Source organism: Sturnus vulgaris, chromosome 2, assembly GCF_052056855.1.
Source record: "Sturnus vulgaris isolate bStuVul1 chromosome 2, bStuVul1.hap1, whole genome shotgun sequence".
Classification (NCBI taxonomy): Eukaryota; Metazoa; Chordata; class Aves; order Passeriformes; family Sturnidae; genus Sturnus; species Sturnus vulgaris.
This window is the reverse complement of record NC_142244.1, coordinates 89,385,341-89,925,317: the sequence shown is the minus strand read 5'-3', so window position 1 is coordinate 89,925,317 and position 539,977 is coordinate 89,385,341. Positions and strand designations below refer to the sequence as shown.

Below are 539,977 nucleotides of genomic sequence, written 5' to 3'. Positions count from 1 at the left end.
CCAAGCTGATGCTTCTTCCCAGTGTGCATCAGCTCGCTCTTCCCTATAACCTCCCTCAGCCCTGTGAGGGAAACAAGGGCTTCCTGAGAAATTCCGCCTCTAACTGGGGAGAATATTTGCACCTCCTAGCAGCTCTATGTATCCACACCTTACAAAGCTGAGCAAAAATCTCTGCTGTGCCATGATAGCCCAATCCTGACAGAACTGACAATACCTAGACTGGCTAGGAGTGGAATGTATTGGGCTTACATGGCCTGGTTTTTAATAGTTGGGGGGCCACAGAGGTGGCTTCTGTGAGAAGCTTCTGGGAGCTTCCACCATGTCCAGCAGAGCCAGTCCCCAGCCCAGATGGACGTGCTGATGGCCAAGGCTGGACTAGTTATAAATGGTGGTAATGCCTCTGTGATAACATATTTAAGAAAAAATCAAAACAAATATTGTGATGCAGTTTTAATTGGGACTAGAGAGAATGGAGTGAGAACATGTGAAGAGAACAACCCTGTGGACACCAAGGTCAGTGGAGAAGGAGAGGCAGGAGGTGCTCCAGGTGCCAGAGCTGGATTCCTCTGCAGGCCATGGTGAGACCATGGTGAAGCAGCTGTGCTCTGCAGCCCATGGGGAACCATGGAGGATGCAGAGATCCATCCACAGCCCATGGGGACCCATAGGGAATGCAGAGATCCACCCACAGCCGGTGGGGGAGGTGCCCACGTAGGTACAGGTGGGTGCCTGGAGGAGGCTGTCATCCAGTGGGAGATCCAGTGGGGTCCTTGCTCCCAGGGAGCAAGGGCTGCTTGCTCCCAGGCTGGAGCAGCCTGACCTTGGAGGACTGCACCCCATGGAAGAATGACCATAATGCAAGCAGTTTGGGGAGGACTATTGCCCATGGGATGGACTCCCATTGCAGCAGTTTGCAGAGAACTATTACTTGTGAGATGGAGCCACATCTGTGAAGTTCATGGAGAACTGTCTACTGTGGGAGGAATCCCATGGTGCAGCAGGGGAATGACTCCTCTCCCTGAGTGGCAGGAGAAGCCTCAGGTGATGAAATGACCTTAATGCCCATTCACTGTCTCCTTGTGCTGCTAGGGTAGGAGGTAGAAGTGGAAGGAAGAAGCAGAAGGGAGAGGTGTCTTTAAGGGCTTATTTCACTTCTCATTATCCTGCTCTGATTTTGTTTGTAATAAATTCACTTCATATCTCTAAGTTGAGATAAAGAGCCTATTTTTCTGTGATGGTATTTGATGAGCAATCTTTCCCAGTCCTTATCTCAATCCATGAACCCTTAGTTAAATTTTAAGCACTTTTTAAAAAATATCTATTCCATTTTCCTGATTTTGGCTGAGATAGAGTCAATTTTCTTCCTAGTAGCTGGTACAGTTCTGTGGTTTTATTCAGTGTGAGAACAGAGTTGATAATTCCCTGATGTCTCAGTTGTTGCTGAGCTTACCCCGAGTCAAGGAATCTTCAGTGTGTCCTGCTCTGCCAGCGAGCAGGTGCACCAAAAACTGGGGGCAGGGGCCATGGCCAGGACAGCTGCCCAAACTGGCCAAAGGGATTTCCCTTCCACAGAACATCATTTCCAGTACATAAACTGGGGGGAGTTGGCTGGGAGGGGCTGACAGCTGCTTAGGGATGGGCTGGACATTGGTCAGCAAGTGATGAGCAATTGTATTGTGCATCTTGGGGTTTATTTCTCTCACCTTTTCAGTACAATTATTTTTACCAGCATCATTAAAAGTATTAGATTTATATTAGTATTATCGTAGTAGTAGTAGTAGTAGTAGTAGTAGTAGTAGTAGTAGTAGTAGTAGTAGTAGTAGTAGTAGTGGTAGTAGTATATCTCTCCTTTTCAGCATCATCCTCTTATCATAATCTTTTTTTTTTTTTAGTTATTAAACTGTTGTTATCTCAACCCACATGTTTTTCTTATTTCCAATTCTCTTCAACATCCCACTGGGGGCAGAGTGGAGGAGCGAGCAATTGGCTGTGTGGCATTCAATTGCTGACCAGGGTTAAACCACAATAGCCATTTATTCCATTTACTGTAACATCATCTTTCAACTTATTTAGTAGTTTTTTTGCTAAATGTTAAAAATAACTCAAAGTGATGACTACACTCCCTTTGAATGCACAGGGGAGAGAGGGAGGGAGCATGGGCAAGCAAGCAGCATTCTGACACTCCGTTATCTCAAAGGGTAATCTCAAGGAGTAGAAGTACAAAGCATGAAGTCACTTCAAGATTTGCAGGGCTTGCATCTTCACCTCCAGTTCCGTGAATCTACGTGAACTGAAGAACTCACAAAACTCGGTTGAAATTTCATTGAAAATTAACAGAGAATTCCATGGGGCACTTCACTTTTCATTTTGCAACATTCCATATGATTTCTTTCCTGTCATATCTTAAGTGCACTTAGTGCTTCATCTGACCTGATTTTATCCAAGAATTCACAGTTTTCCTTCTGAAAACATCATTCAGCAAAAAGAAGCCCTTGCTGCTCTGGCTTGCCATGGATTTCCTAGAGCCTGTAAATGTGGGTTTTGCCCACAGAAACCCCCACTGAAGAAGAGGGTGAAGGACAACTGCTTAAATGCTATATTCAGATTTTTTCCCCTTTTATAGTTGACATTCTAGCTAAAAACTCATTATTTTAGTCTCTCTCTTCCCCAGACCTTGTACAGGATGCAGATTGGATATTTCCTGTTGGACAGCATGTGCTCAAAGTTCTCTGATTATTCATCCTTGGAGCTCTTCCATCCTATTTCACAGTTCTGCAGTGTATGAACCACACAGTAAAATACATTCCCAGTCCATATGGTGAGGAGAGCTTGGTCCTTATGGAGTCCATAAGAAGTCTCATCCGTTCAGACTCCAGTTCCATCAGGATGTACCTGCAATGTCATCCCATGTTCTGTTAACAACCCACACTCTCAAATCCATGCCTGCTGAACGCCCCTGAGGTCAGAATGTCTCTGATCCCTGCCATCTGGAAGCCCTACTGAAAAGAGCACTCTGGAACTCAACCTTGTCCCTTTTTGTAGCTGTTGTATTTTACTCATGTATGGGAAGATTACTTTCTGCTGCCCCACAGTTCTATGTCCTTCATCAGAAGAGAGAGTTGGAGCAGAGAGCTGGGACCCTTAGCAGAGGTTTGCAGGACAGTGCTGACTTTCAATTCTATGGTTATATGCCACACATAACGTAGAAACTATCACATAAACAACGAGGCATAGAATAAGTGGAGCTCAGACTATCCAGAAATAATCACAAAAGCTCTGCAGGTAACAAGGTAGAGACAATGTCCGTGTGGAAAGGACAGTCATTAGTCTTAGAAAGAATTTATGTCTACAGGGCACTGTACAGATTTTTTAGACAAACAGATATAGTAAGTATCCCTTCTCATCTGCCTGCCAGTGTTAGCTCTATAAAAACAGAAAATAGTAAGTCAGGTCAACACTGCTGCCTGAAGCCATCTGTTCCTGCAATCGCTACCCTCTCGGTCACTTGCAGGAAACAACTATAGCTCTTGGGATGCCAAATCCTACTGGGTAAATCAAGATTGTTTGCTCTGCCTTTTCTTTGTTTTGCAGCCAATTGCTGGTGACTCCAGCAACAGTTTCAGTGCTGCAGGCATTCTACTTTTCTGCTTTTTGCTAAATAAAATACTGCTAGATGACCACTTGTGCTTTTATTTCTGTTGTTCCACAACACAGCATTGTATAGCAGTCTCACTCCACAGCCTTGCAAAAGATGCTTTTGTGTTTTGAAACAATTTTCTGTGAGCCAGCTGGGTCAAAATAATGACCAATATTGCTGAGTCTATAGCCCTGCTTTTCTGCAAACTGTTCAAACACAGCAACCATCAAACTGAAGCTTGTTAAGAAGTTATATAGCAGATATGCAGCATATAATTAAACTAAAACTGGAATGCACAGCCATAATTAATCTACAGTTCAAGAATAAATCTCATAAACTACCAAATAAAACTCACATAAAAAGGATTTGGAGATGTGAGTAAAAACAGTTTCCTATGCAAAGCTCTCTGTGGTCAGGAATAAGACTTTATTTGCAAAACAAGAAGTGCATCAAAGATATCTGAGTTCATCAACGTCTCCTCAAGACAGAGACAACCCACAGGATGCTGAACTTCGGTTAACCAAGTAGGTCAAAAAAGCAACACAAGTGGGAGATTTTACAGAACATTTTGAGTTTCAAGAGATAAAGAAATCTTATGTCTCTTCAAACTGAAATGGGAAATGGAAATGGTAACCCCATGAGGTGGCTCAGGCACTACCATCATTCTGTGCTGTCTGTTCCCAAGGGGATGGGATGCTTTCCCTCTTGCAAATAGCTTTTGTAATGCATCATTCTATAAGGTAATATATAATCTAATCATGTTACAGAAACAAGACCACATAAGCCACAGGAAAAAAAAGTTTTGTTGAAACAGAAATTATTTCGTGTAACGTGGCAACTGAGAGCACATTATAGCCCTAAGCATTTGAAGTTTTCTGAGCAATGTGGGCTGACTCTTTTGGGGAAAACCACAATTTCTGCAAATTATTTTAAACTTACCTTCTAATGATGTTTGTCTTCCCCCTGCTTACCATTATCATTTTGCATTGGTTTTATGAAGACATCCTTAGCTCAACTTGCCTCAGGTGATGAGGTCTCAGTACCCTAGAACTAGCTCCAGCTACAGGCCTCAGCCATGCTAACAACTTCTTTGAGGAGGCATCTCAGTACATGGTAAGGACCCCTCATCCCTTGTTTTCTGTGCAAAATAAAATAAACCTCACTTTGAGGGCTGAAGTTATAGTCTTCCTTTATTCAAAGTCACAGTATAAATATGTAGAAATTCTGAATTAAAGGAGATGACACAGCACAAGCTTCCTTTGAGTCTAGAGGCTAAAAATATTAGTTAATTAAGAGTTCGAGTAGTTGGCCAAACTGTGGTTATTATACTGTATGAAGTAGTTCACACTTTCACCCTTAGACTGAATAACTTGATGGAGACTGAGCACCAGGATAAAAAGTTTAAATTGCTTGTGAGATTGAACTAATGTTGGCAATATCAGGGGTTTGTTCTGTGCATTTTAATGACATAAGGTTATGACTGCAAGGTTATGCTACATTGACAATTTAAACATAGCAAGGAATATATAATAAAAGGAAAACAGAGAGTAAATCTGAGCTAACAGGAGGTGACCTGTGTGTGAGCTATGCAGATCTGCAGGTCTGGACTATCTGGTACACAACTTGGGATTTAAAGTGGTGCAGTTAATGTTAGATTTTTTCAGTTGCATGGTCTGTGCAACACTCATTGTCCTATCCAGCATCTCTGAAAAACCATAAGTCTCCTGCATCCTTTACTCACTAGGGTGCTGCTTTTAATTTTAGAAAGATGAGTTGAGTCATGTCATTTGGTTTTCACTGGCCGGATGTAAAAAAACCCCATTAACAGCTTCCATGTGTTTGGAGCAACGATCTAAGCAAAGCACATGGTCAGCAACTGTCATTACTCGGAGGAAACAGTTTTACTCCAGAAGATATCATGGGTATATCTGGTATAATTCTCACTGGTTTTGTATTTATCAGTTTTTTATACATGGTGCACTAGCGTTAATCTGCCTTTCCACATTCATGGGTAACAAAATTAATTTAATCCAATTAGCTGTATATTCCTGTTATAATGCCTTCAGTGATGAGAAATCACTGGAGAATATAAATTCAACTGTATATCTGTATTTACACTTTGCAGATCTCCTCCTAAATTTGTGATGTGGAAGAGAACTCTATTGTCTTCCAACAGCTCTGTTTAGCTCCTAGCCAAGATCCAGAGGACATCCTGTCAGCTTAAAAACACTCACAAAAGTGTTAAATGTCTGACTAACATTACCTAATCCAAAGATTGTTTTGCCACAAGCAGAGCAGGATCCACATCTTTGTTTCTTTCTTGCATGAAAGGCATAACTTCTAGCAAATAATACTGATCTGTGACAGGTCCTTTTAAATAAATTAATGACCAAATTCATGACAAAAGTCCTTTCATTAAAACATCCTGTGCACAAACTTGTGCAATCCAGATATCAAAGCACATGGACAGCATGATGTCCCACTTTTGTGGCTCCTAAAAATTATTTCTGTGTTTGGGGAGGAGCCAAAAAAAAGAAGAGAAAGTACCGTCTGGATGATATCCCCTTCATTATGCTTCATCATTTATTACTTGTATCCTTTAGGAAGTCCAAACAGGAAACTAAGTAAGCAGCGTCCCTAAGGAGCCCCAGAAGGTGTCAGAACATAAGAATTGTTTTATGTTTTGATGACCAGGAAGCAGCACATTGTCACATTGTTTGTCTAAACCCCATTCTCCTATTTTTCCACTAAATAACTGAGTTAGAGCCTGGTTTAGGCATAGACTTCAGTCAATAGTAACTACCGTCCATTTGAAACCTTTTCATATCCACCTCCACTGTACTGCCTTCCCACTTTTCTTTTTGTTAATATGTACAAATAAGGCATAATCTGATCTCATGCTGATTCTGTATCGGTTCATATTAAAAATAATGCTTATTTTTTTCTAGAAGCCACTGGAAGAAAAATACATACCCTACATTTGCTCTGCATGGTAACTAATGTGTTCACAAAACAAAGGCATTTAAAATTTGCCACTTGTTAGAGGCAATGTGGCAGAAGAACAGACATATAAGGCCAAATTTAGAGGCCATAGAACCCTTGACACAATCTCTTGTCTCTCACTATGGCCAGCTGCAGGTACTTGTAAAAACGGCAGTTGAACAATGCTAATGAGGGTTTTGTCTGTGTTTGTTATACTCCCCTATTTTCCAGTAATAACATTTCAGGCATCCCGTCAGCAAAAGGTCATGTCCGTATTCAGTAGTTTCTAATCAACTTTCCCTTCATAGCTCTCTCTAGTCTTTATTTAAACTTATTATCTTTCTTGCCTTCACATCCCATGGAAATGACTTGCATATTAATCATTCAACACTAGCCACACACTATGATTAAAAAGGAACACTGATGCTTTTTCTTAGTCTGCCGCTCAGTTATAGCTGGGCAGCCTTCACTCTGATTATGGGAGAAAGCATGAACACCTCTTTTCTTGCTCACTTTCTCCATCACTATTCGTGATTCAGAGGATCCTCTTTGCGTGTCCAAGCTGAAGAAGTTTCTGGCAAAGCCATCCCACACCACCAATCATCTATGACACCCTCCTCTGTACTGTATTTTGTTAGTGGTTGGAGGACTCGGATTGTGTGTTCTTTCCAAGGCACTGGTGTGCTTGCTTTGGTACAGCCACTTATTCTATGTACCTAAACCTACACTGAGTCTGGATCCTTTTAGTGCCATTCTCCATTCCTTTCCTAACACCAGGAGAGCCCATCTGACCAACTGCTGCTCATCACTGAGCTGTTGCTTTCAGAGGACTAGTCACAGTGATATCCATGTGAGAACATAGCTAATGAAGAGCCAGCTGTTTGGACAGTGATTACTGTCTTTCCAGGTACAGCTAATACTGGTTTTCCACAGGATTTCTATTTTTCAACACTAAACTTAAACCATTTTCTCAGAAAGTTCTGGGAGAAGACTTACTAAGACTCTTTCACAGCCCTTACGGTATATTTTAATGTATTTGCCTAAGTAATTCTGAAGTACATGCAAAATCTGTCACATTGCCTTTTTGAGAAAAAAAACTTTAAGTACCAGTACGGAGGTCAGTAGGATCCCTCTGAGATCTCTCCTCGTAGATCAGCAGCATCAGTGACCTGAATTTGCATAAGGCAGTATGAAATACCATCATTTTTTATTTAATAGCACTCAAATAAAATTCAAGACTAAAGCACCCCTATCAACAGTGAGTGAGAAAGCAGATACTGCTCTCTTCTCGCCTTTGTAGATTGGGAAGGGGAAGGAGAAGGAGAAGGAGAAGGAGAAGGAGAAGGAGAAGGAGAAGGAGAAGGAGAAGGAGAAGGAGAAGGAGAAGGAGAAGGAGAAGGAGAAGGAGAAGGAGAAGGAGGAGATCAGTGCTTTCTCATGTGAATTGCATTTGTCCTGCAGCTGACTCATATAAACGAGCCAGGTTTGATGTTGCAAAAAGCTCCAGTTTCTCACACTGTGCCACTCTGAAGTTGTCCCTGCTCTGTGCCAGTGATGATCAAGATGAATGAAGAGGCCAAGTGAGTTGTGAAAATATTGTTCTTTCTTCTTGTCTTATCAGTACAGACAGAGAGGAAATCCAAAAAGATCTGTTGCAAGCCACATGTTCCAATAGTATCTTGATTTGGATATGAATGGGAAGTGCAACTACCAGAGAATTATCTGAATTAGGCCAAAAAGTCTGCAGAATCTCACTCCAAAATCTAAAGGATTGAGGAGGAAACAAAAAAATCCTTTTGGTGAAGAGATCAAAGCAATTGATATTTCTTTTCTTAGTACATTAGTTTGAAGAAGAAATCTTTCTAAGATTTTTACCAGAAACCTAAGTAACATCCTTGTTCCTGAAGAAAAGCCAGAAGGTGAGGGTGCAAGGGTGAGAAAGATTCAATCTCATGCTTCACTTGCTTTGGGACAAAGAATTCAGCCTGGCTCTCTCATGTCCCAGAAAAAAAAAAAAAAAAAAAGATTCTTCACGGAAATTAATTTGGCCAAAATTAATTAATTTTTAAGATAAGTTTAAGTTTTAATAAATCAGCATCTTCCAGTAATAACAATCAAGAAAACTCTGTCCTCAGTGAAGGAAAACTTTCTATCTTGTTTTATGAGGTTATCTGATTAAGTAAATTCCTATTTCTTTCTTATTTTTAAAGCACTTGCAGTCAGAACAACTTTAATTTGAGCCCAACTATACCAACTTACTCATTGCACAACACACATAGCCAAAAAGTATCCTAATGTATTAAGCACTGAGACCGGATGCATCTGTCTTTTGCAGAGCATGTTAAAACCAAAAAGCTTCTCTGTGTTTTCATAATTTATTTCATTTGACAGTGACATACAAAAGAGAAAAACACTTCTTCCAATATTATTTGGATTCCTGGGACCTTAAATGAACCACAACAAAACCAAAGCTCTGGCTGGCAGTACGTAAGCCCATGTTATGGCAAGGAAAGCCTACCTGGAGCAGTAATCACCTGCCCTCAAGGAAGAAAGCTTTTATTCTCTTAGTTAGATTCAGTCTTCATGTAGTAGGAACTTAACAGTTAAATATTTCAAGGGTTGGTAAGGAAAAGTGGGAAGCTGCCAAGCCCACATTTATAGGAGTACAGGTCAAGTGAAATCTTGCTTTTCTGCAATCGTACTGTCATATATCTCGCTCATACTCAAAATGTGCCAACAGTGCAATTCTCACTGTGCATGCAGGACAGGAGCTTTGACGTTAGTAGAAGCATTGCCCTTAATCTGAGTGAGGACTGTACTCCATTGTATGCCTCAGGTATCACTCATCCCTAAATCTGTTCCATTCAGGTTCATTGCGGCATCTGCTCCTGTGTCATGCCAGTGACTGGGAGCAAGCTGTGCTCTCTGGTAGCCAACTGCATGTGCTAATTATTGAAACAAACCTTTAAACCCCGACTATGCAAGAACTGCATCAGCACACTGTTTTCAGCATGAGTCCTATTTGTTCTGAGCCCTTTGTGCAAGAGTTTTGGGCAAACTGATTTACTGGAAAAGGCATCTGCAGGGCTGCCTTATCTCTCTCAGAAACAGTCATTTAAAGGAAGAGCTGTCACATGTCACAACAAAATTCTCTGAAGGAAAATCTCCCACCCTGTCCGTGAAAGTGTTATTTGCCTTTTTACTTCACTTTTGAAATCCAGGCTCATTACACAGCTTCTCTTTGTACAGGACAGTACTATGTATCCCAGTGAAGCATGCATGTCTTTCATGCAACTTCTTCTGCTTACAGACCTGATCTGCTTCTGAGTAAACTTATTGCAAAGGATTGGTTACTTACAGGATGATGTTGATGAAAAACTGGGAAAAAATGGAGTTTTAAATAAGTTTGAAGAGACATAAAGGCAAATCAGTCTCTTTTGCTTCATATTCTGTGAAGTACAGATGACAGTGCTGATCCTGCTTGGGATACTAATATAGCAGAAATAATGAGTAACTGCCAGACTAGACTACTTGACTGCAATTACTAATGTATTATATTTAGTGCAAACTGCAGCCCACAATAACAATCCACAACTGCCTTTGGGAATCTCAGTCTCAGCTGGAAACATGTGCACAGTTTCTACTGAAAATGTTTCCCCTTGTTTTCAGGAAGCTACAGCTCTCAATCCTTATACTGAATGTTTTGCCTGACCTAACTCTTATAAGGCCCTTTCACTTCTGGGTTCATGTTATTCACTAAGCTCACATATGCACTGAGCCCTTAATCTGAAGAGGAGCGACATTGAAGCTAGAACAGTACTAAGAAAAAAAAATTCTAAGGGCTAATCAAACAAATACAGGTTCTGCCAACCTGTCTGCCTTTTCTCCATACATTGCATCTTTACAGAATTCCAGCTTTGGGCATAAGTTTCTAAACTTTCAGAATCATAGACTGTCTCAAGTTGCCTGGAAACCATAAGGATCACTGAGTACAACTCCTTGCTTCTTCCAGGACTGTCTAAGCCTAAATCATAGAACTAAGCATATGGACACTAAATTCTGTTTTGCTTTTGGACAGGGCTGGTTTTGTTCTGCCTGCCTGACCACATCTAGCACAGTTTGCTCTCACAGGTACTTGATTAGGTAGTAGTAACCAAAGCTGTCAGGGTGGTATGTTCCTGTGTCAGCACCTTCAAAAATCATGCAGCTTCTTCAAAGCAGCATCTCAAGAGTCTTCTGAACTGTGCTGGGAAAGGATATGTGCTTGAATGAGAGGCACATTTTGGTCACCAGCAACTGACAGACTAGATATGAACTGAAAGGACAGCTGTGTATAATTAGAAATACAGGCAAGCTGTACAAAATGGAGAGCCAATTAATCTCCAGCCTGAACACTAAGTTTTCAGCCAAATTATTACTGAACAATCTCTCTGAGTGATATCTTATGTCAGAGTTCTATTTTTTGAAGAGAATACTTGATGAAAACTCTAGGATCTTCCCCAGCACACTCCACCGCCATCTGCATTGCTGAATTAAAAGCTGCTCTGTGCTCTCAGACCTTGTTTTTTCTGTGGCTGCTGGTGAAGACAGCATCACAACACAGTTGCCAATAACTGCAAATTTCACACAGCCTTTGACTAATCCTTACAGGAATTTCAGCCCAGTGTAACAGAATATGGATGGTTGCCAAGCCAACTTTGGCTGGGTGTCAAGCCACGTACTCTCAGCTGGCACATTTACAGTATGTTCAGCAAGGATGTGCAGGTAAAATGTGTGGAGAATGGGAGCGGGTTTTACTCTTACTGGAGGGTCCATCTCCTGGCAGCCTTGCAGAGGCTTCTTGCAGCCTCTCAGTCCAACGGGCCAGTTGCCACATGCAGGCAGGAGCTCATGGTTTGTACTATCTGCAGCTTTCAAAACACAGGCCAACCTCCATCACTTGACCCTCTTGGAAGTGTGGAGGCAAGGCAAGGAAAAGATCTTCGTTATCATATTATAATTGTTTTTATCCCTAGAATATAACTTGAGTTGCTTTCAGCTGATCTTCAACTTTGGCATGTAAAAATCCCATAAACCAACCAAATGTGGGAAAAAATGTGAGAGGAATAATTTTGTTAAAGGAAGTTGCTTTACAATTAACTTTATTAGGCAACAATCTTACTAGCAATGATATTTTTTATGGTGAATAACCATTAGAAAGCTGCACATTGGCTATGACCTTGTAGTTCTGAACTATAAATTTCAGATATACTTTTTGGAAGCCATTTTTATTTCCTTTGTAATTTCTTCCAAGATGTATCAGTATTTTATAGTATCTGCTACTGAAAATGCAAATGTGTTTATTTGAGACTGGTTACAGAATAACCAGAGGACAATCAGAACCCTAATTCAATAGAAAATCCTTGAGCAACTTTCACAGGCTGCATGATCAATATGAGCGTCAATGTGAATAACCCGACCTATTTGTTAACTAACTGCTGACGTCCAAATTCCTGCAGCCAGAATAGCTGTTTGTACATCACACAGAAATCAAACAGCGAAGTAAGGAAACTGCAGTTTCCCTGGTTAAAACAAATAACATAGGTCAGAAGCTTAGAAAGAAAGAAAATGCTGAATAAAGGTCCTTAGGTTCTTTTGGAAATGCAAAATCACAAAGTTAGTTATAGAGCTATATTGTTATTTGATCTGTGAATCTAAACTAAAATTGACCTGTATGTTTATGTAAAATGTGTATTTGTGTCCACAGACTTAGAAAGGCAGCATGGGAAGAAGTGTTAAGATGAATTTTGAATCCTGCTATTCATAATGTCACTGAAGGCTTCCAGAGAATACTTCTTGGATTTTATGACATACTGAGCTCAAACATTCAACAATGAAGCTCAGTCTTAGAGAATCAGAAGCAGACCTGGTATTTCTGTCAAGAGGTTAAACTACATCTCTCCATCAACAGAAGCAAAGGGAAAATTTGGACGACTGGAAGGGACTCAGCTCTTACTTGCAGATTGAGTCTGGTTTTTGCTCACCTACATTTTTCTGATTAAGGAATGTTTCCAGCCTGCTCCAGGAAAAGGTCTGATGGATTATTGAGGGGAAAAAACAAATAAAATTTTCTCTGCTTCAGTGCACACAAAATCAACACAAAGGTTGACTCTGAAGTAGTCCATAAAACTCTGATAAAGTAGTTTGAATTACAGAGAGAAGCCTAACCTGACACATTAAACTGATGCATGTGTACATTTCTGCTTGCACGAAGAGGAAGTAACTCCATAAACCCTTGCATAGGACCCTGAAGGTAAAAGCTGGGATGTAGCTTAAAAGGATATCAAAAGAGCATCTAATCTGTGCTTTTGTCATGAAGTACAGCTGGCAGATCTGTAATATTCAGATGGATATTTAACATATTCAGAGAGATTTCTTAGTCCCCTTGTCATGGTTAAAATACCACCTGGCAACTCAGCTCCACACAGCCACTCACTTCCCCAGTCCCATTGGGATGCAGAAGAAAATTGGAAGAGTGGGCTGAAATAAAGACAGTTAAACAGGTAAAGCATGCTAGCAAAGCAGAACAAGAAATTCATTCCCCACTTCCACTGTCAGAGACGTGTCCAGTAATCTTCAGGAAAACTAGTTTACTTCACAGGTAATGGTGACTTGGGAAGACAAATGCAATCACTCCAAATATGTCTACCACTTCTTTCTTCTTTCACCAGCTTTTATATGTTGAGTATGATGTCATGTGATATGGGATATCTTTCTGGTCAGCAGGAGTCAGCTGTCCTGGCTGTGTTCCCTCCAAGCTCCTTGTGTATCTCCAGTCTCCCCCGTCTTGGGGTGTGATGAAAAGGCCTTGATGCTGTGTAAGCAATAGCTAAAAGATCCCTGTATACACAGCACTGTTGTGCTCACAAATCCAAAGCACAGCCCCATATTAGCTACTATGAAGAAAATTAACTCCATCCCAGCCAAAACAGTGCACAACCCTCCCCCCATCATAGTCTACTTCTGCCCTTAAACTAGAAAAACTTGCTGTAGAGTTTCCCTAATACAGTACATAAGCATTTCTGTTCCCATGCAAAACTGAAGACATTACTCCTTCTCTTAATCCAGTCAACATGGAAAATGACTATTTGCTATCTTCTTGTCATTTTGGAAGTCTGCTATCATTTAAGCAATATTCCCTTTGTCTTTTCTTATATAAAAACACTCAGTTGTTTCAATTTGTTCCAAATAACTAATATTTTCCAAAAATCTTCTTCCTGGATGTCTATTCTGGTTTGTCTCCAATTTATGTGCATCTTTCTCAAAATGGGATTTTGAAACTCAATGAATTTTCAGTGGCAGATAAGGTCTTCCCAATAAGGATACAGTTGAATAAGTACTTCTCATGCTAAATGAACAAGAACTGTATTACTATATGCAATGCAAATTGCATTTCTTGCAAGTGCTTTGCATTATTTACTAATTCCATTTCTAGGTGATTTTGTTTTCCATATGCCTGGCAGAGCTACTGTTGCCCAATCAGATCCCTAATTGACACAATTTCTTTTTCCTGGTATTTTCTTTCTTGGATTTATAGTCGCATACCATCACCCCAACATACCAAACCCACTTGGACCTTTGCAGTGTGTCTCCAGTGCTTCCACCCTTTCCTACTACAATTTGAAGCACAAATCATTACTCTACTCCTTAGTCCATCACATATATTGTTAATCTAAATTACTGGATTTGGTAAAGTCAAGCCATTTACAGGAATTAAATTTGCAACATTGCCTTGAAATATCCCTCATTTCACAGAAATCCAGTGTTGACTCCTCCATGAGCAGTATTTGCTGTCTGAGCATCAGCCTTTACATTCCCATAATCTCCATCATGTTTTCCAAGCTTACTTATGGCATTCCTCAAAACCCTTACTAAAGCTGTGATAATAAATTACTGTCCCCTCTTTAAGCTGTTATCCTGCAAAAGAGGAAACAGAACTGAAAAGCCACGTTTTCCTCTTGGCAAATGCACCTTGTTTTTAATCAGCGTTTTGTCTCCTACTTGTATTCTTGTTCCTTAGATACTCTTTGAAATGCCTTCTAAAGATATCCTCCTATCTCTCTGCCTTAATTTGATTCAGCACTTCCTTCCTTTATTTGGAACACTATTGTTTTTTAGTCTCCTGTAACTCACATTACAATGTGACTTCTGTCTGAATTTAATTTCAAAGAGATATAATTACTGTCACTTATCTATTAACTTCCTCTGCCTCTGCAATAAGAAGTTGCCACTAACACATTCCCAGAACTTACTGAATCATCTGTGTCCTCCTCTGTTTCTTTCCCAACAGATATTTGAATAGTTCAGGTCTCCAGTTCTGGCAAATCCTTAACTCTGTCTTGGCCATGAGACTGATTATATGTCATATTTTATTTTTTACCTGAAAGCATCATAGTAGTCTGTCTTCCATCTTTTTCTAGTCTTCAGAAGATTCATATACAATCAAACTGTGCAGCCAAATACCTCTCATGTGCCTTTTTTATCGTCTCCCATACCCTTGTTAATCAGCATGCTAATATAATCTAGCTATGATATTAACTGGCCAAATTGCAATAAAATATCTCACACTATACTGTGAAAAAAATAACATAAATGATTATAAGAAACTTCAGAATATTTGTTGTGGGTTTATAGCATGCATATATATATATATATAAATATAATAAATTCAGAGGAAATATATTTTATTTGAAGTAAAGAAACATCAAATCTTTGTTTTAAAGACGATATTAACTACTACAGAATTTTTTTAATGTGTGTCTTGAAAGAATTTTCTCATATGGAACATATTTATCTCTTTGACACAACCTGTGAGCAGGAAATTAGCTAACACAAAGTATTTCTCACATTTCTTCCATTTTCTCTAATGGTGTTAGTATGTATCAGGAATGACGTGAGTAAATCTGTACCACAAGTTGCATGAGACTGGAACAATCTTTGATCCAAAAGAATGCAATTAGCCTACTACCCATTTGGAAGAAAATCAGAGGCTTTGCTATGGAATAAAAAAGAATATGGAAGAGCCAGCAGCTGCTGTCAGAACTGTCAAAACCATCAGTCTCAGTTCAAAGGAAAGCGAGGACCAACAATTTGCATAAGGTGCTCTCTAAAGGAATTGTACAAGTGGATCAACAGCCATGGCTATAAATACACAGATCTCTGAATTCATAAAACACAAAACACTAGCACAGACAGAACTAGACCCAACTAGTTTATTTCTTCATATGAAGGACTGCGATGGAGACCTAAGAAGGGCTAACCCTTCTTCATCCTTCCCAAATCCTCTCACTTCCAGACAGGCAGAGCCACAATGCACTCCTGGAAATAGACAAGAACGGGCCAGGAGAAACAGAGACAGGCAAGGCTGGAGAGCTGCACTCCCTGCTTGCTGGGATGAACCTGTCTCCTACAGCAGCCACTCATCAGAAGCAGCAAACCGTGCCAGTCACTGGAGCAGACATTCCCACCCTATCCTTTCCCCTGGCTGTTTCAGGCAGGAGCAGCCTGGTACTTTTTTGGGGACAGAACTTCAGCTTTCTCACTCTAAAATTACACCTTAGATCTGGTCTTTCCCTTTCCCAGGGGCCCTGTGGCTGTGTCGAAGCTCAGATTTTCAGGCTGCCCTCAGTGCCAAATGTCTCTGTAGAAGTCAGCAGGTAATTGGCACAGCTCTAACAGCACATCACTCTGTAGCAGGTGCTTCTGTGCATGTATCAGCATCCAACTGTAGATACTTAGTAAATTTTCAGGCCATATTGAATTAGACCTGGAGGATTAGAAATGCTAGAAATTAGGAGGTGCAGTTACTGTTGTTGTCTTGGATCTATAGACCAAGGTGCAGGATGTGCAGAATTTAGACATGCTGCAAGATCAAGGGGACAATATTCACATTTAAAGAAAAATATGCTGTTTCAGTCTGTAGGTCTGCTTGGCCTAGTTCAAGTCAGAATGGAGAAAGGCAGATGATCTCTTTTTTGAGAGGTACATGAGGAAATATATTTCAAAATAAAACACAATCTCTCCACTTTGTATGTGCAGAGACATACTGTACGTGTGGAAGGATGCAAGTTAAGATGCAAAGCGCTTAATAGTTTCTGAAAAAACAGCTCAAGAACCCAATGGCCTTCAGCATTAGGTTATGTCTTTCCAGAAAAAGTGTAGGCTGGTTCCCAGACATGGAAGGAAAAGTACTTCTCTATGGGAACCAAGGAGATAATTTCCAGTTTAAGCAGTCATCACCTAGCAGATGTTTGTGGAAAAGCTTTCCTTCACAACCAGAGCCAGAAAAGCAGTACAGACATACTGAGTAAGAACATATGACACAATTTCACTTTTTATCTTCTCATAGCCAAATTGCAAAAGACAGTGTACCCAAAAACAGGAAGGAGAGATGCAAAAAATATCAGGGTGGAGGCTGAAACTGGATGCAGTCAGAAGTGGACCAAGGCAAGTGGCCGAAGGGTCAGGATTGGTGGGAGAAGTAGTTACTCAAGAGGCAAACAGTAGAAATAACATCATAATTCCTGGATTTTAATGGCAGTATTTTTCTGTGTCCACTCACAACAAACCTGTCTTATACTGCAGTACTATTTTTCTAACTGACATTGTCCATCCCTTTGACTTTAAATACAAGATGCTTTATCTTTTTTTCCTCCTTGGAGAGCACAGGATGCACCAAACCATGGAAAATAATCAGGCCTGCACCATACAGGAGGTTGTTCATGGGAGGATTCCTTTCTTATCCACTATAAAAGCTGAAAGCTAATAAGGTATGAAGCAGGGTTTAGACTAAAAGAGAAGGATTTTTTTTAAATGATGTGAACATTTCCTTTGAGAATAAGATTTCATCCTTAGCTCTGCCACAAAGCTCCTGTGGAGTGCTAAGAAGTCACTTAAACCACATGTGAGTGATTAGGCCATCCTTTGACAACCAGCTGGATCATTAAATTATTCATTACAAATGTTGCAGCAAAGAATCTTTGAATTTACTGGTCAAACAAGATTAGCTGAGTTATTAATGGTTGCTAATGTCCCTGATAAATTCAAAGACATTGCAGATAAGTAATAGTTTAGAATACCTTAAGAAAGCTTTCTTAAGGGGTTTTTCTTTCTTCTTCTGCAGTAGTATTAATCAGAGTCATCCTGTTGACAAAAAAAAAAAAAAACTCAAAACACATTAAAAATTTCATAAATTTCATCTAGGTTTCCTCAAAATTAGGAGAACTCTTGGACAGTTCTGGTTTCTTTCCTTCCTTCCAGCTTGTGTGTGTATTCACTGTGAGGTACAGAAGCACAGAGCCCATAGAGAAAACGTGGCTTTGAAAAACAGCATTTGAGACCCTGCCTTTAAACTCTGGAGAGCCACAAGTTCCAGGCAGTGGGTACAGGAGACCAGAGCTTTTGTGGTGTTCTGAAATACTCTCTGGGGCTTGTGAGAGAGCAACAAATAGCTCAAGTTCATTATAATTTTATTTTAAAAGAATGTGTTAAGCTATTTACTAAGTTGCAAAATTCTCTAATACTTCAGAGTGATGCATATGTCCCTCAGGCTAATGGCATGCCAAGCTAAAATATCCAAGCTTTTCTGTTGGATTTAGTCTAATTTTGCTACATCCATGAATAAAGATGTAGGCAAAGTCAACGGCTTTTGAATGCAAGAGGTCAACAGGTGAGCAAAAAAGCACATGCAGTAAAAATTAATTGTACTAACTTTAAAACCGCCCCTTTCTTCAAACAAAACATGCACATGTTAACTAGTTGCGCTAAAAGGACAAGTCAGAACAAGTGAAAAAAGCTGCAGCCATGTTAGTCACTACTTACCAACCTACCATGTGTCATTAGGAGTCTGGCATTTATTTTCATGATCTAAATTTAGCTGTCTTACATGAATCCGTAGTCATCACTCTTACAGTTTTTTAATGATAGGAGAAATGCAGGAGACTGAAAATATCTGATTATCAACGTCTGCATTTAAAAATAATCCATTACAAATGCCTTGACTCACATTATTTTATTGTAATACACAAATACTTTTTGATCTCATACATTAGAACTTTACTCATCTCACATGGAAAGGCTGAATGAAAGCATAAGACCACAAGCATCTATGTGCTGGTGACATATTTCTGTTGGTCTCAAAAAAATAATAATTACGTGTCCAGTTTTAAGTTAGATATATAGCAAGGAGTCAGAGGCTCCCAACTCATGAGCTAATCTGAACTAGTCCAGCTCCAAGGAAAACATCCCAGGAGCTAAACTCGAAGCAACTGCACCTAAACACACACAGGAAGAAGAACAACCAGGCCTGGATCACTTGGTCAGCTGGACATCACCTGGGACTTTGCTGGCCAAAGAAAATAGCCTGAAATTGAGTACAGTGCCACAGAGGTAGAGATGTACCACTGGTATAACTGAGACAGGGTCTGGAGGGCAGGCAGCATGCCCTGAGGAAGAGAGGAAGCAGAAGGGTTATTGCTCACAGGTGAGCTGCACTGAGACTCACCTCTTTCCTCTCCCTCCCACCCCACCACCCTGAGGAGGCTCATTGTACAGTTGGCCCTCTTGCATTTACTTTGCTCAAATATATGCTACAAACACAATAAATGAAAGAGAGATGAAAAAAAGAAAATGCTGAAACTGAACCTAGAGAAATCTAGAAACAAGGATATTCTCTGAAGATTAACTTCTGCTTGTGCAAATAAGCTGTGGCATATTCAGACCTCCTCAAAGTATTGCGTCATAATTTGTTTTCAAGAATAACAAGATTTAAGTCATGATCGACTTTTAAAAGTAATTGTAAAAGGAGGATTTAATTCGTTTTCTTAAGCTAAAAGAAACAGAATGAAAGCAAATGGCAAATATCACAAGAACTAAATCTAAAAGGAAAAGTTGGTGACTGGCATATAGAGTCTCAGATTGCCTCTGCACAGTCAGTGTGTCCCACACTTGGTAGACAATGAAAAACTTGAGTTACTGATTTAAGAGAGATTAGGGGATTGCATTTGGGTAAATCAATATTCTGCTTTTATAATGAAGGTTTTAGAAAACCATCATGCAGGAACAGGCAAAAGACCTGAAATGTAATCTCATAAACTATAAAATACTTCTGACAAGCCTGCAGCAGTCATGGTTTACCAGTAGGTTTCTATATTCTAAAGCACTCTTCCAGGTATGGAAGTTGGATACCACTGGCACATATCATTACTGCATTCTTTGCTCCTTGGCTCTGGTGACCTGACAGTCACAGCAGAGACATCACTCCTGCTGCTTGCTTGCAGATCTGTGAGAGCTGCTGGCCTGAGCCAGGAAGCTCCTGGGACCCTTGCTGGGGTGACATTGCTCCATTGTGGTTCCCAATGTATGCCCAAAAGTCAATGCCACAGAAGCAGCCATTAAACAGTAAAATAAATTAAACAAACAGAAAGCTACATATAAAAGAATGACTGGAAAACAACAAAGTAGCATTTAAGGACTTCCTTCTCCTCCTATTTGCATAACAGAGGCAATTGGGCCATATGAAGAAATTATCTCTTACAACACAGTTTTGTTTAGAGACTGGATCATTCCACCATTAAAGCCAACTCTCATTAAGGGCTATTTTCCAGAGGCAACTGGCATCTCCTGGCACATTTTAAAACATTAGAACTTTGGACATATCTACAAAGACATATCCAGCAATTGTGTCTAGTGTTTAATTCTTTTCATATTCCAGCCCCTACAAGGTAGTAAGGCCTGTAAATAGGAGCAAGGCAGATTTAACTGAGGAAATAACAATAACACAGTAATTAAACTCTTAGATGGCATTTTTTATCTTCAGCTGTCCAGCCTTTTCCAATGAAGGTAAAGAACACAAAGCCAGAGGACATGATTCAGCCTTGCAGGAAGACCCCCTGCTGTCACACACATCAACTCCTATTCATAGCTGCATCCAGCTCTAGGTTTGAAGTAATTTCTTTTCCTACAATTACTCCTGTTGACATATTCTTTCAAGACCTCACTGCTGCAGTGATTAGAAGCATCTTAATTTTGGTTTTACATTTCTTATTCCACTCTTATTATGTAGTCTCCTTCATTAGTGGAAGTAATTACATACCCTTACTTTTTTACTCTCCCTTTGGCTGCAGTTATCATGGCCTGTCATTGCCTTTCCAGGCAGAAGATAAGCTTGTATGGCTTATTCTCACAAGTTCTCGATTCCCCTACACTCTTCCACCCATATTTATGTTCTCCTGTGCAATCCATATTTCCTAAATGGCACCACTCAATGTGGTAGTAGTAATGATCATCATCATCAAGACAGTAGTAATCGTCATCATCATTATAATAATTTTGTATGTTCTTTCCTATTAAAAACAATCAGTCATAGAGTTCTGCCACTCTTAGGTGGAGACATGAATCTCAGTTCTTTCTCTACGATGCTTCCTCCTGCATTTTACTGGCTTAGATTCCTCTGCAAAACTACCTATCAACTGTGATCAAAGGCAGGGCACTTGTTTCTTCCCTGAGCTGATAGGTCTTCTCTACTCACAAAAAGGGGACGTGCAAGAAAGCTGGAGAGGGACAGTTTTCAAGACCATGTAGTGAGAGGACAAGAGAGAATAGCTTGAAACAGAAAGACTGTAGGGTTAGATTAGGTAATAGGAAGAAATTTGTCACTATGAGGGTTGTGAGGCAGTCTAACACTCCACAGAGAACCTGTGGGTGCCCCATCCCTGAAAGTGTTCAAAGCCAGGTTGGATAGGATTCCCACTTGAAATGTTCTAGTGGAAAGGGTCCCTGCCCATGGCATGGGGATTGGAACTAGATGATCTTAGAGGTCCCTTCCAACCTAAATCATTCTATGATTTAATGGTAAGAAGGAGGCCCAAGTCTCCAACATTCACAGGCTAGCAGAGTAATGATGAGAGACCAAAGAAACCACCGTGTCTTGCCCACACTCTCCTCTGGAGTGCTCTCAAACCAGCTGAAAGATCAGCCATGGTAAGGCCCAGTCAAAGCAAAAAGAGTAGTAACATACTGAGGGTACATGTAATCACACCCTTTAATTACTTTGTTCAGCAGTGCCTCCAGCTTGAAAGCCACAAGTCACTTGAGAGTCTTTTTTGCAAGTAAACAAACAGTATCAACTACTTCCAGTCATAGCTTGGCCTCCTTAGTGCTTATGACGAAGCACATTTGGCAGCCAAACCAAGCAAACATTATGATTCATTTATCCCACAGCTTAGCAGATGGATAAATGAAACCTTTATAACCCAGGCAGAACTGGACCTCTACAGTTTTAAATGAATAGTACTGTTCAAACCTCAGGAAACCCTGGCAATGCCTCATTATCAACAAGGGAATCAGGATGTGCATTTCTGTGAAATTTACGTACATATAAGTGAAGTTCCTGGGGCACGACTCAAAACACGACAAAGTAAAATCCATGAGAAAGAGAGGGCTTTCACTTCTTATCACTGAGATGCTGATCTTTTCAACATGTTACAAAGTAGTTTGCTGTTTATGCCTGAAGTCATTGTCAGGTTCTGGGACAATTTACACTTGGACAAAAACCTAAAATGGGTAGAATGGACGCACAACTATATGAACCAAACTGCACTTTGCAGTTAAAGATTCAGAAATGGATTAATTTCTCAAGCTCTAACAGGTGAGCTTGGTTCTATATGAGTTTTCAGAAGTTTCCTCCTCCTCCTCCTCATCATCATTATTATTATTATTATTAGTGCCTGGCTGAAGAATTTCAGGATGATAATATGCTCTCTTGAAAACTGACTGGAGTTGTATTTCAGCTACTTTATTAAGATCTTTACATTGTGTATACTAGGTAATGTACAGACTGATAAAGACTACCGTTTCCAGTGCAATGAGCACACTAAAGCAGAAATACATATACATATACATATACCTATATGTATATAAGTGGATTTTTTATCAAGGACATGAGTTTTCCAGTGGAAGCAAGCTAGTTTTATGATATTTCCTTTCCTATATAACGGGTTTTTTACAATTTTCTGCTATAGCCCAGCAGAGCCAGGAAGAAGCAGGCAGACACTTGCCTGCCATGGGAGCTGAGCTGGCTGAGAGTTGTGGAAAGGGTGACAGGCCTCAGCTCACCTGCAGTCACTCAGCAGACTTCCTCCTGGTCCCAGAAGGGCTCTCTGTACTTCAGCCATGCACACAGGACAGCTCTTTCTTTTCTTCCTGTAATAGCTGTGGCACTTCATGACCACACAATCTGTGAAACCACAAATGTTTTCCAAGGCACTAGCTAGACATTTTCAGCCTCCCTCTTATGTTGGATTCTACAATATATATCTTTGTGCCTGCCTCCCAGCTTCTTACAGTATTTTCATTTAGTGTGAGCCTGTGCTTGCTCTGCACAGAGCTGCCAGCATTGAAGCCATTTCCCAAGAAAGCCCAGAAGCTTCGACATAAGGCGTCTCTGGGCTTTAGACTGTTTCTTTTAGTAACCTCTCTGATAACCTGAAATCCAGTGATCCACAACTAGTCATTCCTGTATCCATGAATCCATGCAGAATCGATTCATCTTGTTTTGTCTTAAACTGATGGAAAAAGACAGACACCTCTGAGATGCAATTGATCCCATTTATTTTAAGCACCAGAGAGAAGTCTTTCTCACTGAGTGGAGAGGAAACATCCTCTTGGATTGGATTACCTCTATTCCTTTAGGCTCTGAGAAGGCTGGATGAGATGTATCCCACCCTAGGCTATCTTTAGCAGCTGCAAGGTTATGAGTGGACAGGGAGTTCTCAGCTCAAAAACATAAAAACTATTTTTTACTTTGTTTTGCCCTGCTGGACCTGTTGCTTTACAGACTTGAGGCAGAATAATAATAAACATTTTAATTAGCTGTTCATACCTAAAACACTATTCCTGGCAATGATATTTCAACAAGGAGGTCCTCGTCCTCCTGCATGCATGCCTTCCCTCCCCAGATACTAGAATTTTAAAAATATAACTTTCTTTTCTTGATCAGCCAAGATCAACTCTATGTGCAGGTCAGCCCTTGTTTTCACTTGGTCCCACATTTATTTAATGGTTTTTGTTTGGGAACCAGCAGATCAAATTATTTGGTGCTCTTCACATTATATTTAGAGTTGGTTTTGGTTCTACTCTGGTCAAATATTAGTTATGCTGCCTATTTAGATGGATAAATGATATCAAGATCACAAACACTAAAAATTAGAAAATAGTTGTTAACTCAATTCATGTTTCCTGAAAACAACTTCTGCATGAGAAGCCTCTGTTCTGGATGCTAACTCATGCCAAGACCACGATACACCAGTCTTTTCTGCTCTGTAGGTGTGCCTCTAAAGCTGTTGCAGATAGACTAGCTCTCTGGAAAATGCTGTAAACCCACACAGTCCCAGGAACAAGGTGACCTTGTCCTCATTACATCCATAATTTTTGTGAAGAGAGACATTGTGGTACAGAGCCCCGAATCCTTAATGTTATATTCCCTAATGCTGTACTTCTTTTCAGGTCTAGGAAAGAGCTTCCATCCTCAAAGAGCCATCTCATATCTCACACCTTTCTTCCCACTCAACTCACACACCAGCATTTTGGTTTGGGTTTTATTTGTTTTCCATTTTTTCACATAACATTTTCAAAACATAAATAAACCACGTTGCCCTTGTGTATAATGGTATAAATCAGTGTAAAGCATTTACATTATGTAGCTTACTTGTTCAAATCTATCTGTAAAATATTTACACTGTATAGCTCACCTGAAGACATCTACTTATGAGGAAAGCCTTCAGAATATTATTATACTAGCAGTCAGAGAAGGAAGTATCACTTCATAAAAGATAAGCCTTTGTTTCTTTACTTTCCTATTGTACTCAAGATGCCACTGAGTATGTAAAAGCAATTCCCTAAATACCTAATTATTATCTTACATTCATATTTTTTTCTCCTTCTCTGGCTTTGGAGAAGGATCTGAGGTATTTAACTTTCTTATGGCACCAGTACTCTGTATACCAAAAGTTCTGCTTCTTTTCCAGTACTTAGTGAAATCCAACCCTGCAGCTACAGCCAGGTATGTGATCACACTACTCTTGGAGGATACAGATGGAAAGAAAAAGCAAATCACATTTTTAAACATTACATTTATTGGCAAACCTAATGTGTTCTCTAGGTACAGACTAGCAATTGCTTGAAAAGAATGAGCATTCCTGATGCTCCTGAAACATTTTCAATGTTCCCTCCAACACAGATCAATTCATCTATAGCTTTCTCCCTTCAAATAACAGATATCCAAGTGGACTGACTGTTCTCCACACTTGCATCCACCTTTTTCCCATCTGCCCATAAAATACTTGTAGTCCTTATCATCTTTAATATTCTGCACTTGGAAACAGTGAGTCCTGTGGAGTTCCCTGCATGTCTTTGACCTAAACTGCGTCAGAACTCTAATCCCTGTGCCTGTATCTTCACAACAAATATTTAGAGTATTTAAAGGGAGCCTTTGGTTTAAATCTCATTACATATGAATGTTCTTTCTAATAGAGTGAAGATTTCTTAACTCAAACCACATCCTACTCTTTAAAATCCTTCCAGACATTTATTGGGCCAAACTCAGAGCCAACTAGAAGCAGTGGTGGAAAGGCATAAGGTCATGGTCTCTCCCAGGTGGATGTGAGCCATTCACTTCTCTAGTGTGTTACAATTTGATTTCTGGAGCCAAGGCTTTTCCTGATTTTTTTTTCCTACAGAATTTGAAAATCCTCTGGGATGATTTACATGAACAAAAAGCTTTATCTTTGATGCCTGTGAGAGGTGTCAGTTATGGATCTGTACTAATCTAGGCCTTAATGCAGGTTCTCTTCCCTCCTATGCAGATGAAGATAATACACATTATATATCATGTAATGATTTCTCAGCTCTCATGAGTGGTACCTCTTTGAAGAGGAAGAGAGGAAGTGACCAAATAATTTTACTCATTCTGACTCTCAAAGTACAACATGGTCATTGATTATTTATTGCTCCCTTATGATTTATGTCAAGACTAGAATCCAGCTAGGTTAACATAACAGGCAGTGTTTTGCATCCTATGTAACCAAGTTGCATACTGCAATTTAAAGGACACAATCTGAAGCTACACCAGACTGGTCACAAAAGGGCTGGAGGCACAAAAGCGTGAGACTGTTCATTATTACTGACAATCTGTCCAATCACTTCCAGGAATAAAACTTTTGATTAATCAAATTAGTCTCAAAACACTTAAACATCCCTCCAATTCTTTCCTTGGCAAAGATGACAACATGTTACAGCTGTCTATAAATCTCTAGCTACAACATATTGGTAGATAAAACAGAATTGAATTCTTCTGTGTACAGTTATCTGTTATACAGATGGAGTTATCTCTGGGGGCAGAATATTCTGAGACAGTCTATTTAAGCAAAGTGTAATCCAAATGGTGAACAAAATTAGTTTTTCTGTGGAGAAGTTCGTAGATATACAGTTGCCATGACAACTGCATTTGGCTCTGGAAAAGGGAAAACAAATGGCTCTTTTTAGACTGAAGTAAAATAAATTTAGTCTGGTTGCATAGAAAAATTGCTTTTTCACTCTAGTTTCAAATAGTCTTTCTGTAGCAAGCTTCTTTAGCTTCCTTTTTTAGGTTTTAGGGGGTTTCTTTTCCTTTTTTTAAAAAAACAGTACATCTATTGGAATTACAAAGGATGAGCGCACCTCCCTTTCCCTGCCCTTCCCATATCCAGAGCACGATTTTGTGTTCCAAAAGTCTACAGATTGCACCCTAGGTGCAAAATAATAGAACCAGATTTCCTGCATCTAAGCAGCATAAAAATGCAAATTTATGTTTTTAACTTCATCAGATCATAGAAGACCAGGAAAAATGGGAAAGAGCTGTTATTATCAGTCTGTTGGGAATTCAGTATATTGGGACTGAAATGCTCTCTGTGTCTGATGTGAAAGATAGCCAGGGTGATTTTTTTTGCTCTTTAGGCAGTTGGAGAACCAAGTGGATTTTAAACTTTTGGTACTGAATATCCTTTATCAGCTCTCCGCTTCCAGCACTTGTGCATGCATATCCCTCCCACGATCACACAGGCCAGTGCAACAGGTATCACTGCAATGTACCAGGACAGACCAACAGCTGGAAAGTAAACACATTAAATATTAGAAAAATTGAAAAAAAAAAAAAACAAAACCAGCAAACTCCCAGGAACATAGTCCTCTAAACTCAAGTGGGGAGAGGAGAAATGACAACAAAAAGGAGGTCTGCAAGTCAACCTTCCAGCAGGGCTTATCAGCTTTGAAAGGAAGACACCTATTGATTGAGCATTCTGGGAAATGTGTTCATGAAGACAGGAGGAAAGATTGGAAAACAAAGAGAGAACGAGAATTTAATATTTTGCATACACTAAACTTTCTGAACTCCTGATTAGAGCAGCTGTGTGCTTTCTATCTTGATTTGTCAAAAGCAGAGACATTCCAAGGAGGAAATCCAAGCACTGCATGGAGTAGGAATACTTAACAATTAGTTCACCCTCAAGTTGTGTGAATAATTTTTTTCCTACAGAGCAGCTTATAAATTAGTAACAATCAACCCAAGACTCAGAACTTCTTCCCAAATCCAGCTAATTTCCAACACCAGTGTCTGTCCAGACCATTCTGGATTATTCACATATATATATTGCCTCCTCTGTAGTTATTCCCGTGTAGCTCATGGAAGACAAGGGCAGCACATGATCCAGCAAAATGAGTACAAATTCCTCATCATAGGGTGCTGGAGTGATAATGAAGTCTGAAAGTGTTCATGTGCCTTTCTAAGACAGGATGAGCAAGCTTTGGTGGTTCACCAACGTCATGCAAAGAAACAATCAGCATTGCTTCACATTGTTCATACAGCTGGCTCTTGGCCAGTGGTTTATCACACTGAAACATTAATTACACTGAGTTTAAGTCTTCTCTTCCCATGACTAGGAGCCAAAATAACAACACCCATCATAATTTACAGTTCTTGTTATTTTGGCAGCAGTTTGTGCATGAGGAAAAGGAACACTAATAATTTATTCTGTTACTATCTTCTTTTCTCCCTACTTGTTGAGGAACTGGAGGAGATTTGGCCCTGCTGCAAAGAGAGTTTGCCAGTAGTCTCACTGGAACATTCATTTCACAAAGTGTATCTAAATTGGAGTCCTATCTAATAAACAGATATACCAGCACAGAGAGATCCTTATCCCTGCATAAAATGTCAGTAAATGACCTACAGAAGGTGCATTTTGTGAACAGGCTGTATCAAAGACTACAGGTGAAAGAGGCAATCAGATTTGCCCCTGGCAGTAACTCATCCCAACACTAGCTCTTACAGTATAAAAATATTAGATGATAATTTAGCATTAGAATAATAACAAAAAATACAAAAACTAAGCAGTAAAAATAGCTACCTTCCTGCTTGACCCTTGTTGGCAGTACTTGGTATCCATATCTGTTCTGGGCCAGACAGGTAAAGTCTGTATAGAAATCCACTTCTTCAACAGAATCAAAAATCAGTGGTACTTCAATAAAGTTTTCACCATTTTCTACAATTTCTCTGGAAGAATAAGAAAGTTTTAATGTTAAATATTTTAATAAGGTGTTTTTTCTCTATTTAAGATGTTCATTCTAACAGCACATTGCAAGAAAATGCATTCGATATTGGTTCATTTGTGAACCAACCCTTCAGCATTCAAGGATGCCTGCTGTCTTCCACTCAGCTGTGCTAACTACTTGGGTCTCAGTGGGCAGTACCTATCCTGCACTTTTTGGAATCTAGAGAAAAAAAAATACCTGTATTTGTCTAGCAAAAATAAAGAAAAGGCAGAGGAAAAAGGCAAGTGGAATTCTGTGTATCTTTGAGCTCACTTCACAACACTGTTCAAGGACCTAATTCCTTCTCTCTGACCACCAGAAGTTAATTTTTATGACCAGCTGGAAGTGGACATATAGGGAACATAACCATGCAAAAGTTCTCTGAGAAAGCTGAATCACTATTCCTGTCTATCACATGCTCAAAGCCAATAGCTCAATACGAGAAACTGTCCAAGAAGTTTCCAGCTAATTTCAACATGATTATTTTAAGAGTCAAAGCGGTTTTTAGCTGGAGTCAAACATTGTCCCTTGATATCTTTTAGTCATTACCAGAGCAGTTATCCAGCTGCTCTTTAATGATCTGATCATGAGCCTGCATTGCTTGGCAGCAATGGAATTCCCTGGGTGCTCCCCTTGGGAGCTCTGTGGCAGAGATTTCTGCAGGGAATTTGTTTTCCCAGTGGCATTTGAGCTGTTTTGTCATGCTGCCATAATGAGGACTTCCAGCAGAACTGGGATATGTCACACACTGTGGGTCCTGCAGGAACATCAGCTGTCACTGTCACTGTCCTTGTGCAATTGCATGATAATATATGACAGCAATAATGATAGTGATAGGCATTACAGAAGTCGTTTTTCAAGTCCAAGTAAGAAAGTGCTGCTCTATTCTAAAGCCAGCAGAGACTATAGCTTCCACACATTTTATGGTTCCTGGCCACAGGTTCAATGCATTTTCACTTATCCATATAAACAAGGTAATACATCAATTTCCCCAAGCATGCTGTGGGGAATGGGAAAACACCTAAAGGCTTGGGCATAGAGCTGAGTTCCTATGTTACCTCTGGCTGCAGTATGGCCAGGCTGTTATCTGGCACTGGTGGCCACAAATTGCCAAAACCATCTCACATCCATAACTGTTAAACATTCTTGTCCATCAAAATACAGATGCCACATCCCCAATTCTGTTGGAAACAGCCTCTAGCCCATGCTAAACCCTAATCAATTTACAGAAACCCTTTGGGGAGGTTCTAGCTGGTGTGTGACCACTTTAGCAAGTAACAGCTGAGGAAATGACATCCCAGAGCCAAGGAACCTTCTGGGCTCTGTCCACCAGTACAGGCAGAGCCACCAGGCAAGAGCAATGATCTTTTTGATCTGAGCTTCATGAAACAAGAAACAAAACAAGCTGACTTGGTCCTCAATGAAGAGATTTGAGTCAAAAGGTTTAGCTCACATTTACAAAAACACTAGAGGTGTGCCTGGATGTAGTGAGTTACACTCACTCCAGGTAACACATCAGGTAACCCATCACAGGTACAGAAAGCGGTTATATTTCCCTTTCCTAGTGGGAAAAGCCTTGAGGTATGCAGCTATGAGGCAGCTGAAAGAAAGCTCCTCGAGACTAGGAGACTCAATGAATCAGAGCAAGAGGATGTGGAACATCCTGTTTTTCACTCCCACCAGCATTCCCTTCAGTGCTACCCTGTTCTAGCACTCAGCGGGTGTCTGTGTGAGTCAGTTTAACTCACTAATGTGGAAAAGAACAAGCTTAGGGGGAAAAAATAATGTTATTTAGAAAAAAAAATACAAACAGCAAAATCAAACCACTAGATAATTCTCTGTTGTCTTAGTGTATTCAGAGAACCTCATGAATGTCAGGGAGAGAATGTTGCCACTTTGCTGGTGTGGGGTAAGGAGACAGATGAGAGAAGCACTGGGAAGGATCAAGTCTCCTTGCTTTCCACTGCAGTCAGCCCTTAAAACAGTTCAGTTACTCATGAAAGTGTGCTTAAAGTTTGTCTCAAAGTTGGCTCATTTGCAAAATACCATGTAACAAGAAACAGAGATAAAGAATTTATTTCATTGACTGGGTTGGGCTTGGGTTTTTTTTGCTTGCCTGCCCTTTTTATTCTCATCTCTCACCTTCACTTCAGATTTGTCCATTTCCCATTCGAATACCTGTCATTCAGCTGCGCCAAGAGGCACTGCAGTTTAGAACAATAAGCACAAGGAAGCACTTTCAGACTTACTGTCGTTCCCCCTCTGCAACTCTGCTTTGTTTATAAACCACATCAACGCTGGTGTCATTTGCCAGCCATTCCACATCAGTTTGGAAATGGCTGCTCAGCCCAACAAACACTTTGCACGGGAGAGTCATCTTGGAGCCTGTCAAAAAAAGAAAGATTGAAAAACAATTTGGATACATTTGAAGAACTACTCTTTCTTTTGGTGAAAACCAGCAACTCCAGTGGGAGATCCCATACACCTCCAAGAACCACTACTTTCAAAACTGAAGTTAATCTCCGGATTGCTTTTGATCCCCTACTCCTTGGCAGCAAGACCCTTGAGTGAGGCAGTTTGTCCTGCTGCTAACCAAGTATTTCCCTATTTCAACACGTAGCAACTCTTGCACCAAACACATTCCCTGGAGGAAAGGTTGTGTCCATGCCTGTGGCCTTGCCCTTTCTGACCCACTGCAGCCCAAAGGGCACTGTGTGATTTATTCTTTCGGAGCAAATGCATTAACCAGCAGCACAGCTTCACTCAGAGATGCTGTGGGTGAGGACATTCAGCTGAAGGTGGGACCTCCAGGGTTAAAGTGATTTTGCAAAATTTCTGAAACTTATTAGTCGCTGTAAGTACTGTAACTCAGGGATAAGGAGAGTCCAGACTGATGTGTATTTACATTCTATGGAAGTATATCTATATACCCAGAAGACAGCAGGAGGCTGTAGACATTAAAAAGCAAAGAATACTTCAGCATTAACCCTCAAGTAATATAACTGAGATCAAAAACCTACAACAATTTATGCCAACAAATTACACCATTAGAGGACCTGCTCTAGTTTTTCTCTTCCAAACTCTTCCGAATATGCTGGGCCTTACCAAGAGCAGCTGATGTTGTCTTTTGGGCTGGATACACAATTATCGGGGTAATTCTCTTCTCTTGTTCTTGGCAGAAAAAGAGAACAGAGTCAGTGCTAAGACATAAGAAAATGTGAGCGTGGCCCCAGAACCAGAAACATGTCACTTCACCCAACACCTGTCGAGTTCCAGGAAAGGATTTGATTGCTAAATCCCGTGGCAAGCAGAGATACTGCGGTTCCAAGCCGCGGCTGTGGGTTCGGGCAGGATCGCGCTCCCACCGAGCCTCAGGGATCCTCAGGGACGGCGGGAGGAATGTGCGGCACGGGCGCCCCCTGCCGGCCGCCCTGCGCAGCAGCGCCCGGCCCCGCCGCTCTCCTGTCCCCGCACTGTCTGTGGCACAGCGCCTGTCCCCGCTCTGTGTGTGGCACAGCTCCTGTCCCCGCTCTGTGTGTGGCACAGCTCCTGTCCCCGCACTGTGTGTGGCACAGCGCCTGTCCCCGCACTGTGTGTGGCACAGCTCCTGTCCCCGCACCGTGTGTGGCACAGCTCCTGTCCCCGCTCTGTGTGTGGCACAGCTCCTGTCCCCGCACTGTCTGTGGCACAGCGCCTGTCCCCGCACTGTGTGTGGCACAGCGCCTGTCCCCGCTCTGTGTGTGGCACAGCTCCTGTCCCCGCACCGTGTGTGGCACAGCTCCTGTCCCCGCTCTGTGTGTGGCACAGCATCTCTTCCCGCTCTGTAGCACAGCGGCCTGTCCCCGTTCTGTGGCTCAGCGTTTGTCCTTGCCCTGGTCCACCGCTAAGTGTCTGATCTCCGAGCTCCCCTAAAGCCCTGTGTAGTGACACCCTCTCCTGTCCCCAAAACATCAATTATTCCACTTAACAAACACAGGTACTTTCAGGAGAGAACCCCTCTCTGCCAGGGGTGCTGTGGGAGCCCCATCAAGGCCAGGACAAGCACTCCTTTGGCACGGCTGAAAGCATGAACATGAGCTTCTCTCAAGAGTTTCATTAGCAAAGAAGAGGTTTTCTTATGTGCTGTAATGTTTTAATATGTCCATCATTGAATCATAGGACCACAGAATGATTTAGGTTGGAAGGAACCTTAAAGGTTCCTAAAACCTTTCCTAAAAGGTTCCTAGGACCACTAGTTCCAACCCTCCTGCCATGGGCAGGGACGCTTTCCACTAGACCAGGTTGCTCAAATCCCCATCTACCCTGGCCTTGAACACTTCCAGGGAGGGCAAGGGGAGCATCCACAACTTCTCTGGCCAATCTGTGCCAGTGCCTCACTACCCTCACAGTAAAACACTTCCTCCTAATAGCCAATATCAACCTGCCCTCTTTCAGTTTGAAGCCATTCGCCCTTGTCCTGTCATTTCCTGCTCTTGTAAGAAGCCCCTCTCCATTATTCTTGTAAGCCCCCTTCAGGTACTGGTATGCCACACCAAGCCCTCTCTTTTCCAGGCTGAATAAATCCAATTCTCTCAGCCTTTCCTTGTATGAGAGGTGCTCCATCCCTCTGATCATCTGGTACTATATTTACCAACAGTCTCCAGTTGAATTGTCCTGGTGATTTCATACATCACACCTTCAAATGGAAATGACATCTTGCAGGTGTAATACCCCATGTCTGTTGGTAGCACAGATGTCATGATCAGAGATGCTGAACCTTTGAGAATGATGAATCTTTCATTGTCATCTTCCAAAGGCAGAGCATCCTGGAGAAAGGACAGAAATTGGTGTTATGACTCAGATAGCTATGGTTACACCCTGTGTAACTCTCAGACAAATTATCTCTGTCTCTCTATTATTAGAAGTTCATTTATCACTGGGAAATCTGAGCAGTTCTGCTTTCTCACCAAAGCACAAAAAAAGTTATTTTAATGTGTATCCATCCCTAAAATACCTTATGGCACTATATGAGGTGTGAAGAATTGCTGTTTTAATCTATCTATAATGTGTGTGCTTAGCTCTTCCATAAAGTGCAGATTTTAAGATTGAAAACATATAATAAGCTCTTCCTTAAGTCATCTTAAGAGCAATCGCACAAGATTTTAGTACCCATGGAGGTTATCACAATGTTATCATATTCTAAGGAATAAGGAGTAATATTCTAATATTTGTCTTTGAAGAAAAATACTTGTAATCATGCAGGACTTCACATAACTGTTACTTACCATATAAACTATTAGAAATTCCTGCTCTGTATCCCTAAGGCTCTGTTCATACACAGTCTGGAGATCTGCTAGGAGAAATTATGTTCCTTCCTCATGAAGGCAGGGTAGCTCTTTCTTGCATTTGTAACAAGAATCATATTTAGGTGGGCAGCCTTTTGCTTAGATAAAGTGGGTTATGTTCCCAACTCTGAAGGGAGTCCTGAGCAGCAACATTTTGCTGGTATGGTATAGATCATAACCTAGGCACTGCAAGCCAGCCTGTATATTACATCCTATGGTAAGGCTACAGCTGCACAAGGCAGAGCATGTGATCCTAGTGGCAGTGTAAATAAAAGCTGAAACAAGCTATTATGCAAATGGTAGAAGAATCCCCTGCTCTCCATTGTGAAATTGAACAAAGAATGTTGTATTTGATCCTAGAGGCAAAATCAGACTTGCCTACTTGAAAAGCAGCAAACTGACCAGTTAGGCAAGAGAACACTCCAAGCATTATGTAATTCATCCAGTATTTCCAAATGGTGTATTCCAGTTGATTAATGAAAGCTACCCCACCTGAAAATGGAAGCAGTATCCCTGGGAGGTCCTACTTTATGGGATTCACTAGAGGGGCCATAAAAAGAAGCACAGTGTCAAAGACAAGGACCTGATATCAGGTGGCAAACCCTGGAGTTGGGTGAGTAACCTAGCCTTATAAACAGTTGCACTGCCTGTGAGAGCATAAAACATGTGGAACACTTCATCCTGTGCTGAGTGTGCCCCAGAGAACTTTTCTTAAAATTTATACATCTGCCCCAAAATTCGCAGTATATTGCACTATGCTAGTGACTGATGAACTATGCTGAACGTGATGTTCAGGAGAAACGTAAAGTGGAGATTTATGTGCCAACTTGGGACAAGGCTGTGCACAAAGAGGAAGTAAATGTTCTACCTTGTACCACTTGAGCTCCAGGCTTGTCCTATTTGGTGCAAAATCCCACAGGTCAGGGCAAACAATCTTTCCAGAGGTGAAAGTGAAGAGGACCTGGGGATAGGCAATCTCCCGAGCAGCTGTTTTCTCCATGACTGTGAGGTGGATGGAGACCTCGGCGCAGTAGGAGGAGTTCCTGCCGACAGAACAGGGAGAGGTGAGCACAGAAGAGTGACTGAGGAGAACTCAAATAACAACCTTGGTTTCCTCCTGGCTCCATTTCCCTCCTTAACGGAGCCAAGGCTGAGATCATACCGGGAGGAATGCTGGAAAATCACTGGTACTGTTCTTTTGGCATAACCTAAACATGTTGACACATCTGCTTCAGACCTTCAGTCTTTTCTTTTTAGTACAACAATTTTCCTGTGCACCTTTAGGCTGCAGCACGATTTTAACTTTGTGAGGAGGGGGAACATATTAACCTGAACAGTAGCAGGTGTGTGATGAACCCTGCCCCGTTTCCTTGGAAGAGGTTTTGACTGTGAAAACCCTAATAATTAAATAAAAGGCTTAAAGCATGTATTGCAATACATCTGCAGTTACTATTGTACAACCATAGAAATTTATGTGAGTACATAAAATTTTGTGTAGCAAAGAAGGCATTCTGGCTTTGAAAGGTTCACAATATTTAACTTTTCTTTCTGGCCTCAAGTGACAATCACAATCCCAAGGAAGACTGCACTGGGAGAGATAGATGCTTAAGTTCCATCTTTTGCAACCTCTGGAAGCCTGCTTCAGAAGATGCCTGTACTCAGGGCAGTGCATGATCTTTGACAGGGCCAGCGAAGCCAGGGAGGGCGGGCTGCCACCTCCAGGAGAGCAGCTGCAAGCAGACAGACTGACACTATTGCCAGGGCACTGTGGCCATCTGTTACGCACATGCCAGATGCCCCAATCCAAAATACTTGCTCCACAGAACACAGAAGCAGAGATCTGTGATACTTCACTGCTACCTTCATTTTACAGAGTTGATAAAAAAGTTCTGTTGGCTTCCCTGTGGGATAATTTCAAAGGAATTCAATTTACTTGCACTTTATTAATCCTGTAATAATGTTAGCAATGAAGTTACCTGCTTGGCTCTTGCATGTCTTTTTCAAGCAAATTTCACAGCATTTTACTAGATCTCTCAGTAACACTACCATAATGTTATATATTGACAAAGTGAGGCAGAATAGTCCAAAAAGGGGATTAAAAAGCACTCTTGAACATCTCAGGCAACTATTCTGCTCTAGAACAGTATTTGCAACCTTTTGCCATTCAGGCTTTGATGTCAGTCTACTCTTCTGCTCCACAACTGAAATTGCTGCTGAGACTTGGGAAAGGCCAACCCTACATGCTGAGCATGATTTCTCAACTTGTCCATCTCTTCTACTGCTGACACATCTCCCTCACAAGGAGTGCCTTGCAAGCAAGGAGACCATGCTCTCCACAAGCAGCTCCACGGATGTAGAGATACGTTCTCCAGTATAAAGCCCAGAGCTAAGTGCCACAGGTATACTGAGAGGCTGGCTGCCTGCAGGTGATGGCATGGGACAGGGACCTGGAACATCCTCAGAAATTCAGACTTTAAGCGTGATGGGATTTTTTGTCTTCCTCAGTCCTCAACAAATCCAGACCCTGGCACCTCTTTTGATATGGTACAGTGTGCTGTTAGATTGAAAACACTCAGAAAAAAAAATTACCAATAGAGCTGAAAAGAGACATGGCTAAAGTTTCAACTCACTGCAACATCACAAGTCTGGTACCAGTCTAATAAATGCACACTGGGTCTCATGAAAAGTCTTCCAACAATACCAAGTCAATCAAATTCTGGTTTAAAACATGACTCAGAAGAAAAGTGAAGACTAGGGATATGGAAGAGGGAAGAAGAAAGTGACTGCAGAGACACAATGCCTTAAATATTCTTCATAAGGCAATCTGAGGTGCAACAAGGGTATTTGTGCTCAGCAAACCTGCTGCCTGCAGCATGTCCCACTTGCCTTAACACTGATTGGCTCAGAGGTAACTAGAAAAAACTCTATACACTATTTTCCTATGAGATTGTAGCCAAAGTGGCAACCCTGTGTCACAATTCATCCAGATTTCAGTACTAGTAAGGATAGGAGATATACAATGCACTCCAAGGGTCCTAACTTCCCACATTTTTTCTCTCTAATACGGTCAGCAAGGAAATTATCTTATCCATAAATGCTCTGAATTTAACTGGAGTTTAAAATCAAGCTAATGCATTTAGACATAGTCATTTTGTTAGCGAACTAGATTTTCCTTTTAAATACCCACCTTTTTGTGCAGATATATACTCCTGAGTCTTCTAGCATCACTGGTAAAAACCAGAGAGCATCTCCTTTTGCCCAGATTCTTGCATCTTCATCTCTTCCTGATATCATGGTGTTTGAACCATTTTTATACCATGTGATATTAGAGGTCAAGGCAGAGAAATCCAAATGTTTGTATCTGGGGGAAGGGCATTTCAGAACCACAGGTTCTCCATGCAGTTCATAGTAGTGTTTGAAAAACACTGTGTGATCTGGGCAGTTTTCTATATAAATCAGAGACATTTTTATGTTACTGTCAGACAGGAACATTAAAAAGAACAGTGGGGGAAAGAGAAGGAAAAAAGACAAATATACACTTACCTGTGCTTTTGACTTGCTGAAGTCTGAAAGCAGAGGCACCTACCATGCACATCACCACGACAAAGAAGAGCATCTGCATTTTTTTCCACAGGAAATCAGAAGAAGAGGGTCGAAGGAAAGTGTTTTGAAATCTACAAGGAAGTTTATTACAAGACAGATTATATAATCAAAATATTCAATATTACCTAAAGAATTAAGTGCTATTTTTCTCACTCCAGACCTGGGGAGCTTGGGTCCATCCTCAGTGAGCAGAAAGGTAACTCCATCCCTAATTTATGGGGGCTGAACTGTGGAACCAGAACATCTGGCTTGGCACACACATATCACTTCTGGTCCTTCCCTTTCACTCCAGAAGATGAAAACAGCACACCACAAGATGCTGCTGTCCCCACAGCTTTTCAGAGCAACATCTATGGGTGGAAAAATTTAGCTCTGCTTGTTTTGCAATAAGACGTGACTGAGGCAAAAGTCAGTTGCTTCGAGTGAGCTGTAGTGTAGTAGCTTGGGTGAATACAGGAGCAAAGTAGGCCAGCTAGTGTGAAAACTTCCAGCTATAAGCAGAGCCAAGATTTCTTGTCTCCAGCAAATGTTTCTGTTGGGACGAGAAACATTGACTCCTGTGGCATGTATACCCATCTTGCTGGTAGTGCACAAGTTTTCAGCTTGGACACTATTACCATCTATTCTAAAAAAAAAAAGCTAAGGAAAATCCTGAACAACCTGTCCTGAAAATCAGACAGGGTGGCTACTAAGGGAAAACAAAATTCTCCTCTGCCAGTCATTCATTGAGCGTCATCTATATGGGACTGGCATGGGCATGGCAGCATCTGTGTACATCACTGAATGTTTTTCCTCAGCCATGAAGCCTCAGCTCCTGCTGCTCAGCTGATTGATTATGCTTTACCTCAATGTCCCATGGGGAAAAATATATAAAACATGCTGGATAGAGTCATTAGTTTATGCCCTATGTAAGGAATTTATGAGAAATACAGTACACATATCCACATGATACATTACACTATTTCCATTTTATATACAGAAATGGAAATTGCATGCATTTTACATGACCTTAAAACTATGATGAATATTAAATGACTGTGCAACTATTTCAAATCAAAACCAAAAGCAAAAAAAACCGAAATTCTACCAATATAACAAAGCTATATTCATAGGTATACACCTTTGGGCATCTTTTTGTATCCTGTCATGCTCAAACTTCCATCATGGTTTTAATCCAAATTTCTCCCTGTTCTAGTAACTATACTTACCTGATGTCTGATACTTTGACTACAATAAACGATTTCCAGTTTATTGTCATCTCTGCAGCACCACAAAACCAACTTCTTGCTCAATAATACTGTTTCATATCCATGGGTCATCTCCCCTACTCTTAGGTCTGCGTGGGTTTCCAGGGAATTCATATGGAGCTCTAGCCTCTCAGTTACACCTGAACCAGGTGCTAGAGGCATTAACAAGCCCCATGGTTCACATCAATACCCTGTAACAGGTGAGTTTCTCTCTCTTCAGATCCTTTGCCTGACAAAAACAATTAGTTATTGTGTTCAGAGCTTTCTGGTCCCTTTGGTTTAGTAACTAACAATTTCCATAAGCCCTACACCATTTGAGGGTTTAGGGAAGGTTTTCATTCCCAAATTTCAATCAGATTCACTTACCTGTGATTCTGTAGTCTTTCAGACATAAGCATCTCACAAAAAGAAGCTATTAGACTGAAAATTCCTAGTGAGGACCTTATATAGGGTTGTGCTCAACACCCAGCGGAAATTTGTCTGACATTGCCCAATCAGATTTATGTCAAAACCAAATAACGTTTTAGACCCAACTTTCTTTCCTTCCGTAGAGTGAGGATAAGAGAAACAGAGGCACGGACAGAGAGAAAATATGTGTTTGGATTTCCCAAAAAAAGGGGAAATGACTGCTAAATATATGACTAATTTTCCTCTTTTCTGACGAATGGTAGCTTGCATACACTCATGTCTTCACATGACTATTTCACACGCTACCTCAAGTGAAAAATTTTCATGGGTAACAAAAGGTGCACTGCATAGTCAGCAGCTAAATAATTGTGCAGCAGCTAAATAATTGCAATCTTCACATTTTGTGGTTCAGTAAGCTCTTCATGGACAACATAAATCTTCTGTGATTTCCCAGATCACTGTTGAATCACAAATGTGCTGATTCCCCTTTCCTCTCATAACATCCATTAAGTGTGACAGCCTGCATTTAGGCTCTCTTGCAGTGAGGTATAAAGAAGTAACAGCTAGAAGCAAATTATGGTTTCCAGGTTCATGAAGAGGAGTAAGAAGAGGATTATGAATTGTGGCAATTTTGGCCTTTTAGAAGAGGGCAATCAATGAGGGACTGCAGTTCCCAGACAGACTAATATCCTCAGATACATCTAACAAGGATCAACACTTTTTAACAGTTTTCTTCAGAAGACTTCTGCCCTGGCTGTCTTTTTATTCAGAAAATATCTTGATCACATGCAACAGTATGAGGACCTCAAGTTTCAATTGTTTATCTGGAAGTGCAAAAGCCTGGTTTAAAATAACTCAGGAAGAAATGAAAGACAGAACAAGAATTTTATTCTTTTTTAGTAGATATCTGCTGAGAAGGCCACGTCGTTTTGCGGTTAGATATCACTGAGTATTTATAAACAGAAATATGCAAGTCTAGCAGCTATATATATAGAGAAACTCTCTTAGGGAAGCTGGTGTCATTCTGTGGTTTCACTCTGCTGATGATTCATTTATACAGCTCGAGATGCTGGAGCGTAGCTGTGAAATTCCTAACTTGAAGACCAGACTATTCCCCATATGTCTCACTCGTTGCTCATCTCACCAGATAGATATTTCCCACACCAGGGCTGCATGCAATGCCTTGCCATAGTTGGGTGGATTTTGCTCTCCTTAGATATGCCAATAAAATAATCAAAATATCAAGCAATATCTAGTGTTCTGGAAGTTCATTGCAACAGAGACTTTCAAGAGGCCTCCACAAGCAAGGTTTGTCGGTTCATGATCCTTAGTCAATGGAAAGGGAAACGAAAATTCAAGCATCATGGAATGGGGATTACACCATTTCTGCAAGGGGTAGTTAATGCACCAGGTTCTTATAGCAGCTCCCAGGTTTTGCTGTCTCTCCTGGAGGAACTTACCCTGTTATAGTGGCTCTGTGGCTGATAATGTTTGGCATCCAAGAACTCCAATCCCTTGGACATTGTTATTTATTCCATTATCCGGTTTGGCTAAGAGAACTTCATGCAATTAAAAACTGAATAAAATTTCTCTGGTTCACATAAAAATAAGGTGACAAGGCATTAAGAAATATTGAATGTTGAAAGCTGACTGGCAAGCAGATGCAAAGTAAACCACAACTATTGCACCAGCACATGTTCTTGGGCTTATTGATATGAGCAAACCTGGCTTTAATAATTTATAATACCCTTGTGCACAGTTCCAAGTTGGGGTCTGGAGGAGCATAGGAAAGGAAAGGAAAGAAAAGGAACTCTCCAACTCTGAGAATCACCAAATAACTGGGACAGAAAGAGAAAGACTAAACAGAGGGATTAGCACAATGCACAACAGACTCCAAGAATACAGGAATTTGCATGCTTAGCCAGAGAAATAAGTGCTGACATACCCCAGTTGTATATGACTAAGTGGGAGAAACAGAAGGTGATATGCCAAGGGATCCACTTTGTCATGAGGGAGTGCTAGTTTGGCCAGAGCAGCCATGGCTGGGTTACAGATTGTCTCACCACTACTGGCTCATGGGATTTCCAAAGACCCTTTCACTGCAACAGAAAGCAGGCAGACTTGAAAAATAATTATACTCTCAAGAGCTGGAAGAGTGAGGGAGGAGGAGAACCTCAGTATAGAAATCAATGGGTACACGGACAAAATAACTAGAAAGGCCCAGAGTCTCTGTGCACACACAGCCATAGGCTGGTGACATAAATTATTTCTGGAAAAGTGGGGTTTGCTGGTTTTTGTTTAAAGTAAAAACCATCCCTGGGCACAGCCTACTTGATGTATGATGCTATGTGGGAAAGCAGTGATGGAGAATTTTTGCAAAGCTGAGTTTGTTGAAAGCAGTAAAGTGATATTGCTCTCCCTATAAATTGAACCAAAAAGGATCATCTAAACTAAATTGTGACAGTCTAAACATCAATGCATCCTAGTGTATCTCTCCAATGACAAAAACAAAGTAAAAAAAATCTCTTACTGCTCTTCCTTCTCTTATGGTGCATAGATATACTGAATTTTGATCAGGAATATGGTTAGGGGTAGGGATCAGAGAGTAAAAGAGCCTAAGGCTCCAGGGGCACTAGAGATGGAAAAGGCATGCTGAGAGGACCATAGCATGGCCCCAACATAGCTGCCCCTATAGCTTTCTAATCTAGGCCATCCACAGAACCATTCAGTTTGGAAAAAACCTCTAAGATTACCAACCATTAACGCAGCACCACCATGTTCATCACTAAACCACATCCCCAAATGTTATATCCGCATGTTTTTTAAATACTTCCAGGGATGGTGATTTCAACACTTCCCTGGGCTGCATATTCCAAAGCCTATCCATCCTTTCAGTGAAGAAATTTTTCCGAATATCTAATCTAAACCTTCCCTGCTACAGCTTGAGGTAATTCCTCTCATGCTGCCACTTGTTACCTGGGAGAAGGGACCAACCCCCAGTTTGCTACAACCACACTGAGGTTCCTGCTTCTTTGCCAAGCTACCCCACTCGGATAGAGCACGCCTGCAGTGCTACCATGCCTCAGTGCAGGGCTCCAGGCAAGGCTGCAGCATCCACACGGTCACTCGCCGTGGCAGGGCTGGGAGGTGGGGCTAGCTGGGAGCCAGCAATGCCGAGGAGAACAGCAAGCAGACATTTCCCACAGCTTTGGCATCTTCTCAGACCATAGGCAGTGACTCAGTGGGGGCACTAGGGACATGCTAGGAAAAAAAGCAAACCTAAGACTGCTGACTAGCTTTTTCTTTTCCACCAGTTCTAAAATCATAGTGTTTGCTTGCAATCATGATCAGTCTTTGTAATATATGAAAAAACATAATGTGCTCTGTGGTCTTTCATGTGAGAAGTGTTGAGGGGTTTAAAAACACAGCAGACATTACAACAAGCCCACAGTAACAGCAGACAGAGGAGGAACTGTGTCCAGTTGAGGACCATGAAATCATACAGAGTTACATGAGCCAGAACAGGGACGAAAGAAAATTTCTAAACCAGTTATGGTGCTTGGCTTAAGCAGCCAACCCAGCAAACAGGGATTTCAGAGAAAGAGAGAAAAGCAGATGACAAGGATTTTTGTTCATAATTGCGTTTTTGTTGGCTGAACTGAAATTTATTAGGTAAAAAGTAACTTCATAGCTATCAAAAATAGTGACAAACATATGGTCTGTGATAAAGGAAAAATTGAGCTGGTACGGATCATACATGATTGTAGGTGTACTGGGAGGGTAATATTAAACATTACTTTTTTATTACATGTTTCTGAATCAAGCATTTGTTTCACCAAGAAGATGAAGTCATTTATGTAAGGCAGGCAGTAAATCTTCCATTTGTCTCAGATTTACTGTCCTTCTGACACACAAGTATATTTCACACACTGGTTTTAAGAAGCAGTCATATGAAATACACATAGCAGATACAATTACCCAAGGTATTTGTTCTCTACTCCACTACATTAATGTCTAATTGATTATCACAGGATTTGGAGGGGGCTGGGTTGGGAGACAACACATGAAAGTGCACATGGTATAGAAACAGAGACAACAAAGTTGCAGTTGTACTTGGCATTCTCTCTTTGTGCTTGTCCTGTGTGTAGTGTCACAATGACCAGAAATTCTGACTGGCATCAAGGGTTGCTTAAGAAAAAATTGAGCAAGACTTGTTCTGGATCTGTGATATAATGGAAGCGGGGATTACAAATAAATGAATAGTAAATAATTAGATGCAACATATACTGCTTCTCAATGAAGAGGCAAGGGAAGAACTAGTGTATTTGACAGCAGGAATTAGGAGAAATCAGATCAGTTCAGAAGAAATAGAACAAATCCCAGCAGCACCATTGTTCTAAAAAAGAAATACAAAAGCAACAAAGTGATGTTGCAAGACCATACTTGCAGTAAAGAGCAGATAGGCTCAATCTTTTTATCTTTTATCTGTTCAGTTGATGGACACACACCATGAAGCACTGAAGAAAGTCAGATTTTGTATCATTATTCAGGTTAATGAACACATTTGTTTTAATAAATACAGTTACCATCAGCCAAGCTTGGAGTGTTCTGTTATAACAGCTGACCACGTAACAAGAGCACAAATACACATGGAGTAGCAAAACTGATCTTGGGAGGATTTCAGCCCTCAAATGCCCTTACTTATGCCCTTCTCCAGCACATAATGCTCTGTACCAGGTTGAAGGACAACTCATCATTTCAGCAACTGTTTTTAAAGACTTTGGGAGGATTTTACACAAAACAATATTGAATGTTATTTGTTTAAATCTTTGCTGTCAATCATATCTTGAAAAGAAAAAAGATATTTTAACAATAGTATTGCTTTGCTATGCAAATTTTCCTTCATTACAAGCCGGAAGAGTTTTCATTAAGACTTAGTTGATTGGAAGGCTTTACCATTTGCAGGAAAATTTGGGTAACTTTCATTAAAACTTGCAAGAAACTGGTGGGTAGGTTTTCCTTCAAAACATTCCTGGATTGAGACCTTCCTTGTAAATAAAACTCAGATTGCTGCTGGTCCTTCTGGCTGTAATTTCCAAGACCTGTTATCTCAGAGACATTTATTTCACTGCAGACCAGTAGAGCCCTGCACTTACTTTAATGCCAGTAAGTGCTGAGCCATTCCCCTCATCTCTGCAGAAAGCTGAAAGATCCCAGGACCTTTACAAGTTTCTATTTTAATTAATGCACAAGTTTTGTGAATAGACTTCCCAGGGAGAAGGGTTTCAGCAGGGTATATGAATTATGGATATAGCTCTTGGCTTGATACTGTAGCTATGGGAACAAAAGACTCAAAAAAAAAGGGGGAACTTAATTTAACCATTTCATATCATAATGGTATGGCAGCAGTGTTTGGAACCTTAATCATTGCTGGTTCCCTTGAAGTTGCTAATGGCAGCTCTGCACAGCAAGGACACAGCACTCAGTGGTTCAGAGCTGCTGCCTGTTTCATGATGTATTTATGATACTGGCCTGAGATGAGAGGCTTGAAATTGCATGTCCCATGCAGAAGCCACAGGACCTTCTGCTGGACTTTTAAATATCCAAGTGAAATACTGGAGATAACAGATCAGTAAGAAGGCACATAGTTCTTGGCAACCCTCTCCATACATAGATTGAGACAAAGAGAAAGAAAAAAATATTTTAGAGACATGTATGTATCCATACATAGAGAAATTTAGAGGCTGCCACGTGCTGAGAGGAAAGGGTTGTATTCAAATTGCAAAAGTCCGCAAAAGAAGGGTAGACGAGAAAGCCCTGCAGGATTTCTGTTCCTGCTCTGCAATCTGTTTTTCCTTACCCCATGCAAATTAGAACAGCTAGAGGGTGCTGGCTGTGCTCTGTAGGGACACCAGAGTAATCTGGGCAAAAGTCCTCCATGTAAACTGATAAGTGTTTGTGATAACTCAAAGCTATTTTACAACAAAACTCCATCCAGAAACAAAGTATACTTATTATTAACACAACCAATAGCATTTTTGTGATGTTTACACGTGTAGGGAGAGCCCAAGGACTATACTAAGAAGTATTTACTTTATATAATAGGGCATAATTTAAAATTTCAGCAGTAGCAGTGCTGAGTCGTTATAAATCAAAATCCATTAATGAGCTTGCTGATGATACCATGTCTATTAGGGGCTGACAGTATCTGGCAGGACTCCTGCAGCTCAGCATTCACAGAACCATCAGAACTAGGATGGCACCCTCCAGACCTTGCTCAGACCACTTGTCTCTTTGTCTTAGGATAAATTTACTTCTTCATTTTTCCAAATAACTACTATAAAAGAAGAGTATGATTTTTCTAGTATAGCCTCATAAAATTACGTTTATTTCTGAAGGCTCTGTGGAACAGAGGAAAGGTCTGAAACTTTCTTGCACTGGAATCTGCCAAAGGGAGATTCTCATTGCTTTCTTAACAATGTATGCAACCAGCAGTTTTAACACTCTACTTAGCTGACCCTTTCAAAACCTTTTAATGGTGTAATGAAGAAAAGTGCCTGGCAGAACTCTGCCTTAAGGCTGAACTTTCTGAGAAGATGAAGAAATACCACCTTGAGGAAAGGATTTTGTTAATGTGCCAAATTTGATGTTTATGTAAGAGGGCTTTTCATCAGAAGCTGGTGCATAGGAGGAATAGTGAACTGAAGAGGCTTTCAACACACCTCATGCCTCATTTAGGATCTGCCATGGATAAGGTCATGTGGCTTTGGGTTCAGCTGTTCCATGTTCAATAAATAAAATGCAGAGTTTGCAAACCCTCTAGTATTTATACAGATTATGAAGCCCCTTTCAGAAACAAACCTTTCTAGATACGAACAAGTTCACCTGCAGCAACTGGATGAAAATCCATCTACTCCCTGAGCCACTTTCTGATGTGGCTCTGATACATGTTTTTTTGCCCATCTCTTAAACTGCCCTAATCCACAACCTTCACCTCTCTGCAGACATGTGTCCTCCCCACACCCTTATCAGTCTTGCCCAGGCTGCTATAACCAGATCACATATTTCAGTGGGGGAATTTGTACAGAGGTAAATTACCTACTGATACAGCCACAATAAAAGGTAGGTCATGAGGAAATAGGCCAGGACACAGGAAACAGACAAGGCAGAGAGTGGTACAAATGCAGGAGAAGCTGTTACTCCCATGAAGAATTTTACTGCATCCTTCTCTCTCCATGTTTGCACCACCGTAGAGAAGGCTCTCAGCCATGAACCTGGTTCATCCATGAAGGCAGTTCACATTGCAGCCAGCAGCTCCAGTGATATGAAGATGTTTCTCAGCAGTGTTCAGCAAGGATCGCAAGGATCTCTACTATTCTGCCCTGAAAATGCATGCATAGATACTCCTATGTACATGCTGCAGCTAACCCAGGAAATAGCTAACTCTTTTACTAGCAAAAGGCTTTGTAAAACAAGAACAAAAGGTGTTCATGACCTTTTGGACATCAGCATAAAAAGCAACACATTATGTATGGGAAGAAGTTCCCTAATAAACAAAGTAGTGGAAAGCACTTCCAGGTCTTCTTAAGACCTTATAATCTATCATAGAGTGTCCAAGAGTCAGGATTTGCAGGAGCTGTTTGCAGGAGCACTGTAGTTGCAGGAATAATACCAGTGGGCCCAGGACGTCCTGTGCTTTGTAGGGCTCTGCGTGGAACATGCACGAGTTTCCTGAAGACTTGCAGGAGCAACACTTGAGAGCTGACGAGAACTCACAGCACTTATGGGCAATCTGTGCTCATGTGGGAGACAGTGAAACGGAATCTATGGGCACTGATTGCAGAACAGAATGTACTGTACATGCACTCCTCGCACAACCTTCCCCTGCTCCAGCACAAGTGTGGAGCTGAACGTGTAGATGGCAACATCACGTCTGAAAACACTTCAGCCCTTGCAGCCCCGATTCAGCCCATGCCAAACCTCACACTGTGCACTCTGCTTATGCAGTTGTAAGGCCTCAGGTTTTGTAGGTGAGAGAGGTAGCCATTAGTTCACTGTACCAAGAGAATCCCATTACTACTCAAGTAATAGGAAAACACGCTTGTGAAACACGACCCTATGACTGTGGTTACTTAGGCAACATCTCCTTGCAAGTATTCATTGATCTGCTGTCCCTGGGGGTTGTCCAAGATTGCAAGTCACCTGTTCCGGAAGAATTGCCACACATCAAGAGGCTTCAACTTGCTTCCTCTTTACAAATTTGATTTTGATATGGTTGCTGGTTGGTTGACAACTAAAAGCTCACCCTGGCTGAAATGATCCAGTTTTCAACTGGAGCAAGTCAGCAATGCTCTGGAATGAGATATAAGAGGAGAGCCCCTAGAGCATTCAGAATTCACTCCTGGAAATCCTTCCTGGAAGAAACCAAGCCAAATGGCCATTATAATCACTCATGTCTTAAAGTTTAATGTGGCCTGCTGATGTATATTTTCAATTTTTTTTCTGCAGTCCTTAGGACATAGGAATTTGGGAATCGAATTACTAATTATGACATTTGCAGGACATCTATTGCAACTAACATTACCTGCATAATTTTCTCCTAACAACTATGACAAGGAATTTGTTCCATATTGTGGCATGCTTCCAAACTATTTTTTTTTTCCTGGCTCCAAAAATAACAGCTCTCTTCTCCATCTGTGATACATAATAAATATTCATTATATCATGAATCCAGAGGTTTTTCAGCAGCATTAGAGACTGAAACAGCTTGAAATATCTTCCCATTTAAACATTAAAGCAAAACATATTTTACACAGAATATGGCCCTATTTATTAAAAAAAAATCTAGTTTTCATCTTTTTTATTCTACAGGGTTAGCAGTGTTCAGTTAAAGTACATTCTTCTTTCTCAGTTCATACAGCATATCTTGGTGTCTACCAAAAAGACAGCTGGTAGCCATCTGTCTGTGCCCAGTGACACTTACACTGCTAACTTTACCTTTTTTAGCTGCTTGTTCCCTCCTCTTCTTTCATATATAACATGCTGTTCACTTCAAGGATGTGTACTTTCTTTATATGTGCCTCAAATGCATCAGTTCTTAAAATTAGTTTCCAACAGTGGTAAAAAAAATACGTTTCAGCCCATCAGTTTAGGTTCCCAACACACCATGACAGACTTGAGGTGGAAAACAAGTCCATTCATGTATCTATTTACTCACACAACCTTATGCAACAAGGTTAACTTGAGAAGATCCAAATTGATCTTGGATTTGGCCTAACAATCTCAGATCTGGGCATTGAAAATATCTGTCCCTGTCCCAGTACTACTGCAGTGACCTCAGGACAACTACACATTCCAGCACTGCACAAGCCAAAGGTGACAGTGGGGGTAACTCAGTCAAATACAGCCAGACCTGTTTGCCCAAGTCCAGTTCTTGAAGAATTCAGACATATTCTCTCAATGAGGAAGAGTCTAGGTCTCTAAGCAGGATCTATTTACACAGTGTTTTGATTTCCCTGCAGTACCTTTTAAAGATCATAAGTAAGCTTAATATAATTTCTCTTGCAATAAAAAAGCAATATAAAACTGTAATAAGTAAAGCAATATAAAAAGTGCAGTGTATCTATGGGAAAAGCTACTGACATTTACACTTGCACTATTTCAAGATTGACTTGTGAAATTATACACTTGCAGTTCTACAGTACTCAAGAAATAGCAGACCTGCCAGTTCCTAGATCTGGAGATCATAGACTTAGAAGAGAACAAAACATAAGATCATTGTACCTCAAAGGGACCCTTTTGATAAATGACAGCAAAATGGACTATAAACCATTTCAAACCTTGAAGAAATCCAATTACTGATGCATTCTGCTGAGTGCACAAAGGGCTTGCCAGTGTTTGGGTGCTGTAGTAGGCTGCAAGCAGCACATTAAGTCAGAGCATTCTGAGATCACCTGCTCTCCAGAGCAAAATTAGACACAATGCCTTTCCAAGATGGATGGATCTGCCACTCAAATAATACTAAGATGAAGTAGGTTGAAATTTTTAAGTGTAGTGGAGTGAGAATTTTAATCTCTTAACAGATGAAGGCATTGAAATGTATTCCTAACACATCTAACTGATAGCATGTAGACAAAACCTTTGGAGGTTTTGGTAGTTGGGTTTTGGGGTTTTTTTGAAGGGACAGAAAGAAGAATCTAAAGGAGAAGTTAAAAGGATGTCTCCAGTCCTACCCAATGTCTCTTTTAGAGCTTGTTCCCTACCAGCTTCTGCAGGCAGTGTTGTTCCACCAGTCTCAGACAAGTATGAAGGGAAAAATATCAAGGTGCCGCATGAATTTTCACGGTTACCAGCTTTCTCCCTTGAAACTTCCTGCCACAACACATCTTAAAAACATGTAGTAAAGAGATGATTCCACCAATCAACTGAGACTGTACATTAAAAACATGCCATATTTCTACTACAAAAGGATAGTTATCTTCTGTCCATTACTAGGAGTTTGCCTGAAATAATCATCGAAGCAGCAGTACAGCAGTGACATAAAAGTTCCTTCCAGGAAAAGTCTCCCTACTTTAGGAAAACCACAGCAGAAGTACCAAGCACTAGAATTATTCAAACTGTTTTTAACTGTGGATGGATGAAATTTTGGGTTTTCTGAGGCGTTTTATAGTAGGCTTCTAAGTTAAAATCTAATGAATCTGAGAATGGATAAAGTCATGATTAAAACTTTCCAAGGTGAGATTCACAACCTCTCTTATTGTAAAATAGCAATGGAGTCTTCTTCAGTTGAGATATGAACCTCTCTAGATTTTGGATTGAAGAAGGTTATCTTCACATGCTCATCCAAAAAAGTGAAAAAAGAAAAAAAAAAAAAAGGTGACATGTCAAGATATTATAAGAAGCAGTTTTTGGGCATCACAATTAGAAGTATTTTCATGCATAGTATCAATGTTACCCACCCAAAAAGGACACACTTTAGTTTTTTATCTCTGACCAAGACAGCTTCCAAAAAAAATATTTATTACTACTCCCTCTAGAAGCTTCAGATTTTTGAGCATCTCCAAATCTACTGCCATTGCACAAAACTCCCACAAGAAGCTATCCTGTGTGCCAGCAAGCACTGAGAGATATGAACTCATTCTAGATCTTACAGAAAAGAAACTGGATGCCCTTTTCTGATGGCCACATCTTCACAAGAATGATGTTTCCTAGGGTTTCCTAGATTAGAACTTAGAAAATGAGCTTGCTTAATAGTACCATATTTCAAATTCAAAAGGAATTTCTCTGCATTTGGTGTGTGAGAAATGTCAGCACAGACAACACTTCCCGAAGTAGTGAAGGTGGCTCTTACAAAATTCATCAGTCAAGCCTCAGAGTTACCACAATCAACTTGAAACCAAGTTGTGAATGTGAAAGTATAGCATTTGCTGATACACATTTTACAGACAGATGGCAAATTTAGAAACAAGATTTAGATTTTGCCTGCTCAAAATCTCTTAGAATTATAGAATCATTTAATCAGGCAAAGACCCTTAAGGTCATTGAGTCCTACAATAAACCTAACACTGCCAAGTCCACCACTAAACCATGTCTCTAATCATCACATCTATACTTCTGATGGCAAGCAAATGTCCCAGCTGCAGTTTGCTATGAGAAGTCCTCCTGTTTCTGCAGCACTTATGTTTTCTGCAATTTGCAAGGCAATTGCCAAGACAATGCTGCATGTAAACATTCAGCCTCCAGCTAATATATGTTTTGGACCTGGATTTGGCCACAATGTAAAATTCAGCAATCCATATAAAATCAAACAGGATATTTTCATTATTTGGTCCCCAGTCTCTTGCAGATTCCCTCCAATCTCACTGCAGATCTTGCAGGCTGTTATTAAATCTACAGAGTATCAAAACTTTCACAGACAAGAGGGAAAGATTTTGCAGCTTCTTGAAAATACTCTTTTGCTTGCAGCCTGAATCTGTTTGATTGAAAGCTGGAGTGTCTTCCCACCTTGGCACAGGTTGCACTAGGATATGTGCACAGTTACACACTGCAGTGCAGAAATACAATCCCAGTACCACACAGTTGTGTCTTTGCTAGAAGTAGCAACAGCTGCATCCACTAAAAGAATCTCCAGTGTGTTGCTTCAACCCATTACTTTGCAAAACAAACACTGCTCTTTGGCAGAAACAGAAGTATGATATCCAGTTAAAGAAGGAAGGAAAGAAGGAAGAACAGAAAGCAGGGGGAAAAAAAAAGCTGGCAAAAGCAGAAGGGAATAGAAACATGGACAGAAACACTTCCTCAAGTAAGACTGAATTTACAGCAGCCACAAAAATACAAGCCTCTCAAACTTCTGAGAAGTTATTGAGTTCTGCAGGGCCTCAGGGCATTGTTGGCAGAGAGAAGAAAGCTGCATCTCCTGCTGCAGATGCAGCCAGGTGTGAGAAGATCCTAAACAACCACAGCTATGCTGGCATGCAGTCACTGGCACATCAACTCCTTCTCCCAGGGGTCTCCAGAGAATTCTTGTATATTTGGCCTCGTCATGCAAGCATCTCACAGATACCACGAAATCATGTTTTCTTCCCCTAGAGCTGTTATCACAAAGGAATAGGAAGAAGATGCAAGTTGAAGCCATTTCAGTTACAGGAATGGGAACACCATGGTCTTCATGACTAGAAACAAAACTGAAGCTAAAAGGGTTGGTTCTATTAACAGAAGTGGGGCAAAAAGAGTGTAACAGCTTTTTTGTTCACTGCTGTAGTGAATCTCAGCTGCAAACTGATCCCAGGGGAACAATTTATTGGACTGATTTCAGTTAAGAACCCAAATTGTGAGACATTCTTTGTGATAGTGTGATCAATGACAGCTGAATAAAGCCCTGTTTGATTTGTAGACACATGTGCATATGCCACAGGAACACCAGGGACCTGCTCCTTTTGCCCAACTGCTGTGGCATGAGGGGTTATGCCCAACACACCATCAGTGATGCAATTAACTGCTATTTAAAAGCCCCCAAATGGAATTTGGGGGAAAATCTCTTTTGTACTCTCTGCAGAAAATAAAGATCAAGGCATGCAGCTTTAGGAAGAAGATATGTTTAAAAGCAGTGAATAAATGTTCTTCCAAAGACAAGCATGAAAAACAGATAACCAGAGACCTGTTGTAGGTACTGATTTTACAGCATAGCACTATAACTTTTTCCTCATTTTCAGCCTAAACTTTTGTTCTACTTGTTTTTTTCCCTAGAAAACAACCACCTAATACCTCTTCTCTAATTAAGCTATCTGCCACAAGCTCTCTTGTCCCCCAGTGAGCTGGAGACAGAGAGGGCTGAGCCCCAAGGACTTCCCACCACTTGTGTTTAGTGCACCTGAGGAAGGACTTGGCAGAGTTTCTGGGTTGTTGATGCTTTCCCCCTTCTGCCCCAAGTCTCATTATTGTAACAAAAACCAACACTGAGGCAGCTGCCCAAAATATGGGTGACTTGTTTGTCCACAAGTCTGCAGCTGAGATCTGTGGGTGCCATGGCCTGACAACGAGGGGCTTCTCTGTGGGGCAGACGGGGCAGCTCAGGAGTGAAAACTTTGGCCAGCTGGATAGAACTTCACCTCAGTGCTTCATATATAAAAAATCACAACAGGCTATGCCTTTTCCATCCTAGTCTTTTACTTTTTAGTCAAGAAATTAATTTGCTATTTAACTGATACTTCTCATGAGAAGAAATGCTAGTCTTGTGAAATAGATACTCTGGTCAAGGAAGGCAAGAGGAGGTCAGCTTGACCGAGACAGAACATTTTGTTTGATTCACTCTGGAACACTTAATCAATGGCATAAAATTTAAAAAGTGGGGTTTTATAAATATACCCAACCCCCCAAAAAATGTAAATGTAACCTGATACAACACATTTCCCTTGGAGACAAACTTTTTGAGCTGAGCTATGAGAGAAGTTTCCTATTCAATATGTACTGTATAGGGATAATGAATTCATCTTCATATATCTTCATGATATCTTCATTATCAAACTCAAAAGAGTTTCAGCAGCATGAAAATACCTTTAGAATTCAAATTAAAGTTAGCATAATGATATACTTGTGGTTATTACAGAAAGCAAAATATTACAGTTATTAGAAATGAAGAAATTATTTTTGGTCAAATACTGCAATGTCTTCCTTTGAATTTTCTGAAACAAATTGCTTTTTAAATTCTCTTCTGTAAAGAAAAAAAATAAATCTAATATTTTGTTCTTTATTTCAAGTTAGGATAATAATAATAATAATAGTAACAATATGCTTCTAACTCTACCTCAGCAGGAGTGTAGAGAAGTTCATTAGTATTTTTGAACCATACTAAATTGATGCAATTTCTCAGAAGATAACTACTTCAGATGCTATCAAGGTATACATAAGGCCACAAACTAATTAATGACGATAAAGGGAGTTTTTGAATACTCTTTTGAGGACCATCTGTTGTAGTGAATATGGCTCGTCAAGATTAGTCTACAAATGCTGAGCAGCAGAAAGAGATGTCTGGATTATGTTAGGAACATTAGAACCTGGTATATTCCAAATCTTCAGCATTTTTTAAAAAATCCTTTTTAAAAAACATATGCAGCAGATGATGAGCCCTGCACTGAGCAGTTTAGTGTCATGGTAATCATCAAAAAAAAAACCTGATGGGATATGGGTACCTAAATCCAAGCATGCAGTTCTGTTCCAGAAGTCCAAGGTGTCTGAGACAACCCCACCTCCCTGGGAACCCCAACATTTCTGCTGCAGCAGCTGGAAGCCAACTAGAATACCAGAGGACATGAAGGCTTTAGGCATTCTTCAGCAAATATTCCTGCCTTGGGTCATCCACAGAGAGATGGTGCTAGGAGCAAACCAAACCTAGAATTCATTTCTTTGCTCCTTTGTGCAGGTTACCATGCAATACAGGCAAACTTCTCTATCCACGTTTTGGGCTGTCACTTCTAACACCTGAATTTGTCCACTGGTACCAGTAAGGAGCTCCTCCCCAGCTGCAAAGGCTTCAGTGCCTGAAGATGAAGACAAGGTGTCCCCCTGCCTTCCTGGTTTATTGTTTGCAATGCCCTGCCATCTCAGTGATCTTCTGAGCAGAACTACTGATCCTTCCCACACCACACCTGCTCATGGAGCACATCCTCACCTGACATATTTTACAAGGGCCCTTTTAAAGCAAGGTGACACCAATGAGCTTTGGTCTCAGTTTCATAAACTGCAGTTTTTAGGAACTGATTTCCAGGTTCAGCCATCTCAGCACTGCAGACAACCAAGAACAATGCTGGCCACTCTTAACCTGTGATGTCCTTGCTCTGAATTGGAGCCTTGGATTTCAGATTTACCAAATCCCTTAACCTTCAAGATGTTAAGAACTCTGTTGGCTCTGATTGCTGGCTTCCATGATTGGCAGTGGGCATGAGTTTATGCACCTCACTGAACATGAGTTTAAATGATGCCACTGAACAGCTGTATGACATGAAATAAATCACTTCATAAAAATCCCTGGTGTTCTCACTAGTGTAGAACTGAGATCTGGCACATTTTGAAAAGCACTAGAAAAATGTTTTTATCTGAATGGCAAATAATAGATGAATTCATGCTTAACTTGCGTTTTTCCATTTTAGAAAAATTAGTTTAAAAAAACCAATCACAGCAGCACAGTAATGATAATTGCAGCTTAATTACCCATAACTGATTCTTTATGCCCTGAAATAATTTATTCTCCTTTTATACTTGTCTCTGATATCCATTAGAGTCATTACAACTGTGAGTCTATAATTACATATTTTGCATTTTAATATTCTATGCCAGTATGCGCTCTCTTCTTATCTTTCAGCTAATTTCATTACCGAAACACCAAGAAAATTTCCATGTGAATTTTCCAGAAGGTTTGGGGGTAGGTCTAGCACTTAATGAAACCTAGAGAGAGAGTTCTTAGGACAGAGCTTTTGTAGGTAGACAGACTGTAGACAGTCTGGCTTTGCCAACTGCTCTGTGTAGGCTGCACCACGGTGGAATCATCATGGCAGGAAATCTGCCTTCAGGTTTGGGGTTACACTTCAGCATTAGGTGGAGGTTAGGACACAACTAAGTGATTGAGAGAAGAGAGATTAGATTGTGTCTATGTTATATTTGAAGATAAAGCTGAGGAAGCTCTTGACAAGGCTCTTCTAGGAGGACCCAGGTCCACTTCTGCCTGGTGGCACCACCAGTAGGAGACACAGGATTGCCACAGGACTTTTCCTTGTTGCAAGTAAGCATGCTACATGCACAGGTATCCTTTAGCAGTGGTAGAAAATTTGGTAAAACCATAAAGCAGAAAATGTGCTCTTTGCTCTCTCACAGATCTCACCTTGCTAAATGCTTTCCAGTCTCAATTACCAAAAGATTAGTCAGCATCTGGTCCAGAAATGTGAACGTGTGGGCCACCCTTTATTTCCTTCACCAGACACCAGGGAGATGCCCACACCCAAAGGGGCCAAGGTGGTTTAATGGTTGACTTGAAGAATCTTAAAACGAAAAACCTGTTTTCTAACTATCCCTCTGACTCACTAAAAGCTGCCAAACACATCATTTACTCTGCCTTTCAGCCTGTTTGTAAGACTAGAGTCTTGCTAACTTTACTGACAGGATTCTAACAGAAATTGACTGTAACCTCCCAGTGACAAGAGCTACCACGGGCAGCATTTACAATCCCTTCACTCCAATAGCTGTTTCAGAGACAGAATTGTATTTTTTTTCCTATGGGTAAATGGGCAAAATTGCTTGGGAGATGCAAGTATTAACATAAAATGGATGTATGGCAATGCCTTTCAATGGACAAATTAGGCTGAATGACAAACACGAGATTGGGCAATATAAATTTCACACAGAGGGAAGTAAAATCTGAGCTGCATGCAGCAATTGGAACAAATCAATCTGATTTTCCCATGCCACATATTTACCTCACAGAATCAAAAGAGCCTGAGAATAAAACATTAAAGTGAATTTCCTACTAGAATTTAACAAAGAAAGTACCCAGTCATTTCCTCAGCTGGAAAGGGCATATTTTGATTGAGTCAGGGATTTATTTACTTAAACAATGAAACACCTTCCTCCCTCCTTCTCTCCCAAGTTTATTATTATTTAGACCAAGAATGGGATAAACCAGTGAGATAAGGAGAGTAAGATTATCGGTATTTCTGGGGCAGAGTTTTTACCCTTTAAGAGCTTATGCTGCATGGAGCCACAGAATCATGAAGTGAAAATTAAGTGACTGCAATTATTACCTGATGTTCATCTTTAATTCCCCCAACCAGTAACCTACACAGCAGTCCAAATGGCTGTAATGGCTGTGCTAGTTTTGGCCTGACACTGCATTTTCACACCTCCCCAAGCAGCACCAACACAGCAGTGTGTTTAAAAAAAAAAAAAAAAAGTTGTCAAAAGACAGTTGTTACCAGCTTTCCTGCTTTTAACGGGTTGAAAATAGGCCAAAAGTTGTGTGCTGGAGTTCAGCAGTGAATTTGTACGTACTGGAAGACAACTACAATTGAACATTATTACAGCTGCTGAGCACACACAGCTCTTTGGACCTGCATCTCCTTACACACCACACTATAGTCCAGCAGCCCTCACGTGCAGCTGGAATCCAAAGCCTATTCCTCACAGGCAAAAGAAGTCCTCTCACAGTTAAGTTCCCAGCATTGTTTCCCTGCTGGACTGGTTGGGATTCCCTGGCAAAGTAACAGCCAGCAACAAGAAACCCAGGCTGGCCGTGACCACTGCTCATTGAACACCACTTAGGCAAAGCAGCACAATTCTAGGATTTCTTTACTGATCTTAAGGCTGAGATGCTGGAGCTCACAAGGCACTGGACCCTAAGGTGGAAATGCAGTGCCATTACTGCTACTGTATTTGTTGCCACGGAGCATTCTGAGACCACAGAGTCCTGTGTTGAACGCACGGTGCCGAATCCCCTCTCTGCCATCAGCTCTTTTCTTGTATTTGAAGTTTCTGCAACTTCAGCCTTTTTTCAGCAGTATCCTCATCCCAGACCACAACATGTATACAAACAGAAGAATTAACAAGGTCTCTGCACAAAAGGTAACAGCCCACAAAACAGGACTTTCCCACCTTCACATACAGTTCTATGTAACCCCATCGCTCTAGCACATGACTTTCACCAGAGCAACCCACTGAAAAGGGCTGGCTTTTTTAACCTTTTCTAATTTGGATTTTGCTTCAATCTCCTAAGTGTTCTTTGCTTTACTAATATTTAATTTGCATTTTTAAAAGCTTTGTAAAAAAATTGTTTCAATGTTGAGATTTGATAATTTCTTTCTCTGGTTTGACTAATTCAGTTGTTAATTTTTAAGATGCACATGCTCCTTTGCTGCACTGTTGTCTTCTTCTGCCCCACTGATATCCCTCTCTCCTTTACAAAGTAAAAATTTGTGTGTCTCTCACCACTGCTACCTACACAAGTCTCATAAAGGAGTGAGATCTGCTACATGGTTTCCAATGGTCTTTTTTAATTTCCTTCTTACTGTAAGTGACCATAGTTGTGCCTTTTTTCACAGAAGCACAAGGGTTTTCCCTGTTCTCCTTTGCTTCTGCCAGCACCTGCTCCAGAATTCCCATCTGGGGTTGCTGCTTTCAGCTATTTACTGCACGAGCATCAGCTCACATGTGTCTTCACAGCCAGCTAACAGTGCTCACCCAACTGCACCTAAGCATGTTTAACAATGGGTAGAGGATGACTGAGGAAAACCAGCAGCTCTGAAACAGCAACTGGAGCAGAGCCAGCAGGAACCTGACCAGCAGTTGGCTGGTCCTGAGTTTTTTAAGCTCAGTTAATCTATCCTTGCAGAAGCGGAAAAGCTGTGAGGCTTATGGATTTCAGATACCTTTGTCTATAGGAAGCAAATGAAACCCTGAAACATTTTTCAACTTACACACATCCCATGCCTTCTGCAGATGAGAGTGAAAGGAAAGGCAGAAGTCTGGGACCACAGACTTCCTCCTCCTCCTCCTCCTCCTCAGAGACCAGCCTAGTCGGAAGGAAACGTCTACTGCTTATCTCCACTTCAGAAAAACAGACACAGCCTGTGGTGGAAAAACATAGGCAAAGCCCAAGGGACGCACTGGGGACAAAACCAGCAACTTTGCATCAAATCTCCTCAGTATTTGTGGCTTATGTCTCGGGAAGCCTGGCTTTTTTGGAGCCATGCTTTTATGCCATGCAAGAGCCTGGCTCAGGACTGCTGTTCATTGCACTCTTGAGAATAAGCAACACCAGCTTACAAAAACCACATGCCTGAAGGCAGCGTGGCAGGAGGGCACGTTCACAGTGCACCCAAGCTCTCCTTGTGCAACTTCTTTCTAGGCCCACACTCACATTTCTAAGATTTTTACTCTCCTTTCTCTGCAAAAGCAAAAACTGCAATTCTCAAAAGAGCAACTGCACTAGGAGACTGGGCTTTAAGAAAAAGGGGGGGGGAAAAGAACAACAACAACAAAAGCCCTCAAAACCCCACATTTATTGTCAAAGTCTCTAAAATTGTGAGATTTGACAATAAGTCTTTTGTTCTTGTGGTAACATGCAACTAGGCAACATGCAGCTTGATTTCTGCAGCCAGTAGATATTCAAAGTACTTTCCACATACAATAGGTGTCAATTTGACTTTATTTAAGGAAAAACGGGGAAAAAACAGTAATTTCCATAATACACAGAAGACAAGTTAGATAGCACTGCAAAAAAAAGGCTGAGTGTTTTACTTGTCACCAGTCTGCTTTGCAGCTCTACGATTAGTAATTTTAATGCAGTTTGTCATTTTGTATTATTGTTTAGCATCTTTATAATCAGCAGAGTTCGGGGTTATAAATCACAAAAAGTGTACTACTACTACTACTATGAAAAACTAAAAAACCCACAAAAATCACTTTCAAATAAACCATAAATATGTGATGCACATTAGTGTAACAAAACCATTTTTGTAAACATTTTCTCCAACATAACATGTGCATAAGATAAAAAATAAAAACACTGCAGTCATACAAGTTAGGGTTACTTTGACTTAAAGATACAGAAAATTATTACTTATTAAAGCTTAAAACTAAACCTAGGAGCTTTTCTTTTCTTCTTTGCTTACAAAAGCACTGTTTGAAGAGTTCGATGTTGGTATACGAAGTGGTTTTGTAATACTGTTTTTACCTTGCCGTGTTGGCACTTCTGTGGAGGCAGAAGCTGCCAGATGGGCAGACCCACTGAAGGAAGGAGATTTCCACCCTCCCCCGGAGCCTCAAAACTTCAACAGCACATATCCATGACTTGGGCATCCCTACAGCACTGGAGCATCTTCCTCTAGGTGAATAGCATCAGCTTTCAAGGACTAGATTAATTTTGACCACATAGCACTGGAAGATTTAAATCACGCAGACTGACATTCGATCGAATCAGCTTCGGCAAACTACACTACAGGGCAGCTCTGTGATTACACCCATGTCTACCATCACGCCGCATTTCCGAGTCCCCTTCAGTCATTATAGTACAAAAGGTTGATCATTCTTCTGGCTGACCACACCGGGCCTGAAAAGAACACATCCTTCACCTTCAACACTATCCAAAAGTCATACAATTAAAAAAAAAATAGTTCTAGGTATTCCTCCGCCAGCAAATGTAAGGCTTTCTTGAGTTTTGATTCTTTTTGGGGGGTAGGGGAGTGGGGGTTGCTGTGTGCACACGCATGCGCTGGAGGTACGCGTTTACCGCTCGCTTTTCAACCGTCTACGATGTTGGAAGGAGAGTCTTCAGCAGCAGCGCTGACCAGGGTTGAAGGATTTACAGCAGTCAGATTTGACACCAAAAGAAGGGTCTGTTGAGTCTGAGCTTTGCACACTTGGTGCTCTTGGCTCTTAATTGATTGTGTGACCAGTTGCTCAAGCCATCAGCTTGACTGAATTGAAGAATACGTGTTTTAAAAGCCCTACCTGTCATGCCATGAAGGAAAGTTAACCACAGCAGAAGACAAAGCCCATGAAACACTGAGAGCCTGTTCACTGAATGAACAGCTTAAGGCAGCTGTCAGCAAAGTACCCCACCAAAGGAATTAAGGGAAGAAAAAAAAAAAAAAAGAAAAAGAAAATAAAAAGGAAAATAGCTGAATCGTGACACTGTGCATTATTACAACACCAACAGATTATTATACACTCAAGATTTCTCAAGTAATGAACATGTAGCCACTAAACAAATTATTACTCTCAAGACATTTATTAAAAATGTCAGAACTTATTCATAAAATAAAACTGACTTAAAAAAAAAAAGAAAGGAAAAAAGCCAGAGCTGGGATCTTACATCTAAACACAGGTATACGCTGTTTTTATGAATAAGCAGTATTAACTACATTCTTAAAAGAGTTTTAGTGCATTGCATTCTTAAAAAAGAAAAACATCACCGCCCCAAAATGTTTCCTACAACATTTAACAATTTATAGAACTAGTCTAGTTACTTTTAACCTGCCTGTTTACTAAGCCCATGTGTTAGAAGAGTGAAACCTCTGGTTTAGGCTAAATTCAGACTTCTATTAAGGATGAAACTGGTTTTAAAAATGCTTGCTTTACCAAATTTTGTAAGCAAATTACATTAATCAGTGTCTCACTGCCATACCACTACGACTATTGCCCCAATGGACTACTCTCTCCTCCTGCTGAAACTTGCTATGCAATAACAGTCAGAAACCTTTCAATCTGGTAGTTTTGGTATTAAGATTAAATTAGACATTAATGGTTTTCTTCTAAAAACGTATAAACTAAACCACCTCTTTTATTTTATGCATTAAAAACAATGAGGTAGGCACAAAAAATAAACATATGTAGTTTGGATTTTATTTCTCTTTTTTTTCTTTTTTTTCTTTTTTTTTTTTTAGTTCTGCGAGTGCAGACTGTGGTAAAACTGTTGTTGCACTTCTAGGTTTAAACAAAAATTAAACCTTTAACTGAGGCAGTGCTAATACTGTGACATAACCAAGTTCTGGCCTAACACAGAATCATTATAGAAAATGAATTTTTTTTTCCTTTTTTTTTTTAATCACCTGCACATGTTTCAGGCAACACCTGGTACACAGAAAATGACTAAAGTTATTGGCCAGGCCAAAATAAAACTGCAGAAACAAAAAAACCCTAAGAATTCCACCCCGAGACCCTTCCCACCCTCCCTGTCCCCAAGAAGAAGATATCCTAGTCACTGTGTCTTTCACATTTTATAAATATTAACTTCTTAAAACCTGCACCTTCCTCTTTGTCCACATATTGTCACATTACAAAAAAGAAATGTCAATTAAATACATTGTTAACATTACTAGACTAGATCTGCCCTCTGTTTCAGCCAGTCTGACTCTCTACACCACTTCTCACCTTCTCTTGCCTGCCTCCTGTCCACTCAACAAACAGCATGTTCATGGTAAGCCTGGTTTGTTTTTCTTCCTTTTTCCCCCTTCCTCTGTTTTAACACTAACAAACAGAGTCCTTCAAATCCTAGGAATACTGGAGCTGAAGGGAAAAGAAGACCTGTAGCTTTCTAGCGTGATCCCAAATCTCAAAGACATTGTAGCACCTGATGGCAATATCTTTACAGCACCAGCTGCCTTGCAGCCTCGGTTGAAAAACATAAAGAAACCTAACACCAGTGATGCCTGCACACACATTTACACAGAGTGCTGCACTCGTGCAGGTCTGTACTCCAGTTGAAAATAATTCCAAGTTATGAAGATCTCAGACTCTGGATGTCAGCAATTCCTCTCCAAATCCCACTGCTTCTACCAGCTCAGAAGTGAAGTCCTGCCAAGGGTCATGAAATAGACTTGACTGCTTCCACCTGACCGCACGGAGGCAAAGAAAACCTGCAAAGAAAAGAGATTGGAAAATTCAACAGGTAGGTTTCAACAGCAGTGGTTCTAATGTGCTTTTACCCTCCCCAGTATTTACAGTGCAACTGCACTGCTGGTCTGGGCTGGTGGGGATGGAGCTGATACTCCTCACAGCAGCCTGTAGGCTGCAGGGCTCTGCATCTGTGTTTTGGCTACTGCTGAACAACACTATCAGGGCTTTCTCTCCAGCCCCCTCACCCCTAAAAGGCCAGTGGGCTGGGATGGGCAAGAGGCTGGAAGGGAATAATGCTGGGACAGCTGACCCAAACTGACCAAATGGATGTCCCATAACATACAGCATCATGTACACCAATAAAAGCTCAGGGAAAGGACGGGCATTGTGGTGATGACATCTGTCTTCTCAAGCAAGCATTATGTATGGACAATATCTGGACATCCACCTGCCCATGGAAGACTTTGTCTTAACTCTTTATTTTGTCTGGTTTGCACATAAAAGCTGTCTTATTAAACTGTCCGCATCTCGATCCATGAGTCTTTTTGCCTTCTGACTATTTTCTTCCCCTTCTATGGAAAAGGGGAGAAAGCATGAGGCTGGCTGATCGTTTGGCTGCTGGTCAGGGTCAACCCAACCTAAGTACCCAACTGAAGTACACGTTTATCACCTTGGCAGAAAGCCTGGTGGGGGGGAATGTACCTTGTCGTTGCGTTCACATAAGAATTTGAGTCTTTGTGCCCTTTTGTGCATGAACACACCATCCAAGTGTCCAGTTTCCACCGACCGTATCTCGATAGCTTTTTCTCCCCAGCCCATGATCTGGTTAGATCGGATGTATGCTTTGGAAAAAAAACCAGCATATCAGGACGAGCAGAGGGCAACAGGAGGAATGGAAAAGGCACAGAATATCCTGACACTCTAGTTAAAAATTACCTGTATGTGTGTTATTGTAGCTACACACATGTTCAGAGTGCTATTTCTGGCCTCAGAACACTCAAGATGCCTAAAAAATACCTTTCTAAAATATTCTTTTGCATGTTTTCTATGTTATGTACTTCTTCCCTAGGCATTCATAACAAAGGAAATTTTATAACCTTTAATTAAATGGAGGGAACATTGAGTTTTTACACGGGCTTTTTCTTCCAAGTCTGGGACAAAGAGACATATTAATTAGGCGTTGACTAAGAGGTAGCAGAAGCCAAGGTTTAAATAGACTAAGCCCATCCACTACAGTGTGTCCCAAGCACCAGCTCTATGTCTTACATGTTATTTTCCCTCCTTGATGGAGTTAGTCAGCAAAAACAAAGAATGAAAGGAAAAGATAAAACTTGAAAAAAATTACCTAGCCTCTCTTAATAGGAGTAATAATTGAAAAACTCATCTCCTTGAGAAAGCCAACTGAAAATCATTCTGTATATCTCACAAGAGGTTCACATTAAGCTCTCAAAGTAGAAATATTATTATTTGACATACTGCATCCCTTTGTGCACAAATAAAGCAAATACATCAAACATTTTTCCTTAGAGTGTCACAGGTAACACAGATTAGTAGTAGCATGAGGAAAAAAAATCTATTTTTGGTAGCAGCAAGAAAATTAAATAAAAAGTCATCAGCATTATAAAAAGGTATATTCACAAAACAATTTGATGGACAGTCTTAGGAACGCTGTCAAAAATAACATAAGGGAACTTAAGGAACATAAGTTGTTGCCTCTGATTTACATGCATACTTAGAAAAAAATAAAAAGGACTTCCTAGCCAGCAGAATTAAAAATTATTTAATTTTACAGTACCTTCCTTTTATATAACATATTCATATTAGTTTTCAGTGCAATTAAATAAATTTTTTTGCAAGAGCATAATGTACACCAACAGTGCATATACCTTCCCAATGGAAAATTATTTCTTTTTAAATATTGCACTAGTGCTAACAGGGCCAAATAGTTACTAAAAATTGCCAGGTGAGATGTTCAGATGGTGTTGGCTGCCTCAGTGTCATTTACTACTTCACAAGCATTCAAGTCTCCAAAGGCTTTGGAATTTGCCAGCTGATATAGTCTCCCTGCTTTTAGATCTAGTCAAGAGTTGATCAGCACAGGAGAGAACACGCTGTGCATCTAACTTCTTTAAATTTCCTCCTGCACTGTTGTTCCTGTTGCTCAAACAGCTATCAGCAGTCACCTCCCAATAGATGCAACCATCCCGCAGCCCACAAAACACAACGTGCTTGCCCAACAAAGGAGGATGTCACTACAGCCCATGCTTTGCTCAGCAGCACAAGCAGGAGGGATTCTGGTGTGTACTTGTGTACTACACTCATTGTTCTCACTCTCAACCTTATTTGGAGCTGGAGACATGAGGGAGAATGGTGCAAGGAGAGATGCGCAATCTGAAGGTGAATTAAAGACATCAAATGAGGTACACCTTTTGTTATCTACGTAGACTTACTCACAATATTTTACTTATCTGCCACTTTATATGCCTTTATACTGAAAGGCAGCTTTGTGGCTGTCTAGCAAAAATTCTGCAGCAGCCCACAGAAGTCATGATGAATTTCTCAATCATGAACTCCACAACTTGACTGTTTGGGTTTTATTCACAAAAATTTCAGCACAAAGCAGATCCATATGATTACTCCTCACTTTGCACAGCTGTTTTCCAGAAATAATACAGCACTGACTTCAGATGCAGCAGCAGCACACTCGATGTTCTCTCCTTCTGCCCACGTGCACAGACTCACACTCCCTAAGATCACATTGTACATGGCTCACTAGAAGCACTTACCAACTGAAGTTGGCATTTCTCCCCACTGCAGAACCACATCCTTGGTTATCCTTCCATATGTGTTGACATAAACTCCTTCATCCTCGTAGCAGACCAGTAGCTCCATCCCATCCGTGTTTGGGAGGATGATGATTGCGTGAGGTTGGATACTACTCTGGATCTAGAGAGACAGAAGAGGAAGCATTTTAATGCTGCGGAGCCTGTGCTGGAAGAAAGGGTGATTTTTGGTTTTGGCTGGCACATCAGGGATTCACAGAATCATGGAATGGCTTGGGTTGGAAGGGACCCTAAGGATCATCTAGCCCCAAATGCACTCACTTTACAAGTGCCGTATCTGCTGCCCTCAAGCTAGACACTACAGCGACCAAGGCCTGCAAACCCTTGGAGCAGAAATCCTCTCACCTTAATGAAGACATCTAAACTGAGGAAAGATTAATTTCTCTGCAGGAGTGCCTATTTCTCTCATGCACAGAAAGGGAGCCTAGGGCAAGCAGAACAGATGTAGACCTCAGATCCCTGCACTGCATTGAATAGTGCTTGGGGTGGCCCATCTGACACCTCTGTATACAATGAACAACAGGAAACTTGGTAGCCAAGATCACCTGGTCTTCACCAACCCTTTCAAAACCCATCCTTGGACTGTCATGTCATTTGTTGTGTGGCTGCTGGATATCTGCAGGACACTGGGCCGTTTAGCTGAAACAGCCACACTGGTCCTCATCAGATCTGAGTGGGCAACTCCAAACCATAGAGACATACTGACTCTGAGCTGAGGACAGACAGTGAGACAGAAACTCCACAGCACACGTGGCCATATCTGCCCAGACCCCTCCACCCAATTTACCACTGCAAACATCTGGCAGTGATCCACAGGGACAGCCTGACACATTGGTCATCTGGGGAAAGGAAAGGGTTGGAGGTAGGGGGGGTGATCCACCAGAAAGAAAGAGAAGAACCCAGACACAGCAGCAGCTCTTACATGTGTTGGTAGATAAATATCATAGACCGATCCTGAATCCACGTCAACAGCATGGAAGCCAGCGCAGGAGCCATAGATCACTTTTAGTCTCTGACCCTCCTCTACGGTTAGATCCACCAGCAATGGCTTATGTACCAATTCTCCAAATGACTGTGAGACAACCATCAGTGAGATTTACTTTACTGCTTAGAACAACGATGGGGTTTATAAAACATGTTCACATGCACATATTGTGGGTTCATTCCTCCACATCCCACTGGTCCCTAGACACCAGACCCATTAGGCTGACCTATCTCTCATGAACAAGGACAGATTACTCTGCAAACTGCTGCCTTTCAATCACTTAAGCTATTTTCTACAGGGTTTACTTGGTCCATTTGCTTTTTATTATTTATTATTTTATTATTTATTATTTTCGCCAAAGTTCAGGGCAATCTGGCACTCTGCATTACTTTGATTTGCACAACCCACAGTAACTGTCTGTAAACCAGTCTGGCAATTATACCAAGCCAGCTAATTTCATTCTAGCAGTATTCAAAAACAGTCCCATAACACTGCTGAATATTACTACGACTTGTTCTGCTCAAAGAAGTTCAGACTCAGTCCACTTCTCTCTGTCCCTATTTATTAATAGAGAAAGTAAACAAAGACTTGTGATATTGTGTCATTATTAGTTTATTCTCAGCTACAATTTAGACCTTTAAATGTACTGACTCAGAATTAAAAAAGAACAACCTCCTAAATTAAAATATAACATGAAGTTTGTGGAGATTTATCAAAGAACTTGCAATATGGCCATGATACCATGTCAGAACATTTTTGTAAAAGGGTAACTGTAAATGGTTATGAGAAAATCCTACCTATGGCTGAAATATACTGTTACCTTAAAGGCCATAAATTTATGGTATGGCTTTGGTGCCCATGCATAGACTTCCACAGAACTCTTCAATGCAATTACCAAGAACTTGATTCTTTCATATTTTACTGAAATAAAAGAAAACAAAAAAGAATTCAGCATAATTCTAAAGTCATTCCAGTTACATCAAGAACGAAGACAATTTATGCAAGTATGAAGAAATACTGTAGTTTTGAGAGTTTAGTAGCATTACATTTTAAGATTGCTACTTCTACGTAGTTAAGCTCTTTGATACATACATTTATGCTACAAAAGTCATTACTCTTATTAGCAATTGACCATGTCACCACCTTTAGAATTAACTAGTCAGTACAAGTATTTCCACTTATTTTTTTCCCACATTGGACAGTGCTTAGTCATCAAGACAAGAAAAGCCATTTTCAGGGACATTCCATTAAAAGAAAGCTGTGACTGTGGAAGAGTCCACTACCAGCAGTTCCAGTCACACACTAGCAGTGCTAATTTGAGCTGATGGAAAAACTACCCAGACGAAAGGAGGAAGAAAGTAAAATTACAACATAATTTCAAGAGCAAAAGGCAAGCTTGATAGTGGAGCACCTTCCTTTGTCCCTAAAGTCTCAGATAACTCATTTGAGAAAACGAAAAAAAATTCACATAATTTATCAGAAATAAAATATAGTTATAATAGTGATCCACTCTACTACTTGCTCTTTTAACTGTGCAGGAAAGCAAGACTGAACTGTAAGTGTTAAGGGACTTGACACTTCTTCAACTGACAAAAAAATGTCTCTCAACATCCACAGCTGTACTGACTAAAAACAGAGCTTTTGTTCAGTCTTGTCTAGCTTATGAGACTTCCTGGAATTTTTTCACAGAGAAGAGGGGGATATTGAACAAAACCACCTCATCTGTGAAAGGGGACATTTGATAATTCTTATTATTTACTCTGGGTACTATCTGGGAATTCACCCAAATCTTAAGTTTCAAAAGAGCAATTTCTCATTTAGAGAAGCCAAAAGTTGCCTGAAGCAACTTAGATCCATCAATTCCACTTCAGCCTGACATCGGAGACCCCTGTTGCATCAAAGAGACAAGGAAGTGATCAGTGCCAGCTGCCTCGGTGACAGCATCCAGACTGCAAGCCCAACTACTGGCAGAGCTCTCCTTCTTGGGAACTGAAGCGCAGCTGTCAAAGAGGCCTCTCACTACCTGAAAAAATCTACTGTGTTTCTGTGGTTCAGAGGGAAGTTCAGTGCCAGGCTGCAGCCCAGGCTAACAAATCCCTCTTCATCTGGAAGAGAATGCTCTTTGTTTCAGACGCTTCCCGGCTGGAAAGCCTCCTTTCACTAGCTGTTGATGTATTGTTAACAGGCCACTTCATTATGCTGCGGACACCCTGGGGTATGATACCAGAGAAGTGCATTATTAATTGTTTTCGGGGTCAAGCTCCTGGCTCAGCAGTCACTTACTGCCATTGTTATTGATTACACCCCATTAGCAGGTTTTTCCAAGAGCACACGCATGACAGGAGGAGACTGAGAACAGTCTGATTGCTGCTGCTTCTACACTGACTGACACAGCTGGAAAGGAACTGAGTTGGCTCCTGGGAGAAAATCAAATCAGAGGCAACATCCAGTGCCCATTAGGATGCACCATGAAACCGAAGCAGCAGAAAGAGCTCTTGGTTCAAATTCCCACCTGCAGGGCAGCAGGCTCATTGAATATACTCCACTGGCTGTGAATGCTACATGTTTTTCACTAGCATTGGTGGAAGTTTCTATAGCCAAATCCATTTAAATTACTTAAAACCACTCCAAGGGCACCTGCCTGGTGAAAACACACTTGATTCTGTAATTGTACTGCAGCAGATCTGAGATGAATTAGGGAATTTCATGAGCTAAGAGGAATCAATGAATCACCCTGAAGTTACAGACATGCTTCTGTTCCCAGATTCTTCCCCAAAGCTTGATTGCTACCTGGGCTTCCTTTCTCCTCCCACTCTTTTTTTTTTTTTTCCTCCCAGTCTTTAACATCTACATTAAAGAGAGACATTATTTGATCTATTCCAGCACGTAAATTGATCAGGCTAAAGATACGGGAAACTTGTTAGTAAAGAAAACAGTTGCTGGGGATGAGAATCCCTCTATTACCTAAAGAGTCTAACAGAGGTGGTGAAATGTTACCAGCCCTCACTGCCCATATCAGCACCCTTCTGGAAGCTGCATCCATTACAGGACAGAGATAGCTGGGATTTGCACACTCTCCAGTTCCCAGTCCATTATCCCACCACAAAACCCCTCCCATCTTCAATTTAACCCTGTAACTTGCCATCTATTTTGGTGCTTTGCCAGCAAGTTCACCCTGAGAAACCCTGAGATAAGATAGCTAGAAATAAACCAAATTGTAAACCCAATAGCTACATGCACTGCAGTTCCCTTTGTCAGCCATCCTCTCACAACTATTTGATTACTGGATTTGCTACTCACCAACTTTATAGTGCACACAGCCTTCCAGGTCGCCCACCGTTGTCCAGCCCTGTTTCTTTTCTACTTCAGGATCATTGTGAAGGATTTTATTTCTTAACCACGACAAATAGTAAACTCGCAACTTGTTCTTCTTACCTGACCACAAAATGAAAAAAAAGAATGGTTTATCTCCATAGGAAGATACTCGCAAAAAGCCCTACCCAGGCAAACAGAAGGCTCTGCAAAACAAACCAAAACAACAGTGAAGGAGAAAATGCTGCAACCACAGAAATCTCCCTCAGTTTTTTCATCCACAACAGCTTCACTCCAGACTCCACCCAGACATGAGCTTTCCCAGTAATCAATGACAGATACACATGGTAATACCACATGAACATAAATGACAAACTCAAGGGAACAACTCTTCAGCTATCTAGTTCTTAGGACCTAGACAACTTCCACAATAAAGCACCAGAGAGCTCTGTACTGAGATTAAAATATATATAACTGAGTCAGAATGGCTCTTTTTAACACAAAACTGTACGACAGCAGCAGGATGCAACATGACACCTGAAACTTCATCTGCTTGCTAAAAGCTGATGACTGCTTTGTCAGCAGCCCTTCCCTTGAGCTGCAAGGGTGTAATCCTGCACACAGAAACCATGAGAGGTGTTCCTGCTCCACAGGTGAAAGAAGCAGACCTGCCCAGGCTGCCCTATCTTCAACTTCAACGCATCTGCCACGTCATCGAAACAGGCTCAGACTCTTAACTCTCAATACCAAAAGGCTTCTTAGAATGCAAAGCAAGGTTCATGATAAACTTTATCAGTGATTCTTTAACAACTAATGGCCTATAAAGCATTAGCTGAGCTAGTGAGACGGCCCTAAATGCACATACTCAAAGCTTGCATCCTCCTTTCTCCAGCTGCTTTGCTGCTGGAAACCATTACAGTTCCATGGATTAAGCTGTGGCTGAGGAAGGGAGATCATCCCTGCTTTGACTGGTAGCTACAGATTTGGCAGTAAATGAGTACTCTGATTTACTTCCTGACTTAATATTTATTAAGCCATGTTTACCACTCCTGTAGCTTCCTCGAGATTTCAAGGATTAGAGCAGGAAAAAGTATTACCAGAAGTCCCACATATAACCAAGAAAAGGTTCTTCCATAAAAACACTGCAAACTAGCCACAAGGGCTCTTTTAAAAACACTGAGAAATAGGAAACATACTTCAGATCAGAAGCCACTGCAGTTCTGGGCAAGAAAGAGCTCAGAGGGCTTAGGGTGTCTTACAAAACTGTGCTGAGTCCCTTCCCACAAGGAGACAAATTCTGCCTCAGATATTTCCATGGCTGTAGCTTCCCCAGTAGCTTAGTCAAACTTGAAGACTCAGAACAAACAGTACACACGGGAATTTCCCAGCATGTGGCTACTTTTTTTCCTTTTGGTTCACATGATATGCACCAGGGTATTTCTCTCCAACCAGAAATATTTTTCAAAACAACTGCGAAGTATCTCAAGTGTGTTCCCATTGTGTTTTGGTGTCTAGACCACAAGGAAAAGTCACAAGACAGGAAATTCCTCTGCCTTTCTGCAGCCTGACATGAAAAGAGCAGGACCGGTTAGTTATATAAACATGGCTATGCAAGTATTTCAACAAGTTATGCTGCTCTTAATGTTCACATTTGGAGTGGGGGAGATAAGATCCTTCTCCTTGTACATCTCTACCAGTCAGTTTAAACAGCTCTCAAAATTCTGGTCTTTTTTATTTTTTGCAGGGATCTAACCATAATGATCATGAAATAAGAAAGAAAACTCTGCCCCAGCAATCAAATGAACTAAGCAGACAGCGAATTCTATCAGAACTCCCAGCTTGGATTCTCCCGCAGATATAATTTCAAATGCAAAGTCCTTTTTCCTATATTGAGTTTTTGTTTTTATTGTCACTGTGGCTTTTAATTATTAAGCGGGCAGATTCCAACCAGTTCTTCCACCCTGTCATCTCTTCCTGCCTTCCTGGTGCCACCATCAGCCAGCTGGGCTGGCAAAACCCTCAGGGAGCCACAACTGGAGCGTGTTCTGTATTGCACGTTGTCACTCTGTCCTCCAGCATTTTTATGACTCTGCACTGTATCACCTGAGCAAATGAAACTATGTTTTTTTGCCTCTCAACAGCATGAAATGCAGAACCAATCAACTGCTCTAGCTTTACCTGCGAGGCTTTCTTGTACTGCTTCTAGCAGGCTCAGTATCTCAGTATCAAAAGCTTTGTTGTCAGAAAGTTCTGTATTTCAAATATAAATTGGGCCAAGAACTGATTTAATGTTTTTAGACTCAAGAGTATGTCTAATAAAAGCAAGTTCAGGTGACAATCCTCTCAAAATCCTAACACACTGCAACTTCTTTGCACAATGCGGTGACACCTTTCAAACCCTACCATCATCAGAACATCACTTCCCAAAAGACTCAGGGGAACACACAGCTGAGTGCACCACACTGAGCTGAACAACGCTTCCAGAGAAGCTGCAGCAGTGCTGGGACAAAGCTCAGAGACAGTTCCATTATTGATCTGCCAAAACACACCATTTGCAGAAACATACCCTCACTCCAGCATTCCAATTTTGCCTGGAGAGGTGAAGCAACTCATCACAAATAAAAAAATATTGAGGGAAGTCCAGTATGAGGGTAAAAAACTGAGATGTGCAGCACAGAAGACAAAAGCTGGATATAAGGGGAAGCTTGGGCATAACAACATTATGGTTTCACTGAATATGCTCCCCCAGCCCTGCCTTTCACTGGGCAAGGATGCCTCTTCTGCCTCATACTCCAGTAACCTCCCATAAAACACAGGAGATGGCACAGGCACAAAGGCATAAACCAACCAAAGATCAGCTGATTTCTTAAGGGTTAATGTAGCGTGTCTCCACAGAGGAAGCAATAGTTTTGAAGGAAACAAAGAAAACGGATGTGCCAGGGTACTCCAATTGTGACTGACGCAAAAATAAATAAACTGAAAACAATTACACACAAGACTGAATCACAGAAACTTGTGATTTGTGTAGGGTATGTTTCAAATCAACAGATTTTACACAAATTGGATTATACAATATTTTTGTTTACAAGATCTGCTATAGAATAAACTCGATCAAATGGTGCCTTTCAAACAGCTTATATTTTAACATACACCATTAGACATCAAAAGGACACACAGCAGGTTGTGTATTTTTAAATGCTGCTTGATTCATCTCTTTCTTTTTATAGATTTCACAGCATAGCTGTATCTGAGAAGGTAGCAAGTGACAAGCCAATAAAATTCAGTTGTTCCACACAGAAACAAATCCCGTGTTGATGACAACAGCATGGGCATGGTTCTTTGGATCTGTGGTAACACAACATCACTAATGCATAAAATTCCACTAAATTGTCTGCTGTGTGTCCTTTTGAACAAGTGTTGGGAGAGCCAGAGAGCTCCTCCTGCAGACTTAGGTCCAGAGCCTTGAAAAAATTTAGGTGGGTCTGAACAATAACAGTGAATGGTGTGAGAAACCTCATGTAACATCCTCTCCCTGTAACACACACACAGCATAGCAAAGGCTGATTTCCCAAACAAACCGAATGGCTGAGCACCACTTGTGAAGAAAGACTAACAATGCACCACATCAAATTGTCTAACAGCAGGTTAAAGTTATGCCATAACTTTCTGAAGCCGAAGAGTCTGGAACCTCAACCTTCATAAAACACATTTTTCATCAGCACACACAGAACAAACACAAGCATCACCAACACCCTTGATCTCCATTGCTTTGCCATTCCCAAGTTGCACCCAGTGAGAGACGAGGCACCAATCTGCCTTCTCACTCTGGTTATTTCCACACCATGTACACATTGTACTCCTCTCTCTCTCACTTTTACTGCACACCACTCTTACTTCCCTATTTTGCAAGAGCTTTCCCCATTCTACAGATTTTAACACACACTTGGTCTTTAAACCCATGTAGCACATTCTGTTTCGGTTAGAAAGAGGCCAGGTTGAAAACAATCATGACAGAGAGAAAGAATGCCATTTTCCCAAACTCCACAAAACATTAACTTCCTGCTCTCAAATACTGAACGAGGAAACAAAATCAGACATTTCCCACAAACTCATGCGGCATTTTTAAAGGTCATCCCACAGAAGGAAGGACAGGGAGCAAGCAGGCATGGGTGTTGTGTGGAAAACTATTCACTTGCAGAAATAAACTGTAGACTCAGAGATGAAATGATGGAAAACCCACTGACTTCAGTCAGGACTTCCCCCTCAATACACAGGTTGCCAAGAAAATCTTTCTGCCACACCATGACACATGGAGGAAAAATGTAATGTTCAATAGTTAACTTTACCAGAAATTGTCACCAAGACATTCAGCCCTTCAAGTACATCCATTTGCTGGAATCGTCTTCGATTGATGAGTGGATAAACCTTCCCCTGCCCACTTCTGTCTAGCAGCATCAGACCACTTTCAGTGCCTACCAGCAAGTTCACTCCTAGGGAAAAAAAAAAAACCAGAGATCCAAGTTAGCAAGCACTTTTTCCACATATTCTGAAGAACTGATGATTGATACAGCAACTGTCTTGTTTCAAGCAGGTCTAACCACTGCTGGTTGGGTCTCAATTGCCTGTAGCCTAAAAGATCTCATGATGTAGAGGCTCCCTTCATTACCTGCCCACAGTGACTACTGACACCAAACAGTGTTCAAGAGAATAAGAGACTGGTAGACCACAGAGAGCTTTTTCTAGAGCTCCAGTTCCCAAACAAAAAGGCATGCTAGCGTTGGAGGAGGGGTGAGCCACAAAGTGGTATGCAAGCCTATGTATTCCAAAGATGCATTAGTGGGGTGGTAGCAGGATGCTCTTGACAAGGACATGGCAATAAAAACAGTTTCCACTGGGAGAAATGGGTTGTGTTGCAGCCCTCCCACAAAAGGGTAGGCACCAGGTTTGTTCCCAGCTTCACAACAATCTTTTCCATCTGAATGTTAAAACTAGAGGAACTACTGTAATCTGGTGTTTCCACAGGCTTCTCCTAAAGATCAAGCAAATATAGATGAGAAAAGTCAGAAGGCCAGTTTCTTTACACAAAGTTCCAAAGCTCCATTGGAACACTCAAAGAGTCCATAAAATCTTACTATTTAGAATCAATTGCATTTTTTTACATAATAGATATGTGTGGGACTAAGTTTTAAATATCTATTAATATATTATCACTCCTAAATTTCATAACTATTTATTTGTAATAGTGTTCAAGTCCAGAAGCTAACAAATCTTGCAGAGATAGTTCATGTACAGTACAGGAAATGGAAATCAAACCAGATGTATGACTCCCTTTATTAGACTTCCATGTTACAATCCCAATATAAAACTTGCCATGCTTTAGCACAATAAAATAATGGAGTAAGAAAAGCAAAACTCATACAAGATGATCACAGTTACATTGTTTAATGGTCCTAATCCCAAGTCAGGCAATTCACCCCCACATAAAACTATACCAGTGCCAATGGACCATCTGGTCTGATCCCATAATGAGCCTTTTCTGATAGAGCAGGTGGGCCCAGGTGTGAGTGTGTGTGTCAGTGCAGTCTGCACCTACAGCAGTGAGGTGCCTTCTCACAGTATTGAAAAAGGGCATTATTGCTCGCCTAAACAATCCCCTGGATAGCAGGCATGGAAGAATCTTGCAAAAAGGGGGGCACATTAAGCCTGACCCAGGGGGCACAAGGTGTCTCTGAAAGGGGAGAGGGTGTTAGGGGAAAGCAGAGCTGCAGCCAAGAGGAAGCAATGATGGGGAGGAGGATGCTGCTGGTGGTGAGCTGCTGGTGCTGGAGCACTCTTAAAAGCCTCTGGGTGGATGAGAAAAACAGATGTAGCCCATAGTGAGTTCAGAAATCATCCTACATCTCTCCATTATCCTCTCTCTACCTTTTTCAGTAAGAAAACTTCAGAGGTCCCAGCAGTCCCAAGGCATCTTTGCTTCAACTTGCTGTTCTGCTACTTCTCCTGGGAGGCCTGTCACCCTCCAGGCTCTCCTTCAGCTGCTGATACTTCCTTCATGCCTGTGCTGCCCACCTCTCACCTCTGCATCTCCCACATGGTTTGCCCCCACTGCATCCCATCCCACAGTCTCCACAGGCAATACCCATTTCACCCAAGAGCATTTCACACAGACTGTCCCTCTTACTGGGAGACATCCTCAGGTTGGGAAGTGGCAGAAGGAAGCAGGGAGAGTGAGCCACACACGAGTCAGGGCTTAGCACAGGCTGAAAACCAGCCAGGGAGTGCCCAGCAGCTGTCTCCTTCCTGCAGCCCCAGTACCCATTGACTAAAGCTGTAAGCTTCAACATGCAGTTTCCAGTGTGGGCTACAATTCAAAGCAAGCCACATGCAAACTGCTTCCTCAGGGTCCCTTCCTCCCCTTTGTACATGAGGACTCCACTGCTCCTGCCTCCACCATCACCTCTCCTGCCATTGCCTTTCTGGTGCAGTTGTTCCTGCTCTGAGCTCTCATGCACACCTGTCCCCAGCCCCTTCCCTTAGTTACATGCACTTGGAGATGAAACTAATGAGGTACTACACTAGTGGCAAGCAGTGCTTGTATTTTACAGTGCAGACACCCTCCTTACTCACAGCCAGCAGAGCTCTTCTACTGCCACCCTACAATTAAGCAGTTCTGTTTTTTCAAACAAATGGAAACGCTTCCTGAAAAAGTACAGGCTGTCTGTGGAGGCCAGGTTAAAATCCTGTGTTACTGCATCCATGTCATTAACACTGAATTTTACCACTCAGAGCTAGAAGGAACAGCATGAGAGATCTAATGCAATTAGCAGCTTTCCAGATACTACTGGCATTACCACTGGTAAAGGCCAAGCAAAGCAAGTCCCCCTTTTTTTGAATAGAAAGTACAAAATGGTTTAATTTTCTTAAGGGTAAAGAAAGTTAAACCTTATCAAGAAGTAAGCATGTGTACCAACTTCAATCACCATTGGTTTGGCTCTAAATGAAGGGCCAATGAAGGGTTGTTGTTACAGCTGTAAAACACCTCTAGGATTTGACACCTATTCTTTAAACCATCCTAACAGTCAGATATATAGATCAAAGAAATATAAAACCATTAACACGAATTGCTACTGGCAAAACAAGGCAGATCAGAGAAATTATGAGTCATCTTTACCAACATAATATGACTTCTCTCTGCCTTTGGCGTCTCACAGCCTGAAAGTTTACATTTGCACAAGTCTTAACTTTATCAGAGAATTTTATACAGGAATTCAAGCAGAAATAGTGCTAGGGTAAAAATTCTTACCAGTAAATTCTGGAAATAAAGGAAACAGCAGATAGGAAGACAAGGTGTTGGGAGAGCTATTTCATTGACACAGCTTTGCAGGCATGAAGACTGGGACTAAAGTGCTGCTCTGAGAAACAGGAAATGCTGGAAATAACCCCAAAAGAGAACTAAAGCCTTGGAAAGAGTTACAAAAAAGTAAATAAGACAGGGGACTTTGCTACCTTTACAACAATCACATGCCTTAGGGGAATGGCCAATTCTTGTCTTCCTAAGATTTTTAAATGACTTGCATGTGCATTTATAATCTTCCTATTTTAGGGATACTAGGTAAGTATGTATGTAACATACACAAGCATCAACTATTAACATTTAGATAATGAAAAAATTCACGTGCCCCCATAGATTCTGGCCAGGAGACAAACAACAGAGAAAAGCTTTCACTAGGTTTTGCAGCAGAGATTCCACACTGCAGCAGGCAACAAGCACTGCTCTAAATCTGATGAAGTGTGGGAGCCTGACTGACACCAACACAAATTATCCCTAGTGACAAGAAGACCAGACACAGCTGGTCAGCTGACATCTCATATCCAGCTTCTCTCTGCAGTAATCACTCTTAACAAAGCTAAGTCTCAGAATGGAAAATGTTCTTTCTATCCTTTTCTTTTCCATCTTAGTTCCTACATAAACTCATGACTGAGGCGACAAATCATCTTACGCAACACACCTTAATCAAGCCCTGCAGTAATACATTAACAAGAGCCTCAAGATGATGATTATTTTCCAAAAGAATACCCTGTGTGCACCAGGTGTACACTGCAAGGACTACTACAAGCTCCCAAAAGCTGCAAGAGATGTACTAGCAGGATTCAGAAAGAGCTGAAAAGAACATCATGATCAACTGCATGAAGCCTCTCCCAGACAATCTGGGACAGGAACAGAGGACACAGCCTCAAGTTATGCCAGGGTAAGTTCAGGCTGGATACCAGGAAGAAATTTTTCACTGAAAGTGTGGCTAAGCATTGGAACAGGCTGCCCACAGAGGTAGTAAGAGTCATCATCCCTTCAAGAGTTCAAGAAACAACTGATGTGGCACACAGTGCCATGGTCTAGCTGATCTCGTGGTGTTAAGTCAAAGGCTGGACTTGATTTCAGAGGTCTTTTCCAACCTTAAGGATTCTGTGATTCTCAGTATAACCTGTGCCATGAGAAGCATTTATGTATCAGTGGGAAATTCCATCAAAGCAGAAGCAACATACTGTAAAAAACACAATAATTATCAGGTCTTGCGACAAAGAAGATATAAACAAGCACAGAATAAATGCTGAGAAACAGCTACAGTTTTAGAGATATATTATCAAAGGCTGAAAGCTCCTACTGGCATGTCTATACATCAGGAATGGCAAGGGAAGAAGACTTTTGCATTACCCCATAAGGCCGCACACAGTATCTCGGAATTGAATCTCTTCTTGTATTTGCGAATCTCTGGTGTGTCACTCTGCGGCCGTGTATTTGTGGGATTCACATTGACAACTGATCCTTTCCGTGTAGGGTCTTGCCTTATTGCCTCTGATCTCATTGCTTCACTAGAAAATCCTACTGAAAGAAAAAAAAAAGTAAAGTGCATGTAATACCCTTCAAGTGCTAGATTCTGGACATATATTTTTACCATCATACAACCCAAATCAGTTACAGAGAATACTGAGAAAGTCCTTATTTTTGTAAGAAATGTAAATGGAAAAAGAAAATAAATTATGCAATCCATTGCAAAACAAATAAAAAGCATGATGGTACATTCTTAAGTACTTTAAAGAGTCACTGAAGTCACTGAACCCTTTTTCAATTGTCGTCTTCAGCTACTTTACTTACCCACAGAAGTCACAGTTGTCCCACTAGATGGAGAAATCTGTAGTAATCTGGGGTCTATAAAAGGTGTAAAGGAGGAGGAAGATTTGTGTTTCTGGAGTGTGTTACTAGCGGACTGAGTCTGCAATGTAAATTTCAACTTTATTAATATTAATGACAATAAAAAGCATGGATAACAAACACCAACATTTAAAAGTCACTACAGAATTAAGCTACAGAACCTCCCCAAGCTCTTATACTTCCTTTATAGATACACAGCGCACTGCAGGCACCACACCTGAACTAGATACATATGCACACTGCACGCTACAGCAAAAATGTAATTAGCTGAATTGTCATCCCTGAACCTCAGCTGCTAGCAAAGCTTTTTAGTACAGACCACTACAGTCAGCCACAAAGCGAGGGAATGTCTCTCCTTTTGAAAATCTGCTTAAATGTATGTATACTATTTTATCTGCAAGCTGTCCACTACCTACAGTTTCTGAATTTATGAAGCATCTCCTGAATTGAGGTAGTTAATTAAATTATGAAGTTTGATCTCTTGGCTTGTTCAATAAAATCAGAACCATCTGGGATCAAGCATTCACTTCTATGATGGACTATGTTTCAATGTTCGTTACTGCTCTTTCTCCCTACTTTGTTTAACCTGAGCCTCTTGCCAGAAAGCTGCAGCAGATTCTTCCACCTTTATTTGACAAAGCAATATATTAAACCTGTATCGAACAAAGGGGCTCATTAGTGTGGAAGGTGTAGCAAACAGTGACATGACACTATGAATATGTAGTGGATAAAATCACTGGTGCTTGTTGAGTTATGAGGTCAAAACATGAAAAAACAAAGAAAGAAAGAAGACAAATGAAACAATGAACTGTTAAAAGTGGAAATGGAACAACTTAAAAACCCTTGCCAGTTTAGTATTATAGTGACAACATATCATACTGAAGCAGAATGGGACAAGTGGAAAAAAAAAGTGTGTGCATATATATATAAAGGGTGTGCATGTGGTAAATTACACCAAGCAGTATGGAGTTTTTGCTCAGTTGTATGCAAACGTAGTTACAAGACACTTCTTTAGCATCAACTAATCTTCAACCTCTGATGCTCCTAGACCTCTACAGAAAAAAATAGCAATGGGTCTTTGGAGTGTATCCCTGCCCTGCACAGCCCAGTACCAAAAGGCTCCTTTGTCACCAGGCACTGCCACAGCCCCCAGTTCCCAAGCTGAGTGAACTGAACCCTGCTAATGTATTGCTTAGACCAAAGTAGTGAGCAAGCATATCTCTAGATCAATCAACTGATCTCTATATCCTACAAGAGTGCACTTTGAGAAAGATCAAAGACCAATGAAGCACAGTTGAAAATTATGTATAATGCTAAATGAATTTCCAGGAGGAAACTGCAAAGTTTCTACCTGCTATGTGGTTAAGAAGCATTTTTGATTATGTGGTGAACATGTGCATTGCCATAAACATACCCAGCTCCACTGCAACCTCTCCTCATCACAACACTGGCACACCTCCATGGCAGGACTCTACCCTGAGAAGCAGCGGCTTCTTTTCACCAAGTTTCACTTGCCCTGTCCCATCCCCTGCTTGAGAGGCTCTCTTTGTAAGCCAGGCTGGCCACCCAGCCAGGAGTGGAGACACCAGAAAAGGCTCCTTGCTCACTGCTAGGGTTGGTAAAGGGTGAATGGCCCTTTGTTCATTCACACGTGTGCATCTCCTCTGCTGCGAGGGGTTATTTACACACATGTGAAGGACCAGGCTTTCCCACCTGCACTCAGTAAAGGAAGGCACCATCCTAGGATCAGCCCAGGACAGCAAGAGCGAGCTTCCCCCATAGTAAAGCCTTCTCCACCTGGACACAATCAACACTGGTGCAGAACAGTCATCTTTACACAGCTGCTTCTCAGAGTACACACACCCTTGCAAAAAACCCCAAATATTTTCCCCATTCATTATTCCAGAACACCTCAGGCTTTTACAACCCTCCCAGGCAACACCTGATTTGTTCACCCAGCCCACATGGCAAGCTTCAGTGAGCAAAATCCCTCCACAGCCACTTCCTCTCCCAAAGGGTGAGTTTCCACAAGCAGCTCCTCATATGTGTGGAGACACTAGTCCAGCCTTTACTGACAAAGCCAAAATTAACTGCTAATTCTGAAGAGGCACATTGCTTGCAATTAGCTTGCTCCCGGAATAAAACAGAATTAAAAAAGAGTATTGGCTTGAAAATGCAGTAGTCAAGTTTAGTTTAAAACAAACGCCATGCAATTAATGACTCACTAAAAGGAAGCAAAAATAGTAAACTGGCAAGTTTGGCGTGGGACTGCTCTAGAGTTAAGGGCTTCTTACACAGAACTGAAATGTGTTATTTGGGAGGTGGGAACAAAGGTGACAGAAAAAAAAAGCAGGGGAGATTGGCTGGAGTTCCTTTGCAAACTAGCTACTAGGCAATGCTGCTATAACCCTATGAAAGCAGCCAGCTGTGGTGTAAGACATACCTCATTAGTAGTTAGCTTGTCCTGGGGTGTCTGTGGGGACATGGTGGGTGTCGGCTGGCTGGAGGATGGGGAGGAGGAGGTGGAGGAAGTGGAGGAGGAATGGCTTTGCTGTAAGAGATCTGGCAAGAGGTGAATGCGACCGGCAAAGCCATTGCTCTCATGATGGCTGGCACGCTTTTTGTCAACTGTACTCTGTAGAAAAAACAGGCACACTTGTCTTGCTCAAGTGCTGCTTAAAGGTCTATATCCCTAACAACCTCACTCCTTCTCTCCCTCACTTCCTACTTTTTTACATATTTTTTTTATTTATCTTTTAAAATAAACTGATAATCCATGCTTTGATGCCCGCATGGAAAGGGAAAGTGGGAAGAGCTACTAAAATTCATGGAATTCCCACCAGCAGGCAAAAGCCTGGTTCATGTGGTTGACTTGCACAGCCAGTTCCACCAATTAACAAAAGAACAACTGCGCTGCTAAGTCCAACACCACAACAGGGACAAGCACATTTTTGGGGGTGGGTGAGGGGTTTTTTTCCCTATTGTTTTGTTTAAAACAAACTTAGACCCTATACAGATAGCAGTTTGGACTTTCTGGAGAATCCCTTCAGCTAACTATTTAAAACAATAACCATGAAATCTTAATTTTCAAACAAGAGGACTCAATTAAGAAATTGGCATTCAGTTGTGAAACTCAGAAATGTGATTACTGAGGAAACTCCTATAAGCTAGCACACTCATTAACACACAAGCTCATTTAAAAACAGGGAACCATTATCTTTCAGAGGCACAAGAATGCAGTATTTTCAGAATCAAAGGCAACAACACAGCACTCTAGCTCTGTCCACATTCTCTGCCTCACCACCTATTTTGCTTCTCCCCCACACCAACTGTTGTGTGAATTTGCATGTACATGTGTGTGTATGTTATCTGGGTGGTCTGTATGCCCTAAACTACAGGTTGGAAACAATTTTAAAAGATCTTGAGTGCTCCCACCCCAGCTCCCTCCCAGCCTCACTCCTGAGACACATATTTGGTTCTGTGGTAAAACTCAACAAGTTTTTGCTCCAGGTACTTGCTCCACACAGCTTTTCTATCCTTCTCTCCCACAGACTTTGAGATATTCTACATGGTGCTGCCATGAGTGTCACTGGAAAGCATGCAAAACAGAAGCAAGGGGTGAAGGGCTACTCTCCTCTTTGCATGCATCAAACATCTTGCTCATCTGAAATTCACTACAGCTGCGTCTTGATAATACGAACAACAAATATAATGTAGAAACAGCATGGGTGAATGAGCGAGTGGGTTAATGAGCACAGAAAGAGTGCAGCACTGCACAGGGAAGGAAAAGCAATACCTGTCGAACAATTAAGGTGCCCTCCTTAGAAGGAGTCAAAGCAGGTTCACTCTCCACATCATCATGGACAATCATGGTTTTTACTGACTCTGTTTCACCATTGCTCAAGTTCAACGTTGACCTATTTGTCAGACAAGAAATAACTGAAGTGAGATAACAGCACTAATACCTTGGCTGTCACTGCCCTGTACCATGGCATACTCAGAATTAATCTGTATTGTGGCTAGAGTGGAATATTTACATAAGCTGCCTAGAAAAGCCTCTGTCAAAAAAAAAAAAAGTGTCAAGATATTGCTAAACAGTTTCTTGTTTTGTAAGAAACCAAGGGAGAAGAGGGAAAGGACATCGAGAAGGCTACCCTCCGTGCTTGAATATATGAACACATGAGACTCCTGTGCCCTGCTCAGAGATTGTACTAAGCTGAAAGAACTAGCATACAAGCCAAAATGCTAATATCCTTTTCCTTCAATCCCTTATAAGGCAAAACTGATGCAAAACACTGTTAGAGGGACTAACACTGCTCGGACATCATCTGGCCCAGAAGTAGATTCATCTGCTCCTTCTTGTTCCATATCATCATCTTCCTCATCGGTTGTCCCTGACTCCTCACTCGAGGATGAGTAATCCGTTACTTTATGTGGAGGTCGCACATCCTCTACTGCTCGCAACTCCTTTGCCAATGCAGTTAAATCCTGATGGGAGAGGGAAGAAAAAAAATTTAAAACTGATGTTGCAAGTAAGAGACAAGAAGAGTTTGCAACACAAACCCACAGGATTGGTGGCTGAGTTTGCTCACTCATTTGCTTCTGTGTTTCCAGCAGTACTGTTTCCTTTGACTTACTTATTCCTAACAGTTACCAAAGCTCACTTTCTCATAAATTCAAGCACGGGAACAGTCAACCTAAGGGGATCTTGCCATATCATAGAATAATATGCATACTCTGAAACCCGACTATCCTGATTTATGACTAACTGCAGTATCATAAGAGATATGGCTACTGAAGAAAGTTTCAAGGAAAGACAGAAATACTGTGAAAATCCATTGAGTTCCCCAAGATACAACTGGACACAGAGCTGTAATCAATTATAATAGCAGCCAGATGTAGAAAATGTCAGAAATCTTTCACAGAAAGTAGGAAAAATTTAAAGTCTTACCACTTCTCCCTGCACCATTCAGCCCAGCATTGGCACATTCAGGTCAAATGCACGATCATTGGTCCAGCCCCAGGAAGGAAGAAAAAGATTAAAAGAGAGAAAGGCATGAATTAGGAAGGAAGAAGACCAGAGAGCAGAAATCAATCCCAGAAGCAGTGCAAAATCTAATGTTTGCAGTACTGATGTGTACAGGCAATTGCATAGCCCAGAACATGTTGCTAGACCCACAGTTACAAACTCAACTCCAGCTGATGTTCACCCCTGATGGCACTGAACGAAGCTCTCAGTGTATTTTTTGTGAATCTACTTCTGAAAGTGAAGGAGGACAGGGGAGGTGAATGCAACTCACAGCAGGCTTGACAGGTCTGAAGACTTCCTTTTTCTCTTCAGGCTTTTTAGGTGCACTTTCATGGCGCTGTGATGGCGAACCCTCTGATTTGGATGATGCTGCATGTGCCAAGACCCCAAAAGGAACACAGAACAAAGCAGATTAAGCAGGGACCTAAAATATGTTTTCTTACTTCACTCTGGAGTGGGGAAGAGATGTGACATGACTATTAGGGGTGTCTGACCACTAGACCTAAGTTTCACTGATTTACTATTACACTGTCCTTGAAGGACTATACAAAAACCACCATAAGCTGTGATTTGTATAGGTGTAACTGACCTATGTTTGAAGCCAAAGTACACGGTCACAACAATTGTAAATCAAAGACTCAAGTGTGGCCACAAGCTGGAAAACCTCCATCATCATCCAGCTGAGACCTATCCATTGCAGTGTGCACCCTGTCAACAGCCACCAGGGTGACAGGCAGCAAGTACCAAAATGTGCCCTTGCTTGGCTCATGGAGCCCGAGCTGCTTACACAGAGGAAAATGCAGCAGTGCTTGATGTGAATTAAAGAAAAATGAGAGAAACAGTTTGATGACAATTTTGTGCCTACTGCCTTTCCCAAGCAAGGACATATGGCCAAAACAGTACAGCAAGCAAACCCATCGCTGACATTGCACAGGTTCCCTGTGAGCATTATCATGTTTAATTACTGACTGCTTCGCAGTGTAATAAAATAAGAAACACAATGTGACAAAGGGTAGGAGAAGGACTTACATCTCATCCTGAACCGCTCTCCAGACCCACTCTGAGAGCCAGGGTGGGAGCCAGGTTGGGAGCCAGAGTTGCTTGAGCCAGAAGAACTGCCACTGCCTGGCCTTGGTACAAGCTTCTCCACCCTTTCCCACAGCAGACGAGGCTCTATATTGCTGTATCAAAGGAGGAGAGAAATTCTTTGTCACACACACTTCAGTCCCAGATTCTCAGCTCTAAACTGAAACATCACTCTGTCTCAGTGTTTTGCTAATAACTCAACTGAGAGAACACTTCAATGCTGAGATCAGAGCATCAGAAATGCTTCACAACCCAGGCAGTAGCTCCCTTCGAAATAACTATTACCTTATTTAAGATGGTTAAAAAAGAAGTTTAGGTGGGTATAAGCTATTCCTTTTATCTGTAATTATCTACCTGCCATTCAATATCTAACCTGAAGTGGACAATTCTCTAAGCTTGCACGCAGCAGGTTTAAAATTGGGTCAGAAGTGTCCTAGCACTAAACACAACCCAAAAAGAATACCAGAATACCCTCACCCCTATCCAGTGAGCTAATTCCACGGTGGCCTGCCCATGTTGCTCTGTTGAACTCAGGAGTCAGCTCTCTCCTCCCCCTTCCTGACCTTGGGTGCTCTGTGTCACAGCCCATGGAGGCCTTTTCCCCCTCTTTCCTCCCCTTTTTGCCCCTCCCCCTCTTAAAATCTGGTTCTGGCTAAGAGGCCAGAAAGTTCCTCAGGTCTCTTGAGATGTTACAAGCCCTTCTGCTGCCAGTAATCCCCACGGTATACCCAAGCTGGCCTGTTGCACCAAAAAGCAAGACATTCATAAACGGCTACATTTTTTCCAGAATTTGAAGGATGTTTGAAATTATTGTAAAAATTTGAGGGCAGGCAACTCAGATGAGAAGAGGAAAGAAGAAATTTTGTCAGCATTTTTTGGAACACGTGCTACATCAAGAGAAATTAATCATTACTGAAAAGGGATCCAACATCATCTTCCTTTCACATCCTACAGGCATTGCCAAAAGCTGTCTGGAGATGTGTGGCTGCCCATTTTCCTTCCAATTCAAGAGAAGCAAGGACACGTAGGCTTACAAACCTCGTGGAATTCCTTTGACCCGCTTGGTTATTTTGCTGCCCACCGCCCTGCAGTGGGGAATCACGGCGGGACAGGACTGGTGATCGGGACGTTGTTCTCACAGGTACCTTGGGAGAAAAAAGGTTGTGTTAAACCCATGAAGAGGACGGAGATGACAGGAAGATAAAACTCTTGCCACAGAATATATTCTTAAGATCTTAACAATATGTTCTTAAGTACAAGCTACCATCAATGACCAAAAGCAATAAACAAACTCCCACAAAGCCAAAAGCCTTAGTTGTGATGCTGTTCAGAATTTGAATAGAACTCAAAGTTTAGTCTTAACATTAAATAGAGTTTAATGGTTATCACATGAACACGTACACGCCCCGCTACCCTCCCAACTACTGAGACATTTGAAAAGAATATGGCATTTTGACTGAAGCAGGGGAGGCACAAAGCAATTTGCTGAAACAGCATGAGAATTAGGAGAATAAGCTCAAGGGAACCAAACAAATGCCCGGGAATGGATCAGCAGAAGGCAAAGACTGGTGGGGGGGAGCAAGAATATACTTAGAAGAAGCAAATCCCAGTGGATGGGAGGGGGGATGGAAGGGGGAGAGGAGGAGGAAATTATATTGAATGTTTCCTTTTTGTTCAGATCCATCTCAATTTTAAATAAGTGTATGATTCATAGTTTGGGTTGCGAACAGATGAAGAGGAATATTAACTCTGAGCAATAATCTCAGGGATATTTTGAATTCTTTCCTGAATATGGTAATGATTTGTTAACTTTGCATAATAAATTGTTTCTCTGAAATAGCTGCATTCTATAAATAATTACCAATTTTATATGAAGCTTCAATATTGTACTTCAGGTTGATTATCATTAACCCATTGACTGAATACCTACATAATGATCTGCCTTCCAAAATACTGTTACCAGTGCTGGCACAAGGGCAGTCTTCCCAGTGCCCAGGGTATCACATCCTTAAGAAAACTGAAATTAATAATAAAAAAATAGCACACATCTGTCTTTCTACTCCTTACCCTTGGAGGCACCTCGTCACTGTCTGATCTAGCCCAAGCCTTTTGGGTGGGGTCGGGTACCTCCGACTTAGAGTCAGAACTCTGATTAAGCACTTCACTGCGTGAAGGTGGATATGGGTCCTGGGAACGAAGATGGTGATGAGCAAATTTGGGAGAAGGGTCACTGAAGGAATGGGATCGCGAGACAGGGGAAACATTGTTCTTGAGAGATGCCAGATGGGACCACTGTACCTTACAAGAAAACAAAACATAAAACATTCAATGCGCTCAGTATAACCAGCTTTCCAATTAACACAGAATAAAGGCAGGTGGGGCAGGCAGAGACAAATTGGTTATGGCATTAGGTAAGCGTGGGGTGGAATCGATGCATTTAAAAGCAAGGCAAGCGCCCAAAGAACGTCACAGACTGAAAATACAGCACATATGCATTTTTTGTGTGATATGCTCTCCACATACACGTACACTGGTGCCCAGAGGAAAAGGGGATCCAGTATCTGCACCATGAGCCTGAGTTCAAAGGCCACTCAAGAAAGAAGTTGCCTTCTGTTCCCTGGTCTTCAGTGGGCTTTGGCCAGGTCTCATGGTGGGCTGGGAAGTTTGAAGTGGACATCAAATTGGAGCAATGTACAGAATTAAAGAATGCCGTAAGTTGGGCAAACCAACAGACATTTACGTTTCCTAATAAATTCAGGGACTAGATGCACCTCGAAATTTTTGGAGAAAGACCATAACACAAAGCCTTTATTCCTTTACAATTATTGCAATATATATAAAAAACCATAATATATATTGTATATAGTATACATATGTATAATGCATATTATACTTACACCATATATGTACCGTACACTGTACATATATACATATTATACACAAAGTACACACATACATTTACATGCACACATACTCAATTACACATACTGAGAAAGCATAACAGTGACTATGGAGTTAAAACTCCATTAGGATTTCCAGTGAAATCTACATTGACCCTTCAGCCTACATCCTCTTTGTACATAAGCCTGCTTCAGAGTTAATTTCTGAAACTGAGGAGGAAGGAAAGTCATAACTGAGGAACATGCTGTTTTCACACCTAATGATTAAGCAAAACTTTGCTTTTAAGCCCAGTTTCAGTAGGCTGGCTGTATTTGTTTACATGTTATTATTATTTCCTCAATTTTAATACACACAGCTGTTGAAGGGCCTGATTATCCTTAATACGAGTGAAAGATACAGACTTTAAAAGTAACTGGCACAGAGTATGAAGATACAAGTCCAATATTTTGAAATAGTCATAGAGGTTTGAATAAAAGCCAGGAAATAATGAGCAAGAGATAAAGTTCTGTCCTGATTTCTCCCACTCTTCGTCTGTTCAAATTCTCCTGTTGTCCAAAAGAGTGGCAATACCTAGTCACAATCAGGGATGGTTTTAGCTTGCACTATCATCAACAGACTTTATTTGAAAGAAGAAAATTCTGCATGGAAACAGAGGTACCAAATGCAGAACTCTACTGTTTAATTTAGCATACCTAAATTGCTCAGAATTCATGGGCCATGTCTAAGTTTTAGACAAAGGTTACTTTTCCAATTCATGCCATAACTCCCATGAGATCAGGTATTAAGATCTGGAGGCTCTTCATTAGAAAACAACAAAACAATGGCTACCATGCAGCTCAGGGGTTTGAACCTCTTTTTGATTTCCCAGGGGCGTTAGAGAGCTTTATTTAGCAACTGCAGGCCTACTGACAACAAACTTGCTTTTCTTAGACATGTTTTGCAAACTCTTCGAAACAGTGCTCACACTATTAAAACCCACTTGTTTAGTTAGCTTTTTTCTGCAAGAATTTTAAAAACCAAGCAAGTGTGCACTTTTTTCCTGAGCATCCTTTTTAGTAGTAAAAACCTTGCACAGAGCAAATTCTGAATTGGAAAATGGTCTGCAACTGCCACCAGTAATTAACTCACTATGTCACTGCTGCATATATAATAATGGGATACAACAGTTCTAGTCTAACATGAAAAAAAACCACACCAAAAAAACCCCACCAAACCCATAAATCCATCCGTTTATCAATAAAATAAGCAAAAATAGACAAATAGTAAATCCACAGAATAAGCTGTTTTGTGTAACAGTACTACCCTTTACAAAAGACTTTCTAAGTGCAAAGACCTGCAAATTTGAAGGAAACATGTTAGGACTTCTGCATTCCCTCCAGGCTCACCAAGCTTTTCCTGGGCACTTACCTGGGGCTCCATTGGCCTCTGCAGGGCAGGCTGAGCAGGTTCTGAGTTTCCATTGGAAAAGGACTCTGATCTTGAAGGCACTGGTGGCTCCAACACTTTGCCCATCTGTTTAGACTGTGCTTCAGGGGAGCCCTGATTAGTTTTTCTAAATCTCTCCTCCACCTAAGCCAAAATAAATGGAGGTTAAACCTTGAGCCAGTAAAACCAATTACTGTAGAAATACAAAGGGGAGTACCACCTTTTCTTTACCACAAAGAAAGCAAATACATTTCAGGTTTGGCAGGATCTTTTCCCAATCACTTTTGCCAGCACTGTAAGTTCACTGAGTGAACTACACCAAAGCTCCAAGTACACCCATGTGGATAATCCATACTAGGAAGAGAGGAGATATGGGAGGTAGCAAGATGTGAGATAATATGATGAAAGACCATTATGGGCCTTCTTTCTGCCTAGACTAATTATCCATCAGTACTTCCCTCACAGATAATAAAAAGGATACACTTAACCAGAAACAACTTTACAATATAAAAGTACATTTCCCACTGCTATCCCTTACTTTAGCTGCTCACCTTATGCAACCAAGGTTTTGGATCATCTGCTTTCCTGTGCTTCTCTCTTCAGCAAAAGAAGAGATAGGAGGATGTGTTTCTCTACCTAGTAATACTGGAGTCTGTCCAGCTTTAGGCACAAAAGTGTAGGACTTACTGTCTCTCTTATCAAATACTCTCAGAAAAACTCAAAGGCTGTAGAGGACAGTCCAGTCAGCTTGTTTCCTGTTATCAGGAAGGTGTAGAATTGATCTTATGTTAACCTCAAGAGCTTGCTGAGGGGAAGACTAAATCAGAATGTGCTCAGTCCTCAGAAGAACATCAAGCAAGATCCCCATGCAGAAACATCACCTCTTTCAAGGCCACAACACTGAAAACAAAGTGAGAGGTATGAAGAACAAGCGATGGAGGGAGGTTACAGGCAGAAAGGAAATAGCCTCTCATTTCCTAAGAAAGTCTGTTGCTAGAACCAAGGCAGCATGTGCCAGGTAAGCTGCCTCTGAGGAATGCTAAACTCCCAGTATTTTATCAAAGCACCAAAGATCCGACTGGAAGCTTGTGATGATGTAATTTGCTTTAACCCTTGTGCCCAGAGCACAAAACCAGTATTGGGACGATTTCCTAATGCTCCCTAGCAGTGATGGTCTGGGGAGACTGGCTTCCAGAAGATAGGCAAGTTTCCAGACTCCTCGCCTCAGGTGGGCTCCTTTACAAATCCAACCTGCCACTGCATTCCAAAATTTGAGGATAGTACCTGGTTGCCTATAGGGACAAGCAAACGAGCTCTGTACACAAAACACAGTATGTCTTGGGAAGTACAACAATAATGGAGGCAAGCATCTTCACCACGCAATCATTTTCACCACTGTGTTCAACTTCAGAGAGCCACTCTTTAAAGTCTAAAAAACAGGCCAGACTCCTTGTTATGAATAGAATAAGGAAAAGCCTCAAGTCCTTCTGTCTGAAGAAACAGGTTTTCACATCTCTAGCTGTAGATGATAGGAAGTTTCTTCCACAAAGCACATAAACTGTATGAGTGATGTGTCCTCAAAACCAGACAAGAAGTGGCAAGGAGAAAGAGTGCATTCCTGGATAGAAACAGGTTCTATTTCAGTCATCTGACTGTCTGGACCTGAAAGTGGTATTAAGTCCTAAGCTCTGTGCTGTTTCCCAAAGCCAATCTTAGAAGTCCTTTTCCTTATATCCTCATTGCTACTGCAATGAAGAAAAAAACTAATCACCATTAAACTTTGCCAGTCAGGAAAGTTAGTCTTCTTCAGCTTACCATCCCAATGGTGAGCATCTCTGTAAGTGGACACTTTCTCTAGAGAGCAGTATGGCTGAAAGTATGAGGCACAGAACACTCACTCCAATTCACTACTTTATGTAAAGAATGATGTCAGAGTTAATGCCTGCTGTTAGGATTAACTGGTGGCATTCCCACTGCCAGGTATCAAGACATTATTGCTATACTTCTATCACACTTTTTAAAAAGACTATTACACAACAATCTCTGGGAAGAGCTGACTAATAACCAGTTTTTCTGTCTTTACTCTTTTGGGCTAGAGCAATCACAAAAGAAAGACTACAGCAGAAAAACAGCTGAGTCAGTAGCTCTCCAAAAGGATTTAATACTTGAATCTTTGTGAGTTTCTCTCCTTTTCAGCTCTGAAAGGAAAATGAAGCAGATACAGTTCTACATCCCTCCAAATCTCAGCCAGCGTTCAGGCTGGACAGAAGTGCCAGCCTGGCACTATGCTTTCACTGAGGTGGGCCAAGAGCATGCAACAAGGACAAGAGGCTGGTTCCATGTCTGCACCATCACACACCAGACAAGTCTGAACTTCTTCCAAGTAAGAAACACATATCAGATACTTCAGCCATCAAGTGGAATGGATGAGATAGCACAAACATGGTTTATTAAGAACTTGGACAACAGCATCTAGAATAAAATGAGTTTGTGTCCACCAAGCCCAAACAACAGTACTTCAAAGACTAAAAAGTGCTGCTAGATGAAGCTGAACTGAGAGCTATTTTATCATGTTTAGCAGGTCTAAGTGTATTTTCTGTTCTTGTTCCAAAATGTATTTACCTAGTTCCCACATGCAGCTGATGAATGCCATTAAGAGCTTTGACTAACATTGCCCAGTCTGGTGGTTTGTGGGCAGTATGGTGCTTAAGGGAAACATAAGAATAAGATCACTGAAAGAAAGCCAAATATACATCAAAGAGGAGTTTACTTGCTTAGCAATGTTACTCATGGACCAGTGAGATAGGGGACACTCACTGAAAGAAACAGCACTTCAGATCAACTTGTGAGTGCCTGAAGTCCAAGAAGGCAGCACCACAGAGTTTCAAAAGAGCAGGACATGATCTCAGAAGAGAATACTTAACATTTCAAAAACGAGACTAATGAAATTCAGGTTTGTGTTTATGAGAAGGAAATTTTGAAAAGTGTAAGTTAAAACAACCAAATGCGTAAACGTGCTGAGTGTTAACATCCATCATAGGTTTGTGTTTTCCAACTGCCTCTCAGTTTCAAATCACCAGTACTTGCCAGAGACACAGAGCACTGCACCAAAGTTTCCTAAGAAAACACGTCTGACAGAGCATAGATATAACTCCCTGACATGATACTTGCAAAACCACGTCCCCTTAGTCTGCAGCCTTCCAGACTTTCTTTCCAACTTTCACACCTCAAGAAGTCTGAACTCCAGTGACTGAAGCAGAAGTACTCAGAACTTGCCCTAGAGCTTGAAAACCAGTAACCATCAGTTTAAAATATCCTGCCCCTTATGAGTGGTGCTTTGGCCTCCAACTATACTGTTGCAGAAGTGCAGCCACGCTGATGGCAGCAGGCAGAGAAGCAGTTGGCAGACTCCTGTTCACAAGCAGGACTCACCTCACGTGCTCTTTCAGCAGGCTCATAGTGGGATTTTGGCTCAGGGGTATGATAGCTTTGCTTATTTCTTTCTTGCTGCTGCTGCTGCTGCTGTTGCTGCTGCTGTTGCTGCTGCTGCTGCTGCCGCCTGTGATCGTGCTGCAGTGACAGGAGGTAGGCTTGCTCCTGCTGCAACTGGCGCTGGAGTCGCTCTGCCTGTCGGTGCTCCTCCATCTCTCGCCATCTGTATTCCTTTGAGAGAACGGGTGAGGAATTCAAGACGTGACACTGACTGTATGGTAGATGCGTCCCTACCAATCCCATTAAAAATGCACCTTTCTGGTTGCTGTTGCTTTTTTGTTTGTGTGTTTGTTTATTTCATTGTTAATGTGTAACCAAGAGCTAAGTTAGACCCATATGACTTGTGTCTTATGTCGGGAAAGTCATGAGTGTACTGCTCAAGTTTGACATGATTGGAGAATTATGTCAAAACTGATTTTTATTAGAGGGAAAAAAAGAGTTGTTTATACTAAATCCAGTGTAAAGTTCATAAAACAATGATTTAGACCAACACTAGGCCATTGTATCCTGGGGTGGATTTACATATCATGTGTGCTTTTGATCTGCAACACAAGCACTCTAGTTCTTCACTGAATGCCAAGGTCTGTTCAGAAACTTGACCACCACACCAGAACTGTTCCACTTTAACATAAAGCTTCCTCTTATTGCCCAGAAAGCAGTGTAACCATACAGCACTTCTCATATGTGCCTGTCAGCCCACAACACTAGCATAAATGGCCTTTTAATCAAGCTCCTTTGTTGTCATACTGTCAGTGCAGCTGTGCCCGACTGAGGGAAGCCTAGGACTGGCCAGATAAATGGATCCTATAGCTACTGAACAAAACAGATACAGTGCTTTACCAGTAACATGGCCTGCTCCTGGAGCAGCTGCTGCTGTAGAATTTCCAAGTGCCGCTGCTCCTCTTCTAGCTGTCGCCTGATATACTCCTGTCACATAGAAATTACCCAGCAATAAATTTATTCAAAAGGAATGCATCAGAACCCCCTGGGTGGAACACCACACGCTACTTCCCCAGTTCAGCTTTAATGAGAAATGCACTTCAGGATGGATTAGTGCCTGCAGAACAATTTAGGAAGCCCTGCCTCCTAAACATTAGATTTTGGCCCCTTCTGTTCTGAAATTTGCACTCCTGCAAATGTTGCCGGCACAGGCCAGAGCTCATTTATGTATTTTGGAAGTGGTTTCAAGAAGCAGCAAAATGCACTTGAAAGTTTTGGGAAGTTAAAACACAGCAAGTCTGACTCAACACAGCCAATACAAAGTCACATGCAAGTTGTAGTAAACATTAGTGTGTTGCACTGGTGCGATGAACTGTTAGCAACAGCTAGAGCCAGGCATAGTGTAGGCAGAGCTGGAGCAAGCTCCCCCAAACGGGCTCTGCCAAGTGCAATGGGACCTGCCCTGCCGAGTCTCCCCTGCCGCCCTCACCAGAAGCCTCTCCTGAGCAAATGCTGCCAGCCTTGCTGAATTATGCGATGGTTATGACACAAACAAACATCCACCAGGAAACAGATATTAGACCAAACTCGCTTGCTCTTGCCATCTAGCCATCTCTTCACCTGTAGCCTCAACAGGTCAAGACATTTACCCATCGCCTCACCTACCCCCTAGCAGAACTCAAACTCTGAAGCACCAAACCCAAGCTGGTAACATCCTATCATGCAATTAATGGAAGTATGTAACATGTGCATGCGCACACACACAAGCACACGCACACATTTACAGTGTATGCATAAAGAAATTAATGGATCAGTGATACAGTGATGGGAGTTATAGAAAGTCTTGTGACAGACTGATGAGATACACCATACTGTTGTTACGCACATTGGCTGAGCCACAGTTTGAGTTAACAAAAATTCTAAGAAGGAACGTGTCTTTTCTTCTAAAAAAAAGAATAAAAATTCAGAGTGGTTCAGCTTGGCCACACCAATTAACCATTTGTCATTACTGGCACTGTGCGTAATTAGCATTTCAACAGTTTAAAAAGCAGCTGGGGGAATACCCGGTGTCTGCCCAAAAGCAAATTGCTATGCTGTAATTAGAGATTTTCCATATATTTATTCCCATTGGTTAGTCTTCTCTCCTTTTGACTCAAGAATCTTTGAAACATACACAAACACAATAAAATTTCCCAGTAACACAATCATCAGTAATCTCAAAACGCTGAATTTACGTAAGAAAAAATTAAGGTACGTCAGGCCAAACCCAGCATTCCTGAAGTTAATGGGAAATTTACAATCAATCAACCTCTAGGACAGAAGTTTTGGCCCTTTATTTGCAATCAGTATTTCGCAGTACATGCACAGTAAGTACTGCTCTGATTATCACCCTGATTAAAGTTATTAAAGGATTTTAAAACATGCAGATTTCATGCATAAATATAGCAGTTGAATTTCACAGTTTAACAAGTTTCTCAGTTGTACTTTCAATGTATTAAGGGCACAGTGGCATAATTTAAGATGTACTTGTTGCCTCAATGGGCATACATCACTGATTTTAAAGAGAGTAAGAGAGAGAAATTACATATTGAAGTTTTAGGATGGAAAATCCTCTGCAGCTCAAAGATTCCACCTCAAATTCAGAGTACTCAACGTTCACGCCAATGACCAATTCTATGTGCCAGAAGCTGACACACAACAGAGCTGCCCTTCTCTTGGGAGACCTTCTGAACAGGGGCATGTCCTGCAAGAACCACTGATCCAGCATGACAAGCCTAGAAAGAGTTTTCAGAGCCCATAATGATTTTGCCAATTCTGGTGATTTTAGTGCGGCCCAGGGGCACGAGCTGAATTTAGAATGAGTACTGCAACAAGACTTCTTTTTCTGAGAGAATATTGAGGCTGCCAGAATTTTCCATAAAGCCTTACAATCCTATGTTAGTGCACTTGCTGTCAAAAACAACAAAGATTAAAGAGTTAGTGTTACGTTGCCTCTAAGCTGATTTAGGCTTACTATTTTTTAAAGAATTAAATTAGAACTTAGAAGAAACAAACCTATTACACATATATCTGTATCATGGACTCACCTGCTCCCTTTCTACCCTCCTCTTTTCCTCCTCTGCTCTTCTTCTCTCTTCCTCCTCTTTACGCCTCCTCTCCATTTCTTCCAGACGTCTTTTTTCCTCCTGTTCTCTCCGCCTTTGCTCACGCTCTTGTTGCCTTCGAGCTTCCCTTTCTCTTCTTTGTTGCTAGAGAAAGGGAAAAGAAACCACAGAGTTTTACTTTTGTTGTTATCAAAGAAAGAGGTGGGGTTGTTTTCTATGGTGAAGAGCGGGATTTACCAGGACTAGCAAGCTCTGCAACTGAGTGACAAAACATTTTATGCAAGTGTTCCACCAGGAAACTAAACTCATACCCAGCACACATCTATCACTAAAAGCAGCCTCACTTAGACTCTCTGGTTTCTTCAATGCACACAAAGTCATGTACCATATTCCTGATGACAACTGAGGTGTGGAAGCTTACTCCTCTCTTCAAGAGAGGCTAACACAAATCCCAATCTTCAAACAACTGTTGAACTCAGAGATGACACTTTTCTTACATTAACGATCTACTGTTGTCAAAAGGGAATGCCAGCCCTATTGAATCAGCTAACTCAAATGCCAACTACCTCAACTTTCTGTAAGTAGCTTGTCTCTTAAAACAGTTCATGGTCTGCTAAGAATTTTGTGGTGTTGGCCCAACAATCAAGCTTAATTTAATGAACTGCCCAAAACTTTGCCTAAGAGAGAAGGAAGACTGACCAACAGAACCTCAGCTCCTCCCAGAACATCAAAAGCACCTATATGTAAAAGAGGAAAAGCAGCTGAAGTAAGATTTACACTTACACAGATAAGCCTCCACACATGACCCAAATACAAACTGGTGCTGATTAGGTCTGCTCAAGTCTGAAAAAAACCTGGAAAAGAGCTCTAAAACGCATGAACTGACTCATTTATGTCTATGGAGAACCATGTATGACTTCAGAGAAGACATTTTAAATGCCCATATAGTCGTGACCAATTCTTCCTGCACTTCAGCTTAAGCATCCAGTTACTCCACCTACCTCGAAATCCCAGGCAGCCTCCCACAACTGCCTAAGTGTCAAAAGACCCAGCTGTCTCCTGTTCAACCATCAACTGGGAATATCACTACATTTACTTTCTTTATAAGTTTCTATAATATGCTAAAAATATGGAAGAAATTTAAACCAAAAAATAGCATGCACAAATTTTATCCCAAGAAAAAAAATGAAAATCTACATTGGTTATTCCTCATCACATTTATGTTAAGGTTAATACTATCCCCAATTTCTATTGAAGCAAAGCTGCCAGAGATTTGCCTGTCTTGGGGCACTCCAAATAGTCTTACAAGAAACAGCACTCACACTTAATCTTTAATTTGGGTTCACAAATCCAGCTACTGGTGCGAGTTTCATAGTTGTGCTCAACTGAAAAAGCAAAGGCCGATCTACACTTGCTGCGTTACTTCGTGGGATGAGCTTTCTCTGCTTGGAACATTTTCCTGCATTACTATGAAGTAACTGAAATATCAACAGCCTTTCCATCTTCTGGAATCTATACTGACATGACAGCAGAGAAAAAATACTAGGGGGGGAAAGAAAGATGGTTCTTGGGTTTTTTCTGAGCTTTTCTGCCAAGAGAAGTTGTGGATGTCCTATCCCTGGCAGTGTTCAAGGCTAGGCTGGATGGGGCTTTGAGCACTGGAAGGTGTCCCCTGACCATGCAGGGAAGTTGGAGCTGGATGGTTTTAAAAGAAAGGTCCTTCCTACACAAATCATTCTGTGATTCCATCAATTAGTAGCACTTAAATAAGACAGGCTGCTTTCAATTCTCTTTCATTAACTACAGTTTGGGGGAAGACTTTCCTGAAGACCACTGTTGAAATACACCCCCCTGTAATTATCATGCCCTCTTTCCTGGCCCATAGCATCATCCTGGGTTCACTACCACCTCCCTATGCTACAAGACACAAGCTCTTTTATCCCCCACACTTTCTGTATGTTCTCACAAACACAGCTTCCTTGCTCTTGCATCTCTTCTAACTAAATCCATTTACCAGCCTTTTCACTTGTGCTCAAGTCAGCTCTCCTCAACGAATGTAGATATAAAAATAGCAAAAGTGCTGCAAGGCACCTACAGCACGCGGTGCATTTCATAGGTTTCACTGCTTCCCCTCCCTCATTTTTTAAACACCATAAAAGGATTAAGCAGGCATTTTTATTTCTGAATATATGCATCAGTGTCAAGCAATTTCGACATTTAAGTCAATATATTCAGGTCCTTCTTGGCTAATCAAGTCTGACAAGCTTTTGTTTAAGAAAACTAAGATGTGAAGTACAATAATTCTGCTGCCTTGAGGATGCAAGAGACAGCACACTGCTGACTGGTTAATATAATATGCACATTTATCAACTCAAACAATATTGTGTTGACATTGTTAAGTGGATATATTGCAGATCTCAGAATGGCATAATTCTCACTACAAGGAAGACAGGCAAATTTGTCGCTTCTTGAATTAATTCAGAAGTATTCAGCAATAATTATTAATAACTGAACTTAATATGAGGAAAAATAAGCTACAAACTGATTAAGAGCCAGTTTCCCATGGCAGCACAAAATAAACAAAATCAATTGTCAAGACATGAGATTTTTAATGAAACCTTGATCCAAATATCTAACACAGCACATCAGCAGATATTTATTACCCAGCAAAAGAATAGGTGGAGAAAAAGGATTTAAGTCAAATCTCACAAATGTGCTACTGTCTATGCACCAAAGTATGCAGGGAGATGAGGTTTCTCAGCATCACTTCCACCTTCCCATCAGACACTACCTCAGCCTCTTGCCAGGTGAGTGGGAAGGCAGGTACCCAGCATTGCAGGAGCCCACACAAACACACTGCATGATCCCCTTATTCCCAGCCCCAGCTGTAAAATAAAAGTTTCACTTCCTTTGCACGTGGTCTTTGAAACCTCAGCATCAAACCAGTGGTCACTAACGAAGTGGAATTTACTTTTAACACATCCAGGGAGAGGAAACCTACAGTAACAACCATCTCTTGGGTCCTAGTCCACATTTGGTCAAAGTAATGCCAAAGGTAGCTGGTACCAAGTTGGGTTGACCCAACCTGGCTTCAGAGCCAGCCCTACAGCTGACTTTCTTGCCTCCATCTGTTGGCACAAGGTTGCCTTCCTGACTGGCTCTAGCAACTCTTCCATGAGGACACCAAAACCCTGATCACTGTGTCTCTTAAGCTTGTCCAAAGGACAAGAGAGAGACAGGGAAAACCATTAGTTAAAACCAATGTTATATTTCTACATATAAAAAATTGCCTTCTAAATTTAGTTCGTGTGATTGTCAGATACTGTAATTTTTTGTCAAGCACTACAAAAAAGGCCTGACATAAAACACTGCTGTCCAATAAAAAGCAGGTATAGATCTATATTCCTTAACTAATGGATGAATATCTAGATCACCTTTAGTTCAGTATGGCATTACCAACTTTCTTGCACATGTCAGATAAAAAGCTTATTTCCAAGGAGCAAACTGTTAGCCAGAAAATAAGGCAAAAACTCTTCAAAGAAATGTCAGATATGCCAAAACAGAATTTTGACAGAGCCCATGCTGACTCAAATTACTGCATTTCACAAAATGGGCATTTACTATGCAAACAACACTAAAATAAAAAACACAAAGAAAATACAGTGTCAATATTCTGGGTACTTATCTGGTTTTAGGGTGCAATAGTGATGATCTCATAATGGAACCTGACATCTCTAAACTGGAAGTCCAGTGCAGTAAAGCATGATTTACCAGGAGGGGGCAATGCAACTACACATGCAGTTCATCTATACCAACGAATTCAGGCCTTCATTCATAATGAAATGCTCAAGATAGATACAGATCCTTTAATTTTAAACTCCTAAAATATTATTACTGTGTCTCATATTCAGAAGAAGATTGATGATACCTATATTAATTATTTCTTCCACAAAGAATTAGGTAGCCTAGTATCAGCTTAGAAAGAGGATTGGCAAGATTAATAAAGAGATTTTTGCTTTGTCCACACTGGAGATAAACCAGAAGTAGAACTTCTTACTCAGTACCAATCCAAGCTGCAAGCAATTTAAATTAAGTAGATAAGAATAAGCTCCCATTCTGTGAAAGAAATAAAGCCCTGGCAAAAATTGCCTGCAGGTACACCTACATTAGCATCTTGGTTCAGATTAGGAGTGCTCTCTTGAAGTGAATCATCCAAACATCTCCACTTATCCAGTTTTGTTTCGTATTTTGAAGATGTGTTGGAGTGCCAACCACACCTTTTGGATGAAATTAAAAAGGCTGATGCACTCCAACCACAAGCAGGCACAGAGTCTAGACCTCAGCGAGTCCAAAGGAATTCCTCCTGTCTTTAAACACATGAAGTCTTCAGGTCTTCAGCACTTTAATTATTGTGCTCCACGATCTGCTTCTACAGGACTGTACTACCTGCCAGTATAGCTATAAGCCACCATTTCAAAAACATCCATCTTAGGTTCTCATAACCAGGGACACCAGGGACAGAGACACCATTTAGTGAAGCTATTCTGAACTGTGGAAGTCCACAGAGAATGAGATTCCACCACAGCCAATTCTGAATTTCCTGAGCCAGATTCAGTTTTGCAAAGTACAAATTCAAATGCCTTCTCATACCCAGCAGTTGTCTCCATGTTGCTGAACAGAATCACAGATCCACATTAAAACAGCCAGGAACAGCTCAGATTTCTTGTTTAAACTATCTAAACACCTACACAGTTGATGGTAAAACCCTCCCTTTTAAAGAAGGGTTGGGGGTAGGACAAAATCTCCTACCCAAAATTCTCAAGTAATTTTCTGTAGTTTGACCAGGTCATTTTCACCTCCTCAGTAATACACAAACTACATGGTTCCTGCAACAACAACTTTTAGAAGTCACCTATATGCCTTTTAAAAAGTAATCTTTTCCCTAATACTGCTGAGAATTACAGTTTTTGGCAGATGTCCTAAACACCGTTCCTGTTACAGTCTCGGTCAAAACCGTCTAGGCTCTGTGCCAGCATTGTAAGAACAAGCCCTCAATTTTAATTTAGGAAGTGGGGAGGGAGGGAAGTATATGCAACTTGTTCAGGAAGATTATCTAATGCATAAAATTCTACCAGAGAATATTAAATAGGTATATGCATACATACTTTACACAAGCAAAAATTACAAGAAAGCAAGTCTGGTAAAAATATCAACGAACTTATGAATGCCCTGAGCTTCAATGCCTGACACTAATCTTGACTTCCATTACCAAGGGAGTCTTCATTGTTTACTGGCTTCATCAAAACAGGGGGGTGAGTTAAGGACAAAGTGACAACATTTAAATATTTCGGCCTTCAACTGTGTCACAACACTGATGTTTATCTAAATTTGTGTCTACCACCCTTCCCCCATCTGAAGGATCTTGTTTTGGCTGCTGTTTTGTTAAAAACCACTTGGGATCATATATTTTTCCAACACAAGATCCAATTAACTAAGTAGGGTTTTTTTGAAAGCTAATGTGAGTTATTATTTTAATGCACTTGATGAACAAAATGCCCACACCATCACCTGCAAAAGGAAACTTTTGTAACTCACCATTCCTATTTATGCCTCCAAGGGAACTAGGCAGAGGTTACAGACCCATACAAGGTAAAAAGCTTTGATCTTATGAATTTTACATGTTTTACTGTGCAACCTTATTCAGTAATACAATCTACATTACATGCTGTCTTGTGGTTGTGGAAGATGTCAGTTTTATTTTGGATTTTAAAAAGCAGGACTGATTAAACATAACTTTCAGGTAACTGCCTTTTCTTTCTACTTGCTCATTCGGCTGTAACTGCAGCAGCCCCAAAAAGTTCAAACCATGGAGGGAAAATAGTGCATTGCTTTGTTTCCAATACTAGCAGCAGCAGTTCCTTTATTTTAAAAAGAAAATCCAGATTTTAAGAGTTGCACTGATTACTAAAGTTAAATGACCTAGATAATTTAATTGTAATCCTCTTCCTCAACAAAAAATACTGCCTGCAGAACCTTAGAGATTAAAGGGGCATTTAAAAGAAATCATTGACTCCTGTATTAAGAAAAATTTGAGCGGTTAAGCAGTAGCTCAACTTTTTCCCACCTTTGACAATATCAGTATTTTATTTTCATATTTTTCTAGTGTCTTTTTTATTATTTACTCCTCCCACAAACAGTCTAAAGTTGGAAGTGCTATGAGGTTTATCTTGGCATTCTCTGAAGGGTGGGAAAGAAACAGAAGAGAAATGGGGTTTATATGCCTTCCGCTCATCCCTCTTTATGGATTCATGTGTGGCTGACTACCAATCCCTCCTTATAGCAGCACTAAACTCATTTGCACTTTGGAAAAGAGGGATAAGGAGCATAATGTGACCTGGAAAGGTATTTGGAACTTTGTATTACTTGTTATGCAAACAGGTCACGGGATGCAAATCAACATTTGGTCCTGGTTGCATCCTCATTAAACGTTACCAGGATTTGGAAAACCAGACTGGGTGTAGTTTTTCCATCACTGCTAAGTGAAAGGTTGAAACAGACTCAAGCAAGAGGTCATTTAAGGACAACTGGAATTTGACCCTGCACTTCCTGAAGAGCCAGAGGATTGGTTTCACATCAACTCTGTGTCATACCCAGCTCTGGCCAGAAGAGCTGTTTTGAAATCTTCCTATCTCTGAAGCTCACACTGCATATTCCATCTCCATATACATATATATAAATGCCCACAAGATCTGAGGAGGTGAAAAGTATGACAGAACAATATTTTCCACATATATTCAATTCCTCTTATCTTCCACTAGTGTACAGAAATTGCATACTTACTGTGTCACAAAAGTATGATTTATATATTTGTAATTCCTGCAGAATTATACTATTAACACTGATTTACAAAACATATTTAGTTCTACCTTTAAAGGCCCCCTTCCAATCCAAATCATTCTATTATTTTTTGATCTAGGTGGCTTTTTAGTCATTAAGCTACTGTGCATGAGAGAGTAATACACTAAAAAACAGGCTTCTATCTACCATGAATGAGTGCCAAACACATATGTTTGAGAAAGTTTTAAAGGGAAATTTTTAAGGGAAATCTTAAAGGGAAAAATGTTATGGTCCTCCAAAAAGTACTCTTGAGAGAAAAATCCATCTGGGAATAATTTATGTCTCCTCTTCTCTACATCTACCTAAGCCTAGACAGAGACCAAGAAACAGCCTCTTCCCCAAAAAACACCTTCAAACAACGCAGCTCTCGCTCCTGTTTTCTTCATAGGAGCTGCTGGATAGTCAAACGCTTTGGAAGATATCTTATATTCAAGTGGCCAAGCATGGATTTAAGTGTTTTGCTCTACATTTGCAGGTGGATTCTCACATGATGTTTCCATCCCTGAGACATCCTGGGGCTACAAGGAATTCTTTTTAAATGGGTGCGGAAATGGGAAACAAAAGGGGGAGAGGGGCTTCTGCCCCCAAACTCCAGTCTCCTGTTTCTACCTCTTCTAGCCTCCTCCTCTGCTCCTTCTGCTGCTCAATGCGTTTCTGCCTCTCTGCCAGCAGCTGCCTCTTGTACTCCTCCTGCTCACGGAGCTGCTGCTCCTGCAGCAGCTGCTGTCTCCGAAGGGCCTCGGACCGTTCCTTGTTTTCCTGCTGCAGTCTCAGGAAATCACGTCGGAGGGTTGATTCTCCAGGCACATTGACAATGGAACTGCAACAAGAGGAAGTTAAAGCCTTCTGGATGATAAAGCCTGATGGGCCATTAAATACCTTTGCCAAAGCAGGGGAGCATTAATAAAATATATCATGATGTTAAAGTTTAATCTCATTTCTTTCAGAGCAAAGACGCTGGATGTATGTCAAACACACGCTCTCAGTGGAAGGTGTGAAATGAGGCCAGGCAAAGCAAGGATGAATGCTAACATTGTGAAGACCTGATCAATCATATTTGCCATAAATCTCCCTCCATGCAGAGTTTGTTGGCTCTAAGTCATAAGAAGGGGAGTTTTCAAACCTTTAACAGTCACAGCAAAGGTATTCAAACCCTATGAGTGGTTTGTGCATCCACTTAATAAGAGAGAAATTTAGCATGCTGGTATATAATCACAGACCTTTAGAGTTGACATGGACTGCCCAAAGCTATCCCAAAAGCAATTATTACCTTGGCTCTCCTTCTTGTTCAGGCACTTCTTCCTCTTCTTCCTCACTTCCACTATATTCATACTCCGTCTCATCTAACAGGAAAGAAACAAAGGCCTGGATAGTACTTCAATTTTAGGGCAGTGGGGAGTTGCAGTAGCCCCTCAGTAAACCAGCTCCTGTCCCCTTCAATGAGAAGATCTATCACAGACGCTGGAACTCATTCTGTATATATAAGCTCATCTTCCCAGCAGCACAGTGGTTTGGAGAAGACTTCCAGCAAATTCCCTGAACAACACCAGGTTTGATATGTAAGACAAGACACCTGGAAAACTTCAGCATCACCTGAATAAGGAGAAAAGGCTGCCCAAAACATTTGCTTCACAGCTCTTGTGATGGGTTATTTCCTGTGAGTCTGATTCATGGCATCATTCCAGGAAATGAACCTACCACAGACTAAAGAAGGGAAAGACATATAATGCCAATATTCTCCTAAATACTGTTTAACGCTTGTATGGAAGAGCCAGTGGCTAACAGGTGAGTAAATTTAACATATCAGAAAATACAGCACTTGAAACTGATATTTTCTCTGTAAAGGACAGAACAAAACGAAGCTTTCTGATAGTCAAACTATTAATTAGCAAAGAACTTTTTAAGGATTTGGGCTATAGGGATGGGTTTTAGAATGCAAAGCAGGACAAAAATATGCATTTTTGACAAGTTGCAAAGACTTGATTTTTAGAAGCTGCTTACCTTTCTCTCCTCTCTTCTTCCTGGTCCTGTCTATATGGTCCTTAAGCTGGATTCGGACTTGCCTTTCATTTGGCTGGTCACGTATAAAGGGATGTTTCAACAGTTGTTCTGTAGAAGGTCGCTGCATGTAATTCTTCACTAGACAACCTTCTATAAAGCTGAAAAACTTTTTCGACCTGAGAAAGCAGGAAGGAAAAAACAAAACAAAGCAAAAGATGAGAGGTAAAACTCAACTGAAACATTTTTTCTGTTCTTCCTCAAATTCATTTCCTCAAAGAGCATCATGTCCCAGAGGACAGGACAAGTGGTGCCTGGAAGTGCTCCTCCTAAACAGATCTGAGTGTGCTCCAGCTGAGCACTGGGCTGGAGTGACACAGGGTGACATGAACATACTTAGAGCACTCAGGCACAGCCTCATGGTAATGTGCCCTCTTTCAGACGCATAATTGCTCTGAAAGTCAGGATCTATGAGTGAGGTAAATCATGTAAACCTAGCCTAGTTGCTTCTGGATCAGGGAGGGCAGTTCTGGTGTGCCTCCACCTACCCATGCTACAGACAGCCAGCCAGCCATACCCAAAGTCAGGAGAACTGTGTATGCCATTCTCCTGACACAAGCAGCACCACACTGCTTTTGCATGCACCTGGGCTCACAGAGTTAGATCTGCCAGAATTAAATTATTTTAGATTATTTTATTTTTTTACCTTAAGAGTCACATAGAAAAGAATTTTTATAGAACAAGAGGTGGATGTTGGTCAGTGCTGTCTGTTCAAAACAGGCACTTTGGGTCAAATTCTCCCTGATACAATTCAAGAGCATGAACTAAACTAAACCCCTCCTGCACACAGCATAAAATAACAGGGTACGGGAGTTGGCTAAGCTGCAGCACCACCTTCCAAAATTTGCATTTCATTTGAACTCTTGAAAGAGGACTTCTACAGAAAGAAGTCACCAAACAAGCCACCTGCCAAAATCCAATAGTGGAAATACTCAAAACTGCGCTGAGGCACTGGAACAGGCTGCCCAGAGAACCTGTGGATACCACATCCCTGGAAGAATTCAAGGCCAGGTTGGATGGGTTTCTGAGCTACCTGAACTACTGGACGGCATCCCTGTCCATGGTGGGGTTTAGAACTAGATGATCTTTAAGATCCCTTCCAACCCAAGGCATTCTATGATGATTCTACAACGTTGTCATCATTTGGCCTATCTTCTCATGACCTGCCACTGAGCACACTATCAAAACAGTTGAGTGACAGCAGCACTGCCTTGGGCCAGAGCTGCTTTTTAATTAATAGCTGCTCTCAACCTGCTCCAGTGCTTGGAGAGCAAACATCCTAACTACATGGTAAAGAGTAAAAACAATTATTTCCATCCATCAGTTCACTTCCCTACTGCAATAAAAAAGGCTGAATCCAACATAATTTGGTTGTTCAGATTTTTTTATTCCTCACACCTTGAATGTTATTATTTCACATAAAAAGGTTAATGAAAGGCTAATGCAAATGGTGTATATGCATCTCTATTCCCTTAATACATGCAGAAGAGGCAAGTAAGAGAGAGCGATGCCTGGACAGCATACAAGTGCATAAATAAGTCAATCCAGGTAAAGACCAAGCTCAGCAAGCAAGACAAGTTTATACCATGTTGATATTGAATAAACAGTCAAATCACTTCATTATTTTGACAGGATCACAGCATCTCATGATCACATTCAATCTATAAGAAATCCTTTCTAGGGAGTATTTTTGTTTCATATGTGCCAGTTGTAACCAGTAACTGGGAGGAAATCCTCTGATACTAATGGATTCTTCTCAGCTGGCAAGAAGCAGGCACTCAATTCCAACCGTTTACAATAATTATAGTAAAAGCCTTCATTAGTTTTAATAGCTCCTTTCTATTTAGCAACTAGAACACCATAGTACTGTTCTGTTTCTGTGTTATGATACATCTGAGAAAACATACTGCATATTAAGAGTGTTGCAGGAGTTTGTATTTTAAAACATGAATTCATTTGTCACCTTAATACAGATGCTGCTCTACAAAAAAAATCCCAAAACCTTGTTATTTATTTTCGCATAATCTGAGAAAGAATTTCTCTGGGACAAACAGAAGAAAATAATGCACACATTTTATTTAATGCTCTGATTCAGAGGCACGAAAGATAACAGATTTCTGCTAACTTAAATTGTTTTACAATTCTGTGGAAGGGCTAACAAAATGGTATATGAAAAAACTTCGTGCTACACAAGACTACAAACAAGATATAATTGATACATACCATTTCTTGGATTTTAACCGTGGGGGAGGGTTCCTGGGTATCAGAAAGAGTGCCCTCATGGGGTGCATGTCACAAAGTGCTGAAGGGAAGAAAACAAAACCACACAGAGACATACAGACACTGTTTTAGTTCCTCTCTGTCAATGCCATGGCTTCAGCTTCCACAACCACTTCCACCATCCTAAACATCCATGCAGCAGGTGCAGAAAGCAACACAGCTAAATGGAATTAGCCCAAAATAACAAAAATTCCATAGCTCAATGTGCCAATGGTAGCCCAAAAAGAGAAAGAGACTGAAGCATGGATCAACCTCCAGAATCAACCAAGATGGGAACATCTGAGCATGGCCCTCCTCCAGCCCCAAGTCATCCAACTTACTCTCCAGTCAATAAAATACTGGGAGATGATGATGGTGGAAGGGAACAATGAGAGTTACTGTTTCATACAACCTTCCGTCTACCTGCCCTTCTCTCTCATTACAGAGGGTGCTTCATTTTTACTCCCCAGACCTTGGGTATTTACTTCAAGGCATGACAGTTTTGAAGCCTGGGAGGGTCTGTATCACACAAAAGGATTGCCTGCAGAACTGAAATGGAAACCCATAACTTTTGTCCAAAGAAGTCCTGTTTGTTTCAGTGGACATTTAGTGGGAGTCCAGGATCAGTGTTGGACAGCTTTTCCTCCAGTTCCATAGCAAAGCAACATGGCAGAGTCAACACAGGGAAACAAGGGAGCAAGGAGAGAGGCAGCCCAAGAAAGGTCTCTAGGAGAAATGTTTTAACCATCTTCCTATGTTTGATTTCTTACACTCTCAGTCTCAGCCTGCAGGATGAGGTGACATTCACCACACAAGAGAAATTCAGGAGAAACAGACTGATGTGAAGAGAATTCTGACTTCAAAAATAAGGAGACAGAATGTTGGGAAAGAATTTCCTTGGATGCCTATGGGTCCCTGCAGACCACCAGACATAGAGACGGACTCTTCAGCTGGTGGTGGAAGAGGAGGTAAGGCCCATGTACCAGAGGACAAGAGCTGCTCAGCACTTGCAGAGGATCTCTGCTTACTTCTAAAATGCCACTCTTGTGCTTTTACACAAAGAAGGGCCAAGCTCTGCTTTAGTTTAGAAATGAACAAAGTATTATTGTCCAATTCCAGGCTTACAAAGCCCACAGCTTTTTAACTGAAAGCCATACAGATAACCCAACGTGCTGAACAAAGAGGTACCACAAAAAGGAGTAGTTCACTTCAAACAGTGCTGGCTGAAGTGTCCTGGGAGCAGCTCTCATTTGGACATTCATGCAAACATGCAATTAGGAAGGAAAAAGGAAACAACCCCAAAGTATCAGGCCTCCTAAAACATAAATCAACACATGACTATTGTGATTTGGTTTTTAAATCTGACATTAAAGTCAGTAAGAACAACAGCAAAATCAGGCAGCAGCTACAACAAAATGACCAATTTTTAGCTGGAAAATATCAATACTTTATTTCAACATGGTTATTTCAAAGACATTTCAAGCTGGGTTGTGTTGTGGTGGTAGATTTTTATGTGCAAAAAAATTAACTTACTCTTAGGTACCTTAGGCTCTTATTTTTTAAATACAGAGCTCCAGCTGAGGGTAAGTATACTTGCAAGATCAGTATGGACTTTCATTAAAATAATCATTCAAAGTCAAAACACCATGCCTAACTTATTTTCTTTTCAAAGGTTTGTCCTCCTCACACATCTGCTGTTTGCCTTTATATTCTGAAAGAACTACGTGAAAGGAAAAGAACCCATTAAAAAGTTGGGCATTTTTGGTTTCCAGGTTTTCCTCTTAAAGCCAGACTAACAGATAATGATCCCTGCTTGAGAATACCTAAGTTCAGTGCTTTGTCCTGAAGAAAGATTTACAGTTTAAGCCATGTCACTGCCAAGGAAGATTAACACCACCCACTGATGAGTGGAAACAAAAGGAGAAGCAATGTTAGCATTATCCAGACTGACAAAAAGCCAACACAGAAATAGCTGCTACAAATGCTTTTTTCATTAAGATCTGTTTCCTCAAGGCCCCACTGACCCCCCACCCCAGCTGAGGTTTCAGTATTCCAGGCCAGTCCATAGACAAAGTGGGACACAGCTCCAAAACACAATATACTACCCATAGGAAGGAAGTCAGACACTCGATTAGCTTCCAAATATTCCTGCTATAGAAATTAAATTACTGCAGTCTGCACTGTAGTGTTCAAACACAACCCTATCTTTATCGAAAGCATTGCTATTTATGGGATTTTATATTTATAGAGCAGGCAAAACCAAGGAGAACAGAAATAACATGGGGATACTTTCAGAAACCTCAAAACTAGGCTTAGATTACAAACAGCATGGCCCAAGTGTATGTTTCAGCCTTAAGGAGCCCGCTGGAGAAGCACAGGTATCACTTACGGGGAGCTCCTTCTGCCATCTCTATGGCCGTAATGCCGCATGACCAAAGGTCACTCTGCAGAAAAAGAGACACACCAGATGTTAGTAGGTGGATTCACCCATTCACACAGTAAGAGACTACTATTTAGAGAGGCCCTGTAGGTGAGGTTGAAACCAAATACCATGGCATTTAAATAATATAAGCCTCTGTTATCTTGTAACTGTATCATAAAATCCTACTTTTTCACGTAATACATATGTATTTGCAGAAACACACATGCATATTCTTACAGAGTGAGCAAACAACCCTTTCCAATAGCACATAAAAATATATTCACATTATGACAATGGGAAATACATTTGCCAGAAACCTAAGCCTATGAAACAACAGAATTTTCAATATTCCCTTGTCAACAAAGAACTGAACAAGGGCATTCCCAGGGTGTGTAGAGAAGCAGCTATAAAAGCAAAAGCTCAGCTCAAATTTAAAGCGGCCAGACTTGTTGAAAACTACAAGAAAGGGTCTTCAGGTATGCAAACAAACAAGAACAAAAGGAAAATACTGAAGGCTCACTGAAAGGAGGGGTGAATTAGTCACCACTGAAAAGGCAGAGGTTCCCAAAACTTACACCTCTGTCTTTACCACAGGCTCCTAAAATTTACACCTCTGTCTATATCACAGGCATTACTTACAGCCAAAGCCAAAATTCCTCCCCTAACATCTCAGCTTAGCTTAAAACACTACAGAACAAGAGTCTTTCAGTGGCAGCCTTTTAAGGAACCACCTCTGGCCAGCACCTCTGACTTGGGAGAGACCAAACAAGAGCCAGGAAGATCAAACGCAGGGAAGAGATGGAGGAGTCCTGTCAAGGAACCAACTTCAGAGACCGATACAGCTTAATGGGCAAAATATTGGAGGTGACTGCTGTGAAAGAGAGCTGTTCTTGAGAAAAGCAGTCTTCATTTCTGGTCATAACTGTGATTTCTTAAAAATTATTTGAAACTAATGAGCAAATAAGCTCTTCATGTACTACAAGCAGAGAAGCATTTCAGAAGATCGTATTTTCAGACCCAGCAAGGCACTCTTCTCTTAGTCAAATGCAGACATTTAAGCCAGATTGCACATGCTCATGATCTTACAGAATCTTTCAAACATTAATTTTTTGTGAGTGACCACCCTGCAGGCTCCTCCAGGAAAATAAGCGGGTGATTTCAGAGGCCAGAGGAGTTATTTTTCACATCACTACTGCATTAACAAATATTGCAGGGAGTTTTTCTGCTGTATTAAATCATTTAATAGCAAACCTTCCTTGCTAAAAATAACAACACTATCTGGAAAGATATAAAACATTAGGTTTAGTACAATGAGATGCTGAATGTAAAAAGCAATTAAATCAAGAGAAATAGGATCAATCTGATCAATCTTAGTCAAAATGTACAAAACCACCAATTCATATAATATGGGTCTTTTACCAAGATTTAGACACACACAAATATACTGATAGCTGACACTATCAGTCTCAGCAAAGTGATATAATTGATATTCAGCTCTATAATTCATTGTAAGGCCTTAGTCCCTGGCTTTCTGATATCCTTGTTACCCTTGGTTAAAGTTGGAACAATGCATTAGTCTAAGTAAAGATTTCTTTAAAAATATATTTTTACATTTTTTCTTTCCTTGTGCTCTCGTTAAAGCTGAGAGGAAATTTCAAGATTACAGTATGTTTTCACTAGATATATTTTACTTTAAATACATGTATCTAATATTCTTAAGGGTAGTGCGAATACCATCAAGCCAATTATGGTCTTGCAGCAATTAAATCCTTGGTTTGCAGCAAGCTATGTAAAGAATGATCCTTGCTAAGAAATGGATAAATTTTTATCAAAAAAAGAATGTATATGTATTCTGAAATCAGAGATAGTTTTAAGAGTTCCTTCTGTACTTCACTCTCCAGACGGTGGTTCTATTTAAGGCAACACCTGAAATGTATTGTTCTGGGTTACCACAATAACTGGGACGTAGTGCAACACAATTTAACCTACAACCTTTATACAACTGAGAACACAAGCATTGCCAGGTAAACTCCTTTTTGCCTTCTCTGAGTACCTACAGCACCCTGAAATCCTGGATTTACATCTCAAAGCTATAATAAATACAAGCAGCAGAAACTGTTAAAGGTCACAATTTGACCTTACCTTGTACTTTGGTAATAATAACTACAAAAAATAATTATTATTCCTACAAAGCATAAGAAGTCTCAAAAACTGCCATAGCTCACAGACATTTATATTGCACATGTATATGTTGGGTTTTTTATTTGGACAGGACTCTTACTCTGTAATCATATGTAGCATCTGGATTCTCATCACAGGCAATAACTTCTGGAGCCATCCAGTACGGAGTCCCAATAAAAGTGTTTCTCCTGCCAACTGTCCTGTCCAGTTGAGCACTCACACCAAAATCCACTGTGGGTGGGAAAAGAGTAAAATGAAATAAGAGAGGGGAAATAACGCAATGATTACTTTTGTAAAGTAAAGCCCTGTAGATGTCCCACGAGAGAGGACCATGCTGAAGAGAAATAAGACGATTATTCCTGAGGCAAGCGAGCCCTCATGGCTCACACACAATGTGCTTGGGCACAAGTGTCAAGGGACACAGCAGCATACAATCACCTCTCCTTTACCTCTTGCTGGTCTGCCTGGACCAAAGAGAGAGCACAGCTGCAGAACTACTGTCTGGGAAGCTGAGAAAGGGCTATTTATTCCCTTCCCACATGGTGAAACCAAGCACCTTTGCCTATACAAAAACAACCACTTCCCAAAGGTACCTCTCATGCTATGGGAAAATCACATGCATAAACACATCCCTTTCAGCTCACCACTTTTTCTGCTCTAAAATTGGACAGCAAAAATAACCTGTTGTTCAGCAAGCTGCTCTCTGCTTTAATGCATAGAGAAACATCAATGAGAGCAAAAGATGAGGATTATTCAGGAAGTGCTAACTTGGAGCACACACGCACAGGCTGTGAAAGAGATACCCATTTCATTACAAAGCAATTACATTACAAAGGTGTTTTCTGCCTTTCATTTCACCCTGCTCATGATCACAGTGCTCTATGTCCTTCTCTCCCAGTAACTGCATCTGCCCGAAGAGGGCTGTGTCAGCTTCACTGCACCGACCATCTGAGTGACACTGACAAACTCGGGTAGACAAGCTCAGTGGAAGCAATGGTTTGGAGGCTACTGTGCTCCATTTTGGACCAAAGGAAGGAAAGCTCTCCCGAGAGCTTCCTCCTCCAGCAGCCGGGACAACTTCCCATGCCTCATGCTGCAGGAAGGTGTAATGCAATCCAGAAGGGATGTGGGCTGGGTGGGAGGGCTTCAGCATGCCTCTATATTTAACGAAAAAAAGGTGGCGAGTTTAGCATGATACAAATACAGAAGGTTGACATGTGCACTAACTGAAAGAGACAAATTAGAGAGGAAATCAAAAAAGAGTATGTCCACTTGGCAGGAGAGAAGAGGCCAGGGATGAGCACGATTTTCAGCAGGCATGCCAGAGCTGGAAGTGTGTTTTGAATTCAATGCCACAGCTCCCTTGAGAGTGCTGTCCAGATCATATTTTTGTGTCCAGAACCTGAACAGCAGGTGCTATTTTAATTAAAACCAAATACAAGAGAGACTCCTGTCACTTCCCAAGTCCAGAATAAAGTGAATCAGAATAGACTCAAGTTACACACAGCTCAGTAGGGGAAACAAAATGATCCCTGCACTGATTCTGGCATGAAAACCAACATCTTCCAACCAAATTCAACAACAAACTGTGCTCCGTCCTCTCCAAGCAGGAGGAAATACATGCAGGCTGTCAATCCACATGGAACCACCGACAGAGTACTCATGCTATAAAAGATGTTGCAGGGCTCTTAAAGGATGAAATTAATTTGGGAACATTGTAAAACTAAAGGCTGAACAAATGAGGAAGTGGACATGTGTACCTACTTACCAAGTTTCACTTCTGCATTCTCTGTTAACAACACATTTTGCCCTTTGATATCCCTGTGAATCACATGATGGGCATGGAGATGTGCCAACCCCTGCATAAAGGAGAAGAGAGGAAGGAGAGAATGTTCAGAGTTAGGCTCAGCAACAGATGACCCATACCCAGCAGCCCCAAAGGTCACAGCCCTGGGCCTCGACCTCTTGCAGCTGGGTGCAATGGGATCTGCAGCACACCACCCACACAGCTTTTGGTGATGGAGCAGAGACACAGGCCTCAGCTTATGCACACACAGTACCTAAACACAGCCCAACATCTGCACTGTGCAAACACCTCCCAGCTGTCCTGTGAAGAAAGTTCAGCTCCCACAAAGTCTCACTGCAATTACATTCTAAATGACATCAGTGTAGATGTATGCCACTGACTTCTGACGTGCACAGGGTTACACAGAATTTAGCAGGGAAGGGAGGTGGAAGGAGAAAGGAGGCAGCATCCACATGTATATATGCACCCCTGAGAAGGAGCTGGGGGTGATGGACTGACAGTCATGTTTGAGGGCAAGGGAGGACAGATGACAAAGGCATGCTGTACTGCAAAACTGCAGTTCTCTAGCCTCTATAAACATGAAGCCAGATAATTGTACCTCACGAAAAAAATGCAAAGGGGGGAAAAAAAAAGCATACGCATTATACTTTCCAAAGGAAACAAAACCTCCTGGCATACGGAGCTTTTTGTTGAGACAGCACCTGGATACATGCCCCAAAGCATTAGCCATGTGGAGGGAGGGCTGAGAAAGACATATGTTGCATTTTACTCTCTAATGTAATTGGGAGAACAACAGGCAACCCTCTCAGCAACTGTCTGTATTTTGGGCTCTCCTCAGTTTTCTGCTTGGAAAATTGTAGTCTCCAGTGGGATCATCTTGCCTGTTCGTGTTGCCCTCATAGTCATTTAATGTTTTGAGAAAAATAAAGAACTAGAACCTTTACAGCTGCAAGAGGTTAAGAGAATAGTGGTTGCTGTAGAGAAGTATTTCTTAACACATGTTCTTCATTAACTGATCATTTACCAGTTTCCTACATAACCATTGGGCTGTTTTCCTTTTTTAAAACAGTTAATGAGTGTGACATAGAAACACCATCCACAGCTTCTCTTCCACACGTCACAAGCAAATCAAGTGAACAGCTGATGTCACTGAGACCCTTCACTGATTGCTAATGCTAAGTGTGGTCTAATTTTTCACAGGAATGAAGGCTTTTCCACAGCTTCACACAGGATATTTTTTAAAGCTTTCTGCTACTCTGACCTAGCCAGAGAGATAATCGTCTGTTCTCTCCAGAGTGTTATTAAACCTTACTGAAAAAACACATTTGAGGTTGCAAAGGGCGGGGAGGAGACAGAAGGGCACGTCTCCACTTTCCTGCAGTTCCCAGACCTTTCCAACCACACAAGGATCCACTGGGTCGACCTTCACCTGAGTCTCCACCTACACCAATCTTTGGCACTTTAGCTCCTTTTAACTTTGTATTACATGACCTCTCTCCTCCACCTCTGACAAATCTCTGTGTTGAATCAGGGTTTGAAACATCTCATTGCAATTTGAGTTTAGCACTCCTTTTTTCCAGATATTCCAGTTCCTGATGGTCAGTAATTAATGCTCCTTTTGCAAATCTCTCATTGGAATGAGAAAATCGTTTTCCCTAACTCTTTTCTGAGGTAAATAATTTTTTCATCTTCTCAGCAAGTGTTTGACTACTTTATCTAAGGAGAACCTAGCATGAATGCAACATAGCATGGAACACCTCCAAGCCCACATATCTCTCAATCCAAGGATAAGATAGTCCTGAAAGATAGTTTTCCTCATATTAAAGCATGCTAACCATTTGTTTTGAAATTCAAGTCCTTCCTTATAAACACCTTAAAATGTGCCAGTCAAACCAGAAGCTGGACTCTCCTCTAGCATTTGAAATTAGAGCAAGAGACCAGAACTATGTGTCTTCCTCCATCCTCATCTTAAAAATTGCCAAGGCAGAATAAATGTGTAACACAGACAACAGCAGCATTGATTTATGCAAGAGCCAGTGCTCATTTCCTTTAACATAAAGCCCTTCAGAACTTAATTTATGACTAAGCAATTGAACAAACATACTGTGTAGTGGTATGGGTAGGAGGCAATTTGTTTTACAAAGAAGCACGAGGAAAAACCATCCCAGATTTACTTAGTGAAGCAAAACAAATGCCAATTCAAAAAGCACTTAAACTGTACCAACTGGAAATTAAATATTAAGAGTAATTAGTTAAAGTTTCAATTTTAGAACAACTGGTATGCTGCAACCCTCTTCCTGAAAATCTTCTGCAGTGCCACCTGCGAGCACAGCACAGGACACAGCCACACGTGACAGAGCTGCTTGCTCTAGACAGACTGCAGGGATAGCACTAGATGAGAGCACAGCACAGCACAGCACAGAAGTTGTGATTGCTGGCCTGAGCCAACAGCTCTTCCACCATGGACTTGATTAGGAGGAGAAAAAGGCAGCTGCAAGCATATTTAGAAAAGCCTGTTCTGTATGCTACTGTACTACAACTCTGTTTCAGCCTCAGGTCTACAGCTTCTGCAGTAGGTAAGGTCACTGGCTCCTCTATTGGCTTCTCATGACTAGAAATTGCAATTTTCTGCAAGGCTTCTGCTACAATGCAGTACAACTCACACCAAGTTAAATGATGTGGAGCAGACATCTATCTACTCCTACGCACTCTCCAAGTGATGACATGGCTAATGGGATTGATCAGAAACAGCTTCTTACAGAACCTCAAGCTAGGCTACATCTCTGTAAGACTGTTTCTGTGTGGGGCAAACTATTTTCCTTACCCGGAGAATCTCTCTGGAGATATATGCTATCCAGTCTTCTTTCAGGGTATTCCCTTTTGTGTTCTTCACAAGGTCTGTGATAGAGCCAGCTCCACAAAACTCCATAACAAGCTGCAAAACAAATAGCAGTGTACAACCAACATTAAACACAGATCTCAGCTGTTTAATAAAGCAAAATAATCAGGTTACAGCATTGATTTGGGAAGCTCTTATGAAGCAGAGAATATATTTTACATCTCTGTCTGGAAAATGGATTCAACCAAAAATCTTCAATGTGTGTCAGACATATATGGAATATGTCTCACATTAGTTACCATATTTTCAAGGACTGATTTAATCATTGTAATTTAATGCTGGGAATCTGGATTTGCTCAGCTATGCAAAATGTATTAGCAGTAAGAGCACATCCAATGCTGAAGGAATCAACCTGATCACATCATTGCAACACTTCTTATCCTTTAACTTCCATTTATTTACGGAAGAACAGGCACCCTGCCATTTCAACCCCAAACTTCAGTCCTCTAGGGGGGGTAGATGAGGTGGGATAAAAAAATGTACAATCTCAAGTGCAGCTTTCTTTTTACAGTCACATATTCTTACAGCTCAGCTGTCTTGTTCCTATGAAACATGTTACTATCCATCTGGGAAACAGGGGGGGAAAAGTTACTTAAAGAACAAATCACTGCTTATAGCAAATCCTGGTTCACACATCCCCTTAAGGATATGTGATTAGCCTCTGTGATTCACTTATCTAGCAGTTCAGGCAAGCACCAAACTCCTTTAGTTTGTCTTCCCATAAAGTGGTATTTCTCTAATCATCAATCTATATCCAATAGGGAAAGACATAGGAACATGTTTGAAAAACATCTGCTTACCCACAGTTGGTCATCATGTCCTGGAGGACTTTTCTTAATGAAAGCACCATAATAAGTTGCAATATTTCTATGATGAGAATATTTCTTAAGCATATTAATCTCCAGTTTGATTTCTTCTTCTTCATCCTTTGGAAAAAAATAAAACAAACCCCCATATGTTTAATATACCACATGCATTATTGATTTATTCTTCACCTTCACACAAGTAGATTTTTTCCAAACTTCAATTTATACCAACATCATGTTCAGTAAACCCCTCTGATGTTCATGCCATCAAAATCCTGTCTATTGAGATGGTCTAAAACAAGTCTTTCCCAAGTTTTCAGGAGCACAAAAAAAACAAATAAAAGATGCAATGGATTTGATCCAGTGATGGAACATGACCTCATCTGTTTCAGAAGCCCTATGCTTTTAATACCTTTAGCGAATCCACAGCTGGCAGGCTGGGAATTTATGACAGAGAAGTATTATTTCCACGTTCCTCATTTTTTCTCCTTTAATTTTGGAAATTTCAACCAGTTGTATTTAAATGCCAGACAGTGGCTTTGTGAAACCCACTGCCAAAGCAGGTTCCCATCTTGGTCCCAGCATGGGACTAGCACAGGAAAACAGAGGTGGAGATCAGGAATTCCCCTTATTGCAAGAAAAAGGCATTTGCCTCGTGCACAAGCTTCCTTCTCCTCCTCCATCTGCCTCTGTGGAGGAAGAGCAAGTGCATCAGGAAGAACGGGCAAGGAGCCCAGGCAGTAAACAGGATGCTGAGACACAAAGGCAGAGGAAGGATTTCCCCTGGCTCCCCCCTCTTCAACAAGGTGCCAAGCAAAGAGCAGCTCAGGTGAAGGGAGGTCATCCCTGCCAAGAGCTGAAATGGGTAACATAATGAAACCACTCCTTAAAACACCCACAACCTGCTTTTGAAGTGATAGTAGGACATGTTGCATGGAAGGATCCACACATGCTTTGAGGTGTTGTCTGAGCAGGCAGCCAGCAGATACAGAAGGAGCAGACACCAACCCACCCCTAACTCTCTCTTCCCATACTTAGACAACAGGAGGCTTCTTCAAGCACCTATCAAGGCAACAAATTAAAAGGCAGATGGATATCCTCTTCTGCTCCACAATTTTATATCCATAGATATCCAAGCAGAAAAACATCTACCTTAAACTGATTTCAGGAAGAACCCAAAACTTCTTCTCCCTACAGTTGCTGGCTGATGGGAATGGTAGCATATATTCTGATTATCCTGTGATGTCAAAGCTGATTATATGATAAAATTTTAAGCCTTAAACTTGCTTGCAATTTGTACCACACTAGCAATCAAATATCCTATTCATGACATAGGCAGATGTTAATACTAGCTACATGTTAACTGTTTATACACACTGGTAGAGACTTGAATTAAAGACACCACTCTGTAACAAAGCTAACAATTATTTCAAATACTCTAACAGTGGGATGCAATGCTTACTCGTAAATTATTATGACACAATTCCCAAAATGCATCGGGGATAAACTATTCTTATATCTTCTCAGAATGCCTCTTTGAACTAAAATACTGTGTATTTCTGGAACACTGAACAAAATAGTAAAAGAATCTTGTAAATCAAAGTTCCTAGTGAACAGCAGCCCTGGGAGAAAGCGTTGTCAGAAAAGCTTTTTGAGCCAAAAGCTAACTTGGTGCTTCCTCAGCTGCTTCTGTTGTCCTTGCTGTTGAATGATTTTTTTATTTATTCCGACTATATGCAAAATGAAAAAAAAAAAAAAAAAAAAAAAGAGAGGAGGAATACATGCTTATATTACACCAAACCTCTGAACTGTGCATTTAGGCAAAAAAAATTGAACAGGAGCATTGTTAAACTTGATGCTTTGGGACTTAATTGCTGGTACGTTAATATGTATAATTGGATTCATCTGCTATTTTGAACTGACTTTTTAGATAAAAATTACTTCCTACCCTCAGCACATGAACACAATAGATTTTACAATACAATGGGCAGGATGTCCTAAAGGTTGTTTGTGTTTATTTATTGTAATAGCAGCCAAAATGACAATACTTAAACAGGATCTATTTCTGAAAAATAAAATAATAAAAATCCCAGCCCCCTCTCCCCCAAAATAAAAAATCCTGAAGAACAAACAACAGAAAAGGCACACAGAGAACCAGCAGACTGTCTGTGTCACAGCACCTGCTCAAAGGCCTGCAGCAGAATCTCCCTGCAGCAATATTTCCCTAAATATCTCCCTGAACTACAACTAACAATTGTCTTACATTCACATTTCAGCCGCCTTTGAGCACTTGTCCACAACACAAATAGCACCTCACCTACAAGTGCAATCCAGTACAAATCCAGTCTACAATAATAAATGGATTCAGTAATTTTTGCCAGGCTTTGGAAGACTCCACTTACTTAGCGTGGATCGATAACTCCCTGGCAATGAATCCTGAAGACTTTGTGGCGACAGGAACTATTATGAGGATTAATCAGCACAGAAAAGGCTGAAGCATCAGTGTGGTACAGCAATTGCTGGAAGACTTTAAAAAAAGGAAATTAAAAAAAACAAGTTGGCCAGACCAAAACTGTTCTGTTCCAGATTCAGGAGCTTTTTTTTTTTCCAGGGAACAGGTCATTTCATCCCAATGTAGACATCTGAAAGAGGCCAAACAATGTGCACCCTACCGATGTTTACTTCTCCTCACTAACACAAAAGGAGGGTGAGGTCATTAGCCAAGATGTAGACACCAATCTTGCAGATGTCTTGCATCAAGGTGGGATGAATCCCACCCAAAAATCCGGATAAAGCCATTTCTGCACAGATCTCCTTATGGACACACGTGCCTTAAGGAGGGTAGGCTGCAGCCTGCAGCAGTGACACCCCTGAGGAGACCAAGGTGTTTCAGCAGCTGTCCTGGGATTTGGACATGTGAGCCAGCCTCAGAGAAGGAACGTCTGTCACCTCCTGCATGCACTGCACCACCACTAACAGTCCCTCCATTTGCAGAGGCAAGGGTATCACAAAAGCAGAAAATTAAAACTGATTGAGGCAAGAGACTGTCATTCTCATGAAGTAATACAAAAGTACATCCTTTTTTCTTGAAGGAGAGAGGCAGCTGGTGAGCCCTTCCTAGTGATTTTATGCAGCTGGCATCAATTACCACTTTAAGCCATTATCTATGAATACAAACTCCCATTGAAACCCTCTTTGTCTTCCCTCTGATCGAGCTGGTGGAAGTGTTTTATACTTATACATTCACTGTCTGTTTGTGACAGCACGTCTGATTACCAGTAATTTTTGCAGTAAGCTATACTTTTGCAAAACCCACGTGGTTAAATCAAGCTTGGAGCAGCCTTCCTTTCCCTTTTCATGTGTTTCCCTTCAGAGACTAAATGGACGTGCCAGCATCCCTAGGGGTTTCTAACTGCAACACTCTTTTACCAGAATAATCTTGCCTGTAAGATTAAAACCTGCACACGACTCCCACACAGAAATCCACCTATGTACATTCAGTTAATTTCTAACCATTTGAATTAGCACACTAAAAATAAACCCAGGTGTGTTACCTCTCAGCAGCACCTGATCAGCCTGCTTACTGCTCCACCACAAAGTTCAACCTCCCTTATTCTTCCATTCATCAATGCACATTAAATATCAGTGTGGGTTTTTCTGCATGCAGACAGCAAATCAATGACTTGTTTTTATTACCTCAGCATTTACAAAATTGTGATGATTTAAGTAAGTAGCTGAAGATTTAAGTATCTTACCATGGTTGCCATTGGAGAAACTAGCAGTCAAAAAATGCTACTAGTGCAGATCCATGTAAGGAAGATTATCAGCTGTTTTCCAAAGGTAACACACCACCCCCTGCATCATTACTGAATGAAAATGCTGCTTATTTACACAAATTTTTAGAAGATAAGAAATTCTGTAACACTTTGCTGGACATTTTTGAGGGATGGAAGAGAACTAAGCTCTGGAAGTGTCAGAATTAGGGAGGATATAACCAAAGGAAAAAAAAAAAAGCACTTCAAGTCTGTCCCTAAACATCATTGTCTACATGCCTCAGGAGATCAAGCACAACAGTCCTAACCTGTTCCAGCACTAAAACTGGTATGAGACCCCTATGAGAAAGTCTCTCTGAGAAACACACCTAGAGGAGTAAGGGAGAAATAACACTGCTTCCCAAGCTCTACAGCATAATGAGATTATTTCAGGAGCTGAATTTCAAAATTTAAAAAACCCCAAACCTCTTCAAGGTAGAGCAAAGACATATCTCAGGGCATGTAAGTGGTGACTTTCCATCCAAACTCCCCCACCTGCAAGATCTGTCTGACCACTGCTCTTGGCTGAATATTTATTCTGACAGCTCAAAGAAGAGAAACTCGGGACTATTTCCAAAGGTTTTATTTACCCTAATAAGATGAGGGGAAATGTGAATAAGAAAACACAATCCAGCAAGACGATGTTCTGTGATAAAGGAGAGAGAAAGTTTACTTATCCTACCAGATGATTTATACACTGCTCTAAATCTAAAGTGTGGAGCAGAATACAAATTGCTCCCTTCAGTAACTTTGCTTTCTGATTTAAGAAATATGACAAATCTCTGCTCTCCCCACACAAATGGCATCCAGTTATTTTAAGCTACAGTCAAGGGGTTTTTAGAATTAACATTACTACCGAACAGTGGAAAGTCAAACACCAGCAAAATGGGATGGAGTGAGGGAAGCCTTCAAATCCCCTTTCCTTTGCTTTCCCAGTACTCAAAGCTCACAAAGCTTTGCCTGCCTATACCCATGGAGCTGCCCTGCCTGGAGAATGGCAGCTGGCAATACTCTGCCCGGGGTTTCAGAGTTCCTGAGCTCCAGTGGTAGCTTCTGGAATTTTGGAATCTTGAGATCACGGCAGAGTTGGGATCTGTGTAAAGCAGCAGGCAGCAGCCTCAGCCCAGCACTGGGAGTGAAAAGGCACTGCTAACCCATGGACCCTCAGAGCAGTGGAGAGGAAACCAGTTTGCCTTCACAGGCATGAAAATGATAAAAACTTTCCCTTTCTTTTATCATCTACCCCTGACACACTAATTGAAGAAAAACAGAACTCCAAAAGAAACTCCATTTATTTTCCTTTCTGTTTCCTCTCACTTTTCATTTCTGCCTTCCACCCACATTAAAAAAAAAAAAAAAAAAAAAAAAAAAAAAAACTCCTAAAAGACACTAAAACCACAAAAAAATCTTCCTGGATAAATCAAATCACAACACCAACTTTTGCAAACCACCATTCTTCTTGAGTGTCACAACCTCTCTCCTCTTTGCACCTCAGACGTGGCCAGCATCCATTTGGAGCAGAATCTGTCCAGGACAGAGAAAGTCTGAATAGAGCCTAGCACAATAGGTGACCTTTTCTGCTGCTGGAATCCATAATATATACACTCGTTAATAAAGTTCTCACACACGAGGGAGATGTTTTGGCAAGGAAAGCTGGGGCAGTATTGCACAGAGCACAGTACTTGAACTGGGAGCTGTGGCACTGCCTCCAAGCCAGGAAGGAGGCTGTAATTTCAGGAGGAACCAAACCACAAGAGAAACGATACTCCGAGTGGGTAAGTCCTGGCCAGCGACTGCCAAGGTAGGAAGTCTGTATAAAGCAGAGCAGCTTGCAGTGCATAGAGTGCAACGTGGAAAAACGTGATCCTCTCCAACAACCACAACGAAGTGTTGGGATTGGGAATACAACATAAAATAGTTCGTAAGAAAAAGTATCAAATACAGGCTTCTTGGGAGGGAAAAGTCTAAACTGTTTTAAATATAACACTTTAATCAAGAGGTGCAATAAACATTTAACAAGTCCTTATACAATCCCTCCTAAATCTTAACTTTCTTATTACATCCCATCCTTCTTGAGAGCCTTTTATATGCCTTTGAGCTTTGTCACCTCAAGCTAAAGATCTCATGTAAGTTTATTTCCCATCTGTCTCTCTCCTGTTTTACCTTCTCACTGCCAGCATTCTCTGTGCCTATTTCACTTCACACACAAGATCTCTTTTCCACGGATCCCTTACACCACATACTCTTCCCACCTTGGTATCAGCAGGTGCTGCCTGATTTCTCTGCACTGTCCTTCAAGTTCTTCCCAAACACAGACTTTTCTAAGGCCTTCAGACTGTGCCCTCTTAAGAAAGACATCCATCATGCCACACACTCGGTGACACTGACAGAGAACCAGCAAGCAGTGGCATGGGTGGTGAGCATCCCCCACCACTGCTGGAAGGGTGCCTTAGCCTCTGCCCCTGTCCACACGCACGGCCCATGCAGAGACAGGCCTTCATGGGCTTTACCATTTGGGAGCTTTCTGGAAACCAGGCATCCTGTCACTGTGAGCTGCCCACCAGCCTGCGAGCTGCTGCCGCTGGCGGCACAGAGCCACGCTGCCAGGAACAGCAAAGCAGCAATGCTGCTCAGGCACGGTAATTGCAGAAGACGGCTGTGAAGCTTTCTGAAGGGTCAAAAAAACCTTACTTTTGTGAGGACTGGCTGGCAGAACAGTGCTGTCCTTATAACCACATTCAGTTACCTTCAGTGGCAACATTTCATCAAGCAGGTGAGAAACACTTCCGAACACACACAAAACAGAAGCTGCTTTGTCTCCCCTTGGCACAACACCCTCCCTGCTGCACGCTACAGGCACTGTTTGAAGCAAGAAAGCAAATGAGCCAAGCTGTTCAGGACAGTGGCATCGCTGAGGCTGCAGCCATAAAGCATCAGTTAAACTAGCTGGACAAAGGCATGAGGAAGGACTAGCTCCTAAGCAGGGTCCCAGCGCTCCCCAAGGAGCTGTGTAGCACCATTGTGCAGGAGCAGGAGATGGAATCACGTGCAGGCAGGAAGGAGCCAAAAACCACGTGAAGACAATACTTGTCTGTTGTCTCCCCCCAAAACCACCTCCTCTGCCAGTCACTTCGACAACACTATTTTCTTTCTTGCCTGATGTGCCTTCAGTGCCTTCGCTGGTCACTGAATGAGCTGCTCTGAAGGCGCAGAAACCACACCAGTGCTGACCTCCTTCAGTAAAATCCCGGGATGCCATAGGCTTTTCCAAAGACAACCAAGAGAGAAACCTCCTAAGGGCAAATCCCTTCAGCTATTTCCAAGGCTAATTCCTTGATCCTAGTCATGATTACTGAAAAGAGTTTCCTGCTCAGATTGCATGTTTGTCCCAGCTATACAATTCAACTGTCCATCCTCATCAAGCCTAAATTACTTACAAGTTACACAACAAGCTAGCTTTGTACTGACATCTTCCGAGCTCTCATAAAAGAGGGAAGGACTAGTCCCCTACTTTCATTGCTATTATTTACACTAAAAATGCTGTTGCTATACAATCTCTACATCCATTCTTAGGTTTCTTGTGATCAAAACAAGCCCTTCCTAGCAGATATTAAAATTAAGTCTGTGTGTGAAAGAAAGAAATCTCCTTTATGCAAAGCTCCGAGCTCAGATAATTAGAGGAGTTGTAGACACTGCAGAGAAAACAGGCTGATGCACAATGCCAAAATGTTGCACGGCTTTTCTACTTCCAATCTCAGCATGCATTTGATGCCAAGGAAAGCAGCATCTCAGGGGGTGACACAGCCAAGAAAGGCATTTGCCCACTTCTCGGTCCCTGCTCTGCCCTGGGCAGTATGAACCTCCACCACTCCCACCTGGAGGGGAGATCTCCTTCCCAAAGGGATCAACACATGAGTCCCTCCCCGCATGTGCAGTCCAGACGCTGCTGGGGCTGCAGTTTGGACCTGGGAGATGTAAAAGGCTCCCAAGTCCTGCAGGTTTCATGCAGCTGGAGAGATTCAACAAGAAACTGAAGTTCTGGCTTAAGACTAAGCTTTAAACTTAGAGGGAGGCAGAAGGCAAACATGTGAGAGGAGAGGAAACAAAAGGTTGAAATGAATGAAAGCAGATTTCCTATGCACCAAATGCCACACAGACATTTTATTAGCAGAAATGTAAGCCAAGAAAGTAAAATACATTAAAAATAGCAGTTCTGGCATAACACTAATGTTCTTCTAGTATATAAGTAGTGAAAACCTATAATTACACAAAGACACTAGTTTCCTTACAGGACAGATTTACTCAATATACAGCCTCACACCCACACTGACCAACACGTCTTGTAGATGAACATTCATACATTTCATACATTGAAGGAAACCCAAATGCTACACGACAAATAAAATATCCCAACAGTTTGGGATAACAAACACAAAAGCTATAACCATGCACACCCAAACAAGAACAGAATAATTGAGAGGATGGAAAAGTAATCCTACTTGGGCGTTCCTCAGGGCTGTTTCACATAGGATCTTTTATCAAAATGAGATGGGGCTGGAGACGTAGCTCACAAGAGAAATTCAGCAACTCTATCACATGCCACCACTTTTTTCCTGAAGGGCCTGGCACAGCTCAGTACATGTTATTATTTAGGCCAAAAGCAAACAGACAGATTTGCAAAGCAGAGGAGGCAGACTGGCAATGATACTCCAAAATCAATCATATATTAAGAAATAAAATTTTATAAATAAATAGAAACAAAAAAATTCCCAAACCAAAACAAAGCCACCGAAAACAAAAACAAACCCAAAACACAGAACAGCACAAACAAGTACCACCACAATTGCCAGCAGTGAGCAGCTGGTAGCCATAAAGCAAGTACCTCATAGTTCCAGGAGACACAGTGACCTTTACCCCTTTAGAGGACAAATACCACCCCAGGTGGACAGACCTGTCCCTCACAGGCACCTTTCTCCCATACTAAATTGCAGATCTCCAGGTCATTCACACTCCAGGCTTCAGCATGACCACTGCATGCCTAAAATTAGACAGAATGAATCCAGGCTTTGGTCACTTTGGTCTCATCAATGGTTAAGACAAGCAAACAACCGCTGGAAGACTAAAAGTTTTATTATAGTCTTGGTCTTCTGATTCCAAATCAACTAGTAAGTGGAAGAACTTTGTAACATATTGCTAATCCCTTAGCTGTCCACATTTCCTAAGTCTTCTAATGCTTTAATTAAGGGAACTGTCCTCATTAAAATGCTGCGAGCGCAGCAATTTTTCCATCCAAATATTTAAAACAGTCTGCAACACTAACAAAGCCCTGCATTTTGTCAGAAAGTGAATACTAAGAAAAGCCCCAAACCAGAAATTACTGTGTTTTCTTTGCAGCCCACCAATCCACTTTTATAAAGTGACATACACTTCACTGAGTCTGCTACTATGAAGAAATAGATTTCATGCTTCTTTTCCAAAGTGGTGTACCTTCATCTAAGGTTCACCTGCCAGGTGAAACTACTTCTAACAGACACATCTGCAAACACAGAAGGTAATGGCTTAGGAATACTCATGCTTAATGCCCATTTTTAGTGCAGCCAGTAACCTATGCTCTGTTTCACACCCACAAAAGGAAAACTCTAAATTCTGCACTATGCTAACAGCTTCCAAAAATCTTCTTGTAAGCAAGGATTGGTGTGAGATCATGATCTGATTTATTCAACACAAGGTTTCTTTTGTGAAGCAGCCAAAATATGTAAATTGCCCAGGAATAAAAGAAATCATCCGATCTGTACATGTGTCTTACAAACACGATTGAATGACACAGTGTGAGAGCACAAGTCCTTACAAGTTTTAATTTCAGGTAATCTTTGCCTAAAGGTTAAACACTTTAGCTCCTCTGGTCCGATATTAGTCACTGCTCAGCCTCTGTCAGTAATCCACAGCCTTCCCTCCGCCTCATGCAGAGAAACTACTGCAAATCCAAAATGTCCAGTGCCCATAGGGAGGACCCAAGAGGTTCAAAGTTCCATTCCTCTCACCTGATGAGGGACAGAAAGGATCACAAAACCAGCTCACTGTTGTGTGTTTGAGAAACAGGCTGAATAAACCACTGTCTGTGCAGACCATGGGTGGCTGGGACGGGGAGAAAGGAGAAAACCAGACCAAGCCCCACAGGTTTGTCAAATTCCATTTACAAAATACTCCAGAAAATGCCTTTGGTTTCTTATACCAACATTGCACGCAAAGATTGCTTAAAAAGCTGGAAGGAGAAGGCTCGCTCCTACTCCCTTTGTCACCATCTCCACCTTCTCTTCCCTCTCTGCTTTGGAGAGAACTGCTCATCATAACAGTGACACAGCAAAAAACTAAGATCAGGTCAGTAGCTGTGACACCATCAGACCTGCACAGACCTACTGAAACCTGTTCAAGCCCTTAAACCATCTGCTACTTCTTGGGAAGGAATGGGCTCCGTCTGGCAAAGGGTAAACCCAGGCCCATGCCAGATACAAGACCAGACTCGGGATTTCTGCTCCTCCCCGCTCTTCTTCATTCCCAAAACCTGCAATGTAACAACAGCTTTAAGGATGTAAAAACAATACTATGCTCAGCTACTCTGTAGGAATAAACAGAAAACAAGTAACTAGAAATATGTACACTGAGAGCAGCTTTCCTTAAGCAGACCTCTCCAACTTGCTTGTTCATGTATGAATGAGATTCATGTTTATAACCCTAGGGGTTTTCAAAGCAAGAAGGAATATGGATATTAGATTTTACCTCTAAAATACTGCTCAAAAAACCAGCTCTTTTAAAAATGGGAAATCCATTACCAAATGATTTACAACTGACTGACAAGATGATGATGTCTGTAATTATCAGGTCCAATCACTCAAATTACCGTTTACCAGCAGACACACAAACTATTTGATTCACAGTTAACATTTTTTCTTCAGCAATTGCCAGGTCCTTTCTAAAACAAGAGGGGAGACAGACAACCTCTATCAGTAACAAATGCAACTGCTGACGAGTGGAATTCAGGGATGTCTGAGAGGGGCGAATTTCCCTTCATGTCTGTGCCAAACCCTCCCTGAGGACAGATGACAGCCAGGGCTGCAACCAAAAGGCTTTTCCTTTGTGTTCAGACAGGAACAGCTGTTAGACAGGTACAAAGGTAGAGCCACGTCTGGGCACGTGTGATAAGCGAGTTCTTTATAAAATTGGTTGCTGAGGTTTTGATTTTCCTTGGTAGATTAACGCTGACTTATACACAGCATTTAAAATCGCCCTGTACTGCCAAAGCTCTATAAAGGCTGTGCACTTTAGTGTACAAGTTAAGTGCATTTGGCGCTACACTACGATGTACAAAATCATTTTCATGCAGCTGCCAGCAGAAGGGAGCTATATTCTTGGACCAGATGTTTTTGTTGTCGATGCTGCCAAGCACGCCTGGAAATCTCACAGCTGAGCAGTGCTGCAAGAGTGAATTAACAATGAACAGAGCCACAAGATGCTCATGTCCATGTATTAAATGGGGTGTCATGGTCCCCTCTCTCCCTTACTCCTGTTCTCTGAGCAAGGAAGCTGTGGATGGCCAGCTGATTATTTACCTGTCTGAGAAGAAAAGCCTTTCTGCCTCCATCAGGACAAATAAAAGCAACAAATGCTTGCAAATATTACAACCCAGATTCATTTACCCTTAGCTGGAAAGGTGACAAAGAGACCTTGATTAACAGCCAAGAAAATAGGACTGGAAAAAATATGAAACAGTCCTAATGCTACAGTACATGTTTGTTTTTGCTGCTGAGCTGTGAACAGGCAAGCATTTATTAAAAGGTATTTCACTTCAAAAATCAGAGCTGCTATGGCATCTCACTCTCCAGTTTAAAAACAAACAGCTCAGATCCCAGCACAAGTCTCTTACTCTTGAGCTGAAATGTTGAGAGCAGGGGCCCTTTGCCCTGCTGCTCCCATGCTGAAAAGCAGGGGCTCCTGCCAGACCCTAACCTGCCAGCTGTGCCTTGTCTGTCACAACTGTACCACAACTAGCAGAGGAGACCTGCAGGGACCAAAATACTGAATGGTCAGACATCCGCTCCAAAGTGCAGGTGTGCGTGCACAGCGGGCAGTGAGCAGCCCAAACAGGAGCAAGGGAGTCGGGCACCAGCACTCGGATACTGATGAGAAGAAAATGATGTTTACTCAGTTCAAAGCTCTCCTGTGGCAGGCCCTACATCAACCACAAAGCCTGTAAGAGAAACCAGAGAGGCCAGGCCACCTTAACCAGAAAGAAAAAGCCCTGCAATAGTCGGGGAAAAGGCAGAAGCACATCCACCACTCCATCCAGGCTCCTGCAGTCCTCCCCGGGCAGCAATGGATAACACTGCTTCAGGCTCGTGGTCAGAGGTTCACTTTGGTTATTCTGCTCACTGGGTACCACACACGTTCAGAGAGGAAGGTGGCACGGAAAGGGTGCACATGTGTATGTCTGTGTGTGTCTGTGTGTGTGTGTTTCGAGCCTGCTGTAGCTGCTCTGGAGGCTCTTTCCTCAAGCAGGCAGTTCAGACAGGCACAACCCACTCCTGTAGCACAAGCTCCTGTTAAAAAGTTAAACTCAGCAACCTGACTGTAAAATAAATGCAGGCATAACATGTTTTACTGAAATCCCCCAATACATAATATAATCTGATCTCCCTCCGAAAAAGTATTGGTTTGGTTTCCCCAGCCTGCAGCAGCCACCACATTTCCTGTGCCAAGCATGGCTCCAGCCAGCCCAGCTAGGATCTGTATGGGAATTACACCCGAAGCAGTATCTTCCTTAAGGATATATAGAAAAGTTCAGAGTCTAACAACAACAACAAAAGGCAAAAAAACCCAATAAACATGGCCTCTCTTGCTCAGATAAATAACTGGTCGCCTTCTCAGGGATTTTTCTGTTAAAAGAAAAGTAATGCTATCACTACAGAGTCTCAGGGGAAGATGACTCATGAGCAGGAAAGGGCTTGTAATTCTGTGCTCAGGGTATTCACCCCAACAGATATTACAACCTTTTACTATGCTAGTCTGGTAACATGATTAGGTGGCAGTCTGAAGAAATCGTCCCTTAATCACACTTGATTTGAAACCAAACTAAGAGCAATTAGCCCAGCCAAAATGTGTAGGGGAGACAGGGAAGGCGTTTACATCCAAAAGACAAACCTAGATTGTTTGGAGAGCTTCAAAACTCAGGAGGATGAGGTTCAAGGCACCGGATTTGCTCAGAGCAGAGCTGTGTGACAATGAAGTCATGCACAAAGGGACAGCTGCAGCAACCCTGCCAGCTCCAGGACCAAGGCAAGGATCCGCTGGTTGGTTTGGAAACATTACCAAGCAGCGTGGAAGCAGCAGAAATCCCACACACAGCAAATCAGACTTCTCCAATAGCTGGAGAGGCAGCTAAATGAAAGATTATGTGTTGCAGAGATCAGCTTCTGCCAGGCTAAGGTATCTGAACAAAGCCCGTCATAGCTGAAGGCTCCTCTCCTGCAGTTTCCTGCAGCCTAGTCCCTCCCAAAGGCACACGTAGAAATCCCAAAGCCCACTCAAAAAGAAAAGTCTCATGGAAATTTATGGTTAAATTAGTTAAGTTTGTCTTCACTGGTTTGCTAAAAGATGATGCAGCACTACAAAAAGCTTTTAGCTGTGCTCAGGCTGATATGAATTGAAAAGGGAGGTTCAGGGGGTACAGAATAAGAAAAAGAAGAATAGGGAGGCTATTATAAAGACAGAAAAACATAATATTAGTACTACCACCCCCAATAATAATAATAATAGAAAATTCTAAGGCTGTGGGTACTGGGTTTTTTTTTTCTTTAACAACAAAACTCTGCCCAAAACAGCTCCATCTGTAGTCTCTGAGCATCTGGGGCTTTCTGCCAAAGTGATCAGTAGCAAAGAGCTAGCATTTGTCTTTGAATCGCAGCCATTATGTGCTTCAGTGTTCCCACACCACAGAGAAGTTGGAGGCACTCAGAAGTCTTCCTGGGCTAATGCTGAGCCACTGATCCAAAGCACGGAGGATGAGGGCAGTGCATGTGTGCTGCTGCATATAAAGGCAGGGCACGATGGAAAAGAAAGGACATTGCTGGTTTTCATGACCTATAAAACTTCCTGACTGAAAGCGGGCTTGGCTGAGGGCAGCTCTCCAACTTGCTGGCAAGCCTCTTCAAAGCAAGACACCCAGCTAAAGGTTGTCTTTCATACAATACATCCCTTATTCCCTCACGCCTCTGGAGCGTGAGCAGACACTCTTCCTGAGAAACCATAGAGTGCACATCCAGTTTTGGCCACCTCTGCACAGTGCTGGCCTGGAGAGTGGGCACACACTCATGCACACCAACAACCTGTATGTTGCAGTCACTTCCCTTTGGGGAAGTGCAAGGCTCTGCAAAAGATCTGCTCTCAAAGATTCATCTTTCAGAACAAAACACTGATGAAGTGCTCAAGAAGTAAAGCCTGACATTAAAAAAATCAACAGGTAAACCCTTCAAGTGGTGTTGGCTGCCCACCAGCCCTACTCACCTCACACCTGGTTTTACCATTCTTCTTGTAAAGATAATCAAAAGAGAAGCTTAGAAAGGAAAATAGAATTATGAAATAAGTTTCCTGAATGAAAGATGCAAAAAAACTGCTGAACGCCAATAAGCACCTACTACCATAACTTGAATGTCTCTGTTACAACCCTGTGTATCAGGTTTCAGAAGAAACTTTTGGCTCCTGATATCATGTGGAAGGCAAGCAGGTTTCTCCCTCTGAAGCCCTCTAGTGATGGCCAAAAGCAGAGCAGTCACACATTCATTTGCTTTGAGTGCAATCAGAAGGAAAAATACAGAAAAACACCTGCACAAGATAGCACTGCTCATTTGCCATGCCACGTGGGGATGGCCATGTTTCAAGGAGCACAGAACAGCTGATGGAACCATGCTAAGCAGTGTTTGTGACTGTTTATCCATGCTCTAAGTAGCCATTTGTCCTCCAAAGGCTGATGAATATGGGTATTTTTGTAAACAATCATGGATTAGACCTCTAATCCAAACAGGAACCAATCTATCCAGAGTAGTTCTTAATCAAGACTCACCAAAAAAAAAGTGGAAAATTCATAAGAATATAGACTTGATACTAAATATATTTTTCCCCCAATCTCAAACACTGAATTCCAACTTTTTGATCTATATTGACCCATAACAATAGCTCAATCTGTTCTCCACTGAATATAAAGCTCCTGAATATATGAATTCCTACAAGTATATTCATCCCATGCATTATCAAGCTACAAAGAAAACCAGAAGAAACATCTTCATTTTTATCTAAGAAAATTTCCTATTAACTGCCAGTCTTCATCACCCTCTGGATCCAGCACTGCCCCAGGGATGCTAAGTATGCAGGCCTTTCCTGTGAAACTGCAACACGCTGCCCAAACCCACTGAATTGTATTCTTCTGCTTTATCAACCAACTGTATGAAATTCATTTATTACAGAACTAGCTATATAAAATATATTAAAAGGACATTGAGGTGCTGAAGTGTGCCCAGAGAATGGCAACAAGGCTTATGAAGGGTCTAGAAAACATGTCCTGTGAGACACAGCTGAGGGAGTGGAATAAAAAGGCTCAGGGAGAACCTCATCACTCTCCACAGCTGCCTGAAAGAAGGTTTTGGTGAGGTATGGGCCAATCTCTTCTACTGTGCCTTCAGTGACAAGACCAGAGGAAATAGCCTTAAGCACACAGGCTAGATTCAGATAAGCTATTTTTTAAAAATTTACTGTTTGTGATTTCAGACATTGGAAATGGTTGCCCAAGGAGATGGAGGAGTCACTGTCACTGCAGGTATCTAACAGGTGTGTGGATCTGGTGCTGGGTGATGTTGGTTATTGTTTTAGGGGTTATAGTCATAGTGCAAGGTGAGCAGTTGGACTGGACGATCTTGTAGGTCTCTTCCAACCTTGGTGATTCTTTGATTCTGTGGTATTTTCTTATATGTCAGAGTGGCAAATTATTAGATGCATCATATGCAACAAAGTTAACATGAGCACAGTTTCTCACAGCAAGATCTGCTCTAACACCTTATATAGATTAAGAGCACTTTATTAACAAAGCAACTGCCAATTTAAATCATATCTAACTACTGTGTGGAGGAAGAATGAGTGACATTCAGTGAATTAGCAATGGTACCATCCAAGCACACACAGCAAGGGCAGGCTGGGCTTTTGACTCTGGACTTCACTTACAGCAAACAGTTGTCTTTCAGAGGTAGATCTACTTGGGCTACCTGGATTAGTCCACTAAAGGGTTGTTTTCTTTTGCCATTCACTAAGCAAAGCACGGTTAAACTCAGGGTTAACAAGGCTCTCTGCCTGCAAACATGGGGCATGATCCACAATGTAGTTCAGCTAAGCCAGCCTCCCACAGGTCACCAGGTCAGAGGCAGCTGGCATCACACATCCCACATCCTCAGCACAGGTTTTCTGGCTCCACCATTGGAAATGAGCTTGCCACACAGCAATACTCTGTTCTGCTATTACCCTGAACACTGGAATTCAGAATCACAATGAATGTTATGGAAATCATCCAAAGCAGAAAGTGAAGTAATTTCTAAGGCAAGCAAGCAGACTAAAAATAGCCTGTTGCACAGTGGAAAGAATTAGAGGGTAGGGGAATGCCTGCAGAAGACCTTTACACTCCATTCTTTATTCCTAAATCTGCAGGTTGGAGCACTGCAAACAGTCCCTCAGTGGTCACTGCAGGTGGCTGAGAAAGATGCAGCCAAATGTTGGAAAGGCGCTGCAGCCAGCTTTCCTCCGGGATCTGCACTGCAAAGGGATGGCTCCAGGTTCCTCATGCAGCCTCACAGCTGTAACCCTGGAGAGAATGCTGCTTGCAGGCCAGCTCCCAGAAGCTGCCACTTCCACTCTCCATCCTGCGTGGCCCCTCTCACCCAACCCCTGGCCAGCTTTAGCGAGGGCAAAAACACTAGAAAGATAATCTCTATTTTTTTAAAATACATGTATTTCCTTGCCAGTGGAGCACAGGATGGGACCTGATAGCTGCTGATGAATGGGGAACTTGGAAGGGAAGGGAAGAGAGGCAGGGCTGTCCCTGCAATAGCATCCAGACACCCACTTGTTTTTGTTGTATTGTAAAACCTTATCTCTAGGGAGAAGTAACTAGAAATGGGGAGATCACAGCCACCTATGTCAGGAGGAAGCACTGTTAACACAACAGGATGCCATCTGAACATTTACAAATAGAAAATGTGACTATTCCTCCTTTTTTTCCTGCCAGTGGGAGAAATCCTTTCCTGAATTTACACACAGTTTGTTTACATTTGTAGGCACAGAGAAGGAGCTTGCATTTACATGCTGATCCATCCACTTTTACATGATCAGTGCAAACACTTCCAATTTGCGTTGCAAATCAATCCTAGGCTACGTACATTTCCCAAACTTTTTAATCAGAATTGAGGAGCAGCAGCAATTCTGACATAGGAACAGACATCTCCCTCAGGGACTCAAATTTGAATGCAGACTTTTTTGACCATGCAGCCCCCTCTGATCTATAAATCAGTGCGACTCTATCATTTTATAACCGATGCAAGGCTTCACACTTTAAAAATTGCTGCAAAGAAGTGTAGTAAGAGAAGCAGGAAGAAAAATTCAGAATGAAAATCAACAAACTCATTTATAAAAAATTATTTTGTCCCACAGGCTCAAAGAGAGGGAACTACAATAAATGCTAACGAAAAGGGAGCTGAGCTAAAATATGCAAGAGACAAATAAAACCTTCTGTAATAATGCTGCCTTTGCATCAGTGTTTCCACAGCAGTGACTCAGGGCTGCCTGTCTGCCTGCAGCCTTGCCAGGGCAGGTTAGCACAGGGGGAGCCAAGCAGCCACCAGGATTGTTCTCTCTCCCTGCTGCCTCTGTCTCTCTGCCCAATTACATTTCCATTCGGTAAAATATTCCACATGAGAAAATTATTTTCAGGGATCATGGATGCTCTCCTTTCTTAGTCTTGCAGGCAGAGCCATGGTGCTTAGCCAGGACAGTAACAGCTATCCAAAGGTCTGTGGGCTGCTGCATTTACACTAGGATTTCCACTTAGCTCGTACCACATCTAGAATCAAACACTAGAACTCGGTTCAGGAAGAAGGTGTTACAGTGGAAAACATTCCTGCTGAAGACAAACACTGCAGAAACACCTCATACACCAACTAACACACAAAAGCTGAGCTCACTTCTGGAATTGACCCCTCCACTAGGCAGAGAGAGGGACACCTGTGAAGGCACCCATCATTTTAGAGAAGGAGGTGCAAAAGAGAGCACACTATTGGAACTCCCACCTCCCTCTTTTGCACCAGTGATGTGCTAGGTAAAGAAACTACCATTTTACCTGGTGTATGTAAGGCAAAACACAACACTCACATGCTCACTGTCCACACAGGAACAGTAGCACTTCTGCTGTTAGCTTGTTCACTACTCACAGATTCATCTTTCAGAACAAAATACTAATGAAGTGTTCAAGAAACAAAGCCTGGCATTAAAAAAATCAACAGGTAAACATCACAACAAAAATAATGTGCCTCTGTGGCCGGATTCTCATTGCTCTAATCAAACTCAAAGCAGTCTTAATAAGAGAGAGCAACACTAAACCATGTGCTTATTAGGAAGCACCAATCTTTGCAATTTAATGAAAACACCTTTGCACTTCAATCAAAAGTGTTCTCAACACTTTATCTACTGTTTTCTGACAGAGAGGCTACTTTCTGTCTAGAGGTATGTACACAGGAGCCTTGTTAGAAAGGATTTGAGACACTTACGGGCTCTGGAGACAAACAGAATCTTCTACACTGATCAACTGAACTAGTTTGCACAGCATCTTCAACAGCTCTTTTAACACTAGCTCAGCTGTGTGCTTTCCATTGCATATTTAAGAGATTGGGCACAGGGGAAGCAGAATGCTTTAGGCACAAGGGCAGTATTTATTGTGGTTACAAACCAGCTTAGAGTACAATGAATTCCCAGGTCCTCGAGCATTAGCACTTGCTACCATAATCTCTAGATTCAGGAGTTGGGCTTTAAGACTATTTTTGCCAACAATTTCATACACAATCATTCAAACTGTGCCTTGCAAAAGAAGCACTGTCAAGGGACTTAGAAAAAACATTTTTGTCTCATTAAATACTGGAGAATAACATTGCTATTTTATCTTTATATATACATAAGCATGTTAAGAAAGGAGGGGAGAGAGAGAGATCACACAGGATAATCTCAAATGTACAGTACTATATTTGCAGTCCCATAAACGAGAGATTTTAAAATGCTTGAAAGTAGCTTGCATGTGCTACACCGCACAGAACTTTTTTCCCTAAATAAAAATGCTCTACTTTCTCCTCATGATTTACTGTGAAACAGTGGCCAGCTGACTGATAATGGAAGGTGGCTAAGGTCTGCCTACCATTTTCCAAGTAGAGGCTATAAATTTCAACCCCTCCCTTCTCCATGCAGCCTGCCAGTTTTCACATAACTTGTCAGGACTTTGTATCTCTGGAATTTCTCCTCCTCATTAAACTTGGCTGAAGTCGACCAGCAGATCCAAATGGTATTTGGTGGAAAAGAAGACAGGACACACTCAGTATCACCAAGAAGCCTCACTTCCTTAGGAAGTCAAGATAAAATTATGCAATGCTGCAGCAAAAACAGGAGGAGCCCACAGGCAGGTGCAGTTTATAAAAATACAATTAAACACAGTCAAGAGAGATTACATTTCAAGAAGATATATCCCCTTTAATATAAACAGAGAGTTAATTCTCCTGACTTTGATCCTAACGCCCAAGCCAGATTTTAAAGTGTATCTCTGAAAGACAGCAGCTTATATTGGACCTGGGATCTTTTGATTGCCTATGCAGACAGGAAGAATACTCAGCAGACCCAAGTTCAGCCTAGAAACCTGCTAAAATGAGAGCACAATGCTGTGTCACAATCCTTATTGGTTTCACTCTGCCCAAACTGGCAAGAGCACACATGCTCTAACACTGTATTGACAGGGCTGCCTTGTTATCCTTGAGTAGACAGTATGTCTGACTCACTGGGGGTAAATTGAGCTGTGCTCTGTGTCTGATAGAAATTATATAAAATGCAGCCCCATACTTTTTGCTATTATCTGCCCACAAAACATTTGTTTCCCATCAGAACTCGAACCTCCTTAGCTGAGAAAATCAGAGCTCAGCATTGGGGAAGCAGCAAGCAAATCACCTGCACTGAGGCCACCTGCACAAATGCTCCTCTCAGCTCAGAAGAAATGCTCCATCACTAGAATTTGCACAGGCTATTATTGTTCAAATTCATGTTAGAGCAGGTATGACCAGTAGGTAAAATATCTTAACTGTGAAAGCATCTGCATGCTACCCACATTGAGTCTTCACCACTGTCAGTATTAGGGTCCAGGATACAATCCTCCACAGGGCACAAAGCAGTCACTGGTACACATATGAAATCACGTATCATTAGTGACCCCTTTGTCAATGGACTTTAGATGATTCCAGGTATCAAGCCTAATGACTGAAGAAAAATCGGCAGAATATTAGAGCCTAAATGCATGAGTATTGCCCACCTGGACGGGTGACAGTGCCCAAGGATGGGAACAGACGTTAATGAATTCACCTAGATGACTTTTTCTTTCTCAGTGTGTCACTGCAGCTGCACCATCCGAAGGAAAGAAATTTTTTAACAAGTCCAGACTTGTCCAAAGAGCTCAAGACTTGCAGAGAAATCTTCTTAATATGCAATCGTGCCCTTCTGCCTATAGAAGTCAGCTGCAGCCGTTTCCATTATGCTCCAATATTAAACATGTGGTCTCACATACTGATGAGCAATAACAGATCTCAGTGCCACAGCTGAGGAGCATATCCTGAGCATTGTCTGCTGTGCTATACTACAGTGTTATCTGGTTGTCTTAAAGCCAGGTAGACAAAATTTTAAAGCTGTCTCCCTAGAACAAAGGAGATTCTTCTACGCTCCAAACTATAGCAAAGTTCCCTTTACGTGGCTATAACTTCAGTTTGTGTCATCTAAATTACATTTCAATTTACAGAGCGCTGGTAAAACGTTTCCTGCTAGACAGGACAAGAGCCTTGCACATCAGACATAAGCATATAGATGAGAAGGCAGAGGCAACACTGCTTTCTTTACACTTTATTCACACTGTGTTCCACAATCAACTTAGAGTATGAAGACATTGCCCAGCCTCAACTGAAAAAGCCATGCAACAGGAATCCTACTAAAAGAGCACCATGAAGCCTTTCCAGGTAAAGATCTATTGCTGTTGAGAGATGCTGCACTGGTGCCCTTGAGTGTCTTCATGGCAAAAGGAAAAGATCTGTTTCTTTCAGCCTTCTCTCTCCTTTGCCAATTTTTCCCTCAAACACACAGGATCAGTGCAAAGCTGCTCTTCACAGGGGCACAGCAATGCAGAGCCTTACTGCTCAACATCAGCTCTCACCAGCAGTATAATTTCCCAAGCTGCTTGGTAACAGCCACAGCTTTTTGCCCTGATCTCAAACTGCCTGTGAAGCTCCCTATTCAGTTCCTTGCAACTGCTTCAAAACAGACATCCTCCCCTTTCCAAATAAGCTTCTTCAGCCTGACAATCTTGCTAACCACCTGAGTAATCAGATGAAGAGAGTGGAAGTTTGCCCTTTATCCAAACTGGTGCCAGCACTGCTCCAGGAAATTTATTGGATTGTGTCCAGAAAATGCAGCTCTGACTTAAACCAGGTGTTAGATGTATCTGCCTTGCTGGGAGATAAAGTCACTGCTCCTTGCAAGGACAAAAGGCTCTTTAGAGTTAAATATCATTCTACTCTGTTAGAACTATGAGCTGGCAATCTAAGAAATTTCCACCCAAGGGCAGGGGTCTTGTGACATGCCTGGCAGCCTTGCAATGCTCTTTGCACTGCCCTTGCCCTGAAGATGGACAGAACCACCTTTGCCTGACCCAAAGAGGAGTCTTGCAGCAAAAAGGCAGCATGGAGCTGCAGCAGAGCCCAGTCCCACACAGACATCAGCCAGCACCCAGGGCTGGACCTCCTGGCATCAGGTCCTTGGTAAAGCAGGGGCAAAAACTATGTCAAGTTGCTGAGTGAGGGCATGCAGCAGAGGTAGGTGAGGGATCTCAATTAAAGAAGGAAATAGTCAATTATACAAATGTTCTGCAGTTCAAAACAGGCTGCCCTACTAGCTGCAAAACTATTGTAGTTCTTTTTGACCTCCTCCAAAACCAGACGTTACAGCTCAAGGGACCACTGTCCAGCTCTGTTTTCCTCTGGACTGTAATATATAGTTCCCAGCAGCTCTTTTTTTTTTTTTTTTTTTTTGGTTGGTTGGTTTTGCTTTTTTTGGTTGTTTTTGCTTGGGTTTTTTGGTGGTTTTGTTTGTTTGTTTGTTTTGTTTTTGGTGGTGGTGGTGGATTTTTTTTTAACCTAATCCCTAGAAGAGATCAGAGGTTAATCAGCCTCAGGAGAACTGGACAGTAGGGCTATCAAGATTGTAAATAGCTTTCCTATTTATTTCTTTTCCACAGAACGATTCTTTATTTTGCCAGGTAACTGTTTAACCAAGGACTGCAAAATGTTGTACAGACTAGTGGCAAGCAATCTCTCATTTCAGGAACAAGCAAGCAGAGTGCCAGTACTCTCCATGGAACAATCTGGATTTTTAGGTCCCTGAGATCCGTTTTCCCCAATCCACATTAAGAAGTGACTCCTATGAAACACTGGAAGGGCAAAGGCTTTTGGAAGCTCTAGTTACCAGCTCTGACTTTAGGTTTGCTTTGGCTAACTTCACAGTAAGTACAGCCATGGACTGGTACATAAATACTTTATCAGGCAGCTGCACTAAGCCAGATAAAGCCAGGTAAAGCACTGCATTCATATCTCTACACTAAAAGAATGACCTCTATTCAGCTTCTCCAGGCTGGTTTGACCCAGTTCTGTTGCACAGGGCCACAAGGATCTGTATTTCCCAATCTTCCACAGTGAGCCATCAACGTTTTTTTTTCCCCTTCAAACAGATCAAAATCCATGGATTGTCTTCGAGTTTCCATGGGGAAAACAAGAACATACATAATAGGGCAAACTTTTGGTCTGGCTTATTAGTTCATTTTTCCCTCACTTTGTCTGCCAATTTATGTGGAAGCCCACATTTTTATTTATCTGCAGTTTTTCTGCAGACTGCTTTGAGATGTCTTATGCAAAATGGACAAATTATCCACATGACTGTAGTTCATACCACTGTGTAGGCCAAGATACAGACTCCTAACAATCAAAGTGACTTTCCTATTGCACCAGAAATAAGCAGTCAGCAGAGTAATGAAGATGGCAGTCAGTAACCCAGGGAACCTTTCCTGTCTAGGTATGAGAGATGTGCCATGTTTCCCTGCAGGCCTGGAGGCTTTGGTCTGAGGTTGTTAATTTTTCTGCAGAGGACACACAGAAACAGCAAGACAGGCAAGCACTAAAAGCAATCCAACTTCTTTCATAAATCAGCAGGATACAGTATCCAGTTGTTTACTTAGCATAATTTTACACAGACTAGATTGGACAAGTCATGAAACACTGGGCACAAGAGCTGAGAAACGCTGCTATTAAAAAAGGCATGCAGAAAACTTTCCCAAGGGATGCCAAGAGTGTGTGTGGGAAGAGGTAGGAGGAAGAAGCAGCAGCGTCAGGGGTTATAACAAACAGAAGAGAAGCAATTGTGTTTTTTCCTCAAAATCAGTTACTAAACTTTTCAAAGAGAAAAGCATCGCTGGAAGCGGAACACAGGAGCGATACTGGAAACAACAGTGCAGCTGCAAGGAAAGGCTCCAAAGCAGTTAAAGCAGAGTCAAGCTTCAGGGTGTAATGCAAGTTAACAGCTTGGATACAGGCAGGTTTGCCAAGTAAGCTTTGCTAAGGTTTTCAATGCTGTTTGCTTCACAAGAAAACAGATTCTTCTAACTAAACAGGGACTGCTAAATCTTAGGAGTCATGGCAATCTTACAGTCATGGAAACCTTACAGTACGGTCAGTGAGTGGAAGGGATCAACATGGCCTGAATACCACCTTCTCCAAACCAATGTCACAAAAGGAACAGAAACTTTACAATAGAAAGATGAATTACAGACTACATATAATGCCTCCCTCACAACAAGCATGCAGCATGAGAATCAATTCTACATGTGTAGATTTTGTAAAACAATTTTTAAAGTGCGGATACACTGATAGTTTGCGCTCTTCCCCTTTTATGGTCATTGGGCTCATTCCAACAAGGAATAAGAATAGCTTTCCATTGATGAAAACTGGTGGCTTTTTTGGTTTTATTTGTTCTATGCTCCAGTGAAATTTTTTCAGCCTACATGCACTGCAGCTTTGCCCTCTGAAAGTAAGAAGAAGACCTAACTCTGCACCAATCTGTAGCAAAACCTATAGATCTTTAGGTCTTATAGTTCCATTAGTACTTGCTTTAGTGCTGTAGATCTAAAGATCAGTAAAGATTCAATCTTCTAAGTATTTTCCTTATTTGTTTAGAAAGGAGGAAAGTAGAAGAGGTAGGGAAGTTTTATGCACATCAACATCCCCCAGTGTTTCAGGCAGCAGAACTAACTAGTTATAATTTATTCAAAGATCAAGCTGATAGGCTTCAGCCCACCTCCTATTTTCTCATCCTTGCCACCATTCTTTTCAAAATTAAAATCTAAAGAGAAAACCACAAGAAAAGATGAGAAGGATGAAGAGCATTTCCACAGTGCCATGTGCACTACAAAGTTCTAATATTTCTTCCAATGCCTCTAGCCAGAGGTTATACTACTTCATTTTCTTCATGCCAACCAAAACTTTTTAAGGAAAGCCTTCACTCTCACTTTGACATCCCTCCTGGTTTGGGTGATCAAAGCTTTACAGCCCAGAACGGACATAACTTCGCTGATCCTGAGCAATGTGTGAATTGCAGAATCATGGCCTTGAAAACTCAAAATCTGGGGTGTGCCCACAGAGCATGCCAATACATTAGGTTTTCTAATTTGTTAAACATTTGGCAAAGCAAGCACTGGATCAGAGGTATCCCAGAAGAAAGGAAGTCTTGCGTCTGTTCTCAATTCAGGTTAGTCAGAATAATCAGATATTCCCCATGGCACCACTCACATTTAAGCAGAAAGGCATAAGGCTGCCAATAAAATACTCACATAGGCACAAATCACCTAGAGCTTCAAGCAACCACTCATCAGAAAACCACAATTTCAGTTTTGTGAAAGTTTCCACTCAAGCCTCTTTCTCCATAGACATTACTATTAGCAGTTCATCTAACTGTAGCTTTTAAAGCAGGCAGAGAAGGTAAATTTGTGGCTGTGGCTCCCTCAGCATTTCTTTTGGATCGGTGCTAAAGGTGGCAGTCACTGTCTCCCTCTGTCCCCATGTTGTCTCCTCCCACTGTTGTGCCAAGCTAAAATCAGGATGGACCTGCACTGTTTGCTAGCAAAGGAGGTGCTCACGAAACAAACCCTTGAGGAATGGAAGCTATGGCTTGAGGATATCTCCAGCAGAAATATCAATTTGAACTACTGCCCTGTCTCCCTGATGGCCAGCAATGGCTCTTTTCCAGTCTCGTGCCACCTTCTTCACAGCAACCAGACAACAGTTTGCATCATGCACTGAACTCAATCAATGAACCAATCCAGGTTATAAATAACCAGGGGAAGGAGAGGAGTAAGGGTATTTTAAAACTGGAACCAGAGTCCATTCACTGATCCAGGTCACCATCTGGCCCCAAGGCAGCTGTGTTGGCACAAGTGTTGGGAAATGGGCAAGGAACCAGCAAGCAAGGCTGGACAAGAACATCCTACAGCCACATCTGCCACTGAGAAAATGGTACGTGCAAGAGTATCACCCATGCCTGCTGTTAAAAAGTGGAGCTGGCTTAGTACAACTTAGAAGAATTTACACATTTTTAGTTTCTGTGAGCTCTTTGCTTTGAAGCAAAAACACATGAGCTCCACTGGTAGGAATGACAATGCTTTTAAGCTGCATGGGGCTAACATCTCCAAACTCCTCCCTCTGACTACCCTTCATCCCCTAAAAAAGCATTGCACTTATGAGATAAAAGGCAGTGGCAATATGCAACTTGCTTTTCAAAACCAGACAAAAATTACAGTAAGTTTCAAAACTTAAGCTATCTCCTGCAATATGAGCTTAGCCATAACTATAGACACCATTTTTCAACTTTTTTCCTTTTTCTGTGCAACGTCTGTTTTACAACTGTTTGTGATTAATACATGCTATTAAAAACAGAGGGAGTGTGCAGCAGAGCCAATCTTAGTATTATGGAAGAAACCACTGTCATGCACAGTCCAGCAAGCTGCCCTGTGTAAAACTGCTGCACAAAGGAAAACATTTGCTGTGCAAAGAACATTCACTGTGTGTCGATGTACCTTCATTCTTCTCTGGTTTCTCTGCTTTTTAACAGCAGCAAAAAAAACGTTGCCTCCTCATGAAGGCAGCCTTTGAAAAACTTCAGCTGAAAACTGATCTTTATCAAGCCATCTGACAAAAAAGGAATATCTTGCTGTTGGCAGACACAACAGCTGAATTTAGAGAGTAGCAGTCACACTGCCCATCCATCACTAGAGATTCAGACATAAGACTAAGTCGTATCAGTAGACCTAACCCTGCCTCTTGTTTTCCTCCTCTCCTGCCTGTTTATCCATTACACCCCACCACTCATCTAGGACCTTGTGTCCAAGGCCATTTTTACTTGTTGCACCTATACACACACTAAGCTATAAAATATTCTGCAGCAGTATCTTCACAGAGGTTTTGCTTGCTGTAACCATCTTGGCCAAAGACCCCCTGTTCTGTACAATGTACATGCATTAATGTAATTATTCCCCGTGTAAGGCTGAGAAGCTCAGAAGAATATGACAGTTTGAAAAGGCACATCCTCTCTACAGAAGAGTGGTATCAATCAAGCTTTGCCAGTATCACATGGGAGGATCTCATTCAATTTTAAATTTGAAGCTGTTAATTTGTGAGTGGAACTCTATATAACACAAATGGAGTAACAGGGAGAAGCCTATGCTTTTCTTCATCTGTTTTGAAGACTCAATTTAAACTGATTGCTTTTTGAACAGCATAAACTGCAAGACACCCAAGGATTCAAATATAGGCATATATTTTTTATTTCTTAGACTGGGTTAATTTCTCCTCTTTCCCATCTAAAGCTCCACAGTAAATCCCCATGGGTGAGTTACTACAACTACTTTACATTGCAGAATTCTGTTAGCAGTCTGCTCATCATTCCTGCAGATGTTTCTGCTTTTAGGCTTCTTGGAACTGTATTGGATTCATTTCTTTGAATAAACATATATCCTTTGTAGGCTGCAGATGTACCAGGGAGAACATTGTCCTCTATATCATGCAGACACCTCACCTTCTTTTTTGGTAAAAGCAAGATGACACATTTCAGAGAAAAAAGTGGGAAGCAAGCAATCTGAACTTTTTCTCCCTCTTCTAAGAAATTTCTGAAAAGAGAGTGCTACATGCACCCAATATGCCCTGGGACTGGACAGTGCAATTTGAGAAGGCCAAATGCCCCAGCACACAGGCACACAGAAATCTCAGGCAGACAGACTGGAGAGGTCAGGTCCTGCAAGCAGAGAGCAAACATTCACATGCAAGGATCATGCATTTCAACAGAAATATGAGGTAAGCCTTATACCATCTCATGATTAAATTTTACATGTTCCTAATAAAGCAGAAGGTTCCTCTACTCACCTCAGTAACATCCATGACTTTGATGGCTGCCAGCTGACCCGTTTTGACATGGCGACCCTGAGAAAAAGAGTGAGAGAACAGTCAGCACCAGCACCTTACCCATCCCTTCAGCTTACACAGAGCAAAACACTTGAACAAGAGTTCCAGTCACTGGGTTTTCCCCAGCTATGCTGGACCCTTCTGATACTTCCTAGGAAATATTACAAATACCCTACATGACTAAAAGAACAACAACAATAACAAATTTAAAGCATTCCTCTTCAAATTTTAGTATCCATTTCTTTTTCTCCACATCAAAATAATGATTATCAAGTACACACAGGTTATATTCACAGCTTCCCTTCTGTTTACTTTAGCAAAGCTCGTTGTCAGTAATGACAGTTTATTAACATGTCAGAATAAATTCCACGTGTTGCATATTTTATTTGTATGAACCAATGCCTAGTAGCTAGGTGATTTATTACATGCTTTACCTAGTAAGCATGGTTAAGCCCATGCTTAGGGCTTAGGACATTTCTCACTGGTTTAGTCTTCCAAAGTACAAAAAGTGAACGTTGCATCAGACCTGCAAGAGCTCTCTTTTGTCTCTTTGCTTGTCTCACAGTGGCTAGACAAGAACAAGACTCATCTCCCTTCAGCTACACCGCAGTAAGGGAACAGCTTCTCAGTACAGCTGGAGCTGAGTTAATAGATCCCAGCTCCTGCAGCGGGGAGCTCCTACCCTTCCTTCCTCTGCCTCCTTCCAGCCTCCTGTCACATATTTCTCCCAGGAGCACTGAGCTCCTTCTGGCACTCATTGTATCATATGATAAGCTGATTGAGATCACTAAAATGGCAGAAAGTTAACACAGAAAAAGCAAACTGCGGGGTGGGGCACGGGATTGCAGTCCAGGAAATTAAACTGGTTTGTTCTACAGTGGAAACAGAGCTGGAGCCAGCAGGATGCAGATCACAGGGCTGGGAGGCAAGTGGCATGGCAGGCCCTTGCAGCCCTGGTGGGCTGTAACTCGCCTCAGCTGACTTCTAACAAAAGCCTTTTTCTCTCCAGTGTATGTTTACATGAGGTAGAGACATCAATTAGCCGTTGTGTACTTTTTTTCTAAACAGGCACTTAGAAATGGTCCTAATATTGGTATTTTCCAGCTCTCCACTTAACACTCAGCAGTGTAACACCCAGCAGTCTATCCTAAGCCAGTCAAACAGCCCAGGCTCCCAAGCATTTTCCCAGGCACCATCACCAAAGGTTCTTATCTGTATCAGTCAAGCTCTTTAGCAATAGGTATGCCCATTAAATTCCTTCACTTTAATCACAAATAATGATAAGAACACAATGGAACATTTAACTGAAGTTACAGTTCCTTTATTTCTCTCCTCACCAATTTCTGAGTTTCCTAGGCAGAAACCTATATGATGGACACGAATAGTGTATTTTTTGCCTGGACTAACATGTTAATCTCTTTACAGGGTCTTTTGAGACTGGTACCCCAGAACTGAAGCACCCCAGACCACTAGTCTCTTTAGAGAAATCCTGACCCTTTCACAGCTTAGGATGCCCTCCATGAAGGTAATGGCCAGGCACTGCTGGTGCATGCAAAAGGATTAAATGCTGCAGAATTCACTGCCTCAGCTTTCTTCCACAACTCTTCTTGTGCTTCACTCTCCCCCTTACTAACCAATCCACGTGCTTTCTATAAATATATTACTGTGCTCAGGCTTTTGCTTGCTCTGTAAACTCGCTTTACCGCAGGCATTTCTTTTTACAGCTTGGTCTCAAGCTGGTTTTGATTTTGAAACAAAGTTAGGGGTCCTAACATGTGTGCAGTAGCCAACGCTGACCTCACCTTGACCTTACTACTTCTTGAACCAAAGTCTTTCAGCAAGCCCAGGAGATTTCCAACTCCAATTTCCCACCCTGGACCTCTGCCTAAATGACAAAGGCCTGTGGTCTTCTCCTCAAGACTTAGCATCCCACAAGGAAGGAGGGGAAAAGGGCTTACACCAAGGTGGAAAAATGTCTGCTCTCAGCTCTGCCCCATTTTCCACAGCTTTGCTGAAGAAATTTGAAAGCTCAAGGACATGGGAAGTACCGTTTTAGGTACAAAAAGAACATGCTAAAGATAACAGAGAAACAAAGACATCTCTGAGGGAAGAAACCCTCACAACACTAAGGAGGTCTGAGGAAAGGAACTTTTTTTTAAAAAGCAGTGAAATACAGTTCCCCATTCACTCTGCAGCTACGTGGAGGTGCTAAAATGGTGGCAGAATATACTCAAGCAGAAAATGTGGCATGCAGAAGAGTGAAGTAGCAGGACAGGACGTCATTTTCATGGAATTTTTGCTCTATTTGTCATTTTAAATCTACTAACTACTAGTGGGCTTGCTATTTCCAGAGAGACACCTAAAATTTCCCAGTGCTCAACTTGACAGCTTTTCTGAAGTCAATGTTCTTCCCTGTGAGACTGGCCCACTCGGGATGACTAATGTGCAGCAGCGCTACCATCCTTCCCCTGCAGCTTCTCGGGATCCTGCTGGTGCCTCCACAAGTGTCCCTGTGAAAACTGGGGCCAGCTACAGCAGAACACAGACACTGCTCATGTTTCACTTCGCTTCTTCTGGGAGGGAAAAAGCTTCTACATAACCCTCCTAAGGGACTGAAAGCAAGGGAACTGCAGAGTGTGGGAAGTGTGGTCTGCTCAGTATCCCAGACCAAATTTAAACCCTGGTCACTTCAGAATATTGTTTAAAATTACTCCAAATACACTTTCCGTAATGTATGGACCACTCATATGCTAAAAATCTACAACATATGGGGAGGAGGAGGGATGGCCTGCATGACATTAATTTATATGAGAGAAGTAAAAAGATATTCTGAAGCCACATTCTTTTCATTAAAAATATTTTCAGAGGGCAGGAAAAAACAAACTTCTCAAGCATAGCATACAAGCATGAGCAGAGTATTTGTTTGTTTGTTTATCTGCTTAACAACTCTGCTCAAGAACAGACCTGTCAAACTATTAGCATGCTGGTATAATTTTGCTTGAAACATAAAATGGCTAAGCATTCCCATTTTGGAAACCGATCTTCAGATTTTTGCAGCCAACTTTTGCTTTGGAAAAAATTGTCTCTGTTAAAAAGAGTAATAATAAAATTGCAACGTGGTTGAATGTGAAGAAAAAACTACAGAAATCATAGATGGGAGAAACCCTGTGGACTCAATCTCCTGGTATTAAAATCTATTCAAATTCTGCTCACAGGGCACTTCAAATTCAGTAAACATCAAGGCTCCATCCAGACACTCTATCTCACACAAGACCACTCCACTGGGATAACATTTTTCATGTAGAATGAAGCCTCTGTTTTAGTGCAGTGTGGACACATGGCCCCTCAGGGCATCCCAGGGATCCCCATCCCCATGGCAAGGCAGAGCTTCTTGCAGCTTTGTTTCTCCAGGCAAATTGTTGGCAATTACCATCTGGATATCTGAAAAGCTCTGCAATATTACAAAATGCAACCCATGCTAACTGAAAACAGCAGTTTCTTAAAATATTGCTAGACACCAAATATCAGAAGCTGAGGATCACAAGATACTGCCCCATATCCAGAATGTTGTGTGGATATGAAATATGCAATGAAGACAACTGGAAGCATCTTGCTAAGCATAAAGTGACTGTCTCCAGAGCCAATGGACTGAGGAAGCTGCAGAGGTTTCTTCAAATAGTGGCAGCAACAGGTAGAAAAGGCTACATCATCCTGGGAGTGAGAGTTTGCCTCTAACTGGGTTTCAGCATGGGAACCACAAGAAAACATCAGCACTGTCAGCTTGTCCCCATGGAAATGAGCCCACCAACACATTCCCTTCATTTAGACCACATTAAAGATTTTATTCACCAAAATTTCTGAACTACTTCTTGTTTCTTACACATTCTCCCCACTTTTCTCTCCCTCATTTAATGGTTCTATTCATACTAAAGCACTTGGTTTATCCTCCCAAGGAAGCAGCATAAGAATATTTTTAAGAGTGCTACTTGTACCACTGCATTTTTAAATGGCCTGTTGGGATGAGCAATTCAATGGAATTGAGACTGCTAGCCTCAAATCTTGTCCTGTTTCTTCTCATGCAGATGACTGCAAGTTCATTTACATAGAGCTGTAGTTCTTCTCATCAACACAGCAATACTGCAGCATTTAACTGCATCTTAAACTGAATCCACTACTTCAGCACATTCCTAGTCATGTCTGATAGCAATATGGTGTTTATTTCTCATCTCAGTGGGCTTTATGCATGTTGAAAAGAGAGGGGACAAGGGGAATCCGTGGTAGACTGCCAAGATCTGCTGAACATTATAAATTTCAAGCCTTCCTACACTCTCCAAGTCAGTTAATACACCTACTTCTTGCCTCTTTCTTCCTTTGCACACGTTATTACTGTAAAATTTTTAGTTTAGAAAGGTTCAAAGGCAAGTGGTGTTATGTGCTGTTTTTATGGTGCTTTTTTTCTCTTGTGCCTTAATGTTATCAAAGAGCTATGCACATCAAGTGCAAAAGAAATTCTATCAGCTAATTTACCTCTTTTCCCCATACCCATCCCCCCCCCCAATTATCCAAGATATTTATGTCACAGTAATGTAATTCTCCTACTAACACAGTTTCAGACCTGCATATTAACATGCCTCTGGGAGACTGTTCCTGGAAGCTTGCTCCCCAGCTAAATGGCATGGAAGTAACATATGGGGCAACATCACACATTAAGGAAGGAATGCATCATTTGTGATTCATGACTTGCAAGTTTGGATTATCCTGTTAACTGTACACAATTAAGTCTTTGGTAAACTTCTCTCAGCTCCCAGTATTCTATGTATACAGTTGTAGAAAGAAGAGGAACCGATTTGAAGAAAAAAAAAACAAAACTACTAATCCAATTTCAGTTGCCACAATGCAGATAGAAGCAGCAGACCAGATTTAGACATGCTGTCAAGTGAAAATTCACCACAGTACCACCTCTTAGTAGGGAGTGCTGTAAAATGCCCCCATGCCAAACTCAACTTTCCATTTTGCTTCTCATTCTCATCTGACTCTTAACTCCTACCAACCTGAGGCACCAGGCCATGAAGCAATACTCTGTTATTAGGCTGCACGCCCCAGTGCAACAAACGATAACTTATTATTCCAAGTCACATTTACCATCAGCTCTTTTTGTCACTCACTAACATAGAAAACTGTAGACCAACCACCTTTGCATTGTGAAAACTTGGACTCCACATGGCATTTCTTTCCACTCCCTGAAAAGACCAGGAGGAAACAACGTATTTTTGACAGGGAAAAATGACAGAATGGCACGAAGTGTAAACAACCTCCCCAGTCAAAACCAAAAATTTAAATATAAAGTGTTCTTAAGCAAAAAGTGTATCTAACTGCATTTGTAGTCAAACTTATGCTGTTCCTACTGATACAACATTCTGTAAGATAAATAATCATAAACTCCAGCAATTAAGATGAATTTGTAAACAGAAAGGATAATGTTTATCTGACAAATTCTTCTAGAATAAAAATGAGCAAAAAACCCTCAGTACAAAAACCTAGAAAAATCACTGCAGAAATACACGAGAAGAAGTCATCCTGTTAGATGATTTCTAAACCCAAACCAACCAGAGCTATTAAAGACTGTCACTGTTTAAGTCAAAGACAGGACAGAGCTCTTGTGTTTTCCTTCTGTCTAACTGTTGACATCAAATGCCTGAAAAGCAAAACAGAAAATAACGTACTCTCTATCCTGCTTTTGCTATCCGCAGGCTGTCTATTGATGAAGAAATAATAATGACAATTTACTCACGCATAGTAATGCATTATGTGAAATAATGCACAGAAAGATACACAGTTATTATTGGTTTTGTCCTTCTGGGGACAGAGTGAAAAGATGTTTCCCACTAGGAAGAAAAAAAGAGAGTTCTATTCACTGATTTTTCACTTTGATTCCTAGTTTTGTGGTAGCTTTCCCACTGTGAAAGATGCTGGATATACATTATCAGAGGCATTTCCTTCTCCCAAACAGCTCATTGCCTAAATAGGAAGAAAAGAAAGGGGAGGGGGGAGAAAGGATGGTGGGAAAAGCGTGGCACAAAGCCACAATCTAACTTTCCCAGGATAACAACAGGTCAATTGCAGAGCTCAGTTAGGAGGCATCTGTGATGACTCCCAGCACTGCCCAGCAGCCCACTTCATCACACCCAGCAGCAGGAGATGTTTCAGTCTGATGGGAGAAGACAGAAAGAGAACTGCAAAGGCAGCCAGTTCTCTTGACAATTCACCTGGAAAACAACACCAATTCCCCAAGGAGCTTTGAAAGATTTGCCTGAGGCCTGATGTTCATGCTGGTTTCAGCTCACAGCCACTGAAACACTTCACCTGGTAATAGATTAAAATCGTAGCAAAAGAAGGGGATGTTGCAGGGCAAGGGGAGGGTAGGAGGAGTGCAGCTGTGCAGTTTAAGACTATGGATGGTCCTTTGTTAACCCAGTTATGTCAACTGCAGTCCATTCAGCCAACTGGGATCCCTTCAAGACTACACATTTCCTGGCTCAAATGGCACAAAACATTCCCTTACCAAGTGAAGGCTGCAGATTTCCCTGTTTTTCATTCCTCAAATACCAAGCGGGTAAGGCTGACAAACAGGGGCCTGCTGGCAATGATGGCAGCGAGGCTGTGATGTGTTTTCACATAAGGCCATAGAAGATTTTTTGAAAAATGCACTGTGCTGAGTGCTGCCCCTCTGCCAGACATCCCAGTCGTCAGCTGGATCACACTTTGCTGCTCTGTAGGTGACCACCATTGCTTCCGGACTAGAGGCTTTTTCTAAAGGGACACTTGAGCTAAGTGGCTTGAGACCCGAGCCTGGCAGATATTCTCTTCAAGAGCCATCCTTGAAGTCATCATCCCATTCTTCCAGTCACCACCATGCTGTGTCCAGATTTAGTGACCTTTACTGAAACCACCATCACTCATTTTCTCTTATAATAGAGTCTGCACCCTCAGCTGTCCAAAAAGAAAAGGACTTTATTAATCCTTGCACTTTTTTTCTGGTTTTAAACCTTCCCAGATGATTTAGTTAGCACAGTACTGAAAGACATCAAACAAACAAACAAAAAAAAATCCAAACTAAAATAAAAGAAAATAATTAAATCAGAATAGAGGCATACCTCCCACATGGACACAATTGGCTTACAGCACATTTGGCTTCCTTTGGAAACATCAACTAAAATCAATTGGCCCTCATTCAAACCAGTTCTTCACCCTACCTTAATGGCTTTACCAGTCACTAAATACATCCCCCTCCTAACACCAATCTGTCTCTCTGGATGCCCTGCAATGGTCTCTTTTATATAGAACAATTTCTTTCTGGCAACTATAATTAGAAATGAACCAGATAGAGAACATCAATAAAATAATTTAGATCAAAGTTATAAAACATGTACTGGTAGATACAAAATTACACAATCTGGTGATACAGATACTGTACCAATTTCTCATCTTACACCCTGACAGGCATTTTCACCACAAAACACCTTCCATGGAGTCTTGGCCACTGCCTGAAGGAGTGGCAAGCCCAGTTTGGTGGCATGGCCATAGCAAGTCCCTGCAACAGGGGCTATGTCACTCAGGTTGAAGGGAACCACAAGTGACCAGAGCAAGCCCTGTGCCTGCCACACGGCATCACAACCACCCAGCACCACCTCAGAGACATCACAAACCACACAAGGTTCCTACCTCAGACCAAGCATGGCCCAAACTGACCTACCAGGGTCCCCACATGGGTGCACAGGGGCTTTAAAACAATCAGGTGCTTCTGCAGCTGTGAGAGACGGCAGCTAAAGGGCAGAGTCTCTCCATCTCTTCTGCAGAGTGACATCAAAATAAGCCTGGATGAAAAAAGCCTGGGGCTGCTTCTCTTTGTTTGACTGCTTTTTAAATGAATTCATATTGACATCTAATCATCATCTGGGATGAGCAGAGCTTTCCAGCTGAAAGGAGCAAGTGACACCTTGTGAACAAGGCCCTCTGCATACCCAGGCAAGTCTGCACCCGTTTCACTTTGCTCACACTCACCACCAACTTGCAGAGAAACCACCTCACTGCTGGGCACACCCCTTCAGAAAGAGGGGGTGAGACGTCCTCGACAAATTTAAGTATTTAGGCACTGAGCACATAGAAGTGCCACAAAATACGTACTTTTCTTTGGGAGGAGAAAAAAAAATAATAATCAAACCCTAGTTGGTCCCAGCCCCTCCATGTGCCACCAGTGTTGTAAGCAGCCTGAATTCTTGTGGGGGCATTGTCAGAGGTCATGCACCATGACAGAAGGAAAAATAAGCCCACACACACCCTAACAGTCTTGTTGCAGTCAAAAGAGACCCACTACAAGAAATGGGTGACAGACATCACCAGGCAGCAAGAGGTCAGTGTCCCTCCCTGAGCAGTACCCAGCAGTCACACACAGCAAGTGTCCAGCTATGCTGCTTCAGGTCCTGGCTGCCTGAGGCACCACACTGAAATGTCCAGCAGCCTCCTGGAGAGCAGCAAGGGGGGTAATAAAGGGAAATATCCTTTTCTTTTATTTCAAGAATGCTAAATGGATGGGGCAATTGTTTCAGAAGGCACAAAACCCCATTGTAAATGTAAAACACACAGTGGGAAAGGAAAAAGGGCAGCAACTGCCTTTGCTGCTTTTTATTTCACTTTTTAGTATGATTTTGGGGTTGCTGCTGCACAGAGGTGCCCTGTACAGCTGTCCCCATCAAGAGTCCCACCTTTTGTCTAACTGCATCACAAGATGGTAGCAAACACACTACGTGGGGAGGAGCTGCTAGCTTAATATTAAGGAGGGGCAAGGGGAATATTTCCATGTACACCTTCACAGCAGAACAATACAGTTGAGCAGAGCAAGGAAATCAGACCATGTAATGAATTTTATTTCAACACGGTTGAAATGAGAGATTTCACACTGGAAGCCTCAAAAAAATTCTGGAACTTTAGCATTGAAGAAGAAAAGTTAATGAACTCTTAAATGTACATTTATTCATATACATATATATTTTAAAAAGTTCCAGTCCAACTGTTAACACTTCTCCAGTGCTGCCTCATACAACAAAAAGGGCTGGAATTGCATGATTTTGAGCTTTTGCTCCTATTGAGGGGAGACACTCCATCAAGAGTTGTGGATCCCTTCTAACTCAGGATATTCTACTCTTCAATCCTCTTTCCTTTAGCCATTACAAACATCATCAGTACCAGTTTCAGTTAATCACATCTCTTTGCCACTACGGACAAGGAAGCCAGAATTTGCCAGGCAGAAACTGATGAAACTGAAATACATCTTGTAGAGCACAAGGTATGCTGCAGGAGGAGTACAGTAAGAAGCCTTCTTGAAAGGAATAGGGACCATGCCTTGTACTGTAACCCCATACATAAGAACAAATTCAGAAATATTCTACCAAGTTGCTTGCAAGCAACATTTAGCCTAAAATTGTATGTATTTTAATTAAATGAGGACTCACACCAGGAGACTATTTCCAGCATTTTTATCTTCTGATAACCTGCCAAGTACATCTGTGATTCTAAAGAGAAAAAAAAAAATCCAAACCACCTTGTCCTTGAGAAACTGGCTGGCGGCCAGCAAGTGATCTGTAAACAGTTTTGTGTCCACACAATTATTTTCAAATACTCAGGCAGTATTTTCAGACCTCAAACTATTTCTGCTTTGTCAGCAGTTTGTCTCAGAAATTCAAGCCTGTATTAACAACCCTTTCTATACCAGAGTCAGTAACAACAACTCCCCAGTCTCAGCGATTACAGAACCATTTATTTATTTATTTAGCAAAAGAAGGACCAAAATAAATGTAATTTTCTCTCTGTTGCTACCTGAGTAGTGTGTAAGTTGCATTCCCAAAGCCTGTGGCCAACGTGTATTATATGAGAGGGCCAGAAGACAGAAAAGCCATTATGCAACACATTCAGTTCACAGGTTAATCCACAGAAAAGAAAGGCATTAAGGAAATGGAGTCTGTGTGTTCTCCAATAATGACTTTTTACAAAGTACTGAGGAACACACCAAAAACTAGTCAAAACATGTTCACCACTCTTAAATAACACACTACAGGCCTTCACAGACTGAGTTGTGGCAAACAAAAAGGGAAAGAAATTCCTTGGGAGAACTTGCAAAGCAAGGCTGCAGTACTGCTGCCACTGCAGCTGGTCCTTACCTGCCTTGCTGTGAACTCAGGGTACAAATAAAGCACAGATTAAGCAAAAGTTATTTTGGTGCAAAAGGCTTTGTTAGATTTCTTTCTACGGGAAGAGTCAGCAGATCAATACGTGGCTCTGAGCCTGGTGTCCCCAGCAGAATTTTGAGGGTTTTGGTCATCAGTTAGTCTACATGACAGCAGCCTGATGGCAACAGACAGGGTACACCTGTCTCAAAGGGAGAAAAGGATCTCTAGGCAACAATTAACAGGGCTCTTTAAAAGAGCCTTGAACTAGCTTTGGAAGTGGAAAGGGATAAAACCAGAGTCACTAGAGATAAGCCTGGGAGAACCATGCCAGTGTCTGAGGGACAGTGTGCTACCAAGGTCCTTAGTCTGCTGTCTTAGTGAAGGTTGGAGATGGAGGTTCATATGACAGCAAAGATGGAATGGGTTACTGGTGTTTTGGAAACCACAGAAGCATCTGAGAAGGGTCACACAAAAATCAGGGCTTTTTCCCATGAAAAGGTGGTGGAATCAAGAGACCAACTGAGCATATCTACACCAATGCACACAGCATGGGCAACAAACAGGAGGAACTGGAAGCTGTCACACAGCGGGAAAACCATTATACAGTTGCCCTCACAGAAACACAGTGCAATAACTGGTACAATTAGAGAGCTGCAATGGATGGTTATAAACTGTTCAGACGACACAGGCAAGGAAGGAGAGGTGGTAGGGTAGCCCTGTGTGTTAGGGAGTATTTTGACTGCCTAGAGTTTAATGATGGTGGTGACAGGGTGGAGTGTTTATGGATAAGAATCAGAAGGAAGGCCTAGGCAGATATCCTGGTAGGAGCCTGTTACAGACCACCCAACCAGGATGAAGAGGCAGATGAAATATTCTACAAGCAGCTGGAAGTCATCTCATTATCACTGGCCCTTATTCTCATGGGGAACTTTAACTTACCAGACGTCTGCTGGAAATACAACACAGCACAGAGCAAACAGTCCGGGTGGGTCTTGGAGAGTGTGGAAGATTGTAACTTCATGATGCAGCTGGTCAAATGTGGACAGCTAGGGAACCTGCCCCATTAGGACTGTTGGGTGTGAATAGAGAAGAATGGCAGGTGATGTGATGGCTGAGCAAAGAAATCACGAAATGGTAAACAGTTTTCAGCTCTTAAACAAGCAAGGGAGATGGCAGCAGAGCTGCCACTTTGGCCTGTCTGGGAAACTGGTTGACAAAGTCCATTGCAAGGTAGCCCTGAGGGCCAAAGGGGTCCAGAAAGGTTGGACATTCTACAAGAAGGAAATCTCAGAAACAAAGGAGAAGCTCATCCCCATGTGATGAAAGACAAGCTGGCAAGGGAAAAGGCCAGCTGAATAAAGCCCTTTGGGTGGAACTTAGAGAAAAAAAGGAGAGTTTATGACCTTTGGAAGAAGGGGCAGGAAACACTGGAATGTGCCAAGAGAGACAACAGCACCCTGGCCTGTATCAGCAATAGTGGCTCACACCTCAAATCCTGTGTTGTGTTCTGGGCCCCTCACAAGGACTTTGAGGAGCTGGAGTGTGCCCAGAGAAAGGAAAGAGAGCTGGTGAAGGGTCTGGAGCACAGGTCCCACGGGGAGCAGCTGAGGGAGTTGGGCGTGTTTGGCCTGGGGAAAAAGGCTCAGGGGAGACCTCACTGCTCCCTACAACTACCTGAAAAGAGGCCAGAGCAAGGTGGGAGTCAGCCCCTTCTCCTAAGCAAACAAGTGACAGAACCAAAGGAAATGGACTCAAATTGTGCCAAGTGAGGTTTAGATTGGGTATCAGGGATAATTTCTTCACAGAAAGAGTGATTAGGCATTGGAACAAGATGCCCAGGGAAGCGGTGGCATCATCAACTGTGGAGGTATTCAAAAGACATGCTGATGTGGCATTTGGGGATCTAATTTAGTGATGGACTTGGCAGTGCTTGGTTAATGGTTGAACTTGATCTTAAACATCTTTTTCAACCTAAGCAATTCTATGAATCTGTGGTTTTAGTCCCCAACACACACACACACACCTCTAGCTGTAGGTAGGATATACACTGAAGACTTTTTTTAGTACTTCTAGTAACAACTGCACTTTGGGAAAAATAAAAATCTCTTTTCTCATGACACCACAACACACACAAAACTATTATTCAGCTCATGATCCAACATCAGCCATTCCTGCAAACCACAAGTCACTGCTCTGGACCACAACTGCCATTAGATGTAATATAAAAATTTCTAGTCAGAAAGGCCAAGCTTTTGGTTGTAAATCATTTGGTAAACTGAAACAAATAACACAACTTACTATTGCCCTAGACTGCAAAAGAGGAGCAAGGATTAAAATTCAGCTGAGGAGCATGACTCATACATTTTGTAGTTATAGCCAGGCAGTTTAGCTCAGCATCACTATCCATGAAACCTCTGTAATACTGCACCACTTTTCAAGTGGCAAAGGGAAAGGAAGAACACAGGAGCAACAAAGTTGTCCCTCTGGCCCTGCAAATATCTTGGCAGCCACACTCACATAAACGGGAGAGGCAGCAGGGACATGTCTTGCCGAGGGCCAGGGCACAGCATAAAGGAAGCAGACAGTGGACCAGCCCTGCTGATGACTACAGCAGGCTGATCATCTCTGGGCCCATCACCTCATCTCCCCCAAATACAGAAATGGGAATCTATAAACAGTTCCGATGGAAAGTCCCAGACCCCTGCAAACAAAAAAAAAACATTTCTCCAGCAATCATTCAGCCCTGACTCAGGAGCGCCCTACACACCCAAAGTTTCCATCCCCAGCTGGGTGGTTTCCAAGAGGCAGTCATGAAAGATCCCATACACTAGTGTCTCCAAGAGCAGATGCAGCTGACTGTGAAGGATGCACCCATCTGGATTGCAGCACAGCTGGAGCCAGCACACTGCCTCCTGCTGTGTACTGCCACGGCTCTTTGCAAAATAACCGGTCATCTCAGCTACTGCAGCTCCGAGACATGGTGAATAGCCTGGAAGCCTCCAGTAAGCTTTTTGTTAGAAGGCACAAGTAAAAATACAGCTTAATCCCACGCAGAATTTAAACCTTAAAAAATTTTAATCCTTAAAACACAGATATACATAATGCCAAATCTGTAGCCAAACTTAATCTTTTACTATTTGTTCCACCACTTCAAACCTTACAAAAAGGATTGCAGAGGGGGGGACTGGAAATAAGTAAATTTTTTAGGAGTTGAAGCCTTCCATTTATTTTAAGGTTTCTGCTCAGTCACTTTCCTAGGATATATGGAAACCTACCTACAAAGTCTGAGTAACACTGCCTGAAAAGCTACCCACCATTTAAACAGATCACCACTTGAATCTGGAAAACAGTTGTGCTCATCGCAATCAGGTACTCCAACCAAACACTACAGCCATGACCTAATTACATTATGTGGTATGGTGGTGCAGAACAGCAGTTCCTAGAATTAAGCAATCTTCCAATTAAGTGTCATGCACCAAAAGCAAAATTAAATCAGCTGTGATGCTGCCCTACTACTTCTATTCCCTTTCCCCATCAGTGAAAGAAAACAAAGTCCTTTCCACCAGTATGAATGTTGTATCACCAGCAGGACTGGATTTCCAAGATGCTGAGGAGGGGTCTACACACCCCAGATGTGCCTGTCCCAAATGACACCATTATGAGGACAGCTAAAACAAAGTAACTATTTTTAAAATGGCAATAAAACTGGATTTACAGAAGTTCCAATGCTTTTAAAGTCTGCCTTATAAATTTACAGCCACTTGTCTAATTACTGAAAGAGCATTACAGTTTATTATAATCATGTGTCTACACTGAAAACATGAAGATGGAATGCTGGAATAGATTGCTCAATGATACAGTGTACAGCTATTACGACTACTGTCAAAGTAGATTTCAGAACAAGTCCAAGCACTTGTTTTGCAAAACACAAGCACAAGCAATAGTTAACACTTAAAGCAATTTCACTGAACCATGGATCACCAGGCAAAGCACATGCAAGACAAAATTTAGCCAAAAGTGCTGTTATGGACACACACATGGACAGATGCATATTTATGCCAAGTGTGGGGCAGCCCCATCAAACATACAGACAAGCCAAGGGCTGACTATGGTACCACGCCCTAAACCTGAGCATCAATGACCACTTCACCACCAACATCACCTCCTCTGAGATGACCCTGATCAAAGACAGAATCCCACCACATCCACCAGCCCAGTAGGTGAGGTTGCTTCACCACACAGGGAAACTACTGACATTCAGGAACTACAGGGCACAAAGGAAAGGAGTGTTGGATGCAGCCAGCAAAGCACAGCCCTGGGAGACCCATCTCTGGCAAAGTTGTTAAACTCTGGCTGGAATGCTGCTCCACTATCACTGAAGGTGAAAAACACACAGAGTCATACATGTCAGTCATGCCAAAACACATTTTCCATCATCACTCACCTCTGCCTGACTTTGTCTGTGGCAGGGAGGCAGGCTCCACAACCAGCTCTTTTCAAGGGAAAGCCAGGGGCTTTCTTACCCTCCCCACGGGCACCTATGGGGCACCCACTGCAGCTACACACAATCTGAAGGAGGGCAGTCAGATCCCCATAGGTACACAGGTCTGTCCAAGGGTCTTATTCTACCTAGATTAGGGCCTGAGAAGCTGTTTTAGTGTAAAAAAAAACAAAAACAAAAAAAAGTAAAAAACTCAGGCATCTTGTGCTCTTTCTCATCATCTAGCTACAGCACATCCCAAACTGAGATGCCTGGAAAGAAAATAAACAAAACACAGCTCAAAGCTGCCAATGAATTTCCATCTGAAACATCAAGAAAACCCTCAAAGCTTAACTGGATGCTACACTGGGCTTGAGTTCAAATAAACATGAGAATTCAAAGCTGGAAGCATTTAAGATGCCCATATGGCAGAAAGAAGGGAAGGAGCTTGTACCTTCCACCAGAAGAAAGGCAGAAGGACTTCCTTTTCTCATTTTTGCCACAAACCCTAAGTGCAGCCAAGAAAGAGTGAAGCTAAGAGATCAGAGATAGAATCATCCAAGATCCAAAGAATTAAAACTGAGGAGCTGTAACATCCAAATATCTGCCAGAAGCATAGAGCAAGCGTTCCTCAGTGTGGAACCAAATGGTTGGGACCAAGAAAGTAAACAGATACACGTTAAATGCAGTGCTGATGTTTGCCAATAAGACAAAAAATAGCAAGTGCTTGGTTTTACTTTAATGCGTTTTGATGATTCTACTTTTTATTTTCATTTTTACTATCACTTCAGTAGCTAACAAACTGTCTTCTATATACACTTAAAAATTATAATGCTCAGCTTCCATTTAGCCTGCTCATTAGTTTGAGAATTTCAGGAGTCACTATTCCAGAGCAAAAGGAAAAAATAGAAGAAACCCAACTTCTCCACTATGTGAATAAGTCTGTAGCTAAGAGAGCTTTAATCTATCTAATAATATTGTTTGCTACTTGCATTTATAGCTAGTATTCAAGTCAGTGGGTGAAATTCAACAAGAGGTGGCAAGCAAGAAAAGAGAAGTCTAGCTGACTGCTGCACTGAAGTCTTCAAGAACCATCCTTAGCTATAGGACAAGCAACTGAAAATTAACAGAAAAACCAACCAGTGGGAATTTGAAGTAGATCACTCCAGCTTTCCAATTTCAATTTTCATGTTAATTGCAGGCAGAAATTAATTTGTTTTGCTTTTGTGATTCCTGTGAAAGTGTCACACACTCAGCAAAAACTACAGCCTTACTAATGACAAATTTTAGCTCTTGTCTCAGGATAGAAATCATTCAATGCAAAGGTAAGCCTGTGCCAATACCTTCCAAGCAAACAAGCTAGAGAGATACATGATATGCTTAAATGAAGTCTGATTCCTTCAAGGAAATTCACTTTTAAAAAGGGCTACATTTCTCCAGGCTGCCCTGTGGAAGAGACCTGAGAGAAAGAGTGGGTCAAACACAGCAGAGAGGACAGATGAGCCCCAGGGAGGAACCAAGACGGAGGTCTGCAAGTCTGGCTTGGCACAGCTGCCCTGGGGAGCCATGCCATGCTACAGCTTTGGCAGAGCTCAGGGAGCCAGGAGCTAACAACTGTAAACAAACAAGAGACTGCATTTTTACTGCTGGATGGGTCAATGGCAAGGGAGCTGAGTTTATGGCATGTAGGTGCAAGTACAGCCTTATCTTTCATCTCTTCCTTCACATCAGATCGTTAGTACTCCCAGCCATGACAACTCCCTTCATCTTAGAAAACAGAATCTCAAGAGAGAACACCTAATAAATTATTGTTAGGATTTCATTTCCCCTAGCTAGAATCACCTCGTGAATGATGAGCAAAGCCTTTCTTTCTTCAATCAAGATTACCTGATACTGGACCCCATGTGACACTCACTTGTAGCCCAGCAATCTAAAAATCATCCGAGGGAGGGAGGGGCGGGTGGCAACACCCAATGGAGATTCTTTCCTAATATCTCTGCTCACTTTGAATGTCCAAACTCAGACAAAGAAATCTTTCTCATGGATGTACTACGACAAAGGAGGTGGCATCCACTCCATAAAGCTAGAAGGGACAGTCAACGAAAAAGCAAGGAGGGAGGAAGAAAAAGAGGACGGCTCCCAGCACCATTAATCCTCACAAAAGGTCCCTGCCTAGTCACTACTAGGAAGTCAACACACGACAGCAGGCGCTTACATCAGACAAGTCCAGGAAACAAGCGTGTACACAAGAGATTGTAAGGATGAGCAGAGGCCAGCACTTAATAATCCCACCTACCTATCACTACCTGCCTATGTGCCTTTTGCACAGGGGAGTCTCCCTTTACATTGCCAAATTTCATTCCTAATGAGGAAGAAAAGACATTGCCTCTAGAGCATTGGTGACTTATTGCCAATATAAGATTAAGATAATTTGATTCCTCAGAGCTCGATTCAAAAAAAGCTTATCCATTTAATGATGCCATTAATGACAGTTAACGATAATTCTCTCCACCACAGTAGACACAGACAGACACTTCCAGGACTGGACTCTACTTGCCTACTCTGGCTATGATGGAAGGTGTCTGTGAAAATACAGGTACCTCAAATTCAGTGGGGCAAAAAACAGGGCCTGATGTTCAAAGATGGGAAGAAACTACGTTCTGTGTTGTTTGTCTGCTGCAATATTCAAAACATGCTTCTCAAGCCTACAAAACTTTGATAGTTAAGGCCTATGAAAAAGTACTGCTAACAAATTTTTTTAAACTTCAGTAACAAATATCCATTAAATGTTTTTGCAGAACTCTCCAGCAGACCATAAGCTCTCTGCCAAATTACTTCTGAAGCAAACAGCTGTACCAGAGGACCTCTACACATAGAAAATTACTCGTGGAGAAGCTTCTATACACATATAGATCTTAGCATTGCTACCATTTTCTTTGCAGTTCACGTATGCAGTGATAGTCTGACCCAAACAGCATCTGCATTTCTACCCTTGCAGAAATACTCCTCTAAATCTTCTCAGTTTGCAAATGTTTCTTTTCACTCTTTTCATGCCTTATCCTGCCAAATCTGCTACCTAAAAAAATCATTTTCTTGCACCACCTTTCACTTCCTCAGATGTGAAGTATCCAGCAGGTAAAGAGCACACATTTGCATCTTGCCTTTGCAATGAAAGAGAAAAACATGCCAACCATCTCTTTTTCCTGTTAAACTCAGCAGGTAGCTCTAACATGGCTTACAAGAGAACACAGAAGCATCAGAAAGGTGCTCCCATGAACAATGGGCTTGGGGTTGGAAAACAACATGGAGATGTGCACATTGCCAGGATCCAATACAGAGAGTCCATTCCCAGGATAAACTCCAGACCTTGATTCTCCTACCCCCTCCTCTCCCCATCTCTAGTTTTCCAGCTTTGCCATGAAAACCAGCAAAAACTTCAAAACATTAATTCAGAAGGGGATTACTGTCTTGAGCAATTTGAGGCACATTGAAAGAGACACATGAACACAAATCTGGGGTGTCTGTCACCACAAGACAGTGGGAGATGGGTGAATGCATGTCAAGAAGAGGGGTTTGGAAGGAGATGACACATTTCCACTTCAGCTGTAGATTTCCTGTGCAATTTTGAACATGCAACTCAAATTTCTGTTTTGTTTCGGTTGTTTTCTTTTAATCCATAAAAATACTAACTAGCTGTGCTGTCAGATGTAATTCATTAATGTTCAGTTAAAAAAGTGCTTTGATGTTCCTGAGTGAAAGCTGCTGCAGATAGATCACATATTAAAGATCACTAAATATTACCAGCACTAATGCCTTACAAGAGTATTTGCAGTTTCTCTGTATGAGTGGCCATTTGGGACCAGGAAACAGCATCAGACACATCCATCAGAAGCATCAGGCACATTCAGTGCCCTGCCAGATTCAGAGGAGAGCAGATGACACCACAGAAGCAAAGAGACAAAATCATGGGTGCTGAGGGAAAACCAAGGAAGCTGAGTCAGACTTCCTCTTCCTCCAGCAAGAGGCTGAGACCAGACTGCCAGCATCCTGCAGTTCAATTTCTATAGCCTAAATATGGGTGATTGATGCTTTGTAGGACATCCTGGGGCAGGCAGAAAAGAATGTAATGTTCTGTGTCCTTTTTGAGCAGATGCTGGGGGCCAGGCAGGATGCTCCAGCACACCTCTCCTTGCTGGAGAGAAGCAGAGGCGAGAGGATGGAGGGGAAGAGAGTAGGACATGGGTCCCGTCCCACTGCCCCTGAGCCCAGTACAACAGCTCAAAGGCAGTGTCCCAGATGGCTGCACCTTAGTTTTGAAGGCAACTGGGCTGCGGTGGCCCCTGAAAGTGGGACCAACCCCTCTGACTTTGAGGAGGTGCCTCAACGTGGCTAGAACAAAGGACCCAGGAGCAGCTTAACAGCAGGCGTGGCTTCCCAGTCTTCATAAAAAGGCATGCTGCAAACAACACTGCAGTTTGGCAGACAGGATGAAAAGGAAGAACAGTGCCTATTCAAAAAGGCGTTACTGATTACTACTACTTCATGCGAGATGAGATCTTGCCACCTTTTAATTTTTCACTCTTGATCTCATATACTAAAAAAAAGAAGCAAATATAAACCAAAAAATCAATCAAACAAAAAAACCCCAAAAACAAACAAAAAAACCTCCCTCCTATTCCTGAAAAGGTGGTATGGTTTTTCAAAGAGCATATGCATTCTGACTTTGAGCTTCTGAGTATTAATGTTTTCCAGGTTAAATATGGAAAGGAAGAAAGTGGTTATGGGAAGGATTATTCTTAATTCTTGCACTTCTGTTCAGCACAGCAAAAGGGAAGGAGCAGGTTAAGACAGTCTCCAAAAAAGTAGCTTTTTTAGTAATGGAAGGTCTGTTGAACAAATATTAACAGCATCATGTGGATGTCTTCAAGAGGCTGTAAATCCAAGATTTGCTGATGCAGATGAAATTCAGATCTTTATCTATAAGCCTGAAAGCAAAGCAAAATAAGATTAATTTCTGAATTCCCTCTCTGCAGAGACATTTTGTCCTTCAAGACAAAACTCCACTGCTTCAGCATTGTCACTTCTACACCTTGCCTGGCTCGGAGCTGGAGCTGCTGCTTTTCTTTCAGACCTAAGGTATTCTTGTTTCTAAAATTACAAGTCACTAGATCCTCTGAAGGCTCTGTATTTCAGGGGTGGTGAGAAAAGACTGCCTTTAATGCAGTCCAACTCCTCCCACACTTCGCAACTGATGGCTCACTCTATGCCAAATTATTTTAAAATTCTGCAAATCCAAGAAAGAATTTGTTAGAAAAAAGGAGCAGCCTGGGGTGGTGCAGCACTCTCCACCCGCAAGGGACCCTCTTCTGTACCCCAAAACCACCTAGCATTTGCTGCAGGTTTACATCATACCCTCAAATGACAATTTTTGCAGAGCAAGCTGGAACCCCTGAGGAACTGCACTGAAGCAAAAGATTCTCAGCTCCCCAGGTCATGATTCATTCAATGCTGTGATGGAGGACCACCAAGAACTTAAGTGTAGCCCACTCCTCTCGTGACACTTCAGTGGGCACACAGCCACATCCTCCTTCCTCACTCAGCTGCAAGAGTTACAGCTATTTAAAGGAACTGCACCACACATCCAGCAGGAAGGACTTGTCACCCTCCTCCCCTAGGAGCAGCAGACATCATTAATCAGGTCCTAAGATCACCCTCTTCCTAGTGCTTTTGTGTGTCTCTGACTCATTAGAATATTACTAAGGGCAGTTTATAAGATTACATATAATGGGCACTAGAGGAAAGTGCATCATGAATTTAACAGAACAGTAAGAAAAAAGAGCAACAGTCCAATTATCTTCTCCCTATGCCAAGTTTCACATAAAGCCCTCTGTGAGGCCCACACTATAGCACAGTAGGGAACAGCACAGTGGGCTAAAATTGTGTTATTCTTCTCTTTGTTGAAAAAGGAGGACGAACAATTTGGACTGGAAGGCATTTAACTATCTATTTGATTAGTCATTCAACAGAATGACAGAGGTCACCAAAGCACCACTCTGCACAAACGCATATCTGACCTCCCATCACATGCAAATGTGAAGTGCAATTCCTCCCTGTGCCCTTTCTCTGTCTCTTTCCAGTGCTGGGTTTGATACCAACAATCTGCTTTGTCCCAGTTCTCTTAAGCTATCATGTTTCCAGCATTTCAAAAGAAGACCAAGCTTACAGCAAGTTGTGGGGGATGTGGAGGTTACATTTGCAGTATTTATAAATAACTATTTTATACCCCCAATGTTACCTGTTTTATATCACTATGCCCAAACATCAACTAAACATCAGCTAAAGAAAAGCAAGGGGGAAAATCGTGGCAAAAATTAAGCTACTGCAGGACAAATAAAAGACACAGAGCCTTTTTTATTGAGCAGAACAACCAATTACCTTCAGGTTTACACAGTTCACTCCTTCCTAGGCGAGCCAAGGATCAAAGAGGATTCTAAACCTCAGAAAAATGCTAGAAAAAGGGGCAGAGGTTGAGCAAGAGCCTGCTCTGGGTCTGCAGGAAGAAAAGACAGACTCCCACATCTGCAGCTACAGCTGCAGCAAGCTATAAATTAAATTAATCCATCTAGGCAGAAGCACAGATGGGAGAAACTTCATAGCGGGTATCTATAGCATGAGTAAATACACCCCTGCATGCAGATGTTCTGCAGGTTATTTTTCAAGGTACAAGATGTCCATAGGAACAAATGAACAAGGCTGGATTTGCCAGGCAATTTTTCTGTATCACTGAAAATATACATGATGTCACCAGCTCCCAAAGGGAAACAGTTTAAGAAACCACACAGGGACAGTGTGAGGCAGACATGCCTGACATGGGGTGAGCAGGAAGCCTGCAGCTCACACAATCTCCCTACCAGCCACGTCCTGAGGATCCGACCCAGCATTGAAGCACAGGAAGCCAAAGAAGCCCTTCCCTATGGAATTGCACTGCAGGCAGAATAGAGGAGTTTGGGGCATCATCCCCAGAGCTCAGAGAGGCACAAATTGATGTGCAGCCAATGGGAACTCAACATGAATTCTTCAGTAAAGAGCACAAGGGAAACAGAGAGCTAATTCTGCAAAGAAAGGGAAAAGATAAGGCTGCAGCCTCTCCATCAGCTACCGATGTGGTCTGGGTACTGGGGGAAGCTTGCACTGAACACTAATTAAAGTTGGAACAACAGGCTGTTGGGACTGAATAGATTTATACATGCTCAGCATCAATTTATTTCTTATGTACACTGCAGTACCACTCAGTGGCCTCAAATCATGACCAAATCAGTATTGTGTTCGACACCTATAGAGGCAAACCGTGTAGTCCAGAGCACTTACAGCCTGGTGCTCTCACTCAGGAAAGCATGTGCACTCCAGCTACCCCAGACAGCAAATACTCCACGAGTTTAATCCTGTCCCACTTAGGGCAGAAATGCCCCTCTGGAAAATGCCTGGCCTGAACAAACATTGCTTCAAATTCAAGTCTTTCCTTTGGCTGCCTTATGTCCAACACTCAGGTCCTGCAAGTTCCCAGCCACTTGGTAACCTGGAAAGAAAAGCCTTAGGATGCTTAAGATTAGTAAAACGTTCTCTAAAGTGATCAAAATGCAGTTGTGATGTTCAAAAGGAAACCATGCAGACAAAGAAAGTATTAAAATCCATTAAAAAACCCCAGATACATCCCCAAAAATACATCAAACACAAAAAATATCACTTCTAAAAGCTTGCTTCTCCTGTTGCAGGGCTCAAAGGAGGCATTCCACGACAAATTTTTGACAATGTTTATCAAACACACTATGGCTTCCCATAAACGTGATTTTGTCAAAATTGCCACAGCTCTAACCTATAGGGTTTGTGACTCTATTTACAGTTCTTGTTCTAAGAAAATATTGTGAAGTTCTGATGGAGACAGCTTCTTAGGGCCTTCTTCCACCAAAGGACTGCTTTATCAATACCAAAGTATTTCCATATCTCAAGAGCTATCAAGTTTTCCCATAATGCCAATTTCTCTTCTAGTTTAGAATGTTTGCTATAACCCACTATAAAAGAAAGGATAGACTTCAGTCAGGAAGGAACTAATTCCTATCACCATCCCGATTTCCAAGGCCAGAAGAAAACCACAGAGCACAAACTCTCAAAGCAACCTCCAGAGAGAACAAGTCAGATGAAAACTCAGACGAAGCAGGAAAGGGGGAAAAAAAATAATAGGGTCTCCAATCTGAGGCTCATAATGAAACTGTTTTACAACTTGAATTACAAATTAGACAAGAATCCGAAGTTATAGTATTTTCTTAACATTTGTTTACATGCCTAAATCAAATCAATAATTAAGCTTTAGGCTTTCAGGACTTACTTGTTATAGTATTCTACTTGGCAGAGTATTTTACAGCAGCAAGTTTACATAGCAGTTCATCCATAACCATGATTTACTTCACTTTCATTAGCTTAAAGACTAAAATCAGAAGACATTTAATTCTTCTTATTTAATATTTATAAATTAAGGAAGTAGGTTCATGAGTACTGGGTTGCTAAAAGCCACTTCGATGCCAAAAAGTTCAACAAGAAAAACTTACTGCTGCCAAAGACATCATTTCCAGCACGGGTTCACTATTAACTACCATTGTGCTGTGTGACTGGAACTGTGATGAACCCTGTCATGAGGAGAAAAATATCTACCTTTCCCCTTTTCAGGCAGGTATTTAGTGAGGTGCCAAGGAACTGAGAAGCAATTTGGAAAGGCTAAGACAGACTCCTGGTTCCATGACTTTAGCTGCAGTTACCAAAGTATGGACTTCAAAGATGGATGGATGGATGTCCATCCAACTGACTTGGAACATAGTGAGGAGGAAGAAAATCACATTAACAAGAACAAGCAGATTAGATCACAGGCTTCTAATAAAGATCAGGAGCTCAACAGCAGAGTGGAGTTTCTCCAGCTCTTGTCCCTTTCCTGAAGAACAGAAATTAGCACCTGACCTTTCTGCTGTATTCATGTGATGACAATGCCTTATGCTAGCTCTCAACCAGGAGAAAAAAAACGCATAAGTAAACAAAATAAAATGTTATCTCAGCTACAGACAATTTTATTACTACTCTACTCCCCACAATTTTACTAAAAATACTGTCATTTAAAGAAATCCATTTATTCTGTCCTCAGCTAAGAAAACAAACTCTGGTTTTTTGAGGACAACATAACTGTAACATAAGCCTTTTCAAAACATGCCTCTACGAAAGCAGGCTCTCTCACACCAGCGAGATGAATGCAGGTCTATTCAGGATGTTCTTTCAGCTAAAGCCAGGGAAACAGGAAGGTTGGTGGTGTTTATGGGTAGATTTAAGTCACCTATTTTTAATGCTAGAGGAAATGAAAAGGTCTAGTTTGCCAGAAGTCATTTCTCCTGAAGTACAAGATCACTTGTATTCATGGGTGACTTGATCACTTTCAGTAATTATCATATTTGAAAAAAGAAGCATTGATCCCAAAACAGGAAAGCAAGTGTGGTGCAAATGTTCTTTCCAAGAGATTTACCACCTTGCCCACCAAAACAAAGTGGGTGTTTAAGAGAAGGTTGTTTTGCTTTCAGCTTGCAGTCAAATTGCAAGAAGTTAGTTCCTGTCCTTGTCTGGAGGTAAGGAGGCAAAGCAGGGAAGCTGCTATGTGCAAGATGGAACAGGCAAAAAAATGGGCAAAAGCCAAGAGTAAGAAAGCATCTGAGAACATAAGAAGAAAGCAGGGTGTCAAAGCAGCCGCGATGGGAAGCCCAAGTATGTGCAACAACTCCTCCTAAGTCCATCACTGTCAAATGAAGCCCATCTATCCTGAGCACACCGTACTGCTGGAGTCACAGCTTAGACCCACAACTCGCCCCATCTCCAGGGCACCAGCAGTTCATACCTCACTCAAACCAGACCTGAGCAGATGTCTGTGGGTGTGACTTGGGGATTCAGCTAAAAACCCAGCTAAGGATGAGCTAATGCCAGCAGGAGCAGGCTCCTGACAGCTCCCCTCCCTGCACCTCCAGCCCTGGCCTCAGGCACAGCAGCAGTGGCCGCTGCCAGAAAACTCCAATCACTTTTCTATCGAGGAGAGAGGGGAAGAAAAGGAAAATTAATGTCCACAGCTGAGAGGCAAAACCAGTGCTGCTGAGCTAGGAGGCTGAGCACTTAAAGCCAACAAACAAGACAGGGTTGAAAGATTCCTGACAAGCAGATGTGGTGGAGGTTGCAGCATTCCAACCAGAGCCAGAATGTCTCTTGAGGATAAGACACAAACTCCTGATGATTTTCATTTATCAGCTGGAAATCAGGGGGCATGCTGCTACACACTACAGAGTCCTCCTTACTGATGATGGTTACCTGCAGAAACAGATCACCTGAGGATGAGGTACCATGAGATCAGAGGCTACACAAACGAGCAATCAGGAACAGCCTAACAGACCAAAGCTTTCCAGTCTTGGGGCATGGGACTGGATGATCTCCTGCGATTCTTTTACATGAATGGATTGTTTACCTGTACATGCATAGATGTACACACACACACGCATATATCACACAAACACATGCATATAAATTATCAATTCTGGGGCAAGAAAAGATGCCATATGTAATTTCCTTAATACAGTTTCTAGTTCACCTGGATCTTTGCTGGAAGGAGAACAGAATTCAAACCCCCTTCAAATGACCTACACTATAAAAAAGTCTCAGTAATGCAAGACGTTGCCATGCATCCCATATCCAAGGATTGCAGTCAACACCTTTGGTCCCTTACATAAGGTTTGAGTCCCGCATTCAGTAAGAAAAGAACAGGCTTCCCCCTCAAAGCAGAGGAAATCTTCCTAAAGTTAATCTGCTGGTTGTTAAGTAACTTAGGCCAGACACCGAAAGGAGACTGATCACATGCAGGAGATTAGCACTCTGCAGACATGAACACAATGGCCCAGGCAAAGGCGCCCATGCGCTCAAACCTCTGCTTACACCCTGCCATGCTTAACGTGCTCTCAACGGGGCACTCAGTCGAGCAAAATGGAGGTGAAGGAGGCAATGAATCCTCTTCTGCTTCCTGTCTCCCTCGGAAAACATGTCCATATGGTCCTCCCTCCTCTCCAGCCCCCCCACTTCCCAGTGGCTCGGGCAGGCCCAGGGTGGTGTAGGGGATCTCAGTTACAAACTTTCCTGAGGAAATGCCACCAAGATGGTATCATCAGATCCTTTGAGAATAGGGAATAGATAAGACCAAGTTCTGGGAGATAATTACCCATTTGTGCTAAGAACACTTTTTCCTTTACAATAGCCAGACTTTTATTCTTAAACCTGTTGGCAATTTTTTCCCTCAGAAAGGTTAGCCTACTATTACAAAAACAGTTATGGAAAGTGCCTACTGAAAGCCCAGGATGACACAGATGAATACAGATTATGGTCCTAGCATCCAGTGCTAGTGAATCAATCTCGGCTCTTCCATGCCAAAGCCCCTCTGCTCCTTCCTCCTGTCTCTTCCCCATCAACCTCTACCAAGTTCTGCCTCATCTCCAAAGCCTCCTTGTCCCTAAAGGGAGGCAGGGCAGCTATCAATGGCACAGAAGGCCAGCAGGCTGGACCAGGGCAGGGCTCAGACGTGGCTGTGGCCAACCCAGGCTGTAACACAGGTCAGCGTGGCCCTGTGTCCTTGACTGCTGAAGCTCTCCATCATTTCAGAGCAAGTTTTTTCAGATGGTTCTGACACCATTTGGCTCCCACCACAATGCTGGCAGAACGTGTTGTAATTTTGCCCAGCCATAAGAATTTTAAACCATGCTTAAGCATGCTTGCTAACCACATGTAAAAAAATCTACCAAAGTGCAGCCAAAAATGACTGAAGCCCTCCAGCTGACCAAAGGGCACCAGATAAGTAAGTAAATAAACAAGCATGCACTCACAGACAATGAGAGCCTATCTGAAATACTTCAAAAACCAAATAGCAGCATAAGACGTTTCAATGGGATTTGTAAGTCAGCACACAGAAGTACCACATTTACAGGGATGAAAATTCAGGGACTGATCCACTTCTTAAGGCTAGCATAGGGACTTCTCACAGGAAGATTAGTGGGGAAAAGAAGGAAAAAACTGATTAGTAACAAGACCTGACATTTGCTCAAATCAGGAGAGGAAGTCTGGTATTTTCCAGAGCAGTGACTGGGACAGCAGTGGAAGATGTGTTGATACCACAGGACCATCAGCAACCTTGCTGGCAGCAATGCCAGCGCATCACAGGACACAAGGGCCTAGGGACTAACAGGTTGGTACCCAGACACAAACTGTGTGTGCCTGCTTTGAGCTAACCACCTGGGCTTCTGCTGCCCTTCAGGGCACCCCAACATCTCCACCAGCTTCATCCCCAAGGGCCTGGATCGAAGAGCCTTCTCCATGGCAGGAGGGAACAAGTCATGTCCCCAGCAAGAGCACAGCAGGAAGGGAGGGAAACAAAAAGAACCACCTGCTGCCTTTACTCAGGCAGCCTCCAAAACCTTACTGTTTCTGAAACAGTATCACACTAGCAATAGCACTTTTTCAGCATCAGCAGTAAGAAAGATTAAATGGTAGCACTCAATGTTACTTCAAAGGTAATTTAAAAAAAAAAAAAAAAAAAAAAGAGGAAAAAGAAGCAGTAAGTGATTTTCAGAAGACATTCCAAAAAGACACGTTTCTTTAAGCCTTCCCAAAAACTGAAGGCATGTGAATAGTCACTTGTTACGTCTAAGAGTTTGAGCTGCAGGCTCCACACTACCTGGGAATTAATTTAGAAGCTACAGGAGAGATCCAAAGACTTCTTGTCCAAGCCACATACACAAAATATAAACCATTCCTTCAGCCTGTGACCTCAACACCCCTCCAGACCCAGGTATTTCATCTGGCATGAATGCGCTCTAGCAGGACAGCAATCAAAATTACATTTAATGCAATTTACCCATAATGAAAGCTAAGGCTTCCCTAATACGGGCTTGGGGCAGCCAGGAGAGGAGAAGCCACAGGTTACTGCTGTCCTCAGGGTTCAGCCCCAAACAGAGTCCCCTCTCCAGGGCTCCTCCGGACACAGGTCAAATGCCAACAGCTCCACAGTGCTGCATCACAAGGGCAATAGATGGAGGCAGGGTGGGGGGAAGAAATGATCACCAGGAGCTACTCCGAGCTTCCCAGAGAGAGTCACAAACCACGGAGTGACACTTTCAGTAACAACTACAGGTCACCAAGGGACAATGACATGTAATATTATACTTGTACCAACTGGCGATGTCAATGCTAATGAATAGATAATTTTCTCTTCTGATGCCACCCTTATAAAACATCCAGGGCCAATTGCCTGGTTTTTTCCCCCAAACATAAACCTTCCCATAAGAAGCAAGAGCGCTGAAAGCCTAAGTTGCAAGAAGTTCTGATTAAACTTTAGTATTAAAAGCTGTGAAAAGAGCCTGTTACCTTCATAACTCATGGCAGGCCTAACCTGTTGTGAGAATTTGCAATGCTGCAAGCTCAGGACCCCCCTGAAGCCCAAGCCACTCAGAGAAAATGGATGTGCTGAGCAAAACAACAGCAGCACTCCACGAGGGAGCAGAGCCCTCAGTCACATTTGTACCTGAAATGGTGCAACGTTTCAAAGGTCTGGAAAACTTGTAGGCCAGAGCTGGGAGTGGTTGGATCTTGTGTTGAATAAAAAAACAGTAGCTAGGAGCTTTACATAATATCTGGCTAAGTAGGCAATGCAGGAAGGCTAATCACTGATGGCTACTCACATCTCCCTTAAAACAAGGAAACATTTTGTGTCCTGAACTCCTAAATAAAGAATTTAAAACAATAACCAAAACCCAAAAGCCCATGCATAACCGAAAGAAAGTATTTTCATAGCTTTTTGAAGCTGCTGTAAACTCTGTGGATCACCAGGCTGAGACCAGTGATGGCAAGGATTCACCACCCCTTCACATCTGCATTGTTCCTGGCCTCCAAGAATTCAAAAGCTTCAGGTAACTCTGAGACACCCACCCTCACATTTTTCTTGATGTCCTCACAAAACAAAGGGGGGGGGGGGGGAAAGACCAGAACTAAACAACTGAGGAGTTGTATTTCATGCCCTCTTCCTTTCATCAGATAAATGTAGGTCAAAAATGTGCAATGGCCCAGCTCTCTCCATAAAGATAAATGATGGAGCTCAAGGAATTAATACCTGCTGCAGTTCTGAAATGGCCAAGCAACTTTAAATCCCTTAACGCACTTATGATAAGTTTAAAATGTTGAAATGAATTCAGGGTTGAATAGACCTAGCCATCTCGTTTCAAACATTTGGCAACTGAGCCTGAAAACCAGAAGTAGTAGGAAAAGGTAACAATACAGGGGCAGCAGTCGAGCCTCAGATCCCGAGGGTGGCTTTTCCCCCCTTTCCCTACAGCCAATACAAGGTGGTCAGAAAAACGGCCAATAAAATGAGAAGCCAGCTGAGAGGATTTGTAACATGAAACCACCAGGCACAATACTGAAAAAGTTCCTGAGTGAGAGGGAGGGAGAAAAAAAATAATTTAAAAAATCCCGAAACTGCCCAACCCCCGCTAGAGAGGTCATTAAAGACAGATGGTTAATTTGGAGGGTTGGTAGGAGCGTGCTCCTCAAACCCGGGCACCAGCACTGATCACCTACATATCTGCTGGCAGACAAAACAGGGGGCTGTGACCAGGACAGATGTGCAGCACCTTGCCACGACAGAACATCTAGCTCCCACCATCCTCACCCACGGCTGCTGCCACAGCAAGCACATCTGGGAGACGGACGAGAAGGAGAACAACGGTGCAGCCACAAATGACTTCTGCATTTAGGTTTCCTGGATGGGAATCAGCAATCTGTCATAAAAGGAAAGAAAAGCCCTAACCGAACCATCAGCTACACTCATTAAAATCTTAAAGACGCCTGGAGAACTGCCCTTTCTACAGCATTAGAAAGTCATTGGCAAGTTCATCTTAACCGGGATGGAGGTTTCCTTCTGCACTCCCTCTGCCTTCCTCCGCTCACCCCAAATTTAACTGCAGGAGAGAACACTGGATCATATTTAAGACCAAAAAAAAAATAAAAAAATAAAAAATCATCCAAGGGCCTGCAGCGGGGTGGGAGGGTGGCGATGGCAGGAAGGGGGACTGCAGAGATAAGTCAGGCTTTGCTGTGCACATGTCTTGTCGCTATTTATCCCCTCGCTGCCGTCACGTGAGCCTGCACAGGAACAAAGGCCCTTTGCTCAACCAGCCACAAGGAGCCCTTTAAACAGCACAGCCCAAGACTATCCTTCCAATTAGCCTTTAAACTGTGCCACTAAAATAAATAAAAAAAAACCTTTTATGCAACAATGTTAGCCCTTCACCACAGAAAGTGGCACTGCTGGGGCATATACATCCCCCACCCACAGGGACAGAAAATTCTTACATTTAGGCATGCTTTCTGCCCTCCTTGGATCCATCAACAGATCAAGCTCTTCATTAATGGTGTTTGCCTAACTTGCCTAATTTAAAGGATGAAATCACTCCTGCACAGTACCTAAAAGAGGACAGTAATTTGATGCCCATTTCAGAGGAGGCAGTACAAAACAACTTATCCTCTTTATTTCCAGCACGAACTAGAAGCCATGCTGTAAAAATCAAATGCAACTTCAGCACAGAGTTCAGACCTGACAGAGACCCAGAGGATTCGTGCCCAAGGATCATTTCAAGGCTGGAATCTTTCTGGCTCAGAAGGCAGCAACCTGAGTGTGCGTGTGTGTCCGTGCATCCATGCGTGTGCGAGCAAGCCCTGTGCCACAACAGGGGCGCCTGCAGAGCACCAGACCTGCTCCTGAGCACTCAATCCTGCAGGATATTCCAGCAACCCCTATCTCACTTGAGCCAAGTCACCTGATTTCAGCACCTCAGAATGAGTCAAAATGTGCAGAATCAGGCTCTAGAGCTGAAAATCAGCTCCTCTGCTTAAAACCACAGCAATCCTCGCCTGCCAGTTCTTTTTAATCGCTAGACTGACAGCCATGTGGTCAAGTCGACAGCGCCAAGTACTTGTCATTTCATCGGTGCTGCCAATTCCCATCTTGCTGAGACAATGACACATCAAAAATAGCTTTCATCTGTTTATATACTGCATGCTCGGCAAACTATGTCACCAACTGCTGGTGCGGGGAAAAAAAAAAACAACTTTTTTTTAATCAACTCCATCCTGGAAAAAAAATAAGATTACGCACTCTCTGCAAAATACAAAAAATGTATTCCATATCTTGGGAAACCTTCAGTGTATGCCATATTTCATTGCAGATTACTATATCCTGGAAAAATTTATTAGAGTAAATCATAATTCTCACTCTTTACTAACAAAGAGCAAACCTTTTTTCTGCAAAATCTTGGTTTCTGAAGCTGCTAAAAATATTCAGAAGATAGACGCAAATAGCCAAAAGTATTCCTCCTAATAAAAAGTGAAGCCTTTTGCACACCAACCAGATGCCAAAAACAACATACACAAAAATTCACCATCTTTCTTCACAGTTTCATTGGTCTCCCTGAAAGACATAACGCAGCATGAGTCACATCCTTTTGTTCCTGTCTTCCTGGGCTATTCAAATTTGCTGCTTCTTGGTGGACACCAATCCTAGAAAAAACTCTGCTCCCTGTTGATCGGATGAACACTGAGTTTATGAGAATATACCATGCATACACAAGAATATACCATGAAACATTTTTATGTGCCTTTTTTACTTTCTTCTTCCCTCCTTCCACAAAGAGTAAAAACAGTTTGAAGCACCAAGTTCCATACAGGAAAATTTGAAAGGAGAGCAACAAGGAAATCCACACACTTAGAATACAGGCTGGAGAGCCAAATTAGAAAATTACATCAGATAACCCTACAGTTGAGAAATACACCAAACACACACCATGTGGCAAGCAGCACCTAAAACTTGCTTTGATTCTTCATAAAACTCATCCTGTATTTTGTTGAGAAGAATGAAAGGAACTGCAGAAATCCAGGAATAAGAGCTCTTTCACGGCTAAAAAGAACCTTAGGCTTAAGACATATATTTACTGCTAACAAACTAGTTTTCATCTCAAGAGCTCTTCCTCTAACAGCAGAACATATGAAAGTGTTACAGCAAAAATGGGATTCATAGCAGCTTTGGAAGGGAGTCCCAATTGGGATTGCAGGAGACAGCAAGAGTCAGGCCTGACTTAGGGAGCCCTCATGACAGCCTAATAAATCAGAAAACCATATTTTTCCAACTTGTAGATTAAAACAAATACCAATTTGGTGATAGCATGCTTTTGAGCAGCCGTGCTTCCAAAGGAAAAATGACTGTTTACACTAGCCTGATATTTTAATAGATGGACACACACGGATCATTAATTATGTCCAGCAGATGGAAGTGGGCTGTGAATCCATGCAACACAACCCACAGGTCATCAGGCTGCCAAGGTGTAGGTGTAACTTTGCTATCTAGAAATGAGCAGAGAAGAATGGCAGGAAAGATGAGGCTGTGCCAGCTGCAGACGGCTCTTTAGTGCTCTTTTGCCCTGAAGAGTCACACCATGGTGCTCCTACCACTGTTTACTGAGCAGCAAGTTCAACCAGTACTTTTTCACACAGCCAGACTCCTTCCCACTGGATGCCACTGAAGCCAAAGGTGGAAACATGGTTTATATCATAAGGCTCATTAAGAATGGATGAACTGGATGCAACCTCAGTCAAAAAAAAAAAAAAAAGCACCCACAGCAAACCCCCAGCATCAGCTGCCAAGGGTTGGTAATATGGGAAGTCTCTCTTTTTGTCTGTATAAGTATTTTTAATCCTTTTCTCAATCACTGACAAGCACTAAAGACAGTAGCCTAGTCAGTACAGATCTGCAGCCTGATACCACATGGAAGTTCTTAAGCTTTCCCAAGTACACTTAGATTTTTGTGTACAATAAGTTTAAGTTCTTGGAAACAGGCTTTTACATCAACAGTGGCAGCTCACTGGCATCTTAAAAAGTAGGACTCAGCCCTAAGCGCAGTGTAGAAGGTGTAATGCTGACATAAAGCAACTAAGCAAAAGAGAAAGTTCCTGTTTTCCTTTTATCAGGATTTAATATCAAGTTGGCCAAGTGGAGTTGCACAGCTCTATGGAAAAAGCAAGGTTTTTTACCCCTACTCCCCTCTTTTCAGACATTTTCTTCCTTATGAAGACACAGCAGGTAAATTAAAACAGGACTCCAGGCCCCTCAGGACCAGCCAGCCTGCCAGCTTCTGGGAGGAGAGCTCAACTCTGAGCTTAGAAAAGTACTTTTGAAAAACTGCTCTGAAATCAAAAGCTCTCCGCCAAGGAGGTGATGATGTGGAAGCAGATATTGATAAACACAGATATGAGCTGTTGCTCTGTTCTCACAGTCCAAATCAAACAAGTGGAAATAGAAGAGCATTATGTATGCATTAAGATTAAATTCATACTTTAAAATACTATTAGTGAAAGACTGGTAAGAGATCAAATGCAATGCACTCCCTGTAATTGCTGAATTCCTTTGGGGTTTGTTTTCTTTTTTTTTTTTTAAGTAAACGAATTCCGTAAGAGGAAAGATATTCACATATGGTTAAATTTTAATTTGGTTAGTTATATAAACTACATGCCACTATAAAAATTCTCACCAGTAGTTTCAATTCCATAATCACAAGCTGTTATTCACTTTTCATGATTACACGTTCTGCCCGCTCAGAAGTTTGTCCTTCCACTTCAGTCATGGGTTAAGCAACTAACAGATGCATTTAAATCAGACTGTTAAAGAACTTAGTGAACTTTCCAAGTACAAAATATACTAAAATTAAGCCTCACTTTGTCGTCATACTTCATCGACTTGTCATCACCTTCATCATGTACCCAAAGGTAACATTGTTCAAAACCACGCTAGGGCACAAGAACATTGCATAAAAAAGACAAAGTAAATTATCTTGCAGTTTAATATTCCTTAATGTCTCCAAGTAAAATATAGTATTTTTTTAGTAAAAACACAAAGCAAAGCTTCTGTAGAAAAAAATTTCCCATTAAAACCTATCTTAATATGCCATGTAGCAATCACTCAAAATGCAGCCTTACTATAAAAACACAAAGCATGCTCTTAGTATAAAAATAAAGATCATCATGAGATGGGGTTTTATTCCAAATTTAAAATGAATTAAAACTTATTATATGCAAGTGTTGGATGGGGCTGAGTATATGACTCAGTCCTCTTGTCGCCTTCAATCACAGTGACGAATCTGCTCTTCAAGACAAAGTTTGAGAGCTATGGGTAAAACAATTTATTACTGTTAGCTCTAATTAATCTAAACCAAACTGTTTCTAGTTCTCCAGTACACAGAACAAACTAGATACAGCTTCTCCCATGCATCTAATTAAAACAGCAAAGTCTTCAAATCTAGGGTTACAAAAATGTAATGCATAAATTTAAATAACTTGCCCCTTTAGGCCCCTAATCAACGGAATTATTTGTGAATGTAAATCTGAGAGCATGTCTGTATTTTCCCCAGTATCAGTGCCCCAAAACATCCATCCAAAACTAAAGATAGCTCCTCATACAGCAGCCTCCTACATACACCAGAAAAAGGCATGCTCCCAAGCAATCAAGGTGAACAAGCACCAGGAGGAAAAATCTAAGTGAGAAGGAATAAGAGACCAAAATTGCCACTTCTTAACAAAGATTATAGCATTTTCTCAGTAGTGCTTTCCACAGTAAGGTGTTTCCAAGGAGTGGTTAACATGTGCATGCAATTCCCAAGAACACAGGCAACGATAAAAATATTTACTTTTAGGCTACAAAGGCAACCCAAATAATACTGACAGCCTCAACCTCGTGGCAATCAGCGTATCTTAAATCTCCAAGGAGAGCGATAACATACAGCCATCCCAAGAACTGAACAGGGTTCAGGGAGCAAAAACGACCAATGTTAAGAACATTGGCATCTACAAAAGAGCAGTTTCCCACTCCATCCAATACACATGGACACATGACCTGTAACACTCAGCTCAACCCAAGAGCTGGAATTCTCATCTCACTAAATGTGGGGATTATTTGGGATTTGGCCTGCATGGTCCAGAGCAGAGTTGAACAGCAAATGCATACCTATCCTTCAGAGCAAGATTAGCCTAAGGAATCATTATTTCTAAAAGAGAAAGGGAAAAAAAAAAAAAAAGTGTGTGACAGCTATGCTGTCAAAAAACAATACTTTTCAATCACTGAAAAATGAAAAGCCCCCACCATTCTCTACCTAAGCCTACAGCTGAAACCTTTTTCTTTGTGCTGAAGTTATCCAATTCTCAGACTCAAATTTTGGACCAGCTGGGACTATTATTTTATACACACAAGCTTCCATTCAGTTTTCCTACAAACTGACATTGCAATAACGTGTCACCCCACACCACTTGCCCATGTTTTAGGCTACACAGAGAAAGAGTGCAAAAAGAGAGCTGCTGCAAGAATAACTGCACACCTCCTGATTCCCAACATTTGAGTAAAGAAACCCGACATACTAACTTGGGTTTTGCACATTTTTGTGGGGTGGAAGGTCACTTCTCGTTTCCATCAATGTTACCAACACACACTTACTCACAGAGACAAGGCAGAAGAGCTGTGGCTGGAGAGACAGTGCTGGTTCAAGGTCCTCCTCACTCCAGATGTCCACCACTGATCCCTGCCTCTGCAGCCAAATTCACCCACTGAAATCCACCTACCAGCTTTTTGCCTGCTCATCAGAGCTCCAGCTACCTTTGTCCACAGCTGTGTGATACACAAACTCTGGGGCAGGCAGTCCTTCCCCTCTTCCTGGCTGCCACCAAGGAAGGACATGCTTCTACCAACACACCACCCACCCCCATGGGCTCACCTGCAAGCACTCAAGGAGGTGCCTGGCCATCTCCCCATAGTTCAGTTTGCTTGTGCACCCGAAGTGAATTGAAAGGCAATCACAAATGCTAACCCATTTGCAGTTGCTTTGCCAAAAAGTTGAGCACAGGAATTTAGTCAAGAATCCAAAGGTCTTTACCCTAGAACCCTGAATCATCCATCACAGCTGAGGACTAGCAACTGAACACACTAGCAACTACTCTTTGCAAGTTGAATATGGGAAGCATTATAATTTTCCTAGCAAAACAGAGGATACTGACCACATGACCCCTCTTCATGTGATTAATCAAAGCGTGTTTTGAATTTAAATAAAACTACAGCAGAAATTCCCTTGAGTCACTCAAATCTCACCATAAAAGCAAATTCTGGTTTGCTGCAGGCAAAGCATGCAAATATTCTTGAAGAACCATAACAAGCAAGCAAAGAAAAAGTTGGTCAAAAATCTAGTGCCATCTGCACTCCTTTACACAGCTGGACAGGACTTAAAAGAATTGGAGGGTCACAGTTATGCCAGACTTGTTTTTCTACTGTCTTTTATAACACCTTTCCTCAGAGAAAAATTACCTCATGCTAGCAGGTTTGAGGTTTCTTTGTTTTTCAACCTATAATGTGGCTACAGCAGTTCTTCATCTACAAGACATCTCATCATTTGCTCCTCTTCTGAATTCTGTGAGCAAGCAGACCTTGACAGAGATCTATTAACACACACATGATTCATGGCACCAGTCAGAAAGCAGAGCACAGCCATCATTAAGAAAGATAAAGGAGAGAAGCTGAAGGGATATTCCCTTAAATAAAGGGACTCCTCTAGGAGGTGCTTTATTAATACAATACATAGTGCAGAACACCAAACTGGAAAACAAAAAAAGGCAAAAAAACCCCAATGAATTCTGTAAATTGGGAGGAAATTAATTTCTAAGACACACTGCCAGCCAGTGTAAATGATGCTGTTTCAGAGCAGTTTTTCTTCTGTTGTTTTTTATTTGCAACTAAAGACTTGTGTTAGCACTTTTTTCAGAGAAACCCATGAAATACCTAGTTGAACACAGTGAGAGGTTTTTCTGTGTACAGGGAGCTTTGAAGCAGGCTGCACAGTAACAAGCACCCCAGAGCATGCACAGGCTTCGCTCCCTTGACTGGGGTGGGGCTTCCTGTGGGTGTGCTTGAAAAGCAGGGGGAAAGTAGGTACAGGGGAAGAATGATTGAGCAGACCGGCCTTTGCATCCTGCAGCCAGGCTATGGGAGGGGCAGCTGCTTGCTGCCCTTCTTGGCTCTGCTTCTAACTGCAAACCCAAACAGCAATGACAGCAGCAGACCACTATTTTTAATTACACAGCTGGGATCATCTGTTCCCTGAAGAATTCTTTAATTGCTCTTTGCTTGACAACCTCACCCCCCTTTCACAGCAACTAGGTCTTGAGAACCTCATCATAACAGCACTGAGCTCCCTGAAACACGAGTACATCATTTTTGGAGTCTTTTACTCAGGTTCTTTCTTTTCAGAATCAAGGAAGTCTAGACATACAAGGACTGAGTAAGTTATCAGAGATACAAACATAATAAAAAAAAATCAGAATATAAATATGAATATTTTCCATCTAATTATTTCACTACTAATCCACATTAGTATGGCAATTAGAGGGGCAGAAAAACCTCACAACAACAGCACAACCTGAACCATGTGCTTCAGTTCCAGAGCACCTGGCTCTGCTGGGTCACACACCTGGTATTACCAGGACCCCATCTGTGCACCTTGTGGCTTACAGAGAGCACGAGGAAAGGGCTTGATGAGGAACCTGTGACACCCCAAACTGGGGTTTCCAGGCCCCTAGAGAAACAGAAAACAGCTAACCTATTCATGCCTACCTGTGGGAGAAAATAAAGCACATACTGTATCTCAGAAAACACTGAAAAATTTTAAACACTTTCACCTTAGTACACTCCCTATGAAAACCCAAAGTGCAGAGCCTAGAGAGTTAAAGGTATTTCAAACAGGATTCCTTCTGGGCAGTCACAGGAATGGGAGGCTGCCAATCCTACAGGGTAACCCAGCATCAGGGAGGTGACAGGGTGGGAGTCACTGGACCCTGCACCCTCACAGTGCCAGCAAGGCAGTCCAGACTTCCAGGGCAGGTCACAAAACTCGCCATCTCCCACTGCAAATGGCCATTCCTCCAAAGCCTGCAAAACTACCAAGCTAGTCCTCCATGACAGGTAGCATTGGTAAAGCACCTATAGAAAAATGAAGTACCAAGGAAAAAAAATATCTGGCAAACACTCCTGCAGTTTATAGCAAAGTAAGTTGATAAATCTTATGAAATTAACTTTTTGTTGTTGTTGTTCTGTTAAAACACCCACTCATACATCACGGAACAATTTAGGAATATCATTCTTCCCTTTCCCTCTGCCCCCAGCTCTTTTCCACTAGCTCTGGAGGTAGTAAATTAAATATTAAGAAAATTTCCACTGTAAGTTTCGGTTTCTGACTTCATTTAAACTTCATCATGCTCCAGCTATTTCAAAAATCCCCAGTCAGTCCAGAGCTGCAAATGACACCCATCCATAATGGGAAAATTAAGTGCTTAAAATTAAGTACCTCTCACTTAAGGCAATGAAAATATAAAGACCAATCACAAAATGTTTGGCATATTCTCTCTCACTCTATGTTTCTATAACTTCTTGCTTTAAATGAACCTTGGGGAGAGATGATGCTTATTAGCATCCTCTGCTCTAACATCAATTATTCCCAAACCATCACCTAAGTATGTGCCCACTCCATTGCAAGAGGTTTCCTCTGTTACATGAAGACTGTGAATCTGTTTAGTTACTCTCTGGTCCACTCTGCTGTCTAATATGTTATCGGGGACATGAGGACAACCCTAAGTCTCAACTTTGATCCTCCTCATTATCTTGAAGAGCTGCCAAGTCTCCTTCAAAAACGTGGCTGCACACAAGCTGGAGAGAGAATATTCCAGCTTAGAAAACCACTTTTGAGCTGCACCTTCAGGGAACACAGGGCTGCACAGCCCTATCAGAATGGAATTTTGCAGCTCAGTCATGCAAGAATCATGGGAACACATCGTCTACAAGTATGTCACAAGACACATGGACATATGTCTTTATACATATCTACATATCTGTTTGTACACGTATAGATGTATGTCTATATAATAAAAGAGAGGCACACATGTACACCACATACCTGGCTGGGAAGGGAAGAACAAAGGCACAAAGCCCCACTGCTGCGAGCAGAAGCAGTGCAGGTTTACATAGACATATTTTCACCAACCTATCACAAGAATATTAGCGCATAAATACCAAGACCAAAAATACTAATGAGTACAAAAGCCGTGTAATCATTTTCCCAGATTAAATCCATCTGTCCAACAGAATCCATCTGTCCAAGGAGCTTATTAAGGCTGGAATAAGTCTTTTATTAGTCGGGTTACTAGGATCCAAGCCTTATCTCTGCCACCTTCAAGTTCCTCCCAGGCTGCCAGCCGGTGTGCAGAGCTAGCTGCTCCACACACAATGAGGCTTTGCCACAGCTCCTGCTGCAGCATGGTGTCCCCTGCACCTCCCAGCTCCAGGGAGGAAACTGGGGAAGTAGGGAGTCCCTTTTCCCTTCTCTTTCTTGCCCTGCTTAATTGTGTTCAGGAGTTTGATGCTCAAATGGCAAAAGTAATGCTCTGAATGACTCTTCTCACCCATAGAAAACAGGAAGAACTCCAGTGCAAGCTCCCCGAGCTCAGCAGAGCCCAAGCTTTCAGGAGTGGCACAATCCCACCTCTGTGCCCTGCTAGCTATGAAGGGAGTCACTCAAACCCAAACCTGGGCAAAGAGAAGGTGAGCAATGTCTTCATAAGACCGCAAGAGCACAGTCCCAGCAGCCAGCCTTGCCTTGCCTTAGCACAGCAAAGCAGGAGGCGAACAGTGCCTCATCAGTCTCCCCAGCTGCTATTCAGAAGCAGGCAGGCGTCTGGAAAGCCAAGAGACTGCTAAAGTTCAGCTTTGTTCACTGCTTGGCATGGTCCAGTGCAGCGGCCCAGGGAAGCTGGCACTAGGAGCACTTATAGGAAAAGGGTCTCCCAAAAATGGAAAGGAGGGGAGGAGCGGCTAAACAGAGACATATTCCCACCACAGATGCCAGAAAAGAAAGGAAATGACCAGACAGATTTAAAAGAAAAAAATGCTCAAAGCAATTTATGTGAGGTTACATCAGGCAAGGAAAAAAGGGCATAGATCAGTTTAATTTGGAAGAGAAATTGCAGCAAGAGCACCTACCACATCGATTTTTTTTTCAGGCTTGTTTATATAAAAGACATCCATCAACAATATGTTAGAATTATAATACAAGGAACAACTCCTGCTCCTTTGCAGATATACATTGGGGGTTTATTTATTCTTCTTAAACTCTACAGGAACTTATTCCTGTGTTTTATAAACTCTCTATAAAATAAATATATGTTTACAGGCTGACAAAGTACCAGCTGATACACTGCAGCAGACAAGAAACAGTGGTAAGGAAGAATTAAGTCAAAACATCCCAACACAGTGGCATTTGTTTACTGCTCATGACCTCTTCTACAGGAAGCCCAAGTCCACTAACTCACTGTCACATGAGCCAGGACACCAAGCAGAAGCCACTACCATCGTCTCTGCACTTTAAAGACAAACCATGTGACAAAAAATACATGTGCTGTTGAAAAGAGGAGGATGATAAAATTGCTTCCAATCCCTCTGGCAGTACCTCTAAGTCATTATAAGAGAACACCATTGAGACAGCATAGATGGGGAGGATCTATAAAACCAAAGCAAGCTCTGAACACAGCCTGTTTGCCATACTTCAGTGAGTGCAAATCCTTAAAACAAGATCTCTATATCAAAGACAGCCCTAGAACTTCTTTCTTACCCCCAAATCACTGACCCTCCTTTGCATTTGGAAACACTGGATGAAATGGACTGCATCCAGCATAACCACACACACATGAACAGTGTGTGAGCACATGCACACTGGAGAGAGGGAGGAGGGAAGAGCTTGTATCTCCCTCCTCATCAAGGCTGGGGCAGGCATGTTAGAAAAGCTCTCTGTGAAACTCCACCACAAACCAGGCTATGTATGTACCATACCAGCCAGTATGGTGCAACACTGTACCTGACCTATTTCACCCATTTGACTGGCTTAATTTAGCACAGTGAGATGAGCTGCAGAAGAGTTTGTTTTCACACATGTATGTAACCACACCTTCTCACCCTCTCAATTAAGAAGATGAAAAGCAAATTTTCCTTCCATTATTTAAGTCACGAAGACAACCTATTTCTCAGAAATATAGACAGAAAATATCAGTATGAGATAGCCAAAATTTCATATGCTAAACCATCTCAAAAACAAAAAGGACTGATGGCTCTGCATTTTGTACCAGAACATACAATTTTCCTCCTCATATTTCCTACCTCCCAAGAGGAAATAAACGGAGATAATAGGCAATGAAATGTGCTGAGAATAATAACTGTCAGTGAGTATAACCTATTAAAAAATTAATTTGTTTCTATAATTTCCACAACACTAATCTGCCCTGATACCTCAGAAATCAGTAAGAGAATTACTGTCTGTACTTGTTAGAAGAGGGGCTTTTTACAGGGCCCTTAATTGTTGAAAATTAAACAAACCTAGTGCTGTGTCTACAAAACATACAGTTTCATGTATAAATAGCTTCTCATCTTCTAAGCAAGGGGAAGTACTTTCCTCTAAATGACTATGCTCTTCTAGCTTTTGGTTATACTGTTTAAGCTGAGTCAAGCACACCTTATGCTTTGGAGGACATGCCCTCTTCTGCATCTGGTAAAACAGCATTTTACATTTGCACATGATACGTCTTTAGGTCTCCCTTTGAAGTCATTCCCTCATTTCCCCCAAATTTATGTGTACAGAGAGTCTTCACCAGGAAGACAAAGCTCCAATTACATTTAATCTGCACTGAAGAGAGAAAAGGAGGAGAGAAAATGAAGAGGAGAGACAAGGAGGAAAAAACAGAAGGAGACTTGGGAGAGAAAACAGAAAGGAAAGAACAATGAACAGAAGAGGAAGAATTTAAGCCAGATCTTTGAACAAGAACTTTTTTACTCTAGCCTTACTAAGGGCTTGTCTACATGGGAAAGTCAGGGCAAAGGAAGTGGCAGTGTGAATTTTCAGCACACTTTCTTTCAGCAGACTAAATTAACCTGCCCAACAGGCGCTCTTAGTGCACACTCAGCATCCACAGGGGGAGTTAGTGCAGAGCAGCTAGCGTGCTGTAAATTCACACCCTAGCTTACTGCGCACTAACTTCCCCATGTAGACAAGCACTAAGCTGCAGAAGCCTTCATTTGCCTAAACATTTTTTTTTTCCTCCTCTCAGTGGACTAGTTCTGGAAAACTCAGGCCATCACTATTCTAAAGTGGAAAAAAAAAAAGGGTCAAATGCTTATTCTTCCAGTAAAGCAAATTAGAAGCACACATGGAAGTGCCTGAAATGATCCACAGGCTAATTTGTTTTCCCTAGCCCTAATCCAAGACCCAGAACCCATTCAGATGAAAGCCCCCAGCACAAATGGCACCAGTAAGAACACACAGGTCAAAGTACTGGGTTTGGGTGGCAAGGTACCCCAGGGGGGTTATAGCGGTTTCTTCTCTGAGAAGTTGCCAGAAGCTTTCCCTGTCCCACAGGGCCAACACCAGTCAGCTCCAAGACAGACCTGCTGCTGGCCAAGGCTGAGCCCAGCAGAAATGTTAGTAATGACTCCAGGATAACGCCTTTAAGGGGAAAAAATTATTGCATGGAAGTAATTGTGGCCGGAGAATTAAGGAGGAAGAATGTGTGAGACAACTCTGCAGTCACCAACAGGTCAGTGAAGGAAAGGGAGAACGTGCTCCAGATGCTGGGAAAGATTCCCCTGCAGACCGTGGTGTAGCAGCTGTGCTCCTGCAGTCCTTGGAGGTCCATAGTGGAATAGACATCCACCTGCAAACCCCACACTGGAGCAGACAGACGCCCAGAAGAGGCTGTGACCCTGTGGAGAAGCCCACACTGGAGCAGGCTCCTGGCATGGAGGACGTGTGGACCAAGGGGCCCACGGTGGAGTGGGTTTGTGGGCAGAACCTGTGACTCCATGATGGACCCAGCCTGTTCCTGAAGGACTGGTGCTCATGGAAGGGACTCATGCTGAAGCAGTTCATGAAGAACCCACGTTCGAAGAGCTGCTGGAGAACTGCCTCCTCACCCTGAGGAGGAAGCAGTGGCAGAATCAACCACTGATGAACTGACCACAGACCCCATTGTCCATCTCCCTACACTGCCACGCTGAGGAGGTAGAAAATAAAAGATAAATTAAGCCTAGGAAGGAGGGAGCAGTGGCAGGAAGGTGTTTTTAAAATTTGTTTCACTGCTCATTATCCTGCTCTGATTTGACTGGTAATAAATTCAAATAATTTCCCCAAGCTGAGTCTGATTTGCCTGTGATGGTAACTGGTGAGCGACCTCTTCCTGTCCTTATCTCAACCCACAAGCCTTTTGTTATATTTTCTCTCCCCTGTCCATTTGGGGAGGGGAATGATACAGTGACTTTGGTGGGCACCTGGCATCCAGCCAAGGTCAAACCATCACAGCTAACAACTGGTCTTCAACTTCTCCCAGGTTCTGCCTGTCACACCAATACAGAAAACCCCTGAGAGAGCAGGGAAACAGGTTGCACCCTATCAGTGTTGAAGCAAGATGCAATCTCCCAGTGCCAGTAGGCCAAGCTGATGGTGACTGAGGAAAGGTCTACACCATAGACACAGATCAGAACCAGTTGCTTCTTTCTCTGTTAGTTAATTAAAGAGGGCTTTTTCCCCATTGTGGGTGATTCATATCAAATTTGTCAGCCTTTCCTTAATAGCCTCTTAGCACAGTAAGGTACCGACACGGCTCTGAACAGACCCTGACACCCTGATGTCACTGGCTCAGAAGCTGCCCGTACCAAGCAGGGACTTTTCCTGCCTCAATCCCTTCCTGCTTTTGGGCCCAAACTCATCGCACCTTGTTTGTTGACCCATTGTGGGGACAGCCAGGCACCCCACAGCAGTGACAGATTAACCAGGTGTTGTCATTCTCTAGGAAAGCAAAGCAGCTTAGCAAGCCTCCAGCTCTGTCCTCTTGTCTGTCACTGCTTCCAACCACAGAGATTTGTCTAAAGCGATCAGACTTCAGACTCCTGAACCGTTCCCAGCACTTGTTTATCCCTAAGACAATTACAAGGTTAATATTGCACGGGAAAGGACAGAGAACTTCTTCTGACTCACAACTCTAATTTTATATGATTTTTTACTTTTTGTGCCTTACTTTCTCCTCCACAGTGAAAGAAGAAGAAGCAAAAACACAAGGTGTGAGTAAAGGTGCATATGGCTCAGGAGCTGGTTGATCTGTATTCCAAATAGAAAGTAACTGGTGCCATCTTTGACCTCCCACATCAAGAATCATATTTCTCATTTACTACTGGCAGAACAGAGCTAGAACAGAGACTATTATAGGACAGATGTATCCCTACATGGAGTTTTCTTCATCTTAACGATCACTGCAAGACGACCTTCAAGGAGAACATTACCAGGAAAAGGCCACCAGTGAAGAGCTAAAGTACCACTGATGGCTGGTTAGAGTTCCCCCTCTTAAGCCTTAAAAAACTTTCCTTCAAACCAAACCATAACAAACAAGGAAGCCAATTGGGTGACTTCAAGTTTACGTCTTCATTCAAAGTTCAGTGATTTTTAGGGCATGAACTGGAAAGGCAGGAAAGGCAGGAAAACTAATTCCTCTGAATAAGTTAAGAAAAAAACCACCCCAGACAGAGGCAAGTGATAAACCCCATGTTTTTCACACAGCTCTGCTGCCTTCTCCCTGCAATACCCCGAGTTCTAAATGACCTGCAAATTAACCAAAACATGAAACCTGACTCCATGCCCTTGCTCTGCACAATACAATCAGCCTGTGAGACAGTCCAACCATGAAAAAAGGTTTCAAGGAAAGTTGTTGAAATATATTACTGCCTGTCAACATTAGATTTTCTACAAATAAAGCACTAAACACAGCAGCCCCTTTTAAACTGGGTTGAAAAGACTACCCAAGGAGGAGTAAAACTCAGAGAAAAAGCAACAGGGAAAACAAAAGATGGCAAAGTGACTTTCAGCTCTTCTACCTCAATAAAAAAGCTAATCAGATCAAAACCAGATCTGGTCCCTGCATGCAACACAGACTGTCAGTGAACTCTCAGTGCAGAAATTGATACCAACAATTGCTCTTCTATAGATTTCTCTGGAACTAACGAAATTCTGATGGTCTGAAACAGTCTTAGCAGGCACAGTACCACTGGAAGTACCTTAAAATCAAGTGAGCACATATTAGAGACTGCTACCAATGTCACCTTGGCTTTAAAAATATTAAAGCATAGCAAGTAGGAGAATAATAATCTCAGCATTTTGACCCAATGCCAAATGCTTCTGGCTCTGTTAGTCTTTACAGCAAAACTCCAGGAGAATTTTTTTCAGCAGTACTAAGTGGATAATTTTGTGACACACTGTCACATCTCCATCAGTAGGAGCCCATTCACACAGGCACACTTCTCTCAGGACACCAAAGAGATACCACATCACCTCAGTGGTATGGACATCCTCGTCTCATGCAAGCTCCACTTTGGGAAATGAGCACCACCACCCTCTGAAGAAGCATTTTCTTTGCAAGAGATTACTTCTCTAGAGCCCACTGCACAGTTTCCTATTTGGCCTCAGGCAAACAAACCTGGCCCACTCCAAATTCAACACATCACTCCTTGCTTTCTTAGGAGGTCCTAATGGAAGGGGAATAGCCTAAAATAAGGGCTTACACTTTTTCAGTAATAGAGAGAATGAAAGGAGAGCATCCACACACAGGATTATGTATGAACAACATTACCAACCAAGTATCCTTGAATCTTACACATTTTCCATCTTGAAGTTTCCTGGAGCAGAAGCATGCACATGGGATTGAAAGCAAGTATTTAGGCCTTCATTCCTATCCTGCCATTAGATGTCCTGCTCTGGGAAGCAATGTTCCCTAGCCCATTGTTACCCAGAACTACAAGCTTCTCCCCCCATCCATCAGTGACAAGGAAGGCATTCAGGCGAATACATCAGGTCCCCAAAATAAGTTTTTCATTTATTTCCACAGCTAAGAACGAAAGTGAGAGCTCTGACATGAAACAAGTCCTTCCAATTTTTCTTGGCAGCCTATAGAAATGCTCAAATTTTCTTTCAACTTAAGGCTTCCCATGAAAGTAAGGGCTAAGCAGCAGTTTGAGCTTCCTAGTGGGGTAGCAAACATACCATTTGCTGTGAGAATATGCAAGAATATAAAAGAAAAAAAAAATCCATACTGAATTTAAGAAGGAGAAACGAATACAAGCAATCATAGGAGTGCAGGAGTTTCACTTCTGGTTTGTTTTCTGGTTTTAACTTCCAATTCAAAATGCCTTCTATTAAGGGCTTTTGGATTATACAGAGTAGTCTTGTAAAGGCTATAATACAGATTCTTAACACACAAAAAAGAAAAGGATTTTTCTTCATGTTGACAGACCAAAACCCATCTTCAAACACTTATTTTCACATTGTGAATGTCAACATTCTTTTCTGTCTTCAGGACAAGTGGGTAAGGTACAGTCACTGCACAAACCAAGGTCAAACACACCCTTCAGGGTTTCATTTGGTGGGGTAACACTGAAGGACTTATTTGTGCAAGCTTGGAGATACATAATCAGGGAGGAGACTCCAGAAATCCCTGAGAATCTAGGTAGAGAAGGGTGTATTTATTAGTGTTTCGAATTACAAATGGGTGAAAGATCAGTTTTTAAAACAATAAAGGGGCTAGAGCAGACCCACAAGTGCCTGTGCAGCAGGGTTCCCCTGAAAGCACAGCCACACACACACACATGCCCTGACCTTCCAGCCCAGGGAGGGAGAGAAGGCTTGTGTAAGGCAAGGACAAAATAAATATCTGAGGTATTTAAGCTGTATTCTTTTCTACACTTAGATTTCTTTCATGACAGCGGGGCTGTAAAACAAGACCTTTCTGGCTTGAGCCCACCATTCTTCAGGAGGCTTTCAAGGAGCATATTTTCAGAAAGGGTTTTACAGTTGACCCTCTGCAAGGCAAATAAATAGCTTTCAAAAGTACATGCACATGCTTGTACTTTTCCATGGAAGGAGGGGGGTGTCAATTGAGTGATTTCTCAGCAGAGAGCCCATGTGCATGCCTTCCCACCATGGGGATTTCTGCACTCCAACAGATCCCAACGGCTAAACTGCAAGAGCTGTCAGAATGAAAAGAATTCAAGTGCAATGGCTACATCATGGCTACACTGTCTGGAAGCACAAGAGCAACATACCAGGATCCTAACAGCTGCAATCAACTTAACACAGTGCTAATTTTTTTTAAAACAGTACTCTCTTTTCCAAATAAAAAAAGACACAGAGATACCTAGCATTTGCCCTTGTTTAAAATCATTCTATCATAAAATAACAGAATCTGATTTCCAAAGTTGTTCGATATTAAATGCATTCACTATCAAAATATTTTAGCAAAACTGTATATAAACTTAAAGGTGTAAAACACAAAAATACAAAATTGCACATTGTGGCGTTTCTTTCAGTTTTGTTTTATGTAGAGTCCAGTGCAAAGTACACAGGTCCCATGTCTCAACTTCCCCCACACACACACAGTGCTTTGAGTCATACTATTCTGAGATACCTCTAGTTTAAGATTAGTTGAGGATTCAGCAATCCAAAATTTTTCTTTAAAAAAATGTGAACACTTCCAATACTGCACTGGGGGAAGTTATTAACAAAAACAGCAGAGGAAACCTCCAGCCATTAACTTTAGCCAACACATTTATCTCATCCAGCTACAGGTCAGACCTTTTCACCTTTAGCTGATCCTACCAGCAAAGTCTTCCCTGTACAAACTCTGTGAGAGCCTCTAGTTCCTTTTCTGTTTCACCAAAGTTTCAAGAGGGCTACTCCAGGAAATAAAAACTATGTTTACATTTCCAGTGTTTGTCCAGCATATAATTCATTTTTGGGGTGACCTCAGAGCATTTACTAGTGCAGACACACAGTGTCTCCAGCTGCCACACAGCTACGCAGGCAAGGCACAGAGAAGCAGAAACGGAATCTCCTCTCATAACCAGAAACTCCAAGCAGATGTTTTGTCACCAGCACTCCTTCTGAGTCACCCGTCTGAGACTCACGACACAGGGTCATGGCCCTGAGCAAGTCAAGAGTGATGTCTAAAGGAAAAAGTGAACATTTCAAGGCCTTTTTTTTTTTTCGGTTGGGCTTTTTTCTGGTGTGTGCATGTGTGTTAATCATCTTATTTATGAGGGGTAGTCAGTCATTCCACCTACAGACAAGATTGGCTTTGGCTTTTCTCCTAATACTGCTATATCAAGCATGTCTTTCAACAGTATTTACTGATCCATCATGTGAAACAGCAATAAGTAAGTCAGATAGGCAAGTGTAACACTACCTAAATCCAGATCTGTGCAACTGGGCGCCAAAACTGCAAAATAAAAAAAATGCACAACAACCTATATAAAGTGTTGGCTGTATGAGAGGCACACCACAACACACAGGCACAAATGCTGTGACAGAAACTCAACATGCAAGAAGACACATCCTTGGGTGACACAGCACAGGAGGAACCCAACTCACACTGCAATGCTTCTAATCATTTTTCTTTTGCTCGTGTTACCATGACATCACCACCTGCAGGTACTGTGTTGTGAAACAATCCCCTCTCAAAGGTGTTCCTGAGCAATGCCAAGGATGCCTTAAGCTAACTAAGTACAACAGATCAGAAAACTTGACTTTAAAGGAAACATGAAGGTTGTGTTTCTAGGAATGTAAATGCGCCACCTGCACATCCAGAAAAATGGGAACGTTATAAAAACATGGAGAAAGTATAAAGCTCCCCCACTGGACTTTTATGTTTCAGGGGGTTTTAAAGGAATACGCTATGCAATATTCAGTGAAATGGTAACTGGTTAAAAACAAGTCCCAGATAGCTGTAAGATTTCAGAGTGCTCCACAGCAAGTGCTGAGTACCACATGCAGTGTAAAACTCAGTAAGCAGAGTTACACTGTACTACACAGCCCTGTTCGGCCCAAACAGATGCTACAGCAATTCAGGCAGGAAATAAAGGCATCTAAGACTGCAGCCTGAGGCTCCAGGCAGTATGGAGCCTACAGCGTTCATGCTTCTCTCAGGGAGCTGTGCAAGATCTCCCAGGGATCCCTGGAGGGCTGCCACCATCCCGGCACTTCTGCTGGGATTCGGACAGCAGAACGGGCACGTTTCCACGTACTGATGGGATTTGAGCTGTAGGGTGGCTGGCTTTTTTTCCACTGAGTGAGCCATCTGACACCGGGTGAGAAGCCTCACACTCCGAACTGCACACAAGGTTAAAAGCTGAGTTAAACTGCACAGCGTTTATGAAACACTGCAGGGAAAAAAATCAATAGCATCACATTCCAAGCCATTGTTCATGGCCTCATACACAAAACCTTTACAACTGCCAGGGTGGGCAACTATGTCAGTAGGCTCCAGCTCTGTCTTGTCTTCCCTAATGTACTATATAGTCAAACTTATTCCCAAAATAACCAAATTGGATTGGTTAATATCCTCATACCCAGATAGTACACAAGCACCTCTTGTGTAATAATCCCTTTCACAGATTATCTGGCATTTGGCATGTTGCTATAGATCATCCTTTCAAAGTTCACCGTAAAAAGAGAAAAACAGTAAGGTAATTCGGAAGTTTTGTCCAACACCAACAAAAAACATAGCCTATACTTTTTTCTGCAACCCTGGGGCTCAGATGTTCAGACCTTAATCACAAAAAGGTACATTGCTCTCCAGTGGGAAAGAGAGATGTAAGGAATAGCGAAAACTCTATTTGTAACTCGCCTGTTTTGCCTTAACCACCAGTGATTACTCATCTCCACAGCAGGAATCCAGAATATGTCTCTTCCTGCATATGCTTGTCCTCCTCTTGCCTTCAGTCCCACCCACCCAAACTGGCTCAGCTGCACACCTGAGGGATGTTTGACTTGCAAAAGGAAAAAACAGTAAACATAAGGAGGGAGCACCCTTGGTTCAAACAAATAAAAGGGCTGCACAGCCAAAATACAGTTTCAGGGAAAAACTTAGCAAGAAAGTTGCACACCGTTACTACAGCTTCTGGGTAAAACTAAATGTTCTATCAATCTATTTTCTGATGTGGTGTTTGCATCTTGATTTAATCTCCCATCAAGAAACAACAATCAACCAAAAAAAATTGACTGAGTATATACTGCCCAGTATATCCTTTGTCCCACAGACACAGGGACCAGGAAGAAGAGGGAAGAGAAAGGGCACAGGTTTTTTCTTAGCTTCTGCTGCCCCAGAGAGAGGTATCAACTAAAAAGGATTTTTGCCTCATTTCAACAGGCCCCGTGTGATGTTCACTCAGAATCAGCAGCATACAAGTGGAACTGTTTAAGACAATGCTGAAAGCATCTGCAAGCCTCGTGGTCCCCTTTGAGGGAGTCAAGCTGTGCAGTGTTCCTCCTCAGCATTGTCAAGAACCATTCACTCAGGCTGTGTTGTACTCTGGGGAAAGAAGCCTGGATGGTAATCTTCACAGCACAGGTGAGACTTCAGGGATCTCCCACCAGTGCTCCAGCCTGACATTTAAATACGTCTTATGTTTATGTATGTGCTCCCACTCCCAAGCTAACAGTTTCCAGCTGACACCCCAGCGAGGGTGGTGGGGACTTCATCTGCAGAGGGGGCACCTTGCCAGGGCATCCTGCTGGGCACACTGTGCCCCCACAGGCCCAGGGAGGCGGCTGAAGCCCCTTTCGGCTGGGTACACGCCACAGTCGCTGCTCCTGGGCCAGGCGAGCCGAGCAGAAGCTCCACACGGCCACGGCTGTGCCAGCTGGGCACCGTCCGGACCTTTCCCCACCAGCTGCCAGCGCCAGCCAGCAGGCACCCGTGGGGCAGGCAAAGCTGGCTGCAGCCCCACCCCAAAACGCCGGCAAGAAGCCAGCAGCCAGCCAGCCAGCCAGCCACATTACTCTTGCACTAGCCAAAGCTTGGACACCTTGCCAGCTTTCCACTGGCTGCAGGAGGACATCCAAACCAGCACAAAGCGCCATCAGTAGGAAGTTAACCTGTTTAAACTAAATTAATAAATAAATGCTAACAGATTTAAACCAGCTGAGTTTGTACAGCAAAGATTTAGATCTGATGAGAATACTTCTGATCCAGTATTAAAAAGCCCTAAAACCAGCTTACACAAACTGACAGCCTCCAACCACAAGCTCTTGTTTAGACAGCACAGCCAAGCCCAGCATCCCTCCTCCTCCTCCTCCCTCCCCACCACTCTGGCACCTGGAGCCACTTTGTACAGCTGGACAGGGACTGAAATTCAGCTGCTGCCAGGGCTGTACCAGCCCGGCCAAGGAGATGGTGGTGGGGAAGGGCTGAGCTCTCCCAGCTGACATGTCTGCTGAAAGAAACTCTGGAGAAACACCCAGGTTTAAATTTTGGGAATCAAATTTTGAGAGTCCTCTCCAAATAGAAATATATGAGTAGCAGTATCCCCTCACTCTGTCACTTGAACCCTCCAAGGGTAAAACTCTAGAAGAAAGATTGAATGAGAACCAAGAGAAGCCGACCTCATTGTACAACAAATCCCTCACAGATTGAATTATTCCCTGCACTCCACCCCTTTTCCAAGTTTGCTTAGACTGCAATTATTTGCAAGGTAGGTGCCAGCTTTCCTCCACAGACGCACCTTGCACGTCACAGGGGCTGTGTCACTCACTACTCCCAGCCTGCACAAAAATAAGGCAATAGAGTACTGCTTCTTACCAATCCATTAATAATTTCCTCCTTCCTAAATCATGTTAGAATCACAGAAACAGAATATCCTGAGTTGAAAATGACCCACAAGAACCACTGAGTCCAACTCCTGCCTCTGGACAGGACAACCCCAAAAATGTTCAGAGCATTCCTTTATTATTTTTTTTCCTTAAAGTTTGGGAATTGCTGCTGCTCTTGAGGGCAGGAAACCTGGAACAACCAGAATACAGACATGGCAAGAGGGTACAAAGCTGTACAAGCTGTAGATGGGCATATAGGTTCCTGAATGCAGTATCTGATCACAGCAGAGGGCACATCTTTGTGAAATAACCATGCCATCTATTATTATAATTATACTCAGAATTTATAATGTTGAAAATCCCATACAGATAAACAAACAAACAATCTCATCATGAGGAGACACAGACACCCAGTTCTCCCAGCCAAATCAGAGGGAGTGGATTTGCATATCTAAGAAACAGCTGAGTTCTCCAGAGCCAGCATCGTGCTGCATTTCTGAAAGGCCTTGGTCTGAATCACCAAGCACACTTAACCCCAAATTTCACCTAACAGCTGTGGACCTGGTTTGGGAATTATCAGGAATAGACCAACACCACCTTCCTCATCCTCTTCACAAAGTGACCTGAGCTGGGAGTATCATGCAGGTGGAGAGAGGGAACATCTGTCTCAATCCAGAGCACCTAACTGCTAGTTTCAGCTAGTCACCTTTTCATCAGGGTCTAAGACAGGTCAGATGAATCACCTGGAAGCACCGATTCATCTCTAAACCATAGATGCAACTAAGTCTGAGTAAACAGGTAAGCCTTAGACATTAATTGTAGGTATGTGAAATGAGAAAACTGAGGAGGCTGTGTGCATAACGTTCCAAAATTACACCACTGCAAATAGCAAAATAAAAATGGAAAACAGACAAAGAAAGAAAAGGAGGAGGGGAACAACTCATTTGCTCTCCAGAGGATGAAAAAGGCATATAGTTACACCAGGCAGATTTTTTTTAACACATTCATTATTTTCCACCTTTTTATCTGCCCTAAGTGCAAATATGCTGGGTTCACTGTAACTTCCATAAATGTTGTACCTCTATATTAAGCTGTTTCAGTGGGTCAACACACTTTATCCATGACTCCCATTAAGGGACAATGCATATTACAAAAATAGCTACATTTAAATAAGCACGGTTTTGTAACATTATGCAGTGAAGCTCCAATATAACCTGGTTTATTTTTGCTAGCCTGGATAGAAGAGACAGGTTATAATTACATTAAAAAACCTCTTCCTTAGCCTTGATAGAGACCTAAAGAAGATAAGCCTTGTCGACATTTGGGCTTTGTGCTCTGGTTTTCTGTTTTGATTCTGACATAATTTAAGGCAGAAATGTGTATCACGGCACTTAAGCCAACCCATAATTCATGGCAGCATCCAGAGCTGATTAGTCCTGTTGTATAATCAGGTCTCCTTGATATATCAGGGGACTGCTGTTCATGCAGGAGGAACTTACTGTGCCACTTTCACTGTGAGCTCTATTAGATGGATCCTTTTTAGTCTTTTATCAGCCTGATCAAGCCTCGCATAAAGCTAGTGATTGATACAGGAACTAAAAATGAATACACACAGACAAATGTCCAAGGGACAGCTGTCATAGCACCATACTTTGAAGGGAGGACATTGATTTGGAAGTCCTGATTATAAAGACACTATCAACCTGACAGAGCAGTCAGCGTTATCCTTTTTGTATGTTAACATGCATGATTTATATTATTCTGATGTGCAGTACACACACAGTTCTCTCATACACTAAAAAATTCATGGTACCGACACAGAGGAGACCAATCAACAACATGGTTATGAGAGCTCTTAGAAGCTGCATGAAATGCCCGAATAGGAATATTCTGCATGGGGCTTTAAAACACTAATTCCACATCTCTGCATTACGTCCACCCTTCTCTTCATCTTCCTTTTGTTGTCTTACCTCTTGAGTCAAAATTAGCACGGCACGTGATTTCAACATTCAAACCCTGGTTAAGACTTAGCTCAGCATTTTAAGCAAAGAGAACAATACCAAAAAGCAGATCACAAGCCCCAAGACCATTCCAGCAAGCTTCTATTTGCTTTTTACTATTTTTCTAGCCCATGTGTGTGTGCCACCCCTAGGAAAAAAGAAAATAAAAAAAAACCCACAACCATTTTTCTGGGGTCATTTTTGAAATTTTGTAAAAAAAAAAAACTGTTGAGCAGAGATAGAGAGATAGGTAAATATTTTTTAAAGATAAAGCAAGAATGAAGTGTACAGCAGCACAGCATCACTCTGCTGAAAAATTCCACTCTGTGCATCACAGTACTTCAGTGCTATCACACTGGACCTGATCTCATAAGGACAATCATGTGCCAGCAAATGGTTCTCTGTCCCAGTCCTCACCTTTCTGAATAAAACATTTAAATATAAGATCAAGCCCAGAGCTCAGCTCCCAAGTGAAGATGTAACAGCAGCTGAAAGTCACTCAGCTTTAGTGCTGAGCTCAGTATAGCAAAATTTCAGAACAGATGAAATAAAAGGAGTCACAACCACCTGAAACAATTTTTGACCCTCCTTTAGTCCATATTCCCGACTTAATGATTTGGGGACAAACAAAGCATCACTGAAAAAGGCTCCACAATGACAAGCACCAGCCTCTAGGAAAACAGTTACAAAGCTTTCTCCCAGTTTGCCATCCTTCATTTCTGTTTAAGTTGATTAGATCTGTGATTTGGGAGTGGGAAGAATCCAAAATGAAAAGGCAAATGCTAGGCTCCAGGTCAGGATTAACCTCAATGCAGCACTGCAAAATAAAGGAGCTAGTTTCTAAAGTAGCAATGTCCTTTGGAGCAGGCTGTTTAAAATCACTGACTGGTATTTCAGCTTCCTCATTAAGAGGAAAAAAGAAACAAAGTAACATTTCAACACAGGGAAAGTAGAGAAACCTAATTAATAGTTACCACGCTGATCCTTGAGTCTGTGAGAAGAAATGTTCTTCTCTTAGCTGACAGGACAAACACAGTTTGTATTTACAAACCACCGGGTCCTACAGGCCTGACAAGGGAAGGAGCTTTCTGCTCCCATCAAGGACAGTTTTTACAGAAGTATTCGACTCCCTCTGCTCCTCAGTCTGTCACTGGGGTAAAACTGGTGCCAAGAGGCACTCTTCATGTCAGCCTGCCCTCCCCTCCCACCCCTCAGCAGTACTGAGGCACTCTGCTTTTCTTGGAAGTACACTGCTGGAAGGGGGCTGAAGTAGGTGACAGCATCCCCACCTCTCCTCTTCCAAGTGGAAGAACTGTCAGTAACAACCAACTCCATCCTCTCTTCACCTGAGCAGTATTTCAACATTCTTACATGCGCAGACATGGAACTTTTTAGGAGATACTCCACATGATGATGTGCCACACAAAGCCATATACATTGTATCACCTCCTTCCCAAACCAATCAGACTTTATTCACACAAGTATTAAAATTTCAGAAAGAGAGCAGGACCAAATCAATCAAGACTTTCCTACATCACAGTAGCTGGAGTAGGGGGAAGAAGATAAAGAGATCACAACCCAAAGGAAGAAGTTGCATGCCAACTCCCTACTAGCCAAGTGCTCTTGTTAACACACTACAGAATTGTCAGCATTCCCTGTATCTGTTGAGCGCTCACACCACTGGTCTTCTGTTGGGAAATTCCACCTAGACTTCACAGTTCATCAAACCAATGACTACTATGCTTTCCATGCCCACATTAACATCAGTAGACACAGAGAGGTGAACTCTGATGAGCAAGAAGAACCAATATCCTGCTTTCCAGTTCTCCTTTTTTCATCTGTGTTTTCCAGGCCCACTCCCAGCAACAGTAGTCCTCTTCAAAAGTGGAAGAAATCCCCTGCACAAGCAGAAGAAACTAACGGGCAACATGTTTTGCAGCCCAGGCCCAGGAAGCCCACAGAACTCTTGGAGCAGGGCATGTGGTACAGCAAATTATAAACTGTGGACTGTGGACCCAATAAACTCAGGATCATAGTCCACAGAGGCCTGGCTGTGACCTTAAAAATTAATTTAATGAGTAATTCAACCTTGACCGGTTGTGCACCCAACATGTGAACTTGGCACAACGTGTTCAAAGCAGTTACAGGATGACTGTTATCAAGATGAAAGTGGCACCACCAGACTCTGCCTATAAGCAAAGGCAAAAATCACCTTATACAGTTATCATTTATTATGGCTGTTATAGATGAAAGTTAAACGTGCCGATCACACTTCCAGGCAGCAAAGCACAAAGAAAGAAATTATTTGCAAGGACCACCACAAAAAACCCCTACAAAACCAAAAAAATCCAAACCAAACAAAGAAACCCAAACCAATTCATATTGATGCATATATCTGCATTAATGTAAAGAAAAAAAACCCTTACTCTCTAAGGCACCAGTCAAATGTTGAGCAAACAGCTGGGCATTGTATTTTGAAAGTAGGTTGGGCAAGCGTGCTAAATTGACAGGGACTCTGTGGTAGGATGCTGTGCTTCTTAGGGGTATCCTTATGAGGTTGGGTTGACATTGCCTTCTCAGAGGAAAGGAGAGCTTGCTTGAGCAATTTGCCTAATGCTGAATCTATTTTAAGAGCAGTGACCCAGATCTTAGTTTTGTCAGCAAATGATTTGTATAACAGAGATGAATTGACAAGGAGTTGAACCGGCATTGGGCAACACCAAGGTGCTGACGAGAACTGGCCCAGGCAGGTGATGGATGAAGACAGCAGCAACAGACTCTCCCACCTGAGCTTAAGCTTTCAAACCTGCAGTCAGCCAGAGGGTCACCCTCACTGGCTATGTGACCATGACCCTATGACCCATATTCATGCTGAGAGCAGATTTCCATGGCTCCATAGCAGCAGAACCCCCTTAAAACACATCTGGTCTCAGAGCAAGGAGCAGTGAGCTGCAGCCCTTCAGCAGAAGTTTCACTAGAGCTGGGCACACAGCAAACACATCCTCTACTCAGCCATACACAACACACCCTTCCCTGATGTCTCCTGAAAAATGAGGATCTGGTCTATACCTGTCTCTGTGCAAAGCAGGGGGTCAGAGGGAAAGGGCCAAGCCTGTACCCACAGGCAAACTGCTCGCTCAGCTGCACTTTGGGGGTCTGAGTCACTCCATCCCACTCACTGCTGGAAAACGCTGCAGAGACTAAGGAGACAGATAGTCTTGACAAGTATCCCTAGACACCCACCTGATCTTAAACATGCTTTTTATTACCGGTGATTAACAGGCAACCAAGCACTTGGCAAATCTGGAGGGGAGAGACTTGACAGAGGCCCTGAGGCTGAGAGAAAAAAAGGAAGGTTGCTAGTGGGCAGCTGGACAAGACCAAGCTACTCAGGTGGCTTGTATTATATTTCTTGTCTGGGAAGGTCTTTTGTTTTAGCTGTCTCCAGCATTTCTTACATACCTATAACATTATGGAAAACAGACTGAAGAAAGATTAATGTCTCAAGTATTAAATATTCTGAAGGATGGAAAACGCAAACTGAGAGACCAAGAAACTACCATTAGCAGAGGGGGGAAAATTAAGTCACAGAAAACATCTCCAGAAAGGGTCTCTCAAAAGGCAAATAGCTGCAGACCTGGTCAAAATAAGGAGAAATGGGGAAAGACCACCTAACACCAGCCTGCACCCCTAGCTGGGTAAAATAATTTTTTAACAGTCCTGCTTTGCATAGGAATGTATTCATTACTCATGACAAAATACCATAATTGCTCACACAGAATCAGCACTTTTCCCTTAAAAAAAAAAAAAAAATCTGTGTTCTTGTTAGGAAAGATATCCGTACTGTGAATAAGCAAATCAAGTTCTCTCTGGAGTTGATTAATTTTTTTTTCTTATCCTCTGCAGTCCAGAGTCTGTAGGCCCCAAGAACATGAGTGATAAAGCAGAAGCAAGAATAGGCTGCCTGAAACAGCTACAAACAACTGCTCAAGCCTGGGTTAGCAGGGTTCTTTCCTCCTTGACCTCCCTCCTCTCCATTCAGTGTTTTGAGAACACCAGTGCACTGGCTGATAGAAATTACACAGGGGCACAAAGCAGCTGCATGCAGCTACTCAGCAGAAATCACCTGTGCCCATGGCTCTCTGACAAGACAAGTTTATCCAAAGAGTGGGAATACAATGCAGGGGGTAGGTAAGAAGTCTGGGCTGTGCCCAGCTGGGAGCTGGGGGAGGAAGAAAGCAAACAGGCACAGGGGCTAGTGGCACCTACATACTTACAGCACATAGATGGGCAAATACACTTCAAATATAACTCAACAAGAGAGGAAGATGCAGACTCCTGCTCTAGAATGCATAGGGAGAATTAAGCTTTCTCCAGCTCAAAAAAAAAAAAAAACAAACCAAACCAAACCAACCAACCAAACAAATCCCTACATATTTTCTGATAAAATAATTATTTTTTTTTTTTTTTTTTTTTTTTAGATAGGAGGAGAAAATGCTTCCCCACCACTCCTCATTCCCCATCCCACCATGCCTGGAAGAACTGGCTGCTAACAATCCTATAGGAAACTGCTGCCAACAGGAGAAAAAGAAAGGGTTCATTACAAGGAAATACATATGTTTGCACTTTTAATAATAGATTTTTAATAAGGTATAGGAAATAGCGATAAAACTAACCTTATGATAATACAACAAAGTTAACCAAGTATTTCTGAAGCAACAAATTTCAAGACCAGAGCTTTCTGGACCTCCCAGAGTTGAAAATGTAGCCTTATGGCCAGCTCCACAGGGATCACTCTGCCCATCAACAGGATGTGGCTACGAATGATTATACCCAAGTGCTCATTTCAAGACGGAAAAGGATCACAATGAAAAAAAAAGATGTCAGAATCCTGCAGACTTAAAAAATCAGAAGTAATTAAAACCACGCAGAACTCAAGGCTACTAGAGATTTATCAAATATTTAATACAGAAAGCCCTGAAGCGTATTGCTGTCAACTGAGCTTGAGAGAAATGTGCTCCTTTCCCAGCATACAACTTAATCTGTTCCCAGGATGCATTTCTTTACTCAATAATTTCAGTTTAAACAGAAATGAACTGTGGATGTATATTTTAGCTAAATTACTGCCTTTCTTTAAACAGACCCTGAGTAAAAGGGGCATTAACCCCCTCTCCATACTGTGTGCTCAGTGTTCCTTATCAGCAAGATGAAGTAGTATCTTTCCAAAGCATGTCCTTTAATCCTTCTGGTGCCTAAATGTGAAGCCCCACCAGTACAATGCCCTCAGAGTGGGACATGTGTGGCATGTCCACACGGCTCTAATCTTCAATCAATTCCAGCAGAGAGAGCATGAAACGCAGCCAGTTAAATTCAGCAGAGCAGGACTAACAAGATCCATGTCCGAGGGCAAGAGCCAAACACTTCAAGGGGTCAGGTTGGAAATATGCTGCAATTTCAACTCTTCCCAAGAACCGATGCTGCTTTCAGCAATTCCTGTATGGCACAGGTACAGGACCAATCACTGGAAGGAAAAAGTGATTCCCAAGTACTTGAGCACCTATATTATTAATGAATTTGCCATATAAGAGCAATTAACAATGATTAGAGTCCTTTGCCTACCCAGTACATTACAGAGGTCAGCACCAAGCCCATCTGCAAGGACTATTCGCTTTTTTTCATCCAGCAAAACTTCAAGAAACACAGTGTCCTAAAGTAACCACAGAGCAGCCTGTATCTTCCTTTACTGCCTTTTCAGCCTGCTAGTACCACACAACACCCCATGTGAACAGCCTTCCCCTGGAACCACTGCAGCTCCTCAGTAAATCAATCTTTGTCCAGATGGTGGTCTCAGCAGAAACTGCTCTAAGTACCTTCTAATACCTAAAAAACCAGACTTGACTCAATCCTTCCACAACTGTCACCTCCTTGGAGATCAAGGGGGGGACTGAGGTGGCGGGGGGGGCAGAGAGGAGGGAATCTTAAAAAACAGATGCAATTATGGTTTTCCTGGGGGAAAAAGGCTATGTGAGTACATTCAAAACTGCAGATATCCAAGTGAGAGAGTTTTGACCTTTATAATTTGTTGCCTGCTGCTACCAGGGAAACCACTGCATTACTATCCAGCACCTGAAAGACTGAATACAGCAGTTTCTTCACCCTCCATTGCTCACTGTATGGCACAAGGCTGTAGACACCCTTACACACTTTTCAATTCATCCATGAGGTGAAAAAACTCTGAATAGATAACTAATTTTACTTCATCTGGTAAACCTGACAGGCTGGGAAACTGAGTATAATAAGCCTGCCATGTGTCCCTGCTCTCCCATCCACTCTGTACCCAAGAAGGACAAGAAAAGCAGTTCCTGGGCAGCAGAGTCTGAATCAAAGCAAAGGTGTGGACGGCTCCCAAGTGGAGAGCATCATTCCTATGCATGGAGTGGATCACTCCAAATACATCTGGGAAAGAGAAGCACGACCAGCAAGGAAAACTGTGACTAAGCTCCAGGCTCCAAAGGCAGTAACTCCACATTTAAAGCTTCCCCCATCAAATGCTATTATCATCTAGACAAATTAAATGGACCATTTCTTAAGGCCATGATGCCCACACAGTCTCAGGGGACAATCACACAGGCTAGCCCACAGAGCCAGAGACAGGATGTGGTGATGGTTCATGTGGAAGCTCCAAGCCAAGCTAATGAAGGCAGACCCACAGAGACAACCTGCTCTCCTCCCTCCATTCTCCCACTTCCTCTTTAACAGCTGCCTAACACCTACTGCCTTATACACTGCCATTCAGCACTTACAGAGCCACTAGGCACCTCCTTGCACCTAGAAGCCCAAGAAACAAAAGGTCACGCATATTATATGTCCTACAGCGAACTGCACTGGGCATCCAAACATCACAATACACTTCGAAAAGGCAGAAGTGTTGCAATAAAGAAGTCAAAGCAGGATGTCAGGGGGTGACAGTGCTCTCCAGGATGGCAGCGCTGGTAATTTACTTTGCAGAAGGAGAAAATTTTCGTAAAGGCTGTTAAAAATTCGTTGTAACAAAATTTAAACCAGTCTTTTTTCTTTCATGTTTCTGATAGAATGTCTTTTTACCTGCCACACCCAATCTCAAAGTAAGAATCAGCTAAACTACAGTTTATCCAACTCAACACTGCATTTTCCTCTCCTGAATAAAATTAACAGCCACCCCCAGTTTAAAAAAAGATTTCTTAATCTAACAGCTGCATCAGAACCAGCACTGAAATGCCTTGAGAGTTTCTGCTTAAACCCACACTTTGAAAAGTCATGATGGAGTTCATTTTCATAAATCTGAAGAGAGAAGAAAGTGAAATGCTTTGCGAGAATTTGTTCTGCATAAGTATAAGAAAGGTTCCCTCTGGAAATGCTTTTTGCAGCATCATAGAAAGAAAGAGTATGAAGCCATTCTCTTTTTTAAAGAGCAAGCTGATTTTCAGAGGTTGTGTTTTAGGCTTAAAGGGGCAGTTCAGAGACAAGATGGTGCTTCAGTTCTGTTTTTCACAGTAAGAGTTTCCCAGAACTTGATAATACACGTGGTCCCAAATAGGTATCCACACATTAGTTAAAGCCTTTGTTTTGTTTCTACTCTGTACCAACACTTGCATGGAGTAGTTTTATTAAAATAACAAAAACAAAACAAAAATTCTAACGAAGTCCACTCGATAACTTATTAGAAGGCAGTATTTTAGCAATGACTGCAAGCAGAGCAGAGCAGAATTGGCTACTGGCTAGCCCAGAGGTGGGCTGCTCTTGGATTAAATAAAGGTCAGAATATGAAAGCAAGCCCTGTAGTCAAGGAGAGGTGCTTGCATCAGAAGGATGAGCTGAGACAATACTTGAATTGTCACCAACTCCTTTTTGAACAAATCTGAAGCAGATTTAACATTGTTTTGCCATGGCAAGCAGAGAGTACAGGCTGGGGTTTGACACTGCACTGTTTGGGCAGGGTGGTGGTGCCTGTCTTGGGAGCACCAAACCATCACACCTCTCCCCTGTTTGGTGCCCTTTTGTCCTTCCCATACCAAAAGCTGGTCGTGCCCCATTTCTTCCCTCCTCCCCACCAAGAGAGAAACAAAGGGCGGCAGTCTCTAATGGCTCCAGACCAAGAGATCTGGGGCTTGGTTTATTACATGCTTAACAGAGCACTGAATTACTGGTGGTTATTGCCTAGTTTAACTGCTTTCCTTAAAAGAGAAGCATGAGCAAACAAGCATGTATCATGAAAAAGCCCCTATTCAGACAGGAGCTGACAAGAGAAAAAGCATCCAGGGTTTATGACTGTTTACTACTAGTTTTGCATTCAGGCACCAGCTGAAGTCACAGCAAATGCAAAGAAATCCCCACCTAAAGTCTACCACCTCCTTAGGGGGCTTGTCTAGCCCTGGATTTACCTCCCGAGGTTAGCACACACTAAGTACCTGAGGCTTTAAACCACACCAACTTAGCATGTGTCAAGGGCAGCATGCCTTGTCTAGACAAAGACTTTCGATGCACTTTAGTGAGCAGATCCAAATCTCACATCTTCAATCTCAGTGGAGACAGAAGCCTTGAAGGAGTGCAGAGAGCATCCCTTCTCAGAGCTCCTCCGACTGATGGGGAACACCCGAACTTCAGAAAATGGTACCATCCTTTTTCTCTGACAGACTAGGGTAAAAAAAAATACCCATTGGAGCAGAAGCCAGATCTGCAAGCAGGGGTAACATGAAGGTTGGGCACACACCTTCCCAACGACCAATAATGAGGGGGTTTAACTGAGAAGCAGGGGGAAGGAAAAGAGCAAACAGGCGCTCTCACTCCCATTTACCTAGTCATCTGTTTTTTCATGAAACTTGTAAGGATTTCAGACCCAAAACCCAAATCAAAACACAGCTGAAGTCAGCCCTCAGGTTGAAAAAGTGTTGAGGGCAGAATGAAATGGACAAAAAGGCTTTATTTCTTCATAAACCCAGTGTAAAAAGAGACCACCAAAAGAAAAAATCTAAAGAAGGTACAGAATGCATGTGGAGCAACATATTAATGTAAAAACAAATATACCTCATCCATCTTGTCAGAACTACAGCCAATATACCAGACATCATGTGGATTTAACCATATCTTCTCTATTCGTTAGTTACTTTTAGAAGAAAAAAAGAAAAAGCCTGAGACAAGCCCAGAGGAAGAAATGTTAAGGATAACGAGTATAGAGTTTAGAGGAAGGGAGACTAGCAGGAGGAATTCACCCACATCAGATGAGTATGAACGAAGACAGTAAGGACAAAACAAACCACACAAAAGGAAAGAAACCTGCCACCGCTAAGGAAAAGGGCAAAATTACAAAATTCATTATACAAGAAAAGATTAAAGAATAAGTCAAAGAAGTTAAGGACCTGAGGCACTTCCGAAAAGTGTTATTTCTAGAAAGAATACTTCTTTCTCTCAAGTCTGACACGTGAACATTGTCTCAAACCAAAAATGTGCCAGCCTTTGCCCACACAGCTCTAACCACAAACACCAGAGCCAGGCTGACACTCAGTTCAATTCCTCTGACTTCAGCAGACAGGGTCTGTTCCTGGACAGTCAAAGTAGTTCTAGCTTTACCAAAAAAAAAAAAAATCTAAGCTAAACCAACATGCACCTAAATTCTGCACAGGGATTGCTTCTATTATGCTCTTATTCCACCACATTTCTTCATCTCTCGAATAACATTTACATCTCTTAAATTATGAGCATACAGGTGGTTTCATAATCTGTTAAGGTTTGCATTCCTGCTGGCCTAAGACAGCAATGATGTTCAAAGCATTTCCCTCAAAACATTCAAACCATGAAATCCCGTATTTGTTGAAGAAAAGTTTGGCTCGGGTGCTCACAAGCCTTTCTGCCATCATGCAGAACAGAACTGTTCCTGAAATGAGGTGGTTTTGCTGATGGCTGTGATTCAGACACAAGTCCCTAGTCATTTCAGCATGTTGTTTTTATCATCTTTCAAAGCTGTCCATAGTCACTATTAAAAGAAACTCACAAAATCCAGCACAGGAGAGGCAAACTCCATCTCTGCCTTTCAAAGAAACTCAGGACTGAGCATCTTTGGAATAACCCTGTCCGAGTCTTGGAAAGAGCAGCATCTCAAGGCCAGGTTATAAACATATCTCTCAGGGAAACGCTCTGTACTGCTGCTGGGTGCACACAATCTGACAGGAGAAAAAGGAATGGCCTTTGAAGATGGACAAGCTATTAAAATTTTACTAGGTGAAATGTTTACTGAAATAAATCTAAATCTTTTCCACTCTTGGTTATTATCGTAACACATACGGTAACTGACACACAGTTAAAGGAGCTTTAAACCAAGAAAAACACAACCCAAACTTTTCAGCTAACCTTGACAAAAAGACAGGTTTTGGTAAATTTCAGCAACACAAGTGGCTTTGTGATATTCCCCATTTACTGGGCACCTCTCACTCTCAGAAATGAGCACCATCTCTGAGCAGAGGAGGTGAGAAGAGGCACTGCCAAGTCAGCAGCATCCACCACCACTGAGAGATCCACAAGCAGCCAAGGCTCAGCAGACACAACTGCCACCCCAGAGGTACCATACCACCCACACCCTCTTCGGTGGGTTTTCATCTACATGTGCCATTTCACAAAAGCCAACAGCTGAGACAATGGCACCCACAAAAAGAATTCTTAAAGAAGAAGGAAGAGGATTTGGGATTCTTCCCTTAAGAAGAATCTCCTCTTTTCCTAAGCATAGGGATCCTACAGGGTGAACAGATTTTAGCAGTAACAAAATACTTTAATACTCAAGTCTAATGGCTTTCTTTCCAAACTCACAAGGATCTATAAACGACTTTGATGCCATCTTTATGGATTTGAAATGCTGTTCACATTTCTTTTTCCCATCTTCTCCTATCTGAGTTACAGAGAAAGATTAAAATCCACATTACAGTGCTACTGGGTCAAGAGATTCTCCAGCAATTCCAGGTATCTCCAAGACCCAGTGCTTTCAGCACAGCTCGGAATCCTGTAAGCCAGCATGATCCCTCTCCCTGCAGGAATAAAGCAACCAGATACCACCCAAGGTGTTCCATCTGTCTGCCTAACCTTCCCTTCTCCTTTCTGCAATAGGAAATTCCTCTGATGGGGAGCACAAAATAAAACCTTCCCCTTTCCCACACAGCCAAATGCAACCATAGCATACGTATACAAAACATGCTTTCTTACAACACCAGCACACACTGACGACACACTCTGTTATCAAAGAGCTTAGAGGTGCAGAGCAGCAGCAGAAGAGGACACTCCAAAGCCAGCCCTGATCACAGCAAGGACTTGATCTGTGAACAGTGGCACTGTCAATGACAGTGGTTTCATTGCCCATTTCTCTCATCCTTTCCCAAAGCCCAGCACAAGCACTGCCACAACTCTTGGTCCATGAGGAGGAACCTCCAAATTCAGCAATAAGCCAAAAGAAGTCTTCTCAGTAACAAATATATCTTTATTCCTGAAGGAGAAACTAGAGCACTCTTCTATTACACCTCAGAGGAAACCTAAGGAAAGGTAGCATTACTCAGAACTGATTTAGTGCCTCAAGCCATTCAGAAGACCATAAAGCCACTGACAGACAAGACAAGCAACTCATTCACAAGGGCTCTTTGATCTTAAATACAAATAAAATTAGGTCAATATTAAAGATTTTCATTCCTTGCCATATAAGATTGCAAAAAGGCTAAGAAAAGCTTTTCTCATTCCTTCTTTTAACACTCAAGTTATTTAGCAAGTAACATTTCTTTCACATGACTTGAAACGTTTTCTCCATATTCACTTTCAATCGCCCCAGAACTTAACTCTTGGTGAAAACACACAGGGAGAGCTGTACAGAGTGTTCTCCATAGTCACCAAAGACAAGTCAGATCAGAGAATTTCAGTGTGCTCCACATGGGGGAAAAGAAGAGCAAAGTACAGTTTTCACAACACTTAGATTAAAAACAAAAAAGAAAAAAAAAAAACAAAAAAAGAAAAAAAAATTTCATTTATTTGTTATGCAAAGCATTCCAGTGATTTTTAAGAGATGAAGATGAGAAAGCCTGTGCTGTCACTATTAATAGGCTGACATTCTTTCTTCCCCCACAAGACCACACCAGAAACACAGGCGAAGGCGACAAGTTAAGGGAGCCTGGAGTCATGCCAGCTCTTCCAAACCTCAACTCTGCAGCACAGGGACTACTCCAAACAGACCCCAGGACAAGCTCTCATATCCCAGACTCGCCCATAGTTCCCAATGATGCATCTTTTGTTCCTTGTACTGAGAAAGTACATCATTAACTTCATCTGCTGAAATAGCAGTGGTTGACAGGATAAACTAAGGATATAGCATCACCCTGCATTTTCGATTTAACACACTTAGCTGTGTTAGGGTACCTTTAAAATTTTATTTATTTGCTTTCTAAAGCAACCAAGAGCTCTCATATGCAGCAGAAGGCCCCTGAAGCTATCACTGTAATATGATATCTGCTCATAAATGTCAATATACCAATTTTAAAGGTATTAAAGCTGCTGTTTAGTCATGGTAAAATAACCTAATACCTTCCTCACCTCCGTTACAGACAGCAATATATTTAAATGTGAGCAATGCAGTTCAGGCCTTTCTGCAAAAGACAGTTAAGCAAAAACCTCACCAACTGCAGGCCAGCACATAATTCCACACAAATACAAATAAAACAAGCAGGGGTACCATGAGACTCACTCTATGAGATCCACCCACCTAGTCACCCAAGGATATTTAGACCCCTTCTCTGGGCAGTTTTTAAGAGACCACAAAGTCAGCAAGCAAAATCTTCCCTCTCTTTGGCATGGGTAAGCATGAAAACGGATCCCAGCCAGTTCTAAGGCAAAAGAAGGGATCTCTCTTGATTAAAGCACATAATTACTCTAAGTTCAGAGGTTTAGACTGTACCTCTCTCATGTATTTCCTGGGTGTCTGGGAATAAATTACATCAGTTCCCAATCGTACTTCCCTCCCACCTCCTCACTCTGAAGTAAAGCACAGTGGATAACGTGAGTATCAGAGAAGCACATGAGAGTTCCACTTCCTTCTGTGCTTATACAGCAGATTACCATGCAACTGAAAGCTCAGTTTAACAAATGGTGCAGAATCTGAAACTTCAATTACTTCAGGAATGTCCACTGTAGCTGCTGAAGGAATACCCAGGATATTGTCTCAAAAAAACCCAAGCATTAATTAGAGAAGAGATACTTGGATTTACAACAGGTCAAGATTTAAACACAAGACTCACAACCAGACAAAATTCTACTACAGATAGGAAGAAGCAATACAACAACACAGGTGAGAAAAATAAATAAGAACCCAAACAGGTTTGATGGGAAAGGACACCTTACAGAGAAGCACACATTTGAAAAAAAACAGCTTGAACATCAAGTACTTAATTACAACCCTTATCAACATAATCAAAAAGCTAAAGTACCTCTATAATTCTCACCTAACAAACAGTAACCTAGATTAAATGCATTTTCTAGAGATGTATAATCTACGTGAACAGGAAAGACCCCAGTGCTTACTGCTGAAGCACGGAGAGGAGACACAGGGCACTGACTGCTTTTCACACTGATAGATTTATTTCTGCAAAATTTTTGAGGGATCTGACTGAGAAAAACTGTCTCATATAAGTTACCATATTTCATAAAAGAGTGCAGAGAATCCTAACTGAGAGCAAGCATATTCACCTCTTGGTACATGCAAAAACAGGCCACTTACGAGGGTTTTTTTTGAGAAAATGTATGTTTCCCTTCCATGATGGGCAAGTGAGTTTTACACGTCACTCACTTTCATATAGTCACTTACAAAGGCATCTTCACTCTTACTATATATCCCACAAACAACATGGACTGCAAGAGCTGCTACATGCATAGTTTAGAGTGGGGTGAACCTATCCAATCTTAGACATTCAGAAGACATAAAACTGAGACTTTCATCAAAAGTTCCCATTTTAACTAACAGACAAAGACTCAGGTAAAGAGCAATTTATCTCATCCTATGGTAGTTATCTCCAGAGGCCATTCCCCTGTCCTATTTCTCTCCACAGAGTCCAAAAGCACATAGCTCAGATCAGACAGCAAAAGGACAGTAAGCAGCCCACTTAAGCATCTTCAAAAGTACCAAGCCCGTTGCACAAAAACAAGCTTGAGCATCTGTGTGTAAAAGCAGCTCTCACTACAAAATGCATTTTTCAACCATCAGGCCACCATAATATAACCTGAGATACACAGCACTATCAGTTTTTTGGGAAGCACAGAACAAATTTAATTAGGGCTTCCAGTCAGCAAATACCTCATCATTATTTGAAAACTCTGCTGCACCAGTTCCCCCAAGAATTATTTTGATTATTGCAGTAGCTCATGGTAGTGGACTACAGCATTTTGATTTTCTTTCTGTACCCCTATCTGTAAGGGTTTATAACTCAACTACAAGCATTCCCTCTCGACAACAGCCTTGTAAGATGGGTATAGCTGTGCTTCCTTTTAAATTTTCTACTGATTTTCCTTCGGGAATCACAAAAATAAAGAAAAATAATGAACCAAAACAACATTGGGGGATCTCTGACTCTTAAGATACATAAACCCAAGCAGGGCATAGAATGCTTTATGATAGCATATTAAGACCCATAGATCTTAACCATTTCTTTTCTGCATTTGAAAACAAAACAACCCAATACCATTAGACAGATGAAAGTTTAGGGAGCAAGTTTTGAGACAGGTTTATTTTGTTTTGAGCCTAGAGTTTAAATTAGAATCATGAACTTTTGCCCACTGTCATTCCCTACAGCTACTCTCTCTCAGTCCTGGGAAGCTCACGAAACTGCCAGAGCTTAACTGAAATGGTTGTATTTTTAAGACTTCGATTTTTAACAGTGCCAGTCCCAGAGTGTATCAGCTTTGAGGTAAACCAGCAAGAGTAAACCATTGCCTTGGCAATACACAGGAAGTTAATAAAGCAGATTTGATGCAACTGATTATTCTGAGCTGCTGCCATTCTTTTACCTACCTAAGTAACACTTTGCCATTTCACCTCTGTTCTCTGGTGAAGTTTCCCAGTGCAGGAACTACAGCAAACAACTCCATACCATGAACTGGCACAACAGTAGAAGATGTAACCCAACTACTTACACATAAAACCTGCATGACTTTCAGAGCCCTAAAATATCCAGTGAAACTAAGGGAATTCCATGGATAGACGAAGTGAAAGGAAAAGCTGTTTTGGGGGTTAAGACATCAGAGTGAGTAGTCAAAGACACAGCAGAGGGACGTCACGGACAGATGTGTGGACATGCATTTCCATGAGCAGAGTGGACTAGAAGGAAAACCTTCGGAAGCAAGTACAGAGTGGAGCAGCACCACACCTCCAAAGCTGCAAATCTACGGTGCCCAGAGGGATCTCTTAGGACTGTCTCAACCAGGGTGGTGACAAGAGCACTAGGCAAGTGGACCTCACCAGCAGCCCCAGAGCACTGGGGTGCTCAAGGCACACAGGGGCAGGGGAGGAAGCAGACAAATGTTGGTAGCACACCACCAACAGCCCCAGCAGCCACATCCTGACCACAGCCCACAGCAGACCTTCTCCAGGGGTAGCACTACCTTGCTCCAGGGAGAGAGTGGCCACAGTTCATGTGGCTCCTTCAGCCACAGGTGCAAAGCCGTAAGTCACTGCAATCCCTGCACGGAGAGGAGCTGTTATCAATGCACCACGGGACAGCTCCAAAGGGAGGTGACAGAGACATACTAGATAAGCCCTACAATACCAGTATAACTGCATCCATGTTAGGAGGTTTACCACGTTAGCTGTTTCATTGCTAGACAGGCCAATCAAGACCTGTTGGCACTTGCAGTGTCCTATTTGTACAGTGATAATGACAGCCACAGTGCCAGAGCAACCCAGGGAGGTGTGGCTCCAGTGGGAAAAAAACATTTTGCCAGGAGCATGAAACAATCTCCCAGAAAAAACATCCTTTATTTTGGCACACGGTCACAACACAGTTAGGTGGGCTAAGGGAGGTCTCCTCAGCCTGGGCCATGCTGAAATCAGCACAAAAACCTGTGTCAATGACCACTCCCCTGGTGTGCATAAACCCAAAGCCTGGCTGACTAGTGAGCTGCCATGGCTAAAAGCTAATCTCTTTCCTAATATATATATATATATATATATTATAAATTATATGTGCTAACATGTTTCAACTAACAACTAAGGTGCCCCTTACTTTTTCTTATATTAAGCACTTCCCTGACTCCACACTACTTTTTCTTCCCCACAACTATGAACAGTCCTCTAATTCATTCTTTACATTTAAGCCATGTTCTCCTTCATCTTCCGATTTCCTCTGTAAATTCAGCTTCAGTAGATTGCTTCTCTCTGAACTGTTCTACTGTCTCTTCTTAACTCCAAATCTTCCCATAGATTTCATCCTTCATTTGCAACTACAATGCAAGGTCAAGCAGGAGGCCATAGAAGAACCTCTGGGAGATGTCAACATCCTTCATGCCCATAGAGTTGACCTGCACAGGGCATTAGTGATAGGACTTAGTTACACCAATTTTTATGTAAAGTGGAGAGAAGCCTACTCCATCCATACCTCTGACTTTTATGTGCCTCTGAAGTGCATATCCTCTGAAAGGGTGAGCATCTTCACTCCCCAGTCTCTGTGATTTCATCCTTCTTTAGTGGTGCTTTTCACAGATTTCCCAATCGGCAGCAAATTAAAAGCAACACCACTGAGGTCAAACTGTAATTATTCATTACACTCAGAACAGCAGATTTCACTCTGCTGCAGGACAGCAAAGCCTGGGAGAGCAGGGGAGTGCTTTGCTGGCAATACTATCAAATCTCCAGTCAGTATTTGCTCCTCTTTCAAAAAGCTGCTCTGCCTTTTTCTAACACTGAAATAGATACCACACGAGTTAGGACTACAGGGCCCCATGGCCACCTTGGAGGAGATACATCAGGCCTTGCTCAGGACATGACAGGGGACCAGGAATGAGGCTTAGGTGGAGGTATCATGAGCTTCAGAACACTGGCCATTCAGCAGTACTCCACAGCTTTTAACTAGTGTCATATTTTTTGTGCCTCTGTGAAAGTGTTTCACAACGCATCCAAGGCAGAAAATACACTTTGGAAATAATATCGAGATGCAATGTCAAAATCCCCAAGCTCTCTACAATCAAAGCTGTCTCAAGGTTCCCAAGAGGTAGGCACAAATGTGGGCTTTTTCCTCCTCCTTCCCAGAGATGCCTGATTTTAGAGCCAACAGTATTTTTTCTTTAGCCCATGCTAACCTGAGAAATAATCAGGGACCCATAATGTTACAAACATGAAGTATTTGATAAGAGAAGTCTTGTGCAAAGCTATGAGATCCCCTCCCAAATCCATCTCTCATTCAAGCAAGCTGAATTCTTTCCACCACCTTCTGTGGGCTGAGACCTAAAATAAGGATGCAGATAAGGATCTTGCTGTAACTTTGACTACAGTCAAGCTCACATTGTGCAAGTCAATGCTGTTGAGCTTAAACATCAACGTCATCCAAAGCCTGGTGGAGCCAGAGTGTAGAGTCAGAAACGTAAAATGGAAAAACAAAAATACCACTTTCCTCCACAGAAAACAGATCTCAGGAGGGCAGGTATACAACGTACTGAGCTAAAATCGCTCTTACAACAGCAAGTACCACTTGAAAAGATGACTAGAACATAATGTGTATATACAAACACATACTAGACCACATGAGAAAAGTTAGCTAGCATTGTAGTCCAAAAATTTATACTAAAAAATGTATATGCTGAAGGCAAGGAAATGCAAAGGGTGAGCACCTCTTACAATGCTGCATTGCCTTTGGGGACGTTCCTCAACATCATTCCCCTGGGTGGGAGGTGCAGACCTGCCATCATCACAGAGACCAAAAGAAGGATTTCTGCACTATCAGGCCAAGGCTCTGGTGCTTGGAAGTTAGACATGTCACCAAACTACATGACATTTCTAGGAGAGAATAAAAACTAAGGAATAGAAGGTGTACATTCCTGGTTTTCTCCTTTCTTCATTATCTCAAAATGACTAAGAACCCCTACTCCAGGCCTTACAGATAAAGTTCACCTTCCTCATGCCTGGTGCAAGAAGAACTTGATGGGGAAAAAACCATCCACCCATACAAGCCCAGGGAAACGACCCCTACCATTGCCAAGGGGGAAGAGAACCCACACATGCAAAAAGCAAGGAGAGAGTACCAGATTATTTCAACTGAAATTTTATCCACACCAGTGGAAATATCTTCCTATAGAAAGCTGAAAAAAATTTACAGGAGTCAGCACAAAACCCTGGGCTGGATCTTGTTACATCCATCACCTTGAAGCCCTGCACACACCCAAGTCCCAGAGAGCTGCGACTCTTCTAATTAGTTCAGAATAAGGAGTCCCTGTCTCAGGAGTTTACAAAACCTCCACATTTTGCAAACAGACAGATGGGACTGGGAGAGGAAGAACAAGAGGGACATGTGGTTACCCATAACTGGCACATTGCTTTCTTTACTCTTTTTTTTTTTTAATAAAAATAAATATCAGTAATCCCCACTGGCCACCTGCCTAGCTTTTGTATATTTAATTAAAAAGGATTTGGGAGAACTGGTCAAAAGTTCAGTCAGTTTAGGGGAGGACAGGAGAGTAAACATCTAGCTGCAGGACCCAAAGAAATACCAATATTCCAGCCACTGCCTGGTCCTTCACGATTTCTAAAACAGCAAAGTCTCACTTTGCAACACAATCCACAAAAAAATCAGAGGAGTAAGGGAAGAAGTGCAATTTGTACTTAAGAGCTGGTCTGGACCAGTTCCTGAAAGCCAGTGATCTCACTGATCCCCAGTACAGTTTGTCTTTATAGTGATAAGACTGGAATTGTATTCATGTTTAACAAAATCATTTGAATCCACAATGATGTCCCTTTAGCAGTGAGAGAAACAAAGGGGAGAGAGAGTGGAAAAAACACCCTTAACTGAGTTACCAGAGAATATCAACAACTGTCCTATCTTCCTACCCCCCATAACACAGTCACCTTGTAAGATAGAAAGTCCATTAAGACAAAAATAGGGTATCCTTAGCGTGGGAAAACATTTAGCCAAGTTTTAATTTACTTTCAAATCAGCATTTAAACGATCACATCTTACATCACTTCCTTTTACGAGCCAGCAGTTAGACAATACACATCATTTACATGCATTTTTGGAAGGCTGCAACATAGATCAACAAAAGAAGCCTTCACTATGAATTAACTATTACAAGACTCCTAGAAAGTCACTCCAGCCTGCGTTGAGGCAATTAGGAGTATCACCCCTAATTCTCATCTTTCTGGTGCACTCCTGTTTTGCCTCCAAACTACTACAAATACATCTTTCTACCCAAGTCATTGCTGCCACAAGAGAATTACGATGTCTGTGAGATGCAACAGCACACTCACAATGGTTAAAGTGTCAGATGTCTTTAAAAACATATATACACAACAAAAGAGAAAGTGACTGAGCAAGCTAATGTAGTTCACTCTCAATAGCAAAATTACAAAGTTTTATGCCTCTATGAATGATCAGATGATAGAGATTTTAAAATTTCAAAAGTATTGAACAATTGCCTTTAGGTCACAGGTAACTTTTGCATTAAAAAAAAAAAAAAAAAAAAAAAAACAGAAGGGAAGCAAACACCCAGTTAAAGACCTTATCTTGAGACAAATTCCAGGAGTGTTCTTATTTGGTGCAATCCAAACTTCACATTAAGTTTACTGCTGGATGTGAAAAACTAAAATCTAACCGCAGCAATGCTAAAAATGCTTCTCCCACTACTTGCAAAACATCAAACAAAGCCCTTAAGGCAGCCGATCACTCGGTGAGCCGGCTACAAGTCCCAGCTACACGGCGGCGGGAGCGGGCTGGCTCAGGAGGGACGGAGAGGGGCAGCACATCCGTGCGCCTCCCCATCCGCAGCACAGCCCGGCGGCGGGCCCGGAGAGCCCCGCTGGGGCCAGCAGCAGCCCCGGTGCGGCCAGCAGCAGCCCGGCCCGTGCCGGTGCGGGTCCCGGCCCTGCCCGGCGGGGCCCAGCGGCGCTGGCACGGGCGGGGGCGCGGCCCGGGGCTCCCCGCCCGCCGTGGGCACAGGCGCGGCCCAGGCCGGCCCGCACACGCCGCTCGGCTCCCGCCAGCTGATACCGGCCTACCCAAGGGAAATTTCTCCCTCCCAACTCCTGCACTGGCCGGGGACTCCTTAGAAGTGCCAGACCGACCGACCCAGGGGGTTCTGCGGCCGGTCCTTCCCGCCTCGGCTCGGAGGGAACGCTGCCGGCCCTACTCGGCAGCGTTTAACCCTTTGCTTTCTCTCTACGTGGTGCAACTTCCACGCCATGGCTCTCGGTTTTCGAACGAACTACGAAAAGGAAAACAACTCTCATTGCCCAGAATTTCCGAGCAGCAGTAGAGAAGCTCTGCTTGGTCCCAGGACGAATGAGCCAATCCCCGCTGCCCCTTCCCCTTTGCTGGGCAAAGGCTTCCCCAAAATACCCCTTTCTTTTACCTACCCAGGGCTGGGGAACCTCCTTCCCTCCACCAATTAATTCACCACTGTGTAACACACACGGGGCTTCTTCACACAAGAGAGGTGTAAGCAAGGTTTTGAAGATGAAAACCATAAAAACTCTACAGATTTCAGAATCATAGAACTGTTTGGGTTGGAAGTGTTTGAACCCCTTTGTCATAGACGAAACTTTCCACTAGACCAGGCTGCACAAAGCCCCATCCAGCCCAGCCTTGAACACCTACAGGGATGGTGTATCCACAAGTTCTCTGGGCAACTTGTTCCTGTGCCTCACCACCCTCACAGTAAAGGATTTCTTCCCAATACCTCATCTAAACCTACTCTCAGTTTAAAGCCATTACCCCAATTCAAGCATAGCAACATAAAACTTAGTATTTTTACCACTTCACCACCGAGGTCCCAGGCCCACAGTAACATTCCACCTAAGACAACCCATTTAACGCATAAAATGCGGGACTAACTCCACTTGCATTTAGGTGCCAAACATCCAAGGGCTGCCTTCACATTTCATACATGTATAAACATCTATACACCTACATATACCTAAATAAATAGCTAAGGTAGAACTAGCTACAGAAATATCGCTAGCCACATAGATGAGCTATTTCCAGCTAGCTCAGCTACGGCAAAGGAGGAGAAAAACAGGGCTGTTTTCTGCTTTTCAACAGGTTGGCACAGTCCCCTTGCCACCGCTGCTGGAAAGCTGACTCCCCGGCCAGGCAAGCGACCTTGGGCATCACCGGCGGGTGCATGAGCTAGACAAAGAGATAACGTCATGCCCTCCCCGCTCGCTCCGTGTCCTCCCCGCAGTGGCAGGTAGCCAGCCAATCCCGCTCCCGGGTGACATCATCGCTGATGCCTGCACACGGATGTGGAAGTACATCAAACTACATCTCCGAGCCCGGCTCCTCAAAAGCAACCAGCACCCCGCCTCCCCGCTCCCCTGAGATGCCAGGCCGCTTGGAAGGGAAATAAAACCATCCAGGAAGAGGGATTTCAAGAAGTGGTTGCCGGGTAGGAGGAAAGCGGAAGGCAACAAGCAAACAGAGCGTAAACACGTTTTCCCCTCGGTTATGCAGTTCCTATGAAAGCCCTCAAAACATACACGTACAGTCTCATCTTTGGGTGTCCCTAGAGCATTTTTCCTAGCAAAAAAAAAGTGGCCAAGAAAAGTTAAATACTATTGCAACAACTTTTTTTAATGTTTTTTTTTTTACATAACTTCATTAGTTTAAAAAGAAATATGTTTATTGCAGCAAGGAAGTTTTTTGGTTTGGTATTATTTGTTTACATACAGCTCTGTTAGGTGTCCACATTATCAGTGTATGTACACAAATGTGGGCAAATGCCTAGGAAGAAGCAGTGCCAACCCAAACTTAAACACCTGTCAATCCATTACTATCTAGCAGGCTCTACAGCAAGAAAGGAGACTGCCTGTTGCTCCCCATTATCACAGTGACACCGATGCCCTTAGACATCAGGTGTTCAACTCTTCTGAGACAATAAATGCATGTGCTCAGTTTCACTTCTAATGCTAACTACTCTGGGAGAGCTCTACCTTACTTAAAGAAAACGAAATTTAAAATTTCTATTGTCAAGACTGTTAAACTAAGGAGAACTTTGCTCATTAATTCGAAAGCATTAACAAGTACACTGAGAAACAATGCACTAAATTGCAACAATTAACAGGAGAGTTTCAAGTCACACATTCACACCCTATTAATTTTTTTTTTTTAATAAGGGTTCAGATGATGCAAGCTCTGGGAGCAAATGATTACAGAAAAAAATTGTGTCGTTTCAAATGACAGAAAAAATTAAATTGTCGAGGTTGCGTCAAAGTGCAGCTTTTTACTCATCTTCCCCCTCTCCTATGGCCTTTTGAGCCACATTGTTTTTTCCAGCTTTATACCAACATCAGCAGCCCGGCTATTCCAGCTCAAGTCTTAAAAAGCAACTAATACACTGCGCAGGCAGACTAATTCTCCATCAGGAAAGCTGAGGTTCATGCCCTCAAAACAAACTGGCATGTGTTTCATTTGCAGAAGAGGCACCAAAGCGCTTGATTTAGTTACTGGAGCTGCAAGCAGCAGTATCTTGCCATCAGGGAAACTCACCAATTACACTCCCTTGTTTATAAGCAAAAAGGAAAACAAAACAAAACAACAACAAAAAAGCAACCAAAAAACCAAACAAGCAGCTAAGCATCTTAATCTCTCTCTTTCCCTCTCCAAATGCATCTTGTACTTCTACAGTTTAAGGCCAGAGCCTCCAATCTTTAGCCAAGTATTAAGTCTGTGCGAATAATTAGTCATCCTGGTAGCTAGCACTCACTGCAAAGTCATGCAAGCTTAAGATTTGTTTGTTCCACTGACTGCACACTAAAGGGGAAAAAAAGAAAAAAAAGAAAGAAAGTAGGCTAGTTTCACACCCACATGGGCACTCTGATTTCTAGTTTTTAAAGTCATACACTTGTCAAACAGGTTATTCTGGGAATTCTGATTTTCACAAAATAAGCTTCTCTACTTAGGTCACTTATTATTGTCACTCTGCACCCCTTATCTCTGCACAGCCCATCAGATGCACTCGCCCCCAACTCCATAGCTTCAACACTCTGAAGGTTTTCCAACAAGGAAGCCGGGTGACAATTTTAATTAAGGCCAATGTCTTTGTCTAAAGTCACTGCAGCAGCAGCAACTTCCATAAGGATTTCCAGCAGCAAAGCTGAATAAGCCTATGGACGTGCTTGTATAACCCAGCCAGACTCTGACAGCGTCCACTTGGTTTGGTCGTTTCTCTGGAGGGAGCACAGAGAAGAATAAGGACAATAAAGGCGTATTTCATCATTACAGGACGGGTACTTGGGAGAGTAATTTGTAGCCATCTGAAAAAGCAGAAGCCGAGAGGCTGACAAACTTGACAAGGCCAGCAACAATGACAAGGGCAACACTTCTACCACCCCTCACTGCTCCGGGTGCCAGTGCGGGTGGCTCGCCTTCAGCCGTGTGCTCAGCCCGGCGCAGGCAGCGGGTACCCTCTGCAAAATCGGCAACAATAAAAGGAGAAGAAATTCTGACACAAACCTTGTAGACTTGCCCGTACGTGCCATTGCCAACCACTTCCACCAGTTCAAAAATCCCAGCGGGGTCCTAAGGGGAGGAAGGGGCAGAAGGGGCGGGGGAGGAAAGGGGAGAAGAGAAGCGGGGTTACATTTTTGTTCAGGCGATGGCTGCTGGCAGAGCCTAGCCAGCGAACCCGGCTGCTGGCGGCGTGCAGCTGTTGCGCCCTGTTTTTCCACGCACATGCCAATACATGCAAACAAAGGAAAAGCAGCCCAGGGCCCGGTCCCCCCGCCCGCCCCCGCGGGAGGGCTCCCCCCATGCAGCCACGGCTCCCCGCGCCCCGGCACCGGCCCCGGGCCCGGCCGCTCCCACCCCACCGGCCCCGCAGCCCCGGCAAGGGGCGCGCCGGCCCCAGGGGGCCCCCGCCCCGGCCCCGGCACTCACCCGCAGGGAGGAAAGGTCGATATCCACCAGACTTTTTGCAGGAGAATCGTTCGCCATTTTCCCGTCTCTTCTTTTTTTTTCCTTTAATTTTTTTTTTCTTCTCTGTTAAATAATAGCGAGGCCGCTCCCCCCTCCCTGGAGCAGCTGTGAATTGCGAGGAGCTCCGCTCCTCTCCTCCCTTCCGCCCTTCCCTTCTTCACTCCAGCCCCGCCGGGTTGAAACTCTTCAGCATTGGGAGGGGTTGGCGGGGGGGATGATGGATAGATAGATGGATGGTGGGAGGAGGGGGGAAAGGGAGGTGAAGGAAGGGAAGGAGGAAGGAGAAGGGGTGCTGCGGTTCGTCCGTCCGTCCGTCTCCCCGCGCTGTGGTGCGGGGCTGGATCCCCCCGAGGATCCCGGTCGGTGGGTGAGCGGGTGAGTCGGTGGGTGCCCGCGCGTCCCCGGCGGCAGCGGGCTCACACCATGTCGCGGCGGCGGCGGCAGGAGCGGCGCCGGTGCCGGCAGCCTTTGGCAGCCTCACGATACGCCCCGCACCCGGGCATGGCACGGCACGGCTCGGCCCGGCCGGCGGCGCTCACGCCGGGAGCCGGCAGTGGCAGCCGCGGCCCCGCTCTCGCATGGGGGGGCGGCTCACGCCCAGCGCCGCGGCGGAGCCCCCGCCGCCTCCGAGCCCTTCCCGCGGCGCTGCCCTCGCATCAAACGGCGCCGGGCACCGGCGGGCAGGGGCTGCGCGTCCCGGCGGCGGCGGGGCAGGGGCGCGGGGCTGGAGCGGGGTGCTGCGAGCCAGACAAAGATAGCCGGGGAGGAGGAGGAGGAGGAGGAGGAGAAGGAGGAGGAGAAAATATACTGCGAGCGGAGAGAGAGAGAGAGAACAGCTCCCCCTTCCCTTCTCCAACAGGAAAAACCGGCGGAAACGCGCCCGCACCAGAGCACTGCTGGGTAAACTCGCGGGGAGAGAGAAAGAGAAGGGAGGGAGCGAACGAGCGCAGGCGGGGAGAGAACCGGCCGCGCAGCCTGCCCGCCCCGCCGCCCAACAATAGCCCCACGGGGCGGGGGCGACCCGGGGCGGCCCTTGCCCGCCGGGGAAGCGGCGCTGGGCCGGGCCGGCAGGAGCCCCACGCGGGTCCGCGGCAGGGCCGTGCGGCCGCCCCACCGCCGGCTGCAGTGACCGGCCCACGCTGCCCACGCTGCCGCTGCCCCAGGCGGGGACTGGGCCCTGCAGCCCCCGCCGCGCCGCTGCCGGACAGCGCGGTCAGTGAGGGTCAGTCACGGCTGGTGTTCACCGTGGGTGCGGATGTTTGCCCATCCCCGGTGAGATGATGAGCAAGATGTCACAGTTCCCCCCTGCCCCGAGACTCCAGACTCACAGGAAACAGGTTCGAGTCCCAAGATTTCTACAGAGACAGACTCAAATGCTGGCCCACGGAACCAGACCCATCTCTCATATTTTAACACATCATTTACTGTCAGAGCTGTCTCAGGCTTCCTTCCCACCCAGAAGAATCCTCCAGCAGAATTTGAATCGTGGAAAAATCTCATTAACCTCACTTGAGCAAGACATATCAGGCAGTTGCACACAGGTGTAAACCTTGGCAGGATTTGTTTCTCATTGAAGTTCTTTATCACACTGATACGGCAAAAATGTTACCTGCTTGCAAGAGGTCGAGTTATGTTTCCTGTGGGAACCAGGGTTTTCCTCTCTCTTCTAATTTAACCACAAAATTACATATACATAGCTGTAAGTATCACAGAAACATACTTTTGAAACAAAGCAAACCTGTTGAGCAGAAAGTGTAAGGATAAATTACCATAACAGTTTAATGGCATACTTCATTTTCACTTTAAGTGTAGATACAAAGAAAGGAAACTCCAGCCTAGACCAGGAAACTTTTTTCTCTGAACAGGAACCTGTAGTCAGGAAAAGGCAAATAATTTCAAATGGATCCGGTGCTATGTCTGCCTGAGTGCATGCACAGGAGTAAGGTCAAGTCTAGAGATGCAGTAGGTTTTGGAAGGTGGATTTCCATAAAGATTTATTATCATCAGCCTGGTTTGCATTGCATGGCTTATTTAACTCAGCCTTTTCATGTGCAAGAGAAGCCTTGGTAGGTCAGATCCGTTGCCCATCTGTCCCAGCATCCATCTCCAGATGCAGCCAGCAGTTAATGCTGAGAGAAGATCACAGGGATACTTTAACTATCTAGTAATACTTCCCTGGCTTATCTTACCATCTCTCTACAGCTCAGAGAGTTCTTTAGCAGCATTTGTTGTACTGCATTTCATTTTTTTTTAATTATGTTTTCCTTCCATTAGATTGCCTGTTTACTTTGTGGGTTCATACATGCTTCTGGCTCTTATTGTGTCTTCTGGCAGGGAGTTCCAAAGCTGAGCTAGCATGTTATCTGGAGACCACCTTTGCATAGGTGAAGAAAAAAAAAACAACCCTGCTGGTTCTTGTTGTGGAAGAGACATCAATGATTTTCTATTCATTTTCTTCACTATATACATTTTTAGAGACTTCTGGTGTGTTTTCCCGTCAGTTTTTGCCAGCTAGCAAATTCTGGTCTTTTTAGCGATACCATGAATGTAACTCATTCCATATTTGTCCTTCATTGAACCATTTCTGCTTCTAATGCCTTCCTTTTTAAGATGGGTAAAAGGATTTCCATATCATGTTCATGCTGGGTTCCCCATGCAGTGTCACAGTGATGTCCTCATTTCTAGTCCCCTCCTGATCCTTCCTTTCTTCACTGTTGTTGAGCATGAATATGACATTTCTGTGGAACATGTCTGTTATAACTCCAGAATCTCCTTCTGTAATGTTAATACTACCTCAGAGAGTGTTGCTATGTTTTTCTGAATGCTGAAAGATTTTCAAGCCCAAACTCTGAACTGAGAGTTTTCCAAACCCGGTATGTAACAACTTTCTTGTGCCTCTGAAAAGTACAGCCCAGTTTTTTAGAGATGAGGATCTGAGCCCAAATACATATTTTCACCATTCACTTTTTAACTAACACACATCATTTCACCAGACCTCTGATGTGGCTCCACCACAGTGTCCCCTCTCTGCTTTGAACTTTTGTTTTATTCCAGTGAGTTCAGTTCTTTGGTGTGTTTTCTAAAGACTGCTAAAATGCTAAAGTGCTATCAACAAGATTGTGAATTCTTGAAAAGTAAGGCATCCCCTAAATTGAGGGGAAAATAGTTTTCATAAAGTAGTAAATGCCACAAGAGAGCTTCCTGCTAGTTCCCAGGGTGATGCACCATGATGCCTCACCTTCCTTTTCCTTCCTACTCAAGTGGAGGGATGAAAGGCTTGCTTTCTTGAGGAAGAAGCCTCTTTGGCTGTGGCCAAAACCACTCTGTTCACATATTCATCATGCTCCTTACCAGCTCAGTGTACTTACCCCGTGTGAAAGTGTAAAGGTTAAAAAACCAAACCTAAAAGCACTGGAAAGGAGATGAGTCGCCTGTTTTAACTCTTCCTCATAGTGAAACCAGCAAGCCTGAAGGAGATGGAGTGAGACAGATATCAAAAATCATAACGAAGACTAAATGCAAGGAAAGGCATTTTCACTCCTGTGGATCATCACTCCACAGAGCACACATGGTGTTTCTAATCACAAACTTGAATAGAAGCATCAAAAAATCTGAGTCCGCTCCATCCATTTGGGAATAAAGCAGGAAAAATCTGGGGCATGGATGCTGCTTTCCATCACCTTCAGACACAGTTGCACCCATTTCTGCTCACTGTGCTGATAGTAGTGAAGGCAATAGAGGAGCTGGAGCTCCCTGAGCAGTTTCAGCATCCCTGAAAGAGGGATCCTAAGCCTCCCTTTCTCTGGCCCTTTATTCCTATTGAATGGCATCTCATCCCTTGTGTGTTATGAGCATTCCTACAGCTGTATAGTGAGTCAGGACTCAGCAAATCTAGCCCACAGAAGGAAAATAACTTTTAATGTTACCCTGGACTGGTTCATCACATGCCTCCTTGAGCAGTTGTGTTAACAAAAGGGAAGCGAAGGGGTCAGAGATTGAGTGGAGGGCAGGAAGTGTAACCATAGCATTGCCTCTTGGTTGTGGCTGTGGCTTAAGCCAATTTCAACTCTCAGTGGACCCATAGGGGTAAAACTAGAGAAACTTCCTTCCTTACTGGAAGAGATACCGTGGGAGTAATGGGAACCCAACATTTATGTTGTAGCCACAAAAGAAATTCCTTGCCCTCTATTTTTTTTCAAGTTCTTTGAAATTGTCTTTGTTCTATAATTTTCCGCTTTTAATGTGCTGGGGCCATAATCACTGACCAGAGATGCAGAGGTCATCAACTGCACTAACTTTTTATGAGTTTAATCATCAACAGTATTCAAGGAGATGAGTAAAGAGACAGGAAGCTCTGAATTTTCATTTTATTCTACTACTGATTCATCCCATAGCCTTGGGGCATCTCATTTCCTGCTTCCACTCCCGTTCTCTATGTGGAAAATGGGAGTGATTTTGACCTCCTTTATAGCGTGAAGTGTTAGACATGTGCCCTGTCATACTCTAGGTTCTCTCCTTGGCTGAAAAAATCCCAGAGGGAGGCTCAAGCTAGGGTGATAAGTAACAGAGGACAAGGTAGTGAGTGGGGCTGAGTAAGGCTTTGCATAGTCCAGCTCTCCTGCTGCAAGTGGGATCCCAAGAGCAGAGGGAGGCTGGGAAACTGTTCTCCTCATGCTATTTATTACAACACATACTGGGAGCAGATCAGTTACAGAAGGATGCCACACAATCAGCCTCCCTCCAGCTTAGGCTCCTTCCTGCTCTGCTGTTTCCACCACCCCTATCTCACACATCCATGTGAGAGAGAGCTGCTCTGCGTGATCGCTGCTGGCACACCCAGGTTCTTTCATGCTGCATCTTAATGTCATATGGTTGGACATGTTCGTGCAGCTCTGCTTGCCCAGTTGTACACACTGCTGCTGGTGACATCCTGCTGCTTCCTGCTCCTCAGGATACTGCACTGCCTCCCAGACAGATGGGTTTCCCTCATTCCAGCATGCAGCCAAGGCTCGGGCTCGAAGCTGGACCCAAGCTTGAGGACACACATGTAGATGTTGATGTAGGTGACACGAAGTTGCACAGGGCCAAAAAGGAGCAGCATTCTCCAGCTGTACTCTTTGAGGCCCTCACTGCCCACACCCTGGCTGGCTTCCTCTGTCAGCATTTTGGGGACTGGATTGAAAGGACTCCTGAAGCACAGGGGCTGTCTAAATATAGCAATCCTGCTAGTGCAGGAAGAGTGGCAAAGTGAGTCAGAGCCCTTTCCACAGCTGCTCAGGACCATGCGGGAAGGCACACTACAGTCAGCGCTGTCAGCACTTTGGAGGTGTCCACCTTTCTCCATCCCCTGCCAGGCTCCACATCTGTGCTGTTTTTTCAGCTGTGCTAGTATGGCTTCCCTGTATTGTGGTTTGGTAGCTAGGCTGATCTTAGCAAAAAAAGAATACACCATCTTTATTTTTTTTTGCAAGCTTTGCTTTACCTCTCATTAACACCCTGCTTTAAATGAGTGGTGGACAGTTATATGAGAGTGGGAATTTCTTAAGTTGTTATTGCACAGGGATTTAGGTACCATGTCCTGAAAGTCATTTTGGGAAGAGGTATCTCAAATGGCACTGCAGTATAGCCTAAGGGGGAAAGTTAACCTTAGTCCTATAATAATATCACACCTGTGCAGTACTGGAGCACCCAGCAGTTCTAACTTCACACAGATCACAGATGAACATATGAAAATGTTCTTATGAAAATAACATAATACAATTTTAATGTAATGTTTTTATGCTAGTTGTGATGAAGAAAGATGGTACCTGGTCCATCTAGGGTCATAGGACGTGAGAAGCTGATGGCTGAAATGGTATGAAGTTTGCCAGGACAACATGCTTCCAGAGAAATCTGTGAACAAATCTAAACCAGCAGAGTGAACTTCAGAAATTTGCATCACCTAGCTGGGGCATTTTGAATCTGACTCCGAACATTCCCGCACAGGATTTGCATCCATGGAGCCATAGCCTCTGCGAGGAGACTGCTTCTGCACAGAAGAAAGGGTGATTTCATGTTGGCACAGTCTTTTGCTGACTCCACATCCCTAACTGATCTACCCAGACTGAGCTCACAGTACAGTCCAGAATCTTGTATTTCGTATCAGACAGTTGTCAGTCCTGCAGCTAAACTTAAACCAGGAAACTATGCACAAACCTGACATAAAAAACATTGTTGCATGCTTGGGCTAATTGAGAAGATCCTACGTATATTTTTGTACCGTGCCTATGCTCTAGGGTTTTAACAAGCTAGCTGTTTCTGGGTCTGCTATCTGTCACACAAAGCACGCAATTACTGAGTGTGACTGGCTGTCACAGGCTATCTCTGCTTGTAGCTAAGCTGGCTTGTAGCTATCTTCCCATGACCCAAGTGTGACACTTATTTCACCTTTTATACAGGGCCCTGAGCCATATCTGTAGTGGCTATGAGCAAACTCTTTTCCTCTCCATCTGAGTCAGAACTCCTCGAGGAGTATTGTATCTCCTCACATTTGTCTGGATGTGCTTTATCTCACGCAAGGGCACCTGGGGAGGCTCATCCAGAGTTTCTGGGATCTGTCTTCAGGAGAGAGACAACCTGCTTATGCCATATTTGTGCCCTGGAATAAGAAAAGTTGCTTTGCCAACATGATGGTGTCTGTGGCTGTGCAGGCATTTGCAGACAGTGCTTGTGCAAGGATGTCCCAGGCCTTCCCCACAAAGCACATGGGCATGTATCCTGTGCTTTTCCTCCTGCTCTTTGGCTCCTGTCACGTATTGCCCTTACAAGAGCCATGTGATCAAACAGATAATTATTAGAAATAACACCTGTTTTCAGATTTTATTTTGTTTTATCCAGCTCTGTTGTGTCCACAGTGTAGTGAAAGCAAAAAGGCAGTGAGTGTGGAGGTAGTTGTTCTTTCAGAGCCCTTCAGCTTATATAAACAGAGTTCAAGTTGAGTCTGCAAGCCTGCCAGGCTCGTGAGCAGATCAGTTCTTCAGCAGACCCTGAAGAACTTGGGCTCGTTTTGGCATGACCCTGAACATAGTCTTGATGTGCCATATAATGAGTCAGAAATGCTATGACGATGTGATGCAAATCACTGAACCTTTATGAACTTATTCTGTCAATTCAAATGTGTTCAAAAAATTCTGAGGGAGTCATTTTGTCACAGAACATCTAACAGAGAAGATACTGAAGTCAGCTTAAACTTGGTAAAAAAGACAAAAAGCTAGCACAGAAATATTTTTTTTTATTCTTGGGCTAACTGAATGGAAAGATGATGTTATTTGTCTGCATCTGATGCAGAGCAAGCTGATCCAAAAAAGTTTACAGATGTGGTAACAACTAACCTTTAACATGGCCTGAGCTGGTACAGAAGTCATTGTGTCCCCAAAATGAAGCTAATGCACTTCTACGAGGACTGGGCATCTGCAAGGAATCTGTGAGAGCATAAATTCCTGCATGCCCCTGGTCTGAGTACAGCTGTCTTTAATTCTGCAAATTTATCCCCATGTTGAACTTCATGCATTGTGCAAGCTCCCTGTGAATTCATAAATCTTTGAGAATTGTGACTTAGTGAGGTAAATTATAGAAGTTGAAATTAAAGTCTAGAGCATGTATTTTAAACAAACATTAAAGCTACTGAACTCTGCGCTTTGAAAGCTTTCTTCTTCAGTTTCCAAGTAACTTTTATTTGAATGTAGAAGGGATTTTCATTTTGTGTTATATTTTACGAGTAGAGTTGTGTTTGGAAAGTAACTTTAAAATGAAGAGTGAGTTAGCACGAAAATGTAAAAGAAAAGGGGAAAAATGCTTAGCTGAAAATTAACTACCCTTTCAAATGAAAAATTAAAACCCTAGTACTGTTGAAGGAAATTTAGAACCACGTAAGAATTTCCACAATTAATATGCAGGCTTAATTGGTTTAAGTTTCCCTTTCATTTTATACAGCATGAGGTCCACAGAGGCCATAATTTCAGGAAACTCTGGCTTTGTCAGTGAAGCTAACTTAAAATGTTTCCTCTTCTCCCTTCCCTGGTGCCTTGTACCTGGCTTCACACCTCTCCATGGGCAACTGCTATTGCCAGAACAAGGATTTGCAGGGCTAAGCCTACATCAGCTGAAAAATAACACTCCCCAGAAAGAGTGAATCCGTTCTGATGCCTGGCAGTGGCATCACCAAAAAGGCTATGACAGCAAAGAGTCACAAGTGAAATGGTGAAATGACATTGGAAACTTCCTAAGTTACCTCCAATAGCAAAGCCAAGATCTCATGGGGCTGCTGCTGACATGTCAATAGAAATACCAAAGGTCCAAGGGAAGGAATAAAGCCTCTAGGCTGATATCACCTTAGAGGGTGTAATTTGAAAAAAAAGACAGCTGCTGGTCATAATTGCTGGCTGAAATGGAAAGGACTGCTGATTGACACAGGATAATCCTCCAGGTGGTGTTTCCTAAACAAAATGTTTTCATCAAAATAAAGTAAAATGTTGAACGTTATGGGGCATTGCTAGGTTTTGGTAGAAGGCAAATTATTTTAGCTACAGTTTGGCTTTCAGAAGCATTTTCTGTCTATTTCTAGATCTTGCTAATTTAACAGGAGGATCTTCTGTATGATACATTTGCCCTCTGTGATCTGGTTTTAAGTAAGCCAATATCAGGGCTGCTGTGACACAGCAATTTAGTAAAGTCCCTTCGTATAACTGTTAGTGAAGAATTCCTAATCAATGCAATTACTTTTTCTTATGAAATGTGAACATTTTAGGGATCTTCTGGTCATAACAGAAACACTGAATATAGAGGGTCTACAGAGAGCTGTTATCTCCAGATAAAACGTGGGCTTCACCTGTCCATTTGAAGAAGTGAGCAACTCCAGGGTGAATCTTCAGGTTCCTCTCATCATGAAACAAACAATGAAGTGGCACAGAGGAGTGGTATCTTAGCAGTGGCCATGAAGAAGTCATGGTTAGTTTGGAGGCTGAAGCCTGTGCTGTAGACATCTCAGGCAGGTGTGATGAATCCCTTGCAGCCAGGCAATGCTTTTTCATGCAGTGCTAGTTTTTAGGATTTTCTATGCAGTCGTGCATGTTTTGGAAACTATTTACCCATTTGACTAGCAAAGTGAAGTCAAGCAGTTATGCTGTGAATTAGGGTAGCTCTGCTTCTGAAACTGCAAGGAAGCTCTAATGACCAATTCTCCCATTTAAGACTGCTGTTTTCACTATATGTAGTCATCATCCGAGACAAGGATGCTGTTAGGCAGTGGTGAATAGGTAGTTTGGCCTTGGCTCAGTTAGCCATGAAATGGAAAAAGCAGGAAAATTTCTACAAAGAAAAGAAAAACAACACATGATTTTCCAACAGCATTTAGAAAACTTTCTCTGTTGCTTTGATCATTGTTGTTCCCTCCTCCCACAAGCCTAGCCTGGAGCCGTTATTTGAACTAGGTGTAAATATATAGAGAGAAATGGTGAAGGCATGCACCACAGGAGGAAGTCCCAGTTCAGAAGACAGCTCAAGGACTAAAGGTGGTAGGATGGCATGCAAATGTGCACTTCTGGAGTTCCCCCAGATCAGATCCTAAGCCCTAAGAGGCTTTGCAGAGCTCCCCAGGACACTGCCAGAGGTACTCAAACCCTGCCTGCAGCTCCCTGCCTGATCGAGTCCTTGATTTCCTCCAGGAAAGAAAGGCTCTCTTTACTCTGATGTTGGGATCTGAAAGTCAGCTCACCGAGGGTGAATGTAAGCTCACCAAAATAGTTTTCCCTTGCACATCAATTTTAACAAGACTGGGGGTAAAAAACTCTTTAAGCTGGACTGTTCTTGGCCTACATGGACTCACACCATTGCAAGAAGCGGTGGAAGTCATGCATCTCTGTACACCTGTGCAGCAGAGAAAAAAAAAGGCTCTGTCTTGCTGTTCACTGGGCTCAGCTGGAAGAAAAAAATATATTTTCATACTATTGTAAAGGCAATACCAAATAAGGGAAGTTAATGAGTTTTGAATAAGGGCCACTAACCTTAGCACCAGGTATTTCAAGCATTTTGTTACAGTTAGTCACTTTCCTCCCACTATCAAAATAACATAGGACAGAAAAGCTATGATTTTGTGATGATGAAATTTTTCACTGTCATAGTGTAAAATAATGTTTAAATATCAACCTTTTTCCTGCACCCCACAGCAGTTTCCAACATGTTTGCATACTACATTTTACAGGACAGCAGCTAATATCTACACTTAATAACACTTAAATCTTACATAGTTGTCTGACATTTCTAAGCACTTCAGAAAAAAAAAAAAAAACACATTATTATCTTTATCAAAGTTCTGAGAAATTTGAGGTCACAAGTTCTTTTATACCAAGAATTAATTTGGGATTTGAGGTACCTAATTTGAGATGAACTATTTCATTCACTTTTATTTTCCTTGGCAGTTGACTTTATTTATTTTTTCTCAATCCTTTCTTTTTCTACCATGTTAACATCCCAAGATGACACAGCTATCTAGAAGTTGTGGCTTCCCTTCAAAAATCCTGCGGCTAAGCATCTTGCCCAAAGATCACTTGCCTGATGAAATCTGGAGTTATACTGCCTTTCCCCAGAGCCCTTGATACAATATTATGGTTGAGCTCCTAGACTGACTGTTTGAGGCACCCAGGACTGCACCCCAGCACCCTTAGCACCACCACAGTGTGTTAATGCAATCTGGCTTTGCTATGAGGCATCATCATGCTGCACAGCCAAACCACCTCTGCCAAGTCTGATCACTCTTCTGTCCAGATGCTCTCCAGATGCGTGCCAGACAATGCAAAAAGGGAAAACAGTTTTATGCTGTGTTGCCTCATCATATTTCAAAAGAAAAAAACAAGACAGGTTGTATCTTCTTGCCATGCCCTTCAAGCCTTTGAGCCAAGCCTAGGGCCTGTCACAGCCAAGAACACACATTACCTCCTTGCTGCTTGTCATTGCAGGCCAAGGATAGTTTATGACTAACAAAGTTCAATCAACGGTGTGATGAGGTGAAGATCTGCCCTGGTAGGATCCTATTGATGATGTATGCAAAGAAATCAGTAAAAATTGCAAAAAATGCTCTAAGATATATCCTTACCAAGCCACCTTGTCCACAACCCTCTTCTGTCCACCCCAAAAATAGTAGCATGGACTAATCAAGTAAGCAGTTCTCTAGACTCCTCTGGACTCTAAGGAGCCCAGCCACACAAGGAATCTATAGGGTTGGGTTTAGAGCTCTTGATTTTGGTCCAATCTACTAGATGAAGTCCCATTACTCAAAACACCCTTGACCTGTACCTTTGAAATATTCAGTCTTGGAATAAAACAATAGGATTCCATCCATCCCCTAGATCACTTGTATGAACTTTTAATCTGCAGTGCTCTGGGGTTTGCTTGTCCTTTTCAGTTGTCCGTTTAAACCTCTTTGTAAGCAAAGAGACATTCATCAAATTTGACTGCATTTTATGGTGTGTAAAAATTTACTCTAGGCAATAACAGACTTCTGCACAAGTATCAGAGGTGGGAATCATCCTAAATGTTGTAAGATGTCTACAGTATAGAAGTCCAAACTTGACCTCTTCACTACTCCCTCTCCTCATAGTAGTCTGGAAAGAAAGAGGGGCAGCTCATGGCCATGATTCATCTCATGTGAAATAGGTCACATGAGCCACTTTCTAGAAATGCCTATTTCTCTGTGTTGACTCCAAAGGGAGTCTAGATATACTACTCAGACATAAATAGTTACACTGCAAATGTCCAGAGTTAGATGGGATGAATCCCCTTGTCTGGACTTAATGCCTTATAGAAAGCCCTTTATTCTCATCTACTCCCCATATCAGCTGTGCATTTGACTGCTGCTCAGGTGTCTCTGCATATCTGCTGCAGGAGAGCTAATTTGTTCTTTCACCCAGGAATGTCAAACAACGCTTCATCAGGATGGTTAAGGATAAGGGTAGTGGGACTGTCTGGAAGACATGAGAATCAGCAAATAGGATCACAGAGCAGTTAAGGCTGGGAGGCAGGCGCCTCTGAGAATTGTCTAGTCTGACACGTGGTCAGAGCAGTCAGCTAGTGCAGGTTGCTTAGGAATGGGTACAGTCAGATTTTTATTATTTCCAAGGATGGAGACTCCACAGCCTGTCTGGGTGGTCACCCTTTTGGTAGAGAAGTGGAATAGGGGCGGGGGGCACTTAATGTTGAAATGGTATTTCTTGTATTTCCATTTCCATTTCTGTCAATTGTCTCTTGTCCATTAACTGGATACTACTTTGTCTGACTTCACCTTCTTTAGTCACCCCACTGAGTATTCATACACAAGGGTCAGATCCCCCTGAGCCTTCTCTTTTCCAGGCTGAACACTAACAGCTCTCTCAACATCTCACCCCTTCATCATCTTCATGGCCCTTCACTGACTTGCTGCAGCAAGTTCCTGTCTGTGTTGTACTGGGGAGCTGAGAACTGGACCCAGAACCCCCGTTTGTCTACCAGTGCTGAACTGACGGAAATAATCACCTCCCTCAACCTGCTGGTGACCCTCCTCCTAATGCAGCCCAGGGCTTGCTGGCATCATCTTGAGGTATTGCAATAGACAGGGGCAGAGGGCAGCTGCCAACATGACTGTAATTCACTGCCCAGGAATGCCAGAAGCATGTCTTCCAGTTAAAGGGCAGCATCCTTTAGGCAAGCCAAGTACAGCATGCTAGGGATGATGCTTCACAGGGAAACTGTCTGGGAAGGCAGGTAGGAAGTTTGTGGGGAGAACCACTATTCTGGTGCTAGCCTTCCATTGCTAGTGAAAGAAGAGCTATATGGAAGCATGGAATCATTTAGGATGGAAAGGATCCATCACTGTGATGGTGATGGGTTGGTGGTAGGGAAGCAGCAGCTGCTCTCCATACCAAAGGAGATTTGCCCTGTTGCTGGCAGATGGGATTAGAAAAAAAAAAAAAAAAAAAAAAAAAAAGAGAGAGGTTAATTGTGACTTGAGGAGAAAGGAGTGATCAGACACAAGGAGATATATCCAGGATCTCCAAGGGAGTGAAGCATCTGACATTTATGCAGATGGAATTGCATGTGGTCTTTCTTGCTCCAAAGCCACATTTCCTAAAGTCTTTGCCACGACTGAAGGTGGATGGAGTGTCCTTTTAAACATTCTTTTAAGGATCATGTTGGAGCTACTTGTACTACTCTTGGCTGGACTGTGAAGAACACAGATTTACTGTGCTGATCTGAAGGATGTTCTCCACTCTGGCTCTGGAGCTGTGTTGTGTTGTGCACAGTACTAGCAAACCTTCAGCCCCTCTTAAAGATCTGCAAGACAGATAAAAATGGAACTTTCATTCTTGTGAAGATCCTTAGGGAACAACTGCAGAATGTAAAGGATCAAGAGCCATGACAGAACATTATTTCTGTTCTCTGAAACACACTCCTTTGCCTTAGAAGTGGGTCACAGTGCATATGGGGCCAAGCTTCCCTTATCTAAAGCACAGGATTATCCAAGCAAATAGCATTCAAGTAATTTTTTTGATATTTTGGTACAACACTCTAGCAAAACTTGTGAGAAAAGCTGGGTTTGTTATACTATAACCTCCAGGAGGTCATCTAAGCTCTGACTGGGGAGTTTCTCATCTGTTCCAGAAAGGCCCTGTGATAAAGAACACATGGCTGGTGAGTGGCACTGGCAGATGAACTGGGGCTGCAGCTATACAGTGGTCAAACCTCTTCCCAACCAGGTGGGCCCTTTTCTCCTCCCTCTCTGCCCAGCTGGTCAGGCCAAAGCACTAGCAGGAAACAGCTCTGTTTCCTTCCAGTTGGAATGGTGAAATGGCTGTGGGAAGGACCCAGAGAGCACCAAATCCGGCCCCAAGATGGAACCTGGGCAGGGAAGAGGGGAGTGGTGGCCCAGCCAAACACCATCTTCGTTCTTCTGCACACAGTGTGTCCTGTTAGCTGCGAGGGGACATTTGTAAAAGCTTTAGCCACCTGAATGGGTCACCGAAGAATGTTGTCAGGGAATTTTTTTTTTCTGGTTTTCCTAGTCCACTGAAAAATGACTCATGTATTAGTGGAGATAACAAGAAGTGCTCAGTGAAATAAAAATTGCCAGCATTCAGCAGGGTGGCACCCCTGCTCAGTGCATGCTGTAAAATTCCAGCAGGCAAGGAATGCCACTTGGCTCTTGTTCAGGAGTTGGCAGGAAACAACCCCCACTAAGCTGTGATTCAACACCAAGGGGAAAAAAAAAGAAATCTCTTCCTCTGTAACAGAGAGCACGGATGAACACAGGTTATTAAAGCTATGCTACCCTGTCACATCTGGAAACCCAGGTTGGGGGAAAAAAAAATGCAATTAGCTCCAACTGGCCTTACTGTAGTGGCCTTAAATCAGTCCCTAGAGAGCTGTTGCACCACATAACTGCATCCCAGAGTGATTGACTACATGCTCTACAACATTTGCCACAGATGGCAGCCACCAGCCAGCAGAGAGGGGTGCCCATTACCAGAGAGGCAGAACTCAGCTAAAAGTGCCTCCCCCAGCCTCAGAAAGGTGATAATGGCATGCAGCAGAGCTGCTACCTAGCAGATGCCCCTCCCATGCAAAAGAAGTTGCTGGTCTAAATTAAAAGGGAAAAAAAAACAACAAAAAAACAACACAAAGAAAGAAAAAAATGAAAGAAAATAGACCCTACAAAATACTATTTTCTCCCTTATTTTTTTCTACCTCACTGTAAACCGCAGGCAAAGTGGGAACTTATAACCTTCCCTTATTCCAGGTGCTAAAGCTTACTGTGTGCAAAAAAAAACAACCAAAAAAACCACCGTGAGAGTTTGGCTGGATTCTCTCAGTTAGCAGGTGTTGGAAGCCTGCAGGGATCTGCAGGTTAATTAATACTGACTTACCAGGGTTGGGGAGCTTATTAGCCTCCACCCTAAAAACGAGGAAGACAGGAGGAGCCCTCTGGGGGGAAGGCAGGTAATGTTTGTGGGGAGGGAGGCTGAGGCAGAGCCAGCACTGGGGAAAAAGCTTTAGGTGGGGCTTATAAATTAGGTTTTTATCCCTTTTCTCTCAATAAAAGCAAAGTTGAGAATAAGTGTATTTTTACACTTTAAAACAGGTCTTTAATTTGTGGATGGTTAGCAGGAGCTTTGGTAGCTGCTGTGCAGAAGCCAAATGAAACTTGCCCACTCTGTACTCCAGAAGAGCCAGGTGAGCACTTTGGTGTTGTTCACCTTTGCTGCCTCTGGCCCTAAATGAGGAATTTTTAAGGCCTGTAAGGAAGTGGGGGGATATATTTGACTTGCTGTCAGGGTCTGTGAGACCACATGCTTGACTTGCCAGCATTGAGGTGCTTGCCTGCCTGTATGGATATATGTTGTTTTCCAATCAAATCCAAAGTGTAGGGGAAGCTATCGCTGGCCAAAGCCCTATTGACTGTGGAGGAGAGAAGGACGAATGGGAACAACACAGGAGGTGGATGGGCCAGCTGTTTAGCATAGCTACAGCTCCCAGCATCTCTACAGTTGTTTATAGTTCAAACAACTGGCTGATGGCACCCACTTGCACCTTCTTGCTCAACGATGTCTCTATCTCCTCTTTCCCCCTCCTCCTCCTTGCCTTTGAGGTGTTGACACCCTGACAAACTCAGCCCTGGCTCCCCAGGGAGCAGGGCGAGGTTTTCCAGGCATCGATGGGCCGTGCCTGCCCTGCTCCTCCCGGCTCTTGCCCACAGCATCCTCTCACAAGGCCCCAAGCACCTGGGGCAGCTCCGGATGGGAGACAGGAGGGAGATGATGTCCCACTCCCGGCACAGAGGGTGTGTGCCAAACCACAGCTCTGATGCCTGGGCAGATGTCAGTGAGAAAGGGGGACACGGAGCACCCTGGAATGAAAATGAACAAGAATGGGCAGAAAACACAGAGGTTTGGTATGGAGGGAAGTGAGAAATGGGGAGTAATCAATTACTTCAGGACTCCTCTGAGAAAGAGGTTTAGAAGGGTGGCAAGCATAAAACTGATGCCTGTGGATCACCCTTGTCATCTGCTGGGTGTGTGAAAGCCCTTCTCTCCTCCAGCATGTTGGATTCAGACCTCTCATTCATGGTGAGTTCTCAAAGCTAACCTGTGTCAAAATATGCCCCTGATGATGGTTACAACTGCTTTTGAAAAATGTTTGAAAGAGAAGAAGAATTTCTAAATTTGGGGCAGCAGTGTGGCTGGTATTCCAGGGAGTACTGCTAGGCTCCAGGCTATCACTAGTCCCAATTCTCAAGAGAAAGCTCTGTTTCATTTCTCGTGAGAAATAAGAATGAGCTCGTTCCCATTTCAGAGGGTTTGCTGGGATGCCCCTTTCCCTCCTCCAGCATCTGCAACCAAGATCTAAAAATCACAGAAGCGATGAGGGTGGTGCGCACCGCCCAAGGATAATTCCCAAATTCCTGCCCCCCACACACGCACATCACACTGAAAGCTGTTGCCTGCAGAGGTTCAATCTCGGGCCACCTAGTGGCACTTCACAGAAATCGGTATTGCAGGCAGCTTCGGGATATGAAGTCCCCCCAAAAAAGGCAGGAGATTGAGAAGGAGATTCATCGGCAGCTTAGAGGTCGGACCACGCTTTGCCGCAATTGCAGCAAAGCCCTTTGTGCTGCTGGCTGTGGCATCCTTTGGGGCGGGGACCAAATGCTGAGCATCTCGGCAGGAGGAGCAGAGGGTGCAAAGCCAGGCAGCCCCCGCCCCTAAAACCTGGCTTGCCTTGGGTTCCTGTGCTCCGGGCTGAGAGCAAAGCCTTGGAAGAACAGGAAGCCCTCTCTCCTGCGCGGAGGATGGAGGGGGGGATGTAGGGGTCTTATGGGGCTCTGAGGAAAGGTCTGGGGTGGGAGAAAGGTTTATTGTCCAGAGGTAGAGAGGGAAGGGGGAGTATGTCTGGTACCACATCCCTGCAGGCACTGCTGGGGGGAAGTAGAAATCAGTGTAAAGGAAGTCCAGGCAGCCCCAGGGTATTTCCTAGAGTCATAACGTGCTGTGGAATGGACATCTGAGTCTGGAAGTAGCAGCTTGCATTTGTAAGTTCTGAAACATGTGAAGCAAAATAAAATTCATCATTCTGACTGCTATTCTTTGCATAGTGTCAAAGAAGAGTTTGACTCGTCTTTTTTACTTCTGCTTTCTTGAGAGAGTACCCAAATCTGCAAAAATCATAATTAATTACCGCTAAAATCAGCAGGCCCTCCAAAAGGCAGGTCTTTAAATTTCTTTTGTGTTTAACGTTCTATAGCTAGGAAGTTTTAAACACTGCAGATACTTGTTTTGTATGAGAAGATGCTAAGAATCTCACAAAGTCACTGCTTGCCAGACCTAGGGGTTAATAAGAACAACAAATGTCAAAGGTTTACAGTAAAATCATGGATATTCACAGTACTCATACAGGTAACTCTTTTGAATTAGTTTCAGTCTTCTCAAAGCCAAAGTTTTCTTTTTTCTTTTCTTTATTTTGTTTGTATGTTTCATTGTTGTTGTCTCTGCAGAATGTAACCAAAAATACCTAAAAGCCAACTGAGAGTCTAGTTTAAAGGGCAAAATACATAATGTGTAGAGGCTAGGGTATGGCAAGAATGCAATGATTGGACATATCAATCATTTCTATGGCAACAGAGGAGGATATAACAATACTGTAGAACTGAGCAGAGGAGACTGGGCAAAAAGAGATCATTATTTTACACTACCAATGTTTTCATTTACTTGGAGAGATATAATCACAAAATGCAGAAGACCATACGTGAAATATCCCAAATTATTATTTATAATTCCACATTAACAGTTACAGAAGCAAAAAATGTATTTTATACAGGGAGTGTGTCCCTGTTCTTCCAGGGAGTGTTTTTAAATCTATGACTGTAAACAAAGGATGTGTTTTGTGAGAGTGTATGTAATACTCTTGGAGTGTGTGATTGCATGTACAGACACAGTGACTGAACTTCAAATATTCACAAAGCTTTTGCCTTTCTAGACCTTTCAGATGAAAGTCATAATTTTTAACACAAAGAGTGATCATTTAAATATTTTTCTCATGAATGTATTTATTTCTTCTCCTTTTAGTCACCATGGGTGGGATCTAGCTTGCTTAAATTATAGTGTTTGAATGTGAGATACAGCTTAAATTCCAATGGTAGACAAGGAAGACCAAGCCCATATAGCTGGTGGAGCCTAGCATGCTACTTTTTTTCCTGAGGTCAATCCAACATTTGGTCAGCCAAATTGCTCTCCAGACTCCATTAACTATATGGTCTAGATCCTTACTCCCTGTACCAAGAGCTTAGACACCTTGCCCTCACACAGACACTTGGGCTTTAGACACCTGAGGTGCAGCCCAGCTTCCTGTCCATTGATGTCTGACACCTTTTCAGTCCCCTCTGGGTTGTTGTGAAATCCCTGTGGGGCTGGTGCCAGACCTGTGAGAGACTGCTGGAGCATCAGCTCTCAGCCAAGCAAGATAACCAACAGCAAATGGCATTAGAGCTGAGGTGATTGGATCAAGCCCTTCAGAGGTAGCAGCAGGCAAGGAGTTGGGTATGAAGTCAATGTGGGGAGTCCAGGGAGCAAGTCTGGATCAGCAGGGAATGGGGCAGAGGGCACAGGTACAGCTAAAACAGCTGGGGAAGGGCTGGGCACCAGGCCCTGAACTCACACATAGCCCCTGCCACAGGGGGTACAGGCTACATGTCTGTGGGTCCTGTGGGAGGCTAGTCAGAGCAATTAACACCCTAAAATCAGGGTGAGATGAATCGGCACTTTTGATGTTCATAATGAAGATGTCTGCATTTGAGCCTATTACCCACACTTCCTTTTCAGTAGCTTGAAAAAACAGGAAGTTGTAGAATCTATTCTGAAGATCTGCTATCAAAAGAGAGAAATTACTCCCTGAAAATACCTATATCTTTCCTCTGACCACAGAGGGAATGCCAGTTAGATGGGTTTGCTGTAAAATGGGTCAGAAGTGCCCTACTAGATGTACCTCTAAGATCCAGAATGAGCACAGATGAGTGCTTATGTCATCAGATGTGAGATAAAATGTACATGGATGTAGCCCCACAATGTGGAGCCCTCCTATCCATTCACAGGCATTATGTCTATCATGATATTGGAGGTAATATCAACATGAGTTGTTTAGATTAAACACTGATGATGTCACAGAAATGTTTGTTGGCTGAGCCCTTAGAGGTTATTCTGCTTCCTGTCTGGAGGACGGAGAAAGTACATACTACCCCTCACTGCTGCTCCCCACGGGTCTAACACTGCTGTTAATTCTCTTTAGCTCTCTCTGCATGGCAAGAACATGTTGAAATATTATTATCTTTAATTTTAGAGCAGGGTCAGGCATGGAGCAAATACCAATTTGCACACAAAACAGAGATGTGTATTGGGGGTGATAAGCAGTAGGTTGATAGCTTTGTTCTTCAGCTCTTCCTCTGCGGGAGAGCACAGACCTCCTCCCATTGCCCAGACAGCTTCCACACCTGACCTTGTAAAAGGCAATACAGCCCCATATTCCCTCTCTCAAATAGGCAGTAATTAGTCTTGCACACAGTGGTAACTTTCACGATTCTGACACCTCCCTAACAGAAGAGGAAACAAAAACATGAGCTCTCAGAAGGTTATCTCTTCTCTTGGAGAAAGCCAGACACAACTGTTTTGAATTAAGGTACAAAACAGCCTCCCACACAAGGTCAGAGATGGTGCTGGAAGTCTCCTGCACACCTACATATTAACACATACTATAATACAACGTGCATAATAGAATAATTCTGTTTGGAAAGGACCTGTCTGGGTGCCTTCCATCCATCTGGGCCACCCCTTCACTGGAATGTGGCTCTCTCAGAACATGTTGCTCGGGGCCTTGGATAGCTGATAGTGTTATCAGCATCTCCAAGGACAGGGGTTCCCAAATAAGAATCAAACCCCCCCCACCACTACCATCACCACGAGGTTTGGTTTTTCCTTTATCTGATTGGGATTGCCTTTGCTGCAACTTCTGCCAGCTGCCTCTTGATTTGATCTTGACCTTCACTGTAGCTTCTCATAGTATCCTTAGAGCCAAACTGCTGAAACAAATGAGCAGAGTGCATGGTGGGTGGAAAGCTGGCTGCATTGCTGAGCTTAAAGACTTGTGGTCAGAGGTACAAAGTTCCACTGGCAGCTGGTTGCTGTGGCCTCTCTCAGAGGTCAGTGCTAGGGCCAGTACTGTTTAACATCTTTGTAATGAGCATTGCTCTCCCCTCATTCACAAAGTCTGCCATTGCAGCACAGAAAGCAGGCAGGGTGGGCAGGCATGATTTGTCCTTGCTGAGCCCATGCTGGCTGTTCCCAGTTATCTGGCTGTTCTTCATGTGTCCAGTCACAGCTTCCAGAAGATATGTTCATAATCTTTCCAGGTTAGGCCAACCAATCTGCAGGTCCTTGGATCCTTTCTCACACTTCAGATGTGACATTAGCATCTTGCCAATCTTTGGAGGCCTTCCCTGATGACCACAGGTTCCAAAGATGGCAGAAATCCACAGCTGTCTCTCTCAGCACCCTTGGATTAATCCCAAGTCCCATGGATTTCTGTCCCACCTGTCTGCAGGCCACGTACATTTCACAGTGCACAGCCACTGACAATTTGATGTTCTGTAGCCAGTGCCTGGAAGTGCAGTCTTTTAGCTGTGTTTTTACAGAGAACTATTCATATGTTTGTAGTTTTGGCTGGGAGATTATTCAGGAAACCTTTCTGGTGTCCATATCACTGCTTTGCAACTGAAAGTGGCACTGTCTGCAGAGAGATACAAGTCAAGCTTTTCTTTCCTAAAAAGACTTGCAAACCCCATCCACCCCACCCTTACAAACTCTGCAGTCCTTAAAGGAAACTTTAAATCCTCACTCATAAATGTCTCCAAAACCAACACAACACTCCCTGGAGAATCAGGAACTGGAAAGCAGGGCGTAAAGGTTTGCTGTTTTTTTCTTCCTTCACACTTTCTGCTACTGTAAATAACATACTTGTTGTATCAAATCCTGCTTCTTTCTCAGCAGCAAAGGGTAGGATGTCCAGTGGCCAAACTGGCTGCAGGCTTCCACATCTGAGGGCACTGAATGGATCCCTGCACAGCTGACCTATGGAAGCAGCTTTCCTACCTTTCTGCATAAGGCAGACATCTAAAACAGGTCAGATGTTTCTCACAGCTACTGTTAGTTGAGATGGATGCTGCCTGGAATGCATGTTAAAAAGTGGCACAGGTCTCTAAAAGTGGGTTTCTGGCCCCTATACTGGCCCTCCAACTAAACTCTGAGTCACCAGACAAGGCCTGGTAGAACTACTATATCTTTGGACATATTTAAACACATCTGGAGGGGAACAAATTGCAATTCTTCCCTGAGAGCACCAAGCCATCAGTACCAAAACCAAGACGTTAGCCTGACTACCTCAGATGATTTTGCAGACGACAATGATTTCTTAGAAGCTGCAAATTTGCAAGAAGGTTTTATGTGAAAATAAGTTTTTTGTGCTAGCTACGTCCTTATGCCAACTGTCAGAACATTTCACTGTACACTAGAAATTCTCTCTTTCACTGGCTTGAATATGGTGATTTAGTTAGAAAATAAGTGTAAAAACTGTGGGTGCCTGTTTCTCCATAGACTTAGTGCAGGAGAGAAGACAGCAAGGTATCCAAGCCCTTGCTCTCAACAAACATGTTCAGAAGTTGAATGCAGGGATTAGCCTAGATACTCCCTACAACATTGCATCAACGTCATGTTTGCATAGTTACTCCCAGTCCCAAAACAAACAGTAAGGAAATAGTGAATCAGACCACAGAGGTTTCCAGAAACCTGAGCAGACAGACTGACTGAGGTGCTTATGCAATGAATAAAAGACTGTCACTTCTCCCCAGCCAAACTCACTCTGGAGTAATTTGCTCAGTGTTGCATGAAGCACCTGTAGTTTCAACATGAGAATTTTTATTATTCTGCTGTAGGCTTGAAGCTGAAAACATATTCTCTCTTCTGAACACACAATATATTCAAGGAGGGCTTTCACTTCAGGACAGATAATTCCATGGTTAACTGAAACCTGTGCTTTCTCAGCTAGACCATGTCTGCATTCCTAATTCATTGTAGGATAAATTCTGTTATCCTGATTTGAGTTGTAGGTTAGAACTAAATAGGATTTCCTCAGAGAAGGCATTGATAAAAGATGCAGGTCTAGAACTAGCTATACTAGACAGTGAAATGTTTCCATTGAGTTAACAAGTATTTTGAAGCTAATTAAAATTCTTTTAAATCATAATATGCAAAAAGATAAGAAGATATGTGAAAATATTAAAGCCAGAAACATAAATATTTTTAATTTCATGAAATTGCTTAAGATATCCTTAGTTTTACTTCATGGCTTTTAATCAGCTGTTGTCAGAGGGCTATAATCTGTGCAGCCTCAACTTTTTATTTACATATTTATTCTCTAGTTGATCAAACACAACAGATTTGGCAGTTCCCATTTTTCCACTGAAGTTAAGTTTAGAGAAAGTAAAAGCAACTGTAATCTTTATCTTTCAGGTATGAAACATTTCCTCTAAAATTAAAGAGAAAACAGAAAACAAATAGAAAGAACCCCCTTTATCTCTATGCCGAGATAAATCTATCTGTGAAGGTAACACGCGTAATGAGAGAGGAAAAGGTGCCAGTAGACAGGTGTGACCTGGCTTTCATTAGCCATATCTTTATCTAACTGGGTGGAGACACAAAAGAAACAAAATCTTTCCATTTAGCTGTGTCATTATGGGGTGAGGCACCCTGGCTTTGGTGCACTGAAACTCTGACAGTGGGTACAGTCATGCTCTCCCACTCCAGTTGCTACATCTCTTTCCCAGCCTCTCCAATGTCACTGCTTTCCCCAGCTTTTCTCATCACTGGAAAGTGGTTTTGTGTCCCAAAAGCACATGTCTATATCCTTCCAGCACACCAGCTCGTTGGTGGTACCAGAGTTCACAGGTCCCATTTTTCCTCTTGTCCCCTTTGGTCCTCTGAGGATCTGGGCAGTTGGATTTAACAGGAAAAATGCAGGTCTCAGGTATGGACTTGCTGCACCCACTGGCTGCAGAACAATTTGCACCTGCAGCACTAAATGATGATTTGCTCAAAGGAATTTAACAAGACAGCTGGTCACGTAATATACGCAGCCCTGGCTGTGACAGAAAATATGCCCATTGATAGTTTCAGAAAGAGAGAATTAGCTTATAGCTAATTTCAAGGGGCAAATAAAATATTTAGGTGCACTGCAAGTAAAACCACATCATTTCATTAACTTCTGAGATAGCATAATAGTTTTTCTATAGGTGATTATAAGCTATTCTGCAAATGCTTCATTAATTTAGCATAAATTACCTGCAGAAATGCAAAGAAAGACAATGGTGTGCAAGTCACCAGTTGTCAGGAGGAAAGCTTTAGTCCTGCAGCCAAAAAGCATGTTGCTTACTGCTCAGCATGAGCTGAGAGTCAAATCCAATAGCTTGCAGACATCAAATATTTTGCAAACATCAAATAAAATATCTCACAAAGAAAACATAGTTTGAATATTGTTCCAAAATATTTAGGTAATACTTTGAAATGTTTCTATTCAAAGACAACTGGGAGTTTTCAGTGCTTCACTAGTTCAAACGGGTAGCTCCAGCCTAAGTATTATTTTTCTCTGTTTCTACCAAGAGAGTACAAAAATTCTAACACTTAATATCTTTAGCAAAGCTAATGCTGTGGCTGGAAGCAGCACAAAGGACACAAAGGAGGCTTCACTGTGCTATCCAGGGATTAAAATTGGCAAGTGTATTTCACTAGCCTGGTTTTCTAACAGAGTCACGGAGCAGAAACAAGAGAAGCACTTCTTGCATGGAGGTTCTCCTTCTCTGAATGAAGGCTTGCTCCCTGTGGAGTGCTTTGTGGTGTCAGGGTGAGACCTCGCACAGGGAGACATCCATCCCCTACCAGGGTGACTGCCAGAGTGCTGGGGAGCATCTACAGCCTGGTGCAGATGCACCTACTCAAATACAGCCTGGCTTGTTGGGTCAGGACCAGCAGCTCAGGACAGCTTTCTGTGTTGCTGGTGGTCACAGCTGGGTCTACCCATACCTGTGACGATTTCTTGACACCTCTTCCTACTGCTCCCTTAGTGCACCTAACCTGCTGCAAATGCGTTTTTATGAATCACTTCCTGAAGCTTTCAGGTGTCACAGAACGGTCACAGTAACAGAAAACAGGAACCATGTAACTCACATCAGTTTACCTTCATCAGCCCAACAGAGCTGAGACCCATCCCAAACCTCCCTGCCTTTCACAGTCCTCACAGAGTCTGGGGGAAGAAGGGCAAAGTGGGGGGGAACACTCAGGACACAGCTTGTTGCCTGTGTTTGTGTCTACTGCCTACTGCAGTGAGAGCTCCTGTACTGACTTGAATGGCACTTTTATATGACTCTGTAGGAGATGTGGGCTAACTCTAAACCCCAGATTACAGCTCTGCAGGGCAGCCTCTCACATCTCCCCCACCCCTCAAGAATCTCCCCCTATAGCTGACAGTAAAGAAGCTTAACAGTAATGGTATCTGGGCAGCTGCAGCCTAAAACTAACCCTCTGCTGGCACTCAGGAGGGATTTTCAATAACTTGGAACATGGCTTGATTCTTCTGTGAATAAATACTGGATGCAGCAATGTGATTAATGGCATTGTCTCCTGTCATGAAACAGGGAAGTTTGATCTAGAGCCAGTGCTGGGAGGCAAGGGGAGATGAAGCTTAGGCAAGGATAAGGGTGATTATGGCTCCTTCTCCCCTGAGGTCTGACCACACACTACTCAGGTCTCAGCTCTTTTTTAGGCTTTGCAAGTCATGTTAGTCCAGCCCAGTGTCAGTGGTCAGAGTTGGTGGTACAAGAGATATTACGAGAGGCACTACAGAGAAAAACCCCCAGTAAAACTCAGTCCCAAGTGAATTATTTCAGAAACTTTTGATGATGTTTTTCTAGCATAGATCAGGCTGCCCACATCTGACCCCATAGAAGAGAAAGAGCATGTCACAGCAATTGCCTTGAGACAGATTGTCACACCAAGGACTGCCCTTCCCAGACTAGCAATGTGGTATGCCCTCTGGTGAGAAACTGGTGGAATAAAGCAGAAAAAAGATTTTGTAGCCCTCCTGGATTCACTTGCTCACTGTTAAAAGCAGTGACATTTTTCCCATGTGGTGGAAGATTTAAGACCAGCCTCTATCTAAGTCCTTCAGCTGAGCTTGTGTGGCAGGAGGCTATTTCATATGTTTATGTGGCTCCCTCCCTGGGACTCTGCATCCTCCTTCATTGATCTTTCCCACAGGATCTGCTGAGCCACTGGCTTCTCTGCTGCCTATGTACAAAAAGCTTTCCACCAACTAGGTTCTCCACTTTCTGTGCAGAAAGAACTTTCTACCAGCTGTCTGTCATGTTTCCTTTGCAACAGTCAAGTCCTCCTCTATTACAAACAATTCCTTTATGTGTCTGCCATGCCAGGCCAATGGCTCCCAGCCCCAAAAATGGCTTGGCCTGGCCTAAAGCTTCTTCCTTGGCCACACTGCTTACTGGTGGTGTGGGGGAAGCTGGAATACAACATGATAAAACTTGTTTGCCAGAGTTGCCAAAGGTGAGTCTGTTTTGCTTCCTTGTTTGCAGCACCTTGACAAGGTCAGGTGGAAGCATCTGGCAATGAGTGACTCACTCAAGGCTGTCTTGTGAGTCAGCAGTGCAGGCTGGCAGGGCTCAGGAATGCTGATGGCTGGGTCTCCTGCTTTCCCTGTGGTTGCCCTAGCAAAGCTCTCATGGGTGAGTGCAGAATGGAAATATCTCCCATAATGAGGATTTCCCACTGCAATTCTTGGCAAAGCTGAATTGCTGCAGATTTGCTAGCTTCCATTCAGATCTTCTCTAATTCCTCTTTTGAAGCCCCATTACCTCCATCTGTATTGCCTTTTGCATCAATCAGCCATTTTTACTTGATGGGCTGTTTTTGTGTTTGTTTTGTTTCTTGCAAACTCTGATAGAATTTCGCCAGCTGAATTTTGTAGACTCCTTCATTATTCACATCTTGTGTGCAAACAAATGCAGCCTGCACAAGGAAAAAATACAAATCAGCATAATTCTGTTTTTCTAAGAAAGCAGAAAAGTTCTGAAGTTCTACCTAAATCAAAGCAGTTTCATTGCTGAAAGAAGTATTAACTAACAAAGATGACAGTACTACAGCAAAAGGATTCAGAAATATTGCCCAGAAATTTTATTCCAGCCCCAGAAGTGATTATTTTGCAGCTTTCCTTTCAATGGCTTTCGGTGCCTGTGGGTCTAATTCGGCCTGATAGTTGAAGAGTGGCCAAATTGAAACCTTACGTTTTTGCCCCAGTAATTAAGGGACAATAGGGTCTTTGCTCACAGGTCAGAGGGGCTTGTTGACAGAGCTTTAAACTAGACTTGAAGGGGGAGGGGGATAATGCCAAGCTTGCCTGGCATCTCACAAGCTGTGAGATGACACACCAAGGTTAGAGGGACAGAGTGCTAGCAAGGGGCTCTGACAAAGTCCTACAGCTGGGTCATGGCAATCCCTGGGATCAATACAGGCTGGGGGGAGAAGGGCTTGAGAGCAACCCTGCAGAGCAGGACTGTGGGTGCTGGTGCATGAAAAGCTGGACATGACTTGGCAATGCACACTCACAACCCAGAGAGCCAAACGTGTCCTGGGCTGCATCCAAAGCAGTGGATGGAGGGGATTCTGCCTCTCTACTCTGCTGAGACCCCACCTGCAGTGCTGCACCCAGCTCTGGGGTCCCCAGGGCAGGAAGGACATGAACCTGTTGGAATAGGTCCAAAGGAGGGCCACCAAGATGATCAGAGGGCTGGAGCACCTCTCCTGCGAAGAAATTATGAGAGAGTTGGGGTTGTGCTGCCTGGAGAAGAGAAAGCTTCAGTGAGACCTTATTACAACCTCTCAGTACTTAAAGGGGGCCTACAAGAAAGATGGAGACAAACCTTTTAGGCTTGTTGCATAGGACAAGAGGTCATGATCTTAAAATAAAATAGTGTATATTTAGACTAGCTTTAAGGAAGAAAATTTTTACAATAAATGTGCTGAAACATTGGAACCGGTTGTTCAGAGAAGAAGCAGATGCCTATCATTGGAAAAATTCAAGGTCAAGTTGGATGGGGCTTTGGGCAACCTAATTTGGTTGAGGATGTCCCTTCTCATTGCAGGGGGTTAAACTAGAGGACTTTTAAAGGTCTCTTCCAACTTAAACTATTCTGTGATTCTACAATTCTATTAGTACTCCTGAAGGCCTCCATGTCCCCTCAGAGTGATCAATGACAGTTTGCAGAGGGACAGTGGTTAATAATTTTGTCTTACAGATCGTGTGGTATGGGCAAGTTGCCTGAATAAGTGTGTAAGCAGACATCCTCACAAATGACCACTCAGGACCATTCTCAGTCTGTAGGGCTGAAGGAGATGGAGTTTAGCCCATGCCTGTTGTATTCAACCATCTTAACTTCTTAAGCATGGTATCTACTGGGAAGAGAGCCTTATTTGTGCTAGCTGCTAAATTCCTTGGAATAGCATTAGTCACCATGGGACAAACCCTCGGGCCAGCACCTTTGAACAAATGGGCTGTGTTGATCACCAGGGGCCAGCAGCTGGGAAAGTCCCTGTCACTAATTAATTAATACAGGATGAGGGGTAATTCCAGGAAATACTAGTCTCAACTGTGCACAGGGCTAAGATGTTATACAGTGCACAGGGCTTTGTACTCCTCCTTTCCTTAGAGGTTAGTGCCTTCTCCTCTGCACCAGCTCAATTGCTTGCACCATTTGAGGACAAAATTGGATCATTTCACTGAGCAGCACTGATCACAATAAGCACATGTGATAGCACACTCAAGAGGGCAGTGACCTGAAGTGTGATGGCAGGTGAGGGCTGAAGCAGAGGGGTAAATTTCACAGGGTCAGTCAAATATTGTACTTTTCTTTAAAAAAATCTCTATTGAATTACTGCCTATTTTCATAACATGAAGGATTTGGATCATTCATCTGGCAAGTTACATGTTTGTTTATTTATGAGAGATGTTGACATCTAGCATAAAAGAAAAAATATTATGTGGTCACATTTGAATTACTGTTGTCTGGTAATATGACTTTTCTGAAGGGTTTTTTGTCATCAAACTTTACCCTGTATAAATATTCTTGGTCATTTTAGATTGTGTGGAAGTTTTAACTTTGGATTGTGTCCATTTTAAACCCCCTTGACAAAGAAGATACTTCTTTTTTTCTTTTTCAATTCACAGCAGAAAATTCTCATGACAAAAATCTCATTCCAAAATATTTTAGCCAGATTTGACCATGAATTGTATAAGGGGATTTCTTTCATTGCAGAGCAAAATATGTAATAGAGTTTTTGTCATGTGTTCTAACAGAAAATGTTATTTTTGATAACTGTCTGGAAAAACAATGTTATTTAATGGTCGTGGGAGTCAGCATCAGATGATGACCTGTTTCCCATTATACAAGCTTTTGTCAGCTCTTGTCTAGACCAAAGCAATGTCACACACATGAGTGAGAAGTCATGAGCTCTTAGGAAATTCCAGCAAGTGCAGAAGGCTGCAATATTTATTCTCACCTGCACAGATTAGGACTGGTACCCTCAGTGTTTTCCTACAATGCTGACTCCAGCCCAGGTCTGTTGTCTCCAAAGCACTTAGCAGTCTGGGTTCCAAATTCATCTGAAGTTCCTGTGTAAAGACTATGATGTCCAGCTTTGCTCCTCACTTGGCAGAGAACTTCTTATAATGGCATACCCCGTGTGAGGGGCAATGAGCTCCCTTATAAACTATGAACATTACAAGGCTGCTTCTTTTGTGCAAGACCTCTGCTTCAAGCCTCACTTTTTTCTACCTTTTTTTTTTCTGGTTCTCAATAAAAAGCACTACCTGTAATGTTAAGGTGTGGTGACAAAGCCTTTTTCACATGTGTTCCTGCATATGTCAATGCAGCTGTTACCAAAGGGAACCAGAAAATGTAAACTTACACTCTGAAAATTGTTTAGCACAGGAAGGAGAAACCATTCAGGGATGCTAAAACAATTTTAGATCGTTTCCCAAAAGGGAACTGTTCATTTATCTTTTTAAAACTCTGGGTATCTGGCTCGGTCCTACGGACACTCACAGAATACATCCTCATTAACTCTTCTATTAAAGGGGAACAAGCAGTTCTAATAGTTGATCATAGAGTCATCAGGGCCTTGTGTTTGTTCAATTAATTTCCCCCACTCAAAGCTGTAGTATCATGTTCTATAGGTGGATGGGCTTTCAGTATTGTAGCAAAGGAATGTATGTCAGCAGAATTTTTTACCAAAAATAAAGAAAATACTTCCTGCTCCTTGATTTTGTGTTTGTAGTGTGTATTTTTCCTCCAAGTCTCAAAAGACAAACATTGACTAGAGCCCTGGATATGGCAGAAGATACTGTTCCTAGGGTGGGGATTCCTCTGCACCAGTTACTTTAATCAGCCAGCTTGAGATAGAGGTATACATCTATATATGCATTGCTAAGGGACAAGGAGAGCAAAAAAGCCATAAGTCTTTACACTTCAAGAACTCCAAAGGCTTGAGCAAGCAAAATGACAGCGAAGAGACATTCCCTTCAAATAATATTTGAGCTATGACCACCATGCAGAAAGATGGATTTCATAACAACAAAGATAAACAGGGATATAAAAGGCAGATAGGAATGTGCAGAAGCGCAACAGAAATTATTTTCCAGGGGTAGTTCTGTCCTCAAATTGTTATGCTCTCAGCTGTACAACTTGTGTTTCACAACATATAATATTTCATGACCAAAAGGGGATAAATTTTATTCAGATCCCTTCTCTACCTACATTGAAAAGGAAGTAAACATTATGCCATCATTAAGCAGCTTAGTAAAGCTTGGTTTCTGTGGATGAAGAAGGGTTGGCAGGAGATGTCATTACATGTCAGGCTCAAGTTTGCCAGTCTTACACCATGGTCACTGCACAGGGCCAATCTCCTCTGGCACAGCAGGGGTTACCAGACTTCTTCACTACTTAGCACAAAACCAGCCTGAGACTAAAGAAACCAGTTGAGGAATAAATACCCTGGCAGAAAGATACTGAAGGTCAAATTCTGCACCTAGTCTATAGCTCTGTTGTATTTGGATATCAAAGCAGATAGCTGAAGTATGCATGAGTGTGCATTCATTCACTAATAAGGGGTTACTGTAGTACATTTTCTCCTGATCCCTTTTTTTCTCCTCAGCCCAGTACTTGCACCCATGGTTAACAGAAAGGTTATTGCTGTAGAATGATAAAGTTGCACTTAGACAATGATGACGAGGGTTTTCAAAGAACTCAGTTTCTATGTGGGCTCATACATTAAACAATCCAAATTTTGCTGAGACCTCGCTCGAAACACTACTAAACCCAGCCTTTAAGACCTGCTGGATTCTAAAAGGAAAACAATAAGGGCCTGATTAAAAGCCCATGGCAAGTCCCAGTTGTTTCAGAATATCAGAAGTTAGTGTAAGCACTGTGACTAAAAGCTACCTTGCATTAGCTTTGCAGGGTGACTGGCAGCACCACTGATGTGGCAAACACTGAAACTGGTCACAGCCTGGGCATTTTATCCTCTCTGTTTCAGAGGCATATGAACCATTGCTTTTGGAGAAATGCACAAGTAGGGTGTTCTCCAAGCTACACAGCCTGTGGCTAAACCACACTAAGCTGAAAGTGTAAAAACCTCACAAGGCTGCAAAATGCTTTTCACTGTCACATGTAGAATTTGCAACAATATTTATGAGGGCTGATCAGAAAAAATCTGATGTTGTGTGTGCTGATTATTTCTGTCCTTGAACACAAGTTCCCAGGTCCTTATGCTTCAGGCATTTCTGCTACAGCTGAGAGCAAGTCCTCTATATCTGTGTCAAGCTGCAGAAGAGACTTTAAGAGCTCAAGCAGACTTTCCTGGTTCTAACCAAACCTGGATATTGTCCCTAATAGACAACACCACTTTTCTATTTATCCAGGTATTTTTAATTTATTAGAAGCAGTCACTACATTATTAGGTGCTTTGTAATTAAAACAGGCAAAAGAACAGGATTAACTGGCAGAACACGAGCAACTACCTACCCAACAAAAACAAACAGGACAAAATACCACATTTAATAATAATACTAACAATGAAAAATTACTTTAGTTTTAACATGCACATCTTACTTCCCAACCTTTTATGAAAGGGTTAAGGGGTTTTAGCATGTGTTAATAGTTAACAAATTTGGTTTCAGGAAACTGAAAAAGCTTTGTCATATATCAAATTGTCTTAATTCATTTCAACCTGGCAGACAGTGAATGCTAACTCCTTTGTCATTAATATGTTCATCCATCCCTTATTTGAGGTTCTTCCTAAATCCTTTGACTCCTCCCTGAAGGTGCTAATCTACTTTTTACGAGTCATGTCTTACTGCATTAATTTTTACAGGAGCAAGAAGAAAATAGAATCAATCAAACCTGCACAGAGTAACAATAAGCACTGTAACTCGATTAAATCTGATTTTCAGAATAGAATTTGGCCCAAAGAAAGTTAGCATTTCAATAATAATTAATCACAGTATATAAAATAAACCATTTGGTTTTTTTTAATATAGTTCTAAAACTAAGCTAAATTACTCAGCTGAAGTAAGAGCTGTAGATGCTGCTTGTGTTTTGCCTGTTAAAATATGATGTTGCTCCAAACATCACTTGCACTCTTTTAACCCACCTAAGGCGGTGATGTACAAGGAATAACACTATAAAACTTTGCCAATGGCTTCTGGTGTGTTCAAATGCAGTGTTTCAGTGTTTTGACTGACCACGATAGCCTGCTGTTAATAGGATTTGCTCACAAGAACCCTTACTGGAGGCTCTCGTTAATTCCCAGCCAGGCTTCAGCAGCCTGCGTGAAAGAAGATTTCATCTTGATATGATTTTCTTGTACTAAACTGCTTGTGTGCCAGGAACTATTAATGAGGGAGGCCAGCTGAAGGAAGCCATAAGATGAAATAGGAGAGGGGGTGGGGGGGAAGTAATTTGGATGGCAAGGTGTGGTTGAGGGTTTCAGAGATGGAAGATTCCTTCAGAAAAAGTGGGGTGAATATGCCCCTTTACCAAGGCCTCCAATTAAAATTGAAATGACAGAACCCATGAGAGTGAGCCAAAGATCAGAGAAGAAAGACTTGTGAATATTCACCCCACTGGAGAAGCAGTCTCACCTGCAAGGTGGTCCCTTAGTTGTTCAGCTGCTGGAGTGCCACGTTCCTGGCTCCCACACAGTGAGGAGGAAAACAAGGGCATGCAGATGCATCCCTCCAGCTCCCGTGCCAGCAGAGAGCCAGGTCATGGCTGGAGGTCCTTCCCATGCATTTCCACATGGGTAAGGAGCATTTGAGTTTAGGGTATGAAAAATGGGTATTGCATAGGCAAGGAATGCCTCAGTAAGGTAAGCATTACATATTATTTATGTATTTTTTCTTGGTCACATCACATTTCTACACAGTAGCCATAGCTGTGACAGTGACCTGCCATTAAGATGCAAGCTCTAGAAAAATGTTCTGTACTTTCTAGAATTTGTAAAGAAATGACTGTGCTTAGCTTAATACAATACTTACTGCAATTTATGCAGAGATTTCTTAACTAATTGCATCCTTAGGTACACTAATGCCTATAAATGGTGTGAGTGATATAATAATTCCAGGGTAACTTCTACAAACAAAATGTTTGACATCTGTTTTGTAGCTAAGAAAATTGGAAAAAGACAAGATGACAGCTGCAGAAGCATAAAATAATGTCATAAGATTGTCTGATATCATTCATATAGATCACTTGACTGTGATGGCAAATTAAATCATGCTGTTTTCCAAGATTCACTCATAGTCAAAATTGTATATCTTCTAAAACAACAGCTTTGTGCATTCCTAATAATATGTTAGCATCTCTTTCAATTATGAAAACCACTAAAGATTTGATTTAAAAATATTTTTCCCTGTGGCCATTAAGGCTTCAAATTATGGAAAACGTCTCTGATTCTAACTTACCGTTGCACAGCTGAAAGGGGAATAATCCATTGTCTTCTTGATTATTTTCAAGACAGTGGTGAAAATACATTACAAATATTTGAAAAAATTTTGGCAAATTGCAGAAAGATCACAGAATCTTGTTAAATATTGTTACTGTCCAGGATCAGATTTGAGGGAAAACTAATTTTAAAAACTATAGATTAACAATCTTTTTTAGGTTTTTTAATTTTAAACAATTATAAAAATTTTATTACAAATAATCCAAAGATAAATTTAAAATATTAAAACAGATAAGAAATCTCTGTGATTCTTTTTTACCCGAGCACAACTAGGATGGCATATGAGAGAAAAATATCCATTCTCTAAAATGCCTCTTAAATGCCTCTTAAATTTTGTCTAAATTTTTGTCTAAATTTTCCCCTGTGATTCTATCTTCCCTGATAGTTGTACTACCACTAGCTACAGTAGCAATGAGGTCGCCAGACTGGAGTCACTCTTTATTAAAATCGGTTCCACATTTAAGAGTTCAGCATTCAGCAGAAATGTCAGTCAAAAGTAAAGGGCAAAACCCTTCTCCATACTCTGAAATGCTCTCCATATTTTCTGTGCTTTTCAGGTAGACTCCTGCTCAGTAACTAAGCAACCACATCCTGCACCTCTAACTCACACATTTTGATCCTACCAGAGGATTTTCTTTGGCAAAGTTTACATTGAATCAATTGTAGATCTGCAGGTCAAGTCTAAAATATGCTTGTTATAAAATCATGAATTAAATACTTCAGTGAATAATTGTAGGTCTGCAGATCATCTCATTTATGAATATTGTAAACCACACTGAAATTTTCGGTTGGTAATGTATGTTCTACAGTAAATCAAGAAAAGTGAATTTAAGCCACATATATCTTTGGCCTATATTGATACCATTTTTTAAAAATTAACAAGCTGAGAATGAATGCTTATTGTCCCACTGACTATAATTTTGCCTAGGTTTGCTTTGCTTTATCCTCAAGGATCATAACATTTTGTTTGGATAAGTAATCAAAACAAAGCCAATAGAAAATTCTGAACCTCCTTTTGGAAATGTAACATTTGAATTAAATGTTTGCCTCCCATGAGTAAGTCACATGGGCATTCTCACAGAGAAGCATTATGCTAGTAAAGCTCACATGATCACATATTCATAGAAAACAAATATGAAAGGATTACAACCACAGTTAAATGGAAGTTCCCTTATGAATGCAAATTAATATTTAGCTGAGTATTCAGTCAGCTCTAGTCCTTACTCATGAAAAACTCCAACATTACCAACCAGAGGGCCAGTCCCACATTACAAATAGCACACAGTCAAAATAGGAAGTTTGCAGAGGTGGAAAGGTTTTATGTAAGCCATCTGAGGAGCATTTAGCAGTAAGGAAAGTATTTGTAAGGGTCAGAAATGATGGAGTGTAGTTCAAGATCAGGATCACAAATCAGGACCATAAATGAAGGATGTTGATCAGTCCAGAGCCCTCCATGGCTGGTCACAATCCAATCACCCCAGAGCTCCTTCATGTCAGTGCAAAGCTATGGGGCCAGAGTGTAAACACACAAGCTCCTCAAAGGGGAATTTCAAATCCAATTCTTCACAAAGGTTGGTTTTGTAATTTATTCCAAAGAAAACAGAGAATGTCAATGGGTACAGCAGACATCTTGACATCCTAAACCATATCAGTCTAATCTAATGCATTTGGGATTGGGATTAAATTGGGAAAAAGAAACACTCTCTCATTCTACCAGAGTAATTGTTCCCAACCTTTATTAACCATGTGTTTGCTGCTAGCTTCAGATCCAACACAATCTGTGTGGACATACAGTATCTGTATCTAGTCTAGCTGTATGAACTAGCCCAAGTAAAAGATTTATCTTTATAAAGTTTGGCTGTATCTGTGCACTGCTGCCAGCAACATAAATGAACGTTGTACTTACTTGAACAAAAGCCAAGCATAGACAAGTCACAAATGCTTGAGATGCAATTAAGAAAGAGACCATGCAGCAATCATGGAATAAATTAGGTGGTCAGGGATGTCTAATTTACCTCCCTGATCAAAGAGGGGTCCTGGTGATCTGAACAGTTCAGATGGGTCATGGTACTTCAGGTTTCATTGTTCCTGCAGTGGTCAGGCTTATTAAGTCTGTTAGGGTGTTTTTTCTCTCTCTCGAATCTATTGGTAATCTGAGATAAAATATTATATGAAAATGTCAGTTATGTAACTATAAGCAAGGCATAAATCACACTATCTCCTACTATGTTTTCTAGTCTGAAGGATAAAACATGATTTGTAAAAGAATAATAGGAATACAGAACTGTAAGCAGTTTTAATCATACCACCCCTGACACTAAATGCATATAATGTTTCTCTGATTTGGCCTAAGATATTCAAAAGGTGAGAAGATAAAACTACATCACTCATGTAACATATGCTTTACCCTCAAAAATTACTGAGGCAGGATTTGTATTTGTTACAATAAAGTTCACTGTCAGAGGAGTTAACTGTTAACTGCATTGTCATTTAATTATGTCAAATACCATGCTGAATCTTCCAACAAGTAATTTCAAGAAAATTATTGGTTAATGTAGCCACTTAAGTGAAACATTTTCACCTTTTGTTTTAAAGAAAAAGAAAGAAAGAAAGCACCTCTTTTACAGACAGTAAAGTCTGTATTTATTTTTGTGGAGGAGGATGATGTTTTTGTCTCTTTTCAAAACTTTTGTAGTTGGACTTTACTGTGAACACGTTTGAAAGCTGCCCTTAATGCCATTCCTTACTTCAGAACTAATTGATTCACTCTGTTAACATTCCTGACACACAAATGCAATCAAGGGTCTTTTGCATGATGTCTGCTAACCAGGCACAGGAGCCAATGTAAGAGCTGCTGTTTCGAGCCTCTGAGATAGATGGGGCTTTTCTGCATGACTCACCACTGCTTTTATTGTACAGATTTCTTTTTCTGTACAAATTACTCTGACATGCAAACCTAGCATCACTATTTCAGAGTTTGTAGCACAGCTGTTAATAATAGGTTACCGTATTAAACAGAAAGTTAACTCTAGTATGCATCCAAAATGTAGAAAATTAAACAAAACCACAAAAATAATGTATCAAGGAAGCATAATAAAATGCTATTTCTACTTTGAGGAGCAGCAACATCTTCTGCCAAGCAGCAATGAAGCAGCTGCTTTCTCCTGCAAGCATTACCTCAGCCTCTTCTGGACAGATAGGCTTTTATCCATATCTCCATCTTCATGAGTCATTGTATAAACTGTTTGGCTGCTCCAAGCTGGTCTAAAGAACAAGAAATATAAAGAGCAGGTGTCAGCACACAGTGGAAACCACAGTCCTCATCTCCACAGTCACCTTCCCAGAGGCACTGCCCTATACAGGGGCACACGCAGGGTGACCAGCAGGGCCCCCAGGGAAAGGTTCACACCAGAGTCCCTGCAGACAGAGGGACAGAGCTGCTCAGTGACACTCTGCTGCCAGGCGTGGCTGGACCAAAAGCAGGCAAAGAGTTCGTCCTTCATCCTAGTTAAAAGATCACTAGATGACACTGCCCTGGGCAGCAGCTGGAGTTAACGATGTGCCAACAGACAGGTAAGTATTTCAGTTACTGTGTGCAAAAGATTTTCACCCAGCCTCTCCACCAGACACTCCAAAACCAGGTGATTTGAGATGAGTGAAAGACTGAGTGATTGTCAGTGATTGTGTCCGATCTCAAGCCACCAGGTCTTAAGTATTTCTAATGGCTTCACATCTTTCAAGAGATCTTAGTCATGCAATGATTGCATTGTTTGAATCAGTTTATTCTAGTCATGACAGGACACATCCCAATTTACATATTATTTTGTGTTCCCAGCTCTCTCATTAATGTTTAATGTCTCAATTCAGCCATCAATCCCCACTCAGCAGAACGATTCAGCTAAGTACATATTTAAATTTAAGCACATTCTTAAATGCTTTGCTGAAATGAAGCAGTCTTACAAACATGCTGACATGCTTTGCTGAATTGGATTTTCATACACCAAAGAGTTCACATGCCATAGGCACTTGGGAGAGGAGCATTCCTCTTCCTCATGTGCATTCATGTCCAATGTTTGGCTTATGAAGGACATAGCATTCTACAATGTTAAAGCATTATACTTAAGGAGGGGGTGGTTGCAATCTTGTTTTGTTTTTGCTGCTGCTTCAAATGTCATGATACAACGAGAAATGAATTTTGTATTTGTTTGATTCTTTCAAGTGATCTATTTCAAATTGAAGTTTGAAAGATAACTATGACTGAAGACCTCTGCTCATAGTAAACTGATCAGATTTAGGTAATGCCTGATCACTGGCATTATTCAGATGTCAAAGGAAGGGAAAATGAGTAAACCTTTGCACAAGATGTAATTTTGTCCCTGGTATGTCAACTAGTAGAAATAAAAATAAAATTAAAAAAAACACAAACAAGCAATCAAACAAACAAATGCCAAACCAATCAAATGTACTGACACATTTCTCAAATTGGGATATTTGCCTTTGTCCAGCGTGTCTCTTACACCCAGAGTGACCCAATTCTTTTACCTTTTCTTATAGAAAAGTTAATGATACGTTGCTCCAGGACCTTGGTTTGGTGGGTGTGAGGGAAGGATTTGTATTTTTGATTTTCCTTTTCAAACTCTTTTACCCATTCCTCCCTACCTGAGAATGAATGTAGAAAATACCCTTCAGGCTTTTGCAACTCTAGGGGAAACATACAATTTACTATAGTCACATATGTTCATTGCTGCTGGTAATGGTGGAAGCTGTAGTAGATTCACTTGCTTTAATGATTGTTTCATACATATTTTTGCTTAAGCATTAAAAAACTTATAAAACACTTATTTCTAAAACTGTAAATATCTGAGAAATGTTAGCACTTGCCTTTACAAGACAGCTGTCACCAGCAAGAGCTCTTACATAATCTGTTTACCTTACAAGGCATCCAAATCTCCCAAGGTATCCAAATCTCTTGTAGGATGGGGGAGCTGAGGACAGACAGTAATCTGAATGGGCAATTTTGTGCTAAAGACACTCCTTACAACGTTTAGGAGATGTCTATTACCTCAAAGTTTGATTTAAATTTGTCCTAGTTATGGATGAAAGTCAGAGGAAGGAAGCTTTTCTCGTACACCTTTTAATCTGCTCAACCATACTCCTAATTTTATACCAAATCTTTTTTCAGTCAAAGTGCATGTTCATTATATACTCTGTAATTTTATGCAAGGAGTATGTGCATGACAACAATAAAGAGCTTTGCAGCTTTCAGCTTATGCAACAATAAAGACTTACTACAGCTTGACCTAATCTATATTCACCAGTCCTATCTGACTGGTTTAAACTGAAGAAATTGATTTTAGGTTTTCAACCAAATTCCAATAAAAGCCTGGCATTTAAAGTCAGAATCTCCCTTCTCCCCCACTCACTCCCCCTCCCCCAAAAAACCAAAACAAATAAACAAACAAAAAAGTACAACTGTTAGAGTTATCTGAAAGATAAAGAGTCTTTTTCGGAAAAAAAACATGGGAAAGCCCTAATCAAATAAAAGTATGTCAAGACCTGAACAGCACACAGATTTGTCTATTTCATTATCTGCAAACTGGGCAGGAAAAATGCTGTGACCTAATTGGTATCTCTCAAGCTATGGACAGTAACTGGACAGGGTTTTTTTGTGCAGCATTTGCTTCTTTTCATCAAAACCTTTCTGAGTATTAGGTGCTGTCTAGGGACCTTCTGATCTGTGTCATTTCCCTTACTTCAGTCTGTTACCACAGTAATATTCTATTTATCATTCCTCAGTTTTAGCTAAGATGTAAATGTTTTTTGGGGATTTTTCCTGTTAAGGCGTCTTTGGGCCTAGGGAATTTCACTGTGTAGTTTCAGATAGTCACAAAAAGTCAGTTGTTGGTCATGAACGTTGAGAGCTATGACCAGGACTCAGAAGCACATGCAAACACGTAAGCCAGCCAATTGCTGGAAACTGGAGATGAGGTTTCCTCTTCCTTAGGTCACGGAGTGGAGGGCACTGCTCTGAGTGCAGAATGGACAGGCACACCCGAACTGGCAGTGAGTGTCCCAGGCAGATCTACTGCCAGACCTGCAGCAGAAACACTGGGAGTGCTCACATGGCAGCACCACACAATCTCACAGCTGCTGCAATATCACAGTTGTTAGTCCTTACAACAGTTCCTTCAACACAAGAAAGCTTTTATTTTTTGCTCTACAGTATTTGCAGGAGTATTTGCTAAATTAAATGTGCCGCAGAGGAGGTCAGGAGACTGCAGACATACGAAATCAAGACCAAAAACTGCAGCTACTGAAGGAAGCCTCCACAATCAGCCATTAAGTACAGTTATTGATGGCAGACTGCACTGGTTACAATGCACATACTAACACTAACCTGTGTTTTTGGCAGACAGTATTTTCAAGGCTTTGGTTCAGGGGCCCTTGAGTGAGCATCAGCTTCCCATGGGCTCCTCAGCACAGCATGAGGCTTCACAGATTAAAATCAACCTGTACCATACATGACATCTGTGTGCACTGCTCCTCAAAAACAAGGTACATCAAGGGACCAGAAAAACGGTAACCTGCCACCTTAAATTCCCTTTCCTGGTGTCGTGCTCCCTACTCCTGCTTTAATACTGCTTTAATACTGCTTTCTACCAACGTTAGCTTTGGTCATATTGTCATAACGAAGGAAGCAAGCCAGTCTGTGTCATACATGGGGATTTCAGGAAGCTAATTAACAGGAGAGAGCTGTGGGAGTTTCTGAGAAGCTGAGCTCTGATGTAACCCAAAGCCATGAACTAGTAAGCTTTTAGATGCTCTAGCCATACATAATTTATGTTTGTCAGTCACATGGCAGCAAAGCTCATTTTGCATAATGGATACTTGTGATGGAAAAGTGCTTACAGGGTTTCAGCAGAGCAGACAGACCTTTCATCTATCTGTATCAAAGAGAAATTTAAAAATTATGGGAGTTTGCAGCATTCCTGTTGAAAACTCTGAAAGCAAGGCTTTAAAGATGTGCAAAAACTTCTAAGGTGGCACTCGTAATCACAGAATCGTGGAATCACAGAACGATCTGGTTGGAAGGGACCATAAAGATCACTAAGTTCCAACCTCCTGTGCCATGGGCCGTGACACCTTCCACCAGACCAGGCTGCTCAAAGCCCCATCTAACCTTGCTTGAACACCTCCAGGAACGGAGAATACACAGTCTCTCGGGGCAACCTGGGCAAGTGCCTCACCACCCTCACAGTAAAGAATTTTTTCCTAACACACAATCTAAACCTACGCTTAATTTGAAGCTATTCCCTCTTCTCCTGCCACTATGTGATATTCAGAAGCGCCGCCGCACCATCGGCCATTTCCACCGCATCCTTTTCTCGCCTGCAGTTCCTACACAAAAACCCCATCTGGCGGCGGAGCAGCGGGCGCCAGGAATGCGGCGTGGAGCTGCCCTTCGCACCGGGGCCGCGGCTCCCCCGAGCTCTCCGCAGGGCGCGGAAACCACTGCGGGAAGCGCCGAGGAGCGGGGCTGTGCGGGGCTGTGCGGGGCAGGAGTGGGTCTGGGCGGGGCCGTGCGGAACTGTGTGGAGGAGGAGCGGGGTTGTGCGGGGCTGTGCGAAGCAGGAGCGGGGCGGGGCTGTGTGCGGGGCTGTGCGGGGCTATGTGGGGCTGTGCGGAGCAGGAGCGGGGCGGTGCGGGACTGTGTGCGGGGCTGTGCGGGGCAGGCGCAGGACTGTGCGGGGCAGGAGCGGGATGGTGCGGGACTGTGTGCGGGGCGGGGCGTGGCTGTGCGGGACAGGCCCGGGGCCGTGCGAGGCAGGCGCGGGGCGGGCGCGGGGCGGGCGCGGGACAGGCGCGGGGCAGGCGCGGGGCAGGCGCGGGACAGGTGCGTTACCCGCCGTCCGTTACCCGACGTTCCCGGCACTGCCCGGCCCCGGTCCCTCCATCCCGGTCCCAATGGACGACTCGGAACAGCAGCCCGTCCCGGAGCCGGCCGAGATGGCCTATTTCGGGCCCACCTCCCTCACCTACCTCCCCGTCCTCCAATGGTGCGTGCTGGCCCCCTGCCGCTGCCGGGGACGGGCCGTGGCCGAGGATGGAGCGGGAAGTGGCGCGGCCGTCTCTGCCTTGCCGGGGGCCCGCAGGATCTGCCTTGCCACGGGGAGTGTAGGAGTCCTGCTTTTAACCCTTCTCGGGGTATCTAGGACAAGAGTGGGGTTTGCTACAAAGGCCCCATCATCATGGTGATGCATAAACGATACCAAGATAGCAGGGACATGTTCCTGAAAGACCATCTCCTGCCATAAGCCTAAGAGATATGGAGGTGATTTGACATGGGGGAGACAGCCCACTGGCTGGGATCTGGCCTCTGGCAGCCATCCACTTGGTGTGATGCTGCAGGGCAGTTCTGGAGGCTCTCCCTGGGTCGAACTCCTTAATGAGATGCTTTGTGTAGTGGAGGAAGGTTGTCACCACTATTTTCTTGGGCTTTGAGAAGAGTATCATCTGCCATGCCACAGCCAAAGAGAAACCAGGGTTCCTTTACTTCTCTCCCCAAGCACAGAGGAGTCCTAAATAATGTTGAAGCTTTTGGGAAATAGTAACAACACATACAAACTTTTAACTTGTCAGCAAGTAATCTTAAATAATTTTCCTCTCCCCGTCAGAGGTACTTGAGCAGTGGGAGTTAGTCTGTGTTTTCACTGTGATATAGATACCACTGCTCCCATTTTAAATTGACTGAAGGAAGAGATTCATACAAGGTCATCCATCCAACAGGTCTGAGACACAACATGAAACTGAATCATAACGAATGAACGAATGATTTTTTTTTCATCATGACAGCCTTCTTTTCATGTTTTAAAAAATTTTAAATGTTCAGCTTCATTTTACAGTTGGTGCATTTCCAATAGCAAACCTGATTTTGGTCCAGAAATGGTTTAACATCAGACATGCCAACGTGTATAATGGCCTGGTTGCTGAGGGTTCACATAGAATAGGTGGCAAACCCTGAACACTTGGAGTCTATGTGAGGTCCTAAAATCAATCAGATAAAAAACCCTACACAGTGTGCACATACACAATAGATAAATGGAGGAGGTCTTTCCACGTGCTTTTTCTTTAAGCTCTACCTTTCTCCCTTGCTGCGACTTCCTTTTGATTTTTTCGTCTTTATTCACAGTTTTGTTTTGATGCATGCCATAAAAACTCAGGTTTGAAAACCTTGGGGCTAATAAGCAAGAAGATGAGTGCTGTGCTCTTTTCTGTGTGGATTGTTTTCCTGATAGGAGTATTTTTGTATTATGTGTCAGCACTAAGAAGGTGTTTGACTTACTATTTGAAAAAGACTGGCAGCTTAATAGACAAAAAAATCACAAAATGGAATTCCCAAATACTTTGTCACTAAGTAGTTAAATGCTGAGGAAAAACTATTGGCAGAAACCAGCTACTGGAGCATGAATTAATTTCTGATGCACTTCCAATGACTCTTGTGGTGTTATATTAAGGATGAATTTGAACTTAAGATTAATCTCCTCTGAGACTGCTCAATTGTGAAGGGTTTTGAGATGCTCTAGAAGAAAAAGAATTTCTGCCTGCTGGGAGGCAGAGCTCTTCAGGACTCTTATGTAGAATAACTTTCATTTACCTTTTAGCCTGATGATGGGAAATGACCCATTAGAGCAGCAGATCTCCTCTCTTTGGGTGCAGGTTCCTGCTCATGTCTGGCCATGAAGCCCTTGCTGTTGGATGGTGGGGCTGGAGGTGGTGAAGAGCTGGGAGGGAGCCCAGCACAGCCTCTTGGGTTGTTGGGTGAGGAGATGGTCTTCAAGGAGGTATAAGTGAGGCATTTAGGGGTCTTTTGCTTGGGAGAAGGAAAGCTGGGGGAAGCAGATAGCACTCTTCAATGGAAAAATGGGAGGAGGAACAAATAACACGTGAGGTAAACATCATCAAGCTGCACAGAGACAAATATTCTTTCTCAGTCTGTTCTAGCAAGCCAATTTGCTCTAGACCTTATCCACTGTCTACTGCCAAGGTAACTAAGATAAACAACTGGGTTGCCTGAAATCAGGGTACTAGAGCAGAGGATGCTGATTTAAAATCCAACTGACCTATCACACCCAGTGAATGTGAAAAGTCTATTTGCCCAACCAACTTGATTGTCAGTAAAGACACAGTAAAGACTGGTACTGTGCTGCACTAGTGTTAAGCTGATAAATTAATTAAATATGCATAAATAATTTGGTAGAGCAGAAACAGAGTCAGAGCAAGAAACCACTGTGATATGAGCAATGTGTCATGCTTTGAAAATTAATCTCTGCTCCTTTGCTTCATCTTTGCTCCCATATTTGTACTGTAGCCTATTACCTTCTGACATCAAAACCATTGGCATTATTTTGTAATTAAATATCATTTTTTCCTGGTGAAGGTAATATCTTAGGCTAGTAGGTAACCAAGTTTACGTTTTCCTCACCTTATTCACACAAGTAGTTGCATTTACTTAACTATGACCATTCTGATTAGTAGGATGAATCAGGGATTTGGCAAAAGGATGGATATTTTAACAGCTATGCATGTTTCAGTTCTGACAGTTCTGCTATATAGTAACTGTAAATTAAAATTCTGATCTCCTATTAAACTTGCCCTAGAATCAGTGAGGTTACATGAAAACAGAATGGGGTCCTTTATGGTTTGTGTACTCTGTCCCAAAACACCATATTGCACATTTTAGGTGGAAAAATGCTCATATTATTATTTTTTGCATAATGGATACTTTTCTATTTAGAAGACCAAAGTTAGATCCTTTGATATAACAATATTTTGCATATGAGAAATTCTAATACTGTCTGTATTGGTGTTGATGTATTACTTAGTCGTATTGTTCTAATTAAAAAAATTACGAGAACTAGTTAATTTCTTAGCAGAATCTCACATGACCTCTCTTACATGTTGAAAACAGGAAAATAGGGCTTTAAAAGTTAAAAATAAACAGAGTATACATATATATACTTATATGAAAAAGTATATTGTTTCCCAGGATACAGATTAACATAAAGAACATAGCTTTTTTGATTCTATGCTTCTATAAAATCAGAGTGACTATTACAGAGTTCACTGTAAATCTGATAACTAAAAATCTAACAATTCTTTTTCCAGCTCTGACATAACCAATTGATGATTTTTGTTTTAAAGGCTAGCTGATAATTTCTATTTGTGTGGAGGATGCACTGTACCCTGTCGGCTACTATATGAGCTCTATATTGAAACCTGCAATCCAGATTTCAAGATTCAAGTACATCCATCCACCTTTGGAAAGGTACAAAGTAGATAGGATATACAAGAGAAGAAGTAGGACTGTCTAAAGAGAAAGCCTGATCATCAACTATACACAATGCATATCAAAAGACATTAAATCACAGAGAAGAAAGAATATGTAATGAATTATGCTTGTGTGTTTTCTAATGTATTTCTGCTAAGTCTTCATGTAGATACATTTGTACCAGAGGAAAGAGTAGTGTTTGGGATGGAATTTATTTTCTTCAGGGAACTGGTCTATGATACACTAGCAATGATTTATTTTGCCAATATATTTTAGAGTTTTAGAGTTTTCCTTTTTTAACAGCAGAAAGTTACACAAGTCATTCCAAGGAGATGATTCTTCTGTCTTTAAAAGATACCTTCAGTTGTTACATAATTTTATACTTTCCCTTTTCAGTATACTTGAGGAGATTTTGTTCCAAACATACCCTAAAAATTGTTGCAGAACCATCCAAGCAAAACAAATGCAAATGTAGAACTGAATCTCCTTCTAACAGTTCCACTTTTCTATTACATAAAAATTGATACAACCCATGGAAAATTAACACTTATAAATCCCAATTGCTATCAACACCCATAACTATTCAACCTTTTTTAACAAATAAAGGAAGATAGAAAGCCTTGTTATTATTTTTGTTCACGACCTTTTTTCAGACTTCAGAACTTCCTATTTTTTATGGCTAACTTTCTACTAATTCCCATAGTAAGAGCTACTAAGCCTTGTTTTAACACAAGCCCAAAATAATTTAAGTAAAAGTTGTACCTGAAGTCAATTTCATTTGTGTGGCTAACCCCATTCTAGGAATCATTTATCTCAATTCAGTTGAATCTAATTTCTTTTTACTGGATAAGTTAAATCACTTTTGCTGAAAATTAATATCTGAGTGAGTGCTCCGGTGTGATTTATTACCACAGCTTAATGGATCATCACCCATCAGCTAAGATTGTGGGTAGAATTTGCCTGGCTCAGCACAGACATTGGTCATGAAGCTTGTCCCCTTAAAAATCTCTACGTAGCCACTGGAGAAAAATAAGTAGTTACACGTTTCCTCCCACTAAATGAGTCACCTCAGACAGCTAGGATGAAAGGGGCCTCAGAACTGCCATTTGTTTTTTCCTATTGACTACGTAGTCTGCAGTGACTATCTTAGACTTCTCTGCCTTGTAGCTGTGTAGATGAGATTAATCCCATGCTGCCTGTACCCAGCACAGCTGATTGCCACCTGTAAGCAAAGCCTTCGTGTGGTTTACCCTAATGTGTTTTACTTTTGGGCTGGGACAGGCACAGGTGAAACATGAGTCTGGTCACATGGAAGAGCTGATGAGCCAGAGCTGCTGTGGGCTGGTGCTTGCAACTATTTGCTCACAGCCTCAACCAACCGAGTCTGTTGCAGTGCAAGTTGACACGTCCCAAAGCAGCTCCCCAGTGCCTTGTCCTTCTGCAGGAAGAGAATAGACCTTGTAGCAAGGAGACAAGGAGAGCAGGAACTGCAGCAATCCTGGTTTCACCTGAGTGCATTTGTAATCAGTTACCACAACTTATAATGGGCTGAGCTATTAATAGTTTACCAAACTGTAGTAACCTGACTGTGCTCCATGTGTGTGGACTGCAAGGGCTTTTGCAGTCCAGCTCCATGTGGATCAAACTATGGTGATTGAAGCCACTGCTAACCTGGTCTGCCCTATGCCTCTGCCATCACTGCCTCTGTAAGAAATGGCAGTGTGAGGAAGGATATGTCTTGTGCCACAGAAGCCCCTGTTTCATAGATTGTTCTTTTAGAAAAATGAGATTTTGATAAACTATCAATTTGAGAAAGGGAGCAGCTGGGTGGGTGCATGCAGAAACACGCAATGAACAGGTTTGTCATAAAAACTAGAGGTGAGTGTTGATGAGTCCTTTATCAGGCCTTTGGACCAACAACACACTGTGCACAGAGTACAAGCTTTGTGTTGCTGAGTGGAGACACTTCTCACTCCTTGCTAACTGGGAGTAAATCCTCTGATCCTGCTATATTGGGAATATTAGAGTGTCCTGGGTTAGTCCTGGACCCGAGTGTCCTGAGTTAGTCTCTGTTTTCACAGGACAGCTCATGCAGGATAACTGTACTGAAGTGGATTATTGCCCTGGCAGTATCTAATTACTCTGTAGAGCCCAAGCTTGACAGATGCTGTATGACCTCAGTTCACACCACCAGAGTGGTCAAAAGGTTGCTTTGCAGCATGATTCATGTCCTTTTAAGATAGATAAGTCTGGCCCTATCCTCTCAGTACACTTGCCAAGAGTAAATGAGGATGTGAAGCCCCTTGTGTAAGTCCTTCTTAAATGAATAAAGCTTGAAGGTCTGGCAGAATATGGACCGTCAGGGCACCTTCAAGTTCCCCCAGCTGTTTGATCCTGCCCTGGCTGCAGTGGGTCTCTTGGTGTGAGCACTGTTTTCTAGTGCAAACTATAAAAAAATTCCTACTTGAGACAGGTAATCCCTTAAATTATTTAGCCCTGGATTCACAAATGCCTTATTGAGTTTAGTTCAACAGTTAAAACATGAGAGGCATGTAAGAACAGGTATTAGCCTGGAAATGATGTAAAGCAAGCAAAGTGATTAAAGACAAAAAAGTGTGCCAGATATATTTTTGCATCTTAGAATTAATTTGCCAAGTATCTCTAATTTTCTGCTTGTTTATACAGCTTATTCAGTTAGTTTTCCCAGGCCTGGTGACAAGAAAGCGGACCACAGCAGGGAGTATCAGGTACCGGGTTTGTGTCCTTTCTTTGAAAATGTTATTTATAACCATTCTAATAAAATTTTAAAGTGGCTGAACTTTTCAGCCCCAGCATTATAATATGGCAGCTGAATTGCTGATTGCAAGTCTGTAACACAACACAAGATCCAGAGTAATTAATGGTATAACCAAGGACATTAAAATAGAGTTAATTCCATGAAAGTCACCACATCAGATCTGCTTTGGTAAGGCATGAATTCCAGATTGGAATGTTTTTTAAAAGACCTTAGTGCTCCAATTTGTACTGGCTATTAACAGCATGCTTTGCATGAAGCATCTGCCAGACATCACAGCCGTACTGAGAGCTCTTCAGACACTGCATCTCTGGGCCAGGAAAGACTGGCTCTGAGATGCACAGGGGTGGCACCCATGATGAATGCCTATATTGTGGTTTTTGTCCTTGGACACATCCATGGAGTGACCCAGCATATACTGATGGTCAATGAAAATGCTGCACAGTTTCAAGCCATTTAAATCAGACAGCTTTGGGTCCTCCTCCTAAATGTACTTTATTTTCCCTTCCCTCTCTTCTAGAACATGGAGAGTTTGATGCTTTTTCATATCCAAAGTTATACTCGCAGGCTGAACATCTAGACCAGGAAAAAGGATGTTTTAAGGTCATTGATACTGAATAATTTGACAAGCATTTTGTGTAGCTGTCAAGTATGGGCTTTGAGAACAACATGCCCTTACTTGTCTCCACTAGTCTGGACTTGCTATCAGCTTGAGCCAGGAGATCCTTTACTTAGGGAGTGCCTCACCTCAGACACTCCTAGGCTCCTCCTCACAACAGACAGGATTTGGGATGGTGTTTGGCAGCCTCCACGCTCTCCCCAGCAGCAGAAGGTTACCTGCTCCTGGCTGCAGGTGGCCCCAAACCACGGCACTGTTCCCCTGGCTCCTGGTGGCCCAGCTGGGAGGAGCCAGCTGTAGCACCTTGGTAGCACAGGTGGTGGCTCTTGCTCACTGAGCTCAAATAACTCTTAGACAAGGTCTGGCAGTTTTCTTGAGTTTTAGCTTGCCATGGCACTGATGGGCCATCCAGTCACTGAGCTACTGCAAATGGCCAAGGAACAGCTGCACTAAGCCCTTCAGCTTCCGTGGGGATATGGGGACCTCTGTCTGCTGAGAATCTGGTTCCTGACTTCACTAACTGTCCTGTACAAATCTGAGGCACTCCATTCACTGGTTTCAGTTTTATTTCATTTAGAAGAGGGTATCATTGCGGGACAAAAACTGCTAAAAGGAATTTGTAAAAAGTTTGTGCGATTAATTTCTCTTTGGGAAAATAAACATTCAACAGTATTTAAAAAACAAATATAGTTTTTTCTACTTGATCTTTTCTTGGTTAAATAGAATGATCATCTGCTTTCAAAAGAAGATTATGAATTATTTGCTGACTTGTTGAAAATCATACAGTTCATCTTTTTAAAATTTTCTAGGTATCATTATGATGGAATAGCTATCAAGAAGGAGTCTTCATTTTATGCACGCTTTTGCTGTCTTCTGTATGAACAAAATTATCTCAGGTTTGTTTTTTAAAACGTTTTAATCAAAAAATATCACATGACAGTCTATATGTTTTCTGTCCATGAAAGTCTGTAAATCATCTGTTGAACACTGACAGTAGCATTATATTTTTCTTCTCATTATAAACACTATGAAAATGCTGTGCCCTAATAGACAAGCTGCATTTCGGAAACAGACACTGCCTAATTAGACTTCCTAAAATTGGACATTTTAGCTATGTAGATCTTAAGAGCAGGAACACATGCTGAACCTGAAAGAAGGGCTTAATATAGTGAGACTCTAAATGGGAGCTCAAAAAAAAGCATTGAAATGGCTTCTTGACATTCTATCACCTTCCTCATTAAACAGTAGGCTGAAGAAATGTATTAAAGTATAAATGACTGTGCTGTTTTGAAGAGTCATGCACCCAATCATGTTATTAGGGATTTTTACTACTTGAAACAGTACTTCAAAAACACTTCATTCACTTGGTTTTAAAATATCAGATTTTAAAATCACCTCTTGTGAGAACATCAATAAGAAAATGTGTAAGACAAGTAAAAATGGATTGCAAAACTTAAAAGCCTGAAATGAATGTAAGATACTATGGCAGGTTAAAGGGTAGACAGGAGCATGCTGTGGGCAGGAAAGGAAGAATTCTCATGGTTGAGCTCATGGTTCCAACAAACAAACCACAGGCTTGAATTTCGTCCCAGAAAAAAAAAAAAAACAACCCAAAAAAACCCAAACAGAAAACAAACAAAAAAAAAAAGAAAAAAAAAAGGAAGGGAAATGCTGCCATTCTGCAACAACTTTACACTCCTTTACACTGAAGAAACAAATTAGGTACAGTCTATGCCTTGGACTTTGAAGACCAGGTTTGTATCCTCGTTCTCTCATAGTCTTGTACTTACTTTAGTGTGTATATGGGTAGATTCTGTAATTAGGTTTCCATTCTTTAATATGGAGGTACAGCATTATTTTATGGCATGAATGCTGGGGCATATAAGGACTCAGATATCTGGTGATGCTGAAGCTGTTTCAGTGATATATAATATTTACTTAATTGAGTGCATTCTTTGGAAGAACACGGAAAAATTACACCCATAGGTTTGTTGCCTTTCTTCACAGGTTTCATGGCAGGTAATGTTGCAGAAGTCCATAGAGGGACACGGGTAAATGTTGAGACAGGATAGAGGATCAGGTTCTGTAGATGATCAATTGGCAGCCTGTTGTTGTGAGACTAAACAAATTATTCATAGGAAATTTGAGGCTGGTTTCCCATGTCATGCTTACTGAAGTGATATCCTTCACTTGCTCTGTACCCAGTATACCCAGAAAAGGCCTAAGGTTTGACACCCACAATGAGGAACAGTATTGTCCACTGTTTAAGGGATATTATAGGTCTCTGGCTAAGTCTCTGCTGGCCTTTTCTTTTCAGGGAAAGAAAGATGTTTCCCCGCAGCATCACTTAAAAGTAGCAATCTTGATGGGCATAAAAGGAAAGCTGATGGTTCTGGTCATATGAGAGCTGAGAGAGAACAGAATTATTTGAATTGTTGCTCTTTTTTCCTCCCAGTGTAGAAACACGAGGAAAAAGAATTATAAAGTAGGAGTAACCAAAGAAGCAATGTTAGCTGAGTTTGGGGCAGGTGCAGAAAGAAGGACTTTAGCCACTGCTAAGACTTTGGACTGAAAGAAGGTAGGCTTTGATTGGATATTAGGAATAAATTCTTTACAGTGAGAGTGGTGAGGCACTAGAACAGGTTGCCCAGAGAAGCTGTGAATCCCCATCCTTGGAAGTGTTCAAGGCCTGGTTGGATGGGGCTTTGAGCAACCTGGTCTAATGGAAGGTGAACCTGTCCATGGCAGTGGGGTTGGGCTGGATAACCCTTGATGTTCCCTTACAAACCAAACTATTCTATGATTCTGTAACTTTTCAAGTTTAAAAAAATATATATATAAAGATTGTATTCAGACAAAGATCATCTTTCTAGCTGCAATAGAAAAGTCCTTTAACTACTAAATTATATTGTCTGATGCTTCATTCATTGAAATAAATTTTAAGAAGACAAGGTGTTGAGTGAAGCCAGACAGCTGAAATTTTAACAGCTTCCACTCTAAATGCAGCTACATGTCCCTGTCCCAAGCCAATATGCAGGCCCATAACACCTGGGCAGATGAGTGTCACAATTACTGCTTATTATCTCATATAGCACAGCAGGAAAACAGAGAGAAAGCAGTAGAAAAGCACAAAACACAGCCAGAGAAGGATGAGTAGCACAACTCTGAAAGAAATAATTAGGTCACATACTAAAAAAGCATCTGCTTCAAACACATAAGTGACTTAATTTCCATTTGTGTGGAGTTTTGTAAATTTTTTGCAATTAAGTTATGAAGGAAATAACTCATCTTTACTGTCCTATCAGTAGGGTTCAGTACTTTTTGAAATCACCGTTAATTTTTCATGATCCAATAAAACAGATAAAACCAGCAATGGAAAAGTCTACATTGTTTTTTACTTAAAAAATTGAAATTTTGAAGAAGTAATTAAAACTTGAAGACGTTTTTTACCTGCAAGAAGAAATTATATTTTCATATAAGTAATCGTATGTATAAATACAGCAGGATATTTGACCTATAATCTCAATTTTTGAGAGTGCATTTGTGTGGAAATTTCCAAATCAGTTTGAAGATTTTTACTGTAGCATTTCAGTGCAGTCCAGGGCCAGTCTGTTGTCCAGACCCCTCTAACGGGATAACTTCTCTGGCTTGTTGCCATTGCCCTCGGGCAGAGGCCGGGGATATCTGTTTCTGTAGTGAAGGTGTTCTAAATAACTACTGCGCCCTCCCATGCCTGAATAAAATCCAACATGCAGGTGTTTTTTCTGCCACACCTACCAGAGAGAAAAGTGAATTCCTGAGCCCAGTTGAGAGACCAGAGCATCCATTCAGCCTGTGGGTGGCAAAGAAAAGAATGGTTTCAAAACTATGAACCACTCCTTCTGATTACTGAAAAGGATATTTCTTGACCATGACAGCCAGCAACCGATATGGTGCTGGTAGTGAAGAATTAGTGAGGAACAGTGAAAGGTCTGGCAGCTTGGGAGCTATGCTTGTTGGTGTCACAGAAATGGCAGTAAGATTATTATGATTTGCCTTTAAATACCAAGAAAGTGTTTGCATTTTGATGTTAGGTGGACCTCAGATATGTCGGGGTTGGAATATATTCACACAAGGAGTGATGAGGATGGTCTTACACAGCACTTGTGAATTGGTTCATTTAGAAATCTTCAATTCTTTGAAGATATGTGTACAACAGCTCTGATGATGGTGCTATGAAAATAGTGTAAACATATGCAACTGTAGTCAATGAGGTCTCCAAATGTATTACAGATATGAGAGGATATGTTATTTACTGATTTGTATTACAATAGAACGTGTTCCCTCTTGGAATGGGAGCTTTGAGGACAAGCTCTACCTAAAATGGTTCCTGGTCTGGCTCAGAGTATAGCAGCGTTTAAAAAATGTCATTGAATTTTGGTTCTATAAGAGTTAGTTTTTTGGTTCTAGTAATAAGCAAGGTTTAGGGTCCTGACTGGCTAGTGAAGCAAACCTATTATTTTTTCATTTAAAAAAAATTTATTTTGCTTCTAGCAAATTAACTTTTCTAATCTCTGTATAATCTGACAGTCAACAGCATGCACATTCACCATTTTCCCTCCTATCATTTTTCTTTTGTCCTTCCCTTTTGCATCTCTGTTATTCTTTATTTCATCCCCATTATTGTATTTCCCATTTTAGCTTTAGTTCCCACCCCATAGGATCACCCAAACTCTGCAAGAGAGATGGTGAAACTCCTTGTGACATTTTTGTCACCCATTTTCCCTTTGTCCCACCCATCTCCTCTTTTGTGTGCTCTGTCTTTACCCAGGCACTGCACTCCGGGGGAAGTGAGCATCTCTGATGTGCAGCCAGGCATCAGGTGAGTCCCAGCCCCCTTTGCTAACAGTGGGAGCACACAGAACTGTTTGTACGTGTTCTGTAGGTATCTGCACTGAGCCATCACTGAGCTCCTGGCCGGCTGCTGGGGCACAGAGGACTCTTTGTCTCTCCTCGACGTCCCTGTGTCAGGGGAGTGGGGAGCCCGGCTGCCGAGGGAAGCAGAGCACTGGAGGCGAGAGATGCTGATACGTGTTGCCATAGCAGCAGCAGCAGAAGATACAGCTGGCCGCCTTCTCAGGGAGAGCAGGGGCTGGAAAATATTCATTAATTTTATTTCACAGGCTTTAGAAATCTGCAGGAACAACCTATTTGAAAGAGGCGTTATGAAACCTCTCTGCTTACATGGGTTTGCTTTGTCCAGCACCACTTCTAAAATGTTCAGGGGAAAGAGTCACCAGCACTACCAAACATTCTCAGCATGAGTGTTGTGCCCTATCTTGGGCAGCCAAATTTATTGTTTTGCTGGAGCACAGCCTTCATGGCACAGGGTAGGGCAGAGGGAAAGGTGGCAAGGGCCAGTCCTGTGGATGGCAGAGAGTGGAGAGAAGCATTTTCAGTGGCTGGAGTTTACAGGCATATAAGTTGTTACATTTTGTTCTCTGTCCCTTCAGGACGCATGGTGGTACCATGGTTTGTAACACATCACAGCAGTGAAAGTCAGTAGCCAGGGTCTGATTAGATAGCCTGAAACCCTTCCAAACAGCCAAGTCCAACAGGACCCTTGAGTTTGCAATGCCTTCATAGACAGTGAGCAGGTGTCAGCAGCAGATGGAGGCTTGACTGGAGACATCCAATTTTTGCAGCATGTCCCTTTTACTAGCAACATTGCCTCTCCCTCTGCTACCATCAGACTCAAAAAAACAGGCAGGGAGAGAGCTAGGAGAAAGTACAGCAAGAAAGCAGCCTGTTGTGCCTGCTTTCAGCAACAAGTCAGTGGTCAAGCCTTGCAGGTCCAGGTAAATTCTGACTGTGTGGAACACCGTGGCCAACTTGCAAAGTAAATGGGAAGCAGTCAGAAACAAAATGCCATCTAAACTTATGTGTGATGCAGAAAATGTAGCAACTGTGAAACCTAAGCAAGAGGATTATAATGTTTTTGTTATTTTCATATTTGTAATGGTTATTAACATTCCAAACAAACTGCAACTACAAATACAAACCCATGGTTCTGGTGCAAGAAGTTCAAAGATATTGCACTGCTAAATAGTCAATTATCATTAAAATGAATGTTTCAGTTTAATCTTAAAATTTAGGAGTTGGTCCCAGATTTGTTAGAAAATCATGGGATTACCAAATGATAGGAAAGAGAGCGGGATTTGTTTCCCAAATACACTTCTCCAACCTAGTGTAATTATCCAGTAGTGTAGTTATATAAGCTCATTTTCTTACTAAATACAGAATAAATCAGTGAGTTTTCTAATGTTTGTTTGGGGTTTTTTTCTGTTATATATTTTATCCCAGAAGTTCCTGGAGTTCTGAAAATGCAGCTGATTACAAGAAGAATAGACAAAAAAAAGGAACAGTGAGTTTCAGATACATTAGACATAACAAAATATCTGTGTGTTTAATTATAACTGCTATCTAATAGGTTCTGATGAGATACAGCTAGCCCATCTTCTTCAAAATAATCTTGGTCTGGGTAATCTCACTACAGGCTTGCTTCCTCCACTCCTATTTCACCCATTATCTAAATATTTTTGTTGTCTTCACGTCAGCTCAAATAATTTTGTCTGTTTTGGGAGCAGAAACTGTGGCTGAGAGATTAGGTTTTGAATAGGGGAGTTAGTGGGGAACAACCTTCCTTGCCTGAGGCTCATGTTTGTTGTCATGAGAAGTATTTAAATACCAGGAAATTATTAAGAAAAAAGAGCACAATCCCTGCCCACTGAAAAGGGCAGATGTAAAACTAACCTGTGGCAGTTTTCCCCTCAGTGAGCTGTCATGGCCTGACACCAGCCTTGTTGGATGTCAGCCAGCACAGCCTGAGCAACAAACTGATGTGGACCAAAGGGAGGAAAAATGAGAGGCTGGATGTCTGTCTTCTGCAGTGCTTGGGTGCAACAACGAGTGCTGTGACAATGACAGCCAGTGGGGAATGTGCTTCATCCCCACAGCACAGCAAACTATCTGCAGCCTTATCCAGGGGGTTATGAGTGTGACATGAGTGCTATAGAAAATACATATGGAAGGTATGCATAACATTAAATATTTACTGGTTTTGAAAAGAAATTAATGTATCGTTTAGGATTTAAGTATTTTGGCAGCCCTTCTTGTTTCTTTCACCCACTCCTACTTTCTAAATAAAGACAAACATTTATCTAAAGAAATACATCTTATTATAAAATCACATCCTACAGTTTCAAGAAAATACTTAATACCTTTAACCAAACTGACAAAGTAATTGCAATTTTTTTTATTATTTTCCAAAATAAATTCCGACGCATCAAGAGTAAGAATTTGCAGTATTATCCATCTGTAATTTATCTGAAGACTGAACAAGAGACATTTCATTACCTTTCTCCTGATTTCAACCAGTTCTTCTTTGGAGAGCAAGCACAAAGTGAGACATACCCCTATGAACTGGTACGTTCAAAGTACATGGCCATAAAACAAGTTAGCTCTTTTCCTGTGAGATCATTTTGTACCCTCTCTTTGGTAACAGATTGCACTGCTTGCCAATGACTACTACAACTACTGTCAAGTTATTTTACAAATGGTGAGAGAGACCAAGCTTGACAAGGTATGCCTTTTCTGTAATAACTGACAATAGCAAACAACTGTAAAGGCAAAATCGTTCTGTGCAGCTTATTTACTTGATGGTTTGAGCTAAGGTAGATGATGATTTATGGACAAAAGGAACATTCAGTCAAGTTATTTTAAAATTCTGAATTAACACAACATACTCCAAGAATCTGAGTTTGTAAGCATATCCTGAGCCCTCCTGGCACATCAATAAGTCTCAGCTGAGCACATAACACATAGCCATGGATACATATCTTTAATTACATCCTCATATCCATGGCACAGTTCTTTGTTTCTTTCTCCTTTGTACACTGCCTGGTGAGGCTCAGCTTATTGCAGCTTCCTCAGCAAACTTCCACTTACACTGGAGCCCAGACAGGCTGGGCCCGGGCAAAGAGCTCATCTCTATAGCCATTCATTTGTTTCTGTGTTTGTGTATTGTCTTACTGAATTGTACTTCACATTCCACAAGTGTAAAATCAGTGAAAATTCATAAAGGGCTTTGTGTGACAGGTGGAAGATTGTATCATGTCATTCTGGACATCTCTGCAGCCTGAAAGAATAGAATTGATGTGCCTGCCAGATGTGTGCCAGCTGCTAAAAAGTTATGATAGGTATCTATTCAAGGTACTGCACATACATTTGCTTGTTATAATTATGCTGTTACATGTTTGTGTCTTTTTGGTAGTTCTAAGGAGAAGGGCCCTCTCTTTTTTAGTGCTGTACAATGGGATTTTCGTTTATTCCTCAACTCTTATCTTTTGGCTTCTTCTGAGATAGTCCAGTGTGGGTTTTGGTTTTGAGGGGAGCAAGTGAAATTTGGGATAGCTTCCATTTTGCTCCTATATATTAATTTGAAAGTTCCTAATATCAATGGAGTGTGCTGTTAAAATGTGGTCTGTGCTTCCGGCATGAGGTTATATGACTCAAATTTCAGCTGCTGATGGTTTTCCAGATTATGAGAGGTACTTTTCCTTTGAGAACACGACTGCACGACCTTCCACATAGAAATATGCAGTTTTCTGTTAAAAATATTTCGCTTATTTCCAGCAGGTCATAAAGTATTGTCTAGAAATTAATTCAGGAAGCAACTCTGATTTACTCTTAGCAACTCTAATTTACTCTTAGGATCTTTGTCCTTCTGCTAAAAAAGGCAGCTTGGGTCTTGCTTAATTGTAAGAAAAAAATGGGTTTCTTTACACTTATATTTAAATTATCAATACAATTTTATTTCATGCTGCTGTGAATATCTGTGGTACACCAGTCGAGTGCAGTAGCATCAATTTGTATTCTAGGAATTGGAGAACATCCTACTTCCTGATTTCCTGGAGGAGGTGCCTGCACAACACATAGACTCAATCAGATCATTCAGTGAAAATGTTAAATGCTGGATGCTTAATCCTTTGGGAGGTTTTCCATTACTGCTCCAAACATCCAAGTCTAATGGTAGGTTTGAGTAAGAGAGATATTTTCAAAAATAATCTTTGGTTAAACTGCAGAGAAGATTGTATTACAAAACTCTTAAATTATTTTTTAAAAGTTTAGCTGATGCAACAGTGATAGTAGCAACAACTAGAGTTACTTGGGACACTGTTAAAAATGGTCTTGCACGATGTGTGAGAACAAACTTAAGCCAAAAGTATTCCCAATTCATGGTAAATTGAAATTTACTTAAATCTTTTTACCAATCTGTCTCTTGCCATGATTTCTTTGGCTGTGTAGACGACCAATAACATGCAGCATGCCCACTGAAACTCAGATATTATTGTGTTTCTTCCTCTTACAAGTGGCTTTTTGCTGATGAATGAATTAGTGGCTGCAGCAGTCCAATACAAAAAGAAAAAAGCCACAGTCCCATAGGAAAAATGTGACTGATATTAGAAGATGCTAGGAGAAAGTCTGCTTTCTACAAAGCTGTGCTATATGTGTGTGTTTGTAAATATGTACATACACACATATTTATACCTATTAAACTGAAAATTCTGACTAAAACATGTTGCTTAGTTGCTCATTAAGTGAAGACCAACTCCATAGTGGGAAAGCAGGGCTCCTGTGTAGGCAAAAGTTTGTGTTAGGATTCATATGCTCAATATTGCAGACAGACTTAATTTTGGCATTTCTTACATTTGAGAGCAAACATAGTAATGTGTTTTTAATATGTGTGTGCATAGAAGTGTATGTAATTAACCAGCTGTGACCCTATGTATATACATCCTGGTCTTTCTGGTTTGTACAAACATCACAGAAACACAAATTTTCACTTGAAAATCAGTGTCTGCCTACAGAAGTAGCTTTATACTTGATTTTCCTGTAACTGAGAAACAGTTATTTTACTCTGAGGAAGGGTATTCTTGGACCATGCTTTTCATAATTACATGTAACATATTATAAACAAGATAAAAGTAGAACAAAAGAAACTAACTGGTATCAACAGTTCTGCAGAATTATAGATGCATAGAGATGGAAATGTAAACAAAATACAGCAGGTTTATATTTAACATTACTTTTATTCACCTGAAACCATACAAGTAAAAGAGCATTAGTCTTAATTAGGAAGTATTAAATGTAAGAAAATATTGAAAGACTTTTTCCTGTACATCATGGGTTAATAGATTCACAGTGAAGGAAAAGTGGTGAGCTGGGCAGCTTCTCCTTGCAAGCTTTGACTGCAAGGGTCCCCAGCCCATCCCATAATGCTCACTCAATGCCCCTGCTGTGCCCTTATTACCCTCCAAATCTCCCCTAGGGAACTACTTTCTAACTTAAAAGATCTGGCTTCATTAATGTATTTTAGACTTTAAAATATTAATGATGTAAAACATCTGCCTCTTCTTCTTTAACAGAAGCTAGAGAGTTTGTAAAAAGGCTCAGGAGACAGACAGACCTTTGCAACATGGTCAAGGTATGTTCCAGAATTCATGAAAGAACTGCTGGGAATCTCATTGCTGCCAGCAGTTTGCACTATTTTTGAAATGTTCCATCATAGAAGAAGTGCAGCAGCATGGATGTTCTTACCTGTACACTGACCATGTCATGTTCACACTCCTACCCATCTCTTCCCACACTGTTAAGCATGCTGAGGGAGCATCTTCCTCCCTCTAGATTCTTCTGAAAAAGCCTCTGAGACGAAGTTGATGGTATTCCATAGAGAGGAGAACACAGTATTTGGAAGGGTCAGATGACAGTTTCCAGTATCTTTGCCCATCCATGCCAAAGTCAGTCAAGAGCACATGCTATAGCATTCCTTCCATTGGTGTCCTTGGATCCCTCCAAATCCTTGGGTTTTGAGGTGGTCTAATAGCAGAAAAAGGAAGGTCACAAATAGGAAAGAAAGCAAAAGAGAACAGGTTGTATATCCTCTCCTTCAAACGTGTACAATATTTTCCCAATATGTCATCTGATTTTAATCATCACTCAGATGGAAGAAGGGAAGCAGGGAGAAAACAAGGGAGGGAGGAAGGGAGGGACAGGAGGAACTGCAGCTTCTTGGACCACTAAATGTAGCTTTTCTTTATGGGAAAACTTCATCACCAGCAGCATACAAAACACACCCTCCGCTTACTTTCAAAACTAAAAAAAATTCCAAAAACCAAAAAACAAAACCAAAAAACCCAGACATGCATAAGGATGCTTACTCAGGCAAAAAGTTGACTTCCATGAAGTACTGAGCACTCACAGTTTCCATTTACTGCAGCAGCTCTTGGAGATAATAATACCTGAAAATCTCAGCTTTATGTGCTTCGAAGCAGATCTTCTTATGCATTGAAAAGCATGGTCCAGCAAGATCATGAGTGTCACCTATTTCCAGACGTTTGCATTTGATTTGCATACTCAGGCTTCAAATCATCCTTCTTCAAGTCATGATGTTGAAGGGCTGGCTCTTTCAGTCTTCCCTATTCTTAACGTGTGGAAAAGCTGTGGAGTCAAAATTGGATTTAAACCCTCAAGATTTAGGGCAAGAGAATTGCAGCAATTGGGGGAAATTCTCTAGAAGAAGACTCTGGATGCTCTACATCCCTTTCACACTGTTTAACACACAAATTGAACGCAGCAGACCTGAGAATCAGGGCTGAATTTACACTTACAACTCTCACAAGTAGATGTTGTTTGTACCTTCTCTAGAGCCTCTTCAAAACACAAGGGAAAAGTAAAAGAGTTTTACTGTATTTGACATTTTGGGGGTAGTGAGCTCCAAGGTTTAATTATCTGTTGTATAAAAAAATACTTTCATTATTTTAAAATCTCTACCCTTCAAGCTACACTTCCCACAGACTTCCATCACATCCTTCCTCAGTTATTTCCCTCTGAAGTTTATCTCATCTTCTCACACGGGAGTCATTTGATATTTCTAATCAACCTTCTCAGTTTTCTGTCTAAAATGCATCTGGAATTTCAACTAAAGACTAGTCAGAGCAGGCGAGAGAGCTCCTGATGAGAAGTGCTAGAGAGGCACTGTGCAGCTGCAACCTCTGAACCCTGTAACCACACCGTCCCTTGTAGAGTACTTTGCAATAATTCTGCCGTCTGGTGAGAAAGCAAGAACAATTTTGGCAGGGTCAACATTCAAAAGATAAAAGGTAACTTTCTCACCATGTGTAGATAAAGCAGGCTGGCAGCTGCTACTACCTGGACATGTAGAAATAATTAGAGCATAAAAAGGTGCAAATTCTCTGTGAGACAAGAATGTGAATATGATGCTTGTCATTTTCTGGGGCTGATTCCTGAGTCTAGAAAGTTGTATTTGGGTGTTGAGAGGGCTGGATTTTAGAGAATCATGTTTAGTATTGTGAAATCCAATGGCTGAAGGGGGCCAGTCTGAAGTGTTGGGGAAAGGAGTCAGGTATTAGCAGCCTACTGAAGATGCTGCTCCAGCAGTTCCCAGCCTTTGGGTCATGTATTCTTTTTATAGGCTCTTTTTCTGTCACTGGAAACTCCAAGTCAAATAAGAAAAATGCTTTTTCTTTCACTTATATGAAGGAGATTGCTGAGTGAGAATCAGATTGGGTTTAGTTTTTCAAAAAAGTTAGCAGAGTGATGAAAAATAGCTGTATGGGTAATCTTTGCAAAGAAATGGTCAGCTGCATGCATTGCTGCTTGTGGGGTCATGCTAAGCATCTGATGAATGGGATTTGTTAAAACATGTATGAATCCTGAAGTTTTCTGGAATTTTATAAACCATATTTTTCCTCTGAAAAGTCCAACTGGACAAGGGTTATCCACAGAAAAGTCTGAGGTCCAAAAAAGGCTTTAGGATCTTATTGATTTCACTAAGTGAGAGACTAAATGTATTTGTTAACAAAATTTAATGGATTCAGATTTAGTTTCCGTGACTGTTTTCATAGTTTCATCAAGAATCTTAAGGAATATTGTATGATAATAGCAACTAATTTTAAAAAGTGAAGAGATGATGATAAATGTTAGTCTGAATTGTTTGCAGTATTTGAATAGTACTTTTTGAGACAAATAGGAAGTCAGATTTATTCACAAATTACTCATAAGCAGATAAATGGTATAAAATACCAACTACTATTGTTTTAACTAACATAGTATTTCTAATGTTATTTTTACTCTCTCAAAGACTTAAGCAACTTGAGAAAACTTGCCTTTGAATTAAATTGCAACATGAATTAAGGACAGATAACACCGAGGGAAAGTCATCCCTGATACACCATTCCATGCTTTTGACAAAATATCATTATTTAGTGTAATTATAATAACTCTAAGCAAAGCCAATTGCCCAGGCAATTCCCCAGATAATTGAAGTATGTTAGCCTTGTCTGCTCCATTACAGACAACATAGAGCATCATTGAAAAGAACATCTCCCAGAACAAAACTCTCTTCAAGACGACTTCAGATTTATCTCCTTTGATCCTGTAACCCCCTCCACGCCCCCAGTTTGCAGACTGGTCATATGAAGCCTAGTATTGAATAAGGGAAGCTTTCCTTTTTCAATGCCCTTATTTGGCTGAGTTAAGGCCTTGAGAAAATGAAAGGCATTAACTGCTTTTTTATTCTCTACAGACAGTAAGAGCACTCTTGAACAACAACAGCACAGTCACTGTTCTGCGATCCGGCTTGCATGCCATCTTCAATGAGAAATCTCTGGATGTGACTAAAGACCTCTTTCTAGAGAAGTTTAGGAATCCAAAGAAGCGACAGAAAAACATACAATTAAAATGTAATGAATTTTTGCTATTTATTGTCTTTCCTCTTAAGCACTAGCATGCCATTGTTAAAGGTCCTCTTGTTTATTCATGATATCTGCCTTACTGGGAATTACAGTCTTCCTGTAATCTGAAAGACTAGAAAAGAACCAATAAAAATGAGAATGGAGCATGAGATAATATCCTCCTAACCTTAAAGGTTAAGAATTAAAGGCTTTTGTTTCTGATTCTCTTAAAGCTTTTTGTGACAGCAGGAGTGGAGTTTGTGCTACTGAATTATATATCTCTTAAAAGAAGGTTAACAAGCAGGGATATTTTTTCATGGTTTCTTTTTACAGGAAAGATGTTTTCAATGATTGCATTTTCCTCTGTTATTAGTTGAAGCACGCAAAATAATTTCTTGTGGCCAGATTTTAAAATACTGTACGCTGAACTGGACAAGGCCTTTTAGCTTTTGTGTCTTTTTGCTGTATTGCAGCCTGTGGGATCAATGTTGTGCTGTAAACAATGAAATACCCAGTTTGTATGCAGCTGTGACATAATGATTTGACAGCTTAATGAAAAGGAATAGAATGGCAACTTAATTTTTAGATTAATGGTCTGCCATCTAAAATATTAGGAAGAGATAGGCAAGTTGGACTAGGCTGTGCACAGAACTAACCAGTTCTTTGTTCCTGGTTCATCATCAACTCATGCACTGACAAGGGATTTGTCACAGACTTTTTGTGACTGCTTTCAGTAAGAATAATAACTTGCCTTCTTCACAGAACCATCAGGAGAGCCATTTCAATAATATACATATACATACTAAACCCAAAACCTCTGCACAGAACACTTATTTCATTTTTCTGTTATATTATCGATGTTTTTAGTCTTCCCAAGGTGGCTTTATTGCATTCTCTGTTTTCATTGCTTTTCCAAACTGTCATTTATAATAAGCAAGGTTTCACTGAACTTGTCCATATGCTTTCTTGAAGGAAGAGGTCTCAATTAGAAGCATATAAATTCAGCGAGGTGCAATTTACCTTTTGGCATTGGATAGTAGGTGCTACACTTTTGAGGGAACAATTGCACTGATATGTGGCAACATTATACATATTTCTGTTGGTCTACAGAATATTCTGCATTTTCTGATGTTGCTTTAAAATTTTTTTCTCCCTTCAACAGCCAGACCAAGATTTTTTTTTCCTGAACCACATAAAATCTCAGACAAGCAAGTTAGCATAGCCTCTAACCAAATTCCAGCTTTCTCATTGGAACTGCTTCTTCTTTCCACCTTTGCCATGATGACTAAGTCAGTGCAGTTTTGCTGGAAATGGACATAAACATGAATTCTGACTGATTTCAAAGTAGGGTACTAGTCTTCACTAAAGAAATGGTATATTAATCAAAATGCTAGAAACAGATGTCTTAATCTATTTTAAGGTAAAGATAAAAGAAAAAAAAACCAACTTAAAACAGCAGAAACAAACCAAACAAACCAATCACTTCAAGTAATGATCTCCCTTCCGTATTTTACAGGTTTGAAAAACTTCATTTCTTTACTGACATCTTCCACAGATATTCGGGATCTCCTGAGCTGTTTGTCTTCAGATCTCCAGACTTTTGTTATCAAGGTATAAAATTAATAATTTTAGAATAGAAAGAACGATCACATAATTTTTCCTGATACATGCTGACTGTCACTAGTCTGCAGGAGCTACATTGCACACTAGCAACCTGACCAGACTGCAGATTTACATAAATACAATTTATGCATGCTGTGGAAAAAGAGAGAATTAATTGGCATACAAAAATTCCATCTGTGCAAACAACTACAAGCATATTTCTGTGCTTATATCCACTCTAGTGATTCCAGTATCTGCTCTCATTTCTTAGACACATATTATCACAGCCCCTAATAAACCAAAATTCAGAAGTAATATGTTGGTATAAATGAAGAGAACACTTCATGGTTCCTTACAACCTTGATTCACCAAACTGTTGACTTTTAGCAAGTACTAAGAACTTCTAGTAGAAAGTCTCTAGCTCTTGTGAAAGTTAAAGTATGACCATCCTCATATATGCACCTTGCAATAGATTACCAACTCTACCACCCCTCTACCTTCACTGACTCACAATTTGTGTCACTGTGTTGGTACTGCTGCATTTCGTTGGTTACCATAACAATTAATTTGGGTTTGGGTGGTACTTAGAGTTTGAGGTTTGTTTCTCCCTTCTGAAGAAGCAGAATAAACTGTGTTTACTTGGCTTAATTATTTACTCTTACTTTTTTCTTTTTAAGTGAAGAATAGTACTTTGCAATTCTGTGGTGCCTCCATCTCACATAACCCTCAGCTACCTCATGGAATGGTATAGAAAAGATAGAGTGGGACTTTTCCTGGGGGTTCACAGTTACAGGCCATAAGGCAATAGACGCAAGTTGCAGTAAAGAAAAGTTTCAATAAATACAAAGGAAAAAAAAATACCATTAGAATAATTAAGCATAGGAAGAGGTTACCTGGAAAGGCTGTAGAATCTTTATACAGGAGATACTTGGCTGGACAAGGCCTGAACTAAGCTGGTGATGCTTTGGACAAGAGATCAGAATAGGTAATATCCAAAGATCTCTTTCAACTTAAGATATTTTAGGATTCTAATGGAAAAAAAAATGCTTGTTGCTTTTTTCACCATTGTATGCAGTTTGTACAGGGAAAACAGTCTGCCACACAATAAGGAATTCTTTTAACCAACTTTATAATAAACCAAGTTTTTTCTTTATCTGCAGCCAAGCAAGAATAAAGAGGCATTTAAAGAGCAGGCATCAGATTTCATGTTGAAATGGAACCTCCTACTGAGCAATGTAGGCAAGATTCTGACCATCAACAGGACAGACAGTTTTGGTAAATAGGATCTTTGTGACTCTAATTTGATATGCCCCATATTGACCTGAGATGGCAGAGGCAACAGATCCAAAAGTACCTAAAGGGGCCAACAAGAGCTGGTGATGTGGTGACAGGACAATGGGGAATGGCTTTAAGCTGAAAGAGAGCAGATATAGACTGGATACTGGGAAGAAACACTTCACTGTGAGGATGATGAGGCATTGGAACAGGTTGCCCAGAGAAGCTGTGGATGCCCCACCCCTGGAAGTGCTCAAGACCAGGCTGGATGGGGCTTTAAGCAACCTCTGGACAGTGCATGGCAGGGGGTTGGCACTAGATGGTCTTTAAGGTCCCTTCCAATCCAAACCACTCTGTGTTTCTGTGGTTCTATGATTTTAACTGACATAAATTCATTTAATAGAGACATCTCTTCTCCCTACTCCTTTTCTTTTATCACCATTCTCCTGGTGATGTGGCTAGACAGGTCAGGGAAATGATTAGTTTTTGACCAAACCAGTTCTCTGAGCAAAAATCTAGGATGAGCAGAAGAGAGGAGAGTAGGATCCTGCAGCTGTAAATGGCAGGAAAGCCATGACTCCCTCTTTTGGCAGAAGTTGTAGTTTGTGGGGAAACGGGGAACAGCAGCCTGAGGTGAGAGCCTCTGCTTTCCCTCCATACAAGAGCTGCACACCACAGCTGAATGGTTTGATGGAGATCTGGGGCCACTAATATTGCAAACTTTGAGCTTTCCAGACATCTCAAGTGATAGTTCTGAGTCCCCCAGGTTCTTTCTGTATAATACAGCCAGAGCAGAGCCACTGCAAGAACTAGTTGCCAAACAGGCAGTTAGTTCCTCTGACAACAGATATATACTCCTCTTACTTATGTCTTACGCTGACCTAAGTGCTTGCCCAGCCAGCAGCACACCTGTTGAAGACATTAAACTGACTGAAAAATAGTCATTTCTTTAGCTGGGTTATTTTTCTCTCCATCTTAGGGCTCTGAGCTGTCAAGCATCAAATCCATCATACACCAGTGCAAGGCAGGAGAAGGGAAAGAACTGTGCAGTTGTGTTCACTCAAAGAGGCTTGAAGTGGTACAAACATGTCTTAAATCAGTCCAGTCTCTACCCTAACTGCCTTTCTCTTCACTTGTAACACCTTGGCAGAGGTGCCATTTCTGCAGAAATGTACTGTCTCCTGTAGGTTGCATCTAATCCCAAACTGTATGAAACACCTTGTAGATTTTCAAAGGACCACTCATATTTTCGGCTCTTCTGTTGGATGCAACTTCATTCAAATAGCCAAAGAATCTCATTATTTGCTTTGAAATATCCCTTCAAAATCATACTTTCAGGCGTTTGCCTGAAATAAATGCATAACAAAGGGGTATGTCAAGATTGTTGCCTTTTGTGTTCTTCAGTATTCTTACCCCATTAATATGTGTTTGTCCATGTATGAACATACCCTTCTTCTGCATCAAGCTGCTACCTTTTGCCTTCTGTTTACTTGTAAACTGTCTGGAGCAGGATCAGAGTTTTGCTCTGTGTCTGCAGGGAGCACAGCACAGTAGGGTCCCTCATCCATCAGCTGCTGAATTACAGTAATAGTAAAATAATCAGTTCTTTCTCTTTCTCCAGAGGAGTTCTGCACAAAACTCTCCAATGTTATATGCAATATTTTTGGCAATGAATAAATTGAGAATGCATTCCAAGAACTGCACTAGAAGCATAATGTTTATTGAAATCCCTCATGATGATGAAATCCTCTTTCCACCACAAGAAGAGTTTAATGAATTGTCTCCCTCTTCTGCAGTTTTGTTGATAGATGGGATACAACGGATGGAGTACATCTCTTGGTCTGCTGAGACTTTGTTAAACTAATTATAAATTACATTTTCACCCATTTTATGACAGTTTTCCTACTATACTTCAACTACACTAAAATTGAATTAATTTCAAATATAAGATAAAATATTTTAAATATTTTTTTAATATTTTGCTGTGATGTTTCAATAAAGTGATCATTATTATCTTCTTTCTTTAGTCTTTAAGATGTTATATTTGATCTATCAATGTCCTTTTTTTTTTTTTTTTTTTTTTTTGCATGTTTCTATTCCTTTAGGATACTGAGTTTTAGCAGACAGGCTGAAGCAGTTCTGTTAACAAGCCATCTGGTGTAAAAGTTCTGGGATCATTTCTTTCCAGAAATTTCTTAAATCTCAGCATTTCTTCAAAATATCAACTATGTAGCATCCACACTGAGGAAACACAAAACTTGGGGAAATGCATATCATGTTAATCTAGTAACCAAAACTAATCTTCTCTTGCCTTCTAACTTGCCACATCCAACAGACATAATACACTGGCATATTCACACCTCTCAATTTAGCATTTACTTTCACCCTTTTCCAGGCCAGCCCCCACTTGGGTGATGCCCAAGTGAGATCAGAGGAACCCTGCAGTTACCCCTGCTGTAAGGCAGCAGGGAGCAAGTGTGCTAGAGCATTCAGGGCTAATGGGAGCTCTACAGCTCCTTCAGCTCCATCTCCTTTCCAGAAAATGTGCCTCTACACCACCTCCCTCATAGAGTTTCATGTCAGCTCACACACCTCTGTTGCCTTCCAAGGCATGCATTGCTAAGCCACGGGCACTGAGTAGTGAGCTGTGCATTCCTCTTCTGCAAGCAAGATGCTTCAACCTGGTTCCTCTTGAGCTACCACTCAACTGGAGTGGTAGCTTTTGTTTCATGTTTACTCTTACAGAACATATTGAAAATACCTGTAAGACTGTTAAAAACACTCTTGGACTACTAATAACAAATCTATATAGTTTCAACTCCAACTATAAAAATCCCTTTTCTTGTTCCATAAGTAAACAAGGACTTCCTCCTACTTTGTTAGTTTAAAGATTCTCAAAAGGATGAACAGTAGAAGCAGCAGCTTCTCAGACACATATAACATCAAAAGAGAGTATTTTTCATTTTTAAAGCTCTGTAAACTGTGGTCATTAAAATAAATTGTGATATCTTCTTGTTGATGTCTCCATATATACTAGTTTGTGGGATGCAGAGGTTATAAATTGCTTGATGAATTCCTATGCAGATTTATGTCATGGAAGAAGATCTACATTTTACTGTAAGGGCTTTCAACCAAGATATGATTCAAAAGTCAATGGCCCCAGTGAGTCTCTCTTGGCTTTTATCACTTATGGTCCAAGCTGCAAGATGGGCCATTTAGTGTCATAGATACAACACACACATATGTCTGTAGGAGGTTTTGCTTGGGAAGAGGAATGATTTATCTGCCTGAGGGGAGAATTGGGATAATATGTGGTTACTGATAAGCCTTGTAGTAGAAGTGATAGTGGAGGAGGAACTTGAACAGGAAAGTGAATGAACACAACTTTCCTCTCCAGTAAAATAAGGAAAAAAATTTTCTTTTCTTTAAAATTTGCACTGGTTCCTATTTTTCTGGGATATTTGGAAGTACATAATTTTGTAAGTACTGTTTGATGAGTGCTGGTCCATTACTTTGTCTAGCCTATTATTATAATGAAGCCTTTCAAAAAAGAACACATCATAAAGATAAACAAATTAAGAGGTTGTCATAATCATCTTTGTTTTTCTTTAAACCCAGGATCCTGGCTTTTATTGAATATGCTACTTGTTGATTTTGCTGCTCACATTTTCCAGTCCTATATAGAAGAGGAGAAGGAAGAAGGAAATGCCTTGGTTTCAAAGCAAAATGAGGTCCCTATTCTGTGTGTTTATGAGCCCAGCCATCTCTCAGCCTGTTTTGCTGAGGAGGAACCTGAAGCCAATGCTCCACAGACAGCTCTTGTGATGCAGAACCAGAATAACTTCGGATTAAGCAATGCTTTCCAGAGTTCTGAGTTATTCGGTGAACACAGCCACTGTCAGCAAGGTGAAATTAACATTAACTTGGAAGAAAATTATGAGGAAAAGGTTATAAATTGGGCAAATTAGGACAGATTGGGAGGTGTGTGGCTGACTGGGGTGTTGTATGCATGTAAAGTAGAACTAACAAAATCTAGGTTTGCATGGAGCTGTGTCCAATGTCATTGAAACCTCAATTCACAAAGCATCCTCCACATCCTGCCCCCACCACACAATGATATCAAGGGATTATCAACATCACCCAGCTCCCCAGCACCACAGGGTCCTGATTATTTCCTTAGGTTTCCAGCAGACCCTTGGAGCTCCTTCTGATTGCCCAGGTGTTGTCTAAGGAAGAGCAATGCCGTGCTGGTGGGCTGGGAGTGGGCCATGGGCTAGCTGACAAACAGACTACATGGATTCATTGATCAAAAAAGAGAGGGCACAGTCTGGTCTTTCCTCACTTTTGGAAGCACTGAGAGACTCTCTTCCCTCCACTTATCTGTTACTTTTATCAAAAGATATGAAATATCTTTAGAAATATGAAATTTTTGAGTCCCTTCTGCTCTACCATATTTTCTTGCAGTCAGTCCACTGCTGCAAACTTTACTAGCACAAGGTGTGACATACAGGTAGAAAACAAGATAGACTCTAAGTCTTCTAGAATACAAGGCCAAAATACAAGAACACATGGCAATATGGATCAAACCTCTGTGATTAATGCAAGTAATGAATTAGGCATTCAGCTGTTTTTGTATTTCTCTTCCATGCAGTACGAGCACTTGTCGTATGTCTCAGAGAACATTGTGTTTTCCAGAAAACTGTGAAAGAGAAATGTTAATGGCACCAAGACTTACAGAGAAAATTATGTTTTGGGGGTGACATTACTATAGTTTTTTTATTCCCAAGAGGTATTCAGTTTCCATACACTAGCACAGGAGTGGAAAATGACTGTTTTAAAAACATCTTTATTAATTATAAAGACCTTTAGGGGACCCTAATTTGTTTAAATATAAAGTATGCTAAGACTAGTTCAGCAAAGAAAATTGGAGAGGAGAAAGCAGGCATATAGAGGACAAACCAAGAATTATTTATACATGTGATGGGCATGTTTGACAGCTTTGGTTATTTTTCAATGTAAAATAAATACCCATCCTGCCATATCACCTTTATGTCAAGATGTAAACTGCTGCTGGATGCTGACAATTTGCAGGAGAGCTCTAAATCAGTGATGGTCAGAAATGAGGAAATGAACTACTAGAAATTTTATTCAGTATCTGCCCATTTCCTGTGCTCTTCACTCTGCTGCCTTTTGTATGCCCTATGCCCATTGCAATGGTTTTTGCAGGGGTCATCAAAAAAGGGCTTGATTCAGGTTTGGTCTGTGTAAGTAATGTGCTTATGCTTTGAACTTTTTGTACCTGATCACAAGAAAAGAGCAAGGCTGATTAGAGTGAGGGATGAGGAATCATCCCTTTCAGAATAAGAGGGGAAGGGTGTAAAATGTGAAATGAGGAGTATAAGGACTTGGGAGAAGGTGTGGTTGAGGCAAGGACGCAGTGAACAACTGAGAAAGTGCAGAAGTTTACAGATCAAAGAACCCAACAGATTATGGATTCTACCAGTCCCTGTGCAAGATGCTAATAACTGGGATGAAAAAGATTCTAGTTAGCACCTGTCATGTTGCAGTTCAAGTGCTTAAATTTGTGATGGAGTCAAAAACTTGAACCTGCAGCTCAGAAGGGCTTCAGGAGCTGTGAGAGAGTGAATGAGCACTTCTGCCCATTCATGTTCTTCAGTTGGGTGGTGCTCCCACCTCTCCCATTGCAGATTCCTTCTTTTGTATATCAACAATGATGCCACGGATTGCTGAAAAACACAATTGCCAAAAGCATCTCTAACACCTATAGCTTTGTTTGTATTGTCATCTCTGTAGATCCTCTGACAGGATTTCCATTCCATGAGGATTTTTGTTCTGTGACTTTTGACCACCAAAAATCATCATCATTCTTTCAAGGAACCATCTGTCCCTGCTCTTGACTAATCCCCCTTTGGCCACAGCTCTTTCTGCTGGGTATCTAAACCCTCAGCATCCACCAGCCACACTGCTGTTTCTTGGATCACATTTCTGCTCCCTGATGTATTGCTCAGGTTTATTTCATAAGTTTTGCTTTTAATTCCTTCACCTTAGGCAGGCTTGGCAGCTTTCTGCAGCCCAGAGCTTTTCGTCAGTTCCCATCCTCCACTCCATCCATTGCCAGCACCACCCAACCTCTGTAGTTTTTAATCTTGTTTCACAAGGCATTTCTATGCCTTCTCTACAGCCTGTTATGCTGTGGAAAAAAAAATCTGTTCATCACACCTCCACACTCAGCTCTTTGAAATTAGTGTTAACCACTTGGTCTTGCTGCAAAACCCTGGGAAAATATGAGGGAGGACTGGTAACAGAAATCAGAAAAGAATCTCCCAACCTTACCCTGATATCAGCAGCACCAATATGTGTGGCTTAGCAGATCTCTTCATGATCTTTTAGTTGTCACCTTCATTCTTCCTCTTCCTTCTCCGTCTGTTTCTGGTCTTCCATTCCTAGTTGATGCTGAATATAAATTAGACTCCTCAGCAGAGAGACAATTTTTTCCCATTTATTTTGCACAGCGCAGTACATTTATGAATCTTATTTTTAAATATAGTTTAAATAATTAATACATAGAAGTAATAAATAGAGTTAGTAGTCTTAAAAACAGGATACATTCCTGGTTGGTGGCATCTCTTGAGGAAAACATTGGTTTTATATGAAAAAAATATAGAGGGCAGGGAGCAAGACAGTCGAAGATTTGTACACACTGGCTTAGCAGGGAAGTGTGGCAGATGAAATGCTACAGAGCCAAACACACACATAGTAGGAACTCAGAATCCATTAAACCAGTGGCAGTATCAGAGGTGCTCTGAACAAGTCATAAGCTATAAAAATGCAGCACAGAGAGCAGTGGCCAGATCTTTATTCCTTATCAAGGAGCTTGCAGTTGCTTTCTCTCAGCATGAATAGCATTTTTTTTCATCTAGAAAATCCCATTCTAGGCTTCTGCTTTTTGTTCACTTGTTACCAAATTAAAATCCTATTAAACTGCACACCTGCAGTGGCAGAGCACTGTGCTGTAGCTTTTAATCCAATTCTACACCTTCATAACATACAATACACTGCAAATCAGGGCACGAAGAGACTGAGGGTATGCTATTCCTAGCTCTGTTGGCAGAGAGCAAATCAAACATTTTGATTTGTTAACAAGGGAGAAAAAAATAGGACATAGTTAACTACTTGGCTTGTAGGAATGGTACATGTTCATCTGAGTAGTCTGTATAAACCAGGATACAGACATCAAGTGAAATCATTAACTAAAATGATCAAAAAATGAGAGCAAAATCATGACCCTGATTGAATTCAGTGTCAAAACTTCTGCTGACTTTAAGAAAGCCATAATTTCAGCATGAAAAAGCAGTCCCCATCAGGAGAGAGACAGGCTGAGACTGTGTCAGCTGTAAGCCCTTCTATTCATTTTCAAAACAAAGTGTGAGAAGTGTGAATGATGTATTCAAAGTGGATATGCTCTTTTGTCAGACCTTTGCCATCCTATGATGAACTCCAATGTATGCTTCCCCTTGTTGGGTTTATTTGATGTAAAATAAGGCTGGATATCTATAAAATACCTCCAGTTCAGCAAGTAAGAATAGAGAAGACTTGTTTCAATGAAGGGAGAAACAAATGATTCAAATAATTCCTACAGTCAAAACATTTTCATGTTTCTTTTCTAATCTAGGTAATTTAGGAAGAGAAAATTATTATATCATGTACTAAGTTGGATCTTCAAGTTGGAAAGGAAACATTTCTTACTCAAAAAGATGAAATGATATCTCTTTGCCTCCGATGAACAGCAAATCTTCAGAGAAAAGCATCCTGGCTATAGCATTCTATATGATATGCCATTCTTACTTTTTGATAAAACTTTAAAAACGTCAAGAAATACTGTTTTCATTCTCTTAAACTTAAGATTTTTTTTTTGTTGTTTGAAAATATGAAATGCAAAACTGGGCTAGCAATGCAATTATTTTGTCATGTGATTTGATTTAGATTATTTTAATAAATTTTCAGAAGATAAAAGTGAAGCACTTGTGGCTTGGTTTTTTGTATTTCTTGTATATTTCTGTTGTCAGTAAAGCTGAAGACCTACCTGAGGTAGGTAAATCATCCTGAAGCTACAGCAGAAATGAACGACTCTGTGTTAATGCTGCTTTGTGTCTATGGTGTATAATCTAAAATTTATATTTGTTGAATATAAAACCTAGCACTGTTTCCTGTCTTTAGAAATTCCTGCTTTGTTTACCATTTTTTCAGGATATGAAAGTGAATATCTCACATGTAATTCTATTAACTGAAATAAAATAGGCTGTACATAATATTACTATTTTATTATGTTCAAAACTAGGTTGTTTGGGCTTGTTCTGTAAGTAAAGTACAAGCAAAGACATTTATTAAGAGAAGCTCTGGTATAAATTCATAGAAAACAGTAAATACAAACTATGAGATTTATATCTTGCATGCATCAGATTGTGTGAGGAAATTCCCTGAAACACCAGGGCAATGGGGGGTTTAACTATTTTTGAAGAGCATGCCTGCAGTGAGTTGTCTGTGCCTGGTTGCTATTTCAAGAAGGCACAACTGCTTTGATATTTTAAGAAGGGATATATCCTGAATCAGAGAAAAGCTCTTGTCAGGAGGTTGGGAAGCTTTCACTTCTTTTGGTTTTGGAAATCTACATTGATTTTCCACTTGCACCTCCATTCTGTCTCAGCTCAAGCATTGAAGTGGGAATCAATTTTCAGAAGTGTGGTAGTGCAGCAGATGTAGACAGGGCCATGTGCTAAAGGAAAAGGTTGTCATGTATTCAATTCTGCAGATAAGATTAAGAGTTTGGTGCCAAAATTACATTTTCATGGGAAGTATCTTCACAATCAGAAAAATTGATTTGAGTCTTAAGGCCCATTACACCCATTTCCACTATTCCTCAGGTTTTTATGGTGAAGAAAAAAAAGCCAGGAGTGTAGGAAAAAATACAAGTTAAAATATTCAGTGTTCTCAAGTCCACCTTTATTTATAAGATTTTAGATTCTAGATTATATATACCTGTTCTCATGGCACAATTAAGCAGAAGTTGTATCAGTGGACTGATCTTGGAATCTGTTCTTCACAGATATGAAAAAAGTAAGATGTACCTGAGAACATATTTTAGATGTACCTGAGAACCTTCTGACAAGCAAAGGCTTCTGAGAGATTCATTCTTCCCTGTCTCCTATTGAACCTGTGTTCCTTAAATAATTTGCATGAATGCAATGAAAGTTTACAAGCATATGTTTTAAAGAATTACAACTTTGCATAGCCATATTGAAGAGGTCTACTGCCAAGAAAGGAACTGGATGCACATGTGCCTTTATTAAATTGGGCTGTTGATATAAACTCATATACATGCAAATCTTTGCCTAATTAAAACCTCGCCTGGAAAACGTTTAATCGCAGCTCCATGTGTTTGCATACCAAAAAAGCATCCTTGCAAGCGCCGAACTAATGCTTCCTGCCAGGTCCAAATTGGGGTTTTGCTGGGACTTGACCCCAGTGCCCAAACGAAGCTTTCCCTGCAACGAGAGTGTTCACATGGACATCCTTCCTCTTGGATTGTCTCTTTTTTAATAAACGGAGAGGTCGCACCGCCTCCGCCCGAACAGCTCCATCCTCTTGGTTTTGTGGTGCGTGTAGCGAGCTTAATACGTGAGATACCTGCTGGACCGTGCACCTGAACCGGGGCTCCAGCAGTTTCCCGTGCTCCCCGAAGCGACAAAGGCAGGATTACCCGGCAGTGGGCTGGGAGCTGCGAGCCCCACGGTGGGAGCAGTGCCAGGGATGTTCCCGGCAGGTGCGAGCGGAGGCTCCGGCACGGCCCGGGCTGCGGGCGGGACACGGAGGGTGAGCGGCTCCGGGCGGTGCGGAGCTGCCGCCAACACGGCGCGCCGGGGCGGGGGCGGCGCGGGGCGGGCGCGGCCGCGGGAGGGCGCGGCGGGAGCGGCGCGGGCGCTGCCGCTGAAGATGTCGGCGCGGCGGCCGGGGCCGGGGCCGGGGCCGTGCTGGCTGCTGCTGCCGGCGCTGCTGTGCGGCGGCGCCGCGGGGTACGTGGTGGTCAGCTCCGTGTCGTGGCCGCTGCCCGAGGCGGGGGCGGCGGCGGACGAGCTGCACAGCTCCTCCACCGAGGAGGCGCTGCCCGCGCTGCTGGAGGAGGCGGGCGGCCTCTGGAAGCAGAGCTACCCGGCCTCGGCGTACCGCGAGGATGCGGCGCTGGGCTCCGGGCCGGCGGCGCGGCGGCCGGGGCAGGGGGCCGCCCCCTCCAGGATGTTCTCCTACCGGCGGGAGGGCGGCGGGGCGCCGGGACGCGCCGGGACCGCCCGCTTCCTCGCCCGGCACAACACCTGGGGCTTCGTAGCGACGCGGGCCGCCCGAGGAAAGGTACGGGGGGTGCCCGCCGTGCCCGCGGCCCCCGCGCCACTCGGCACCCGCCGGACGGCAGCGGCAAAAACTCCGGAGGAGAAATCCTGCTCGGAGCGCAGGGAGGGAGGATGCGCGCTAAAAACCGCACCAGAGAGACACCAAAAAAAGCAAAATCTCTAGGCCGGGAGGCAGAGCTGCATCGCAGGGTTTGGAGAGGGGCTGTTTCAGGAGGATGAAGAAGAGAAGGAGGAGAGCCTGTTGGGCTACCACAAAATCTGCCCGTCCGTCCAACTATACCAGCTTAAAGGACAATTTCTCTGTCAGGAACATTAAACAAAATAGCTGGGCTATACCGGAGAATTGGGGTCATTATTTTTTCCAGCTTTAAAATATTTCCTTTTTTAAAGTGAAACGTTGGGATGAGATGCAGCATCCAGTACCACTCAGACAAAAGGGAAAAAAGAGAAATAAAAAAAATAAAAAAATTTTAAAAAAAAAGAACCAAAACCCCCCCATTCTTAACTTTCTGTTGAAAGTATGGACAGATTAATTAGTTTACAATTTTAAATTAAACTTAGAAGCACGTAAGTCTTCAGGAAGCTTGGTTGAGTTAGTGGCAGTAAATGTTACCGTGAAATACAAAGTAACAGATTGAAAAAAGATACTATTAAATTAATTTGTACTTGGAAGAGGCCTGTAATTCTACATCAGCTTTTGGAAATCCTATTAAACCACATGATCGTAACTCTTTTGGTTTGTGCCCTCGCCAGAAACCCTCAGTGGAATTACAGCCATAATATAATCTGCAGTTATCTGCCTCCAGACAGAACACAGAAGTAATACAGAAGAATCTGATTCATGATAAAATTTGAAATTCGGGAGGTGGTGTTTGCTGCTTTGAATGCTGAGCTATGCTGCCTGTGGTCACAAGTATTTTTGTGAATTCAGAGTAACATTAACCTTGCATGACAGACTGGGTATTTTAAGCAATGGGAACACGTCCTGCAATACTACTGAGAGCATTTTTAAAATTGTAACTCTTAATAATAAACAAGGATTTTTATTTTCTATGTTACGTAATATCATTAAAGCATTACTTCTCAGGAAAGCCAACAAAGACCATTTATAAGCACTATAAGTATTAAAATTTTAAAGGCTTTCTGATTTTAGACATTAAGAATCAGAAAGCATGCCACCCAGGTAACAACATCATCCAGGGATTTCTTAACTATTCATATCTAATTTGATTTTGTTGTTAAAGATTTAATGCATTGACAGATAATTTTACTGTTTAACATCTAATAGACTATGAGGAAAAATATCAGAAGACATGAAAAAAGGAGTAATTAATTGAATATCAGTCATTGCTATTTATAATGGGATGACAAGCATAGTAGGAGTATACATTATTGTGAAGCATATTAATGAGTGTCACTACTGGGCAAGGACATTTTTGCAGGCATTATAACCACTGTTTGCACATAAGGCAGTGTATGAGAGAAAATCTTCTTGAAAACTTGGCTCCTTAGTGTCCCTTCTCTGACATTGGTTGGCTTGGTAGTTGAGACACCCTTTCATCAGAAACCTGATGTTCCTGCCCAGGAAGCTGAGCTGATGTCCAGTTTGACTTCAAACCCAACTCTAGCTAAAATGCTTTCTTTTTTGTTATTGCAAACCTATGCAATCTCATTGTAAGTCACAAACAAAAGACGAGGCAATATTAGAGTAAAAATCAGGCTAAATTAAGTTTTATATGTTTTGGGCTTGAGGAAAGGTACCAGCAGTGATTTACAGTAAATATTTCCTGATATTGATGGCAGGAAAAAAAGATATTCATGCATTTAAATACTTTAAATTTGGTAGTTCCTTTAAGCTTAGTGGAAGAGAAAATGTTCTCTATAGTGTCATGGTCAGGACTAGAGAGAAGAAACTGAGGAGAGATCTGTTTTCATAGAAGCATGATAGGTGTAATTTAGAGGAGGTAGATCTAATTTAGAATAAATGCTCTCTCATGATGACAACAGAAGGACTGGCTGTTCTCTCTGCTGGAGCCCTTCAGGGAATCCCCCACATTGAAAACTGTTTATATGCAAAGATGTAACCATTGCTTATTTGTATTTTGCAGATCCAAGGTATGCCCTATGGGAACTGTTTACTTCTCAGTGATGGTCCCATCAATAACAGCACTGGAATCCCTTTCTTTTATGTGACACCAAAGGATAACACCGTGACAGATCTTCTGAAGAACCCCATGGCTTCTCTGACCCTGCCAGAGGCAGATGGAAATTTCTGCAGGTAACATTTTATCTGCCTCCTACCACCTGCAGTGAGAACAGAGACCTCAGAACAGAATGCTGGGTCCACACCTTCAACGTCCTGCATTTATTTTTGACTCTCAGGATCAGCTACATGCTCATTCCTGCATTTTTCGGTTGGTTGGGGGGTTTTTTTGTTTTTGTTTTTGTTTGGTTGATGTTTTTTGTTGGGGTTTTTTTTGGCAGTAAATTCCCGTGGTATAGTAGAGAAAAGCAGAGGTGTAACTGAAGTATATTGTAGCATCAACAGCTAGAGTGGCTTTCAGCTTGAACATTAACATACCTAAATTTTAATCTCTTCTTGGAGGTGCTTCCATAAAATCTGGGTGTTCAAGATCCTATAATAGTCTATAGTGATCTAGCCAATAAAATCCATAGAGTTTCAGAGGCTATCCAATTCACAGTAAAGCAGGCATCTTTGCTCTGCTGAAAACTCTGGAGGTGCTGCTGAATGCCTTGACAGGGCTCCAGCTCTCTGAGTTCTGTAAGAGGATCTCTGGCTCTCAGTTCACAAGTTATATATTCAGGCCTGTGACACTCCATCTGATTTCCACCTCTTCAAAGAATATGGTGGAATATGATATCTTTGCAAATCTTTTACACCTTGTATATCACAGTCAGTCAATTACCCCCCAAATAGAGAAATCTAGGTGTGAGGTTTACCGATCTACATTCAGTCCCCAATTCTTCTCTCCAGAGACACCAGTGAGTTGACTTCATCTTAATCATGTCATAGAATCTTAGAATCTCAGAATGGTTTGTGTTGGAAGAAACCTTAAGGGCCATATAAGTCCAACTCCCTGCCACAGACAGGGACAACTTGAACTAGATCAAGTTGCTCAAAGCTGCATCCAGTCTGGCCTTGAACACTTCCCAGGATGGACCACCCACAGCTTTTCTGGACAACCTGTTCCAGGGTCTCACCACCCTCACAGCAAAGAATTTCTTCCTAACATCTAATCAAAACTTTCTCTCTTTTAGTTCAAATCCATTATGCCATTGTCCTGTCACTACATGGCCTTGTGAGACATCCCTCTCCAGATCCCTGGTAGGCTCTCTTTAGGTACTGGAAGTCTGCTTATGAGGTCTCCTGGAGCCTTCTCCGGGCTGAACAACCACAACTGCTCAGCCTGTCCTTGTAGGAGAGGTGCTCCAACCCTATGATCATCTTCATGGCCTCCTCTGGACTCACTCCAACAGATCCATTTCATTTTTTGCTTATAATGAATAACTTCAGATCCCCAAAGCTCTACATGTGCAAAATGTATGTATGTAACCCCAAAGATAATTCAATTTTCCCTCCATTCTTGTCTCCTTGAAAGAGACATATCTCTACCATATGTTTGTTTACAGGCAATCATATTGCAAACTTGGCTGGGTCAGCCTTGTGTGAACTGTTATTAACAAAGGCCTCTTTACGTGACAAGGTACATGACACCAAAATTGTGTCAGACAGGACTCTGTTACCAAAGCAGGTCTTAGCTGATGTTCCAAGGAGAGAGAGAGAGAACTGGTAAGAACAGACTCCTTCAGAAAGAAATGGCATTAACAGTTTGTATTCCAACTTAAGGTCCTCTTTGGGGAAGGAAAGGTTTTCTCTTAAGACCAGATTTCCCTAGATGAGGATTGCCTTGAGTATCATCCCACCTCTCAAGCCTGCCAGCTGCGAAGAACCCTGGGAAAAGCAGGGAATGGCAAATATAAAACATTACTGTTACACTTGTCTGTATTTATCTTCAGAGAGAGTTTGTTTCTAGAGAGTTATATGGCTGGAAAATTAAATGTTTCTTAGTCCAAAGCAGTACAAGTGAATTCAGGCTGACATCCTATTCTCAAGGAATGGAAATCATGGCTTCCTCCTACAATGTCAAACACCTAATAGGAAACTTCTATCACCAACATTTGCTAAGGTAATTCAGTCTTGAATGCTTGAGGAGGTCAGTGAAGTAGTGAAGTTAACATTGGAATGGTTCTGCTTGTTGCTTAAATATTTCCATTAAATATTTTGGATTAATAATTTAGAAAATAAATATATCTGTTCTTTCACTGCAGGCTTAATGGCGTTTATTCCTGCTTTCTGAGCTTTTTGATTCAGTCTAATAGTAAACTTACTATCCAGACCAAGAGCTTAAAAATGTATTTTAAGTCCTATGTCCTACTACTCCATGCCCTATTTTCAGAGGCCCAAGACTCAGAGAAGCTTCCCTTGATGATAAGTGGTAGTGTTGAGCACTTCTGAAAACCACACACCCACTTAGGCACTTAAGTGTGGCCTTTGATCCCTAACTTTAAACAGCCACTCTTGCAAGTCTTTGCCTTTCATGGCTTGGCAACATCACTGCCCCATTTACCTGTTTGGGAAGAGCCAGTCCACCAACAAAAGAGAAATGCTGCATGATTTATAGAACTATGAAATCCATATACACCACAAACCTTTGAGGATATTTATTCAATGTCTTTTTATTACATCACTATTAATTTTCAAATCCCTACCCGTTTGATCAGTATGCCAGATATTTGCTGCTGCTTGTTTTGCAGCCAGGGCAACCTGGATTCTGCCACCCGATTCTCCAGTCCCCTCTGCAGCCTGTGACTGTGCTCTCTGATGAGAAGAGCTCTCTAGGCACCACCAAGAAGCTAAATCTGGATTTCCAAAACAGCTTAGCCCAAACTAATTACCATTTGCCACATCCCTACTTTCCCTCCCTACCACCAGTCATGTGCTACCCTGCCCCCCACCAGTTCTGGGCTTTGCCTCAACCTGAGCTGAAACATAAATGTGAAGAAAATTATCCTGACAGCAAGAATAAGTTTTTCTGACGATCCTTCTTCTTTTCATCCTGTGGCCAGTACTGCTCCTGGCCATGCAATCCCACCTTCTCCCTCCAGCTGACCATATGGCAGGCCTATTTTAGCTCAGTAACCCAGCAGAAACCTCTTGAGTTTTTTTTCTGGATGAGATTTCTACTGCCTTAGTAAATTGAATCAGCTCCTCAAGAGCCAGAGAAGAGCAAAGGAGAGGGGAAAGGAAAAGAGAAGGTGGTAGAAAATAGAATATTCTCATTTTAGCATGTAACCATACTCCAAATATTGATCTTACTACTGAATTGAGCATACAGGTTCAGAGCTTGATCAGTGCTCCATGCACTATTTATTTTGTTTTTACCTTCAGTTTCTTTTTCATTATTTCTGAAGTTTCATCTGGAACAGATGTTGGTTGGCATTAGTGCAGAGGACAAGCAATACGGACAATGAAAAGCTGGGTCTTTACTTGAGCTACAATTTTTGTTTTTGACAATATGAAAATGTGAGCAAGCTTCGAGGCTATCTCTCAGCAACAAAGGGTATAGGCACTGGGCTTTACCTTTCTTCTCTTCCCTTCCCCTATTACCAGGGTCAGAAATTAATGTATGTTTTAAACTAGGAATCTGTGAGCGATTTTTACATTTAAAATCAGCAACATCTAAAATTGCAGCCCGGCACACCACCCCACTGTTACCTCACAGAAAGGGCCTCTGCAGGCAGTGCAACACTGAAGAAAACAACAAGGTTTGCTGTTTTCTAGGCCCTGCTGCCAGTGCTTGGGGTGGCCTGTCCCCAGCTTCAGGGTGCACTTGACCTGCTGAGATAGGCAGGCTGTGCCATGCAAACAGGACACAGCATCCTCAGCGCACAGCTTTATGTGGTGGCTCAAGTTCGGTATTGCAAAAGTCTTCTTTACTAGCGCTATATGAGAGGCAAGACCTCTCTGTGACACCTCAGGTCCTGCTAGTATTAAAATGGTATCTGTGAGGTTTTCTTTGCAAAGCAAAGTGTCATTCTTGTCAGACATCCTCATCAAGTGCATCATTAATTGTTTTGGTTTCAAAGTAATTATGTAAAATTGCTAAATGAATAATATTCTACATGAGAAAGTTCATGCCCTTGTACGCTGGCAATGCATTTGTAGCTTGTTTTCATGTGGAACTTTATTAGAATTCCATTATTAATCTACTCTGAGTTGCAAGAATCAAAATAAATGTGAAAGCTGATTGGTGCCTGTAGCCAGTGCTCCTGGGAGTATTTGGCACTCTCCTGAAAAATGCTTCTGACCTATTGCATGCAAAAGAAATCTCTGGCCTTTAGAAAGAAAACATAGCTGACATTTCAATGTCTTCGTGCACCTAATGAGTTTCAAGTGACTTGTGTACTCCAATTTGATATTAAATTTATTTAGTAGCAAATTTCATTTGTTTTGTTTCAGAACAGACTCAAGTTCCAAACCTTGACAATCAATATTTTCCCTTTCAAGGATGTGAGAAACACAGACTGGCCTTTATGGTGCTCCAGCCTCAATATTTAATCAGCTGGAGAGAAAATCTGAAAACCCTAAACTAATAAGAAAAATAACATTTAATATTGAAAGAAAGAGAGCTGCCACACATCTGACTAGGCACTAATTGCAAGACATTTTAGTATTGCAGATAGGGTTTGGATTCCTCATCTCTGACCTAGAGATTGCCATTTCCCAGAGGGAGATGGGCTGCCCCTCTTTGAGAAGGCTCTGATGGCCAGGATAGAGACAGCATTTGTTAGCAACTACACAGCATTTTATCTGAAGGCTGATAAATGGATAACAGAGGATAGAAAAATTAAATGGTTCAGGGGTATAAATAGACTAAGCTGGTATGTCTATGCCACTGACAAGCTGAAAAGATTGAGTTCCATTCTTGCAGCTTTCAGAGGGAGCAAGACCAAGCCCGACATTAAAGAATAGAGCAGCTATTGTTCTAAACACATTTCACAACACACAGGCTGCTCAGAGGATTCCTCTTTCCAAGTAAGCTCCTGAGTCTGCCTCATTACAGCTGCAGCCTGGAAAACAGGCAATTAATTTTAAATGTGTGTCACCTCCTTGACATCAGGTTCAGCACATTCACAGGGACACACTGCATCTTTCTTGGAGACAGAGAGGTTACATGGCTGCCATGAACTGGTTTTCAGACAAGGGAAAAGCAGCAAGCTTTGGGGTCAGACCACCTTTGTTTTTTTCCTGCTATTAGTTGAGGATTAGTTGGTGTTTCAAATCCACACTGCAGACCATGAGTGATTTTCATGAATTCAGATTCCCCTCCTGATTTATGATCTCCATCAGGGGTGACTCCATCAGAGCCATTTTACCCACTATGCTCATCTGGTGCTTGAGGTAGCAGGTTGGCATGATCAGGCCATGTCTTCAGTGGACATAAGCTAACTCTGTAGGTTTCCTAAATGCTGCATGAAAAATGTTGACAGGAAGTGCTGAGCCACCAAGCCATGGGAAGAGAAGAGGAATTTTGTAGGTGTGGATTCCTGCTGTGTAGTAGATCAGCAGCATGCACAACATCCAACTTCATTCCCTGGGCAATCCTGAGGGACAATAAACCTGCCATGGGTGAAAGGCACAACCTTTGAGATGTCATATGGCCACTCAACATATAACTACTGCTGGGTTTGTAGAGTCACTGTTGTTAATACAAGGATTAATACAACAAAGAAATCTGGTACTGTACCTTCACACAAAGAGAAATTATGCATGCAGAAGACAAAGGCTGAATTCAGACATCCATCAGTTTTTGAGACCCACCTCCTGATCCTGTGGCACAGACACATTTCTAGTTCTGGTATTTACATTGGCCCTTTTTAGGCATATACAAATAATTATGTCAGTATTTGTTCCTGAAAAATCTGTATTAAAAAAATGTCTATTTAAAAAAAAATTTAAATGAAGGTACCAAATTAGAAAGTCAAACATGAAACCTACTATCATCATGACCCAATGCACACAATACAGATCTAAAATTACTATTTTCCCTGTATTCTTAAATAGCCAACTTCCTAAAATCCCTTTTTAGTGAAATAGTGTATCTATGACTCTGTATACAGAAATAGTTGATGCTGTGATTCTTTTTCTTTCTCCATGAATTGTCTGTGGTTAAACTATATAAAAGCTTCCTGTCTGAAACACAGAGTTCGGCTGAAGAAATGCATTGTTACTGTCAATGGAGAGAGGCAAAGAGACTGGCTTCACATAACACATTGTAATTAAAACATTTTAGGAAGGATTATCTTCTAGAAAGAATGAAATTATTTAAAACCTTGAAACACATATACTACGAGCACAGGCACACTTAGATTAATAGAATAGACACTGCACCATTACACTTTAGCTCCCTGACCTGACTTCAGATTCAGAACAGAAGACCTCTTCCAAAAGCAAAGATGCTTTAACTAAATTTGCTGGCTCCCAAACATGTCTGATAAAGAAATTCTTGTCAAAATCAGAGCAGGGCAGAACTGCCTGGCCATATCCGGTTCAAGGCCAGCAACAGCTTTTCAGATTATGAAATTGCTTTCAGTGGAGATTTTGTTTGACGTTCATGCCATGCAGATTAGCAGCACCAATACATTTTTTTCTGCTTCAGACACACTGGTAGTTAGTGGTGAACAAATGAAATGAATGAGGAGAGTAACTTACTTTTCAAAATTAATCACATTTATTAATCAAAATTATATGCACTTTACAGTAATTCTCTAAGAACATAGTATTCTCTCCCTTCCTTTCCGTAGATTTCGGGGAACAAAAATCCTATGATGCATTTTATATAGTAGAAAATAACTCTGCCTTTTCACCTTGTGCCCTGTTTGGGGCTATGTGAAGAGGTGCCCTGTGCAGGGTGTGACAGAGTCACCTACCTTGCATTCATGGGAGGTGACAGGGATGAGCTGAGTCAGCAGCCATTCCCCATATCCTAATTACACGGGTTTTCATGACTGCTACCATTATAGAAGAGCTTAGAATGTGTGGAAGCAGTCATTGCCCTTATGCCATTCATGTGCTTTAAAGTAGAAAAAAATTACAGGGAAACTATTCTCTGGGGCTTTCTTCTTGGCTCTCTCTCTTCTTTTCTGCAATAGGAGAGAGCTCTTTTCCAACTTCTTTTCTCTTCAACTCTGAAGAAGTAGGGGGATAAGACCAGTGCTTTCTCACACGCCAGAGAGAAATGTGCTCAGAGGACACTTGTGAATCCTCCCATGAAGGATGGAAGGTCTTGTTTCCTCAGGGGATAGAGGAGAAGGATGACAACTCCTTTGTGGGAAAAGGAGGATGGGGAGGAAGAAAAAGAAGGGATTCCTCTGCACGGACCCCTGCTTCCACACCCAGACTGGAACAGTACTGAACCCTCCTGCCTTTCTCCTGCCTGTTCCTTCTTGGGAGTACCTGGCTTTCCTTCCCAAGTGCCTTCCAAACTCTTAATTTGCTTTTCCTGTTGATCTGTGGCAGACCAGTGTCAGCTCACTAATGGATTGCAGAGGCTGAGAATGAAGATAATACTCAGGGATACTTTGGTCAGAAACCAGGAAACAGAGCATCATCAGTCAAAGCAGAGATCTCAACTGTGAAAAGAAATCCTAACCAAGTCCCAACATTATCATCTTATGTGCCAATAAAACCACAGCAGCCTGAAGTATAGGTTCATAACACCTGGACTTCGATAGTTGCTGTATAAGAACCTTCTAATTAAACTCCAAGAGATGGCTAGTGTAGTAAACAATTTAATGAGTAGGTGGCACTCTTTTCTCTGAACCACTCTTGAACCAGGACCTAGAAATCGCGGAAGTGTTACATAGTAAAATAAGTGGGACACGTTCATTAGCAGTGTGCTTTGCACCATTGCATTTCTGTTGAGAGTGTTCACTTGGATGCAAGCCTCTCCTTAAGCTCAGTAAAGCTGTCACATTTGTAGGTGATGTCATCTCACACACTTGGAAGAAAACTGCCTGGACTGGGTCAAAGTCTGCATAGCTATTTTGCTCACTGTAAGCAGAGGAACAGGAACAATCAATTCTTCTCAGTTCACAGCTCAGGTGAATAATTAAGATTATCTCTCTTAATGCACTGTTTTCTTATAAAATGCATATACTGAATCTTCTTCCATTTTAATCTGGCCTTCCTAATTTTCTGCAACAAAATATATGTATTTGAAATAAGCATGAAAAAAGATAATGTGTTCCCTATTGCTTGGTCTTCTTTCACAGTTACCTGCTTTCTCTTCCCTTCAGTTCATATTTTACTACAGCATTCATGAAGTTCTCTCCATGGAGACAGAGGGCTTGATTCTGGTAAAGACAAACCACCTGAGACACTACCTTGGTTTTCCTCAACAGAGCAACAGTGTCACCATCTCTGCCTCCCCCTCATACCCAGTCAGCAGCACACAAATGTTGCATAAAGCCACTCCTGCTCCTTTGCATCTACCTGTTCTTGTGCCAGCAAAGACGAAAGGAACTGAGGGATTGAGAGCTGAGTATATATTTATACAGAGGCAAGAAATGTCTAGTGAATGCATGACCAGACCTCTACAGATGCAAGTGAGGAATGTTTTAGTAAATATTCATTTATTATCTTGAGTAAAAATATGACAAATCCTTGCCTATATCACCTTGCTCCAAGGAAGCAAATCCTGCATTTGTACTAGTTGCACTGGCAACAACACTGAAAACTCAAGACTCATTCATAACTTTTAGAAATAGTAGCTCTAAGTTTAATGGGTTTTGATGGTTTAAGAAGTATGAAAGTAATCAAACATCGTTAGGGAAATACTATGCCAAAAAAAAAGAAATGCAGAAACAGATTCACTTCAGAATATGAAGGGTTCCTTTGAAAAAGAAAATACTATTGTTAATTTCAGATTAGAATACAAGGTTCCTAATCTGAAACAAAAAACCTATGGTAAGAGGCAGACCTGAAAGCAAAACAAAGTAGTAACAGTGTGCTGAACTCAAATGTATCATTGCCCTGTTCAGCTCTTCCAAAACTTCACCTAACACAATATCAACAAATAACTGAGTCATTTCCCAGAGAAACAAACTGACCCTCAAGAATATTATTCCAATATGCAAAATTCAGTTTGAATAATTTTTACTGGGAAGATAGTATTACATGTGTCAATCAGTGTAGCACCCTGGTTAACGAGAATGTACAGAAAACTGTAAAGACAAGCCAGGGGGGGAAAAAAACAACATTAAAAAAACGATTCAAGCTATGGATGCACAGTGTGTGGGCTTTGTTGTCAGCTAAATATGTGGAGAGCAGCTTTTCACATCAACTGGGGAAGAGTCACATCAGACACTAGTCCTATTAGGCAAAACTTTCTCAGCAAAGGCTGGCAGGGTTCACTGCCTAACCACAGCTACATCAGCTCTATTGCCTACTCAAAATCAAATACTGTGCTTTCAGAATAAACATGGACTTACACAAAACCACCAGATAATTGTAATCTGAGAAGGTCAGACTAAAACTTCTCACTGCTCCTGATCACATCCAAAATCTATCACCTTGATCTGCTCTGTGAAACACAGACATCTTTTAATAACAATCCCTTTCAAAATCCTCTCTTAAAGTAATTAACCATGTATTACCTAGGAGCTGTGTGTAAGAAAGACACTTGCAAATATTACTGCTGTTCCTGGCTCTTCAGTTGTTTTATGATCCTGTTTGGCTGTGGAGGAAATCGTACCATATATTCAGAGGCGCAGTTGTTCTAAAGCAATTTTCTGAACTGAATTTCTGCTTGTAAGAAGTCCCTTTCCTTCATCCATGTGTTAGATATATACTGAATATGTAAACATATGCAGAGGGCTTTGGATACAGTATTAAGATTAAGCTAAAAGATAACAATAGATCTGGAGATTGCTTCAAATGGACTTCAACATTTCACCATCCAAGGCCAACACTTGCAAGAGTGTGAATGTGCACTGCCCTGGCTGCTGGACATGCAGACCCTCAGCTGACATCCTCTGCATGTGGGATTGGCTTCTTTCTCTTCAGCTGTATTCACTGAATTTGCCTTTATTTATTTGTGTTTTGGCGGGTCAGCACCTCCCTGGGCCATAGAAGCTGGGTAGCTACACAACACCCAAAGCCTACACAAAAGAAATGCCAGGAGCTATGAGTGTCCCTGAGGCATGGAGCTGTGTTCCTTAGGGACAGAGTGCTTTCAGGCCACTGGAACCCAGACGTGAAGTGACATCTTCAGCAGGAGTCAGTGCTGAGGATCTATGGTGTACCAAGCTGATCATGTAGACAAATTTGTACTCTGCATACACTCTGATAGAAATAAACCCAGTGCCTGGGCAGGGAATGCAGATTTTTGGGTACTCAGAAACACCACTTTTATAACTTAAAAAATGATACCAGAGAAAATTAGGTCATTATAAGTTGATGTGGACAGAAAGTTTGAGCCTGATCTTTGGCCTCGACCCTTCCTCCCATTAGTAAGCATGGGAGAGGAAAACAAATACAAGTGGAATTTGTCCAAAAGTTCTTAAACTGAACATCCCCTTCAGACGACTGCTGCTCCAGACCTAACAGGACACTAAAAAATTGTCCCTGAGATGATGGGACTGCAAATGGCACTTTGGAGGTCAGGCTGAAGACAGTGGCAAGTGCTTACTGGACATAGTCAAGTATCAATCAGCCCCCTGTACTTCCTTACGTATCTCTGATTCTGACCCTCTTCAGAAAAGCAGATATTTTATCTAGTGAGCTACACAGTCTCTCATAACCATCTGTGGAGAATCTGCAGGTGTTAAATTAGCTGAGGGAGGATGCCCATATGTTTCCTGCATACACTAGACACACATTGAGAAATATAACTGAAAATGAAGCCATTGCAGTTAAGGCTAAAGCACTCAAGCCAAGATCTTTAAGTAAAATTGTACACGGATGAGATGTAATTTACTGTGATTAAAACACAGCAAAGAAGAAATACAGTTTTGATTTCCTAATGTAGTTTCTTGGGCTGACATGGGAACATGTTCCCTGAGACACTAAGCAGTCTCAAACTGCTGGCAACAGGACTTTGGGCTGCTCAATATTTGCCAGGATCAAAGCTTTGCAGTCATTTCATACATTTTTTTGCAATTGGTAGATTTACTTATGATTTATATCCTTGTATTGTATATGTCAGAGTCAGCAATTGCCCTGCAGTGACTAATGGGAGTTATTTATTATTACTGTATACAAAGAGCCAAAAAGTAACAAGTACCTTCCATGTCTTGGTCTGAAGGCAATTGGAGAACTTTTCTATTTGATGCAAAAGAGTTGAAAAATGGCTAAGAAATGAACAAGGATTGATTTTCTAGGATAAGCACAATGAAAAGACCTTATGTTTTACATACAGATACACATATTCATACTCTTTTCTCTAGGCATAGGCACAGACTAGCCATCTCACTATTTCTTCTCAGAATCTTGAATACAAGTCTGTACATCTGTCTGGGAATAGTGCCATTTTCACATTTTTTTATAATCCAATATATACTAATCCAATTTTTGTGAGCATAAATTAAGATTAAGCAACTATCTACAGAAGAGCTATGTGTCAGTCGAGTGCTCCTTCCAGACTTCTCCCCTCCACCAAACAGTATAGCTGGGAGTAGAGAAGACCCACAAGGATTGACAAAGCTTTTTATATGTAAGCAGGGGTCCACACTTCTCCAAAAACCCTTAAGAAAGCAAGCAAGCTTACTCATGAGCATTTTTTTCTGTGCACAGAAGAAACGTAATTGATCCAGAGGATCCAAGGTGCGCCAGGCTGACTCTCACAGGACAGATGGTCACGGTGCCTCCGGAGGAAATAGAATTTGCCAAGCAAGCAATGTTTTCCAGGTCTGTATCTAACAGGCACAAAGCAGAGTGCAACCCACAGGTTTGAGACAAATACACAAAGGTGGCTGTTTGGTACAGGAAATCTGAGAAATAACAAGCCTGACCTTTACTTTGGGGCTATGAAGCATGTTGGCTTCTGTGGCTTGGAATGACAGACCTTTTAACTCTTGAGGAAAGGAGTTAGTTAGCGTTGGACTCTGATAAGGCAGACAGTTTTATAATCTGGGGATTATGAAGATATGTCACCTGGTTCCAAGGAGAGATTCCATAATTCCATGGTGTATTTGTTATCTTTAATGATTCTACCTCACCTTATGACAGGTAGTGGACTCAGAGACAGAGCAGAGGTCTGCTGCCTTTGGGCTGATAAACATTTTCAGGGTGGATCTTACAAGTTTAACTACATCTCGTAACGTCCCAGCTGCTTCAAAGCCGTAGTACTTCCTGAATAGTCTCCTTTGAACAGATGTAAGCACAACCCAGATGTGTAGCATACAAACAGGATTGTGCTCCTACGCCCTTCAGTGACTCTCAAGAATTACAGGCATGAAAAGCCTGAACCTTAGCTGGGGCACACACCTCCCACAAGGGCTGCCAGGGATTGTCCTCCAGGTGCACCTTGCCTAGTCAATCAAATACTGCTGGCAAACTGGGATGAGCTTGGATCCAAAACAGCCCTGAGATTCTTGCTGACCTACAGGACAGGGTCAGGGTAGGACTCTGTCAGTGTGTGCCACCAATAGCAAAAATGGGACCATGAAAAGATGGGCCATATTGACACACAAGCCTTCTTTACAAACTTCACAGGAATTAGATTTCCATGTGATCCAGAGTCCAGCAGTGCCTCAGCAGAGGATGCTCTGCTGTCAGGGTGCAAGAGCCAGAACGAAAAAGTGAGGGCTGCTGGGACACATCCAGTGCCAGCAGCATCTGATGCCACTTACCAACCCCAGAGTCATAGGTGCTCAAAGGGATAACTCAGAAGATGGTAGGAAACACCATTTTCCCAATGAGAGGGAAACCAAGATGTTGCCAAATCAAGCACCTCTGCTGCATGGTCCTCTGCAGGAGCAAAGGGACACTGAGCCAACCCTGCCCAGACTTGCACCACTTCCTGCCCATGTTCCTGTGAACACTGTGACTTGAACTGTGGTATCCACTCTGTGCATGGCTGCTGAGCTTCCCACAACTACACTGCTTCGGGACCAGACATCTGCACCCACTCAGGGAGAATCTGTCTGACCTAGCTGTAAGGGAGACCAGAGAAATGAGACATAAATATAGGATGAGGCTGTCAGAGGTGACAGCTTGCAGAGGCTATGCTCTACGTGCTACCCAGTTTTATTAGCCCTCTCTCCATACCACAATTGCTATCAAAGATGTAGTATTTTCACGACACTGTTTCCTTTAAACAGACACAAGCACAACCCTGACATACATTCAAAGTCTCTTCTCTAACTATTTTTTACTTAGTGAAACATCTACCTTTAGAGATAGGGCTCTGCAGTGGGGGAAAGGTGGTGATTGCTGGCTGCCTGTGTTGCAGTTCTTCCCAGATTAGGGTATGGAAGATCGTAAACCTTACTGCAAGGAGGGGCCAAAAAGATGAATGGTGGTGTTCTCATACCTCAGGTTTTACTCTGGCTGAGCACATTAGACTGAAGAAAAAAGCAGACTATGCATATGCTTTGGCACATCTTCTAATGTTTTTTTTGCTTTTCTGTGTCCTTCCAGGCACCCAGTGGTAAGAAAGTGGCCTCGTAGCTATGAGTGGTTCTTCATGAAAATGAACATTGAACACATCTGGCTTCAAAGCTGGTATGGAGAAGTTTCTCCCATTGCAGTAGAAGAGTATTTAAAAGCAGTTCCAAGTAAAGGATGATTGAATGGGCTTTGAAATAGAAATCTCCTGTGTTTCCTTTCCAAACACTTTTAAAATTTCATGGTAGATGGTTTCTTTACAGTGGTATTTTTCTTCTTCTCCCAAAAGGCTTCAAAATAGCCCTGTCTCACATGGAGCAGAGTGAAAATAAATCAACACAGACTTTCAAATTATAAAGGAGAGGTGGATATTAGCCCTACCCTGCAATGTACAGACTTGTCATTTCGAGCAGGCAATGTGTCATCTGAAATGCTGTTTTTAAAATGCTTTGTATCTGTTTGTTTTGACTTCTATTGCTGTGCACCCACAGGGAAACTACACTATGTGCTAAATATAATGTTCTGATTTGCAGAAAATGCAAATTGCCTACTCAGAACCCTCTATGCATTGTGGAGGTATTACTGCTGCTTGGTCTCCCTCGATTGCAAGTACTTCAAGAGAAACTTAATAGCTGCAAATTTAGGTATTTAAGTTTAAAAACAAATTATTTGCTAAAGCTGTCCTCATTTGCTAATTTCTCTTTTCTATGTATGCTTTTCCCTAATTAGATAATTTGATATTTCACTTGGAAACTGAGTAAAACTTCTCTTTAGCAGAAAAAATGCAATCATCTCAAACAACACAGCTCAAATATAACTTGTCTCTGACACAAAGCTGGTTAAACACATTAAAGGCCAAAATCAAATCAGCCTCACAAGGATTATCACAATGCAAGTAAAAACATTCTCATAAGAAGAATTTAAGTAAATGTTCTAAGCTAACCTCTTCCTGTTGAGACCGGAAAAGTAATTTTAATAGCCTGTAGTCCCATTTTTTTTGCCTCCCTGCTCCAGCCACTGCTTTATTTTTAACTGGCTTGTGCAACTGATTTTTTGTAAGCCCTCATTAACTCACTGAGGGCTTACAAACATTACATTAACTCCTTTTCCTCACCAAGATTTAAAGGGCTTGTTCATGCATTTATTTTTTAAAGAAGCCTAAGGATGGTAGGTATTTCAGGCCATGAAAAGCTGCTTTTCCCGGTATGGAAAGTGCAAATTTTTGTTGCAAACACATTATCTATAGGCTTCTCATGTGGTAATATCGACATAGTTCAAAGGTATCTTATTTCCCATGAGCTCTTTCTCTAGATGTCCTCCTGGTAAACTTACTCTGCAGTTCTAAAGGGTATAACAGAAAGAAAATTCCCCATGGCTAACTAGCCACATCACCACACAGTTTCAAAATTACATAGCTGCTCTCCCTGTTACATTAAGAAGAAGACACATCGAGATGGGGTTTATGTGCCTGTGGGGAAGGTCTTCCAACATCCCTGGGAATGCACTTGAGCTCTGGACATCAGCCTGCATCACATCTGGGCTGGGGAGGAGCCTGGGTGCCCTGAGCTTGTACAGGTTAATCCCTGGGCAGAGCTCAGAGGCAGTTGCATGAGCTATGATCAGCTGGAAGCCAATTAAGTGTAGCTGAGCTTATTTTGGCTCAGTCATGGAGAGAGGGAGTCATTCCCAGAACAGCTGGGCACCATGCTGGTTTAACTACAAGGGGCCCCACGGTGCCCAACTTAGCCTTAGGGTGAATCCCAGGCCCCAGGCGTCACTACTATTCCTGATATTCTGTATGAAGTCAAGGCAAATGAGGGGGGAAAACTTTATTTAGACACTCACTAAGCTTTTTAAATTCTTGTCTCCTTGCCAGAGACTTTGTTAGCTGTGCAGATCTTTTGCAGAGGTAATTACACAAAAGGAGGAAGCGTCCTGCCTGAATCTATTTCCTTCTTTTTTTTTTTTTTTTCTTGGCAGATGAGCTGCATTTTCACATTTGATTTTGCCCCTGAATCTTGCATTGTGTAATACTGAAGCAAGATGGCCCATCCTATACAGATTTATAGAATATCATCAAGTGAAATCCTCCTCGGTTCCTATAATTTTGCCATGGGGATCTTTGTCCACTATGGATTTGATGACTTTGTCCAGTAGGATTAATGGGACTTTCAAATCAGAGTTCAACAGGAAAAATACTAGTCCTTGTAAGAGAATTTCACAGGTGTAACATTTCTGTGAAAGTATAATTACATATTTCTTTATCCCAGTTCATTACTATTCCCAGAGAAACCTGAAATCCCCATTCTGTCCCCCACTCCTCAAAATACACAGGTTAAGCAAATCCAGAGTACAATATTAATGTCCAAACAAGCTGAAGAAGAGAGGAAGAATTTTAGAAGTGCTAGTCCTATGTCCTATCCATTAGCTTATTAACTAGTCTTGAAGCAGTATAGTGTCAAGGAAGTCCAGAAGAGCTTTAATGGTTTAAGAAGTCAGTGTGTACTAAGAAAGGTTTTGAATTTACAACACTCTATTTGTTACAAGCTGCCTCCCTGCACACACAGATTAATTGGAGTAGCTTCTGTATTGTAAAATGACACGTTCATCAAGCAGCTTTTCTGTATGGACCTGATGTGAGGCTCTTGACAAAACCTCAAAACATGAAATGCTGGTGACATGTAAAGTGACAAAAGGGGTCTCATGAAGAAATACTGTCTTATAACACCTGTTCTCATTTCATGCTTTCTTCACCCAAGGAATAACTACCATGAGAGACCTTGAAAGTCTGTAGAAATTATCAAAAATACAACCTGCAGTTTCGAATGGAATTTTCCAGACCTAAAAAAGGGGAGATTATAGTAGTTTTCTTATTTGGGCTTTATATTATTATTTATAGGCTAGTTATATTTTTTCTTTAAACAGACAAATATCTCAAGTAATATTGGTCATCACATGGTAAGTTGTTATTGAAGCTTTTAACCCAGAGTTTTATCTGAAATACCACAATAAAACCATAGTTCCTTAAGACTATAGAGTCTGACTTGCTTCAGTTCAAGTCAATAGCAAAAATCCCATTTATTTGTTGAGCTTTAATTATTGGATCAAACACGCATTTTCATAAGTCTTGATAAGCTCTTATGTATTGATTAAGCCTTTCAACTAGCTGATGTATAATTTCCACGTGTTCTGCATTTTCATTATTTCTGTAGCTTCCCAAAAAAGTTTGCTGTGCAACATGCTTAAAATTTTAACTGTGGTCTTGCAATATTTAAAAGATGTACTTAGTCATTTCTGTATACTTGCTGAAAAAAGAAAAATGAAGTTGAAAAGTTGGGTTCTCACTTCTTGCTAATTTGGGCAAAAGAAATGCATGTACAGGATTTAGGCACAGCTATTTTGAACTGCTCTTCTTATTTAACCAAAGAATGCTCTGTTTCTGATGAAATTTTCATCACTTCAGTGGTTGAAATGCAACCTGTCTCATTTCTGGATGTGTATTGCAATTTGCAATGTATTCTGATTTCTAAAAATACTGAAAGTTGTTAACAAAATGGCCATGAAGAAGAAATGCAAATAAAACAACTTTCAATGCAAAAACTGTATAAGGATATTCTTCAGTACAGCATTCGCTGGAGTAACCCACACTTTCTGTCTGATCTGAATACATCTTTTGGCTTTTTCTCCCTAAGTTTTCCTGGACCAAGTTAATTTCTCTCAAAATATTTGTGGAACTGAGACTCCAATCTGCTTTTTCTCTGGGCAGAAAAGTCTAGCCAAGCACTTTTTATTGTTCCTTCATCTTCACATTACTGTGTCCTTTGCTTTCACTGTGGCAGTTAAATGTCACTCTTAAAGTTTGCTCTTCTTTTCTGCATGTAGGAACTGAGCACGTGGGTGTGCATTAATAGTGTTTTGAAAGTTTCCTCAGTGCTATTTCTTCCCTTGCAAGCCTTGCTCTTAAAAATTCTTGTTACAGCTTGCTCTCTTCTGTCCACTCTCCTCTGATGCGTTTTCTTAAGCCAAGTCTGACAATTTACCTTTTCATCTTGTTTTCCTGCACCATCTCCTTTCAACAAAATTAAGCTCTCATACTAAAATTCCCACTTCATATCCAACAAAGATGAGAACAGAACAGAACAGAACAGAACAGCATAGCATAGCATAGCATAGCATAGCATAGCATAGCATAGCATAGCATAGCATAGAATAGAATAGAATAGAATAGAATAGAATAGAATAGAATAGAATAGAATAGAATAGAATAGAATAGGAGTAATGGCTTGTGTTAGGATTGAATAACAGCCCGTGTTTCCTATTTACACTTTAAATCTTTCTCTTGCCACTGGTTGGACTGTATTTACTGTAAGAACTGTGACAACAGTTCCCTAACCTGTACAAATCTCAGTCAATACCAGCTTCTTATTTCCAGTAATCTGTATTTTTAAAAGAACATTTCCTGCATCTGGTTTCTTCCTTTTTACTTACTATTTTTACTTTTATCCCATGTCTGGAGTGATGTCTATTCTGATTAGACCAAGGGTCTTTCATTTATTTACCAAGAAAACCAAAAAACCAGCCAAGCAAACAACACCAAAAAGCAAACTAAGTAAAAAAAAAAAACCAACAAAAATCCACCCCAAAACCTAACTTGAACATTTTTTAAATCACTTAAGTATTTTCATTTTTAACCTGCATTTTGCTAAATTCTGATTTTGTGCTTCTTCCAAATTGCATTGCTTCAATAAAGCTCACCTTTTACCTGCCTTTTCTCTGCCACAACCTCCACATGCCCTCTCCCATCTAACATAATGCTAGATGCTCCTGTTTCCTTATCCTCTTTTCCCTATTTTTTTCATTACCTCTAATTTTTCTATGTTCTTCCCTCAGCTTCCAAATTCTCCACAGCCCCTTCCACATTACCTTTTCTGCTCAGTCTTGTCTGTCTTCTAGATTTTGCCACTTTAATCTTCTTGTCACTGTGTTCAGTGACAAGAGTCCTAACACTGCCAAGTCTTATTTTGGGAGAATGCTAGAGAATATCTTCAAGGAATACTTTGGGTTTGAAGGTATTTGTTTGTTGAAACACTGCCTCTGGAACAGAAATGAGAACATATTGGCCTTGATGCTGACACTCATGGCTTTTTCCAGTGATATCTTCTGCACAAACTATTCCAGGCTCTATTAGGCCCTGCCTGTGTCAGCACGCACAACGTATAATCACAAACAGTAAGGACATCAACAAAGTTTGACAATGTTGTTCGACAACACAGGTAACAGTGCAGGAAAACACAACTGTTATCTTCTGAAGGAAAACAACCTTTCAAAAAAGGCTGGTAGTTGTTGAAAACAAGTGATTCATTTTAAAAGCTGGGGAAAGGTACAGATGTGTCCATGAAAAAAAACGGGAAGATTTCGTGTTTATTCAAGAAGAGGTGTACATCAAATATCTCCATTTAATGGAAAGTAAGTCTGTAGAATGATCATGTCCATTCAGTACCCTAATCTTGCACTTATATACTTTTTCCTCCAGACACGGCACAGACCCTGACACCATTTTTCATCCTTCTGGAATGAGCTCCTCTCAGCACAACAGCACAGGCACCGTGTGTATCTGACCGCGCGTAGCTCCGCTCCTTTCCCCCTGCACGTCCGTGCTTCCCTCTGTTCTTTGCTGGCTTCTGGCCACCTCTTGTTCCCGAGTGTCCTTGCCTCCGGTGCTCCAGCTTCACTCCTCGGGAAGCCACGCTGCACCCTCGAATGAGGGCGAGGTGCGCCCCGGAGGGTGCGGTGGTGACTCACTGAAGTTGACGCGTGTGTCACAGCCGGGGCTGGTGTGCAGGACTCGGGACCGCCCCCATGGCAGGGTCCAAGGCCGAGTAGGCCCCCAGGGCTCGCTGGCAGGGGCAGGCGGGTGCCAGGCAGGGACAGTGGCCACTCCGTGCGGGAGGCGCTTCAGGTTGATACCCGTGGGCCCCAGTTGCGTGCAGGGGCCGGGGCTGAGCTGTGCTCCGTAAACAGCCCCGGCACACCGGGGGCAACGGCCTGTGTTAAAAACAGAGCGGCCAGTAGGGCTAGGGAAGTAATTCTCCTCTTGTATTCGGCACTGGTAAGGCCACATCTCGAGTGCTGTGTCCAGTTCTGGGCCCTCAATTCAAGGATATGGAGGTGCTGGAATTGGTCCAGAGAAGGGCAGTGGAGCTGGTGAAGGGTTTGGAGCACACGTTCTATGAGAAGCAGCTGGTGGAGCGGGGGCTGTTTAGCCTGGAGAAAAGGAGGCTCAGGGGAGACCTTGCCACTCTACAGCCACATGGAAGGATGCTGTAGCCAGGTGGGGGTCGGCCTCTTCTCCCAGGCAACCAGCAACAGGACATGAAGGCACAGCTTCAAAGCTGCGCCAGGGTGGGATTAGGAGGAACACTAGGAGGAATTTCTTCACAAAAAGAGTGTTAGACATTGAAGTGAGCTGCCCAGGGAGGCAGTGGAGTCACCAGGTCTAGGAGTCTTTAATGAAAGACTAGACATGGGACTGAGTGCCGTGATCTGGCTGACCTGGCGGTAGTCGATCACAAGTTAGATTCGATAATCTCAGAGGTCCTTTCCAACCCAATTAATTTTGAGACCGTTTAGCTGCCGCACCGCACAGGCCACAGGCCCCCCACTCTCCCCGCCCGCCTGCCTTGTTTGCCGGCCCCCCCCCCTCTCCCGGCATGCCGCGGGGCGCGGCGGGGCGGGGTGGGGCGGCCTGGCCCGGCCCCCTGCTCGCCCTCAGCCGCGGCGGGCGGGCTCCGCCCCGGGCGGCACCGCGGGTACCTGCGCGGCGCGGGGCGGCCGCGGGGCAGAGCGTGCCGGCGGTGGTGGCGGTGGAACGACCTGCGCACGCTTCTCCTGTCCGCGGCGGAGGCGGCCGGGCCATGGTGCGTCGCGCCCGGCTGGCGCTGGTGGCGGCGGCGCTGGTGGCGCTGGGGGCGCCGCCGCCGCCGTGCGCGGGCGCCCGGGCGCTGGAGTGGTACACGGCGTGGGTGAGCACGTCCTATGTGGAGCCGCTCAGCAACCGCACGGTAAACGGCCGCACGGAGAGCGGCCGCTACGGGGACAGCTCGCCCAAGGAGAGCGCTCAGGGCCATGTGGGCATTCCCCGCGGCGCCTCGCCCCGCCACATGGAGGGCTGCGCCGCCGACACCGACTACGACGTGCCGCTGCCTCCCGGTGGCCGCGGGCCCTCCGAGGGCGACCCACCGACCTGGATCGCTCTGGTGGCTCGCGGCGGCTGCACCTTCAAGGACAAGGTCACCAACGCGGCGCGGAAGCGGGCGGCCGCCGTGGTCATCTACAACGAGGCCCGCTTCGGCAACAGCACCGTCTCCATGTCCCACCTGGGTGAGCTCCCCGCGCTCGCCGAGGGGTCCGGGGGATCGCTTTGTCTAAGGCCGGCCCGCATCCGTGATGCGGCTCTGCGCCGTGAGGATGGGGATGTAGGGAGATAGAAATCCCTGTAAAAATGGTACAGAAAGCGGGAATTTTGTTTTCTCTTCCTGTAAGCCACGCTGGGGAAGGGCCAGGACCGTCTTCTGTCTCCCAAGTTACGGGCCGGGCGTCAGAGAGGAAATGCGGCACAGCCATCGGGACCGGCAGCCGTGTGGCAGACAGGGGTGGGAGGCTTGGATTTCCTTTAAGGATACCTTTTTGCCTGGTACCCTCCGGCAGAATGGCTACAGCTGGCACAGGTAGGCCGCTTTCTGCAAGCCATGTGGAAACGCACCAGGTTTCCCGAAGATGCCTTCAGGTGCTGTAGCTATTTGAAGATAGCTTTTCGTAGAGGCTTTGTTGTAGAAGCTTCATCGTCCTCTCCTGCGCAGGTCTGTTGAGAATGAGAGAGAGGTGTGAGCATCAGGTAATACTTAAACGCTCGCAAATGCAGTAGGAAAACTGGATTCTGGAGAAGGATGTCGGCTTGTCTCAGCGTTCTGCTGCTGCTTGTGTAGCCTGCAGAAGGGTTCTGTGATTTTTGCTGAGTTAGGAATCCAGATGTTCTGTCACCACAGTCCCCGCTTGGGCTATGACACAAAAGACTTGCTGAATTTTTATGGTTATGACAATATTAAATGCTTAAATCAAGGAGGCAAAAAAAAGCTTCAAAACTTGGCAGTAAAATCTGTGTGCTTTTGTAGATTTTTGAGAAACTGCAAGCTCTTCAGAGGAGGATGTGAAGTAAAAAATTCTGTAGATGTGTGCTTCACATGATTTTGCTACGAAGAGTTTGTTCGTGTCTAGGCTCTCATTCCTGGTTGTGAGGAAAGGAAGGACCAGGGACTTGGGTGAAATAAAACCATAAAGTGTTTCTAAAGGAAACCAACTTATTTTCTTAGTGTAGTGAGCTGAAAATCTAAGCCAGGGAGCTGTTGCTCTACTGCACGTGTGATTTATCTATTGGAAAACACGTCTCTCTCTTGGAATACCCAGTGGCATCAACTGGGGGATTGCAATCATGATGATTGTTCTTAGTCTGCTGCTTGCTTGAAATCAGCTGGGCCCATTTCGTATTCGTAGTGCACTGTGAAACTTGAGGTGAGATGCTAGATAAAATGAACCTTTGGTTTTGATCCTAGGTGGTGATTAAGATACTTTGTTGTGTGGTACTGTTTTCATCTGAAACAGTTTCTTTTTCTTTCACCCTGTATTGGCCAATCATTACACATTTTTTTTGCTACATTCTTCTCCATTCCCCATTGTAACCTCTCAAAAGTTTCATTTACTCTTTTGTTGAATCTTTTTCTCTTTCTCTCGTCTTGCTTATTTTGTAATTTTTTTCTTTTTTAAATCTCTTTTCTGCTATCGTCTTTGTGCTACAGAAGACCTTGGGCTTAATACTCAGTTTTGGACTTCACTAGTGTAGCCACATGTGCCAGTGGCGTACAGAGAAGTTCTCGTTGGGTTTTTTTCTCTTGAAGTGGCAGAATGTTGTTGGTGAAAGCTCCGCCTATTTAGAGAGTGTGATTTAACATAGTGCCTATATACAATAATACCTTTGTATTTATACTGACTTCATAAATGCCGGTTCGACCTTACGATCGTTTGAATGGGATCATAATAATATATCACAATATAATTACAAACTCTGATGTAGTCATAAATGTTTGTTTCATGGCTGACACTGTCAGAAATGTAAATGTTCAAACACTTTCAGTGAAAAAGTGGAAATAAAGGAAAAATAAAGGGAAAAGAAAATAATTTGGAAATAAAGGGAAGAGACAGTGTTAGTGTTTTAAATCTTAGGCTTTTTTATGAGAGATGATAGAAAGGTCTGTGGAAAACTGGCAAGGAAAAATGTGGAAGGTAAAGCTATAGTTTACAGGATCTACCTTTTCATTTCTGTGACGAGATTTGTGAACTGGCACATAAGGAAGCAAGCTTTCCTTCTGGGAGGAGTGCTGAGGATAAATACTCTGGGAAATCTGCAGTGCAGTAACTAAGGAGTGGAGTTATATGCATAAGTAAAATCCACTTAATGCGTTCGCAATTAGTGGCACTGAAAATGATGTGAGATGGAACAGTGGTTACGGCTGCTAGAGATGCAGCCCAAATTATGTGAAGGTGATAGACAGCTTTTGTGATCTCAGTGCCATCTTTTCATTCTCCTCCTGGAAAACCTAGCCTTTGAATTTTCTGGGATGTGTGTGTGATACACGTGTGCTATTTTTGTTGGTGGTCTTTTGGTGTTTTTAGGCATGTTTCAGCCTGAGTAAAAATAGAGGTTCTTGATTAGGTGAAGAAATTATTTGCTGTATCTGGCGTCAAACTGTTTAAAAAAGGACAAGTATTCCAAATAATCTGTATTTTTCACCTTGTAAGCTTCATGAGTGCAGTGAGTAGGGAATTTAACTAAAGTTTTGAAACAAGAGAGTCGAGAATTTCAATGTGTAGCCTTGAAATCTTGAAGCCCTGAAATTCAAAAGAAGGTTCTGCAAATATGGCTCTACTGATATGTCTCATTTCAAGCCCTTTGCTCTCTGTCCAAATTGCAGTGTTTAAAATGCTGGATGACTTCTTTCCTCGAGGAAAGTAATAGTGACACAATTTCATGCGTGACTGAGAAGATTTTTCCATTGGAAAACTTAATTTTACCCAAATTACTTGGGGAGTTGTACTTCATTTACTGAATCTGAATGTTATAAGTTCAGACTTCCATTTTGCAGACTTGGCTGGCAGGCCTAACTGTTCATTTTTGGTGATGATAGTGAACTTAATACAATACAGAAGCTTCCAAATACTTTCCAAAACCAAAATAAACACTGCATGTAAATATTAGCTGGGAGTGGATTGGAGAGGAATCTGGAGAGGCAAAGTTTGGAGTGTTGTGGAGACCAGACTAAGGAGATTCAGAGGCTCATTTCTGGTTCAGAAGTTTGGAGGAGGCAGAGGTATATTGCAATGGAAAGAAAACAGGGTCTTCTGGTTCTATAGTTTTCCTGTTACACTTCATGCTGGGCACCCGACCATCTCTGTATCCCCCTCAAGCTAGGATTTGGTGATCCTGATGAGAACATGAGTTAGTTACCTTATTGTGGACTTTGGAATGAAATGCGGTTGTGCTTGACACGCAGGGATAGGAGGCACTGCCTGTAATAGTTTGAGGCAGGTCTGGATTAGGGCTTTAATTCATGGTTTGTGGATTTAAGGGAAGCTTGGGACTTAATTTGAGTGTATGACTTTGTCTACATAATAAAAATGGTCTTTGATTTGCCAACATATATCCAACTAACTCTTTCCTCCGTTGTCATGTTTTTTAATGCACATGTATTGAACAAAACAGATGCAAATTACTTTGTGCTCATGATTCTATAAGTTGTTAACATATCCAAAGCAGCAGAGTTATTTTGGCATGTAGTTCAGCTCTTTGCTACATTGCTTGCAGCACTACTCAGGATTCTTAAATGGTGCATAATTTCTGTATTACTGCTGTTTACTACTGAAAGTTTCTGGTACTGTAACTACTGAAAGGACAGTGCCTTGCATAAGTAACTATGTTGCATAACTATGATGTTGAGCTGGTAATGGTGTTCTGAAGAAGCAGGAGTCGCTGCTTATATCTGTCTTATAGATAAAAGTGTATATGTATTGGAACTCAGGTGGAAAGAGAATGTGTACCAGTGGCTATATATCCTTCTTGAGGCAGATGGAAATACAACATGCACCAGGGATTAGGTGAGATGAGGTTGGGGTAGATGGTTAAGACAAAGCTTGTTATGGGATTGTTAGCATACTGTTAACGTTTGTTCGGAATGGGAGCTAAAAAGAATATTTGGTGTTAGTTGTGGCAATATTAGTAGGGTGCCTATGTTTAAATAAACCAGTGGACTGATCTTAAACATTTTTACTAAGATGGTTGAACTCTGGGAGCTTTCTGACATTTCTCAGGAGGACTAAAACGAGAGTGTATCTGTGATTAGTGACAGAAAAATAGCTTCTTCATCTCTAAGCATGAATGGGAATAAATGTAGTTTGGTGTGTCTGGAATCAAGATCTGTACCTGTCCTACTTCTTCCTCATCAGTAAAATGATGATTTCCTTTAGCAAGAAAATATTGGGAGTGGTAGCAATAAAACTATCTGCACTGGCAGGAAACATACCTTCATCTTCAGAGTTCCAAATTTGCCCTCTTTTGCAAGTATCCTAAGGATCTGCCTGCCCTGATAATGTTAAAAAGTACAGACCAAATTTTAAGTACAATCAATTTCACTGAAGCATCAATCAAACCTAGAAAAAAGTTTACTCTTAGAGTAAGAATGTGTTTATTTGTTGTAAAACTAGAACGTTATAGAAAGGCAAAGCCAATAGAACATGCTTTCAGTAGATGCATATATGTGACACTTGGAGTTCTCTTTATAAATGTGATTTGAGGTATCTGAATTGTGTGGCAGTTGAAGAAGCTGATGGAATGACTCACCATCATTTCAGTCTTTGAATAATGAGTTTCAGAACAGCAGGCTAAAATTAGCAAGGAATGAGTTAAAACCCTTAGTGTTACAGGCTGCTCAGGGCAACTGCTTCTCTGAGACTGCTCTTGTTCCTTTTGTAATCATGGATTGCAATTATTCTTCTCTTCTCCCCCTTCTGTCTTGTGGCCTTCAATGCCACTGTGTTTAGTTGCAATGTATTTTTTATGGCAGGTTCATCAGCAAATCTTTAAAACTGTTAAAATGCTTTTAATGGGTATTTATTTTAAAATGTATAGTATACTTAATTCTAAAAGTGGAAGGTGTCACACTGTCTAGAAGCCATTGTGCAAAAGTAGCCTGACTTTCATTTCAAGGAAACAACTGTCTGGTAGTTGGCCATTCTGGGGACAAAGCAGAGAAGGACAGTACTTATTGTTGTGGGGGTTTTTAAATACTTCATCATTAGAAATAATGCAGAGAATCAGATAGCAGGATTAAACTGACTTAAGATTTCAGGACCGAGGTAGGAATTTACTGATTGAAAAATCCAGGCTGCCTCTAATCTTGAAACTTCCTTTTCTTCTTTAAGCTTGGATGAAACCACATAAATCTTGCCAACACATTTGTACCATTCCTTGGCCATCCTTAGGCACCCCTCCTGTTATTTGTACCTCTTACAATTGATTTAGGACACAGGACCTAATTTCCTGATTTAGATATGGAGATAGCAGTTCTTAGCAATGTAAGATAAATTCCTACTTCCATATGTTTTTTCTTGCCAACTCCCTGTGGAGTTGTGCAGGATCAGAGAGCAGAGAGTGTTTCACACTCTTCTCTGAGTTTCATAAGGCTCTCTAGTAGTGTTTTTGTGCTGTTTCAGAGAGAAGACAAATATTAATTAAACAATTTGTAGTATGCTTGGACTTGGGGTATCATGTAAATCAACACATTGTTGGTAAGAAGAACTAATTAGTGGAGCCTGGGTGCTTGTTGTCTGTCTTCAGCTTCACTGCTTTGTGTTTCCAAACACATCCACCAAGCAAGGCAACATAGGTGGGGTGGGTGTTGCTGGTGAGCAGAGTGGGATGCCTGAGGGGAGGCACAAGTTGGTGTAACCCCATTAGGAAAATCTTTTTTGCTGGGTCTGGATCTGGCAGGCACAGGTGTAGTGGTTCTTACAGTAGGTGACCAGAGGTGGGATGGTTGTACTGACGTGAAGTTGGGAAGGGAGGTTTATTCAGCTAATATCTGGAACCTTTAGTTTTCATCCAGAGCAAACTATTTATGCCTTATGGAGGGAGAAGTTCTACATACACAAGTGAAACTTCTGCAAATTTCCCTTGGCTTGGTAGCAGAGTGACCAGACTGAAAAGCTGTCACAGCCAGAATTGTCTCAACTAAAGAAATTTGGTTTAAATAGTTCAGCATATAACTCTTTGTCTTAGTAGGCAAGGTGGCTGAGGCCAGAATGCAACTTTGAATTTTGAAAATCCCTATTTGATGTGATGTTATAAATAAGGAAGCCATTTCTTCTGATATAGCTTCTCATTATGGAATCTGAGGGAAAGAGGCTTTAAGCCTTCATGTGGAGGTCTTGTTGCAGGTAGGTAGTCTTTTGTGCATCTAAAAAAGGTAGCTGTAACATTACAGATTTAGCCTTTCAGCTGGGAAAACCCCTCTCTTTTTCTTCCTTTCTCTTTGAATCAAGACTAGTTTCACTTTCAAAGGTAGGAGAGCAAAGTAAACCATGAAGCGGTGACTTAGCAAGGTGGCAGCAGTGTTGGTACACACAAAATAAGAACTATTTGAATAGAAATATCATAGAACAGTGAAAATGTGACATTTTAAATAGGTGCATTTGTTTGTAATTTGTTATATAATATTTGGGTTAGATATTTATCAGAATACTGGATATTCTTCCAGAATAAAAGTGGAATAAAACACCAGTCACAGAGGTCTTTGGATTCTGCTAGTTTGTCTTGATAGTATCTTACTGGAATTGGTGGCAGGATGTTGCCTGAAGGTTTTAGGTTTTTTTGAAATTAGGTTTCTTTCATATGGATTGAGAACTCTAGACTTCTAATATATTAGAAAAACGCTTTTGTTCACTGCTCCCAAATGAGTCACAAAGTATTTCTTGAAAAGTCCTTATCATGAAGTCTCATTACATTTTGAATATTTAGTATTAAAGAATCTGTAAGTATTTCAATGTTTAAAATAATTTATTTAGTTTATTATTAAATATCTGAATCTTTTTTCTTTTGTTTATATATCCAATGTAATTGGGCTATAGATTCAGATCGAAACTAAATTGAAGTGTCTCTCTTTGATGTTCACATACTGTCTCCATCTGCAACTAAAATTCCCACGCTGACAAATAAGACCGGCTGTTTCTGAGTTGCAAGCTAGAACTTAAAGTGCTTCAAGATGAATTGTGTATGACTTGTCTGGCTTTTTTGCATGGATCCACATCTTACCTCACTGTGGAATGATGACTATGGGCCTTGAGCAGTATAAGGTGCATCCGTTGAACTTTATATCATGTTTGAGAAAAAGGAAAGGATTCTTTACCAGTAAACTTTCTATCAATTCTGCTATGCCTGAAAAAAAGCTTTCCTATAACTTTGTTTGCTGGTCGTAACTGAAGAGGCCAAATTACCCTCAAGCAAAAATGCCTATATTTTTATTGTGACTTCTGACTTTTTTTCTTTTATTATTCCCTCCAACAGGAACAGGAAATACAGTGGTGATAATGGTTGGCTATCCGAAAGGAATAGAGATATTGGAGCCAGTACGAAGAGGGATTCCAGTGAGAATGAGTATTGTTGTTGGCACACGACATGTGCAAGAATACATTAGTGGTCAATCAGTTGTGTTTGTAGCCATCGCCTTCATCACCATGATGATTATATCACTTGCTTGGCTCATATTTTACTATATACAGCGTTTCCTGTATACTGGATCACAGTTTGGAAACCAGGTAAATGGAGCTAATGGCACTTAAGAATATTTACTTCCTTCTCGTGTCAAATCAGTTGCCTAACTTTGATTGTTTATTGAAGCATTCTTGAAGATCTATGCCTTCTTCCTATTTCGCTAACTGTGAATGCTGCACAGCAACAGTTAGTGAGCACTAATAAGCACTATGCTAATTGGTATCACAAGTTTGACTAGTTATAATTATTGGATGCTCATATGAAGTAATGAGAAATACATTTAGCAACTTGTCAACAACAAAGTAAGGGCAGCTTCTTATGTGATCTGTCACCTAACTGAACTTCCTTCCTTTTGACATGAAAAGTTTTTTTGTTCTTCTGTAATTTTCATTTTGAAAGTATTAACTACACTAACCAGATTTTTTTAATGGAAAGAGACCAAGGTAAGTGTTTTGGTTTTTTTTTTTGTGTGTGTTTTCTTATAAAACCCACAAATTCTTCAGTGTCAAATTTTTAGTTCTAAAGCTTTATTAAAACTACTTTTGATGCTTGTAATTCTACAACTCTACTGTAGAGTTACTGGACTACAGCAGACTGAAGGTGTGAGATGTGTGGTGAGATTCAGCTCTCTTGGGCTACTCAAGGTACTGAGAACAGTGAGAGTGCTGAGGAGGTTTGGAAGGAGTAATTTTGCTCCTTATTTGCCCTTTTTATATTTCTGTACTCAGAAGAAAAAAAAAAGCCAGCTTTACTTTTTTCCCCTGAGGAAAGTACTTCATCTGGAAGGGACCTCTGGACTCTTGCAATGAAGAAAGCAACTTTTATGGAGTCGTTAAGGATGCAAGCCCATCTGAGTTTTGAAAATACCTTAGAATGGCACTTACCTCTGCTTTTCAGCTACTGCAAATAGGTTAGGTTTCTTCCATGATCATCATCAGATCTACCGTTTGCAGGTTCTTTCTTTTATCCTCAGTTTAGAAAAAAATATTGTTCCAATTAGTGCTCTAGCATGTGTTCTCCTGCCTTTTCCTTGACGATGTAGATTCTAGCTTTGGGGGATGAGAGAAGGAATTTTTGTTTGCTTTCAGAAGTCTGAACTCTGTTTAGGACTTAGAGGACTCTTCTAGGAAAATACTTAATTTCTCTTCAATAACTGAGGATAACACACAGGACTTCTGTATTGGTTAAACTTGTGACCTTCCTGAAGTTTTGGTTTCCTTTTTTACTTTGGTTTCTTTTTCACTAAGCTTTAAATCTTAGCCTTTACTTTCTGAGAATACTTTTGGGAAAACAAAATTTTTGAGTAGTATTTATAGGAAAAGGGATGTGTTTCTGTGTTGTAATAGTTGTTTGGTGAAGAAAGTTGCTTCTTCCTGTTGCCTTTTAAATAGTTCTTGTAGAGGAAAGTTCACATGCTTTATGAAGCATTATATCATATAATGTATTTTAGTTTTGAGGTTGTGGATGTGTTGTTTCTTAGAAACATGTGCCACAGATTCTCAATAGGATTTTGCTATTGTCATCCAAGTGTCAGTAGATTTTGCCAGTGCTTGTCATCAAATGCTCCTTAAATAAGTGAAACTCTAACAGTAGAAGGTTACGCCTTTTTCTTTCTCTTCTAAAATGGCCATTGAAAATAAAAATGATGCAAAGTTGCAAAGTGTTTTGACGATATTAGTCAAGATGTATTTTTAAGAGTCTTAAAGGAATTTTGGAAACAAAGCGTCTATTTCTAACCCAAATCTTGTTTTGCTTGGCTTACAGACTCAATTAAAATTAAAACTTGTGAATTAAATATGCTATGCTTTAAAGCAAGCTGCAGTGTAACTGCTAAATGAAGATGGGAATCTTAAGATTTATTCTAATATCAGTTTAGCAGTTAAACTATAGAAGAGCTTCTTCCTACTGAAGATGAAAACAGGATTGTGCAGTAAAACCTGAGAAGGTGGAATAGGCTTCTGCTGCTTGTTTTTGTCCATTTCTGGGAGACTTTCAGACTACTTATCTTTAACACCATGAAAATTTAAAATTCACAATTTTCAGTACTCTACATTTATAAAAATATATATCTCATCATAATTATTACAGAGAAAAGCTGTGATAATGGGTCTGGGGTTTTTTATTCGTTATGAGATTTCTTTACTGGGAGTTGCTGCCAGGCAGGTCAGCATCTGCCAACTGGGAGTGTTTAGTTTTTCAGTTTCTTGCAGTAGCTAGCACTTTGTCTTGGACTACAGTACTGCTTTCTTTCCTTGCTTCCCCTCTAAGCATAATTATCCTGCATAGAAGTCCAGTATGGTGCATCATGTCTGTAAAGCCTTTCTTGTCATCTCCTTTGCATAATGTGTCCTTTCAGTGCAAAGCTTTGTCCAACGCAGGAGACAGTGTTTAACTGAGGGGAAGTATTAATAGCTACAAGCAGCCTTTTGACCTGGTGGCCGGCTGTAGGCTGCCTGGAAGGATTCCACCTTCTCCCAGTCTGGTGCAAAACGTACGGTGTGCTTGCTCATGGGCTTGCCTAACTGGAAGGTCTGGTTATATGGCTGTTGTTACAGCTCTGCTTGCCTCTAAAGCTTGCACGGGTTTCAGCTTTCCTGAGCGGGAAGGGCCTTAATGCCGGCAGTCAAGACGCGGGGCTGCGGCTGCCGGTGCGCTCAGCACCCCCCTGCACGGCTGCGGCTCCTCCTGCTAGCAGGGCACTTCCAGAGCCTCAGGAGCGCACGACTTACTGAGCATCTGCTGGCTGGATATATTTTATAAACAAATTCATTACCCACAGATCAATTGGGGTTTTTTTAGACAAATTCAGTAATCCATGTGGAAAGCATTTAAAAACTTTGAATGTAATTCCTGAAACTACTGTCTATACTAACGCTTAAAATCTTATTTCAAGGGACATAGAAAAGAAACCAAGAGAGCCATCAGCCAGCTTCAGCTGCATACAGTGAAACGTGGAGAAAAGGTAACTCAGTGTCTCTGGCTATTGCTATAAATTTTCAAAGTGGTTGTAAAGTCTTCAAAGAATTTAAACTAAAATTACCCCAACGTAATTGCAGTGTGACATATACAATTTTAGGCTTATGTTAGGGCCTTTGTTTTAAAGGCAAAATTTAAAATTAAAGAGTCAAATTTGAACGACTTATGAAATTACAGCTACTTTGTTGCAAATAATATCTGGTTATGCAGAATGTATAGGGGCTGGTACTGTAAAGATGAGGAAACATTGTTATCTTTTCAGCACTTGAAAACATCAACAAGTGGATTGCAAAATACTTCCGCATAGTTATCACAGCTGATGTAATGTTCTGTTTTCTTAAAAGAACATTCATCTTGTTATTGATCACAGGGCCTTAAAAGTATAAAAAGCTTTGAAAAATAAAACACTTGTTTCATCTTTTGACATATAATACATTAAGGAGCTGTGTAGACTTAACCTGAAGCATACATTTTAAAAGTACGTGTCTATGTTATGAAATAAAGCTAATCTAAAAATTAAAGCAGCTTTCAGGATGTTGGCTTTGATAGCATATGGCCTAAACTCAGCTGTATTAGAATAACTGAAGTAGAAAATGCCAACATTTTGAAAGAAAATATTTTAGTTGGAGTTTCGGGAGTGTTGATCCTAGATGCAAAATTAGCTTCTGACTAGATTTCTGCTGCTACATAGGCATTTTTTTCCCTCCAACCCATGTCATACTTGATGAGGTTTTTTTTTAAGGGCTGATTTACTTGGAGATGAAAAACAAGGATTATGTTATTTTTAAGTCTATGAATAAAATTAAAGTGAAAAAGGATGTTGATATGTAAAAACTTTAAGAGCTGTGGTCCAGCAGAAGCAGTTCCACTCAGGTCATGTGCTACAGAGAATATGTCCTTCATTTAGTAAATCGGTTTTGACACTTAAAAAATTCCAAAAATGTCTTTGAACTTACTTGCCTTTTCCATCTACGCTTTCAGCATGCTTAAATAGTGTTTTACAAGTATTTCTTACTTTTAATTGGATTACCTTTTGATGGAGCTTAGCATATATTTCAAGCTGTGAGCAGAGGGATGTTTGTACTTCAGTTCATACAATGGTGACATCAGAGATCAAGAAAGATGGAATTGAACCTAAACTTGTATAAAGCACTATCAGAGCAGAATGTCAGCATAGGAAGAAAGGGACATAGGAGGGTCACAATGAAACCTCTGTTAAAAACCACATGGAAGATGTTAACAGCTTTTCTTAAACTGATGTTCAGTAAAATCCTCCAAATAGGATATGTATTGTATGATTTTTGCAGTATACAGGGAGTTCCTTCCAATAAATAGACCCTTTGCTAAAGTAAATAAAATGGGGGAATTTGTTGTTATACTATATGCTGGTTACCCCTATGTTCATTAAGAAAAGTAGAATGAAATCTCTGTTAAAATAGAGCTTTTGTGTGTGGTAAATCTCATCTTATTAATGTGATTTGAATCAACCTGCTACCAGCAAATTTATGTAACTTACTGATGCAGAGGTATTTTCATGAACTAATATAAATTTGTCTGGACATTTATCCTGTCTACTCTGTAAATGTACATTTTTTTCTTTAAATATTTCCTTTCAGCCATTTAAAAAGAGTCTATTTCTTTTATTGTGACGCAGTACAGTCTTTCATTATCCCCACTTGAGGTTGAGATATTTAACTAAAAATAGGTCATATATTAAAAGTGTATTTGCTATCGTGTAGATTTTTCCTGAGAAGCTTATGGGATTATTGTAAAATGGACACTCATTTGAGTATGTGCTACATATGGTATGCTTGGATTTTGCCTCTTGTACAGAATAAAACGTTACTTGTCATAGAATAAGCACTTGTCTTAACTTTACTTATGTAAAAAAACAGTCTTAATGTAATTTACTTAGTAATTTAAGGCATTAATTGTGTAAATTGATAGTGCTGGGGAGAAATACTGGCCTTGAACTTGAAAGTTTCCTTGCAGAACTAATTAGTTTGAATGTTTGTTTTGAAATTGAAGTGCTTCAGTAAGTTGTAAATTAAAAATATTAATTTTGGGGGGATGAAAGCAGAGGAGTTTTCCCACTGTCTGTTCTTCTAATAGTTAGATTTTGTACAGCTCAATTAATGTTGGATTATTTTTCTTGTATTTGGAGCTATCTATCATATTTGCACTGCAACTCTAAGCATGGGTTCAAGAAGACAGTAAGATCTGTTAGAAAAGATATTTAACCCTTAGATAAAAATAGAAGTAGGGAAATTATATTCTGTCTAGTGTGAACTTCAAGAAAAGTTTTAAACCCAAATTTCATACTTGTGTTCTCTTCTGTCTGTGAAGGAATATCTGCTAGGATGTGGTAGAAAAATGTGAAAGGTAAAGAAGAGGTTTGCAGCATTCAACCCCAAAAATCTCTTCCTGCTCTTGGAAATCTTTGGGACCATTCATTCAGAATTAGATTGCACACTTTGATTTGTGCTGACCTCTTTTAAAATGTTTTCATCTTACAGCTACTTTCAACTGAAACATTCCTGTGCTTCCACGAACAAAGCCAATATATGAGATTTAATGAATTACTTAGGATGTCATGTATAGCTATTTAAATTAGAAAATCTGGGTTTGGCTGCTCTTAGTATTTGATAACTTGATCAAATCACCTCTTGATAGAATCTTGAATTAAGTGAGATATATTAAATGGTATAGCAAATTTAAAAAAAAAAAAAATCTGTCTTGCATTCTTTGTAGCTAGCTATTATACAAAGCTTGTTCTGTAATGAAGTATGAATGTAATAAACTTAAATATGTTGTCATATTTAGGGTTTAGATGTTGATGTGGAAAACTGTGCTGTGTGCATTGAGAACTACAAATTGAAGGACACTGTCCGAATTCTGCCATGCAAGTAAGTTATCATAGTTATTCTTTAGTCTTTAGCATATTTGTCTGGAGAAATAGGATTAATTTCCTATAAATTCTTCTGAACCTCTGGTGGCAGAGCTGAAACTGCCTTTTGTATGGCCTGTTAAATGTTGAAGGGCACTGTGAGACCACTTAGCACTTCATATGTATGTGGGGGCAAGGAAGCAATTGGGAGAACTGTAGGGGTGAAGTAGAGCTTGCTTAAATTAGAACTGTACACTGTTGAACTGATAACAGCATGGTGTCTTTGTGGTTATTAGCATCTCCTCTTCAGAAAGCTGGCATGAACCAAAAGGTTTGCAGAACCATGTCTGTACTAGTAAATTGAGCAGCAGCTAATCATCAAGATTATAAAGGAAAGGTTTATTTTTACTGTGTTAACTTGCACACTGTTTGAAGGAGGGGTGTGTGGCTTTCATGATAAGTTCTAAAGAGCATTTATTTTCTTTAGGCACATCTTCCATAGAACATGCATTGATCCTTGGCTTTTGGACCACCGAACTTGTCCAATGTGTAAACTAGATGTTATCAAAGCTCTGGGATACTGGGTATGTTGCACACTACTTTAATCTTCAACCTAGAAGTACAGTCTAGGAGGCAAGACTTCATGTAACTCTTCAGAATGAGAGCAGCTGTTATTTGACAAGACTCAAGAAGTTGGGCAAAGATGCAACGAGTAATAGAATGAGAACCAAAAAACTAAGGGAGTTTTATGGGTATGACCTTAAATATGTTGAGCAGCTTATGAATCTTCTTTGATAACCAATTTTTTCTATCTCCAGCTGATATTAATGAATTTTAAGCAGAGGTGAGACTGTTTGCTCAGTCTGCAAAAATATAATTGAAAGAAATAAATCTAGAACATATATTTGATGTTGTTGAGAACTGTGATTCAGAGGAAGAAATCGTAGTTTTTTCTACAGGAATGTTTGTGTACTTCCACATATGCCCTGTGATTTATCCCTGTAAATGAGCCTGTACTTAAAACCTTCCTAAAGACATTCACCAGAAATTGGTTAAGTTGGTTAAGTAGAGAAAATGATGTGCTCTCATTTCTTTCTGACAGCACCAGAAAAGAGAGATGAAGACACATGCGGTAGGTTACTCAGTCACTGTTGATAAATAGTCTTGAGCTCCACTAAAACGCAATAGGCAAGAATGTACCTCTCTTATCTCCTACTGATCTACAGAGATCTCTAGAAAATAGGGGTGTTTTTTTTGGTTTGGGACTTTCCTTTCATAGACTAGGTCTGTGTTTTGACTATCTTTTCTCTTACTTCATTGCAGAGACTTTCCAGATCTGTGGAAGAGTGTTATGAATTACTGTTTTGTTTTGTCAAAGGGGACAATACCCTTGCTATGTAATATGTATATACCAGATTTTGGTGCTTCTGTGTATTCAGACTTTACCCAGGAGTTGCAATCTCATTGTCATGTGGAATAGCTATTGCTACTTTAATTTGTTATATTGGAAGCTTGGTTTCTGCTCACATTCAATTATTGAGGTTGATGTATCTTGTGTTATATGCAGAAGGACTTATATTTTTGAATACAGGCTGGAAACTCAAATACTGGATCCTTCAGAATAATTATATTCCCTGAATTTGTGCTGTTGCAGAGGATAGTGGTACTAAGCCCACCCAGGACGAGTAATAACTCCTCTGCTTGTTGGCTAAAATGACTTTTGGACAGCAGATTGAATAGGATTATATTAAATAGAGAAACCCAGCTCATTTTTCTAATGAAATGAGTCAAATGGGTCTTGTGTATGCATCAATCGTTCAAGTCTCACTGAAGCTAATAATGTGGGAAACCATTCAGGAATTTTTTTCTAGCTTAGTTTTCAGTTTGATCTAGGTTGCCCAATCTAGTCTGTGGAGTGATTGCCTGAATGTTTTTACTGATGTGAAGAAAAGAAGTGCAAAAAGCAAGGCAGCTTCTCTCAGCACTGCACTCTGAACCTGCAGAAAAGAATGTGCAGACTTATTATAGAAATGTACTAAACCTTCTGCAGAGAGGCTCAAGGCTCAGTTCAGTTATGGACAACAAATACTTCAGATGCTTTTACATTTTTAAAGGCTTGAAGTAGAAAAAAGGCACTAAGTCCTATGACATGGCTTTTGTAAAGAGCAGACTTAAGTGGTCTAGTTCTTCATTAAGCTATTTTTTAGGAGAGAAAGAATTGCAATTCAGAATGTCTGACTGATTTTATAGATAATTTCTGAATTTTGTAGTTCAGTGCTTATTTAACTATTTAAGTTTTGGAAACCAAAATCATTAATGCCCCCTCCTGTCTGCAAACATAAAGATAAGTATCACATGTGTCTTGTGTTCAACTGTAGCATGTCTATAGCACATTAAAATTCAGTACATTTTAAATTATGTTGATTTGATGCTGAAGAAAGAATCAGCCTAGAATTTCTTAAATTTTAAGATGGGCCTTTGCTAGTTGTTCAAAGAAGGGAAAAATACTTGCTAGTAAGCAAAAAGAATAGCTACTTAAACTGCAATATATTTGTTTATGTATAAATAGCATCAGTATATCTATGGCAATGAGGGTAGTCTGTTTAGCTGTAGAAACAGAACTGTATGTATAGGACTTTGATCCATTCTGAAAATTAATTCAGGGTTGTATAGCTCACTGTATGTATAGGACTTTGATCCATTCTGAAAATTAATTCAGGGTTGTATAGCTCGTGCTATACAATAGGTGAAATAGACCCCTTTGCCTGTGATGCAGATGTTGTGTTCCTGCGAAGTGACACGCCAGTGTATTTGTGTTTTTGGAACAGACTTAAAATTAGGCAGGAGATAGAGGAGGAGAGAATTTGGTTCTGATGTAAATGTTTGTTCACCCTAGTAAAAAAAACTTGGCCAACTACTATCATGAAAAACCAGGACTTAGAGACTTCTGCAAACTCAAAGGATCAATCTCGGTGGGGACTTTGTATGAGCTGAGCCTGTTCCTAACCTTCAGCAATACTGTTCCTACAGTGTTGAAATAATCCATCCAAAAGGCTGATTGGGTGGACTCTTCCTGTCTCTGCTCTTGGATTTGGGGTGGCATTGGAGAAATGGCTTTTCTTTTGGTTGGCTTGCTTTCTTTGCAGTCAGACAATAATCTTGAAAGTGGACAATATCGATACTCTTCCTAGGAAGAGTGCACAAGTAATAGCTAAAAAATGATCTTATTCCCAATAAGGTGAGGTTACAAAAGGTGATATGGAGGAATGTTGATGTCTGATGGTAGACAAAAGTGACAGTTAAATATGTTTAATTTTGAAGGGGGACCCTGAAGATGTACTTGAAGTTCCAATACCAGAATCCATAAGTGGCAGCGTTTCAGTCGGAAGTCTGAGTATTGCTTTGCAAGATGATGACAGAAATGAAGTAAGCGAATTGTCAGCTTCCTCCACTAATGAATCTGTATTGCAGTGTACCAGCTTAAAAGAGGATGCAGGGGAAACCACAGCATTGCTTGGTAAGTAATTCAGTGTTTTGCTGGACAAACCTTAGCACTAGACATTGCATTAGAAGCCCTTCTCTAGCAGGTGTGAGCAGTTAGTAATGCAGTGCAGGGCAGACTTAGTGGTGTCACTTACTACTGGTCTTCAAAAAATACAATCAGATTTTCAAAGAACTCCGAGATGGAAATAACTGGATTTGGGGGAAAGAAAGATATAAGCAGTGTCTTAAGAGGATTACCCAGAGAATCTCAAGAACCTTAGGTATATATGAGTATGAAGTTTGTTGCCAGAGTCTGGATTAATGTAACAGATAAAGCATATTAAAATGGTAAGACAACAAACAATTTTTCTTATAATTCCTGATTTCTAGATGTGGATGCCAGTAATAACCGGCATGGAGAACATCTATCTAATGGAAATTCCCACTGAACTGCTTCATGGAAGATATCTTGAATAGACTGTTGAAGAACTATTATTTTTTATTTAATTAGTATGGACTTTTGTCTAGTGAACAGAAAAAATAACAATGTAAATTATTTTACCTTTCCAACTTTTCTAGCTGGTGTTCCAAAAGGGCTAATAACTAAGAATTTTGTACATAGGAGGATTTTATAAAACCTCCTCTGGATGTCTCATCCTAAAAAAAAAAATGCAATAACCCTTTTTCTGTAAGCATTGTTGCAATGTCATTGTGTTCCAGAGGGCTGTAACAAAGATGAAGACTAGGCAGTGAAAATAACGTAGAATGGGTAACGGTTAAATATTTTGGATGCACTATTTACATTCAGTATGTACACTTGGAGAACACTTACAAGCTACGACTATTAAAATGTTCTGAAAGTTCTGATTTGTTGTAATTGGAGATGAATATTCTTAGAAAAGACTTTAACCTTGAAGGAATCAAATAACTTAATGGATATGATGTGTATCCTTTGCTTGTGATGGAAAAATTGCTGGTTGCAACATGTAACAAATACTTATTCTATCTTGTAATGTGCTCTACTCAGAGTGGATGCAAAGAAAAGGAAACCATCTCCATGTTGCTAGCTTTTTATACTGAATTTGGCAGTAATAGGTTGTGCTAGGTGGTCTTCACGTGCTGAGCATGTAGACATTTAGTATATGCACACTGGTTACCTCTTTCCATCTTAAACTCAGTAGAACAGAGGTAAAGGGCTAATTATGGCTAAAATATATTTATTAGTCTATTTATAAGAATTTACGTAATTTCTTCTTGCTCCTGTTCCCATCCTGACCCACTTTATGTACAAATTGAAACTGTTTATTAAGAAATATAAAGTTTGGGTTAGTTTTGTTTTTTCTTTTCATTTGTGTAAAGATGCTGGAATTCTCTTGGATATTTCACATTAGGAGTTTTGACTGGGTTTGCCATTAGCTTTTATTCCTTTCTTTTAGATTAGCAGTATTGTGCCTTATAGTAAAACACTTAAGAAATCTGAAGCATCTGAGAGTAAATATAAACCCTGGCATCTCCCATTATGACCTCTTATTCAAATATTTATATGCTGTAAGTGGTATAAGGAATTGCTGAACTGTTTTGTAAAGAAATATGTATATTTAAAACACTACTTAAGAGTGTTAAGTGAATTGTTTAGGATTTTAGCAATGTCATGTTATAAATAATATGCTACATTCCTCAATTTTGTTTTGTAAAGCTGTTGCTACAGATTGCTTAAAACAGTGTCTTTCACTAGACATTTATTTCAGAGTGCATTTTGTTTTTAAAATGTATATTTGGAATGTTTTTAAGAAAATATGCAATTCTTTTTCTAACTTATATTGAGCTTCAACGGAAGCAATAACTTTTTTTAAATTTTAAAATGAATGTTCCAGAAATGACAGAGGGGAAAATATAATCTGAACTTCTACTTTGCAGAGCAGATGTTTCACCCTAAATTTCCTTCAAAAAAATTTCTGTTAATGCCTACTTAAAAAAAAAAAATCTGCCTCTTCCCTGTAGGAGTATAACTTCTAGGTTTACTGAAAAACTGTCAGGTTGTAGTTCTGATGTCACCAGCAGGTGCAAGTTTTTGTGATGCCTTTATCTTACAAGAAGCACATGAGAATGAAATATGACTGACCAACCATCTCCAAAACTGAACAAATAAATAAACAACCTACAACTAAACCAGACAATGTCTAGGGACACTTACGTCTCCAAAAGAAGCTTATCAACATTTCCAGAACTGCCTTTTCAACTATCTCTTCAATATTAAAAACTAAGTCTTCTCCCTCTTCTTTAACACAAAACTGAACATTGATGTAGTAAATGTTGAGAGGGTTTAAACTCTAGCTCAAGGAGGAACCAAAAGAGAAGTGTTGTCAGTCTGTGGATTGTGTCTTGCTGATACCTACAGCACAGTATTCATTCCAGAGAGGAGAATTGTGGTAAGTACTTGAGCTTTTATGTAATACCTATAAAACCAAAAGCTTTTCTTAAGAATTAAATCTGAGATCTGGCAGAAAGCTGGAAGAAAAGCTAAGGAACCTGAAAACTGAAAAGTGTGCTTAAAAACTCTGGTGCTGACTTAAAAAAATATCCGAGTATGAAGACTTCTGAGGTCTGTTTCACATTCTGGCAGTGCACCTGTTTCATTTCAGTCATTCACAAAAAGAGTTGTTTCAGTCAAATTGGTTTGCACATAGTTGATGTTTGATATAGTTAGGTTTTCTAAGGCCAGCTATACTGCTGAGGAGTGATGACAATAAAAGGCCGAATTGCAGTGCATCCAGCAGGCAGTTTGCTCTCCATGGAAGCACAATGACAAAAATCAGCTGAAGCGAATCACTAGTCTGACCTCAGTCAAAAAGCTGACATGCATTAGTAAAAAGAGAGGTGGGATGAAAAGTGTGGGGCACAAAAAAGGCAATCTAGGATGTTTAAAACAGTAGCAAGAGAAGCTTAGAAACAAGAAGCATAGGACCTGCTATTCCAGCTTACATTGAGTAAACATGTGTAGGCTGCTGTAGGTAAATACAGGTGCACAGACTTTGCTGATCTGGATCCCCACTAAGTTGAATCAAATTGGTATTGCTAGTCTCTAACACTTCACCTACCAAAAGTTTTCATGAAGGTCAAAACCAATGTGTGATTTTTTTATTTTTTTTTTCACCCTCTCCATGAATCCTTTTTGTAGAGTAGGTGCCTCCTGACTCCCCTTCCATTTGGGGAAGCTGTAATCTGCCTCTGCTGCTTCAGTATCCTGCCTAGTGTGGGAGCTGCAGCTGTGTGTGTTTTGGGTTCCTGCTGCCTCCCCCTTCCCTCATCACTTTTCTGAGCTGCACAGTTTTTGTAAAATATGCAGGAACTTCTCTTGGACATCTCTGTCCCTTTGTTAGATTTTGCTGTAATCAGGCAGAGTGCTTCTTATTGGTGGCATTCATGTGGTATCATTATACAAAAAGCTAAATTGCACCACCACAAGAAGTCTAAAGCCCCTCAATGATGATGCTGAATAGATCACTTGGGAAAAATCCCTAGCAAGACTAGGGGATGCTGGTTTTGGGGAATAAGTTTTATTAGTGTTGTGTGAATTTGCATGGCTTTGCTGCTGTTTCTGTTAGGGAGAAATTTTGTGAAGTTAAGTGATTTTTAATTTTTTTTTAAAAGGAGAAATTAACAATTGTCTTAAAGGAAAAACTGGAGGTCCCTCTTTGTTCAGAAATTTTAGTTTAATAATAGTCTACAACTGACAAACTGGAAAAAACTTGGTAGAAAATAATTGTCTATACTTCTTTCAGACTTGATAGCAAGCAAGAATGAACCATAGACATTTCAGATTTAAAAGCATGTTAATGGTTTAATTAGTTGCAGAACAAATTTAACTGGAAAGTCTGGATTTTCTTTTACTAATGACTGCTAGACTGGATTCTTCTTTGGCTCTAAGCAATGCTTGGAGGAGATTCTTGGCATGTACGAGAGAAGTTTAATAGGATAGCATTAATTCCTTTCCCCTGCCCCTTACCCCCCACATGGTATGTGGATGTAGTCCAGTAGCTTGTTGCCAGTAATTAGGGCTAGATTTTGGAGGTCTACTGGAGGAGTTGTAGGATAATCTACCTACAGTGGAAATGCCTTCAATCCATGCTCATTTAATAAAGTGCATACCAGTATATTCCTGCCAAAGCTGGCCTGTTGGCAATTCTGGTCCTGTTCAGGTTGTAACTGGTGCAGAGAAACACCATTGCAACACCTTTGTCAAGTGTGCAAAGCTGTTTGTTAATTACCTATTGACTTGGGAATGGTCATTCAGGTTTTTTGCCCATTCTGCAAGGTTTCTCTACAACCAGCCAGTTGTAGTTGGGCAGAGTTCAGCAAGACTGTCCCCTTGGGTAAGTTGAAGGGATGCAATTTTGTAATAGGGCCATGGTGAATTACAGTTCCTGAAATGGAATGTGTCAGCATCAATTTTTTTTAAACTGGAATGTCTGTAAAAAATTCTAACATGTCTTTGAGACTGGTCTTTACTGGATGTGTTCTTTTTTCTCATAGGTGATATGTGAAGATTTGAGAATTGGAATTAATTGAACATGCACAAGTCAAGCTGAAGGCTTTTGGTTTTGTTCAGTATGGGTCCTGATCTCTCCTCAGATATCCTGCTGTATTGCAAAACTTGATTTAAGAAAGTTTTTAAAATAGAATGCCTTTATAATTGCATGTATTTGTGTGAAGAGTGCATTACCTGGGACTGTCCATTATACTTCCATTGGACCTGAAGTTCCTTTTCGCTGTCTTAAACATGGTAATGTTACTGCATTTTTAAATGAGCATATCTTTCATTCAGAAGAGCAAAGTAAGTTTCCATCATTTTGTTAGTCTGAAGCTTAAGTCCAAAACTTTGAAGCCACTTACTTCTAGTATAAACATAGACCTGCAGAGAACTATTTGAATTTGCTAGTCTGTCAAAAACTATTCACAACTGTCTTTTATTATAACCTTGAACTAATTCAGTTGCATTGTTTGGATTAAGCACTTGTGTCTTTTCCATTGTGTATGTACAGTTGTAAGAATGTCAAGTTATGCATTGTTGTTGTAACTTAATGGCTAAAAGCTCAAATTCGATAATAAATTATACAGACCTTTTAAAAAGCAACATCTGAGAAGCTGGAGGGTTTTGTTTTCTTTGGTATACTTAGGAAGTGGATCTGAGACACTCAGCACTAGCACACCACAAAACAAGTTTGACTTCATGCTGGGTAGCTCCAGGGGCGACCCTTTCAGCATGTGGTGCTTTTCCCATGTCACCAGCACTTGGGTGGGCTAGGTTAACCTTGGTTGGCTGCTTAGTGAGGAGTGGGAAAATTGGGGGAAGAACTTGTGGATCAAGATAAGAAATAGTTACCAATTACCATCACAAGCACAAGAGCTGTGACTTTATGAAGATTACTTTGAAATGGCAATAAATTAGTTCTAGAGGACTAAAACTACCCTTCTGTCAGCTGACACTTTTCCCTTCCATGGTGGCAGGATAGGGAAGGGGGTGGGGGGTGGTTGAGCCTGTGACAGGTGCTCTCTGCTGTTCCCTCCTCACCCTTTTGTCCTGCTCCATCCCGAGCTCCTTCCAAGGAGCTGCACTTCATAAAGAACTACTTCAGTGTGGATCCTCTATCTGGTATCGACCCCTCCAGGGTTAGCACTGAGCTGCCACCAGCCTGCCTGAGGGCTTCTGCTGGTCTGGAACAGGGCAGCCTCAGCCTATTCTCACACTGGCCCCTCTGCACTTCCCCAGTGCCATAGGGCTCTGAAATTCATGTCTCAGACATACCTATGATAACATCGTAAGATTTCTTGATAAATCCCTAATTATTGGATTTGCCACAGAACTATAAAAATTACATATATCAGTACAATTCAAGCAAATACAGTGAAGATGCAGAACAGCTAGACTTAGCTGTAGCATAATAGTAGCAACCTTTGGGGGGGGGCTTAAATTTTTAAAACTAATTCTGTAAATCATAAAGTAGATAGCAATGACTTCAACTAGTAGTAATCATTTTTATATTGGAGCTGTTACTTCATCATAGCACTGCAACTTACATTTCAGACTAGTGTTTGGAATGTATGTATGTTTTTAAAGAGGGGTACTACTACACAGAATATAGTCAAATTGGGCTTCAGCTTCCGTAGATAGAAAACATTAAGGTATGATCTTAAACCAGCTTATGTTCTAAGTGTTGCCACTAAAAATACCTGACAGCAAATGTATTGGGTTTGGAAACAATGTCTAGAACTAGAAGAGACCTTAAATAAGTGTTACTTTAGTAGACCTGATACATTTTAACTGGAAAGCTGCATAAATCCAACCCCTAATGACTACAGAACATTTCTCACAGGTCTTCTGACTTAAAGTTTATACTAAATGAAACAAGAGATTGATGGGATTTTCAATCCAAGGACTTTTACTTCTTAAATTACTTGGAAAGAAAAAGCCAAAAGACCATCTTTAGTTTGCATTATTGATCTTGTACTTCTTAAAAATTTGAGAAGCTGATGCAGATTTAAAACAGCTTTCATTTTAGCAAACAGCATTAAATTAGAACTTGTTAACTTTCCAAGTTACTTTCCTTTTCAGCTTCAGGGCTTAAAAATAACAGCAGCTACTCTATTATCTGGTTAAAATTACAGTTGAGCAGAATCCAGCCACACTTTCCCCAATACCTGGCATCTAACATGAAAGCTACTCTGCCTCTGTGCTCTAGAAGGAAGAGGCTATTCAACTTGGAAGATACATAGCAACTGCCCATGCAAATTCAGAAGTAAGAAGAGACTGGATTTTTTTTATTTTTATGGAAGAAATGTGACCCTCTTTCCTCAGTCAAACATTTTTACAAGCATGTGAGGTGTGGTATTTCAACTGCTGCTGGCATATTCTGAAAATACTCAGTGGTCTTGAAAGGAGATAATATTGTTCTGAGCCTATAGCACCCAATTTCATTTCTGCCTTGTAAAGATAAGCCTTTAGATGTTTCTAGACATCAAGACATTTTCTCTTACTCACCAAAACCAGAATACATTGTTAGGAGTTCTATCCAGCTCCTACAAGGTCTTACACAGTGAACAAAAGGTAAAACAAGGAACTTACCTGCCTTGCTACAAGTTGACTTTAGTTATCTACAAACAATTTTGGACCCAAAGACAGTGAGTGCCAGATTAATACTTAAAGTTGCTGTGAATGCTAAGTAACATTTATATTCTCTCTGGAATCTAGAGCCTGAATTTCAGGATATGCATGCAACATACAAATTTTAACCACAGTGGAAAAATAGTGTAAGGCCTAACATATTTCACAAATTCAAACATGTATCAGAAAATGCCTTATTTATTGTTCAAATGCATAAAATGCTATTTATAATGTAATTAACATAATACATAATCCATGGATTTAAGTTTAAAATGTACAATTAATTGGTATAGAACACCAGCAAGAGGGTTTTTTTTGCCACTGACAGTCACTTTATTTTGATGTTTTTGTTTCTGACGGATTTTCCCCCGTGTCCAGTGTCTTCAGCAATCTGAAAAGGCCAGCTGCTTCTCGTATCCGACTGAACTCAATGCAGAATGCTTGCACTTCTATAAACAAGTCCTGTACATTAATAATTTTGTTTCTGATTAAAGACTGAAGAAAGACACAAACAAGACGGACCAGGCGGTTCTGAAACATAAGAGAGATGGTTTAATAATGCAAATAAATGTTTGCTACCAAGTCAGTTAAAGGACTGTTGGCCCTCAGCATACGAGTGAGGTGTTTCAGGAGCAGTTTAGCTGCAGTAGTTATGTTCCCAAGCTTTGTACATGCAGCCCCTTTTCTTCCATTTCCCATACTATTACTATATTTAAGGAATTGACTGCTTTATAGTTCTTGTACTTCTGGATGCAGGAGCCTTCTCAGGATTAATCCCATGCACAAATGAAGCACCAGATCTACCTATCCACTGTACTTAATTTATTATGAAATATCTGAATAAAGGCAGAGAAGAGATAATAGCTGAAGATATCAACATTTGAGTCTTGCTTAGTCTTCTTTTCTACAATAACGCCATAAAGAAAATGGAACAAATTTCACATCTCAAAATTTCTTATCACCACTTCATCAAGGAACTCCAGATAGGAAGTGACATCAACCAAACTGATTCCAAACTTCCTTCATGGAATGTGCTCTGTTCCTGAATCAGCAGATAACCCTTTTGCTCTCTAATAGAAAGAAAAACAGTTCCAGGGACACCTAATCCAAGAACTTGTGGCTCATTTCCCGCCTGATCCAGTGAAAAGACAGGATCTTAAAAGTGTTCCTCTTTCTTAAGGGCTACTTAGGCAACACCTTGAAGAGCACGATGGGAATTGGAAGTGAAAGCTTAGGAACTGGCACTTACAATTTGTCATACATAGATCCAGTCACCAGCCATCTGTTTAACCCAGAGCACATTCTTCCCCAAGAATAAAACCAGATCATTATCATTAAAGTGCTCTCATGCTTCACATTGTGAGAAAGAGTTGAACCCAAACCTTTATCTAAAAGCAATTATGTATGAGAATGATGTTTATCACACAAAATTGAGGGATGTGACAGATTAAGTGTCCAAAGCATTTCAGATTGACACTGAAAATAAGATATCAGCTATTTTTCCAGGAACTGAGCTTACTACTGCAAAATTTGCTACTTATAATGAGAGAATTCAGGGACTGAACAACTTAATTCCTTCACTGTGATCAAAAGGCATCACATGCTTTCTCAGCAACACAAATTAGTTACGTGAGTAATTATAATAATCTAGGAACATGAAACTCGGCAAAAGAACAAATGCAAGATTACTGGCTGACTCCCAGTCCCAGAGGATCATTTTCCAATAGTAATTCTGTACCATGCTTTTCAAACAAAACATCTTGTGTCTCAGCTGCTGTGAGGCCCTATACACATTAAAAAATGTTAGATCTCAAGCTCTGCATGCTGCTTAGTGATCAGTGTAAGTTCCTTTGACCCTCAGAGCTCTTTTTTGTCCCCTCTGAGCAGTGTCCCACTCTGGGCATATTCTCAGCTGCAGCCCAGGTCTGCTGCTCTTTTCCTACTCCACTACCAAATGTAATAGGCAGAACTACTCAGCAGGTCACAGATCAAGTCACCCAAGTGTGTCTGGCAGAACCACAAAGTGAAGAAGCATCAGCAGCCATCAAAAGATAACACATGGTCAGTCATCATCTGAAAGGGATTGAGAACAAGATGGGGGGATTGCTGCTATCTAAAACCACATTGCAACCCTATCCTGTGCACTGCACACAACTTTCATTTCTGTAGCTAAAGGATACAATAGAGAAGGCACTAAAGGATACCAAAACAGCTTAAAGGGAAAGGAAGAGTTGTCTTGCTGCAAGAGACTAAAGACATTACTGTCCTTCAGTGCCAAGAGGAAAAAGCTAAGGCAGGACTTGGGATTCAAAAAGCCTTGGAGAAACTGAATACAGAACTGTTTTTCACCAATGACGTACCCAAGAAAAGTTCTATTAGGCATCTGGTGAAACCAACAGATTGGTTTAGGAGAGAAGGAAGTACCTCACACAGCATGTAGACAACCCTGAATGCCAGAAGTGTGTAAACCTCCTCAGGTTTCCCCTCACCCTCCTCAAACAGGGATCCTTGGAGTGGTTACAACTTCCTCAGTACCAGCATGTAAGTGTGACAGGCTTGGGAATCAGAGTGTGGTGTTAGAAAGACAAAAGGTTTTTAGGTCTTTGAGGAGATCTGCAAGCTGTTATCAGTCATGACTAAAAGGCAAGAATTCCCTGTGAGTTTTGTAACATCACCTCAGAGGTCTGGAAGTGGCTGGCACACTTGCATAAAAGAGAAACTTGAAGCTTAAAACTAAGCAGAATGCAAACTAATACTGGGGATGAAGAAAAGGCTCACAGAGTGACAGATAAACCTTTTGAATATAAGAACCCCAGGCACATAAAATGGCAGTTTTGCCAGGAAGAGGTTTATGATGTCTACAGAAAAACAGAGAACAGTGATTACCTGTGAAGTCTTATAAAAAAAATGCAGAACTGTCCATTAAATTCTATAAAGAATTGCATAGTGTTTTAGGAAAAAAAAAGTGCCTTTGAAATAAAAAAGCAGTAAAACAGAATAACCTAATGCCATCAGCCTTATTAAAATCATAGCACACATTTCACAGAGCTATATATGGGATACTTTTTCCTAACCAATTTATTGAAGCACTCACCTGCATATATTTGTCTTTAATCTGTTCACAAGTGGAGATACAATTGGAGATATAAAGATGAATAAATTCAGGTGGGAGATCAACTGCAGTAGTAAGCCTGTTCAAATAAAATACATTCAGTGGTTTATGAAGCCATAAGTCTAGTGTTTCTGTAGCAAAACAAATCATATCAAACCTCTGATATGTGTTTATTCCCAGTTCTGTCATAAAGAACTGATTTTTGACAACTTCCAGATATATTTCTAGTCATTTACATTTCTTAATTGAGAGTAAAACTTTTTTAAACCTCTAACGGTATAGAAGCTAAGTTAGATTGATTTCCAGTACATCTGACATTTGAGTTGCCACTGCTTCTTAACCAAAAGAGCAATACAGCTCTCTTAAGATAACAACATACACTAAATGGAGAACTGCGACAAGGTTACAACAGAATCTGACCAAAGTACCTCACATCAGTCCTATTTCAAGTACTGAAAGGAGGACAGCAGGGGAGAAGGTTTTAGTTTCAAGTGCAGTTTCAATGTTTTGTCTTACTTCCCTTAACAATCAGTGTCTCCCTGTTTGCACTGACAGTCGCTTTGCAGTTTGATCAAAGCTGTTCCTGTGGTAGCTATGCTGTGGGAGAACCAGCATGCCTGACTGGTGGTGTAGCTCTCCTGGACACAGGTGAAAGCTCTTCTCTTGCCTCTCTTTCTCCATGTTGCAGTCGTTAGCCCTGTTTCAGGGCAGTTACTGCTGACAGTCTGCACCAGTAGGGAGGCATTTATTTCAGAATGTTTCTTTAATCAGAAGATATTTAAGGTGCAATTCAACTCTGTTTCAAAGGGAATGCTGATTGAGGCTTATTTGGTGGTTCACATTCAGTGATTGTTAAGAAATGGGAGAAAGTAAGTGGGAGAGATATATTTCTGTAAATTTGTGGGAATTAGCGGTCTGAAAAGTTTTCCTATTAAGGGGCTAGCATGCTGTTAAGAAAATGGGTTCTACCTATCTGCAGAAATTATTCTCAATGAAAACAGGACATGAATGTACAGTAGGGCAACTGTTTAACAACAGCACCTTTTGTTCACTTAAGCTGCATCAAGAATGCAAGTTGCAATTAAGCAGATTAGCCATGTGGCATTAACTGTTTGTGGAGGATTCTCACAATAACTGCCCTTTGTCCCACTGTAGTCTTTTATCTCCCGCACAGACATGCCTTAAGAAGGCTCAAAATGAACATTTCCAGATATCCTAATAAAACAAAACTGTTCATTTACATACTCAATGAAACCTCATTAGACCTGATATCATACTCACCGATTTACAACTTCCATTGAATGTAAGGACATGTCCATGTTGACCAAGACAGAAAAATACTCTGTTATTTGACTAGACTGCATTAGTTTCAGCAACATTTCTATAGCTACTAAAGGATTGTTTTCAACCAGGTCTGGCAATTTGGCAGGAGTGAGACCAATATGGTAAACAAGCTTGGGGTCCTTTTCCAGTTCTCCAAGGAGCTGTGAAGAAGAAAAAAAAAATCCTCAGTTAATTTTTCCTCAACTATTCATGTTACTGCTTGAAAAAAATGCTACAATACATCTAAGATCCAGCACAATGGACCCTTTAGATTTAGGCTTCTCTACTGAAAAGCACTGGAGGGCTACTTTAAAATTTTTATGTGCAGGCAACTTTGTCCATAAAACCTTTACTAGCTGTCTTTCATCAGTGGGTAGCAAAGAAGGGAGTTAAAAAAAATCCATATGAAAAGTTTCATCCTCCTTTAATTTCCTGTCCAGTAGAAGGAAATTTCAATTTCAAGTTTACTTGGCAGGAAGAGTAGTGCAAATAAACCTTATTTTATTGTGCCAGCATAATGATTATGAAAAAAGCCTGCTGAAATCGGGTAATACTATCAAATTGGGGAAAAAAATGTTGGTGTTTCTGAAGTAATTATTTATCAAAAACTTTCACAGAAGCATGAGCAACTTAATTACACGAAGATTTTTCCACACAGAAAAATGTCAGTTCCACTCCTGATCAACTGTAACTACATCCAGTCAATAGTATGAACATTATTTTCCTTATTCAGACAAACCCAAGTCAAAATTCTTGGATTTTTATAATTTAAAAGTTCCATGAATCCAAACACAGATCAATTAAAGTGCTCAAAGTTTTCTAAAACACAGGAGTTAATAGATTCTTAGAGAATAATTTCAGACAGGAAAGTGCATCATCCTTACCTGTGTTTGCTGTGGGGAAGTCAAAGGACTTTTAAAAGCTTTTGCCATGATTCTTTTTATCTCAACTCCAGTGCTGTTCTTAACACACATTGACTTATCCCACTGAATTGTGTGATCTGGTTCGATTGGATTTAGCCATGCCAATTCATCCTCACATATATGGAGTGGAGGTGGTGGTCGAATAAACTCTGGTCGAAAGTGACCTAAAATGGCAACAATGTGAAATGTTTTCTTAAGCTTTGGGTATTCAGTTCTGTATTAACATTGAGAATAGCATTATAATCCTATCTGCCTCCCATAAAAACATTTTATTTCTGATTTTTAGTGATACCATTACATCTGCCTCTTGATTCAGATCACTGTGTTACTGATCCTGTAGTCTTTTTCCCTTCCACAGTAACTGCTTTTTCTTTTTAACATTGGAGGTGTTACCAGCCAATGCAGATCTCAGTACAGGGACTAGTATCTGTTGTTCAACAGATGTGACTCGGGGAAGGGCTTGAAGACAGACTCCAGATTTCTAGAAGTCTGTACATGTGAATACTAGAATCTGATCTAGAGACACCCTGATGAAGTTTCACACTGTCATTCACCGTAATTTCCAATTCATGCCTTGAAATACTACTGAATTGCATTACATTTTATCTGAAGTGCAATAGCACAGGATGTCGTGAGTTTCAGAAACAAAGATGTGAAAATGCACATACTTTCTATAGGAGGCTTTAGTCCACTCACTAATGCTTCTGTGATCTGGGAAGCAACAGAGCTGTCAAAACCAGAGTTGGAAGAATCTGGGTCAGGATCGCTGAGAATGCTGGGGAAGCTGGCCTTGCTCTGTGTTGGCAACTCGGACTGACGTTCTGAAAGAAGAATATTAAACCATAAAATTGGAACAGAGATGCCTGGAATACTAAAAGTAGTGAGAAACAAGCAGCTTTATAAAATAACTGGCTTAAAAAAAACCCAAGAGATAACATCAACATGAAATTTAGTACAGTCGGGCAGTCAGCAGTCTCAGTGCCAGCTGACAGGCAAGGGACAGAGTATGCAGTAAGGGTAAAAAAGAAATAGATGTTAATCTGAAACGTAGTCTTGGCCTTAGAAAAGGCAGGTAGCTGATGTAATCTACATCTAAAAGCAGAACATTAGTAGTTTCCCATGCTTCTCAAAGAGTTCTCATGCTGCATCTAGTTTTGTAATCACTTCTCAGAGAAGGAAAGTGAAATATCTACAGGGATCCATTTACCGACGATAACAGTCATACTAGACCTGAAGTCAGCTATTTAAATTTCCCCAACACATTTCTGTGGCATTGCCTGAGCTCCTTGTACATTCGCTGTCAAGCCAGAATCAGTGATTTAGTGGAAAACAATGGTTATGTGATTCTACAGACATCATCATTAAAACAAATTTGAAAGGAACTAAAATCATTCCTTTAGAGGCCAAATTACAGAACATAAACAAGTTACAGAAAAATAACATTAAGGTTAGTGTTATATATATAGCTGAAAACTTCAAGAAATTGGCCAAAAAGGAAAATATGGGCCTCATTATCAGATTTTTATGTGCCCTTCTGTCAGTAACCTATTACTCTTCTGTATCTGGAGACTTAATGGCTGATCTTCTGTGTTCTCTGTACTATTTCGAGAGATCCTGTTCTCCATTTCTTTGGCAAAGAAAACTCCAAAGGACAAAAGGAGAAAAATCCCCACTACAGAATACCACTTAACATTCCTCTCCCCACCCTGTTAACAGAGAACACTAAACAGCAGATTACGCCTTAAGCAATCTGAAGTCCAAAATGGCTGGTACCACACAAGAAATCCCTTGAAAAAGTTCCAGATAAAACTAAACACCACTCCATTTCCTGGCTAATTGAGTGAGTGCTTTTATATTTTGTGTACCCTAACACTTCCAAGCAAAGTGGGCTTGCTCCTTTTTGTGCAATCATGTTGACCCTTCCCAGCTGCCCACACACACAAACTGTTTCATATGACTCCAAACAAATCTGCAAGAGATGCCCAAAACTGTGAGTGACAAGCACATCATGAGAACAAAGTTGTTAATTTTTTTTTGGCTTTCTGTCCTACTTTATCCAACTATTTCAGATAATGCAAACATTTGCATATAAGCTCACTGAAGCAGCACAGCACAGTATATTTTTCTATTAAAAGCAACAACTACAATACTTTTCAGTTGCTTAAAAAAAACCCCACATTTTAAAGGCAAAGGCCAAATGAGCTGGTTTCTAAAACACAACTTCTAATTAAGCAACTATTTCAAACTTCATCACATGAGTACTTTCATTTAGCCCCTGTACAGAAGGGTTGATTTAACAAATGAAGTACAGGAGCTGGGGAGAGGCATTTAGTGTCCTTTTTTTATCTTCCCATTTATAGTCTAGAACTTAAATCCATCAGTCAGTAAGTCACAGATTTGTTTGTAACATCATCACCTGAAATTACTAGTGATGCTAGATAAGATGATTAGTGATATTTCACCTCACTGATTTGATAAGCCTGCCTGAGCGCTCAGTTATATGCATTGAAGCTCAGAAGTTCAACCTCACTGCTTCAAGAATAAGGGCTGATTCAACAGCTTCAGGTAAGCAGAAGTAAGAATTACAACACAGTGATTTAACAGAAACCAATACAGCATTTTCAACTAAGACATTTAAATTTTACTAGACTGAAAACAAATCCTTAGGCTCCTTTATGGAGCTTATTATTTTATTTTTACAGGTAAAAAGAAACTTTATTTGATTCTTAAAGAAAGCTCTACAATGTAATAAACTTTACTTTCATACTTTGAGGTCAATTACTCCCCTGTCAAATACAGGTTAGCAGACAAACACTGAAGAACACTTTTGCAGGAGACCCATCCCTGCAACTAGAAGAAAATTACTTTTTTGATAGGGTAGCACACCAGACAAACAAAAACATATTATTGTAGGGCACTACCAAAGTTTGATTTAGCTCTCTCTGCAGACCAAAAGGAAGACAGAAAAAGTGATAATACTCATGCCCCAGATGCTTGATTCCAGCATTTTACTTTTTTTTTGGGGGGGGGGGGAGCGTGGTAAACCTTAAAAACAAAAAAGAATCAGAAATAGAAAAATCCACCATAGACTTCCAAATAAACTGTCACAGTAAGCTCAGATTCAGAAGATAAGTGGTTTTAGTTTCTTTACAAAAAAAGGATTGGGAGAGATAAACTGATAGCAAAATTTAAATGCTTTCTAAAACATTTCATTTGATTTTATAGGTATGTGCTAAAGCAAGTCAAAATCATCCTGCTCTGAACAGCCCTGAATTGATCTCAAGGACTATACTTTTGAAGAGCTACCAGGTGTTACAGCTGTGACATTCTGTGCATCCTGGGGAAAGGGCATAAACAAAACACCTCAAACATTGCATCTTAGTGTCATCATCCTGCACCAGCTTCATTCTGCACATAGAATCATTAGGAGAAATTTATTGAAGACTAGTGAAAAAAATCAAAGACTTTCCAAAACACAACAAACAGAAGCATCATCATGATTTTGAAAAAAACATAAAAGATCTATCTTCTAAGAAAGTGATTAGAAAGCAGACTGTTATCTGGAGATCTACAGCAAGAAGTCTGAGAAAGACAGCACAGAGGTTTTTCAGATGCAGCTGGTTTTGTTACATAACTTCTACAACTGCTTGTAAGCAATTGTGCACTTTTACTGGATTATGTAAACAATGATATAAATCTTCTACAAGCACCATTAATGACTTTGTATTCTACTTTCAGCCATCATTATCTTCTATTTTAAAATAAAGTATGTGGCCTAGAGCATACATTCACCCAACCTCAGTTTTCAGATTACCCAGAAAAGTTGTGCATCCTCATCCCTGGAAATGTCTAAGTCCAGGTTGGATGGGGCTTTGAGCAACCTGGTCTATTGGAAAGTGTTCACACCCACAGTGTGTGAAGGTGGAAGCATATTATTTTTATGGTCTTTTCCAACCCAAACCATTCTGTGATTCAATGATTTCATTTTCAATGAGAACAAACTATTCAGAAGGCAAACACAGTACCAAGCGGAAAACGAATAAAAACAAGTATGAAAAACTTGAGGCTTCTTAAGGCATCACACATGCCTTGCACTAAAATTGACAAGTTACCTGAGGCTTCACAAAAATTGAATTTGCTAAGGTATTCTACAAAATACAAACAGGATGAACACAGGAACCAGAAAAGTTTGTCTCGCCCACAACGGCATGTTAGGGTGTTCAATTTGCATTTTCAAATGATCCTAGTCTGGAAATAGCAGCTAAGGAGGACCCCACAAGACATTTGTAGACTGTGAACAAGGGACAATATACCACAGCTTTTCCATTCAATGTCAGAGTCCACAGAAAGAAAAATTACAACACTAAGATACAACTGCAGGACACAGAAAGTCTAAATGGTGCCCAAGCTCAGAGCAATAAATCACACTGTGCAGATAGAGAACTGGGATGGTCAGTTTTCAAGCAAGCAAGTCTACTGACATATACTCAGGGAAAATTTTTTTTTGTGTGTGTTTAAACCGGTTTCCTGTTCCCAACAATATATTTCATATTAGCTCCAGATGTGACATGAACAATCATGTTCCTCCTCCTGTCAAAGGATAAGCATCACATTGCTTTTCTTTTCAGTCCAGTAAAACTGGATCACTTTCCAACTCTTGAGCTAACACTGCAAGGTCTAACTTTGCAATAAAGTGAAGATATAGTTATAATAGTCAATTTTCCAGATACAGCTGAAGTACTAGTATGTAATAGTGTGACAGTTATGCTTGTTCTCTCATAAAATAAATACTGCAAAGGGTGAAAAGGGATGAAAATACAGGGAAAAACCCCACACAAATAACTAAAACAAAGCAAACAAATGAAAAAACCCACTAAAATCACCACCCCTCTCCCCATGAACACATCACTAACAAAACCCTATATAGCTTTAGATGAAAATCTTCCTATACTTGCAAAATATTCTTGAGTTTAAGGCAATTGCATATATGCTCTAAAAACTACTTATTAAGCAGGATAAAAGAGTTAGAATGTAATCTCTGCCTGCGGTTTCTCTAAATGCTTGAACACAGGCTTGAAGACCTTAAAGCATAGTACAAACTTTTTCATATTCAGGACAGACAGGTGTTTTCCAGGTAACCCATTGGAAGTCACGTTCCAATGAGAGCTTCCATTCCTAAGAGCACCAGAGCCACAAACCTTCCTCACCTGCTAATGCCAGCTGCAGCCCACTGATGTCCACAGACTGGGCCATGTTCCCCACATCCATTGCAGCAATCTGCCGAGGAGTCTTCTTGAACAGTTCTCTAGGAGGGGCCAACATCAGTTGTGAAAGAAAGAATTTTTCTGGAGGAGTTATGGGAGGTAAAAAGCCTGTGAAGACACAATGAAAAACAATCCATGGTTTTTAATGTAGAAGCATTAACAGTTTCCATGCTCTTCGTGTTTAACAACCAAAACTAAGACAAACTGGTCTATTATTTATAGCAAAGTAGATGCAGCTGGAGAGTCTGTGAGATACATACAAAACTGTTTTAATGCAAAATACAGCACAAGGTGATCAGTATTATACACATGACAGCTGATAGTAAGTCACTCATGGTAGTTTATTCAATTCACAGAATCAGAGAATGGCCTGGGTTGGAAAGGACCTTAAAGACCATCTAGCTGCCACCCCCTGCCATGGACAGGAATACCTGTCCCTAGACCAGGTTGCTCTGAGCTCCATGCCTGGCCTTGAACAATTGCAGGGATGGGGCACCAGCTTCTCTGGGTAGCCTGTTCCAGTGCTCCAGCCCTCTAACCAACTTGGTGGCCCTCTCTGTAGTCTGTCCAACAGGTTGTATTTTTCAGAAACCGATTTACTCAACACTGAAGAGGAAAAAAGTGTTTCACTCTCGTGTATTTCTCTCTAACAGTTTTGTTTCACATTTTTAAGGCTGTCAGAAGCCTCCTATCACCTCCAGCTTTTTGCAATGGCTTTCTCCCAAAAAATTCCGTGTTATCACAGAATCAATTAGGTTGGAAAAGACCTCTGAGATCATCGAGTCTGACCTATGACTGAATACCACCATGTCAACTACACCAGGGCACTGAGTGCCACATCCAGTCTTTCCTTACACAACTCCAGGGACAGTGACCGCACCACCTCCCTGGGCAGCCCATTCCAATGTCTAATTGCCCATTCTGTGAAGAAATTCTTCCTGAAGTCCAGCCTAAACCTCCCGTGGCTCAGCTTTATACTATGCCCTCTTGTCCTGTCGCTGGTTGCTTGGGAAAAGAGGCCGATCCCCACCTGGCTACAACCTCCTTTCAGGTGGTTGGAGAGAGCGAAAAGGAGCCTCCTCTTCTCCAGACTAAGCAGCCCCAGCCCCCTCAGGCAGTTGTAGAGAGCTGTAAGGTCCAAGCAAGCGGCCTGGCTGACACCAAGCCCAGACTCCTGTGCCGCCCCGCTCCCCGCCGCGCCGGGACGCACCTGAGAGCGGGGTGCGCTCCGCCTCGTCGCCGCCGCGCTCGGGAGCGGGGTTGAGGAGGTGGGCGAAGACGGCGGCGAAGGGGTTGGCGGCGAGGGGCTCGGTGCGGTACATCTCCCAGAGGAGGTAGAGCGCCGTGAGGCGCTGCGCGGGGCTGGGCAGCAGGTCGGGCTGCTGCAGCAGCAGGACCAGCACGGAGCCCAGCCGGAAGTGCTCGGCCTTCCCGAAGTAGTGGTGGAAGGCGCTGGAGAGCCCCTCGAAGGTGCTGCCGCCCGCCTCCTCCGACACGATGCTCAGCAGGCTCGACAGCTCCTTCGGCGACAGGCTCATCCTGCCGCCCGCCGCCGCCTCGCCCGCCTCCGCTGCCCCCTGCGTGCCGGGCGCCGGGCTGCCTCCGCCCCCGGGCATCCGACCGCGACCGCCGCCGCTCCGGGCCCGGCGCTCCCCGCCGGCCGCGCTTTACGGCGCTGCCGCGAAAGGCGGCGGGGGCGTTCCGGCCCGGGCTGCGGGGCGGTGCGCGCGCGGCCGGCTGGGCCGGGATTGGTCCGGGCAGCGGCTGCGCGCGCTCCCGCGGGGCCGGCAGAGGGCGCCCGACAGCGCGCGGGGCCGCGGCGCGAGCCCGCCCCTCACGAGCCGGGGCCGCTCCCGGCCTGGCGCCAGGCCCCAGCGCCGCCTCCCGCTCCTGCCCCGCTGCGGCTACGGGGGTTTTGTCCTGGCCGAAAAACTCCTCGTGGCCCTGCCGTTTAACGGCGGAGCAGTTACACCATGCATCGGGTCCACTGAAGGGTCCGGAGCACAAGTCCTATGAGAAGCAGTAGAGGGTGCTGGGGTTGTCGAACCTGGAGAAAAGGAGGCTCAGCGGGGACCTTCTCACTCTCTACAACCACCTGAAAGGAGGCTGTGGCCGGGTGGGGGTCAGGCTCTTCTCCCAGGCAACCAGCGACAGACAAGAGGACACAGCCTCAAGCAGCACCAGGGGAGATTTAGATTGGACATTCGGGATTTCTTCACAAAAAGGGCGGTTAGACATTGGAAAGGGCTGCATAGGGAGGTGGCAGATTCACCTGGAAGTGTTTAAGGAAAGACTGGATATGGCCCTTGGTGCCTCAATGTAGTTGATAAGGTGGTGTGCAGCCGCAGGTTGGACTCGATGATCTCAGAAATCCTTTCCAGTCTAATTGATTCTGTGATTCTGAAGGGCTCGTGTTAATCCATATGTTCCATGGTCCAGTGCAGTTGAGAATATCCATTTTGCTGGTGGGGCTCTCAGCAGAGCTGGAGGGTGGTGAGCAGCAGGAACTTGTGTCTGGGAGTCAGGGATTGAAGTACATCCCTATTAAGTGTGATGGTCTGTTTCATTGGCTTATCCTGTGGAAGTACATCTCATGGGACAGCAAGTCACTGGTTAAATATGAAGAAGTGCTGAGGTCATGGCCTGGAGGAAGGGCTTTCTGTGGAATGTGCTGAGAGGAGAAGAGCTTAGGAAGTCCTGAGAGCAGGCACTGATTCTTCTAGTAGTAGTGCTCCTCCCAAGTCACTCAGCCCTAAAGATCTTGGCTTTCCAGATAACCATACCAGTATAAGAAATGAGATTCAGTTTCTAAAGTAATACAAATTGAAAGCTTGTATTCTGCATATAGACCAGTTAATGGAGATGTTCCCTATTTCACATTTCTGATGGGAAAGAAATGCAGATCCCAGAGGTGTAAAGGATTAACGTACATATAGAGTTGTTGAAAAATGATGGGTCTGCGAGGAAAACAAGCTCTACAGCCAGGCAAGGCAATCTGAAAGCCTTGTTGCTAGAACAGTTACCAGCGGACTGGATCACAGTGAGAAATCTGCTTGCAGCATATGCTACTAGAAGAGTAAAGTAGATGGGAGAGGATGCCAGTGAGCTCCCTGACATTGCCAGTGTATTCAAGGAAACAGAGCATTTTTTGGAAGTTTAGGCCAATTTAGAGCTTACTAACAACTGCAACAAGGACTTCAATTGTAAGATTTAGGAAGAAGATGAAAGCATTGCAAATAGCTGAGGAAGTAAACTGTGTATGTGTGTGGTAGAGCTAGAGGGAAAACTTGGGAAAGCACAGGCCTCAGACCAACCAGTAGGTTTTCTGTTTCTGGTGTGCTGGCAAAAGTTGGATTTGTTCATTTTTGGCATGAAGTTTATGGTTAGAAATGATCACATCTAAAATTGTGCTTTAAATTGAGGGATGGCTTGCTGAATGGATTATCACCCAAATAAACCTTTGATGCTTTTGTCCAGGTGGTCTTTTTTGTACAGACTGCTCCTAATAACAAACTCTGCTGAGGACAGCAGAGCAAAAAGAAACATGTTTATAAAGGGAAAGCTTCTTCTTTTCCTATAGATTTCAGAATCATAATTCACTCTTTGATATTGTGCTTACTAGAATAATAGATGCAGAACTGCAGAAATGGACTTCAGAGAAATAAAAAGTTTCCCTGATGGCTGAGATAGCAAAAAAATTTGTATTAATTGTATGTGCTCACTAATGCAGCCATATGAAAGCATTCTATGTAAATTTAAAGGTTTCATCAGAACAGAAAAGCTAACAGTTTAGAAGATGGAATACTTAGTAGGAAGTGGAATGGGCACAAGCATCAGTTGAAAAAGGGAATTTTAAAGTCACAAACATTTTCACAGATTACCATTTCAGGGTAGGAAAAGCCTTAATCTAAAAAAAAAAAAAGAGAGTCAAATGCTCTTGGGACAAAGACAGTAAGAAAATAGTGTTTCTGTGACCACACAGGGCACTATATTTTGTGTACACATGAATGTGTTGAACATTCTTGGGCTCAAAACTTGTGTAATGAAGAAGCAAGAGTGTGTGGTACTAGTGCAGACCCAAATAAAATGAGTTCTTGGCTGGATCTGAAATGGATTGCATTACACTCAGGGAGGAAGGTTGGGGCCCCACCCATCTTGGTGGGTCAGGGGGGTCAATTCTGCAGAAGATGCCTCAGTGCAGCACTGTCTCATAGTATAAAAGGAAAAGTTCTGTTTTCTCCCTTTGCAGAACAGCTCCTCTGGGAGTAGGTTGAGCATATTCCATTTCTTTTAGATGGCTATAGAATAGCTATTAAATGGTCAATACAAGCAAAAAATACACCTGTCATTTTTTAATGTTTGACTTTAAGGAAGAATCGCAGTACAAATCATGCTTTGAGTTACTAAAGAGGGATAAAAAGATTTGGGCTATACTTAAATTTCTGTCTCTCAGCCCGCTTGTGTAACCTTGTCCTGTAGGCTCAAAAATGCTAATACATATTAGCACAGACACAGAGATTCCAGACTAAAAGTGACACGGGCAATCTAGTTTGGCAGGTTATCCTTTGCAAATACAAAATACCTTTACAAAATGATTTGGCTGTTAAAATGCAATTGGTTTAGTATTTAAAAGAACATCAGCTTTTGATGAATTGCATCTGTTACCAGAAAATTAGATCCACAACCAAAGGAGAACAGTCAGATTTGATTTCCTAAGCTAAGGGCAATTGTAATTGATTTAGATGACACATAAGAAACACAGACTGCATTGCATGTGCTATTAAAAAAATCCTAATGAAGGATAGATAGAAAAAGACAACATTTGGAAGGAGCAATAAAGTTTTAAAGAACTATCCAGCCAGTATTTTAGTTTCTTCTAGCAAAGAGGCTGAATACTCAGGAAACAACTCCCAACAGCCTATCTTTTATCCCACAGTTCATTTAGGAAGGACACAGTAGGAAGGAATTAAATCACACCTTAAAGTCAAAGGGTGAATTAAAGTGCTTCCAGATTTTTCTGTTTATTCTCATGAGAATTCTCTCTTGTACACAAATTCCTTTCCATAGTAATTAAATTGACCCATCCTGTCTACAGTGTATTTTAAATAGCAGCATATCAGAGAAAGGAAGGAGGAGATGCATTTTTATACATCTCTTAATGTGTATCTTTCTAGCAACAGTTGAATGTTTTCTTCCCAGTTCATCTTTTCAATTCAAAATACAAGTCAGGACTACCAATACAGAAACAGATTTTGGAGTATTTATTCCTGGAGTAATCAACAATATTGGCATGCTAACAATGCCTAAAAGTCTTCCTGAGTAGCTGTATGAGAACACATCTTCACTTGTTAGTCAGCTCTCTAAGTTGCCAAGGCATCTTGGATACAGCTTGAAAAGCACTTAAGAAACACCAAAAATATCATTGCATGAATGGCTTCATAAGTGCTGAATACTGAGAGGGTTAGAAATAAACACAGTCATTGCTGAATTCTTTAACTACTGTGAGTTTTAGTGAGGTCTCTGCATTTTAAGCCACCCATGGTCACACCTGTAAATTAATGCTAGTCCAGCCTCTTGATTCCTTGAGTGTTAGATGCTCTCAGAAGAGACAGAGCTTTGGCCCAATTAGATTTACTCCAACAGGGACATATTGGCACATAAAAGCAGCATACAGTATGGCTATATGCATATGTGTCTTTAGATAGACTCTTCTTCTGACAAGGAAGATCACTCAGAAACACTTTTTCCTCCAAAAATTATTTGAAGCAAAATAATATTCTCATTTGTCCTTTTTTTCTTGCTTTTTTTTTAAGACAATTTTTTAAAAATCCGTTTGTAATTTTAAAATATCTAAGCATATGTTCTGTGTAGAAACATTCAGTCTGCATTGCTCAGGAACTCTTCACTGTGAACTTATATTTGAGCACTCAGCATTTTTAATTTGAGCTATGCAGTTGCATATCTGATACAAATGGAACTATTTCCGTTCTCTGGCTCCATTACTTGATTTATACCTTATGGTTCTCTTTTCATCCAAAATCAATTTCTGTAGAATCTTTACCTATGTAGATAAAATTGCAGGAGGAAGTACTTAATGTTTAAGCTACAAATTTGAAATCCACCTTGTGAAAGAATATTCAATAATTCTGAGCTGATTATATAGCTCTTGTCTAGGAAGTGGGAGATTCAGGTTTTCTTCATCTCCCTAAAGGGATTTAAACTCCGGCCCAGACTATGGCTATTAGGAGTAGAGGGGAGTGTTTATCTCCTTTGGCTGAAGTTATTTTGCTTTGTTTACAGGCATTAAAGATTCACCACAGGAGGAAGGGAGAAATAGCAGCATCTGATGGATTTCATGGGAGTGTGACATTCAGGATGGTAGGTGGTCTGTGTTGTAGTCCTGCTCCAGGAACAAGGCAAATGTGCACAATAGCAATCAGGTGTAAAAGCATAAAAATACATGTGTGACGAGACTAGAAATCTGTTGTTCCTCTTGCTCACCTGAATTCCCAGCCATTGGGAGAGTCACTTCTTCCCAGTCTTTCCGTTTAGAAAGGAAATTCAGAAATGTAGTAAGGAATCTCTCTTATCTCATATGCATATTTTCATATGGTAATATACTTTCAGTGGCACAGCTTCACACATTTCTTTGTATCCTGAGTTCCATGTCATTCATTTCCTCATGTTCATGTATGTTTCTAACACCCAGAGAGCTCTTTCAAGGGCTTTCTATCCCAGTGCCCACAAAGCTTCTCTTTTGCCTGACTCTTTATTTCCTTTTAAGTATGTTGCACATCCTCAAAGTGTCTTGTTATTCATCCTGTCCCCTGGTTTATGCTGAAAGCTTTTAAATACGTTTTAATGATGCATAACAGCAATATAATGAGCCTAATAGCATGCTATTGATTTTCATTTGAAACACTGACATTTGAACATTTCAATAGCCTTTTAACAGTGTGTATATTTAATGTGATTCAGAGACAAGGCAAATGCAACACAATATGTCTCTACTAAAAAAAGTCACATTCTCTATTTCTTGACTCTCTTTCCCCTTCTCCTGCAATCTTTTTGGCAATCATCCATATTAAAAGTATATAATTTTCAGCATTTTTAAAAAAGTAATACTACTAATAATAATTTTATTTTCTTGTACCATAATACTTGGTACGAGAAGATTAAAGGGAAAACCACAAAATTTCAGTATCCAGACACAGCTTTGCTTATCTGCTCTGATCACAGTGAAGATATTAATGATCCACATCCAGTGAGTGCTGCCAGAGAATGCAATGCATTAGCTCTGGAGTGAACTGCCCAAGGATGCCCTCTAGACAATTCTCACGCTCACTTGGTGAACTAAGAAACACAAAAAGAAAAATGCCATCATACAGCAAACATACACATCAGCATAAGATAAGATAAGATAAGCTAAGATAGCAGCTCCCTTTTGATGAATAGCTCAGTAGTTTAATCATATGAAGAGTCTTGTTTCCAGGAGAGGCTTCTGAGATGTCAACAAGCAAGATTTGAAGCAGCCAAACACTGTCCTGACCAGCCTGTGTGTGTGGCTATTTGGACATAAAACTAACAGCAGCATTGCCAGGCTCTACTATATGTTTTCCTGGTGCTGTATGTAAATACCTTAATTTTCCAGTACTGTGACACGTTTTTTTCAGAGAGTGCTTATCAAAAATGAATAGGGGTCAAGTTTACATCATAACACCTTATCCTTCTGTGTTTTCACAGCATCATTCATATTCTTTGCCCATCAGTCATCTGCACAGCAGCATAAATGTGCATGATGCTGTAAAGATTTTAGGAAATACATCCTCTACTCTGTGGATTGATTGAACATAAGGTAATACATAGAGAAAGAGAGAAAAGCAAAGGACCAGGGAAACAAGGAAGGCCTATGCTTTTGTGAGGTCTTCCAAGTTCGCTTGCTTTCCCAATGTATATCTTTTGGTTTGTAGCCACATCAAATAAGAGGATCATCTGACAAGTCATGACTCAGACCTCATTGCAATTGCGTATAATTAGACAGGGGTTTTGCTATTGAGCTTAAAAAAAATCACCTGCATTCATTATCATTTTGTTCAGATGTTTTTTCAGTCCTGTGGTTTTCTTTCAAGAAGATGATGCAAGTAAGATCAGGAGCAAAATTTCTGAGAAATATATAAGTGATTTTGAAATCTGAGATGCTTTTTGAATTATTAGTAATTCCCAGAATGCATCTTAGACTGAAATTATGATACACAATTTTCAGAGGTTACCTAAAAATTCAAAACTATTTATCAAATAAGGTACCTAAGACAGGCATATGCATGTTTTGTTTTTAAAATGTAAGTTAAGCTCTATTTCAGTTCATTTCTAGAGACTCTTCTAACTAGAAAAAGAAATGAGCAAGAAAACCATCTTAATGTGCCTTGAATAGGTGGTGATATTAGTAAGTAACTGTGCTGAAAGCAGTAGAGCGGGGCATGGATATTAAATCAGTCAGAGAAGAAATCTCTTATGCATATAGTTGAAAACAGAAGAAATTTCTGTTACCTTTTATTTAAGACAGGTCATATGAACAGTCTCCAGAAGAAACTAATTCTCTTGGCTGATGGTGGAGGGATTGTAGAATGATGACCTCAGACATCTCATTTTTGACCTCTGAGTTAGGAGATCAGTCCCATCCCCTGAAGAAGCAAGATCAGCCAAAGGGGTTGTACAATACAACTGCTTCTTTCTGCCCACCTGCCCTGGGGGAAGTCCCCTATGGCTCCTGCTTGTTGGCACTTGTGTCTTGCAACAATCAGAAGTTTCCAGAGGCTGTGGAACTACTTTGTTCCCTGTCTATTAAGCATGACTATAAAAGGCCAAGTCCCCAGTACTGCCAGTTCCATGAAATTGAAAGGTAGTAAATTCAAATCTCATAAACAAAAATCATTTTATATATAGCATGCATATAAAGAATTTACTATTACAGACTGTCAGAGATGCCATGGTTGTAAGGACGCCTATGACATTTTCAAAGGTAACAAAATATCTAGAGTAAATTCGGGAAAGGAGAAATTTAGAAGGTGCATAAGTGCTTCTTCATTTTACACAATCTCTTAATGATGGGTGAGACCTTTTTGGGGATTATTTTCTCTGTTGGAACTTGTCTTGGTCACCATCAGACAGGAATTTCTAGACCATAAATCTGAACAAATATATCAATTTCCGTGTTGCTCACTTACACCTGAGAGAGTCTGACCATAAAGTGCACCAAGGGTTTGACCTAAAGCACATCATCCATCACTGATGCAGTAAACCTGCATTCATTCTGTGGGGCTCTGAAGAATTGCCCAATGGGCAGTTGGTTTGCAGGGCAAAGATATGTACTCTTGGGTAATGTGGCATTGGTATACAAGGCCCTGCATTCATTGCTCCACTCTCACATGCCTAAAAGAATCCCAGATTGTGTGATTCATGCACCTCCTGCTCTTCCTTTTAATTCTTTGCTCGAAATCCAGTGCAAACTTCCTCTCTCATCCTGACTATTTATAAGTATACATAGAAACAAATGTTTTGTAAAGATGTAAGAGACATTCTTCTTTATTCCCAGTGGCAAATAAAACCTTTTATTTTTAGCCCAGTTTCCTAAGGAAATGAGACTGATGCAATCACATTGTCTATTTGTCTGTCTATCAAATTGGCCCCCCTTCCCCCCTTCCCTCCCCCCATCAACTTCTCACCAATAATTTCTTCCAGCCAGATCTGAAAGAAAGGCAAAATTCTTTCCAAAATGTTAAATGCACACTAGTTTATGAAAATCAGTGCTGGGCCAGAGGAGAGATCTTACCAGTTCCCTCATGGGAGAGGTCAGTTCTGGCTGAATTCAGTGGGTGGGCAGCAAAGGGCTGTCACCTTAGGCATAGCTGTAACACCATGATGCCCATTGTCCCCTGAAGGTGGAAGAACGGGAGTCACTGGAGTGGGAGCTCAGAAGTACTTCTGGAGAGGCTTTCCTGGGTACCTGGCAATATTTCACGGGTGGGGAGAGAGATATGGTGGCAAAGGGGAAGGGAAAGAATGGAATTGAGGGAGTTGTGGGATGCAGAGGGCAGAGCACACCTTAGGGTTTTCTTTATACCCCAAAAGGGCTGAATCTTAAGGTCATACTCTGGGGAGCTTCTCAGTGGTGTCTCAAGGAACATGATGAAAAAGAAATGCAAAACCAATGATTGAGAAAGGGACATGTCAAGCAGTTTTGGTTTTCAGACAGCTCCCCCAACTTAGTCTGACATCTTCTAATGCCTTCCTAAACATCTTTACTGTGATGTTTGAGATTTTTTTAATGGAGAAATTGGTAAGATCATTTAAGAGACTAAGTTTCTGTAAGTTCCCCCCTATTCAGGAATATACTGGTCAGCAGATAGCATTTAAACAAAGAAATAAGGTCTCTTGTCATAGGTGTGGAAGTAGCTTCTTCTGTTAGGGAATTCCAGCAGGTCAATACTCTAAAAATAAATTTAAAACAGTATTGGTGACATGCCTTTACTTCAGTTGTCCTACCCTTTCTCACAAAGCTCCAGCAACTTGTTTGCCAAATTCTTTCAAGCTTAAATCTGAAGTACCTGAGTCTGGATACTACTGTCTTGCAAGGAATTCAGAACAGGTTAATGGATAAAGGTGAGATTGAAAAAAAAAGTGACCCTATTCTGATGAGCAGAGTAAATAAGAACATTCTCTTTTCTCCTTTCCACTTCACAAAAAAAACAAACAACCCACACACAAAAAAACCCAACCAAACAAAATAACCCAAAAAAACCCCAAACAAACAAAAAAACCCCACCAAATTAGATAAGGTGACTAAACAAGAATCTGTTGGAGCAGAGAGAGTGGTGGGGGGAAGAGAGGGTATAAAGGTTCTTGTTCTCCTACAGGTGCTTACTGATTTTGGACACAAGTCTAAATTTTTTAAAATGCAGTTGAACTTGGAGTACATGGGAAAGAAAGAAGAGTCAAGAACTACTTACAGCATGAACATCTTCCTTTCACGTTCTCGAAGTGTGTAGTGCACACAAACATGCCACTTGCAGTGCAGAAGTAGGGGTACTTGGCAGTATTCCAGGGGTAGGAAGACAGAAATGTGACAGCCTTGTGGCATCCTTGATTTCTCTTGCTGTCCCTGCCTATCTCCAAAGATTGACATTCTTAACTGATGCCTTCACAGAAGGTGTGAAGGTTCAGAGTGCTGTTAACACAAATGGCCCAGAGCACACAGACATCAAAACAAGTCTGAAGGCTGAGCAATTTTGCCTTCAGCAACTGAAACCATTTTGCAAATACTTAATATATAATTAAACTTTCTTTTCCTATCAGGTGATCCCTCCTCAGCATATAACTTTACATGCCAGGACAGAAGAAGATGATGAGGTGGGTCAAATAAAGTAATAATGGGTAGAAACTTTCTATTTGTAAATATACTGTCAGAAATAACCTGAGTCCCTTCTCCAAACGGGAAACTCTAAATTACTTCAGGATCCTTGTTTCATGCTCTATGCATCCTGTGCTTGTGTCCATAAATGTTTCCCTGTGATCAGCCACCATCTGCAGATCTATGTCCCTGAATGCCAGTTGTTCCTGCATTTCTTGCAGAGATCACACCAAGGACAGACGCATGCAGTCAGTGTAGTTGGAAAGTGCACTCTCCCTCAGCCGGCTACTATTTCACATGTGTTAGCTACTGGAGCCTGTGGTTTGGCATCAGCACAAACTTCTTCCTATCACAGCTTTAGAAGCTGTCTAATCAACACAAAAATGGTTACCTAAGCCTGGCACAGCCACCTCCTGGTTAGCAGTGGTGACCCATTGGTGCACTGGTCCCATCTCTGGTTTATTACAGTGGATTTGAGTCAAAGCAAAGTCGGCAGAGGGCTTCAAGAGGGCAGAGTTCCCTATGCAATAACTCTGTAGCTGCTGCTTATCACCCCTACTCTAGATCTTGATGCAGTTTCACAATCCTGCAGCACCAGAGACCTCAACTGGCAAGGGCTGAAGTAAACAACAGCTGTCAACACTCAGCAATGTAAGCAGCATCATTTCTTTGCCAGGACCCATCATTGTCAAGTAAGGGTTAAAAAAGACCACTGCTGAAATGCCCTTCGTGGTCAGAGCCTTCTGTGTGCATCCTTCTGAAATAACATCACAGTCCAAAACAGGAACAGCTCTTTCAATGGTGCAGGATCCATGCCTGGGCAGCAGCTGGAGAGGACAGGAGAGAAAAAGCTGAATCAGAAGTATTTTATTTTTAGTAGTTTAATAATGGACTAGGAACGTCTATGAGCTGGAGTTGAGGAAAAACAAACAGGTCTTTCCACAGCACATGGTGAAACATTTCCTTAGGTACTTCATGCTGGTGATACTTTGAAATCCAAGCCACCCTCCCAGAACTCCTTGTGTGGACTTGGGTCTAAAACTGTGAACCAAATGTGTGCTTTTGAGCAAGTTTGGTTTGTCTGGATATCTGCACCCACATATGCAAGCCAGGGTAAATCTTACAGCAAGAAATGGGCAGAAGTATAACTTGGCAGAGATGCAAATGTGTGGCAGAACTGAAAGCAAAGCAGAGTTTCCAAAGTCCCAGGGCTGCTTTGCAGTGAGAAAAGGACAAAGCAATAACACAACTGCCTTGATTTCAGTTTCTCCATTAGCTCACTGGTTTCACCTTGAAGGTGTACAAAGTACCTGTATGGATGTACACATTCCTGTATTTTTGTAGGCATGGTTTTTGTCTTAAGAAGATGACATGCCCTAGCAGGCTCCTCAGTTTATAACATCTTCATCTGGACAGAAGCAGTTGCTGCAGCTTCCACAGGCCATGCCAGGTCAAAGTAAACTCTATGTCCCGTTGGCACAAGGCAGATGGACTGAGAGCTACTTTAAGATAGTCTGATAGCAGGGCAATACTTCAGAAAATGCTGTTTTGTTGATGTCCTGAGTCTTATTGCTGGGTAACATAGACACTTCTGAGACAAACTACTGTTTCCTTCAGAAGACTTAATCTGTACCATGAACGGAGCAACTCTTATACACCTACCAAGGTGAGTATAACCTTGTAAAAAAGAACATAGAGAAATGTCAATAGTGTACTTATATAAATGGTTTCAACTGGAAAAATTGTGTTTGCTCAATGTGGTTTATTTATGATCTGAACATTGAGACCATTTCAAATGTCTACTTGATCAACAAAAGAAGAAACTACTCTGTGTTTACATTTTCTTGTACCAACCTCCCCTTTCCTAGTAACTCTTAAACCTTGTGGCTATTTTCAGCCACAAAGAGAAAGAGAGGGATAAAGGCCTGGAAGAGGTGGAGCTGTACAATCTCCATCAGCTGGAGACCTGGCAGAGGGGAAGGTCTCTGCCGTGGAGTCTGCCCTCATTTTTGCTGCCTGCTCTCCTAACGCTAACCAATTTTCCTGCTCTCACTTATTGGCCATTTTGCAGGTGTGTCAGACCAGGTGGCCCCAGCAGGGAGGCTTTGGGAGAGAGTCTGAACCACATTGGGAGGAGGGGAAACACGAAGCATTGCAGGAAGAGGGGGCTGAAGATATAAAGCCAACATGGGGACATGGAGAGAGGATACAGGGAGACTGTTACAATAAGAGAGGGGCAGGAGAGCAGAGGCTTTTACAGGTTTTGTTGCTTTTGCTGGCTGCTAAATCCTCTTCTTTGACATGTGAAAGGAATGTGAAGGTGCAAGACAACAGGAATTAATAAATAAACAGTAGTAATCAGTGCTTTTCAATTCCAAGGGGTTTATAAACATTAATGAACCTTCATGAGCTGTTGGACAGGTATTTAAGCCGTATTCCATTTTGACAGATAAGAAGATGAAAGCTCTGGCTCAAGTCCAAAGTTTTCAAAAGCAGAAACTACTTTTAAGAGCCCTCCTTGATGCTCAGCACCAAACCTCCAAAGGGATTGATTTCACAGTTGTCATCAATGTCGATTATATGCTGTTTACTTCTGCAAAGCTAGATTTAAACATGCACACTCAAAAGAAGCAATATCTTTTGAAAATTAAGGCTCTGTAGGCCTGTTGGGTTCTCCCAAGGTATGCAAGGAGAAACTGGTTTGTGAGAGAAACAGATATGCAAATATACAAAAACATTCCTTTTTTTTCTCTTGCACCATGACAAGAATGGAAACAAAGACTTTGCTGGCCTGAGACACTGAGAGAAAGGGAAAAGTAAAACAAAGATTTAAAAAAAATAGTTCAAGAAGATCCATTCCTCTGTGCAAATGGGAAAGGAAGCAGAGCATGTTTTCAAATCTTTCTACATCTCCCATAAAGACTAGGCAGATGGTTTGGGTGCATTTCTGTAAGTGTGTGATGAATATTTTACCCCTGAAAGGAACAGAAAACATAAATGTGTATGTAGTCACCAGCTTCACTGAGTGAAGAAACAACAGGACTTCATTAGAAACCATGTGATTTGGTAGTCTAGAAAAGGGAAAAAAATAGCAGTATAATATAAAAACGGAAGAGAGTTGTATTTATTTCCTTTGGAATCATGCATTCCCAATTTTAATTAATTAAAAGACCAACATTGTTTTAGCCTACCTGCAAAAACATAGGTGGTGAAAAAGCCTCCAAATTCTGTTAGAATGGCAGGTGTCACATTTAAATTAGCCAGCAGTGAAAACAAAAGGAGATCACAGAGCTTTAATACAGAATATAGGAGTCAGGTAGAAGCAGAAATGCAGTGCTGATCAAAGACAGCAAGTTCAAACCCAGTCCTAGGCATCTGCAGCACAATTCCTACCCAGCAATATCAGCCATGTACCAAGCTCAGCTCAGCATAGCTTTGAGTGTCATAGCAGATCAGTGGGAAGATGTAAGAATCACAACAGAAATGCTCCTTTGGGGATCCCCAGAGCATAAAAAAAGCGGAAAAGGTTGTCAGAAAAAAATATGTTAAAAAGTGCCTCAAAAGCACTCACAGGAACATTTTAAAACTTGTCTCAAAGCGCTGACACTTCTGTGACAACCAGGCTTGTGCTGTGACACAGTTTTGCCACCCCTGCAGCTGAAGCTACCCACAGGTATTTCGAAATCCTCAGCAGGTGAGCAGAAGTGGTGGTTCCTCCCTACACCTTCTGCTGTGCCACCATGCCTAGCACTGGCAGCACAGGCAGCCCCAGCACACTCACCCTTACATGTTTTGGGTGATAATGTGGTGCTGAGCCGCTTGGTGGAAGGTGCCAACTGTCTGCAGCTGCCAGACAGGAGGGCAGGATTCACAAAAAATGGAAACCAGCTTTATGTAGTTTCAAACTGGTTGTAGGGTCCCTGTGTGCACAGGGTTATGACAAATCCCATGGAACACAAGTGCAGTGTCAGACTTTGTCAGGCAGGAGAGAGACCATCATGACTTCAAGGGACATAATGTGCTTTCGTGTATTTCTTGCCTCTTGTGAGGCATCTCTGACTGAGAAAAAGGCACAGTTAATTCATTATTCTGAAAGGCCTTACTGTCCACACAAGTTGATATTCCAGGGCATCAAAGGAAGAACAGGGTAAGCACTTAAAGGAAATTTTTAAAACAAGAACCTCAGCAAAGAAAAATGGAAATTCAGTTTCCTAGGCCATACTTTTAGCTAAGGCAAATTGTACCCACATCCAGCAAAAGACAACTATGGTCTATGGAAAAAGCACTGCACACCTCAATGCAGAAGCAAGATGGGGCACTATAAGTAATGCTGGCATACTTTTGGAGTTTAGGCTTACTTTTTGGTTTAGGTTTGGGACTTTTTATTCCCTAAATCACTGAAGTATTGCTGAACTCCTTTGGTCTCGGAAAATGAATTAGAATGGGAATTTTGGATCAGGAAATAGCACTGGAGGAAGCGGCTGCTAACAGAGGCTAACACTGGCCATTCCACTTCAGGCTTCCTTTGAGACTGCCTGGCACAAGTGAATGCCAGCAGCTACATTTTTGGTAGCGTGTTAGGGCAGCAATACTTTTTTCCTATCAAGGTCATTTTCTGTTGCTACTGAAACACAACAGCTCTGCAGAAAACTGCAATTAGAAAAGGGGCAGGTTGCAACCTCTGTTCAGGGAGTTTTGTCCTCTCTGCTCTGGGCTTTTCCCCTTGTCACAAGTAACAGAGTCTTTGCACCTTTGCTTTTGATTCTCCCTCCTTTGTTCCTGGCTCTGCTAATTCACTCCATTGTTCAAGGTCTTGTACCGACCAAAAGGTAGAAAAATCACTATCTGCTTGAGTCATTCTCCCTAAAGAGCAGAAATGCATTTTAGGAGGCCAACTCTTCCATTCCCACTACACTGCAGTGACTTATGCCAAGACAGAAATAAACTGTATTCTTGGAATGCAGTTTCTTATATAGGGCTGGCCATTCCTCTTCTTTTGTACCAGAATAATTTTAGTGTCTTATCTTAATGTCAAACTGAGTAATATATAAAAATCCTAAGAGGATGGGGTCTACCCATAGCTATGTCTTGAGAATGAAAATGAGTTTGGGCAGGGAGGGTATCCTGGGCAGTAACTTGAGAAATACCTTTTTCTTTCCATCATAACATAATCTACATCACCTTCTCCCAGCTTCCTGAGGTCATTACCACTGTGCTGAACAGGTGCTTCTGCACCTACTGAAAGTGGGGAGGAAAGCTGGTGTGACTCAGCTCTGGCAGAGTGCAGGCATTATTAAGCACTGGTGGAGAGGGTGTCAAGTAGTGGGCAGGGCAAGACAAAGTCTCACTCCCCTGCAGTCCTTTGAAGAAACAGTGGCCATGAAGCCCCTGGCTTGGTTTCCTCTCTATCACCTATGTGCTCTGCAGGGATCTGCTATATATGAGTAAAGGGCTAAAGGGTTGGTTTTTTCACCCAGTGTTTTGGAGAACTGGAAGTTTAGTGAGACAAGAAAAAAGTTGTACCTTACTGCCTCAAACCACATATATGTATTATTTCAATCACATGTCCTGAGAGAGGCTGTTTTCTTAGGAAATGTTTGTTAAACACCTTGAAGTGTGATGACCTTTCCAGTGTCACAGAAATTGTGTGGTTCCCACAAGAGCTTTGACAGTGCTAAATTGCAGAAGTGGGTTTTGCAACTGGAAGTGAGGAAGTGATGCTGGAAGTAAAATAAGAAGTGGAATCAGCCACATAATCATTTTGGATATTGCTGTTCTATTGCTGGTACTTGAAGTATAAAAATGCACATTATAATGTTATTGACAGAGAAAAAGCCAGGAAATATTATTGCATAAGACTGTGAGTCAAGACTTCTAATGTGTTTTTACAGTGTTGCCTATAACTTAATTACATTTGCTACTGACAGTGTATTATAACTTCTTATATCTTCTTTATTGCACAGGCATTAATTTAATCAGAGATAATAAATGAAACCTCTGTAATTAATTACAGGTTGTAACAGTTTTGTTACTTTGCTAGAACAGGCAGGAAGACAAAAACATATGGACCTATAAACATTAACTGGCTTTTGCAATTCAGCCATTACAGGAGAAAGACAATGAAGATTAAATTACTTGGAGATGCAGCTGAGAATGCTCAGGCAGTTTTTGATGTTTCTGAAACTCAGCATTTCTCAGTGTGGAAGACCTTGACTACTACATTTCTGTGACCCTTTCAAATCAAAGTGCACCTTGTGTTTGGATCTATTAAAAAGATTTAAGCTTAAGAGCTCCTTTTACAGATTCCCAGGATCTGATCTGTCTGGCAGGAGGGGTCCTTGCAGTCCTGTTTCAATGGAGGCATGCTGCCAGGATTTGGGATCTGCGTGTGAGCTACCGTGATTTCCCTTTGGGCCCTCTCGTTTCTGCCAAACTTGAAGTGGACTTTCTGTGAGTGAGAAGCAAACATGGCTCCATTCCAACAGCACAATATCTAGGAGGGTGTCTGACAGGAAAAAACCTTGCAGAAGAGCCTTTCAAAGCATCTTTCTAAAATCCCCTTTTGTAGGGGATTTCTTGTGGAGAAAAAAGTCATTAGCTGTGCTTAGAAGGCAGAGCGTGTCTTGCTTGGTTGCCAATCTTTCTGATCACAAAGTTAACATCACAGAGTAACTCCATCATATATGAAATTATTTATCTTATACTATTTCTAAAATGCCTCTAGTCTGGTCCTTGTTGTGCTATTCACATCAAAAAACTTTCAGATCAATCTGATTTGCTTAGTAAGCTTAGTACTTAATCTAATCTTCCCCTTTTTAAAAAAAGCAAAAAAACCAAACCCCTCACTTTGTATTTAGTGAATCACCTTTTCAATGCAATAAATATATCATCTTCTTTGTATTTAACATACAGGTTGTTGTAGGCAGCTATTTTGTGCTTCACTTCAGTTGTCACTTTCAGCCAAGCTACAGATATATCACACCACTGCAATGTGAGCTCACAAGTCAGCTTTAAACCCTTAATGATTCCTGTTGTGCTTTTCGTAGTATGCCTCCACTATATTTTTCAAATACTGAAGTAGTCTGAAATTAATATGTTATATCAAGAATGGTCCTATCAGACTTTTGTAGAGGAGGACTGTTATCTGCCTGGCCTGTGTGGGGATTTGTCTACACAACACAGGAAATATTATCCTGTGTTGTATGGAAAGCCTGGCACTCTGAGCAGTGGGGTATTTTGGATCTTGAGAGTTCTTTCAAGAGTGAGCCAGTGCCTGGAGCAGCGTGCTGAGGGCTTAAGGCTGCCACTGGGCACTGACCCAATGTGTCACTACATCTCTCCTTAGTTCAGTGTAGGTGGGAGATAAAGTCTTTTCAAAATCCAGCCACGTATCAATATGGTGAATTTGAAGACTTGTGGCTTCATTTCCTCAGCAAAATCCCTTTCCTGCTCTCAGAGTGCTCAGTGGTTTTCAGCCCAGGGGCTATGGATCTCTGCACTGGCAGATGGCTTCAAGGGGACACGCCACAAAGAAAAGTAAATGTACTGATGTCTGCTGTCAACTGATCTACAGGAGGCTGAAGCTGCAGTGGAATACTTCGGGGGTTGCAGAAAATAAACATGCTGAAAACAGCAGCCGCTGATTAACCAGTGTGAGGTTTGGGGTTTTTTTATTCCCCTGAAATAAATATGTTTTAGTTATTTTCTCCTAGATGTATTAGCCAACAGTTTGAATTTCCAGTGGTATATTCACTGATGTGTATTATTTCCCTAGCACCCTAAACATTAATTCTCTGCACTCACTGATGTCTCTGGTAAACTCAGGATCATCTGACAGTTTCAGCAGCTCTGTCTTGGGAATTGAATCTGCTCACTGATCAGGGTTTTTCAGACACTAATAAAGGTACAAGTTAAAGAATCAAAACTTGAAACATGGAAAGGATTTGTGCACCTGGAGAATGATAGACAGGTGCATGCATAGTCCAATCAGTCTAACTCCAGCCCACACAGTCCACAGTCCAAATTCCAGCCTTTTTTTTTTTTTTTAATTAGGTATAAATAAATTAAACTCCATCTTTAGGCTCCCATTTAATGATAAATGCAACTGAATCTCCCTACAGTCTCCTGCCTGAAAGGTCAGCCTGTTTCTTTCCCTCAGCCCAGGACATGCACTTTGAACCTAGTTTTCCTGCAGTCACAACATGACTAAGGAACTAACCTAGCCAAAAACACTTTAATAAATAAAAGTTTTCAACTAGCTTAACTAGTTAAAGTCATTCACTACATAAAATCTGACAGGGGTCAGGGAGGGAGTGTGGACAGCCTGTTTTTCTGGCAGCTCATATGTGCATCAGCTGCAATCATGCACCTGCAAGCCCTGGAGCTTATTCTAGACCACTGCACACTCAAAACCTCCAAGCTTGTTCAAGCGTTGCCAGCCCCCTCTGAGGGTTTGGTACCCTCTGCAAAGGGCCAGCCAGGCAGGAGACCCCGAGCACCACGACTGCCCCTTTCCTGCCATCATTCATTTTATGCACAAGATGAATTCACCTTCCTTGAGCACCTCGGTGACATCCAGAATGAAAATTATATATCTGTTTGATGGATGAAAAATATGAAGCCCTGTGAAGTTAAACGGCATGACTAGTGCTGAGAAGGCAGTCAGTGACAAAGGCAAGAAGGAAAAGCAGAGTTTTCCCTGTGACGGTTCCCTATGTCATCTGTACTCTATTTCATGGATGCTCAGAATCTCTGCAGTTTATTCTGGGTATGAGTGATTCTCCAACATAATCTAAATGGCAGACTCCCTGCCTTGTACTACTAGTACTGAAATTTAAGAAAGATACATGGCATCATAAAAAACGAAAACACAGTCATTTCAGAGTGTGTGCTAAGCGTGGTATAAGGCCAGAAACCTAATTTCTTTTCTTTCCTTTCAAATAGATCTTTATTTTTAAAAGCTATTTTTCTTCAGTCTAGTAACCTTAAGTACCTTCAAGCAATTGAGTAAGATAGCCTATCTTCTCTAGACTTTATCAGAGAATAAATAAAAGATATATAACTTCTCACAGCACTCTGGCTTTTGTCTCATAATCTACTAGATTCCTATCCTCCCTGGTTTTATGTACCTCTCTAGACACCAGCATTTTAAAACTATTGCTTCACAGGAGACTTCAGATGATGATCCTCAGATCATCCAAATCCTGTTCAAATACTGGTTGTGAAAATAGTCAGTACATTATTGTAGAACTTTCTTCATGATATAAACTTATTCTTAGCTGTTGCCAAAGACTGTCTAGTTTTCAGGTAGAAGCTGTGCCTCAGGATGTCAGGGACTGCCTCGTGCAATGCCATATTGGGAAAGAAGGATGCTCCCACTTTCTGTAGATGCATTTATTACAAAATATATTACACAGTGCTTTGTTTTAATCTGTCATCCTCAATAAGTTTTCTGTCATCTCATCCATCCCCCTTTTGCTTCTCTGAGGCCATTTCTCAGAGATTCTTTGTTAATTATCTTCCACCAGTTCTATGTGTTGGAAAAGCTGCTAAAAAACCACAAGCAATTCCATTTTGATTGGACAGTTGTTGGGCCAGCTTGGACGTGGTTCCAAAGCCCATGGCTCTGAAAGAGTACTGTTGGTGGGGTCCAAGAGAAGCCTGTCTCAGGATGTAATTAACAGATGCAGGTATGCATGACACTGGATCTTCAACTGCTTTACTCTTTTCGCTAACTCTCAAGCTCAAAAGCACCTCAAAGGTCCTTGAACGTGCTTGGTGTTCTTCTAAATTTTGTCTCAAATCAGCCTGCCCAAAACCCAAGACTGAATGTAAAAAATGCCCCAAAAACTATAACAAAAATTAATATTCAAGTATCTGCAAAGGGAAGAAATATTCACCATCTCACTTTACTAAACATTTAAGCTTTCAATACTTACATGTCTTCAGGACAGTCCTGGGGGCAGGGGAAATCTCTGAGCTATTCTTATCCTGCAAGAGCATTTAAAGTAATTTCTCCTTACGTTCTCATTAATTTTTAATACATTATTATGTGGATGTCCATCTTCTCCTTTTGACAGCTTTTATTTTTATATCAGACAAGTAATACACTCAAAGTACTTTGTTGCTACTCTATGTATGGAAATGAAGTCGTTGCTTCACATAGAAATTATAAAGAACACAGATCACACAGTGTTTACCAGATTGCAGCTGAGTACAGGCTTTTGACTATTAAATCATCCTACTGGCAACTCAAAAGCAGTCCACAAGGGCAGCTAATTGTCAGCTAATAATTACTGCTGGTTGTGCTACGTAGCGCACTGCAGCATTGGTACCTTTCAAAGACTTGGTACACAACTCGTGTAACAATAGGCAGAGGTTGGGAAAGTGAAGCTCAGGCCTTTATCCCTAATTGAAATTCTCTATTTAGAGGGATCTTTGCTGAAATTTAGGTGTGATTTAACCCACAGTGACTGAGGTCTTTAATCTAGAAGAGTGAGTTTTAGCAGCCTGCTAATTCAGTTGTTGTAAAGTAATTAGTTTTTGCAAGTAGCTGGAAAAGGAATGTGACAGAAAGTACGCTGGTCGCGTTTTAACCATAGAATAATAGAAAGGGTTGTGTTGCGAGGGATCTTAAAGATCTAGTTCCAACTCCCATCCCACGGGCAGGGACACCTATTAGATCACGATCAGAGCTCCATCCAACCTAGCCTTGAACACTGCAGGGATGAAGCATCCGCAGCTTCTCTGGCAACCTGTTCTAGTGTCTCACCACGCGCATTAAATAGCAATCTGTTAATAAAAATGTAAAATACAGTATCAGAGGATACGTGCTGCAGCAGTAACCATTTGTACAGGTTCACAAACGATCCTGCCAACAGCTCAACCGCGAGCAGCGGTTAAGATTAAGCAGCGGTTAAGATTATTTCTTAAAATGAGAAAAAATCTCGAACTGTAAAACTAAGATTCTGACTTTTCCCTTGCGATGGAAGGTTTTAAGCATCGGCCTTTAAATATCAAAGCAGCTGCGTGTTCACGCTTTAGGCTTAGATCTAGAAGGAAACAGGAAAGCAGAGACACCTCCACCCCCCCAACCTCTCTCCAAGCCCAGGACACCCTTTCCTTCCCGCTGACTCCTGACGGCTCCGCGGCGGGACCTGCGGGGCACACGCCGGGGCTGTGGGGACCTGACCGAACCGCTGTAAAACCCATAGCGGGGCTGCGGTCTCGGCGGCAGGGCATCCTCCAGGACCCCGGGGGACCGCGGGACCTCAGTGGACTCTGTGTGAGGCTCGGGGCGCCGTGGGACCCCCAAAAGGGAGAACCTGGGCCTCTCCCCGCTTCTCCTCCCTCCGGCCGGAGCGCCCCGCCGTCCCCTCAGACGGTGCAGAGCAGCCCGGCCCCGCCGCACAAAGCCCCCGGCTCCGCGGGAAGGGCGGCCCGTGCCCGGGCTCCTCCCTCCGCCCCTCCCCGGCGGCCGGGCCCGCGCCGAGGGAGCCCGAGCCGGAGCCGCGCAGCCCGCGGGGGGCGATGTGACCCGGCGACCGGGGTGCGGTGCCGTGCGGGGCGGGTGGGCTCGGAGGGGGGAGAGAGCGGCACTTGGAGCCGGGGGAAGATGTGGCTGAAGCCCGAGGAGGTGCTGCTGAAGAACGCCCTCAAGCTGTGGGTCACGCAGAAGAGCAGCGGCTACTTCATCCTGCAGCGGCGTCGGGGCCACGGAGACGGTGGCGGCCGCTTCACGGGTACCTGGTGGCGCGGGGGTTCGGCGGGGCGCCGGGCCGGGCCGGGCCGGGCAGCAAATCCCCCCTCCGTCTGCCCCACGGGAACTTGGGGGGGGGGGCGCCGGGCACCGGCCAGCGGGTCGGGCTGCGGGAAGCGGGAGCGGCCTCTTTGTTCGGGCCGTGCTCGGGTGGCCCGGCCCGGCTTGGCGATAGCGGGGTCTCCCGCCGCGGGCGGTGCTGAGGCAGCCGCCGGCCGGGCGGTTGGGGCCGCTCCGGCTCCCCACGAGTTGCCTGGGGAGCAGCTTCGCGTTTCTGTAGCCGTGAGCACCGCTGAAGGCACTTTTATTGTCGCTTCTCCGCGCCCCCTTCCCGATGGGTTACTCAGCGTGACTAAGGGCGGGCGCGGAGCCCGTCAGGAGGTGCGGAGCCGATGCCCGTGGCCGCAGGATGCAGCTGGGGTGAGCCGCGGGGGCTGCAGCCGCGGGACTCGGCAGAGGTCCCTGGGGCCGGCGGTCAGAGGTGGAGGGATGCCGGGGTCACACACAGGGATGTGCTGCCCGTGCTCCCCCGGCACCGTCCGCGACCTGCGGATCGCGTCCCCTTTCTGTAACGAGGGCTGTGTAAGTACATATAGGACTCCTGACTTTGAGACGATACATGACATTACGGGACGGGGGTTGTTAATTCAATGTTGTGGAAAAGTGCATTCCATCTTATTTTTTGCATTACTTATGTTACGGGTTATGGTGACTGTAGATCCGGCACGTTATATCCATGTGGCACTCCAGATACGTGTAGTGAAGGATATGCACGGAGGAGGATCAGGCTCTACCCTCGCAACAGTGTGGATCCGTGAATAACTCCAGCGAGAATGATGTGTTAGGCTGCGCTGACGTTCTAGCGTAGGGAATTTGGGCCAAACTTTTGGTTCAAAGACAGCAGCAACTGAATTCAAATAAACAGTGCTTTGCAGAATTAATCTAGTTTAACAGTGTAGTTTTGACTTAAAAGCAAATGAGGCTGTTTTGAATATTATAAAGTGAGACTTTTTAATGGTAGCTTATATATTTGAAGGAACCATAAGTATTTTCTGTGGAGTTTGAGAAACTGCATTACCACGTTCAGTATTTATTTTATTAAAATCTTTTTTTTCCTGAAATATTGACCCTTTTCATTTGATCATTTGATAATACTGCTTTCTGTATTGTCACTTTATTTGTTGGTTTTTTTTTTTTTTTTTTTTTTTTTTTTTTTTTTTGTTGGGGTTTTTTTTGTTTTTTTTTTTTTTTTTTGTAAAATCAGAGCTTATCCTACCTGTCCATAAAGTGCACAAAACTGAACTGTGGCTAGGTAGATTGCTACTATCAATGTATCATTAATGAAATGGAAGTTTTGCCCGCAAGTTAAAACGCTTAACCTCCTATTTTCTTCTGCCTGACTGTGTGGAAGTCAGGCCACTCTTTTGTGACAGTAAAGACGATGTGGATTAATTTTCAGAGTTAAAAATAGCCGTTTACAGCTGCTTGATTTAGGTCCAGGACAATCATGAGGTTCAGTTTCACAAATGTTAATGCTTTGCGCCTGAGCTTTTTACTACAGAAATTTGCAAGCTTAAACCAAACAAACTGCTTTTCTCTCTGGTTAAGTTTCAGGTGAATCATTTTGCTGAATCTACAGTGCACAGGCTTGCTCAAATCTCTTTTGGCTGGCTACGAAAAGCCATTCCTGTTTTGCACATTTTCCAAGGGAACTGTCGATTCTGACAGTCTCTTAAACCATTTGGAAACGTTTGTATTTAAAAGGGCTTAGAAATTTGAGTCCCAAGACCAAAATGCAAGAGTTAAGGAGAAGTAGATATAGCTGGGGTTAGATAGGGTAATTTTTTTTCACAGTTTTTACTTGCAATGAAGGAAATGGAGATGGGTACTGAGAAACAATAAGGCTTTGCTGGTGTTTGCTTTCAGTGCAAAACTGATCTCCTGATTTTTGCTTTACATGACTGTAGAGACACTTAATTAGTACCTGTCTTTTCCAAACTGGCAGAAGGGCAGTAAAGCTCTGCCGTATTTCAGAGTGTGGTCTGCCAAGTGGTAAAGCCAAAAGTTAGAAGCTTTTGTTTGTTTTACTGGGGAAGCAAAGCTTAAGTGAGAACAATATCCAAATCTGTTTTCCCTTTAATACCTTGATCCCTGGCCAATTGCAGTCACATTTCATGAAAAGGGAGAAGTTTCAAAGATGTGAAGATTGTGTACATGAGAGCAGGTGCCACAGTAGAAGAGAATCTCATAGCTCCTGCAGGGAGGACGAGGCTACATATTCTGAGGCTGTGTTAGACCCATGTAGGATGAGCAGAACAAAACTCTCAGAATATTAGATTTCATATGAGTGTAGAGGGGGCAGCAGACCACCTGGGACGTAATTTGCTTTCAGCAGGGTGAAAGGGTGCAGTGCCCGAGTTGCCCTTGTGCTTGTTGCCACAATATGGTATTTGCACTGAACCTGTAGGAGGACATCTGTTTTATGGCCCAATCCTCATATTTGTCTGTCTTTCTTTCTTCTAGGACACTTCTTTGTTCTTACCAGGGCATTTTAACTATTAGGTAAGAGTAAGTTAGCACAGCTGGAGGGTATATTTTATGTGGATTTAATTCCTGAAGAATGGACTAAAGTCAGTCTCTTGCACAAAAGCACTTTTTTTCCCATATCTGTGTTTCTTTGTGTACTGTGTTTTTGTCAGACGCTGAGCAGATGTTTGTAAGTGAGAGACTCTATTTCCTACTGTTATTTAATTTGTGTCCTAGGGCAGTTCCCAAATGCACATTGGGCTTGCAAGCAGAGGGTACAAACAATGATGGGGGTTGTATTTAACTCTTCATTACTTGAGCAGTCTCATTCTGGTTTCTGTCTTCCTTGGGGATATGCTTTTTTAAGTAAATGTTTAACTTGCGACTTTACCTGGATGTCTACTTGACAGCTCTGCTGAATCTGAGACTTAATAAGGAAATTGAAAATGTTTAGAAATACTTTAAAAATCTGAATTATAATTTTTTAATTAATGACTAATTTCAAGTTATAGATTTAAAGAAATTAGTTAGCTCATCAGTGTCTGTTGATTCTTGGGTTTTCTTTGCCTAATTGAGGAGCACTGTAGTGATCCCTAGAGAAAAGTCTTGCATTGTAGCCATGATTAAAGATAAAAGTTAGTTGGATTTCATGCTTGCTGATGTCTTTGGTTCTGAGGTTACATATTAATGATAAGCTTCATATGACAGTAAGAAAAAATACTGTCGAATGTCTTGTAGTAAATACTGCCAGACGGTTTAGCCTTTAAGTGAATCACTACTTTAATATTTAGGAAGGGATGTTGAAACCTTCATGCACTTTCCTCTTTGATTAGTTTTATGCATTTTGACAGCAAAACTGCTTGTTCTGGGATGTGTTGGGAAGGATTTCATCATGAGTGCTGGACTGAGAGTAGCCTTTTACTCTTCCCAAGCAGCCAGTGTTGCAGTTTTTGTTTATACAATACTTCACACTGCACCTCTTAGCATATAAAAACCCACTTAGCAACACTTGTGAATCTTTCCTTTTATAAATAAGGTTAAATAAGACCTTAAAATGAACTCTTGTTTCAAGCAGCTTTTTTTTTCTGGTTGAGATACAGTGCTTCTTTGACTTCTTGCTTGAAGTAGATCAATAAAAGATTTTGTTTTGTTCCTGTTTCATCCATGTTTTCAATTTAGTTATGATATTTTTCCCTACTCTTCTTCCAGTCTCCATTTTCAGCTCAGGGCACCTTCCAAGTTGGATGTAGTTTTGCGTTATTTATAGCTTGCAGAGGATGAACATTTTAAATGGAAATTAATTTATTTTTCAGCTCTTACAAAGCTTTAAATATAATAGATTGGCAGAAAAAAGCATCATCTGTATGTGAATCTAAACCTTATTATTGCTTTAATAAAAATAAATGTAGTAGGCATGGTAGATACATTTCCATGTTCCATCTTAGGATTTAATTTATTCTTTCAAGTAAAATTCTTGCAGGACAATAGCTTTTGAACTCATCTACCAAGTACCTCTTGGTTGTGAGTGGAGAACTGACTAGTTTGTGTGCTAAGACCTTTCTTCTTTATTTTCCTTTTGCTTGCGTGTTAGTTTTTTTTAAGGCATACAGAGAAATGGTTGTTGATGTTGATATTTTAATCGAGAATTTTTTCCTGGAAATTAAAAGATCTTTTGCTGCTCTTTCATACTCTACAGACAGTCCTGTAATCATTGCCAATACCTCAGCGTTTAGTGGCTGTGCGCATCTCCCAAGGTCTGAAGTAAATAATTTCATAATGAAGTCTATTTCTGGGAAAGGCAGCAAGAGGACCACAGTGGATGAAGATTCCTGCAACTCAGATGGGGAATTCATCTAGATTGCTCCAGTTCATTACATTGTAGCAGAAGAGGGTCCAAAATACATGAAGACTTGGATTTTTACTAGGGAATGTAAATGAGAATCCCCATAGTATTTTTTACCTTCTGGAGGGGCAAAAGGCAAAATAAGTAGCATATTCCTAGAATCATATTAAAAGGTCTATCCCAATACAGTTTTCAAAAAAGTGTTCCTTTTTGTCATAAGATATATTCAGGGTACCAAAATAAGTTAGGCTCAGTCGGAGCGCTAATGAAAAAACCCCAAACCTAACAGGACACTTCCATTTTAAACTAAGCAGTTTGAGGAGAGGAAAACGCCACAATCCTGGTGTTAATAAAGGAGATTTGTAATGGTTACTGTCAGTATTCATGGTTTTGTTTCCTTTAGGAATAGCTCTCTGAAGCCTTGCACAGGAGAAGGAGAAATATGCATACTTTATTGAAAGCTTGGACTCTTGTCAAAACACTATCTAGCCTTGCCCACAACTGGAATTCAGATCGGCAGGTTTTCTTCCCCTTTTTTCCCTTCTTTATTTTACTGTAGCTTTTTTTTTTAAGGAGAATGCATACTTAAAGTGCTTTCCCAAGAGGATGGCTTCTCTGTTACAGTGTTTGACTAAGAGGCATGAGCTGGAAGGAAGGATAGGGGCAGGGTGCCAGGGTACTACCTGCAAAGCCAGGCACCCCAGTTCTTGACCTCTGAGCCCCCTGAGCTGTGTGTGCCACTCTGGCCCCCTCTGCTTGCCTTGGAGTGAGTTTCCTGCTCCTAAGCACTCTTGTGCTGCTGGGATGGCTAAGGTGAAATGCACTTGTGTTGAAATGTTAGCAGTATGTTAAGTGCTAATATTAAAGGTGAGGAAGTACCTTGCTTGAAAAGGAGGGGCTGGGTTGTGTCTGCATAGGGACTGACCACCACCTTGTGCAAGACTAATCCGATAAACACCTACAGTGTTTTTGCATTTTCATGCTGTAGAGGCCAAATGGCACAGAAAAAGGCAGGAAAATCCTAGAATAATTTGGGCTGGAAGGACCTTAACGACCATGTAGCTCCAAGCCCCTTGCCATGAGCTGGGACTGCTCCCACTAGAGCAGATTGCTCAGAGCCCCATCCAGCCTGGCCTTCAACATTTCCAGCAGAGGGTATCCACAGTTTCTCTGGGCAACCTATTTCCTCATAGAAAAAAATGTCTTCCCTATAAAATAATTGAGCATGTCAGTGGTGACAGAGTTAATGTAGCACTAGTTTGGTCTATTCAGCATTATTTATAGCACGTGCCAAAAAAGAGAGAGACTTCTTAATATTCCCCCGAGTAATGGTGCATGTCTGAATAATTTACAGGGCTGCAGCAGCAACTTGTATATTCCATCTTCTTGTCCATTTTCAGGTGGAAAACAGTTTCAGGTATTTTTACTTGTAACATGAGAACCAAAGCATTTGGTTCAGCGGCCTTCAGGGCTATAAAAATAGGCTTGGCTTGAACTGGACTGATGGCAGAGGACTGAGATAAGCAGCTGTGAGTGCTTTGCCATGGCAGCATGCCCACCTGGGGAGACAGCCTGTGGGGAAGCTGTGCTGGGGAGAAACAACCGGTGCTCCAGGGTGAGGATGCCAATTCCACCATTCCAGGAGAGACTGAACATAATTAATCTCACTTCTTCCTCCTGTGTGGTCTCTCCCTTTGCATGTGGTGGTCTGACACAAGCATTCAGCCTCACATGAAGGGATATGGGAGTCATGGAGACCGTGGGACACCAAACCCCACAGTGAAGTGCCTGAACTCACATTTTTCCTGTCCACCTTCTCCCCAGACCACTGGGACCCAGTGATAATGATTAAGTAATTTGTTGCAATTTGTTTCCACATAGCAGATTGAAAAAAGTCCCAATTTAACAGAAACCAATTTACCCAGTGGCAGTGTTTGATCTGGCAAGGTCTGTGCTAGAAGTAATATAAGGGCTTGGATGTTGGGTATTTTCCTGGGTGAATAAATACTTGGAGCATTAGGTCTTTATGCTGAAATCTAATGTTGTCTGTGCTTATCTTTCAATGTGGTGAGCCCTTATCGTTTCAAAGGAAACAGAGCCTTCCTACAGCCGTTGGAGGAGCCCTCCTTCGTCCTTTTTCTTATGTACTTACCCAAATAAGTTTTGCAACTCTTTTTTTTCTGGTGGGTGGTAGAATTATAATAAATCCGAAGAGGTACTGTGTTGTATCAAAACCTGTTTACAGAATTTTGCAAAATTCAGCAGTGTGGTTGTATTTAGCTGTTGTTATCAGCAGCTTTGCATAATTGATGGTGTTATTATCCATCAAAAATATGGATTTTAGGGTGGCCTGAGTGAAATCAACAACCTGCTAAACATCTGAGTTTTGAACTTTTAGAGAAATCAAATCAAGATGATATGACAGATCTAGAGATGTCCCCAAACATTTATGCTTCATGGCCACTGCCCTGGGCTGTATCCTACCTTGGTGCAGCTCAAAAGCTTCCACCTTAGCCTGTAATGCCCAGGGCCTGGCACTCTCTAGGTGGGCTGTAAGAGGTTAGGATAGAGGCTCCATAGTGCATCCTCATTGCATCTCAGCCCTGGGTCTTGCTTTGGTCTACCCCTGGAGTTGTGGTCACAAGTTAGGGCTCCTGTGTGGTGGGGTGGTGGAGGCCTGATGAGAATCAGCTTCATAGTTCCCCCATCCCTCTCTCAGCAAGGACATTGGTCCTAGGGAGAGTTTCCGAGATTGCTTGCATTGCCAGGCAAGCAATCTGTGCTATTTGATGCTGTCCCAAGAGAGCCCTTTTGTCAGGCTGAGCTTATCCTGGTTGATGGAAAAGCAGCTTTCTGTTCCACCTGGTGCACGGGGACAGCAGGGAGTAGGGAATGGTACATCCGTATGTCCCCGTGTCCCTCCCTGTGTTCTGCCTGGTGGTGGGCTGTTCCTTCAGCCAGTTTGCTTGCCTCCTCTAGCATGGCTAATTGCTGCCCATCATGGCTCTTCTGAGATTCTAATTGTTTGCAAGTCATTGTGGGATGGAGGAGGCTATGTGAAGTGTAATTAGGATTCAGGATATGAAGTGCTTCTCTGCCTCAAAGAGCCAGGATTAATTCTGCTTTATTGAAGTTGTTCGTTCAATTTCACTGTCTTTAAAAAAAACCCCAAACCTTTCTTTTTATGATCATCTGAATTGTTTGATTTGTTCTTTTCTCCCAATTCCCATGCCTAAACAGCTTAGAGTGATTCTTGCAGCTATTAGCTCTCCTTGTAAAACTGCAGCCACTGGGAAGTAACCAGTACTGTACTGTTAGCTCCTTCCACTTCCTGGAAGAGCTTTCTCCTTTCCAGTAAAAGTACAGCTTTTTTCAGAAAAGTGGGCTTATTTTTCTTTTTGCCCCCAACTTTCTCTGGTGGAGCAGATGTAGCAAGCAGCAGTGAGCTCCCAAGGATGAATTCAAAGGCATGCTTTTCACTTCATGGTTTTGCACTGGAGCAATGCTGGTCTGTGACTGTAATTGTAAATACCCCAATTTGGTGGTTTTGTTTTACAAAAATAACCTAGTCTGATTGGAAAAAAAAGGAGGATATGAGTAACTAAAACATAGCTTTGCATAATATGAGTGAGTAGCCACCAAGTGCTCTTTGCATGTCCCTGCAGATCAGACACTGCAGTCCCTAGAGACCATGTGGTGCCGTCATTTTCTTGACTTTGAAAGTGCCTGCAGCTGAAAGAAGCCTCATCTTTGGAGTTGCTGAGCATCTTGGCAGTCTGGTTTGGGTCCTTGTAAGGTGGTGGTCCTGTGAATGTTTTCTTGGAAGGGCTAGATTTGGCAGATACTCTTTTAAGTCAGGCATTGTTGCACATCTGTCCAGCTGAGCTGGTCTCAGGTGCAGTGGAAATCTCAAGTACTTTTGTTTTTCCAAAGTAGACTTTGGAGAAGTTGAAGGACTGTTTTATCTCTGCTTCAAACTTCTGCAGCAGTCAGTTTGTACAGTGACTAAAGGTGTTCCCCAGGATACTGGAGATGCAGGCTGGACTCTGTCACCCCTTCAGTTTTAGTAGACAGAATGTAAGTGCTTGATTGAGAAGTTCAGGGGTGTGTGGTAACAGGTGCCTCTGTGCATCTGACCCACTGTTCCCCAGATTTTAAAAATGCCATCGGAATTTCTTACTGACCAATTGCAGGTACCACATGTAATTGCTTCTTTGAACTACACTGGCTTTCATTCCCCACTTTTTAATGGAGGGATGAGTTCATGTTAGTCAAAAGATCCTGGCTGTGGTGACTAAAAGTCTTACTTAAAACCAGGTAGAACTGAAAAGGTAACAATGCTGAGTGTTGTGAAACTTCAGGCTTCCTTGTCACTTAGATTTAAATCTCCTCTTTTTTCTTTCCTTCTCCTCCTCCCTCTTACCCCTGTGCCTTCCTCCCACCCCTCACCACCCCCCCAAAAAAAGAAAAAAGCAGTGGCAGCTTTGGCCTTTTCCCTTTTTGTTTTATTTTTTTGGGAGTATTTCATTAACTTGTTAGTCCCAGACTCCTAAGTGATCAATCCAAGTCCCTCTACCTTGCAACATGATTTAGCTGATGAAGCAGCCACCCCATTTTTGAGTAGTTCTCAAAAAGTTCCCTTTAAGGCTTTTAATAAATGATGAAGGTAGGTAGAAATCATCTTGCTGTATATAGAGGGTGTCTTGGACTGCCTCATGAATATTATTATAAAAGGTGGGAATAACAATTTTTCAGTTTGAATTCAGCTTTACCCACCCTCTGCCCCACATCTTGGAAGTTTAAATAATTTTAGAAATCCCCTGTGGATGATTAACAGTGACTCGGGAAAGGAGCCTGCATTCTTTGGTTTGAAAGATATGGAACGTTTAGTAGAAGTTGGTGTAAAGTTAACTTACTGTAAACATGTTCCTTTTGTTTAGTTATGAACGTGACACAAGATAAATTGTAATGGGATCTTTTACCTTTGCGTGGAGGAAGAAATCATATCTTCAAAGATGAAGAGTAGGGCACTTCTGATAGTTAATTTGAGAACCTCATCCTTATAGAAATATCCTTAGTTAATATTTTTGTTTGTATGTGTGTGAATAAGTGCTCAGCAAATTCATAGTGCATGATGTCCTGTTTGTGTTCTATTTGGTTACAGGTTGACCTCTGTAAAGGAGAGACAGTACCTACCTGTTGTAGAATTTGAGATTGTTTCTTGCTAATTTTTATACTTCAGTTTATTTTTTGTATTATATCCATACTATGCATGTACATTTGATACAAATAGATGTACAATTGGAAGTACAACAGGCTTGTTTTACTTGAAGATACCCAGTTTTCTTTATTCAAGCAACCAAATATGCATGAAAGTAGATGTTTCAGTGAAATAAAAACTACCAAGTAAAGCATAGGATTTCTAGTGAGTTTTCCAGATACGTTTTATAAATTTACTTCTGAAAAATACAGATAGATGTTATCTCTATCTGAAATCCAGCTTCCAGCTAAAATGTTTAGATTTATTGAGGAGAGGTATATAATTTCAATAGAAAAGGGTCTTTCTACTTCTGTCTTCCTCTCCATGTGTCAAAAGAATGCATATTACACCAGACATTTGCATGTGAATTTTAGCCTAAAAATATTCTTTCTGCATGAAGAAACTTGCACCTTTTGAGGAACCTGCAATGTTCTGTGGTCTTTTGGGGAAGGCTCTGTAAACCCATGTCTGCAGCTTTCCATAATACAGTTACTGTATGGTTAATTGTTTTTCCTGACGTACTTCTGTGTCTTGGGAGGTCAAAAAACGGACAAAGTTGGTGAAGTGGCTCATTAAAGGGGAAGAGTTACTCTGAATTTTTAAGTTCCTCCCAAAAATCTTGTCTCGTATAGGGTAAAAATTAAAAGAAAAAAAAAAGTTTTGGGAAGAAAACCAGGGTAGCAGTTCTCTTTTCCTTTTCTGCTTCTGTTTCCTTTTCATTTTTTGCTGTCCTGAAGTATAAATGGTTTCACTGTTGTCTGTGATGTGGAAGAGGTCTGCATCACCCTGACTGAAGCTGATGTATCAATATGTGAGCCAGAGGCTCTTAATGTAATTTATCTTGCCAGCCATACATCCTTCTGTTTTTTAAACAGATTCCGTTTTACAAGAAACCCCTCCGTGGAAGCAGCTCTTTGGACATGTTATGAGAAAGGTGTTTGCTCACAAGCTGGGTATTTTTCAAAGCAGGTTTCAGCATCAGTGTACTGTTATTTGTTTCTTCACTCAGGGATCTTTAGGTTGATTGTTTTTCAATGTTATGATGCAAAAATTACCCCAAATGAATTATGAGGCAGCTTGCACTGGAAAAATTTTGCCTCTAATTTTTGTAATTTTCTTGCTACCACAGTTTCAACTAAATTACCATATTGGCCAGAGTGTATATATTAATGCTGAATCTTTTTCATGCTTCTGCAAATGCACTCTTAGTAATCTCTTTTCCCTGTTCTCTAGCTCTCTCAGTCTTTCATCCAAAAAATAAAGAAGCCCCAAACATCGAGATGGGACCCACTCTTTGTAGTTGCTCAACTTTAGCAGTACTTGCTCTTATTTTCCTTTGCTGCCCTTATGTCCCCTCTGTAGCAACCCCACTGCAGCCCCTCCTGGCAGAGGTGGGACAGGGCAGGACTCCTTGTCAGCCAGAGTGATGACTCAGAGTGATTTATGTGAGAGGTTCTGTTCCCTTGCAAAGCCCTTGTAGAGGGGCCAGGGCACCTGGACTTTATTCTGGCAGGTATCCTGATGGCCACGCTCTTTTTCTTCTCTTTGCATCTTGGTTCTGGCTCCTCTTTGTCATCTTGAGTGAATATTTTAGCTATGGGTAGTTTAGAAAAGAGAGGTGATTATTTTTTTGTACAGTTGAAGGAGGAATGGGTTTCTTTTTAATAGTTTGTAAGCAAAATGGAAATTGTAAGCAGAAGTAAAAAGTGAGAAGAGGAATTGGGTCTTCTGGTCTGTTATTCAGGAAGAGAAAAAGGAATTAATTTTGCACAGGCTAAGAATTAGTAAAGCAAGAGTTTGCAGCTGCTTCTGTGCTTTCATGTGTTTTTTTCATGGTTTCTGAAAGGAAAAAAAGGTATTTCACAAATCAGATGTTCATTAAGAATTCTCTAGGGATTTTGGTAGCACTTGCTGTTAGTTGACATTTTTCTATTACTTTAGTGAAATGAAAAATACTTTCTCCTAGGCCTATCATCAGGGGAAAACATGCACAACACAGGAATTTCTTCTTCTTTTTCTTTTCTGTGGTGTCTTAATTCTTCTGAAATTTGAAAGTTACACCCTATTTTTGTTCTCTGTGTCATTTGATGCTCTCTTACTGGCTTTAATTCAACTCTTTTGCAGACTACACACTGGAGTATTCTGCACACTGTTTTCTGTGAGCACAGCTGATTTGCTACCTTTTATACTAGGATGAGTTTTTATGCTTTTTTCTTGTAGTTAGGAGAGCATGTTGCAATTTCAGATATTATATATGTCATCAGTCAGCAAATTCAAATCTCCATTTTAAATAGATGGGTGTAATATCTGGTCACATATATAAGTGAGAAGCAAAGTTGAAGAAGCTGTTGAAGAATGTTTCACTGTACAGTTTTAAGATATCTTGTGTCCTGCTTCTGCTTGGCTTAGAAAGCATCATCCATGTTTTGTGTGTATGCAAGGAGGAAGTATTTAATGTAGGTTTCTTTACTCTCAGGTTATTGATGCTGTTCCATGTGAGCTTCTTATGGCTTCTAGACTGGAAAGTGGTTGAAATGCCATTTGGTTGTGTTATACTCAAATTAATTAGCTGTTGTTTGTTATCCAAGTGAGAAGGCAATTAGGACTTTGTAGGTCTCCATTATTTCCATTAATCACTTGGGTGATGGACTGGAGAATACCATATTTAAAACAGCATGTGGTGCCAAGGGGTGGCAGACCTTTCAGAGATGGAGATTAGTTCCTTTTGTGTTGGGTTAATGGTGAAGAAACAAAAACACAGCAAGTTGAAAAAGTTACATATGCAAAGTGAAAAAGAAGTATTGCAGAAAACTTCCTAGATACTTTAGGGATAAAACAAACATGGTAAAGCAGTTCTTTGTTCTCTATCATCTCTCTCTTTAGGAGATTGTGTCTCTGCAGGATGCACAGGAAAATTGAGTATAAAGATGCCCTGAATTGCTATTTGTGAGCACCATAAACTAATTCTAAGTTACTTCAATATGCCAGCTTGCATATGCAAATCATGGCAAACAGATAACATTTTCATTGATAGCTTAGTTTTGCCCACTCAGGGGAATGGGTAGCAAGAAACTTCAGGAACTCCAGGTGTCCTCCAGACTGGAAAGTCCTTTTTGGGGGTCAGCAATTGCTGCAGCTCTTCAAAATGAATTTGTGTGTATTGAAATCAAGTGCTGTTTGATAGTGGGCTACTGCTGCAAGCTTTTTTGGATAGAGCGGTACGTATGTGAGACACAGGAGGTGATCCTCTGTTCTGTTGTGGATGAGACTTCAGTAGCAGTGAGCACCAGGCCCAGTTCAGAGTGTCATGCTGAAAGAAAAGCTGAGAGATTCCAGTGTAAGTTCAAGAACAGTGAGCTGTTTGAAAAACGTGACCCATAAGGAAGAGATGAGGTGATTTGGGTTTTCTTTAGAAAAAGAGAAATCATTAAAGGTGGGAAACCATGATGTTACTTTTTCAACATATTCAACATTAATATCAGAAGTCCTTGTGGCCAATTACTTTGCATGTTCCAGGGAGCAAGATTAATTTCTAGCAAGAAAGTTTAAGATTGTGGTAATTTACTTGTTTGTTTGGGGTAGGGATGTTTATTTGGGTTTTGGTTTGATTTTATTTTGTGTTTTGTTTGGTTTATTGTTTGGTTTTTGTTGTTTGGTTGGTTTGGTTTTTTGTTTGGGTTTTTACTTTTTTTTTTTAATATATTTTTTAAGAATATCTAATTGAAAGTAGTGGAAGAGGCTACCTGGGAAGTTGTTGCATCTTGATTGTGGCAGGTTTTGAAGAACAGGTTAGACAAACACCACTTACAGGTGTATTTACCAAACACCACTTACATAGGTGTATTTATCCAACTTCAGAGCAGGGCTGGAACAGTAACTTCTTAAGATGCCCTCAGGTCTTTCCACTTCAGTTCTGTGGTTATATACATATATATGAGGCAAAACCAGAAATGCAGAGAATTCTATATGCTTTTGATCTTCTAATCTGGTTTGCCTTTTGCATTCTGAGCACCTGTAAATCACAGCATAAAATGGGAAGAAACGTTACCATTACATTCTGTATTTTAATTTTACAGCTTTAAATGTGAAACAACTTGCAGGCTACAGAAGTGAAAACTGACATTAATCCTCTTTTCCCCCTTTTTTCTTTGCAGGTCGCTTGGTTGGTGCCCTGGATGCCGTGTTAGACTCTAATGCACGCGTTGCTCCATTTCGAATTTTACTCCAAGTTCCAGGCTCACAGGTTTACTCTGCCATTGCATGTGGTGAGTTATTGAATGGATCAGAAGTTTACTGGGCCATAGCTATTGGTGAGTCACAGACGGAAAACCCCAAACCGATTCTGAGCATGGTCAGTGTCTGCATGTCCAGGAAGCTCAAGGTAACCCCAGCTAGTTGTGTGCGTGTGGAAAGCTTGTTTAACAACCAAATTAACCTCTAGTTAAAATCACTGAAAAAGTGTTACCTAGGAACATTAAGTTTCAATGGAAAACTTGTTTAGCTGAGGGTGGTTTGCTGTGTTAATTTTCTCTGTTGCAAAGTAGTGTGGTTCTATTCCTGTGCATATCTTTTCCTACAGTAGTAGTAGTCCCTTACAGCAAGAAGCTACTTAGTCTAGGCTTTCACCAGCCTAGTATTTCACTTGCTTACTATGAAATGTCTTCACACACTTTGCTATGATAAAATATAACTGGAACATTTGGAAGATATAGGAGGGAAAGTTGTTGGGGAGGGAGGGAATGTCAGATTCCCAATCTGGTATGCACTAATCCCTTTTGCAATGTTTCTGCAACTTCTGAAAGTCAAGCTCATCTTCTGAACATGATATTGACATGAATTGCAGTGACCTTGCAATGACTCAGTAAAAGCCATCTGAAGTTCCATTCATCCCACTGTTGCTTGACCAGTGTGCAGGGCTGTTCTTATCCCTTCTGCTCCCATCTAAAAAATCCTAGCATTGAAATTTATAGCAGTTTTTCTTTGGGAATGGTTCAAAGCTGTGACCAGGAAGCATTAGGAAGTATCTCGTTAATGAGAGGGTGGCCAAATCCTGGAACAGGATTCCTTCTGAGACGTGGTTGATGTCCAATCCTGCCAGTGTTTAAGAGGCATTTGGACAATGCTCTTAATAACTTCAGCTTTTGGTCAGTCCTGAAGTATTCAGGCAGTTGGACTAGATAATTCCCAGGATTTCAAGGAAAACCAGGAGAGCTTCCTGAAATACATCAATAAGAAAAGGAGAACAAAGAATAATATGGGCCTGTTACTAAATGAACAGATTGCCCAGAGAGGTTGTAGAGCCTCCTTTACTGAGGACTTTGAAGAGCCATCTGGACACAGTTCTGTGCAATGTGTTCTGGGACAACCTTGCTTGACCAGGGAGGCTGAACCTGATGACCCATTGCGGTCCCTTCCAACCTTTCCCATTCTGTGATTGTTGTAGATCCCTTCCAACTGAAAATATGCTATCCTATTCTAGTCTTATACAGATCAAGCCATGGAATAGTTAGGTAGTGTAAATGTTGGCATGCCATTGATAGTGTTTGACATGGTAGTCCTTCAAATGGAAGAGTTAATTTATATACTCATCCTAACCCTTTCCTCTGTACATGCTCATCCAGCAATTTTTCCTTGGTTCAGCAGAGATCCCTCTGCATGTTCCCCATTAATACTGGGAAATTTTCCCTGGGCCAGATGTGTGTGTGAAGAAGCTTACATAAAATCTATTTGGGTTCTTTTTGTTTTGGCTAGGTTTTCTTTGTTTTGCAATTGCTCAGTGCTTTCTATCCCTCCTCCCCTCCTTTTTATATTTAAGTAATGCCATCTCATGGAGAAATCTAAGAGCTTCATGCTGTTACAGACCTGTGATGAAACAAGGTAGCTTTCACTGGAAAAGTTCATGGCTTCTTGATTATTTGAACATATGCAATACTACTTTCTGGGGCTGATCCTTGCCCCACCCACACTCTTACTGCACACAGAATTTGGTGTGGTTTTTTATTTTTTGAAGGAACTACAAATGAAAATTTACTGGGTTGGAATGGCTAAGGATTTTGCTGAGACAAACATACATGATGAACGTTTTCTAAAATTCTTTTTAGCTCTTCTGAATGGTTGCTCATCCCTGAGAAAATGAGATTTATAATCATAGAGTGGAAAGCAGAGGGGTCTGTTTTGTGTGCTGCATGGGTAGAACATACACAATTGTCATGGCTGCACAGAACTAAAGAACCATGACAGCAGAAGCTGTTTGTGAATAATATTGCTGCTGTGAAACCCTGACAGGAGTGTCCAGGGGAGAGCTGGCTATAGGAGTCAGAGGAGCATCACTCCTACCCCTTATTGGGAACCTGGAGAAAGACATTGGCAACACAGAAGTGGCCATTGCTGCTCACCCATCTCTGCCCTGTCTGAGCAAGGCATTTCATGCATGCAGACATGGTGTTAGGAGCCTCTTACTGGCTTTGGAAGGAGCAGTGAGTCAAATTAAAGTTCCTGCTGCTGTATAGCGAGGACAAGAAGCAGTCCCAGGATCTCCTTCCAGTCTCCCAGTGTAACTTCATTGTGGATAGCCATCATGTCATCAGGCAGTTAATTAAAATGACATTTTGCATTGTGTGCTGGCAGTCCTCTGTTCCAGGAGCTGTAGGCTTAAATGATAATATATGCATAAGGGTCAGATCTGTGTTACAGACATTTGCAAATCTCAGAGGGGTGCTAGGAAGTCTGATCCCTGCACTGCTGTTCTGGCAGAGTTGTTTTAATCATGTTATACCAGTACAGGTAAAAAAAAAAGGCTAACCTCACCCCTTATGTCGAGCCACTTGAAATTTTCCTTGCAGAAGGTTCATGGCCAGAACAGAAACTCAAATCGCAGTCAAGCAAAGTTGGTTTTAGAAGAGGGAGAGTAACGAATTTGGTGAGAAATGGGTTTAAAGAAAAGATTCTGAGGAATGAGGCAGTGGTTAGACAAAACATTTGGCATGAGCAGGTGAAGAAGGTGGGTAGAAGGTGGAATAAAATGCTGCACAGAACATCAGCACAGGAAGAAGAATAAGGAATGGAAATAAGAGATTGGTAATGCTTGGATCAAATCACAGGACAGCTTTAAACTATGAAATAGAAATTAGAAATAAAGAAAGGACTCTAAAAGTTGAGTTGGCCTGACCAAATGAAAGGGCAGAAATGATCTTTTGGTATTTTAACAGAAACCCTGGATGCAGGCAGGAGATATTGCAGGAGCCCCTGTGGGATACAGTAGCTGCCTGGGGTCCAAGCAGTCCCAGTAGTGTGAATGCTGCTATGAAAGGGATCTTGCTCACAGCTTATTTCACAAGAGGCAGCCTGACATCTTGCCCATACACTTGGTATCTTTTAGGTTACTCAGAAATAAAAATTCAACTCAATATTTGCTTTGGGCAGCCATTTCAGTATAAAATTACTGTATTTCTGGTATTAAACATTTATATTGTTTCCTTGACCTAAAGGGCTTTTGAGTGTCTCTAATTTTATTATTTTTTAAAATTTAAATTTAACCTTGATTAATGTTATTGAAGAAGTTCCATTACAAGACCTTCCTGTCAGGGAAGTTAAAGCTTGGAATGTTTCCCTGCCAGTTGGCATTCTGCATGGAAAACAGAGCAAAGGGAAATGGAAAATCCTTACCTAAATTTATCATTTCTTGTTGTTGTGAGGCAGCATGATGCGTCACTAATGTACACACAAAACAAATCTTGAGATAATGGGTCTTCTGTTTGAGACTGATTTTATTATTAAATTCATGTGTGATTTGTATGTCTCTTTCATACAGCTGTTTCTTTCTGTCACAAGCAAGGCACTAGGAGAAGTAACTATTACTGCCTTTACTTTTTTACATGTAATGTCTGATTACTGACCAGTAAGATCTGGAGGGGCCAGATTTTCCTTTGATGGCCCTGTATGGTGCCCATCTTGCTATGACTTTTCTCTCCTCATGTCATGCAGAGACAATTCAGTTTCAAGCAGAAAGCCAAAGGAAATCGGTAATGAGTGAAATATTATTTCTGGAGTTAGTGTGAACACATTACATTTAAAGAACCAGCAAACCCCTAAAATCTTTAAAGAAAGAAGCTTTAAAGATTTGAAAAGCTGTATTAGTCAAAGATTTCTGTTTGCTTTATTTCTTCCCAAACTGTAGAAATGTGCTCTTGTAGAACCTTTAGGTGTTGCTGAACCAAACTCTTTTTTAGGGATTTCATTCACTATAGAGGGCTTTGTATTCCTCTCAAAGGGTGTGCACGTGTTTGTGTGTGGGGTGTGTGTGCATGTGTGTATTGAGGGAGGGAGAGAGGAAGATCAGGGACTTTGGAAACAGAGCATTAATCCAAAATTTCCAGTGGCCACTTAGAGAACGTCATGTCAGAATAAGCTACAGTCTAGCAGTTCAGGATGAAGTTTTGCTGGTTTTTCTGCTTTGACTTTTAATGCAGCATTTGCTGGCTGAGAGCATTTGAGGAGATAAAACTAAAAGCACTAAAACTAATTCTCTAAAACAATGAGGATTTTGTTTTTCTCTAACTAGGCTGTTATGAGCGAGACCTTTTTGACCTTTTGCTACTAAGAATTCTGAGGTTGAAAGTTCAATTTCTCATAATGAATTTACGAAATAGTGCATTTTTTTACCTTTTTTGCCCCTTCTTTTCAATTTTATGTTACAGGATTAGTTTCAATATACTATTTTTGCTTTTCTAGGTGCCACTGCAGAGGAAATAAACCAGCACTGGGAATGGCTGGAACAAAACTTGCTCCATACTTTGTCTGTGTTTGACAATAAAGAAGATATTGTAAGTTTTGTCAAAGGGAAAGTAAAGGTAAGGGAACTGTCTCACTTTCACCCTCCCCTACCCAAATACATATGGTTTGTTAGAAGAATGTTACGAAGTTGTTGTCACTCATCATTGGGTTTGACCATATAAATATTACTTGTTTTCTGTGTGGCTCTTGCAACTGCTGGCTCGCCACAGGGTTGGAGAAATGAACATTCTTTTGGAAGGTTAAAGAATTTTAAGAGTAAAGAAATTTTATGACCGTAAATCAGATTAAAACTAACAATGGCATGTGGGGAATAACTTAGAAAGCCTGGTGTCCTGAGCTCTGCTTTTAATGAAATAAATACTCTAGGAGGAGCTTGGTGGTGGCTCTGTGGGGAGTGGGTTCACTGGTGGCTGATGTACCTCAGGTCCTGCTACAAGCTTTTTGTTGCTAAGAGTATTAGTGGGGTGCTCTTTCCTCCATACCCGCTTTTCCAGTTTGGAAATTTTGTAGGAACATAATGTCTTTTGTGGATTTTAACCTTGCTGCTGTGAACCCTGTGGGCTCTGAATCTGGGAAAGAAGAGGAAAAAACCAAAACATCATACAAATCCTAGTTTTTATCCAGCTTTCTTTGAAAAAAGGCATATTGTCTTAAGTACACCGGAATACCAAATACAATTAATCTCTCTTGATAAAACGCAGTGACAGCCTGTTACCTAACACAACACATATTTAAAATTCTTCAGGTTTCATTAGTTAATGTTAAATCCAGGTTTTGGACCCTTGTACCTGCTGTAGACTTTTAGTGTATTAGGACTGCTTGGTAATTGCAAACTATAACGGGTGCTGTAACATATGGCTTATTTGTCTGCCCTGTACAATGCACACTTAACTCCTGTGTTGTAATACCACTATTAAAAATCTGAAATCCTAATTATTTTATGTAGATGTCCTTGAAACCGTGTTTGTAATGGCTCCAAGCATATCTCAAGTTACTGACACATCTGACTGCTTTACTTCTTCATAGCTAAATAGTATTGGTCAGTATACACAACTGGTACTCTACTTCTGCTCTGTATATACAAAGTAAGAGCAGTCATAAGCCATAGTGAAAGTACAGAGATATGGTTCTGCCAGACTCATTGACAAAACGATATGTAAGGAGAAGGCCCCAAAAGTCTTGCTTTGGGAACATTCAAAATGTGTGAGAGATGCAAGCAGCAGAGAAATTTTTCTGTTTGTGAAAATTACAAGTTGGCTGGAATTTCTTTGTAAGAAAGTGTTACGTTATTAAAATTTGAATGGGTAGCTTGTAGCAACTTGCCTGAGTGTGAGTGCCATGGCTTAATCCTGATACATGGTCTTGTTCTGGACTCAGGCACTGATTGCAGAGGAAACAAGCAGCAAGCTCGCTGAGCAGGAGGAAGACCCTGAGAAGTTCCGAGAAGCCCTGGTTAAATTTGAATCCAGATTTAATTTTCCTGAAGCAGAGAAATTGATCACCTATTATTCCTGTTGCTGTTGGAAAGGAAAAGTTCCTCGGCAAGGCTGGCTTTATTTGAGCATCAATCATCTCTGTTTTTATTCCTTCTTCTTGGGCAAAGAATGTAAGTGTAAATGCATAAGAAATCTTATGCTGGGGAGAGATATAAATGTAACTGCATTTAAAAGCAAGAATAGCCAGGATTCTTATGTAAAGCCTAGTTCACTTCTGAAGTTTAGTTTCTGAGTTTTTAGTTGTTCAGGTGAAAAATCCTGTTTAATTTAATTTTAACTTCAGCCTTTGTATTTTTATATGAATCCAGTAATAAAAATGACACTGCAAGAGCGTGCAGACATAGTTGCTGTCTGGTTTTTCTTTTTGACATGGTGAAGCAACCTTAAAATGTAGCAGACTTCCTACAAGTTCTAAAATAAGGAGTTTTAGTGCTGAAAACAGTGAGTAAGGATGCATCCCTCCCACCGGCAGGGAAGCAGAGTCACCACATCGCTGCAGGGTTGTAGGGGAAGGGCTGGTGGGGCCAGGGACGGCTGAGTCATGCTGCCTGCCTGAAGATAGCCCAGGAAACTTTAAAGGAATGTGCCCTGAAGAACCAGGTGAAAATTCAGAGCTTTTAAGGAAAAACAACAGCGATTTACAGACTTGTTTGGGTTTCTGAATAGCACTGCAGTAAGGTCACAAGAAGTGTGTCCTGGGGCTTTTTGGGCTTTCAGATGGTTCAGCAAGTTATAAGGATTTGGTTGTGGTGTTCTTCTGCAGAGAAAGAATTGTGTGAATGAAAAGCCTGTCAGAATAGATATTAGAAGATAAAAATTAAAGTCATGGATGTAAGATGGTAAAAATGAATGTAGCCATTTAAACTCCATAGCATTTCTCTGTTTAGTAAAATTGTGTATGAACCCCTAGTCTTTTAAAGCCTATTTATCCTGCTGGAACTTAAACAAGGTTAGCAATAGAAACCTATACTACTATAGGTATAGCAATATTTGTCAGGTATAACAATTAGGAAAACTTAGCCATATTCCATCTGAATTTAATACTGTGATATAGCTGTAAGTTTAAAAATGAAGCACATCTTAAGAAAAATAGTAACTTGCAGTTTCTAAGACTGAAAACATACAAAGATAGTCTTAGAGCTGGAAGTCCTTTCTTCCCTTACATTATTTCAAGCCAATTATTTTGTTATACCAGCAAAATGTAGAAGAGTTATATTTGAAATGCAGGTAAGTTATTCACTCTAAAAACAAAAGTTGAGTTTTGCTAGGAAGAGTAGAATGGAATTTCTTGATATATATACTAGATATGTGAGTTCTTGTTTAATCTCCTTGTTCTCTGGTTAGTATTAAATAATACCCTTTGTCAATCATTACTTCTTATTATCATTGCATGTTTTGTCTCATTAAATCTGAGATAGCCAGTCTGCCAAAGGACACAAAGCAAAAATGATGCTTATTAATGATAGATAACAGTGGAAGGAGGAGGGAGAGTGAAAAACCCTTTATATGGTTCCAAACATTTTGTTTATGCAATAACACAGGTTGTTAAATGATAATGGAAATACAATATCATACTGAATTGTTTAAGAAGAGATTTCTTCTCATATCTTTAATATTATTCATTATAAAAATCAAAAAACCCAAACCCAGCAAGCAATTACATGTTTGCAACTTTTTATTTTGACCGTGGAAAATACACTGTTCATTCATCAATGTAGTCAGTTGTATTATCTTTGTGTTCCCATACATTTGCATGGAAATGTGGGAAAACCCTCTGAATTTTCTTTTGGTTAAACAAACTTCCCTAGCTCAGTGGGAAGCAGCATATATGCCGAAATGACTCCTACTTCCTTGATTGTGATAAAGCAGATTACTTCTGTTTCTAGGCTAGCGTTTTGTCATGTTGATGAAATATTTGTGTTACAGGGAATAATCCAGTTTTAATACAGTTCTGATTGTTGTTATTTGAGAAGGTGATGCTGATTACATGCAGAACAAGTGATTCATTGCCTTTGTTTTTTTCAGGTAGCAATCACAAATTAAATCTGGTTAAATCTGGTCTTGTAAATATTGCTAAGAAATCACATTTATTGCGTTCTTCAATACTACACAGAGAAAAAAAACAATATATGAATTGCAATAAAATTAGTTCTCAATTGTGTTTCACCTCTATAAGAATCCCCCCAAATTGTAGACTGAAATCTCTTTATAGGCAAAGTGTTAAGTCTTCTGTTCTGGCAAGTCTTTTCCCTTCTTCTTGTTTCATTTTGTGTTGAAGTGGCCTGGAATGCAATATTAGAACCTGCTTTCAACTTCTTATAAAATTAATTTGCACTTTATGTGACTATAAACTTAATGGAAATTTTTTTTCCAGGACAATTCCCTTTTTATCTAAGCCTCTAAGTATTTGTAGGATTTCAGAGGTTTAGATCATCAGATAGCTTGAAAGGCCATGCCAAGTTTTCTTCACATTTTTACATTAAATTTGTGTTTTTCCGAAACTTTGAAGACTTTGTACCTTTTGTCAGTGGCTTGGGTCCTGTACAGGCTGTTGTGCTTTTTCTGTAACCAGCTCTGTAGAGCCTGTGTGGTTCTGACCTGCCTGAACAGCAATGCTGTTGCTACGGCATTATTTAATCTTTCTTCCCTTGGCTGGGCTGGTACAGTTGATTTTATGACCATTTGCAACAGTCTGTGCATGTTGATGCAGCTGTGCTTTATTTAAGTAAGAAAAAAATGTAATCTGCAAATAATCTTGACAGCTGTGGTTCATGTAGTACAGAAAACTTGCTGAGGGTAGCTCCTTATGTAATTAGTGATCTTGGACAAGTGTCGTGTATATATGACAATGTTTGTTATTACTGCCTTTTATTGCTTTATTGGCATCAGGAGACCAGCTAGGGATGTTAGGGGGTGTAGTCTTGATGTTACTGGCATAGGGAAGTCTGGGAAGCTTCCAACAGTTGTTAAGAAGAAATTGAATCTATTTTAAAGTCCTTTCCAGCCTAATTGCTACCCAGAGTTTTATGTGAGAGGCAAGTAACATCCTGCAGTAGTTACCTAAAGCAAGCTGATTCTGTTTGCCACTTGTATTTATATGATTCAAGAGCTTTAAGAATAGAGAATAGTGTCATGCACTTCCTATTTTCTATAAACAAGTCTGACTATAGTTAATATTTCGGGTAAGATGTGCTTGTGCATCTTTTCAGTAAAAAGTAACCAAAATGGGAAGATCCCAATGCCTAGGCTGCTTTTTAAATGTCTTGTTTATAGTAGTAATTACACTTTGTAGCAGTCTCCAAAAAAGCTTTGTTTTGGATGGGAGTTGGCTTTATTTTAAAAGCTAAAGTAACTGTGCATGTAATTGGTTTTCCACCTGCCTACAGCTTTGTTTCTAGGAGATCACAAAGCTTTTCTTTCTTATCTTTGTATTCTGGAGATGAACTGTTTCTTCTGGTGGTAAAGAAGCAGGCTGCAGAAGTGACTTGTGAAGGAGTTAGGGGCACAGTGTATGGCAGATGTTCTGCAAAGGCACCACGCCTCAGCCTAGCATTTCTTGTGAAGATAGTTAAAATTTTGAGGAGGGGATTCTGAAAAAGACACGTCTTTTGGAGTGGGTGAGATTGAATGCAGAGTCATAACAGACATTTCATCATGTGCTTGGTGTAGCCCATAAAAATTAATGTCTGTCCTCTTTGGTTTGCATTTCGTCCTGAATTTGATTGTTTCCCAAATCTGAAAGATGTAAGTAAAGTTTCCAACCCACTTTTTCTCTTCTCTTGGATTGCAGTGAAACTTATCATTCCTTGGGTTGAGGTCCAGAAACTGGAAAGAACCTCCAATGTCTTCATGACCGACACAGTCCGTGTCACTACCGCAAATAAAGAGCGCGACTTCTCCACGTTCCTCAATATCGCTGAGGCTTTCAGAATCATGGAGCAACTGGCAGATGTGACACTCCGAAGGCTGCTGGATAATGAAGTCTTTGAACTGGATCCAGGCCTGCAGGATCCTACTCAGATTACCAAGAGGTAAAAAGCTAAACTGCTGTATGAACAGAGGTTCAATAGTGGGCTTCGTGGTTTGCTGTGTTAGCTGGGTAAGATTTCAAAGCTTTGTTTGATTTGAAATCAAACAAAATGCAGAAGAGCCTTCATAAAATGTGTTATGGTGTATCCAAAAGATTCATTTTAACTTGTGTGCAAGACATATTTTTCGACTTATATTCTTCCCTTAAACAACACAAAGTTTCAAAAATACTATTCCCACAGAAGGGAAGATTGCAACAAGGGATATTTTCCATCTTCCTTGAAGAGCAGCATTATTTTGCTTAAAGTTTTGGTAATGTGTAGGCTTTCCTAGTGCCTTCAGTTCTCTGCAATTACTTCTTTTGATCATATCTGAAACATTAATTGGAATTCCCACTAGTGTGATTGCCAAGCCAGTTTAGCAAGCAATTGCAGGACTTAAAAAATACACAGTTGTGGTATTGCTATTGTCAGCTCTCCCCCTTGCATCCCTGAAATACATCTCTGCATTCCTCTCCCACTACAGAAATGCATTTTGCTCTCAGGGAAAGATTGATGGCTACTTCTCTGCTGGTAACACAACACACAACTCTGTGTTTTATTTGCTGCTTTGAGAAAGGGGGAGGGAAGCTGCCTTGAGGAATTTTAGGTGGGCAGGGTGGAATAGCCCAAACTGGAATTTGCTTGGGGCATCAAGGTTAAGGCTCTGATTTAAAATACTTCTTTTCTGAATGGGATGTGAGCAGAGCGGTTATCTCTTCTTGAATCATGTCCTTTCCTGCTCTTCCTTCCTCTCCCTCTGCCAGGAGTATGAAAGGAATCACCCAGGTGTTGCTTCCTGACTAAAACATAAGGAATGCATGGTATCATTTCCCAAAAAAGAGAGACCAGTAACCATTTTATTGTTTCTGAGGGACATTTTTACATGGGTTGTGGGCCTATATCTCAGGTAACACTTTTGCAAAGTTTCATAATGGAGTTTAAAACAATAAAATGGACTTCCTCTGCAATTTCATATGTACACACAGTAAAGAAAATCACTGACACCATGGTTTTGTGATGTTATTGAAGAATTTACTTGAGGTAACACAGTGGTGAGCAACCATAAACATCTTTGCAGGCTTTTTTTTTAATAGCCAGAGTTCCCTGGAATACAAGAGCTACCATCTTCTTTACACAATGTAGGTAACTTGGTTTTTTTAACATTGTAGGCTTTTGGCTCAAGAGGGGTAGGGATATGTACTTTAGCTAATGTAGAATATGGCTGTAATAGGTTGTATCTCTGCCCCTTTCCATGCTTTATTATTTTACCCTACTCCTGCTTTTGGGCTGAAAAGTTAGATGCAAGAAGAGAAATTCAGGGGAGATGTAACAAAAACCTGGGGGGAGATATTTTTCAGCATCTACCAATTTTTGTCATTGTCACTTCTCAAAATACTGTTTGAATCAGGGGTACTAACTGAGTGGAAAGAAAATAAATTTACAGTTGTAAAGAAAAGTATAAGCTTAGTAATATGCTATAAAGAGGGGCTCTCAGGAAATCAACTTGTAAGTACGTTGTAGCATTTTTGAAAAGTAGTGTGTCTATTAGCAGTCAGGCAAGAGAAACCATCCTACACATTTATTCAAACAGGTTCTCTCCTTCCCTCCAACTAAAGAATTAAAAAGAAAGTTAAAGGAACAGAGAGAGAAGGAAGGACACGAATTTACTGGAAATTTTCTGGTCAAGATGTTCTCTAACCTGTGCTCTGACTTGGGATGGCAGAAAGGGGAACATGGAAGATACCAAAATCCCATTTCCTCTGGATGAACTGGGTAGTGGTTTGATAAGTTGCTGTTTCTGGTGCCCTTTGTCCCACTTCAGCAACCACTTTGATGTAAGGTGATTTAGCAAGACTGTAGTTTGAATAGTGGATAAACTGGTTTTTAGTGTTAACATGTTTGGAGGGGGGATGTTGTACTTTTTCGGTGTATGAAGTTTTGGTTGCTGCTTTTTTTTCTTGAAGCCATTGTAGTATTATGAGAACAATTACTTTCCTCTCAACACGTTCCCTCTAATAATTGTCATTGTTAATTCTTGTACATGATTTGGAAGCAAATAATAATCTATGAAAATGAAAGCAGGCACACACTTCATTGGATCTATTCCAGCTCTGACAAATTAATGAAGTTGCTGTAGATGACTTTTTGCTAGGCTTTGTTTTGCAAGAGACTTGTTTCAATATCCTTATTTAAAAAAAAATACATTTTCAGTGCTCTCATGATCTGTATATTCTGCAGTCTGAAAACCATAAACCTTTGCCAGTCCTGAGACTCTTGGGATCATCTTATTGAGCAGTGGAGGGATGGGACTCAGAGACACTGTGGGATTAGGCCCACAGCTTGTGACACAAATTATATCATGTCCAGAGTCAAACAAGTCAGTGTGCAATTTTTGGTGCTGTTTAATGAAATGATAAGGCACAGAACATTGGATTATAAAGGGATTAATTAAGGTAATTGCCATAAAAAGCGAAGTAAAGCTGATGTGTTTGGTACCTACAAATGCCATTTATTGCAGACATATGTATATGCCATACAATTTTACTGGAACACATATGATAACTATTTTTTTCTTTTTTAAAAAGAAGGCTGCAACAGTCTCTGGTATAGCTTTCTTGTACTTCTAATTTCCACCTCTTTCAGGATGCAAAAATACCCATTGCATTTCTCAAATGTAGTGAGAAATTCTCCAGAGCAGAACCCACAATTTAAAAGCTTTAGTGCTGGTGTCAGTAAGGTTTCAACAGTGTGATGTGTTTTCCCAGGCTCTAACCACATCATTTTCTTTTCTTCATGTTTAACTGTGAATTACCAATGAGAATGACTTTGCTTTATGTGAAGGCAAAGAAGGTTGTTAACGCTGATCTAAGCTCAATGGAAACTGTTTGAAGTATCCTGAGTCATAAATGTCACTTCAATCTACATTTATTCCTCCAGAGAGGGAATCTGAGAATGCTTTAAACCTTGGGCAACAAGGAGAATGTGACTAGAAAGAACCTCCTTTTATTGCCTCGCTGTAGCAAAAGGTGGGGTTTGGGTTATCTCTTTGTGATTGTCTGATGTGTTTTTTAGGATTTGCAGTAATGGGCATATCAGGATCCATACCAGTACTTCACTGTTCTGCCACTTAGAAGTCTGAGGTCTAATTTGAATATTTTGCACTTTTTGAGTCTGTCACTTCTTGTTCTACTCTGTACTACTGAAGAGATCAGAAGTGCTCACTTTCTTTAGAACAATCATTTGTGTATCTGGAGGTTGATGTGCATCTTTCTCTTTTTTTATTTAAGCTGCACTGCCCTACTTCCACCAGGGTTTCCTTATCAGTCTGGATTTTAGCCATTCTGGTCACCCTTCTCTGGACATTCATCACTGATGCCATATGGGGGCAGGCATGTGATGGTGGGATACAGGATTGCTCCAGAAACCTTGCCACTTCTGGGACTGCCATGCTGCATTTTGGTGGCCATGCACTTCTGCAGCCCAGCCAGTGTTCCTCTTCCTCCTGTGAGCATGAGGCTCTTGACTCTTGTTCAGCTTATGTAACCCCAAGGGATGGCTCCTGGTTCATCTCCATGCTGCATCTGTGGAGCTTATGATATATAACTGAAAATATTTGTAATGCTTTTTTGCCCACAACATCCCTTAAATTTATTGATATAAGTCTGAACCTGATCCTGTAGTTACGTTCATTAGCCTCTACCAGCCTTGAATCAAGTGCAAGTTTAGTAACAGGCTCTTGATCCATCATACAGGTTGCTGATGAAGACATGGATTCCCAAGGGGGTCCTCTTGATACAACTTTCTAATTTATTAGGAAGCCCTGAAGGGCTGTGTTTTGAGGAACTCTTTTGCAACTGTCTTGATACACCAGTATGTCACTTCTAGTTTTATTAACCATGAGAGGATATATCAAGACTTCCATATATTTTGGCTAAAATGTTCATTGCAACTCCTTCATCTACAAATCTAGTGTTCCTGCTGTGTAAGGGAATGATATTCAGTTTACATGTGTCCTGACAAGTCCATGTTGGCTCTTCTCAGATAACATCTCCTGGCTTGCTTATAAGAAGCCTTTCTTCCCACATGAATTTAGCAGTTCTTCTAATAAACAAGACATATATTGTTGGATGTGTTATTTCCAAAATATCTGACTTTCTGGAGTCTCAGTAACAAGAAGAATCTAGTAATATGTCTCTTAAAACAAGAGGTCAGTGAATCTGTTTAGATTTTAGATAGGCAACAAGTGACTCAGTGGAGCTAAAATCTTGCCAAGTTGGCTTCTGCTGGATTTAAAGCACAGAAAAACATTTGACAGTGAGGACAGCATTTTAAGTATCCTGATGCTTTTAGGCATTTTATTAGTCTTGTGTGTGTTATTTCCTTTAATTTAAAACTCTTGGAAGGTAACGTGGGGGTCATGCACAAGGAGTTATTGCAGTTCAGGCTTGCCATTCACTTTGAAGTGCTGGAGTTGGAGGCAGTCCATGATCCCATAACATGCAAGTTGGGAACTGCACTCAGAAGGAATTGCTGAGTTTTTTGAAAAGTAGGGAACAAGGCAGTTGCATCTTGTTGCCTTTTATTCTTCTGATGCTTGTGTAAATACTCAATAACCATTATTTTTACATAATGATAGCTTTCCTTTTTTTAGTTAAGTACCACTCAGTATGCTGCATTTGCTTAAAAACCAAACTGACTTGGAAATTGTTAAGCAAGAGTGGAAATTTTCAAATGGGTAAGGGTGCAAGTAGAAAGATTGCATTTCTCTTTGGTGTTGGAGGTATTGTGAAACTCTAAATGGAAGCTGTGGGACTTAGTGACGTGGGCCATCTTTGTTATATCATATTTCAATTGGCTGTCTTGTTTTAGGAGCTAAATTTGTTTGTGGGCTTTTTAGAGTTGTAGGGTTAGGGTTTTTTTAACTAACTCTAATTTTTTTTGGCTGTGTTTATGGAGGGAAGCCTTTAAGCCCTAGAATTTGCTTGCTTAACGGGAAATATATTCGTGGTGTTCAACTTTGGAATAAAACCTCTTGTTTGAGCCCAAAGTGGTAAATGCTGACAGCATCTCATCTTTCTGCTACCATTTTTCATTCTGAGGTCCCTCCTCTAAGCAGGCTGGCCCATTTCAGCACTTGTTTCTGGGGCAGCCCTGGCTGTGGTGTGGTCTCTGTGGTGTCCCTGTGTGGGCCTGTGTGTGAGTCATGGGGGGACAGGCAGTTCCAGGGATATTGGAGGTTGGCAGCCTTCCACAGGTACAGGGTGACTGGGGGTGGATACATTGCTGGAGAATTTACTTAGTTTCAGATGTGATTAATGCCATTCTTCTTCAGCTTAAAATCCTGTGGTTTGTTGTCTGAAAGGCCCTGTACATGAACCCCACAGCCCCAAGAAATGCAGCAAAATCCTGAAAACTCAGAAGTTTCAGATTTTGAAGCATAGGAAACAGTCAGCTTTTAAATAACAGATGTGTTCCTCAGTAGAGGTCCCACTCTTCTGTATAAAGCTTAAAGGTCATAAAGGTCGAGAAATCTTCACAACCAAGTAGATGCAGAGAGGCTCTTACCTTTCAGCATAATAGCAGGAGAGCACAGCTCTACCAGACCTGACTGCAGATGCTATCAGCAGCATTCATCTGTGCTGTGCAAAAATGGAAAATATTTTAGTGGTGAGTTAACTAGGAGGCATATCCTGATCCAGCTTTGTCACAATAGCAGATCGCTGCCTGCACTTATCAGAGTTGCTCTCACTGTGGAATTTTAGTTCAGGAGCAACCTTTTTGTCTTTCTTCGCAAATAGGGTTTCCCTTTGTTCTCTGTAAAAAACAGGAGACTATTTGTCTGCTTTCTTTGGATAATATTATTAAGGAAGATAATGCTTGAGAAGGAAGCAGAAGCTGAATGCTGGTTGAGCACATTCTGTCTTTTCTCTTGCTTGCAGATACAGATCCTCCCTTCTCAGGTCTCAGTTTGTTCTGGATTGTCTTCCTTCCTGTTTCACATGGCTATGTCTTTTTCTATGGATTAAACTAAACTAAAGAAATATGAAACCCAAACAAACAATTGATTTAGTTATTGAGGCAGTGGCTTCATTTGTCTCAACTTATATTTTAACAGCAGGGCTGGGGTAGAGGGAAGGTGTCTGCAGAAGAGCAGGGTGAAGGAAGGAGTGGAAAGGGGATTTACAGCACCAAGGTACCACTCCCTGTTATGCTTCAGCCCACGCTTTAAATTCTTTCAGTGGAACAAAATCAAGCTTTTTTTTTTTTTTTTTCCCTCTTTTTTTTTTTTTTTTTTTTTTTCTTTCCCTAAGGTGAATCATGCTAGGAAAAATTTAGTTGTAGTGAAGAAAATTACAGAATTTAAGTCCTAATGTTTCTGGAGCTGCTGCTGGTGAGCTAATAGCTATGGCCTGTTTATAATGTAATTGCATAGTTCTCTAAATTACTGCAGGCTTCTTCATAAAGAAAGGAGAAGAAAAATAAGTCCCCAAAACCAAGTCTATATAACCATGGCTCAGTAATGAAAGTTTCATTTATTTAAACTTTTGTCTCCACATAAATGTGGATGGGTGGCTGGAAGGAGGCCAAGTTCAAACTGAGCGTGGCTGGTGCTGTTATTCCCAACTGAGTCTGTAAGTGACCTGAAACTGTTTTGAATTTTGAAACTGTTCTGAGGGCTCTCTGAGACTGATACCTCTGCAAGTTAAGGATTCCACCATGTAAATGCCATCATCATTAACACTTCTATTACTGACCACTTTGGAAGTAGTCATTAAGCAAATGCATTACTTTTGGGTGCAGGTGTTAAGTCCCTGAGGTGATGTTGGTAATGCTACTGTGAAGGGAAACAAGGAACATCAAACTAATCTCCCTTGCTTGATAATTAAATATTTCATCTGATGAAGATTTATCTCCTAGGCACTGAAATTTGTAACTCTTGGAGTCTGTCCAGTCATATAGCAGCCCTAAAAAATGCATGGTTAAAAAATAATTTTAAAAAACCCCAAACCATTGAAACAGCTGATTCAAATTAGTTTCTTTTCCCTTCCTAGTTACTGTACTAGTTGTTTTTGACCTTACTGTTAAAAAGCAGTTATTGATAATGTTTTCCTTTTAACATATTTCAAAGTTACTTACATAGTTCTCTGTTCATATAGGCACTGAAGATTGCTGTGCATGGTGTTCTAATTCTGTATTCCTTGCCCTTGGTGAGGCCAGCAAGAAAAGTTAACCTCACACTGCATGTCCTGGCTTTTGGGATCTTTTGATTCTTTCTTGCTGCTTTTTCTTAAGGGATCTTGAAGCCAGAGCACAGAATGAATTCTTTCGGGCCTTCTTCAGATTGCCCAGGAAGGAGAAGCTGCATGAAGTTGTGGACTGTTCTCTCTGGACGCCGTTCAGTCGCTGTCACACAGCGGGGAGGATGTACACTTCGGACAGTTATATCTGCTTTGCCAGCAAGGAAAATGGCTGCTGCACTGTTATCATCCCACTTAGAGAGGTAGAGTTTTTTGTTTCATTTTGGCTCCGTATCTGCCTTTTTCTGCCCTAAGCCTCTGCTGCCACTTGACTGCAGAGAATTGTTTGATGAAAAAGCTTGTGTGTATCCTGCCTACAGGATTTTTGTACAGATTGTTCTGGGACTCATTAGGGCCTGAGCTCCTAAAAATGTGGGTGATTCAGCACTATCTTCAAAGTGAAGTATGGACAGGTAATGCAGCAGAACATTGCAAAAACAGAGTCTGCTTGGCCCAAGACTTGGAAAAGGCTCCCCTCCCAGCTCCACAAACACGTACCTCCAGCTTGATGTTGATGGAGACTGGCTTCGACCTATTCCAGCAATCCAAAGGCATCCTTACCTGGGATCAACACAAGTGTTGAGCTCTCCCTCCATAGATAACCTTTAACAAACCTGTGGATACTTGGCCAAGCTGTAGGGCAGAGAGGAGGAGGGGATGTTATGGATGCAGTGATGGGCTGACAAATTTCCATGAAATCAAGACACAAGTTTAAATGGAGGGAGAGCACAAGGGAAGGTGGTGGGAGTAGAACAGGAGAAGGAAGCTGTCAGCTAACACTTGTCGGATCTGCTGTGAATACAAGGCTGTTATGATCTCTTAATTAAAGATTTCCTTTCATCTTCCACTAATAACAGAGTAACATCCAAATCATATCGTAACTGTAGCAAGTTACCTTCCGCTGTTGCAGAAACAGAAAACAATATATGGGAACAGTGTTGTATACTTAATCAATATTAACAAAACAACTGTTTTTCCCCATTTTCAAAGGTGGGAAAGTAAATTTCTTCCTCCATCTCCAGAATTTGATCAAGTTGATCCTTTTAGAAATCTTTTTTTTTAAATCATACACCCGTTTCTTATCTTTTCTCTTACTCTGCTGTTTAGAGGTGGCACACAAAGTAATTTAGGAAAAAAAAGACATCTGGGAAACCTTTTGGCATCTACTTTAAGCTTCTAGAGAGGCCATGAACTTCAGGCAGTAGGATGTGTTTGATCAAGGAAAGCCAATATGAATAACCACATTTAAAGCATGCATATGAAATTCTATGTTTTTGTGGATGTGGTGCCTAATGTATTTTCTGTAATGTGTCTGGAAAAGGTAATCAGCATAGAGAAGATGGAGGACACAAGCCTTCTCCCTAATCCCATCATTGTTAGCATAAGAAGTAAGACAGCCTTTCAGTTCATTGAGCTGAAGGACCGGGATACTTTGGTGGAGAAACTGCTCCAGAGGTTAAAAGAGGTGAACTCCAGCAACCCATTGCACTGCAACAACTTGCAAAATAACAATCAGGTACCGAACTTTTATTTTATTATTAATTCAATATGTTAATCCAGTATTCTACTGTCCTGCCTCCTTTGGGAGGCTCCCAAATTGATCTTGAGCCAATGCTTATCTGATGCCACCTTTAAAGACCTGGCTGGTAGGATAGAGGTTACTCACAGCATAGTTGCGATTTACATGCTGGAGAGAGCAGGGACTATGGTGGGCAGTTGGGCTGCATTTCACAGACCTCAACAGTCTGGAGGAATGGGCTGATAGAGACCTCACAAAGTTGAACAGAAGCAAATGTGAGACCTGGCAAAATAAGCCCATGTGACAGGAGAGGCTGGGGACTGGCTGGTTGGAGAACAGCTGTGTGGAAAAGGTGGAGAAGTCACGAACAAGTCAAGCCTGTAAGTCAGCAGTGTGCTCTTACAATGCAGAGGGACAACCCCATATCAGGTTGTACTAGCAGGATTGTAACCAGCAGATCATGGAATGTTACTATTCCCTTTTATTCAGCACTTATGAAGCTGATCAGGAGTACTATGTCCAGTTTTGCCTCTGCTTGATTACACATGAAAAGCATTGATAATGTGGAGTACGTCTAGTGGAGGGCTATAAGATGGTCAGGGGCTGGAGCACATGCTTTATAAAGAGAGGTGGAGGGAGCAGGACTTCCTCAGCCAGTCTTCTGCCTAATAGTGGGAAGTTGGAAGATAAAAGCAAACTCTTCTTTGATATGCCAGTTGAAAGACAAGCAGCCACAGCTTCAAGATTTATCAAAGAAAAATACAAATAGATAAAAAGAGAGATTTCCCCTCATGGTTAGGCAGAACTGGAGCAGGCTGCCCAGTGCAGCAGTGCACTCTTGCTTTCTTGGAGCTACTCGACTGGGCACAGACCCCAGCAACCAGGTCTGAGGGTTCCTGCTTTGAGCAGGGGATTCAAAACTATAGTCCTTTTCCACCTAAATTGTTTGGATTTTATCTTTCAAATCATAATAGTAGATAACTGTTTGGTAGCTTGCCATCAAGCGAACAACTTCTGTTTTAAAGTAAAAACCCTTTTCCTGACATGCAAATGAATGACAATTTGTATAAACTCTTGAGGAAGACCTTTCCTCCTGAAAGGTGTTACAGATTTTGATGCAAAAGGCCAAGGGTAACTCAGCTCTGTGACTTGATGACAGTTGAGGAAGTAGTTCTTAGCCTTTTCAGTCACTGCCGCTTTGATTTGGCATTGCAGAACAGTCTTGCCTTTGGATCCATGTGCACGCTGGGGGATGATGAGCCTGTGTGTCTGGGAACAGAGGCTTCACACGGGAAAGAGAGAAGTGAATGTGAAAACGAGAACAATTACTTGCTCAATGCAGAAGCACTGAGGTCAGACTTTCATCAGTCAGGAATGCCAGGCCTTGATTTTGGAAAGGTATGTAACATTTAGGGGAAACTGTAGTTTTAAGTTTTGTTTTGTTTTTAAAAAAGCTGGTGTTACATTCAGACAGATAGGCATTTTTAGTAAAATGCATTCTGTATTGGTTAGAGAAGTTAGATATGGGATAACAGCTTTTCTATTTGGTTGTATTTTTTCTTCTCTCCCCATTTCATTCTGGTGAATATTTATAATTTTTATACCTGTGTGGTGAATTAGATATGCAAAGTGGGGAAAGTCAAAGTCCCTAGAGCAGGCTTCCCATTTCCACTGGTAATGGAATACCTTGTGAAATTTCTAATATGTGAAATGCTTTTATTTATCAGTTCTCACATGCACGTGATTTTTGTTTTTAAATATATCTTCTTGTTCCCAGTCTAGGGAGCAAATCAAAGAGAGCCTGTGGGATGACCATTTTGTAGAGTATGGCAGAACTGTGTGCATGTTTCGCACAGAGAAAATCAGAAAACTTGTTGCTATGGGAATTCCCGAATCCTTAAGAGGCAAACTCTGGCTGCTTTTCTCAGGTAGGCATGCTTAGAAATGTTGGCTGTAGGCATCATCTGGTACTGGACATGGCAAAACATTCAGGCAAGAAATCTCTCAAGGGCAATTAAATGTCCTTTACATGGAACCTTAAGTGATACTAGAGGAAAAGACATGATCTGAACTCAACTAATATATGCAAGGAAGTACCCAGGTAGATCTGTAAAATTTTTATATCGGGATGATATCATATGATGTACAGAAGAATCAGAATAACATCTTTGTAATCTATGTAAGTTAAAATTAGCATCATGTTTTCATAAAACAATGTTCATCTTCAAGCAGCAATTAGATTGCAGAGTAAATACTGAGTTAGCCCTCGACAAATCAGATTATTGCAAAATAATGACGATCTCAAAGTTGGCAGACCTGCTTCTGCTTTTTGTTGAATGTTGGCAGGGCTTACAGAAACTGGAGATGGAAAAAACAACTCATTTCATCAACAGATATGGCAGAGCCAGAATGTGCCTACAAGATTACCTCAAGTTTAGTCCTAAATCGAATATATGACATATTCAGACATTTGTTAATGTGGAGCTTTTCCTCCTGGAAAGATGTGAACAGTGCTGAGTACATTTCTACCAGTAATAGGTGTGGGTGATGAGACACTTGGAAGGGGTTGCCTGGAGAAGCTGTGGATGCCCCATCCCTGGAAGTGTTCAAGGCCAGGCTGGATGAGGCTTTGAGCAACCTGGTCTTGTGAAAGGTGTCCCTGCCCACAGCAGGGAGATTGGAATGGGATGATCTTTAACCAATACTTTCAACCCAAACCAGTACTTTCTGCTGGAGACATCTTTTGCTCAATCAAAGTGTTTTGAATGATATTGTGTCATGTAAGCTTTGCTAATACTTAGTTTTCAAGACACATAATCTGCTAGGATTTTGTCTTTTAGGGCTGGTTATTCACAGACCTTTGGGGAAAACCATCTTGCTTATACCCTTTTGAGCAGTAATTCCCACAACACTTGGGTTTAGCATCGTCCTTATCTGCTCCCATCTTCCTCTTTCTCCCTTCCTGCTGCCTTCAGACGCCGAGACGGATCTCGCCTCGCACCCTGGCTACTACGTACATTTGGTGGAGGCATCCATGGGCAAGTGCTGCATGGCAACAGAGGAGATTGAGCGTGACCTGCACCGCTCGCTGCCCGAGCACCCGGCCTTCCAGAGCGAGACGGGGATAGCTGCCCTGAGGAGGGTGCTCACGGCCTACGCGCACAGGAACCCCAAAATAGGATACTGCCAGGTGAGACATTCCCAGCACAGTAATGCTCCCTGCTTTTCCTCCCCTTTCTTCCCATTCTCTGTCGTTCTCTTGACAGTGCTTTAATGGTGCTTTGGATAAATAATGCCCTTTTAGTTGGTAAAGTACGTCATTTCAGATACTAAATGTCATTTTTCCTTGGAAAACAAGCACATAGGCTCACCAAAGGGGTCTGTCCTACCAACAATATTCCTTCAGCATTTTGCAAACTGCATTTAGAGTTACAGGAGGGGAAAAATTGTTTCTGATGCTTCTGTTTGTTCAAAACAGAACAAACAGAACATTTCATGGACAATACTTGGAAGCAGTGCAGGGCGAATTGGCCTACACAGATGAGATTTATGTAGTGCACTGGGGCAGAGGCTTAATGAACCTTTCTGCCACTTTCTTCCAAAACTGATGAAAAATGATGAAAGTACTTTGTCTAGCTGGCCAACTCTCTGAATTTTGATTAACATCAGAGTGGTCCTGATACTGGATAGGGGGCAGTGAAAGCAGCCCTAAAACATCTTGCAGTATCGGTTACCTGCTTTGTATCTTGGCTAATTCAGTATTGTGCTTTTCTCCACTGTTTCCTATTGCTCTTATGAAAAGCAGTATACCTTGGAAAACTTGTTATGCCTATGGATTGCAATTATGTATTTGCTATTTTTTTTCTTAGTTCTTTACATCCTGTTAGGCTACTTTTCTTTCTATAAAAATAGCCACAGTTGAGTTTTTGTCAGTAGGATTTGCTGTCACTAACAAATCCCACTTTCTTCTTTGCCCTTGTAAGTCTATGAATATTTTGACCTCCGTGTTGCTGCTTTATGCTAAAGAGGAAGAAGCCTTTTGGCTGCTGGTTGCTGTGTGTGAGCGGATGCTGCCGGATTACTTCAACCACCGAGTGATAGGTGAGCTCGTGTTCGTTGTCTTGCAGACTGGGAAGGGGCAGCCATATGGCACAAGGCTGGGGGAAATGCTCAGGGTCAGCTGGGGTCCAGATCCCACGGATGAGGTGCTCCATCTCCTTGTTTGGTATACAGGGACAGCAGTAGTGACTTCTCAGATTCCAGACAGGGTTGGTTTTGGTCTGAAGTGTTTGAACTGCAAGTTCTGTAAATATATGCTCAACTTTACAGTTTGTTTTTTTTCTTTTCTGTTGGTCAGAAGGTGGTGACACTTTTGCCAGTTAGATAAATAGAGGAGCTTGTGGGTCTTGGCTAGGAGCATGCAGTGTTAGAGACCTGAGCTGTTTAAGATAAAGATCTGCTTTGTGGTCTGTACTGTCTGAATTGCCTTGCTGCTGGAGCAATGCAGACTTGCATCTACACTAGCCCTTAGTAATGAGGGCTGATACATTACTCTAGCCCTTAGTAGTGAGGGCTAGAGTAATGAGCTCTGCCAGACACTGTATATGCTGTGTCTCCTGTAAAGCGTCATTAATTTCAAGACTGTTGTGCAGAATGCCTAATGGATAGAAAGAGAGGAGCTGAGCAGTATTTGTTCTTTGCAGTCACTTCCTTTCCTTACAGAAATGTTTGATAGCTTTTCCCTTTTTAATGCTAACCTAAGTCCATAGCTGCAGCATCTGCTGTTACACCCTTGCTGTGGCAAAGAGAGGGACCAGGGTCACGTGTGAGGAAGTGAGGATAGGAGCAAATCCCTGGCAGTAGTGGTTCTGGGAGCTAGAAATGGTCTGGGCACTCCTGTGCTGCCTGTGGAGTGGAAGGAGACATTTGAGAAAATTTCCAGTCTTTTCCTTGAAGGATGGGGTTGTCATACCTTCCTCCATATACTGTGTCACTGCTCAGTTTCTGTCTTGTCACTGAACTGGCAAGAAGGTACGTTAAAGCTGAATTCCAAAGTTTAGCTGGATGCTTAGCATATTTTGTAGTGCTCTGAATGCCATTGGTATTTTCTGCTAGTGGACTAGGCATTGTAACTGTCCCACTTGTCAGAATTTTTCTTCTTGTCTCCAAACATGACTTTAAACTGCTATTTTGATAATTGACTTCCATGTTTGTCTGTCTCCTTCCTTGATTAAAAGAGAAACACAGCTTTATCAGTACTCAAGCATTTCTAGATATAAACAGTGTGCTTTGGATTACTCATAACTTTGATGCTTGCTGAGATACTGCTCTTAAGTAGCTTTCTCTGCCCAGCTTAATGAGTTGTCTCACCTGGCCAGCCATACCCCTGCCTTGTTCTTAATTTGCGCTTTGTATCTTGCCTGTCACTTGCCATGGCTACAGCCTGCATTGTTTAAGTGCTGAAAGTTCTGGTTGTCCTGTCTCTCTGTTTTCTGGCCCTCTTTACCTCAAGGAAAGGGTACTGTGTCTCTACTGCCATGGCTCACCACAGTGTGAAGAGCCAGGAGTTCAGCTTGGAAGTTGCCCTGCTCTCCCTGGCTGAGTGGCACTGGTGCAGTTTTGCAGCATGGTTGCTTCCCTGAGCACTTACTTCTGCAGCTCTACTTTACCCTAGAATTTAACGTGCCCAAATCAGTGCTACTGATCTTTTCCACCCTGCCCCTCCTCTGGTTCCTGTTGCTTGAGTTAGTGTTCTTGGCTCTGCATTTCAGTCGACCTTCTTTTTTGATTTGCAACCAGCTCTTGTCTAAACTTTGTATTGTTTTCTTCCTGCGTAACACTTCCAAGACCCAACTTTTCCTCTTTGTGCACCCTGCCAATACTGTTGTCCAAATTTTGATCTCTTGAAAACTTTGGCAATCTCTGACCTTGCACCCGTCACTGTGCTTTTCCTCTTCAGTGTCAGCCAGTAATCTCTACAGTCCAAACAGCTACCAAATTAATGACCTTGGTTATAACATGTCTTCTTAGCTTCCTTTTGTCTCAGACCTTTCTTTTCTTTATGATTTTTAGAATCTTCTATTTATTTATGGGTGTGTTTATTTAGTTAGTTAGAATTTTTGCTTTCAAAACCTAGGCAATTCAGTCCTCCTCAACCTTTTTACTTTCATCTTCGTCCTTCAGCCTTGCCAGCTCTGACCCCTTTCATGACCTTTTTTATTATTTCAGTGCTTGCAAATGAGAAGCCTGCAGGCAGGGCTCCTCCTTCAGGAATTCTGTCTGTCCTTCTCCTCTCTGCAATGCATAGAGGAAATTATAGGCAGATACGTGCAAGACACAAACAAGTGTATGGGTCAAGCAGCAAGGCAAGGGTCAGGCGTATTCTATTCTCAATTACCATGACTTTTCCATTCCCTGCATAAACCTGCAGGGCATTTTACCCCACTTTACCTGTTAGACTGTCATCAACTTGACACTGCAATTCTTGAAACACTGAAAACCTTACTGCATTTTTCTGATTTGCCTTTTCAGTACTGAAGACGTCATTGATCTTGCATCTGTCACCATTTTCCAAATGCATGCCCTGGTATTTTTCTACCTCGTTATGGTCTCACGCTGTAATACAGATACATTTGCTCAGATTTCATGTTTTCTGGGAGACTAATGAAAAAATGGGCAGAACAGTCCATTTTAATACGTATGCTTGACTTTCAACTACAGTGGCAGATCTGGGCAGTGTTGCATGTTCCTTTTAAAGCTCTGGTTTTGCCAGTGCTGTCTCTGAGTCTGGAATTATTTATTTATGTATGTCTTGCCTATCTGTCTCTGGCTTCCTTCAAATACCTCTAAATCCAGCTCTGGTTTTTATGTCTGTGTTAACTATGGCTATTAAATTGTTTGCATTAAGCTTATTAAAAAACACCCAAACAGAAATTGCCCTCTGTTGAGTAACTTTGTTGAGTAAGTCTGTTTTTCTCCTTTTCTTCAATCTTATGGCAGGCTTTTTCTTCGAAGCATCATGCTTGATGTGTTTGTAAAAAGCTTTTTGGATGTCCATGGGCTTTTATTTTTCATTTGTGCTGTAATGTTTATTCAGTCACCAGCAGAAGCTCTTTGTGGACTGATGTGAAAGGTTCTAAGACAAGAGAAATGCCATAGCTATTTTTTCCCTTGGATTTGGATGCAAAGCCAAAAGATGCTGGCTCTCTGCCACAAATTGTCCAGGTTATATTATGCTTTTTGAACAGAAATTTTGAGTGCTAGGGATATATATGTGTCAGCAATTAAAATTGTGTCCTAATACTAGCAGAATATGGACTATAAGAAAGAAATGCAATAACTTGAGAAGAAAGACAAAATAATTGAAAAGCTAACTGCATTTTGTGTTCAGGATTTTTTTTAACTTGCAGTATCTTGGGTGAAAGCCCTGATGTGGCAGATTTGGTTTGTAGACACAGTCCACTTCACTGAAAAGAAACTTTATTGATTCTGTAACAGCTGCTGACAAAGCAGAACTGAGATAGTAGCTAAACCAGAGCCCAGATCTGCTCCTTTTGGAAAGACTGGTTGGGACAGTTAGGAAATCTTTTATCTGGGCATTGCAGAAATCTTTTGTTCTTTATGTGTAGATACACACGCTTGTAAATATATATTTGTATTTGTGCATGTAGTTCCATGTAAATATTCTTCCTGCTTGGTGTGTGTAGCCGTTTCTGGACTTCCATCCTATACTTTCTCACTTAGGGCAAAACTTTTGCTGCCCACTTGCTTGAGTACATACATCAGAGAGGAATGTGTACGGTCTTACTTTTACTGCATACATCCCAAGTGGAGCAATAAAATGCTTTAAGATTGCTTTTGCTAGCACTTAATTATTATGTGCTCTTGTAGCCAACACCAACAGCTGCTGTTATTGCTATTTCATTGCACCCTAAAGGCACTTAGGAGAATTAACAAATTTTTGCAGAAAATTGTTCAGTAAGGATTAGGGACATAAGGGTTGGGCTGAGATCACAGCAGGAGGATAATGGCATTTTTCGTTGTAGATGTGTGTGTCCCTTGCTGGTTTAAATTTTAAGAAAGTCTTGCAGTTAATAATTCACAGCAGTGATTAGTTTAAAAATGTATTTTTTCCTGTGTCAGTCCTGGCTAATACCGTTCCTTTATGACTTGTAGGTGCTCAGGTAGACCAGTCAGTGTTTGAAGAGCTTATAAAAGAGCAACTTCCAGAGCTGGCTGAACATATGAAGGATCTGACAGCCCTAGCTTCCATCTCTCTTTCCTGGTTCCTTACCCTTTTTCTCAGCATCATGCCCCTGGAAAGTGCTGTGAATGTTGTGGACTGCTTCTTCTATGATGGCATCAAAGCCATATTCCAGCTGGGCTTGGCCATACTGGAAGCCAACGCTGTGGATCTGTGTAACAGCAAGGATGATGGGCAGGCCCTGATGATCCTGAGCAGGTATGGTCACACAGGAGTGCTCCTGACATCACAGGCTGTTCTGCCCTAAAACAAAGGCATTGCTCAGTAGGCAGCAGGGCCCCTCTGTGTCACCCTGCTGCTGCTGTCGCAGTGTCTGCCTTGAACAATCGGACGAGATGTCCTGTGAAGTTTCCTGGCACTGCTGAGACGTCCATTGCCTGCGTCAGTGTGCAATATTTACTGCTGCTCTTCGTGCCTTCCCTACACTGACAAGCTTCCTGCTCCAGACTTCAAGGAGACACAAGTTTTCTTCCTTGGGCAGCATTAATCATTTGGCTGGCTTGCTGTTCCTCAGATGAGTAATCACAAGGGCATTTTTGAAGAGTCTAGCTTGCCTAAAACTCAGTTTATTTCTCAGTCTGAGCCATAAAACTTATTTGCTTATTTGAATTGAGAAGAGCACAGTGCAATGTGATCTGTGTTCTTAGATATTTTCTCCCTTCAGGTTTTTAGAGCATGTCAAAAATGAGGAAAGCCCTCTGCCACCTATTGGTAATCACCATGCATTCTTCAGTGATGATCAGGAACCCTCTCCAGTGACTGAAATAGCAAACCTGATTCATGACTCCTATGAGGTAAAATAATTCTTTGTATCTACTAGTCAGTTAACTTAGAATTTTAAAGAAGAAGATTAAATTCAGCTTGGATGCTTTGAAAGTTAATACCCATGTTTACACGTTCCTTGACTAAAGTGCTCTCATGCACAAGACTAGGTGTAGTATGAGTACCTAGACTAGAGACTGGGTATGCCTTTTCTTCAAGGTCTCACTGCACTTTAAAAGCTGTATTTCCAATTAATACAAGTATCATAAAATACAGAATAAACGTTCCTCTCTTACAGAAATTTGGAGACCACTCTGTGGAACAGATAGAGCACATGCGCTACAAACACCGGATCCGTGTCCTGCAGAGCCACGAAGATACAACCAAACAGAATGTGGTGAGCAGGGCATTATTTTGACTGAGGTAGTTCAGAATTGCCTCTGGAGGCATGTGGGTTTAGTTTTTAAAAAGGTGCCACCAGGTCTTGAAAAATCATTGCTGACTCTGCACAAAGCTCTTTCCTGGGATGCTGATGGGTTTTTCTTTGGCAGCCATGTGCATTATTACAGTTTAGGGTGGCTTTAAAGTTCTGAACAACTGCAGGACTGTCCAGCTCAGCACTTTATCTGTGACTGTGGCCAGCCCTCAGCAGATGCCTGGGGAAGAGCATAAGGAGAGACAGCACCATGCAATGTGTCCCTGGCCTCTGTGACCTGTAGCTTAGGGACTTCCTGTCTTTGTTTCTAATAGCCCTTGAGGGATTTCTTTTTTCATGGATCTGTCCAACTGGTGAACCTAAAGAAGGGGGAAACAGCGCAAAGATTTTTTAGTGCTTTTCAGCTGTTCCACCTAAGTACAGCTCATGAGTCTGCCCACAGCAGTGATGTCACTAACATGATTTTCTTTCTTTTTAAGCTCCGAGTTGTCATCCCAGATGTTTCCATTCTTCCTGAAGATTTAGAGGAATTGTATGATTTGTTCAAGGTTGGTTTCTCTAAAAAGCAGGGGATGCACCGAAGCTTCTTTGGGCATAACTTCCAGCTGTTGCTTGGCAGTGCAGCACTGACCCCCTGTCCTCTGCCTGGGCTGTGCTCCCTGGGTGGGATCTTGTCCTTTCTGTGGTTGTGTAGCTGTTAAAGAGGAATAGTAGTGTACTGATTCTTCAGAGAACTGCTCCACAGTTTCTTTCTAACTTTCTGCTTGGAATTGGTCCCTGACAAGTTAGGCTCTGTTAACTTTCACATGCAGAATAAATTAAATATATAGCTCTGCTCACTGTGAGCTTGGCAGTGCTGTTAAATCTTGTTCTCTAAATGCTCTTTAAAGGCAGACTCTCTTTTCCATGGGGGGAAAACCCCCAAACCCCACAACCTTGTGTCCTTGCCATTTGTTCTAAATTTTCTATTTTTTTTTAATTAAAAGCAGTTTCAGTTCCTTTCTGTCAAGCTGATGTTTGATAAAACTTACAATAAAATTGGATACAGTGACATCTAAGCTAATACAGCCATACTTGATTTAGAGGTCCAAGCTGTAATTATTTCCCTTAATGGACCATTTCTTCTGTGTACTGTTCATAGCCATAAATACTGAGAATATGACTGTGGTATGTTGTTAGTGTTACACAGCTTTTTTTACAAGAGCAGCTGTATCCTGCCTCCATTAGTGGTTCTAAGATGATGCTGCTAGGGCTTGTTCTTCAGTGCTTCCCTCCTGCTCCTCACTGCTGGTTTTGATCTTTGATTAGCTCACACTCTCCTAAATTAATTTTCTGGTAGTGGTTCCTTTTTCGTTATTTCCTTTGCTCTCCCAGAAACAGCTTGCTTTGTTGGGACTCTTTGTTTTGCCTGTCCCTAACAGAAGACTAATGGTACAGTATCCAAATGGAGAGGTCTGAGAGAGAATAAATGAACAGGTCAAGCCTACACTTACTCCATATTTTTTGTGATCCTCTATACTTTTGGCTGCTAAAGGACATCCTGGGTCAGATGTGGTTAAACAGAGTTTCAGTAGCCCACAGTGAATCTTTTTCAAGAATCTGCCCAATCTCCCTTCATATTTATTAATTATCCATTGGAAATTGTGCGAGTGGCTGGCTACTCTGATGAAAGATTTGCTTTTTCACACAGGAATGGTGTTGGTATCACTGTAACACCTTGCACAGAGCGAATTTCAAGCAGGTTAAGCGTAGTTTGATGCAAATGCCTTTTTCTGCTGCTCGTGCTCTCTGCTGCTGCACCCCCAACAACCTCTCTCGTGTCTCTGATTTCTCCTAGCGGGAACATTTGATCAGGTGCTACTGGGAGAGCAGGAGCGCGGTGTCGGAGCGCCACGACCCCAGCCGGCCGTACGCCGAGCAGTACCGCATCGACGCCCGGCAGTTCGCCAGCCTCTACCGCCTGCTCTCGCCCTGGACCTGCGGGGAGCACACCGACCTCCTCGCCCACAGGACCTTCCGCCTCCTGGATGACAACATGGACCGGCTCATCGAGTTCAAGGGGCTCGCCAGCTGCTTGGGTAGCGGCTCACTGCGAGCTGGGCGGGGGCCAGAGCACGTGGGGGAGACAGGAGTGTTAAAATGCCACATAACTGGCAGAGAGGAGGGCTTCTAGGGCTTGTAATTACCCGTATCAGTGACCTTTACTCATTTTTTTGTGTTTCAATCACCTGAAGTCAATTTGATTTAAAAGACAGCCTAAGGACATGATTGATTGCTGTATTATAGTATTTGATTTCTCAGACAATAATAATTTTGTTGAAAATCTTGTATGAGTTAAGAATTACACTTGAGTCTGCAGAGAATCCTAGGAAATCCTCTCTACCCAGTTTCTGCTCTGAGTATACATCTTAAATCTCAGTGTACCTCTTTGAAACTGCTTCTTGAAGACTTAACCTTACACAGCTGACTGCTGCCTGCCTTGCATGTTGACAATAAGCAGAACAAAAGAAATCTGGCCAGCAGTAACTGAGGGCTCTGCTAGGGTTGGTCTTGAGGCCACCAGCTGTCCTAATAGGTGAGACTGCCTGTCCAAAATCTGGCTGAAGAGAAAGTGGCAGATCTCAACTGTTGCCTGACCTCAAGTGGAAAAAAATTAAATTCAAAGCTTCAGTAAAAATCAGTGATTTTGTTTTCTTTCCACTTACAATTTTTAGAAATTTTTATGTGAACACTAAGATACCCTATATTCTCTATTTGATTCTTAGAGGGATACAACTTTTAATTTTAAGTCCTTCAAAGTATTTGAGTGCATTTGGAAGTTTAGAATCTAATTTTTATTGGTCATTGAAAATGTGAATTATATTACATGTGAAAGCCTCCTTTGGGCTTACTCTATAGAAAAGCAGTGCTGAACTGAAGCTCCAAAGGGTTAGGTGCTACCAGCCTATTTCCCAAAAACAAAGACCAAAACAGATGGCTGTCACCTCCTGTTCCTCAGGCACAACCTAAAGTTACACACTGGCCATATGTTTATTGTCCATGTAAACAATTATCCTTTGTGCTCGGAGGGATGCCTGATTTATTTTAAACTGTGGAAGTAAATGCTCAGTTCACTTCCTTCTTGTTCTTTATTTTCCTTACAGATGTTATGTATAATGGAGAAATGAATGAAAAGATAAAGTTACTATATAAGCTGCATATCCCACCAGGTAAGAAGTCTGAAAGGAACTGAATACCTCAGTTTCCCCAAAAAATCTGTTGCTTTTAGAAAAAAGTTGCTTAATGAAGAAACCCATCTTGCTTCCTTCCAATTGTAAGCTTACAGGATGTGCATTTGTAGTTAAACTCACTGCATTTTACAATCACTCTATTAATTACAAATGGAACCTTTTTGGATTAAATGTATAGATTACAATGTCAAAGCTCACACCTCTGCTGCATTCAGAGATCTTTTGCAGCCAATTATATGGTTACTTCCAGACAAAATACGAACTAACGTTTTTGAATGGCTTGTACTCCATGTACAGTAGAGATCTCCTTGTATATCTTGATCCAGTATTGATTAGGTGACAAAATGCTGCGGTAGTTCCTCTGTGCAAAATTTTTAATTAAATGTGCAGTTCTTGGTAAGCTTCCAACTGTAGCACCAGTCTTACAGGAATATAATTTTACACAATGATTTAATGGAGTACCTAAAAGCATTTACAAAACATCTGTGCAATTACTTCACTTTCTTCAAGTATGTAAATTTTAGAAAAATAAATAACCATCATGGCGAATTCAAAGGATTAAATTTGTCACATTTCTTGGACAGCTCTCACAGAAAATGAACGAGACAGCCAGTCACCATTAAAGAATCCTTTGCTGTCAACATCAAGACCACTGGTCATTGGAAAATCAAACGGTATGTCCAGAATGGTCCTCTAATGTGAGTGCATGAGATAAGCAACTTTCCACTTGTGATCCCTACCATGTTATCTCTGCTCTCTGAGGTTTATTTTGAAATGTAAATTTACTCCAGTGACTTGAAAATTAATTATCCTTTTTATGTCTGCTCCAAAAAAGGTGATGCAGTAGACTACCAAAAGCAATTGAAGCAGATGCTGAAGGATCTAGCCAAAGAAAAGGATACCAAAACTGAAAAGGAATTGCCAAAAATGAGCCAGGTAAGTACCTCAGAGGCTGTAATCTGTATAATAAAGAAGTGTACTTAAAATGAAATTATTGAATTCAACAGTTTGGCTTTCTCTCATGAAATATAACTTCAGCCTGAACTTGGATTGTCCTTCAGACATTGAGGATTGGGCTCCTCTAATCCAGGCAGCAGGTGCTTAAAAACTTTCACTTTCAAAAAACTACCTTCGTAGCAGTTCCCTCTGCTCAGACTGGCTGGTGAATAGAATTCCAGGCTCACCCTCACCTGCAGTAGAACATGCAAGCAAATAGGCTTATGCAGGCTGGAAAAAGGTTTCCTCCTCCTAAGCCAAAGAATTCCCAAGAATGCACTTTTTTGTTGTCTTCCCCGACCTCCTCTGCACCAAACGTGTAACTTCTTACTCCACCACTTAGCCAAACACTGACTAGAACTGCAGGAAAACAGCTGAAGGCTGTCAGTCTCACCATGTTTCCTAATGCCAGTAGCTTCCTGTTGTTGGCATAAGGAAAGCTACCAGAGGGAAACGGGCTCCATATTAATGAAACAGATGTACAGACATGCAAAGAAAGATGGGACTGGCCTCAGAATCTCTCCGTGCTTGTGTTGCTAAATAGTTTTAAATGGGTGACATGTACCTAGCCTGTCAGCTCTGCAGGGGCTCATGATCTCATAAAGGCATCATTTCACTGAGGGCTCGTGACTTTCCTAGCGGGATATATGGAGACATCCTCTCTAGCCTGATAACCACCTGCGATAGGTGAGCAAGGGACAGACAGAAAGGAGCTGGGCAGGGAAGATTTCTGAACTGTTTAGAAAAACTGGGAAAGAGGGGACAGAAACAGCAGTTTGCCTGCAGGCCTGTGAATGGCCACTTTGGTTGTAACCGACTCTGTGTAGCAGCCACCAATAAGGGATTATCCCTTGCCTTGTGTCTCACTTGCCCTTGGATCATCTGGTAGGTCCTGCTTTCTTTCATCAAGGCATCAAAATACTTCACTGCCGTCTTCCCTTTCTGATTTCAGCACAGGGTTTCCTAGTACCACTGGGGGTTGAAATCCTTTCGCTAATATTTTTTAAAAAGCAGGCAGAAGTTATAAAAGAACATACAAATGTACACAGCATTCCACCTGCCTTTGCATTCCCGTGCCCTGCCTGACTCCTGCAGTGATCCTTAGCGTGACTGTTCAAGACTTTGATGCTGGTTTTTCATCTTTTATAGAGAGAGTTCATTCAGTTCTGCAAAACGTTGTATAGCATGTTTCATGAAGATCCAGAGGAGAACGATTTGTATCAAGCCATTGCCACTGTGACCACGCTGTTACTTCAGATTGGAGAAGTAGGACAAAGGAGCATCAGCTTGGGGAGTGGATCAGACGAGTTCACAGAGGACTTACAGCCTGAGGCCTCTGCTTCAGACCAGGATGCTGTTTTTACTGACACTGTGAAGACCCCTCACAAAGACTCTCAACCTTCACCTGTGACTGAAGGGGACTGGACTGTGTCTTTTGAACATATTTTAGCCTCCCTCTTGACTGAACAATCATTAGTTAACTTCTTTGAAAAACCCGTAGAACTGAAACCAAAGCTTGAGAATGCAAAGCTACATCAATACAGTCTCAGAACAAATGGAATGAGCTGCCAGTCACGGACTGAACATGCAAAACCAAGCATGCAGTAGCAGCAAACATGTCAAAAATGAAATGCACTGAAATTATGCCAAAGGACATACTGTAAAAGGCTTTCAGTTAGCAGTGGACCTCTGGTGTCCAATTTGTTGGTCTGTGGTTTTCAGTTTAAGAGCTTTAAAAGCTAAGAGTGTGGTTTGTTTTGTGCTGTTGACTTCTTATGTTCTTGTTTTGAATGTAAAAGGAAACATCTGTCTACAGTGTGAAGACACTGAAGCCCTCTTCTGCACTGGGAAAGCAGAGGCTGGCTCCAGGGTTTTTTTGGTTTTTTTTAAGCAGGGGAAAACACTTCTCATCTGCTGTCCACAGTTTATTTTGGTTGCCTTTTTTTGCACTAATACTGAAAACTGTTTCAATGCTGGTAATTGAAACTATTTTAATATATTTGATTGTATTCCAGTTTTTATGTCTTGCTGAAATGTTAAGTGTACATGGACTGTGCTTCTGATGTTGGTCTGTGAAAACATGCACTTTTCAATAAACTCTTTTTGTACACGACTGACATTGACAGTATTTACTGGTTTAGGGAAGCTAAGTGCCTTAAGTCCCTATTGCTTTAAACAAATACCCTGAAGTAGCATGATCACAATTATTTCACTAATCAAAACCCTGTTTCTGTGTTGCACACAGAGCTGCTTTGGGAAAAGCCTACTGAGTCTGCCTAGGAAGCCAGTGGGGCACATCATCCACATGAGATTACATACATGAAATACTGATCTATCAGTTTTGGTTGAGTTTTTCTTGCTTTGTTTTTAAACAAACTTGACTTAAACTTAAAATACCTGTGTAAAGGCTCTTTAATACCCAGAATAAAACAAACCCACCACGACTCTGCCACCCACAAAGAACATTTGAATCTCCTCCTTATTCCATTCACATGTAACTTAAGTCTAATTATCTTGAATTAAGAAAATTACACCATCATGTTAAAATTCAAAGAAAGCAAGAGGCTTTAAAAGGCTGGTACCTGATCAACTCAATGCTTCACAGTTGAGAGCTTGAAGAGACTGGACAATAAAACAACTTAAGAATGCATTTTATCTTTTTATTGTAATGAAAATCCGTTTTAATTTTCATCCACATTGACTGTCTGTAGACCTGCAAAACAAGACATTTTATCACCACCTGTTATATATATGGAAGTCTTCCCAAGAAAGTACCCTACAGTTTCAAGGCTGATCTGATGTACTTCTGGAAGAGCAAACTATATAGACAAGTATTTCTCCAAACATTACAAAAACTTAGTTGCATTCACAGAATTGATTTTTCTCATATGACAAGCAGAGGGCTTAACCTGCCTGAGCTTTTGACATCAGAGGATGGGCTTTACATGGGAAAACAAACCTTAAAACTACCCTAGCGACTATGGCCCGTGTTTTTCAATCTCTCAATATTTACATGATCATTTCACTTCTTTTTAATGTGGATCAGGAATCCTGTTCTCTACAGCAGAGCTAGGTTAAGCCAGTGGTTTGACTCTTGCAGTGTGCTTTTCATGGAAATTTTGCACCACAGGAGGAGCTGTCCTGCTTTGCTTCTTGTTCAGAGAAACACAGCAGAGGAGATGCATGAACCTTACCTTTGAATGTTGTGACTGGTACGTAGGTAACCAGAGTGTACAGCTTGTTGGGTGAATCCTCATCCTCATTGCGCTTTCTGGACAAACGCACACGGATACGGTAAGGAACATTCCTGAAATGAAGACGGCAGATTAGTTTACAGTGAAGAATGTACTGAAATCCATGAATTCATAGGAAGGTTCTTTCACAGCATCATACCAAAAGCAAAATCTTGTACCTTAAGAGATTGTACTGTTTGTCTTAGAGGAGCTTTTTGTTTGTTTGTTTGTTTTGCTTGGTTTTATTAAGTTAGCAGGTAAGATTTAACTGAGCCTTGAGTAAGATGAATTCATAATCCAGTAGGAGCAGTAAGTCAGAAGTGCATCATATAAAATATGATGAGGAAATACACCAGGAAGACGATCATCAAGTGAACATGATCAGCAAGCAGCAGTTACTAACATGCATTTCTTACCATACTATTACTTATATAAAAATATATATACACATATATATGTATATATAACATATAATATTATATTACTTACATTCAATATATTTTTATATATATGTATTTATATACTTATATAAAATAGTGAAAAAAGCCCCAACAATCTACCCTGAAAGCCCAAGGCCTCCGTCAAAAGTCCGAGTATTACCTATCTTTATGCCACAAGTTGTGGAAATTCCAGTGAGCATCAAGCCTCAACCAAGGTCTTACTTATGGGCACATAACCGGTAATTTCTTCCTCACAAAGCCCATGGAATCATAACTACATTGTTTAATGATTTCGTTTATAATAGACAAATCACAGCTTAGTGTCCTCACCTAATAATGCCCAAAATATGCTGTTGAGGGGAAGCACAAAATTTTTTCTCCACACATTTTTCACTTAACCAGCCACCTTGAACTCAAAATTTTAGGAAACTCCTGCTCAAAATACTTTGCTCCACGGAATATGTGAAGGAACCTCCTCCCTGCTGCAAGAAGAGTCTGTTCAAGAACATACTTATTATATTAGGTGGACATAACAATTAGACACAGGAACTGGCTTTGCTTTCCTCTGTTCCTGTCAAAGTCAAAAGCATTTTTCACTATTATGTAGATCACTGACTATTATACCAGCAAACATGGTAATTTTAGCCTCTACTGATCCTTCCAGAGGAAGATGCTTTACTTTGCATACATTATCTACTCCAACTAGTAAAAACTGCAGATTCACACTGGAAAGACAGATGTGGTGACTCCTTGCTCCACAGACTGCACTTGTGCCAGTTAATATAAGGAAGTCTTGGTTAGAAGCCTCACTACAAAGCTCTGGAGTTAAGAATGCTGTTTCCTGCTTCCACTGTTCCTTCTTCACTGCCTATGAACTGGGCAGACAGAGAACCCCAGCATGGAAGACCCAGTAACTCGGTCTCATCCTCCCACTCTGCTTCTGAAGGAAGGATCAGCCACACGACACCAGGCAAAACATTCTATGCATGTCATAGACCAGACTTAGGGATCTAATTCCCAGAAGACATGGTTTAAGCCCATGTGCATCTCTCAAAGCATCAATCCAGATGCTTTGGATAAAAAAAACCCCTTTTATTACAGTTTAAGAGGTACCACTCCCCACAGGAGTTGTTTTGGACCATTTTTATGCATGTCATATCAGCTGTCTTTGTAACAGTGACTCAACAGAAGTTGTAGTTTTTGGTCCCCAAACGACTTGTTTATTTGTACTTTCAAGAAAAGATTAGTGGCCCTGTTGAAAACACACCTCCTTTTGTGCAGCATGCTTCAAAACCTAATCCTGTTCAGACACACTACACAAATCCCACTTAGCCTGGGATTGTAGGTATCACTGAAAAGTCAGGTTTATAAAAACTGTCTGCTGCAACAGGGATCAAGGTACTACAGTATTACAATACCCCAATCCTTTATCTTCCCTGCCCTCCACTGTCAAACCTGCATTCCTTTTTTCCTTCTTTCAATTCCAGAGTTTACCAAAGCTTTGTTATAAATATGCCAGGACAGCTGACCAGAACACAGAAGTGACAGAAAGATTAGGTTGGTGTGTATGCCACAAGAAGGAAGCATTTGCAAAGAATATGCATATAATGCAAGTATACTATTATTTTCCTAATCCTTCATGCCGTTCTTCACCCAGTAAAGAAAACGGCAAAACCCACCTTATTCCTTTAGCCCAGACTGCTTTGTTCAATCTGGTATCAATGCGAACGTCAGGAGTACCCATCTCCTTCATCGCAAATTTACGGATTTCCTTCAGAGCGCGTGGTGCTCGCTTCTTGAAGCCCCTGGGACAAACACAAGAGCCATCTCTTTAACTTCAGGACACTGTCAGCACTAGACACTCGTTTCATGTGTTCTCCAAACATAAAACCCCCCGAAGCATTGTGCTTAACACCAAACAGCTGCACCAGCCTGACTAGACCTTTACCCTAGCAGGCAGATGCCAACTTTAATAGAAACCACTTACAAAGAATAATTTCAGTAAAATTATCAACAAGATCTCCTTAAGCCTTCATTTTAATGTCAGTGTGTTTGAATATCTCAGCAACACTGAAGAGATCAGAGGTGTCACTGACACTGAATAAAAGCCCTATGAGCAAAGCAGTGCAACAATAGTAACACAAACATGTCAGAACTGTATCAGTACTGAAATAAGCAGCAGAAGAACAAATCTGATGTTATTCTGAATATCAGCTTTTGCTCAACAGTACTTGATAGTTACCTTCTTTCACGCTATCAGGACTGCACCAATACCAAATCAGGACTACATGAGAACTGTTTTTTTTCCACCATATAGCCTGTCTCATACCGATTATGGCAGATCCTGCAGGACTGGGCATCCACATTGGAAGTAAGAGCTGCACCATCAGTGTTTTGCCATATATATTATACTCACACTGTGACATGGGGCTATGCCAGTAATGCCTGACATCCCACAGTAGGTTGTATTTAGTTATATTATATGCACACTGCTGTTGATACTGCTAGAAATGGGTACTTGATCACAAGTGAGACAAGCACTAAATAGTGTTTGGACGTATCATGCCCAAAAATAAAGGTATACAGCAGGATCATCAGCATTAGAACAGACTGAAGTGCCAATCAACAGGCAAGGCTGGGACATCTTATTGCCATTTGAAGAGTAATCACTGCCTCCCATTCTCAGCCATGGTTTTGCAGTGCTCCACTGCCTCATTTCTCTCCTATTCCGTGTTAACTTTAGCCACTGCACCAATTGCTTGGATTTGGGTGGCGTCTTCCATGTGCTTGCAGGCATACACAAGGGCACTGCAGTTTCCTCTGAAGCACTTTTTCACAACAGTTTCAGGAGGTTCAGCATCTGGTCAATTAAAAAACTACTCTTACCTAAACACAACAAATATCCTTTAACCCAAATCACATCCCAGTTTACAACTCACACCATTTCGTGATAAACATGAAGCCAGTAATTTGATTACAGCAGTATTTTATTTCTGAAACCTTCTCAGTGGGCTGAAGTTTAAGCATTTGCTTGGGAAAGAATGACAACCTGTGCACAGAATTAACTAACTTTAAATTAACTTTAAATCCCAGAATACTCACAATCACAAAAACAGGCTTATTCCTGAAAGCCACAAGCCAAGTCTGGGGTTGCAGGTACAGAGCTGCAGCCTCGGGACACAACAGAGGCATAGGGGACCACAAACACAACGCTCTAAGGACGGTCCTTCTCTGCTCTTTAAAACCTACCCAACCCACTTCCAAACGCCACTTCACAGAAGGACAATTTCGCTGATAAAAAGAACTTACACGCCATGGATCCGCTTGTGAATGTTGATGGTGTATTCCCGAGTTACTACTTCGTTGATGGCAGAGCGCCCCTTCTTCTTCTCACCGCCTTTCTTTGCGGGAGCCATCTCAGCGACGCTAAAAGGCACCGTGCACACATCAAACGCAGGTCTCGGACCTTCCCCAGCCCATTACAAACCGCACAGCTCCCACATTCAGAAACTTAAACCCAAGCTTCATTAACCCCCGGGGTCGCACCAGTCTCAGGCTTCACACAGCAACTTCCCACCATCGCAGACTCTTTACTTCCATCTCCCTGACAAGAGCAGGAAGCACATCCGAGAATCTCCGACCACCTCGCATTGACATCGGCCTCCTGGCAGCCCCAAGCCCCCTCCCTCTGCAAGGCGACCCAGGAGCGCAGCTCAGCCCGTCCCGGAATGAACACGGAAGGGCCAGAGCGGCTCCTCCCAGGGGGAAGAGCACGGGCCGTATCCCCGTCCCATGAGTCCCGCAGGCCTCCCCGGGCCTGGGGAGGGCAGGAAAGGGGCCCCATTCCCGCCGAACGCGGACGCGCCGGGAGATCCCAGCCAGTGCCCCCCTTGCTGGGCCGCCCCCCATGTCGGGCGAGGCCGCATTCCCGCAGCGCCGCGGGGTCTGCGGGGCGGATGGACGCGGATTCTGCGGGATGAGCCTCGGCCCACACTCACCCTGCCCGGGAACCGGCCGGAAAGGAGCGCGCGGGGCACGCTGGGAAACAGGAGCCCTTCCGGGACAAGGCAGGGGAGCGACTGCGCCGGCGGCAGGAGGGGCTGGGCTGGGCTGGGCTGGGCTGGGCTGGGCTGGGCTGGGGGCGGTGTCTGTGTCAGCGTGTGCTCGTACCGGGCTCCTTCTTTGGGGCCGTGTCAGTGTGTGCCGGTACCGGGGGTGTTCTTTGGGGCGGTATCTGTGTGTGCCGGTACCGGGATGTTCTTCGGGGCGGTGTCAGTGTGTGCCGGTACCGGGGGTGTTCAGTGCCTGCCTGCCCGCTTCCTTTGTACGGTCTCTCCCTTTTCCTTGCAGTGGTGTGTGAGGAACTCAGTTTGGCGCAGTGGTGCTTCCAGCAAGCATTTTTGCTCGTTTCCGAGACAGAGTCGAGGCATCGCGGCGTGGGGGAGCAGCCCTGTGTAATCACCCTGCCTGTCCGGAAAACCGATCCGAGATGAGGGATTATGTTGGAACAAGCTGGGTTTTGGATGTAATGAACTAGAACAGCCCAGCTCTGTTGCCTTGTGTGTGCAACAGAGAACAAGGACAATAATCCCAAACCAGAATGTGTGTATGGAGAAGAGCATGAAAAATTTGGTCTTCACGTAAATCTGCTCTTGTGAGCTGTCTGTATCCTTCCAAACAATGTATCAAACCAGCTCAGAAGGCAACTCCACAGTATTTACAGGATCTCCCTGTTAACAGCTTACAGTGACACTGGTATTAGAAAGTTAAGTGTTTGCTCCAAGGCTGAGTTTGGTTTGGACATACCGCTGGCAATTGGGAGAGATATAGGTTTATAAACCCTGAGAGTAGAACAAATTTTTAAAGGAATTTTCCCTTCCTGTGTCTTCTATCATAGTAGTTGAGATCCGTCAGCTGCTGCTTCCACAGGTATTCCCCTGAGGTGCTCATATTCCTTCATTACCTCTTCCTGCATGAACTTTGGGCTTACAGATTTGTGCCCTCCTTTCCCAGGAGTGGCTGGGCTCTATTTTAGCCAACTGGCCTTTGCTTAGGTTTGTCTGTAGTTAATGGAAAGAGAGGGTTCTTTCTGACATTAAGTGAAACTTATCACATCTCGCTTTCTAATCTTCATCTGGTGGGGTCAGTCTTGCTTCACTGAATACAAGAATTTAAAGGGATGAGCAGGCTAATTCATCCTGGTAACTAAAGTTAGCAGTAAAAACACTTTCATAGAGACCCAGTGCTTGATTCCCTCATCCTCTCTCAATGAGGGATTATATGGACTGAAATACACATGCACCCATCAGTGCTACCACCCGGTCTTGCAGTTGAAGCATCGGGGTAATTTTGTCAATGGATTTTCTTGAGATTTTTAGCTTTTTCAGAACTCAGGGCAAATAAGCTTTTTTTTCATTTCCATGAAAGCTTACTTTCACAATTTCTAGCTCCTAGCCCAGTTATCTCTATTGCTCCCCTATGGCATAGAAACCAGAACACGTGGGCCCTGCTGATATGATCCTTGGGACTCAAGGGAGGGAAGGCCATTTGTGTACTTTGTTGAACCTAAAGCTGGCCTGAGGGCCATCCCCTTTCAGTCTTACTGAGGGGAATGAAGACATTCCTGTGCTCAGTTACGCACCTTAATCTGTGTTGGAGGTTCTCCCTGTTTGCAGAGGGAATGCAAACCTGTACCTTGGCTGCTCCATCCTGTAGTCAATTTAAATTTAACATGAATTCTGCACAAGGATGCTAAAGTGGAAACCAGACTGTCTACAGGGCGAATATTCCAGAAGAGAAAACCCGAAAACTCAGGACAGCAATGTCTTAAAACAGTGAGGCTGGACATGGGTCAAAGACCTGGCGTATGCTGAGTCAAACTGTTCTTTAAACCATCTGCTTTGTGCTAATAAAAAACTCTCTAGTTGGAAGTACAAAGCTGCCTGAGTTCTTTAAAGGTTCTTAAAGTTTTAAAAATGTGTTTAAAATGAGCTGTCTTCACTTGCAGCTAATATAACTTCCTGAGCTTTCATTCTCAGTGTCTATACCATGACAAAAACTACAAGGGATAATACTTGGTTTTGCTAACTGACTGCCAAACACCATTCAAGTCTATGGTTAAGATTAAAAGTCTAAAATGAATCACATAGTTCAACAGTCACAGGAAAATGTGTGCAAGTCCTGCAATAAAGCCTTTTGGCTATTTTATTTTATTCTACAAATAAAGACAACTGTCCATCATTAAATGGAAAAAAATAATAGTCTGAGTTGTATATAGCATGAAACAGTAGTTCCCTTCACAAAAACATTTCTAATTCATTAGTTTATTACAAAATACCCACTCACAAAAAAGCACAAGCACAATCTTTATACTTGTGAAATGAGTTGATATTTCATATACAAAATAATTTCCACATAATTCCATATAATTTTATTTTATATAGAAATAGGTCATTATTACAACAGCTGTACAATACACTACTTTTTATTTAATAATTACATAAAATCTTTCTTAGAAACATATCAACGGAAAACATACAAAAAAAGCGAAAAGTGCATTTTCTTTTTTTTTTTCCTCCAAAGGAAAATTTAATCCTAAATGTTATCATGAAAGAGATATGTAATAGTCTGCAGCATCCCGAGTCAGTGGGCCAAAACACAGTGCATATTTCTCAGAGACTTGGAGTGGGTGAGTTTAGGTTGAAGAAGGATTAATGTTGTACTATTGGAGAGTTGCATGATTGTGCTTACAATTTGAGTTCTCCTTTGCAATCACAATTCATGTAGAAAACAGTCCAGTGTGGGTTGTGGGTTTGGTTTTTTTGGTTGGTTGGTTTTTAGTAATGAAGAACAGTTAGGGTAAGCTGCATAATACTTCTCAGATTCTAAATCAAGCGTTATGAGCTGTAGACCATCTTCACCAATGGCTGGGCTTTTTCCTCCATTGGATGTGCTAATTTGGCCACAAGAATAAAGAAACAAACTTCTCTTTACAGAAAGTGCCTAGGTTTTGTCATCTGTGCAGTTGTGCAAAATAATAACAATAATCATAATAAAAATAATCTCTTGTTCTCTCCTCGATAGACCTTTGACGCAGTGCTTTTCATACACAAAAGAAGAACTGAAACAGTGAAGGCCAAGTACCTCATGAGTCTGTCGACAGTCTTTTGGAATTGCCAGATGGCTTCCAGAGTGACACGTCTCTTCCCATGCTCCCAGTGGTGATGGAGGCCGCACAGGATAGTGCTCCTTTTGATTTTGCTCTGTCAGTACATCCTGTGCTCACAACACAGCACAAACAGAAGCCAGCGTGCCATGAACGCACTGTCTGTGGCAGTCTGCACTCTGGGTGTACTTCTGTCATAGAGCTTGGAAAGAAATGCTTGTGCAAAAGCCAGAACAGTAAGTACAAAGTCATTCTCTTCTGCCCCATGTGCCCATTGGTTAAAGCTAATCGTGCATTGATTGTGCTGGTGGGACTCTATCGCAGTGGCTGTGGTAAATTTGATGATTCTGATAAACTATTCCTTCTTCTTGATGTTAGTTGTTGTTGCTGTTGCTGCTGCTGTGTCTGATGATACCCCATATTTCCTTGCCGTGGTGAATAAGATGGCAGGAGCAAAGAATCAGGTTGTTCATTGTGCAAAGAACTTGGTGTTTGCACCTACAGATGAAATAAAATTTATTGTGGTGTTTGATTCTTTCATGTGTTAATTCTCTTTGTCCTCAGGTTACAGAATGTTTAAAAATACTACTGGTTTGCTGGCTTTTATTTCTAGAGCTGTTTGGCATGAGGTTAGCTTAACTAATGATAGAAGGAATTAACATAAATTGCAAAAAAGAACATGCCAAATAGGCACTGAGAAGGTTTTCTCATAGGAATGCACTGCCTGGGATTTGCAGGTTATCCTGAAAAGCCTGCTTGGGAACTGCATGGGTGAACATGTCAGAAATGACACGGATGGATGGCAGAAATGAAACAGGATCCTAATGTGCCTCATGCTCTCCCTTCTAGCCCTTCCTTTTCCTGAGCTTACAGTTGGGCATGACCTTGCACTGTTGCAGTTGATGTGAATTTTGCAGACGCTTTATTGGAAACAGTATCTGCCGGACTTTTTTTCATTAATTCTCAGCTATGATAAGGATTTCATTTCAATAAGAAGAGTTTAATCATTTGAGGTTGGTTATACTCTTTCAATGATGCCAGTGGATATGTGACCAGGTTTTACAGACTCAGTTCAGCTCCTGCTGAACTACTACAGAGAGACCTCATTTCCCCCCTTTACTTCGGTATGTATTGAATTAGGTCAAAAATTAAGTATTTTTACATCTTCAAATCACCTGGTTGTTCCAGGCAATGTGCTCCACTTTATCTTCTTTGCCTTGTGGAGTTGAGAAAATATGTTAGTTTCCTGAAGGGATCCAGATATCTGATCCAGATCTATTTTATGTTGATGCTGGTAATTAAAAATAATTTTTTGACTTGCGAGCTAAAAAAATTTTATACTGAATAAAGAGTACAGAACAAATCCTAAGGCATTGATTTCCAGCTGGAAATAAATTTTAAATATATCCAAGATAATCTGATTATGCTTTAAATGTACAGAATTAGTAATTTCCTTTTAAATATTCTGACTCTTTCCACTGCTCCCTTGCTGTACTAGTACTGGCCATTGTAGCAGTGTGCCACAGGTCAGAAGTCAGAATCTCTTAAATGGACTTTTCTGCCAGCATCAGGCTCCAGCAGAAACCTGAGGCCCAATTTCACAGCCCACTCACCTTGTTACTGTGTGCACACATTTTATACATCATCCTCTTTGTCCTACCTGCAGGTAGCGTTGTTGCTGATGCTGTTGGTGCTGGAGTTGCATAGGTGGCAGAGAGGATGGCTGGGAAGGAGGGGTAGTGGTGAACCCTTGGTTTAACACTGCTTGTCCCATCAGTACAATTGGAGAGCTGCTGCTGGAAGTCTGCACTTCCAAACTTTGAAACATTTGTTGGGTTTGAGAATACCTATGGAAGAAAGAAGCAAAACTATCAAGAAGAAAGTGTTGGAAACAAAGGTCTTCTCTTAGAATAGGGATGGCAATACCTAGTCTTCCTAAATCACAGAATCACAGAATGCTGTAGGTTGGAAAGGACCTCAAAGACTGTCTAGTGCCAACCTACCTCCCATGGGCAGAGACATCTTCCACCAGACCAGGCTGCTCAAAGCCCCATCCACCAATCCAGCTTTGAACACTTTCAGGGATGGGGCATCCACGACTTCTCAGGGCAACCTGTTTCAGTGCCTCACCACTCTCACAGTAAAGAATTTCTTCCTAATATCTAATCTAAACCTGCCTTCTTTCAGTTTAAATTCACTACCTTTTGTCCTATCCCTATATGCCCTTGTAAAAATTCCCTCCCCTTCTCTCTTACAGCCCCTTTTAGATACTGGAAGGCTGCTGTGACATCTCCCCAGGCCTTCTCTTCTGCAAGGAAACCCCTCAGATAATTCCCAATAAATTATTTCAGTGCATGGTACCTGCTAATATGAACAACAGCACTATTGGAAGCACTGCTTTTCCTTACTCTGTGCATGAGCTGGACTTGGAGGGAAGAATACATCTCACCTCAAAATCCAGATCACATTTTAGATTCATTAAAGATTCTGGTTTATGCACATCTTTTCTTCAGCCACAGCATTCACATCCCAGGCTCATTAAACCAAATGGCCTTTGATTCTCTTTTAATATGCTGAGCCCTGAACTGCAGCAAGAGAGAAGCAAATGCACCTCCTGTGCTGCTGCCTGTGCTCCCCTGTGACTGCCTGGGGGGTGGTGATCTCCTGCAGAAACACGGCTAGGGTTGATTACTTCTGAAGCTGCTCATGCACATATTGCCAAGTACGATCAGCAGTTCCCATCACCATGAGCCCCACTCTAGCAACAGAAGCCTCTAGAAACCCTCTGGAACGAGGGATGGGACAGAAACAAAATACTCATCTCCTCTTGCCATTCTGCTGCAAAGCAAAACTTAAGTATGTGTTGTTTTGTGGAAGGCTGTGGGCAAAACCACAATAGAACTATTGCCAACCCAGCCTAATTCTGTTTATCCTGTGAAGGATGATGAGATCATAGTGTGGCTTGTGTTCACTCAACAGCTGTTCAACATTAGGGTTTAGTCAGAAGTTCTACAGTCTGGGTACTTGTATGAAGATGTGAGCTCCTATAAAAGGGTCCCATGAGTCAGGAAGTCTACGTGAGCTGGGAGATGCATCTTTGCAAATAAGGCCTCTTTTGTTCAGAGCCTTAAAAGTAGAGCTACAATATTTATATTTGACAAACTAACTCAAGGTAACCTAAACAACAATAATGATGTTTAAAAAAAGAAGTACTGAATACCTACATTCATTATAATATACATAACATTATAACAATACTGTTTTGTAAAAAGAATTACTTTTAAAGAAATTACGTGCAAAGAGTTGCTTATTGTTTTACAGTTCACAATTGTACAGTGAAAAAAAACAGCTTAAAAAAAAGGTATATTTTGACCAGCATGTTCTGCTTCTTTCATCTAAGTTTTGAGGAGACAAAACAACTGAAGCGAGGCTTTCTTGGCACCAGTCATTTAACTGCTGACTTTCTCACATTTACCTTGGTGGGTCAGAAGTTCTAGTGCTGAAGTAGACAGCACGTGAGGGACAAAAATTCCCCCAGCCATGGCTTGTTAACACTGGCACTTTGTGTTTCCCTCTGTCATTCTTCCTGATATGACCGAGCAGGGTAAGGCTGACCTCAATGCTGGAAGGCAGGCTCAGCATAGTAACACATTCCCAATATTTGTAACTACGTCACCATCTTACAAAAGAAAGCTACTTCCCCTCAAAAGCAACTTTGATGTTTTATCTTCGACAAGGCACGTACTTGGCCTGGGATCCCGCCATGCTGAGGTCTGAAGGGTGTCTTGCATTACAGGACCCAGGCATCATGGGCTGAATAGGCTGGCTAAGCAACAATCTGGCACATGAGGGGAAAAAGAAAAAAAAGGTGACATTGCTGGAAGAGAAGGACCATACAAACCCCACACTGTGCAAAGAGAAACAGCATTTTCCCAGGCACGGCAGCAGGCGGAGCGTGAGGAGCTCTGGCCCAGCTGCTGGCTGTGGCAGGCGCATCCCGGGCACTGCCAGGCGGAGGCTGGGGCAGCGCCTGCCCTCTGGGCTGATCTGCGTGCCTCATATACACCTCATAAATCACATTTTTTACCATTATTATCTGCTAAATATATGATGCTTCAATAATATATTACAACTTCGGTTACATTCACCTTGTGCTCTTCAAAGCCAGCAGCAAGGTTTCAGTTTTAATAACTCTACGGGGTCAGCCAGCTACACTCCGGGAATCTTAATCCACCTGCGCATTACAGCAGTCCCCGAGCTGGCGTGCCCTGCGGTCGCTGTTCCCGGCGGGCACAGCGGGAAGCTCAGCCCTTCCCGAGCGGGGCCGGGCCCGTACCTGAGCTGCTGGTCGTGGCTGCAGCCGGCGGGCGCGGGGGTGCCGCCGCGGGACAGGCCGCCAGGGGGCGCCGCGGGGCCGCCGCCTGAGGCGAACGGCGCGGGGCGGGGCGGGGCGCGGCCGCCGCCCGGCGCCAGCTCCGTGCTCCGCGCCGCCTTCGGGCCCTGCAAGAGAAGAGAAGAGAGCAGGGAGACATCTCGACTGCGGCACCACTGTGTCGCCACCCGGCTGCTGTCGCCATACGCGAAACGACTGTCATGCTCCCGGCTGCCCTGGGCCTGTTCCTGCCGGCCGGCAAACCCGGCACTGCCCAAACGACCCCCCATTAAGGCACGAACGAAGTTCAGCTTCGTGCCGCCAAGACCCATGATAGGAAGAGATCATAGAAAAAAAAAAGGTGGTGGTCTTTTTTTTTTGTTGTTGTTGTTTTGGTTTGTTTGTTTGCTGCGTTTTGGTTTTTTTTCTACTTCACAGAATCACAGATCAGGTTGGAAGGGACCACAGTGGGATATCTGGTCCAACCTCCCTCCTCTAGCAGGGTCATCCCAGAGCACATGGACAGGATCGTGTCCAGACAGTTCTTGAGAATGTCCAGTGAGGGACACTCCGCACCCCCTCATGGTAACCTGTTCCAGTGCTCAGTCACTCGCACAGTGACAAAGCTCTTCCTTACATTCTGGTGGAACTTCCTGTGCATCAGGTTCTGCCCCTTGCCCCTTGTATTTGTTACCCAGATACACTCTCTAATAGAATCATTATAACACAGGTATGTAGGAGGTGAAAAGCTACAGCTGGGGACTCTGAAGACAATCAGGCAAATATGCTTGCTAACACAATCAGGAAGCAGAAACAGGAGCTCAGTTTTCTGTGAAGGGAGATGCAACAGGTGGATGGAAGAGCAAACAGTGGAAATGCTGAGAAACCAACAGTATGAACAAAAAATAAATATAGTGCCAAACCAAATAGGTTTTAGATTTCAGTTACTGCTCAGGCTGGACTTTTTTTTTGCTGTGCAGGAACCTGTTAACATTCACAGCCTGAGGGTCTCAAATGAATCTCAATGTATTGTGTGTGCCACCACAGCAGACGGGCTTTGTTGTGTTGGTGGAGTCCTGGGCTCGGGGAGCAAGTATTCTGGGAGGTCTCACTATTTCAAGTTTCCAGTGTGATCAGTCAGGTTTCTTTCAGGACCACCTGAAGAACAGTCACCTACACATTTTGCGTGTCCCCCTGCTCCATTTTCAAGTTGAAACAGCTGCTCAAATAACCCTTCTGGCTGAGGTCTTAAAAAAAGGCTTTAAGGTAAGGCAAATGCAGCAGGGAAGCCCTTTTTACACGCTGCTCTTATACAGAATCAGAAGAAAGGGAAGGCAAAGGCACAGTTACAGGACGGACATGATTTTACTTGCTTGCTTAATAACAGCTCAGTGTCTCCATCTAAATGCTTCTCTATTCAAAGAAATTATTACCTGGCTCGATATCACACTTGCTTCTCTCAGTGACTGCTGGTTCGTTGTTTGTGAAGATGTGATTTGCCCTTGAAGTTGAGGACTGGGGACAAGCTGCTGCTGAGAAATGGCCCCTGACCTCTGCTGTAGCTGTTGTGGGTCCAGCTGCTGAGTATTGCTAAAGCTCAGGGACACTGCTGGCTGCTGTAAGATCATCTGGAAAAGAAGAGGGGAGGGATTTATTTACATAGCCCAGATGTCTTGGGTAATGAATATGACAGAAGTAAATCCAAAGATACATTCTAAAATAAAGTTATCACATTTCTAGATTCATAACACATTTACTGTTAGTTGGAAATCACCTATCATTCCTACATTAATAGCTCTACCCAATTTCTCTACTTTCTTGGATTCTTGCTCTGCAAGTGCACCCTTTACTTGTGAAATGTCTTGAAGGTGGCAAGTCCTCTCTCCACGCGGCAGGTACAGCCTGCTTAAGAGCAGTTCCCAGTACATTCACTGTGTTCTGTGGCATCCTCATCAAAGAGTAGAGAGTAACTCCATGTCTTTTCAGTCCTTTTGTTTCTCCTTTCAACAAAATCCACCTGCCTTTCAGACAGAGCTGTCTTTGAATTTGTCTCTGGAAATTCAACACTTTACACCCAGCTGAGTTGTCGAATGTTTTTAATGAGGCCACAGTCAGGCCAGAGCTCTCCAAGCTGAATGGCCGTGTCCTTATCATTGACAGGATGTGTAAACAGACAGTCGCTGTCATTTATCTGATTTCCCATCAGGTAACTGTCACCTGGCATTCTTCCTAACTGTGTCATGCATTTGGCTTGTGCAAAAGAGCTAGCAGCTTACTGTTTCTGTAAATTATGTCCTCTCTACTTCTGCATTTCGAGATGAGGCTTTCTTCTTTAAAAGTTATAGGACTTGGGAATTTTTGCTTTTCTAGGGGCTATTTCTTTTATTACAGTTGTAAAGAGGGGAAAGTATTCTTTTAAAACCATGCATTATTACTGCTACAAGCTCTCTGCAGTATTTCAGACCTAGCCTTTCTGCAACCAAGGACTGTATGGAGATACACATCCCACACAGTTGACATAATTTTTGGATCTGATTCTGATTCCACACCACTGCTACATGTGTAGAACTCCATTAATTTAAGTAGGGCTACTTAAGTTTTCAATGAAATCAGAATCAAATTATTCTCTTTGTTATTCATCCATCAGTCTCATGCACATGCCTATCAGTACATCTGAGGTACACCCAGTAATTAGTACACCTTTGTGCAGCTTATTGCTATATTAACAATTCCCTAAACTATCATGTCCCCTCTAAGTTTTCCTGGAAAAGGCCCATACCTTTCTCCAAAGCATAATATATTGCTTTTCTTTGCAAAAGTACGGTTTGATCCATCATGTTTACTTATTTATCTAGCTTTAAAAACACAGCTTATTTAAATATGATAAAATTTTAATTATTTCCTCTGTGCCAAGATTTTACCCAGGAAAAAAGGTACAGACAAAGCTTACATTAATCATCTGGGAGAGGGGGGCAATTAAGGAAAAGCAACAGCTTGTTTCAGGTGCTGTAGGCTAACCACATCTCAGAGATGTCTGATAGGAATAAATGGGTCGAGTGACAGGGTGGGGGCTGCTGCTTGCAGCAGGTCTGAAACTAGCTCTGAGTGGTTTCTTTTAAAAATACTGCTCACTGGGTTTGGAGCCATTACATATCAGAAAGACAGATGGTCTTGCAACTTCTGCCAAGTAAATAGGTCTTATAATGAATAAATCAGAGACAAATATCATGAACATTCATTTTCTTGTTTATTTTCTGTACATAGAAGCTAAGCTTTTGACATGTTTAGTACATGAACTCACTTGATCAGCCCTAGCAGTGAAACGGGTTGCCACTGATATAAAATTTGATATAAAATTCAGAACAGGCAAAGCAAGTGGTGCATGTCAAGAAAGTCATGGGGAGGGAGTGTGAGCCCACTAGTACTGGACAGATCACTGCAAATTAAGGCCTTTAGGAGGATTAGCTTTGCATCCTCCTTGTACATGGTGCACAGCACTGGAGAAGGACTCAGTTCACCCAATGCAGACTACTTAGCAGGGACCTCCTTGTGTGCTTACCTCACGTCCAGTTGAAGGCCACAGAGTTTATCCTCCAAAGAAAGCAGAGTAACCTACTTTGCAATTACTAGTGTGCCACTGGGTAGGAATGTGCACAGTTAATGGTTGGCGGCTAACACACCATAAATGTAGAACCAAGTTTATCCCAGCAGACCAATTTCATTTGTTCATATGTTCGTACCCTGAGAGGGCTGTGAGTGTTTCATACCTGAGAACCCTCTGTTGCCATTATAATGGCCAAAAAAGCATTGTTACCCTCTGGACATAAATGACCTGGAAAAAACAAGCTCAGAACAGGAAGCAGTATTGGCTGTGTCCCTGCAGAACTGAAGACTCAAGATGCCTTATCAAAGCAAGAGTTAACCTGACAGAGGATCGAGGAGTGGAATTTCCACCTGCTAGTTAAACCTAAAAGCTTAATTTGTACAAATCTTAATGGTGGTTTTTCATAATGTGCCTCTTGTGTGATAGTCCCGTCTGAATTTCCCCAAAACACTGAAATACAGCAGCTTTAAATAACAAGAGAAACCTTTCCATAAAAAATAAAATCTTTCCCTAAGTAGCTAAATTAGCAGTCTTCTAACTGTATTGCTGCTAATGACATGTCTCGTTGCTGATTTTGTGGACTGCGAGGTCAGTGAAGCATCTTACAAACATTTTTTAATTGGATAGATTGTTAACATACACAGCAAAGCAGTGAGGGAGAGGAGGGACGCTCTGACACTGCTGCCCCCTCATTCCACGATAGATGGGCCCTACAGCTAATGGCTGAATCACAGTGACAAGGCATCCTGAGGAAAACATCTCTGACTCTACCTGTCCTTTGGATAATCAGGGGATTATAGCTTTTGGGCTCATCATTACAGGTATCAAGACTCTTTCTTTATGTAAAATATATAAAGATGAGAAGCACAGCACTGGGAAGCTGAGGTTCGTTGACTGTGAAGAGAGCCTGCTTTGCAAATGATGGGTGGCTGTGGATGGTCTTGATTGTAGCTCTTGCAAGCTGGTCAGGCTCAGCCTTTCTGCCTTCCTCTGCATCTGTGAATCATTAGCTAGACTGTTCAAACTGGAGCAGACACAGCATCCTTCAGACTTCTGAGGTTACTCTTTCTGCTCTTGTCCTTCATTGTCGGGAAAAGCAGTAACAGAGATTTAACGGGGTTTTGAACACTTTTATTCAGGGCCTGCAATCCTCCTGATAGTTTCATCTTTCTCTGTACAAGTCTCCTGCAAACAGTTTCTAATGCAGACTACTGTGCTCAACATCTGTCTGACTGGGAAAACATTTCTTAGTGGACTGCTGTACTCAGGTTTGAAGATCTCTGAAGGAAATGGAAATTGAGCATAATTCTCCATAGAGCTACCTGTACACTTCTGTGTAGAAGGGACTGAACCAGTGGGGATGATATGCTAATAAATCAGCTAATAAGGGAAAAGCAGGGAAAACTTCCCTCTTTTCAGACAGCCTACATCACTCCCCCACGCTTACAGCTCTATTAAGCAGTGTATTAAGGACACCAGAAATGTGCTTGATAGTAGCCTGTTTGTTATTATGCATTTAAGCTTTGATAGTAGACACAGATCAATGTCTGCAGACATTCAGCTCCCTGAATGATGAAATCTGTGCAGCAAAGCATGTGGTTGGATTTCTGATTTAATGGTTTACTCCTTGCTGTTTGTGAGTCAAAAAAGAGCTGCATGCAAAAGTGTGAGGCTTTTTTCAAATTGCCCCTAGCCAAGTAAGACAAAATTAATTCCTCATCTCAATCTATCCCTGCAACAGTACAGAAATTTCTTTGTGTGTTTTTTTTTTTTCACCTAGAGAAAGTGGGAGAAGAAAAAGGCCCTGGCCAGGAGTCAGTGTGACCACTCACATCTCATCACCTTGTTTGATTGCTCTGAGGAGACCAAAAAGCACACAAAATGCAGAGGATGTAATCTCTATCCAGCATTGCTGGATGATTCCCATCCAGCATTGCCATTTCAGGCAAATATGCAGCCCCCTACATTTCCAAGCTCTTTCCATTATCCTTGCCTCTCAGTTCTGCATCTGCAATAGCCTGGGAAATGGTAGGTACTGATACCAGAGAACTTGTAATGGTCTGAAAATACTTGGTCCAACCTGGTGCAGTCTTCATGGGAGAGGGCATCACCAAAATGGTGTAACTCAGAGCTACAAACTGGTAAGGGGTGGGCAGTACAGAACAACCCACCATTTACCCTCTGGGCCTCTGCCTGAGCTCCCTCTGCGTGTATCTGAGAATCTGTGCCATGGTCTTGGTGCTGTTAAATGCACCCTAATGCATATAGGAGACAGCTTTCTAAAAATAAAATCTGTTTCCTGCATATAGGAATGTGTTCTGAAATTCTATTTTTGCCTAAGTGATGAAAAAAAGAAAAGAGCGTGCATGATTATTGAAGACGTCACTGAGAGAGAGTAATGGCTGTCACCCAATTAGAAACAGAGAAAGTGAGAATATCATGTCTCTTGATATTCATAATAACAATAATAGCTTTCAGACATATGACATGATTCTCAACTGAACACCTGTTAATTGCAGAGATTTTCTCTTCCTATTAATCAAAGTCAGCGGAGAACCAATAGAAGAAACACACTGAAGCTAAACCTGGTCTCCCTATGTGATTGTATGGCACCAGGAACATGGAGTCCCAGGTCTGGAACCCACAGTTGCTGTGTTGTCTTACAGCAGTGCACATGCAGCAACTTAGGTGGCAAAGTTTCTAATTTGGCTTCGCTGGTCCCTTAATTACCTAAACATACAATCCAAATTTGTTAATGTGTGAAACTGCATTTCACAGATGCTGATGATGGGTGAGAGTCTATTTCTGTGTGGAAGTTGCAAGGAAAATTCCCACTGACTTTAGTAGGTCCCATGTTTTCATCCTGTTCGTAAAATACTCTTTGAGATACTTGTTTCCTTGACAGAGCTTGTTTTCTAAAATTACCTTCTTAATATAATACTCACAAAGTCCCCAGTGCCACATTATTAACAAGGATCATTTTACCTGGCATTTATAATTAAAATATGAGGAACATAGCAGTAATCACCCCACATTCAGAAAATTTCCATAAAACTGGATAATTTGTCCACTTATTGTTAAAGAAAATCGTGATCTACTGAACTGCACTTGCTATTATTTCTGAGGTTTGGTAGACATAAGGGGTACAAAGCGTATGCTGTACTAGAGAATTCTACCTCTGTGTAGGAGGTATCAAAGGCAGAAGCAGAGCAGGCTCAGTCAGCTTCACCCTAAAGGCTTAAGCCTGTCCAGTGTAGAACACATTCAGATACCTCCCAGGTGTGAACAAATGAACATCAGCAGAATTTCAGGGGTTTTAATATGACAAGGAAGTCTGAACTTCAACATTCTTTCTACTACAGCTGCTCAGTCTGAAGACTTGGTAGATAAAGTAATAGAATGTTATTGTAAATGACCCAAATTATTCTCCTCCTTCTAAGGCTGAAGTATTCCTTCCTTCTCTTCTTCCAGAGAGCTCTTAAATCTTTCTTGACATAGGTTACTCAAGAGGCTTTTAGAGGGTAACATCCTCATTCAGATGAGCTAGTTTCCACTTGTCCAGGTATCCTGGACTCTGGAGCAATTTTAAGTTGCCAAGCCTATCAACAGTCACATGAGAGAGGATGCCTGACTCTGCCCCTTGCAGTAGAAACGCACCTGTACGCTGGAGTCTTGGACCAGGCAGAGCTGCTCCTGTATCTTTTGGAGCTCCTCCTGCTGCCACCGGATGTTGGCCTGCAGGATCCGTGTCCGCTGCTCTAGCTGGTCCTTGATGGTCTGGAACATGCTGAATTGTGCTGAGAACTGGGGGGGAGTGGGTGGAATAAAAAAAGGGGGGAGGGGAGGGGAAATTAGTCACTATAATACAAACAGACTTCAGTAGAACATTGTTCTGTAAGGAGTTACCAGTTTCTTGATTGTAAAGCACAGCTAAAAAATAAAAATGTCTTTGTAATATACTAACATGTAGGCAAAAGACAGATCTTGTCTATTTTCAAAGTTATGCACATATATTAAATTGCCTCAGTTAGAATGATCTGCTTACAATTGACCATATTCTGTTTTAAGGACTGTTTTTGAGAGTATGCTCCTTTAAAATATCAAGAGTATCCTAATTGGATGGCAAATGAGTGCATTATTTTCATTAGCTTGTAGTTTGGAGCCCTTAGTGTGGCATAACAGTATAATCCAGATGTGTTTTACTAATGCTTTCCTTTTTCTGCACAGAAATAGCAGTTCTGCAATGCTTTGTTCTGCTGATGACTTACTAAGGCATCACACAATAGACCACAATAAACATTTTCTAGATTTGTACAGCTGAGTAGTACTTAAGCAACAAGAAATACTCATTAAGTTATTTTTGTATGTGATGTAAAATTAATAGCACAACTCAATGGAAGAAAGACTGTTCTAAATAATAGTAAAAAATGGAGATCATTAATCAAGGTCAAGAAGCAGGTGCAACCTCCAATGGCAGCAATACTGGCACAAACTGAAGTCATTCAAGAATTGTGGAGAGGACTAACAGCAATAAATCCCCAGTATTTGGTGCTTTCAGGTATGATTCAAAGTTCACCAACGTTAATTATTACTTTAATAGGCTTTGGAATAATTGCTTTCCATAAGCTCATATTTCAAAAGTAAAACAAGAGTCTTTGAAAATAAGAATAAAACCCTTCAAAAAAATCTTTTAAAGTTTTTATGTAATCAAGGCATCCAAGATCTTTTTGAAAATATGCAGGGTTGTGAGTGTACAGGAAAAAAAAAATTGCTGTGACTTGAAAATGCTGCCCTGTTCCTATAGTTGTTCCAGTGGCTCTGTGCTAGTGGGTGAGCTGATGCTTGCTGCTGAAACCTTCCTGCTCCATGGTGCTCACTGGCTTACATTGTTTCTGGCTTTTTAGTAGGAAAAAAAAAGATAACAAGACAGAAATAAAGGAGAGCTCTGGTGCTAGCAGCACTGTACACTTCTTTAGATGAAATTTTTGGTTACTTAGAGAAAGCTAAATGTGACAGAATAGATTTGTATCCGCTAACTAGTTCACCTTAAACCAGTTAAGTATGTGAAAGTACCTTTACATTCCCTCTAGCAAAGCTGACATCTCTAAGTAAATGGCCTTTGGCAGAGAAAGAGACAGAACTTCAGAGGGTTTATTTCCATTTATCAGGCAGAGGATGGCTTTCCCCCACAGCCTGGGAGATCACTGCACAGAGTGGTGGCCAGGTGGAGGTCAGTCTCACAGCCAGCCCTGTTTAGGGGCAAGGAGTTGCTGGTGACAGCAGCCCTCAGAGCCCATTTTGCTGCCAGAGGCACCTGTGAGCACTTGCCCAAGGAGGTGACGAGCCCTCGGCCATGCTGTGGCTCATGGTGCTTGTGCCTGTTAACAGCAGTGCCATCATGTGCAACCCGCCCCTCTCCCAGAGCAGGAAGATGGTGTCAGACCTCCCAACGGGAAGTTCGTGTTACTTTGAATTGGTGTTACAGAGAAGCCAGAGCAGGGTCTCTTTCTTGCTTTCTTTCTTATACATGTATAAAGAATTAATCTGAGGAATGGTTGAGCAGAGACCTCCGATGTTTGGGAATAAGAACAAGTGACTCAAAGGGGAATCTACTGCTGCGTTATAGCCCAGCCTCTGGGTTCTGAAGAGTCCCAGGTATCCTGATTTTAGGAGTGGAATGATACTATGAGCAACAGATCATAGACGAAATGCAGCTAATTCCTGCTTTAGCCTGGGTCTGTACAGAAGGATCTTTTAAAAAGACAAGTCTTGTAATCTAATTATCTCTATATGAACTCTTTTAGTGAGGACTGCTTTTAAGTTTTCAAAAGGATCCTTGCTAGAAAAGAAATTAAAATTAGTTTTAGCAAAGAGCGTCATTTTAACTGCCCGGTTTGGTGATGGCAGACTTTTGATTAACATGCAAATTCCTTGAAGACCCTTTGAGAAAAGAACCTGATTTTCTTCGGTTGATCAATATAAAGAATTTTAAACCAAGTAATTTCACAATCACTTTATACCTCAAAAAGAAACAAAATCCATTTCTGGGCTTTAGTCTTATATTTGAATTTGCTTTGTAAAGTTGCACTATTCCTTATTTTTTGGTGCAGGTTCTTATATTTAGCATATTCATCTTACATTGTCCTTTGGTTATCTTTTTCACATGCTTTTTATATTAATATACTTAACATCAACAATTAGCTGGTATACTGGAGTGAAAGCTATTATGGATGAAGAAAAGGAACTTTCTCTTTTGCTTTTTTCCTTTTCCCACTCTAACTCCCAAATTGTTGGTAACTCTAACCAAGACCCCTGTGCTTACAGAGCTTCTATTGTTTTTGTACAATGAGACACTAACAGCAATTGACCTGCACCAGAGAGTATTTATCTCAAGATCATTAACCGTTCTACTAATTAAGGGAGAAATCTCTAATTGTATAATAAATTAAAAGAGCTTAACTCAAAACATTCCACAGAAAACACTGGCCAGCTTTAACTCTGCTATTGGCATCAGATGAAGTTGCTCTTCTTCTCACTTAGGTATTTACAAATGTCCACAGAATCCTTAGAAAAGTGCATGTAATACACAGAAAAGTGTCATCTTCCTAAACACAGTCAAACATGGGAGACTAGACCTGTGAGATGTCTATAGTTGCACCAGTTTAATCAAGGTTTGTTAATGCAGGCAAAAAAAACCAACCAAAACAAACAAGCAAAACCCACAGCAGTAATTTTAATCTGGTTTCTTAAAAAAAAAAAAAAAAGTAAAACAAGGTGATGCATTTGGGATCATGTCAGCAGATGTTCTGGTAGGGAGGGGCTCAATGCACTGTGCTGGTGATGGTCCAGGGAGGTTCTACAGCCCAGGGAGAGGGACTGGCACTTCCATGCTGTGATTCCTCTCCATCATGGGCATCTGAAAGGCACTAGCTGGACCATGCCCAAGGAGAGGTGTTTTTCTCAACTGAGTGCTTCTCCAGAGTGCCAGAGTTACTCCCTCTCTCTAGGTGCTGGGGGACTTCAGCCAGGAGAGGGGACCTATGACCCCTGTGTCTATCAGGACGGTTCCTCATTTCAAATGTGATAAACAAAAAAATGGATGTCTCAAGACATTCTGGTTCTACAAGTGTCATGACAGTAGGAAGCTGGGTAAAGAAAAGAGACCCTATTTGTTTTTTAGCTCAGTTGCCTTTAAAACTTTCTTTTCTGCCTGCCTTCCAATTCTCTTTCAATCCTTCTGGCCCAAGAGATGAGCCATGTTTCTTGCTGGAGATATTCAACAGAGTTGTGAGAGTGTCAAAAATAACCAGATTGCTGTAACTTCACAAAATCTTTAGCTGAGCAAAGGAGAGAAGGATCCACTCATCCCTTCCTCCTGTGGGAAAGGCTGGCTCCATGCACCAGCCCTGCAAGGCACAGCCCCTGGGAAACTGGATTTTATTAGTTTTGCAGCTCACTGAACAACTTGTTCTTTCTTTCTGTCATCTGAATAACACCTGCTCAATCCCAAACAGATTATTAGTGTTAATCATTATTCAGTCATCAACATCCGCTGTGTTGTAGGGGATTTTAATTTATGACAATGAGGAAGGCAAACAAACAAATATTCTAATTGGGAGCACTTGGTTTAAAGTAAACCATTTACATTCAGGTGACATCTAGGGTAACACTGTGGTGTCTGTTCATTCACACAAGCAAGGTAGAAGCTAAAACTGCATTTCAGTGGAGACAAAACCATCACAGCCTTTGCTGGAAATAAAACTACTGAAAGTTCAAGCAGATGGTGCCTGAGGCAGCAGCTAGCTGCTCGCTGCAGACACAGTTGTGGCCACTTACAATGTTTTCCCTGCTGCTGCCACCCTGTAGTCAAATGTTAGCCACAAGGACACCCAAGGCCTTCCAGCTCCTGCCATCAGTCACCTTCAGATAAAGACAAGTGGCAGAAAGGCAGCAGGGAGAAACCTGTGCAGCTCTTCCTTGTGAGCTGGCAGTGGGGCACCTGGCCACACTATTTCTACAAGCAATGAGCTTGTGTTCTGCCACTAAACTGCTGGGAAATGGTCAGCTAGGAAGCCAAGGAAGCGTTCCTGGTGGGATGCACATGTACCTGGTTTCATCCCTCACTCACCTAAAGCTGCAGGCACCTTTGTCTTTTAAATAATTAATTATCTTGCTGTAGGCTGACTTGTTAATTATTTTAAAGTGGGACATACAGCATAGTAACATAATATTCCTAATAGTTTATGAAAATCACCCAAGTGTGTGGAGATTTGGTACTCTCTGCAGGAGTTTTGCTATGGAGTGTGAACATCAGCAGCCTGAGCTGCAATGTCCTGATGTTATTTCCCTGCCCCACGTCAAGCTTCATCTTGAGCTTCACCAGGAGCACTGCTGTGACTGCTGCTAGAGGGCTGCCTGTGTAGATAGAGTCAACCCTCTTCCTTTCACCAAGATTTAGGTGGCTCAAAGAGGCTTAACCAGTGATTAGATGGCACTCTAATTTATCAGAAAAAAAATGGAGCTGGTGTGCCAGTAAGAGCCTTTTACTGGAAAGGGACAAGGCAGCAGGGCTCTGTGTAAACAACTGGAAAGCTTCTTTTCACAAAGAGCTTTGATAGAGAAGAAAGGGAGGTAGAAAAAAGTCAAACAAAACACACGGAGGCTTATAATACATAAACTAATTGATGTTTGAAAATGCATTAATGAATAACGGAGAGAAGTATCTGTAAAAGAAAATGAATGCTCAGAGCAGATAATTGATATGCTGTTTATTCACTGTGTGCTAGCATGGAGTCATGAAAAGAATATTAAACATGGAAGATAAATGAGAATTTGTTATTTTAAAGCCAGGATCCTCAGGACTTTATATGTTTTATGTGCTACAGAAATAAACTCTGGGATCTTGTGAGTGAGTATATGGTATCAATGGTAGAAGCAGTCTAGGTCCAGCAATACTCTGTCATTCCTAAAATCAGAGGATGATGGGGTGTATCATCACAGCAGGACCACAGGAGAAAAACAATGTGCTGGGAACATGGTAGTCAAATTTGCTTCTTCAAAATCAACTGCAAATGTAACCCTAAGGTGACTTTTTGGGCCATCACCCACTTCAGAGAAATGAGTTAATAGATTGGAGGAATCTGAAATTTGTCTTCAGTGTCATCCTTACCATTACTGGCACACTGACAAAATGGGTATTGAATTTGCATGTCCTCTACTGCTGGTTAGTTCTGCCTCAGCACAGTCAGACAGGTGTTTTTAGCAGGACTGGGTGTCTCTGTTAGTTTTTTGGTTTTAATTCTCAATGTGAATTTGATCTTGATGGGACCTGGTTCTGTAAAAGCAAAACTGAAAAGTATTTTTCCATCTGTTTTTTGTCCTCCCATGAAACAGATGTGTGAACACCTGAACCTACACGCACCTGGGCTTCTGAACACCTGCATGCAGTTATATGTTAAAACATACAAGTGTACAATTCAGATTACTTTCCCAAAATATTTTAAGTGAGAGTTTGGATTTGAGGATTTTGGTTACTAGAGAGGTAACCTAAAAGCCCCAAAATGAGAAAATATCAGGAGATAAGCAAGTGACCTATTCCACTTCCAAATCCCCAACTAACCTGTGCCAGAGGTGCAGGCTGATTTTGCAGAGTTGCTTGAGGCAGCAACTGCTGTGGGAGAAGCTCACATGGAAGCTGAGAAGGCAAAGAAACCTAGGTTAAAAACAAACAAACCAAAACTTTATTTATAAGTTTGGCTCCTTTAAATTTGAGGTTTCTTCTAATGCCGTGGCTTCTGTGTAAGTTGTTTTTAATTGCTAAGCTGTGTATGTGGCACATGCTGTTACACCCTCTGCCTACTTCCATGATTCCTCGTGAAGTTACCTGAAGAGCAGTAGGTTGGCTGAGTCTATGCACGGATAAATCCTGCTGTGTGCTCGGTGTTCTTGGCAAGGGAGTGTTAGACTCCGTAATCAGCTTTGTTGGTGTAGCTGCAAGAAAAGTACCGAGAGTTCTTACATGCTGGAAATCAACCCTGTTTGAAGTGGGTAATACAACAAGACCTGGGTAGAACTTGTAATGGCCTGGCTAAATTCCAGTGGGAGTCAAGGCTGTTCTTGTTGACTTCAGTGGCAATAAAATTAAACAGATAAGGAGGGTCTGGGCAAAGATAAAAGTAAATGAGACAGATTATTTGATTCTGTGCTCCAATGAGCAGTGCAAAAGGACCCATGAACTCTTCTAAATCAGCTGGAACTCCCTTTATAGGGCCAAATAACTGTAAATTTAGGTTAGCTCATTGGCTCTTTTTCCAGACCAGGATGCAGAAAGAGTCAACACTGGAGCATCCTAAATCTTGGCCAGAGGAGAGTCACCCACAGGCTCTTGCTACTCATGTAAGTCTAGAGAAGTCTCATATTGCTCACACTGGTGCCCTCAAATCTAAAGACAAAATCCTCATTTTTGTAACAGATTGAAACAGCACATTTCACATCTAATCCCACTGCTCATCTTCCAGCATTTAGGTGGTTGTCCTAGAACCTTCCCTCCTATATATTACCATTTCGGCTTTTGCACTTCTTTGTCAGTGCATATCATCAATACCTCACAATTTACTGTTAAATTAGCAGCTGTGGTATATAAGCACACATTCTTTAACTTGGCAAAATTAAAAACAATGCCATAACTCAGGAATGCCACTCACATGCTGGGTCTGACTTGGGTGTGTGGGAAGATTTTGGAGAGCTCCTGGATGACACTGAGGGTGTCCGACTAGCACTGAGGATTGAGGCACCAATATCAAGTGCATTAAAGTGCTGTTCAGGATCCAAGCTGGCGCCACTGTCCTAAAACAAATCAGAAAAGGAGAACAGCTATTGCATCTGTCAGAGATAAAGCATTTTGAAATTTAGTAATGGTTGCACACCAGTTCTTTGGCAGACATAAAATGACTTGAGCAGAGCTAATCTCAGGTAGGCCAGCAGAAGACTTGGACAAAGACATCAGTGTTCCAAACAGCATCAAACTAATGCATTTTATAAACAAGTGAGTTAGAAATAAATAGCAAGTTACTGCCATAGTCACTTTGTGCCTTCAGATGTTTTTTGGAATCTTTCTTTTGTGTTCAGTTGGATGTGACAGTATCTGCAACCTCTGTGAGACACTCAGCCATGCACTGAGGATGAGCTTTGCTGTCTCTCCTCAAGAGATCACTGAGATGTAGCCAAGAGGGCTGATTGCCAGAACTTGTCCAAATGAATCTTTAAACTGCGGTACCTTGCCAAGGAAAAGTAGAGATATCTCACACTGCCCGTGACTGTGTTCCACTTCATTTGTGGCTGTTACTGATCTCCAGGTTTATCCTTTCATAAACTCACCTAATTTATGTGAAAATTGTTCAAGTGAGCAATGAGTTCTGCAGTTGAGAGAATCCACCAACACTGGAGAAATACAATTCTGGAGTCTTTGGTGATGTTAACATAGGAATAAGTTGTGATTACTACATAAATTCATGAAAAATGCTTTTCTCATTGTACCTTTAGTGCTGAGGACACAACCTCTGAGGACACTTCTTCCAAGCCCATCTCCTGTCTCCTCTCCACCCGAACATCTGCATAACTGAATGGAAAACATAATTCTATGTATCAAGATGGAACTGCTATATTTCTTAAAATGTACTTTAAGAGAGTGGAGGAACAAATTGCTGTACATTTTACAGGTGAAATGAACAGCTGAAAAGTGACTTAAGTCAAATGCTACTGAATAACATTTGAAATTTTCACGTCTTGCTCTGTTCCCATCTTCTTGAAGTCAAGCTGCATATTTAAGAACTATATAAAAAGGTCAAGTTCACATCCTACAACCACGTTATGACTTCACTGGGATGCTTCTATACATCTCTTTAAAAACAATGTAAGGATTAGAGGAAGTGAATATTTAAGGGATCTGTCTATTCTCGGTTTTTGCACAAAATGGAAAAATGCCATAGTTTTTTGCCCCTAAACTAAAAAAAAAAAAAAAAAAAATTAAGCTTAACATAAACTAAGGTTCAGTCTGATAATTTTTCTATAATTATCCTATTTCCTTCAGAAAGTGCAGGCTTAATTTTTTGTTATGTAAATGATGTTATATTTTTAAAAGAAAATGCTGGCAGATATGAGGATGCTCCCATCTTTCGGTCCCTTATGTCCCAGCCGGTTGATAGGATTTTCCATACCTTACCACCATGTGTGTGCACACAATGAACTCTGGCTTGGAGTTCCACTGGTGGTAGGTGATGTAGTAATGGGTCTGGAGCCAGATCCACTGCTGTCCTTTGGTCAGAAACCGATAGCAGCACGACTTCCCCTTGCCGAACTGCATCACTGCCAGCAGAAAATACACACAGCTTGTAGCACAATTTCCCACATGAGAATGACATGAAATGTGAAAAAAAGTGACAAAAATATCTGTCATAGGTAGACAGGAGTATAAGCACCAATTTTGAGTAAGTGCTCCTCTCAGCCTTCTGACAGAACAAAAATCATAATGATTAGTAGGTATCTTCTTCTGACACTTTGGATCGTACATTCCTACACAGTACAATTAACCTTAAGTTTGGACACTAATGAATTAGCGTCTGCTACAATTTAAACATAGTTCTTACCCTGCTTTATGTGCTGATCACATACTTAATTAGACACCTGGGATTATTTTCTAGGAGTGATCATCTTAAGTTCTAGACCAGAAAAGTACAGGATAAAAATACTTGAAAAGATGAGTATTGTGTGCAGATGGTTTTAGAATGAGGTAAGCATAGGAGATAACACTGTGCAAAGACAAAAATAATTTGAAAGAAAATTCCCAGACTGACAAGAATTCAAACTGCACTAAACCAGGGTGTATTGAAGCTTTTAAAGATTCACCAACCAAATTAATCTCTGCTTTTTTCCCCTGGTGATTTCAAGGGGTTCCCAAACATCCACATATTTAGCCTTTCTATATTTCAATGTCAACATATAAAAAGTTATGTTGACAGGATACTTTCAAGACAGGCAGAGGAGGTAAGCTGAGATGTTACAGCCAGTTCTGTAAGCAAACATTTGAAAAGCATTGCCTTATTTTCTTTACTTAGTTTTTCAATTAAAGCCTAATAGACCGTATTTAAATAATCACAGCTAATCCCAAATACACAGTGAACAACATTAGGGGAAATAATCCACAAGAATTGCTTGAACTATTTCTGCATGTTCTTTACTAATAGAACAGGGGTCAAATCTGGCATATTTTATCTATTCAGTGAGTCTCACTGACCACTTTTGGGGATACAGAAGATAAAATTTATTTTTCAGAGCTTGGTAAGTCTGTTCCAGATGCCAATCAGCTGCAGTGCCCACAGTCTGCTACAGCTCTGCTAAGATACACAGGCTGAGGCAAGAGTCAAACCTCCCCTTCCAAACCACATTTTGCTGAGGTGTCCCAGTGATTTCCCAGGAACCTGGGCCATGTGATACTTACAGTGTTCATGGCACCTTGCTAGCAGCTCTAGGTCATCTATGTGGTAATAGTCGTAGCCAGAAGTACCCAGCACTTCAAAAGGCAAATACCCGATAATCGGCGGTGCTCTGCGGTTGGGCACAACAGGAGTCCATAAAACACAGAACAAGCAGTTCTGCATGTTGATGCAGAGATGCAAACAGCCCAGATCTACATTCACTTATCAGTGTATAGTTGTTCATCTCAGGGGGCTGGATCCTGACTCTCCCCCACCTTGAGCCTGGGACACCCAGCTGGGCACAGCAATACCAGCAGGCACCATCCCACCAAGACAAGACTATGACAACACCCCTTCTTCAGGGAAAATGTGCTTGTGGAAAGCAGCTTCTCAGGGACCTTTACACAGCAATCTGCTGTGAGGGAGCTGTTCCCTGGCTGCTGCTTGGTCAGGGGCTCTTCGATGGCTCCTGCAGCCCTTATACAGGGGAAAATGTATGGGGAGGTGTTTGGAAGCCATCATCTTCTGGGACCGGGGGGATAAGAGAGGAAATCATCTGTGCTGCTTTCCTCTGGGTGCCTGGAGAGCTCATCTGTGGCATGCTGAGGCACTTGCTTTGTACCTTTGCCAGCACAGATGCCTCAGGCCAGCATAGACTTTCCCTCCATAACTCAGTGGGAATTGCACACACGCAATCAATGACTGGATTTGGAAAGAAGGATTTCTGCAGCTGTATAATAATTAGATCATTTTGCCATGTGACAGACTTTAGTCTGTTGAAAATTTTAAAGGAAGAACAAGCTAATCACAAATTCAGCTGAAGAAACAGAGTCCTTTTGTTTTAAAGGCCCAATAAAAATAAATGTAAAATAGTAAGCATCAGCTTTTGTAGGAATTTCGGTGGCAGCCCTCCTGTTCATGATTTAGATGTGAAATGGAACACTACTTGAGAAAACTGTACTTGTGAAATAGTAGTAGCAAAGCACCAAACACAACCAGCAGGGCTTTTCTTGTCACCAACCTGTGATCCAGGAATAAAAATTTCCACTCCAGACTGTGTCTTGATGTGAATTCCTCTAGAGGTTCTTCTACGATGCACATCTCCTGTCCAATGGAGAAAATTGACTTACTGAGAGTTGGAGCTTTGCCCCTTTGCTTCGTCTAGCTTCTGCTGGCTATAAATACATAGTGCATAAGAGGAGAAAACAGAGGATTCACCCATTTTCTGGTCATTCCAGAGAACAAACTATTGTATTTATCAATGCCAACAGTTTTTTTATGGAAGATAGGGAGAAGAACTTGTAATGCACACGTACTTAAGAGCTGAGACTGTGCCTCAGGGTGCCAAAACTTTTTTGGCTTTGAAGCTGTGCCTGGGGTGTGATGGCCGTGGGCTTTCCCAGCATCCAGCCTGTGCCTGATCCCACCAGGGCTTGCCACGTCTTGCTTCACTCCCTCTGTGTTACTAAAGATACCCACCACCCTTGGTCCTTTTGGATGTCTGCCCTCCAAGCTCTCTGAGAAATGGGGACACTTTCCTTCTCCCTCAGTAGCTGCAGAGGAGTAAATAAATGCCTTTTCATGCAGCCAGCCTGCATGGGATCTGTCCAATGGGTAAAAGGGGTCAGTGTTGCCTTGCACTTCACTGCCACAGCAAACAAGCTGGCCCTTAAGACTGACAGCAGCCCTCAGTGCTCACGAGGACAATAATTAATAAGTGAGTTATTGAGGCAGGGCACAGGGCTGTCTGTGAGGCAGGACAGCCTTGTCCCAGAGAGATGAGGATGAGGAGGCAGTCAGTGGTGGTCACTTGCTGGGTGGAGTTGGGAAGTAGAGGGAAGGATGTCAGCACAGTGAACACCCATGCATGGGCTGGGGCTGACTGCACGCCCTATGGCCACCTCACTGTCCACTCCAAGCTCTCCTCTGCCAACCTCTCCTCTCTCACTGAGTGCTTTGCAGGGGCAGCTGCAGCTCCACCAGCTGCCTAGAGTCAGCCTGGAGGCTCCTGGCCTGGGACTTCCTAGCATCAGCATTCTGGATTTGTGGCATCCAGGGTTCTGGTATCCTTCGGGTCTCTCCTGCAGGAGGGTCTCCATCCTCACTGGTAAGGACAGCCTGCCCACTGGCCCCCACTGCTGCTATTCTCCTGCTCCCTGATGCCACATCCCCCCATGCTGTGGGCTCACTGGCACCTTCCCATCATTTCCATTACTGCTTCTCTCTTTTGCTGTCCCTCAGGCAGAGGAGACCACTTTTATTTGTTTTAAACCCTGTTGGGACCAGAGAAGCAGCTGAAGTGTGCTGCCATCAAGCAATTCTTTGATACCTATCAATGCTGATGGAAGTCTCTAGCTGTGCAGAGGCAAAAGGCTTCATAAACACATTGAATTCCTCTCTCCCCCTCTCTCCAGTTTAGGCCAAAATCCACGTTGATGCCAAGAACATACACTAAAATTCAATGTGTAAACACTGCTGTGTGCAATCAAACTGCTGATTCTGTCTTCCTTAGCTGGTCAAATAAACATTTTACATTCATTTTACAGTAGGAAGTCAAGAGTGAGAGTTAGGTGAACTGAAGAAATGTGTGTTCAGGACTTTGTGGCAGTTAAAATCTTCTCTGAGCTGTTCAGCAGCTGCTTCCTCCCTAGCACTGGGCAGCTCATTGCCACGAGTAGATAATTTTGTTTCCCTGTTTAGTTTGAGATGCCAGCTACCTAAAAACAAGGGAATTTGCTTTTAGGGCTCTCAGAGAACCTTTAACTCCAGCCCTTCTGTTAATATGATTATTATGGTTAAGATTCATGGGAAGTGTCCTCACTTACCCAGAAGGGACTCAACTTGCCTGCAGGGTCAGGAATCAGTCTAGAATGCCCTGCAAGTTCCAGAGCAGTAATGGAACCAGGCCAAGAGAGCAGTGATTTCATATTGGTCACATCTTAATTACACAAAAAAACCTCTTAAACTCTGGGCATAGGACACCTGATGCAATAGTTCACATTTGTTTATGAGGGAACAGCAGTGTTAGGCACAAGCTTGGTTTGTCCACCCTTATAACCACAAGCAGCTATCTTACTTCCAGGATTTGCGAGAAGGGAAACAAGCAGTAGTCCACCAAAGATGCTGAGGAGCACAAATCAAAGTGTTGGTGGTCATCTGTATCACAAAATCACAGAATTAACTAGGCTGAAAAAGACTTTTGAGACCTTTGTACATTGTCCCATCGAAGAAACAGAAAGCAGCAATGAGCAACCAAATTTCCAGGCAACTTTGAAATTTCTATTGCAAGGAGGGTTTCTGTATCCTGTGCAATGGGGGCAGAAGTGACACTGCTTCCACAGATCCTGGCTTGCACTGATAATCCTCTTCACTGGATTTTTATGCATGAAATGTGATATCTGTAATCCATTCAATTAGCAAAACTAAGAACCTTCTGTGTCACCCCATATGAAAGTGTTTTGAGAAGTTCTGAAGTGCAAGGGACCCAGGGTGAGCACTTACCTTTAAAAACTGAGGCGTGGCCAAACGAACAGTCGCAACAAAGCAGATTTGCTTTCCCGGGGATGTTCTGTAAGCCCTTGGGACAGCCTCATCAAAGCCATTGCAAGTGGAGTTAGGCACTAGTTCAGGGAAAAAAATGGGACCTGGAGTCATGCCTCATATAATATTTCCTTTCCCTGAATATTTTGCACACTCCAAGTGTACTAACACTATTTTTATTCAGAGAAGTGTTCTAAAAGCTTTAAAGCTGATATGCATATATTTAAATCCAAGTCAGTCATGTTAGGCAGAAAGGCATCAGAGCTTAACTTCAACTATGAATTTTACAGGTTAATCCTGATAAAAATAAGGCCAACCCTTATTACAGAGCATAAACCAGTTTTCTGGAAACGCCACGCATCCAATTGCTCTTTTTCACCACTCACAAGAAAAAGAAAAAAAATGCTGCAGCATGCCTAGCGTTGTAACTTCCATGATGCAGTGAAAAAAAGTGTTGGCAAAGGAGGTAGCTGAAGAGAGTTCGTCAAGTCATCAGTGGCAAAACACCGGGGCCCACAGCCAGCGAGGCTTCATCAAACTAGCAAGAGGATGCTTGTGATTCTTGGCTGCTGCAGAATGCCTTCCCCTTCTGCTTCCAAAGAACTGTCCCCAGTGTGCTCAAGTTGTCCTTGTTTTAAAGAAGAGGAAAAGAGACCCCATGTATGGCACTGGCGTCCAGAGATGGGCACTTCTGCAAATGGCCTGCTGTCCCCAACACTGGGCAGAGGGAAAAACTGGATGTGATGTGGCTACATATTCTGTGTGTGCTTTTTCCGTGTGTCTTTCATGATTGCATGGCTCCAGCTGCTTTGAGAGCCCCCCTAGCACCTCCTGCCACAGAGATACATTGCCAAAAGGATGTGTAGCTGTAAACTAGCCCACAGTCCCATGTTAGAATGACATAATGCAAATTATTCCTCCAAGTTCAAGCTGTTTAGAGATGGTAATCCCACTCCCATAGCTATGAAAGAAAAAGGTGTGCCAGACTGCACAGTGGGAACTAGGATGGATTCCTGCCCTGCCTATCCGACTTTCTCCCATGGGGTCAGAGAAGGTCCTGTCTAGCAGCCAAAGTTCACCAACATGAGCTAATTTAATGCTAATAGGGATTAATACTAATATGAAACTCTCTCTCCTTACTATTAGGCCCCTATATCCACCTTCATAAAGTTTCTGACAGTTTGGCTCTTCTGCACAGGGCAAAGCATTACTGTGAAATTGAAGAGTTTTGTATCTATCTGGGGAGAGCATAACTAGCCATTTTTATCCTGGGGTGCTTCTGCAATGGGATTTCATTCACTACCACAAATTGCAGAGATGGAAGAAGTCTCAAGTGATCACATGTGCTTTTGGAACCCAATTCAACCAATTAAAAGCCTTAGAATATTGATGCATTAGTGGTGACAAGGATAACAGGGTATGAGACAGAAAAAAAGTATGCTGAGTGGAATTCACACCTGTGATTAAGTGGTTTAGGCCACTATGTGTACAATATATATTACACCAAAAAAGAAAAGAAAGGTTCTTTATCTGAGAAGACAGTACAGACATGAACATGCACATCACATCTTCTCTCATAGCTGAGACTGGAAGGCATGACTGATTGGATATAGATATAAAAAATATGGGCAAAATTCTCCTCCTTTCACCAGCAGAGCACACGTGCTCTTGGGACTCCCTGGGAATACGTATTCACATTCTGATCCTGAAGTTATGTGTATATATATGGGCTTCTATATGATTATTAACACAAAAAGTTGAAAAAAAGAAGAGCTAAGTTCTAGAGGACACACGAGTAGCCTAAGTAAAGACTTACTGGTCCATCTCTGATATTATTATTTAGTGCAAGTCTGTTGATTTCTGTAGTTGGTTCCATTTAGAAATTAATGGGAATGCTATAAATCTGCATTACGGACATTGTGAAAAGTTACTTCCAAGCCTGCTATGTAGTATGTTGTGACATTTGAAGTTAGTGAGGCTGTTACTCTCTGTAATAGCCAAGTTCAGTAGCAAATTCTAGCAGTCTGGGCTCTAAGATATGAAAAGAAGAGAAGCACATTCAGCCTCAGAAACACAGGTACGATAAGTTAACGTCATTAGCGAACAATGGGCTTGCAAATGACACCAGTTGTAGAAGGAAGTGGAGACTGAGTCACACTAAAGAGAGCAGATGGCTTTTTTATGTCAGCTGTTGGATGTAAACAGCCACAAGCCTGAGACATATTCCCAGAAGACAGCAGAATAGATCCCTGAATGTGGCATTTACAAACTAGATTACATTTCCAACAGGTAAATGCAGTAGTAAGAGGGTAATAATTATTGTGCAGGACAGCTAGGCAGTAATTTGGGATTTCTTCACAACATTTGGAAGTGAATGAATAAGCCCAAAGAGATGAGACAGAGCTGGCCTGGCTGGATGTTATCCTGTCTTTGAACAGCTACTGTGCCATCTCATACTCAGCTGCCTTTGACGAAGTCCAGAGCATTAAAAGCCTCAATGATGCAGGCAGGTAGCCACTACATTGTCAAATACATCTCCATCTGAAAAAGACAACTATAATAACTGAAAGAAAAAAACCACTCACATTTGCTTCTGAATTATTTTGCTGCCTGACTTAGGTTGTTGGTATCTTTTCTTTCCACAGTGCTACCTGCACAGCCTGCTTTGCTCTACTTTTGCAGCTGGTCAGTGAATTTCAACCTTTTTTGGTTGATGAATTTTGAAGTGTAGTTAAAAAAAGAGCTCATTGGATGAATGTAAAAAAAAAATACAATCCTGATATAAGCTTTTAAAAAAGCCTGTTGAAAAATCATACTTTATGACTCTCCAAGTCCCTTTAAAAGAAACACAACATCTAGAGGTAGCCAAGTTCAGTACTTGGCTGAACTTTCTGAGACCACCACAGAAAAACGGTGGAATAGAAAATATAGGATCAAGCCTGAGGCTATGGTGATATTAACATTTATAAGTCAAATATAGGGCTTGGAGTGCTTTTGTAAGAAGATGCCTAATGAAAATGTTAGGCTGGCCATAACCATGTGGGCTTGGGTAAATGAAGGCCTGTGTGTTTTACAATTAAATGATCGAGACAAAATATCTTGAGTAAAGAATCAGAAGACCATGCGACAAAGCTAAATACATAATCAGAAAGGTGAAACAGTTGTCTCATATGTATCAGCTAGCTGATGCTCCTCAGTGTGAATTTCAATAGTTTTTGTGGTTACCTATCACCTGCTACTCCTAGAGTAGCACAAAAGTCTTTTGTAGGAGTATTAAATACCTGCAAATATCTCATATGATACAAAGAAACTGATTTACTTATATAGAGATCTTTGTTTGATTTTTCTTTAGTTTTTCTATTTTTTTTTTTTAAAGACCAGAACACTAGGGACAGAATGTTACAAATAAAAAATATAGAGAAGGAACCAAGCCCTTCACTATCACAGACAAAAGGATTTTTATCCTTAGGGAGAGAAATGATGCCACATGAAATGAATGAAAACAGGTTTAAAAAACCCCAGATGCCACTTTATTCAGTTAATAATAGTACAGCAGTCAGTTGCTCGGTCATCATACTTCAACTTGGAATGTGTAAAACATAATCTTCCTAAGATAGCAAACCTCCTGCTTATGCCATTTGAAAGAAGAAATCCCTCCTTCCTACTTTGTCAGGAGATGTTAATGTTTAAAGAACCAGTCTTAGTGACTGTCAAACAAACTGAACAGTGATTTCAAAAACATGAGCCAAACAGACCAGAATAAAATCAAAATTGTTTGATATAAATTAATTCAGGCCTCAGATAAACAGAGTATTTGGCAATTAATAGATATAATGATGAAATCTAAAGTGCTGGTGGCGAGCCAGACTGGTCTCAGTAGCTGCGTAGATGAGTAACAGTGACAGACAGTATCCATACATCACCTGCCCACTTTGATCTGCCCTCTCCTCCTTCCTTCTCCTGTTTCTCCCCTGGCCATCCTGTGTTGATATGAATCCCAAGTAGATTCTTTAGACAGGAATGGTGGCTTTTCTTTGCATAGAGAGCCTAGCATGAGTGCTGCATATTGTTACCTGCAGCTTCTATGATATTGTTAATAGCGAATAATATGCAGCTGTTGGTTCTGATCAAAACATTCATTTTGGATTGAGTTTATTCTTGTTTCAGATATTTCAGCATATACTTATGGATGCTCCAGATCAATGTATCTTCTGTATAAACTGTTTCTTTCTTTTAAAAATGAATTCAGATGCAATTAATTTTTCTGAAAGTTAAGACTTTTTTTCTCCTCAACATAGTAATTTCCTTGATGTTTATTATTATATCTGAGAGATGTATCAGCTAACAGTAGAGTATCTGCTATTATTAGCATTCAGTAACCAGATACTTCCTGAGTTTCCATGTAATTGGGAACAAAAATGCACAATTTTAAATTCCACTATAATATTATATTACTTGATTAGGAACTCTTTTCACATAATGCTTATCTTCTTCAAGAGAAAAGCTTCAGGCATTTTGGATGAAAGGATAGATCTATCACTTAAAAGATGCTGGTGGTCCTTTTTAATATTGGTTAACTCTTTGAAAGGGAGAACTCTGGTTTTGTCCCTTTCAGGAGTTTTTAAGCAAGGGTTTCACTTCAGAAAAAGGATACCAGAGCCAATATTTGGATATATAATTATGAAAGATCTTTGTTCACAAACGTACAAACAATTTTCACAGGAGGGATAAATCCAGCCCATCTTATCATTTCTTAACAGAGTGAGCTATTAAGCAGCTTTGTAAAATAATTTATTCTCACTCGATTTGACATTTTACACTGGGAGCTGAGCATTTCCTTGGATTTTTGAGGAGGGTTACCTTTATTATTTGCCCTCCCCCTCAGCTCTCAGGCAAAACTGGGTGTGAGCCACTGTATTATTCATTGGTGATGCTGATATGACTCTCTCTCTTATCAGGTACCATTGGTAAATAGGTACAGTGATGCACTTGGCTCCCTCACATGTTTGCAGGCATTCATGTCTCTCGTTAAAATCTGGGCTACAGACCCAGAACCTGAAATATATAAAAATACTACATAGAGTTCCTATTTGCAAATAAAACAAAAACAACCCTGATGATCTGATAGCAAGTAGGCATTTCTCACAGAAGCAAAAAGGAACTCCACCTTCCTCATCCAAATGGCCCACGGGCCACCTCCTTTCCTCTCACGGGACTACTGAATCTTCACATCAGGTTACAGTCCCGCTTTTCTCATTGAAGCTTAATTAATGATGATTATATAATCCTCCCAAATGGAAAATCAAATCTCCTGTATTTGATTTAGCACAGCCAGTGACTCATGCAGGCACTCTGCACAGCCTGCCTTGCTGTTTCGCTGGTCAGCTGCTCTCGCTTGGGCACAGCCAATGCAATGGGGATTCACCATGTGCAGGCAGCTCATGTCACATCCCTGGTGCAGATATAGCTGCAGAAATGTTCTGCAGTAGGGCTTGCAGAGTACAGATTCCTCAGGACCAGTCCTGAGTGCATGCTCTTGCTAACCCTGGCACTGGGCTGGGTAGCTCCTCTAGCCCACAGCTATAGCTGACCCCAGGAGCTCCAGGGACAGTGACCTCCTGAAAGACTGAAGACCTGCTGTGAACTGTGAGAGCTTTCCTGGGCAATTTCTGAGCCCTGTACATGCATGTCCCTGCCTCTTCTGGGATCAGCAAAGACGCCAGTGACTGCTCCTCTGTGGGAGTAGCATGGGTTCGATGTAGATTGTGTGTGATCTGGCTCCCTGACAGCAATTCTGGTGACAAGTCACCTTGGCAGATATCAGGTATTTGTTCTCCTTCATCATGAAAGAAATTATCTTTGGCATCTCAATACAACAGCCTTTAAAGCCCCAGAGCTCCCATGAAAGTTAGGGACAGCAGTTAAGCCCCTAACTGGCTTTCTAAGCCACAATCCTTCAAATTAATCCATTCAAACCCATCCCTATATGATGTTCTCAGCCACAAGTCACAATGCAATTAACAGAGAAGGTATGAAGGAGGAGGGAGGGGGGCAAGGTAACTGGGAGCCCACATGCATGATGTCCTTGCCCCAAGCACCAACACTGAGGAATGAACAATAATAAAATAAGCCTAAGGAGATGGTAATTCAAAGGAGGTTACATAAAAGGTTATGTGGAAGTAGAAAAAAGATAGTGACATTTCTGTTAAAGAGGGTGAAGAAGGACCTACCAGTTCTTAAAAACATCAGCAAAGGTTAAATGAGAAGGAATGGAGACAGATTTGCTCGGGCTGTTGCTGTTATGACTCTACATTAATGACAATAGAATAGCTAAGCATCCTGATAGGAGATAACCTGCCCAGGGATAAAAGAACTTTCCTGGCCATAGAGGCTCTGGCATCCCTGTGGCAGGAACACGGAGGCAGAGTGGGCTCAGAGTATGCTCAGCAAACCATTGGAAATAAAGGTAGGAGTTGGCATTGGGTGGCTAAAAAGGAACGGCAGGATTTGTATTTAAAGAACATCCTGTATCAGTCTCCCATGTGTAAAAACATGCTCGCACTTCCACTGCTGTGAAAAGCTACAGGGAAAAACATTATTCAATACATTCATAAGGAATGTCTCCTGCTAATTAAGCCTAATTTGCAATTTCTGTCTTTCTCCCCCAGCTAACTCTTTCCTCTAGCTTAGAATCCTTTCTTCACAAACACCTCCAAAAAGCTGGCTTTGGGGCCAGCTGATCCTATGCAAGTAGGACAAATGCTGCCCTGAGTGATATGTGTCTCTCCTACCACCCTTCCCATCGCCTTCTTTCTTGCCCACTTGGCCTCACACCTGGAGGATAGACGACTGGAGAATGGGTATTTATTTAACAGGAGGAAAAGAGGGCAATTACTGTCAGGTCCAACAGGTGATAGCCCTGAGGATCATGGGCTGGGGGATGGTGCCTAATAACTGTGGGACAAACAGAGGTAGGAAGCCAGCCCACCACTGCACCCACCAGATGCTCGAAGTTGTTTGTGCCACAAGTCTCTGTGCCAAAGCACAGCTGCTTGCCGACAGCCCTTGGGGTGGCTTCCTCAAAGGGTGGAGCCTTCTTTTATGGTGCTCACTTGAGCTGATTCTCCTGTGCCTTGCTCAGGGTGCAGCTGGCTGGCACAAGGAGCCCAGTGGATCCAAGGACAGGCTCTTCAGAGGTCTGCACCCTCCTCTGGCTGCTCACCCTGTGAGCCAAAGGTATCAGATCTCAAGCAAGCAGTTTGCAGCTGCTACATGCGAGTCCAGTGCACTTGCTTCCACCTTTGCTGGGAGGCAGCCATGGGGGTGACTCCCAGCCAAAGGGGAGCAGAGATGGACATTGCACTGGTGAAGCATCTCCATCAGGCTCTGCACTGAGCTGGTGAAACTAAAGTCAGATTGCAAGGGGGCCAGGAGGCACCATCTCAAAGAGCCAGGCTAAGGTGACCCCTCCCTGTCAACCCGAGGGTCAGACTGTAGCAGAGGTGAGAAGAAAGTGGAAGAGACAAAATGAAGTGGAAGATTTAGAAAAAAGTGGCACAAAGGGGGAAAAAATGTGAAGAAGAAAGCACATGATTTGCTTGAAAGCTATTAAGATGGGGTCTTTGGAAAATAATTTGGTGTCTTCTGAAATCAATATGTTCCCATTTAGTTTCTATGCATTAAGCTAGGGAATGTATCTGTAATGTAAAGTTTTATCATTCTTCTGAGAAATAGCCACAGATAAAATTGCTGGGATGTGAAATCCTAACGGGTAAGGGGGCAGTATTAATGTCAAGCCAAAATAAAGAGCTGAAAATCCTTGAAGAAAATGGATCAGAAATTCCCCTGGTAGAAATGTATCCTTATGAGTCAGCACCTGAAATCTGGTTTCTGCTCTAGAAAACAGAACAGCTTGGTGTGCACGTCTGTCAGGCAGGAGCATTTCACTTCATTCAAACTAGAAAGCATACAGGCAGCTACATCTTTTTATACAAATAGAGCCTCAAATCAGATGGCAGCAAACAAGAAATACATATCTCCATCCTGCACGTAGGTTTCTATTCTAGTCATGTGGAGCAAAAGCAGAAAGTTAAATGGGGACAGGGACATTTTTTTTCACAGCGTGGCGTGCAGTTTTTGGAAAGCACGGTGGGGAATTTTTTTGCAGAGGATGACCTATTTGGAACAATACCAGCAACTTTGGAAATGCCACTCTGGAGTTCAGTCAGGCAAGTAACTAAAGCAAACTTGGGCAGGCAGGAGAAGGAAAGTAATAAAAGAGTATTTCATTTCTGACACTAATGGCTGTGCAACAATCTGTTTGTTAGAGAACGGGTGAGGTGGAAATCTGCTCTTCATCCCTTGAAAGATAGTTTTCCTGGACTGACTGTGGCACATTAGTGACTATGCTGACTGCATTTCTTCCCTCTTTTTTTTTTTTTTTTTTTTGGAGAGTATTGGGTTCTGCAGTGCTGGAGAGGAATGCAAAATGGCAGCTGGAGAGGGAGGTGGGTGGCAGTGTCCTCAGCCGTTCTGATGCCACGTGGCACTGCCGCCTTTCCCCAGGATTTTGCAGAGAAGGGTGAGAAGACAGATTTGATAAGTTATCAGTTCTGGCATGGAATTTGTGTTTAATGTAAACCAGCAGATAAGGTAGCAAGGTTATAATTTTGCTAATAGGTGGGGTCTTAGCACACAGTATTAGTGAGCACAAATAAACCCTCCTCTAAACCTGTCATTATTTGCAAACTTACCCAGAGTCCAGGATCACTGGAAGTGAAGGGCAGTAACAAAAGCAACTAACACAATTTCACTCATCACATGTACTCATCCAGCTATTGCAACTCAGCCATGAGATCCGTGTGAAGCAAAATTTATCCCGTAATGTTAAAAATAGTTCTGTCAGTTAAAAGCCTGTCTTTTTCAATGGAGCAATACTTATATTTTATTTTACACAGCTAAAGTAACATTTATACAACAATTAAAGCTTACCATTGCTGTAAGACCGAAAATTTCCTACAAATTTTATGTATTCATATGTTGGAAATTCCTTTGGGTTCAAACTTCCTCTCAGAAGATGACAATAAAACTCTAGTTCATTGTCAGCTGGATTGTTAAAAGAAGAAGAAGAAGAAATAAATATACTATTTAAGCTAAACACAACCAATGGTGTCTTCCAACCCCAATCTTGCATCTGGTGGCACAAGAGCAGCTTGTTACCACTCAGGAGTCCTAAACACCAATGTGCTTTGCAGGACCTAAACACACTGCAGGACCAGAGCCTCTGCAAGAAGGGCCTTGCAGGGATGCAGGTTGCTCAGAGCTGTGCACAGGTGAGCCTGCAGCTCAGGGACAGCCTCGGAGATTAACCTCATCACAGGAGTTACACAGCCACAGCCTCGTGCAGCAACAGAGAAATCTGGGTCCTTCACTTACTGCTTTTTTCTCTTTAGGCTCCTCACAACTGACAGCTGTTCTACATCTCGTGTTGGAAAACTCTGCTTAATTACCTGAAAATATCTATTAAATTCACTTTGGTGTATTAGCTATCAGCTGCAGGTTTTGTATGATACAGTAGATTGAGCAGCTGTACATCCTACATGATCCTGTATTTTCTGGTTTTCTACATCTTACCTCCTAGACTGAGTAAGGCCGAGGAAGTAAAAACATTTTTAAGAAAAACAAAATTCAACTGGAAAAAGAATTAGAGGTATTTTTGACTGTAAGGCAAACCAAAGGTACACCACATTAGCTTATCTCTGAACAACATCTTACTTGAACAGGCTGAAATATCAATTAAGATGTGATTTGTCTCAGGCGAACTCTCAATTTCCATCGGCTAACCTATTTTCCTTAGCTGTCTCAAATGATATGATATTTAATAATTAACATAACTGCAAGTAGTCTTAGCCTAGTAAAATAAAGGCAAAGAGTTTCATTTAAAAATAGAACCAAAGGGTCATTCCAGGTGGCAAGATCTTTTTAAAAGGCTATGAACCTAATTTTTTATTTCACATCACGTAAAAAACTCTTTCTGGGAGAAAATTTTTTTATCCTGCCCATGCTTTTTCATTTACTAGAGAAGATAAAATTAAACTTACTTTTTAGGTAATCTGATGAGGCAGAATCTGTCATAAGCATACAAGAAGATAACATCTTATAAATTTCTGAGTGCTCTTGTTCTGGGAGGAAGTTTAACAAATTCTGATCCAAGACATCACACTGCAAAGAGAAATAACTTTTGAGACAAACAGAAATATCACAACAAGCAACACTTGCAGAGATGCACAACAAGGTGGATACAAAGCCTGTGGCATTTGACAGAAGTTTCCTCACTGATTTCCAGGTACTCTAAAACAGAGGGGCAACCTGTTGGACAAACTGAGTGGCCACTTCTCTGTGGCTGCTCATCAGATTAAGTCTCAGCACTCGGCAATATTTAATGTTTCTCAGAGACCATCAGATGCAGCAGGTATGTCGATGCAATTAAATGACAAGACCAGGGAGAGGGCTGGGAAAGGGTGTCTGGCTCCCCATACTGCCACTAAGCTCCAGGCACAGGCCTGCTGTGGATCACTGGAATTTGTTCTCTCCCTGATAGAGCCTGATTTGCAGGAGCAGTGAGGCAGAGAGTCACCTTGAGCCAGCCAGGTCAGTCCCAGATTCAGCCCCTTCCCAAGGGGATCCCCTCAGCTCCTGGGAAATGCCCTTGGGATGTCAGGCCATGTTCCCCACTTCCTACATCCTGGCAGGTGGGAGCAGGGAGAAGGGGATTTCCAAGTCTGGACATGACTTTACAGCAGTAGGTCTCCAGTGGGGGAAACTTCATAGTGCCACCAACACAAGCCCTCGCTCTGGCCGGCCATGAACTTAATGTCCATGTGCCTCCAGCCCCATGATGAGCACACTTGAACCTGAAATCCATCAAAAATCTAGGAACTGAGATTTGGGAATGGAAAGGGGAGATGGATTTGAGCAAAAGGCCATGGCTGGCCCAGGGTGGAGAAGACAAAGAATCTGTCACGGGCTGCCAAGAGGCAGTTAGTCACCTATGCTCAGCACAGTGACTAACCCAACACTAGCAGAGCATATCCAGAAGGAAGCCTGAGATAAAGAGACCCTGGAATGGAATCCACCTATATCTGTCCCACTTGAGACTATCTCAGGCTGAGCTGGCACACTGACACAGCTTTGTGTGTCATCAGAGCAGCTTCTATCAGACTCTACAGTCATGCTGAAAACATGTAAGCACTGTATGAGACTGGCAAGTCATTAACCATCATTTATTTATGTAAGATTGTGCTTTAGTTTCCATCTGCTTTCTATTCATGCTAGCTTTTCTGTGTGGAATTCCTGTTTAGAGTGGTGAAACTCATTGAGCAGACTTCAAAAATCAGAGTGCTATGCTTTATACACACACCTTGAGAAGAATATATTGCTTTAGATGATTCAGTTATAAGTATTATATATGCTCATTGCTTGAATATTCCTGCTGTGAAGAATACTTGACTGTTATTTGTGTGGCTTTAGTTTATATCTTATTAATGTGAATCCTACTGATACATTATATGATAAAGGTTTTTTATTTATGTATAAATACATACACACATCTACATACACATACTATACTTCACAAACTATAGTATATTGTTTCTGGTAATTTTTTTTAATGCATATGAAGAAAAAGCCTTTGACAGGAAACTGTGCTGGTGAGTTCTGTTCTAGGCTCAGGTGCAATCTCAGAAATCATTTTTTTCCTGTAAATGATAATGATACTACCAGGTTAATTAATCTCCCATCTACTCCGCAGCAACTGCAGGAAGACTATATGTGAGCCATCACCACTCCTCTTACTGAAACTTTTTGTCTCCATACTGTGACCAAGTTCCAATTCCAAACCTCTGATTAGTTCTGCACTGCTGTTTCTGTTTTAGGTGATAGCTGCAGAGGCCTGTGACTACACCTATGGTAGGAGTTGCAAGAGACTTTTTTTCCACACGTCCCCTCAGAGCAACCTCTTGCCATGAGCACCAGGTATTCATTGATTTGCAAGCCCTGGTGTTTACAGTTTTTGCTGCCATCATTTACCATATCCACAATTTAATATTTGGTTTGCATCTTTGATCATAGGAAATACTGAATTTTTTTTAGTGAGTTTGAAAAAAATGCTAAAGATTCTACTTCTTATTGTGTTTCACAACTCTTGCCTCTTGCAGAAGTTTGGCACATCTGTAAAACAGTGCACAGAACAGAATTTCTGCATCTTATACGTATCAAGACTTCAACAATACTCTCGAATCAATATGTCAATCCAGAATGTATTGCGAAGTCAAACAGAGAGATGGAAGCAAATATTCCACTGTCTCACTGGAGCTGTAGAAAATGCCAAGCAAGCTATTCAGAGCTAGTTCTGCACCAGACCCAAAGGGCAGACATCTGATGTCATGGCAAAAAGGTGAGTGTAGAGACAGATAGGCTCTGCAAAGGGATCTGGACAGACTGGATCAAAGAGATGAGACCATATGTATGAGGGCCCAACAAGGCAAAGTACCACATCCTGCACTTGGGTCACCACAACCCCAGGCAGTGCTACAGGCCAGGGGCAGCGTGGATGGAAAACTGCCCAGTGGAAAAGGACCTGGAGGTGCTGACTGACAGCAGCTGAACATGAGCCAGCAGTCCTCAAGTGACCAAGAAGGCCAATGGCATCCTGGCCTGTATCAGCAATAGTGTGGCCAGCAGGAGCAGGGCAGGGATTGCCTCCTGTACTCAGCACTGGTGAGGTCATCCCTTGAATACTGTGCCCAATTCTGGGCTGCTCAATTCACCTCACACTGAGGTGCTGGAGCTGCAGAGAAGGACAACGCAGCTGGGGAAGGGTCTGGAGCACAGGTCTTAGAGCTGGGGGAGTTAGAATTGTTTAGCCTTGAGAAAAGGAGGCTCAGGGGAGACATTATCACACTCTTAAAACTATCTAAAGGAGTTTGTGGTGATGTGGGGGTTAGTCTCTTCTCCCAGACAACCAGTGACAGGACAAGGGAAAATGGCCTCAAGCTGCACCAGGGGAGGCTCAGGCTGGACATCAGGAAAAATTTCATCACAGAAGAATGATTAAGCATGGGAAGAGGCTGCCAGGAAAGTGATAGAATCACCATCCAAAAAATGAGTGGACATTGTACTTTGGATTAGCGGGCATGGTGGTATTAGGTCAAAGGTTGGACTTGATTTTGCAGGTCTTTTCTGACCTGATTGTATTGACAAAATTTGACCATCGATGATAAAATAGATCAGGTAGAGAGGAATGGTTTGCAGCTCTGTCTAATTATTCTGCAGTGGGCAGTTCTGTGCCACTGGCTGAGACAGCCACAGAATATTGCTGAATGAGATAGGCAAAGCAGACAAAAGATAAACTACAGTGACTGTGGGTAGACTTGTTAGATGAATTATGTTAATACAGAGTTATGCTGCTAAACCTGGAATCTACTCTGCATCTTCAAATCTATGGATCCTGCTACGTGAAGCTTTGCAGTATTTACTCCTGAAAGCTAAGGCAGGCAAAGAACACCTTTGCCTACATGGATGCTGGTCTGTTCTAAATACAATACATCAAGTTCTGCAGTAATGGGATGCAGAGTTAAAGTATTTCTGCAGTTTCAACAAAACATCTGTACTCCAAAATGGAACTCCTTCCTCATAATTTCATTGCTTTTACCAGGGATGGGGGTAGTGATTAGGATGAAAAAATCCTGCTGCAGGGAAAAAAAAAGCAAAGGAACTAAGCAAGCATGGTGCCTAGGAAAGGGATGGTAGAGGGCTGCAAATCAGACAGGTTTCTTTCGCATCAACACAAAAAAAAAGATGGCTATGAACGTGTGTGCTGGATTTGGCCCCTGTATCGACCTGTATGTCCTGCATTGATTCCCACTACTACCCTGAAACTGCAACACAGCATGCTTAACTTTTGTACTCTCTAGGGTGCTATGTCCTGGATTTTCCAGCCTGACGCTTACCTTAAGCACCCAACATAGCAGAGCAGCTCCTTGAGTTTCACTGGGTAGCCCCTGAGGAGAAATTTCAACCTTGCCAGGGACCTTCTGGAAAAGTAGGCAAGAAGGGACAGGGAGGACCCTTCTCAAGAGACCACATATTCTTGGAGTCATAGTGTACCATCTGACTGGCAAATGCTATGAGTTGTGATCAGAATTCAGTGGGTACACTTCAGTTACAGTCATCCTTACCATGTGAGCTAGACCTCTCCATCTCAACTGAGACTACAAGTAGTCTCCAGATCTTGTTAAAAAAAAATAAAAATTAGAATTACAACAGGGGAAGCTTGTGTTTGAAGATGCTCCATGGAAGTAAGGGAAGCCGTGTTAAAGAGAACCGGATATATTTGTTCTCAGCACTGGAGACTTTCATGATGTTAATGAAAGAAAATATATCAGTTTTCTTAACAGGAGCCCTCAGAGAGCCCTGCTCTGCATTCTGCCCAGCTTTGCTTTCCTTTCATTGTTCAAAGCAGAAGATTTAAAGAGTATTTTTTCCTTGTTGTCACAGAGGAGAAAGAATTGGTATTTTGTCCCTCAAACAATGACTGAATTTAGCTTACAAATAGATCCTCGAGGTAAACAAAATAAGCCACATAGATTTTCCAGATAGCACTCTGATCAGTTTTAAAACTTAAAAATCCAAATGGCAAGGGAAACAGAGGACTAAAATACCCAGTGTGCACCTAGATGCACCCTCAGCTGGGCCCCTGCCCATGGCCATAGTGATTTGCCAACCTGGGGCAGGCAGAAGCCTTTATTCCTTGTTCAGTTGTGTTCTCTGGGATGCTTCCTCTGCCTGTATGGGCTGGTGGAGCAGTTGTTAGCCATTACCACTGCAACAGCTCCAGGAAAGTCTGCTCCACCTCCAGCCCTGCCTGACTTGGGCTGCCAAGTGCTGCTTCTATGCAAATAAAAAGTAATGTCTATCTTAATCCTTATTTTGGGCTGGATACCATGTAAGGTTAGCACACAAAGCATGTCTTTGGGAGACAAAACCAATTTAGTTTCTGATGGTCCAACTCAGGAATTAAAAACCTGAATCTATCCATGTTTAGTCAGCGCCTCAGATTTCAGGAAGAGGGTCTGAAATATGTCTTCCTGAAGAGGAATACTTTCCCACAGCAAATCTATCATCTCCATGGAGAATCAGTATTTGGAAGGAATACCAATGAAACCTCCAAATGATGAAAGACAAGGAAATTTCATGGAAATCAGTAAATGTATGAAAACCCCAAAGCCAAAGCTCTCGCCACCTTGAAGTGAGGCAAATATCAGAAAATAAAGTACTAGTCTTCTAAACTGTTGAGGATGAAAGAAAACTGAAATAGATAGACTCAGTTCAATCTGTTGTTGCATAGCAATATCTTTGCATTTAACCAGGAACTGCTCTTTCATCAAGTTCCCTTTTTCTCAGAAGAAAATAATTTTTATTCTTATTCCAGCAAGGTAGTGTTGTGAAATGCATTTGTCTGGGTGAAAAACATAACACATATTTGGTGAAAAACTAAATGAGAGAAAGAGAATTGTAATTTTCTTAAGAACATGGCAGGAGATAGTACAATAATGATTTGGCAGCTATTTTTTTTCTCCTGGGCACGTATTTATTTGAGACCAGGATACTAAAAATGAGCATGAGGATTAATCCGTAATTATTGTGCCATTTCTCCTAGAGCAGCCTTAGCAACAGGAACAGGGTTTGGAGCAGTCCCTCTCCCCTGCTCCTCCAGCCCGAGCCAATGCATGCAGGAGTGTCTCCTGGAGCAGCACACAGCTAAAAGAAGCTGAATGTGCTGGAGCATTGGCTGGACTGGTGTAGAAATGCACCCAGCACTGGCTCCACCAGCACCCCTGGGAGCACCCTGTGCTCCTCTTGGGAAAGCACAGCAGGGAGAGCTCAGCAGCCTCTGCCTAACTTCAAATTCAATGGGGCTTTTGTCCTTTACCTCCCTGGGAGCAAAATAAGGCCCTTAATAAGCTCCTCACTGGGCTGCCAGCAGCACTGGTGCTATTCTCTGCTAGCTTAGAAATCAGAGATGGAAAAGATCAGCCAGGTCACCCTGTCCCTCCCCTGGCCAGACTATTCCTGCAGAGCTTTTTCCATTCAAGCTGAAGTGCCTCATAGCAACAAAAACCTGAAGGATATGAATCAGACAGAGAGAGAGCAGAACTGAGCAACAGCAGCAGCCAGCATAATGTAGGGACAAACTCCTTCACCACATTTTCAGGAAAACACCACCCTCAGCATCGCTTTACATCTGTTTCTAAAAGTGCAGTGCCCAATTTTACAATGTGTAGTAGAAAAGGCAATGCCAGAATTACTCACCGGTAAATGCCCTAGAAGTGGTGTGATGCTGTCAGACACATAGATGATGCTTCCACCTGTGGTCACTGCTATAATGAAGCCATCTAATGCCTAAGGAAAACACACAAATCGAGAGTGCTTTAACAGGAATGAGTGGTGTAAACAGGACCTCTCATCATGTGTTGATCAGAACAGTTTGACTTCAGCACCATATTGTTATCTAGTTGTAGGAATGTTATCTCAAGTTGCAGAACAGTAATTCTCTGATTTTACAGTCTGATTTAACTTTCAGAAGACTCTTTGTAGTCTAGTAAAACCTAGTATTGAAGCAACAAAGGGCTCACAGGAACACTTCATGTCTCAGTTTTTAAATTAATCACACATTTTAATAATGCAAAATGACTAAGACTGGATCCCTTGGAAGTTATTAAAATGAACATTTGAGCTCTGTGTAAATATCAAAGGACGATGAAAGGATGCAGTCCTATCTCAAAATGGTACTTCTTTGCAAACCCCATAAATCTCAGTTTGTATTAATGTAACATTGTATATTACTGGACTTTCATGTAAGTAAAAGCAATGCAAATGATCAAATAATCCTTAGCCTGAGTTTTAATTGAGTGATTTATTTTAAAGGTCATGGTATTAGATTACTCATTCCAAGAGAAATTCACTCTTCTGCAGAGTTTCTTCCTTACTTTGGTCCCATCTCGTGGTAAGCCCCTTCACTCCTAGGACTGAAGGGAAATGTCAGCCTTATCCCCACCCTCTGCATAGGAACAATTTTACCATCAAAATGAGTCTCTTCCTTAGTCTGAGCTGCCAAGTTTTGAGCTAAGTTTTATTCAAAATTAAACCTAGGTAGATTTTGAGATCTAAGGCAAGATTAACTTAATTTTTTGGGGGATTCTCCTCAAAGTGAACTAAAGCTAGATGATCTTTAGATCACTATAAGGAGAACACCTCCAAAAATTAAGACACAACAGCAGGTGCTCAGAGAATATATAAAAACCTTCCCATTGTCATTAGGGAGTCACTGGTGAAGCTCCCAACCCTTCAAGTGGAGCAAGTCTGGGTCTTTCCTGTCAGTTCCCTGATGTTCTGGAGTCAGCATTGCCAGCAGTATTTGAGCAGCAAAGGCACTGCAAGCATGACTGAATCAGAGCAGGGTTTGACTATACTCCAGTGGCCATACCTGCTCAGGAGACAGGTGTACTGCAAACAGCCTGATCAGAGAGCCAAAACCATACTGCAAATCCAGGCCTGCCTCCAAGCCAGACTTGCAGTTGATCTTGTAAGCCACAGCACATCTTTCCCCCCCGCTGACTTCAGTAAGGGAAAGAATTCTGAGAACACTGGAAAATGCTAATTGTTAAAAAAAAAAAAAAGGAAAACACAAAGCCTTGAATAAAGACACAAACATATGTTCCTTTTTCCAGAGAATGCTGAGCATCCACAACTATTTAAGTCAACAGGAATCTGCTGGTGCTTCAATCCTTTGAAAAGCAAGTCAATAACTTATACCCCAGTAGAAGAGTGTGTGTTTAGCATCTCTGAAAACCCTCCAGCTGCTATAGTTAGTTTGATTTTGTTAATCTAGGTGCAGAGAATGTTTTTCTTTAGTGCAGTATGTTCAAGCTGTTTTCTAAAAAAGCATGATAGCTGTTAACCCATAGAAGAGAGCAGTGGTTTTACAAGGCACTTGGATCGTGCATGTTACTATGGTGAAGGTTGTTAGTGTTTAAAAAATCAAGTCTTTATTTCATATCCAATGCAAATTACACACAGTGACTCATATCAGAACTTTATGGTAAAATCAAGTTAATGTGTGCATACATAACTCTATATTTACTTTATTTGCAACTGGACATTCCAACATTAAGAGAGCATTTTCCTCTTCAAAGGTTTTACTATTGCATCAGTCCTAGACAGACAAACAGAGCCTAACACCCACTGTAATTTGGTGACAGCCTTTTCAATGTGGTAAGAAAAGGCCATTTTCAGGAAAGCTGATACATTACTGCAGTCAATTATGCCTTGAGTCTTTTGAAATAGTGCTTGGAAAAAAACCCCTTCCCATCTTTTAATAACAGGATGGGAAAAACTTCAAGCAGTCTTGTCCAAATGCTAATAAGATAAGATTAGTAGAAAGGCAAAATACAGGGAATGATGAACATCTGGCATAACAGGACATCCCAATATCCAATGTTATCTTGAAGGGCATGGAAAATCACAGTAGCAAGAAGGTGATTTATAAGCTGGAAAACCAAAAGTGATTGTTTTAATCTAAAATTGTGTAGGATACAAGCAGAATCAACAAATACCCAGCCTGTCAAAACAACAGTCAATTTATTGCTAACTGAGGGACATACTTCAGTGCAGACTGAAGGAGTTATGTGTGTTAAGTTCTTGTGCAGAGAAATGGAAATGGGCAATTGTCAGAGCAATGGGAGCAAAAGCATCTCCTAAAACTGGTCCAGGGGAGTCTCATCACAACAAATTGCAATGGCCAAAGGACTGCCAGCCCCTGGGAGTCAGCAATGTGGCTTTATGCCACTCTGTGATGGAGAAGTCGCTCCCCAATATCCATGTGTTTAGTACAGAAGACCCTTACTAAAGGCAGTTCTAACTATTACTGAGAGAGAGAAAAATGCATTCTAGAAACTAATTTGCTTTTCCTTTTGAACACACATAAACATCATTGTGTCGCCTCCCTTCAAATCCCAGCTAGCATTAAAAGAACCTATGCTATAATTTAAAAACTATGATTGCAAAATGCTAGAAAAATAAGTGTTTGATAAGGGCCTTGAAAATCAGAGTGGAAGTACCAACTGTATCAAGCCAAGAGCTGTCAGGCTTCATCTGCTTGTTCAGCACCTAGCACTAGAGGGACACGACACCACTGCGGTTCAGGTGCTAGTCTTGCATAAACATTAGATGCTAACAACACCTTCCAAGAACAGGAGAAAAAGGGCCATGTGCCCTTTACCTCACCTCTGTTTGTGAAAAAAAAAAAAAAAAAAAAATCCTGTGATTTGAATCTTTGTCCTGAACTGCTTTTCTTGGGAGTCACTGCACAGCTTTGCAGGCTGCAGCAGCACAGTGCAATAATACTGCTGAGAGGGAAGAGCAACAAGTGGGGACTTTAATCCCAGTGACAGCTCTGCTTGATGGTCAAATACAGCAGCTCCCAAAACCTCCTCTTTTGGAACTGCAGATGGCAGTTTATTCTAAATACATGGGCGTTTCCATGAGTGCTAGACAAAATTAGGAAAGGTATATGAACATGCTTACCTCCAACATCAGCTGGGTAAATTCTTCATTGCTGAGAAATGAAGGCTTCCAGTCCTGCTGAATTTCAGAAATCTCCGTCTGTGCTGAGACTTCTAGACAAATAGAACATTTACATATTTAAAATTCAAATTAACTTCTATATTGGAATATTACATATGAGTTGCTATGAAAAGAGAGAAATAACCTTTGTATTCAAAAATTGCAGTTTTCAAGCCTGAAATGTTTTCCTCATTTTTTACTCAAGTCATCTTGTACTGACTTCAGTGGGAGCCTGTATTCACAAGGCCATTGGCCTCAAGCAGCGTTAGTGGAGTATTGATCAAAAGATAAAACCACTTTGCATGAAATTAAAATCAAGGCAAGGATTAGCACGTGTCAAATTGATATTTATAATTTACAGCTTCAAAATTAGGATGCTAGAGAAGGTTCAGCCTATAGCTTCTGTGCCAAACAGAACAGCAAGAAAGCTCCATCAGAGGATCCCCAAAGGGCTGTGACCCCCAAACTGCAGAGCTATTGCTCTGTTTTTCAAAAGCAGAGTGAAATACAAGCATTTGCAGTAGCTTTGCACCAGTGCTACTGCCACCAATCTCTCCCTACCTTCAGCCACATGGTGCAGGGCTGGCCAGGAGAAGGAATGGAGCACCAACATCTCATCCCAAATACTGTCTGGAGGGCAGGGTCCCCTGTGCTGCCAGCCTATAAAGCCCCAAGAAGAGATGTGCCCCACTGCCGTACAATCCTGACCCCACAGAAGCCTGCAGAGGGCTTGCTCCTGGAGGGCTTTCCATGGAGGGGTGCAGACACACTGGGGTAACACCTGTGGCTAGGATAAAGCTGTGGCTTTGCACTGAAGCTGGGGACCATACTGCATATCTGGTTGCACTGTTTGCCTTTGGAAAGCAGTCACTTATGCCAGCACTGAATCAGACAGGATTCTGGAGGACAGCTCTAATTTGGAGAAACTCGATCTGCTTTAGTTTGCTGCTCACTCTGCCTCTCTAGGAGTGCTCCCTCTCTCAGCTCTAGTAGTGAGGGGATGGTGAGCACAGATTGTCTTCTCTTTTCAGCACCTCCTGCTAATTAATCCTGCTGATTAACACTTCCAGAGCATGTAACACTCAATGCCCTGAATATGGAGCACATAGGCAAACTGGCCAGAGAAACACAAATGGATAAATCATACTAAAGACAGTAAATTTCTACGAGTGCTTGAGCATTTTGTCACGGAGAAAGAAATCAAAGCCTCTGTTCAGGCTGTATTAGTGGAGATGTTTACTCCTACCAGCTCGTTCCCCTCACTTTCTGTACTGCTGGGAGCTGTCACTGGCAGCACAGCAACTCTCCACAGCCCCCGTGGTTTTACACACAGGTTTGAAAACCAGACTAAGGAAAAAGAGTCCATCAGATTTTTTAAAGTAGTGGCAGAATGTAGGATACTTTCAGCAGATCTATAGCTTGGAAAAGCCAATGTACATGAAATGGTGACTGTTGGGAGGATTAATTGAGATTTGGGAGATTCTGTGGATTACAATGAAGGAAGCTGTTTATGAAGGAAAAGATCTGAAAATTTACCTCCTCCTCTGTTATGACTAAAATCTTGGTTTAGCCTACCAAACAGAAGGGAAATGTGACTCAATAAACAAAATCCCAAGTACGCTGAAGGATAATCAACACTTTTAAATGCTGATGCTTTGTATTATATTCTGTGACTACTAATCTGGTTTAAAAATAGATAACATTTGCTTTTTTTAGCAAGTGCACAAACCCCAGTCACATTTTGACCCAATTGCTATGGAAAGATTTGTGACTGTTAGCTTTCCTTCATCTAGTTGTTTTTCAAGGAAAAGCACCTTTTGGAGTAAATTATTTTGACCTTCAGCTACACTTATACACTTATTTCAAATCTTGGGTGATTGTTCTTTGCTTAGCTTTATAATTGAGCATATTCATGTCTTCCTTTGCCTTGGGCAGCTAAAAAAAAAAGATAAGTTATTACTATAATTTTTTAAAAAGTGTATGTAACTTTTAAACCTTGACATGTCCTGGTCATCCCCTCCTGTACAAAACCATAGGTTGACGGTTGGACTCATTGGTCTTAAATCTCTTTTCCAACCTAAACAAACATGATTCTATCTTGTATGTGGTAAAAATTCATCTAAGGAGAAATTGTGAGTCATGATATAAGAGTTTCAATGGGTCTTTCCTGTTACACCCAGAGCTCTCCAGAGTGCAGTAGGGAGGTGCTGGATGAGCCAAGGTAAGCCACGTGATGTAGTGCATCATCTTGTGAGACCCCTTTCTGCTTTTTGGCACCAGGGGCATTCCCCACAGTCACCCAGTGAAACCTCTTCCTCACTGGGGCAAAGCAGCAGAGCCCCATTTCAAGCCAGTGCCCTGATTTATATGGGAGAAGCATTTCGGTTGAGCACTACTGGTGGGTGTCAAAGCATCAGGAAGGCCACAGTGCACATTCCTCCCTCTGAGTAGAAACTAGACCAAAGAGAGATCGGCAGGGTCAGAAATCTCCTCTGCCCTCTGTGAAGGTACATTTCTAAGGGACTTAACTGTCACTGGTGCAAGCATTTTAAAAAATAAACTCCCAGCTTTCCGATGCTGAACTTGACTACTGCAACTCGATGCTGTGCACGTGTGATGCAGCTTCTGCTTGTGCAAACTGGGTGAAGCATGTCAACTATTTGTGGATGCAATTTGCTGATGCTGGCTTCAAAAAGAGAGGCGCTTTCTGGTCTGAGTTTTCTACTCAGTGTGGAAAATTGAGTCCTACACAGTCCACTGAGGAGCTGGGGTGCTGAACAGATTGCTTCCCTGCATTTTTTCTGCAGAGAAACTGGGATGAATGCTTTGTTCTTCTGCTCAGAATATTATAAATTTCAAGTAATGGAATCTTCCCTCTGCTCCCAAATCTCTCTTGTTCAAAGCATCTGTCTTCTTCCTGAGTGCTGCAGGGCACTGTTGCCCTCTTTCCCTCAGTTGCTGCCATTTGCCCCCTTTTCTAGCAGGTTGAGAGTCATCTTCAACTGAAGAGCAAACAAGGAGATGGATTTGGGCAGCACAGTGTCTGCAAATGATCTTTTTTGATGAGATAGAAAAAAACCTCAAATACCTTATGTTGGCACTTTTAGGTCCCTCGAGCCATCCTGATAATCAGCGAAGGAAACAGATATTATAGTAACTGTCTGGCAAGTGCATGAAGAGCTGCACTAAACCTTACCATTGTGTTTCTGCAGAAAGCCAATGACTTTTTCCAGCACAGTAGTTTTGTCCATTTTGCGAGTGTTGCCTGGAAGCATGGAGCTGAGCTCTTTGATGAGAACATTGAACTGATCACGCCTCTTCTTCTCAGACTTATTACGTGAAGCCCTGTAGACAGGGGAAAAGAAACAAAGGATGAGCAGACCAAGAAGGAAAATTATCATGTACCTGCTCTTTGCAATGTATATAGAGAAAATGGGCTTGCTGCACGTGTCAGCCTGTGAAGATTGACACTGGACTCCAGCAAAGCTGCAGAAGCAAGTGGGGGGCAACAGTTCCCACCTCCTGCTCTGGTCTTTGAGCCACCTTTAGTGCCCAGCGGGGAGATGGAGGCTCTGCTCACTCCTCTGTGCTGCCTCTGGGCACCCTGGCTGAGCTTATCAGAACAACACCGAGCTTGTAGTTGAAGGTGCTCTGTCCATCTCCCAGACATATATAGGATCTCAAAAATTCATGCAGTCTCTGGGGAGGCACACAGAGTGAGAAGAAATAGGAATACTGTGACAACGGTAAAATTGTCCATAAAGAAGAAGAGTGGAGACTGGATCATACCCATCTGTGCAGTCTTAACAAAAGAGAGGGACCCCAGTCCTGCGGCTGTTGCACTAGAGCTGGGTTGATCTAGAAGGACCTTTGGCCACTTTGGTAACAGGTGCTCTGCCTACCTCCAGACTGGCAGAGAAGAATCAGGATATTGTCTTCCAATCATTAAGATCAGAGACTTGAGTAGAAGTTGCTGCAGGTCCCATCTGGTCCGTATGCCACTTTGTTCAGTCTTCTTTCCAAGGCCACAAGGGCAAGCAGGAGTGAGGGTATCAGCATGGATTGGGTCTGAGGTTGGGATGCATTGCCAGACTTGGGGTCTTGAAAGTGCCAGCAGTGTTTGCCCTTAATCTCTGTGTGCCACTGGGAAAATCAGTGTCAATGCCTCAAGTCTCTAGGTTTAAAATGAAGACTCTACAGCTTTCACCACCAGTCTTGTCTATTTAGCTTGCAGATTTCTCAGAGAGAGCCCACTTCTGCTGCTGTGTCCCAAGAGCTCAAAGGAAGAAAGGATCTGATTTGATTTCATTTGGAGTGTTTTGGTGCCATTATAACACTGTCATTAAGGCTGTTGATAATCTTTTCAGCATGCGCACTTTGGGTTTTTTTGCTCCATGTCGATCTGTAACACACACACACACTTTCTGAATTGTTCTCATGAATATGACAACTGTTTGACTCAGAGGTTATCACCTGGACTTTGGTATCCATGTGGAAATAGAAATAAGTATAGCCCAGTAGGTTTCTCTGGTCTTCTGAAAGGTCCTCAAGCAGACGAGATTTGCCTTGTCAATTATGCAAAGATCTAAAAATCTGGTTACATGTAGATGGGAAAGGAAAGCCAAGAGGCCAGTTCTCACTCTTGAGTTTCTCAGTCCCAACTAACTCTGCTGTGCCTCAAATCAGCTCTGGATGCACACTGCTGAAAATCAGAGCAGAATTCAGCCCAGCATACACATCCCCTGCAAGGACCAGGACGGCAATAAACATTTTCAGCAGAGAAATCACTACAGAGGCTTCTGGATGCTACTACTGACAGAGGGGTAATTTTTGTTTGTCTTGCTCTCAACCCTGAACACACTCAGAGATACACTGGATGGAAGCCAATGCTTGATTGTTTTACAGTTTTGAACACAAGAGATTGGGTGGATACTGCCTGACTGATTTCAGCTTGCTCTTATTACACTGCAAAAGGCTGTCAGAACAAGATGTGAAAAGCTCCAGCCTTATCCTATTTCTCTACAGTCCAGGGCAATGTTAAGAACATCAACATTTTACTTCCTCATAATTCAGTTCTCAATTCATTTTAAGCTTAAAGAGTCCAGATTTCCCTGAAAATAAAATAAACCACCAACTGTCATTAGGGAATGTGTTGCTTTAAAAAAAAAAGGAAAAAAGCCTTGACAGAAATTTAAAGTATCTATTTTTAACACTTGACATTTTATTCACAAAGGAAATATAAAAACTCCTCTAGTGGAAATAACTCTGCCAAGATATGAATCGATGATCACGGTAAGGTTTTGAAAAGGAAAAAAAATGAGAAAAGATTGGAAAAAAATGATAAAAACTATCCCTGCACAGTTGAAAATACTTTGTTTAGTACAGTTATAAATGCATGAAGTAAGATAGTTTTCATCACTTCCCATTGAAGATTATTTCCTAGTCTTGCTTACTTCACTGCTAGGGCATACAATCACAGTAAGCCCAAACTGTCTTAATTCCATACTACTTGTCCCAGTTCTCCTCCCTCCTTGCTACTCCACAAAGATTACAGCATATTCAAGGGGAAGGAGACACAGTATGAATAAAATCAGGACTTTCAGTGAATACAGCTAAAGGCAATACAGAACAGCCTGAATTCAGAAGATCAAAATCAACAATTTAACAGCCATTTTTATTCGCTTACATGCACGCTGCTTGTTGTCTCCGTCGGACAGATACTGACTGACTAATAGGTGCTACATTTTGCTAATTTCCAATGAAATGTGCAATTGCAAAGAAACTAATGAAATTACACTAAATTTCAGATTTCTTCTGACAGTCCAGTGGAGTGTGTTATATATGTATCAATGCAAGTAAGTGTACCACATACATTCATTCAGATTCTTAAATTTACTTTTTATTTCAGAGGAAAATGGCAGGTAGTAGTCTTCATGGTTAAACACTTTCTCATGGTTCACTTCAAACTGGTTTTGGCTAGAATTTGGAATTCAACCGCATTGCAAAAAAAGTATTTTAAAATTATATACTATTAAAGCAAACTGAAAGAAGAGCAAATAGAGAAAAAAGTGTACAAAACACACCTTTTGTTTAGAATTAATAAATCTCTATAACTGAAATAAATCTCATCTAGCATCAAAGAACTGAAAATGAAACTATGGCTTCTGATCTCAGAATATCAGAAAACTTCACATAGGTCTTCAGTGCTCCCAGCTGTGGTGCCATCATATCCACATTTTACACTCAGGTTTTTGGAGTGAAATTGCAGAGTCAGAACAGGGTTTAATTTACCCAGGGTTCTTCCTGAAAGAAAAGTTCTGTATCTTGGCCAAATACTAAACACCTGGCACAGGGATGAGAGTGCAAGTGCCTCTGCTCAGGAGAGGATGGATCCTTTCTTCATGTCTGTGTAATACAGCCTGTACGTGCCTAATAAATTGCAGCAGATGTACATGGTGTGTATGTGTATCTCTACACACACCTAACCTGAGAAGCTCAGCTCCTGGCTTGAGTCCATCTCAAAAACTCAGATCCAGAAATTTTCAGTCTCACCTACTTTTAACAGAAAATAAAAGGAGAGAACAATTTCCCAGGCTTTTAAATCCCCTCTGGTGTTTCTCAGCCCTGAGGGACCCAGTCCTTACACCAAATAGAAGAAAAAAAAGTGTTTCCCTTGTGGTACAGGACAGGTGAGAGTCCTCAGTTTACAAGACATAGCAGCAGCAAAATATTCTTCAAATAGCTTCTCCCAAGTTTGAATCTCTCTGGAAGAAAACCTGTAGCTTTGAAATGAATCTGACCCATTTCAGTACAATGTATTAACTTTAGATTTCCATGAAGCATCTCATGATTTCAAACTCGATTTCAACTTTAGCTTTATTTCTAAAAAGCAAAATGAACTTAAATTACCATTTGAAGAAGCAGTTTCCTTTTTTAATTTTTAAAGTTATAACTTTTTTATGCACCCTGATAGAGGCCTGCCCCAGGGTACAAAAAAAAATTCCTCTGGGAACAAAAGGCATGAAAACCATACCAGATGGTGATGACAATCGTCGATAGTGAGGATACGTGTTATCCTATCTTTTCATATATGCATTCATTTAATGAATTTTTTCTTTACTAAATAATTAGCACACAAATATCTTGAAGATGATCAGGCCTTTAGCAGGTGAAGCAGCGCTGCAAGGTGGGCTCCTTCCTGCATCCTCCAAAAAGGAAGCAAAGGGGAACAGCTGAGCCTGGCTGCAGCCTGTGCTGACCTATATTGGTGAGACAAAGCTGCAGGGAGGAAAAGAAGCAGAGAAGGAATCAAAAGAGATGAAACTGGATCAACTGCTTGTGCCCAGACTGGAAAAACTCTCATTAGAGGGAACCAAGGGGAAAAATGTGGGCAACCTCTGGCTCTCTCTAAAGTAATTAAACTGCAGGCTGAGGCATTGATAACCTCGAATGCTTCCAAACTGCTTTTCTGCAGATGCTGGTCAGCTCTGACAGTTATTAAGAGTTTCATTGCCACAGGTCTTCTGCCTTGAAACACACCTTTTCTCTCCCAACAAAGGGTTCACAATGAATTCCCACCAACCAGGACTCAATGGAGTACAGACTGTATGTGAATATAGGTTTGTGCCAGTTTAAGGCTGACTTTTCGTGGTCTTTCTCTGCTCCAAAGGTAACTTCTGTGTGTTTTCATTGCTGTGAGATAGGCATTGATGAATAAATTAATAAATAACCATTCTAATAGGGGAAAAAAACCACACTTTTCTCTTTTTTTTTCTTTTGTAAAATGTATTTTAAGAAAAAACTCCACATTTTTGCACACTCTGGAAGCTCAGATGACGTATTACAGTGGCAGGAGGATGTTTTTGGTGCTTCAGTTCTGATGTTCTGCAGTAATGTGAAGAAAACGATCAATGCCTTGGCTTTTTTAACATTTTCCACAGGAAACAGTGCTAGGTTATTTTCTTCTTACAGTGAAGCCAGGAGTAGGAGTCTGTGAGATGGCATTTTTTCAAATTGTGTTTGACTGTATTTTACTCTCTTGCTCTTCAATTAATTGATTATGGATAAAACAGCTTCTGCAGGAACGAACAGTATCAAGCTCATCACAGAGAGTTATAAAAGAAAAGATACTCACCTCTTTGCCCTGTCTTTCTCATCTTCATCCATTAGATTGTCTAAGCAGTTTTTTCTGTTGAAGGAATGCAAGAACCATTATGAATTGTCATTTTGTTAGCTCTATTTGCAGGTTAATCCCACAGTCACTCTCTTTCAATTTAATAACAGTAATGATATCCAGGTTAGAAAAATGTCAGCAGTGCTCTATGCCACAGTCCTTGATTTTAGGAAATATCCACTGTGGGTAATGTTATTCTTGAGCATTATGCCAGCCTTAGGGTCTCTAGCCAGGGACCAAGACTCACAGGCACCACATGGTGGATCTGCACACTACAAAAGCAGACACTTGTTGGGGATTTTTTTGTGTGGAGGTCACTCTCTGCAAACCTGCAGGCTGGGTGAGCCTGGGGTCTGCTCAAGCTGAAAAGCATTTTTATTGCCCCCATGTTTCCCCCAAAGCCATCTTCAGAGCAAGAGCCAGCATCACTGATGCCTTTGACTTCTCAGGCTGCACTTCCTACTGGGAAGCTCTTCATCCTCCTCTGTGGATCTTGACCCAAAGCCAAAAGAGATGGTAGTAACTTTACTGAATTACACTTCAACGTGTCCTTATAAATCCCACTGCCTAAGCCACACTAAAAAACCCTCTTGCAGCCCAGTCAGACCACCTGCCCAGCCATGCTGACACCAGGCATGCCCATCGCTTTTTTTCCTAATCTTCACCAAAATGCTGTGACCTCAGCTTTGGAGTTCAATTGCTCCAGCAGTCTGAGCTGTAAGGAGAAAAGGGTAAATTGGCTAAATTAAGTACATTTGTGTAGGCAAGGCAAAGGGAAAAATACAAAAGCAGCCCAGCTGTTTCTGAGTGCCTCAGAAACACTTGTCACTAGCTCACTGCCCACCCTCCTTAGCTCTGTGACCTTATAAGAAAGTGACACTTGATCTGTAACCACTTCAGCCCAAGAAGGAAGCCCTGTGCAAATGCACCTCTCGTGGCATCTGGCACCCCTTTTGGATACAAAATCCATGTGCTGCTGCATCCCACACAAATATTTTCTGAAACAGCAGCACAATCCACTGGTTATTGTCAAAACCTCATTTGCAAAGCAGTGGGGTAATGACAGGCAATGATAGCACTCTTTTTCAACAATCAATGTTTCTCATTTAATGAGTCCTCAACATGTAAGACATGAATAAAATTGGAAGGGAGGAGGAAGGAAGTTAATTACTAGGCTTTATTTAAGCCCATGTTATTTTCCACATATGAGTCACACATAAATTTGCCTGTTTCAAGAATATTTTATGAAAAAAACAAAGTGAAAATGTAACTATAGTAAAAACAGTGCTTCTGTTACTAGTTCTCTTACAGCAATATTCTACCTGGACATTACTCAACAGTTAGCTAAGAACACAAAACCAGCCCTTAACTTTTTATCAAATGAGTTATGAGGAATTAGAGTAACTGGTCACTGATTAGAGGGCAAAGCTACCACTTAATGACACTCAGCTCTTTGATGAAGGATAAACAGGAAATATGAAGGCCAACGGACTAGTTTTTTTAGTCATAACTGGTGAATTTAAATTGCTGAACTCCATTATACAAAACAAAATAACAAATAGTACCATGTAATTTTAAAATGTTTTTTCAGATATTTGTTTTGACCTGCAAAACAGCCACAGTCAGCCATGGCTTTTGACTTGCAAGTCAGCCATATCATAATCCATATTTTGGACTAGGAAAATGTGGAAGCCCAGCAAAATTTTATTAGCCAGTATTTTACATATATTTTAGGTGTTTATTTGCTTAGTCCCATAATGAAACTTTTATCCCAATCACCGTGTTTCCAGATAATTCAGACTCAAATGTAGTGACAATATTCAGTATGTTTTGTTGTTATTTGCTCACTTATTGAAACCTATGCTATTCAAGAATACAGAGGGCATCGTTAAAATGGCAGGATTAGCATTTAGGATTTTGCAGTGTTTCTTTGCTAAACCTTTGCTCAAAATCATAGAATCATAGGATGTTAGGAGGTAGGGACCATAAAGATCATCTAGTCCCAAAGGTGAGAGGACACCTTGCATTAGACCAGGTTGCTCAAGGCCTTAGCCAACCTGGCCTTGAACACTACCAGGGTTGGGACATCCACAACCTCCCTGGACAACATGTTCCAGTGTCTCATCACCCACAGCACAGCACAAAATGTTCTGTTGCATGCACACTTGTATTCTGAATCTAGGGTATGACCATCAAAATGGGGCAGTAGCAGCAGCAGAAGTTGCTCTCCCTGAATCCCTAAAGGTCTTACAGAGGAACCCCTGTGAGGTTTCTTCTATTTGTAGCAGATTCCCAATAGAAAGCAGGAATATGTGGACAAGGGTGTTGAGTGGCTGTGAGGAAGAATGGAGGAGGATGAGACAATGAAAAGGGGCTTCCTACAGCTGTAGCCCCTAAACCATCAAGAAATTACACTGCCAGGAAGCCTCTACTCTTGAGAGAGAGAGCAACAGATCTAACTGGTCTGTTCTGCCAAGGATTTGGCTAGATCTGTAAAGCAATTCATGGCCAGCTTCCAGTAAACAAGGTTTCTCACTGACTGACATGAAATTCTGGACCTGCTGTGCTGCTGCTAGCGTGAGACAATATCTAATTGTCATTTTGCTTCTGTTTGCTCACATAGCAAAATCTCTAGAGCATCATAAGCATTGCTAACAGGGTTTGCTAGTACGTATGTACCATATGAAATTAAAACTATTCTCAATAAGATAGATACATCAGAGTATACAACTGCTGCAAGCTGGTGTTGCCATCTCTGTCCAGAGCCCCACCAGAGCCCTCTCCTTACACCTTCATGGAGAAACCCATGGCAAGGAGCTTAGGTATGTGCTTAATGCAACCTGTTTGCTTTATGTTATGCTACCAGCCCCTCAGCTGTGAAGGTCCCAGACTGCAAACTGTCTCTTGGTTTAGGAGAAAATTCTGACTCATTGCAATGATGGAGGCAGGCAGTAAATAAGGCTCTGTGCCACAGTTCCCCTGCAAAGAACTGACATAAAAAAGCTAGTGGCATAAGTATTTCTCAAAATGTGACGAATCCTTTCATGATAACAAAGGGAATTTGGAAACCTATAGGTAAGAACACCACATGATGTAACTCCTGCCAGCAGAATATTTAACAGTGACAGTTATATTTGGAACTTCATTAGTATCATCATTATCATCAAGGAGTGAAGACTATCATTCAAAAAGATGGGAACTACTTGGAACAAGGAAGAGAAAGCTCATGTACTCCCATCAGGGAGGTACTCAAACAAACATACGAAAGATGCATATCCACAAGTAGGGAAGAATGGCGTTTTGGAAACAAAAGACTGACTAAAACTGTTAACCATGTACCCCTGGCTTAGTTATCAGATGGAGAATTACAGCACAAACATCCCCCCCACATTCATTCATACAATGAATAGTTGCTTGGGAAAGAAGTAATTCAGGCAGAGTGCCAGCTCGCTCCAGGGACTCTCCAGAAGAAAGGTTGCACATGTTTATTTTGATACAGTCTATTCCCAGTGGACACAGAGCTTGCACTATAAAAAAATCATCTGGCACTGATCACCTTATCCTATGCTATAAACATATTTTTGATTGAGCTAAGCTACTACTTTTCTGGGCTGGTAAGGTTAGTTTCACTCTTTCCTGCACTACTGCTCATAAGGATATGCTGTAGACACTCAAATGTAGGTAATCAGTTGTTGATTTCCCCCCAAGTTGCCACAAGGCCAACTAATAGTTCTTACAAATCAGCCTGATATTTATCAAGAATTTTTAATCATATTCATTTAACTCAGCTGAATTAAATCAGAGATGCAAATTTCTTTCAGAGGTCCTGAGATGTGCCTGGGGGACCTTAATGAGAAATAAGAGTGTTTGTATTTCCCTGGCCCTTATGTTTGGCAGCTTGAGGAAAAGGCTCGAGGAGGCTTTTTCTCCTCTTCCCTCTCTAGCAAGGTGGGGTGTCTGCCTCCATCACCCCACAGGTCTGCCTGGGTATTCTACCCCTTGTCCTGTACAGGTATGGTCAGCCCTGGGGAGAGGGGTCCTCCCACCCACTGCAGACACACCTGAGCCTTACACCTCAGACTGACCCTCAGACCACTTGAGATGCTGGTACAGTACAAGCAATCCCAATTAAAGATGATGATATTGCACTTGGAGAACAATCCTCTCAAAGACAGGGGATGGGCAAGGCTTGTATGGAAAACTGGGATGCTGGGATGAAACACCTTGAACTATCTCTGACCTCTGGGCAGCCCTGCTCAACAATGGCATCTTTGTGAAGGAGGGAGGAACAGAGCAACAGTGGAGGGCAGACATGCTCCCATGCCTTCCAGACACATCACTCAGCCTCCAGGGCCCATCTCTGCTCAGCACTGCTCTTGTTCTGCCTCAACAAGGAGTTACTCTCCCATCCCCTCTCTGAAGAAGAGGACAAGGCTGTTAGCAAAGAGGTCAGTGTTACACAGGAAGCACACAGGTACGTTTGGTAGGGTTCAGGATTCAAAGGCAGATCCAGCCATGGCATCCTGTGCTTAGTGAATAGGATCCAATACATAGGAAGAAGGCACCAAAAGAGAGTAGAATCTCTAGGCATGATCCAGGGGCATAGTTTCTAGGCACCCACTGGCACAGGGGACAGTGTAGATTGGTCACTGTGCTGGCATTGCTGCCAGATCCCCCACCAGGGATGATGAACAAGGTTTGATGGGCACTGTGCTTGGTCAATGGCATCATCCCATGGGTGTTCCTCACCCTGGGGAGCACCACTGTGGCTAGGAATTCTACCTGCTTCCCCTCAGCTAAGCAGAGCTCTGAAATGAGTAACACTAACAAGTGAAGTATTTCCCTTCCAGGCCCTGCTGGAAGGCAAAGAGAAAGATCAGCAAAGGGGAAGCAGCAGGAAAGGTCACAGAATGACAAGCAAGAAGTGACCATTTGACCATTTTGAGCACCTTGTTCCAAGTTTCTGTAATATGGATGAAGCACTTGGATATCCCACCGGGAAGGGTACAGTGTGAACACACAGCAGAAGGATTTGTACAAACACAAATCAGAACAAATCAACAGATTCATAGACACATGAAACTGAACTGTACCATTCTATTCTCTTTTTTTTCAGATATAAACTGTTGCAAGAACATGCTGGAGTCCATAATTTAATATGACACATTCACAACCATAGCAATAAAAATTGATTTATCGAAATGTAAACAGACTAGCCTTTAGAAAACTTAAGACAGTAAAAATTCACTTTCCTGATGATACACATGGTTATTTGAGAAAGATATGTGGCTTTTTAGTGAGAGAATGGCAGTCTGGAGTCACCATGGGTCATGTTATGCTGAGATTGTTATGGGAATTACTGTTTTTAGGAGTAAAGGAAGAATCCAGAAGCATCATTAAGTGTCCAGCTTTGGAGTTTTTGCCTGACAGTGTGCAGTGAGGTCTTCCTGCATTCAGTAGGTTACTACATTTTGTTTACACTAGAGATATTTAGAAGCTTCAAAAAAAGAAAAGAGAACTTTCTGGGAAAATATTTGACTTCATGAAACTCATGGGCTGTGTCATGTTTCATACATATGTGTACAATGAGTCCTCAGATGGTAACAGGTTTAAAGCAAACAGACATTAAAAACAACCCACACGTGGACAGTAAAAATAATGGAATTTGACAGAAATTAATGCTCCTCTCTTCTGAACTGGGGATGACAGGAAGATGCTCATAGGTAATAGAACTGAGTATTAAGAGATTACGATGAACAGAAATAAAGGCTCAGAGCATATTCTGGTTTTATTCTTTACAGTATTTCTGTTTAGTGGGAAGGGCTATTGTTTTCCGTATGTCAGAAACCTTGCACCCATTGCCACAGCTTTTCCCCTCCACCCTGGTGCTGGCTGGATTTCGGGGTGTGCAGCCTGTGATCCCTCTGTAGATGCAGTGTGATTCACATCAGTTTAAGTCAGGAGTGAGACGGCCGACATCAGCAATGCCGTGCTGGAGGCTGGCCAGGGTGAGAGGCATCTTTTATCTCCAGCTTGTGAGCAATGTGCAAAGTTTTGTGCAGTGTTTGGATCTCAGAGGAAGATCAGTACATACATGCTCATTATCCTCCTCACTGCTATTATTACTACTGAATGACTAAAGCCATTCAGACTTTAGTGAACAGGCTGTGAATCCCCATGTTCAACCACTGCTCTGCTCTCCCTTCGCACGGCTGGAAACAGAAAGGCAAACAAATTAAACTAACATTAATCAGCAAAGACTGCCATCTGTATAACTCAGAGCACTTCTCCACGTGCCCGTCCCCTTCCAGCAATGCTAAACAGGATTAGCCTTCCGTGGGCGGATGGGGAAAGTAGGTCAGTTTGGTAACATCGCTGCGTGTGATGAACGGAGGAGGATGTGACTGCAGTGGTCTGCTGGCAGCCCTCTCACCTTCTGTATGAGCCAGGAGATGAAGCACCTGGGCTTGTCATGGGGCACATGAGACAGCTCATACCCTGCATGGTGACACCTGACATTTGTAGGATCAGGGATTTGGCAGAGCCTGGCTGATGCATTGGAGTTAGGGGGTGCATTTCAACGAGGAAACTGAGGCACAGGGCAGCTAAATGCTTACTTACTACAAGGTTGTGTACAGCCAAATATTCATCAAAGCTTACAGATCAGCCAAAGTGGCAAGGAATGGTAAATCACCTGGCAGGGGTATTGTCTTTCTATATTGACTTGATTGGGTATGTAGGGATGGTGGCAGGAAAGCCAAAGCTCACCTCCAGTGACGTCTGCAGGGCATGACAAGGGCAACAAGAAAAGCTTCTGCAGCTACATCAGTTGTAAAAGGTTGAACAGTGAAAGTGCAGAACTGCTGCAGTACTGGAGGTGTGTGAGGGGGTGAATTAATGACAGCCAAACAGGTAGGGCTGATGTCTGCTTTGAGGCAGCCTTCACCTGCAACATTTCCTAGCATCCATGCTGGAGGCAGGAGCAAGGAGGAGCAGAAGCACCAGCAACAGGTGTGAATCAACTCAGGAAGCTTGAGGAAGCCTGGGGAAGTTCACTGTGCAAGTTGATAGGGACTGACTATTTGCCTCATTGGGTGCTAGGAGACTTGCTGGTGGTCCTTTGCTAGGCTGATCTCTCATTTTGAGAGGTTTTGGAGGTGGGGGAGGTCCCTGATGTTTGGAAACAGGCAAATGCTGGCCTTCAAGAAAGGGCAAAAGGGTGATCCAATGAGCAACAGACCAGTCAGCCTCACTTTAGCCCCTGGGAAATCATGGAGCGAGTCCTGTTGGAGCATAAGGCTGGGCACATGGAGAAGAAGGTGTCAAAAACAGCCAGTGTGGATTTACCAAGAATAACCCAATTGCCTGTATGATGAAATGACAGGATCTGTGGATGGGTAGACAGCAGTGGATGTCATTAATGCTGGCTTTGTGCTCAAAGGCAGGGCTTGTCATGGGGGAGACTGAGAGGCTGAAGGAAAGTACAGACAAGAAACCTCATGAAATTCAGTGGGGACAGCTGTCAAGTCCTGCACCTGAGAATGAGGAGCCTTGAACTCTGATACAGGCCGGGGATGGACTGATCAGAGAGCAGCTCAGCAGGAAAGGCCAGGAGGAGCTCTCTGGAAGGCAGCAGGCAGCATGCTGTACATGAACCAGTGATGTGCCTTGGTGACAAGGATGGTGAACAGGACCCTGGGCTGCATGGACAGGAACAGTGCCTGATCAAGGGAAGGGTTTCTGTCCCTTCATTCTGCACCTGTTATACCACATTTAGGGTAATGTGACTGCTCTGGGGCTTCCTAGGACAGAAAAGATAGATTAACAGCAGGAGGGTCAGTAGTGTCACCAGTGATGGAGCCAGGAGCCCTAGACTCATGAGAAGGGTCTGAGATAGCCAGGCTGGCTTAGTCAGGACAAGAGATGGCTTTGGGGGCACCTAAGAGTCCTCTCATTGCCTACAAGGGGTCAACGAAGAACCAGTGCTGGACTCCTCACGGTGGTGCAGGATGGGAGAGTGAGAAATAACAGGCGTAAGTTTAAAGAAGAGAGAAGGAGCTTTTCTCCATGAGGACAGCCAGACCACGGAGAAGACTGCCTGGAGAGGCTGTGCCATCCCCATCCCTGCTGGCATTCAAGACCTAACTGGGCAAACTCTGAGCAGCCTGATCTGACCTCAGAGCTGGCCCTGCTTTGAGCAGGAGGTTGGACTGGAAACCTCCTCAGGTTTCAACCTGAATTCAGTTTCAACCCGAATTGACCAGTCATTCTGGGTCTACTGAGCTGGCTACATATCCTAAGCAAATCAGTCTCCTTGAATTAGTTCTTATATAATATATGTTCTTGAGATATATTTTACTATGCTTTTGGTCTCTGTATTAGAAATAGCTTGTGCACTGTCTCCCCTACATTGACATCACTCCTGCTTTATGAACAGATACACATCTTGGCATTGTATGTCTGTAGGTCAGGTGTTCGTTATGCCACTTCTACATATTAATTTTTTTAAAAATTCATTTTATGATAGAATTAGCAAAACAAAACAAAAAATAAATAAAGGAAGAAAGAGGCCTCTCAGGAGAATGGCCCTTGCCTGTAAAACCTGTTTTTCTTCTCTCTCTACTTCTCATGTTCTTAATCGGTTTTAGATATTTATAAAACTTTAATCCTCATAGTATCAGAAGTCCTGAATGTACAAAGACTTCACAATGTGCTTAACTTTATACTGCTGTAAGAAGGCCCTCATGTATGTGTATCCTTGCAAGATCTAGGTCAAAATGTGGAGGTAAAACTGCATTGATTATTTTGCAATTATTGGCTCTGGAACCTTCCCTTGAAAAGGGTCTCAGTTATAAAGTATTCTTAGTTGTAAGAATCTGTTTATGTTCTTCTGCAAATATTTAAATAAGTAGAATAATATAGCATTCGACCTATGATTTGCTGATGGTCAAATGCTCAGCTGAGACAGGCAAAATATGCATGTATAATACTATAAAGATTTATTTGTCAAAAATGCAAGGGTTTTTATTTTGTTTGACATGAACTACCTGGGAAACACCAATGCAAGCAGAAAATTAGTCTTTTTCAATGGGACTGTTATCAGTCATTCTCTTCGTTTTCTGGCAGCAATAGTCTTGACAAGATCATTTTAACCCTTTCCATATGATTAAACAGGCTATGCTGGCACTGGAATGTAAAGCAAGATGTCCAGGAGCTGACATAGTTTGGTCTCACTCCTTCTACTTCTTTGATTAAGTGTTTATGGATGGCTCTCAAATAACCAAAATGCTCTTCTTTTAAAGGGCTCTGGTCCAGGAGTAATTTTGCTAACAGAAAACCTTGTTCTAGAAAGAAATTCTGAATTTTTGACAGTGTTATTCAATGAATTGTCAGAATTTACACCAGCTGTGATCATTCCCTCCATACATAAGATGCTGAAATAACAGACTACATGTTTCTGTGAAAATTTCATCAGGAAAGCAGAAACTAAACATGAAGCCAAATTTTCTTTGAGTTTTAGGCACCTATCCTGATGTGGCATCTCTCTCTTCATTAAACAGGACCTAGGGTGAAGGGCTGTCCTCTCTCAGTGTCCTTGCCCTCTCCCTGCCTATGTGGGGTTTGTTTGCTTCTTTAAACCAGCAAGAATTGGAGGGCCCAGATCCAAGGAGCAGACTGGGACTTGAGCCAGGCAGTGAGTGCTCTCCTTGTCCTCCCCATCCTCATGGGCATGGCAGCACTGTGACACCCATGGGTGCTCAGCTGCCCTGCCACCGATGGGGCTGGAGGTGGGAGGCATGTCCCAGCAGAGATCCTGCAAGGTAACTTCCCTGCCCCATGCAAGAGACAAAACTGTAGCCTAGATCTGCTGGTGACAGGAAAAAAAAATCCCTATACAATATTACAGAAATAAATGCAGATATCAACACCAATAATCCCATCACTTTTGTGTTAACAGCTTGATAACACATCTGCTTATAACTCACACACTGCACTAAATTTTCTGCTCTATAGTAACTATCATATCCCTGTCAGCAGAACTAAATATTTAATCATCTGGGTAGATGAATCATGAAAAGCTGTTTGGGGGACATATTTTTAAATGGACAATTTGTTGTCATTTAATTTTGAGAACTTGCTTTCTCTTTCTTTTCAGAAGGGACCCTGGAAGCCTGTGACCATACAGATTATTGCTCTGTACTGCTTGCTGTCTCTCTTGCAGGTAATGTAACCTAAGAGTTTTAAGGTCATTTCTGACCAGAGTAAGGCAGGAGGTTTCAGGGTTTGCCTGGGCATCACTAAGCCTAAAAACAGCAAGGATAGAGACACTCAACCTGCTGGATTGCATGACACTTAGGGGAGTAATGTTCTCTAGCTGCAGTCTCCCAGATTTCTGTCTGAGTCCATAAAGCTGCCAAGAGTTCAGCTATAGCATCAGATCAAGGCTGCACCTGTATTTTGTGTAATCTCGAACATTTATGCCCTTGAGTCCCTCCTGTCCCAGACTGAGCCACACTGCAGCTATGTGCAAAGTACTGCTCTTCTCAGACCCTTCATGCTACCAGTGCTTCCCATCTCTACAAAGATAAAGTTTCTCTGGCATGATGTAAAATTCAAATCAGGTTTTACAAAATGAATCTCTAAGGAAAAAGGATAATTATTAAAGAACTTCATTAGTGCTTTGAAATCTTAATTATGATAATTATATTTTTGTAGCTAATATAACTGAACTCCTGCTTTTAAATTCCATTAACAAGCATTTTAATCCCTCTCCTACTGGGCCAACAAAACCTTAACGCTGAACTTTATATTTACACAGGCCACTATTTTTAATAAAAATGATGCACTGTTTACTGAGGGTTTCCATACCCTTTTATCTGCACTTCGAAGGTGCACCTTCTCCCAAGACACAAGAAATTAAGAAAAGCAAAGATGGATTCAGCAGCTTGGACTCGATTTCCCTTCTTGGAAACAAGAGGGCACAGTCCCTGAGCCAGGACAGCAGCGGACTGTGGATAGTGGCTGCCAACAGGAAAGTCAGTGACACCACTGCTCCACTGAAAGGACAGCAAGTTTTTTCCTAAACAGCCCAAGGGTTGAGTTTCATCTGCTCTGAGTCCTCATGTGGACTTCAACAAGAGCACATGCACCTCCCAGGTAGGCAGAGGATGTGATCCACTGTGTGAAACAGAGGTTTCATGTGCCAGGTGGAGACAGCAAGAAGTTGCATAGGACGACTTTGCCATGCTGGAATAGTCCCATGGGTAAGCAGGATATCGAAGGATGGCAGGAGCCACGCTGCAGTGGCCAACAGTAACTGATGGCCAGGGGAAAAGGTGGCAGCTGGGGGAAAAGGTCAAAAGAAATCTCAATTAAAAAAGAAATTTCTGAGTACACAAACTACTAGTGCTGTGTGTGACCAGGAAAAGGCTCTTCCTCCTTACTGGAAATCCTGAAAAGTGCCAGCAAGTGACACTTTTCAGTGACAGTATTTTCTGAGTAAAGTTTATAAGCCTTGATAGAGTGGAATTTGCTGCTGTGTCCTGTTACGACCCACCTACCACCACTCAGGTGCAATGGCCTAGTGGATTTTTTTTATGAGCCTGTTTGCAGACAAATATTTTACAGTTATCTAACAGAGAGAAAAAAAAATTATCAAAGAGGAAAGAGCATACAAATTCAGATATCTCAATAAAGAAATTTAAACAATAAAGCATATATTGAATATCATCTGCCCATTAATCTCTGGAGTAAATTCAGAAAACTAATTAAAAGCTTCTACACAGATAAATGATAAGCTTCTTTATTCAATGAGCTCAACATATGAACAGCGGTTTGTGTTGATATCATCATTATTAGCAATTGCATTAAAGGAAATGATTTTTGCTATGCTACTGGGAATGCAGTGATTTGAAAAACAAAATGTTATGAGATGAAAATTCAAATCTTTACGTTACCAAGCATGTAGTATTTCCTGGTTTTTTTTATTCTTAGTTAATGGTAACTCTTATGGGCCAGCACGATAAAAAATAAGATGTGGAGAAACAACCCCAAAGCCAGTACAAAAACAGGAAAAAATCTCTGCATAATCGTTCTCCAGTGGAAGGCAGCTTTAAGGGCCGATATTGCCTTCCCACATGGGAAATTCTCTAATTTGTCAGTGCTTCTGCACCTTGTGTCCCTTTTTCTGCTATTGGCTTCAGCATTCTCAGGGGATTTGGTCTTGAATTTTAGAGGGAGGTTTTTGTCTCTTCAACCGTAATTGATAGATGTTCTATTTTTGTGGTGCAACGCTGCTGTGTTACATGATGTGTGTGGCAGTGCTGCATGGGGAGCTTGCAAGGCAGTTAGAATTGCTCTCTCTTGGTCCTCTGGGAATAAACCCCATCCCAACCATCCCTTTATATATTTGTGACTTGAAAAAGGGGATTCTGAAGAACACAAGTTTACAGCTTAAGCTGTGTGTTCAATTTAAGTGCAGAGCCTGAAATAATTAATATCAATATACAGTCAGTTCGGAATCTGATTATTTAGAATCAATTAAAACTGATCTGGTTCCAGAATTCAGATATCCTCTTAAGGATCCTACACAAGGAAATAACTTGAAAAACTCTGTATTTTATCCATAGTGCATTCCAGTGAACCAGCACTGATTAGCATAAAAACAGCTTTAAACTGATGAAATGTGGGAACAAGAGAGAGCTATAACTGGTTTTGTTTATATTTTTTATTCATATACCAAAATCTTCCTACTTCATATTTTACATTAAGCTCTCCCTATTGACCAAAATGAAGCAGAGATTTTAAGAAGTCTCAGGCTAATGTCCTCTTGAACACAGGCTAAATGAAGGATACAGTCCACAGAGTGTAAAGTGCACTTAGATTTTAGTTTATTCACTCAACTGCGGCAGTTCAGAAACAGAGAAGTCATTAAAAGCCCCACAGCAAAAGATCAAATTATGCCTCTGCCAGATATTAACTTTGAAAAGGAATAGAGACAGTCAGAAAACCACAGTGAAATACTGATGTGCTGATTCACCTCACACTTATGTACTGCATGATTTAGAACTGCAAAATAATCTCTGTTCTGTGCCAAATGATATTGGGAGAAAAGCATCTTTTGGCTCTGATGGGTGCTGCATTCCACTCATAATGTGCGTTTTACCTTTTCTCTTGCAAGAAAATTTGCCGTCAGAATCTCAAGTTGACTTGCAATTTTATTTGCCATCTGTATCAAATATTCATATAGGCACACTGTGTGTCCATGTCCCAAAGGGCATCAGTTGTTTCACCCTGTTTCCTATCTTTCATAATTACCAGGGAAAAAGGTAGGAGGGAGTAAAACCTGACAGAATTCTAGACCTCAACTCATGCTGTATCCCATTTTATTTATGTAGAATGCCAAGCCATTACTGGAGCACCACATATGAAAAAACAGGACTTCAACCCTCAATGCACCATGGATTTTGCAGATAACCTAAAAAAATTGGATTAAATATCCGGCAGAAAATAAGGTACTTTACATCCCATCTATTCTGTAGCCAGTACTACTACTGCAGGTCTTGAAACATTATCTGATCTGGCTGTAGAGATGCAGTTCAGCATCAATGCAGCTCACCGTAGGTCTGCTGGTTTTACATATTTACCCAGTGTCATCAAAAACAGCTTGTGTAGGGCAGCTCAGTTTGGGGGAGAGCAGGGAGAGAGAGAAAGAGGAAAGAAAAAGAAGCAGCTGGCAGGGAGCTGAGATTGGGGTTGGGTCCTCTGGCTCACAGTCTTGTGAGCAGCTGGGAGAGGTAAACTGCAGGGCTGTGAGTTGAGATGAGGAGAAAAGGGACAGTCCCATGTCCCGTTTCTAAAATCCACACAGAAAGAGAGATCCCAAAGGCAGTTTTGGGGACCCTAGGAAAAACGCTGTTGTCAATGGATGGATTGGGAAGTTTATTTGCAAAAATGCTATTGCTCCTCCTTGTTGGGTAGGTTTAAAGTAGTCTCAAGGGCAGCTATTGAAACTGTAGCAACTTTAGTGTCTGTGAAGATATCAATTCATAGAAACTGTGCCAAAGGTAGAATAAAATTTGATGTCACAGCACTTCACTTCAAAAAACTTGTACTTCATCCTACTATCCTGCCACACTATTTCAGGGGTATTCGGGTCTGGGGATCTTTTGCTTTTAAACAGAAAAATCTTAGTTCTCCGTAGGTGTTTTTTTCCCTCCTCAGCCTCCCTCGTTTAGATACTTCAAAAGGCAAGATCCTGAGAAAGCTTTTCTGCTGGTTCCTATTGTTTTCTATTTCAAGTGAAAGAAGTACATAATGTTAAATCTGAACACCAAGACTCTGTGAATGTGTAAACTTCAGAACTCTAAATCTTTCAGCCTGTGCCAATGTAAACCACCTAAAGAGCAAAGAATTAAGTACACTTTATCCTCTCTGACCATGATTGAACATGTTCCAGTCCTAAAATCTGCTGCAGGGAGTCTCTCAAATCCCCCAAAGCAAAGTAGGGCTTTTTCAAACAAGCAGGAGAAAAAGAGGGACATCCTCATCCAAATCTCAGCCCCAGCCCTTTTGCTCTCTTCTTTGAAAATTATCACCCTGCTGTTTCAAAGCACCTACCTCTCAAGGACATGGGGCAGAAAAAAGTAAAACCTACCTTCCCTAAGTTAAATGCTCCATATTACCAAAATTAATGGAAAAATTGCCCAGAAAATTCAGTAAGCACGTTCACAGCACACACTGACGTCTGTCTATGTCACCCACCCTTTAACATGCTGCTCCATTAATGTGTAACTGCCCTGTTTTGTTTTGGTTTTTTTTAACAGCTATCTTGGTCCAGATTCTGGAAGCTGATAGATGCATATTTTGGGAACCCAGTTAAGCAGCAAGACCTTCACCCTGTCCTGCTTCCCCAGCTGCCTGTGGTGCTCCAGACTCTCTTCTCTCAAGAATAACAACTGTGGGGACCATGGCACTGGCCGATCTCCCCCCTGCCCAAGCACACACCACCCCCACTCCCCTCCCTTGCACTGGATCCAGTGCCTGACTCAGAGGTTCTGCTGGTGTGCTGGTGCTGGATATCTGGGAACACGTGAGTGCCTGATGTATGCATTGGCCACGAGAAACAGGCATCCAGCTGCCACTGCTTGGGTATCCAAAAGGGTTTAAGCTATTGTTAGTCATGGGAAGCTCGAACAGAAATGCATTAGAAGGCTCTCTTTACTTAGATTTACTCTTCTCTCTTTATCACTCGGAAATATTTTACAGGAAAGAACCACAACAGAGTTGCAGCTGTGCTTCAGTTAGTCCACTGTCTTGTTCTAAGCTATTTTAGAACTGACATTTTCCTGAGAAATAATGAGGAGTCTTAAACTATACTTCACTGCATACTGTGTGAAGCACGCAGTAAATTTCTAGGCAGCTAAAGAGCAAGGAGTGAAATGCGAGAGAATATTTTTCCTGATATATTTTCTCTTTCTTCATGGAAATGTTGATGTGAAGGATAGTAATACTATCCTAGTAATAACTGCTGCTGAATTCTGACCCACATGGCTATAAAGATGCATTACTCACATCAGTCCAGGAGACAATTCTCTCAATCTTGCTTCCTCTGCAAATGCAGTTATCTTGCTCTGGCACTTTGCAAAATCCTCTAAATTACTATTAAATTAAATACTTTTAATTTGTGAAGGATTTCAGCTGAACTCATATTTCTGTGCCATTAATTTTCAAGTATCTTACTGACTCTGGAAAAAAACATTAATAAATCAAACTAAACAAACTTCCACCTTCCCCCTGAACTGGAAATCATGCACTGAGTGGGCTCAGGGCAACGTTTTCCAACACCTGGTTTTAAGCTAATGATGGCAGTATATTTAGCCATCTTAATAATATGTGGATAGATTTTCAGTTTTCTTCTGTGATTTGAGACAATTCCCCTTTTGCAATATTAAGGCTGATTAATTTCTTTGTTTGTTTTCAGAAACAATAATTACACTGGTTGACTTTTAGATAAAATATGATTTTCAGGGAATCCTCACACACAGTGGAGCTCTGGGAAAATACACGTTACAAGTAGTGATAAATCTGGAATTGAAGGATGTGCAGATGCTTGGGAAGGTAGTTAGTCCAATGGGTAAATATAGATCTAAGTGCTGATCTCTTGACATCCACAACTGAAAATATGGACCTTGATATGCAGTGCTGGTCTTTAGTATGCCTTCACACAACAAAAAGGTCTGCAGGGGTTCAACATAGGTAAGTCACAGCCCAAAACAGTCTAAGGAGGACTGTAGTAGCAGAGCAGGCAGGTGAGATATTTCAGAAGCTGACAGCACTACCGGGGCACCCTTACTATCCCCTCAAAACAGTGTTAAAGAGTGAAAAAAACGAAAGTGTTATTTTCCAGACTAGTCAACAAAAGTAGATGTTCCCATTTCATCAGTGCTCCATCCTTCATTTGCCAAACTCAACACAAATCTTGGCAAAGGAAGGTATTTCATGAAGTTGTATGGACTGAGTTAATGTATTAATCTTCACAGTGACACAGATTATTAGAAACTCAATGATATGTGGAATGTTTTATGATGTGCTTTCATGCTGATAAATAGCTAATCACCATGTATTTGTGACAACAGAGCATTACAGAGAGCAGTGATATGTGTTCTGAAAAACACCATTGGTCCTTTTACGCCCTCTGCATAATGCCCTATCATCTACAGCACTTAACTTTGCAGTCTTGCTTTCAAAACCACACAAAAAACATCATTATGAGAATCCTAACATTTGTCAAAGCCTCCCTTCTCATCTTTTGTGCCGTTGTTTTTTTCAGTAAAAGTGCATTACATGCCATTTGACAGCTGGTAATTGTATGTGTATTGAATTAAAGCATTGATTTTAATTTTCAAAGTCAATCTCACTCTCTTTTAGCTGAATGAATTATTTTGTTCTTGAGAGAAAACATTGGTACTGGACTTCAGATACAGGATCAGAGCTTAGGCAGCCCATCCTCAGGAGTATTTTCTGCTGCTCTTTTGCTGAAATATAGAAAGGTTCTAACTTGCCCATTACCCAGAAAAAAAAAGAAAAGATAATAAATCTCTGAACAGCTAGCACTGCTCCTAAATTCACAGCTAGCTTTCAACTATTTTGTGTTGGCTGCTAGGATGATTTTCGATTGTACAGATAAGCAATAGCAGACTGGGCAAAGCTGGGTAAGAAACCTTGAAAGAAAATCCAGGTGCTGCAAGGAATTGCATTGACTATCATGGATTGCAATATATCTTTGGGTCAGTGGTGAAGTACATTAAGAAGGCTCCCTGGGAAACAGACGTTTTCTGACCCTCTTCTCCTGTACTATCCCTTTCACAAATGCAGACACTTTGCCTTCTCTAGTCTACTCCTGAAGAACTAAACTGCAGATAGAAGCAGCCACTGTCATGTGGAAACCACAGGAAGGGAAAAAAACCCAACACTACACATCAGAAAGAAGATCACAGGTTGTCATCCCAAAAGGATGTTCAAATAAAGACTGAAGCTTTGTGCCATGTGTCAGAAGACAGGCTGCTTCTTCTTCTGTCTCTCAAACCCTAAATACCAAAAATCAAGTTTTTGACCTGGTTGCTCTTAACGTGCATTCAAAGACATCCGCTGTTTCCTTATCCCTAAACTATTAAACCTATTAGCTTGGGCTCAGTCTGGATTTTGCCCCTCTCTGTGGTGCATGAACCTGCCCTCCTGAGTGCTCACAGCCCTGGTGAGAACAGCCTCTTTCTGCAGCCATCCCCATCCAGGCGTAGTACGGGGGAAATATCATTTCCCTACTGGCACCCTCCAGCACATCAGCTGGGACACAGAAATGAGGCCAGTATCTGTTCCTATGTCGAGAAACAACAGTAAGACCTTTGAAATGTGTGGAGTTAAAGCTCTGTAAAGCTGACCTGGAGTTGTGATCTAGCACTACACACAGAGTCACTGAAACGGAGCTAGAATGACCAAGCACAGCAGCTGCTTCTTTTATGAAGAGGTTTCCTGCTAACTGGAATTGTGGTTTGGGTGAGGATCTGCCCGCTCAGCACAGTTCTAATCATGCAGCATGCTCTACATATGACAGAGATGGAATTTGGCTGAAGGTTTTTTTTGTCATGCTGACTGTCATATTTGTCGCATGGTAGGCTGAACAAAGAAGACCTCTGCTGTTTAAGAATTTATTTTAATATTGTGCCTTGATTCCTCCACACCTTAAGATTCTTCAGACGTGCTATAGCTTTCTTTTATTTCTTTATCCAGCATTTCAGCCCTTCCAAACAGGCATTATAACAAAATGCAGCATAAGGACTTCATTAATTCAAATTTACCACTAACCTTCCTCCCCCTAAAACACTCAGAAAGATGCAGCTTATGTCCCATCTCATGCATTTTTGCAGTTCTGCGAGTTTATGTGACAGAAAATGCAAGTCCATTCTGGTTAGTGTGTATCTTTTTTGCCCTAAGACCTGTGGGGTTTTTTGCAGCCGTGCATTAAAGTGGATTTTCTCTGAGGCATAATAAAAATATCACAGTAAAGACATACATCATCTTTTCGATGCCATGTTACGTGATGACATTTTTCATGGTACACTTAGTTTGCTTTTGTCCAAAGCAATTGAAAGTGTGAATGTGCACTGACCTGCTCCAAAGCAATCCTATTAGCCACCAAAAACACAGAAGATCACATACATCAATTTGAATCTGTGCAGCACAGCATTTATTATTTCTGCAATAAGCTGTAGAGAAAATAAAGTGTTATTTCATTCATGTCTAGCTACCCTATTGCCATGGCATTACTTAACATAAATAAAAATAGAGATATATATGCAAAGGACTTTTCTTCATCTGGCCCTGATGTCTGTATTACCACCCACTGTCTGTTTTTTTGTCTTATTTGACTCAAACTCTCTACAGCCTTTACAAGTGGAGTATCCTCACTTCTTCCTACTGCTTCCAGGCTTAGACTAGCTCCCATTTTCACTGCTTCCATTTCAATGTTGTAAAGGGAGATACTGCTTCAGGTGCTTGATGCATGCTTGCAGATATTTGGCTATCTGCTTTTCTACAAGGAAAGGGATCAACTGATACCATATCTTTATATTATACCAGAATTTGGTAATCTGACACAAATTAGAGACACAGCTGTAATAAAGGATTTTCTGAGAAGTGGGTGCTCCTTGTAATGCAAAGGTGAACCTTACAGAAAAGCCTACAATTATTATTACACTAGAAATAATAGGGTGACAGCAGATCTTCACACAGCATGGAAAAAATCACGAAAATTACTAACCTCTATCCAAGGACAATCACGAGGAATTTGGGGAATTAGCACCCTCTTCAAGGAAAACGTCACTGGCTGCCCTGGGATGAAGTGGATTTTACATATGGTTCTTTTGTCACAGAGATTACACAAGCTTCCCAGCCTTGCCTTTGCAAAAATATTAAAAGATTTTAAATGGGCTTTATTCTACAGAGACAGAGTCCCAAATGCTGTTACACAAATAAAGTGATGAATGGGATGCCTATATATCATTTATTTCCTCTTGGAATTGGTGACCTTCCATCAGTCAGTAGTCTCCTTCACAGTCCCTCACTTGTGAATTATAAGTTAATCAAGAGTACAATGGAAACAATGCATCCATGGCCTGCTTGCTTGCATTCATTTCTCTCCTCAGGGTGGATTACAGATGTTAAAGTTGTAATGAGCTTTCTTTTAGTCCAGTTTTGACCTCAATTCTGACTTTGCCAGAAAAAAAATCTCATGTGAGTTCATGCAAGATGCATTTGTAAAATACACTGGGATCTGGAAATGAGTGTTGTGAAGCTGGAGTAGTCTAAAAAAGAATATCTCCTTAACTGCTCTATTTTAGGGTAGTGGGTTATGTGGAAAATAATTTAAACAGGGAACGCTATTTCGCAAGTATCAGTGCAGAGGAATGAGTATTTTAGCATACTGCCTCATTTTACACAGCCTGAGCTGAGTCTGGGGAACTTCCCCTTAAAGGGGATGCAGTATCTCCACTGGAAGTATTTATTTTCAAAACACAGAGATGCACAATAGCTGTGAATGGAATATGAGGAAAAAAATATTCCCTTACAGTTGATAATACTAGTGGTAACAATGAAGGTATTATTCTCATTATAAAGAAGAGTTGATCTGAAAGGTAAAAAGAGGTGGTAATTAATTTCCTTTAATAGTCACACTGGGATCTCCTGTAGTGTGCAGTCTGATGTTAATAATATATTTTCCCCCCTATAATTAATGTTCATGTTCTATTCCTGGGGGACTCTTCTCCACTACCCTCAGCATTGTCATTACTTAAGCATGCACAAGCAACTTGAGCACTTTGGTGGCCGCAACAGCTAATCCAAGCACTGCATCCCTTGCCTATATCTTCTTTCCCGTCACATGGGTGGCAAATGCCATCACTAGAACATGCAACCTCAGGAGAGCTGAGAAATTATGAGGTATTTTGTCCCACTGTGGAGGAATGTGCAGTTTTAAAGAAAATGGCAAGACAACAGAGAGGGAAAGAGTGAGCCCTCTTATCTGCCTTGCTTTCTGAGGCTTGTGATTCTCAGCTGCAGATGTTGCACCTACGTGCCAGCACAAGGCTGGGGCACAGCAGGGTAAGCAAGGAAGCCCTTGGATTTCAGAGCAGCCTGTGGCTCTCATGCCAGCCACCAAGGGCACGGGAAGAGAATGAAGCCAGGGCAGAAGCAGCATGGCCTGGGTTACTTCTGGATGTCAGCCTCTAGTGTAAATGAAAGCTGTGCTGTGCACCAGAGACCAAGGAACATTTGACTTACTCTAAAATACTCTGATTAAGCCGAGTTTGATGCTCCTTAGCTACTGCGGACATGACTCTTCTCAGAAATCAACAAATCCGAGAGATACTTGTGCTTAACAGAAAGAGCATGAGAATAAAAACCTCAAGAAGGAATAGGAGACTAAGTGCTTTAACATTCTACCACTTCCTTCCTCCTCCCCCAGATTTTATACTTGTTTAATTTAGGGTTCCTGCAGGACAAAAGTGCCACAGAAACAATTATTTTCCCTTTACGACTAAATTTCCTTTGGCCTGCTATGCAATGTGGATGTGTACTCATCACACTTTAGAAGATTAGGGAGAATGACTCTCAACAGACAAGTTAGAAGAGAGGGAACACAACAGAAAGCTCAAACACAGAACCATTTTGTTTTCATAGGATAGCAGTGATATACACCTAGGAGCCTATAGTATTGCATTAAGCTAACTCAAGTCATGCAAATGCAAATATCTTTTGGTTTGTTGTTTTTAAAAATATGGTGTCTTGAGCAATTGGGCAAAAAGTTTCAACACTAAAATGTTTCCGGAGTGCTTCATTTCCCTCTTCCTTATCCACCACAGCTGCCACCACTGCCCAGTACAAACAAGCATTCCTACACCAGCATGTCCAGCTGTTCTCATGCACACAAGCAGGTTGGCCTTTGTTCCAATAGAGGAACTTTCCCTCTGGCATTTACTCATTTCCTAAAATGAGGACACTTATGTCACAGCACACACATCTATGACACCACTTTCAGGCTGGGAAATGAGCTTGTATGACTGGTGGTCTGCATCTTTGTTTGAATGTGTGCTCTTTGAATTGCAAAAGCTTTTCCTGGAGCAGCAGAGAAAGCTAAAGAAACCCTGAGAATCACTTTCTTCATCTCCTCTCTCTGACCTTTCCTACCCTCATTTTATGGTTCTTGGCACAAGGAAGAGTAAACAAGTGAAAGACAGAAGCAACACCATGTTCACAAACTCTCCTCCCTAATTTCACACTTACTTTACACCTGCATCCTGAGTCAAGGATATCTCACCGAATTCTGCTAAAACTGTACTCTACCCTGAGATTTAAATATTCTGGAAATGGCTGTAAATATAAAATGTAACAGATTTTGCCCTTTTTTTTCCTGTTTAGGGGAAAAATGAAATATCAGCAGTTTCACTTTAGAACTAATTTCTACTTAATTCTTTAAGAATAAAATCTCTATTATGCCAAATTTTGTTAGCACATATTGACTACTGCCAGATGCAGATCAAAGAAAAAGGAAAAAATCCTGGCTTGTGAATGCCACCAAAAATGCCCAATACTAAAGACAGAGATGTTATGCACACAATGTACTTACTGACATCTCCTCCTAGTTGAAAAATCTATAAAGCAGTAAAATGACTAATTAAATAACAAGAAAGGTGGAAATGGAGGGTGCCGCTATCACTGAGCCATTAACAAGAAGGTTCCATAAGACTCAGAGATGGGAAGCAAGGCTATAATTATTATTATTATTATTATTAAGGCTATAATGCCCAAAGCCACACAGCACAAACCCATATTCCAAGAAGAAATGTTTGGAAAATAAACATCACATGCGTAACATAGCTAACATAGAATAGTGACTTCATAGTAGTGTAACTGGAAATATTTCATTGTATGGAAAGTACTTTGAAGGGTGACATTTCAGCACATAAACACTGCATTTTCCTTCTTATTCTGAAAAATATTTTTCTCAAATACATTCAATTCAAGCTTTTTCCAAGCTTTCCAAGCTTGCATTTCCTACTTTGCATTAAAGACAGTGGGGTGGAGGATGTGGAGGGAAGAGGAGGAAGGAATAGAAAGTAGAGATGAATTTTTTAATTGAAGATTTCAGTAATTGTTTCTAGATCCTCACACATGTAGGCCTTGCACATTAAAACAAAAGTGAGTGAAAAATATTATTAATGAAATCTAAATTAAGGAGAAGACTGACAAACAGGTGATATTGTCTAAAAAATACTTTGTATATCCTTTAAAGAAATCTTTGGGACACTGCTTTCATGAAAAACTGGAATACATCTTGTCTTTAATGAAACAATTCAGATTTTCTGATTTTTTCAGTAAAAAGTAAAAACATTTGGGAAGATACTTAAATATTCCAGAATTTCTTATTAGATGTGTCTCATTTGCACGTAAGTCGTAAGCTACTTGCAGGCAGTGTCCACCAGAGTAAAAACTCTGAAATTACCTGTTGCTTCTTCCCCCATGCTGGGTAATCATCACCTTGAAACTCTGATCCAGAAGGTGACCTGGGTAAACATGAACTGCCCATGCAAGTTCTGTCAGACCAGTAGGGGATAGTAGTTCATGCCTTTCAATTAGAAAGCTTTCATTGGCCTTCTCCCCCAAAAAGGCAGGAGACACTGAGGTGCCAACAGATCCACAGTTTCCAGTAACAGAGCCAAGTAAAGCCACGTAGTGGTGGTGCTTCACATCTGACCTTTCTGGTGGGACTGGAGACCTGTGGGTGCTTGATCCCTGCCTTCAGCCAACAGTATGGTCCTGCTGGCTGAAAGCAGCACTGCTGCTCTGAATACTGCTCTTAAACAAACCAAGAAAAAGAATACATTTACATTAGCACTTACATTGAGAATCCAACCTTCTCTAGAAGAAGGGATATCACAGTGCTATTTAAAACACATTGTGGCAGCTTGGTGTGCGTAGCAATGTTATTCTCTCATCCACAGGGAAACTCACGTCTAGAGATGCACACACTGTCTTAGCAAAGGTTTGTTTCTAATTAGGGAGTAACTGAAGTCCTTTTTAACACCTACATTGCATGGATTTAATATACTAATGTGTAAACCTGTCTCAAATGTCTAATCCTAAAAATGTTTTACTTTCTTTTCAGTACTCTTAAGTAGTTAGTTCTGCTAATTTAACTCCATCAGGCTGAAAGGCATTAAATGAAATGTCTAGAAGGAATTAATTTAGGTACTTATCAAAGACCAGTAATATCAATTTCCACTGGTAAGTAAAATGAATATGTGTGAACTGGAATCAGATACATTGATTCTACTCTATCGTGAAAATATAGCTTGGAGATAAATAGTACTATGATTATTTGCCCAGGAAAATGTCCATCATCCTAATGGAACTGCTCTCATGACCTTGACTAAACTACTGCACTCCAGCTTTCTCAAAAGCAGTGCCAAAATACCAACAATGGCATGACGTACATGTCTGGTTTTTGAGGTGTCCATTTTACAATGAGGCTTTGAGAAAAGCAGTCTTTATCCACAAGCATTTCTTAACTTGTATGTGCAATTACTGCTGTATTTGTGCATAAAGAAGACTAGACAATAACACAGGACACTGTTCAGGGTCTGTGCCTGGGCTATAGTTAAAAGGCAAACTAAAATGCACCTTGCACTGGCATTTTCAAAGGAAAAGTTTGATATCATAAACAAAGCTCATTTCTGCTGCTGAGTGCTTCCCAAAGCATCGTTCTGCCTTAGGGGTTCATGGCTCAAAGACAGCACAGGCTGTTCCACATGGCCACTAATACAAGTTTAGGAATGGCATCAGCTGGTGTCTGGCTTTGGAAAAGCTAGAGATGAATATTTCTGGCTGGCTCCTCCAGACTGAAAGGCTGTGATTCAATCTAGGTTGGTATTCATGACTTCTGGAGACCTGAGTTTCCTCAAGTCTCTTAATACTCTGGCTGGAGCTGAGACTGGGGCTAAGACTTGATGGGGATGAAAAGCAGATGCTATTGCTGAGAAGACCAAAGCTTATCAAGCTCAAAAGAGCACAAATACAGTAAAACATGATCAGCTGTAGGGCTGAGTGGGAATAACGTGCTTTAGGTTATGTTAGTCTGGGGTTTAATGCTTGGTGTAGAACGAGAGTTTGGACTCTAAGAACTGAATTAATTAGTGGATCTCAGGGGGCTTAAGTGATGATCCAGCTGAAAACAACAGCAAAACCTCACCACAGGCCTCCCCAAGCAAATGCAAGGCTATACCTTAGCCTGAGCCAACACACTGGTTTCCTCATTGCTCACCCTTGTGCAGCACATACTTCCAAATTCATTTTTTGCCATGGAAAGCCTTTATGCTGATACATCGAATTTTTCCAGGGCTATTATTAGCTTACTGAAATGAAAGTGCTGTTGATAAGAAAAAGCTTAGATAAAAAACCAGGACAAAGTGACCCGAACATAAGTATGGCCTCATGGGCTTGCCAAATACACACATTGTGCCAAGGCCTATCATACACTGGCTGTGTCAATGCAGAACCTAAACAGGATTGGCAGGCAGGTAGCTTGGGAATATTACCATCTAAGGCTCTAAGCAGGCCCTAAGAAACCCCCTTAAGAAACCTGAAAGAAGACCATTTCTTGAGACCCTGTCTCTGCTGCTGAAAAGAACAGTGTATGGTCAGTGACTTGTTCCTTCTGAGTAAATGAAAAAGTGGGATCATCAACCACTCATTTGAGGAGTAAAACAGCTTACAGCTTTCTATGTTTTGTTATATTTGCATGTGATGTGCTCATCAGCAAAGATTTTTAGGATTCTTGCCTGTCTTCTGGCATTGTCTCAGTTTCACTGATAAAAAAAACCCCTCTGGCTGGAACATCACAAATGCTGGGGCAAATACCTTCAGTGTCTTCATGGACCAAGTGTCCATGTTGCGGTGGGAATGAGGATGAGCAATGTCAGAAAGCCTCAAGAGACCCACTGAGCTGGACTGAGCACAAATGCCAGCAGAGCAAATGGCTTGTTCATAACCCTGGAGTAGATACAGGCTGTTAAAATATACCAAGGATGAGGGACAGTGTTAAGAGCTAGGTTTAAAGGATGGGAAAGTGGAAGCACCAGCTTCAGGAGTGTTCATAATACTGACCCTGCTGGTATTGGGGCTGAAGGGCAGCTAGTTATTTGTACTGAGAGGAAGGGCACATGAACTTCTTTTGATGTGCAAGTTAAGTTTAGAGATAAGTCTGAAAGAAGTCTCATATCTGAGTAGATCTGTAGGGCTGGGAGAAGAATGAGCTAATGACTGAGGATTCATTTTAGCTCCAAATCTGGGGTGCTTCAGTTTCTACAGTCCCTCCAAACCTCAAATGAAAACTAATCTCTAAGCTCCTTGGGGAAACCTGCTGCCATCCTACAACCCCGGGCCTTAGACCAAAAATTGATTAAACTCTTCAGATCCCATTTCCCTTAACCCCAACCAAAATGAAGACAGTAAAACTCAGCAAAGCATCTGCCTCTCAGCAGATGTCCCAAACCCTCACTGCAGCCCAACAATTCCTGCTGATTGTCCCAGCAGACCGAGCAGCTCACTTCTGCCTGATTTTAACTGCAATCACCATCCTAAGCCTTATTATATCTTTAATTATCACCTGAGACTACTAACAGTAAATTAAGTAAAAAGTAAAAAAAAAAAAGTAAAAAGTAAATTTAAGATGTTTGACTCCTGCCTTGTCTGCCTCTCCCTCTACAGATACAAGATCTCTGAGCAAACTGAACTGCTCATCTCCAAAGCCCCACTTCACATGCATTCCCAGGCTTGCTTATCTGTCCTACATCAAGCCTTATGGGGCCAAAATTCAGCTTCAAGCTTCTGGTCCTATCAGTGCTCACTTCACACCGGCCTTCTGGTCAGTCTACAATCCACGAATATTTCTCCTTGTTCAGTATTTCCACAGCTAAAACCTAACAGTATCTCTTTCACAAACACCACATAAAAGTTGCCCAGGGTCTCCTCCTTTCCTCCACAGCTGGTCTTCAAACTCAGGTTTTCCTCTCATCAGCCAGTATTGAAGTGATCCCAGTGAACTTTTGTAGGAATAAATTGAATTCTCCTGCTCTTGTGATTGCTAGCAATAACCTAAATGTTAATCTCAGTTTTAATTTTCTCTACCCCAAAGCTAAGCAGAATAAGATGACCTGCATGGAGTAAAGGCCTGAGAGTAGCTTTGAGCATGGTATTCCTTATTGACTTGGGCCCATTTTAACACCAGCATTTGGGTCCAGGAGGTTGTGTTCACTGATGGCTGCTATAAGATATGCATGATGAGGGTATTACAGTCTCTGCTTGCTGTGGGCCATTTAACACACCCATCAGGCATCCCATATCAAGATTAGGAAAAACAGAGTTGGAAGAGTTCAATTCAGTGCTATGTCCTAAAAGTTCCCCTGTTCCAGGATGATATACTGTTGTCTGGTTATGGCTATGCTTACTATGATATTAAAGAGTTTTTCAACATTTTTACATAGAACGTTTCTTTCTTCTCTACAAAAATATCAAGCAAATATTTTTTGAGAGTTTTTGATACATTGAAGAGTTCCTTTGAAAAAGGCCTGGCTCATAACCTTTATGGTGATGAGACTGCCTGGCTGCACTGCTACAAAGCAGTACTGCTCAGCTTCAGGAGGCTCCTATGAATGGAGGTTCACTGTCTTTCCTATGCTCACATTCCCTACTCCTCCACAGCCTCCCTAATGGTAAATTAGGCATTCCAACTATAGCCTGAAGGTCTGGATAGCCACCTTTGTAACTTTCCGGAGCCTTGTTTCCACATTAGGAATTTTTCTAGAAGTGGGCTGAGTTGTTTCAGAAGTGGAGGCATTGGAAAGCACAATGGCAATCTTCCTGCCTTAGAGCCATGCAGGAATTCCCCAGCCACAGCGTTGGACAGGGAGAGCATCCTGTCCACAGGTCAGTGAAACATTCTCTATTTTAACTGTTGCATTACACACTTGACTGAAACTTTTGGTTCTGAACAAGCAGTATTTTTCTGGTATGTTCCTAGGAAAGTAGATTTTCAGTCTGCTGCCAGGTAGAAATGAATAGCTGAGTTTTTTAAGAGCACCAAGTGGCCTATTAGCAAGTGTAAACGCATCCAAAAAATGAAAGAAGACTGTATTTCTGCTTCTGATTCACTGTTCTATGCCAAATAACACTTTCTCAGTCACCTTTTCTTCCTCAAAGAGAACAGGTTGTGACAGATTGAAGTCTTCTCCCCTGCTATGTCAGGAGCCTTTATGTGACAATTAGAATATCATTTTTGTTTTACGATCAGCTGAAGTCAGTTCAAAACAGCACGTCACCTCACACATGAAATAGCATTACTTTATGTGATGGGTACTGGAATTTGGCAGGAGCATTTCCTCATTTGCAGTCTGCTTTTTTCTGTCTCAACTCGATGCAGAGTAACTTCAGTTTTGAAGTCAGTCAGGCTTATCTGGAGGAGTGACTCATCTAGGGCAAGCAGAGTAGCCAGCTCCTGCTTGCTCTGAAATGTTAAGGAGTGGAGGAGGAGAAAAATTACAAATTCATGATGGGGAAGACCTCAGACCTTCCAGATAAAACCTGTGATATTTATTGGCAGCCCTGAGAGCAGCAAGCTCAGTGCTCAGCAGGCAGTCTCTTTATCCCCTCACTTTTCATGGTGTTTGCCTTTCTCTCTTGTTGCACCCAGCTCACGTGCCACAGGCAAGGCTGGTCTCAGAAAGTTCAAAGAGGAACCAGCTGGCTGAACATGAGTGCTCAGATCAGTGGATCCTACTGATGTAATCAACAGCACAACGTCTTCTAGCTTTTTTTTTATTTTGAACGTCTCTAGAATAGCAATTAGCCAAGAGCAGCTCTAAATGCTGCAGTGTTCAGAATGATTCTGGCTTTCCCTGACAATTGCTTTTTCACATCATCTATTAGACCTAGGAAAGTAACACAGCATTTCCCTTTAATAACCCCCCTCACTTGTGATTTCTCTTTTTAGGGCCAGAAGAGACAAAGAATCTCTCCAGAACAACCACTACTATAATATTTCATCTGCCAAAAATGCTATCACCATGAATTCAAGACACTTGGTCCGAAGACCATCCACCCTTTCCAATTTCTGTCCAGTTCCTACTTCTTTTCTTTCCTGGTTGCCAACTTTTTCTTTCTGAAGTGTTTATTTTTTAAAACTAAACCAAACTCACTTCAGATGTGAGACACTTAATCTTGCACTTCATTCAGATTCAAAAGTAAGTGTCTGCAGAAAAGAAAAGAAGTTTTTTGAGTGGTGAAACTGCCAGAAAGCTTTTGAGTAGGTTCCCTGGTCTGCAGGGACATGTATCTATTGTAATAAAAGTTGAAGAAATTCAGCAATTTCAAGATCCTTATCTTTCTCTCAAACTTGACAAATCGGCCAGCCAGTTGAAAAGGCACACAAACACGTCTACACACAAACACACAAACACACAGACACACATGCAGACAACGTGACAAATATTCCTTATTTCCCCAATAAAATCGTTGTTATATCAATACCCAAACCATGCAGGCTCAAGGACCAAGTCCTGTAAGGAGTAACAAAGCAGTAAGGGAGAGGTAGCAAAATGTACAAGGACAACCATCTCTAAACAGCAGGTTGAGGCAGGTGATTCTCTCCTTCTACTCCCCTCTGGTGGCACCTCACCCAAGGGGACAACTCCATCCAGGCCTGGGGCTCCCAACAGGACGGATCTGGACCCGTTGGAGTGAGTCCAGATGATCATAGGGCTGGAACATTCCAAACCTCTCCTATGAAGACAGGCTGACTGAGTTGGGATTGTTCAGCTTTGAAAAAAGAAGGCTTCAGGGAGGACTTATAACATTCTAGTACCTGAAGGGGGCTGACAAGAGAGCTGCATGGGACTTTTCACACAGGCATGGAGTGATGGGATGAGCAGGAATGGATTTAAACTGAAAGAGGGCAAGTTTGGACTAGATGTTCAAAAGAAATTCTTTGCTGTGAGAGTGGTGAGACACTGGAACAGGTTGCCCAGAGAAGCTGTGGATGCCCCATCCCTTGGCAATGTCCAAGGCCAGGAGAATGGGGCTTTGAGCAATCTGGTCTAAAGGAAGGTGGCCCTGCTTATGGCACGTGATTGAAAATAGGTGATCCTGAAGGATCCTTCCAACTGAAACTATTCTGTGATTCTATGATCTGAAGGACAAGAAAGAAATCTTTGTCTTTTTTAAAAAAACAAAACAAAAACAAAAATATCCCAACAAAAACAAACAAACAAAAAAACCCCCAATTTTAATTTGTTTATACAATAACCCTTTATTTTACTATGCTGTCAGACACGTGGCCCTGGGATTGTCCTCCACTTGTTTGGCCCTATCAGACATAGGAAGAGAGATAATGCATTAAACACTCAGGAGCAGAAGTGCAAAAGCATAAGGTGGTAATTCAGGAGCTAGGAGTCTCTGAAATCACTTTGATTTCATTTAAAAAAAGTTAGCAGACCAAGCACATGCCTTTGACTTCAGTATTTCTTGGGTTTTAAAAATGAAACCAAAGAGCATTAGCGTTCTACTGCTGTATATTTACAGTATAAAGTACAAATGAGAACAGTAAGTGCCACTCAGATGTAATGGTCTTTCCTTTAGATGCTTGATATTCTATACTGCTAAGTGCTGCCTGAAGGTTGATTTACAGTCTATTTGGAGGTTTAAAAGTGCATTTAATACTTTAATTTCCTTGAACTATTTTAATTCTTTTTTTTTTCCATATCCAGGCTGGAGTCCAAGAAAAATGCAAGTTTTGCAGATATGCTTATCGATCTTTGCTTTGTGATTTAGTAATGTGCATCATCTGGTTCTTACATGTACATCTTAAAAATCCAGTAAAGGAAGATGTTGAGCCCATGTCCTAAAATAAGTATATGTTTTAAACATGCTATTAAATTGTAGTTTCTACATTTTCTAGATTTTTCCATTTCCTTTCCTGGAGTTTTAATTCTTCTGGGGCATATCATAAAGTCCTTACTCAGACAAAACTGCTTTTCTATTTACATTGTTTATGTTGAAAACTGCATGAGGCAGTTAATATCTGCAATACAAGTACTTCCTTATCATTTAGGTCAGCAAAGTTAAATTGTTTTTTGACATACTAACTATTGAATAAAAAAATATAAAGGTCACTAGTCCTTTTCTGGCAAGAATTTTCTTAAAAATCCTGCAATGGCTCCAGATTAGTAGTGACAGTATTTATACAGATTTTTTGAATGATGACTCACATGCACTCAGTTTTTTGTACTGCTTATGTTTAAAAAAAAAACCAATGAAAGCTGCCTCAGTCCTTCATGGAGGTTTCCACATTCTCATCAATTCTGTTCAGACAATCAGCCTCTTTGGAAGTGAAGTTTCAATTTATTATTTTCATTTTTGCACTTTATCCTTTGAATTTCCCCTTGTGCTCACCTTTCCCTCCATATCTATGCCTTTATCTCAGGGTTTTGGGCAAAGGGCTGTGGGCCTACTCCAGTGCCCAGGAAGTAAGCTAGGAGAGTGCACAGCATTTGATCATCACCATGCCGTGTGACATTTCACATCTTTTATTGTAATCGGGATTTCAATAGTCTCGTCAATACTGATGAAATTTATACCGTGCCAGGAGGGCGCTCTCAGATTAAGCTGTTTTCTTGTGTATTAAAGGGCTGTCACGGAACATTAACTCTGAGACACCAACGAAATGGACTGAGACTTTAACACAAGTTTAATGACCCAGAGCTGGAATTCAGCGCCCTTTCTCCTAGGAGAGCTACTTTATTACTCTGCAAGTAGTTTCAGTTCGTTCATGGGACTACTTGTAAGATGCACTCATTGTGATTAAGGAGGTCAGAATCTGTCCCTGTTGACAAAAGACTACTTTGACACTTCAGATTTCCTTTGTGCTGCTTTTGCTTTGACTAGTGAGCACTTCATCAGGTGAGTCATCCCCTTTCACTGGGACTAAAGCTCGCACAGCTTGATCTATTTGGATTTATGGGCATACCCCATTAGGCTACACCACTGAAGTGAAGGACACTGCTTTGGAATAATGAGGTATTCACTGTGAGCAAGTAATATTGGACTGGGGCTAGAAACATACTGTGAGCATGCTGGCAAAGGAGACTATTCCTCTGAAGTGATCCGAGCTGGGTAATATTCTGTAGGACTAATAACCCAGAGGGGAAGATTTGTTGCATAAATGCATAAGGGACCATGGCTTTAAATTTCTGCCTTACAGATGGCCCTAAGCACAACCCTCACTAAGGCACTGAAGCAGCAGAAGAAGGTAGGATTTCAAGCCTCCCTTTTATCCTGCATTCCCTGGGGACATGCATTTTGCCTGCTTGGTGAGCAGGCAGTTCAGGCTCTACATCTTGAATGCCCAAAGCCATGAAGAGTGGGCCAGCCAAGTTGGCTTATGGCCACCAAACAGACATGGTTGATCGTCCTGCTTCTCCTGCACTGCTTATCTTTACTGCTGGTCCATGTTCCTTCTGTGAGACAGCTAAATGCTGTAATTTAAAAACCACAAAAAAAAAAAACCCCAACAGCCATCCTTTACTTTCTTCTTTTATTTTCTGATAGAGAAAGCTGACAAGACTTCTGCAGAAGTAGGATAGCAGAGACAACTGGCAGAAGCGCACAGCTAGGGGCAGGGAATGGGGAGAGAAATCTGGCATTTGTAAATGAGACTGGTCCTCCACCACCAAAGTGCACTTGTGGGGGCAGAGTGGACTTAAATAAGTTGTAGTCTGTTGTGAAACCTCATCTTTCAGGTGTCAGTAGACTTCACCATGAATCCTCTCAGTTGATCTCGGCAACTTCCCTGCATGGCCTTGCAGGGAGGCCCGATTTGGGGTTGTTTAGGCTCAAGAAGAGGAGGCTCAGGGGGAACCTCATCACTCTCCACAGCTGCCTGAAAGGAAGTTTTGGTAAGGTATGGGCCAATCTCTTCTACTGTGCCTTCAGTGAGAGGACCAGAGGAAATGCCCTTAAGCTGACACAGGGGAGATTCACATTACATATTCATAAAAAAATCACTATTTCTGATGTCAGACATTGGAATTGGTTGTCCAAGGAGGTGGAGGAGTCACCATCACTGGAGGTGTCTAACAAGTGTGTGGATCTGGTGCTGGGTGATGTGGGTTAGTGGCTTAGGGGTTATAGTGAGATGATATAGATATAGATATAGATTAGATATAGATATAGATATAGATATAGATATAGATATAGACATAGACATAGACATAGATATAGATATAGATATAGATATAGATATAGATATAGATATAGATATAGATATAGATATAGATATAGATATAGATATAGACAGATATATTTAGTGATAGTGCCAGGTGAGCAGTTGGACTGGACAATCTTGTAGGTCTCTCCTAACCTTGATGATTTGATGATTCTGTGATTCATTTGGGTCAATTTGTGTCAATTTTGCCACAGAAACTAGAAATTGAATTGTGGAAGAAAACTATCATCTTTCCCAGGCAACGACAGCACTATTTGGAGTACTAACAATGTCAGAATAACTCTGCAGGATTACACTATTAAATTGAAATAGTTTAATTTTAAATTAAAATTCAGAATATCTTTCTGGGAAGGTTTCCATGTTTTAATAAGAAAGGGAAACTCAGGGAACTACAGCCCAGTCAGTCTCACTATTCTAAGGCACATGGAAAATAAAGAAGTGACTGTTGACAAGCCAATATGGTTTCACTAAAGGAAAATTGTGCCTGATAAATTTGGTTGCCTTCGACGAGAATGTTACAGCAGTGGTGGATGAGGGAAGAGCAATTGATATCATCTACCTGTGCTTGTGCAAAGCATTTGACACTGTCCAGCACAATGTCTTTGACCCTGCACTGGACAGACATGGATTTGATGGATCAATCACTCAATAGGAAAGGAAGTGGCAAAATGGCTGCACTCAAAGGTTTGTGGTCAACAGCTTGCTGAGCAAGTGGATAAGTAGCATTCCTTGGGGGTCAGTACTGGGACCAGTGCTGTTCAACATCTTTGCAGTGGCACTCAGGGCACCCTCAACAACGACAAGCTGTGTGGTGCAGCTGACACACTGGAGGGAAGGAATACCATCCACAGGGACCTGGACAGGCTTGAGAGGTGGGTTTGTGTGAGCCTCATGAAGTTCAACAAGGCCATGTGCAAGGTGCTGCACCAGGCTCAGGCAATCCCAAACACATACATAGGCTGGGCAGAGAATGGATTAAGAGCAGCACTCAATCTTATTTCTTGTCAAGTCTTCCGTTCATCTCACACTATGAACCATAGAAATGCTAGCGTTTTTCTCTCAGGCTTTGATCACTGTATTACCATGACAACAATGTATTTATTTTAGCCATTATAGATGGAGTTCAGACGGTAACTGGATCCCTTAGAAGTCCATGGGTGAGCTTTTGTTCTCCAAATATCAAGATAAATGAAAGAATTACTCTCTCCAGAAGAGCTATCTGACAGGTAACTTATTTGCTTTCAATTCTTTTAGCCAAGTCCACTGCCTTTCATCAGTTTAAATCTACTGACTATTTTAATTATATGGAAAACCAGGTCAAACTTTTATTCACCACTTTACTTTCTTTACTTTGTTTTTTGCTGACTGAAACCTGTAATCTGGCAAGCTAATGCATCAATCTGACAGGATGTGACATATGGACATCACAAAGGTTTTATTCTTACTGTTTACATTATTCTACTTTTCAGAGCTTTCCAGCCTTGCACAGCAGAAAGGAAATGTGTAAAGGTTTGTTCTTAAAGAGCTCACAACTAAAGGATGCTATTTTGCATACATATGGCCTTGGAGTGTAAAAATATATAATAGAAACAAAACCTATTACTCTCCTGAAGACATTGATGCATGAGAGTAATCAAGTCACTTTAACGATAAAAATAACTTCAAATTTAAGCACAAGTTTTAAAACCTTGTTGAATCAAAGGTATAATACAAAACAGCACATGCAATTCTAGCTCAGCAAGCAAGATTACCGCAAGATTCTTAGTTTGTGTTTCTTTAGCTTAAAGAGTATCCAAACAGACCATGGAAGTCCTACACAAGGTTTTGTAGATAGAGTACATTATAAATATATATTAAAAGTTTCATTTATGCCTGTCAATCTGCTACTAAAAGATGTAATTAGAAGATCAAAATACTAATAAGAAGGTCTGTCTGATCTCAAGAGTTTGGTTACATACTGACAATCTTGAAATAATTTGTATCACAAAGAACTGTTAAAGCTTTATATAATTCTGAACTTGAGCAACTGACATTTTCTAAGATACAAAAACAGTGCACAGTTCTTTAAAATGAGAATTATATAACCAAGGTGTTGGGGAAGATGGAAATGGAAAACCTTATAAATATGATTGCCTGGCAAAAGATTTTGAGAATATGGAAACTATAAGCGAGATCGAAATGAAAGCCATCTTTGAGATCCCAAACCTTAGTTACTGAACAACTAGAAAACAATAGTATGGCCAACTGAAAGTAATTTCCTCTTGATTGAACAATTCCCTCTGCTTGCAGACATGTCCAAGGGTCAGAGAAGACCCTACTAGCTTGGCAGAGGGGGTCCAAAGAATAGTTTTTAGGGTTTAAAGTGTAACACAGTATGGTAATGCAATGATTCTTATAGGCTGTATGTAAATGCTATAGAATTTGTATCTTGTATTAGATTAGTTAGTGAAAATTAGAATATTAAACACAGAAGATTTATTGTATTGTAACAGGAACCTCGCTCTCTTACTTTACTCTCTTACCCCTTGCTTTCTTACCCTTTGCTCTCTTTCCTCTTTTTACTCTTGCCCTCCTGCTCTCACAGGCCTGCTCAGAGCTGTGGCTGGCAGCTCCAAGCAGGGCCTTCTACCCACGCCCTTTGCAATAAACCACAAGTTCCAGCACCTGCCTTTAGAGATCTCCCTGTCAGTCCTGACCGTCCAGACCTCCATCGATCTGACACCAAGGTAGTCATAAAAATTACTACTTATTAGTAAGGAAAAAAACTTTATAACTCTATAAAAACAAAGTAAAATTTAAAATCTCAAGAAGATGATTTAACCATACCAAATTCAATGTTTTCTAGCAGTAGAAACACCCAAAAACAAACCAGAAAGTTTGCAGTAAATATGGATTTTATATAGGGCTAGCCTCAGTGGAGCTCTCTCAGCTTCAGCCTTTTCAAGAGAATGGTCTGGGGACAGTGCCTGCCAGGAAGCCTTGCCTGGTTCTTCCAGTTTCAAGGATCTTTTTTGGTTATACAGAACATTTCCATGATTAAATCACTTGGGTTGAAATTCTGCAGTCTGGTGTCTGCCTGGGAATTTTGATTATTCCTATTTTCAGCTAGAGGAGTTAAGAAGTAGAGATGATATATTCATGAGAAAAGTTAGTCTTTGCTTTGCAGGTGTGTGTGTGCTCTGTGCAACAAGGATATCCTCATTTAAAACTCTGCCTGGATTTGCCAACGCTTCATAAAACTGAAGCTTTTACCCGACTAAATGGAGAGTAACATTGCTATTTGAGCATTGGTTTGGGCCAGGCTAAGCTAGCATTGCTGGCAAAAAGTGGTCACATCCTTCCCCTGCCCATCCCAGCTTATGCCAGTAGTTGTGAAGTGACTTAGTGAAGTGCCAGTGAATTAAGCTGACTTAAAGTGACCAGAAACAAAAAAACAACAAAAAAAAGGTTATTTCATTATAGTGTGATTACTAAACCATTAAGTACTGCATAATAATGAACACACAGGAAGGGAGTAAATCAAAATTACACAGGCAGACTTAATTATACTATTTCCTGATTTTGGAGTGCTCAGCTTTGCATCCGTAGCAGTTAGTATTCAAGGCAGTTTCTGTGAGTGTGTGACTTTCACTAGGTCTTTAAAAAAATGGAAGACCTCACTATTTGGCATTATTGTGATATTTCCAAAATATCAACAGCCTTCCACTAATTTCAACTAACAGGCTGCATCAGCTAGAGCAGTCACAGGGTCCTGCTGTAGGTAGGGACAATGGGCTGCTGTAAGAGGTAGGGATAAGATGCTGGGCTTTGAGGCAGCAGAGGAGCACCAAGTTTGTCAGCACTGGGATGCCCTCCCAGATGCCCACAGGGGCCAGCTCTTCCTGCCTGCCGTCCCTGACTGTCAGCTTGATGCCTCCTTCTGTACCTCAGACTCCTCCTCACTCCAATTATACACTGCAGGATGAGCACATGCTCATCTCTATTTCTGGCTGTTCAAGTCCCAGGTACTTCCTAAGAACCTCACTTTCAGACTTTTCTCAGCCCAAAGATCCTTCTTCTCCAACCTCTTTCTTCCATGTTGCCACCTGATCTCCCTCTTCCAGGCTCAGCTCCAGGCTTGCTCCCTTCATGACACCCTCTCTTTCCAGTAGATCACACCACCCCTTCCTTAGCCAAGCTTGTACTAAGGGCTTCTTTTCCATGTCTTCTTTTTTCCTCACTGCCACGGATTACAGCTGAAATTTCCTTGTCTCCCTTACGCCTTGCCCATGTTCCTCCTACTGGTCATCATTTTCAACTCCATCCATGCTCACTCTTCCCACTCCTGCTGTCCATTTTTCTTCCCAGTGCATCATGTCCTTGCCTGACCTGTACACATCCTTCAGTTAGTCTCAGCCTTACTTCCATTTCTTCACTCAGCAGCTCCCCTCAAGTCCCACTTCTCCTCTCATCCAGAAATGTAAAAAGTTCAGCAGTTACTCTAAAGTGGCTTAAATCCACACTGGTTCCAAAGGAGATCCTTTGTCTTTCTCCCACCTCTGCAATTTACGTGACTGCACAGTGACCCAGCTTTGGAAAATGCAACAGCTGACAATCAACTCATCCACATAAAGGTTAAATTTCAGCAAGATCAGCTTTCTGCTCTGACACACTGGTGTCCAGAGTTGGGAGTAAGGCAGCATCATCCTTTGCAGTAGCAGCAGAGACGTACATGGATGTGGTGGTTTAACCCTGGTGCCAGGTGCCCACCAAAGCTGCTCTATTGCTCCCCTCCTCAGCTGGACAGCAGACAGAAAATGTAACAAAAGGTTCACCAGTTAAAGATGAGGAGAGAGACTGGAGATCACACGCAAGTTATTGTCAGGGGCAAAACAGACTCAACTTGGGGAAATTAATTGGATTTATTACTAATGAAATCAGAGTAGAATCATAAGAAGTAAAACAAATCTTAACACCACATTCCTGGGCTTAACTTTATTTCTGACTCTCTACCTCCTTCTGACCAGGGTCATGGGGAGACAGGGAATGGGGGCTGCAGTCAGTTCATCACATGTTGTTTCTGCCACTGCTGCCCCCTCGGGGAGAGGAGTCCCTGCCCTGCTCCAGTGTGGGGTCCCTCTCTCCCACCAGAGACAGCTCATGGAGGACTTCAACAGGAGCCCTTCCCATGGGCTACAGTTCTCCACTAACCACTCCAACATGGGTCCCTTTTCCACAGGGTGCATCCTTCAGGAACAGACTGCTCCAGTGTGAGTTCCCCACAGACCCACAAGTCCTGCCAGCAAACCTGCTCGACTGTGGGCTCCTCTCTCCAAGGGCCTGCCAGGAGCCTGCTCTCATGTAGGCTTCCCATGGGGTCACAGCCTTCTTTTGTCATCCACCTGCTGTGACATGGGTCCTTCACAGGCTGCAGGTGGATCATTGCTCCCTGTGGTCCTCCAGGAGCTGCAGGGGCACAGCTGCATCACCATGGTCTGCAGCACAGCATGCAGGGGCATCTCAGCTCCTGAAGAACCTTCTCCCCTTCCTTCTTCACTGCCCTTGGTGCCTGCAGAGCTGTTTCTCTCATTTATTTTAATTCCTCTCTCCTCTGACCACAATTACGCCTGCCCATAACTGTTTTTTTTTCCTTCTTATATATATTATCCCAAAATCATTAGTACCTTTGCTGACTGGCTTGGCCTTGGCCAGCAGCAGTTCTGTCTTGGAGCCACTTGGCATTGGCTCTGTCAGACATCAGGGAAGGTTCTAGCAGTTTCTCAGAAAATACACACCTATAGCCCTCCCTTCATCACGGCCTTTCCATGCAAATTCAATACAATGTATTAAAGCAGCCTTGCAATTATGGCTTTAGCCAAAATGGGTAAGATTTGAGGAAGCAATGGAAAATCAGTCTTAAATGGAAAAATACACTATACGGCAGCACTGCCTGAGTTCATGCCAGAAACATCTTATGACTCCCAGTTACTGCTTTCAAGACAATGGTTTGCAAGAGGTGTCATGCTTTGGCAGAGTGAGAGGAGATTCACATCAAATACATTTCTCCAAAAGAAACCTGCAGACTAGCTAGCAAACAAGACTAGGAAAAAAACATCTAAAACATTATTAACTCCGGAATAAAATGCAAAAAACCTGCTGGCCTGAAGTGAGACACTTCCTACATTAGAATTCCCAAAAAACACGTGATTTCCACTGCAGTCACGCTCAAGTCAGAGTGCAAGAAGAAATGCAATAATTAAGGCTATTCATCAGTTGAGGTTTTGGAACCCATTATCCATATTCTATTCAGGTGTAATCTGTATTTCAAATTTTGGGGACACTGTCAGTGAGGAATGTGAAAGAACCTTCAATGAACCCTATGTAGGAAGCATCTTTCTGCCAACTCTACCATACTCCCCTGAAACATGTTTTTGCTGAGATAGCTCGTTCTACTCAGAGAAAGAGTTTAGTTTTGCTGGTAAAGTACCTGCACACAACACATCTGTTAGAGGAAGTTACCACTGTGCCCTTACATGGGCTAGTGTCAGCAAAGATGTTTAAAAACAGACAAGATCTGGCTCACCAGAACAACCTTCCTGCAGAACCATTTCTGAGCTCTCTCTGCAGTGCCTTTCTCTTTCCTTCTCTGTGTTGCAAAACATTAATCTAGATTCATAATTCAGATCCTCAAAAGAAGCGAGAAAGGTTACATCAGTGCCTGAGTCAGTTTAAGCTTTGCACACAAAACTGTGAACAAACATTTTTCATGAATGAAGTAGCTAGAAAGAGCCAAAAGGTTTGGGTATGTGTTCACTGCTGACAAATACTTAAATTTCAGAAACCTTCTGTGGCTGATGCGACGTGAGAAATCCTCAGAGGACTCAGCATACAGCACCTTCTTCACATGCAGATAGCCAAAAGAACACTGTCCTCTTCTTGGGCTGCCAGATGGGTGAATCTTAAAACTGACAAACAGGAGGTTGCAGAGCAACCAAAAAATTCTAATTATAAACCTACTTCACATCATCCAAGCTATATGCAGAGTAATTCAAAATAAGGAGAAACAGAGGAACGAATGGGTAGACGAAAGCAGAAAGTCAAAGCCTGCTCCTCTTCTTGAGACAGACAAAAAGCAGCCTCCCATATGAACAAGGTCCCTTTGTAGCATGCTGATTTTCAGACAGTACATCTTACTTCACAGCTGCCGTGCTACCACAATGACTGCTCCTTTCCATCCAACCCATCCTTGCTGCTCTGTACATGAGTCACACTGGAGACCTATTCAGCCCCTAAATACGGGCTTAAGTCTTTCCATATTCAGGAAAGAAATTCAGATGAAATTCTGAGTAACAAAAAGATTGTGCTTAAGTGTTTACCTGAATCAAGCTGCTCTGCTGAATTTGTGCTAAAATGTCAAACGCATGTCAGGCAAAGTCAGGATCTTCCACAGCACTCCTGTTTGCAGAGCTTCTGCCATGAAAAGCACTGTGTCCCAAAGGGGGGAAAAGTTTTTCCTGGAGAGTAGCCCAGAAGGAAAGGAGCCATCAGATCAAAGATAAGTCTTACCTCCCCCGCTACACCCCTCACTTCCCCAAACAGCAGATCAAGGCAGAGGAGGACTACAAAAAAGGAAAAAAATAGATTCGTTTTCCAGCAGAAAAATGAGACGTTCCCCAACTCCCTTGGTTTCTCCAAGCAATGCAGCTAGGAGCAGGCTGCCGCTTGCCTGGAAGCTCATAGACCACAAGATGTGAAGTCATGGAGTGCCAGTGTCAAGTTATTTATGGCATCTTCCACCTCCAAGCCACTTCACAGCTTGGCAGTACGCAGGAGGGTGTTCAAACTGACCACAGCAGGCTGACCTTTCAGCTTCCACAGACAGAATAGTCTCCATGATTCAAGAAGCCATGGATACTTTTGTTTGTTGGCCATTATTCATTAGATTTGGGAGACCAAGCTGTTTAAACTCAAACTTTTTGGAGTGAAGAAAAGAAATGTGGCACATTTTACATTATCTCTTGCAAATATGAAAGCTTACTGCAATCTTCAAACACAATATTTATGAATTGGTCTTTCAGCCAAATCCACTTTTGCATAAGGATATACAGCTGCTGATACCCAAAAGTATGATAGCTCCCAAATATATCTTTGCCATTTTTAAAATCATTCTAGAGGCTTGAAAATAATATTTTCTTTCATTGTAAGTGAAATCTCTAGTTCTGATGTTTCAAAGACCGTCTGAAATTAGCTGGGTTTTGTGCGTGTGTGTTTGTTTGTTTGTGCACAAGAATAATTGATTAAATCAGCACAAGCGTAACTGATTATACACTCTAACAAAACTACTGAAGAATTCAGCAGCAAAACCAGCAGTTCATCAAGAGCCATACCCAATTTTAATGCTTACATCTCCTATATGGAATCCCCTCTTAATTATGCAGTAGCAAATTTGAAATGTGTCATCATCTCGCACCACTGGATATCATAGATTTTGAATGAATGTAATCTGCATTTTTCAACACTGTGAAATAATTTTTTTAAGATGTCTCTTTAAACTTTTTCATTAAAGGGGAAAATTTGCATAGAGGAATATTTAAACACTCAGAACTTACAAAGAATGTCAGCCCTCTTTCATTTACCAGAGCAATGACCCTCTAATAGTTTCACACTAAGAAAAAGTTATGGAGAGAAAAAACATGCAGAGAAATATGCCAAGTCTGATGCCAATTAGGACTTTGAAAATATATATATTATAGACTGGTCAAATTAAATGTGAAATTCAAACTTAAAAATTGAACTTATATCCTTCAGTCCTCTGAAAAATCATCTATTTTTAATGGAAATAGAAAAGCTGTCTTTATCAAATTTCTCATTCAGTTGACAACAATAAATCTATTGTTCAGAGGTGGTTGAAATGGGTCTCTGGAAGAGGAGGGTTTTAAGAAAATCAAACAGAAATTGCATCAAAGAAGAAATGCTTCTTTAACTATCACTCTCTATATATAGACTGCAGTTTTTGATTCATTTTAGGTTTGCCAGAATAACAGGCAATTGGGCACCGTGAAAAATTATTTTTTATCATTCCCATAAGAGAAAATGTGTTTGCTTGTTTAAGGGACAATAAGCGAGTTTAGTGTTACATCTTTTACTTTAAGAAGTATGACTGCAGGGATCCAGATGCTGAGAAGCAGTAAGCTGATAACTTTAGTGCTTGAAATGCTACACTATACATTAAGAAGCCATATACCTACTATTTATTTCACAAGCATGAATTAGGTCTTCTGAAAGAGAACACAACTTTCAGTCAGACTTCCAAGAAAATAACAGTACTTGGCACTCTCCAAATGCTTTCCATCTGAAAGATGCAAACAATTAGGAGGTAGCAGGGTGGGGGAAGACCCGAGCCACTGTGCAGGACACCAATGGAGCTGGGACATCCAGAGAGAGCTCCAAAGCCATCAGGTGTTGCCCAGCTGGAAGCGAAGTGACAAGGTACTGCCTGATGTATCCTAACTACAGAGGTGGATCAACACCCAAAAAAACCCTACTGTAGCTCCTCTTCCTACCAATGGCATATTTAGCATCCCAGAGCCCCCTGCTTCGTGCCCCCCTCTGACACCTGGCTCTGACTGGCACCCAGAATTGTTCATACCCTACAATACTCTGTAAAGCTGCCCTAGTTTACAGATCAGAAAAGTGATGCACAGAAAGCATTATGTATGTGGTCTAAGCTCATAACATTGCACAGTGGAAGAATTATGAATAAAACCCATTTCTCTGGAGATTTCCAGTTTTGTCACCCTCAACAAAACCCCTTTTACACAGACTTCAAAATCCGCAAGTATTTTTTTCTGACTGCAATACTGTACCAAATATTTATTTTATCAGTCCAAAACTCAATTTACTGCTGAAATCCTGCATCAATACTTCAGAGGAAATTCTAAGATTCTACCGAGAAGAATTGAAAGGATTACTGAGATGAATATTGTGCAAATAAATCTCTGCCTGGATCACCAATCTTACAAACTGCTGCTTTGCCCTAAGGCAAATACCTTAAAATAAGCACCTGTACATAGAAGGGGTCTAAACAAGCTAAATTAAGTTCCTGGAAACATGTATGATGTACATCAACGTTTAACAGTGCAGTAGTCAGTGAAGGTGAGAATAACAGACTGAAAGTGAGTGTGAGACAGTAAGAGGAGAGAAGAAAGGAGGGCAGGGCAAGGTGGAAAGTAGAAAGTCCTAAGACCTAAGAGAACTAAAAAGAAAAAAGATCCTAGTAGAAGAAGCTAAAGATTCAAAACCAGAAATATAAAAGGAGAGGGAAGAATTAGAATACAAGGTGAGATAAACGTTTAAAATTAAATTTTAAAAAATCAAATCCAGAAAGTGAGAAAGTTTAGACCTTTCAGAAGCTTGAGTCAGTAATTCTCTGTCAGCCAAACCCTCCTTGATTTCGGTGGGAGTTTTGCCTTAATGAGGACAGCAGGACAGGCACCAAATGCAGCTTCATTTCTTATACTTGAATAACAGCAAGATAATCTGTTGTTGAAAAAGATGATGCATTTTTGAATAAATATGGATGTTAGAAGCCAGGCAGTATAAATGTAATTGCTACAACGAGCTGAGTTACATCAGTGTGCATCAGCTGACAATAAGGTCCTTTGTGCTGGAAAGAAAGAAAAAAGATGAAAAAAATGACTGCTGCCACTCTACAAACAATCAAATTAAAGGCCCAGAATTATTCCAGCAAAGCTTCCATCGACTTCAGGGACAGCCCAGAAACAAAGAAGATTCTTCAGTCCTTCTTATAAAGAAATATAAATACAGGAATGACTATGAGTGACCTATTTATTTTTCATCAGTTTTGCTCTTGCTGAAATTGTTGGAAATGCACCCAGCTGCCTTACAGTACTGTTGTTTGATTAGGCTGTTTATGTGAAACTATCTTTCCCAAATATTGTATTACTATATGGAAAAGAAAGCATAAAAATAGTAGATTGGAGAATAAAATATTCTTCTCATCTTCGTAACCAAAGATAAAGCAAATTACAACAACTCGTTGTTTATCTGATGAACAGGATGAAGATTTTGCCTAAGTAAATAGTGGTCTTAATGTTCCATGTAGAAATCATATAGCTGTCTTCCCCTTTATAAATTATAAACTAAAGGAACCCTCACTGGAAGTGTAACTGGAATGTGGGTATGTCTAATGCAAAGCCTCCAATTTAAAACCTTTTCCTGTTTTATTTGTCAAAACCAGGAACAGACAAAATACCACAAGTAAAATCCACAGAATCACCAATAAAAACACTGATGCAGATATTTTGTATGAGAATTAGAAATAACAGAGAAATATCCTATCTCTATCTGATCATGTTGCACATAGTATTTATTATTGACTAGATTTTGCAAGCATACCATTCTTATACATAATATGGGAAATATGTCAATTCTCCCATGAAGTATTAATGGGAGGTGTCCCACCCAAACCAATAAGTCTAGGACATGTTCAAAGTCAGATTTATTCAGCCGCTGACTCAATCAGATAACCAGGAATGCTCAGGTTTTGCATGGTTATATCCACCTGTTGATTTAGAGATTACAGGTGGAAGCTGCCTTATTAAAATTGTTCTCCAGCTTAAAAATTTGACACACCTAACAGAGGGAATCATGAGAAAAACAGTCTGGTCTGCTTATCAATGATAAAAGGATAATAAATAATAAAACTAAATTATTACTGTTTGCAGGGCTAATATTATGCTTAAAGAAATTCATTGCCATCTGCAAGCCTGTTGAAACTGATTACGATTTTCTTGTGCTGGTTTTCTTCCCAATGGTTGAATAGTATTGTCTGTTTTTAAAGGAAAAAAACCCAAAGCTGCTTGAATAATAAATTGTTTATCCCTTGATAGAACAAACCATAGTGATGAACTTTAAGAATGGTTACCAGATTAGAAATGAGAGTGAAAAACAAGTACTTTCCTGTTCAAGGTTTTGTTTTTAATGTCTTTTTATTTTTAACTAGATTGAGTGCTGATTACAGAAAATTCAAGGCTACCCAGACATCAGGCTGCTCAATTGACTGGAAAGTTCGATGACTTCTCTAAAAAGAGAGGTCTGTGCATGAAATTAAATCAGTATCACTGGTTCCACATAACTTAAGGGGGAAGAGAGGAAAAGGTTAATATTGCTTATTAAATAATGTTAAATGAGATCAAACAAGACGCGCAGGATTCAGGAGGGCTCTTGGAGCTCCGGTTGTTTCCCCAGGCTGCTTATGCAACCTTGTTTGTGCAGGCAGTGCAAGGGCCTGCCATTTTATTACATAAGGTAGCCCAAAAATATACAGCTAGGCACTTGTGAGCTCCATTAAGTGCTGCACTGGTGTTTCTGTATCAGTTAGCATCTGGAAATTTTAAGAAACGATCAGAAGGACTTAAGATATTCCTGAGTTTGAGATTGGTGCTTGTTGTTTTAATAGCAATAGATCTCATCCAAAAGCCAGCAAAATACCATCAGTGTGAGCTATGTTTTAATACACTGTGCTTTGACCATTGCTTAAGTGAACAGCAATACAGCCTTTGGTTTAGCACAGCCATCATAAATGCAATTCATGGCTCAAAAATCCGCCTTTCAGATGATTAAGCAAATTGTCTGATTTAGTAAACAGCAGTCAACATAACACTCTTGTTTTAACCAGTGCTTAAATGCAGTGGAAAGCTGAAGAAATTTAATTCCCAGTCCTCTCATTCTCTGTTCAGAAAGTCAAAGCCTGGTCTTGTAGAGACAGATGAAACTCTTAACTACAGCAACATCGTGGTTGCTGCATCATGATGCTTCCCATGTCATCTCATCAGGGAAGATGACCACCTTGGCCCAAATCCTCTCCCTGACACCGGGCAGCAGGAAAGGCTGGGGAAGCCTGTGTCAGCAGGGCAGGCATGTAGCAATATTACATCTCCCAGCAGGGACTTCTTCAGCCAGGCATTGCAGCTCGTTATTCAATGCCTTCAGGTGGGATTGTTTCCATGAACAAACTGCCTTCTGAACCTACTTCAACCCAAGAAGATAATCCTCACCATGACTGCACAGCTCCACTACAGGACACCAGGGAGGGTAGTCAAGCAGCGTTTCCTGCTTTTTGGGGTATATTTCTGGACCGTGCCTTGGTTCTTCTTTGGAGCACTTCAACCAGCTCCTCCCAGCCAGCCCTGGTAGATGTGCAGATGTGCTGTAATGGGGCCAGCCTGAGCAGGGAAGGTACAAGGCACCAGTAGCATCTTGGCCTTGGGAACTGAGGGGGGCAGATGGTGGCCCACTTTGCTTTGCAGAGCAGACACAGGGAGACCACCTGGCTCAGCACCCCTCTCAGCCATGGCCAGACAAAGGTGCTGAAGGAGCAAGTACAAGAACAAGGCAAACCAGTGGTGGTATTTCTTCAGGATACTCACCAAGATTCCAAAATATGCAGCTCAAAACTTCCTATGCCAGAGGCAGTGGTTTTAAATTTAATAGCCCATGATGGATTTCTCTTCCATGAACTCATCCAGTCACCTCATTAGCTGATGTAACCTCTCAGCATCCACATCCTGTGGTGAGGAGCAGTCTGACCACGCCATGTGAAGAGCCATCTCCTTTTGTTTCCATTCCTGCAAACTGCCTGCTTCACCTAGTGCCCTCTGCTGCTGTTGCTGGGATCAGCCATTCCTGGCTGGCCTTCTCCATGCTTTGCTTAATTTTACAGATGCTCGTTGCATCACTTTATCAACATTGTCAGTCCTGAGACAAGAGTCACTCTGTTTCTCTGACTGCCTTCACTATGTACCTACAAACCTTCTCCCTTGCCATTATCCATCTCTGATGTGAGGGAATCAACAGTACAGGACCCTGAAGATATGGCACACTACAGTTGCTACAGTGAAATAATGAGGATTCCTTTTTATTATTTTCCATCCTTTAAAAAACAATTTTAATGTTCTATTCCTCTCTGGTTTTTAACTCACATCTGCATATTGCATTGATTTTTTTTATGAGTTGTCCACAGAAGATTTTGTCTAAGCTTTGGCACCTAGAGTAACCTCTAGCAATTAACTTCTATGATTATAGATATATTCTCTTCTATTTATTTTCAAACTGACATGCATATTATATTTATACCATATGAAGATACTCAGGGAGAAAGGGTGATTGAAATGTCCCGGTAGATGACACTCTGCATGCCAGCACTTCCTGTACACTTTGAAATGAGAGGTTTCATATCTGAACTTCCAAATTTCAGTCTGATCTCAAATGCACATACATGTCCTCTAGATTTTTCCCCATATCATCATTCCACTTGGCTAGAAATCTTCTACTTTATGCAGATCCCTATGAATGATAGTAAAACAGCTGAAAAACAGCTTCTGTCATAATCAGGCCAGCAGAAGCCCAGATGTTTTATACAGACTGCCCAAGCAGGAGAAGGTTAAATAACCAGCCTGTTCCCACCATTTACATGGTCATTTTTGGAGGATCTTGCTCCTCAAGGCATGCTACCTGCCACAAAGACAGAGGAGAAAGAGATGGCATTTCCTCAAAGTGCTTGCAGGTAAAGGAGAGGACAAGAAACAGCAGGCAGATGGAGTACTATAATACTACTTCCTAGTAACAAAGGTCCAAGCTCACCAGTTTTGTGAGAGCTTTATTGTTCTGAAGTCACAGGTGGATTTTCAGACTGAAGCAGGATTAAAACTAGTACTAGGGGTGCATAAGACTGTTCTTCCCAAACGTGGAAGGCAGCCTGCAATAAACACTGATTTCTGCCATGGTCCTTGGATAAAGGAACAGAAGTGTCTTTACCAAAGTGCAATTAAAACCAACGTTTTGGTTGGACTGAGCTGTTCCTCATGGTTTGCCTTCAGGGGAAAGAGACAGAGGAAGAGAAGCATAAAAACCAAAACCTCTCTAAACCCAAAATGTACATTGAATTTATGTGGACAAGGCCAAGAAAGCCATTCCCTTAAATCCCTCAATCCAATCTGCCAATATCCCCAAGCCACCACAAGATAAATGCAAGGAGCAGAGAATGAACCACATCTGCAGCTTCTCAGATCCTTATTCAGAGCATAAGCCTGCATGACCCACATCGCTTGACACCCCTTTGCCTTTCCTGCCCTATAGCTCTTGTACTTTTGAATTCAGCTGGCAATATACTGTTTTACATATATGTAAGTATATATAAGTATATATTCTGTGTCCCATAGCATGTCACAATGGATTTAGTCCCTCCCAAAAAACAGTAATACCAAAAGCAGCACTGCATAAATAAGTCCACCACTATCTATGCATTCTGCTTAAATGCTATTATATGGTGTTTCCTTTTCAAACTTCAGTTGTCAGACTCATAAAATCAGTCTATCAGCTGATGCAGATTACTGACTGAATTAAATTAGCTAAAATATAAATATTTGCATGGCCTCAGCCTATCTATTCAAGAAGTTTTATTAAGATCAAGGATCGACAGACAGTTAAGCCAAATACAGGAAAATTAATCTTTTATACAGATAATGATCTCTCTACAAAATCTGCAATTTAAGTGCATCTGCCCTAAGAGCCTAGACACAAAACTATAAACACAAACGGAAGTTACCTAAGTTCACCTAAGACAGAAAGAAAAGCAATTAAATGCACATAAAATGTATATTTGACTGTTATTTTTAACTGCATGACATTTACCAATCCAGAGGAGAGGCAAAGAAGGAGAGGCAGGGTTTGAAACACACAGCAGGCAGTGTGAGGAGGAAAATGAGAAGGATGAAAAAGAAGCAGTACCATGCCCTGGTTACTGAAAGATTGGGAACCACTGCTTTTGCATGCTCAGATCTCCTGCCCCTGTACACAAGTGTCAACATCTTTCTTCCCATCATTCCTTCTCTTGGCCTGGATATACTACCTCTATCTACAGTTCCCTGCACCTTGCTCCCAAGATTTGTCATCTGTGACCCCAAAAATCCTTTGTCTCAATCCTCTGCTCTTCAGTTTCACCATGTATCCATCACCAGTACCTCCTCTCAGAAGTGGGACAGTTCTAGTCCCACAATTTCTTGTCACCATGCAAGTGAATTAAACAGTTCCCTCCTCCACCCTTCCATGGCATCACCAGGCACACTCTGCCACCCAACACACAGTTGAGAAAGTCTTCAATTCTCCCTCCCACGCTCACTGTAGAAGCAACACCTTGGAAGTATAACTAAGGGGAAAGTCCACTCAGCCCATCAGCCATCAACTGGAGTGCTCTCATCCTTCCCAGGAAGAGGAGCAGTTGCTCAAATCCTAACAGTGCTGGGATGTTCAGCATGCCTTGTGCTGAGAGCATCTTCAGTGAGTGCAATAGTCAAGCCCTCAACAATTCCTCTCTCAAGCACACGTGCCCTGAGCATTGTGATAAAATTATATTGGAGAGAAATTTTGGAAGATTCTCAGAGGCTCAACATAAGGCACATTCCCATCACAAGACTGATTCCAAGCCAAATATCTTTCCCCTGCTCCAAAACACGATCCCACAAGAATTCAAGTCTCAAAGAAAGTGCTTCTCAGCATAGCAAAAAAATTCAAATTCCCAGATAGATCATCCCTAATGCAGGATGTATGCCTAAACCATCTTCATCAAATACACGGTCAAATAACAGGTTTTCTTCTTACCATGTTCTCAGAAATAATTGAACCATTAAATCTGAAACTTCCCAAAGACAGTCTGTCTTCAGCAGACACTCAACCTGTAAAATATCAGCCTAGGTTTAAGCATAAGCATAAGCACCTGACAGCAGAGCATTGTACTAGAAAGAACTAGCTAATTTTAACTGTAGACAACATTGCTGCCTATGATGAAAAAACAACTCCTTCAATGGCTCTCGCATGCTTCAGGGTGGAGATCTGGGCAAAAAAGTCGTAATTCTGCAAAGTATAGTCTGTGGATTCAACCCTACAAACATGCAGAAGGCACCTTTATTTGTGAGGGAAAACTAATTTAGGCAAGCCCACTGTCTCCAGGCTTTGGTGCAGGGCACAGAAGTGCTGCCAGCTTGGGGAATCACCCTGATGTCACATACCTAGTGTTAGAAAACCTTCATTTTCACATCTTCAGTGAAATAATGTACAGTTTGGCAATCACATTCTCCACATACTCCTGCCCATCTCTGCAGAGCACCCTGTGTCCATATTCATCTACTGAAATGTATGCAGGATTGGGCCCTCCACCAGCTAACAGCTCTCAGAATCAGGTGTGGATTAGTGGACGAGCTGGCTATGTCTGGACACCGTGAACTCTAATTATTCGGTACCACCAAACAAACTAAACCCACAGTTTAGTGCATTAACATCTCACACTGGGGTAAATGAGAAATTTTTCCACTTCAAGAGGCAACCACTTGTTGAACTGAATGCTCAGGTTGGTTCTGCCCATCCGAGAGATCCCTACAGCCCTTCTCGAGCTTTAGTGCCATGAAAAAAATCCAAGTTCCTCTGCTGGCTGTAACGCTTATAACCGCTAATTATTTCTGAGTCACTTGAGTGAAAGTAAGCTGCCATCCTGTAGACAGCTAAGGAGTACGGAGCAAAGTTTCTGGATGAGCGTGCTTGTTAATTGACAAATCATGCTAGTGACATGGAGGAAAACACCACGGCACAACTCCGTGTGAATCCGGTGCTGCCGTTCCGCCGTGGATTTAAGGCTCGCCCCGTTCCACACGCGGAAGCGAACACGCGGGAGCTCTGCGCAGGGCTGCTGCAGCAGCAGGGCTCTCCCAGCACACGACACAACCTCTGCACCTCTCAGGAGCTTTCGCCCATTCAAAAACCCCATGGTCCTACTGGAAGTTTTCCTTGAGCAAACACCGCCCGGTCGCATCGCAGAACCTGTTCTAGTCCAGCTGATATGAGACCCCAAAATCAGGAAACGTCCAACCACACCAAAACGAGATGGGGAGGGGGACTGCTTCGGGGGCAACTTATTTTTCCAAACGGAGGGGCCCGCCCGGCCGGACCCCTCCAGGCCGGCGGGACAGACTCGCCGCACATGACCGTGCTCCCCACGGAAACTTTCCCGCGGGCCGCACCACCGGGCGCGTCCGTCACCCCCGCGGAGCTGACCCCGGCCGCCGCCGCGGGGGTCACGCGTGGCCGAGCATCCCGCGTGGGTGCCCCGGGCGGGCGGGCGCCCCCCAGGCGGGTGTCGCGGGTGAGCGCCCCACGGGACGGAGGCAGGGTCGGGGCCGCACGACCGCGCGTTACCTGGGGTGCCGGTGCTGCGGGAGCGCGCCGGGGAAGCCCCAGCCGCCGCCGCCGCCGCTGCTGCTGCTGCTGCTGTCCGCGGTGGCCACCTGGGCGCGGGAATCGCCGCCGGTGCTGGTGCCGGTGCCGCCGAGCTGGATGCCGCCGCTTTTCCGGTGCCTCCCGGTGCCGTTGCGGCAGCGGCCGCCGCTGCTCCAGCCGCGCAGGAGGCCGGCCTCGGGAGCCGGCAAACTCTTCCTCGCCGACGAGGAGCCGGGGATGCTGCCCGCCTCCTGCCTGCCGCCGGTGCCGGTGCCCTGTCTCATGGTGCGCGGGGCCGCCGCATGCCGCGCTGCCGCCGCCCCGGGCGCCGCGGGACCCACGCGCGCCGGGGCCAGGGGCTCCGCCGGCACCGGGAGGCCGCCGGGAGCCCGGGCTGCTGCGGGGGGGTGCGGAGGCCAGGGGCCGGGGGCGCTACTGGCTGGGGCTCCCGCTGGGGCATTAAGTTGGACGCGCGGCCTGGAGAGGCAGGGCGAGAGCGGGGGCTGCGGGGCCGATAGTTCTCCGCGAAGTTGGAGCCCGGCGGGCGAGGCGGGGGCATCCTCTCCGCCGGCCCTTCATCGCCGCCCGCCGCCGCCTCCCCTCGCCTGCCCCCGCCGCCGGGCCACCGCCCCGCGCCCTCAGCCGGCGGCGCTGCGGGGGCGCGCCCCGCGCCCCGCGCCCATGGGCGCAGCCGCGGCGTCGGCGGCAGAAGATCTCCCGCGCCGGCTTCCTCCGCCGCTCGTCGCCTTCTCCGGCAGGGAGCGGGGGGACCTGGGGGGGGTGAGGGCCGGGGGGAGCCTAAACGCGAGGCTGTTGCTCAAAATGGGTCAGGGAGGGGGAAAGGGAGCCCGGCGCTCGGCGCC

The 539,977-nt window shown here is 41.7% G+C and overlaps 9 protein-coding genes, 1 long non-coding RNA gene and 1 other non-coding gene across 20 annotated transcripts; 6 read left to right on the top strand and 5 right to left on the bottom strand.

The window, feature by feature from the left end:
- Positions 1-24,766: 24,766 nt before the first annotated feature.
- On the bottom strand, positions 24,767-39,014 carry IL1R2 (interleukin 1 receptor type 2). The gene is made up of 9 exons (XM_014893196.2): positions 38,817-39,014; positions 37,144-37,274; positions 36,788-37,046; positions 34,469-34,643; positions 32,907-33,081; positions 31,382-31,447; positions 30,526-30,661; positions 28,093-28,238; positions 24,767-26,798 (listed from the first exon to the last, which is right to left on the bottom strand). The coding sequence occupies exons 1-9, from the start codon at positions 38,846-38,848 to the stop codon at positions 26,671-26,673; spliced, it is 1,248 nt and encodes a 415-aa protein (XP_014748682.1). The 5' UTR covers positions 38,849-39,014; the 3' UTR covers positions 24,767-26,670.
- A 19,513-nt stretch (positions 39,015-58,527) lies between these two features.
- MAP4K4 (mitogen-activated protein kinase kinase kinase kinase 4) lies at positions 58,528-222,267 on the bottom strand. 4 transcript variants are annotated; one of them, XM_014893092.2, is made up of 33 exons: positions 221,821-222,267; positions 221,398-221,463; positions 144,040-144,096; positions 116,385-116,510; positions 115,510-115,620; positions 112,647-112,737; positions 110,979-111,109; positions 108,665-108,719; positions 106,240-106,318; positions 103,960-104,135; positions 103,229-103,301; positions 102,568-102,778; positions 95,044-95,205; positions 92,858-92,944; positions 91,958-92,188; positions 88,508-88,669; positions 86,267-86,497; positions 85,238-85,344; positions 84,143-84,294; positions 83,385-83,482; positions 83,036-83,044; positions 82,397-82,572; positions 81,881-82,001; positions 80,528-80,719; positions 78,028-78,145; positions 77,587-77,757; positions 73,223-73,366; positions 68,865-68,999; positions 66,385-66,485; positions 65,502-65,651; positions 64,523-64,682; positions 62,439-62,578; positions 58,528-61,756 (listed from the first exon to the last, which is right to left on the bottom strand). In XM_014893092.2, the coding sequence occupies exons 1-33, from the start codon at positions 221,875-221,877 to the stop codon at positions 61,673-61,675; spliced, it is 4,164 nt and encodes a 1,387-aa protein (XP_014748578.2). In that variant the 5' UTR covers positions 221,878-222,267; the 3' UTR covers positions 58,528-61,672. The 4 variants fall into 4 exon arrangements, with proteins under 4 accessions (XP_014748578.2, XP_014748636.2, XP_014748645.2 ...); XM_014893150.2 differs by lacking the exon at positions 80,528-80,719; XM_014893159.2 differs by lacking the exon at positions 86,267-86,497.
- Positions 222,112-295,939, top strand: RFX8 (regulatory factor X8; the record flags this gene model as incomplete). Its single annotated transcript, XM_088159338.1, has 15 exons — positions 222,112-222,234; positions 269,101-269,162; positions 270,638-270,724; positions 274,639-274,689; positions 276,171-276,231; positions 277,158-277,292; positions 277,372-277,449; positions 277,965-278,078; positions 278,747-278,897; positions 280,295-280,353; positions 283,474-283,630; positions 285,138-285,232; positions 286,384-286,498; positions 290,117-290,404; positions 294,192-295,939. Coding segments are annotated over 15 exons (1,614 nt in total), but the record flags the coding sequence as incomplete, so codon positions are not given.
- Positions 222,688-229,531, top strand: LOC148224890 (uncharacterized). The gene is made up of 2 exons (XR_015801623.1): positions 222,688-222,759; positions 227,645-229,531. It is a non-coding gene; the product is annotated as an uncharacterized LOC148224890 (long non-coding RNA).
- Positions 295,940-296,509: 570 nt separating the features above from the next.
- On the top strand, positions 296,510-316,213 carry CREG2 (cellular repressor of E1A stimulated genes 2). Its single transcript, XM_014891826.2, has 4 exons — positions 296,510-296,923; positions 299,031-299,200; positions 310,799-310,912; positions 312,647-316,213. Exons 1-4 carry the CDS (start codon positions 296,510-296,512, stop codon positions 312,792-312,794), a joined length of 846 nt encoding a protein of 281 aa, XP_014747312.2. The 3' UTR covers positions 312,795-316,213.
- Positions 316,214-319,389: 3,176 nt separating this feature from the next.
- RNF149 (ring finger protein 149) lies at positions 319,390-341,968 on the top strand. 4 transcript variants are annotated; one of them, XR_015801622.1, is made up of 8 exons: positions 319,390-319,993; positions 327,282-327,532; positions 330,382-330,450; positions 333,288-333,370; positions 333,839-333,935; positions 336,673-336,868; positions 337,225-339,263; positions 341,368-341,968. XR_015801622.1 is itself a non-coding variant. In XM_088160042.1 (8 exons), exons 1-8 carry the CDS (start codon positions 319,528-319,530, stop codon positions 341,376-341,378), a joined length of 1,203 nt encoding a protein of 400 aa, XP_088016168.1. In that variant the 5' UTR covers positions 319,513-319,527; the 3' UTR covers positions 341,379-341,532. The 4 variants fall into 4 exon arrangements, 3 of the variants coding, with proteins under 3 accessions (XP_088016168.1, XP_088016167.1, XP_088016169.1); XM_088160042.1 differs by lacking the exon at positions 337,225-339,263 and adding an exon at positions 334,454-334,483 and having other exon boundaries at positions 319,513-319,993; positions 341,368-341,532; XM_088160041.1 differs by lacking the exon at positions 341,368-341,968 and adding an exon at positions 334,454-334,483 and having other exon boundaries at positions 319,513-319,993; positions 337,225-337,425.
- On the top strand, positions 339,564-339,679 carry LOC148224889 (small nucleolar RNA SNORD89). The gene has a single exon (XR_015802031.1). It is a non-coding gene; the product is annotated as a small nucleolar RNA SNORD89 (small nucleolar RNA).
- Positions 341,969-343,632: 1,664 nt separating the features above from the next.
- CNOT11 (CCR4-NOT transcription complex subunit 11) lies at positions 343,633-356,311 on the bottom strand. The gene is made up of 7 exons (XM_014893038.2): positions 355,829-356,311; positions 354,562-354,726; positions 350,023-350,175; positions 349,316-349,518; positions 348,390-348,592; positions 347,091-347,187; positions 343,633-344,527 (listed from the first exon to the last, which is right to left on the bottom strand). The coding sequence occupies exons 1-7, from the start codon at positions 356,232-356,234 to the stop codon at positions 344,330-344,332; spliced, it is 1,425 nt and encodes a 474-aa protein (XP_014748524.1). The 5' UTR covers positions 356,235-356,311; the 3' UTR covers positions 343,633-344,329.
- Positions 356,312-377,617: 21,306 nt separating this feature from the next.
- On the top strand, positions 377,618-426,388 carry TBC1D8 (TBC1 domain family member 8). Of its 2 annotated transcripts, none has more exons than XM_088160037.1 (20): positions 377,618-377,766; positions 391,567-391,677; positions 396,143-396,261; positions 397,583-397,811; positions 401,492-401,732; positions 409,113-409,272; positions 410,391-410,585; positions 411,804-411,986; positions 412,366-412,516; positions 413,564-413,778; positions 414,572-414,689; positions 418,764-419,049; positions 419,516-419,645; positions 419,912-420,010; positions 420,529-420,597; positions 421,887-422,127; positions 423,193-423,258; positions 423,864-423,953; positions 424,115-424,215; positions 425,425-426,388. In XM_088160037.1, the coding sequence occupies exons 1-20, from the start codon at positions 377,640-377,642 to the stop codon at positions 425,881-425,883; spliced, it is 3,390 nt and encodes a 1,129-aa protein (XP_088016163.1). In that variant the 5' UTR covers positions 377,618-377,639; the 3' UTR covers positions 425,884-426,388. The 2 variants fall into 2 exon arrangements, with proteins under 2 accessions (XP_088016163.1, XP_014748512.2); XM_014893026.2 differs by having other exon boundaries at positions 409,065-409,272.
- Positions 426,389-426,914: 526 nt separating this feature from the next.
- Positions 426,915-432,068, bottom strand: RPL31 (ribosomal protein L31). The gene is made up of 5 exons (XM_014893015.2): positions 431,947-432,068; positions 431,258-431,374; positions 429,628-429,753; positions 427,470-427,582; positions 426,915-426,988 (listed from the first exon to the last, which is right to left on the bottom strand). The coding sequence occupies exons 2-5, from the start codon at positions 431,362-431,364 to the stop codon at positions 426,957-426,959; spliced, it is 378 nt and encodes a 125-aa protein (XP_014748501.1). The 5' UTR covers positions 431,365-431,374; positions 431,947-432,068; the 3' UTR covers positions 426,915-426,956.
- Positions 432,069-434,123: 2,055 nt separating this feature from the next.
- On the bottom strand, positions 434,124-539,413 carry NPAS2 (neuronal PAS domain protein 2). Of its 3 annotated transcripts, none has more exons than XM_088160038.1 (21): positions 539,094-539,413; positions 487,919-487,972; positions 482,981-483,129; positions 479,746-479,837; positions 476,473-476,562; positions 470,202-470,322; positions 469,093-469,206; positions 460,063-460,181; positions 457,583-457,665; positions 456,585-456,691; positions 455,305-455,452; positions 454,625-454,706; positions 453,793-453,934; positions 452,973-453,079; positions 452,709-452,801; positions 446,747-446,893; positions 440,919-441,113; positions 439,450-439,613; positions 438,859-438,951; positions 436,774-436,960; positions 434,124-435,611 (listed from the first exon to the last, which is right to left on the bottom strand). In XM_088160038.1, exons 1-21 carry the CDS (start codon positions 539,396-539,398, stop codon positions 435,429-435,431), a joined length of 2,775 nt encoding a protein of 924 aa, XP_088016164.1. In that variant the 5' UTR covers positions 539,399-539,413; the 3' UTR covers positions 434,124-435,428. The 3 variants fall into 3 exon arrangements, with proteins under 3 accessions (XP_088016164.1, XP_088016165.1, XP_088016166.1); XM_088160039.1 differs by having other exon boundaries at positions 452,709-452,783; XM_088160040.1 differs by lacking the exon at positions 452,709-452,801.
- Between the last annotated feature and the right edge of the window lie 564 nt (positions 539,414-539,977).

Bases quoted from the DNA above. Each gene is read 5' to 3' on its own strand.
- IL1R2 (XM_014893196.2), bottom strand. From the start codon at position 38,848: ATGCTTATGTCTGAAAGACTACAGAATCACAG. The intron at 34,644-36,787 runs GTGGGTATTTAA...TTCTGTCGGCAG, and splicing joins GTATATATCTGCACAAAAAG to GAACTCCTCCTACTGCGCCG. The intron at 31,448-32,906 runs GTAAATATAGTA...TTTTCTGCCAAG, and splicing joins AATTCAACTGGAGACTGTTG to AACAAGAGAAGAGAATTACC.
- MAP4K4 (XM_014893092.2), bottom strand. From the start codon at position 221,877: ATGGCGAACGATTCTCCTGCAAAAAGTCTGGTGGATATCGACCTTTCC. The intron at 106,319-108,664 runs GTAAGTGATACC...TCTTCCCTTCAG, and splicing joins GATGGCAGAAGGAGCTCCCC to CACTTTGTGACATGCACCCC. The intron at 69,000-73,222 runs GTAAAGTTAACT...TTTTGTGGTCAG, and splicing joins TGTCTTGGTGACAATTTCTG to GTAAGAAGAACAAGTTGCGA.
- CREG2 (XM_014891826.2), top strand. From the start codon at position 296,510: ATGTCGGCGCGGCGGCCGGGGCCGGGGCCGGGGCCGTGCTGGCTGCTG. The intron at 296,924-299,030 runs GTACGGGGGGTG...TGTATTTTGCAG, and splicing joins CGCGGGCCGCCCGAGGAAAG to ATCCAAGGTATGCCCTATGG. The intron at 310,913-312,646 runs GTCTGTATCTAA...GTGTCCTTCCAG, and splicing joins AAGCAAGCAATGTTTTCCAG to GCACCCAGTGGTAAGAAAGT.
- RNF149 (XM_088160041.1), top strand. From the start codon at position 319,528: ATGGTGCGTCGCGCCCGGCTGGCGCTGGTGGCGGCGGCGCTGGTGGCG. The intron at 319,994-327,281 runs GTGAGCTCCCCG...TCCCTCCAACAG, and splicing joins CGTCTCCATGTCCCACCTGG to GAACAGGAAATACAGTGGTG. The intron at 330,451-333,287 runs GTAACTCAGTGT...TGTCATATTTAG, and splicing joins CAGTGAAACGTGGAGAAAAG to GGTTTAGATGTTGATGTGGA.
- CNOT11 (XM_014893038.2), bottom strand. From the start codon at position 356,234: ATGCCCGGGGGCGGAGGCAGCCCGGCGCCCGGCACGCAGGGGGCAGCG. The intron at 350,176-354,561 runs GTGAGGAAGGTT...TTCTTCTTTCAG, and splicing joins GCTGCAGCTGGCATTAGCAG to AACGTCAGTCCGAGTTGCCA. The intron at 344,528-347,090 runs GTGAGTGCTTCA...CTTATGTTTCAG, and splicing joins TTAAAGACAAATATATGCAG to AACCGCCTGGTCCGTCTTGT.
- TBC1D8 (XM_014893026.2), top strand. From the start codon at position 377,640: ATGTGGCTGAAGCCCGAGGAGGTGCTGCTGAAGAACGCCCTCAAGCTG. The intron at 377,767-391,566 runs GTACCTGGTGGC...TTTTCTTTGCAG, and splicing joins CGGTGGCGGCCGCTTCACGG to GTCGCTTGGTTGGTGCCCTG. The intron at 420,011-420,528 runs GTGAGCAGGGCA...TTTCTTTTTAAG, and splicing joins ATACAACCAAACAGAATGTG to CTCCGAGTTGTCATCCCAGA.
- RPL31 (XM_014893015.2), bottom strand. From the start codon at position 431,364: ATGGCTCCCGCAAAGAAAGGCGGTGAGAAGAAGAAGGGGCGCTCTGCC. The intron at 427,583-429,627 runs GTGGGTTTTGCC...TCTTCATTTCAG, and splicing joins GTCTGGGCTAAAGGAATAAG to GAATGTTCCTTACCGTATCC. The intron at 426,989-427,469 runs GTAAGGTTCATG...CTTGTTTTGCAG, and splicing joins ACCAGTCACAACATTCAAAG to GTCTACAGACAGTCAATGTG.
- NPAS2 (XM_088160038.1), bottom strand. From the start codon at position 539,398: ATGAGACAGGGCACCGGCACCGGCGGCAGGCAGGAGGCGGGCAGCATC. The intron at 470,323-476,472 runs GTGAGTAATTCT...TTCTCTTTGCAG, and splicing joins CACTTCTAGGGCATTTACCG to TGTGATGTCTTGGATCAGAA. The intron at 435,612-436,773 runs GTAGGACAAAGA...TTTCATCTGTAG, and splicing joins AGCAACAACGCTACCTGCAG to GTGCAAACACCAAGTTCTTT.